Genomic DNA, 576,716 nt, shown 5'->3' with positions numbered 1-576,716 from the left:
AAGCAGTTGACGAATTTAAACTATCTGCACTATTGAAATCGTTCGAATTGTGCGATACTATAGTGAGTGCTTTCATAGGATAGGTAGGTTATGAGTTATGTATGTAAAGCGAAATTACATTTGTATTAATTCCAGAGAACGGTTTCACAGTAGAGCTTTTGTAAATTATTGAACGAAAGGAAGAAGAGGAGTCAATACCGTAACCGTACTCAGATAATTTAATTTACAATAATTAGTCAAAAATTCTTTTTAAATAACAATTTATTGAATTTAAAAAAAATCCATCATTGGATCTAAACACAAACGAAAGCCTGATTTTAGAAACACAAATAATTTGCTTTGAATCAAATAAAAAATGTATTTGATTCCAAGTGAAATTAAATTCAGGTTTAAATGAAACATATTTGAATTCAAAGCACTATATATTTGAATTGAATGTTTCTTTTATTTATTTCTAATAATAATTAGCTTTAATGTAAATATCAAATGTATTTGAATCAAAGGAAAATGAAAATAAGCGCTGATTCAAAATAAAATATCTTTGAATTCAAAGTGTAATATATTAAAATTTAGAATAAATTTTTCTGCAGGTAGAACTTACAAAAAAGTAACATATGTAACGCCTCGTAACGCCTATAACTTACAAAAAAGTCTATAACCACAGAGAACAGACATCCAAGTAGAGATGTCAATGTGTGTAAAAAATTTAATGGTTGTTTTAAAAAGCAATCACCAAGTAGCAATTCTCCTGTAGAGGCGCTTAGAGCAGCCCAGCAGTTGCTTATGGGCTCTTGCGTTCGAGCCTCCATGATGCATACAATGGTAAATAATGCGTGCAAAGTCGTACGCAACGGTTATTTTTAACGAATTTTCACTTGTATGCTTTACATAGCTTTTTTGAAAAAGTTTATACTAGCTTGGATGTTTGTTCTCTGTGCTATAACTTACAAAAAAGTAGCGCATAATAGATAATAGTACGAACAAGAGTGATACCCAAGTAATTGAAACCTAAACCGTTGATTTCAACCATAGTAGCGATTCTAATGTGCTTCATGTAAGGTCATTTTACAGCTTTACTGTAAAACTGGCTTTATTCTGATTTGAGGTAGTCCTCAAAAAGTATACTATGCCAACATTTTGATCTTTCCGTTTCATTGGGACGCCCTTAGAGGATTCGTGCCGCTTCGAAATACTCGTACTGGCTTCAGTCTATTGGCGGGCAATCATTCTGTTCTCTGGCTTAAAATAATGGATTCAGCCAAACATGTACTCGAAGTGCGCTTGCGTTCGTTTTTCTAGCGCTAAATAAGTATGTGCGGGATCCAGCGACAGGGTATCTTTCTCATCTGCAGAATCTTGCTTTACTAAGGCATGATCGCGCACTATCACTTTCCGGTGGTCTAGTACAATTTTATGTATTATCATTATTGTAATTTATTTTACCCTGGTTGCATTCTCCATGTCATGTGGTTTTGACTTTGTTCTGCTTCGTAGGACCGTAGGATCAACAGCCCCATAATATTTCTCAAACTTTTTTTTTCGTGTCTGTTTCTGATTTCGGAAGAGGCCCTGACTTATCTTAGTTCTAAAAAGAAAACAATTGAAAGTGATTGCAATTGGTGCTTTTATAGTTATTTGAGCTCGAAATAAAGTGTTCTTCGAAATGGGGTGTACGACTAAAGAGTACCTTATGTATTTAGTCGTATCAATGAAAAGGCAAGGAATTAGTAGCCATTTGTAGAAGTATTGGTTATCATTGGATAATCTGCTAACGACTAGGGTGAAGATAAGGGAAACATATATTTACATTTGGTTTGCAAATGAGTAGTACTGGAATTCAAGATTCGGTAGAATAAATTACTTCACGTTCAGTACTCATTGAAATCGTATTCAACTATGTTTAAACCTTATATTGATGAATACGAAATGAGATATAATACAACAATTATTTATAATTTAACCTTACGCTTTATAAAAATGTACATAATAAATGAACTACTTTTGTGAAAAACATGCAGAAATATAAAGTCTGAATCGATGATGCAGATCATATCCATATTGACGACGAGTTTGTTTGCAATATCGGTTTCTGTTCACCTTATTGTGATTACAAAAATTTCATTTCTATTTGCTCAGATGCATTGGCCATCACTGAGCTATGTATTTGAAGTGGTTCAACCCTCTCAATACTTTCGAGTGGGTTATGAGATCTGCTAAGTAGCGCAATGCAAGCAGAAATATTATGTTATTACACATGCCAGTTTCGGAAAATAGATACGTTGATACCATTCTGCAATAAAATTAAGATCGTATTTTCCTTTCTCTTCCATCCTTGTTCATGACATAACCTAAAAATGCTACAATCAGGTATCACTGACCAATCGGTGAAGCATAAATCAATGGCGTTTCAGCTGGTAACAGTTTTACGGGCTAGGAAACAAAAGAGAAATCAGATCAAATAATAGAAACACTAAATTTTTATTGCTCTCGCTATTAAGTAAACCCTCTGCATCAGCAAAAATTTCGAAAATCGATTTTTCTCCATTGATGCATACAACTTCAAGTTGGTTCATTCGCTAATGTGCGGTACATTTGGGCAACCCTCTAGAAAATCGTTGCCTTGCCTTGCAGCATGCCATCTAAGCACCAGTGCAGTTCCATTGATTTTTGGGAAATTTTACGACCGATCAATGCGCTGGACGCAGCAAAGCAATAAAATTAATTTCAATGTTTGTGCAGAGTATTGCTTCCCTTTGTTGGTAATGTATGCAGAAGGTACCCGGTAGGCTGATGATTCACGTAGAGAAGGACTCGCCAAACTGCAGCAGGATTTTACTGATTTACGATAAAATTATACGGGGGCGACTTGTTTCAGTAATTCGTCCAACTTTGGCTCCTGACAGCTTTTTGAATGCGAACACCACGCACTCCGTCATTTAGGCTGGTAGATCCAAATGCACATTGTTTGTAGTTGGATTCCAGGCTCACAATTCGGATCGAAGAGCAGGTGATGGCTAAATAAAAGATTTTTCCCATTCCCTATCGCAGCATCAGACATTCGTGGTAGAGTGGGGTGCTAAATCGGTTCGTCCGTGCCCTCGTTTTTTTTTCTTTATGCAGACTCGTGCCTGAATAGGGGTGAAATTCAAGTTTGTACAAAAGTCATACATCAAGCAGTATTTAAATGCTTGTTAGAGAGAAAAGGATTTTTAAAATCCTATTCCCATTGTATCAGTGATGTGATTTATGAGTGATATAAATTGTTCATCTTATCTGTATATACTTTTAGTTCAGTGATATACTAGAAAAAGAAAAACCAATCCGCGCAATATTTGCATATATTCAAAAGTTCGCGAATTCTGGAATTTGTGCTGCGTAATTGAAAATGTATTCGAATTATTCCTCATAAAATTATTACATTATATACATAAATAACTAAGCCGATCGTTGTTTTTTCATACGATAATCTGATATCTACACCAACTAACAATTTAGTTTTGTTATTCCAAACGTTGAATAGGAATTGCATGTAGCTTGTATAAGAACAGTCCAAAAATTTTAATTCAATAAATTTTCAATTTTCTAAACGAACTGACTACGGCTATACCGGTTCCCAGTTCTAAAAATATCGAAACTCTAAAACTCTAGAGCAGAACGGATTTTTCTCATAGATGACTGGACCGATTTCCACAAACTTATAAATGATAGGTCTTTGGCTCCAAAAGGTTTCAAATTAAATTTTATTCGGACTTGTGGTTTTATTTAATGACAGAATGAGGATTGTTGCAAATTTCAACCCGTCAAACGCGAACGTTAGATTATATTAGTTGAGGCCAAAAAAAATTCTTATTTTTATTCAAGAATCAAATGAAAGGTTTTTTGAAAACTCATGCATGAAAATATGAGGAAAATTACACAACATGTAGCCGAATTCCAGCCACAAATTTTTTTTTTTGGAAGAAAAGAGAATTGCTTGGAAATTTGGCCTGTTTGCTTAACGTGGAAATCCCGTAAAGTTTAAGAACAAATTTTGTGATATCAGGAAAAGAAAAAGAACATAATCTGGGGCATAACAATAAAAGTTGAGAAAAGCAACTCCCTTCAAATGCATTATCATTTTTTTTTCAAACTAATGCCGGGAGAGGAATGCATACGAGGTGCTAACCCTAGTCATAGTTTATTTATTTATTTATTTATTTATTTATTTATTTATTTACTTACTTATTTACTTATTTATTTATTTATTCATTTATTTATTTATTTATTTATTTATTTATTTATTTATTTATTTATTTATTTATTTATTTATTTATTTATTCATTTATTTCTTATTCCTTCATCTGACCTGTTATAGTCTCCATGAAGCATTGGAAGGGGAAAAGCCCAATTGAGGATAATTCAATCGTCCAATTGGGCGTAAAAACCCCTTCATCTTTTCTGACGGTTGACAATAATACAATTATACATACATTTTCATATTACATTGTGGGCTTACACTTATACATTACAATAATCTTCTTAGTCTATCTCTAAAAACATCACATGAAATGGAAAAATCAAAACATTCATAGACACTATTAAAACTATTACACATTCCCCTAATGGGTTCGTTTTGTCCATAGTCAGTACGTTGATATTCAAGTCTTAAAAAGTTCCGCGATCTTAAAGTTCTAGGTGGTACATTGATATTTACTTGAGAAAGGATATTAGGAGCGTCAATTTGTCCCATCAATAGTTTCCCTATAAATACAGCTCTGGAAATATTTCTCCTTTTAGAAAGTGTGTCTATACCCAGTAATCCACAACGATCAGTATAAGGTGGTAACTCTGTCGGGTTGCGCCAAGGTAAAGATCTGAGGCCGTAGCGGAGGAATTTAGCTTGTATTGATTCAATTCGGTTAATCCAAACGTCAAAACACCATATTACCGATGAAGCTTCAAGAACAGATCGGACAAGGGTGAAATACAATGATCTGAGACAGTAAGGGTCACTGAATTCTTTTGCTATTTTAAAGATAAATCCAAGATTCCGGTTAGATTGTGCAATGATATGGGAGTAGTGGTCTCTGAACGACAGCTGAGAATCAAGTACTACACCTAAGTCCCTTACAATTGATACTCTCTCAAGGAATTCTCCAAAAATAGTGTATCTTCAGAGAATAGGTTCTTTTTTGCGTGTGAATGAAATAACGGAGCATTTCGATATACTAAGCGTCAATCGGTTACGCGTACACCAGTTGCTGAAGACATCAACTTGTCGTTGTAAAGCCATGCAGTCTTCTTCAGATCTAATGATATGAAATAGCTTGAGATCGTCTGCATAAACAAGCCTACACCCTGGTGGCAAAACAAAACAGATGTCGTTGTAGAACAAAGAAAATAGCATAGGTCTGAGACTGCTACCTTGAGACACACCCGACAGATTCGAGAAGCTATTTGATTCACAATTTCCAAGCTTAACAGAAAGTGAACGGCCAACAAGATACGATTTGAGCCAATCGGTAAATGTTTCCGATGCACCTAGCTTTCGAATTTTCGCAAGTAGCAGAGTATGGTCAACACGATCGAACGCTGCTTTAAGGTCTGTATAAACTGTATCAACCTGTGCTCCATCTTCAATGTTTCTGATGCAGTGTGACGTAAACTGAACTAAATTCGTAGCTGTTGATCTACCGGGGAAAAAACCATGTTGATCGGTCGATATGTATGATTTGTTTTTTTTTAAACAGAACATTGCTAACGAGAATTTCGAATAACTTAGAACCAGCACAAAGAGAAATGATACCGCGGTAATTTGCTACGTCTTGCTTATTACCTTTCTTGAACACAGGGAACATGTACGATTTTTTCCAGCATTGTGGAAACATTCCTTGCGACAGAGACTTATTGAAGATTATCTTTAGAGGAACACACAGTGCATTCGCGCATCGTTTAAGTATGATGGCAGGAATGGCATCTGGACCAGTTGATGTTGATGACTTCAGTTTTTTCAACGCAAAAATGATTTCTTCGCATGTGAATTGAATGTTGCCAAGACTTATGATATCACAAGGAACATCTCTGAGCCCGAATTCCATCTGAGCAGGATCAAATGAACAATTAGCACATTGTCACAAAACTGAGTTACCGGTAGCAACACCTGCCAATGAAAAATGGAACCAATAAAAAGAGGGTTACTGAGAAAATAAGGTTAGGTTTTTTTCGGACCCACATTTTTTTTAAAAATAGAAACCATAGTAATATTTCTCGAGTACTAGAATGTTTAGCGATCGAGTACCATTTAGATTGGATACTTTATTTGTTATGTCCGGGCATTTGAAAAATAATATTGAACTAAGTATAATGCTCCATTATAAATGAATGTTAATTTTTGCACAATAAAGTAAGATTAACTTTACTACCTCAGAGTAGAAACTTTTTCTACTACGATTTTTCAAATGAATTTGACTGTTTTTATTTTTAAAAAAATCGTTAAAAAAGTGAAGTAGTTAAACATTTTCCTACCGATTTGACAGCTCTTGCTGAAAATATCATCTATAAACAAGCAGCGCCTCTACATTTAATTTTAGCGTTATTGTTGCCAAATCGAATCGTGCTGTAAACTGAACGGGCTGAGGCTAATTTCCCTTACAAACTGCACAAGTTTCGTTAAAAACCCCTAAACGATTTAAAAAATCGTGTGATTTTATGTCTTCTAGGACTGATATATTCAAACGTTGTTAATTACATATTTTGACAGTTGATTCAATACTTGGTTCATGCTATTCGATATATTTTTATGTCTTGAAATATGGTGAGTTATACGTTATTTTAAGTAGTGAATTTGTATCACATATGAATTTCATTTTTTTCAGCGCATTGTAATACAAAGGAATAGTCGGTTACATTAAAATACAACGGAATAGTCTCCGTTAATTGTACTCTAATCTATTGGAACATGAACATTGACGTTGAAATGAAATGCAGAGGCCCTGCTCGTTTAGAGATGACCCACATTATCGAAATGACGGAATGCATAATGAATTCTTACTCGACTGCATGATTTTCCAGTACTCCATCAGTTCAATGGTAGAATTATCGCCTGAGTTGGGTGCTCAACCAACCCGATTGACAGTGACAAAATAAATGTCATTGAATATACGCCATTTCACTACACTCCAGCTAAAGGAATGGATGATGCTGACTAAGGTATGACGTTTTGTTAATTTCCAGTAAATTTCAAAAGTTTTTGCTAGAATTCTAAGAAGAACTGGTTATTTATTAGTTATATAACTTTTTATTTAAAAATAAACTGAAAAACAGCACGAAAACGTGCAAAATCGGGAAAGAATAAGAATAAAACGAATTGACAATTCAGTCCGCATCTTCTCACTCAATTCCGACAGATTTCCGAATGAACCGATTGTAGGCGAAATTCATTCAGAACCGGTTGTTGCATTGGAGTTGGAATCCATTCGAAATTCATTATGATTTCCACATGAAGTTCCGAATGAAAATTTCTCGCCGATTCGGAATTAATTCGGAGTTTTCTCGGATCGAATAATGTGGGGATACTTTCAGAAAGAACTGTCAGATCGACGGGAAAATTTTAACTTAGTTCATGTTTTAACGATTTTTTTATAAAAACGGGTAAATTCATTTGAAAAAATCATAACACAAGTCCTGACTTTAAGGTGGTAATGTTCTTAATTAATTGTGCGAAAACTTAAGTTTTTTTTAGAACGGAGCATTATACTTGGTTCAACACCATTTTTCAAATGCTCGGCAACAACAAGTAAAATGTCCAAAAACAAAAATGGTAACGGTAACTAGTACTCAAGATATCAACATTACACGGGTTTCTGTTAAAAAAATGTTCGTCCGTAAAAAAAACTAACCTTATTCAATTTCACACGTTTCTGAAGATTTTTCATGTTTATTCATAGCTCACACTAGAAAATGTAGTAGCAATCAGTTTTCAAATCGATTTTCTTCATCTCCTAGCTTTCTTTTATTGTTAATATCTATCAGTATTAGTGAATAAACGAAAAAATGGAGGTAAAACACAACTGCCGACATGAAAATTTGCATCATTTGCAAAAATCGCTACCGGTAATTGAGTTTGACGGCAATGTGCCTATAACTTATTGAATAGGTATTACCATGTTCATGTGACAGAAAATTATGACTTAAAATTTTGTGTAGCTAAAGCTAGTGAACATCGGATCAAAATAAAAAAAATCTTCTTAATCCTGTCTATCCCTGCCTCTTGTCTTTAATAAAATAGTTCCTGACACGAATTTGGGTAGGTTTTGACATAAAAACAACCAGATTAGTTAAGTTGGTTCACAAAAGCGCTTATGTGACACATCCGACAACATTGTCGAAAGCAAAATCATCAGCAATAATACATTTGAACTTGATCCTTGGCCATTCTCTGAAAAATATGTTAAATGTGCTGATAGAAAAAAAAAACGATTAGTCGGTTACGTCACTTATACGATTACATCTCCGGAATTGGAAGTATCAGCAACTTTGTCTTCGAACTTGATCAAGACCTGAATAAATAGCAATAACAAACTAATATCATAGTAATAGTTCACCTTACTATCATTGCTTATTTAGTCATCATGGCAATGACAGAATAATGCTTCGATTATGTATAATAGCTTGCTTTGCAATTATTCCGCAATTTCGAGATAATATAACTTATGTAGGTATAAGACCAACATATTTAATAAATTGTCATAAAATTTGGATAACTTCTGGAAACGTCTTTAGAATTTATCAAAAATGCAAGAAAGACTCGATTTTCGTGTGATATACATTAAAATTTTGGATTGCAAAATGTACAAACTTAGTAAAATGGCTATTCATCGTTTTATTGTATTGTGTCATTCATTCGGCATGCATCAACAAAAGAAATATCAGCTGTTTTTCAAAGAAGGGCGAATCTAACATTGACAGCAAATGGAGAATAACATCGATGAATATTCCGGCTTCGGTTTAAATTCCATCTAAAATAACGAAAATAAATAGTTGTACTCTTCCTTTCTAGCATTTGAAGTATCGTTTTGTTTGTTGGCATGGAACACAGAGGGCGAAACTTACGTAAACAAATGAAATGACAATGAACTTCTTTGTATTACTAAGGTTGGGATTTTTGTAGAATCCGAATTTTTTTAGTTGAATTCACCAATTCAACGTGCTGTCACTCTTCATTTCCATTCGACTAATTTTTTAGTTGAATTAGAGAAATAAAACGTTGTTTTCAACCAGCATAAATGGTTGAATTGGCTTCGGCAATTTGCAGCTATGTGGCGCACTGTCACCGAAGAAAACGTTACCACCGTAATGACTACTAGCCACTAGATGGCACACTACTACCGAAAAATATTTCAGTCGCGGTAGTCTTTTCTATACTGGCAGGTATAACTACGATGTTGTATTGGAGAAAAAGGCATAAACGAAACATAAACTTCTTTTTGAAAATTTTTCTTCTAAATCGCTACTTTCTTCATTCGACTTCGCGAAATCAACTCTCTCACTGAAAACTTTGAGCACTCGGAAAACAAAAACCGAATACAAGTAATACACCGGACGGCGTAGCCCGGAAGGTTGGAAGATGCAAAAAACATCATTTGACATATACAATTAGAGTGCAACATTCAAAACTTACTTCACTGTTCCGCGTAAAAACATTATTTCGCACAATCGCTTCAAATGCTCACAAATTCTGAATAAATACACTTTCCACTAAGAGTTTACGTCACTTTTACAAATCGAATCAGAAATTTATATATGGATATATCGTAACACATGCGAAAAACATCAAAACAATTTGCAAGCAGTTTCAACAAGACTGTTCTTTTTAGCTTTTTAATGGATTGTTTTGCCTTGACACTTCTCATGGTTTTTTGGCTAATAAACTTGTTAATTAAGCCAATTTCATCTGTGTGTTCTTTATGCTGTCCTTCAGTACTGATGGTGATAGAAAATAGAAACAAATTTTCTGATTTTAATAACTAATTAGTTGTCAATGAGAATTTCGTGTTGGATTGAAATATTGCTGGTTTTTGTCCAGGATATTCGCCAACTAAACTAATTCTCTAAAAATAAGAGTTTTTTCTAGCAAAGTAAATTCTCAATTTTAACTAATTTCATAGTTAATTTGGAAATTTTGTTGTTAAAATCAACTAATTCAAAAACAGTAATACGAATTAGGCACAGAGCTAATTTCGGTCGTTCCGTGTAAGATTCGCCCTTCTTTGAAAAACAGCTTATAACAGCTATGAGCGAAATCAAACTTCAGTTCGGCAACGCCATCGCACGGCATCACATTCAACATATCATGCCAACTGTGTGAGTGCGCAGTGTTTGACATTTCTCTCCCCTACTTCTATGTACGAGATTCGATGCGAACTCGTCTGAGGGCGTTATGCTCACAAAAAATAATGTTGCCAATGATTTGTTCGGGAAATGTGCAAGCTGGATATCTTGTTAATATGATGTCTTGGTTCAAATATAATTCAAAAACATTCTAAATAGAGACGGGTATAGCGTGATGGGTAAGTCGATGCCTTTTATGCAACACGCCTGGTTTGATTCCCAACCTCGCACGCAGTTTTTCTAGCCCGAAGAGACGAATGACCTTAAAATTGAAACGTCTATAATCGGAACAAAAAAAACATTTTAAGTTTTTTTTTTAACATTGTATTCTACATTTTGCTGTTGCTGGGATATTGTTTTGGTATCGGAAAAATCGGTACTTAAAATTGTCACCCACATGAGCGTTGTTAGTGACAATTTTGAGTATTCTGTTTATCAATTTTAGCTCCTAATTCAACCTCATGAATATCACTTTTAACTCTTTTACTAGTCCGAGACATAATAGAATATAATAGGGTATGCATTAACTATTTGCTTCTGATCAGGATTTCATCGTGATTTCACATCTTATAAGACCGGCGAATGACCGAATAAATAAACGATATAAATTAAATTAATCTTATAAAATGCATGTCATTAATCTTATAAGATGCATGCGTCGTATTTCACCCAAATCTATGTGATTGCAAAATTCCATGATATGAAATTAATTGCAATTAGAAAAAATAAATACTGATAGCGAAAGCGGCGAGTTGAACCAACAATCATTGGATAACAAAGTACATTATTTAATCTACTGAGCCATAGAAGCACACCTCCTTCAGACACACACACATAGACATTTTCTCAATTCTTTGAACTGAATCTAATGGTATATGAAACTCACCCCTCCGGGTTTCGGATTTTTTGTCCAAAGTTGAATGTATTCTATACCTTTATTATAATCATAAACATAGGTAGAAATATAAAATGAAGGCAAATGTTAACATCTTATTACACCATTCGAAAACTTCAGTCAGTTTCTGAGAATATGTAATCGATAGGTAATGGATTCATCCTCGCACAAAATTAAAAATTAAAGCTGCAACATTCGAGGTAAACTGATATAGTTTTCTTTCGGCTGTGGTATTGTACAAAAGAAAGGAAAACGAGATAGTATGTTATCAAAGCATAACAATAACCATCAGTGTAACCTTTCACGATGGTGAAATAAAACAGTTATCGCTAAAAGGCTGTGATTAATAAAATTCTCAGAATTAAAGGTAACATTTCATATTTTAATTGCTATGAAATTTGAGCATAATGATGAAGGACAGTAATGATAATCAATAATTAAACCTAACAGTAAATTTGTATTAAATTACCATTTTTACTGAGGTATCTGAGAATATTTGACTAAATTATCAAGGATGGTAGAGAGCAGTTATATATTTTAGTTTGGATTGGTCTAAATTGTAAGTAAAGGAATATTCTATTTACACAATGCAGTGGAACTATTTTTATATACAAAGATAATATAAGAATGAATTTGTATTCATAAATGTTAGTTGCAAGATGTGCTTAATATCGATGGATCATATAAATAAAGATTTGTTCTATTATTGACAAGGATTTATCAGATCAAGTTACGAACTTGTTTTTTTCTAACAGGAATAGGCTAACGGATCCAGTAGTCATCTCATATAAGAAAACCATAAGTTAAAGTGAGATCGGCTGTCTCTGTTCAGTAAATTTCCTGTAAGGGTAAGATGAAAATAGGTGCATTGGCTTCGAGTTTTCGCGTTGCTGTAACAGCAGTGTTGAAAAATTTTCGAACTATTTTTCTCTGCGGTTTTACTTCTTAGATATTGTATCCAATTTTATCACAATTCACAATTATTGGTACAATAGCCATACATGTTTTTCGTTTAAAATCATCAAAATAAATTTTCAATTTGATCTAAGAATCTCTTAGTTTCGTACTCTACCGGTGCAGTGGTTTTCATATTCATCGTCAAAACCCACAAATTATCTATAATTTCAGCAACAACTGTGCTAATTGAACATCGCAGGAGCGTGCCGTGGTTCCTTTCATTCCAATCTTATCAGATACTTCCCATCTTTGAAACAGTACCGTTTTCAACAGCAAAATATCAGCTTACTCGATACGCTTCGCCTCTATCGGACATATCTTTCAGAAGTTTGAAGGACTGTTACTGATCAGATCAGCAAGGTTTCAAAAATACAGAGATGCCCTTTCTGTTTGCTTACCTATTTTATTTCTTTTTATCCCATGTGCAGTAGTGCAACCGTATGTATTATAGAGATGGTTTTGTTGCTATATTCGTTGGTAGGGGATGCATTTGAAGTGTATGTATACTTTTAAGTGGCGCTTGAGTTGTTATGTTTAATCAAACTTTCAAGCCGGCGAAACACACTTCCATAATGTTTCAAATGTAATGTTTATTAAACCGAATCTTGTTATCAACGATTGTAGTTGTGGTTCATCACTAGAGCTAGTGAACGGGTAATGTGTAGGGTGATTGTACCAATAGCCATTTTGTTAGTTGAATCGCAAAATTATTTTGCGTATTACTTCACCTATAATTAGCGGATTACAGTGAGATCGAGGCGAACACTGTAGTCTTCTCTGTTAGAAGTAGTTTATAGTTACAGAAAAAATCCACTTTCTTGCTGTTGAAAAGTACACGAAAAACTTTTGACAATTCATTTGGGGGTTTGGTATCTCGTAGATAACCAGTTTGTGCAAAGTGTACATGACTTGTTTTGTTCACCTCTACTGTAAGGAACACTCTACTTTTACTTGACACCCCTCCTCAATACATGAAAAAATTCGTCCCACACGTAAATTTATTTATTGATACTTCACGGAGAACCCAAAAAGCACGAAATTTAAATATTGCAAATGTTGTTTCATACCCTGGTTGTTGTTGATTTAATTAACATTTTGTTGATTTTGTCATAACCATTCAGGTAAACGAAATCGATGTATTCGAATGATGTCACTTGACGGAGAACGACGACAGCAAAACGCAAAACTTCTTCTTCATTTCACCAGAAACTTTTCAAGCTAAAAATTTTGAATGCCAATTGAACTTCATTTATGTCAGTTACGTAGTGGCCGTTTCATGTCACTTGACTGAGAACGAAGATACTTACCTTACCTGTCAGCTTGGAGCGATCTCAATCTTCAGTTCAGCAACGTCATCGCACGGCGTCTCATTCAACATGTCATGTCAATTGTATGGGTGCGCAGTGCTGCTTTTTTGGCGCGTACGAATTTGACATTTCTCTCCCCTACTTCTATGTACGTGATTCGATGCGGACTCGCCTGAGGTCGCATAAAAGGATGTTGCCAAAGATTTGTTCGGGAAATGTTAGAGCTGGATATCTTGTTGATATGATGTCTTTGACCTTACCTAACAGCTATAGTCCGGGGGTGTCCTTTGCTGAACCAAGCATACGTCTCACACATAACTCGGTCCAAGGCTGTCGGACACTCAAAGCACGGATGCTTCTGAGATCTCACACCACTTGATCGAGCCACCTTGCTCGCTGCGCTCCTCTTGTTGTTGTATCAGTCGGATTAGGTTCAAGAACTATTTTCACTGCGCTGCCATCAGACATCCTTATGACATGCCCAGCCCATCGTAGACGTAAGATTTCAGCTGTCCTTACGGTGGGTAGTTCTTCTAGCAGCTGTTGCAAATTCGTGATTCATACACCGTCCCCACGTTCCGTCTTCCATCTGCACCCCACCATAGATGATCCGCAGCAACTTTCTTTCGAAAACACTAAGGACGTTGGTCCTCAGCCAACATAGTCCAGGTTTCGTGGTCATAGAGAACAACCGGTCTAATGAGCGTTTTGTAAATGGTCAATTTCGTGTGGCGGCGTACTTTTCTCGATCGAAGGGTTTTTCTGAGTCCAAAGTACGCACGATTTCTTGACAAAATACGCTTCTGAATTTCTCTGCTGGTATCATTATCGGCGGTCACCAGTGAGCCCAAATACACCAATACAGCGATCGAAAAACAACTAAAATGTTAGTTGTTTTTCTGAATTTGATTGGCTGAAATTTGGTACAACTAATCGATTGTTGATTTAACTAAACTGTCATTTTTGTTTTATCGTGCTGGCAGTTTAGCAATGACACCCAGTGAATACACGCACCAGAAACGAGTAATGAAACGTTACAGTTGAGCAATGACAAACACCCGAAACGGAAAATGAAACATTTCAATGAGATGTCACTCGTGCAACTGAGCAATGACACATTTCCAACAAAGTTACCTGTATGCATGAAAGCAAAAAATGTCTTAAATATTTTTTTCCTCTACTAGAGGTTTTTTGATTTCGTTTTCAAGAATGTTGCTGATAAGCCTAATACTGCATATGAACTTTCAATAAAATACTAAAACTTTCGCTTTACTTTAGCAGCAATTTTAAAGCGTCAAGCGTTTTTGATTACATTGACATGAATTGTCCGACTATACATTACTCGCAGATGAAATTTAAGCATTTATACTGTGCACGCAAAGGAAAATATTGTAAAACTAACTAAATTTTGGTTTCTCTCAAGGATTTATTTTATTGAAAAAGTGACAACAGAAAATTTGGTTTAATATAGCAAATATTATTGCTTGAAACTACAAAACTAGATGTTGGATTTGTCTCAGTGAATTAGTTTATTTCAATAAATATTTTGTAAAAAAAACAAATATTTGATTTGTGCATTCCTGTTAGTTTCTTAACAAACAATTCCATAGTAAATTTAACTTGCAAAATCAGTTAACAATGAACTAACTTTAAATAAAGGTAATCTTTATAGTGCTTTGAATTTAAAAACTTGGCAGTTGAAATAAATGATAAGATATAAACCTAAAATGATTATTCTTGTTTCTTAAAATCCTTTTTCTTTTTGTTGTTGTTAAGAGTAAAATGATTTCATTCAAAATAATTTGGAGGGTTATTTGTGATACATTTTTTGTCGATTTATTTTATTTTAGCAATTCCAATTACTTACATTAAGAAGCGGGTAGGGTCTAACACTTTTGAAAAATCATTTATTATTTTCTTTATATTTTCTTATAGTAAAACATTTGAAGAATTTTCTGTGAAATTTTCAAGCCTATTGGAACGAAGCTCTGGAAGCTATGGAGCTTTATCTATCTATTCATTCTACGAAGAAGCAAGAGCTTGGCGCACAGGCCCAAGATTTCTACTTCGATTGATTTCAAAATTTGACAAAACATTCTTGAAATGTTTCGTTATAATAAATTATAAAAGAAAAAATATGATCTTTTGAAAATGTTAGATCCTACGAGCTCCCTGGAGTAATTAATTGTTTCCTTGGATTTTATAGACAAAAAACTTTAAACGCATTTTTCTCGAAAGCAGGTTTAGAAAGTCCGTGTCCATCGTCATTCAAAAACTACTGCACCATTTTATTCAAATTTTTCACACACTTCTACTTATAAAAAACAGACCCCAACGTTTTCCTTTTCGTTGTTTGTTACTTTGGGGAGTTTTAATAGCTACAAAATGGTGAATTTTTTCGTGAAAATCGTAGTTTTCACTTTGAACAACCACCAAAAATTAAAAAAATTAAAAAAAATCAAACAGAAACGTTGGGGTCTAGAAAAAAAACTTCTACTCTAACTATGCTGCATTCGTTTGTTCACTTCTGATTAGTCTGCGCTGAGATACAGTGGACAACGCAAATCATGATTATTAAGAAGCGTTCTCGAAAATACCTCTTCACCGACTTATTTCTCAATACTTTTCCACAAAAAAATTACAAAATGTTGTTCGAATGATGCTTTTTATCATGCAAAACATTTGAATTTATTTTGTTGAACGATAATTCTGAAAAAAAATCGTAATTAAATTAGAGATATCCGGTAACAATTTTGTAAAGAAAACGTGTTATGTAATATTATGAGGTTTCTAATATTATTGATTATCAATACTTATGCTTGGAATGTTAAAATGCTTCACGAAAAAGAAATGAGCAGATGAAATTTTACTTTTTGAAACACGACCTATTTTGTTTATTCACAGTTGAAAAAATTCTCTGATTTGTAAGAAATATAACTGACGCGGTTCATTTCAACATTAAACGGTGTTATATCCAAGGATGGCTTTTATCGTATCAAAGAACGTTCGCTGGCAACTCTTCACCGATTGAATCAGTGCCATCAAAGAGAGTTGGAAATCATCGCAACAACAAAAAACCCGGCATGGCTCATTTAACATAGAACGACACCAATTCGAGAGCGAATTTCTCTCGATGACATTTCTGAGAATCAAAGGTTAGCACGCTACTGTGGGGTTCCTCTCTGAAGCAACAAACGGTTGCTTATTCTCGTTTCGCGATCCGATTCTATACAGGCAGTTGATAATTGCGATAGAATCATTTTACTATTGCCGCTTATTCTAACTATGTGCATATAATCTTTGTATAAGTTGTGTCTATGAAAATGTATGTGAATACTCCACACAAGGGTTTTGAAATATTGCAACCTAGTATGAGAATCATCAAGTCGAATCATCGATTCGATTTTCTGCGATAATTGTCAACTTGCGATTCTCTCTTGGTAAATTCCACACAGCGGCGATCATTATCAGACTGCAATTTTTTTTAAGGGCCGAGAAATACTCAGAGTATGAAGTGGAGCGAAGGAATGTAGAAAAATTCTCTCGCGGTTCATGCATTGAGAGACTCGAGTTCATGTAGCATCTTCTACCGGATTGAAAATGTTGTATACAATATAGATAGCAATATAGCAGCTTCTGTGAAATTTTCGGCAATCACCAACACTGGTTATATCATTATACAAATTAGATCATAGGTTGAAGGAATCCATTTTTTATTAACATAAAGATAAATTAGAATTGAATGAACAAAGATTTTGCCAATAAAATCAACTCAACTATTCTGCCCATACTCGCATATCTGTCCCATATCGATTTTCGCCAATTTTGAGTTAGCTTGAGGAATGAAATCTATCCTCAATATCCTCTCAGAAATTGCAATAAAAGTTTAGGGTTCGTTCAGTAAAATGTAAAAAAAATATCAATTCATGCCTGTCCCATATGCCCGCATATCAGTCCCATTCAGTGCAAATTTCAATAGATTCATTTGTTGCAATATTGGAATAGCAAAAGTGTATTACCGATATTGCATGTAATAATACCATGATTTAGCATTAGGTAGTACAATAAATAAAAAAATTCAGAAATAAAATTTTGTTCGTCTTTTTCTCGACATGCCGATTTTCCATATGGGACTGATATGCAAGTATGGGCAGTATTGTTGATAAGCAAAAAATTGGTAGTTTATTTCAACAATAAAATCAGCTGAAACAGAATTTTTTTTTCGTTGGGTTAGACCAAAATGTTGATTCACATCAAACAGAGATCATTGTTGATGTTGAAGGGGGAAATTGGTTTGAAACAATCATATTCTAGATAGATACTAACAAGAATCAAATTCAAAAATCTACTAAAAAGCTCCATTTTTCTGCGTGTAGGAATATCTATGCAGTACATGGAAAACTTGTTTTACAATTAACTCTTATGTTCTTCTGCATATTTTCACTTACACGAAACGGCCACTACGTAACTGACATAAATGACGTTCATTTGTCATTAAAAATTTGGGCCTACCACGTTTGGCATAAAGCCGTTTGGCATAATACCGTTTGGCATAACGACATTTGGCATAATGGTTATTTGGTATAATGGTTATTTGGCATACCAGTCATTTGGCATAACAGATGAACATGCTGCTTAATAGAAATTGTTCTAATTTACTGCAATTTTGAAAGGTGTAATGCGGCTATGCCTCATCGTTTTTAATGGCCTGCTGTCCGACCTCGCTGCCGCTCGTTCGGACTTAATTAAGGGATAGCTCCTAGCTTTGGGTAATCCGGGCAAACTCCCGCAACTAGACAGAGGTGATTTCTGCGGGGGTGCTGTCCCCCGGCAGTGGCCGGCGCACTCGCGGCCTTCGGCCGTCTCGACCTGAATCATCTATGACGAACAGAAGATTGTGCTAGCACTAAGTGAGTTGCTTATATAAAATGACAGTGTGCTATTTACTACAGAATTTTAAAAATAAAAAATAATAATGCTATTTCAGGTAATATTATCGAAATATTCGGACCGAATATAAAATTCACATATTTCGTTCGAGTTTTCCTCGCACAACATAACTCGATCGAAACGCAAACGAAAATTTACAAATCCAATTATTATTATGACAAATGGCATTATGCCAAATGACAATTATGCCAAAAGACCATTATGTCAAATAACCGTTATGACAAATAACCATTATGCCAAACGACCTTATGCCAAATATTCAAAAGTATATATAAAAAGAACATTTTGATTCCACATAGTATTGCACGTAATAGTGAAATCTCTTTCATTCGCCAAATTCGTAAATATTTCTCAGCTCCATGAGAAATAGCGACGTCCGGTGCGGTACAAAATCGATAGATGACATTTGATGGCAAGTGGCGCGCTGAATTTTAATGATAGCTAACACACTGTTCGAAATTTCGACAAACGGATTTGGTGATTTCGGTATATTTGTTGTTTACGGACATGTTCAGCAAGATATTATGCGAAACTTCGGCAATAAAATGCGCTTTACCGTGATATCAGAGCTTTACAATAACGAATTTCGGCAATGAACTTGTGAATTACTGAACAATCAGTTAAATTTCGTGTTGCCGATCCAATTCGGCATTTCATTATGCCGAGCTCGAGAATCGATTTCAAGTGTGTAACACAACAAAAGTGGATACCATCACAAAACAAATTTCTATGATTCGATCAGTTAGCATTTTTAATTATGCAGGATGATCCCTGTTGAAAGTTACACACATTACTCCTATATACATAAAATTCGAAATCGATATATCCATTTATATATCATGACACTGGTATTAATCATATGACGGCACATTAAACATTTATGCGCTAAACTTTTGGAGCACAAATGAAACGAATTTGATTTCTGATTGCGTCTAGCAACTTCAAATGTATTTAGAGAAGAACATTTAAAAAGAAGATATCAGACGAAAAAGAAGCTTTGCTATTTAATTTACACCAAATCGTCTGGAATTTCCCTTTGATATGGATATTGACAGATTGTAAAATTAGATGTAGGTTCAGAGCTCTGAAAAAGCACATAGGAAATACGCATGCGCATCACTGCGTTACCAATACTAGCAACCCATATCAACCCATCAGGGTGATGATGTTTGTTTTGATAACGATAAAAGAGTGAGGATCGACCTAAAGTGGCCCTGAATTTCAGTTCTACGTTATTGATGTTCCGAAAATTTGCTCTAATCTTAGTGGCTGTAAAATAGTGTTTATATCTTTCTTTATCACGAAGTGTTTTGAAGCTGTACAGTAAGAGTTCATGTGAAGGAGTACCTGGAAGCGAATTGCAAGTCATCACATTATTATTTAATTTTGTTATCAGACTTGCAAATAAGAGTGACCCTTATCGCAGTGAGCAAATTGTTAGGGCATTCGATACGGGTGGCAACTACATGCACTTCCACAGCATCTCTGCGCTTAAATAGTTGCATGATAGAATAGTGTTCTTCGACGTGATTTGTTCATGCGAACATAGTTTCCACGTACATTCCAGTTTAAGGATGTCAGCTGTAATAAATCGTGTATTGTCCATCCAGAGCCATGTGGTACACGGTTACGTAGGAAATAAAAGTGCTGTTTTTCCGCTACAGGTATGCCCAAAATTAAAGGCAGTACCGTTTCTATTCACGCAATATTACGAAATACACAGTGAAAAATAAACATAATCTGGGTGTTTTTGATTTCGGTCTATTTTGTTAATATTTTATAGCCAGCCCAAAGACCAAATACTAGGACTCACAATTGACTGATCAATAAAGAATGTTAAATAAAATTCCCTTCTGTTCCATCAAAACAGGTTCTCGGTTTCGAAGTCGACAATATCAACTCAGTGCAGTTTTCTAATCACACCGGTTACGCACAAGGCTTCAAAGGTCAAATACTAAACGAACATGAACTCGCGGATGTATTTTCTGGGCTGGTAGCTAATAATCTGCATTCGCTTTACACTCATCTGCTCACGGGCTACGTGGGGAACCCAGCATTTTTACGTGAAATAGCAAACATTGTTAAGAAACTGCGATCTACGAATTCGTCATTGATATATGGTAAGCTGTTTGGTAGCAATTAGATGCTATATCTAATATGTGAACTTTCTTTTTCAGTTTGTGATCCAGTTATGGGAGATGATGGTGTCATGTACGTTCCGAATGAACTACTTCCAATTTATAGAGATGAAATCGTACCGTTGGCTGATATTGTGACACCAAATCAATTCGAAGTAGAATTACTAACAAACATATCAATAAAATCTGAACAAGATGCTTGGAAAGCTGTAGAATGGTTTCACGAAAAGGGTGTAAAAACCGTAGCCGTTTCTTCATCAGAACTAAGCGGCTCGGATTCTTTACTAACGTTTGTTAGTCATAAAGGTAAGTAGCTGGAGTAGCCTGACAAACTAATAAAACCTAAAATAATCGCAATTTCATTCGTAGCATCATCTAGCACCCATCGTTATCGAATGGTCATTCCAAAAAAAGGCAACGGTATTCGATTCACCGGGACGGGTGATTTGTTTGCATCACTGTTTCTAGCTCATTCGACACTGACGAATTTTGACATGCGTGCTACATTAGAGCGCACTATTGCAAGTCTGCAAGCAGTTATTACTAAAACGCTTTCCTTTCTACCGGACAATGGTACAGCAGATCAGCATGCCGTCAACACAGCACAACGTGAGCTGAAAATTATCCAAAGCAAACGAGAAATTGAAGAACCAAGCATTGTATTACGTTGCACAAATGTTTAGACGGAAGTGCGTCCTAAAGAAATTAAAGACAATAACAGAATAGCATATCTAGATCAATTGATAAATATATACTGTAAATACGAACACGCATTTTCTTATCGATGGCAAAACACTTGAGATTGATAAAATTATGAAATATTTGCAGTCTGTCTATTGATAGCTGTATTCACACTTAACCAATAAGAAACTTAATTACAATTTACAAAACAGAGTCGTTGTTTCATCAGAGCTTCGGTTCGGTATCCAGCATATACTTCTTTTTGTGTGGGTCCGCGGGAATCAGATGAACGATGAAAGGAAGCTTGTCGCTTGTAGAATGAAAATATATGGTAAATTCATTTTTGGCCTTTCTCATATAGAAACATTATGCAATCACTGTAAAAACCGACTTGAACGGGGGCTCGGAGGGCCAAAAGTCATATAATAATAATGTCACTCGATTTTCTCAGAGAAGGCTGGACCGATATAGACAAACTCAGATTCAAATGAAAAGTCACTGTCACTTACTTTTCTCAAAGATGACGTGACCGATTTTCACAAACTTAGATTCAAACGAACGATATTATGGTTCCATTAAGGTTCTGCTACGTGCCATTTGAGCAAATTTGTTCTGATTCCTGAAGGTTCTACTTACAATCCCAGGAAGACAGCTATTTTTGAAAAACGCTATAGCAGTTTCCTCCGCTTCTGCTTGATGAATCTTTGAAAGAAAAACATCAGTTTGTTTATAAAAATGTACTAAACGTAGTGATATTTCTCTTTTAAATTTCCGATCAACGACTACGAAGAAAACTGTTTTTGCGTTTTGCAACAACGACCGTTTTTCTACACTCAGAGAAAAATATTGTAAATGTAACTAAATTTGGTTTTAACGCAACGATTTATTTTATTACAATAGAGACAAAAGAAAATATGATTTAACAAAGCAAACATTATTGCTTGATATGAAAAATTAAATATTCGATTTTTCTCAGCGGTATAGTTTGTTTCAATAAATATTTTGATAAAACTAACGAATATTTTACTTGTGTATTCCTGTCAATTTCTTGACAAACAATTTCATAGTTAATTTTACTTACAAAATCAGTTTAAAATGAACTAACTTTAGATAAAGATAATATTTGTATTTATAAACTTGGCAGTTGAAATAAATGGTAAGATATAAACCTGAAATGATAAGGATTTCTACTTACGCTTTTGTTTGTTAAAATCTTATATTTTGCTTGGCTTTAAAGAGTAAAATGATTTCTTTAAAAATAATTTGGAGAGTTGTTTTTGATACAATACTCCTTCGATTTATATATATATATATATATATATATATATATATATATATATATATATATATATATATATATATATATATATATATATATATATATATATATATATATATATATATATATATATATATCCCTATTACTCACACATATATAATTCCAATTATTTACATATCACAATTAAGTCCTGGTATATTTCATTGTATACTGTTCAATCATTCGGTGCCCTTGCAATCCGGTCAACTATCAAGGGCTGAGGCCAGTAGGTCGCGTAAAACCACGTGGCTCGCCGTGCGTATTACATTTCTCTCCATGCTCTCTCGCAAATGTGCAAAGGTTTGATATTTTCGGTTACAAGTTTGACTACATCACATAAAATCCAATGAGGCTAACGCTTGTTTGGCAGCCTTTTTGATCCGATTTTATTTCTCTCTCATATTTAGTTACGTTACTAGGGAACTGGAGCAGAAAACAATGGCGCCGCTATATAAATCGGCTAAAAATAATATTCACTTCATTTTTGTCGCGACAACATACATGTTTTTATGCATTAATCGCATCTAAATTAAATTATCTAGACATTGTCAGGATAGATTTTTGATCCATGCTTTTGAAGGCGAGATATTCAATGAACAAGTTGAAAGACGGCGTTTTCAGCTATGCAATTCTTCGTTCAGAAAAAAGACTTTCCCGACCGCTAAAGTCAACGAATCATTTTGATTTCATTGTTCATTCATGGCAGAAAAAAATTAAATGATTTTTTTTTCTTATAAAACTGATACGGTTCTTTTCTACAACAAACTTTCTTGTATCATTGTATAAATAAGATCAAAGCTGTAACGCGAATTTTCTTCGTTTGGCTAGACCTAAATTTTGATTCACATCAAATAAAGATCAATGTTGATGTTGAAGGAAAAAAATTGTTTTGTAACAATCATATTCTAGCTTGAGATTAACATAAATCAAATTTAAAAATCTACTGTTTTGTTATTTTTTCAAGCAAGCTCCTTTTTCTGCGTGTAAGCTTGTAAATTGCCCCTTAAACCAAAAAATAGTTAAATTTAGTTTGTTTCAAGCTAGAATATGGTTTGGTTGTTTTAAAAAAAGCATTGGTTGAATCGAACAGGAGAATTATGGCCACTTTATCAACCAAAACATTCGTTCGATATACTCGGAATATATTTTTACTAAAAAAATGTTTTCTGTGTGTACACGGGAACCCCCTTGCACATGTCAAAAAGTTTATACAAGTTACAACCCTAGCAATTTATACCACTATCGCAGAAAAAAGCTAAACCGATGATGCGTCAGAGTGAAGAACGAGAAAGAACAGTCAACAGCCGCCGGACAACATCGAAGCGACGGAGTAAAAAGTGGTACGCGTTTTCGTCAGAAGGAAAAATCCTCCGTTTGCTAGTCCGTATTCCGGAGAATGAGCTCGTCGGTGATGTTATTCGCATGTTCGAAGTGTTTTTCACGCCATCCGTTCGAGGAATTGTCTCCGGGTCAGCAGCTTTGCAAGGTAATTTTCACCTTCGATTCGCGAAATAATGGCGTTAGTTTTAGAATTGCTGCAGAAATTTGCGCCAGTAGTGCGAATTCAAACGGATAAAATTAGTGCTAAACTCAAATGATTTGAGGCAAAAATGCTGTGGAAATGAATTTTAGTGATTGCAAGCTTGTTTTTTGTGTAGTGTTACGGATATTTCATTAACCTTGAAGTTTCGTTAGTTTTGAAATGGCCATGATTTAAAATGACGATTGACATCTATTGTACATTTTATGTCGGAGTTAAATGTGTGGTTTTTAGTTCAAACTGTGATGAAATAGTGCTCTTAATATTATTTCAAAACTATGACTGGATTGTAGTTAGTGTCGCGTCGCATTTGTTGAACATTTTACAGGATGACGTTTTAGTGCTTTTTCACGCTTGAGAACAGTGTTGCCAAAAAAACATTTGTGATTTTCCGACCACTAACGACAGAGCCGTATCAAGTATCAAAGCTCAGAAAACACAAAGAAAGACCCGAATAGAAGTTTACTGAAATTATATATAAATGATTTATCAGTAAAAATATGCAACATTATGAGAACACTTATACACAATAAATTAGGAAGTACAATTTTTACAGTGAAACAAGAAATGATGATAAATCAATTGTTTTTAAATACATTTTTCCGTGCATCAAAAGAAAAATGGATTACAATATCCAAAGGAATCTATATACCCATATTATATACTTCATTGTTTCTAGTTTGTTTGTATATGTTAATTATTGTAGAATTTTGAAGAATGTGAACAAACTGTTGTATGTATTTGTTTTGGTATGAGTTGTACAAAATAATTCCAAATTACTAATGTTACACTAAGAAACACTAAAATAATGTAAATTTCTGGACTTTAATTGTACGATTGGCTATTACATATTATTCGATGTGATCAGAAAGCTTGAAAATATAAGTCCAGAATAATAATATTTGTTGCCACTTACAGAAGAGAATTACTATTTCTTTTTGGACTGTTAGTATGTTGGTGTTTGGTACCGGTTTATGCTACGTTTTACCTTATAATTTCGAAACCGGAAGACGGACCCAGATAAAATTTAATTTCAACATATGTTTTCATTTGAGTTTCTGAAAATACTTTCAGCCATCCCTGCGAAAATGAAGTGAGTTCCGTTCTGAGATTTTTTTTTTGCCTTTCTCATATAAGAAAGGCTATATAATCAAAGCTTTTCAATCGAGTGCCGAATGTCATATATCATTCGATTCAGCTCGACGAACTGAGCAAATATATACGTGTGTGTGTGACAACTTTTGCCACTTGCAAATTGGAACGAAATTTTGCTTGAGATAATTTCGTTTTTTTTTTGCTAAACAGGTTCTTACTATAAATAACTCAGCTATAAAAAAGGGATGAAAAGTTCCGAGCCTAACAAAGAGAACACGATTATTTTGGTTCAAAAATAACTTTATTCATCGACGTAATCTCCATCAAGAGCAACGCAATCATTCCTGCGGCGCTCTAACATTTCAATACCACTTTTATAGAACGATTTATCTTTTGCCTCAAAATAGGCCTCAGTTTCAGTGATAACTTTTGCGAACAGCCAGTAGTCGCTGGGAGCCAAATCTGGCGATTACGGTGGATGTGGGAGAAATTCGAAGTTCAATTCATGTAGTTTACCATTGTTTTGATAGACTTGTGACACAGTGCGTTTTCTTGATGTAACGAAATTGCCATATGCGATTTTCGAATGCTTCAATAACTCTATATAATATTTGTACGCTCGCAATAGCGTTGTCCGTGTTCCAATTAGGATCCCTAGCGGCTGGCCAACAGTGACAATCGATGACAATGGAAATCAGAAACGTAGCAATAATTTAGCCGAAAACAATCACCATCAAGCAAAGAGCAATCTAAAATCGATACAGGATACTTTCTTCATAATGAGCGCTGAATGATAGAAAGACGTTCGCACTCTTTGAGCTGTGGTATACAATTAATTTATTGTCAGGAAAAAACCAGCTGAAGGCTAGTAAAAAAAAACTGAATCTTTTCGATTATTGTTTGATTTGTTTTTTATGTATAAAAAGTGTACTGTCAGTTTGTATGTATAAGTGTGTTACTGAGTTTCACACTGAACTTCATATTGGAGTGAATCTGACGAGTGTGCGGTGTGTCAAGCTGTGAATAATATTACATGCCATTTAACAATAATTTTTTATAATGAATGTTTTCGTAATTAAGTATTCTGTTTTCCGTTGATGCTGTTCTTGGCGGAGATCGCATGATGATTTGATGCGTTAGTGACGTCGTACACGGAACAATATTTACTGTTAATGGTATTTCCTTTCTCAAGATAGTCAATAAATATTACACCACGCTCATCCCAAAATTCCGAGACCATAACCATTCCAGCCGATAGAAGTGCTTCCGAGCGCTTTAGACGACGTTCACCAGTTGCTGTCCACTCAGATGACGATCTTTTTTTAACCGGAGTGAAGTAATGAATCCATGTTTCATCCATTGTTCAGTAATATGCACAATGTAATATGTACATGAAAATACGTGACTTTATCCATTCAAATCGATGCGTAGAAATATTTTCAATCAGTTGGTGAAATAATATTACGAATCGAAATAAAAATGGCTTAGCTGAAAGTGTTCAAAATCTGACCACTTTTCTATACGTTTACTACCTTGAGTTTCTAATTTGCACTCCTATATAGACAACAAAGATGTGTTCCACATCAAAAGGGTATAAAGTATCATAACATTTTCAATTGATAATAAACAGTTTTAAACCAAGCTTAGAGAAACTTCTCTTTTTGCATTGTCATTTTAAATGACGGTTTGCAATTTTAAACACACTTCACCCTGTTGTTCTGGAATCGAAAGCCAGATTCGGACTAAAATCAATAGCAGTATATGGCACTGTAAAACCTTTCATTTGAGTCTAAGTTTGTGAAAATTGACTCAACCGTTTCCGCGAAAATGAAGAGAGCTCCGGAGTTTTTAACCATTATTTCTGGTACGGAACCGGGAGCTAGAAACTGGTATAGCGGAAATCGATTCGTTTGGCCAGCAACTAACATAATCATAACATTAATTCATTTTTTTCAGTTTTTTTGCATTATGGCTCTAAATGACGAGTTCCAATTTCATACATACCGTATTTCCGGAACCGTAAGCCGCATTCGGACAAAATTGTACACAAACTTAAATGATAATGATAATTTTCATTTGTATCTAAACTTGGAAAAATCGGTCCGGCCTTTCTGAGAAATTTTAGCAATTTCTGGTTTGCAGTACACGATCACTTTTCCAGTATTTCCGGAACCAATAACAAAAAGCCGGTATACCTGAAATCAATGTATTTGATCATCAACTAACCACACCTGCTCAATTGGAGATTTCTACATTTCTATACAAACAGTTATACAGAGCAGCGACTCAAAACACATGAACATTTTTAAAAACTGGGCTCGAATCATTTTTCATCAATAGGCTTTGTCAGTTGACGGCCAAACGAATCAACTTCGGTTATACCAGTCCCCAACTTCAGGTTCCGGAAAGACCGGAGAAAGTTTCACAAACTCACTCATGTACTCACTTTTCTATGCCTTGGCTAGACCTTTTTTCACAAACTTAGGTTCAAATCCGGATCCAACTTCCGCTTTCATAATTATAAGATAATGAGTGAAATTTCATAAAACGCACCGGTACGGTCATGCGAAATCAAAACACCGCCTATACGAATGAAACACGCTATGCGCCTTGTTCGATTACGTACGTATTATAAATAAAACGAAAACCGACACCAAAGTTCGGTTTTGAAAATACAACCGAGTTCATTACTAACGAACACTCATGAGCACGAGTTTTCGACCGTGTTGAATAAATTAGAATCACGATGCAGGTACGACTGTCTGTTATCAGTGGGTGATTTTGGTTGACCATGCTCAATTGCTAAGATTGAGACAAATCATAGCTACTTCACGAGAAGTGCGGCTGAAACAATTAAAATGGATTGAATCGAACCTAGCGAAATCCTGCGCTTCTGTTACTTTTGTATATAAAATTCAAACTAAATAGGATGATATTTTTGAATCAGCAGCATAAAACGTGTATTGTGATTCAATTTACACTAAGGTCGCGGTTTTTTTGCGGGTTTTTACGCGACTTGTTTACACAGATTTCCGAAGTTACGTGGCTTTTTACGCGAATTTTCGAAGCTATCCGGTTCTATAGTTTTGTCTTAGAAATGCATGAAACGTAGAAATCTGGTGTAATTTCAAAACATGTTTTTTTAATCGAAATTTCGTCAAGTGTCAGAGTTGACTCAGGAAAAATTTCGGGATAACACCAGATCTAGACGTTTCATGTATTTCTCAGACAAAACAAGAAAACCGAATAGTAAGAAAAGCCGCGTAAAAAAGAGCTCAGTGTAAATTCAATCACAAAACATGTTTTATGCTGTTGATTCAAAAATATCACCCTATTTAGTTTGAATTTTACATACAAAAGTAACAGAAGCGCAGGATTTCGCTATGCTCGTTTAATTTGTTCAATCAAAATAGTGTATGAAGTGTAAATTAACCAGCTTGAATTGAAGAAAAGTCCTTGTCTCTATGATTAATATTCAGAATGAAACGATTCACTGTTTTTGCCTTTCTCTATAGAAAGGTAATAAAATTGCTGGGAAATACGATTTTCGATCGGTGCTTCGAAGACCCCTAGTGTTATATACCATTCGACTTAGCTTGAAGAGGTTGGACAATGTCTGCGTGTGTACACTTTTCGAAGATTTATTTTATACGTTGTTGAAGATTTTGAAAGTATTTTAACTTTTAGTCTGGTGATTAAATGGTCGTAAAAACTTACTACGGCTTTGAAGATCTTCTGGTTCTGCATACGAAATGAAATGTTAGCCAAAGTCTCCAATACGAAACGTGCATCGATTTCTCTTGAAATGACAATGAGAAAGGCACTATCACACCACTAGATGGTTCAAAACAGGTTTTTATGATATTCTATGCCTTCTATATAAAACCTATATGGCTTAGAATACAACCGTCTATTTAATTTGATGCACAAAAAGCAGCTGAAATGGCACTGAATATCGTTTCTTTAAACCAAAGTCTTGGCATTACATTATTTTGTGGAATTTGCTCATTCTGTTTCAGCAGTCTTCGCAGCCTATTCTTTCCGTACATGTGGCTAATAGAGATGATTGGGTTTCGGGTATTTGTACTCGAAACCCGACTCGAATCCGTACCCGACGGGTATTTGTCGAGTTCAGGTACAGAAAAAGATATGTTGGTCGGGTAGGGGTGTCGATTTTTTTCATTTTCAACGGGTACCGGTCGGGTTAAAAAATTTGGTCGGGCTACGGAACTTTTTTCAGGTATGGGTCGGGTACGACTAAAGGCTTTTATTTTTTTTATCGGGTTCGGATCGAGTTCGGGTTTGGAAGAAAAATTAATCTCAGGTTTCTTTAGGGTACGGGTAAAAGTATTTTATTTTTGATCGGGTACGGGTAGGGGGTTCGGGTTTGAAAAAATGCTTACTCGATCATCTATAATGGCTAGTACTGCGATCCTATCGACACTAAGAATCATTCCAGGTTATTTCTTCACGAAACATCAATTTTGTGTGCATGGCCAACGTTTCGAAGGTTTATTCCTTTATCTGCGACTACGAATATCTATGTTCAAGTATGGTGTAACTTTCCAAATTATTGGCACAGAATAATTGGAATTGATTGATTTGGTCAGACAACGTCTCAAATGTTCGGAAACTTAAATTATTGATATCTTTGAAAAAAAATACGCATATAACTTTTTAAATTTAGTTAACTTGTTAGATTTTTTTCTCAGACATCAAACAATTTCGAATTATTTCTTACATTTGTAAATCATTTCATCACATTTTATAGAACGCACGTACAGTTAAATTTGTGATATACTTGGAAAGTATGTAATATGTCCTAGTAATATAGTACAATATCAAATATTGGGAATGAAATTATAGAATATTAAGGATGCAATGATATTTCTCTGAATTCGTTCGATTTTTTTTCGTTTCTTTATACCCGGTTTTAACCTAATTAAATTAACGGCCTCGTTCAATTCTAACATTGTTCACTGCGTTACCATAGATCGTTTTATTGAATTCATAATTACAAACATTTCTAACATTATTTCCCTTATTTCGTTATGTAAAGGCAAAAAATCTAATACTGTAAGATATTTAAAACAAAATCATCTCACTGCTAGGTAAACTATGTTCGCAAGTTTCAAAACTCATGAAAATCATGTCGTGATACAAACACAGACTAACAGACATGACAGTATGAGTAAATTCTTATAAAAATAATTTTTCGTGATGCACTAGTTCCACCTATATTGTACTGCGCGAACTATTTACTATCGATACACCCCTTGTGTTATGTAAAAGTTTTTTTACTAGTTGGTTTCCCCTCGTTTGTCAACACCGATCAGCTGCTTGCAGGGATGCCTGATTTCATCATAATATTTGAAAATGAATCGTCACAATAAATTATTGGATTACGTTGATAATATATTTAACTTTTTCACGATGTTGGAAGGTAACCATTTATTTTTCTCAACGTTGTTCATCTAGACTATTTTTTATTGTGTTGGTAATTTTCACCCGAAATTAATTGGCGGCAGACCAGAAGCAAGTAAATATTGTAACAAAACGGGTTCGAATTTGTATTGCGTTGGAGGAGGAGAAGTAGGCACAATTCTGTGTACAGTTCTGGCAATATGTATTAAATCTGTATCCTGCATGAAATTCGCATGGACGTATACAAATCAATACATTACGGGTAAATCTGTATGAGTGGCAACTCTGTTGGTAAATGAAAAAAATAAACACAGTCTAGATGACAGACAGGATGTTTTTGATAGGGTAACATGGCGCCATCATGCCATATGCGAATACTGTCCCAACTAAAGGAATATTCGAAATGACCGTTAAAATGATTGAAGAATTTAATTTGAGTGTCCTGTATGTTAGTCTATGTATTTCAGGTAAACTATAAATTTAAACAGTCTTTGCTCGATAAAGATATTCATTTATTCAGAAACAGAGCGAGAAAGATGATAGGTGAATGAAATTTGGAAAAAGAATCGCCAAGAGGCAATACTCGAACCGGCAACCTTCTTCTTACTGTGGAGATGCTCTATCAACAAAGTTACTCTGGTACATGTGGAAACACATTCCCGTAGCCAACGATGGTTTGAGATCATCTTCTTGTGATTCTGTTTTCGTAATTTCATTCATTTCCCTTTTTTTATCGTTTGCACCAATAAAATTTAAAACCTGTTGTTGAAGGGTTTTGTTAATCCAGCTAGTGATGTGATAATGCCTTTCTCTTGTCATTCAAACAGTCGCATTATAGCATACTTTTTCATTAAGACTGGGGTTGATAATTTCTGACCAAAATTCATTCAGATTGATTCGGTTTGTTCACAACAGCGGGCTTCAGCGCTTACGTCGTAATTCCGACAACATTTTCGAAACCAGTATCTGCAATAATAACCAGTAACCGAAACCAGTATCAGCAATTATACATTTGAACTTGATCATTGGTCACTTTCTGAACAAAAAAAAAGCGGGTAGAAAGTAGACGCGATTTATCGATTACGTCATTTATACGATTATGCCTCCGGCAACTTGTATCAATCCAATAGTAGCATTCAGACGAGTCTAGGATTGACATTGCCACATCTGAAAAATTGAGTAAAATTCCATTGCAAATTGCGTTTTGTCGGCTACGGCACTTATTCCATTATATATCCGGAAGCGGAAGAGCAACCATTTTTTCTCGAACTTGATCCGCAACCCAAGAGTAGCTTTTAAAACAGTCTAAGCTGGTTAAATCGGTTCAGTCTAAAAATAATATGCGGAAGGGAAAATCTTTGAAAGGTGCAAACACTCATAGTCTTTCCGATCTTGTCGAGCTGAGTAGAATGGTAAAAAATATAAAAAGATAAAAAAATGGTATATAGCACTAGGGGTCTCCGGAGCTCCAATCAAAAGTCGTTTTCCAGTAATTCTATTACCTTTCTATATTGAAAGCCAAAACTGAATTCAAGACAGCAAAGGTGCAGAAATTTGCGAAGTAACGTTTAGAGTGCAGAAAACCAAAAAAAAAACCTGTTTTAATCCACTTAGTGGTGTAATGATGCCTTTCTCATGTATAATATTGTGGTATTCTATTCAAAATTTTTCTCTTCGATATTTGAAAGAAACCAAGGGATTGCTTGTGCATTAACTAGTATAACATACAGAATGAAACAGTGCTTTGCTCGCGTAGGTCATCCTAAAGAAAACGAAGTGGGTTCACTATTCTATGCACTTCCGGCACCGGAACCCGAGAACCGGTATAATCGAAGTCGGTTCGTACGGCCACCAACTAACATGACGTACAAACGATTTTGGCATCGCACTCTAAATGACGATTTAAATGTTTGTTGTATCCGAAAATATGCAGTAATTTTTGGTAGGATCATAAGACCTTTCATTTGACCCTAAGATTGGGAATAACGGGTTTGAGTTCAGTTTACTACATTTTTTACAGTTTTTGTTCCGCCAGTTTAAGTGACGGTGTACAATATTCAACACACTTGACCCTATAACCTCTGAACCGGAAGTTGGATCCAGATGAAATTCAAAAAATTTCGTATGGGACAGTAAGAGCTTTCGTTTGAATCTAAGTTTGTGGAAATCGGTCAAACCATCGCTGAGAAAAGTTAGTGAGATCCGTTTTGGTGTATATGACCACTATCCGGTGCTTCCGGAACCGGATACCGGGAACCAGGATAGCCGGAATCGGTTTGTTTAGTTGCCTACTGATAATGACTATCGATTTAGGTAGTTTTGAGACCAGTTCAGGATTTTTTTCACGTTTTTTGTTTCGCCGGTTTAAGTGACGGTGTACAATATTGAACACATTTTACCCTATAACTCCGGAACAGGAATTCCGTATGCGACCATGAGACCTTTCATTTGAATCTAAGTTCGTCAAAATCGGTTCAGCCATCTCCGAGAAAACCTAGTGCGATTATTTGACACATACACACATACAAAGACATTGCTCAGCTCGATGAACTGAGTCGAATGGTATATGACACTTGGTCAGGGACATGGCTGGATCAATTGTCTCAAACTTAAATTCAAACGAAAGGTCTCATAGTTCGAATAATGCGTCACTCTATTCAATTTTGTAATCATCTTGACCTGACTATGTCAAAAAATCAAATCAAAACTTAACTTCATCGGACACGGAACCACCCGCGATCCATTTTCAACCAGAATATTAGATTTTCTGAGTTCGATTGGTTAAAATTTGGTACAACTAATCGATTGTTGTTTTAACTAAACTGTCATTTTTGTTTTTCGATTAGCAGAAACGATGGTTGAAACAACTAATTTAACTGTTTGAAAAAAAAAGCTGTCAATTAGTGAGGACACATACCTACCTTTCAAATTCAACAAATATTTTAGTTGAAATAACTGGTGTTGTTATTGAAACAAAATTCTGTTAGTTGAAAAATAAATCGGTTTTATTTGTTTTAGACATTGCAAATAGTTGAATCAACTCGAACAATGTTATTGATTTGCGAAAATAATCAAAATATACTTACTTATACACGTCATGATCTATTTGAAATAAGTTCGGTATGTTGAGATTCATGAAATAAATATCGTTAAAATATAAACAGTATTTTATATTGACATGTAATATCATTAGGGCTTTGAAAACTACCGATCACTGCTGCTTTCAAGTGATCTTAACCAAGGAATAAATTATCATTACGAAATCAGAACTGATCTGATCTGTTCTGATCGGAGGGGCGAGTAAATTAGCGAAATTATTAAATTTACCTAAAATGAGTATTGAAAGATGATGTCTTCAAATGGTTGAACTAAAGTTACACTGTTAATTTTAGTCAATTTATAAGAGCTTGGGTGCATCAACCGCTGGGAATTGGAATTTTGCAACGGCAATTCAAACGCGCCATTCAATTGCAGCGCGTTCTGTGTGTTTGAAACCCTTCGCTCCTGTTACTTTTATAAATTAAATTCATGTCAAAAAGCGTTTTATTGCTAATGCATGAACATCATCGTCGGTATCAAACAGCTGGAAGTAAAACAGTCTGCTGGAAGTAAATCAATGATAGAATTTGAAGCATAAAATTTTTGCGCATACCTGAAAGATTACCATTCATTAACATTTTTTAATTTGTCACCAAATCTTTTTCATCTTAAACAAGGTTAACTTTATCACAACACCGCTGTTAGATAAACACTTGTTATCATAAATTTCTCAATTCGAATGAACACAATTTCACCAAACGCTTTAACCATCGATGTTGTTTTCATTGACATTTTGAAGCGACGCGAACAGATTTCAACTAGTTGTTGATTTTGCATTTTGCTTTCAACTGTCTCCGGCATTTGACAGCATTCAAAACAACATATTTTTCAATTACTTGAATATATGCAAATCAAAAACCATATTGGTTGAATCAAAAAGAAATTAGTTAAATCAACTATCGCAAAAATCAAAAACTGCGATATCGCAATTTTATGATCGAAGGGTTCTCCATGTAGAAATAATGCGTAGTGTAATAAACATTGTGAATTTTTATATGTAGTCTAGATTTGCTTGACGAAATAAATAAATCAATAAAACTATGGGTTCCCTAATCTTTACACTGTATGTAGTTTATTATTATCTATTAGAGACTGATACAGTTTTAATTTTAAGTTAAACATCGAGACATTCCTTGATATGATTGCTCAAAGCGGAACATGTTATTTTCGCAGCGGTAAGTGGTGTGCATTTTAGAACCTCAGGAGTTAATTCTGGAACAAACAATGTTATGGCAAAGATATCATACTCAAGATTACGAAGGACCATATAAATTAAAGGAAAAAACTTGTTCGGTAATCGTGAACCCGAGAACTCAGTAATAATATACTTTTATTAGCCCCTTATTAAGAAGTGTCGATAAACATAGAAAAGCGTCGCCAAAATACCATGGTTACGCTACAATACCGAAAAAAGAATAAACAAAGGTTTACAAGTTTTCCGTAAAAGATATTTTGATCTCATTGCTTCTAAAGTGAGTTAACACTTCCGGTGAAACCCAGTGGCGTCTCGTCGTAATGTGCACCCCGTGCACTGCACAACCGGTCAAATTGAAGGAATTAACATCCCCATTCGCATTCAATAATTTTCTATATTCTCTATATGTTCGATAAAAGCATATCGGATGGCACTGAATATGAAATAATGAGCATTTTTGTCCACAGCACAACATGTACAAATTTTCCCTAAGCTGCTTGCGATGTCACCTTCAGGAGAAGTTTCAGTGACTTATGCTTATGGCAGTTGTAAACGAATTGCTGTCTCTGTTACAACGTCGAAGCGGTTTTATTGATGAAATTGTCCATTGGGGAATGTTTAGTTTTCACTTACAACGAACTGTTATATCTGATATCATGCCACATAATCAGTGCACAATCCGTACATTTTGTCACGAGACGCCACTGGTGAAACCCTCAACGAGTGAACACGTTGTATCGTGATAGTGCAGTGAAAATTTGAGTATTGCACGAGAGAGAAAGGATTTTCATCCGTACTTTGACGACTTCACGTTGTCACGCAGAGAGTGAAGAAGAAGAAACTGAATTAAACACTATTAGGCTAGTCGAATCTAGTAAATTACTTCTACATTCAAATACAAAAAGCCGCGGATAGTGTTGCGAGATTGTTCGATATCGTACATATATCAACACGATTTGTTACTAATATGAAAGCGAACATCATCATAGTTACGGCGCATAGAGCGAGTAGACGTTTACTATTTCGGTTCAACTAACAGGGTTGTTACGAAAAATTTCAAATTCAAAACGCGCGAAATCCGCACGAAGTTGGAAGCTAAAACGCGCGAAATCCGCGCGAAGCTGAAAACTAAAACTTCTATGTCCTCAGTAAATATGTGCTCTAGGATGTACGGAAAATATAAGTGAAAATAAAATTGCAATTTTGTAATTTTGAAAGAAGTTAAACAGATTTCAGCGAAGACATTTTTTGCGGTAAGCAGAATTTTAATGTAGATCTCTTCAGGATGTTCTGATAATACTTTAATCTCTGATTTCGGTTTAATTTATTTATCGTCTCCTATTTAGCTTTTGTTTTCTGAGACAGCGCCTTTTCTGTTTGTCGGATTTTACTCTGAATGTATTTCGTTTCTTCCTCTTCTGTTATTATTTTATTCTTTTATTTGGAGCAGGGAAAAGCCCACTGGAGTTAGTTTTTGTCAAACTTGCTCTCCAGCAGGCATAAAATTTCCTCGTCTTTTAAATCAACAGATTACAACCATCCAAATGATACATTTCCTTATATCTAGTGCTTCTTGATACCATTACGTGACAAATGGAAGTAAAAAGAATTGAAACATTTGTTAAAAATGCGGCACATGCTTGCAATGGGCTCGTTATATCCATAATTATTTCTAGCATAGGGAAACCGAAGAAAAAATAGCGCAATACGGAGCTTTCCAGCAACGTTCGTCAGAGAATATATTAGTAACGCGTAAAATAAATCCTAATAGCTTAGAGGCTTTGGAGATGGTAAACTCTATGTGCTCCTTAAAATTTAACTTGGAATCCAGAAGAACACCCATGTCCTTGACAGACGATGCGCGTTCGAGAATAGATTGTAAACTATCATAGTCGATCTTGAATACAGACTTTTTTCGACTAAAAGAGATGACGGAGCATTTAAAACCATTTTTTTATATAGTAAAATTTTTATTCTGGCCTTTTTGCGTAAAAGCTTTACGTGGCCGATTGGTTTACATTTTTGTTACTTAATTATTATTGTTTGCTATTGGATCTCGTTGTCACCCTTTTTCTAGGAGGAGATAAGTTTCCATTTCCATCCAACGAGGATCGGGGGTCACTTCGTCCGCAGCTTATCTCATCATCCATTGCTTCATCGTAGGTGCTGTGTGTGATTTCCGTTTTATTTTCGTTTTCCTTATTGATCGTAGTCTTGGGCTCATTGAGAGTTGCTGTAGATGCGCCTTGTTGTACATTCGTTGCAGTTGCTGGTTGGTTGGAGGGTAAGTTATTAACTGCAGCTGGTGTATTTTGTTCTATAGGGGTTACGTTGGATGGTTTCGTTGAAGGGGATGCTTCACTGTTGTTGGTGACTGTCACAGGTGTACTGGGGTTGCTTGGGGTTGGTGCGAAGGAAGCACCGTTGTCCTTTGGTATAGTTGTCTCCTTGTCCGGTTTATCACATGGCTTACCGTAGTGAACAGCTTTTTGGCAATATTGACATGTGGCCATCTGATTGCCATAGGTAACAAGTGATTTGCATGGAATCTTATCTTGACCGAAAATCACATAAGAAGGTATAGCCTTTTACAAGTGTATGCGTAATAAACGTACGCCATTTAGAATACCGGGGAAAAAATTCTTCCACTTATCTTTTTCCATAGAGAGAATCTCTCCGTATTGGGACATAGTTTTGCGAATGTATGAAACATTGACGCTTGAGGGAAAATCATGCACACGCACTTCTATAGCACTATCTTTCATATATATTGGAACGTTGCACTTAATGTTCTCGTGATCCACATAGTGCACATTGTTATTGTCTTTTGCGAATTGAATTGCATCCAACTCTTTATAAAACTAGATGTAAACAACATTATTTGTCTTATTGCATTGAAGTAAAAGCACACGTTTAATGTCAAGATGCATTTGCTCCTTAAGCAAACCTTGAAGTTCTCGTATCGAAGGTCGAATTTTGCACTGCCTGAAGTCAACAACAATTGTATTCTTTCGTGTCGGCGGTAGCTTTTGTTCGTTTGGTTCACTCATGTCGAGGCCGTTCAATTGTTCACTACACAATACTGTACTTGGTATCTTCTGTCCCGAACGTAAGCGGTTTTGTTATATCGACTGACTTGGATGAGATGTACGAGCGAACTGTAAAACCGTTTTGTTGATGTTACATCAATTAGTTAACTTTGAGTCAGCTGCAGATTTGATTATATGAAATATTTTGAAGTCATCGGCAAACCATAGTTGCATGCACTTGATCGAAAAATTTAGATCGTTGAGGTACAAGAAAAATTGAACGGTCCAAGGTGACATCCATAGGTAACAGGAAATGAATTTCATTGGTAACAGGAAATGGGGAGGTTGCACAGTATCCTATTTTCACTATCATTCCACGGCCAGTTAGATATGATCGAAGCCAATTCAAAAATGATCCGTAAAATCCCAGTCCACTTAACTTGGAGATCGTTATGTGATGATTGCTTTTGTCGTGCTTGTGAAGAAGGTATGATGAAGGAAGTATAGGTTACTAAATTTAGGAAAGTTGAACGCTTTGGCATGAATATATGCAGAGTCGCAGATGTGTAGTCAGAGCAACTATGTGTTATAAAATCCAAAACTTTAGTTCCATACGGATTCGATACAGCGCACAAAGCAGCAATTCCACGATAGTTGGATACTTTCGTAAACTGGAAAGATATAGGATTTCTTTCATGTTTCAGGAAAAAATCCAGACCGCGAAGAGAAATTGAAAATGATGGATAGTGGAACCAACAAAATATTAGAACAATTTCTTATCACCACGGACGAAATCCCGTCGGTGCCATTTAGTTTTTAGCTTTTTCTTCTTCGTTTCCAACTTCGCTTCGTAAGCCTGTCATGCAATTTTTTTGTAAGAATGCGATTTTTATCACACACAAAATTTGTGAACATATTATCAAAAAATATCATTGCATTCAAAGCTTGCTTCAGATAGAATTGGAACAAAGACAATTGCCTGTATTTCAATTATTTAATGAATTCAACAATAATCATATTTTTAAGAAAAAATACGGATAAAATTATTCGTCACGATTTCGAAGGATTTCTCGAATTTTTCCTGTAACACGGTTCATTAGGCGGCGCACACCTTCTTCGTCCATCGTTTTAGCTATCTTATTCCACCAGGTCGTCATCTGATTGATGTTTTTGACATTCTTTCCCTTTGCCTTGAGTCTCTGCTTCATGATTGCCCAGTATTTCTCAATAGGGTGGAACTGGGGGTAGTTGGGTGGGTTAAGGTTTTTCGGAACAAACTGGACCCCTTTCTCTGCATATCATTCTTGAACGACTTTGCTGTAATGACAGCTTGCCAAATCTGGCCGAAACATTACGGGATGGTTGTGGGATCGAATGAACGGCAAAATTCGTTTTTGGAGACACTCTTTGGAGTTCTCCTCACGGTACTATGGGCAGCACCGAAGTTTCCGGTCGACAGTTCCACTCCGACGATTGGCTTGAGGCTTCCGAATCGTCGTCAATGTTTCCTTATACCGTTTGATAACACGCCATACGGTATTTATGGGCAATTTCAGCTGTTTAGCTAGCCTAGATGCAGACCACAATGAATTTTCCAAATAACTGTGCACAATTTTTTCCCTTCTTTCGGCTTCCATATTGATTGTTTACAAAGTACAGTCGATTTGCGGAATGTCAAAAATCATACCAAATTCCCGACACGTGGGCGCCAAGAACTTCCAAATCTGTCCACCAGGAGCGCCACATTATGAGCAAAAGTTTGTTCCAATTCTAAATTAAGCAAGCTTTATTACGTACTTTGCATTATTGAATGTGATTCCAATGAGACGATATCTTCCATCAGACGTTAATATCTTTGAATGCGAAAATTTTCTTTCGATTTCCGCATTAGAATGGGAAAACGCAAGCACATATATCTAAAAGTTTTTGTTATTCCTGGTAACACCTCTGCTGAATAGCAATTTGTACAACCTGGGATCGGATAGCATAGAATCAAAGTTTTGTACACTGCAGAAAACGTTTGCTAAAGCTTTCTCATCGTTAATTTGATTAAGGTGAAAATTCGCCAATTCGGCCAGCTCGACCAATTGCTGAAACGTTCGCCCATCTTTAATTTTTTGGGGTTTCATAAAACTCACAAGCTTCAAAAATTTTCAAAAAAAACTTTTGGTATTTTTTCGGCGTGATTCATTTCCGATTGTAAAATGCGTGAGTTCACAGATTCAATAAGAAAAGAAATTACTCAGCTCAGCTCTGAGATTTGTTGTTCTCTCTGTCACGTTTGGCTCTGTGAGAACTTCTATGCACACCTTCAGGATAAGCTTCTGTGGGTTATGATTATGACAGTTGAAAACAAATTGCTGTCACCAGAGATACTCACAGATTAATCCGTGTTTCACAGATTCTGAATATACTGCACAGATTTTAAAAATGACAATGTGAAAAATAAATTTTCACAGATTCCTGAAATCAAAAACAGACTGACCATGAGCCCCTAAAAGTCTTCAAATTGCGAGGGAAAACGTGCGACGTCGTTAAGGTAGAAAATCTGAATTTTCGAAACAACGTTACACATATTCGAAGTGTTAGAGGACGATCGCCATAAACTTCTAGGACCAGAGAGTTTAGAACTATCCATCAGCTATATTCTACCTGTGCGCAGAGTTCTTCAACTTTTATACTTAAAACATTTCGAGGTTGTCACTACGGAACTTAAAAATAAACTTCAATAAATCCTAAATGTCATAAAATTTCTAAGAACTGACAGATTTTTTTATACGTTTCAGGATTGCCGAGGATCATTTCCGATTGTAAAATGCACATACTGCCGCACAGAATTTCAGCAAACCAGTAAAGCAAGCACGGCAGCAGTTTGTAAAAAATGCGAGCAGAATGTTAAACAATATGGAAAACCGTCCGCTTGTGGACTTTGCAACATCATTGCAGCGTTCATCGGATCCAAATGCCAGAGGTTTGTGTTTACTATTTTTTACCACGTCTGTTGTTTCAATATCCTTCATGTTCCCATAGTTTCCCCTTCACCATTCGTGTGAAAATTATAAAATGTACACTAAGTAACTAACATTAACCCATGACATTAAGAAAGGGAAAGCCGTGTGCCCAGTTAGTTACGATTACATTCTGTAATTTTCTCTGGTAATTCATGCTTCCTAACTCCCAGTTTCTCCACGATCCATTATTTCCGTCGAACATCAATAACCTATCAACCAACAGTCTCAGCAAAAAACAATTGCTGTTGCCAAGCCAAGAAGTACGTTTGATTATGACGCAAACATATTTGTACCATTCCCCCGACTAGGTGTACAAACTCCGAGTTAAAGTATGGACCAGCGGTAAATTGCGATCAGTGCAAACAGCGATGTGCCTTTAGTAGGCCTGACTATAAGGTTAGAACATCACACCAACTTGAAGTGATGACCAACTTCTCCTACCCGCCCTCAGTCCTTCTGCGGAATCACTGAGGCCAACCTATGATGCCTTAATGCCGATTGAGCAGAGCATAATCCGTGGCAAATTGAGTGAATTGCGATGTTGAATGAAAGAAAGAAAGTGGACCGAGCTTACTCAATTTCGGAATGTGTCTCTTGAAATGCTATCCGAAACCGATGAATGTGAACAGAAAAGAACGTGTTTGTTGTTTGGTGGCAGATTTAGAGTTAAGGATAGTTTTTAAAGTACCACCTAAGAAGAGAAAAACAAACTGATGTTAAAAACAAAAAAAATGTTCTGTTGAAAAGTTCAATATAAACCCGACAAGGAGCCGATATAAGCTTCTTCTATGTGTTCAACATACGATACATGAAATATAAAGTAGCAGGGAATTGTTTCACTGTAAATTTCTGTGTATCAAACAGTTAATTCTTAACTAACGCTCTACACTCATAGATGTAATCCAGAAAAATTGTAAACCAGTGGTTATCAAAAAGAAATTATAATGGACCACAAGCAGTGCCTTCTGAAAAATGTTCCAGTACAGAGGCAATACAAAATAGGTTAATGTTGAAAATTTAAATTTATCGAAATTAGCGGACGAAAACATTGCCATGGCTGATTAAAGGGACGCTTAAGCATTTTAGCTTTTTTTTTTTTGTTTTGTATTTTGTTTACTGTGATTGGTTTGAATGGTTGAACGATTTTATTGAAATTGTCGTTGGAAATTAGTACTCGAAGCAGTCCCTTCAACAACACTACCTAATATATTCTGAAAAAAAAATGAGAATTGTTTCTTTCCCAACATTATTTTAAGAGTGGCACAAAAATACAAAAACCAATAAAAATCATCATGGAACGAAGATGAATTTACAATGTCAGTGAAGAAATTATTATCAAGAAAAAAAACAGAAATCGTGCAATATGTTTCATCTTCAAAATCGTCTGCTTTCTGTCAGTCAGAGTAGAATGTTATTGTATTTGCGATGGTTACAAAATGATTAATTCTGAAATCCCAATTGAATGTAAAACTAGGACCTCTAGAAGATCTTTTGTGAAAGTACGGATCTTTTCGCGGTATTGTGTTCGACTAGCTCTCAAGAAAATGAAAATGAAGTTTTTTTTATAGTTTTTATCGAAATAGAATATTTAATCAAATTCTGATATGGGTCGTATCCAACTGTCAAACTTTAGCCAAAATTTTCAATCATTCACGGAAAAGTTCACAGCCTAAGAATCTGGCTACCGCTAGCAAAACGAAAAGAATAACTTTTCCCGAGCTGAATAAGAGAGTAATTTTTTTTCTCCGACGCGTTCCCAAAAAAAAATAAAAATCTCTACCCGCTCCTGATCCGATCATGACAATTTTTTTTCTGGACCCGCACCTGACCTGACCGTGTTTAGTTTTTGGGTCGAGTATCGGGTTTGAATACCCAAAACCCGGTCAAATCTTGAAACCCGAATCTAACCCTAGAATTAGTCAATCTGTGCACATTAGGGTGTGACAAAATATTGATATCAACTCCACCAAACTTTTCGTGTTCCTTCTGGGTCCCGTAAGCATCTTGCAAAATTTTAGCTCGATCGGAGAAACTATATTTTCGCGCCCGTGGTTTAAAGTTTGTATGGGATTTAGTATGGAGAAATTCACTTTTAACAAAAAAAAATCGGCTGGAGATCAACCTATGAACTCCAAAAATCAGTGCATGTGTTATTTTCGTAGGAAATTTATCGAGCAGGACAACTTTAGAAGACAGCAAAACAATCCAACATTTGTAAAAAAAGTTATTAGAGGAAAACCGACTCAAGATCCGAACAATGACTCACTGCTTAATATATCTAGCACCACTGCTGCTAGTGGTGGTAATATGATTGTGCTTTCTTGTATTATGCTATAACGGTTGATTTGTGTTGTTTGATGCCTTCACAAAAGTTCCTCAGCTGAGTATGAGGGTTATTTTTAAGTGACAAGCCATGTTCCAAAACTTACTGTAAAGACACAAAAAATGATAACTTTTTAATTTGAAGAAATAGGTTCTTGGAATCTTCTACAATATTTTAGATAAACTCAAATCCAAGAACTTTACCAAATACTCTCCATCTCTTATAGTTTAGAAGATATAGATGGTATTATTTTATGAAAACAAAAACACAATTTACATGACTTTTTGTGTCTTTACAGTAAGCTTTGGAGCATGTTTTGTCACTTAAAAATAATCTTTATACTCTGCTGAGTAACTATCGTAAAGACATCAAACAACTCGTTATAGAAAATTAAAAGAAAGTCACACCATATTACTTTCACTAGCAGCAGTGGTGCTAGATATATTAAGGAATGAGCCATTGTTCGGACCTTGTACCGGTTTTCCTTTAATAACTTTTTCTACAAATGCCGGATTGTTTTGCGGTCTTCTAAAGTTTTCTTCCACGTTAAATTTCTAACGAAAATATCACATGCACTGATTTTTAGAGTTCATAGGTTAATCTCAGCCGATTTTTTTGTTAAAAGTGAAATGATCTATTTCTCAAGTAGAGCAGATTAGAGTGTGCTTGGTGCTTCGAGTTAAATTGTTGAAATATACTTGCTGTTAAATTTGGGTTTCTAAGCACTAATGAATTGAAGACGAATCATGAATCAGAGTTAAATTGGTTATGCACACTTAATACGAACCCGATGAAATGATCTTGAACAAACTAGTTTCCATTTGTTCCCACAACGGTTCTTCTAACTTCTGACTTTTGTCTCGGATTGTGTTTCATTACAAATAAGTTTTACTTTCCACTACCTTACGTTTTGTGTTGTAGCTCTTTTTCACAACAAAAAATCTGACGTTTATGTCACTGTAAAAATACTTTCGTCATACGAACATTGTAAAAAAGAAAATGGTTTTCCTAATTTATTCTCTGTAAAATTAACAGAAGCATTGTGATCCTAATAACATTATCATAAATTACGACAGAAATGAAAATATCCATGACCGCATTTGCAAAGTTCGATACATCCAAAAATCATATTCTGTAGTGAATTAGGTTTTCTTCAAATGATGCACAAAAAAGCTAGCACAAGCACCAATCTCTCGAATGCACTCTAATGTATTTTAATAGAATTATCATTTTAAATTGAAATTAAAAAAAATTAATCTGTCGTTAATCAGATTAAAAGAAGAACAAAATATTTCATTGATTTCAATTAGAAATCATATTTCAGTTTCAGTTTCATAGGTACATTTATTGATAAATGATAAAAATCAGTCGAACACGAATTTATCTTTACTGCTTAATTTACTTTACTACATTGGAACGATAAGAACAATGTCATCGTACCATTCCAAGACACTTGTTAGACGACATCTTCATCTGAATCAGGTATCAATGGTATCAACTGGTGTATTAATTAAGAGCAAATAAAATACAATGCATTGACTCTGTAGACGACAGAAAAAATAAAACAGGTTCTTCGTGATGCACAAAACGCCTGAATTTGCTAGAAAGCAAAATAAAAATAAAAATGTCAAGTTTACGCTTAAATTTAGCAATTGAAAAATTTGTTGAAAACATATTTAAACTATTTCGTTTAGCATCAACAATGTAAATGATCCTTTCGATTGTTTATCTGACTTTCAAAAGCATTAGCAATATTAATTGAGAACAAATAAAATACAACGCATTGATTTTGTAGAAGACAGAAAAAATAAAACAAGTCAAGTTTCCGCTTAAATTTAGCAATTGAAAAATTTGTTGAAAACATATTTAAACTATTTCGTTTAGCATCAACAATGTAAATGATCCTTTCGATTGTTTATCTGACTTTCAAAAGCAATCATCGACTAACAAATGACAAATTTTGTTTGTTTACATTCTGACTCAATATTTGTAGCCGAATCTAAGATTTTTCACTATTTCACGTTTCGTCTTCGTCATTAGCAGTTTATGTTGCCCTGCTAATGCCACCTCGCGTGAACCGGCTAAGTAGACAAAGAAAGTAAATGCTATTAGGCAAATCACTTATTTTGTACCAAAGTGCAATGTCTATACTGAAAAGTTACAACTTACTGACCGTAAACATATAGTAATCATTCAGGGGTTTTGGTAACCCCAAGTCATAAATCAAGTAAACCTAGATTTCTGACTGTACGAAGGAAATACTAGTCCTTATTTGCGTTCCCACTTCACCCACAAATCACTTCACTTGATTTTATTCCCAGTATCACGCACACTGTAATGAAAAAATATAATTTTCCAACAAAATGTTGTTGACGTAATGTTCATAATAACATTAAGGTATTTCAAGTTATTGCTTCTTTTTCCTAAGTGACTTCTGTAATAAATCCAATTCACTTGATTTTTGAAGTAAATAATAATCAATAATAAGGGTTACAATCACTTCACTTGGTTTTCACCGTGTAGTGATACCGGTAATAAGAGCCACTGCCAGCGTTATAATTAAGAAATGGGTGAACTTTGTCTAATATCTAGAGCGTTTGTATAAAATGGTTTATTTGCTTTATACTCAGGGCTAACCGGTTAGTGCTAAGCTCAAATGACTATTTATGATTCTCATTTAGGTGTTAACCTAAGTGCTCAGTGGACGGAGCTCTGCCGCGCGACTCCGTGCGATCTGTCAAGTTTCGCTTCGCGTCGCTTTCTCTCTCTGGCTTCACCCTAAGTTTGTGCTCAGAGAACATAACCGTTTTTACTTTTCTTTAAGTTTTGTCTTAGACTCATCAGTGAAGAGCATTATTTGTTTTACGTTTCATCATCGATTCATCAATACATTGGCAGTCTTTGTTGTAAATGCTGATGTGAAGTAAATGCTATTTGTAAACCCTCTTATTTGGCACCTAAGTGCAATGTCTATACTAACTTTTGAATAATTTCTTCAGTACTGATCAAAAGATGTTGGTTTTAGGCATCATATCATGATGCTTGGAATATCATGACGATTGGTAGTAGTACTATAATAATCGAAAGAAAAGGGAAACCAAAGAGAAACTGTCACTTGCAGAAAGAGAACTGTTTATTGGTATTCAGTTAATCTAGTTTGAATTAAATTACTAATCTATTGTAAACTCAAACGTAACAAATTGCACGATCAACCAATAGAAAAACAATCTAGTAGTAAACAAAATATTGTCAGAGTATTAAGAGATAAACATAAATTTAATTGTCGCTTACAAACCCTTCGAACAATTTCAATAGCAAATTTAGAAATACAGTCGCAGTTCACACATACGTAAGTAAAACATAAATCACAACCACCAAATAAGATAGGATCACCAGTGATTACGGATGAAGTGCGTTTGTCGACATTCAATTGTAATTGCAGTCAGATAAGCTATGTAACGTGCAAACAAGAATCAAACATAATGCGTTTTCCAATAACGTGCTACTTTGAGCAAATGTGATACCTAACGTTGTCAATATTGACGTTTTTGTCTAAATGTATAAAATATTCAGTAAACGGACAGCATGGAACCGGCTAAATATACGAATACGGTTACGAGGAAGCGATTATGACGTTACGACGCTAACAAATTCCGATGGTGAAGTGCACAGAACATAGACGAGATGGATTTATTCTTACTTTACGATTAACCAGTAATTTATCTGCTAGTAGGTTTTGATAATGAGAAAAAATCGCTGCAAATCACAAGAAATTCCAACAGCTTTAATCTAGAATGAATAAAACCTGATTTTTGACAACTACTTCAACAACACCCTAAGGCTAGGAAAGGTTAATATTAATTGTAGGAAATTGAGTGTGGATTGGCCAACTGGAGCAGTTCCAACCATCAAATTATCACGCAAATCAACATTTGAAACATAAGCCATAAGAAAAAAGGAGGCCAATAGTATTGAGACGAAAAATATGAAACAAACCTCAGCTTCAGCAACGTTTTGTTGACGCTCTCATTCTACAGTTTTTCAATCGACAGTTTTAAATTCAATGTATACATTTGAGCTTGAAAATCTGCATACGATACAACATTGACTAAAACTAAACAACGATCATAATAGGGTAAATCCTGGTGAGATTTCGCACCGTTTTAAAAATCGATATTACTTCAAAACTACTCACCGAATCAGAACTTAACTAATTGTTATTAAAAGTTGAAGGATCCTAATAGATATTGGTAAATGATGTGACGTTGAAAGATAAAATTTGTTCAAAATATATTTGAAAAAAAAATACTAATACAAGTGAGTTTGTCACACCTTAAAGTTAGAGAGACACCGCACGTAGGGCACGTTACAAAAATGAGGGTTTTTCATTATTTGTGTTATTTAAAGGATATTCGATATTTTTATACAAGATAATTATCATCAAGCAAACGAAAGACAGATTTCTATGTACATGGTCGAAGAGATTGTTCATGAATTAATCATGTTTGAGAAAATAGGAAAACCGAATCCATCTAACTGAGAATTTGATCTGTTTAAACTAACTCAAACTTATATTTTAGATTTCTTAATTGGTAATGACTAGCACAACTTTGAATACGGATGAAAATAATCAAATTTTTTAATTAAAATCAAACAATTTTAATTTTGAAACATTATGAGTATACGATTTGAAATAAAATTAATATGTACATTCGGGTCAACTTTAGTCATTGGTTTAGAACAATTTTAAACGTTGATTCAATAAAAATACAAGTTTGAATTTCAACCGTATGATTAGTTGTTTCAAACTAGGCTCATTCTTATGTGTACCGATGCGGTGTGTCACCCGGTTTTACCCTAAATGTAAAAGCTACTAGTTCTGTATCAAATTTTCATTACGACCTAAGTACAAAAAATAGATTATCTTTTTTTACTGTCTCTTTAAATTATTACGGAATATTCCTGCATTTTTCGATAATGTCATCACGACTAGTTATTATCTCTGCAAAAAGTTAGGGAGAATTTTGATAAGAGTACCGAAATAATTAAAAAAAAGTAAATAAAGAGAATCTGTCATTTGCACTCAGGTCGTAATGAAAATTCTATACAGAATCTATATAAATTCTCAAATGTGCTCGTCACAAATAAATCTAGTTTCACGATAGACTCACAAACATAGAAACAATGCAATTATACAAAGTATTATAATTAAATTTTGGTAAAAATCGATGCAATCTTAAATTGTAGTTTCTATTTTAGTTACAATATTCTACTCGGTAGAGAAAGAATGTGAAAGACCACAGTACTCAAGTCTTGATGCATATTAGTGAAGGTCCTATCTGCGAACGACAGTTGCTCTCTGTTGACTTTCTCTTTATATTATTACGACTCATTGCTGTATTTTTCTAAATTTCTTCAGTGCAGATCGAAAGTTGATATTGTTAGTCATTATTCTATGCGAACAGTTATAGGAAAAGATTGCCGAAAGCACCGTAATAATTGATAGAGATATTAAGCAAAGAAAAACTATTATTTTCAAGTATATCTTTTTCTAATGATCACAGACTAGAGTAACTTTCTGTAATTATACTATTGATAACAGTCATAGGCAAGAAATCGCTTTTCATTTACTGTTCAAATGATTCGCTATTAAGTAATAAGTGGATTTTTCTCCCATTTTTTTTTTCTAAACAAGTAGTTGTACATTTTTTTCTGTATCTAAAATCAATCAACTGCAAATGATATACTGACGGGTCTAATCAAATCATGTTATTAGTTCATAAACCTCAACATTTTATTAACGTAAACTTAAATAATAACAAATCTATTATGCAAACATGATATTCAGCGCTCAAAATTTCCGAACAAATTATTTTTGATAAACGTTTTTTGTGAACATAATAAACTCAATCAAGTGCGCATCAAAACTCATCCAGTGACTCGTAGAAAAAATCTAGATTGTTTAAAAAAAATAGTTGTTTCAAACCAATACATAGTAGTTCAATCCGCAATCTGTTTGTTTCAGCCAAGTAATCGTAGATTCTAACCAGAACGTGGTTGGTTCAAACTGCAGCTTAGTTTTTCAAAAAAAAAAAACATTTGTTGAATCAAACCAGAAATTTTAATCTCACACCATTAACAAAAAAAAAACGTTCGGATTATTCAGAATTTATTTGTTTCAATTTTTTTCTACGTTCAGAAAGCATATATGTAGGCAAACGTTGTTAAATTTCTCGATTAATTTTTCAAATAGCCGTTTAAGCAAGGAGCAGTTTCTCCTTGTTTGCTTTCTCTTTCGATTAATGGGACGCAATTATGAAGGTTTACATGAATTCTAAAATTCTGTTTAAAATTGAAGGTTTCGGGGATCATTTTATAAAAAGAATTGGGTCTTTTCTATAAATATTTGAATAAATTATAAAGTACCTATTTTTTAACAAACAACTTAATAACCAAAAATTTTGCAAAGTAAATATATAAATATTTCCATTCGTATGGAAATTGATCAACACCGAAAATTTTTCCTGGATTGCGCCTGGTCCATGAATTATTTTTAGGAGTACCCTCGATAGCTCATTTAACCTTGTTAAAAAAACAATTCGGTAGTAATAACGTGTAAATTCCGAAGGCTTGGTGAGGTACTCAATATTTTCAGTGCGGGGCATGTGTGCCCGCTAAATGGGGCATAGCCGGCAGCCTAAGATTATTTAAATATCCTTCGTCGTTTAATTATAATCACCACTGTACTGATTTATTTGACACAGTCAATGAAATTGATATTTGTTATTGATATTCAATATAGGAAAAAAACATGCCTTTTCCATCAAAAATGTAAAACAATTTCCAATAGTACACATAATAAATTACTAAATAAATCAATTATCGTTATTCAGTTTTAAGCAAATATTCAACTAAAAAATATAGGAATGATCTGGCGTTATATTGAAACCATAACAAGTCGAGAATAATTATAAAAATTCTTATTATGTAAGATCCTGTTCTTATATTATCTGTGTTCTTATGACGCGATCTGGTTTGTTTTGATTTTACGAGTAAATAAATAAGTAAAAACAGAAATAATACAAAATTAGATCGTGGATAGTCAATGAACAAAATCATCTTTTTGTATTGTAAATACGTGTTCTTCCCCACCTTACCATATGCCTTGTATAACATATAAAGTCTCTAACAGAATTCAATCACTTCTATTTCATTTGAAAAAAGCAAATAACTATCGTTATTTTATAAAGAACTCCTGTCCAATCATTGTTCTAGGATCCTTCTGAACCGTTCGCGAATGGATTTCTCATCTTTAGTTAAGACAGTGAAATGCAAACTAGATACAGGCTAACTGTACCCAAATTTTCACTTGCGTTCTATCAGTTAACGTGATTTTAGCTATTTTTGTTGAATAAATTAGCCCGAAGGGTATGGATTATGGTTTATATAAATCTGAATGCGCGCCACACATCTATGATCTTGAGTAAAGAGACTAAACCTTTGATTGTATATCCAATCCAGTGCTATGACTTAGTTCATAGGATGTGATAATAATTACGTACAATTATATATGTAATTCAAGATAGCATAATAATAAGGTGGTGTTAAAAGTGCGGCTTCCCACAAGGTTCGATGAAATACTGAGTGGTACATTATTACAAAAACTATGTTGTTAGATGCAAATTTATTTTAAAAGTTCGAATCGTCAGTGAATTTGAAGACTACTTATAATAACAAGCGAATACAACAGTTCGACATATGTTCGTACAATTTTGTAGAAACAATAAAATATTCGTTGACTAAAGAAACATTTTACATTGAATAAATCCTGTGAGTCATTGAAAATGTATTATTTGTGTAAGAATTAAAGAAGTAAATTATGATAAACCAAATCGTTTAGTGTAGAGCCAAAGGAACCCATGTTTCATGTATCGTATGTAATTTGGTAAGAAACAATATCGCAAATGTCACATTATGATGATAAGAATTTAATAGATTGGAAATTCTAAAAATAAAGTACAAGTAGACATAAGCATTAGAAAAAACTTACTTTTTAAATGTACAGATTTCGTGGTTATCGTAGTTGCAACAAGTTCAATTACTCTTAGAGATTCTTAGATTGTAAGCTTAATCTAATCGATTCAATCACGCAATTGTGCATGTCAAATGTGTACAAGTGAAATTAATAGAAAAATCAAGACACACAAAAATGAACGTAACTACAGTGTATTCGTGGATTCCAACAGATTGTTACCACACAAATAAAAACATAGCACTGAATGAAAATAATCGCGAACGAAATTACAGCAAAGATTGGTGATGATTAATAGTGCTTTATTTAAAAATTTAGGAATTACACAGTAGCTTTACAACAGTGTTGCAACAATGAGCACACCAAGTGTCCCTTTTTCGCATTGCCTAAATTTGTAGTGGTCATCATACCTATGGGATGGCAACAGAAAACAACTGTCTAAATTATCATATGAATCCAAAAATCGGGGAAAAAACGGAAAATTTAGGGCAAAACCGGGGAAAATAGTAATAGCACAAATATGAGTAACAATTTTCAGCATCATGTTTTTTTTATTCAACAAATGAAAAGTCGGAAGCAACGCCCAATTTTGCGTTTGAGCAAGAAGTTCAGCAAAATTGTTGAAACAACTTATTGTCCCATACAGGTTCAATGTTGAACATTCTATTGGAAATTGGACCAACACCCCATGTCTCATCGAACGATTTTTAAGGGTTTAAAGGCAGTTTTAAATCAATCAGAAAGCATCAGAGCTTTCCTTTAACTTTACTATTAATTGCCCTAGTTTCAGCATAATTTGTCTCAGTAATTTTCATCTTGAGACAATACTTGTGTTTTGCTTATATTTATGTGAGATATTCGCCCTTATTGTGAATAACGACGTATTGATTTTTCGATCGAATGTGGTTCGATCGAATCATAGATACCTTTGATTTTGCTAGCGTTATGGGGAATACAAATGAAATACGAGGGAAAAAACGATACGACGTTATTCAGAATAAGGGCGATCGAACTCAACAGGACTCACAAAATTGAACAAAACAAAATTGCAGGGAGTATTCAATTTCCTTCTTTGAGAGCAGAAACTGGTTTTAAAGCTGAAAAGAACCGTAGATTTTTTTAAATATGGTTCAATTCAGTGATTCAGTTTAATTCAGTGATGTTGTGTTCAACTATGGATTTCATAGTAGGATAACAATAATGTTGATATTGCTGCCGACGAAGGAACATTTGATGATGGGAGAATTAAATTTAGTTTGAGCTTTAGGAACCGAAAGACTCCTAACTTATATAATGTAATGATTTAAACAATCTATTGCAGATCGATATCAGCCGAATTTCCCAAAACAATTTCAGCGTTCATACTGTTTCTGGTATGAGATCTGTATTCTTGACGATTAGTTCTAAGATGGTAGAATACAGAACTAGTTGAATAACTTTATGTGAAATGTTTGTGATGATTTGTCTGTTTGAATAATGTAACATTATTCCGCTAGATCCAAATGAATTGTAAAAGGATTTCTCATAGAAGATAAACTAGTTGGGCTATTAGGAAATAACACTGGTTAGAAATCAGCGAAGAATTCTTCATGAAGAACTTGTACTTTCTGATTATTTTTCTGGTCACGAGAGATACTAAGCATTAGAAACCCATTAAGAAAAAAAAGATCGACCTCTTATGCGTTTTTGGAAATTTCATTTGATTAATTTGCTCACAAACGCGAGCAAGCGACTACTAATCTCTCATCCTTCAAGATGTTTGTGACGGATGTTATGTCCTGCGGTTTACAAACTGACGTTACCTACACATACCTTTCCACTGCATTTGACAAAACTAACCACTACATTACAGTCGCTAGTTTGAACAGATTGGGCTTTGGTTCTAACATGCTGCATTGAATTCGTTCATACCGCAATAATCGCCGATTAGCAATCAATATAAATAACTATATTCAGAGTTTATAGCTCCATCTGAGATTCCACAAGGAAAGGTCTTGGACATGTGATCTTCCTCCTGTACTTCAACGATGTGAATCTTTCTTTGTAATGTCCACGCTTAGTTTTCGCTGACGATCTCAAGTTATTCTAAATAGTTCGAAACAACAAGGATGTCGTTTTTCTTCAACACCAACCTGAAATTTTTTCAAAGTGATGTAAGATAAACGTTGACAAATGCTCAATTATCACGTTCACACGCCTTATTCATACAACGCTCGAGTAGTGCTCTTCGATGTGGAACCCGTATTAATTTAACGGCGCCCACCAAATAGAATCAGTACAGCGCCGATTTGTTCGATTTAGTTCGACAGCTACCTTGGCATTCGACGTGATTTATCCCGTGCTACGAAGATCGAAACTCGAATCAGTTTCGAACCTGATTCATGTTTTCTCAAGCGAAAACAATATAAGTTTGTGAAAATCGTCGAGAAAATCGAGAGTATATTTTTGTTACATACATACACACATGCATACACACATCCAGAGAGACATTTTGAGATCTCGGTAGAGATTTAGATAAAGTGGAGCCAACTGAATTTCCAAATTAGTTTAAAAAAAAACGCAGGACTTAAATTTGTATGTCGATGTAATGATCAAAAATTAGCTAATGATTTTTTGCAGTTTTTAACCAGTTCTTCTACAGCCAAAGGAATTTTGAAACAATAGAAAATATTGACTGCTTGCTTGGAAGCTATGTTCAGGCGGAATTCGTGTCACTATCTGGTGATACGAAAGGTTTTCATGTAAAGGACCATACAATTGAAAGCACACCGTCATGATGGCTTGTTATATAATCAATCGATCTACTCAATATAACAGTTACAGAATTGCTGGATATCTCGCAAGGTGGCCAATGGAACGATTTTTTTTTATGAAAAAGTCACTGAACACGAAAGAGTCGAGAGGCAAATAAATTGCTTGCAGCAGGTATTCGTCTGAACAAAAAGAATAACAAATTGGAAACAACCGATAAAAATCAACATCGACTCGCGAAGCAAGTAGTACACGTTGACACGTATGCTTTCATATCTCGTTTGAGACACTATAAGTCTCTTACGGTCGGAACGGCAGAAACAAAACCAATATGGTGTTGTGAAAAACAAGACTAAATCGAAATAAGTAAACCTAACCTAACGAACAAAAATAAAAAAAAAACAAATGTTTTCAACTACAAAAGCGACACCGAATCAATGGTCGAAGGCGAGAGTGGTGGACCATTAGCCTACTCTAATTTTCCTAATAGCAGCGAGAGCAGCTCTCGTTCAAAGAAAAGGGAAACAACCCTTATACAAAAACATGTATGTTTTTAAATATGAAGAATCGACCTCGTTAAGAGCAAAGTCCCGGCATTACATTCCTTTGTGAAATTTGATCTTTTAGTTTCAACAGACTTCACAGTCGATTCTTAACGTACAGAATCATTGCATGGCTAGTACTACGATGCTACTGACGCTGAGAATCCTTCCAGGTCGGAACTCGGACATACGACAACTGGCTTGTAAGACCAGCGCCCTATGCATTGAATCGCCCCCGGCCTCGAGTACTGCGATTGAGTCGGATTAAAAAGATTTATAAAAAAGTAACACATGCGGATAGTAGGATGCTAACTGTACAAGAAAAAATGACGATTTTGGTTATGATCAGTGGTCTTTTTGATATGCAATTGCCGCTGAAATTCTGAAGGATTTACGAGCTGTAGAATTAATTTCTTACCGAAACATGCGGTTGTCACATGACCGAGGATAATTGTTCCAAAAACACGTTTGCAAATAGTTCTCCGGAGTTCGATTTATCAGACAGCAGAATATTTTTTCATCATAATCATGCCAAACATCAAAGAGAAATCCAACGTAGAGGAGCAACTATGAATCATAAATAATCTGGATCAATTTCGTAGACGCAACTTGTGGATTGCTTATCTGCTTGTGAGGTAAAGCCTTCGTTCAAAAGTATAAATTAACTTATGAAGAAAATACATTGCAACTTATGGACAAATAAGCTTGAGTAGAACGTTCGTCGTGCACTGGAGATTTGTGCACCAACACTGAATTTTGGATAAGACACGGCATGGATGAATGTAAATCAATCACTGTAACATTACCAGACCAATATTAATGTAAATGTAAATCAGAACAGAATTGCTTTTCCCCGTATATTTGTGAATACGAATTCAGTAAATTTTCAATAACGTTTAAACTACAATTTCATAAATTGTGAGCTTCGTATAAATCAGAACAAATAGACTCAAATGACCGTTCGCCATGAAGTTAGGAGATCTGTACATTGCCATTAATTTATTGTCATCATTTTCTCGAGTACACCGAGACCGTATGATATTTTGCCACAAGAATATCGTATACGAATCATAAGACCACCTTAAGAAGTCACGAAAATTGGAATTCCAATAAAAAGCCTCATGAAATTCAAACGAATGTACAATCTGCAACAACCTGTTCAAGGTTCGAATCTACGTACACACTTTTTTTTTGTTGAATCTCAACAAAATAATTGCCGAGATTTACACCTCCGAGTACTTGGTAATCATCTTGGCGAAAATAAAATGGCGGAGTCCCGGCTATCTCAAATTTTATGCATTATTGGGCCTTCAGCAATTGAAAGTAAATAAGGAATTCATTTTTTTTTATTGTGAACATTCAATTAGAAATTAAGATTTCTTTTTTTTCCGTTTGAACATATAAAAAATATACATTACAATAATTCTGTTTCGAGGATGTACAATTGTGAAATTCGTACTACACGCCGATTGTCGAATATGTTGGTTGACATGACGTTGAAGTTCTTCGACATATCCTATAATGACTTCTCGATAGTGAAAGCAGGATCTGGAAGGAACCTTCTCTAAATAATTATTAATTTCCAGTCATTACACTTACTGGATAGACTAGATTCTCATGTCTTCTTTTCGGACTAATTCAATTTTTTCTCATGACCATCGGTGATTGTCTCCGAAATACTTCGTCAGAAAATAACTTCGTTGTGCCAAGTGAAAATTTAAAACGTTAATGACAGTTTCCGATGAACGTGCATCGATTTTCTGAAACCCGCATTTCAGTCGTAATTATTTTTTTTTTTTCAAGAAATTTCCGAGAGCCACCGTAGAATGTGCAGAAAATCAGACTTTCCTCTGCATTCCAAGGAACTGAAAAGTAGAGCCAATGCCGATATAGATTGAAACGTTCTGTTATGAACCTGGTATCACCGGCTTGCTAGTTTAACAAACAAAGTTCCTCGGGCAAGTTATCTCTAGATAAAGAAGTAACTCCTCCGAGAGTTATTTTTCTTGCGAAACCGCTTATTTTGGTTTTCGGAGAGATCTAGTCTCTTTACTTCGCCTTCGCACTGTTTTTCATCAGTGGAAAACGAAGAAATGAAGCTTCTTTTTGCACGGATAGAGAGGTCGACTACACTCACGACTGTTTTTTTAAATAGGTCGAATGCCTTTTTGGCATGCACTTTCTTCACATGATTGTAACTCGGTAACCGAATTATACCAAAATGGTGCCGAAGAAGAAGTTGTAGAAAATCAATTAGACAATAAAATTAAAAATACGCATCTGATAAACTAAAAGTTTATCATGACAAGATATTACTAAACTTTTGGCAACCCCATGGAATAAACAAATCTGGAAAATGATCTTGTGCTATTCGTTTCTTAATATTTTTCTTAAGATGTGAAACGATTTCAATTATATATCCAGTGAATTTCTGTGCAAATCCTTCGTTTTGCCATTCCGAGTGACTATACAATCACTGTGAAAACGTGACTTTTCAACCGAGGCCTGTAAGGCCAAATGTGATATACCATTCGATTCATCTAGATGAACTGAGCAAATGTCTGTGTGTGACAAATATTGTCATTCACTTTTTTCGAAAAGGTTTAAACCGATTTTCACAAAATTAAAAATGAAATGAAAGGTTTAACGGTCCCATACAAAGTTCCTGAGTTTCATTTGGATCTGAACTCCGGTTCCGGAATTACATGATGAAGTGCACAAAAAATGTGAAAATAATGTCACTCACTTTTCTCGGAGATGGCTGAACCGATTTTCACAAACAGATTCAAATGAAAAGTCTTAATGTCCCATACAAAGCTCTTGAATTTCATTTAGATCCGACTTCCGATTTCGGAATGACAGGGTGCACCAAAAAGATGAAAATAATGTCAATAGCTACGTTCAAGGATGGCACAACCGATTTTTACTATCTTAGATCAAACTGAGAGGTGTTCAGATACCATACGAATATCCCGGTTATCCTTAATGTAATATACAAGAGGTAATGAATAATATTAGAAAGCCATCATTACACCACTAGGTAGATTGAAACAGTTTTTACAATCTTACCCTAAAACTGATCGAAACTGAATTGAATAACTTTCAAAGCTATGGTCTCTAGTTTATGAGAGCAAAATGATCCAAATTAGGTATGACAAAATGCCTAGAAATTCACATGCTATAATTTAATGCTATAAAATTAATGAATAATAGAGAACAAATAAATTTATTAAAGAAAACGCTTTTTGGGGGGAACATTTTAACACATTGTTTTGATGTATTTTGACCCATTGTCGAAGATCATCTGTATTTGATCCAGATTATTTGTATTTGATCCACGCTCTATGTTCATATACATGTGACTTCGCGTAATGTAATATGTAGGGGAAATTGTAACCTTCAGTTACAAACGCATATATATATATATATATATATATATATATATATATATATATATATATATATATATATATATATATATATATATATGTATATATATATATATATATATATATATATATATATATATATATATATATATATATATATATATATATATATATATATATATATATATATATATATATATATATATATATATATATATATATATATATATATATATATATATATATATATATGTATATATATATATATATATATATATATATGAAAAATGATGAAAAAATAATATGTGAAATAAAATGCAATTGTTTTTGAGTTAAGATCGAAATACAAATGAATAAAAAAAAACATTTCACTCAATCTGACGCTGCGGTAGAAGTGCTTGCATGACCTTCCCCCGCAGGTCACTGATAGACACATTCGAAAAGATATGTTACAGATATGTACAGAGAGATGCTGTCGTGTTAGGAACGCGAATAACAATGTCCCGAGTGAGCATAAACAGTATTCATCAACTAGAGCATCAAATGCGAACATTTTTGAACAAGGCAAATCCGTTACAATCAGCACCGTTTTCTACATTCTAAACCGTCCTAAAGAGACAAAAATGACGCAGAACGTCATCTCTCACAACACCAAAAACGAATAACAAAAGCAACAATGAAAAAATGGACGAAGATGCGATTCGTTAACCAACTGTACTCTCAAAGCCTTACTAGATAGTAATGAGAATGCTTCTCCCCATAGAACAAGGGTCACAGCGAGATAAAGTTAAAAATGTTACAATATTTGGTCATGTCTTGCAATGTAATATTATATGCCAGATCTGTTTATCTTTTATGGTATTAAGTCGTATTAAATAAATAAGGTAACTGCTCCCTATTTCATCTGAGCTCCTAATTCCATCTCATCCCTTCATCTCATTACTTTGAACATGAATCATACCTTTCAACTAACCTGAACCAAACTGTGTAATGTTTTAAAATGTTTATTTAAGTTTTCTTCACACTTTCTCATTAAAAAAATTGTTTTAAATACTTCAGCGATCGTTTTTTTTCTATTAAAAAATGAATTCACTTTCTAATGTAGGAAACATTTTCGTCCCACAGTTCGTCATGTTTCTGAATATTTACTAATTGATTCTTCGCAAAACATTATCACTATTTCACATAATTACACCACTGTTCAAGGTTGGATGACTTCATAATCAGTAATGTTCACTTTTCACCTGTTTAATTAACGATTAAAAAATTCTAAAATTATCCGCTAGACAATGAAAATTTTCAAAAATAAGAGATGAAAGTTTGCACTTAATTTTGAATTAAATTGGATTCACCGTGCATCTAATATATTCATATTTATAAAAAGGCCAATTCAGATTAACCTTAGAGTAAAATTTTCCAATGTAAAACGAAAGGAAAACGACCCAATAATTTTTAAAAGTCAAATTGATTCCAACTTTGTTCAAAAAATATCGTGTGTTCTCTCACAGTTGGCATTAGGCCCTTCAAAGAAGAATTGTTACAGATGTTGCAACATCTGGAATTCCGCAGGGGAGCCATCTCGGCCCTTTGATCTTCTTGCTTTACTTTAACGACGTTAATTTTTCTCTGGAAGGACCGCGCATATCTTTTGCAGATGACCTCAAGATCTACCGTGCTATTCGCACCTTAGAGGATGCGACGTTTCTTCAGCGACAATTGGCAATCTTTTCGGATTGGTGCAAATTGAATCACATGACCGTTAATCCAGAAAAATGTTCGATCATAACGTTTACGAGAAAAAAAGTGCCTTTGAAATTCGAATACTTCATTGAGCGATTCATGATTGGTAGATCGACGTGCATCAAGGACCTCGGCGTTTTTCTTGACGAGCAGTTAACATTCAGGCAACACACCAACTACATTGTGGCTAAAGCTTCTCGCTGCCTTGGATTCGTGATGAGAATGGCTAAGCATTTTACGGATGTTTACTGCTTGAAATCCCTATACTGTTCACTCGTTCGCTCTACTCTGGAATATTGTTCAGCTGTTTGGAACCCTCACTACCTCAATGGCGTTAATAGAATCGAGTCGATTCAACGTAGATTCGTTCGATTCGCTCTTCGCCGTTTACCTTGGACCAATCCTCATCAACTACCGAGCTATGAAAGTCGCGGATTGCTAATCGGTCTAGACACACTGCAAGTAAGACGGGAGCTATCGCGTGCTTTAATGATAGCAGACGCTTTGACTGATAGAATCGACTGCCCCACTTTGCTCCGTGAAATCAACATCAATGTTCGTCCTCGAGCTCTCCGCAATAACGCTTTTCTTCGACTTCCTTTACGCCGCACTAACTACGGGATAAACGGTGCGATTATCGGCTTACAACGGTCATTCAATCGAGTGTCATCTGAGTTCGACTTCAATCTTTCACGGCATAAAACAAGGACCAAATTCTTACATAGTATTAGAATTAATCATTAGGACCACATCGTGTCTGTTGATTTTACAATAAATAAATAAATAAATAAATCTTGAACCTGAGAGAGTAGTAGTGCAATATTTTCTTTTGATTACTATCGCAATTGCTAAATAATAAGCAGGGCTTGTATTGTGAATCCTCAAACGAACGAAGCAATAAAAAAACATCTGCTGTGAACACTTTGCTTGACATAGCTGAATGAGAGACCTATATTAGAGAGAAACTGAATGCGTGGGAGTATATGCAACTGAGCAGATCAATTCCCTTGCCTATAGTAAATTGCCTGTCAACCTCGGCGAATGACAGTAAGGTTGAAACCGAGGGTAAATAAAGCAACATAATAATAATAATAATAAATTGCCTGTGCTCTCAGTCTCAGTTAACACATGAACTAAGTAATCCATGGCAATGTAATGAAATGTAGGATTCGCTCTCGGTAGTATTGTACGAGAAAGAAGGCCTTGCTTCACGGCGTGCTAAATGACGCGAAGCAAAGTCAAATAGGCAATGCTTACGGTGTTTTCACAGTGTAGGTTTACAGAAATCATTTTTGAACATAATGTTCGCATTCTAAGACCAAATTTGATCACATTTCAAACATACTTTAAACATTTTATAGCAGAAATTTTGCATTTGATCCCATTTTCAGAACGATCAATTTGTTTCTTGGAAGTTTAAACTGTGTACATATCCTAGAAACATTAAAAGCAATGTTCTTTAAATTAATATTCATCGGAACTAAAAGTTATGAATCTAGTTTCTTCATAGGCATCTTCAATATGAGAACCATTCATCAAATGCTAACCTCGTGAAGCATAGGTCTCAGATAGAGGGCATATTCATGAACTAATGATCGAACGAAGCAGCGAACTTGCTTGGGTTACGCTGTGAATTCTACCTGACATACGAATGTGTGTAAATAGCACAGATGGTGAAACCCTTTTGTTAATATTCGTTGCTTCAATTTGTGTCCGGGTTGGCGGTTCAATGCATAGGGCGCTGGTCTTACAAGCCAGTTGTCGTATGTTCGAGTCCCGACCTGGAAGGATTCTTAGTGTCAGTAGGATCCATTGTACTAGCCATGCAATGATTCTGTACACTAAGCATCGGCTAGTGATTTTAGTGTCTAAACCAGGTTTTTGAGGCAACGTGTAGTAATAGAAATTTTCTGGACTCCCGATGAGTGAATATGTGTAGGTGAAACTGCCCAGCGGTAATGGAAATTATCGGAGTGATATACTGCCGTTCCACGCGTGATTGTCCCATATATTGGAAGTCCCATAGAATGTATGACAATTAGGCGTCGAGCAGCAGTTTTCAAGTTAATAAATTTTTAGTAATATCATAGGTATCCTAATTAGTGGCTGTAGACTGAATGATCCACGTAGAAGTGATAAACAGAACGTAGAATGTGTACTACATTAGACATTATTTTTATTCTATGGTTAAGTTAATTTTAACGGACTCTATCTGTCACCAAGCACAACATATTCAGCAAAGACGGAGGAAGCTCGGTCGCTCTAGAAACCACTGAAACCACTTCTATCATAAATAGTATGAAAAACGTTTTTCCCTCAACAGTGATTTTTGCGACAGAACCTTCATCAGATAAATTTCTACCTTATTCATAGCCGCTTTTTGTATTTTCCTTTCTCTACCGTAGGTCGACGGCAAGCTGCTATGTTGGCTGTGCACGCTGTCCTACCGTCGTGCGCTGACCAAGGCCCGTCAAGTGGAGAGTGACCGCCGACGTGCTAAGAAGCGTGGCGCCGAATCTGGTCCGCCATCGAGTCAGCAGATTCAGATATCCGGAGCTCAGGGAGCCGGTTCCGGAAGCGGCGGCGGTGGCAGCGGCAATGTTCCTCTGGTAGCGAGCGGAAATTCCAGCAGCCGTGGTGGAGATCGTGGTCAATCGGACAAGAGCAACAGCAGTAGCGCGAACAATCGTGGAATTTCCAGCTTGCCACCACTGGGGGATCTGAATATGAGTTTGGGCCCACCGGAAATGCCTGACAATGCGTCTTCGGTAGGATCGGCAGCGGCAAGTGTAGGTGCCAGTGGCGGGCTGGATCGTCCGGACAATGCCCGGAATGACAGCAGTCGACACAGTAAGAAAGCTCGCACCGATCATATCAAGTCGATGGTTCCGGAAATTCCGGAAAAGGTGGTCAAAAGTGCCAACAGCGGATATGTCGATCCCCATAGCACGGATCACGTTATCGCAATGACCCAACTCAAAGAAACTATAGCCACTTTACAGAGAAAACTGAAACAAAAGGATGGAGTTATTTTGGAAAAAGAAAAAGAGGTGAACTTTTTCCGAACGTTTTATGTTAGAACATATATTTAAATTTAATTTTGTTTTCTCAAAAATAGATCAGCGCATGGAAAGGAAAGCATCTATACTTGGAACAGGACTTGATGAGAAAATACAAGGACATGGAGAAGAACTACGAGTTCAAAGTGGACGTGTTGAACAAGAAATTGAAATCACAGCTGCTTGAAATTGCTTCACTGTCCAAAGCAGCCAAGGATGCAGCAGATAAGAAGAAGAAACCCATTGGCTTTTTGGCAACCACAAAGCTTCACAAGTTGAAATCAGAAGCAAAGGAAAAAGAGCGCGACAAGGTCGCAAGTCGCAACCGCATTGCCGACGATGACGACGAGGAAGACGATAAAGAAGACAAGGAAAGCGACAAGGCTTCCGAGAAAGGAGGTTCTGGAAGAAATACTCCTAAAGAAATCGGAAAGGACAGCCCGCGTGACGTTGATTCTGGAAAGGAAAGTCCTCGTGATTCTGATAAGGAAGATGACAAAGAGGAACAAGTAACGAAAAAGACAGCTAAGGACAGCGAAGCAGCTGAAGAGAAGGAAGATGAACAGAGTAAGAGTAACGGTTCTGCTAAAATCGGAACTGATTCAGACAAGGAAAATGATGATAGAAAGGACGAAGAAAAGGAATCGGAGAAAAACCAAGAAAAAGATCAGAACTCCGAACAAGGTTCTGACAAAGGATCACGACGAACCTCTGAGCATGGTTCTGAGAAGGGATCAGACAATGAATCCGATAAAGAATCCGATCGCGAGTCGGATAAGGATTCAAACCGCGGTTCTGTGAAAGGATCTGATCGTGGATCGGATAAAGGATCGAATCGTGGCTCAGACAAAGGGTCTGATAACGATTCCGATAAAGGATCAGAACATGGTTCAGATAAAGCATCAGATCGCGGGTCGGATAAAGGATCTGATCATGGGTCGGATAAGGGCTCGGATCATGGATCCGATCGTGAATCAGATCATGGATCCGACAAAGGATCAGATCACGGTTCCGACAAAGGATCCGAACACGGCTCTGACAAAGGATCAGATCGCGGATCCGACAAGGGATCAGATCACGGATCCGATAAGGAAAGTGATAATGAATCAGAAGACCGTTCAGCTAAAGGTAGCGATAAGGATAGTGGATCCGACAGCGGTTCCGATCGTGATAGCGATCGTGATTCAGATTGAGAAAAAAACACCAATACACAGTAATCGGAGAACCGTTCTATCCCAAGACGTTCAATAAATGTGTTATTCTCATACATCAGTTTAACATAAAACCTAGACATTTAAGCAATTGTTGTTCATTTCTTGTATGTCTGTTGCAAGTCCAATGGCTATCAACTACTTTGCTCTTAATTCTGTTCATGCATATGTACTAGGTTTTAATTAGAAGCAAAACTAGACATAGATGTTTATAGGATAAAACTACAATAGGTTTGTTTGAAACTACATGTGAATTTTAATCATCATCGCCAACAGCAGACGGGTGCAGAAACAAAAAAAAACTTCCCAGCATAAAAAGAGCTCAAACATTCACCGGTACCACCTCATCAGCAGTGATTGTCTAAAATGTCATTGCATGTTGAGCAACTATTTTGTTCTCCAATTTTTTTTAAATTGTGTGGTTAAAACAATATTTGCGATGGAGTTTTCCCCCCAATTTCAGTTATCGATAATTTATCATCAACTTCGATTAGAACAGTAAGAAATATAAATAAAAACAGAACATTGTAATGAGAGAAATACTTAAAATATGAATAAATAAGTGCTGGAAAAACGCTCAATTTTCCTTAACATACAATATCACATCCAAGACTTTTGTTTGTGAACATATTGATGGAAAGTTAACTATTAAATGATCGTTGGGTTTGAGATTAGAGATCTCAGGGTGCGGACCTCCGATTGGTGGATGTGGGAGAATCAATTTACGCTTTTTAATTGAACCAAACTAGACCATTACTGGGATCGATTTTTTGTGATTATTGCTGGCTTCTGATGAAACTCCGACTAGAAGGCAGCTACGTACCAGAAATCGACACAGTATTGTTTGGTTTTCGATCAAAAATCAAAGGATCACAATGCGATTTAAGGCATTTTCTTCCGAAGCGTAGGCTGAAAATTGCAAATTGAAATGAATATCGCGGACCACATCATCGAAAAGCCCCACATGTAGTAGTTTGTAAGTATGATAAATGTTAATATCATTGTCATCTCTCTTAGGTTGCATTGGTACCTTAGCAGACATTCGTTTAAATTCATTCTGTTCCATTCAAATAATTCACTAATTCACCATTAATACTCTACTGTGCAGGTCCAATGAAAATGCACCAAGGAGAAACATTTCTTTCCTCTCAAGTTTATAGTTTGAGTGCATAAGTATGAGTAATTCCTTCTTAGTTTTATTGTCTGTTATATATTAATTTGTGTCGAATATGCCATCTGTGGAATTTGACTTTCTGTTTCAACAGACTTCGCAATCGATTCATAGCGTACATAACCATACCATGGCTTCCAGGTCGGAACTCGAGCATACAATAACTGGTTTATAAGACCAGCGCCCTTTGCATTGAACCTCCCACCCGACACAACTCTACATATTTTTTAAGAATGGAGCAATGTATGTAAAATTTTCATCGACACTTTATTTGTTTCCCTAATGATAACATGAATTATGTTGTAATGCGACCTAAAAGTTACTTGGAACTTATTGTAACTTAGAGATGCGAATTCGTAACATTATTTCGACAGCGTTAACCCCACCACAAACCGACTTGTTATTTTTGACTGTCTTGCGACCATTATGTAGCATGTGATTATGCTCAAATGCGGTTTTATGGATAAGCCGACGCGATTGGTCAAAGCAATGATGGATAGAGTGATGTGCTACGTCCGAGTATCTGAGATACTCAAGAGTCTCTTCGAATCTCGGAGAGGACTACGGACTACGACTCTCTTGTATATTGAACAATATTGCTTTGAAAGTTATGGTTCGAAGAGCACGAGTGGTATTCCGAAAGTCCGTACAGCTATTTGGCTTCGCTGACGACGTTGATATTGTGACACGTAACTTTGAGAAGATGATGGAAACATACATCGGACTGAAAGCTGAAGCTAGGCGTATCGGACTGGCCATAAATGCACCGAAAATAAAATACATGAGAGGAAGAAGCTCTACGAAAACCATTACGCCTTCCATTACGAATATTGATAGACGGTGACGATATCGAGGTGGTTGACGAGTTTGTGTATTAGAGCTCCCTCGTGACCGCCGATAATAATACCAGTAGAGAAATACGGAGACATATTTTAGCAGACAACTATGCGTACTTTGGACTCAGAAAAACCCTTCGATCGAGTAAAGTACACCACCGCAGGAAATTGACTGCCTACAAAATGCTTATTAAACCGTTTCTTCTATATGGAGAGATTCCAGGAGAGCTGGACTATGTAGGTAGAGGAAGAATGCGCCCTCAGTGTTGGAGAAACAAAGGTTCTGCGTGCCATCTATGGCGGCGTGCAGATGAAAGCCGGAACGTGGAAAGAGGAGCGAGTTAGATGGTTTACGAAGTATCCGTCCCTAGAATGGATGGCAAAAGCCAAGCCAAGCCCAAGGATCGATCTACATGATACAGCACTTTTACACTTTTTGAATTGTCCTTTAAACGGCAGTTTGAACATTCAAACACTCATTATCGAGTAATTCCGGAACCGGAAGTTGGATCCGAATAAAATTCAGAAGTTTTGTATTGGATCGAAAAGCAAAGTCTTGGCATTACATTACTTCTATGGAATTTGACCTTTCTGTTTTAACAGACTTCGCAGTCGATTCTTACACACTTAAATTTTATTGCTGAAACTGCTGAAATAATTGCCGAGATTTGCACAGCCGAAGGCTCGGTAACCGTCTTGGCAAAATGTATAATTACTGAGAATTTCGGCAATCCTGAAGTGTCAATTATTGCCGAACTTGTTAGTTCGACAAAAGCGATCGGGATCGAATCATGGTGTAATTAGTAATCGAGTGTAGAAAGGATTTTGCTTTATTATTGCCGGAAAAATTTAACACGAACGCCAAATTTAGGGAATGAGTGTATTTTATTAATGCTCACTTTAATTAAAAAAAATCAAATCCCGAAAAGAAATATCACATAAAAACCTTTGTTTTTAGTGTTCGTCCTATTTAGCTTTCCACTTAATTCGGAAATCTCTTTCATTCGCCAAAATCGTAAATATTTCTCAGCTCCGTGACAAATGCCGACGTCCGGTGCTGTACAAAATCGATAGGTGACATTAGATGACAAATGTCGCGCTGAATTTCAATAAAAGCTAACTTACTGTTCGAAATCTCGGCAAACGGATTTGCTGACTTCGCTATATTTGTTGTTTACGAACAAGTTCAGCGTTGACCCTTTATCTAGGGGGAGAGGAGCTTCCATTTCCCTCCTGCGAGGATTGAGGGACACTTCGTTCGTGGTTCGTCTCGTCATCCATTGCCGCATCGATGGAATTGTTGTCGATTTCCGTCTTCTTTTCGTTGCTAGTTGCTGTAGATGCGTCTTGTTGTACATTGTTTGCAGTTGCTGGTTGGTTGGATGGTTAGTTGTTAACTGCAGCTGGTGTACTTTGTTCTATGGGGGATACGTTGGATGGTTTCGTTGAAGGGGATGCTTCACTGTTGTTGGTGACTGTCACAGGTGTATTGGGGTTCCTTAGGGTTGGTGTGAAGGAAGCATCGTTGTCCTTTGGTGTAGTTGTCTCCTTGTTCAGTTTATCACATGGCTTACCGTAGTGAACAGCTTTCTGGCAGTATTGACATATGGCCATCTGATTGTCATAGGTAACAAGTGGCTTACACGGGATTTTTGTATCCTGACCGAAAGTTACATGAGAAGGTATAGGCCTCTTCAAGCGCATGCGTAACAAGCGTACGCCATTTAGAATACCGAGGAAAAAGTTCTTCCACTTTTCTTTTTCGATAGAGAGAATCTCTCCGTATCGGGACATAGATTTACGAATATAAGCATCAATGACGCTTGAGGGAAGATCATGCACACGCACTTCTATAGCACTATCTTCCATATATACTGGAATGTTGTACTTAATGTTCTCGTGCTCCACATAGTGCGCATTGTTATTGTCTTTTGCGAATTGAATTGCATCCATCTCTTTATAAAACTGGATGTAAACAACATTATTCGTCTTATTGCATTGAAGTAAATGCACACGTTTAATGTCAAGATGCATTTGCTCCTTAAGCAAACCTTCAAGTTCGCGTATCGAAGGTCGAATTTTGCACTGCCTGAAGCCAACAACAATTGTATTCTTTCGTGTCGGCGGTAGCTTTTGTTTGTTTGGTTCACTCATTTTCGAGGTCGTTCTATTGTTCACTACACAATACTGTACTTGGTTCCTTCTGTCCCGAACGTAAGCGGTTTTGTTTTATCGACTGACTTGGATGAGATGTGAAACCGAACTGATATTGGTGATTTTGATTTTATAATACCCGCTCTGGAAGCGGGTATTATAAAATCTTTGCTTCAGTTCTAAGAACAAAGTCGCAGAAAAAATAATTTGATAACTATTCAATACTGACACCTATTTTTATTTTATCCTTTATTTTACCCCCTCACTCCAACTAATAATTTTCGTATATAAGATGACCACTGTACTTTACACTTTTACACTAGTAACCTAGTTGGTGAAAATCGCTTCAGCCATCTCTGGGAAAAGTAAGTGCAACAATAATGTTACATATACACACAAACATTTTGCGTTCGCGACGAATTGATTCGAATGGTATATGACACTAGGCCCTCCGGACCTTGGTTTGAAATTCGGTTCTTACAATGATTGCATTACATTTCGTTATGAGAAGGGTATAAAATAGCAAACAATCGTGTTTGCACGTATTCTCTTCAAACGAGCAGTAACGAGGTCGGGTCTGAGATCTGAACTTTGTCTCGAAGAGCAACTATATTGTATCCAATGCTTCTCGCAGTTCAAAATTTATATTAAAGATGATTTAACATATCCAGATGAAATTTTTTTAAATAAAATTAGGAATTATCATTAGGACCTTTACTTGTCTGATTACAACTAAATATTTGCGTCGATATGTGAAAATGGATGAAACATGGATTCATCACTTTACTCCGAAACAGCAACTGGTGAACCTCGTTCAATTAATGAAGCAATTAACCTCGTTCAATTAGTGAAGCAATTCAAGAAATGAGATTTTGGAAGCGGTTGCAGGTTCATGAAGCTATTTGTGTGTAGATGGTGATCGGAAGTTTTATTGTGTGGAGGGAGTCGAAAAACATCCATGTTTCTTCTTCTGCCGTTCCCACAGAACAATTCGGATTCTCAAAAATCAGATGAAATAGTAACAGTCGAAGACATTGAATTACTAAAGTGCCCTGCCGTGGTAATAATATTTCGGTGAGCTCGTTCCATATTTATTAAGTAATTGAAATTTAAGTGAAACTTATCATGACAATTTCCTTAAATTTTTGATGAGAAAGTGATGGTGATGGTCAGGCACGTACTCAGAAAATTTTTCTCGGAAGAAGTTTAGAGCATTCCAACTAACCAAAAGTTCGGATAAAAGGGACTGATTTGGCTTAAGCAGCTTTCAATGTTCATCAATAGAATCCTAAGCAGCCTATTTTTTTAGTAATTGTCCACACTTGAAAATTAGCGCGACGCAACCGAACGAATTTCTAAGCTGGCTCAAGAATACATTGTTCAGCTTCTATGCAGTTCTTTAGTGCTGTTCAGTTAATGCGTGGTCCATCGATAAAAGCAAATAGTAGTCGGAAGGGGCCCAGTCAAGTGAATACGGTGGGTAAGAAAGCAACTCCCTGCACTGAATTCAAAAATTAACTAAATTACTTGGCCTTGTCTTATGGCCTATTCTGGTCGTTTTTCGATCAATTCATAGTTCATATTGATCATTTGTTGTATTAGTATTAACAGTTTCATCAGCTTTTAGAAGTTAATGATACATCACACCATTCTGATCCCACCAAATACAGAGCTTTACCTTCTTGCTGAATATATCTGGCAATCGATGTTGATCGACGTGAAACCCGCGATTTTTTCTGTTTAGGATCCATTTTTATTGTTAGTAACATTTATATGAAAAACAGATTTTCTTTCGTGTCTTTGAAGCAAAATTTCATATGTCCTTCATTCAATGCATGCGGTACCCATTTTCCACATTTTTGCTTTCAAACGGTCAGAAATTGGTTGCTGTTCATAATACCAAGCTTCATTCAAAACACATTTTGTATTTATTCGTAGAAAAATATTGAGAAATAAGCCGAAAAATGAGTATTTTTGAATGGTTTGATTGTATCTCAGCGCAGACTAATCAGAAATCAATAAATAAACGCACCATAGTTATAGTAAATACAAATTATTTGTATTTGGTTATAGTGGATGTTTTTCTAGTTTAAAATGGTTGTTTAAAGATTTTTTATTTAAAAAAAATCGGTAATTTTTTAGCTATAAAACCTCTCCAAGGTACACAAAACGAAAAGGAAAACATTGGGGTCTGGTATTTTATAAGTACAAAGTGTGTTCGTCGCTCACATCTTCTCGGTCCTCTAAGCAACAGTCAGCATCCGTGCCCTTTAAGTTGTTTTTCACACAAAATTCAATACTAATTCTTTGATCCATTTTTTTGGATATACGAAAATCGAAGACTCACTTCATACCGGTATAACTGATGTGCTAAGAACAGCGCTTGCAATAACCCCGGATGGATGGATGGTCCAGAAGCTGGTGATACCGAAACCAGAGGTTTCCAGCATCATATACCCACGGCAAGGTCTTGGAATGGATTTTTCAAATTCAGCTGACACAATTCTTGGAGAATGACAGCGGTCTATTCAACCAGCCGTTCGATTCCGATAACGATCGATGTTGGCTTCTCTTTGATTACCTTTTCAAGACGCTAAGAAGCTGTTTTCAGAATAGAACTCTGCTATACGAGACGGAGTGGGAAGTCCATTACGGTGGGTGTACCACAAAGCTCCATGCTTAGCCCAACGCCACGGAAGACCACGTGCAACTGAACCGCCCAGCGGAGTCAAGATTGTTGAATTTGCTAACGATGTCATTCCTCAAGAAGTAAAGATGCTAACGACGAAGACGATCAACACAATCGAAACATGGATGATAAGGTAATAGTCGATAATCGACTTAATTACAACGCTCACGTGGGCTACTTCGGTGACAAAACAGAAACAGGACAGCAAGATAGGTGGGTCTAATAACTATGTTAATAACTAAGTGTTATATTCATATATTTCGGAACAAGGGTCCTGTGATACTATTAATATATAAAGAAAATTTAAACTATTTCCATATGCATTTTCTATGTGACGCAAACATCAGAACTACCAATTACCACGCTCGCACCGGAGATTGGGTGGCATCAGTCAAAATCCAAGTATTCCGTTCGTGTTTCTTCATTGCCATCTGCTTGTGCCTTGGATGAGCCTTACAAATCACATATAAACGCTCTTGTCTGACAACAAAATAACAATCTTTGCAGCGACGCCTCAGTCGTCCCTTAACTTTGAATCCACTAGCGAGATTTAGAAGTGGTGTAACCATAGGCACTAGGAAACGTGATGGTTTCTCTATCAATAGGTGTGGCAAGGTTTGATTTGCTAACGGTGAGCAGATTCGATTTGTACTGCTAAGAACATGGAACAGATTTGCAGTGTTGCAACTCATTTTGACCAGGGACTTTAAAAGTGGTGCTCTCGCCAACGAATAACTTATAGGTAGAACTGGCCACATCTGAAAATAGCATTAACAGCTGCAAGGGATGGATCACAGTAATCAATCTAAAATACCTTTATATTTATTTATTGTCAGGAAATGGAGTGACAAAACCTACAGTTCACTAATAAGGATTGGTTCTTGTAACTATAGGTGGTAAGTATAAGCTAGGACCATAAGCAAGTAAGCCGAATGGGACATAAACAAACTTACGTCACATCACACTGCTTCGCTATCCATGAACTGACAGAGAGCAATTAATCCAGTTTTGTCGTTTGACGAGATGGAGGATGAAATTGAAGAGGTGAACAACGCCGTAATGACGTATTTACCACAGGGATATCTTATCGCGTTCAAACTAGTGTTGCGGATTTCCTTTTAAATCGTTGCAGACTTTTAAAATCGAGTTTTTCGCAGACTCGTAAAAATTTACAAATTTTTGAAATGGCCGTGCCGTTTTTTTACTCGTCAAGCCAGTTTTTTGTGTTATACTTTATAGAGAAATGAAAGCCCGCAGACATTTTTTTCGGATTCACAGACTTTTGCAACCCCGCTTGAAAATATTAAAAAAATTTACTTGGCATTTCTGTGATTTATTTTTTTTTATCAATACTAGGGTAACAGAGGTATTTTGGCCCACTTTAGGATTGATTTTATTTTGGCCCACTTTGAATAAATATCCACCAAATGTTTTAATATCTTCGAAAAATCCTTCCGCAATTGGTAATTTAATGTCTTTACCTTCAAATTTATGTAACATGAGTTACTTCACATCAATTAAATCCGATAAAATCGATAAAGTTTGTTAGGTGGGCCAAAATATATGAAGTGGCCAAAATACCTCTGTTACCCTATGTACTCCTCAAGGGGTGATCGCACAACGAGTAAACAACTCACTCTTCATACAACCATTAACTCACACACTATTGCGCATTTTATGCTTGATTGGACTCCTGCGAAAGAAATATTTGCGCAGTCCATTTCGCGCAGTTCACGCATACAAATAAGCCCAGTATATGAACACTAGTGATTTCTCGCTGAATTTACAGATGCCATCAAGGATGGCTTTCAGGATTGAATCAGTACCATCAAAGAGAGATGGATATCATCGCAGCAACAAAAAACCGGCATGATTCATTTAACACAGAATAGACACCAGTGCGAGAGCCCATTTTTTTCTCGATTACCTGTCTGAGAATCCAAGGTTAGCACACTGCTGTGGGGATTCTCTCTGAAACAACAAACGGTCGCTTAATCTCGTTTCGCGATCCGATTCTATACGGGCAGTTGATAATTGCGATAGAATCATTTTACTATTGCCGCTTATTCTAACTATGTGCATATAACCTTTGTGTAAGTTGTGTCTATGAAAATGTCTGTGAATGCTCCACACAAGGGTTTTGAAATATTGCAACCTAGTATGAGAATCATCAAGTCGAATCATCGATTCGATTTTCTGCGATAATTATCAACTTGCGTTTCCTTCCTGGTAAATTCCACACAGCACCGATCATTATCAGACTGTAAATTTTGTAAAGAGCCGTGAAATACTTAGAGTATGAAGTGGAACGAAGAAAAATTCTCTTACGGCTCATGCATTGAGAGACTCGAGTTCTTGTAGCATCTTCTACTGGATTGAAAACACATACAATTTAGATAAATATCGAGCAGCTTCTGTCAAATTATCGGCAATCACCAACACTGGATACCATAACAAATGCTGTTACAACAACACAAAAGATTTTAATATAATTCGATTGTTAACATTTTCAATTATACGGGAATTGTTTCTATTGTAAAATCAATGGTTTATTTAATTACGGGACAGTTTCACAGTTGCCATTTTAAAATCTGTGTTTCAGCTTGAAAAATCTGTTTATCATGTGTGGTGCATGATTTTCGTTATAGATGTGTTTAAATCTGATCGAAATGCTCTAAAGATCTGTCAGTTTAGCGAAATGTTATTAAAAGTCTGTAGAAATAATATTTTCTTAAATCTGTGATCTGTGGCGCAGAATCTAACTAATGAAATAGATTACAAAATCTGTGGTTCAACAGAAAAATCTTTCAATATGGTAGCCTTAGACAGTTTAAGTGCCTTGCATAGGGTGTCATTGTGATAACTTTTATCAATGCAACAAATCATTACGTGTTCAACTTCTCCTGATTGCCCTGTTTAGAAACTCTGTTATAATCAGAGACGCGCGGACAGGAAGTCAAAAGCAAACGAGCCGTCAAACGATGAACCAAGAGGAGTATTGTAATCAGATCTAAAATAATAACCGATGAGTTTAAATAATAATAAAATGATAAAGAAATGATTTTTCTTAATAAAAGTCAATTTACTTATTATTAACAAACGTTTGCTTAACTTTGCTTTGAAACCCTCGATATCGTTATGAAATCAGCTCGACACGCACGATTAACATTCTATCCAAAAGATAATACTAATGGAAAAATGCAACCATTTCTTTTGTAAAAAAAAACACCTTCAGTACACGTGAAGAAAATGTGATCTTCACAGTATACAGATTTTTAAAGTTCATCGTATAAACACGAACCTCTCGTAATTGTTTTCTGTCACGCTTAAACTCGAAACAGATTCGTAAACATGAAGCTCATGGAACCATTACTTTTCCCCCTTCCTTTCATAATTGAAGTGCAGCTTTAAATTTTCTGTTAATTCGCGGGAATGAAGTTTAAAAAATTTCATCCAGTTATCTCGTTAAGTATTGAACTTGAAGGAAATTGAAAAATAAACGATCAGCAGTAAACATTCTATCAAACCCATTTTTTGTAAAAAATAGCAGCACACATCATTTTGTTTTGTTCACTCTTCTAGAATAACAAAACAAATGCCGACACGAATAAAAGTTTTTGAATTTCAAATCAAGAGTCTTTTGAAGTTCATCAAATTTGTCTTGTTTTTAAAGCAAATAACAGAAAGAGCGCAGTGACTGGGGCCCGGAAATGCCAGATATTTTCATAGAAAATCTGTGTTTCTCAGTAAAAAAAACTGTATTTATCTGTATTCAACAATCACATGAAATTTCTTCAATAAAATGATGATGATTCCAATATGTTATAGAATGGTAGATTCAATGAGCATTTATTCTTCATATCTTCGTAAGTGATTGTCGCGCTCACAGGAATATTCAACGACGAAATGTAATGTAAGTTTTTCTATCAACAACAACAACAACAATTAAACTGTAATTCCATATACTTATATTACTTATGTGATTTGTCTGTTGATTAATAAACTTTTTCCTCGTCGCTGCCATCTAATACGAATAGAAGTTTGAAAAGTTTAATTTTTTTCTTTCTTACTTTTTGTGAAATCTGTTAAATCTGTATGAAAGCTGTACTCTGTATTAAGTCTGTATGCACATCTGACAATCTTTAGAGTACAGATAAATCTGTATAAATGGCATCTCTGCTGGAGCCCAAGTTTGACGAATTATCTCTACGCGGAATTCTATAATGACTATAACCAGGGTTGCCACATTTAAATCTGCATTTTTCAGAAGAAAAATCTGTAAATCTGTATCGGGAACACAAAAACCTGTATTGAAAATCTGTATATAGAAGTGATAAGAAATCGAAGCACAACGGAATGAAAAAGTCTTTAGAACCCAAATTTAAAGAAACCAAAACTTTGTTTAGTCTGAATTTTATGATTTTGTAGCTGAAAAAACGCTGGAAGTTGTTTTTGCGTTGGAGCCTCTCGAAATAATAATTTGATGAAAAACTTTCAAAATCCAATCTGAAAGTGAAACTTAATCTGATTGATCAATTGGCAATCTTTCTTCTTTACTACCTTACGTTATGGCCGAAGCCATCATCTTTTCATCTTATCAGAAGCAATTTTTGAAAGCATAAGCAATTACGCTACACTAGTTGTAAATAAAAGTAAAAGTATGTTCACATTAGCGCTAATATCACGTGATATACGAATATACTTGATATACGATGATATCATGGGCGATATCACTTGATATCCCATACAATTTGATGTCAACGCGTATCACCATTTTGGCATGATATCCGGGATATCATGTCGAGTTTTAAAAAATCGCAACTAGCAACACGGATAATAGCATTGATCGCACTCATTTATGAATGTCACTTTGAGAGTGACAATAAACAATCATTATAATTTCTAATTCTTCAACGAATATTGGCGTTCGGAGACCATTAAATGCAAAACTTCAATTCTTGATTTAATTTTAGCAGAGAAAGGTAATATTATTGATCTTATATCTAATGAGTGCATTCAAGATGAGAACTTGATTGTCAAACGATATCATTTCATTCATATGTGAACACTTCGACGTGATATGTATATCATCTCGGTATATCAAGTGATATCAGCGCTAATGTGAACATACTATAAGCATAAACAGATCTTTATTAGCAGATAGAACATCTGTGTTTACTGTCCTTAACATACTCTTTTATATTAAGTTTTATCCTCTTTTTAGAATTAACACACAATCAGAATAATGTTTTCACTTTGAAAAAATAGTACCATTATTTCAAATATTTCAACTTGATCTTTATTCAATTTTAAATCCACGCTATCAAAAATCTGTACAAATCTGTAATGTTTGCCAAAAATCTGTAATCTGCATACCCGAATAAAAAATATTGTAGGAAAACAATACGATTTACTGTTACAAAACCTGCCACAATTTGGCTGTGACCATTGAAAAATATTTTAATGTATTGTTATACACTATTCAATTAAATGTTAACTTGCTTTTTACAATAGAATATATAGATTGTTAAGTATCGTAACAATTCAAATCATAAGATTTTCTCATACATGTTTTCTTGGAAAACAATCATATGTACTGTTTGCATATTGTTTGAAACACCACGTGTACAATAAATTCAATTGTAGAATCGTAGAAACAATATATTGAATTGTTGGAAATGAAAAAAATCTTGTCAAGATACAATAAAATGTATTGTTACCCATATATGTAATTGAGAATCAATTGTTTATGCTGTAAAATCAATGGTTTATTTTTTTACGGGTATTCATAATCATGGTCACAAATATATCTGAAAAATCTGTAAAATGCAGATTAATCTGTATATGTGGCAACCCTGATGGATAGGCAACAGAGATGCCGGTTTTTCGACTTGTCTGTAATAGAGTGACTACCCAGTGACCCGCATAAGTCCGATCATCGGTCCGATTATCGGACCGATTGAGCACGATATAGGGCCGATCGTTGCGCTTCAATCGGCCCGTCATCGGACAATTCTGCACCATTTGCATCAACCGCGTCGACATAAAAAAAAAAAGCTTTATGCATCGCTAGAGAAACAGAGCGAAGGAATATCAAACAAGACATTTTCGAGCCGACATCTTCCCGATAGGGTGTGAAAGAGTGTTAAACATTTTTTTGTTTCGATCATAGAGGCTTTAACCTTTAGGTCATTCGCCTCTTAGGGCCAGAAAAACTCTGACCCTATGTTCGAGGTTGGAAATCCAACCCCGATATATCTCATCACCTGAGTAATCAGACATCCGCTCTCTGCTTTGGTATATCTTCACTCTTTTGTTCTACCGATACACTATGCAAGCTCGAAACTCAATCAAAAGCTTTCTTGCACGATGCGTCCGATGTTCGGATTTACTGGGTATAATCAGAGTGGCGACCAGAGATGCCATTTATACAGATTTATCTGTATTATACAGATTTTTACATGCGCATACAGATTTAATACAGAATAAAAATTTCTTACAGATTTCTTAAATTTAATACAGATTTATACAGATTTCACCAAAAGTATTAAGGAAAAAATTAAACTATCTATTAGTATTTGATTGCAATGACGAGATAAACGTTTGGGAATCAACGTACAAATCACTTTTTAAAATATATATTTTTTGTGCAGATAATTAATGAAGAACACTGAAATCCATTTATATTAAAATTTGTAACTAAATTGAACCTAAACGTTAGACAAGTCTTGGCATCATGAAGCATTATTGCCAGACTGACAGTTGTATTACCTGACTTGACGTTGCATATTGGGTTTTGGAAATCCATCTCAACTTATGAAGTGAACATTTTCAAATTAGACAAGTATATGGCACCATAATTCAATTGTTGTTGATAGGAAAAAACTATAAAATTTCGTCGATGAATATAATATAAGATATGAAATTTAATCTACCACTCTATAACCATAATCTATTGGAATAACACCTTTTAACATAATTGTATTGTAGAAATTTCATGTTATTAGCGAATACAGATAAATACAGATATTTTATACGAATCAATACAGATTTTCTATGAAAATATCTGGCATCTCTGGTGGCGACAGCTGTTCGTTTGGAATGACACTCAAAATAATAATCATATTATAGTTACGTGAAAAGTTATGTGAATATTTCCACCCTACTTTTCACGTAGGTTTTAATGGACTGGCATTTAAAAGCTGTTTAATGCATAATCCAGTAAAAGTTACGTGTTTCATAGGTAAAATGTAATGTACTGTTCATATCACATTTATCTATCAGTTCATACCAAATTTAGATACCAGCAAATTACTATTTTATATATTGGTTGAAGTCAGAAGGGAGATTCCAGATTTTAGTATAAATCTATGAAATGAAAAATGTCATGAAATATAAAATATTTATTTCAGAAAATTGTCATATAATTCCAATGGCTTAAAAAGCAACTAATAACGTCGTGGTATTTCAAATCGACAAGCTTCCAGAAATCGTTTAAGTTGTCACTGCCATCCAACCGAAGCCGAAGTCGAGATCCAAGAACTCCCACAACACTACCGATGCAGGTTGAAGTCGCATTACATGGTTCCAGTGTCTAGCTTCATACCGACGGCCTGTTTGAAGCATTCGGCAGGAGCGGGTAAACTTCCGGACTCACGCAGGCACTCGGTCCAGTTGAACACATGGAAACTTTCATACTTGAATGGTCCGGTCGATGGAGCAAAAAATTGTAATTAAATAACTTTTCTCGCAAATATTTACACTACTTACACTTCGAGGGCCACTGCTCGCCATTTTCAAAATCGAGTTTTTCACACTGGAAATTCACGTAGATTGTTTGACGTTTGGTCAATTCACGTAAACCTTATGTGATGACTCTATTCATTTTAGGGGATGTTCGTATAACATTCATTTTCGTCACGTAAAATATTCAATTTGACATTTGAAACCATTCTACGTGATTTTTCAAGTGAATCGAACGTGAATTTTTATTTGAGTGGACAGCTCCCAGTTCCAACACGCTTAAAAATAGTTACTCAAAAATGAGTAAGATCTCACTCATCTACAGAAAAAGTGGAACAACTCTAATTTAGAGTAACTCCGAAGTTAATTTTGAAATTTTCAAATTTGAGTTCTTCCACTGGAAACGGTGTTTTGGTAAAATCTACTCATTTACTGAGTAATACTTTATTTTTACATGTGCCAAAAAATAGAGTAACTATCACTCAAATTTTGAGTGAAATTTTATTTCACATATACCAAATTTGCAAAAAAAAACTCGTTTTCTGATTATATTGTATTAAAATATTAAGTAATTGAACTCAATACTATATCAAGTGGTGGTCGCTAGGAGTAGTGTTTCAATCGCAAATTAACATACATGTTAGTTATGCTCAGGCACCAATCAGACACTTATTTCTCATAAATGACATTTGAGCATAATCGTTTCCAGTCTAAAGCACAGCACGGAGTTTATCATTCCGGTTTCTGCAGACACAACCAGGGTTGCCACATATACAGATTAATCTGCATTTTACAGATTTTTCAGATACATTTGTGGCCAATATTCTGTATATGCAGATTACAGATTTTTGACAAAAAATACAGATTTGTACAGATTTTTGATAGCGTGAATTAAAAATTGAATAAAGATTAAGTTAAAATATATTATAAAATGGTATTGATTATTTTTTCAAAGTAAAAACATTATCCTGATTGTGTGTTAATTTTAAACAGAGGATAAAATTAAATATAAAAGAGTATGTTAAGGACAGTAAACACAGATGTTTATCTGCTAATAAAGATTTGTTTATGCTTACTTTTATTTACTCGTCAGAAAACTCTCGAAAGTTGGCAAACTTCATGGACGAATGACGAACTGGGACGATGGCTACACGCCATTATCCCTAAGGTATCGACGAAACCTTGGTTCAAGGGGATGAACGCGGCTCATGTCAAATCATTATACATTCAACGCACATCTCCGGCGTATTGGGCTCGTGGAGAGCAATCTCTGCACCTGTGGCGACGGTTACCAGGACATCGAGCATGTCGTGTGGTCGTGCGTAGAGTATCGTGACGCCAGGTCGAAGCTACTGGAATCCCTTAGGGCCCGAGGTAGACCGCCTGAGGTTCCGGTTCGGGATGTGTTGGCGAGTCGGGATAGTTCATACATGCTTCTCATATACCAATTCCTTAAACACATTCGTATACAAGTGTAATCTATTATATCTTGCAGAGAAAGTTCCTCCCATTCCTCGACGATATTTTCACTATGGCTAAGAATAATCTCCAACTGCAGGTTCGACACTAACATCCGCCCGATTCTATCGACCCCTCGTCCTGTCCACCATCTTCATTGGAACTAACTAGATCTTTTTGTTGTCACTAACTTTTCTGTTCTCCCTTTCCCCGTCTCTTCACCATCTCGTTGTCAACTAATTAGATCTCTGTCGTTTTCTAGGCATTTCGTTCCCATATCCCCTTTTCACCCCGTTTTTCTACAATATTTACTAGTCTATGTCTCTTTTATTCTCTTCCGTAACATAACAATCAACCCCAATGGAAGACCGCTCCAATCGATGACCAGCATGCGGGCCACCCGCCGGGTCTTCGTAGCCTGGGGGTGTTTTCCGCGGACCCATACGGACCAAAGGATGCGACCAGCATAAATATTTACCAACGTCATCCGGAAGACACACGCTATATTCAGTTCATCAACCACTGCGGATAGCCAGCTGTAGGCTGGATTCTCGAGAATAGACAATTTCAACACCAATATTACAGTTTTATGTTAGTCGTTAACTAAAATTAGAATAAGCCGGCATCTTAGAGCTTAAGCAGTGTGCCTAAAAAATTATATTATATTGTTGAATAAAAAAAAATTAAGTTTCACTTTCAGATTAGATTTTGAAAGCTTTTCGTCAAATCATTATTTCGAGAGGCTCCAACACAAAAACAACTTCCAGCGTTTCTTCAACTGCAAAATCATAAAATTCAGACTAAGAAAAGTTTTGGTTTCTTTAAATTTCTTATCACTTCTATATACAGATTTTCAATACAGGTTTTTGAGCTCCCGATAGAGATTTACAGATTTTTCTTCTGAAAAATGCAGATTTAAATGTGGCAACCCTGGACACAACACCGTTTGTGTTGAGCGAATCACCCTCGAAAAACGCGATCTCACTAACAAAAATACAACCTGTTGCTACAAATGGTTAATACAACTTTTAGTCTGATCTTGCGAATAGTAACAAAAAAAACAAGTTCTTGCGTTAAACTCAAATTTAGAGTAGGAGTTACTCAATATCATTGATGATCAATGTGGAGTTACTCAATGATTGATTGATGATAACTACTCAATATTTGACGTTTCCATGTATCATTTGAAAATGAGTAACTAGTACTCAAACTTTGAGTAACTTTTTCTAAGCAAACGACCTGTCAATTCAATGTAAAGCTAATGGAATGTTTTGAATAGTTGCCAAAATTACGGATGAGATGTCGGTCACTCTGGTTATTAGGTTTTTTATCGTGACGACACGAATGAACAAGTATTCATCCTTGACAGTTCAGCGGTACTGTTTACAAACAAGCTTAAACAAAAATCGAAGAGCACATCTAAAACAATCATCTTTACACTTTTTTTCATAAATACGTTTATTTCTTAAGGCAGTTTACATAAGTTTTTCTTCGCCGTAGCATCACTTTTACATAATATTCTTATCCTAATTTAATTCTAACATAGTCACAACGTTTTGCATTTATTAAAACATATTCTCTTATTACTTTAATATCATCTTAGGTAACTCGTCATTAATTATGAAATCTACTCGGAAATATTATTTGAACCAAACGATTAACTTCTATAAATTATAAAATAAGCTGTTATTTTCAGACATTTTGTTAATAATTTCATAAACTGTTTCGAGTTTGTTTGTATCATTACATTATTTTTATTCTAATTTAGCTATTGGTTGAACTCATGGACGCAGCTGGGATCAGAACTAAGTCTTGAAAGGGGCCTTTATTAAATTGAAACTCCAGTTTTCTTTATGAAATGATAAATAAGTTTCATGTATGAAAGGTCACGACAAGCAAGAATGTCTCGAACTGGGATATTGGATAGTCTACCTTGGGTACGCAAAGAATTTATTAGTTGAGATCTGACATCACGATACTCCACGCATGTCCAAACGACATGATCAATATCTCGATAACCTTCGCCACAAGCACAATGATTAGTCTCGGAGAGCCCAATTCGAAGGAGATGTGCATCTAACGTGTAGATCTTTACACTTTGCAACTAGTAACTTTCATTTAATAAATATCAAAAACGAACCGTATTCAATCGTGAACAAATGTTTTGAAACTTTATTTAAGCGATACGGACCGTAAATGGTCTGATCCAATTTGTCAATAAACAAACAAAATAAATTTCTGTTTACAAACAGTACTGCTGGACTGTCAAAAAGTGTTCATCCGATTGAGGTTAGCAGTGACGGTAAAAAACCTAATAGGCACTCTAGTCTGTAAGTTAAAAGAAAGATTCCAACTATGTGGTAAAGAACTCTATCTAATTTTCTATTTTTTAGTTCACTGTAGATATTCTAAAACATTACAAGTTTGTAATTCAAATTTTGGTGAACTTGTTTCGTTCACTAAATTATCGAAATTTTCATATTGAAGCAATGAGAGTTCGTAGATATTTTGAACATTTTCTGCGCAAAATTGAATAAAAATTTTGGCATCCCTGAGTTTAACAGTCCGCTAAAAACATGTAAATTTTTGAATGAGATTTGAAGTCACAACACAACATGAACGAAAGTTTTGCACTGTTTGCAAATTTGTTGTGATAGAGATTACACAGTTCACTTAGCTTGATCGATTATTGTCGGTATAAAATCGATCATAGTATTATAACTAATTGATACAACGATGGAATACCGGTAAGTATTATTACTTGGATATTGGAATTGGTCAGGTTTGAAACCCGAGCTCAAAATCGTGACTCCAGCCCGTGCGATATCGACACATATTTGGAAAGCGTGCGAACCACAGGCTATGTCTAATAGATTAGTTTAACAAGAAAATAAATTCTTTGAAAATTCGTAGAGAAACAACACGATGGTTCCTAAAACGTCTTCATCAGAATGAACATTTAATTGTTAATATTGCTTCCGAAACCGATATCAGTCGGTCTCCACGGTCGGTTATTCCATTGAATAGGGTAAGTTTGGTCGATTACATTAAAATTTTACTGAAGAAATTAAAACGACGTATCTTTTACAATTAAAGATTGGGTTATACTGAACTAATCGTGGTAATCATTTACAGGCTTCCTTCCAGCATATATCTAAAAAACATTGTATAATAACTTGTGTCGATGGAGTGGCGACCTTAACTGATGAGACGGTGAGTTTTAATATTTCGCATTAGAAAGTAATCATTTTTACTGTCGTTTATAGTCCACGTCCGGGACGTACGTAAACAACCGGAGATTAAGTCGAGAAACGCCTGGATCAGTAATACTTAATGAAGATGATTTGATCGGTATTGGTTCACCTTGCTTTCAACAACAAACCTTTTACCAAAACAATCGTCATGTGCTGTTGTACCGGGTTTGCAAGGATCGGAATCGTGTCATCAGGGATGGTGACGTGGATACTATTTTATCTAGCGACGAAGAAGCAGAACCGATACTTCGAAGGGTGCCACAAGAAGTACCGCCAAACGTTCCTAAACCAGAGGAAGAGCAACAATATCGAGTATTGGAGAACATTGATCTATCCTCCGATGACGATGATGTAGTCGTTCTAGATTCAGGAAAAAGAATAGCAAAGCTTGAGGAAGTTATTTTTGTTGAGACTGAACGACAAGCAAAAGAAATTGAAAATAAGCAACAGATACAAGCAGAACTGGAACGAGATAACGAGCGAAGACAGAAACATGAAGAAGAAAGAAACCGCGAGAAAGCTAAGAGCATAGCAGCCGAGCGCCTAAAAGTCGAAGAAACCGAACAATTCGGGAACGACAATGATCAGAATAGAGAAAAGGAGTCCATAAAAATTGTACAGAATGCAGATGCAGTTCGAACTAAAGATGATAATGCGACACTTGAGCGAGTTCATAGAATGGTTGAAACGACAGGAACGAAAATTCAACCGCTGCAACAGGAAACACAGAATAAACAACAAACAGAAACTTCAATAACAAGAGAAGAACATAGAACAGATCGGAAAAATACAGAAAACAACACAGATGATGAGCGATGTGGAAATAAAAATGATACTGAAATAAAAACGGATCGAGCTGATAAACACCATTTGAAACTCAACGAAGATATGCAGGTAAAACTAAAAGAACGAAGAAAGTCGATAACCAACAAAGACAGGTACAGAAATGATAGAAAAAGAGATAAACACAAATCTTATCATTCTAAAGACAAGCAAAGTCATAGAGAAAAGGATGAGAAAGGGCACAGGGACCATAGAAATCATAAAAGTAGCCATAGTAGCCATTCAAGTCGAAGCGATCGAAAAAGACATGATCGGAAGAAAGAAGAACGAATCCCGATAAAACAGGATGAGGTTATTGAATTGGACCCAATCGAAGAGCTGTTCAAAGATTCACTTGCACTGTCATGTCCAGAAGAGACCTCAATTCCGATCATTTCAATTGATAGTGAATCCGATGATGAAAATGACTTCAGTGAGAAAAAATACTCGCAAAACTATTACCGACAAATAAAGCAAGAAGCTCAAGAAGTTGATTTGCTTAATGATGAACCACAGATGGTGGACAAGTTAGCAAGCGACGTTCCGGTATTGGGCCATACATTGGACAATTTTTTCACGTCAGATTCGGAAACGATCTACATTTCCGAAGACGATGAAGATGAACAAACTCTGGAAGATTCGAAACGATGGTTTATGAGGTTATCTCAGAAGAATTCTCCTCTTAGAACGAAACCAAACAATATTGAACACAACGTGAAGAATCCTGATGTTTCTGATACTTCAGTTTCTCGGTTAAAAGTTACAGCAAATTGTAATGGTATTACGCCATTGAACGCTAAGGTCAGTGATATCCAATCATGTTTGAGATTACCGATATCGGAACATGAAGCTAAAAATCTTGGTCAACAATCTGCTATAGAAACTACTGTCAGTAAACATTCTGATGATAGTAGCTCGAAACAACCGCTGCCTCTGAAACTTGGTTCAAATTCACCCAAGAGAAAACGCAACCTGTCGGACGTGTCTCCATTATTAGACTTCGATGTGGTGCAGAAAGACGATGATGGCAAAATAAATTTAGACGATTCGTTTTTCTCGAGCTTTTTAGAATTAGTCGACCCTCCAGAACAAATCGCGGATGATAGTTATAAACCACCGGAAACTAAAAAGCAGAAAATTTCTGATAAGTTCATGGTAGAACCAGATAACTCTCGGGATCATCAGAAATCCCTAGATACTGGAAGCTCAGTTTCTGCTGCCAATATTGCCAAGGCTGCCGGTTTGAAACCGACTTTGTCGGACTCTGCACGCCATGGAGTGAATGAAAAAAATTCAAACAGTGCCTCGAATGCATGGATTAAACGAAAAGTGCCTTTTGTGGAACCGCACTGCATCTTGAAACGAAGGATGAGTACGAATAATGGTGAGTATATTGAATCAATAGAGACATATTTGCATTACGTTTTAAATTACTCAATTATCAACTAACTGAGTTCTTATGTTTTAGGTGCATCGTCTTCCAAAATATCCAGTTTGAAAAAGCAATCACCAACTCGCAAATCCGGTCATTCGAATGAAACGCGAAAGGAAAAACTGAAGGCTATTCAGTCGGCTAAACCTCCATCAAGTGATCGGGATACCAAAGGCAGTAAAAAGGCAACCATTCCGAAAGTTAAATTCACGCCATGCAATCGAGGTGCGTTCCTCGTGGAGGATGTTTCCTGCCTGAATAAAACGAATAACGAAAATCAATCGGCATCAACCAACGGTGCCGACGAGAAGTTCATTTGTACGCAATCTACTTCCTTGGAAAATCTTCCCGTAGTAGAAACTATGATTGAAGAAGCTCTGTCTAGAGCACCGAAACTCACGTTCACTAGTGTCGCCAGAGTGAGCAATGTCGCGTCATCGGCGCCGATTTTCAAAATTCCCAAACATCGTCCACCGACGGTTCCTAAACCTGCATCTACGACCGACGACACTATCAATACACTTTTGAATACCATCGAAGAGCCGATAGCAATTCTCACTGCTCCGGAAGTTGCCGAGCCAGTAGTCAGTAGTAATTCGATCTCTTCTAGTATTATTAGTAGTAGCGATGGACCGAAATCTATTCTGATAAGGCCCGATAATCCATCGAGAAAGCGGTCCAATCGCGTTACTTGGAACGAAACGCTTAGCGAAACACGGGTCTTTCAAATTGATGATGGAAACGACCTTTGCGTGAAAACGAAATACTACAGAGAGGACAATGAGTGCCGGAATATGTCTTTGGTCAACTGTCAGAATGACATTATTTTGGAAATCACTAGCTGGGATGCCAATTGGTTTGATAATCCATCGGAAGCCAGCATCTGCGAAGGAAAGCTACTGCCTATGGTGGAACAATACAAGGATTTCGAGGACTATAAGCGCATTGTGCTGCCGATTCTGAAGATCGAATTGTTTCACGACATTCTGGCTCAGTACGGAGAGTTGAAGAAAACTGTTCAAAAGTCCTTGCAGATGAAGTTGAATCAGATTCACTCGCAAAGTAGGACTTTTGTACTCAACTGTAGTGGTAAGTACGCGATGAATTCTTGAATTCGCAGATTATATCATTTTTTTATTTCACGATATATTTAATAAGGTATACTGCTGAGGGTTTTTCTTAACAGTACTTAAGACTAGGATAAGTATTGCATCTATGGAGTCCTGTGGATGTTACAAGGAGATTGTCCAGATGACGTGGGTACATATCGATGGTGACTGTATTCTTTGGTTCCTGTAGGTCTGCGGGAAACACCCACAGGCTACGAAGAACCGGTTGGTGGCCCACATGTTGGTCATTGACGACAGAGGCCTTCCGTGGACGATGATAGTAATGTTACGGAAGATAATGAAAGAAACATAGAGAAGTAAATGTTCTGAAAAATGGAGTGGAGAAGGGGGATATGGGAACGAAGTGACTAAGAACGACTCTAATTAGTTGACATCGTGATGATAAAGAATCGGAAGAAGGGGAAGCGAAAAAAACGTGAACGGGTAAACGGGGGATATGGAGAATCGTATCTTGTTCAATATTGCTTTGGAAAGTTTGATTCGAAGAACGAGAATAGACACGAGCGGCACGATCTTTTGATAATCCGTACAACTTTTTGGCTTCGCTGACGATATTGATATTGTGACACGTAAACTTGAGAAGATGATGGAAACATACATTGAACTGAAAGCTGAAGCTAGGCGTATCGGACTGGCCATAAATTTGTCAAAAAAAGAATTCCTTTTCCTGAGAGGAAGAGGCTCTAGAGAAAAAACACTACGCCTCCTACCACGAATATTGATAGACGGTGACGATATCGAGGTGGTTGATGAGTTCGTGTATTTGGGCTCACTGGTGATCGCCGATAATGATACCAGAAGAGAAATTCAGAGGCGTATTTTGGTAGGAAAGCGTGCGTACTTTAGACTCAGAAAAACCCTTCGTTCAAGAAAAGTAAGCCACCGCACGAAATTGACCATCTACAAAACGCTCATTAGACCGGTTGTTCTCTATGGCCACGAGACCTGGACTATGTTGGCAGAGGACCATCGCGCCTTCAGTGTTTTTGAAAGAAAGGTGCTGAGAACCATCTATGGCGGAGTGCAGATGGAAGAAGAAACGTCGAGACGGCGTATGAATCACGAGTTGCAACAGCTGTCCGTACGATGGGAGCCACCCATCGTACGGACAGCTAAAATCGGACGTCTACGATGGGCTAGGCGTATCGGACTGGCCATAAATGCGTCAAAAACAAAATACATGAGAGGAAGAGGCTCTAGAGAAGAAACACTACGCCTCCCATCACGAATATTGATAGACGGTGACGATATCGAGGTGGTCGACGAGGTCGTGTGTTTGGGCTCACTGGTAATCGCCGGTAATGACACCAGCAGAGAAATTCAGAGGCGTCTTTTGGCAGGAAATGGTGCGTACTTTGAGCTCAGAAAAACCCTTTGATCGATAAAAGTACGCCACCACACGAAATTGACCATCTACAAAATGCTCATTAGACCGGTTATTCTTTATGGCCACGAGATCTGGACTATGTTTGCAGAGGACCAACGCGTCCTTAGTATTTTCGAAAGAAAGGTCCTGAGGACGAAACGTGGAAACGGCGTATTAATCATGAATCGCAACAGCTGCTAAGAGAACCACGTCTACAATGAGCTGGGCATGTCATAAGGATGTCGGACGACAACCTAGTGAAAATGTGTCTTGATACAGCAAAGAACACCCCAGGACTATAGCTGTTAGGTAAGGTAAGGGAGAATCGGGCGGATGTTAGTGTCGAACCTGTAGTTGAAGATTATTCTTAGCCACAGTTGAAACATCGTCGAGAAATAAAAGAAACTTTCTGAACAAGATAAAACACAGACTTGTACATTGATGTTTTTCAAGTACCTATACACGAGAAACATATAAGAACCATTTCGACTCGCACCCTCGGATGGTCTACCTTTGGCCCCAAGGGATTCCAGTAGCTCAGACCTCGTGTCGCGACACTCTACGTACAACCACACAACATGCTCGATGCCCTGATAATCGCCGCCACAGGTGCAGAGATCGATTATATCTTTGACACATAATTAAAAATTTCAAAATTCGGAAATGCTAAGGATAGACATGGTGTAAGCTTTGAACAACAACAAAATTAGTCCATGTGTAACTACTAGTGTTTACTGCTTTGGGTAACCGATTGTCAAGCACTGTTGACATTTATTTATTTAATCTTCCATAATTTACTTAATCACTAATTCTTAATCTAAACATACCTTTGGACACATTAAAATCAATCCGAAAACAAAAACGGCAACTTTCCTAACAGTTCAGCGCAGTCAATGTTGTTAACTAATTTATCAAAGTCGCTGTGAGATTTGTCTCCTGCTTTCCAATTGTGGTAAATTGTAGAGTCGACAGCGATTCTCGTAAGAGGGGGTCAGACCAAGGTAATAAAAAAATAGAGCCTTCGCGATGATTAGTTCGACGTGTTTCGAAAAGCATAATTTGTGACCGCGTATCCCGGCCCCCTGTCACGACGCCATCTTGATGGGATCATAATCGGAACTTCAAAATCAGCTGATTGCAACGTAAACAAACAAACCATAATGCATTTGTTTTACGCGTTTACCTTGTTTAGCGACCTAAAAATTAGTGAATTTTGGGTCGACTCTCTCACAATAACTTGTCGGTTTACCTAAAAATACAGCAGACAGTGTTTTGGGACAAGTGCAAGAGCAGATAATTTTCACAATTTGAGAGTCGCGATGAGTATCAAAACATAGCAGTGTTTGGGGCTTGAAACGCGAGGGGCTCAACGTAATCGGTATACTTTCAAATGATTGGTGCTCACATACCGGTGTCAGATAGGTGGCGTATCCTAATAGACGCCATAATTTATTATTACAGTGATTAGTTCAATACTTTTTAAGACAAAGTATATGGTATTATCAATAAGTGTTTCGATATCAGATTGCAGTGCGTAGCAATCCAGAGTAGATATCAAGCAACGGAAAATCTTTAAATCGTTTGCGTATAATAATTTTGGAGATTTTATTCCTTGCAAAGGTCGTTAATAAATAGAACAAACATTAATGGGCCACGACGACTTACTTGTGATACATCCGAAGATATATCGAACGATGACGATGTTATGTGTCCTATACGTACGAAACCACTGCGTTCAGTTCCACTGTGTAAGCCAATCTGGAAATCCAAGTCTTTTCAATTCTGCACCAGCTAGGCGGCGAGAGACTCTGTCAAATGCTTTTGATAAGTCGACATAGATAGCATACACTTGCTGTTACTTCTGAATTTTATCGATTAAATTCGAAACGTAGCACATCAAATTTGTTGTGGTAGAACGTTTTCTTACAAAATTGTGTTGTCCTTCTGTGATTATGTGATGCACAGAATCATATATGGCATCATAAACCATGCTTTCGAGTTTTTTTTTGTAAGCAGATGAGAATTGAATTTGATCGAAAAAAATTCATCGTGGACGTTAGCACACTTGTGAATTGGAAATATGGCAGCGGTTTTCCATGCACTAGGAAACACGAAAATGGCGAAAGATCGTCTGCAGATTACGGGAACTGGGGAAGGCATGAGAGGCTGCACTGTTTTGGATTAAAGAAGGAGGTTGTCCGTCTGGTTCAGCTCCTTTTGAGGCAATAATCGTCAAAAGCTTTCTGGTGATGTCTTGTAGACTGTAAACTATGGTTTTATGCCTGGGAGATCAGTTACAACGAATTTGTTGGCCTTCATAACTAGTATGGAAGCTAAAACACAAATGGATGTTATCTATACCGATCTCAAAGCTGCTTTTGACAAAATACATCATAAAATACTTCTTTGCAAATTATCTCGCCTTGGATTATCATCGCAACTCGTATCTTGGTTGGACTCATATCTTTTCGATAGGAAATTACGCGTGAAAATAGACCACAGCGCATCATCCGAGTTTGCGAATAAATCAGGTGTCCCACAAGGTAGTAACTTAGGACCCTTGTTATTCGTATTATTCTTCAACAATGTGGCATTGCTTTTGGGAGCTGGATGTAAATTAATTTACGCAGATGATTTAAAACTGTTGAATTTAAACTCTCGAAAACACGTCGGTAATCTAGAGTCCGTATCAAGTATCGTAGAGCCTTAGAATTGAACGAGTGCAGAATCGATTTAATCGTATGGCATTACGAAATTTACCGTGGAGAGATCCAGTAAACTTGCCACCATATTCAGACAGATGCCAATAGTTGGGAATCGACTCGTTACAGCGACGTAGAAAAACTCAACAGGCGTTGATAATTGACAAGTTGATCAACGGAGAGATTGATACTCCTGAACTGCTTTATGATCTTAATTGTCGAATACCGAATAGATCACTGCGTAACACAAACCTGCTTCAGAACAGATTCCATAGGACTGTATTCGGATACAACGAGCCAATTACTGCATGCATAAGAACATTCACTGCAGTAGAAGAGTTTTTTTATTTAAAAGGTATTTTATTCAGGCCTATTTGCGTACAAGCTTTACGTGGCCGAATTAGCCGATTTTTTAAATAGTGTATTTTTGAAGTGGATCTCGTTGTCACTCTTTTTCTAGGAGGAGAGGAGCTTCCATTTCCCTCCTGCGAGGGTTGAGGGGCACTTTGTTCGTGACTCGTCTCGTCTTCCATTGCCGCATCGGTGGTTTTGTTGTTGATTTCCGTCTTCTTTTCGTTTTCCTTGATGTTCGCATTCTTGAGCTCGTTGCTAGTTGCTGTAGATGCGCCTTGTTGTACATTGGTTGCAGTTGCTGGTTGGTTTGATGGTGAAACAGGAGTACTGCGCTCACTAGTTTCCATTGTTGAACGGTCGACCTTGTCTTTGGTTGAAGATGTCCTTTTCGCAGTTTCGGTGTAAGGTTTACCGTAGTGTGCAGGTTGTTCACAAAACTGGCATGTAACCAGCTGATTTTCATAGGTAATCGGCGTTTTACACGGATGTGTCCCACCTTGACCACAAATGATGTAAGATGGAATTGCCTTACGTTGATGCATACGTACCACTCGCACGCCATTCCGGATACCGGGGAAAAAAATCCGCCATACTTCCCTTTCGATGGAAAGGATTTCACCGTACCGCGACATATTCTCTCGAGCGTACTGATCGGTGACCTGCGGGGGGAGGTCATGCACGGTACTTCTATGGCATTGTCCACCATGTGCACAGGAATTTTATATTTCATGTTGTCACACTCAACGCTGTGCACCTCGTTGTTAACCGAAGCGAATGCAATTGCATCACTTTCACGTTTAAACATAATGTACACACAGTTAGACGCCTTGTTGAATTGAATCTCAGTTACTTTATTAGCGTCTAGATGCATTCGTTCTTTAAGTAAGATTTCAATTTCATTTGCTGCTGGTCTAACTTTGCAACGCTATATTTATATATATATATCTATACAAATTGAATTTGGTCTTGTAGGCCAAGATTCCGGCTTTGTTAAATCGTATTTGACCATTCCTTACACTCTATTGTTCACTGTACTGTATTGTCTTTGTTTCTGTTGTTTCGACCGTAAATGATTGCGACCATAAATGATTTTCGACTGCGTCGTGTGAGATGCGAGCACGAACTGTAGTAGAAGAGTTGTTTGAGTTTCGAGAGCCTTCCCGCCGCTTCGTTGAAAAACTCAGCGATGCGATAATTTGACTATACATAATTGGATATAATTTAATTTGTTATAAGTTGTTTGTACTAGCTTTTAAGTTGTGTAGTTATCATGTATTTTTTGTGATTGCAGTTCTTATGCCTATCTGAGAATGTCACATTTTTTAAGTCAGATGGTCTTTTTCCCACTCTGTTAGTTCATCTAGTCATTACTCGCTGGACTTTGTTTTATAAATAAATAAATAAAAACAAATTGAGTTTGGTCATGAAAGCCAAGTTTCAGGCTTCTGCTCATCATATTTTTCTGTAAAATTAACAATTTCCGAGCTACAGCGATATGGAAAAAGTGCATACAAAAAATAATTCGCCCATTGGTCTTGAGTTGGTTTGGTCTCTCCTTAAATGATTTGGCATATTGAAGATGTGTGCAAGTTTCATTTAAATCGGAGAATTTGAAATCTGATGACCTGCAACACATCTATGGAATTGCTCTGTAGATAAAGACGAACTAAAATCGGATTAGTGCGCTGTAATTCGTGATTCAATACCCGATCAGATGCACATAACAAAATCATAATACAAGTATATCAACAGTTGATATGTATAACAGTTTGTGTTATTTTGAGATATTTCACAAATGAAAACAGTTGAAAGCTAAAACTTATGATAACAATATAAAAACAAAATCAGTTATGATGTTTTATTTTCATTTGCGAGACTCATGATGAAGTTCAATTATTGGAAAAATTAGTTCTTCCATTGCTTTATATCGAGATATAATGATCAGAGTTTCAAAAAAACTAAAAGAAGAAACCAGATCACTAAATAAATTATTCATTTAATAAAAAAATCATTCAAAAATTTTGGATTGAAACGATGCTAAAAGTTAGCTATGATATAGTTTTTCTGTGTTAAATTTGCTATCTAATTTATTACAACTACCCGATCAGATGGTAATAACAGAATTATAACAACTGGAGTAATTTATTTCAGAAATATTTTGTAACAAATTTGAACTGCATCATGAGTCTCGCAAATGAAAATAAAACATCATAACTGATTTTGTTATTATATTGTTATCATAAGTTTTAGCTTTCAACTGTTTTCATTTGTGAAATATCTCAAAATAACACAAACTGTTATACATATCAACTGTTGATATACTTGTATTATGATTTTGTTATGTGCATCTGATCGGGTATTGTTATAAATTTCTGCTTTCGGACTTCTGTAGTTATTTCAAATTCAATAATAATTGTGATACAAACGTTTCAAATTCTGTTACGATTTTGTTCCCGCTAGAGTCTTTTTTGTTATGATTTTTGTTATTTTAACAGCTTACCAGCCAAAAATATTTCAAAATTTGTTACAAAATATTTCTGAAATAAATTACTCCAGTTGTTATAATTCTGTTATTACCATCTGATCGGGATAGGTTTTAAAAGTTCGTTAATGATTGCTTTACAATACTTTATTAAAACTTCAATGTTACAGCATTAGTTAAATGTATTTCTCCAGTACGAACGAATGGACTCTTGATGGACTCCTTCAGCACCCGCACACTGGAAACAGATACGGAATCGTAATTCTTCAATTTTTCCCGCATTAGCGGGATGTCCTCGAATACCCCGTCGATTCGTCGCAATGGATTTAGTAGCTTGGGGATAAGATCGATTTTGTTGGCAGTATGCCACCTCAGAACCACCTTAAATCGGTGGCAGCTGGACAAATCGAGTGAAAAGCTGACTTTCCCCTTATGCTTGCGGACGTACGGAAATACACACTTTTTCAGACATTCTTCGATGTAAACTTGGGATATCATCGTCAAGGATGTGACGAATGGTTCTGTCTTCAGGCCACGACTATAAATCGCTTGACAAATCATTGCATTGTTCATGAATTTGCCAGTGAGTACAAAATTGAAACTTCTCGGCACATTCCCGCGTCTAGTCGCAATGTAAAACTTTTGATCGGGAAGTGGCTTAAATTCGAGTATGACATATATTTCGTCATCAGTCAAAGTGCAGGTCTCGTGTTTCGTCGAAACACGACCGTTAAAGAGCTTCGCATGCTTTTTGGCCACGAAATTCTGAATCATGTGTCGATTCTGATGTCAACTTGTATCCTTCCCTGGCAAGAACGTTGCACCACTCTTTAGAAGTGTAAACAAACCACTGTCAAAGATTCTCGATTTCCAATACTAGAGGCGTGCTAGCGGTGCGTGAGGGGTGCATCAATTTACTTTTGGTCAGCCTTTAAAGCCTTTCAAATGATTAGTGATCAACATAGATTCATTGATGACGAGCAATGTTTAATTTACCCAGCTTTTCAAGCCATTATCATGTCTTCCCCTAACAACGACGGTAATTCCGTATACATAAGTTTGCTTTGCATTTCTCACAGTACAAACTCTACCATTTGAATATGTTCTCTATACAACCGGAACCAGTGTTGTACTGACTTGCACTCTGTGGACTTTCTGCGGATTTATTTTATGCGCCTTTCGCCTCGCATGGGAGGTAATTTTTTTAAAATTTCGGGAAAAATGCTGGACGATCTTCATTCACATTACGAACGCCAACTCATCACGAACACCAATATGATCGCATAGAGTCAAATACGTAAATGCAGAACAAAAAAAAAACTGTAACTTAAATATTCAAAACAAAAATTTGCAGTGACTTTAACAATAGTCGTATAGCCTAATGTTAACAGTTTGAATAACTCCCTAGTGTCATTGCAGTATTTCCTTTAAAGATGATTGATTGATTGATATGATTTATATTAGATAATAATAGTTCAAAATTTACGTCGAGTTTCATCATTTCATTCAAATCACGTAAATGCTAGCGACATAAAAGTTAAACGGCTTTCTTTGTTTTTGTTTCGTTTCCAGTGGAAAATAGTACACATCAAAGCATCAACAACAAGGACTACGTGTTGATTATGTTCACCGACAAATCCACGGGTAAGGAGCTTCGAGTGCCCGCCGTTGTAACCACTCGACGACAGTTGATTCAATACGCTGAAAATGGAGTCAAGTTCTACCATTGTTCGTTGGAAACGGCTAAGACACCTCTCTCGCAGCGTATCCGTGACGGTTCCGGGGAAAACTTCCGCATCCTATCGGTTACCCAAATTAATCTGCATATGCGGCAATTCCAAGTTCTGTTTAATTTACAAAGCTCTCCTCTGCTAGAGAATATACTGTCACCAAGGAGTAACTTCTACAGTACCAACAATCCGGTTGACCGTCGGTCCTACAAGGGAAAGGTATGTATGGCTTCGCATCAACCAAGTGATCGCAAAAATGATCTAATAACAACGCATATCCGAAAGGAGGTGCTCAACGCTCGCCAGGGTGACATTTTACTAAACGTGTTTAGACAGTGCTTGGACATCGCTCAGCCAAACATTATGCTGATTCAGGGTCCTCCGGGAACAGGAAAATCTAGACTCATCAGCAATCTAATTATGCAGATACACCGTGGCGCGCCGAACAATAAACGGCTTAAAATCCTCGTTTGCGCTCAGTCGAATACGGCAGTCGATGTCATCGTACTGAAATTGATAAAATTGTTCAGATTATTGGGTAGGTAGTGATTGGATTACGTGTTTGAAAACAATAATCTTGGATTTATCTCAATTCAGCGAAAGATGAACAAAGCAACATATTGCGAACAGGAACGGGAAACAAGATTAATCATGAGTGCAGGATGGTTTTCCTGGATGATTTAGCACGAAAACAGGTTAACGAGCAAATTAAACGCAGAAAACTTAGAGACGAAGATCCTGTTTTTGAAACGTTCTATTTAGAGGTAAATTAAATATTACTTTAAAAGAAATACAATTCCATTTTTTTTATTGTTTCACCTACAGAGAGAGACTTTAGATCGCAAAATCAAATACCTCCAAGCTAACGCCAACAGCCACAATGGTCTGGCAAACGAAGACCTCAATCAACTACAGGATAAACTTAATCGAATAAATCAACTACTGCCAAACAATATTAATGATATAGATTTGCACGATAAAAATCGACGGCACATGGAAATAGCAGCAAAGAAACAGCTGGTGTCAAAGGCTGACATTGTCTGTACCACGCTGGGAAGTTGTGGTGCTTTGATGGAATACAATCAATCGCTGAAATTTGATGTTTGCATTATTGACGAAGCGACTCAGTGTACGGAAATTGCATCCTTCACGCCACTGCAGTACGGTGTCAGAAAGTTGATTCTGGTGGGTGATGTCAAACAACTTCCGCCGTTTGTTTTTGGAAAGGAATCGGCTGAAGCGGGTCTGAAAAATTCTTTGTTCTCTCGGATCCAAAGCTCTTTCATCGGCACGCAGTTGGAGGGTGTGAAAATGCTAACTACACAGTATCGTATGCATCCGGATATAGTCAAGTGGCCGAATGAATTCTTCTATGAAGGAAAGCTAGCCAGCGATCTGGAGGCAACGAAATGTGACGAATTTCCGTTTAAACCGTACACAGTTTTTAGTTTGGATTATCAGCAAAATCAGACTCAAACCGAACATCAGATTTATAACAATGATGAAATCCAGTTCGTACTCAAACTTCTCTCCGAGATCATAAAATTCTGTGAGCGTCACATAACGATCGCAATAATTACTCCATACACACGGCACAAACGAGAATGTGAGAAATATCTACAGCAAAAGAAAATTACTCAAGTTTCGGTGCTATCGATCGACTCCGTTCAGGGTCAAGAGTTTGACGTGGTTATAATTTCGTTGGCACGTTCTATTGGGACCGGTTTTCTAGAGAGTCCGCAGCGTTTGAATGTGGCATTGACTCGTGCCAGGAAATGCCTTGTTTTGTGTGGCAACTTTTCGGAATTACAGGTATGATTTGATTTGTTATTGAAGTTATTTAAATAAAATTTTCTTCAATACGCAGGATACTGACGTATGGTCTGCCTTACTCAAGGATGCCAAGGATCGGAATTTATTTTATCACATCGAGGATGATGATGAGTATGATGACGTCGATTCATTTGTTGAAAGAGTTATGCGGAACCTAAGAAAAAATACTCCAACTTAATGATAACGATGAATGTAACAATGAGACTGATGTTTCGAAATAGTACCGTCAAAATGAGCCAAGCTCTCGTGATGGAATAAAAAGTATGAAATTACCGCGTGCTATCTGTTGGTGGTTATATAAGGCATTTAGCAAATTTCATAAAATAATTCCTGCATTAGAGATGTTATGTACATGTTTTTTTTTGTTCATGTATCGCGTAATATTTTAGGAGAAATCAACCAAATATATTTTTATAAGATAATATTATGTCAAAAATAAAGCTATTTGTTATATAAAGGAACTTATATTTAGCTTATTCTCCTAATTACGAGAAAATTCTTTGTATTCGAATTCTGGCATTGTCAAGGTAAGAAATCCTACCCTATTGCTCAGAGAGAGGAATGGCCACCTTGTATCAATCGGGTCGTGATACGGGGTGGACCATTCAGAGTGGAAGTATTTGTACTTGAACAAAATATATGAAAGAAACATTTTTATTTATTTTCATTTCGATGATAATTTATTTTTATAATACCCTTTTTTCGATGTTCGTTTTGGCCAATGTATCGGTCGATATGGTAGCGATTTCACCAAAGATAAACTGTATCTTCTATTTCACGTCGTTCATTTGATTTATTTTTAGTTCATCTTGGATTTCAAATAGCGCCACAAAAAAAGTCTGATGGCGTAAAATCGGGTAATCTCTGAAGCCAGTCAAATTCACCTTTTTCCGATATGACTCGTCCGGGGAACAATGGTCGTAACAAATTGTTTGTTAGTCGACTTGTAAGGCATGTTGCACCGTTCTGTTGATATCAGTAGCCTTTCAAACCATTTTCACGAAAAATGAGCCTCACGAAAGTTTTCTCTGGTACCCGTAATCACTATAAAAACAACTATCAAATTACCATTGCTTCTAGTTCGTGTTTGCATCTATTCTGGTGAATAGTTTTCCTTATTTTAGTACCATTCTGAGCTGATGGTCTTACGTTGTTCTAAAGAAACACTCGTTGTATTAGATTTTTTATCGTGACGTCACAAATGAACAAAGATTCATCCTTGACAGTTCAGCGGTACTGTTTACAAACAAGCTTAAACAAAAATCGAGATACACATCTTACACAATCACTTTGCAACTAGTCACTTTTATTTAATAAATCTTAAAATCAAACCGTATCCAATCGTGAACAAATGTTTTAATACTCTATTTAGGTGATATGCACCGTAAAAGGTCTCATACATTTTTTCAACAGACAAACAAAAAAAGTCTGTTTACAAACAGTACCGCTGAACTGACAAAATGTGTTCATCCGATTGAGGTTAGCAGTGACGGTAAAAAAACCTAATTTACGTATTTTTTTCGAAGAACCTAGTGATCATTGGCTTCGTCTTACTTCGTTTGCAAACAACTTTTGTTGGATTTTGCTCACCTTGAAACACCCTCTTAGTCGACTGTTTTTCATTCTCGGACTTTTTCTGATTTACACGGTAGCGATCATTTACCAATCATCATCTCAATTAGCGGTAACAAAGGCATTGCTAATTCAGTTAATATTCCATATGATTTGACAAAAAATATTAACTGGATTAAATACCAAAGTAATATTTCAAGTGCCTTAACTTCAATGGAAGAGCTCCCCCCACTTGAAGAATATGACTTCCTCGTTTGTTCGATTCTGGAGGCCGCAGAACAAGCCCAAACCAAACGATTTCTTAGTCCATCGTCTAACAGAAGGCCCCCAAACCCTTGGTGGGACAAAGAGTGCTCAGATGCTAAGCACGCGAAACAAAATGCTTTCAAGACGTTTTTAAAACGAGGAGGAGGAACTCCTCAGAATTTTGAAAATTTCTTGACTTTAGAAACCAAGTACAAGAGCATACTTCGGGCCAAGAAATGTAGCTATTGGAGACATTTTGTCGAAAGTTTGTCAAGAGAAACCTCAATGAGCACTCTTTGGAATACGGCCAGACGAATGAGGAATCGTAACGTAGGAAATGAGAGTGAGGAATACTCGAACCGATGGATATTTGATTTTGCGAGGAAAGTTTGTCCAGATTCTGTTCCTACGCATAGCATTATAAGAGAATCTTTTCCAAATAATGGTTCCATTGATAGCCCCTTTTCAATGATGGATTTTTCCATAGCACTCATGTCTTGTAACAATAACGCTCCTGGGTTGGACAGAATTAAATTCAACTTGGTGAAGAATCTGCCCGACCTCGCAAAAAGACGTTTGTTGGAATTGTTTAACAAGTTTCTTGAGCAAAATATTGTTCCACCTGACTGGAGGCAAGTGAAAGTTATCGCCATTCAAAAGCCGGGGAAACCAGCTTCCAATCACAACTCATATAGACCCATTGCGATGTTGTCCTGCATCAGAAAATTGTTCGAAAAAATTAATCTACGACGTCTCGACACTTGGGTCGAGACGAACGGGTTGTTGTCTGATACTCAGTTTGGCTTCCGTAGAAATAAAGGGACGAATGACTGCCTTGCATTACTTTCGTCTGACATCCAAATTGCCCTCGCTCAAAAGCAACAAATGGCATCTGTATTTTTAGACATTAAAGGAGCATTTGATTCAGTTTCCATTGATGTTCTTTCAGACAAGCTCCACCAACATGGACTTCCACCGGTTATAAATAATTATTTGCACAACCTTTTGTCAGAGAAACGCATGCATTTTTCACATGGCGATTTGGCAACATTCAGAATTAGCTACATGGGTCTACCGCAAGGCTCATGCCTCAGTCCGCTCCTTTATAATTTTTACGTGAATGACATTGACAGCTGTCTAGTAACCCCATGTACACTAAGACAATTGGCAGATGATGGCGTAGTTTCAGTTACTGGACCCAAAGCTATTGATCTGCAAAAACCATTGCAAGATACCTTAGATAACTTGTCCGTTTGGGCTGTTCATCTGGGTATCGAATTCTCTGCGGAGAAAACAGAGCTGGTCGTCTTTTCAAGAAAGCATGATCCCGCGCAGCTTCAGCTTCATATGATGGGAAGAATGATCCAACAGGTTTTGACTTTCAAATACCTTGGGGTGTGGTTTGATTCCAAATGCACGTGGGGAGGACACATTAGGTTTCTGATAACAAAATGCCAACAAAGAGTAAATTTTCTTCGAACAATAACAGGATCTTGGTGGGGTGCTCATCCGGAAGATCTAATAAAATTGTATCAGACAACGATACTTTCAGTGATGGAATATGGATGCGTTTGCTTTCGTTCCGCTGCAAACTCTCATATTATCAAATTAGAGCGAATTCAATATCGTTGTTTGCGAATTGCTTTAGGGTGCATGCATTCGACACATACAATGAGTCTTGAAGTGCTGGCGGGAGTTCTTCCATTGAAAGATCGTTTTTGGGAGCTTTCATCGCGACTGCTAATAAGATGTGAGGTACTGAATCCCCTGGTTATTATTAACTTCGAAAGGCTAGTTGAGCTTCAATCTCAATCAAGATTCATGACAGTATATTTTAACCATATGTCACAGGAAATCAACCCTTCAAGATATATTCCTATCCGTGTCAGCCTCCTAAATGTCCCTGACTCAACTTTATTTTTCGACACATCCATGCAGCGCGAAGTGCGTGGAATCCCGGAACACCTACGCTCGATGGAAATCCCAAAAATATTTACAAGTAAGTTCAGGCATATTGACTCTGAGAAAATATTTTACACGGACGGATCACGAATTGAAGAGGCTACTGGGTTTGGTATATTCAACAATAATGTTTCGGTCTCATTTAAGCTTCAAGAACCTGCATCTGTTTATATAGCAGAGTTAGCAGCAGTTCATTATAGTTTGAGTGTAATCGTCACATTATCTCCAAACCATTATTTTCTTTTCACAGATAGTCTGAGTGCAATTGAAGCTATTCGCTCAAACGCTGCTTGCCAAAATGAACCTTTTTTCTTGGGCAAAATAAAGCAGTGCCTGAAAGTCAAATTGAATAATAATTATCAAATCACAATAGTTTGGGTTCCGGCTCATTGCTCCATTCCAGGCAATGAAAGAGCCGATATTTTAGCCAAACGTGGTGCTATTGAGGGTGAGATTTATGAGAGACCGATTGCTTTCAACGAATTCTATAGCGCGTCTCGCCAAAGAACACTTGCCAGCTGGCAAGCTTCTTGGGATAAAGATGATCTGGGTCGGTGGATGCACTCAATTATTCCTAAAATATCGACAAAGGCATGGTTCAAGGGACTGGATGTGAGTAGAGATTTCATTCGTGTGATGTCCAGACTCATGTCCAATCACTACACGTTAGATGCACATCTCCTTCGAATTGGACTTTCCGAGACTAATCATTGTGCTTGCGGCGAAGGTTACCGCGATATTGACCATGTTGTTTGGACATGCGTGGAGTTTCGTGATGTCAGATCTCAACTAATAAATTCCTTGCGTACCCAAGGTAGGCTATCCGATGTCCCAGTTCGCGACATTCTTGCTTGTCGTGACCTTCCATACATGAAACTTCTTTATCATTTCATTAAATCCATTGGAGTTCCAATTTAAATTTTATTTTATGTTAGACTGTTTTCTCTTCCATGAGTTCAACCAATAGCCAACTATAGGATATTGAATATAAGTGGTGAGCATTTGACCTGAAATAGTTATAAGATCATGTACAAAATAAATGTATTTTCTTTAATGTAATTTAAAATAGCAACTCGCTTGATAAAAACAGTGTTTAGATTAACTAATGAGTACCAACATACTTATATGATATTCGAAATGTATTAGGTTTAAACTACTATGTTTTGTGAATGCCACGGCGAAGAAAAACTTATGTATATTGCCTATGAAATAAACGTATTTATGAAAAAATAAAAATTCTCGGACTTATATGCATTTTCAGCTCGTCACAATATTGTATCAGTTTTTTGATACACCGCGATTGAATTTTCTCAACACTTCCTTTCACCAATCGACACAAGTCTTTTCTATCATTTGTCAAATTGTTCGGTGGGGGCGGAGCCCATCTGGGTTCGATTCACAAACTCGCACATAGGGTCAGAAAGTTGTTCTGGCCCGAAAAGGTGAATGACCTCACAGTTAAAACCTGGAATGTGCGGCATCGAACGCTAATAAATCTTTTATACGACCAAAAATTCAGGTAGTACTGAATGTATGAAAGAGCAACTAATTCTAAGACATACCAAAATCTCACGGTAAGTCGATCTTTTAAAATCAGGTCACGCACAGTATCAATGATTTCTGGGTCAGCAGTTGATTTCTGAAATCCTAGAAATTCGCGCCATTAGGTTTTTTACCGTCACTGCTAACCTCAATCTGATGAACACATTTGTACAATTAGGTTTTGCACGATGACGACACAAATGAACTGCCGATGAATCAAGTTCATCTTTGACAGTTGCCGTGTACTTGTTTTGTTTTGCGACTGCAAGTTAAAAATTGGAAAAATGACGAAAAAGTGCCTGTTAAAAACGTATTCCACAGTGAAAATAACTAAAAAGATTGCCCTGTATGTGTTTCCAGCATCAAGGAGCGATATATGTATGAATCTGTTGAGTGTGAGGCGACTTGCAATTTTTACATTCGAACGATGAACTTCTGATGTACTTTTAAACTGTAAACAAGTACACGTCGACTGTCAAAAAAAGTTCATTCTGTTCATTTTTGTGAGGTTATGTCATGTTCGTGCAAAACCTAATTAGGTTTTGCACGAACATAACATAACCTCGCAAAAATGAACAAAATGATCAGTGGTTTGTTTATGTGTTAATTGCGTTCATTCTAATTTGCATACGTGGTAATAGATACGCAAACAAACCACTGATAGCTGCCAAAAGATGAACTTGATTCATCGACAATTCATTGGTAGATCATTCGAGTGGTCGTCGTGCAAAACCTAATTAGATTTTTTATCGTGACGTCACAAATGAACAAGCATTCATTCTTGGCACTTCAGCGGTACTATTTACAAACAAGCTTAAACAAAAATCGAAGAACACATCTTAAACAATCATCTTTACATTTTGCAACTAGTCACTTTTATTCAATAAATCTCAAAAATAAACCGTATCCAATCGTGAACAAATGTTTCAAAACTCTATTTAGGCTATTTGGCCGTTAATGGTTTCATCCAATTTGTCAACAGACAAACAAAAAAATCTCTGTTTACAAACAGTACTGCTGAACTGTCAAAATGTGTTCATCCGATTGAAATTAACAGTGACGGTAAAAAACCTAATTAGGTTGTTTACCGTCACTGCTAACCTTTGTAAACAGACTTTTTTTGTTTGTCTGTTGACAAACGGATTAGACCGTTCACGGTTCATATCGCCTAAATAGAGTCCAAAAACATTTGTAATGATTCGATACGGTTCGTTTCAAAGATTCATTAAATAAAAGTGGCTAGTTGTGAAATGTAAAGATGATTGTTTGAGATATCACGCGTTTTTTGATAACGGCCAATAAGCCATCCATCAACATTCACTTTGGAGAGTGCCATTTGAGCCAATTTGTTCTGATTCCTGATTCCTGAAGTCATAATAGTGAACGGCAGAGAAAAGTTTTCTCTTTCGTCTGGTGTTGATTTTAATACTGTATTTTTCATAGCTCGCCTGCAATTTCTTTACAAAGTGGAAGTTGACAGAGTGCTTATTGGCCGTTATAAAAAACAAACGCGTGATATGTTCCTCGATATTGTTTAAGCTTGTTTGTAAACAGTACCGCTGAACTGCCAAGGATGAATTCTTGTTCATTTGTGACGTCACGATAAAAAATCTAATGGAATGATACAAAAATAGCATGGAACAAAATGTAATGAACATGTAAACAAACCACTGATAACTGTCAAACGATGTTCATCCAGCTCATTTTGTGAGGTTATGTCGTTTTCGTGCGAAACCTAATTAGATTTTTTTTATCGTGACGTCACAAATGAACAAGAATTCATCCTTGGCAGTTCGAGGAACACATCTTACATACACACACGCGGACATTTGCTCAGTTCGTCGAGCTGAATCGATTTGTATGCAACACTCGGCCTCGGAAATATTTTTAAAGTTTGAACAAATTCTCTACCTATTATATATATATATATATATATATATATATATATATATATATATATATATATATATATATATATATATATATATATATATATATATATATATATATATATATATGTATATATATACATATATATATATATATATATATATATATATATATATATATATATATATATATATATATATATATATATATATATATATATATATATATATATATATATATATATATATATATATATATATATATATATATATATATATATATATATATATATATATATATATATATATATATATATATATATATATATATATATATATATATGGCATATGTTTTTCACGTGAATATTCTTCGTTGTGTTCAGTTTTCATGAAATTATTTTAATTACCGTCGTTTTAAATGACTTGTAATTAAAATTTTGGAACTGCAACACGAATTGAAGATAGAAATTGTATGAAACCCTAAAGTTATTCCTTTCAATCTAAACGTGTGACAATCGGTTAAGCATTTCTAAGATGTAGAAGTCCTCTTTAAAGTTTTTATCGCCTAATGGATTTTTTATATCCGTTCACTGTTATATTAATTACTTTTAATATATTTGTTTTATTTTAAGGGTAGGGTTTCGGAGCCAATATTTATTACAACTTAACTCTTCAAGTTCACAGATAGAAGTGAGTTTATTCTCTTTTCTAGAGCACATTTTCATAGAGTCGTAGGTAGTATTGTCGTATGTTAAACATATCGACCATGATTAATATATGTACAGGTGTATACATATCAATTCTTCCCTTTTTAAAGAGTTTTCTTAATAATAATATTTACAAAGTGTATTTGAACTTATTTACAGAAAGCAATAAAAACAATTATGTTTTGAAATAAATTCAGTTTTGAAAGGATTAATTTATCCTAAATGCAACTAATCAAGTTTAAACAAATATACAAATTCGAAATTAAATTATTTAAAGTTCTGAACGGACTCTATCCGAAATGATTTTGACTCAATTAACGATCATAATAAAAATCTGGATTCTCTGTTTGCTTCCGAAGACGCTTTGAGCGTCGAAGACAGCCTCCCGGCAAGTTCGCCGTTGAAGCTTTTCTTTTCCGTCCGACCTTCGCCAGATCATGCTCCGAGAATCCCCGGAACAGGTTTTCTTCTGAGCCGCTTCCAGCTCCATATAATGACTCCTCTCGCTCTAATATTCCAAATCTATCAACTTCCGAACTTGGACCCATCAGCATGTTTGGTCTTGGCTCCGGGTCTCGATCCTTATAGCGCCTAATTTGTTTTCGGTGCGCCATTATGGCCACGTTTCCAAGCAAGATCTGGAATGTATTTAACGAAAATTGTTTTAGTAAAGTTGCCTTTACCCATCTGTTTGGCAAGTGATGATAGTAGTTTTTATACCAAACGGTATCTCCCTCCATCAGATCACTTAAGTCGTCTTTTGGATTCGACTTCTTATTTGTTTGTTTTGGAGTTACTTCCAATTCATCATCATTTAGGTTTTCAGGAATAAATATATGTTTTTTATAATTATTTTTGGGATTCAATAAGTCAAGCATAGTTTTTGGTTTGTAATTAAATATATGTTCTGTGGGAAATCGCCCTTCACTAGTCATATTATAATTCCTATAATTTATTAAAAATAAGTTAATCTGATCCTCCAAATCAACATTTGCCAATTCCGGCTCTAATAAAAACTTTTTTAAAACTTCTTTTGTTGTTCTAACAAGTCTCTCGGCCTGGCCGTTACTTGAAGGGTTATATGGTGGACTTTTCAACACCTTAATTCCTTGCCTCTCTAAAAAGTTTGTAAATGAGTATGAATTGAATGGAGGACCGCCGTCAGAAACCAGAACATCTGGTAAACCAAATCTAGCAAAATAAGCTACCAATTTCTTCCCCACCTTTGCACAATCCGTGCCTTTCCTCATCCATTCTACCTCCAACCACTTTGAGAATGAATCAACAATCAATAGAAAAGTGTGGTGAGAAAAATGAAAAAAATCGATATGAATTCGACTAAAAGGTCTTGTAGTAGGTGTCCAATGAGACAAAACCTTTGTTTTTGGCACTACTACCATGCTACTACAAACTTCGCATGTTGTAACATAATTTTCAATATCTTTGTTTATCCCAAACCAGTAAACCTGTTTTCTTGCCAACTGTTTCATTTTAACCATTCCCGCGTGATTGGCATGTAAAAGTTTAAGTATCCCGCTTTTCATTTTATGTGGAATCACCACTCTATTTTGATACAATACGCATCCGTCAATTATCTCCAAATCATTCTGATTGGCATAAACGTCTAAAAAGCGTTTGTCCAACTTTTTCGGCCAACCATCACGCATAAAAGTCATAATCTGTTTTAAGAAAATGTCGTCATTTGACTCTTTGGCTATAATAACAAAGTCAATTGGGAAATCATTGCTAAAATTTATGCTTCTTATAAAATTTTGATCTAATTCTACGGGAACCGACTGCTCTAATGGGAATCGCGAACAGAAATCCGCATTACCCATTTTTGCAGAAGGCCTGTAATGGATTTCGAAGTCATAAATTGATAATTCAAGAATATATCTTTGAAGTCTTGTTACAAATATTGAATTTTTGCCTTCTTTGCCGAATATTCCTATCAATGGCTTGTGATCAGTGTAAGCGGTGAACTTTTGACCATAAAGGTATTTGTGGAATTTTTTTATTGTACAAACTAAAGCCAAGGCCTCTAAATGAAGAATTGGGTATCGCTTTTGCGCGTCATTTAACGTAAAAGAAGTAAAACAAATTGGCTTTTCTATGCCATCTATTACATGTGCCATAACACCTCCAAGACCATAGCCTGAGGCATCTGTAACGACCACAATATCCTTTCTTGGGTCATAAAACTCTAATATGTTAGCTGAAATCAAGGATTGTTTACTATCTTGAAATGCTTTCTCGCAATTTTTATCCCATATGAATTTTACATCTTTTCTTAACAAATTGTAAAGACAAAACAACTTGGAAGACATATGAGAAACAAACTTATTGTAGTAGTTGATTAATCCCAAGTAGGACTTCAACTCGTTCTCATTTTTAGGTACTTTTGCATTTTGAATAGTTGATATTTTATCTGTACTAGGTAATAACCCATTTTCGCTTATTATATGTCCCAAATAACTCAATTGCGAAACGAAAAATTTGCATTTATCTAAGTTTACCTTTATATTTGCCTTTGCGAGTCTATTCAATACTAAGTCTAGTTTATTACGACAATCGTTCAGGTCTTTACCTGCAATCAAAACGTCGTCGAGATAACAATAAACTCCATCAATTCCATTCAAAATTTGGTCCATAACTTGTTGAAATATTGAGGCACTAGAAGAAGCACCCTGTGGTAAACGGTTATACGTAAACAAACCTTTAATTGTATTTATGACCATGAATTTCCTAGACCGTTCTGTCAAGGCCAATTGCGTATATGCGCCTTGCAAGTCAAGTGAACAAAAAACCTTGCAATTTGCCAATTTAGCAAACAAATCATTAGCAGAGGGTAAAGGGTAAGTATTCGGAATCAAAACTTTGTTTACCGAAACTTTACAATCAATTACAAGTCTAATCTGGTCATCTTTTTTTATAACTACTATCACAGGTGATGCCCATTCGCTGGTCTTTACCGGCGTTATCACATTCTCTTTCTCTAATTTATTTAAGTAATTTAAAACTTTCTCCCTCAATCTGAAGGGTACGTCGTAAGCTTTTTTAAATATTGGGATTTCCCTCTTAAGAATCAATTCCGCTTCAAAACCTTTAATCGGAATCGTAAAATCCTTCCTAAACACTTCAGAATACTTAGTTTTGATTTCATCTATAAAATTATCACCATTGGGTGTACTCATGTTGTTAATATGTTCATTTATAATCAAATTGTTCGAAAATGCTTGCCTCCATCGAGGAAAGAAAATATCTAACCAGTTTCTACCAAATAATGGCAAGAAACGGTAGTCTGTATCTAAAATCAAAATATTCAATTGATGCTGTAAACCATTTAGTTTCACCGAAACATTTACTTCTCCTTTTATTTTTAGTTTAGAACCATTTACTACCAAAAGATTTGTATTGCATTTCTTCAGACATTTATCAAAAAGTTTTTTATATTGCATAAAACCCATTACCGTAACTGTAGACCCACAATCTACTTCCATTTCTATAAAAATATTATCAATCAACACATCAATTAAACAGGGCTTACTTATTTTATAAGTGGACTCAACATGCATGCATTGTAATTCACCTGGGTTCCATTCGGCCCATTCTTCCTCGCTGTCCGTGTCTGTTTTATTTGTTGTCGTCATTCTATTCATCAGTGACGTCAGTTGTTTCTCTGCACTTGTTCCAGGTTTTGTCGAATCTATAAATTTTACCGCTTCCCTTTTCATATTCTTTAATTTAAAACACTTTCTTTTTATGTGTCCTTTTATTCCACAATAATCGCAGATAATGTCTGTGTAGTCTTTGTATTTGTTATTTCTGTTGTGACTATAAACCTTGTTCTTGTTGTTATTATTGTAATTATTTCTGCTATTGTAGTCGTTTCTGTTATCGTAATTAAATGTATGTCTTGTGTTCCTATTGTATTTACTAGTGTTTGGTCTGTTGTTGTTATTTTGTGTATGTATATCATGCCTATAATAGGGCTTATAACCAATTCGGTCATGTACAGAGCGTTTAACATAATTTATCTGATCAGGAGGGCCATATGGGCTATGAGATGAAACTGTCCCATAATCTGGGAAAAAACTGTTGACTTTCAAGGTGCGTGCATTATCTTTTGCCATACACCACGTTGTTATAAATCTGTCCATCGACTCCAATGTTAACTTCTCTTCATTTAATAGTAACTGTTTGAGATTCTCATCTCGCAGACCGGCTAGGATCCTGTCTTGAATCGCCAAGTTTTTAAATTCACCGAAACCGCAGAACTCCGCCTGCAGTTTTACTGCTTGTACGAAGTCCTCGGCCGATTCATCCGGCTGCTGTACGCGATGACTAAACCGAAAGCGTTGAACCAAGTCAGGTTCAGTTTTGTCTAGCTTTTGCTTTAACTTGTCAATTATATCAGCATAAGTTGCTGCTTTAAGAGCATCTTTGGTGTAAATCATTTTCAATTGAGAATAAACAAAAGGTCCACACAGATTCATAAAGTGTGACTTTCGCTTTGCATCAGCCACCTCATTTGCTTCGAAGGTAAACGCCAACCTATCGGCCCAATCCCCGAAGGAGGTACCCTTACGGTATGGCTCGATAGTGGATGCCAAACTCATTATATGAAATTTGTTCCTCACTCAAAAAATAACCAACAATAGATGTTTCAATATCAAAAACTATCACGTATTTCAAATAAAAATAATAATTTTATAGTAATAATATCAACGATTATGATGTAAATATTTAAAACACGATGCCCAAAAATTGTAATAACAATATAATCACCAATAAAATAAACAGAAACATGAGAGAAAATGAAATGAAATATCACTTTTTTTTTAATTTAAGTTTAAAATGACTTACCGAAGTCGTTGTCCAGCCTTTGCCAGCTATCTACAAACTCTGGATAATAAATCCGAAAATCTCACCGTTTATTTTAATAATTGCCAGTACCAGGCCGTAATTTATGCAATTTCCAGAAATTTTATCACGCTTTTTTATTTCGAACTGTTCCAACGGGAGTATTTAAAAAAGTCTTCGGCACGCTGTCGACCACAGAAAAATACAATGGCTGTCTAATATCCAACACGTTTTTTTTTTCAACCCAAAGATGTAAGATGGCTGCTTCTGTAGAATAAATGCTTCCAATTCTCTGTCCACTGCCCTTTTGTTAATTTGCGATGGCCGCCGATTGAAGCCTCGTGCAATCAGATTTTATCTGTGCCGAATTAACGCCAACTCCGTGATACTTGTATCGTGAGATCCGAAAGTTCCAACTAATTCACAATAACGGTTGCTGAAGAATTCACTAACTGTTGGAAAAATTATCCGCCTCGTCGCCAATTTTTATATCCGTTCACTGTTATATTAATTACTTTTAATATATTTGTTTTATTTCAAGGGTAGGGTTTCGGAGCCAATATTTATTACAACTTAACTCTTCAAGTTCACAGATAGAAGTGAGTTTATTCTCTTTTCTAGAGCACATTTTCATAGAGTCGTAGGTAGTATTGTCGTATGTTAAACATATCGACAATGATTAATATATGTACAGGTGTATACATATCAGGATTGTTAACCATTTCATTAGATTCGAAATTTTTGAAAATCAGTGTAGCCATCTTAGAGAAATCGTAATTTTTGGGTACTTTCCGGGATCGCAAACCAAATACCGGTAAAACCCAAATTAGTTTATTTGGTAATCGATTCTCAAAATTTGTGAACCCGATAAACCCAAAAGAAAATTATGTGAAACTTTTAAACTAATCACCCCGTATCTCCTGAACCGGAGGCCGGATCTAATTAGAAAACAAGCAGTTTTTATGGTACCTCAAGACCTTTTAATTGAATGATGGATGGACGAAATCGGTTCGGCCGACTACTAGACAACTGAGTGATATTTATGGGTTAACCTTCTTTTGTGCTAGGACACATAACCAATTTCACTATCTTTACGTTTCGTCTTAGACTCGTCTGTGCAGATCAGTTCAAATTGAGCTGCTTACTGCGAACTTAAACAGTTCAATTTGAACCGCTAAGCAGACGTAAAGTTATTTCTATTTGCAACACACTTGTAATAATGCACTGACGAGTCTAAGACGAAACGTAAAGATAGTGAAATTGGTTATGTGTCCTAGCACAAAATAAGGTTAACCCCCAAATGACCATCTGAATCGGCCAGTATTAGCCGAAACTTGTTTTCGTTAGCACTTCGGTGCTTATTACAAGTGTGTTGCAAATAGCAATAACTTTTCGTCTGCTTAGGTTCAAATTGAACTGTTTAAGTTCGCAGTAAGCAGTTCAATTTGAACTGCTCTGCACTGACGAGTCTAAGACGAAACGTAAAGAGCGTGAGTGATATTGTTTTAAATTCATTACATATATCATCCTGTAGTTTCGGAACCAGAAGTTGGATCCAAATGAAATTCAGAAACCTTATATGGTAAAACCGAAACGTCATGAAACAGAGTGCTGTGCATAGTCTTTTAGGTGCTAAGAAACATAACAATTGCATAAAAAAAACATCAGTTCGCTTTCACATCTCATCCAAGTCAGTCGTTAAAACAAAACCGCTTACGTTCGGGACAGAAGAAACCAAGTACAGTATTGTGTAGAGAACAATAGAACGGCCTCGAAATAAGTGAACCAAACGAACAAAAGCTACCGCCGACACGAAAGAATACAATTGTTGTTGACTTCAGGCAGTGCAAAATTCGACCTTCGATACGAGAACTTGAAGGTTTGCTTAAAGAGCAACTGCATCTTGACATTAAACGTGTGAATTTACTTCAATTCATTAAGACGAACAATGTTGTTTGCATCCAGTTTTATAAAGAGTTGGATGCAATTCAATTCGCAAAAGACAATAATAATGTGCACTATGTGGAGCATGAAAATATGAAGTACAACATTCCAGTATATATGGAAGATAGTGCTATAGAAGTGCGTGTGCATGATCTTCCCTCAAGCGTCATCGATTCATATATTCGCAAAACTATGTCCCAATACGGAGAGATTCTCTCTATCGAAAAAGAAAAGTGGAAGAATTTTTTCTCCGGTATTCTAAATGGCGTACGTTTGTTAGGCACTTGAAGAGGCTTATACATTCTTATGTGACTTTCGGTCAAGATACAAGAATTTCGTGCAAATCACTTGTTACCTATGACAATCAGATGGCCACATGTCAATATTGCAAAAAGCTGTTCACTACGGTAAGTCATGTGATAAACTGGACAAGGAGAGAACTACACCAAAGGACAACGGTGCTTCCTTCACACCAACCCCAAGCAACCCGAGTACACCTGTGACAGCCACCAACAACAAAGAAGCATCCCCTTCATCGAAACCATCCAACGTATCCCCTATAGAACAAAGTAGATCAGCTGCAATTAACAGCTTACCATCTAACCAACCAGCAATTGCAACCAATACACAACAAGGTGCATCTACAGCAACTAGCAACGAAAAGAAGACGGAAATCGACAACAATACCATCGATGCGGCAATAGATGACGAGACGAACTACGAACGAAGTGCCCCTCAATCCTCGCAGGAGGGAAATGGAAGCTCCTCTCCCCTAGAAAAAGGGTGACAACGAGATCCAACTAAAAAAAATTATTTAAAAAATCGGCCACGTAAAGCTTGTACGCAAATAGGCCTGAATAAAAATATCTTTTAAATAAAAATTGAATAAAACAGTATTGAAAATCGCGTTTCACTTTGCTCCGAAACATCGCTTTATCATCAAGCGCGTAAAACTTCTACTAAGGGCATGTTCAGGAGTGTTCCAGTTCTAGATTCATAATTTATGTCAGTTTTAAAATTTAAATCTGAAAATTATAACAAGAAAAACTCGCAGCCCCAGCAGCGTTTTACTAGTGTTTCAAAAATACAAAAAAAAAGAACGGTAGCGTATACCAGTTTTTAATTTGACAGTAGAACTGTTCGAATAAATAAAACTAGAACGGCTGACTGGGGATACGTTTGTTTCAGCTGCTGAATTTGCTCTAATGGTATAAGGCAAAAAGTCGCTTACACAAAAATATTGATATCTCCGTTAAAAATTGACGAATTTTAACAATCTATGGCGATATTTTTGCACGGTCGACGAAATGACCGAAGCAAAGCCTTGGTATTACATTCCTGTTGTGGAAGTTGACCTTCTGTTTCAACAGACTTCGCCGAACTTAAAAACGGGCTGCTTATGATGCTAGTCATTCCCTTCTACTTACTTGCGAGAATACCCAACTAACCAAAGTTCGGATAAAAGGGACTGATTTGACTTAAGCAGCTCTCAAAGTTAATCAATAGCATTCTAAGCAGCCCATTTTTAAAGTAATTATCCACACTTGAAAGTTCGCGCGACGCAGCGGAACGAACTTCTAAGCTGCTTCTAGAATACATTGTTCAGCTTCTATGCAGCGAGAAAGTTCACGCGGATCTTGTTCTGTACTTCGAACTGTCAAAAATTGCCACGTGTTTTCTCAAGCAACTAGAAAGTTCACGCGGAACTTGATCTGTACTTTCAAGTTCTCAAACGTTCTGCGTGTACTTTTAAGCAGCAAGAAAGTGGACTTTTTAAGTAATTGTGAAACTTCTGGTTGCTTGGGTAGTTTTTGATTTGAATAAAACTGGAGAAGTTAAATTAAATTCGAAATTGTCAAACAATCAAAGATTGGCCACTAAATACTGCAATAGAATTATGAAATAGCCTAATCTTTCTAAGATCCATCAGTATAATGAGATATCTGAGTCAGAATGTGATTGCATAAAATTATTAAACTCAATCGAATACTTCCAATTATACTCTCGCGAGCCATACTAATGGTATGTGAAACAAAAACCGATGAATACCATTTCACAAGCATACGCACACTGCAAACTTACAGGAGACAACGTGTTTCTCTGATACACAGAGCATAACCCCAAAAAAAAACATAATCGGGATACGCGCTAATCTAAGCACCTGCAACGCTTAGCAGGTCTTCTCCCGTTTCTCGTTGCTCGATTGACGGCTAGCAATGCTGACAACGCCACGGGAGAATGGCGGAGAAATGCGGAGAAAGTTTATCCAACCTCTATTTCTCTCTCAGCGAATCTTGTTTAGCGTGAAAAACCACCGACTAACGCGTTGCCACTGCAAACTGAAGAAAACTCATTTTCCCGAGCGTTCGAAGCTCTTCAGTCGAGATTCGGCCGTTCATTTGTGCGCACGTTTTCGACCTAGAAGCTGCTTCCTACAGCTAGGCGGAAAATCGGTTCTCCCAGAAAACTTGTACAGGAATGGAAATGGTTCCTGTTTTAGTGACATAGTGACTGACTATTCGGTGACGATTACGAAGCAGAAAAAGGACTAATATCTACGTCGCACCCGTCTAGTAGCAGGCAATCCGCCCGTTGATCCCGTGTGTGTGTATGCAACGACATTGAAGAAGTCTCCTGAAATAAGAAAAAAACGAACGAACGAATTGGGCTGGCACAGTTTCTAGGAAAGTGGTTTTATCGGTCAATCGTTGCAAGTTGTAAAAAACGAGTATCCACGCGAGCCCCATCGGTCGTAGGCTAGATGTGTGAAGGGGCGTTCTGAAGTTGGTAGTTCTGGGTTTTCCTTAGCTTTCGTGTTCTCTGTAGCCTGTAGCCCCGTTGGGATTTGAACGATTCTTCCGGATCGACGAAAAGTACGCAAACGGAAAATGTAATCTGCTGTGGGGATTCAAACAAGGCGAAGAAAAAGGTGAATGAAAATCTTGATTTTCAAGAGGGTGTGTAACGTGGAGAAAAGATGGTGTTTCTATTTAGACAAAAGGCTCGAAAAATTTGCCTAGTCATATCGTCATGATGTTGAAAAGCCAGCTTACATTTGTTCTTTCCGTACATTTGGTCACGCTACTATTTCGGTAATTCATTGAAATGAAGGCCCGAAATATGCATACTTCACAAAGGAATTCTCATTCAATTCGGCTCCCCGAAAAGGACAATGTGTGGTACAGAACTGAAAATTGGTGCGAAGCTCAAAATTGTTGCATGAATAATCTCGTTATCTCCGTAGTTCGGTCAGGTTCAAAATTCTGCTAATGTGCGATGAATTACATTGACCACTAGTAGCTCCGGTGGGAGAATAAAACGATCCGGAAAAAAAGGAATCCGTACAATTGTGTTAACCTACCAAGTGTGGAAATCAGGCATCAGGTATTTTCGGACTTCGCTGCTAGTGATACCGATTTAAAACATACCCCGATAGTGTTTCATACTGTAAAGTGAGTTCCCAAAATCTGTAAAATGCACCCATAAGTGGAAAATATCGATTGATAAATATATGTTCACTATTCTTGGATTGAAGCTTCATTTTCGGAAATTTTCATGGTAGTACAATTTTCTTTACTGGGTGAGAGCACAGACGAGAGAAAATCTGCTCGCCAACTGATTGCTGTGTTGTGAGTGGAGTACAGGACTGGCGAGCGAGTATCGTAGTCAGCCAGTGAGAGAACGAACACAATCAGTTCACATTTCGGTTGTTTGATAGCTACAATACATTTTCAGTACATCCGATGCAGATAACTCGAAAACGACTGGGAATTAAACAAAAATAATTTTCAAAAAAGAAACTCTATTGCACAGTTGGTAGTGTTTGCGATCGCACAAAGACGTGAAAATCCCACATCATTTCGATGCTTTAAGACATTGCTGTTTGACAAGGATCAAATTGCCTCCATACCGATGCTGCGTTCATTAATCTTCATGTCACTTGTAGCTGTGGGCGGAAAGCACAGACAGAAAAAAAATCTCCTGCTGTGGGTTAACATTGGACCTACCACTGCTTAACATGTTAAAGCTAGAGGAGTATACTGTGAAGTCATTAGAAGTGGCGCGCAATCGGAGGAAGGATAGAAAGGCGGTAAAAACAGCAAGAACTAATGGTTGATTGTAAGCACCTTTTTTCCACTTGGCTGAGTGTCCTTTGTACTCACTTGCTGTTGCTACTGTTGGGGCCACGAAGATGAGATGTACATTCGAGGATACGCGGTTGAGAGTCTAGTCAGCTATGCGCTCTGGGTTTGATACTCTCGCTGTGGTCGAATCTGAATCCGAAGGGCCCACTCTTGCTGGCGATAGTAGTTTCCATTGTTCAATATATTCAAAAGCCATGCCGTAATACGTTTTATTCCATGCACTAAACTTATGAAGTGTAGCAGTCGAATATCATAATTTTAGCCATTCGGCTGCAGGGATACAAATCTTAATTCTATTTAGTCATTTTCACGTGGGATCAAGTTCGAGTGGTGAAGCACGCAGAGAAATGGAACATGTTAAAAATAACAAAACGTTCAACGTTTAACGTTTTGTATATAAATTAAAATTACGTATAGAGAACTCTCAAACTTTGTAATGAAAATCAGAGACCTGGAGCGCCTAATATCGTAGAAGTGTATTCAATGTTTCCTACAAACAATAAAATTTTTGGTAGATCTGGGTGAACCCATCTGACGGAGACGGAGGGACAGTGTAAAATTCAATAAAAATTATGGCTGAATGTGTATGTGTGTATGCAACGTTTGTTCTGCACTAACTTTTCTTGAAGATGGCTGGCTTATTATCAAAAACTTAGATTCAAATAAAAGGTCTAGCGGTCTCATACAAAATTTCTGAATTATGTTTGGATCTGTCTTCCGGTTCCAGAATTATGGGGTAAATGCGAAAATAAATGAAAATATGTGTACTAGCTTTTCTTAGAGATGGTTGAACCGATTTTCACAAAATCGATTCAAATGAAAGGTCCAGCTATGATTCCATAGTAAATTCCTGAATTTAATCTTGATCAGATCCGGTTTCGGAATTACGGTATGATTGGTGTAAGAATTCTAATTTCAAATTAATTACTCACTTTTCTCCGAGATGACGTGACCGATTTTTACCAACTTAGATTCAAATGAAAGGTCTTATGATCCTATACAAAATTTCTGAATTTCATCTGGATTCGACATCCGGTATCGGAAATACAGGATAAAGGGTGTTGAACATTTGAAAGCAGTTGTACGAGCATTGATGTATCATACACACTTAATCTCGTTCGGTAATTCTTGCCTCTTTTGACGAGTTTTGAACAGCCGAACTACCGAATATTTCCATTCTACTGATATATCAGCACAAATGAACATTTGTTGACAGCAGTACCGCAGTGATAAAACGTGAATTTTACCGAAAAAATCACCTACCGAGATTTGAACAGCTGAGGTCGGTAATCCAATTTAAGTGTGTACGAAAAAATGAGTTGCTGGGAGCTGAAATCAGTTGCAATCGATATAGCTTGTCAGTTGATGTATCCATTTCGGCCATATCAGTCTCCGGCTTCCGATTCCAGAAACACCGGAAATAATGGTCACAAATACTAAAATGGAACGAATTCGCATTTATCAGCGATGGTTGAGGAAAAAAAAATTTTGTTATTCACAGTTACTCCGAGCTTGTAAAATTCTGTAAGAGTGGAGTATTGCATCATTTAGAAAGTTGAGTAGTTATGAATTGTATCGTTTGTAGAATTATATCATCTGAAAGTTCATTTTTTTCTGTGTTTTTATGTGTGTGTGTAAATATTAAACATTCTTATAGTACCGCAGATGAGATTTATTTTTTTTTTTCCATAAATACGTTTATTTCTTAAGGCAGTTTACATAAGTTTTTCTTCGCCGTAGCATCACTTTTACATAATATTCTTATCCTAATTTAATTCTAACATAGTCACAACGTTTTGAATTTATTAAAACATATTCTCTTATAGCTTAAATATCATCTTAGGTAACTCGTCATTAATTATGAAATCTACTCGGAAATATTATTTGAACCAAACGATTAACTTCTATAAATTATAAAATAAGCTGTTATTTTCAGACATTTTGTTGATAATTTCATAAACTGTTTCGAGTTTGTTTGTATCATTACATAATTTTTATTCTAATTTAGCTATTGGTTGAACTCATGGACGCAGCTGGGATCAGAACTAAGTCTTAAAAGGGGCCTTTATTAAATTGAAACTCCAATTTTCTTTATGAAATGATAAATAAGTTTCATGTATGAAAGGTCACGACAAGCAAGAATGTCTCGAACTGGGATATTGGATAGTTTACCTTGGGTACGCAAAGAATTTATTAGTTGAGATCTGACATCACGATACTCCACGCATGTCCAAACGACATGATCAATATCCCGATAACCTTCTCCGCAAGCACAATGATTAGTCTCGGAGAGCCCAATTCGAAGGAGATGTGCATCTAACGTGTAGTGATTGGACATGAGTCTGGACATCACACGAATGAAATCCCTACTCACATCCAGTCCCCTGAACCATGCCTTTGTCGATATTTTCGGAATAATTGAGTGCATCCACCGACCCAGATCATCTCTATCCCAAGATGCTTGCCAGCTGGCAAGTGTTCTTTGGCGAGACGAACTATAGAATTCGTTGAAAGCAATCGGTCGCTCATAAATTTCACCCTCAATAGCACCACGTTTGGCTAAATTATCGGCTCTTTCATTGCCTGGAATGGAGCAATGAGCCGGGACCCAGACTATAGTGATTAGATAATTATTATTCAATATGTCGTTCAGACACTGTTTTATTTTACCCAAGAAAAACGGTTCATTTTTGCCAGCAGCGATTGAGCGAATGGCTTCAATTGCACTCAGACTATCTGTGAAGAGGAAATGATGGTTTGGAGATAATGTGACGATTACACTCAAACTATAATGAACTGCTGCTAGCTCTGCTATATAAACAGATGCAGGTTCTTGAAGCCTAAATGAGGCCGAAACATTATTGTTGAACATACCAAACCCTGTCGCTTCTTCAATTCGCGATCCGTCCGTGTAAAACATTTTCTCAGAGTCAATATGCCTGAACTTACTTGAAAATATTTTTGGGATTTCCGTCGAGCGTAGATGATCCGGGATTCCACGCACTTCACGCTGCATGGATGTATCGAAAAATAAAGTTGAGTCAGGGGCACTTAGGATGCTGACACGGATAGGAATATATCTTGAAGGGTTGATTTCCTGTGACATATGGTTAAAATATACTGTCATAAATTTTGTTTGAGATCGAAGCTCGACTAGTCGTTCGAAATTATTAATTACCATGGGATTCAGCACCTCACATCTTATTAGCAGGCGTGATGAAAGCTCCCAAAATCGATCTTTTAATGGAAGAACTCCCGCCAGAACTTCAAGACTCATTGTATGTGTCGAGTGCATGCAGCCTAAGGCAATTCGCAAACAACGGTACTGAATTCGCTCAAGTTTGATAAAATGAGAGTTTGCAGCGGAACGAAAGCAAACGCATCCATATTCCATCACTGAAAGTATCGTTGTCTGATACAATTTTATTAGATCTTCCGGATGAGCACCCCACCAAGATCCTGTTATTGTTCGAAGAAAATTTACTCTTTGTTGGCATTTTGTTATCAGAAACCTAATGTGTCCTCCCCACGTGCATTTGGAATCGAACCACACCCCGAGGTATTTAAAAGTTAAAACCTGTTGGATCATTCTTCCCATCATATGGAGCTGAAGCTGCGCGGGATCATGCTTTCTTGAAAAGACGACTAACTCTGTTTTCTCCGCAGAGAATTCGATACCAAGATGAACAGCCCAAACGGACAAGTTATCTAAGGTATCTTGCAATGGTTTATGCAGATCAATAGCTTTGGGCCCAGTAACTGAAACCACGCCATCATCTGCCAATTGCCTTAGTGTACATGGGGTTACTAGACAGCTGTCAATGTCATTCACGTAAAAATTATAGAGGAGCGGACTGAGGCATGAGCCTTGCGGGAGACCCATGTAGCTAATTCTGAATGTTGCCAAATCGCCATGTGAAAAATACATGCACTTCTCTGACAAAAGGTTGTGCAAATAATTATTTATAACCGCTGGAAGTCCATGTTGGTGGAGCTTGTCTGAAAGAACATCAATGGAAACTGAATCAAATGCTCCTTTAATGTCTAAAAATACAGATGCCATTTGTTGCTTTTGAGCGAAGGCAATTTGGATGTCAGACGAAAGTAATGCAAGGCAATCATTCGTCCCTTTATTTCTACGAAAGCCAAACTGAGTATCTGACAACAAACCGTTCGTCTCGACCCAAGTGTCGAGACGTCGTAGAATAATTTTTTCGAACAATTTTCTGATGCAGGACAACATCGCAATGGGTCTATATGAGTTGTGATTGGAAGCTGGTTTCCCCGGCTTTTGAATGGCGATAACTTTCACTTGTCTCCAGTCAGGCGGAACAATATTTTGCTCAAGAAACTTGTTGAACAATTCCAACAAACGTCTTTTTGCGAGGTCGGGCAGATTCTTCACCAAGTTGAATTTAATTCTGTCCAACCCAGGGGCGTTATTGTTACAAGACAAGAGTGCTATAGAAAATTCCATCATTGAAAATGGGTTATTAATAAAACCATTATTTGGAGGAGATTCCCGTATAATGCTTTGCGTAGGAACAGAATCTGGGCAAACTTTCCTAGCAAAGTCAAATATCCATCGGTTCGAGTATTCATCACTCTCATTGCCCACGTTACGATTCCTCATTCGTCTGGCCGTATTCCAAAGAGTGCTCATTGAGGTTTCTCTTGACAAACCTTCGACAAAATGTCTCCAATAGCTACATTTTTTGGCTCGAAGTATGCTCTTGTACTTGGTTTCTAAAACCATAAGTTTTTCAAAATTCTGAGGAGTTCCTCCTCCCCGTTTTAGAAACGTCTTGCAAGCATTTTGTTTTGCGAGTTTAGCCTCTGAGCACTCTTTGTCCCACCAGGGGTTGGGAGGCCTTCTGTTAGTCGTTGGCCCAGGAAAGCGTTTAGTTTGGGATTGTTCTGCTGCCTCCTGAATCGAACAAATGAGGAAGTCATATTCTTCAAGTGGAGGGAGCTCTTCCATTGAATTCAAAATACTAGAGATTCTACTTTGGTATTTAATCCAGTCGATATTTTTTGTCAAATCATATGGAATACTAGCTGAATTAGCAATACATTTGTTACAGCTAATTGAGATGATGATTGGTAAATGATCGCTACCGTGTAAATCAGGCAATATTTTCCAGGTGCAATCTAGTCGAATTGATGTTGAGCAAAGAGATAGATCTAATGCACTTGGGCGTGCAGGAGGTCTTGGGATCCGTGTCATGCTACCCATATTTAATACCGTCATGCTAAAATTGTCACAAATGTTTTGTATTAAAGATGATCTGCTATCATTGTAAACGGAACCCCACATCATTCCGTGCGAATTTAAATCCCCCAGAATCAATCGTGGAGCAGGAAGGGCTTCAACCATTTCATTAAGCTGTCGCTGTCCAACTTGTGCTTTTGGAGGAATATAAACCGAAGCTATGCAAATATCTTTGCCTTTAATGTTTATTTGGCAAGCAACAACTTCTATACTAGAAGTTGAAGGGATGTTTAATCTATAAAAGGAACAGCATTTCTTAATTCCCAAAAGCACTCCACCATACGGAGAGTCTCTATCGAGACGTATAATGTTAAAATCATTAAAATTTAAAGCTATGTTTGAAGTAAGCCATGTTTCGCATAAAGCAAATACATCACATTTTTGACTATGCAATAACATTTTAAATGAATCAAGTTTTGGCATGATGCTTCGACAATTCCACTGCAGGACAGTGATTGTATCATTTGCGGCGGGTGATAAATTATCCATCAAAAGATACAAAACCTGAGACAATTGGCCATTGAGCTGATAACTGCTTCAAAAAATTTCTAGCTATTGGAAGGAATGCCATTATGAGGGTCTTTAAGGGTTCAGATATATTGAATGCTGAGAAAATCCATTCAACAATTTCCGAAAACTTCAGTAATCCTGTTGGTGGCTGTGAAATGGAGCCCACAGGATTATTACCTTTTTCTGTGCTAGATCCTGGATTGGTTTGTGAATTTGACAAACCAGGAGGCACAGTCTTTGGTTTTGACTTTTTTTGTTTAACACGGGGATCTTTTTTTGAAGATGAAACTTTAGGTGTCTTCTTTGGTAATTTGGAAGAAGACTTCTTTCTCTTAACTGACCCTTGGGTAGTGATAAACGAATTACCTTCACTATTTTCGTCAGAGTCAGAGTCCTCTGTTTCCTCTAGATTTGAAAACCCGTTTTCGGTTTCCAAAGGGGGGACATCAATGACCGTTTTAAGCATTTCTGCATATGTGCGCTTAGACCGTGCTTTTAAAGAAAGCTTAATTTTGTCTTTGTGCACTTTAAATGCAGTGCATACTGAAATATCCTCATGAGGACTTTCCCCACAATAAATACATTTTTCAATTTCCTTGTTGCAATCATTATCTTTATGAGGTCCTTCACACTTAATACATTTTGGTTTATTGCTACAGTAAGTAGCTGTGTGTCCGATTTTTTTGCAGTTCGTACAATTCATTACATTTGGAACAAAAAGCCGAACAGGGAGGCGAATTTTATCGACATAGACATGGGACGGCAACGCAGATCCGGCAAATGTCACTCGAAACGAGTCTGATGGGCGATAAACTTTTTTTCCCTCTTCATAAACTACTGAGTACAGTTGTTTGCACTCCAGTATTTTCACACCCTCAAGCATAGAGTTCTTGAAACGACCAACACCATGCTTGAGTAAATCATCTACCGAAAGACTCGCTTCGGTAACAACACCGTCAATTTCGACATCTTTGGAGGGTATGTAAACTTTATACTCTTTAATGAAATGTTCCGAAGAGACAATATCATTCGCGTGTTTCAAATTATTTACCACAACACGAATTTTATCGTTATTTACTTTTATGATCTCTTTGATTGAAGAGTATCGTGATGTCAAACCTTTAGAAATTTGGTAAATGTTTAATGGCTTTGATATACGTCTAAAAAAGACTATCCAAGGCCCAGAAGAGCTCTCCTGATATTTTTTCGTTCGTGGGGGTATAGGATTCATGTTAGGATTTACGTCCATGGATTCATCCATCACATTAAAATTTTTAATCAAACTTTAAAATAAAAAATGAAACCAACACTACACAGTACTCAATCAAAAGGAAAAGAAAAAACTTCTACCTTGAAATTGTTGTCTATCTCCGTTGCACTGCCGTGTAGATCCTCGTTGCTCTAGATGTTCTTGTTGGTTGCTGATTGTTGGATGTGATGCTACTGCTACCTGACATCCAGCACCATTCGATTTCCGATTTACTTTTGTCTTCGCCAGCTACAGATGAGATTTACGCACTTGAGACATTGTTTATTTTAATATATCGCTTGGATGAATCTGAATACAACTTGGGACGATATCGTGTGAACGACATTCTTGAACTAGCATCTGACGATACTCAATATGTCCGCACATTTTGCCACTTGCCTTTCTCATAAAGAAAATCTATGCAATCACTGTGAAAACCGACTTTTGTACCGAGGCCCGGAGGACCGATTGTCAGATACCATTCCACTCAGTTCGTCGAGTACGTCAAATGTATGTAAGTGTGTATGTAACAAAAATATAGACTCGATTTTCTCAGGCTCTTGGTCCCACACACACTTAAATTGGATTACCGACCTCAGCTGTTCAAATCTCGGTAGGTGATTTTTTCGGTAAAATTCACGTTTTATCACTGCGGTACCTTGAGGTACTGCTGTCAACAAATGTTCATTTGTGCTGATATATCAGTAGAATGGAAATATTCGGTAGTTCGACTGTTCAAAACTCGTCAAAAGAGGCAAGAATTACCGAACGAGATTAAGTGTGCAGGTTCCTGTTGAATTTTATCCGAAATTACAGGCTGACAAGTATAAAAATTTCATCTTCGGTAGCGTGTTTTTATATGTGATACGGAAAAATCAAGCCAAATACGTAGAAATAGCCGTTCACTTCTTAGTATAATTTTGGTATGATCATTTGATAACCAAATACGTTGATTTGGTGTATACTGGACCATCTTTCCTGGTTCCGGAAGTGCAGGAAAAGTGCTCGTATGTTCCTAACCGCAAATTACTCCACTTTCTCTGAAACGGCCAGACTCAGATTAAAATGAACAGTATTATGTTTTCATAAGTTGATGTAGAATTTCATCCAGATCTGGCTTCCGGTTCCGGAAATACAGTGTAGTGTGTGTTCTTTTAATTTGGTTCAAAACTGTAGGTTATGTTAGTTGCTGGCCAAACAAACCGATTTCAACTATACCGGTTCCCAGCTCCCGGTTTCGCAAGTCCCGGAAATAGTGGTCAAAAACTCACAAACGGAACTCGCTTCATTTTCTCAGAGACAGCTGAGTCGGTTTGCACAAACTTTGACTCAAAAAGATAGGATCTACACCTATAAAAATAGACTGCTTTTGAGTTTTGTTTGGATCTGACTTTCGGTCTCGTAATAACAGAGTGAGATGTGAGTAAAATTTTAAACCGTCATTTAGAGAGAATGTACAATTCCTATTAACTTGGATCAAAACTGTTAAAAATTGAAAAGGTTATGCTAGTGTATGCCCAAGCAAAGTTTTTTGTTCTTATTCAATATTCAAAGTAAAGTGTTTTGAAGAATCCCGTAGTAAAATTAATGAAAACATGAGTTATATAAGAAAGGCATCAGAACATCATTAGGTGAATTAAAACAGGTTTTTGATTTTTAAATGTTGTTTTTCTTCTTGTCAAACGTATGTCTACAGATACTACTCTGATGAAAATTTACACGTTGACATTATGTGCGAAACATGTAAACTATGACCGCATGTGAAGCATGTAAAACTCGTATGAATTCCATTGAGATTGCAAAACAAGTAGGGGAAGATGTTCGGTTGTCGGCAGTATTCACTTGCCGGCACCCCACCGTAACTTTAGACAGAAAGCAGATAGCGTCATTTAGACAAATGTCATATGCGTGCAATAGTAGAACCCACTCATTTTGTGCCGAATACCAAAGCAAACAGACGCTTGTACTTTTTGCTGTGCTCAAAACAAATTTTAATTGCGTGAAAATTAACACAAAAGTTTTTTATGGTATAATAAATTGAAAAGCATCAATTCGAAAAAGTGAGTGGATTGAATATTTATGAGGTGAAATCGATCTATTTCGTAATTTAATACCGGATTCTATCAAATTTTTCGCAACCAAAGTTTTTTTTCGTCAATTTCAAAATGTCTACCGATTTCGGTTATCGGCACCCCATTATTTTGACAAATCGCCAGAAATTGTCAATGATAGGCAGAGATGTCACGGCTGCAAATTTGTCAGTAAATTATTAAGTTTCTTAGTTAGCATGTAAACCTTCGTTCGTCTAAAGACTTTTTACCAGACTTTTGAAACTTCGATTGTTTGCAGACATTCGTCAGATATTATAGACTTTTGTAAATTGCCGCCATCTTTTCGTTTTTGCTAGTTAAACTTATTGTATTACCTCGCATTTTTGGTGATATGCAACACGTGGACAACTTGACGGCTACAATACATCCGTCATATAAGTACTCTGGTTCTGTTAGTCATGACGACTTCAAACAAATCGTCCAAGTCAAGGAAAAAAATATGCCATTGAACGTTGTTTAGTGGATAAGAAGCCAATACATTCGACCGCCGCAACGCAGTCAATCCCGCGAAACCGGTGGAAGACCGGCCAAATAAACACCAAAGGCGCCACCATACAAATCATTGGCCAAGAGAGCCAAGGCGAAGTCACCATCAGACAATGAAGACTGAAAAAATCCGTTTTTTCTTTGAATAATTGCAGTCTTTACTTATATTTTTCCATTTTTAGCGAAATTTCTGGGGGTGCCGGTAACCGAACACCTTTTTTGAAGTGACCAAAATTTATCACTTTACTAAACTGATAATAAAGTTTTTTCAATCGATTGAATCAACTTAGTTTCTTATTCAGTTGTTAGCTAGGGACATTAGCTTTCCATTGATGTATATATGTCCGCATAATGTGCACTTAGCCAGAAGTTATAAGCTTAAAAGAAAAGGGTATCGGTAACCGAAAACTCTCCCCTATAAAAACTACGAATTTCGATGTTCATTCATGGTACATTGATAAGATATTTACTTCAAAATGAAAAGAAATGCTTATAACGTCAGATTAGATTTGAATTTTACATTGTTTTACATATAGATATCAATAGAATCACGATTTTTCAAATCAAGTTGTTTTTCGTATAAATACGCATACACATTTTTACTTGAGAAAGATGTGTTGAACACATGTAGAATCAATTGGAACACATGTTACATACAAACAATCAATGGAAAAACGCATCTTAGCTGAGTGTAAAAGTAAGTAAACTAGCATTTTAGTGAATTTGCTCATGCACTTCATGTTGAAATAGTTTGGAATATGTTTATATGAAAACAACGTCAAATTGAAAGTTTATTCACATAAGTCCGTCGTGTGTACTTTTATCATGTAAATAAAGAAACCGTACCAATTTTTCAACCTTTACATAAAGTGCTCCCCTGGAAATCGATAAGTAAAAAAACTACCTTCATATTTTTTTCAAATATGTTTCAGCAAATAATTGAAATAGTTGTTGCACTCTATGTCAAAATGGAGCAATAATGGACAAAAAAGTTAGAGTCTTTTAAAAATAGATGTTTTTTTTTATATAATTGCATATATATATTCTAACTCTGGTGGTATTCTAGTGAAAAAGCTTAGATGTTATTGATGTATTCTTCGTATAATTTCATTTTGATCAATTTAAAATTCTAATATTCTCTCTTAATGGCGTGTATGCACTCCCGGACACAGTCTATGGACGAATGCTATCACTATTCTATTCCAGACCTGTGGTCCGCGGATCTCTGGGGCCAGTTCAAATCAATTTTTAGTCGAATTTGGCTCCTTTATTCATGCAAAATAAATGACTAATCACTTGTCACCCATTTCTGGAATCGCTCAGCACTTTCAAATTAAATATGAAAATTTTAAATTTAATCAAACTTGTATTAGATAAGATTATACCTGCTACTGCACTATCCCTAACATTAAACCAATGTAACCTATTGCAACCGTGAGATGTCTGGATATAATTGTCTTTCCATGAGGATTAAAACATACCGTATCGCTAAGTGCTAAACGGACAACTTGAACGCATGGGATTATCCCATATTAGTTGCTGTTAACGTTATGAGCTATTTAGCCTTATATCCGACAGAGTACTGTTTCGCGGCCATATGCCAGTTCCAATCTATCTGCTTCGACACCATACGCCATACAAACACCGGCCCACAGTAATCTTGTTTGTGTACCATAGGAAAAACTGAGGTGTCAAACAAAGTGTTTCGTGATGTCTTACAATTCTGTTACATATCCGAGCAAACTTTTGCTCCAGCTCACGAATGCTTAGCCCTGAACGGCCATGGATGATTAGTGACGGCATACGTATTGTTACGGTACGTGTATACGAACGACTTTTTCGAGAATGAAACCCGACACTTGAAACGGCATAATTATACAGAAGAAGTAAGTTGGCCTATTGCAGGATATGGCAATTTCATGCTTGAACAATTACCGCCCTTTTGCTACCGGACCGTAGAGACAACGAATGGTGCCGCTGGGGTAGTAGGATTTTAGTAAGAGTTATATTGGATTCGGTGCCCTTACTTTTGCTTGTAAAGTAGGGTAAGTTTGTTTTATGCAAAGAATAATAAACTGACCTCGTTTTAGTCTATGTTATTATCATATTTACATTTGCCACAGTAAAACTGTAGCAAAAAATTCGAACTGAGTGCACAATTTTTCATACGATTTCAATGAAATAATTTTCTTTCGGAACTCAATGCTGAAAAAACAGGAGATGATGAAAGTTTTAATTTTATTTTGTTCAAATGTCAATTAACATCAACAGGATTGAAAATCGTGATTTTAATTGCATCTTCTATTTGAACGGCTGAAAGCAAAAACCGGATAAGTGCAACTTAGTTTGGAAAACCCGTTTAAATATTTTTGAATGGAAGAACCGGTTAAGTTTTTGTCCGGTTTTTGCATTCAAAGTTATTTTGTCCGGTTCTTGTAGAAAAGATGTTTTTAAACGATTCTTGTATTGCAAAATCCGTGTGCGGTTTTTGCTCTCAATGTTTTTATACGATTTTTGCATTCAAAAATACTTAAACGGGTTTTTTAAACTAAGTTGCACTTATCCGATTTTTGCTTTCAGCTGTTCATTTGATCTTCATGAAAATCGGTAATCGGTAATCTTCGTACAATTTATCGAATTTCGGTTCATAAGTCACTTCAACCGTGGCTTCCGGAACATTCACGTGACTATAGATTACCTACCTACCGCCCCCTAAAGGGAGTTCGGCTTAGAAAGTTTTTTAAATTAATCTGTTTGTTCGGAAAACACTTTTCTTTTCCTTATCTTCAAACTAGCATCTATAGATCCAAACGGATTTTATCAGACTTTTCCTGTTTCTATGCAATAAAATAAAGAAAATTCATCTTTTTTCCGAACATTCCATAGATTGCCCTCTTAAACTGCGCCTTTTAACAAGTATGTTAAGTTAATATCAATTGCAAAATAAAAATACACTTAAACCTCAATTTACGCGAACTTAATTTACGCATCGTTTTTCACGCGTTTTATTTGAAATAACGTAATTTTTCATTTAATTTACGCGTGAAACAAGTTTTTGCATGATGGAGGAAATTTTTATTTGTACGTGTACAAAACAATTCAACATGCTTCAGTGAATTGGATAATATAAAATGTACACTACGGAATTGTTTTGGTTTCATAGAATCTATTGAAGATCGGAGGTATCCAAGAATTCTTTGGAAGAAAGGAAATCACTATATCAGCTCGTGACTGGTGGCTTTTACATAATTTTTGAGTGCGGTATGCTCTCGTAGTACTATATTCAGCAAATTAACATACTGTGGTAATGTGTGTGGAAGCTTTTGTCCATCCAAAACCTCTTTGGAATATAGGCCTTGATGTCTATCAACGAAACCGACGACATTAGTGAGTTTATTTTTTTGTGTTTCATGTTCGTGGCATCACATTCAATTAGTTGGATCATTGTGATGAGTTATGAGGTAGTGCTTGTTCATCCAAAAACTACTTGGAGTATAGCCTTAAGATTTACCAGCGTAACCAAGAGAACTATCATGATCCTTCTACACGGTTAATGTTCGTGATACTACATGCAAATCATTTGCTTATTGTAACTATTCTAGGTCATCACAAAACCTACCTGGAGTTCAGGCCTTAAGATCTACCAGCACAACGAACTGCATAAATGAACTTTTTTTCCTCGGCCCATAATCGTGATACCACATGCAATTAATAAGCCTATTGTAAATGAACTACACCATCCAAAACCTATCTGCAGTTCAGACCGTAAGATCTACCAAAATAACAAAGTGCCTGAAAAACTTAATCTTCACACTCCATACTCGCGATTCACTAAAGTGTTTGAATGACTGAAAATATTCCTGAAACAGATCAGAATAGACAAGTAAGCAATATGTAGCTCCATGGCTATGAGCAGCATTGGAAAACTATTTAATATGTGTGTGTAGATCTTAAGATCTGTTTTCACTGAAGTTCTTGGATGACTATGAATGTTACTGGATCAAATCACAATTGACAAGTAGGCACTAGGTAGCTTCACGACTATGACCAGTATTGAAAAATTATACATAAGTTGCTGATTGCTCGTGAAGATCTTAAGACCTGTTTTCACTGAAGTTCTTGGACTACTGAGATCATATCTGGGACAGCTATAAATAGACAAGTAAGCAATGTGTAGATCTAAAAATATGAACAGCAAACAAAAATAGATACTACCGTTGTAGTTCGTGTTGTGGCACAGTGTGGTCTCTAAGAACTTTATTCCAAGTAACTCGTGGATTTTGGAATATCTTTTGCGGATTTCCGTAGTCTCAAAATATACTCAGATGGTCCTAGATGCATTTGAGTATGGACGTAGTTTTTTTGTGTTATTCACACTAAAACCAAATGAAATTGAAAAAAAAACCTTTTTCACGCGAAAAATTCGAAATAACGCGATGGTTTACTTAATTTGCGCCAAATTTAATTTACGCACCCCGAACATTGCGCGTAAATTGAGGGTCCAGTGTACTGAAAAAAATAGAGACGCGTTTTTGAATATTGTTTTTTTTCTGTAAGGTTTCCTATTCTTGAGAAATAGTTTTGTTGGCGTATATTTTTCGAGAGTGCCCACTTAAGTGTCCATAATTTCTTCTTAGACACCATTTTTGCCCAATCAACAGTTTTCGAGATACACCGAGTAAAAGAATAAGGGCACAATTTTACAAAAATCTAACCTCTCTAAATTACACATGCAGATATAAATCGAGAACGGCTAGAAAAAAGGTAGCACTTCTTTATTATTTATTATATTCTTTATTTTGAAAAAGGCACTAATTGAATTACAGCTGAATTTTTGCTATAATAACAAGGCCGTAGCGTGCATTTGGTTTTTAAAGGGTGTAGCCGGGTTTCCATATAAAAACTGCCCCCAAACGGAACAAAAATTGATATACGCTGTTTGAAGGGTTTATATTGGAGATAATTTTCCAAAAATTTTAACCCTTTAACGGCCATATTGATGGAGTTAGGGTGGTTCTTCTGATTTTTATTTTATTTAATTTTTCAAAAACCTTTTTAGCAAAAAAAAATTGAAAAAAATCAGGAATATTTAGGGATTATGGGAAACCTTTCTGATTTTTTTTCAGAATTTTTCAAAATATATTTCTTGTGAAAAAAAATGTTCAAAATTTTCGATTTTTTTAATAGCACTTACAATTTTGGTACCACTCTAGATTTTACATAAAAAATAAATCATTTATGAGTACATTACGCTGTTTTTTCAGATTTTTAAAAAATGTGGACAGGTATGATATCAGACTTTAAAAAAAAATCATTCGGAAAAGCATGCGTCTCCATCAAATTGTCATCATCCGATGGAGACGCATGGTGTTTAGTTCTAAAATCATATATCACATGCGATTAGAACTAAATACCATGTGTTTTCACGCTTTCGCAAATATAGTTAATCGAATTCACTTGCACTTAGTGGTCTTTTTCAGGTGTTTCGTGGAGTACTTTTCTCACGTATCAATCAGCTCAAGTCCTTTTATTATGTATCTAGAAGTCGTCTCCATACAGCTCAGACTATGTTCACTCTTTACCTCCATTTGATTGATCCACCTTTCTCGCTATGCTTCTCTTTTTCTTGAGCCTTCCGAATCACATTCAAGAACCATTTTCAAATGTTTGCCGTCTGTTATCCTGATGATATGTCCCGCCGATCATAGCTGTCCAATTTCAGCTGTACGTATGATAGGTGGATCTCCAAGCATCTGTTTGAAACCTTGGTTTATACGCCGTTGATTAATTTCTTATGGTGACGTATTACTTTTCTTGTATCCTTATCCGCGGTCATAAATGAATGAATACACCAATTTTCGAGTGGGAAGGTGTTATATTTTAATTTCTTTCCCTCTCATATGTTTCGGATCTACTGTCAGTCCGATCCCAGTTTGATGAATCCGTCTTTATGAGCTTAAGTCGTTTGACTTTAGCTGTCTTGTTGAGCAGTTTCAGACAACTTGGCTATTCATACCATGCGATACAGAACGTAGACAAACATTTCACCTTAAAACTGATAGTTTTTTTTTAAATTCGCTTGGTTTCTAATTTTCCTTGATTTTGCGCTTGGTGTCTAAGAATACTTTTTTCTTCAAAAGAACTATAATTTGTATGTTCTTTAGAATTTCAACTAAATATAGTTATAATTTGATTTAAATACAATAAATGTAAAATGACTTATCAGTTCATAAATAAAAACTTTAAACCGTACATTGAAACCTAAATATTTGTCAATTCATTAGTTCTGATTCATGTTTCTCTCACCGATGAAAATTCTCAAGTTGTAGATGGAAACGCATGGTATTTAGTTCTAAGGGCATGTAATATATGATTTTAGAACTAAATACCATGCGTCTCCATCGGATGATGACAATTTGATTTAGACGCATGCTTTTCCGAATGATTTATTTTTTTAAAGTCTGATATCATACCCGTCCACATTTTTTAAAAATCTGAAAAAAATACAGCGTAATGTACTCATAAATGATTTATTTTTTATGTAAAATCTAGAGTGGAACCAAAATTGTAAGTGCGATTAAAAAAAAATCTGAAAAAAATCAGATAGGTTTCCCATAATTCCTAAAATATTCCTGTTTTTTTTTAATTTTTTTGCTAAAGAGGTTTTTGAAAAATTTAAATAAAATGAAAATCAGAGAAACCACCCTAACTCCACCAATATGGCAGTTAAAGGGTTAAAATTTTGGGAAAATTATCTCCAATATAAACCCTTTCAAACAGCGTATATCCTTTTTTATTCTGTTTGGGGGCAGTTTTTATATGAACACCCGGCTACATCCTTTGTGTTTTACCTTTTTTTATATATATAAAAAATATTACCTTTTTTTATATATATAAAAAATAGGTATACAATTCGCTCAAACTTTCGAAAAATTTTCCGAGGCCCGGAGGGCCAAATGTCATATACCAATCGATTCAGCTCGACGAACTGAGCAAATGTCTGTGTGTGTGTGTGTGTGTGTGTGTGTGTGTGTGTGTGTGTGTGTGTGTGTGTGTGTGTGTGTGTGTGTGTGTGTCTGTATGTGTGTTGTCAACTAAGAGGTCGAGATCTCAGAGATGGCTGGACCGATTTCGATCAAACTAGTCGCAAATGAAAGGTCTCCCCATCACCCAGAACGCTATTGAATGGTTTTGAGATCGGATGTTTACTTTTTGAGTTATACGAAGTTTTATGTCAAAATTTTCAGTTTTTTGACAGTATCTGTCACATTTGACCTTGAAAACAGAATATGTTTCCAGACTTAGATTTCGCTCGGTAATACCTATCCAACAAGCCATAGATTGTTAAAATCCGTCCATTTTTAACGGAGATATCGATATTTTTGTGTAAGCCTTATTCCAGTAGAAGAAATTTTGAGCGCTGTATGAAAAAGCAATGCTTGGGAGCAACATGAAACACGATTTTTTATACTGTTACATATAATTGTTTCTAAGTACCAAAAATACTGTGTACAGCTTCCTTTTTATGACAATTTGCCTCGGACCAATTTTAGCACGGTTCATTTTTGGCAACATAATCTTTCGAATATGGCATATGTAAACCAGATGATGGCAGCATTTTCGAGTTGAAAGTAATTCCATAATTATATTGATTTAAACTATTTACAGCAATAAATGCTGGAAGAACATGACTTCCATATACCATACGACTCAGTTCGTCGAGATCAGCAAATGCGTGTGTGACAAATAATTTCACTCAATTTTCTCGGAGATGGTTAAACCGTTTTCTACAAACTCAGATTCATATGAAAAGTCGTATACTCCCATACAAGGTTCCTGAATTACGTTTGGATCCGACTTCTGATTGCGGAACCACAGGATGATATGTGAAACGAAATTAAAATAATGCAATTAATTTTTCTCGTAGATGGCTGAACCGATCTAAGATCCAAATGCAATCTAAGAATCATCTATGATTCAAATGAGAGGTCTTAAAATCCTATAAAACCTCTTACTTTTTAGTCAGATCCGACTTCTGGTTTAGAAAATGCAGGGTGATTAGTATAAACATGTTCATTTCACATAAATTGATCAGGTTTATCGGGTTTGCAGATTTGGATAGTCGATTACCGAATAAATGTATTTCAGTTTGAGCGGTATTCGTTTTTGGATTCGGAATGTACCCCCAAATTTTAATTCGCACTACAATTTCTCAAAGATGTCTACACACTCCTCAGGTGAATTTAACTGATTTCGGCTACACCGATTTTAGAATTCCGGTTCCAGTATCGAATCGATTCTCAAAGCTCAATCATTTTCTCAAAAAAGACCAAATCGAACATCAAAAACAAATATTACAGGACTTAGGGTCCCATACAAAATTTTTGAATTTTATCCGATTCTGGAATTACAGACTCATCATAAATTTCATGTAAATTGTTTGGCGTAATAATTTATGGCCATTCGAATCATTTTGGGCTATGCTAATTCCTGAATACCGGCTCTGGAAGTACCATAAATAATGACGAAAAACTCTAAAGTGGAACTTACTTCGACATCTCATGGAATGTTCAATCGAATGTCACACGTTAAGATTGAAATTCGATATGTTTTGCAGTTTCGGCATTACAGAGTAATGAGTGATTAAAATCTCAATTTGCCGTTTGAAACGACGATAATTAAAATAATGTCATGAGAACTAAAACACCTAAGAATATCCATGCAAAAAAAAACACATGCGGATTGATAAAAAAAGGTATCATCTCACTGCTAGGTGGATTAATCACGTTTTTTCAGTTACTTTTACACTGAAAAACATGCAGTGCAAAATTCTTTTAGAGTGTCTAATAAATTTTCTAAAACTTTTCATGAATACAATTTTTGTAGAATTAACGGTTTACGATTTACAATGATTTGAAGAAGATGCACAAAAAGTATTGATACGCCTTTTTTTAAATCAGCTTTGAGTCGAATCGAACTCTCTATCAACGCAAAACGAATGATTTGTCATATTGAAAATGTATACAAAGTTTCGCCTAAATAGGACCTTCATGCTGATGTCACTTTTTCTGCTGTTGAATTCTGAAACTGCTCCAAAGTATTATTAACTATGGTAAATTTACAAATGGTTTTCTCTCATACGATTTGTGAAACTATTTCTCTATACGAATCAATTTAAAGTCACGAAACATCTCTCTCAAAACTAACTTGACAGAGAGCACGCAACCAGAAAATTGCTTAATATTAAGTACTTACCACTCAGAAGACCAGAGGGGTTTCGTGCAAGAAGTTAATTTTCAATTAGCGGGATCGATGTGTTTCTGCAATGCCTTATGCAAGTTGTATAGTAAGCTGTATTATTCTAACTGGTTCAATACAGTTTACCTGAAAGCGTTGGTAACACCAGCTTCACTCGCTCGGACTTGGGATAATTCTGGCAACCTTTTCAGAGCAGACATCTAAGATGTCATAAGTTTTAGCGAGGACATCATATTATAAAGATATCAAGTTATCATATTTTACAAACAAATCATAAACTACATACTTTTTTACGAGTATGGTTTCCTCAGACGAGTCCGCATCGAATTTTGTGCATAAATTTAGGTGAGAGAAATGTCAAATTGGTGCGCGCCAAAATACTTTTGGCACAATTGTTAACATACCTATGTTCAATGTGATGCCGTGCATTGGCGTAGGAGATTTAAAGGCTGATTTTTCTCTTGGCTGACAGGATCAGGTTTAAGTTAATGCAATGAAGAAACTACCCGGCATAAGGTTTAGTAAAGCACTGAAAATTGTGAAACTACTACCGGTATTTCAAAGATATAATAGCCAAGTGATTGGAAATGAAAAAAAAAACACTTGAGGGAAACGCTGCCAAAAAAAAACCTGATTGAAAATAGGTTTGATATTTCCTTTCAGGTGAGGGTTCAAACGTACGACATCTGCGTTCTATCGTCTAAACCACCAACACAACCGCGTTTGTCTTCTTACTTAGCTCTTAGCTGCGTGAACTATTATCGCAACTGGAGAAATTACGAACATAAAGATCAAATAACAGGAATAAAAAAAAATCGAGAGCCTAGCAATAATTGAGATTTATATGAGCAATATCAATATCTGAAAAGCCTTGCCTTATATTTGCAAAGTAATAAAAACCCAGATAACGCGTCCGTAAACAATACCCGGTCTTACATGTCTGTCAAAATTACATGACATTCGGTTCATCAGTGTGCTATACAAAGACTGTCCCAGAAAGTATGGACGCACTTTGATTTCGCTGTAAATAATTCACAAGTGTTAGATATTCAAATTTTATTCGATATACTGATAATATTAGACTACAACAACAGAATATTATTCTCAACATTTACTACTTAGCCATTGTAGACTAGCTGGCGCACCTTCTTGCGAACGTTCCTCATTAAATTCCGTACAGACTTCTTGGCGACAAGTTTTGACACTTCTTCCCAATCATTTTCGAACTGTTGAATGGTTTCGGCTGCCGAGACATGTTTCCTAAGATGTGCCTTCGTTAATGCCCAAAATTCCTCAATTGGTCGAAGTTGTGGGCAATTTGGTGGTTTCATGTCTCTTGGGACGAAAGTGACATTTTTGGTAGTATACCATTCTACCGTTGATTTCGAGTAGTGGCAAGAAGCAAGATCTGGCCAGAAGACAACAGGGTCCTTGTGGCTTCGGATTATGGCTAGAAGTCGTTTTTGTAAACATTCCTTGATGTATATTTCGCTGTTCATTGAAGCAGTGGTGATGAAATCTTACCGCAGCTACAAATTGCTTGCCAGACCATAGCTTTCTTACCAAATTTTTCGACTTCATTCGATGTCTCGGACTGGTTTAACACTTGCCCTTCTCGCACCGTATAATATTGTGATCCCGACAAGGATTTGTAATCGAGTTTCACGTAGGTTTCGTCGTCCATGATTATGCTGTTCAAATTTCCAGCAAGAATCGTATTGTACAGCTTTCGAACCCTCGGCTTGATCGATGCTTCTTGTTCCGGACTACGTTTTGGTTGTTTGTGCTTCTTATAGGTTCGAAGATTCAAACGTTCTTTAGCACGATTAACATTTGACTTCGAAGTGCCTACGTTTTTGGCCACATCCCGAACTGAAACCTCCTTCTTTTGCTCGAACGCCTTCAGTATACGTTTATCCAACTGAGGTTTAGCAGGACCTGTTTTTCGACCCGTTTTCGGTTTATCCTCCTGCACCATTTGTACACAATTTTTCGACGTTGTTCTGCTGAAAGTCCACGCATTTCGAAACAAACTAACGAAAGCGAATAAACAACTGCACAAGTGGTTAGAGAAGAGTGTAAACAACAAGATGCAGCCATAAAAATTGACAGATTCTGAACCGTTGCGAAATGGCAGCTGTTTTTGGTTGCGTCCATACTTTCTGGGACAGTCTTTATTGCGCTCTCAATGACTCCACTTTTGCAGATTGGAAGCAAATGGACAATAAGAATTTTGTGTGTTGATAAAACACTGTTTTTTCATGAGAATAATACAGTGCAAGTAAAAAAATGGCATTATCCGGGTTTCGTCCAACTATAATTGACTGGTATACTGAACTAAAACACCGATGAATCTCTCTGATTATCCAAATGAGGCTATTATCACAAAAATCGTCTCAAAAGTAATTTCCATCGTTTTGGAAAATCTAAAAGTGAAACTGCAGGAGATAGCTGACTTTGTGAAGATATCAAAAGGAAGTGTATTCTCCAATTCAGCATTAGCATATGAATATGAAAAAAATATTTGCGAAGTGAGTGTCGTTTTTATCCTCACAGCTGATCAAGAACAACTTATTGGTACGATGGCTAAATTCAAAGAATAGAAATTAAAATTGCCACCATATTCACTAGATTTAGCTCCCTGTTACTATTTTTTGTTCTTAGATTTGTAAAAGAGATTTGTAATGAATGATGGTGTCATTTAAAATACTGAGACATTTTTTTAAGCTAGGGAGAAATCGTGGTGTAGACAAGTTGGAACAATCTTATTGCTCTTCGATGGAAATACATTAAACATAAAGTTGAAATTTTGAAAAAGTGTTGTTTTATTTGTACGACCGGGGACTTTTTGACCGACGAGTCATAATAGCTAATCAACATAAATCTATTATACAGTCTGTATCAGAAGAAAGTGAACGCGTTTTCAGATCCAGATATACAAGATATTCGAGCGAAAATAGAAAAGGTGTGCTTCACACTTCAAGGCTAATGACCCTAAATACCCAGCGTTATCATCGAAGCTTCCCAAACCGCTTACTGATTTCGACGTCCTAGAATCAATGTACAGCAATTCCTCTAGTAAATTGTTCAAAACAGCGGATAATGAGCGAAGCAGCCTATTAAGCTTATCGTTCGAATCCAATTTCGTCATTTGTACTTCTACAACAATCACGGAATAGGATTCTACCGTATAGTCTGTAAAAAGTGTGATACAGCAATTGTCAGCGGTAGAACTGGTAGGAAGCCTATTTAAAGCATTCAAATTTACGAATAACAGAAATAAATTTATGGCATTAGTTTTATTACCAAAAATTGAAACAATATTTTCGTCATATTCTGAGATAATGTAGCAAAATGAATAGGAAAAATAATTGATTCCTTAAGGTCGCTTAAGTCTCGTTTAAAACAGTCCTACGGGAAAGAAGTAACAAAATTCCCTAGAATAAGTTATGGACGACAAAACGATTTTGGGATAAATAGAGTCAAACGTCAAATGAAAATGACGTCAGTCATCATTCATTTCGCCGAGTTCGACCAATAGTAAATAAATTGAAATTGAAAAATGAATTTTGCGACTTCCGGTTCATGAGTAACGGGATAAAATGGACAAACAATGATGTTAAGAGGACTCGGTTTTCTCATCGGCGCTGAATAGATAAATGTAGCTTCAAAAGATTTATGGTTCCGGAGTAATGGAGTAATATGAAGAAAAATGCACACGAATTTCTCGTTATCAGAGACCGCTGGACTTATTTTCATAATTTTATATTGAAGTGAAAAGCCCCATAGCCTCGTAACGTACCGGCTCCGGAATAAGGGGGTAGAATGTTCATAAAAAAGTGCACTTGATTTTCTAAAAGCCCGCTGGACTGATTATCGCAAGCTTAGCGCATTAAAAAGTCTCATAGCCCCATAGTTTTATTTTGAATTATGTCCAAATGTACGACTGTAAAGTAACGAGGTAAAACGTGCTAAAATATGAAACAAGTGCACTCGGTTTTGTCGGAAATCGATGCAACAATTTTCGTATACTAAGATTATAATGGAAGGACTTATGGTCAAATAACCCGCTTTTGAATTTTATCCAGATCCGACTTGCGGTTTCGGATTACCGGGGTAAAATGTGCCAAACAATGAAAAACGTACACCCGACTGTAGACACAAACTTCGGCTCCAACAAAAATTCTTATGACCTCACTGCTACGAAATTTTATTTAGATTCGACTTCCGGTTTCAGAATTATAGGATGTAAAATGTTAAAAATTTCAATTAACGAAAATAAATCGTTTTAATCAAACCGAAATATTGGTCTTTTTAGCTGATTGCCACAAAAATTTACGTGGCTATTTCGATACCGGAGAAAGTTGTAAAAATTCTGAAAATTAACTTGCATCAATTTTACATATTTTCGCAATTATGCGAAAGGTTTTATTTCACTTACTTATTACACCTTATTATTTATTAAAATAGGGTTTGTTTTTGTTACCGAATAATTCAACAGTCTTTGATTTGAAATGTGATTGAGTCCATTCAGAAGCAAAAATAGTCATGTTTTTTATATACATAAAATTCTTTAAAAATAAAAAAAAACTGTTGCTATTAACACAGTGTTTTGATGCTTATCTCATGTTATTTATTATTTTATGTGTATTACAGAGGGATTCGTCAAAATTTCACAAATTGAAAAAGTTGGCTAACCAGTTTTTCGAAGATTTATTTTGCATAATAAGATAACACCTTTCATTTGATTTTAGTTAGTTGAAATCGATTCAATCATAGGTATATGAGGGTTGTTACTTATGTATTTAGCTTAAAAATGAAAACAGTATAATATTTGATCGGAAATGGTTTTATTGTTTTTCAAAATATTTCCCTAGATGATCAATACACTTTTGCATACGCTTGAACCAATTTCAATAATGAAGGGTGATTTTTTAAGAGCTTGAGAACTTTTTTAAACAATAAAACGCATAAAATTTGCAAAATCTCATCGGTTCTTTATTTTAAACGTTAGATTGGTACATGACATTTACTTTTTGAAGATAATTTCATTTAAATGTTGACCGCGGCTGCGTCTTAGGTGGTCCATTCGGAAAATCCGCTTTTTTATCGACAAATTTTGTTCAGCGATGAGGCTCATTTCTGGTTGAATGGCTACGTAAATAAGCAAAATTGCCGCATTTGGAGTGAAGAGCAACCAGAAGCCGTTCAAGAACTGCCCATGCATCCCGAAAAATGCACTGTTTGGTGTGGTTTGTACGCTGGTGGAATCATTGGACCGTATTTTTTCAAAGATGCTGTTGGACGCAACGTTACAGTGAATGGCGATCGCTATCGTTCGATGCTAACAAACTTTTTGTTGCCAAAAATGGAAGAACTGAACTTGGTTGACATGTGGTTTCAACAAGATGGCGCTACATGCCACACAGCTCGCGATTCTATGGCCATTTTGAGGGAAAACTTCGGAGAACAATTCATCTCAAGAAATGGACCGGTAAGTTGGCCACCAAGATCATGCGATTTGACGCCTTTAGACTATTTTTTGTGGGGCTACGTCAAGTCTAAAGTCTACAGAAATAAGCCAGTAACTATTCCAGCTTTGGAAGACAACATTTCCGAAGAAATTCGGGCTATTCCGGCCGAAATGCTCGAAAAAGTTGCCCAAAATTGGACTTTCCGAATGGACCACCTAAGACGCAGCCGCGGTCAACATTTAAATGAAATTATCTTCAAAAAGTAAATGTCATGTACCAATCTAACGTTTAAAATAAAGAACCGATGAGATTTTGCAAATTTTATGCGTTTTATTGTTTAAAAAAGTTCTCAAGCTCTTAAAAAATCACCCTTTAGAAGTCGTTAGGTACCAAGTCAGGATTATACGGCTGGTGGCCCATCAATTCGACATTTTGGGTGCTCAAATATTCGGTTGTTTGAGCCGATCTGTGAGCGCTTGCATTATCATGGTGAAGAATGATTTTGCGTCTTGCGATTGTTTTCCTTATTTCACGGAAAACGTCTGGCAAACAAATGGTGGTATACCACTCAGAATTGATGGTCTTACGTAGCAACGATAGCGATATGTCCCAAACATGCGTATTTTGTCTTCTTTTCGGTCTAAAAAGATAACTATTAATAGTAATTGATAGAGTTAGAAATGAAATGTTTTTTGAAATGTGGTGTGTGACTAAAGAGTACCTTACGTATTTAGTCGTATCAATGAAAAAGCAAGGAATTAGTAGCCATTTGTAGGAGTAATCGTTATCATTGGATGATCTTCTAACGACTCGGATGAAGATAAGGGAACCATAGATTTAATCGTGATTTGCAAATTAATAGTATTCTTCAATATTCAGTAGAATACCTTACTTCACGTTCATTGTTCATTGAAATGTGATGAACTAATTTTAAACCTCCTATTGATGAAAAGAGAAAAATTATACTTAACTAAACCATAGTAACTTATCATCATAATTATTTTATAAATGGCATGAAATGCTAGCAAAATTTATTTTATTTATTTAAATATAAAAATTTAAACCGAAGATTGTCGAAAAACTGATACGTTATTTCCAAATGTTATTCTATTTACGACGCCATTGTGGAACAAGAGAACCAAAACTTTTACTTATATTCTCAAGTTGTCCACGGGTTGGATATGTCCGTTTATACCGAAAAAAACCACCATTTTCTTTGAAGCGAGAACAACTTTGGCTGTATTTGGTTTTTCTTAGAACACCCATACAGTCATATTTAGTCTTGTCTTTGCGATTGTCAAATTATGTGGAACCCAACGTGAACAAATTTTATTCACGACCAAATGTTCATGCAAAATAACATATAAGCTTTTCACACTATTACCCTAGGCTGCCTCCATTAGCACTCAAAAGACGGAATGTTCTGAAGATGGCAATGGTTACAAATGTCAAACCTTATGATGGAAACGTTAAATCCACCGGGCAACACAACCTACGTATGAGAAAATGAAGTGAGCTCCATTTTAATGATTTTGACCACTACTTTTAGTACTTCCGAAACCGAAAACTTGAGACCGGTATGGTGAAATTTGGTTCATTCAAACATCAACTACTATTGAAACAATTTTTATCCCAACTTTGGAGAGGAGTTTTTGGTTTCGTCATTTTGTAACTTCAAAACTTATAACCCTTTGATTTTTTGGAACTGCAAGTCCTCTGTTTGATGAAAATCTGATGCGTTTATTTGGTCATAGACTATCATGAAAAATGTATTAACCAATTTTAAGAATTCGACACACACCTCATGATGTGGTTATTCTTAAAAAAACTCTTGAAATTGACACTTTAACACTAAGCACTCTGTATCTTCGGAACCGAAAGTTGGATCTGAATAAACATAGGAAATTTCTTATGGCATATAAAAACCATTCAGTTGAGTTGAATGATAAAGCTTGCTTCAGAAAGAATTGGAACAAAGACAATTGTCTGTATTTCAGTTATTTATTATTGAATTCAAGATCTTTTTTATACAAATGTAGCGTTTTCTTCATACTTTTAAGAAAATATACGGATTTATTAAAATAAAAATAAAATACAAAAATTATTCGTCACGGTTTCGAAGAAATTCTCGAATTTTTCCTGTAACACGGCTCATTGGGCGGCACACACCTTCTTCGTCCATCGCTTTAGCTATCTTATTATACCAGGTAGTCATCTGATTGATGTCTTTGACAACCTTTCCCTTTGCCTGGAGTCTCCTCTTCATGATTGCCCAGTATTTCTCAATAAGGGCGGAACTGGGGGCAGTTAGGTGGATTAAGGTTTTTCTGAACAAACTGGATCCCTTTTTCTGCATACTATTCTTGAACGACTTTGCTGTAATGACAGCTTGCCAAATCTGGCCAAAACATTACGGGATTCGTTTTTAGAGACACTCTTTTTGGTATAGTTCCGATGTCATTGTCTTATTTGTAACGAAAACTTTCGTTTTTTTTGCCGCAGGCTGCAAATGCCCTGCCAAATCATAAATTTTCTTGCAAATTTGTCGGCAAAAACAAATTTAAATTTGGCTGGAACATCCCCCCGAGCCGTTGCCAAGTAAAATTTTTGACCTGGGATTTGCCCGAAGTCAGCCTTGACATAGGTTTCATCGTCCATCAGAAGACACCCGTCGAGCTTGGTCAGCACCTGGTCATATAGTTTCCGAGCACGAATTTTGACCACACTATTCTGTTTTATGGTCCAATTTGGCTGTTTGCTAGCTCGATACGACTTGATTCCTTCCCGGAGTCGAGTTCTCCTCACGGTACTATGGACTGCACCGAATTTTCTAACCAAATCACGGTCTGACAGATTAGGATTCCTCTTAATTGTCTTCAAAATTTTACCACGTAGTTTCCGGTCGACAGTTTCACTCCGACGATTGGCTTGAGGCTTCCGAATCGTCGTCAATGTTTCCTTATACCGTTTGTTAACGCGCCATACGGTATTTCTGGGCAATTTCAGCTGTTTAGCTAGCCTAGATGCAGACCACAATGGATATTCCAAATAACTGTGAACAATTTTTTCCCTTCTTTCGGCTTCCATGTTGATTGTTTACAAAGTACAGTTTGCGGAATTTCAAAAATCATACGTGAAGCTGACAAAATTCCCGACACGTGGGCTTCCAAGAACTTCCAAATCCGTCCACCAGGAGCGCCACAATATGAACAAAAGTTTGTTCCAATTCTAAATGAAGCAAGCTTTAGATGGTGGAAATCAGTTGAACCATCACATCACTCTGTAATTCTGGAACCGGAAGTTGGATCCGAATGAAATTCAGGAACTTTTTATGAGGCTTTTATAGTGAGCAAAGTGAGTGACATATTAATGGTGCATATTGTCTGTAATTCTAGAACCTAATGTTGGAGCAAGAAAAAAATTAGGAACATTGTATGGGATCTTAGAACACTTTATTTGAACCATAGTTTGTAAAAATCAGATCGGCCATCCCCAAGCCATATTTGTCATACACAATGGCATATGATGCGGATTCCATACTTCTTATAGCACATATTGTGGTAGGCTCTTTAATTTGCTTATTCGCTCGGGTTATTTCCATTTTTGTTTGTCCGACTTGTCTTACTACTGTCTCGGCGAGTTTGATGAAAGCATTCTACTGTTCGTTGCCTGACCGATCTAGTAACATGTTTCAAGTACATCCAGCAACGCCCATGTATAATGGGCATCCATTATTAATGCATTGGGCGGTTGGTGGGGTGAAAAGGAGTAGATGGATTCTACGGGCAAAGTGGCCCAGTGGGTGGTCGACCCGTTATTGTTGACGGTATGTGTTTGTGTGGGTTGTCTGTGCATTGTATCGATTCTTTCAGTCAGCCCATTTTCTACTCACTAAAGAATAGCTTGGGAGTTTTTCAATGCACCTACTATGTACCAGTAATTGGTTTGCTGAATTGAATATAGATCATTTCATGCTGAAGCTATTTTAAGTTCCATTGTGTGTTGCGTGCGAACATACTTATGTAAAAGTGACAATATTTCTTACTTGGTATTCATAGCGAAGAGATAAGATCTGGTCCTTCGTTTTCCATTGTTCGTTTTTCTTCTGATTGAAAAAGTCCTCGGTGCGTGAGAGGAAGTAGTATAGTAAACTTAGAAGTTTCGTTCGGTACAATACTCGAACCGTCCACTACATGCTAAGTGGTGTCTTGTATGACATTCATGGTGGTCGAAGCTTATCGCTACCTATTCTTGGAATTCAGGCAAACACCGTCTTGCATGTTCGGGAATTGTCGCTTATAGAATGACGAGGCAGAGTGATATCACGAACTAACCGGAAATGATGCACGAACACGAATTGAAGTTTGATTCCTTGTGTTCTTATAAACGCCGATATTTCGATACAGCATTTTATTTTTTGCATGTTTGTCTCCAAAAGTGTGACATGATGTCACAATTATACCGAACAGACTGACGAAGAGTTTCCGAAAATTTTCTATGAATAAAATTTACATGATAAACTGACCACATTTCGTGGTAGTAATAAAATAGATTGGGTATGTTGCAAGCAATAATTTCAATATACGGAAAGCTTTTCTTCCAACGGCTTTTCGTTATACATTTTATGTAAATGACATAAACAGAAATCCGTGATAGAGTTTTGCTTTGAGAGGAGCTTGATCCGGTGAAGAAAATTGGCTTTGGTTGAAGATTATTTTGAACAGTTTTCATAAAACACTCACCAGAGTCGGTAAGCTAGTGACATAATTTATATTCAGATTTGTTGAAGACAAGTGATTTACAAAGGTAAATCTGAACTACTAGTGCATATGCAACATAAGTGCAACTTTAGCCATAACAGGAAAAAGCTGTTACTCTCTCCACACTGCGCCATGTGTATTCAAACATAACACGTCGGTCAGAGCGTCCCTGGGCTGACAAAGAAAAACAACTTTTTTTTTCCAAGTTTCGATTTTATTCATCACAGTATTTTCCTTGATGAGTACTACCATTATTTCAACAACCATCTGACATTTCTACACCCCTTTTATACCATGATTTCTCCTTTGCCCCAAAAATCTCTCAGTTTTAGCGATAACCTTATCATTCGATGCCAATCTTTTTCCAGCAAGTCGTTGAAGGTTAAATCTGGCGAATATAGTGGTAGGTATTCGAATTTCAGTTCATGGAACTTACCCATCGTAACGCTGCATCCACTTTGCAAACAATTTTGTCATATTCAAGATCTCGTGCAAAATAATTAACACATTAATGTACCGAATGTCATGAAATTGTGATAGATGACAATTGAAAGGATGTCTCTATTGAACGGGAATTTATTGACCGACGGGATAAAATCCGGAAGCTTTCGGAGCACTTGTAATTCTTTCATGTTTAAAACTACGTACATTATCATTTTCAGCCGGTTATGTATCACGTACTATTGTTGATGGAACGAATGAACCACTGAGCTACTAGCTACTTGTTTATTGAATTTTTTCCGCCATTTTTTTGTGGCTCAGTCCGTTATCGGGTGTATTTTGTGCTGTAATTATACTTGGTTCAAGTCGCAGTCGTTATAGATTTTTTGTTTAATTTTTCATTGAACATCAAGACTTGTATTTGCATATTACAAAATTTTACTTGTTCTTGAATGTAAACTTGTGTGCATTGTAACGCTCCATTTATGTGCATGTCAAAATCAAGTCAAATCACAAGTTTTTTCGAGCCCTGTAGAGGCTGACTTAAAGTAAATTGGTACAATAGGCGCGCGCCGCTAGCACTCCTCTAGCGTTGGGAATCGAAAATCTTTGACAGTTATTTGTTTATACTTCTAAATACTTGTATTCTAAACTGGTATAAGATTTATGAAAGTAGTTAATCGGGTTCAGAAATAGCGTCAAATGGAACTCGATAGAAGAAAAAAAATTGTAATTATCGATCTTGGGGGTGAAAGGTTTCACCGTGAAAAAATAGATTTCGTGAGACAAAGATGATTTGACTTGACGGGACTTGTGGGCCGACTTTCATATAACCTTGCACGGTGAACACGATGAATCAGCGTAGAATTATCTGAAATCAAAAATGTTCTTAAATTTACTCAAAGTAGGAGTTATTTCTCCCCCTCCCTTGTTCCCAAGTTATTATTTTGATTTTTAAACAGTTCGTGGCATATTTAAGCAAAAAACACGATCTTACGCTAAATTTTTTGTCAATTTTGAAATAATAAACTACCATAACTAAATTAATGTATAGTTAATCAATTCTCTAGTATATTATTATTGGAAATATAACGACCCTGTTTATAATATTTAGACTTGAAGACTGTCCCAGAAAGTATGGTCGCAACCAAAAACCGTTACCATTTCGCAATGGTTCAGAATCTGTCAATTTTTATGGCTGCATCCTGTTGTTCACACTCTTCTCTAACTACTTGTGCAGTTGTTTATTCGTTTTCATTAGTTTGTTTCGAAATGCGTGGACTTTCAGCAGAACAACGTCGAAAAATTGTGTACAAATGGTGCACAGAACGCGGACTGTCACTGAGAAAGATAGCAAAAATGGAAGGAGTAAGTGAAAAAGCCGTGCGAAATACAATCAGGAAGTTTGGTGAGGATAACACCTTTGAGAATAAACCGAAAACGGGTCGAAAATAAGGTCCTGCTAACCCTTAGTTGGATAAACGTATACTGAAGGCGTTCGAGCAAAAGAAGGAGTTTTCAGTTCGGGATGTGGCCAAAAAAGTGGGCACTTCGAAGTCAAATGTTCTTCGTGCTAAAGAACGTTTGAATCTTCGAATCTATAAGAAGCTGAAACAACCAAAACGTAGTCCGAAACAAGAAGCATCGATCAGGCCGAGGGTTCGAAAGCTGTACAATACGATTCTTGCTGGAAATTTGAACTGCATAATCATGGACGACGAAACCTACGTGAAACTCTATTACAAATCCTTGCCGGGACCACAATATTATACGGTGCGAGAAGGGCAAGTGTTAAACCAGTTCGAGACATCGATCGATAAGAAAGCTATGGTTTGGCAAGCAATTTGTAGCTGCGGTAAGATTTCGAAACCCTTCAATGAACAGCGAAATATACATCAAGGAATGTTTACAAAAACGACTTCTACCCATGATTCGAAGCCACAAGGATCCTTTTGTTTTCTGGCTAGATCTAGCTTCTTGCCACTACTCGAAATCAACGGTAGAATGGTTTACTATCAAAAATGTCACTTTCGTCCCAAAAAATAAGAATCCACCAAATTGCCCACAACTTCGACGAATTGAGAAATTTTGGGCATTAACGAAGGCACATCTTAGGAAACATGCCTTGGCAGCCGAAACCATTCAACAGTTCGAAAATGATTGGGAAGAAGTGTCAAAACTTGTCGCCAAGAAGTCTGTACGGAATTTAATGAGGAACGTTCGCAAGAAGCTAGTCTACAATGGCTAAGTAGCAAATGTTGAGAATAATATTCTGTTGTTGTAGTCTAATATTATCAGTATATCGAATAAAATTTGAATATCTTACACTTGTGAATTATTTACAGCGAAATCAAAGTGCGTCCATACTTTCTGGGACAGTCTTTATCAAATTTATGTCTTAATGAGATATAAATACCAAGATCAGATATGATTTTGAGAAAATTCGGTTAGATTCGTCGTCCTCGCGGGTACGAGAAAGCGTGATGATTTTCTCTCATTGTTTCCAAAAGTTTTAGAAAATTTTATCATAAATTCCTGATCATATTGATATTGATTGTTGTTGCGTTTAGTACAACTCGAGACATTCACGATTAAGTTCTACTCATTTTCTAAGAATATGAAAAAAACTTACTTGATTGTTTCTAAGAATATGAAAAAAAGTTTCTTTTATTCCGCTACGCAAAATTGGAAATCGAATCCCATAGGCACACTGCTACAGTGCCTTTAATATTATATTATTGAATAAAAAAAATAACGACCAATGCAGATGACCAATGATTGTCATCTGCATACAATCAGTTCGCTTTCACATCTCATCCAAGTCAGTCGATAAAACAAAACCGCTTACGTTCGGGACGGAAGAAACCAAATACAGTATTGTGTAGTGAACAATAGAGCGATCTCGAAATGAGTAAACCAAACGAACAAAAGCTACCGCCGGTACTAAAGAACACAATTATTGTTTACTTCAGGCAGTGCAAAATTCGATTTTCGATACGAGAACTCGAAGGTTTGCTTGAAGAGCAAATGCATCTTGACATTAAACGTGTACATTTACTTCAATGCAATAAGACAAATAATGTTCAGTTCGCAAAAGACAATAACAATGTGAGAATGTGGAAAGTGGAAGACCTTTTTCCCGGTATTCTAAATGGCGTACGTTTGTTACGCATGCGCTTGAGAGGCCTATACCTTCTTATGTGACTTTCGGTCAGGTTACAAGAATCCCGTACAAATCACTTGTTACATATGACAATCAGATGGCCACATGTCAATATTGCCAAAAAGCTGTTCACTACGGTAAGCCATGTGATAAACTGGACAAGGAGACAAATACACTAAAGGACAACGATGCTTCCTTCACACCAACCCCAAGCAACCCCAGTACACCTGTGACAGCCACTAACAACAATGAAGCATCTCCTTCATCGAATCCATCAGTACCCCTATAGAACAAAGTACACCAGCTGCAGTTAACAACTTACCCTCCAACCAACCAGCAACTACACCCAATGTACAACAAGGCGAATCTACAGCAACTAGCAACGAACTCAAGAATGCGAACAGTCAGGAAAACGAAAAGAAGACGAAAATCAACGGAAACAATACCACCGAGGCGGCAATGGATGACGAGACGAACCACGAACAAAGTGCCCCTCAATCTTCGCAGGAGGGAAATGGAAGCTCCTCTTCCCCTAGAAAAAGGGTGACAACGAGATCCAATACAAAAAAAAATTATTTTAAAAATCGGCTCAATCGGCCACGTAAAGCTTGTACGCAAATAGGCCTGAATAAAAATATCTTTTAAATAATCTGCATACATTTTTTTGTTTTGATTATAGAGGTTTTAATTCCTGAATATTGTTTGGATAAAAATTATGTGGAAGCATGTGCAAAAAAAGTCAAAATAAGTGCACCAACTTTTCTCAGAGATGGCTAAACCGATTCCCACACACGTAGAAAGTTTTTATGGTCCCGTATATAAAACCCCTGAGTTTCATTTGGATCTGACTTTCGATTCCGTAGTTATGAGATAAAATGTGCAAAAAAAAATGAAAATATGTGTACTAACCTTTCTTAGAGATGGCGTGACCGACTTCGATTTAAATGAATGGTCTTATGATCGAATGCAAAACTCCCGAGTTTCATTTGGATTCGACTTCCGGTTCCAGGATAATAGAATAAAGTATGTTAAATATAAAAAATATATTTTACACCATCAGTTAAAGGGGCAATACAATAAACGTAAACAGTTTTTTAAATCGGCCTAAAAACTAAAAAGCCAAACAAACCGATTCCGGTTTTATTTCAAGAATCGAAGAATATTATTTTGAAGAATATGACAGTGTTATATTTGATAGTATGCTTGATATAAGACAGGCACATTACACCACCAGGTGGATTTTTGGTATGATTTCGCTGTGCTCAAGATGTGTTCATATCTTACTTCATGCGTTTGCACCAATATAAGTAAACTGATTGTTAAGAATATAATCAAACAATAATAAACGAAATGTCATTGAGTACAGGGTGGGCCAGTTAAAGTGGAAGCATCGGGCAACCCAATAAATTGTGACATAACTGTCAGATCGATCATTCTAAGACAATTTTACCATGAAACAGTACACCAAAATAACGCATTGATATTATCTTGATCAAAAAGTTCTCGGAATCATCACCGTGTGGCGCTTTCAGTCAACCGATTAGATTTTTTGTAGGTTGCCAAATCTGTCATTGATATTCTATCAAATTTTCAGCTTGATACCTGGACATTTGTAAAAGTTGCGCTGCATTGAGTACAGCAGCGATTGTGCGTGTCCACAATGTTGTACAATTTTCAACGAGTTTGCATAAAATTTTGCGTTAAAAACAGTTTCAATAGTGCGACGACATTGCAATTGTTAGAAGAGTGTTTGAGCAACGACACTCTGAAGAAAACAGTCGTTTATCAGTGGCACGAATGTTGCAGAAGTAGCCGTGAGTCTGTGAATGATGATGTAAGAGTTTTCAGTCAAAAAATAAGGTGATACTCACAGTTCTCATTTAATACAAGGTTGTTGTGTATAATGAATTCCTTCTACAAGGCCAGACCGTCAACAAGAAGTATTATTTGGGCGTTATGAGACGTTTGCGTGAAGCAATTCGCCGAAAAAGATCAGATTTGTGGGCAAACAACTTGTGGATCTTGAACCACGATAACGCACCGTGCCAATGCCTCGTTATCCGTGAACATTTGGCTGAAAACGAAACGAATACCATTCAGCAAACACCAAATTTACCTGATTTGACTCCCTGCGACTTTTCCTATTCGGTCGACTCAAAAAACCGAACCGTAGAACGTGTTTCAGCTCCCGAGATGAGATTATAGAAGAATTGCAGATGGCTCTGATGGTCATAACTAAAACTGAATATAAATAATGTTTCGGGGATTTTATCAAGCGCTGAGGTTGCTGTCAAAGTAAAATCGTCACGCGAAACGTCGAGGCGCACGTGCGAGCTACCCAGTAAAATTTGTCGACCCGCATAAGTCCGATCATCGGTCCGATTATCGGACCGATTGAGCACGATATGGGGCCGATCGTAGCGCTTCCATCGGCCCGTCATCGGACAATTCTGCACCATTTGCATCAACCGCGTCGACCTAAGAAAGCTTTATTTTTACATTATGTATCGCTAGAGAAACAGAGCGAGGGAACATCAAACAAGGCATTTTCGAGCCGACGTCTCCCCGATAGGGTGTGAAGGAGTGTTAAACGCTATTTTGTTTTGATCATAGAGGCTTTACCGTTAAGGTCATTCGCCTCTTTGGGCCAGAAAAACTCTTGCCCTATGTTCGGGGTTGGAAATCCAAACCTCGATATATCGCATCTCTCCTGAGTATCAGACATCCGCTCTCTGCTTTGGTACATCTTCACTCTTTTGTTCTACCGATACACTATGTAAGCTCGAAACGCAATCAAAAGCTTTTGTGCACGATGCGTCCGATGCTCGGATTTACTGGGTAGTTGCATTTGATCAAAGCAAACCTATTAGAATCGCTTCGCCTCGGTCCGCGTTCCGCGTTCACTCTGACATCAGCTTGACATAAGTGTGTTGCAGTCGATGGGGATTACTTTGAAGGGGACAACGTCGATTTTGATGAATAATCTTGTATTTTTGATTTTCTGAATAAACTCTGGGAACTTTTTGATCAAGGTAGTAATATCAAATACAAATTTGGTAATATGATTAGTAGGTTCTGTTAGGTTTAAGGATTTTTAGATCCTGGAATAAATGAAAAATAATATCATTCATCACGATGCAATATTGTGTACTAAGTGTCCAGACAAAAGGGGCAATGTGATTCAATGCGACGAAAACAGGAGCGATTTGATTCTCCCCTAACCTTATTCGAAATCATAAAATCTGAGCATCAACACGATGCACACACTTACAGATGTTCATCAAAAGTCAGTATAATATGCATTATACATGACTGTAAACCGTACACAATCCTGACCCAGCGAGCGTTTCTCCCAATGATTCCGGTGGGAGCTGTCGACTTGATGATTCGTTAAGTTCAGCGGTAACATTTCAAATCTTTAACTGATATGACAAAAGTACAGACACTCAATTGGTTGATAAGCTGTGGCTATGTGGAGTTTAACAGCATAAATTGTGGATCCATTGTTAGATATGCGTCCCGTTGTCTACGTCAATCGCGATGCTTTACATGAATAGTCTCTGTTGCACAATAAGCTCTTTGTTCGTGGCGCGTTCTAAAACAATCTACTACAACAAAATGAGAATGACTATGCTAGGTCGGGATGTGTGCGGTGGAGTGTGCGCGCCCTTAATATCAGCTACTGAGGCTTGCTAAGCTGAATGTGTGCGTACTGTACTGTACTGTACTGTACTCTATCCACCACTCCGTACGAAGGAAAAACGGTGGAAAACAAATGGAAACAAACACAAAGGAACCACACAGCCGCCCTCAACTGGAAGCGGCTGGTTTAAGCGACGGCAAGATGGATAATCGTTTGTTTTATGCTTTTGCCATTATAGTCCTGCCGCACCCGAGGCTGTTCTCGTTTCAGTAGTTGTGAAGCTGTCCGCTTGTCAATTTTATCTTCTTAGCTGTAGACTGTAGTGCTAGCTATCTGTGTGTCTTTCACTCGAGCCGTTGCTCTGAATCGCGATATTAGCAATCAATTGAAAATGATCTACTTTATGTGGGTATGCGGTTTCGGACTATTAAATATCCAAAGGCAGAGTCTGTCGATCTCTTTCTTTTTTTGGTTTCGATGTACAGATTTCAATCTACAAAACCAAGTACTTCGGTATATTCCAGCAATTAAAGATTGAAATATAACATTACATTAGCGGGATGGTATGGTCGTTTCTATTATTCGACTGATGTATACATAAAAAGTCTGCTACATGTATTATTGATAGGCACCAGTGCCATGCTTTGTGAAGCATGCTGCTCATCGCCATTATTTATTAATGTTTTGCATCCACCGACCGCTCAACCGTAATAATAGACGGAACCGAAATAAATATACTTATTCAACGACTCCGTTCGTTTATTATTGGTGTTAGCGAAGCCGCAGACATTTAAAACTCGGCGCATTATTTCACCAGAAGCGTTTGTCTCCATTAGAAAGCTAAATTAAATGGAGATACATGGTCTTTTAATATTACTGCTCGTTGAGTAATGCGAGAATAATTTAACTAATTTAAAAATTATCACTGAGTTTTGCACCCTGTTCCGAGTATTTCCGGGTTTGAGTTTACAATAATTTTTCTCTCAGCTAAATCGTCTGGAATGTGATTCGGAATGATTCAGCACAATGTCAAAATGGATTCCAAATCAAATTGTTGCATCCGAACCGAGCCGATTCGCCGTCATTTATGGCATCTGATTAGGAATCTATTTGGAACTGAATTCAGAATCAAATTCCGGACGATTTAACTAAGTTACTGGACGCGGATGCTGCTTCATTCGAACTGGATTTGTTTGAAGTTAGAAACAATAATAATAAACAGATCACGTTTAACCCAAACTGTTCTGGTTGGTTCGTCAATAATTATTTATGCTTAGAAAATTTTCCAATCACTTATGAGCTCAACTAGAAAATTGAAACTGCGATAAAGTTATCACAGAGGCGGAACTGGAACCCGTAGTTTTCTCTCAACCGGGGAAAATCTTTGTTGTTACTAGAGGCCGTTTATACTATTGCGCAATCCACAAATGTCACGGGAAAAGGATACTTGTTAGTAGAAAATTGTATTCAATAGAAAATAAATGGTGTCAAAGGAGCCCAGATCGACATGATAATTTTAATTAGTTAATACGATAGTTAATAGTTAATCTTTATACGCAAATAAAGACTGTCCCAGAAAGTATTGACGCAACCAAAAACCGCTGCCATTTTGTAATGGTTCAGAATCTGTCAATTTTTATGGCTGCGTCCTGTTGTTTACACTCTTCTCTAAACACTTGTGCAGTTGTTTATTCGTTTTCATTAGTTTGTTTTGAAATGCGTGGACTTTCAGTAGAACAACGTCGAAAAATTGTGTACAAATAGTGCACAGAACGCGGACTGTCACTGAGAAAGATAGCAAAAATGGAAGGAGTAAGTGAAATAGCCGTGCGAAATGCAATCAGGAAGTTCGGTGAGGATAACACCTTTGAGGATAAACCGAAAACGGGTCGAAAAAAAGGTCCTGCTAACCCTCAGTTTGATAAACGTATACTGAAGGCGTTCGAGCAAAAGAAGAAGGTTTGGGATGTGACCAAAAAAGTGGGCACTTAGAAGTCAAATGTTTTTCGTGCTAAAGAACGTTTGAATCTTCGAACCTATAAAAAGCAGAAACAACCAAAACGTAGTCCGAAACAAGAAGCATCGATCAGGTCGAGGGTTCGAAAGCTGTACAATACGATTCTTGCTGGAAATTTGAACTGCATAATCATAGACGACGAAACCTACGTGAAACTCGATTACTGATACTTGCCGGGATCACAATATTATACGGTGAGAGAAGGGCAAGTGTTAAACCAGTCCGAGACATCGATTGAAGCCGAAAAATTTGGTAAGAGAGCTATGGTATGGCAAGCAATTTGTAGCTGCGGTAAGATTTCGAAACCCTTCATCACCACTGCTTCAATGAACAGCGAAATATACATCAAGGAGTGTTTACAAAAACGACTTCCACCCATGATTCGAAGTCACAAGGATCCTTTTGTTTTCTGGCCAGATCTTGCTTCTTGCCACTACTCGAAATCAACGGTAGAATGGTTTACTATCAAAAATGTCGCTTTCGTCCCAAAAGACATGAATCCACCAAATTGCCCACAACTTCGACGAATTGAGGAATTTTGAGCATTAACGAAGGCACATCTTAGGAAACATGTCTCGGCAGCCGAAACCATTCAACAGTTCGAAAATGATTGGAAAAAAGTGTCAAAACTTGTCGCCAAGAAGTCTGTACGGAATTTAATGAGGAACGTTCGCAAGAAGGTGCACCAGCTAGTCTACAATGGCTAAGTAGCAAATGTTGAGAATAATATTCTGTTGTTGTAGTCTAATATTATCAGTATATCGAATAAAATTTGAATATCTAACACTTGTGAATTATTTACACCGAAATCAAAGTGCGTCCATACTTTCTGGGGCAGTTTTTAGTGTGTGAAAATACTTTACCGTACACTCTTAGAAAAAATGAAATTTACGCTTGGCGTAAATTCAAGTATGCCGTAATTTCTTCGGTGATGACACAATATTACATCCACTAACCTGTAAAAATGAACTTTGCATCTGTATCGATGTGTGTTTCAGATAAATCAACTGTTAAGTTAATAATATGACTTATCTGTACATGTTTTGTATTGTGAATGTAAGTGACGCTCCTTTTATGTGCATCTATAAAGATGTATCATTTTCTAAGTGTGTGGCTTTGGAATGGTTTCCACATTAAAACCAATCGTAGGGATAGTTTTCACGACTTCGTCAAGCTTTAGTTTATACAGGATAGTCGTTCTACCAGGCGCATCCAATCCAACTGCCAACAATATGAATACATGAAATTCGATAGTAAACATTTACTTGCAAATTAATGATAGTTTCTAAACAAATTGAAATTTATAGAATTCATGTGACGTCACATATAAACCGACAAACCAATTTAATAGTTTAATCACAATTTAATTCAATCCGTAGAGTTGTTTTGTTATATCTGCAATTGTTATCACACTCACTCATTAAATTCTCATCTGTTTTTTTTCGAAAAGCGTGGTTAAAACGCTAGAAATTGTAAGATCCATTCTGAAAACTTCAAAATTGTACCCGTCAAATTATATAAGAATGATATGCAAAATGCTAATTTATGAATTGCAAGGAATGCTGCAAACGATTTTCATGAAAACAAGTTGACAATTTAAAAACGCATTAAGGGTTTAAATACACTTCAGCAATAGGAGACGTTAAGGCGAAATACTTGACCTATTGGAAGGATTTTCAATAATTTTGGCGTTTAAGATGAATTAATATCTACAAACCAATTCACACCCTCTCATTCTGCTATTAACGCCGAAGGTGTTGGCACCCAGTCGACACCGTTCTATTGACCAAATGCCATCATAGACACACGGGGAGGCATGAGATAGGAACTTGTGAACTCTAATACCGTTTTCGTTTATTGATCAGAGCAGCCCGGGAGCTGACCCAGAGTCGCCAAAACAACTTTTGATGAGTTTGTTTTAGCAACCTGGTGTCGCTCTAGATCGGACTTCAATCGCCTAGTTTCGCTCTGAAAATATTCTCGGGTCGCACCACGCATCCATGCAAGTTTGTTTATTTTTTCTTTTTTATATGAGTTGTTGTCTAGGGCGCGTAACACGTGTTCGTTTTACTCGGATTCAGAGTAGCCCGCGTGTAGGTTCTAAAACGAAAACGGTATAAGTTATCTATACTTTTAACGACTCTTCTCATATCAATTTTTGATGAGTTGATAAACTGATTTATTTACGTTTCTCATTCAGCTCATCAGTGCATTAGCAGATTATGTTGATCTACTAATGCCACCTCGCGGATCAACATCATCCGCTAAGCAGACGTAAAATCATTGCTATTTGCAACACACTTATTTTACACTAAATGTGCAATGTCTATTCTGACGCGCCGAAAGTAACAAAACCAATTGACGGCAATGCTGGCCGCCAACAGATAGTAGCCATTTGGGGGGTTTGGGACCTCTTGGGTTCCGGTTTGTGCTGAAGTGCACATGACTAAATTGAATTATTTACGTTTCGCATTCAGCTCATCAGTACATTAGCAGATTATGTGCAAAAACCGACTTTTGAACCGAGACCCGGAGGGCCGAATGTCACATACCATTCGACTCAGCTCGACGAGCTGAGCAAATGTCTATGTGTGTGTTTTTCTCAATCTTAGATTCAAATCAGGGGTGGAAATAGGCAAATTTTTTGATTCACAGTAAATAAAAATAGTCAGTTTATCTTTTCATATCACATATTTATTGTAAATATTATAATGAATTTTGAAATGAATGATTTTTGATAAGATTATTTTGATTTTATTTAGAGTTTAAAAAGGTCTTCAATTTCATTTCCCTGTATAGTGGGATCGTAATTTTAGTTTTGTTACCTAATTTTTTAATTCATGGTGTTTGTTTTTTTTTTGGTTCACAATCGGAAATCTTGTTTCACATTTTCATGAGTAAAATGGGCTTATTTCCACCTCTGATTCAAATGAAAGGTTCCATGGTCCTATACAAAGTTCCTGAATTCCATTTGGATCCGACTTCCGGTTCCTGAATTGCAGAATGATATGCACCAAAAATGTGAAATTAACGTCACTCAATTTTCTGGAAGATGGTTGAACCGAGTTTCACAAACTTAGATTTAAATTAAAGGTCTCGCAGTCTCATACAAAGTTCCGGAGTTTCATTTGGATCCAATTTCCGGTTTCGGAATTACAGCATGATATGTACCAAATATGTGGAAATAATGCATTAAAAACGTGAAAATAATGTCACTCACTTTTTCCGGAGATGGCTAAACCGATTCTTATTCTTCAAACTTATATTCAAATAAAAGGTCTTATGGTCTCATACAAGGTTCCGGAATTTCATTTGAATCCAACTTCCGGTTCCGGAATTACAGGGTGATATGCATAAAAAATGTGAAAATAACGCAGCAAAAATGTGAAAAATATGTCACTCAATGTTCTCGGAGATGGAAGGTCATAAGGGCTGAGGCCAGTAGGTCGCGTAAAACCACGTGGCTCGCTGTGCGTATTACATTTCTCTACATGCTCTCTCGCCAATGTTCAAAATGACTCTCGATGTGGCCGGGTTGCCAAGAAAATTTTGATATTTTCGGTTCCAAGTTTGACTACATCGCATAAAATCCAAGAAAGCTACCGCTGGCGTTTGGCAGCCTTTTTGAGCCAATTGTATTTCTCTGTCATGTTCCGTTACGTTACCAGGGAACTGGAGCAGCAAAAATGGCGCCGCCATAGGAATCGACTTACCTTCACAAAATAACTTTCACTTAATTTTTATCGCGACCACATATATGTTTTTATGCACTAATCGCATTTAAATTCAATTATCTAGACATTGTCAGGATAGATTTTTGATCCATGCTTTTGAAGGCGAGATATTTAATGAACAAGTTGAAAGTTGCCGTTTTCAGCTATGCCGTTCTTCCTTCAGAAAAAGACTTTCCCGACCGCTAAAGACAATGGATCATTCTAAAATTTTCACAGAATAATCTAAACTAATTTTTTAAGAGATTATCAGTTGGGTTTTTTATATTCGTCACCGTTTCTGAGAAAATCAGATTTGAAGCGTGAAAATAGTCCTTTAAAACGCCCTAAAACACACTGGCCTCAGCCCTTAAGATATCATAAGAATATCCCTATTTCCATTCGGATCAAACTCATTGATAGTCCCATAAATGATTGGCTGAATTTCGTCCAAGTCCGACTACAGGTACATTTTTTTCCCAAAATTCAAATCGTAAGCGTAAAAAACATGTAGGTCATATTAGTGCATGGTTGAATAAACCGAATGTCACTATGCCGATGTCCAGCTTTCGGTTCCGGTTGTACCGACAATAGAAATCAAATGTGATAAAATTGAGCTCACTTCACTTTCTCACATATGATTGAATAGATTTTCACAAGCCTAAATTCAAATGTAGTATATCAATGTAGTAGTATTATGCAGCAGAAATCTTCAAAACTTTTTTAAGTTGTAGAATTTCGGGGAATTTCTGCTGTAATATATAGAAGAAAATTAATCATTGCACCAGTAGGTGGATTAAAATAGGCCTTATTACACGCTCTTGAAATTAATATTTTTCTACTCATCACCATGCAATTTCGGAACCAGAAGTAGTGTTCATATGAAGGTCAGTATTGTTATAATAGTAGGTGAGACCTTTCATTTGAATCTAAATTTGTAGAAACCTATTTAGCCTACTCCGAAAAAATTCAGTGCATATTGCTTTTTTCGCACAGATCACCCCGTTATTCCGCAACCGGAAGTCCGGATTCCCGGATAAAGTTCAACAGCGTTCTATGGGACTATAAGACCGTTTAGGAAATCAAGTGCATGTTTCAGGGTTCCAACAAACATGTAATATTTAATTTAACAAATGAAACCTGCGTTTTTGTAACTTCTGCATATGTAAGTCAAGATAAACAGCATGAATCAGTAGCATAACACATGTAGTAGGATTATTATTATTATTATTATTATTATTATTATTATTATTATTATTATTATTATTATTATTATTATTATTATTATTATTATTATTATTATTATTATTGATTATTGACATCACTACACCATCGACACGGTTTTACTGCACTACCGGCTGTGAAAATTGCATATTTTTTTCAAATAAACTTCAATTCATTGACATTCTTTTTTCATATATAATTCATTTTAACCCGGCTTTACATTCTTTTATTCTTTCGGTCGCACTTATGAAATGGCAAAAAAAAATTTATCAACCGCAGCACCGTCCTTTGCCAATATCACACACTACTAGCAGACATTCGTAACCGTTTCGTTTTCTTTATAGCGTGTACGAAATCGAACAAAGCACGCATCGTTCGTTTTATGTTTTCTTCTTCCACGTTACACGGTATTGTATATGCCAATTTAAAAGCTTCGACACTAATCGCCCAGTAACTGAGGAACCGGAAGTTGTATCCGGATGAAATTTCACAGTAGTTTGAAAGATAATATGACCTTTTTTTTCCATGAACACGTTTATTTCTTAAGGCAATTTCTTCGCCGTAGCATCACTTTTACATAGAATTCTTATCCTAATATAATACTAATATAGTCACAACGATTTGAGTTTAATAAAACATATTCTTCTTATTTTTTAAATATCATATTAGGTATTTCGTTATTTATTATTAAATCTAATTAGGAACATTATTTGAACCAACTGATTAACGCTATAAATTATAAAATAAGCTGAACTTTTTGTACATTTTGTTGTTAATTTCGTAACCTATTCTGAGTTTTTTTTATCAGCACATCATTTTTATTAAAATTTTGCTATTGGATGAACTAATGGACGCAGTAGGAGTCAGAACTAACCCTCAAAAGGGTCAACTATTAAATTGAAACTTCAATTGTCTTTATGAAGTGATAAAGAAGTTTCATGTATGAAGGGTCACGACAAGCAAGAATGTCGCGAACTGGAACATTGGATAGTCTACCTTGGGTACGCAAGGAATTTATTAGTTGAGATCTGACATCACGATACTCCACGCATGTCCAAACGACATGATCAATATCGCGATAGCCTTCACCACAAGCACAATGATTAGTTTCGGAAAGTCCAATTCGAAGGAGATGTGCATCTAACGTGTAGTGATTGGACATGAGTCTGGACATCACACGAATGAAATCCCTACTCACATCCAGTCCCCTGAACCATGCCTTTGTCGATATTTTAGGAATAATTGAGTGCACCCACCGTCCCAGATTATCTCTATCCCAAGAAGCTGGCAAGTGTTCTTTGGCGAGTCGCGCTATAAAATTCGTTGAAAGCAATCGGTCGCTCATAAATTTCACCTTCAATAGCACCACGTTTGGCAAAACTATCGGCTCTTTCATTGCCTGGAATGGAGCAATAAGCCGGGACTCAAACTATAGTGATTTGATAATTATTATTCAATATGTCGTTCAGGCACTGTTTTATTTTGCCCAAGAAAAACGGTTGATTTTTGCCAGCAGCGTTTGAACGAATGGCTTCAATTGCACTCAGACTATCTGTGAAGAGAAAACAATGGTTTGGAGATAATTTGACGATTACACTCAAACTGTAATGAACTGCTGCTAACTTTGCTATATAAACAGATGCAGGTTCTTGAAGCCTAAATGAAACCGAAACATTATTGTGAATATACCAAACCCAGTAGCCTCTTCAATTCGTGATCAATTCGTTGAATCAGGGACATTTAGGTCCGTGACAAACATTTTCTCTGAGTCAATAAGCCTGAACTTACTTGTAAATATTTATGGGATTTCCATCGAGCGTAGGTGTTCCGGGATTCCACGCACTTCGCGCTGCATGAATGTGTCGAAAAATAGAGTTGAATCAGGGACATTTAGGAGGGTGTCACGGATAGGAATTGAAATCTTGAAGGGTTGATTTCCTGTGACATATGGTTAAAATATAATGTCATGAATCTTGTTTGAGATTGAAGCTCAACTAACCTTTCGAAGTTATTAATAACTAGGGGATTCAGTACCTCACATCTTATTATCAGTCACGACGAAAGCTCCCAAAAACGATCCTTCAATGGAAGAACTCCCGCCAGAACTTCAAGACTCATTGTATGTGTCGAGTGCATGCAGCCTAAAGCAATTCGCAAACAACGATAATAAATTCGCTCCAGTTTGATAATATAAGAGTTTGCAGCGGAACGAAAGCAAACGCATCCATATTCCATCACTGAAAGTATCGTTGTCTGATACAGTTTTATTAGATCTTCCGGATGAGCACCCCACCAAGATCCTGTTATTGTTCAAAGAAAATTTACTCTTTGTTGGCATTTTGTTATCAGAAACTTAATGTGTCCTCCCCACGTGCATTTGGAATCAAACCACACCCCGAGGTATTTGAAAGTCAAAACCTGTTGGATCATTCTTCCCATCATATGAAGCTGAAGCTGCGCGGGATCATGCTTTCTTGAAAAGACAACCAGCTCCGTTTTCTCCGCAGAGAATTCGATACCAAGACGAACAGCCCAAACGGACAAGTTATCTAAGGTATCTTGCAATGGTTTTTGCAGATCAATAGCTTTGGGTCCAGTAACTGAAACCACGCCATCATCTGCCAATTGTCTTAGTATGCAGGGGGTTACTAAACAGCTGTCAATGTCATTCACGTAAAAATTATAAAGGAGCGGACTGAGACATGAGCCTTGCGGTAGACCCATGTAGCTAATTCTGAATGTTGCCAAATCGCCATGTGCAAAATGCATGCGTTTCTCTGACAAAAGATTGTTCAAATCATTATTTATAACCGCTGGGAGTCCATGTTGGTGGAGCTTGTCTGAAAGAACATCAATGGAAACTGAATCAAATGCTCCTTTAATGTATAAAAATACAGATGCCATTTGTTGCTTTTGAGCGAAGGCAATTTGGATGTCAGATGAAAGTAATGCAGTAGATGTCGAAGAATAATTTTTTCGAACAATTTTCTGATGCAGGACAACATTGCAATGGGTCTATATGAGTTGTGATTGGAAGCTGGTTTCCCCGGCTTTTGAATGGCGATAACTTTCACTTGCCTTCAGTCAGGTGGAACAATATTTTGCTCAAGAAACTTGTTGAACAATTCCAACAAACGTCTTTTTGCGAAAATTCCATCATTGAAAAGGGGCTATCAATGGTACCATTGTTTGGAGAAGACTCCCTAATAATGCTATGCGTAGGAACAGAATCTGGACAAATTTTCCTCGCAAAATCAAATATCCATCGGTTTGAGTATTCCAAGACAAACAACTACATCTGAAGGTTTTCTGGAGACACCAAAAAAAAGTTTGGTATGATGCCAAAAAATTAAAAGAAAAACTTAAAAAATAGAACGGGGACCAAACGGGGATATTAATTCCAGCAGATATATTCGGTTGTTCCCCGGTAACGGTACTGGCAGCTGTCACGTTGAGTTTCAGCTTTATGATCGTATGAAGTATAATTTACATATCATCGCACACTAGCATTTTATGATGCTCACATGAAGTAGAACATTTTTTCTCCACGTTTTCCAGCCTAAATCAGAAGCGGAAGGAAACGAACGTCAGGGGATGTGAACAGTCCAAGAAAATGTTTCTTTTTGGAAAATTCTTCCTGATGAGTATATACGAAAAAGTGGTGTGATATCTTCGAAGCTGAAGGAGAGGGGCACACTGCACACTGCGGATGTGGACTGCAGATATTCCGGTATCAGAGCAGAATGAAAGCGCCAAGAAGTCCCATGGACTACACTCAAGGATGAGTCCACGAAACATAACGGTTACACTTCGAACAACGAAAATGCTGAACCATGTGATGGTTTGTAAAATACCAAGCAAGAAACAGTATGCAAAAAGGTGGGGTTGAATATGAGTTACGCAGCATTATTGTTCGAAGGTTGGTTCCATTTCATCACTGCTCTGTTTGGTCCTTGGATGAGTTGCGAGTGTGCCAACACATAAACCTATAAACACATGCAATAAATAGTGACAATTTTCTCCAGCATATCAAAACCACTGTTAACAGCACTATAACATCAGCTTTTAGTACGGTACATAGTTGTATCCTTAAAAACAAACATCCATCAGTGTTAAAGTTTAATGAAATTTCAAGATTCGGCATCTAATGACTTTTTAAGGGGCATCAATTCTTTTGACATTTCTTTTCGTTATTGAGTTCTATATTCATGAACCTATATTCAAACCTTCGCTCATTCATCCGTCAGCACAAAAACTTTACCACGTCTTTTATTTATTTGCGTACTAATAAGGTAAAGGTTTGTTACATGGCCCCCTTTAGAGATATTTCTGAATTTGTTAATATTTTTTTGATTCGAGAATATGAGTATTTTGTTGCAATACGGTCAGTCCCGTACCCAGGATTTGGTTTCGGGAGGGGCCCAGAATGAAAAAATAATGTTACTGAATATTGCTTAAGCAGATAATTTCCGGTGTGCCATTTACTGGCGTTTTTAACAGACACCTTAAACTTTTACACTGAAACTATCATTATTAGATATTTAAATAAAATTTGTGACTAAGGAGTGTATCGAAAAGTAGTTAGCAACATTGATTATTGAATAAAAAAGCGAAAAAAAACATATTTTGACATCAGTTTTCGATATATTGTAGAAAAATTACATTTTTATGCATTTCACTGATTATATTGAAGAAAATCCTAGTTTCTGTGAAACTCTCGCACTTTGGACTTGACATTCTTCATTGAATTCTGCACAATTACTTTTGTGACTTTCCTGGTGGCAGCTGTCCAGTTTTTTTTAGCTTCTGCATGTTTTGGGACACTGTACCTTCCTTCCGAAAGTGCCGCTTGACAATTGCTCAATGCCTTTCAATTGGCCGAAGATCCGGGCAGTTCGGTGGTTTGATGTTCTTTTCCACGAATTGTACATTATTTTTTGACAACCACTGTAGAACGGAGTTTGCGTAGTGGGATGAAGCCAAATCCGCCCATAAGAGAGGAGGAGTTTTATGCTTTCTGTACAGTGGCAGCATTCTCTTCTTCAAACATTCTTCCTCATACACCTTGGCGTTAATTGTACCCTTCATGAAGAAAATCGACGACCGCAAACCACAGATACAAATTGCTTGCCAGACCAACACCTTCTGCCCAAACTTTTCCATCGCCACCGTGGTGTCCGCGTCGTCCAGGTCCTGGTACACCGATTTCGTATAATATTGCGGTCCGGGCAGCGCTCGAGAGTCTTCCTTGGCGTAGGTTTCGTCGTCGATCAGGATGCATCCGTCTTTATTCTGTAGAATCCGGTTATACAGTTTTCGCGCTCTTGTTTTGGCTTGAACTTGCTGTACCAGGGCCTTTTCCGGCACCTTCTGTTTCTTGTACGTTGAACTGCTTGGCCAAATCCCGCGTCGACGCCGATGGGTTTTTACTGATGTACTCAACCACTTTCAAGTCCCGGCCGGGCTGGCTGGGACCCGTTTTCCTACCGGATCGGGGCAAATCCTTCATGGAAAGGGTCTTACCGAACTTCTCGATAATATTTTTGACAATGGTGTGGTGCACTTTTACCCGTTTTGCAATTTCGTTGTACGTGATACCACTTTCTGAGCACCAAGTGTGCAGAATTTTCTTTCGCCTTTCCGGATCAATTCGACTCATCATTGGAACGATAAATCGTACCGAAACCAATCGATTGCGCAGCTGTTATTGACATGTAAACAAACATGTCACCGCAAAACACGCTGCTTAAAATTAAGCCATTTCAGAGTAATAACTGTTTGAATATTGCTAACTACTTATCGATACACTCCTTATGACCGAGAGAAAGTTATTATATTACATTTCTTAACGTTTAATGTTATGCCATTTCAATCCCACATGTTTAAGACCTTCTAAGGCTGTGAACCATTTCGCGGTTAATTTTAACTGTTGGTTAAAATCTGACACTTGAGTGGTTATTTTGTGTCTACTAGTTAAGTTTAATTAAAACTGCGGCCCATTTTAAATTTTGACGGATGGAAAGCTATTTGGGTTTATTTTGTTATGGAAATAATCTTGACTAAAGAAGTGATATTAGAATTTTCTTTGCAAGATTTTTTTCAGTGTCGGAAAATAACCATCGATCTGTCAAAAATAACCATGCTTTCGAGCAGGTTTATTTTTGACAACATCAAAATAACCATTCGAGTGTTAACCAAAAGTTAAAATTAACCACGAAATGGTTCACAGCCTAAATGTCCATTTCTAGAGCAAAAAAAACCAGGACTTGTGATGAATTTTGAGAAGTGGTCCGAGAAGATCCTTTACTTCGATTCGTGGAGAACGGAAAGCATCTTCTAAATTTGTAGGTCATATTGGTTGATGACCATACAAACTTACTTTAGCTATACAGGTTTCGGTATCAGGTTCCGAAATTAGCGGCCTAAAATTCCAAAACGAAATTCACATCGATTTCTCAGAGATGTCTTTAGGTTTGGGAATGGATAACAGTTCGAGTAGACCAAATCAGGTGAACAAGGTGGATGGGCAATTAATTGGAGCACTAAATCGTTGATTTTAACTATGGTATCGATGCTCATGTGCTGCATGTAAGACCCTTTCACAGCGATTTCGGTCTTTAATCAATTTAGTACTCCAAAACTATACTATGACAATCCCAGAAAACAGGCATCATGATCTTTCCGACCCATTAAGCCTCCTTTCCAGGCACTTATGCCGCGACGACTTCAGTCCATTGTCGTTTAATCATTCATTTCTCTGGCGTATAATAATAGATCCAGCCAAACTTGTACTCGAAGTGCACTTGCGCTTGTCTTTTTAGTCCTAAATAAGTATGTGCGAGATCCAGCAACAGGATATCTTTCGAATTTTCAGAATCTTTGTTTTTTTTTCAATAATAGATGTTTTAACCTTATGGTCATTCGCCTCTTCGGGGTAGAAAAACTTTCTGATCCTATGTTCGGGTTTGGGAATCGAACCCAGGCGGGCTGCGTGAAAGACATCGACTTACCCATCACGCTATACCCGTCCCCTTGCAGAATCTTGCTCAACTATGGTAAGCTCGTGCACTTTCATATTCCAGTCATCCAGAATAATTAAGTGTACTTTTATTATTGTCGTTCATTTTGCCCCGTATTTAATTTTCATTTTATTTAGTTTTGACACTGTTCGCTTCGAATCAAACATTTATTTTATTTCTGTTTCTCATTTCGGGAGGGGCCAGGGCCCCTCGGGCCCCCCCTCTGGGTACGTGCCTGAATACGGTTGAGAAACATAATTTCGTAATGATCCTGGTAGAAGTGATGAAAATATATTGAAAAAAAAAACACATTTCCCAAAACGACCACATTCTCAGTTTTTTCGCTTGCCTTGAACATAATGCCCCATCAGCCATATAATATGCCTCGTAACAAATCAGTGGTATGCCCCACAGCACTGATGCGTTATGCTCCTTGAAATGTCAAAATTTGAAAAAAATAGAAAATGGAATTTTCAGAAGTTATTTGCGCAGTTAGCTAATTGCAGTTGGGAAGCAACATTTTCGATCCTCCCAATGATGCACACTTCCGAAAAACATGTGATTTTACGTATTATCAAATGCACATAAATGGAACCTCACAGTTCACGCAGATTTGCGTGGAAGAACATTCAATATTGTGACTAAAACTCCATTATATGAAATAAAAAAAAATGAATATTGATTGCGACCGCCACACGACCTAAACAGAGAATCATTGAATCACAAAGTACGTCTGTTAGTCGACTGAACCACAGAAGCACACATCTGCTTGGCAGGTAAAATGTGCATTTAAATTCATACAGCAAATAGTACCTGCTAGCAAAGTTCAAGTTACAGTCGAAACCAGTAAAATTCATGCTAATCTAACAGAGCAATTCCATGTGGAATCGGCTGACTGTTGGCACGACCCCTTCGATTTACATGAAACTTTGCATGTATGTTCTTTGTAGCAATTGAAGTGTTTTTCACTGGTCTAGAGATTTTTTTTCACTCAAGACTAATTTATGAAAAGGGCGTATGTGTTTTAGACGTATTATTATCAAACAATTATAACTAGAAATACATAGCTTCTACAAAAAATATGTCTAAGGAGAATTTGTAGGTAATCGATTGAACTTTCTAAATAAATATACACTGAAAAAACAATCTTCCGATTATTCGTGAAATCGAAAATTAAATTAATTTTCCGATTTTTTAAAATTTTGTATCACAAAAAAACGTCAAGTTATAACAAAACTAATGAATGTATTAGAAAGTTGGAGAGATGATGAATAAAAAAAATTCCCGAGGAAAAGCTTTTGAACAATTTTCGAATAACGATGTTTTTATGAATAAATGCATTTGAGCAATGACATATTATTTTCCAAGCTACGTTCAATGAAAAAGCTCATAGGAAGCTACTTCCTAAGTTCTCCATCGTCAAATTTATTATATTTGTAATACTCGTGAAATTTAGAAAAAAATTATTCTAAATATTTGTAATCTTTGACATCAAGGAGATGCGAGCAGCTGTTTTTCTGATTATTTTAAAAACAAAATCGAAGAAAAATCACTGGTTTATAAAAATCCTACGTTCAGCAAGGGAGTAGCCGCCATTTTTAAAAAATACCTACTATTAAGTATAAAAGTTTACCTACGATATAAAAGATTACCTATATATATATATTTCTGATATTACATCTTTTAAGATTTTATCTGATCAACAATTCTTCTCCATGTAACTCGACCCATGGCGCCCGATACTATCCAGGTTTCGCTCCACTTGGTCCAGCCACCGTGCACGCTGCGCTCCTCTTTGTCTTGTACCTGCCGGATTAGAGGTGAACACCAACTTGGTGGGGCTGTTGTCCGGCATTCTCACGACATGTCCCGCCCACCGTACCCTTCCAGCCTGGGCTACTTTCCGGATACTTGGCTCACCGTAGAGTTGCGCTAGTTCATGGTTCATTCTTCTCCTCCACACTCCATTCTCATGCACACCACCGAAGATCGTTCTCAGCACCCTCCTTTCGAAGACTTCGAGTGCTTGCAGGTCCCCCTCGAGCATTGTCCACGTTTCGTGCCCGTAGAGAACCACCGGTCTTATCAGTGATTTGTACATGGTGCACTTCGTGCGGGGGTGAAGTTTCCTGGATCTCAATGTTTTGTGGAGTCCATAGTAGGCACGACTTCCGGATATAATGCGCCTCCGGATCTCCCGGCTGGTGTCGTTGTCCGCAGTCACCAGTGAGCCAAGATAAATGAACTCGTCAACCACCTCGAACTCGTCAACCACCTCGAACTCGTCAACCACCTCGAACTCGTCGCCGTCGATCGTAATACTGCTGCCCAGACGTTGCCTATCGCTTTCAGTTCCGCCAGCCAGCATGTACTTTGTCTTAGACACATTTATCCTCAATCCTACTCGTGCCGCTTCGCGCTTTAGTCGGGTATACAGATCTGCTACCGTCTCCTTGTTTCTACCGATTATATCCACGTCATCAGCGAAGCACACGAATTGTCCGGACTTCGTGAAAATCGTGCCCCGCATGTTGAGCCGCGCTCTTCGCATAACTCCTTCAAGTGCGATGTTGAACAGCAGGCAGGACAACCCATCACCTTGTGTTAATCCCCTACGTGATTCGAACGGTTCCGAGAAACCGCCCGCAATCTTGACACAACACTGTACACCATCCATCGTAGCCTTAGTCAGTCTTGTCAGCTTCCCAGGGAAGCCGTTCTCGTCCATAATTTTCCATAGCTCTACACGGTCTACCGTGTCTTATGCGGCTTTGAAGTCGATGAAGAGATGATGCGTCGGGACCCGGTATTCACGGCATTTTTGGAGGATTTGCCGTATAGTGAAGATTTGGTCGTTTGTTGATCTGCCGTTGATGAACCCGGCCTGATAACTCCCGACAAATCCATTTTCCAGTGGTGATAGGCGCCGTAACAGGATCTGGGATAACACTTTGTAGGCGGCATTTGACACTGTGATTGCCCTGTAGTTTGCACAGTCCAGTTTGTCACCTTTCTTGTATATCGGGGTGATGACCCCTTCCTTCCACTCCTCCGGTAGCTGTTCTCTGTCCCAGATCTCTTCGATTATTCGGTGCATGCATTCCGTCAGTTTCTCCGGTCCCCTTTTGAAGAGTTCTGCTCCTAGACCATCCTTACCAGCTGCTTTGTTGTTCTTGAGCTGTTGGATAGCCTCCTTAACCTCGTTCATAGTGGGCACTGGTACATCTCCGTCGGCTGCGACACTGACATAATCTTCCTCCTCCAACGCCTGATTGTCCGCCTGTGCACTATTCAGATGTTCATCGTAGTGCTGCCTCCACCTTTCGATCACCTCACGTTCGTCCGTCAGGATGCCACCTTCCTTGTCTCTACACATTTCGGCTCGCGGCATGAAGCCGTTGGGAGAGTCATTCAGCTTCCTGTAGAACGCCCGTGTATCCTGAGAACGATACAGCATCTCCATCTCCTCTCTCTTCGACTCTTCCAGGTGGCGCTTTTTGTCCCGGAAAAGGCGAGTTTGCTGCTTTCGTCTCTGTCGATACGATTCCACGTTCTGACGGGTGGCTTGTCGCAACATCGCTGCGCGTGCTGCATTCTTCTCGTCCAATATCTCCTGGCATTCGCCGTCGAACCATTCGTTCCGTCGACTCCTTGGCACGTATCCCAGGACGCTCTCCGCAGCATTGCTGATGGCTGTTTTAGTTCTGGTACAGCAGTCCTCCAGGGGAGCATCATTGAGCTCCTCCTCCGCTAGCAACGCTGCTTCGAGATGCCGCGCGTAGGCTGTCGCGACCTCGGTGTCCCTCAGTCGGTCCAGATTATACCGCGGCGGGCGCCGGTACCGTACGTTATTCACAACGGACAGTTTTGGACGCAGCTTAACCATCACAAGGTAGTGGTCCGAGTCGATGTTAGCGCCCCGATAGGTTCGTACGTCGATAATGTCCGAGAAATGCCGTCCATCAATCAGGACGTGATCGATTTGTGTCTCCGTTTGCGTGGGTGATCTCCAGATGTATCGGTGCAGGAGACGGTGCTGGAAAAAGGTGCTTTTTATGGCCATGTTCTTGGAGGTGGCAAAGTCGATAAGTCTTAGGCCGTTCTCGTTCGTTTGCTGGTGGGCGCTGAACCTTCCAACCACCGGTCTGAACTCCACCTCCTGGCCAACCTGAGCATTGAAATCGCCGATGACGATCATGATGTCATGTCTTGGGCAGCGATCGTATTCACGTTCCAGCTGCGCGTAGAATTCGTCTTTGTCATCATCGCTACTTCCGAGGTGGGGACTATGCACGTTAATTATGCTGATATTGAAGAACCGGCCCTTGATCCTCAACCTGCACATTCTGTCGCTGACCGGCCACCATCCGATCACACGCTTTTGCATCTCCCCCACCACCATAAAAGCTGTTCCCAGCTGGTGTGTGTTGCCGCAGCTCTGTTATATGGTGTGGTTCCCGCGAAAGACCCGCACCGTAGACCCCTTCCAACACACCTCCTGCAGCGCTACGATGTCGAACTTGCGGTCTTTCACTATATCGGATAGTATACGCGTGCTTCCGATGAAGTTGAGAGACTTACAGTTCCACGTACCGAGTTTCCAATCTCTTGTCCGTTTTCGTCGCAAAGGTCTGAGCCGATTAGATCCATCCGAATTTTCTTGTTGAACTTCCTGAGCAAGCCCTTTTTATGGGCGGCTAGCTAGGCCTGCGCCAACCTTGCAGTAACGCTGAAGGACCGCGAGAAGAGAGAGATTTGGGCCAGGTGCATATTGAAAGGCGGCGCCAACTCGCCTTGTCAGGGCCAACTGCTTTAGGTCTTGTGGTTTTTAGGCCTAGAACGTGTAGGGCCCACTATCTCGTCCTACCCACACCTGCAGTCAGCCCCCGCTACATGGTTCGGGTCGCGAGTCACAACGAGTTGCTATCGCGACTAAGCATTATCCACCACCTATGACCCGCCCGGTTGCTTGCAGCTCAGCTTCCCTCATAGTGCTCCTCCTCCACCACAGGGCCCGGGCTACCTACACCCAACTAAAAAAGAACATTTTTGAAATACAAAGCCTAAGTGTGAAAACTACCATCAATAAACTATAGTATTCAGTGAGTGTGATTTGTGACTGCTTCGCCAGCAACATCGGGAAATAATTCAGAAGAAATACCGCTAGCTACATCGAGGTATGATGATATGATTTAGAAGAAATACCATCAGCAGCTTTACTCGTATCAGCATCCTCCCAACACAGTGATCTAGCGGATGATTTGAGGAAACGAAATGCTTAGGTATTTCTGAAATTAATGTATCTTCTATAGTAGTTATAAACCTTAGATCTGATAACTATCGTCAAGGAAAGTATTCCGAAATCGTTGAAGGCATCAGGAAACAACTGTTCAACTATTCACCACCAAATGAATATGAAGAATTTCAGACAGTGAAAGCTATGGCTGCAGCATTCGACGAAATCATTGATAAATTCATGGCGAGATTTACCGAACCGGATTGCTTGAGAGATGATAAAATACGGGTACTCAAATTTTACCCAACTCGTGGTCTGTTCCACTGACGATGAAAGAATTTAATATGATAAAATACATGGTCTCACTGGTAAAAAAAAATGTTAAAGAGCATGGAGTATTGGCTGTTCCTAACAAAAAATGTTGATGTGGTCCATTGGATCCCGATATAAAACGTAAAGTACTACAGTTCTTCAATGACGATAATATTAGAAGAATTATGCCAGGATAACGAAACTACGTTTCTATCAGGACTAATAGTGGGCGTGAACAAATGTGTGTGATTGTTATGAATAATTATGAATAATAATAATCGCGTGATCGTATCTAGGCGGGAAGATTTGAATTCTATTTTGCCGGTGTCAGTAGCATAGTGTGGTGAAGAACTACACTTTTTATACGACCATACTTGGGAACTCGAATTTAGTGTTCGAACCCTTCAAGTAGAATGAAAAATAGAATTCATTTCTTTCTTCTTATCATACCTAGATGAGCCTGCCTATGCTAGCTTTTGCGTTCTAAATTTATAACTGATTCAATCTAGAATAGGGGAAGATGTTCGTTTGCCGGCAGTGTTCGATTGCCGGCACCCCACCGTAACTTGTGACAGAAAGCAGATAGCGTCATTCTGACAAATGTCATGTGTGTGTGTAATAGCAGCACGTTTTTTTTTGTGTGAATACCAAAGCAAACAGACGCTTGTACTTTTTGTAGCGCTCAAAACAAATTTTAATTGCGTGAAAATCAATTCAAAAGTTTTTCATGACTTTTTTATAGTGTCATAAATTGAAAAGCATCAATCGAAAAGGTAAGTGGATTGAATATTTATGAGATGAAATCGATCTATTTCGTGATTTAATACCGGATGCTATCAATATTTTCGCAACCAAAGTTTTTTTCCGTCATTTTCAAAATGTCTATTGATCTCGATTACCGATACCCCAAGGTGTTCGGCTACCGGTATCCCATTTTTTTCGACAAATCGCGAAAAATTGTCAGTGATATGCAGAGATGCCAAATGTGCAAATTTGTCTGTAAATTATCAAATTTCTTAGTTTACATGTAAACCTTTTTTCGTCTAAAGACTTTTGAAACTTCGATTGTTTGCAGACATTCATCAGAAATTACAGACTTTTGAAAATTGGCGCGATCTTTTCGTCTTATAATAGTCGTGAATAAGAAGCCAATAAATTCGACTGCATCAACGTATTCAATTCAATCGGTGGAAGACCGGCCAAATCAACACCAAAGGCGCCACTATCCAAATCATCGGCCAAGAGAGCCAATGCGAAGTTATCATCAGACAATGAAGACTTTTGTCCAAAATGCCTACGAAAAAAAAATCCGTTTTTTCTTTGAATAATTGCGGTCTTTACTTATATTTTTCCATTTTTAGTGAAATTTCTTGGGGTGCCGGTAACCTAACACCTTTTTTGAAATGGCCAAAATATATCACTTTACTAAATTGATAATAGATTTTTTCAATCGATTGAATCAACTTATTATCTTATTCTGTTGTTAGCTAGGGATTTTAGCTTTCCGTTGCTGTTTATATGTCAAAATGTTTCAAAATATCTCGAAAACAGCTACTCGCATCGTCTTCATGTCGTAAAACGATTTATTCAAACTTTCATGAGGATTACACAAATAATAAATTTGGCGATGGAGAACCCGCAGATTTATTGAAAAAAAGACGTATTCTCATGCAAGCCATCCTTATCAAATAGGATAGTATCAAAGAACGCTCGCTACTAACTCTTCACACGATTCAATCAGCGCCATCAAAGAGAGACGGATATCATCTCAGCAACAAAAAAACGGCATGGTTCATTTAACATAGAATGGACACCAGCGCGAGAGCGAATTTCTCTCGATGACCTGTCTGAGCGTCACGAGTTAGTAAGCTGCTGTGGGGATTCTCTCTGAAGCAACCAACGGTCGCTCATTCTCGTTTTGCGATCCGATTCTGTACGGTCAGTGAATAATTGCGATAGTATTTGCCGCATATTCTAACTTTATGCATATAACCTTTGTATAAGTTGTGTCTCTAAAAGTGTCTGTGAATGTTCCACACCAGAGTTTTGAAATATTGTAACCTAGTATGAGAATCATCGATTCGATTTTCTGCGATAATTTTCAACTTACAATTTTCTCTTGGTAAATTAATTCCACACAGCGCCGATCATTGCCAGACTGTATATATTTGTTAAGGGCCGTGAAATACTCAGAGTATGAAGTGAAACGATGAAATGTAGAAAAATTCTCTCATGGTTCATGCATTGAGAGGCAGCGAGTTATTGTAGCATTTTCTACCAGATTGAAAAAATGTTGTATACAATGTAGAGAAATATCGAGCGGCTTCTGCCAAATTATCGACAATCACCAACACTGCTCTCATGAAATATCTATTTGCTTGATTTAGTTCCTCATATATGTCGGAAATGACTGTATTTAGTAAGTAGCTTCCTATGAGCTTTTTCATTGAACGTATTTCATAAAAACATCATTTTTCGAAAATTGTTAAAAAGTTTTTCCAGGGGTTTTTATTTATTTATTATCTCTCCAGCTTTCTAAAACATTCATTAGTTTTCTAGTAACTTGTCATTTTTTGTGATATAAAATTTTAAAAAATCGTACGGTAAAATAACTTAAAATTTCGAAAAATTAATTTTATTTTCTATTTCACGAAAAATCGAAAGATTTTTTTTCAGTGTATATTTTTTTTAGAAAGTTTAATGTTTACCTACAACTTCTTAGGCATATTTTCCAAAGAAGCTATAGATTTATAGTTATAATTGTTGGAAAATAATGTGTCTTAAATCGCATACGCCCTTTTCAAAAATTAATCTTAAGTGAAAAAAATCTCTAGACCAGTGAAAAATACTTCATTTGCTATACCGATCACACGTGTAAAGTCTCATGCAAGGGGTGGTGCCAGAATTTCGCCATGTCTGGACGATTTGGCGTGGAATTGCTCTATATCTCAACGATTGAAAATTTTCCAATCAAATGCATGAAATTGCATTTTGTTGATGAATATTTCATACTATCGTATCAACAACTGATTCAACAGAATGGTTTTAAATGCCTCTAAATTTTCGATCATTTCTTTTTGTCGAAAACAGTCTTCAGTCGAGTTTGACTATTATATTTCTCGCACTATTCTCGAACGCAGATCATCGGTAGAAGATCTGGGTGTACTCTTAGATTCTAGGTTGAATTTCAAGGAGCATTATGAATTTACTATCTCCAAAGTCTTTAACCAGTTAGGATTCATTTTACGCGTTACTAAAGACATTGAAGATATGCACACTGCTTGAAAGCACTTTATTGCACTTTGGTACAAATCCAACGCAAAGTTGTCCGTTTCGCACTTCATCGTCTCTCATGGAGAAGCCCGTAGAGCCTTCCGAGTTACCAAGTCAGATGAAAACTGATTGACCTCTTTGTATTATCTGTCCACCGCTATGTTTGCAAAGCAGATTTTGTTGCAGATCTTCTTCAGTCACGAATTGATTGCTCTGAGCTCTTAAAGCTGTTACAATTCATCGTCGTAATCTTCTCACCTACACTTTTCTTCGGATTCTTCGCGCTAGAACTAATTACGGTTTCAACGAACCCTTTGCTACTATATTCCGCGTGTTCAATCACTGTTTCAGTACTTTCGACTTTCATCTGACATGTGTCATTTGGATGATTGTAATCTGAGGAAGTTTTATACCTGTTGAAAATAAAGTTTGACAGAAACTAGTTCCAGTGGGCTTTTCCCTGTTCTCAAATAAAAATAAATAAATAAATAAATAAACAAAATATCTAATAAAGTAGCTGATAACACGAGTAAAGACAAAAATTTTCATAGAGAAAACATCACAAGCATGTGTACTCTCGTACTATAAGCTAGCATAAACCGATAAACACATCTTTTCTTCTCGAAGCATAACCAACCAACAATTAGTAGTGTAAGAACGCTCACGGGCGTCATTTAAGTATGCACATATTTTACATTTGAAATTGATCTTTTCAACAGGCTCGCCGGTGATGACAACTCATCATCCCCACTGCCAACCAGGTGCGACAGCAACCAGCGCAGAAACAATGGAGATGGGGCCAACCGAGGCACTAGCGTGAGTCATCATCACTCGGTCTGCACTCGGCGGCTCGTGCTCCGCAGCTCGGAAAGGAGCCTCCCAGGAGAAAGCGGTGGTGTTTCCTACTACTGCTTGCTGCAGCCGCAATTAAATGGTGATAAACATGACGTAAAAAAACTGTGAATATAAATCGCTCGGGAATAGCGGAACTATACTCGTTACACGGAATTCACAGTACAGACATTGTGACACTTCTTGGAAACGGGAGAAAGCATGAAAGCTAAAGCGTCCATCCGAATTAAATGTCAGAGTGTATGAGAAAATAATTCGAATTACTTTCATAATTAAATTTGAAACCTTAGATCGACGGGAAGTAAGCCAAATTGAGTTACGTTATTCAAAATCATTAATCGCCTATGCTTTGTAGTGATACTCAATTACGTGACATAGTATTAGAACTGTCCAATAATTCAATAATTGCTTAGTTTGACTAATAACCCGACCACGAAGGTTCTAATAATCAAAGAACGCTGGAGGTCAGTGCAAAAGAAAGAATTTGCAAAAAGAAAAATTAAGCTATCTGTGGTAAATGTTGTGTAGATAATAATAGTTCAGAAAAAAAATTTCTGAAATAAAATCAAAATAGTGATCATACCGTTCAAGAGTAGCGTAGTGTTTCTAGAAAAAAAGTGTGGCCATTCCGGATTCCGTAAAGTGTATATAATCCCATCGGTCAGGTTGATATCGTTTTTCAATAATAAATTGAATGAACAAGGTATGTGTGGTGGATTCTCGTGGCTCCATTTTTATTACCCTTCGTAATAATAAATAGCATTCTCAGATATCACATACACTAATATACAGCACGGTTGGTGTACTGACGACACCGCGAAAAGTTTTCCAGCACGATGTCAAAGGATATACTGTGGGTGAAAGATTGCGTGAAAGGTGCTGGCAATTGGAAAGGAAACACTAACGCGACCGAAGAGAATCCTGTACATCTCCCGTGAAGGTGCGCCCGCGCACAAACACACATACATTCAACAGGAGACACACATTCACTGGGGTAGTGAGGTGTAATAAAAAAGTAAGTAAATAAAAGACAGTATTGCGTCTAAACAGGTGGATAATGATCGAAATTACCCTTTTAGAATACTTTATTTCATTTGGTGAGCATCTTGGGAAGCTACAATCCGATGAACCAAATTTAAATAAGAAATGATTTCATGTTGAAACATGTTTGATTTGAACAAGTTGATCGTGAATTATTCGAACTGCCTCGGAAAAAATAATGAAATTCACACAACATGTAAATCAATAATGATTTGAAACAGAAAATAGTTAAATCGAAAACTGAATTAAAACCAACATCGATATGAAACTTTTATACATTGATTTTTTATTTTTTATTGAATTTATCTCTTGGGTTTGGTTTTATGGTATATTGATAAACTAGCTGAATCAGTGAAATACTCTGATTGTACCCCGGTAACCAATAAGCACATACTAATGCCGCATTATGACAGCAAATAATCGCTAATTGGCATTTCAATCGCACTTGAGACTGAATTAAAGCCGACTTTGGCAAAATATACGGCTATTCATAGATGATGCTTATTTATAGCTGGTGTGCATTCTGAAAGCTAAATCCTGATTGATTTACAACAGATAAGCTTTCAATTTGCAGATATAGATCTTTAAGCATTTTTGGTGCTCATAAATAGTTAATTTAATGCCATTATTAGTGCTTACTGGTTATCTGGGTAGTGAAACACAACTTATACGGCAACCAGATTGAACAATATTCCTTACATTTCTAGATCGGTAGCGGCCAGTTTCTCAACAATAATCATAATTTTCACGGTATTCTCGTCAAACCGGGTCAGTTTTATGTTGTTATGTTTAGAGCACTTGCTACACTCCCTCACTCTCTTATAATATCCTTATTATATCCTTTGACAAAAAAGTAGTATTTGAATTTGTCAAGAACTCCTAATTTTAGTAAACTTTCTACAACGATTCATTAATTTTAGTTTGTTTGACGTAAAGACGCCATAACTAAGTTCAGTTTTTTGCAATAACTGAGCGGAAACATATATTGGAGAAGCCAAATGAATGAAAAACTAACAGCGACTGGTACCAGTAGAAGGTGACAAGCGATTATAAATTCACTCTCCTACTCAATGCTTGATCGGAGCAATAGGTATAAAGCGAGAAGACTAGTGTTTGATGAACAGAGAAGATGTTTGGATATAAGGTATCGGTCGGGAAACGGCCAGGATGTGGACCATGTTCGATGCACGTTTTACTATGTCTGACTGAGTGTTAGAGTGTCTAATAACAAAGTTCAGAGTGGCGAAATGGTAGCGCGTAAGCACGGAATGCATAAGAACGCAGGTTCGAGTCCTGTCTCTGAGCGTATCTTTTTCCAATCATCTTTTCTGTTAGTTTTTCATTTGTTTAAACTTATTACAGCTCTCCTCCATAATTATCCTTATGACAACCTCTGAGTAGTGTAGAAATTATCTGTACTCTACAAAAAATATCGATTCCCACCTTTGGTACATGTGCCAAACTTGGTGGCGATTTATTTAGTTGTTTCGTAATTATGTTGAAACTTACATGCAATCGCTTTCTCAGACAGGTAATAGGGTGTAGCCGAGTTTTCATATAAAAACTGCCCCCAAACAGAAAAATAATTGATATACGCTGTTTGAAAGGGTTTATATTGGAGATGATATTCCCAAAATTTTAACCATTTACCTGCCATATTGGTGGAGTTAAGGTGGTTCTTCTGATTTTCATTTTATTTAAATTTTTCAAAAACCTCTTTAGCAAAAAAAATGAAAAAAATTAGGAATATTTTTGGAATTATGGGAAATCTTTCTGATTTTTTTCAGAATTTTTCAAAATGTATTTCATGAGAAAAAATGCGCCATTATTCGAGTAGAAAGGTGTTATATTTTATTTTTTTCCTTGATTTTGGTATCTTGGTATCTAGGATTTGAAATATATGGGACGCTGGTCTTACAAGCCAGTTGTCGTATGTTCGAGCTCCGACCTGGAAGGATTCTTAGTGTCAGTAGGATCCATAGTACTAGCCATGCAATGATTCTGTACACTAAGAATCGGCTGTGAAGTCTGTTGAAACAGAAAGGCCAAATTCCACAAAAGGAATGTAATGCCAAGACTTTGCTTTGCTTTACTTTGCTATCTAGGATTTGAATACAATAAATGTAAAATAAACTTTAACAATATATTAAAACCTAAATAAATGTCAATTCATTAGTTCTGATTCATGTTTCTCTCACTGGTCCTTCCTTATGAAACTTCTTTCTTAAGCCCTGAACTCAAGTTGTAGATGGAAACGCATGGTATTTAGTTCTAAGGGCATGTGATATTTGATTTCCGAACTAACTGATTTCATACTGAAACATATTACCATGCGTTTCCATCGTATGATGACAATTTGATGGAAATGCATGGTTTTCCGAATGGTTTATTTTTTTAAAGTCTGATATTACTGAACCATCCTAACTCCACCAACATGGCAGTTAAAGGGTTAAAATTTTGGGAAAATCAGCTCCAATATAAACCCTTTCAAACAGCGTATATCAATTATTTTTCTATTTGGGGGCAGTTTTTATATGCAAACCCGGCTACATCCTTTATTGTCTCTTAGTTCTTTGAATTCCCCAGCAAAATGGAACCAGATCTTTTGAAATTGCAGTTGCATTCAAATTAACAATAGCAATATTATTTAGCACAACCTTGAAAATTTTCTTTCACTCTCTTGTTTTACAAATGATGAGAGATGAAAATTGATTTTTAAGACCCTCTCCTCCTAGTCTCAACTCCCTTCCCCTTGTTCGTCGACAAATAAGATAAACTTTATAATAAACACTCCTTTTGAGTGGCACTTGCTACAAACTTCACCATTTCGATCACCTTTGCAATGAACATCTAAACTCGTCGAGAAAAAATAAAAATATACTCTTATGACCACCTCTGGATTGCAAAAAGTGCCTGTGACAAGATAGGTGATGATTTACTGAGTTACGCGTATAAATATAGTTACGACCATCTTTTAGTTGTATGAATACCTGTGCCTGTTAGCAAACACTTATTACACCCCTTTCCCTTAAAAAAATTCTCATAGCAACCTTTGAATTATAGCAATTATAGCTAGTCACGTACCCAGAGAGGGGGCCCGAAATCAAAAAAAAATATTTATTTAGAATGTCTCAGACATGTAACAAGACAGTAAACGTAATGAAATGTAATACAATATTAGTTCCAGTGGAAAAGTTCAAAGTGTATGTTAAAAACAGCCGTGAAAGGCACACCGAGAACTAGGTACATAAGCAATCTTCAGTAACATAATTTTTTAATCTTTGGGCCCCTCCCGAAATGAAATCCTGGGTACGGGCCTGATTATAGCAATAATAACTTGTGCCAAGTTAGGTGTGGTAATCTTTTAATTTGTTTTGGAGCTATGTTCGATCATATAAATAATTTGAACTTTGCACCTCCCTTGATGAGACCCTTACTTTGTCCAACACACCCCCCACCCCCTTTTAAAAAATGCTCTTGGGATCATCTGAAGGGCAAATAATATATGTACTGAGTAAGATGTATCGTTTTTTGGGTAATTCTATTAGCTTCACATTGAACTTCCTGTTTTATTGGCCCTCAATAAATCGTCAAATTAGAATAAATTCTGTCATGACCCCTCTTGTTAAGGACACATGCTACGCCTCCTCCCCTATAAAAAACACCTTTTTGACCATCTCTGAAGAGCAAGAAGTACCTGTGTCCTAGTTGAGTGACAATTTATTCAGTAGTTTCGGAGTTACCCCACACGAACACCCTTATAATCATATCTAAGTTATGCAAACAATAGCTACTAGGTCTTTAAAAAGTATCGATTCATGTAAAATTAGATAAATCTTGTCATGGCCCCTCTCTGTTAAGGACAATTGCTACGTTCCTCCCCTATAAAATATCATTATAACCATCTCTGTAGAGCAAGTAGTACCTGTGTCAAGTTTGACAGCAATCCGTTCAGTAGTTTCGGAATTATTCAGTTACAAACATTACATCCCCTTTTTAAAGGCACTTGCTACATCCACCCCCCATTACACTTGCTACGCTGCCTCCCTTATAACAATACTCCTATGACGATCTCTCAAGAGCAAGGAGTACCTGTGTCAAGTTTGGTGACAATCCGTCGTGTAATTCCGGAGTTATGCCGTTACAAACATATAAACTTACATACTTTTTTATATATAGAGGGAATTCCACGCAAAATCAGCCACCTCAAATTTTTTTTTCGTCCAACTATTTTTTTCGGTAAAGAACTCGAAAATATTCGACACGTATTTTTTTATTTCAATGTGATATGATTTTTTGAAGTTTCGCGTTTACAAAAAAGAGCCTTTTTTCAACAGCCTATGCTGTAAAATCTAATAAAAATATCAAAATTCGTCCAAGACATGAGATGTGCGTCTTTTCCTTAGCTTTCAAAAAAGCGATTCCATAAAACAACCTTTATAGTTTATTTAATGAAAAAAGTTAAAAATTGAAGTTAAAAAAAATTCAAACTTGGGTCTATTTTTTTCTTTTTTTTTTGTTGAAAAAAAAAGAAGCCTTTGGGGGTTAACTCAATCTTGGCAAAGTTTCAGAGTGAAAAGATTAATACTTTCGGAGCAGTGAATTTTTCAATAACGACCCGCACGCTCGGAGCGTACCGCAGCGCAACTCGCTCGGATACGGGCTCAACATGTCGACTTATGCCGCGCCACTGATCAAATCCTAACTTTAACGGTTTATTGTTGGCAACGTTTCAGTTAAGATCGCTGTGTAAAAATGAATTGAAAAATTAAAAATCGTTACGGACAACCGTTCAATTTTAAGACTTATGTAAAAACTGTAACTTTTCCAAAACTGTATGTCATAACTATTTTATTACTCACGTAAATCCTTTGCCTCAATTTTACTCAACTAAAAAAAATTTGGCTCAAGTTTGAAATTTTTTTATTTCTATTTTTTACCATATTAAAATAAAAAAATACGTGTTGAATATTTTCGAGTTCCTTACCGAAAAAAATAGTTAGATGAAAAAAAAAATTTGGGTGACTGATTTTGCGTGGAATGCTCCATATAGATTAGTTGAATTACCCGGCGTTGCTCAGAAATGTTTCGGGAAGCTAACGCCGCAAAAAAAATTGTAGAAATTGTCCTGCCTATTGAAATACTCTGATTGCAGTGAAACACAACTTAGACAGCAACCCGATTGAACAATACTCCGTACATGTCCAGATTGCTCACGGCCTCAGTGTCCCATTTCAGATTTCATAATAATCAAAATTTTCACGGTATTCTCGTCGAACCGGTCAGTTTTAAGGAGTGTGTCGATAAGTAGTTAGCAACATTCAAACAGTTATTACTTTGAAATGGCTTAATTTTTTGTCATTTTTGCGTATTTTGCGGTGACATGTTTGTTTACATGTCAATAACAGCTGCGCAATCGATTGGTTTCGATACGGTTTATCGTTTCAATGATGAGTCGAATTGATCCGGAAACGCGAAAGAAAATTCTGCACACTTGGTGCTCAGAAAGTGGTGTCACGTACAACGAAATTGCAAAACGGGTGAAAGTGCACCACACCAGTGTCAAAAATATTATCGAGAAGTTCGGTAAGACCCTCTCCATGAAGGATTTGCCCCGTTCCGGTAGGAAAACGGGTCCCAGCCAGCCCGGCCGGGACTTAAAAGTGGTTGAGTACATTAGGAAAAACCCATCGGCGTCGACGCGGGATTTGGCAAAGCAGTTCAACACCAGCATCGGTATGATTCAACGAATCAATGTTCGGAACTCCCTAAAAACGTACAAGAAACAGAAGGTGCCGAAAAAGTCCCTGGTACAGCAAGTTCAGGCCAAAACAAGAGCGCGAAAACTGTATAACCGGATTCTACAGAATAAAGACGGATGCATCTTGATCGACGACGAAACCTACGCCAAGGAAGAGCGCTGCCCGGACCGCAATATTATACGAAATCGGTGTACCAGGACTTGGACGACGCTGACACCACGGTGGCGATGGAAAATTTTGGGCTGAAGGTGTTGGTCTGGCAAGCAATTTGTACCTGTGGTTTGCGGTCGTCGATTTTCTTCACGAAGGGCACAATTAACGCTAAGGTGTACGAGGAAGAATGTTTGAAGAAGAGAATGCTGCCACTGTACAGAAAGCATAAGGCTCCTCCTCCCTTCTGGCCGGATTTGGCTAAGCCCACTACGCCAACTCCGTTCTACAGTGGTTGTCAAAAAATAATGTACGATTCGTGGAAAAGGACATCAACCCACCGAACTGCCCGAATCTTCGGCCAATTGAAAGGTATTGGGCAATTGTCAAGCGGCACTTTCGGAAGGAAGGTACAGTGTCCCAAAACATGCAGGAGTTAAAAATAAAACTGGACAGCTGCCACCAGGAAAGTCACAAAAGTAACTGTGCAGAATTTAATGAAGAATGTCAAGTCCAAAGTGCGAGCGTTTCACAGAAACTAGGATTTTCTTCAATATAATCAGTGAAATGCATAAAAATGTAAATTTTCTACAATATATCGAAAACTGATGTCAAAATATGTTTTTTTTTCGCTTTTTTATTCAATAATCAATGTTGCTAACTACTTTTCGATACACTCCTTAGGGTTTCCGTAAAATCCAACCAATTTAACCCTACACTTCCTATTATACAATTTATTTTCCCTTTGTTTTCTGAATTCCCCGGAAGTTGTAACTAGTTCTTGTGAATTTTTTTTGAAAAATTTTGAGTTGTATTTAAATTAACAATAGCACTAATGCCCAGCATGAAAAAAATTCGGTTTCAAGTGTGCATATACACGTATATTGAACACAGCTTGAAGCTCTAAACCATAAAGACAGGATTCCAAAAATGAGTGGTCTGTGACGAATAGATGAACTTTAATTAATAAATTCTGAAGTATTGATTCTAACATCAGACGAAAGATAAAACATTTCCATTTTAATTATTGTTATGAATGACTCTTAGTGAGCATCAAATCATTCAAAATCTGTTGTTGTTGACAGATTTATTGGCCGCTATCAGCAAAAAGTGCGCGATTTTATGATTCTCCATAGATATCATTAGAAATAATGCGAAATCTGAAGATTCCCGGATGGATAAGGAAAAATCCGTAGATTGTAAGAGGCTCATGCGTAGATCCGTAGAATACACTGAAATCCGTAGATCTACGGATAAATCCGTAGGGTTGGCATAGCTGATTATAAATACACTCTCCTACTCAGTGCTTGAGCGAAAAATTAGGTATAAAGCGAGAAGACTAGTGTTTGATGGACAGAGAAGATGTTTGGATGTATGGTATCGGTCGGGTAACGGCCAGGATGTGGCCCATGTTCGATGTACGTTCTACCATGTCTGACTGGCATTTTAGAGTGTCTATAACAAGATTCAGAGTGGCAAAATGGTAGCGCGTATGCACGTAATGCATAAGAACACAGGATCGAGTCCTGTCTTTGAGCGTATCTTGTTCCAATAAATTATCTTTTCTGTTAGTTTTTCATTCATTTGGCTTCTCGCATATATGTTTCCGCTCAGTCATTTCTAAAACTGAACTTAATTATGGCCGCTTTACGTCAAACCAACTAAAATTAATAAATCGGTAAAAAAAATTGCACAGATCCTGTGCTGAAGCACCGACACATAATCTCATCGATTTCGACATAAAACTCAGTAGAGTATCCACGATTAACGAATGTTTTAGTTAAATCAACAAAATTGTAGTTGAAACAATCAGGCGTTATTGCAATTTTTTAATCTGGGCATTTTCCGTGCAGTGCAATGAAATTTAAAAAAAAAGACAGCATACAGTATCCACAACCATTTTGTTCGAGAAAATCAACGAATGTTTTAGTTAAATCAACAAAATTGTAGTTGAAACAATCAGGCGTTATTGCAATTTTTTAATCTGGGCATTTTCCGTGCAGTGCAATGAAATTTTAAAAAAAAGACAGCATACAGTATCCACAACCATTTTGTTCGACTAGCAACCGTGTCACCAAATGAAGAATCTTTCTTCAACTGTAACAACGTTACAGACATAAATTTTAATATTGCGTCATCTAGAACCCATCAGAAAACGAAAACTTTTCAAATTCCTGTCCTGTTGTTGGTTATTGGGGTAGTTCGAAATTTTTGAATGGCATGAAGATATATTGTAAACTTTCTGCATATGATGGCAATGGTATTGGCGATTTTTGTTCCATTTTGGACTCCCTAGACAACCAATTTATATGGAATCTCAAAGAAAACTTTTGGGCAGGGCGCTGTGGATATTTCATGCTTTCCGCAAGCCCATTTGCTATGCTCAACCGGAAGGCTATATTTGTAGGTTTTGCAGTAGTCGGACCGAAAATAGAAGGAAATGTGTTCCACACTTCGTTGAGCAATTTATGTAATATATGTGTATGACTGCAATTTGGCATTGCAGGCTATTTGACACAGTACAGAGGCCCAAGCGAAAATTTTTAAGAATGATTAGTAAATGGTTCTGTGCAATAAAATTCGATCAAATTTCAATTAAATAACTATAGATATGACCCTCGGATGAACTTAAGTGAAACAGCTCAAGCACTGTGATTTGACCTTTGGCAAAAACTGTTCCTTCCGATACCGCTTTAATATTGAAGGATTAGATCGTACACATGCTTGACTAATTTCTAGACACTAATCTAGATTCAATAGCACCGTTCGAATGCATGAACGAATAGTGGAAAACACATGAGCACGAAGAAAAGCGTCTTTATTTCGCTTCTATAGAGAGTCGTTCATAGATTTTCCATGCCGTACCCCAACGCACAAGCCGGCTTCCGATTCTCGTGTTCTAATAAAAAGGCCACTCAGCCACTATACTATATCTTCCTTCCAACTCAATGACGAAGGTTCATATTTGCAGTGATTATAAACACTCGTGGGTTCGACTGAACGAGAACTAAAAATAGACACGAAATATGGCATTCTCTGACATTGTATGGATAAGGAAAACCAATTTGTGTTAGATCCTGCCTCAAAATAGTCTCGTTCCGCAAAGTATCCCGTCGTGACAATCGGTGAGTCATTCATATGACTGTAATGTTAGAACTCAACTCTATCAAAAAAGATGCAAATGAGCTTCATTCTGGTGACATCGGCCATCGTTCAACATTTTTACGGAGGATCAAAAATATCAGGTTCTTCTTTGTTGGGTGAATACTTGATGGTGGCGAATCACGAAAAATTGTTAATTCCATGGCCTGGAAAAGTATCCCACTTGCCCCCACTGGCGGTTCAAAGTTGGACTATCAAGGCTAGTCGCACTTTCGAAGGCAATCATTCACAGTGCGAACATGTTTGAATTCGTCTTGACGTCGAGCTGTTCTTTTTCTGTCAATACGAATATATTTAATATGTTACGTCATGCATATGAGAATGACATATTTGGCACAAAAATAGGATACTGTCATGATTGATTTTTGAAGAAAACAGATTTTTTTACTTGTTTCGTCTAGAACAGCTGTACAAAGAAATGTATTTTGGTTGTTTCGTGAAAAAGTAACAGTCACAACGAAGACTAAATTAAATTTCGGCACTTGAAAAAGTTTCTCCAAACCACATTAATGAAATAATAAGTCTGAGTACTCAAAATGAAGGTCATTTGTTCCGATTTGGTTTTGATGAAATATCAATCTTTTCTTTGAATACCACTTATCACGGTTGCATCCAAAGTCTTTTCACTCTTCTTCAACCTCTGTTTGACAGTAGTTATATATTTATCAATTGAGGGCGGTTGGATGAATTGATGTCCTTGTCGAAGGAATGCACACCGTCGTCGTCGTCGTCGTCGTCGATTCCACTGTAGCACTTCTCTGCTGTAGTGAATGGTTGCCACATCAGGCCAAAACTTTACGGGTTAATTGTGAGTTTTAATATACGGAAGAATACCCGTCATTATTTTGTTTGTCACAAAAACCTGAGTTTTTGTCCGAAGTTGCCAGAGCCTTGTCATATCATAGGCTTACTTGCGCATTTAACGGTAAAAACGGAATTAAACTTGCCAAGAGCATCACAATTGCTTCAGGGAAGCTGCCCATAATACATTTTCGTGTAAGTTTCATGGTCCATGCGGATGCATCTTTCGTATTTCATAAAAATCTCATTGTATAACTTCCGATGGAGAGTTCAATTCGACTCACGGCTGATTTTTAAAAAGGGCGTATGTATTTTTGCAATTCACAAAAATTACCTTTTTCAAATCGTTGTAACTCAGAAACCGTTAATTGTACAAAAATTGCGTTCAGAAAGAAGTTGTAGGGAATCGATTGGGCACTCTGAAAAAATATACACTGAAAAAAATTTTTTTCTCAATAATCACAAAATAATCCGAAAAAGTTAAATAAAAAAAGCTGTTATTAAAACCTACAGATTGAGGGCTATCCCATCCGTACCTTTTGAAAAATGAAAAAGTTACAGCTAAAACAATTTACAGATATATTCGAAATTTCAAGTTCTCGTTGAAAGATAATCATTTAAACTGTAGAAATATTAATAAATGTAGAATAGTATTCTACAGGTTAAAGGCAATAAATTTGTTCATGATATCCTTTCTTCTAAAAGTAGCTGTTCTTGCGATACTTGGATATTTAATTTTAGCACCATTTTTTATATTTCCATAAATTGTTTATTTGCCTGCTTTATTTGTTTAATATTCTACTGTTTAAATTATTATCTTTCAACGAGAACTTGGAATTTCGAATGTAAAGAACTTGGAATATCGAATATAAATTGTATTAGCTGTAACTTCTTCATTTTTCAAAAGGCACGGATAGGATAGCCATCAATCTGTAGGTTTCAATAAGAGCTTTAAAATAAAAATTATCAAAAAAAATCGAAACCCTGATTTTTTTTAATATAATTTTTTTGGTTCATTTTGAAATTATTGAGAAAAAAAAATCAATTTTTTTCAGAGTATATTTTGCCTTTCTCATATGGAAAGGTTAAGCAATCACTGTGAAAACCGGCTTTTGAACCGAGGCCCGGAGGGCCGAGTGTCATATACCATTCGACTCAGTTCGTCGAGTACGCAAAATATCTGTGTGTGTATGTGCGCATGTGTGTATGTAACGTTTTTTTGCACTAACTTTTCTCGCAGATGGCTGAACCGATTTTCACAAACTTAAGGGCTGAGGACAGTACCTTAAAGTGGTAGTTTTTTTGCTATTTTCCTGTTTCAAATCAAATTTTCTTGGAAACGGTGCAGAATATAGAAAAACCCATCTGACAACGTCTTCGAAATTTAGTTGAGAATATTCTGTGAAATTTTCAGAATGATTCATTGAGTTGAGCGGTCGTGTTGTATTTTTTCTGTCTGGAGAACTGCTGAAAATTGGAACGCTCGGGAATGCATACCTCTACTTGTTCATCGAATATCTCGGCTTTGAAGGCTTGTATCATAAATCTACCGTGACAAAGTCTAGATAATTTAGTTTAGATGCGAATAGTAACAGTTCGGCTGAAAAGTTCGTATCGTTTAATAGAAACACACATTTTTTGCCAAAATTCGTTTTTATCATTTAACATAATTGCCATCAGAGGCGATACAGCGATTATAGCGATCTTCCAACTTTTCGATACCATTTTTGTAGTACGATTTGTCCTTTGCCTCAAAATAGGCCTCAGTTTCAGCGATTACCTCTTCATTGCTTCTAATTTTTTTACCAGCGAGCATTCTCTTGAGGTCTGAGAACAGGAAAAAGTCACTGGGAGCCAAATCTGGAGAATACGGTGGATGAGGGAGCAATTCGAAGCCCAATTCGTTCAATTTCAGCATGGTTTTTCGTTGTTGTTTTTGATCGATTGTGAGCTCACGCGGCACCCATTTTGCACAAAGCTTTCTCATATCCAAATATTCGTGAAGAATATGTCCAACACGTTCCTTTGATATCTTTAGGGTGTCAGCTATCTCGATCAACTTCACTTTACGGTCATTGAAAATCATTTTGTGGATTTTTTTTCACGTTTTCATCGGTAACAGCCCCTTTTGGACGTCCACTGCGTTCATCGTCTTCGGTGCTCATATGACCAGTACGAAATTTTGCAAACCACTTACGAATTGTTGCTTCGCCCGGTGCAGAGTCTGGATAACACTCATCAAGCCATTTTTTGGTATCGGCGGCACTTTTTTTCATCAAAAAGTAGCATTTCATCAACACACGAAATTTCTTTTTTCCATTTTTTTCACAATAACAAAAGTAGCTTCACTCAAAATGCAATATCTCACAAACTAATAATCAGACAGCTATCAAATTTATACACGCATATTTTGAAGGTTGGTAACTGAAAATGGTATGGATTTAATTCTAGTGGCGCCATCTCATAGAAACGATACGAACTTTTCAGCCGATCTGTTACATAAAAACATATATGTTATCGCGATATAAATAAAGTCTTGTATTTTTCTGTGAAACAACGTCAGTTTCAATGCATCCACCATTTTTTTCGTTTTGGCTTCCTGATAGCATTCTGAAAATGGAGAGATAAATAAAATTGGGTCGACAAGGCTGCCAAACACACAGACATTGAATCTTTGTGAAAGTTGAATATTTTTTCATTGTTCGTTGGAATCATGTAACGTCCAACCCATACGATAGATTAATGTGATAAAACTTCTCATCAAAATAATAAAATGTATACTGGCAGCCCGGCACAGTTTGCTCATATACGAGAGAGTACAAGAGAAATACGATGCGCAAAGGGAATTGAGCGAGCCACGTGGTCGATTTAAAACTCAATACGTGGCCCTGTGTCCTCAGACCTTAAATTCAAATGAAAGGTCTTGTGGTCCCATAAAAAATTCCTGAATATTATTTGGATCCGACTTCCGGTTCCGGAATTATGGGGTTAAATGTGCAAAAAATTGTGAAAATAAGTGCACTAACTTTTCTCAGAGATGGCTGAACCGATTTTCACACACTTAGATTTAAATGAAAGGTCTTGAGGTCCCATAAAAAACTCCTGAATATTATTTGGGTCCGACTTCCAGTTCGGGAGTTATGGGGTAAAATGTGAAAAAAAAAGAAAATATGTGTTCCAACTTTTCTCGTAGATGGCCCGACCGATTTTCACAAACTTAAGTTCAAATGAAAGGTCCTGTGGTCCCATGCGTAATTCCTGAATTTCATGCGGATCCGACTTTCGGATCCGGAAATATAGGGTAAAGTGGGTTAAAAATTTTATATCATCACTGAAAATCTTTTCCAATTGATAGTTTTTATCAGTAGACGGTCAAACATACCGATTTCGGTTATTCTTTTAAGAATCGAAGAAAAATATTTTGAAGACTACCACAGTATTATATATGATAGTATGATTGATATGAAAAAGGTATCATTACACCGCTAGGTGGATTAAAACAGTTTTTTTGGAGTGCCCTATCGATTCCCTACAACTTCTTTCTGGACGCCATTTTTGTACGATGAACGGTTTCCGAATTACAACGAGACCCGTAAACTGTTTTAACTGTATTTTCTTAATTTTTCAAAAAGCACAGATGGGATAGCCATCAATTTGTAGGTTTTAATAACAGCTTTAAAATAAAAAAAATTAAAACCATGCTTTTCTTTATTTAATTTTTTCGGATTATTTTGTAATTATTGGGAAAAGAATCAAATTTTTTTTCAGTGTATATTTTTTTTGGAGTGCCCAATCGATTCCCTACAACTTCTTCCTGAACGCCATTTTTGTGCAATTAACGGTTTCCGAGTTACAACGATTTGAAAAAGTTAATTTTGGTGAAATGCATAAATACATACGCCCTTTTTAAAAATCAGTCGTGAGTCGGATTGACCTCTCAATCGGTTCAAAACTTATGGTTTGCCCTACTGAAGCCATGTGCAAAGTTTCATCCAAATCGGAGAAGGTCGATTCTGATTTTGTCACTTTTTCTTCTACTCGTTCCTGGAATTGCTCATGTGTCCTGTATGATTGCTCTTTTCCGTAACTCAAGAGTTTAATAGGGAAGACTGGGGCTAGACCGAACACGGGGTTAAACCGGACAGCTGAAATATCTTTAAGCCAGCAATTATTTGATCCATGGATTGACGTTAGTTAGCTGAAGGTTGAAACCCGGGTTGGCGATTCAATGCATAAGGCGCTGGTCATACAAGCCAGTTGTATGTTCGAGTCCCGACCTGGAATGATTCATAGTGTCGATAAGATCGTAGTACTAGCCATGCTAAGAATCGGCTACGAAGTCTGTTGAAACAGAATGGTCAAGTTTCATAAAAGGAATGTAGTGCCATGACTTTGTTTTAGCTAAATGTTGAAGCTACACATCAATAGAGATAACTTGGGTAAAAACCTAGTTGTAATGGATATTTTATTTTCAACTTCTTAGAAGTGTCCGGTTTAGCCCCGGTTCCCCTATATTATACTCTTTTCTTTAGGCATTTAAGTCAATTATTAAATTTGTTGGAACCTATCAAGTGGTTTTCAAGTAATTTTATACATATTTCCCTACGTATTGAACTAGGTCAACATGTTCTGTTGTTGTTGCGCTTTAATTTCTCATCAAGTCCATGTACATATTTTCGATACAGATTTTGCTCCTGAACAATAAAGATTTAAATGTTCCCAAGTAGCAAATGAAACTTATTGAAATTTCAAGAGGTTTTACAATTGTTTTAGTATTGTTTTTTATGTTAGATAAGTTCAGAAAGATTTTCAAATATATTAAAATCGGTTGTGTAACTTATCACTGTTAAGTTTTACAATACTACCCAAAAAATCACTATAGCACAATTTAAGGTACATCTGAAACAATTGTGCAGCAAATCACAAACTTGCCCACGTTGCACTAGCATTTATAGAAGCTCAGCAAAAATTTTCACATTGTCATGTGAAAACGAAGTAACTAAAACAATTATATCATAAAAGTTCCAGAAATACAGTATTACGTATGCAATCAAAACAAAAAACAATGAGATAATTTGTATCCGGTTTTTATCTCGCGAAAAAATTAACAGACCTGACATCACTTTTTAAAGATATTGAAAGAAAAGTGAAGTTCATCATAGCTACTCTCTTAGTTATATATTACCGCTGGAGCAACTTGTTTTTGCAACTAAAGCACACGTACAGTTCGTATCACAAATGTCGGGTTCACTAAGATGAATGACTAAACTGTATTGTTGTTTAAGTCAACTAGTTTGATAAATATAAAAACAACTGTTTTGATAAAAATAAAAACAAAAATTTTTCTTTCTTAATATTTACACTTTTATATTTTTTTTAAATTTAGGAGAAATAAATCATTACGTTTGGTGAACCATTTTCTTTTCAACACACTGTTATCCTCGATGCCATGTTGAAAAATATTGAAGAAAAATTCGTTTCAAGATTTTTCAGATTAATTGAAACATCAATATGATTAAAATCGTCTGAAAAGGTGTATGAATGTTTGATAGCTTTCTTATACATATTTTGAACACTATTCCGATCATATTCATTAAGAAGAATATATTGTTATTTTCATAGAAATTGATGTGCAATCATCAAAACACGTACATTCAAAGGCGCTTGAAAATTTCAGGCGTACAAAGACATGTTTCACCATAAAAATGCAGTTCGTTGTCGATTTTCTATTTACTAAAACATGAAAAATCAATTCTACAATATGTAGTATTACCATTTATTTATGTGCAGAATATTTTTAAAGTTCCATGTTTGTGTTACGAGCAGTTGTTTTGAAAATCAAATTTGAAACTTATTCATTAGAGATTATGTTTGCTATTTTTTTTTGTAAACATCAATTCAATTCTTGTTTACATTACGTAGTAGTTTTCATGAGTTTCACAATCGTTTTTTCGCTGATTTAATTGCAGCATTTGTAATGAGATCGATGCATGAGTTTTTGTATCAGTTGCACAATAATTCTGAATAAATGTTCGTAACAACGGAAGAACTTAAAGATATGTTGCACAACAAAGAAAAATTGCGCTTTTTCCATAACACAACAGTTACTAGAATAGTAATATAAACTAATTTGATAAATTGCACAATCAGTAGAAAAATACAGGACAGCAACCGTGCTACTTGGGTTACTAAGATTTAAATGTGGTAACGCTGCATGCAATACGAGATTGGACAAAGTACGCTGTGAACGGTGGTGTTTTCTTCCTCCGTACCAGAACATACCGATGCGTATCGGTTTTACATCGTCATTTTGAATGACGGTTTGAAAGTTTTTTAATTTATCGTCATATAATTTCGGAATCGGAACTCGGATCTGGATGAAATTGCACAAGATCTGTGAAAATCGGCTAAACCATTGCTGAGAAATCGAAGTGAGTTCCGTTTTAGGAGCTTTTCTTTACTACTGTCGGTGTCTCCGGAGTCAGAAACCGGGCACTTGCGAAAAACCTGTTTTAATCCACCTCGTGGTGTAGTGATACTTTCCTCATGTTATTCATTTTCTTTCATTCCCCGAAATGCTTGAAAAAAATTTAGAAAAGAGTATTGAAAATTCCTGTTGCATATTTGAATTTAACTTAGTGAAAGTTTATTTTCGGTACTTCCGGAACCGAAAGCGGGGTATTGGCATAGTGACATTCGGTTTTTTTAACCATGAACTAATACTACCGAAATTTTTTTTTTTGCGATTTTCTATGACGATTTGAATTTTGGAAAAAATGTACCGGCAGTCGGACTTGGGTAAAGTTCAGTCAATTATTTATGGGACTATCAACGGTTTATTTGGTTACAGACTCTCATGGTATGCAAACTAGAGAAAACCACTAGCCAATATAAAGAGGTTGCTTACGAACAAAGTATTTACAAAGTATTTTTGAAATTGACATTTTTATATTAAGCACCCTACCTCCGTAACCAGGGGAATGATCCGAATGAAAATTGGGATATTCTTATGGCATCTTAAAACCCTCCTGAGATGATCTGAGAGAGAAGTGAATTGCATTATTTTCACATTTTCAGTGCATATCACTCTGTTATTCCAGAACCGGAAGTTGGATCCAAATGAAATTCAGGAAGTTTGTTGGGACTATGGGACCTTTCACACAGAGTACAGACATCCAAACTAGTACAAACTTTTTCAAAAAAGCTGTGTAAAGCATACAATGAAAAAATTTCTCTTTGCCACGACTTTGCACGCTTAATTACCATTGTATGAAAGCTCGAATGCAAGAGCCCATTACTGGACTGCTCGAAGCGCCTCTACAGGAGAAATGCTGCTTGGTGATTGCTTTTTAAAACAACGGTTAAGTTTCTTACGCAATTTCTATCTGGATTTATGTTCTCTGTGTCTTTCATTTGAATCTAAGTTTGTGAAAATCGGATCAGCCATCTCCAAGAAAAGTGAGTGACAATTTTTGTCACACACACAGATATTTGCTCAGATCGTCGAGCTGAGTAAAATGGTATATGAAATTCGGACCTCCGGGCCTCTATTCAAAAGTCGGTTTTCACAGTGATTGTATAGCCTATCTATATGAAAAAACACATTTTACTCCATTATAGAAATGTTCTCACCTTCATTTAGACATCTTGATTAATAATTTTTGACGATTTACGATGCACGATGAATGAAATTCAACGAACATTTTCGAATTAGTAACCTTTTTTGATACGAGTGGAAGTTACTGTTATGTCATTTTCGAATTGTCAGAGTGACCCTTATTGGTATATAATATATTTGACTACAGTGAAATAAACAGTGTGTCTAGATATTAACTAACTCAAGCTTTTATAAGTTGAAAACTTACTCTTCAAGATGGCCATTATAATATTTACAAACCCCTCTATATGGAAACCTATATCCAAACCATTTGCATACAAATGGTAGTTATGCAATCAATTCAGCCCTGAAACACTTGCCAAGTATGCAATTCGCGTTTTTACAAGTAACGGAACTCACCAGATCTCCGCCAATAAATTAAATTGCTATGGTGATAAAAAAGGATCATTACAACATAAAACTTCGCGTCATAACCCTTTTAGCTTCCTTCGTATTCGCATCGAAGCGAACCTTGCACAACGAGAGGCAACCGACACAACACATACACTTTTGACATTCATCTGGAAGATTCTAGGGACAATGGAAAATCTTTCCAAGCAGTAAAGCCTATCACGATTTTGTTCTTTCTTTTTTCCTTTTGTATCGGGAGAACGAAATTATGTTCACGTTTGAGTTTTTCAACGAGCGAAAATTTCATTGACAGAAATTACGGGCCAGTTGGAAGAATGTGAGGTTCGGCCAGAGTCGGAACGAGAACCTGTCTCTGAAATGCTTCACAGAATATGGTTAATTTTAGTGAAAAAAAAATTCAACTGATGTAAGGGAAGAGGGGTTAAATTGGATCTCCTAAGGAAATGTTTCTATATATTAATTAAATAAATATGAAAAAAAGTTAGTTTACCTTCAATAAATACGATCAACACGAACGAGTTCTCACAGCATTCGTTTAAAAATATTTAAAAAAATATATTTTTTATAAACTCCCAAGAAAATTTTTTGAAGTAGGATAACGGAGGTGTTATAAATGAAGTACATATTAATACAGACAGTCCGGAGATTTATTTTTGGTCACAGAGCCTGTTTTAACGAAAATTTTCACCCACAGCTTCACATTCTTCGAAAACGAATTATAAATCTCTATTTTTCACCTGGAGCTGTTAGCGGAATATATTCAACAGTTGCCCTATTTATGTACCATTTAATTCCACTATTTCACTGTCACGTTATTACACTTTCACAAAGTCACTATACTTTAGTGAAGCATAACAAACGTTTATAAACCGATACACTGAAGAAAGATGTAAATAACATTCCGTAAAACCGATACACTGAAGAAAGATGTAAATAACATTCCGAAATACGCGTATCTGTATTGTAACGTTTGTTATGCTTCATTAAAGTATAGTGACTTTGTGAAAGTGTAATAACGTGACAGTGAAATAGTGGAATTAAATGGTACATAAATAGTGCAACTGTTGAATTATAAATAAAAACTCCAGTGCTTCATGATAGAAAACTACTAGACAAAAATAAACCTAAATTCTTCTACTTCCCGGTGCCGTGTTCGGTTTCTTCCACCCTTGTTTGGTTCCAGTGTAACCGGAGAACAGAATGTATCAGGTTCTTTTGCGCAACCCTGTATTAAAAAATGGAATTTGAGAAATGGAAAGAATTTGACAACTTATACATAACTTATACAATAAATTCAATTACGCCCCACAGTAATTGAGTCAAGCGAATGCAAAGTAATGTTTTCCCGCCTTACCAATTGCACACGTTCTTTCCATGATCCTAGTTGAAAGGATCTAACGACCAGAATCTGGTAAATTTAAACTTGATACATTTCATTTTATCATGCATACAAAAATTGCATGCCTCTAATTTTAAAAATATGTGTATAATCAGTGGCACATTCAAAAGGAGGCGAAGGGGGCATTCGCCCCGGGGGCAACGTTTTTTGTGGTGTTTTAGTTCTCATGACATTATTTTGATTATCGTCGTTTTAAACGACAAATTGAGATTTTAATCACATCACATTACCCTGTAACTGCAAATCGAATCGAATTTCAATCTTAACGTGTGACAATTGATTGAACATTCCATGAGATGTCGAAGTAAGTTCCACTTTAGAGTTTTTCGTCATCATTTGTGGTACTTCCAGAGCCGGTATTCAGGAACTAGCATAACCCAAAATGATTCGAATGGTCATAAATTAATACGCCAAACAATTTACATTTTCTATATCGGTATGGATTTTAAAAACTCATCATCTGTAATTCCAGAATCGGATAAAATTCATCAATTTTGTATGGGACCTTAAGTCCTTTAATTTGAATTTTTGGTTTTGAAGTTCGGTTTGGCCTTTTTGAGAAAATGATAGAGCTTTGAAAAACGATTCGATACTGAAACCGGAATTCTAAGATCGGTGTAGCCGAAATCAGTTAAATTCACACGAGGAGTGTGTGGACATCTTAGGAGAATTGTAGTGCGAATTAAAATTTGGGGGTACATTCCGAATCCAAAAACGAATACCGCTTAAACTGAAATAAATTTATTTGGAAATCGGCTATCCAAATCTGCAAACCCGATAGACCTGATTAATTTATATGAAATGGACATTTTTATACTAATCACCCTGTATCCCCGAAACCGGAAGTTGGATCTGACTGAAAAGCAAGATGTTTTATAGAATCTTAAAACTTTTCATTTGAATCCTAAATGATTATTAGATTTTATTTGAATCTTAGAACGGTTCAGCCATCCACGAGCAAAATTAATTGTATTATTTTAATTTCGTTTCACATATCATCCTGTGGTTCCGAAATCAAAAGTCGGATCTAAACGTAATTCAGGAACCTTGTTTGGGAGTATACTACTTTTCATATGAATCTGAGTTAATAGAAAACGGTTTAGTCATCTCCGAGAAAATTGAGTGAAATTATTTGCCACACACGCATTTGCTGATCTCGACGAACTGAGTCGTATGGTATATGGAAGTTATGTTCTTCCAGCATTTATTGCATTGTAGTTTAAATCAATATAATTATGGAATTACTTTCAACTCGAAAATGCTGATATCATCTGCTTTATATATGCCATATTCGAACGATTATGTTGCCAAAAACGAACCATGCTAAAATCGGTCCGAGGCAAAATGACATAAAAAAGGATGCTGTACACAGTCTTTTTGGTACTTAGAACTTAGAAAAATGGACGGATTTTAGCAATAGATATTATCGTGCGGAATCCAAGTCTAAAAACATATTCTGTTTTCAAGGTCAATTGTGACAGCTATAGTCAAATTTAGCCATAAAACTTCGCAAAAATCGAAAAGTAAACATCCGATCTCAAAACCATTCAATAGCGTTTAGGGTGACGCGATGACCTTTCATTCGCAACTAGTTCGATCGAAATTGGTCTAGCCATCTCTGAGATCTCGACCTCTTAGTAGACAACACACACATACACACGGACTTTTCTCTGGTATATAACACTTGGCCCTCTCTTTTCTCTCTCTTGGCCTGGCCTTTTCTAAAGTTTGAGTGAATTCTATACCTATTTTTTATATTTATAAAAAAAAACCCAAGTGGTAAATGTAACTTATCGAAATTTCAAGATGTTCTACAATTGTTTTAGAATTATTATTTATGTTATCAGTGTTCAGAAAGATTTTTAAACATATTAAAATTGATTGTGCAATTTATCCTTGTAAAGTTTCACAATACTACCGAAAAAATCACTGTAGAACTACAGGGTCTGGCACTCGAAGTGTAACCAATTAAAAAGGCCATAAATTCAGTTTGGAAAATTACTTTTACTTAATTCAAAGTACAAAATGTGTAAAAATAATACAAAATTCAGAATCAATTCACTTTTGCTCGATATGACCACCTTTTGCCTTGACTTGATGACTAGAGAGCGAAGGAGTTGCTTCGTTTGGCCGAATGTGACTTGCAGGTATTTTGGCCCACTCGCGGACAATAACTTTTTTCAGCGCCTCGAGACTGGTGTATCTTTTAGTTCGGACTTTGCTCTCCAAAATGGCCCAAAGAGAATAATCCATTGGATTCGCATCTGGTGAATTCGAGAGCCATTGTGTGGACGTGATGAAGTTCGGAACGTTGTTTTTCAGCCATTCTTGGTTCACTCGAGCTTTGTGAGACGGTGCCGAGTCCTGCTGAAACGTCCATGGTCTGCCACCGAAATGTTTGTCTGCCCACGGCTTCAAAGCAACCTCCAGAATACTTTCCCGATAATATGTCGCATTTACCTTGACGCCAGGCTCGATGAAAACGATTGGAGAGCGCCCATCTGCGGTTACAGCAGCCCAAACCATTATCTGTTGCGGGTGCTGCCTCCTGGTGGCCAATCGATGACTCAAATTCTCGTATGAACGGTCGGTCAAGTAAACCCTATCGTTTTGAGAGTTTACGAATTGCTCAATTGGAAAAATTTTCTCGTCAGAAAATACAATGTTCGGAAATTAACCGCTTTCGGCCAAACGAAGCAACTCCTTCGCTCTCTCAAGTCATCAAGTCAAGGCAAAAGGTGGTCATATCGAGCAAAAGTGAATTGGTTCTGAATTTTGTATTATTTTTACACATTTTGTACTTTGAATTAAGTAAAAAAAATTTTCCAAACTGAATTTATGGCCTTTTTAGTTGGTTACACTTCGAGTGCCGGACCCTGTACTTCCAGTATGTCTAAATCAACTATGCAACAGATCACCAACTTGTCCATATTGCACTAACAGTTCTAGAAGCTCTGTAAAAAATTTCACATCGTCATGTAAAATGGAAGTAACTACACCAATTGTGCAACTTATAAACAAATTTCCAAATTGTATTGGACGCAAAATATGTCGAAATGATTATTAATCTCTTGTGGAAGAGAAATTAACAAAATGATGCTCTCCTGAAGATAAAAATTGATACGCCGAATTATAACATTACTGTGAAAAAAAGTTTCTGTTAAGTCTGCATAGTTTTGGCTGCCTCATAAAATTGTAGGTCAGTTGTGAGTAGTTTTTTTCATTTTTAGAAAAAACAATGATATGAAATCCAAAACTTACAAAAACGTTATGCAAGATTTATTTATTTGAAATAAAAACAAAACTTACAAAGATGAGAATATTATCATAAATGTTGCGGAAATACAACATTACATACGCAATGAAAACAAAACTCAATCAGAGCAATTGTGTTTGGTTTTCATCTTGCTGAAATAATGAGCAGATCTGACATCACTTTTGAACGAAAAGTTAAGTTCATTAAAGTTACTCTCATGATACTGTTTGTGCAACTTGTTTGTACAACATGGGCTTGCCAAAATAATACCTACAGTGCGTATCACAAATGTCGGGTCCGTTAAGAATCTTTATACTGTATTGTTACTTAATTCAACTAGTTTGTTTAAAATAAAAACGTATAACATTTCTCTCTGAAATATTCACATGCTAATGTATACCGTCATTTAAATAATATAAATCATTACGTTGCGTGAACCATTTTCTATTCAACTCACTGTTACCATCGATGCCATATTAGAAAAAAAATGAAGAAAAATTCATTTCGAGATTTTTCAGGTTCAATAAAACATTAGTTCGATCAATACCGTCTGGACATTTTAAGTATGCTTGAATACACGTATTTTAAACACCATTCCGATGATTCTCTTTAAAAATAATAGATTGTTATTTTCACAGAAGTTGGTGTACAATCATCAAAACACGTTAATTCAAAGGCGCTTGAAAATTTCATGCGTACGAATGCATGTTTCACCATAAAAAAGCAGTTCGTTGTCGATTTTTCATTTACAAAAACACAAAAAATCATTTCTACAATATGTAGCATTATCATTTTTCATGTACAGGTTATTTTACAAGATGCATGTTTGTGTTAAGAACAGATGTATCGAAAATCAAATGTGAAATGTGAAATTTATTTATTTATAACGGAAGAACTTAAAGATAAGTTGCACAACACAGAAAATTGCGCTTTCTCCATAACACAACAGTTACAAGAATAGTAAAAAAAAACTTACTTGATAAATTGCACAATCAGTAGAAAAATGCAGGACAGCAACTAAACATGCTACTTGGGAAGGTAAAAAGGGTAATACAAGTAAAAATTGAGGTAAAGCGGATTAAACGGTCCAGTACTTTCACTCCCATAATGTGTATTTGGATCAATGAAGTTTTTTACGTAATATGGACTAATATTGACTAATATAGTAGTAGATCAATATTTATCAAAAGGCTCAATTTTTAAAAAAATGGGGTAAAACGGTAAAACATGATTCGTGCGGTCATTGAATCTATTTGTAATTTTGTCTTTCTTCCTAACACCAATCGATTTTCATCAACCGCAATCAGCCTGCTTTCTGTTTGTGAGAAAAAAGTTTAACCAGAAATACGACTTATGCAATAAATTGATGTAAAACGGGTTAGACAGGCTTGATGTAAATGATGTGTCATACCCATTGTGTTTAATTGAATCACAGATGTTTTTACGTGATATGAACCAATATTGATAGATCGTATCGGATCTGTTTTCGGATTGTAGGTAATATTTCAACTGAATATTATAACTGGAACAGAAATGGTGTAAAGCGGTAGAACGAGTTTGCTGCTGTTATTAAAACTATATGCAATCAATTTGTTTGACTTGTTTACATCAGAAACACTGTATTCGCTCTTCTGCAAGTACTTCGGTTTTATGTTATATAGTTAAGCTTGAATACCATATAGTATAAAAACGGAACTTGGGGTAAAATGAACACCGTTACGTGCGGTCCTTCTCAATGCATAGAATCGATTTTATTGACCACTTTACATAAAAAATCCTGACCATTTTCCCCCACTGTGCAATGGTTAAAAATGGCAGTGTATGACTTTATTTCAGTATTTTTGAATCCATTGATTCATGAAAAGCTTCTACGTCATCATTCAGTTCAAATTTTAATAGTGTATTGGTACCCCCCTATCAGTTCCAGTAGTCATCGAATTTACGAAAACCATTAGTTAGAGTGAGATTTGCTGTCTCTCTTCAAGGGTTTAATGAAAATAGGTACATTCGCTCCGAGTTTTCGCGTCGCTATAATAGCTGGGATGCAAAATTTTCGAACTATTTTTTTTCTGTGGTATTGCTTTTTAGAGCTGAAACAAAAATAACAACAAAATAACAGTGCGTCTCTACGAATGCGATGACTATTGGTACAAGCGCTCTTATCTTAGAAAGAGGTGTTAAACTTTTAGGAACTACTTGTATTGTCATCACTGCAATTTCACTTCACACAAATTTGCAGAGGCCGGAAAAGTGTATTCTCGTCAGTTTCCAACTATTGGTATTCCACCAGAAATATACTCGTTATGCGGATCGTTTTTCTCATGTAGCCAAAGGGCAAGCATATAGGAAGCGCGTAGTTCGGCCGTAGCTAGAAAACATTAATATTTATTGATTTTATTCTCAACTCGTTGGTGGTGGCTGGTATTCTGTTGGTGCTTTCGGGGGAAGCTCCTCCAAGGCAAACATACCAACTAATGAACACTACAGCAGCAGCAGGACTAACATGCATGTTTGCTCTAGTGTGAAGCAAACAGCCACGAGCGCTTTTCTTCCGGCGAACGTCTCAATGTGTGTTATAACATTATGTAATGGCTGGTTGCCAAAGAGTTGAAGTTGTACCAGACCCTGTCAGCTTGGAGCGATCTCAATCTTCAGTTCAGCAACGCCATCGCACGGCGTCTCATTCAACATGTCATGTCAATTGTATGGGTGCGCAGCCCTGCTATTTTGGCGCGTACGAATTTGACATTTCTCTCCCTTACTTCTATGTATGAGATTCGATGCGGACTCACCTGAGGGCGACATGCTCGCAAAAAAGGATGTTGCCAATTATTTGTTCGGGAAATGTGAGAGCTGGATTAACAAGATATCTTGTTAATCCAGCTCTCACATTTCCCGATATCTTTGGTTGTACATAACTATTATCTTTGGTTGTACATAACTATTCGGACGGAAGTGCAACGAACGCACATACAAAACTGTCGGCAATTCTATCGACAAGATTGGGTATATTAAAATACAAAAAACATCTCTTTTCAGAAACGAAGGATTGCTTTCTATCACCGACAACGTCTCAATAAATATACGTCTTAATAAATATGCTTCTCATAATTAGAACAGGAATAAATGTAAATTAAGACAGTATAGTTTAAACATATTTCGCACAGTACGTATTGCATTTCAAGAGTTCTCGCACATATGTAAAATAATCGATCGATATGCAAAAGCGTGAATAACACGTTTACTTGGAGTAACTGCTTGCACTCGACTGGCGACCATTGGGCTGCTTCTGTATCTCGAAGGCTTTCCGAAAGCCATATATTATTCGAGCAAATAAAGTTTCCTATGTCAGATGAAGATTTACAATAATGTTAGGTAAAAAAACTACGTTTACTGCACTGATTCGATTGTGGTGACGGTTTTGTTTGTGATATCATTGAAAATTATGGTAAATTTAAATTTAAAGTACCTTTATATCTTTGTTTTTGTTGTTATTCTAGACCCTCTATCACCTGTAAAGAATTGTTAGCTATTTTCGTTTTATTAGACGGGTCATCACGTTATTTTGTACATTCTTCAATTATAGCAAAATTGATCTAGAATAAGAAAGACCGGGGCTAGACCGGCCACTTTTTGGCAATTGAATAAACACCCATTACAACTAAACTCTTATTATTTTCGATACAACAACAATACACTAAAGTCTCTTTTTATACGGTTTTTTTTTCACACGGGTTTTTTTATACACGGCTTTTTTACACGGATTCCGGAATTAACACGGTTTCTAATGAGAGTTTGAAAAGCACTGTCATTTGTTTTTTGAGAAAAAAATTAAAAGAGGGAACAGGTTGTCTGTAAGAAAACGATTATGTGAGCTAATTTAAAGTTTGAAGGTAACTAAAATCATTCAACAATTCACGGGATCATTGACTGTCGTTCCATAGAATGATTAATCAGTTTTCAGATCTTGAATCCCTGTTGTAAATTACACGACAATGTCTCTTTCGCTCAGTTGTGGTGTATGATGTCAGCATCGTCATTGATATCATCGAGAATTTCGTAGCGTTGAAGAACTAGTCGGATTTACTAATCTCGTCAACTCTTCGTCATATCAAACAGTACAGTATTTTATACCCATTTGAATTCTATAGCTCTAGTAGTATTATGATTTACGCCGATGAAATGAGTTTCTTCAGCATGACACATAGCAATACCTTTTCTAATTTGATCCATATTCATCTCTATGAATTCTTCCCCTTTGATTCTGTTGTTGCGTGCATAGATCTTCACCCAATACATATGTCTTTCCACTCAGTTTAGTTGAGAATGACTGTTAAGATCGTTAGTGTTTACTACACATTGTATCTTCGGAATCGAAAAGAACTTATTCTCAAGCTTTTTTTGTAGTGAAGTGTTTATGGGCTCTAATTGTATGTATTATCGTTCTTTTGAAAACTGAATGCAATATACAGAAGGCATGAGCCATTTAGAATAATTTGCTTATCGTACAACGCGTTTCCTAAGTGTTCTAATTTTAATTTGTCATCCAATGTGTTTTATCAAGTATGACTGGACCCTTCTCGTAACCTCAGGCTGTTTTTTAGATTTCCGTTTTTATTGGGAAATAACAGTTACATTTTCACAGTTATGTAAAGCAAAGCCTTGGTATTACATTCCTGTAGTGGAATTTGACCTTCTGTTCAACAGACTTCGCAGCCGATTCAGAGTGTACAGAACCATTGCATGGCTTGTGCTACGATTCTACTGACACTACGAATCCTTTCAGGTCGGGGCTCGAACATACGACAACTGGTTTGTAAGATCAGCGCCCTATGCATTGAACCGCCAACCCGGGACAGTTATGTGCACCTTGCATAAATTTGGGGGTTAAAAAATAATCTTTTTTTCCCTTCAAATAATCAAAAGTTATTGTTTAGAATTACCATACTTACCCACCGAATTACCCGCTAAAGAAAATTAGAGTGTAGAGTATACCTTGTAACCCCAGCTTAATTTGTTGATCGTACATGATTGACATTCCTTCTCACACGTTCGTTGCGCACTACTACTACCGTGATTTACTGCTGGGGTGAAGCAGAAAATTAATAGAGTAAACTTATTATAGTTTGACCGTCGAAGAAAGCACATCGCAGAAAATTAAAGTTGCTGTAAAATAATTGAAAACCTCTTTCTTGCCTGTTACTTGAAGAGTCCGTTAAGGGTGAAGGTGCGCGATTTTTCACGAATATTTATACCGGACACAACAGTTATATTTAATCCAAAACAAAACAAACAAATAATCAAATCTGCGGTTTTTGGAATTATTACGTCAAATTTTCCACGCGGTTTTTTTTGCGGAACAATTAACACGGTTTTCTTTTACACGGATTTTTTTTACCACGGTACGTAACCCCCGTGTAAAAAGAGACCTGAGTGTACTTAATCTTCATTATAACCTAAGTGCGAATGACAGATTTTCTTTGGTTAATTTTTCGTTCAATAATTACGGAATATTCGCGTATATTTCAATAATTTCTTAAGTTCCGATTAAAAGATAATAGTTTTTGTTAATATTCTCTGCAAATATCCAGAAAGAAGGATTGCATGTTGTTATTTACGTTACTATCTTAAATGTTACGATGAAAAATGTTATCTTTCAACGTACCAGAATTAAACTGTGAAATGTTTTAAAATGTTCATTCCAGTTTCTGCCACACTTTCCCATAAAAAATGGTTTTAAACTTTTTGGCGATCGTTAATTTTGGCATTAAAAATGCCTTACTTTTCACTACAAAAAGTTTCAAAAAAGCCGCGTAACCTTTTTGCGTCATAATTTTGAACGTTGATAACTCAGTCATTTGTTTATGGATTGATATAATTTAACAACCAATCGATTCGTAAACTTTTAACTTAAACATATATGGCAACGTCGTTTCAGTATTTCAATAGCATACTATTGAAAAAATGGTTAGAATTGACCTATGTTTTCATCCACCAATCCCAGCTGACCAAATTGACTTCATTTTCTTGTTCGGCATAGGAGGCTTTGCGTCATGCATAAAAACACCGCATCATTCTGCGTAGTTCGAAGAGGAATCTATAAATATATGCTGCAAATCATTTCTTGATTTCAGTTGATGCTTGACTACGAATGAAACAAGTAGCTCGTCCAGTGAGGTGATGACTAGATTATATATGCGTTCGCTAGTTGGATTGTCGCTTTTGCTAACTCTACTGTACGGGGCTGGGTGTCAATTAAAAAAAAAATGCAAAACTAACCGCGTAACTTTTTTCTGTCATAATTTTGAACGCTTAGAACTCAGTCATTTGTTGATGAAATTATATAATTTAACTACCAATCGATTCGAAAACATTTAACTTAAACTTATGCGGTAACGTCATTTAAGTATTTCAATTGCAAACCATTGAAATATTGGATTGAGTCATTGGCTCGTGAAAATTAAGTTACAATATGAACAAAATTAAGGAATTGGGTTGCGTATACATTGGTTCCTTAATATGCAAAAGTGAAAATCAATTAAAGTAACAAAATATGCGGATTGTGTCACATATTTTCTTACTTGTATTGCTGCCTTTCTATTTTCAGACACTTTCCGAAGGTTATCGACGCTTTTTAACGAAGGATCATTAAAATTACACTATTACTGAGTTTACTGGTTGACGGTTATTCAAATTTTTCACATTCACATTTTTCGATCAAAATATTTAAAATCTTCTCTAATCTCTGATTATGAAAAGATTAAGTTTGTACTTTCTCTGTCTTGAAAATTATGATGATATAAAATCGTTTCATTTGTCCAGATTTATATTTTGAGGTTGTTCGTATCCAAAATTGATTTTTAAGAAACTTTGAAATCATCATAATTGATCAAAATTTTCAAATGGAAAAATTTGTTGAAGGCATCAAAATGGAGTAGAATCAATTGTTCTGAAAGAATCTAATTGTCATTTTGATCATTCGCCAAAAATGTAAACACTAAAAATAGAGCAAGTTTGTAATTTTTTACTTTTAGTGCATCCACCATCATCTTTAATTTTTTGTATTTATTATGGGTACCTAAGAATTATTTCTTTTTTAATGTAATCGAGCTCGGTCGTGTCTTGCATACAACTCTCTAATTTTTTTCTGTTTCATGTAAACATATCTTGCAGTCTCTCTTGCATATAAGTGTTTCGGCACCGACGCTGGTACGGTTAGCCACAACAGTCAATGGAATGCTGATTAGTTTACCGAAAAAAGTTTCAATAGGCGAATGAACGACAAAATGTTTGATTATATGAACATTACTCATTCGGTTTCAATGTTCGGCAAAACTATAGTTCTAGACAAAGAATGGAGAAAAGTGCATCTTGCATGATTTTTGTTGCATCGTTGAGTTCTTTGCAAATACTATAGACCGCTAATGCCATCACATCCAACATGTTGTTACAGTGACTCGACCGATCATGATGACATAAAAAATGCAATTTTAAAACTCTCCTATCAACAGATTTAAATTCATTTAACCAGAGACCATTTTTTTAGAAACAGAGAATGAAAATTATAGAATGATACTACTCAAGAGAGAGCAAGGATGTGAATATATAGAACGGAAAAGTGAGACGTGACAGAGGGTCGTTTAAGCAAGTAGAACTCTTTTGATAACTCTTCGAACTCCAGAATTCGGAAAAATTTTACTTCAAAACTATTATAAGACCTTCAATGACAGTTTTAAACCATAAACCAAAAGTGTTAAGCAGTTGTACACCCCAAGTGTGCATTGTGGGGACCACGGGGACACGTAGTCGGATTGTCAGTCCTTCCCCCTCTTCGACGTATTGACATTAGAAGAGAGGGTAACCGGTGAAGGTAAAGTAAAAACGGGTTAAACGGGCTAGTACTGTCATCCCCATTATGTATCATTGGATCACTAAATTTTTCTGCCTAATATGGACCAATAATGATAGTTCGTATTGGATCTGCTTTCGGATTGTAGATCAGTATTTATCAAAAGACTCAGTTAAAGAATAAATTGGGGTAAAATGGTACAACAAGATTCGTGCGGTCATTGAACCTACTTGTACTCCACTTTTTAGAGCTTTCTTTGTAATATCAATTAATTTAAATTAACCGCAATTCAGCCTCCTTTCGGCATGCGAAAAAAAATTAACCATAAGAACGACTTATGAATAAAAATATTGTAAAACGGTATACAAAGATTCGTGCGGTCATTGAATCTGTTCGTAATCTTATTTTTAGGTCTTTCTTCGTAACATCAATCGATTTTCATCAACTGCAATCATTTCGGTATGCGAAAGAAAGTTTAACCAGAAATACGACTTATGGCATGAATTGTGATAAAACGGGTTAAATGGGCTAGTACTGTCATTCCTGTTGTATTTAATTGGATCACAGAAGTTATGTACGTAATATGAACCAATACTGAGAGATCGTATTAGATCTACTTTTGGATTGTACATCATATTTCAACTGAATATTATAACTAGAAAATAAATGGGATACAACGGTACAACGAGTTTGCTGCTGTCATTAAAACTATATGCATTAGATTTGGTTGACTTTTTTTTACATCATATTCATATTATATTCGCTCCTCTGCACGTACTTCGGTTTAAGGGGCGGGTAGGATCTAACGCTTTTGAAAAATCATTTATTTTTCTATTTATATTTTTTTATAGTAAAACATTTCAAGAATATTCTGTGAAATGTTCAAGCCTATCGGATCAAAACTCAGTTATGAGCTATTATTTTTGCTCACACTGCGAAGCAGCAAGAGCTCAACGCACAGGCCAAAGAATTCTGCTTCAATTGACTAAAAAACTTAATAAAAAATTCTTGAAATTGTTTCCTTAGATTTTATAACCAAAAAACTTTAAACGCGTTTTTCTTAAAAGCAGGTTTTGAAAGTCCGTGTCCATCGTCATTCAAAATCTACTGCACTAATTTATTTGAAATTTTGCACACATTTTCTACATGTAAAATACCAGACGCCAACGTTCTCCTTTTCGTTTTATGTTACTTTGAGGTGGTTTTACAGCTACAAAATGGCGTTTTTTCGCGGATAATTGTAGTTTTGACTTGAAATAACCACAACAATTAAAAAAAAAATTTTTAAAATCACACATAAACTTTAAAATGAACATGATAGTGCGTGCAGTCCTTTTGAATACGTGGAATCAATTTTACTGATCATTTCATACCAAAAAAGTGCTTTGTGGTCTGCTGTATCATGCCTCCAAAAAATCGTTTTTGGTCAATTTTTCCCCACTGTGCAACGATTGAAAACTTCTAAAATTACTCGCACGACAATAAAAGTTTTTTTTAAATATGATTGCGCTTTATTTTAATCTCATCAGTTTTCTCACAATGTTATGAAAAAAAGATTTATTTTTTAAGATAAGATTTCTAAGAAATGTGAACTAAACAGAAATAGGTTAAGGGCTGCCTATTTCATCTCATTTGTATGGACGTTACCCTAAAACCCTGATTAAGCCACTAAAATCACTGCGATTTTTAAATATCTCTGCTTAATAATATTTAAAAAATCATCTAAAATCACTTCTGATATGTTCACTACTGTGCTCCTATTTTCATCTCAAAGGTTTTATATTCATCCTATCGTTGGTTTTTTATTCATCCCATAAATTAGCAATGGTGACAGAAATCAAAACCACAATATTGCACTATTACACTCTCACGTTCAAAATGTCAGAATTTTCCTTAAAAAGGGCCTAATGCCAAGTAGGAGACAACACAAGATATTTTTAGAAACAGTTTGGAATCATTTCGACGTTTAAGGCCAACGTCCAAGTACCATGCGCGCGGGTGGTTTTAGGAAATTTTCGATGGAAATTTTGAAAAATTTGACAAAACCAAAAACATACAGACCTTTGAAATACTTTTATCTATCTACAGGGTGAAAATTGCTGAAAAATTCGGAGGATTTTCAGAGTCTTATCAAAAAAAGCTCTGGAAAATGAGTGTTTTTGTGATCTTTCACAATTATCTGGAAAAATAAAGCGATGACATAGTTTTTTTTTTCAAATAAACCTTTTGATGGATACAAAGACTACATTCGGACACATTTTTGGAAAACCTTTTCACGCTTTTCGTAGAAAATCCATGAATTGCAAAAATTTCCACGAAATCGGTTATATGAAATTCGTTGATTTTCCATGAAAAGCGTGAAAAGGTTTTTCAAAAATGTGTCAGAATATGATCCTAATTGCCAGCATAAGGTTTTTTTGGAAAAAAATTTCATTTAATCGAATTATTTTTTCAGATAATTGTGAAAGATTACAAAAAAAGCTCATTTTTTCAGTGCCATTTTTGATAAAACTCAGAAAATTCTCCGAATTTTCCAACCATTTTCACCCTGTAGATAGATAAAAGTATTTCAAAGGTCTGTATGTTTTTGGTTTTGTCAAATTTTTCAAAATTTCCATTGAAAATTTCCTAAACCCACCACGATGGCCAAAACATTTTTTGGATCGTTTTCGTTACCTTTCGTTTTAAATTTGAAACTTTACTGTGCAGTTAATTTGGAGAACTTGAAAAAACAAAAAAGAATTGTTACTCTTTAGGCATTTGCCCTTCTGAAAACACAATGTAGAACCAGAGATGCCAGTTATACAGATTTATCTGTGTTGTATAGATTTTTGCGTTCGCATACTGATTTAAATCCGAATACAGATTTTATACAAATTTTCTAAATTTTGTACAGATTTGTAAAAGTTCATAAAAAGTGAGAAGTAAAAAGTTAGATTTTTCTCTCTTTAAACGTTTTTTAATCAATGGACAAATCACATGTTAGAATTGATATGATGATGAAAATATTTGGCATCTCTGTGCACAGCCGATAAAGCACACACACTTAACAGCGTTACGTATAGCGGAAAGAAACCAGTGCTAGTAGATTTGCCACAATGGTTATTTCATTAGTATTTAACACACTCTTTCTGGTAATATTCAAAGCCGAAACAGTTTCATTGAAATATAAATATCAACAATATAATTAAACTAATGTCACGGATACCAAAAAAAATACTTGTTGATGATAATTTGAAGAAGGAAAATATATTTTTTGTAACATTATGAGAAAATTTGGCAACTTTGCGAAACCAAATGAGATGAAAACAAAGCGCAATCAAGTGAACTAAGTGAAAAGCTTTCATCTCATATATTTGAAAACTTTTACTGCTTGTCGGGTATTTTTTAAAGTTTTTAATCGTTAATTATTGTCGTTTTCGCTTGAGAAAACTGAAACTGACCTAGGGTAGTTTCATCAAACAAACACTTTTCACGAAACTGTTAGCAACGGGGATCTGAGCAAACCTGATATAAAAAACGTGATTAATCCACCTAGCAGTGAGATGATACCTTTTTTTATCAATACGCATGTGTTTTTGCATGGATATTCTTCGGTGTTTTAGTTCTCATGACATTATTTTAATTATCGTCGTTTTAAACGGCAAATTGAGATTTTAATCACTCATTACCCCGTAATGTCGAAACTGCAAATCGTATCGAATTTCAATCTTAGCGTGTGACATTCGATTGAACATTCCATGAGATGTCGAAGTAAGTTCCACTTTAGAGTTTTTCGTCATTATTTATGGTACTTCCAGAGCCGGTATTCAGGAATTAGCATAGCCCAAAATGATTCGAATGGCCATAAATTATTACGCCAAACAATTTACATGAAATTTAAAAACTCATCATCTGTAATTCCAGAATCGGATAAAATTCACCAATTTTGTATGGGACCTTAAGTCCTGTAATATTTGTTTTTGAAGTTCGATTTGGTCTTTTTTGAGAAAATGATTGAGCTTTGAGAATCGATTCGATACTGGAACCGGAATTCTAAAATCGGTGTAGCCGAAATCAGTTAAATTTACCTGAGCAGTGTGTAGACATCTTTGAGAAATTGTAGTGCGAATTAAAATTTGGGGGTACATTCCGAATCCAAAAACGAATACCGCTCAAACTGAAATAAATTTATTTGGTAATCGACTATCCAAATCTGCAAACCCGATAAACCTGATTAATTTATGTGAAATGAACATTTTTATGCTAATCACCCTGTATCTCCTAAACCAGAAGTCGGATCTGACTAAAAAGTAAGAGGTTTTATAGGATTTTAAGACCTCTCATTTGAATCATAGATGATTCTTAGATTTCATTTGAATCTTAGATCGGTTCAGCCATCTACGAGAAAAATTAATTGCATTATTTTAATTTCGTTTCACATATCATCCTGTGGTTCCGCAATCAGAAGTCGGATCCAAACGTAATTCAGGAACCTAGTTTGGGAGTATACGACTTTTCATATGAATCTGAGTTTGTAGAAAACGGTTTAACCATCTCCGAGAAAATTGAGTGAAATTATTTGTCACACACGCATTTGCTGATCTCGACGAACTGAGTCGTATGGTATATGGAAGTCATGTTCTTCCAGCATTTATTGCTGTAAATAGTTTAAATCAATATAATTATGGAATTACTTCCAACTCGATAATGCTGGTATCATCTGGTTTACATATGCCATATTCGAAAGATTATGTTGCCAAAAATGAACCGTGCTAAAATTGGTCCGAGGCAAATTGTCATAAAAAATGGATGCTGTACACAGTCTTTTTGGTACTTAGAAACAATTATATGTAACAGTATAAAAAATCGTGTTTCATGTTGCTCCCAAGCATTGCTTTTTCATACAGCGCTCAAAATTCCTTCTACTGGAATAAGGCTTACACAAAAATATCGATATCTCCGTTAAAAATGGACGGATTTTAACAATCTATGGCTTGTTGGATAGGTATTACCGAGCGAAATCTAAGTCTGGAAACATATTCTGTTTTCAAAGTCAAATGTGACAGATACTGTCAAAAAACTGTAAATTTTGACATAATACTTCGTATAACTCAAAAAGTAAACATCCGATCTCAAAACCATTCAATAGCGTTTTGGGTGACGGGGAGACCTTTCATTTGCGACTAGTTTGATCAAAATCGGTCCAGCCATCTCTGAGATCTCGACCTCTTAGTTGACAACACACATACAGACACACACACATACACACACACACACACACACACACACACACAGACATTTGCTCAGTTCGTCGAGCTGAATCGTATGGTATATGACATTCGGCCCTCCGGGCCTCGGAAAATTTCTCGAAAGTTTGAGCGAATTCTATACCTATTTTTTATATATATAAAAAAAGGTAAAACTGACTCGATTTTTTGGTTTGAAACTGACTCGATTTTCAGTTCAACAATGTTGAAACTAGGTTCGAAACTAGCTTCAAACAAACGATTTGACAGCAATTAGGGTGGAAACTGGTGGAAGTTTGTGTTAAATGAATAAATCGATCACCGAAGAATTGAAAACCTTTTCTTAAATGAGAAAGTGTGACAATAGCTTGAATAATCATTTTAAAACATTCCACAGTTTGGTTCAGGAACGTTGTAAGACTTTTTTCATGTTCAAAGTAATGAGGAGAAGGGATAAAATGGAAATAGAAGCTCAGATGAAATAGGGAGCCGTTACCCTATGATATAATCATAATGATTTTAGTGTCTAAATTAGGTTTTTGAAGTAACGTCTTTACAAATGAGATGAAAAAGGGAGCCTTTGCCCTATGTAAAACTGATATCATATCTAATTGGTAATTGTTTGGATAGTCACAAAAAACCAAAGTAATGGCATTACATTTCTTTTGTGAAATTTGGCCTTTCTGGTTCAACAGACTTCGTAGTCGATTCTTAGCATACAGAATCATTGAATGGCTAGTACTACCAGCTAACTGACACTAAGAATCCTTCCAGTTCCGGGCTCGAACATTCAAAAACTGTCTTGTAACTCCGGTGCTGTTTGCATTGAACCTCCGCATATACGAAACATAAAAACAACGCAATCAATGATTTAAATAAAATAACAAAAAAAAACGAAACGAGATTTCCATAACATTTGTATTACTGTGTAAATTTTTGTTTCCTTTTTTTTGTACAATTATATAAATGCTCGAAATGTACAACATAATGTTAGCTTCGAAGCAATGGTTCCAGTGCCAGCGGTACTGTATCAAAGTTTCGCTTTGTTGCGAACTGATTGTTTTTTGTGTAGCCTCGGATGCATCTGACCAATAAGAGCAACCATAGTTTAAATATTAAATCATTAATGATTCTAATGGGGTTTCACGCGGAAACAACCACCATATGTTGATGCAAACATAAGTCTGCTCACTGAAGACATTAGTTTTATACAAATATCAAAACAGTTTGAACGAGCCTTGCACCAAACATCATCCCCATTTCGGTTAATCTCAGTTCCTCTTGTAAGATAGATACCAACAAAATTTCGCATCATACTGTACCGAACGGTTACAGAGTAACAAGAGACTCGAAGCAAAATCGAAAGGCCGAAACGACCGGCCGGGTAATCTTACGAAAATACTTTCCCAAAGTTTTATTACTCCCTTTGGCCATCACGACAGTTTTCGGTATGGTGCCGTCCTAAGCTGTATCGTAAAATTTGACATCTCTTCAGGAAAATTTCTAATCTTTTGCTTTCTCCCCATTTCTGTTGGTCATCGTCTGTAGGAGCCTCGAAGCTCCTACCGCATTCTATAAGCGACTCAACGCTGTTGGTTTTTGGCTCTGGGCTTTTGTATCTTGTACATCTGTACAATCTCTAGTCATTAAAACGAAGCACCAGAGAAACTAGTATACTAAGCCGGTGGGTAATGCTGCTGTTTGTGTGCGTGATAATTCTTGTAAATTTACCAACCGAAAGACGTTTAATCGAATTACAAGTAGGTTTGCTGCTCAAAATTAAGTGCTGATCTCACGCTGGTTGTAAAGTCATGAACCAATTCTGTGCTTTTCATCAACTTATCAATCCATATTTAGTTAAATTTTATTCTGCGCTTCTAAATTTGCTCTCATCCTAAAACGGTTCTAGTTGCTTAAGCGTTCTGCTGATAGAAGGTGTGCAATACTTTCGAGTTTGTAAATACTTCGTAGTGCATCAAATGGTGCATTTCTGCGAACACGGATGGTAAATTAAATAAAGGTGAATGTGCGATGAGTTAAGATAAAACGTTGTTTGTCGTTCTAGTCAATGAGGTGGCAGGGAAAATAACAAATGCATAGCTTCACTGCCAGTACCGGAAAGCGGTAGGTAGTTGTTATTTTCATTACATCTCGGTGCACTTGCTTTCAGTATTTTTTTTATAATGTTACAGTCATAATGCGGTGTGAAATGAAGAAAAGACCCGCGGAAATGTTTACGGTTAATCCAGAACGTTCAACTTAGTGCCGTTTCGTGTTAGCATCTATCTGGGTTCAGATAAATGGGAAGTAGAAGATTATCACACACTCCATTTATGAACCAATTATTTTACTAATGCTAAAAAAGTGTGAAAATAGGAGATTCCTTACTACGTATTGACATAGACCGGATGCTTTATGAACGAAATCTAGCGAAAACGATTAGTAAAATCAACAGATCAAAGTTTTGAATCAGCAGCCAAATTGGAAGCCGAAATTAATCACAATTATTTTCGAGGGAAAAATCTTAAAATGTCCTCTTGCTAAACGATTTCGTCTAGTTTGTTAAAGTTCAAGAAGAGATTTTTTGACACAGAAAATATTTTTTTCTTCAACGTTTTTGCGAAATAAATTCTGAAAGACAATTCTGATCATGGCTTGTTGGATAGGTATTACCGAGCGAAATCTAAGTCTGGAAACATATTCTGTTTTCAAAGTCAAATGTGACAGATACTGTCAAAAAACTGTAAATTTTGACATAATACTTCGTATAACTCAAAAAGTAAACATCCGATCTCAAAACCATTCAATAGCGTTTTGGGTGACGGGGAGACCTTTCATTTGCGACTAGTTTGATCAAAATCGGTCCAGCCATCTCTGAGATCTCGACCTCTTAGTTGACAACACACATACAGACACACACACATACACACACACACACACACACACACACACACACACACACACAGACATTTGCTCAGTTCGTCGAGCTGAATCGTATGGTATATGACATTCGGCCCTCCGGGCCTCGGAAAATTTCTCGAAAGTTTGAGCGAATTCTATACCTATTTTTTATATATATAAAAAAAGGTAAAACTGACTCGATTTTTTGGTTTGAAACTGACTCGATTTTCAGTTCAACAATGTTGAAACTAGGTTCGAAACTAGCTTCAAACAAACGATTTGACAGCAATTAGGGTGGAAACTGGTGGAAGTTTGTGTTAAATGAATAAATCGATCACCGAAGAATTGAAAACCTTTTCTTAAATGAGAAAGTGTGACAATAGCTTGAATAATCATTTTAAAACATTCCACAGTTTGGTTCAGGAACGTTGTAAGACTTTTTTCATGTTCAAAGTAATGAGGAGAAGGGATAAAATGGAAATAGAAGCTCAGATGAAATAGGGAGCCGTTACCCTATGATATAATCATAATGATTTTAGTGTCTAAATTAGGTTTTTGAAGTAACGTCTTTACAAATGAGATGAAAAAGGGAGCCTTTGCCCTATGTAAAACTGATATCATATCTAATTGGTAATTGTTTGGATAGTCACAAAAAACCAAAGTAATGGCATTACATTTCTTTTGTGAAATTTGGCCTTTCTGGTTCAACAGACTTCGTAGTCGATTCTTAGCATACAGAATCATTGAATGGCTAGTACTACCAGCTAACTGACACTAAGAATCCTTCCAGTTCCGGGCTCGAACATTCAAAAACTGTCTTGTAACTCCGGTGCTGTTTGCATTGAACCTCCGCATATACGAAACATAAAAACAACGCAATCAATGATTTAAATAAAATAACAAAAAAAAACGAAACGAGATTTCCATAACATTTGTATTACTGTGTAAATTTTTGTTTCCTTTTTTTTGTACAATTATATAAATGCTCGAAATGTACAACATAATGTTAGCTTCGAAGCAATGGTTCCAGTGCCAGCGGTACTGTATCAAAGTTTCGCTTTGTTGCGAACTGATTGTTTTTTGTGTAGCCTCGGATGCATCTGACCAATAAGAGCAACCATAGTTTAAATATTAAATCATTAATGATTCTAATGGGGTTTCACGCGGAAACAACCACCATATGTTGATGCAAACATAAGTCTGCTCACTGAAGACATTAGTTTTATACAAATATCAAAACAGTTTGAACGAGCCTTGCACCAAACATCATCCCCATTTCGGTTAATCTCAGTTCCTCTTGTAAGATAGATACCAACAAAATTTCGCATCATACTGTACCGAACGGTTACAGAGTAACAAGAGACTCGAAGCAAAATCGAAAGGCCGAAACGACCGGCCGGGTAATCTTACGAAAATACTTTCCCAAAGTTTTATTACTCCCTTTGGCCATCACGACAGTTTTCGGTATGGTGCCGTCCTAAGCTGTATCGTAAAATTTGACATCTCTTCAGGAAAATTTCTAATCTTTTGCTTTCTCCCCATTTCTGTTGGTCATCGTCTGTAGGAGCCTCGAAGCTCCTACCGCATTCTATAAGCGACTCAACGCTGTTGGTTTTTGGCCATGGGCTTTTGTATCTTGTACATCTGTACAATCTCTAGTCATTAAAACGAAGCACCAGAGAAACTAGTATACTAAGCCGGTGGGTAATGCTGCTGTTTGTGTGCGTGATAATTCTTGTAAATTTACCAACCGAAAGACGTTTAATCGAATTACAAGTAGGTTTGCTGCTCAAAATTAAGTGCTGATCTCACGCTGGTTGTAAAGTCATGAACCAATTCTGTGCTTTTCATCAACTTATCAATCCATATTTAGTTAAATTTTATTCTGCGCTTCTAAATTTGCTCTCATCCTAAAACGGTTCTAGTTGCTTAAGCGTTCTGCTGATAGAAGGTGTGCAATACTTTCGAGTTTGTAAATACTTCGTAGTGCATCAAATGGTGCATTTCTGCGAACACGGATGGTAAATTAAATAAAGGTGAATGTGCGATGAGTTAAGATAAAACGTTGTTTGTCGTTCTAGTCAATGAGGTGGCAGGGAAAATAACAAATGCATAGCTTCACTGCCAGTACCGGAAAGCGGTAGGTAGTTGTTATTTTCATTACATCTCGGTGCACTTGCTTTCAGTATTTTTTTTATAATGTTACAGTCATAATGCGGTGTGAAATGAAGAAAAGACCCGCGGAAATGTTTACGGTTAATCCAGAACGTTCAACTTAGTGCCGTTTCGTGTTAGCATCTATCTGGGTTCAGATAAATGGGAAGTAGAAGATTATCACACACTCCATTTATGAACCAATTATTTTACTAATGCTAAAAAAGTGTGAAAATAGGAGATTCCTTACTACGTATTGACATAGACCGGATGCTTTATGAACGAAATCTAGCGAAAACGATTAGTAAAATCAACAGATCAAAGTTTTGAATCAGCAGCCAAATTGGAAGCCGAAATTAATCACAATTATTTTCGAGGGAAAAATCTTAAAATGTCCTCTTGCTAAACGATTTCGTCTAGTTTGTTAAAGTTCAAGAAGAGATTTTTTGACACAGAAAATATTTTTTTCTTCAACGTTTTTGCGAAATAAATTCTGAAAGACAATTCTGATCATATTTAGGCAAAATTATTAAAAAATTATTTTCGTAGGAGCAATTGGGCTGTATGAATAAAACGTAGCATGCTTGAATTTCGGTAGTAAATGCTACGTGTGGATCACGTTCCTGTCAAAACATGCTACGAGCTGTAGTATTTACTACAAGTTTTCGGTAGGTAGCTCTAGAGGTTGCTACTCGTGTGTTTGCTGATAAAGTGAAATACGGAAATTAAAAAAGTGGAATTTTTACAAATGTAAGTACGTTTCTTGCTTTGTGCATGCTTATGCCAGCTTTTCCGACTCTGTGTCGATACGGTATGCAGTAAATCCGAAGTAGCATTAACTACACGTTCATACCAAACCGCGTTATACTCTGTGGACTTTGTTATTGAGAAGATACTACAAACAACAGACTTTACTACATTTTATTCATACGGCCCATTGTTTGTGCAATAGTATCTGCAAAAAAAGTGGTACTGCTGGCAAGAGAAAATTAAGCTTCTTTGCCACTCTCGATTTCTGATGAATATTGGCAATTTGTTCGATCCGGTAGGATGGTAATGTTGAGAAACTATTTCGAATGCCTAAATGCTTGGATGCCTGCAAAGATTATTACCTTGTTAGATCCACCCTTCAATGCTATCTCTTTAAAAGATGAACTACAATAAAATATTTCGGACTATTTACAAGTTCTTACAATATTGAGATATCTTGGCCTGGGTAATATTATAGTAGGGCTCTCATTAGTAGAGTCGCCATTTTATTTTGCCGATTACTCAACTTTCAATCAATGAATAATACCGCAGAAAAAATAGTTCGAAAACTTTTCAGTACAACTGATAGAGCTTCGCGAAAACTCGAAGTACTTTTTTTTCATCTTATCCTCAAGGCCAATCTAACGAACAGAGACAGCAGATCTCACTCTAACTATTGGGTTTTGTATATGATACAACTACCAAGGTAATAAGTTCGGATATTCAAACGTTAGCCGGGTGCAAGGAAAATATACCTTACGCGGTTTCGGTAAATGTATCTAACTAAGGTAAATGTGCCTAGTTTTACAAAGAGTGCCTGTAACCAGAGTGACGACTCCTCATCCGTAATGTTGGCAACAATTCAACATTTATTCCGAAATGTTGGCATTTTCGTTAGCTTTAAAGTCGCTTCGTATGACCATCAATTAACATGACTTACAAACTTCATTAATTTTAGTAAATTTTATAAGATTTTTTAGGATTCTGCCATTGTACTTTAAAAGACGGTTTTAAATTTTAAATAATTATAATTTAGAAAATGGAAAAAAAATATTTGAAATTTTAAACACTTGCATCCGAGCAAAATTCAGGAATTTTGATTTTTTTATTTGAACCTAAATTTGTGAATATCGGTCAAGCGAAAGTGTTCCATTTTTCCATTTTTCCATTTTTGAGTATATAACCATCGCGCATTTTGTGGAATTCATAAAAGAAATTACTGCTGAATTTTCCGAGCTCCTTCCGCACAATAAAGTGCAATGTCCCACCACATACCAGTAAGTTCTTGCTTTGTAGCTTTCTAGGTGTTGATCGTGTATGTATTATGCAAAGGTTGAAACTCATTTCCTCCTTTTCGTTACTTTGATTTCTAAGCCCTACGCTTGAGTTGCATAAACTACTAGAACAAAACACCATGCGTTTCCTTCTAACAGAACTTGATGGGGACGCATGGTCGACTGTTATTTATTTTTAAGAAAAAATCAAATATTGTGATCGTCCACATTTACCACTTTAACGTGTCCAAAAAAAATTTATTTATCAATAAAAAATCCGGGATGGTGCAAAAATTGGAAGAGGGAAAAAATATGTTTCAAAATTGTCAAGTATTTTTTAATGGAAGAAATATATCTTCAAAAATTTTGAAAAAAAATGTAAACCTTCCCCATAATGCCTTAAACATACCTGATTTTTTTCAAATTTTTCGGAGGAGCGGTTTCTTCAAAAATCAATAGAACTACCCTAGCTCCGTCAATATGGCAGTTAAAGGGTTAACACTTTGAGAAAATTGTTGCCAGTCTATGACCTTTCGAATGTGGTATAACAATATGAATTCTCTTTGGGGGTAGATTTCAAATGCTTATCCTGCTATAGCTTCTATTACGGCCTAATGATATAGGGGAAGATGGGGTAAAACGCACCCCAATGAACCTTTTGCTTTACTCAAAAGTTACCAATTTTTTTCACTGAAATTTTAATGAAACTGAAAGTCCGCCATAACAAAAGATTACTATGAAATTTGGGTAGCGTTGGTTCAATCATATCTGGAAAAATAAAAAAAAACAATTATGTCTCTGTTTTTTTTTTTTATTCAATAATATAACTATTTTTTAGGCACACTGCTTTAGCTCTAAGGTGCCAAGGACTTTTTCTAATTTTATTAACGACTAACTTAAAACTAGGATAGTATGATTGGATAATGTTGTATTGGGGTCGCAGTGGTCGACTTTGGCAGATCCAACCTTCAGCTGGCGATCGGCACCGGCCGGTGGGTGGAATATATCATGAGTCTTCCAGATGACGTTGGCCGCATCCCTCGGTCTGTGTGGGTCCGCGGGAAACACCCCCAGGCTACGAATACCCGGCGGGTGGCCCGCATGACTAGAGCGACCTTCCGTGGGCGATGATGGTGATGTAAATATAACGAAAAAATATAGAGAAGTAAATATTGCGGAAAACGAAGTAAAATGGGGATATGGGAACGAAATGACTAAGAACGACAGAGATCTAATTAGTTGACATCGAGATGGAGAAGAGACGGGGAGGGGGGAAGCGAAAAGGTTAGTGACAGCAAAAAGATCTTGTTAGTTCCGATGAAGATGGTGGACAGATGAGGAATCGGGATAATCGGCGGAAGTTAGTGTCGAGCCTGCAGGTGAAAATAATTCTTAGCCACAGTTGAAATAACGTCGATAAATAGGAGGAACTTTCTAAGCAAGATGTAACAGATTACACTTGTATATTAATGTGTTTGAGGAACTGGTATATCAGAAGCATATATGAACTATCCCGACTCGCCAACACATCCCGAACCGGAACCTCAGTCGGTCTACCTCGGGCCCTGAGGGATTCCAATAGCTCCGATCTGGCGTCGCGATACTCTACGCACGACCACACGACATGCTCGATGTCCTGATAACCGTCGCCACAGGTGCAGAGCCCGTTCTCCACGATCCCGATACGCCGGAGATGTGCGTTGAATGTATAGTGATTTGACATGAGTCGTGACATAACGCGAATGAAATCACGACTCACGTTCATCCCCTTGAACCAAGGTTTCGTCGATACCTTAGGGATAATGGAGTGTAGCCATCGTCCCAGTTCGTCATTCGTCCATGAAGTTTGCCAACTTTCGAGAGTTTTCTGACGAGAAATACTGAAAAATTCATTGAAGCAGATTGGTCTTTCATAAATGTCACCTTGTAATGCGCCCACCTTAGCCAATGAGTCTGCCTTTTCATTGCCCGGAATGGAACAATGCGAAGGGACCCAGACTAACGATATTGAATAAGACCGTTCAGATAAAGTTCGCAAGTGTTCCCGTATTTTCCCCAGGAAATATGGGGGATACTTTCCTGGCTTCATTGCCCGGAGAGCTTCTATTGAACTTAGACTGTCCGTGACAATGACGTAATGGTCTTTGGGCAATGTTTCAATGATCTCGAGGGTGTACTGAATAGCAGCTAATTCTGCGACGTAAACTGAAGCCGGATCACTGAGTTTGTAAGAAGCGGTGATGTTTTGATTGAAGATGCCGAAGCCTGTGGACCTGTCGATGTTTGATCCATCAGTGTAAAACACCTTTTCACAGTTGACTGTTCTAAATTTATTATAAAATATATTAGGGGCCACTCGAGGGCGTACGTGTTCCGGAATTCCACGAATCTCTTCTCTCATGGATGTGTCGAAAAACACAGTAGAATCAGAAGTATCCAAGAAATGAGCACGGTTGGGAGCAAACGAAGAAGGATTAATATTCTGAGCCATGTAATCAAAATACAAGGACATAAAACGGGTTTGAGAATTAAGCTCAACTAACCTTTCGAAGTTTTCAATCACCAGAGGATTCAAAATGTCGCATCGAATGAGCAAACGATATGAGAGATCCCAGAACCGGTTTTTCAACGGTAAGACGCCCGTCAACACTTCAAGACTCATCGTATGAGTTGATTGCATGCAACCCAAGGCAATACGCAAACAACGATACTGAATTCTTTCCAGCTTAATGAAATGGGTGTTCGCGGCGGATCGGAAGCAGAAGCATCCATATTCCATAACGGACAATATCGTTGTTTGGTACAATCTGATCAGGTCTCCTGGGTGGGCACCCCACCAAGTTCCGGTTAATGTACGAAGAAAATTGATTCTCTGCTGGCATTTTTGTTTCAGATACCTAATGTGACATCCCCAGGTGCCTTTGGAGTCGAACCAGACCCCGAGATATTTGAATGTGAAGACCTGAGCTATGTTTTCACCCCCTAGTTGAAGCTGTAGTTGTGCTGGTTCTCGCTTCCTTGAAAATACAACCAGCTCAGTTTTCTCCGTAGAGAACTCGATACCCATTTGAAGAGCCCATGTGGATAAGTTGGCAAGAGTATCTTGTAACGGCCCTTGCAGATCGCCAGCTTTGGGTCCTATAATGGACACAACGCTGTCGTCGGCAAGTTGTCTCAGCGTGCAAGATGTGTTGATACATTTATCGATGTCGTTTACGTAAAAATTGTATAAAAGGGGGCTTAAGCATGAGCCCTGAGGAAGACCCATGTAACTGAATCGTATTGTCGACAAATCACCATGCGCGAAATACATGTATTTTTCGGACAATAGATTGTACAAAAAGTTATTCAAAATTGGTGAAAGACCATGCTGATGCAACTTCTCAGATAGGATATTTATAGAAACTGAGTCAAAAGCCCCCTTGATGTCTAGGAAAACTGACGCCATTTGTTCCTTACGAGCAAATGCCATTTGAATTTCGGTTGAGAGCAACGCAAGACAATCGTTCGTTCCTTTGCCCCTGCGGAAACCAAATTGTGTATCTGAAAGTAAGCCATTAGTCTCGACCCAATTGTCTAGACGAAACAGAATCATTTTTTCGAACAATTTCCGGATACAGGAAAGCATAGCAATCGGCCGATACGAATTGTGATCGGAGGCTGGTTTTCCTGGTTTTTGAATGGATATCACTTTCACTTGTCTCCAGTCATGTGGAACAATGTTGTCCTCAAGGAACTTATTGAATAAACTCAGCAAGCGCCTTTTGGCGGGGTCAGGCAGATTTTTCAACAAATTGAATTTTATTCTGTCTAATCCCGGGGCTTTATTGTTACATGACAAGAGCGCAAGTGAGAGCTCTACCATCGAAAACGGTGTTTCGTTTGTATTTGGTGTCGCGGCGCGGGTGATCTTCTGTTCCGGAACAGAGTCTGGACATACTTTTTTAGCGAAATCGAATATCCAGCGGTTAGAATATTCCTCGCTTTCATTCGTTGTGTTATGATTGCGCATTCGTCGGGCTGTGTTCCAAAGAGTGCTCATAGATGTTTCTTTTGTTAGGCCGTCTACGAACCGACGCCAGTAACCGCGTTTCTTAGCTCTAATCAAGTTCTTAATTTTAACGTCTAACGCCGCGTAATTCCGGTAATTATCAGGTGTTCCATTTTTTCTGAATATTTTATACGCGGAGGCTCTCTCCGCGTTTAAATTTGTGCACTCTTTGTCCCACCACGGGTTGGGAGGACGGATGTTAGTTTTTGCGCCGGGTACACGTTTCGTCTGAGCTTGAGTCGCGGTGTCGAGAATCAAGCCAGCCAAAAACGTGTACTCTTCCTCCGGAGGAAGTTGTTGTGTTCTTTCAAGTTTCTCAGATATCGCGGTCGCATAGCTATTCCAATCAATATTTCGTGTGAGGTCATAGGAAACATTGATTGTCTTCGATGGTTTTGAGCCGCTGGTGATTGATATTACGATCGGTAGATGATCGCTACCGTGGGGATCAGGAATTACCTCCCACGTGCAATCCAACCGTAGCGATGTCGAGCAAAGTGATAAATCCAGCGCACTTGGTCTTGCTGGTGGTGCAGGAATCCGTGTCATTTCTCCCGTATTCAAGATTGTCATATTGAAGTTGTCGCAGATATCATGGATCATAGTTGATCTGTTATCGTCGTGAAGACAGCCCCATCCCGTACCGTGTGAGTTAAAGTCTCCTAAAACCAACGTCGGTGCGGGAAGGAGCTCAATGATATCACTGAGCCACCGATGCCCAACCGAGGCTCTTGGGGGAATATAGATTGAAGCAATGCAAAGATCCTTGCCTTTGATTGTAACATGACATGCGACAGTTTCAATACCTGATATCGAGGGGAGGTTAATTCGATAAAAAGAATAGCACTTTTTGATCCCCAAAAGTACTCCTCCGTAGGGATCATCTCGATCCAGGCGAATAATGTTAAAATCGTGGAAGTTCAAGGATATTTCAGAAGTTAGCCAAGTTTCGCACAATGCAAATGCGTCACATTTCAGATTATTTACTAGAAATTTAAGGGAATCTATTTTTGGGATAATACTTCTGCAATTCCACTGTAAAACAGTGATTAGATCCGTGACCTCGATGGATGATTTAGCCATCGAAGGATACAATCGCTGAGAGAAGGGGCCAATTTGCAGTCAACTGCTTTAAATATGTTTTTACTGTTGGCATGAAAGCAATTAAAATGCTTTTAAGAGGGTCAGAAATATTAAAAGTTGTAAAAATCCAGTCCACAACATCAGAGAACTTGATAAGTCCAGCACCTAGTTGGTTCTCTGATAGATTTTCAGGGACGTTTGGGGATTTTGTTGTCCCGGGAAGTGGTGGGAATTCCATCTCGGAACTGAGTTTTCCGAGACCAGGAGCCTTTTGCTTCGGTGGTTTGTCCCGATTCCCGTTAGCTGTAACTTTTCGAAGCCCTTCGGAAGACACCTTCGAGCCCTTACTAGGTAGCTTATGAGAGGATTTATTCATTCTTTTCCTACAGCTATGAGGGACCGCCGATGATGGACCTTCCAAAGGGTCGTCAGAATCGCTCTCGTCAGTTGACAAGCAGGCATATGGGTTCGTTGTCAGTTTAGGAGGGGTGGCACTCTTAAGCATCTCGGCAAAGGAACGCTTGGAGTGTTCCTTCAGGGAACGCTTCATCCGATCTCCTCGCAGCTTATACGCAGGACATGCCATTAGGTCATGCGGACCCTCCTTGCAGTAGAGACACTTTTCAGCATCCTTACCGCAAGAGCCATCCGCATGAGCCTCCCCACAGTTAGCACACCGGGGCTTATTGCAGCAATGAGAAGCTGTATGCCCCAATTGTTTGCAATTGGTACAATTCATTACTCGAGGTACAAAAAGACGAACAGGCAGACGAACCCGGTCCAAGAGGATGTTGTTGGGCAAAGCAGAGCCGGCGAAGGTCACACGATAAGAGTCAGATTGGGGATAAGACTTTGTTCCATCCCCGGCGATCGATACTGAATGCAATCGCTTGCAGTCCAGTATCTTGACGTTCTTAAGTGAGGGGTCCTTAAAACAGCCCTCTCCGTACTTAAGAACGTCCTCGCAAGTCAAACTCGAATCGGTGACCACACCGTCGATTTCTACTTCGCGAGCTGGCACGTAGACGCGGTACTCCCGCGTAAAATGGTCATTTTGAACGAGCTCATTTGCCTGCTTTGAGCTGGTGAACAGAACCCTGAGCTTATCTGGTCGTATTTTATCAATACTTTTTATAGTATTGTATCGCGAGGACAGATCCCGCGATATTTTCAAAACATTCAATTTTTTTTCTTTAGCCTTGGTCCGGAAATAAACCGAGTAAGGCCCGGCCGAGAGTGCAAGCCCATCGGGATAACTCTTTATGCGAGACTTATTGCTGCCAACAGAAGTCTCCATCTGATCATCGAGAACGGAGGGGTCGGGAGTCAAATTTGACATGTCGCGGAGCTACCTCCGCGCAGAAATAAATGATTCGAAGGGGGGGGGGGGGTACTTAACTTTTAATCCAACGGGGGCCAAGCCCTCGTCGATCGGCGTATCGCCGCTTCGAGGGTGTGCAAAAAACCTCCGAGAGGAAAAAGCACACTCACTTATAATCCGCACAGTATAATCACAATGGCCACTGAAATCTGGCCTTGATCGATCAAACAATCACCGGCTAACGGTACTGTTTCGATCGTCCGCTCACAACAATGCACTGCTTAAGTGTATAATGTACAAAAAACCTCTCACAGAAAAAAGCACTATTGTCTATTACACAATAGCGATATAATCTAGTTTTGATCGTCCGGTCACGTTATCACACACGGCACTGGTTTTTTTCGCAGTAAACACAAAGCACGTCCGTTCGCTCGGAAGGTTGAAACGGCAATGAATTATGTCTCTGTTATTATAAGTAATTTTTGATGTTCGTTCCATAGTAATTTTCTAGGGTAAGTAAGCCGATTTTAATTATGTAACCAATGAACTTCTTTGCCAATCATTCGGGTTTCTAAAATTAGTTCTAATACAGACGATGTTTTTGAAATTTTATAGAAAAATCGTCAAATTTATCGTCTCATATTTTTGGGGGCAAAACGACCCGAATTGTGTGAGGCAAAATGCTCAAGAATTCGCTTACAAAAATTATACATAAGTTATCAATTTAATGAATAATAGTGAACAATCCCTACCACCTGGCAAATATTTCGTCAACGAAAAGTCTAAAGCTTTCTTTAAAGAAGAAGAAGAAGCTTTATAAGGGGGCATATTGCCCCGTGGTTGTCATGAGCTTTAATCCGTTGTTATGATGGATGTTTACCCATTGTTTAAGATCATCCTGCCTCTATGTTCAGATAATCGTCACTTCGCGTAATTCAAAATGTATATTTTTCATGTTTTCCACGATTGGGCGTCATGCCCCGCATATATTTCAATAGACAATTTTTAAGGGTTTTGGAAAATAATATATTTCATGTATTTTTCAATGCATTCAGTGAGTATTTGTTCGTAATTTTGAGAAATAATGATTACGGAAGAGAGTCATGCATGAAACTCTTCCGTGTTATTCTCTACAGCTAAGATATAGCTACATTTCCTTAGGGGGCACCATATGTTTCCTTCAAATAGAACTTCAATGGAAGCGCATGAATGATTGTAAATTTTTTTAGAATCGTGAAATATTGAGGTCGCGCAAATAAAAAAAACGAAGCACATTTATGTGCTCTAAAGTTGTTTGTTCAATATAATCCCGGTTGTTGAAAAAAAAAACGATTAGATGCTCATCAAACCAAAATAAAAGTTGTTCCAATCCGATATATCGCAGATTTAAACAAAACATGCTTGTTTTGAACTAGAATATGGTTGTGTCCAACAAATGTTAGTTGTTTCGAAAAATTATTGGTTGAATCAAACCATAATTATTACTGCCTTGTTCTAGATAAAATCTAGACACCTTTAAGTACGTATCTCTGAAAATACTTCATCAATGCAGGAAATATTTTGCAGACTGATGAACATATGTCTGTCCATTGAGTAAAATCAATTTTTAGTGATACTACAAGCTTTTAGATCCAAGATGGCGTCGGAAGAAGAGCAAGTGCGAAAAGCAATTGTGTGCGGTTACTAGGAAAATCCGGATCTGTCAGAGAAAAAAAACTTGCAATAAAGAACTGTCCAGAATGTTCTTAAATATTTCAGTACACGTTTGACAACAGCCACGAAGTCAGAAGAGACCAGATTTTTCGGTAGGTACTGTTGTTAGAAAAATAAAACTTTCGTTAATACTTCCAAGCATCGGCAAGGTATGAAGTCGTTCTAGGTGAAAACTGTACCGAACCGTAATAATAAACAGAATATCACGGCTGAGACCCGAGCTCGCAAGTTTCCTGCATGATAATGGACGATGAAACTTATGTGATGGAAGACTTCAAGCAGCTTCCTGGAATGTCTTTTTATACTGCCATGCAATGTAACGGTATAGACGAGCATTGCAGAACGAGGAAATAAGCCAAGTTTTCCAAAACATATTCGGTTTGGCAGGCAATTTGCAGCTGTGGTCAAGCAAGCCAAAGTTTCGTCGCTACCGGAGCAAGCGTAAACAAGAAAAGATACCATAAAGAATGTCTAAAGAAGCGGTTGTTACCATTTCGATGCAGCGATAAAGCATCTTGTCACTACACCAAAGGGTAACTCTCTCAGTATGTCTAATAAGCTACAACTATAGAAAAATTTCGATGATCTTAGACAAAGGCAGCTAAATGCGTTGCAGAGAAGTTAGCACAGACTCTAATGGCTAGAGTAAAGTTCGTAGATTCTTCAAGCAGCCTAATCAAGTAACTGTAAAAAGTTTCAGGATGACTAATAATGCACATTTCAGTGGATAAATTCCAGATTTAATCTGTCCAGATTTTGTCGCGAACAAGTCTTATTAACAAAAAAAATTAGTAGAACCGTTACCCGGACTTTATTGCTTTTTTCCTGCAATATAAATCGATGTGGCTTGGCGTTGTGCTGTTGGAATATTACACCTCTTCCAAATATACTATATATCAATATGGATCACTCTTGCGATTCACGAGGGACATCACAGTAAAGTGCGGTGGCAAAAAAGGTTACTAATACACTACAAATTTTTTAATGCATATACCTATGACAGTTTTCCCAATCAGTACACTGAACCAAACAAGTCCAAATATATGGAATATTTCTCTATATACACTGCACGAAAAGATAAGCTGTAAATACGGTTTAGAATCGCAATCTGATACTATCTCGGATTAGAACATTTTGTTTTTATAAAAATCCTTATTTATATGAATGTGTATGAAATGAGGATGCAGAACTAAACAAAAAAAAATAATCTTAATGTTAGTTCCAGAATTTTACCAACATTTCCGAGTTATATACTACAATTTCTTGATTTGAAAAATTGCGGTTACGGTGATAGACATGTACAATATCAGGTTGTTCAAACAATAAATAAATGGTTCAGAACAAAACAATTTAGTATCTGAATAAATCGTAATTCGCCTCAACGAGAGCTATCAATAGAAGTAAAAATAATAAGTATAACTAGTTCTTTCGCTTACTGTATTGCATTTATCATACGATTTATTAATATTTTTTAGTGCTAAACAAACTTTCTATTTGTCGAATTTTGGAATGGTTCGTCTGTTGAACGAAATTCAATTACTTTTTGGAAAATAAATATCGAAATTTCAAATTTTGACTTAAAGTTTTGACAGTTCACAGCAAGGGACACTTTGCAATGCACTTTTAATTCATAGACAATTTATAAAAATGACAATTTTCTTTTACATTCTAACTTTCCCTGAGAGAAAAGATAATGTGCAGCTAATTTAAATTCAATGTCATGAACGCAATGAAAAAAATATCACTATCAAAGAAACTTGTAAGGCACCGTTCATTTTTTTTTAAATTTTGTTCTATATATCAGAAGTGATCTACCAAACATTGCCTCCACAGCCTATAGGTTTCGTCTTTTCAGCACTATTCACAACGTTCATAAACTCTTGAAAGTGAAGACGATAGGTCTAAAAGAGTGCAATTCTACATTATTTATAGGCGATATTTACCTTTGTCAGAAAAAAAACACAATTAAATAAGAAAATGTTCACACCTCTATGTGGGCATCATGCTCAATTATTTTTGACATTTCACTTCTGGGTGCACGATAAACGCAAACTATTAAACATGACTGAACTAATAACCTTTTCCGTCACGGGAGGGTGTTACTGTGATGTTTTTTTTCCGATTTGTATTGAATTCGTTGAAGTGATCCATATTGATATATAATATATTTGCCTCTTCTGTTGATCAATTATGGACGTTTCTGGCCATTCGATAGCTTTCAACGGTACATTAGTTGACAGAAGGGACCGATATGAGTGTATCGTCTTATGGAAATTAAATGTTCTAAAGAATTAACACAGCACCGGGAAAAATGACTATTTTCAAAAACAGCACTCAAAATTCAATGGCTTCCGCAATATTATCGAGTGCAAATAGTAAATAAGAATACTTATTTAACTGATAGAAAATTGCAGCTATTACTTACGTTTTCTGTTACGTGACGATAAATACACATACACTCGTGCTAATATATCGAATCGATATACGACATCTCGACAGTGCTGCATCTATACCAAGACGATGTCTGTTGTAGTTGATAATCGCCCTTATTCTGAATAACGACGTATTGGTTTTTCGATCGAATATGGTTCGGTCGAATCCTAGCTACCTTTCATTTTGTTAGCGTTATTAGGAATATGAATGAAATACGATCAAAAAACGATACGTCGTTATTCAGAATAAGAGTGAATAAAATAAACTAATTGTCAGAAGAAATAATGGACTAAAAGTTAGGGTTAGGTTAAGTTTATGAACTTTTCCGAAAGTACGAAAAATTTTAAATAAAAAGTGTACTAGTCAAAATTGGTCTACATTGCTGCCATTTTCGAGGTACAGCGGGTTTTAGAATGACATTTCGGTTGTATATGAGGGATGCCTTTTCTTTAAGCTGATTCGATGTAATTTTACAGGTTGCTTTCGAACTGCATGACATTTTCGTCGCCTCGTTTCGTATTCAATAAGTCGAATTTTTATTTTCATTTTTTTTTGGAATGAAAATTACCCAGGTAGTTATACAAATTATTGTAATTATCTTTCGTCACTAAACACATTCTTAGCGGTTCAAATTTTCAAGCCCTCAGAATAAATAACAAGCAAGACGAACATATTTGATAGGTTCTGTTACGTGTCGTTCCACTTTTTTAATGATTAATGATCGGGCTGAGTGTTCCATGCGATGAGATATAGGCATACAACTCCAAGCAGAACCGCCAAATCTACCAAATCTATCCACAAATCGTGATTGGTACTAAGGCGATTGGGCGGAAAAAAAAGATTGATGACTGGTGAGACCATGACAAGAAAAAAAAACCACCGCCGCTAGAAGCGAAATTTACTTTTCCTCGTCTTTCGATATTTCCGCTGCCATTCATAATAATTACCGAAATTCTTAGCCAATACAAAGCTAGCCAAGGCGGCTCTATTTTATTTGCCGGTTTCCATCAAATTAGCCAATTTGGGTTGGTTTCCACTTCATCGACTCTTTAAATCGACATTGCAATTGGGTTTAATGATTCAATTGAACTGAGCATCAAAAATTTCAGGAATAGTGAAACTTCAGAATGAAATAATGTTATACTAGAATTACTCAATGATTAAAAACTAAATAATTAAATAATCAGAATGAATTGCATTTTAACAATTATAACAAAAGTGTAGAACTATCCATTACGTAAGCCAATAATCAGCTAGCTATGTATTTACCGAAACAAACCAGAAGAAGGAGCGTTGTTGAGTTTAACACTTTAATCGGATTCAGCTGAAAAATAAGCGAACGGCATCGTCTCTGACCGAAAGAAAACGAATGTACAATAAGGAACCGTCCGATTATGGGAAAGTTTGCACTAGCACCACCGTCATAAATATTTATTTGCCATGATGTAGGAAACTGCAATAAAAGCCATTTCCGGAAGTAGGTCACTGTATCGATATATTTTCATGCTGGATAATGCTAGCTTTTCGATCGACCTTCGACCGTGTCAGATAGTTATTCATTGCAGATGACGAAAGAAACACAAATATCATCTCACATTTGCACATTTGGAGAGCCCCACAGTTTCCGTACAAATTGAAATGTATGGAAATATGGCGAAAGATTGAATGCCGGGTGACGGTGCTGGAGGTAGTGATTTATTTGTTTTTGTCCCGCAGTATACATTATGTTTTTTGAAAGAGAACAATTTGCGAAAGGTGCACGGTGCCATTCAGAGTTATGACTCAGTGTACCAAACTAGCGAAAGGAAAAATCGTTAAGTAATTAAAACTGCTATTTTTAAGTGCTGGGGTCCACAAGAAAAATGATGATGACTATCTGTTCGAGGTCATATATTTTTGAAATGATCATTTTATGGTCTAGAGATGAAAAATCGCGAGCGAATACTAAAATTATTGTGTTCGCGGTAGTATATACGGCGTTTAGTAATTACAAATGTTGAGCAAACATCACTTCGTCTTTCCTAACCGTCTACGTTCGGGTCTGCAAGGTGCTGATACTGATCAATTCTTACCAGAAGTTATGCATTGAAGAGTGATATGGCAATACTTGCCTTTTCTTGCGTACTTCGACTGCACCATCTTTTTGCGTTGACAACCAGGCTAATTTGATGAACTTCACACGAATCTACAAAACTGAATTCATGACAGTATTCGGTGTTATTTTCTTGAAGAGTAGAAATATAAACAGTTAAAATGAAGAGCGCAGCTAGATAAAACGATTACTGCTGTTTGTTTCGACTTCCTTTGAATATAACATTAAGATATCAAAGAGTGAAGTTTTGTAAACTTCCTTCGTGCGAATCAACAGAAAATTCGGGGCTGTGTAGCGTAACAATTTACTCATATTTTAAGAATAAATGTCAATGCTCATTTAGTTCAAATGTCAAGAAGTCTACTCTGTTTCTAAATCGACAACAAATTTTTCTCATTTTTACTCGTGATTTGAAAACGTTGTCCAAGAAATTTCTCACCGCAGTTGTGAGGGTAGATTCCGTTTCGTCAAAGGTAAGTTTGAAGCTGTTCTGTTCCGTCGAAGATAGGTTTGAAGCCGTTCGATGAAAATTGTAAATAGATTTGATCGTGTTTAAGCATTGTTAGAAATTATTATTAGGTCCATATTGTGTGTGTGTTGATTGATTGTAAATACATAAATAATTCAATAAACATAGACTTCAGTGCAAATAAAAAAGTGTTCTGTAAGTAGCAGAAACTTTATGTCTGCCTAGCGGTTTATGTTGAGCTGCTAGGTTACATAACAGTTCAACATAAACTGTTATGTACTGACGAGTCGAAGACGAAACATAAAGTATAGATAGATTAAAGTTGATTATTTAAGCTATTTTTTCCTGTTCTTGCAGTGAGTCAATGTTACTCAGAATTTGACAAATACCATCTAAATCTAAGCTTACTCACTATATAGTAGTTCCACTTTTATTGAAAGTGAGTGAAATTGTACTCAATTTAGAGTAACACTAACCAGTAACACAGAGAGCGAACACAGAGCGAGAGAAAAATGCGACCGTTCAGTTTTATACTTGAACAGTTTATACATTATACATGACCCAATTATAAAATAATTCAAAAATTACCCGAAACTGTAAAATTAAACACAAGAGTGTATTAGCATGCCATTTTTCCAATCTTTTTCCCTCGATAGATACTGATTGGCACAATGACGCTAAAATGAAATGTACAGGCGCTGTTTGTTTAGATACTTTCAGCAAGAGCTGTCAAATCGGTAGGAAAATTTTTAATTACTTAACATGATACTTTCAGCAAGAGCTGTCAAATCGGTAGGAAAATTTTTAATTACTTAACATTTTTAACGATTTCTTATACAAAAGGGAAAATTCATTTGAAAAATCATGGTAGAGGTGAAAGAAAACGTTTTAATCTGAGGTGGTAATGTTGATCTTAATTCATTGTGCGAAAAATAACGTTTATTCAGAATGGAGCATTGAATTTGGTTTATTACTATTTTTCAAATGCCAGGAAATAACAAATAGAGTATTTAAAGTAAATGGTATTGAAACGATAAACATTCTGTATGTTCCAATCAAATTAAAAACTAGCACAAAGTGGCTCTACGTCTCAACCAAACTAAAGTAAATCGTTGAGAGTCTCAACAGCTTCTACTTTTATCCGTTATAAAACAAACATTTGATATTTATTTGTCTGGATCCTTTTAAAACTGAAAGTATTTTCAACTGAACCAATCATTTGCAAAACATAAATTTACTTGTAGTGACGTTTCTTCTACAGGGAGCTGCTCAGCAAGTGTGGGTGATATCTATGAAAACAAATGATAATCGGAAGGGGCAAGGTCTATAGATCATGGCGGATGGAGAAAAAAAGCCCATCTGAGTACAAAAATGATGTTCAGTTTATCCGGGGGTGTTGTAGAGCCGCGAAATGACATTCTCTTATCTTGTGGAGCATTCTGATCGTTTTTTGAGCAATGCATGATTCAATTTCATCATGTTCTATCGGTAGCAATTAGTTTATACAGTTTGCCCTGGTTAGAGAAGCTTGTAGTACATAGTACATACAAACGTTTTTTTTCCGAAGCAATTAGGTATTGCAGTTGATGTTAATACCCTTTTGTTTCATGCTCAGAAAGCATACTTTCTTCCATTAATGAGGAACCCATTTTGTTACCTTCTAAGTATTCCCCATGACGTGTAAACGATTAGAAACGGCTTGACGACTAACGTTTACCTTTGTGCGATCTTTTGTCTTAGTGATGGTTTTGTCCTCGTTCAAAAATACTTGCAATTTGTCATCCTTAAATTTGTTATTAACACTTAAAATCCCCATTTTTGAATCATTCAAATCAACGTTCACCAATCGGCATCGGTAGGGCATGTTCTCCGTGAGCTCCAACGTGAATTCGATTAAAGACTGTCCCAGAAAGTATGGACGCAACTAAAAACCGCTGCCAATTCGCAATGGTTCAGAATCTGTCAATTTTTATGGCTGCGTCCTGTTGTTTACACTCTTTTCTAACCACTTGTGCAGTTGTTTATTCGTTTTCATTAGTTTGTTTCGAAATGCGTGGGCTTTCAGCAGAACAACGTCGAATAATTGTGTACAAATGGTGCACTGAACGCGGACTGTCACCGAGAAAGAAAGCAAAAATGGAAGGAGTAAGTGAAAAAGCCGTGCGAAATGCAATCAGGAAGTTCGGTGAGGATAATACCTTTGAGAATAAACCGCAAACGGGTCGAAAAAAAGGTCCTGCTAACCCTCAGTTGGATAAACGTATAGTGAAGACGTTCGAGCAAAAGAAGGAGCTTTCAGTTCGGGATGTGGCCAAAAAAGTGGGCACTTCGAAGATAAATGTTCTTCGTGCTAAAGAACGTTTGAATCTTCGAACCTATAAGAAGCAGAAACAACCAAACATAGTCCGAAACAAGAAGCATCGATCAGGCCGAGGGTTCGAAAGCTGTACAATACGATTCTCGCTGGAAATTTGAGCTGCAAAATCATGGACGAAGAAACTTACGTGATACTCGATTATAAATTCTCAATATTGTACGGTGCGAAAAGGGCAAGTGTTAAACCAGTCCGAGACATCGATTGAAGTCGAAAAATTTGGTAAGAAAGATATGGTATGGCAAGCAATTTGTAGCTGCGGTAAGATTTCGAAACCCTTCATCACCACTGTTTCAATGAACAGCGAAATATACATCAAGGAATGTTTACAAAAACGACTTCTACCCATGATTCGAAGCCACAAGGATCCTGTTGTCTTCTGGCCAGATCTTTTTTTTTTTTATATTTTTTTTTTTTTTTATATTTTTTTTTTATTTTTTTTTTTAAATAACTATTTATTGGAATATGAGTTAAAATTAAATTATTAAGATTTAAATTGGGTGTTCAGCCACAAGTGGTGACTTTTCAGCCCTGTTATATATATATGATTTGGTTATTACCATGAAGACATCATTTGCTTCCGCAATTCTGAGATTTTTGTGTAGGGAAAATTCTAAACGTACTTGTATTGTGTAATGGGGAAAAGGAACTTATATACTAACTTACTAACTAATACAGAGAGCGAATCGATTCAATTGAAGATTGCATCGATTTTTGCCGGAATTTGCTTATAATATTATGTGACATTACATCTAATGGTTCTATATTTGTGAGTCTGTGTAACTCATTTGTACTAAACCAGGGAGGACGCTTCAGAATCATTTTCAGAATTTTATTCTGAATCCTTTGAAGCGTTTTCTTCCTGGTGGAACAACAGCTTGACCAAATTGGTACCGCATAAAGCATGGCTGGTCTGAAAATTTGTTTATAAATTAACAATTTGTTTTTTAGACAGAGCTTAGAATTTCTGTTTATAAGAGGATATAAACATTTAATATATTTATTACACTTTGCCTGGATTCCTTCAATGTGATCCTTGAAAGTGAGTTTTTTGTCATACGTTAAACCTAAGTATTTAGCTTGATCAGACCATGTCAATTCCAAGTCATTCAATTTGAGAATGTGATTATTGTTTGGTTTAAGAAAAGAAAAGCTCTTGGCTTGTGAGGAAAGATAATTAATTGCGTTTTTGCTGCATTTGGTTTAATTTTCCATTTTGACAGATAATCACTGAAAATATTTAAACTTCTTTGTAGGCGACTGCAGATCACTCTTAGATTTCTACCTGTGGCTAACAGACTTGTGTCGTCACAGAATAGCGATTTCTGACAACCAACGGGTAGATTTGGAAGATCAGAAGTGAAAATATTATACAAGATTGGAGCTACACTCGAACCCTGCGGAACACCGGCTCGTACGGGTAGCAATTCAGATTTACAATTCTGATAGCTAACCTGAAGAGTACGATCAGTTAAATAATTTTGAATCATTTTGATCAAATAAATAGGAAACTGGAAATCAGACATTTTTGCTATTAAACCTTTGTGCCAAACACTGTCGAATGCTTTTTCTATGTCTAGAAGAGCAACTCCAGTGGATAACCCAGAAGATTTATTTGATTTTATCATGTTCGTTACTCTGACAAGTTGATGAGTAGTTGAATGTTCATGACGAAATCCAAACTGCTCTGGTAAAAAAATTGAATTCTCATTTATATGAGTCATCATTCTTAACAAGATAATTTTTTCAAAAAGTTTACTGATAGAAGAAAGTAAGCTAATTGGGCGATAACTTGATGTTTCTGCTGGGTTTTTATCAGGTTTTAGGATAGGAATTACTTTAGCGTTTTTCCATCTTTTTGGGAAGTAAGCTAATTAAAAACACTTGTTGAAAATTTTAACCAGGAGTCTCAAGGCAACATCGGGAAGATTTTTAATAAGAATATTAAAAATTCCATCATTACCAGGAGCCTTCATGTTTTTGAGTTTCCTAATAATTGATTTAATTTCATCAAAATTCGTCTCAATAATGTCATCGTGTGATAACACTTGGGTTGAAATATGATCATACTTCAGTGAGACTTCATTTTCAATAGGACTCACAACGTTTAAATTAAAATTGTGGACACTCTCGAACTGCTGAGCTAGCTTTTGAGCTTTTTCACCATTTGTAAGAAGTATTTGATTTCCTTCCTTGAGAGCAGGAATTGGTTTCTGAGGTTTCTTAAGAACCTTAGAAAGTTTCCAGAAAGGTTTAGAATATGGTTTAATTTGTTCAACTTCTTTAGCGAAATTTTCATTTCGCAAAAGAGTAAATCTATGTTTAATTTCTTTTTGTAAATCCTTAACTATGTTTTTCATAGCAGGATCACGAGAACGTTGATATTGTCGTCGACGAACATTCTTCAACCGAATGAGCAGTTGAAGATTGTCATCGATGATAGGAGAATTTAATTTAGTTTGAGCTTTGGGAACTGAAAGATTTCTAGCTTCGATAATATAATGATTCAAATTATCAATTGCTGTGTCGATGTCCGCAGAATTTTCTAAAATAGTTTCATGATCCACATGATTTTCAATGTGAGATCTGTAATCCAACCAATTAGCTCTATGATAGTTGAAAATAGAACTAATTGGATTAATTATAGCTTCGTTGGAAAGTCTGAATGTTACAGGAAGATGATCTGAGTCAAAATCAGCATGAGTAATCGGTTCACTACAAATGTGACTTTGATCTGTTAGAACCAGATCAATTGTAGACGGGTTTTTCACGGAAGAGAAACAAGTAGGATTACTGGGATGAAGAACTGTAAAGTAACCAGCTGAGAGTTGATTATGAAGTATTTTACCATTACTGTTATTTTGCCTACAATTCCACTGGACATGCTTAGCATTTAAGTCCCCTATTACGAAAAATTTCGATCGATATCTTGTAAGTTTTTGCAAATCGCCTTTAAAGAAATTTAATTGTTCGCCGGTGCATTGGAATGGCAAATATGCTCCAGCGATGAAATAAATTCCATGAATGGTTTCAACTTCGATTCCCAAGCTTTCAATAACTTTAGTATTGAAAGAAGGTAAAATTCGATGTTTAATTTGCCGTTGGACAAAAATGGCAACTCCACCACCAATTCCAGTAAACCTGTCAAATCGATGAACCACGTAATGTGGATTACTTTTCAATTTTACATTTGGTTTAAGAAAAGTTTCTGTCACAATGGCAATATGAATTTTGTGAACTTTGAGAAAATTATAAAATTCATCTTCACTCGATTTCAAAGATCGAGCATTCCAATTTAAAATATTCAAATAATTATTTAACATCACTGTTAAATTTTAAATTCATTATAATATTATTTGCAAATTTCCATCCGATTTGAAATGCTTCAAAAAGTGATGAAGTCGAATTCATTTGGATGATCATTTGAAAAAGTTGATCTTGTAGGTAGATCATTTTATTTTCAGTTATATCGCCTAAATCGACTTCATTTAAAGAAGCGAATGGCATTGAAGGAATATTTGTAGGTAGACTGCCATTAGAAGAAGATGATTTGGCCGGTCTACCTATTAATAAATTGTTTTCGTTAGAAGAAGAACTGCAAGGCGGTCCTGTGTTTTGATTATTTACATTAGAAGAAATAGGAGATAGATTTCTACCTAATATACCAGCATAACTGACATTAGAAGAAGATGATGACGAGGTCGATCTACCTGTCAATAAATTGTTTTCGTTAGAAGACGAATTGGCAGGTGCCTTAGAAGAATTTTCAGGTATGTTCTGTAAATTTAAGGTCGTTGATTTGACTTGTTGTCTAAGCGAACGAGCGTTTAAAATTTTTTCCCTGACAGGACATTTCAAATAATTGGATTTATGATTTCCATTGCAATTTGAACATGAAAATTTATCAGTGGTTTCATTCATTGGACAAACGTCTTTCGAATGCGATTTACCACAATTCAAACACCGTATATCCATATGACAATTTTTGGTTCCATGGCCGAAGCCTTGGCAACGACGACATTGCGTTAAGTTTGCAATACGATTATGCCGTTTATAATGTTCCCAATGAATTTTAATGTGGGAAATGAAACGTACTTTTTCTAAAGTTTTCAAATTGTTTACATCACTTCGATTGAAGTGTATTAGGTAAAGTTCATGGGAAATTCCAGAGCGTGGTTTAGAAGTACCATTCGCTCTTTTTTTCATAAGTATTACTTGGGAAGGGGCAAAACCAAGCAATTCTTTTATTTCATTTTTAATTCCATCAATACTTTGATCATTTGATAATCCTTTCAAGACAGCCTTGAAGGGTCTGTCTGATTTTATATCATATGAATAAAATTTATGAAGTTTTTCGGACAAATATCGAATAAGACGTTCGTAATCTTCCAATCCATCCACCAAGACTCGACATTCTCCTCTTCGTCCGATTTGAAATGAGACTTTTACTTCCGGGAGAAAAGTAGAAAGCTCAGTACGGAATGCTTTGAAGTCGGAAATCATCACCGTCACTGGTGGCATAGATTGATGTTTCTTCCCAGAACGACAAGCGTCCATTTTGGGAATTTTTGAAGAATTTTCTTCTATGTCGCTACAATCGGATTCAGGAAGAATCTCGTAAATATTGTTAGACGGCATAGGATCAACGGAAGGGAAATCCGTCCGTTGTCTTTTATTTTTACATTCAGATTCTATAAGATCGTGAATGTTATTAGAAAAATGTTGAATAACGGATTGTGATTTGAATTTGAATTATTGAATTATTTTTAGCCTTAGGCTTGTTGCCTTTCCGGTTGGACGCAGGCATTTTTGAAATTAATGAAATTTTAAATTAAATTAACTAGGCTAAATTAGTCTTCGATTAGACTCCTAGCTAGCCTTAAAAAAGGCTGATTAATTTCTTAGTCACTCTAATATCACTCTTTGTATCACTTAGTCACTCTAATATCACTCTTTGTATCACTTAGTCACTTAGTTAGTGATTCAGGTAGCCTTGAAAAAGACTGAAGCCTTGAATCAATGAAACTCTAGGTAGCCAGAAAAAAATTCCAGGAGCCAAGAGCTATACGCGTGCGGTGCGAACGACTGTTCAACACCGACTGATGGCCAGATCTTGCTTCTAGCCACTACTCGAAATCAACGGTAGAATGGTATACTACCAAAAATGTCACTTTCGTCCCAAAAAACATGAATCCACCAAATTGCCCACAACTTCGACCAATTGAGGAATTTTGGGCATTAACGAAGGCACATCTTAGGAAACATGTCTCGGCAGCCGAAACCATTCAACAGTTCTAAAAAGATTGGAAAAAATTGTCAAAACTTGTCGCCAAGAAGTCTGTACGGTATTTAATGAGGAACGTTCGCAAGAAGGTGCGCCAGCTAGTCTACAATGGCTAAGTAGCAAATGCTGAGAAGAATATTCTGTTGTTGTAGTCTAATATTATCAGTATATCGAATAAAATTTTAATATCTAACACTTGTGAATTATTTACAGCGAAATCAAAGTACATAAAACATAAATGCTCATTGAAACTCTCATTCTGTAACCATAATCTATTGAGATACCGTTCAACATCATTTCATTGTAGAAATTTCATTTTATTAGTGAATTCAGATAAATACAGATTTTTTATGCATGGCAATGCAGATTTTCTTTGAAAATATCTGGCATCTCTGCTTCTCACCTTCGCTGAAAATGTCAAAGATATCAATTTATAAAAATCCTGGTGGATACGGTTGTATCGTTTGAGTTGTATATCTGGCAGCGGTGAGGCAGTCGGTCACCAGAATGTCTGCCAGCCATATTTTTCCAACTGGCAGCGTTTAGTCAGCCATCTGGCATGCGTATGCGGGTAAGTGCTGCTTCGATAAGAGCACGGCATTGAGGATTTTAAGTTAGCGCTAATTTGTCCGTTCTACTATGTGATCGACCTGACTAAATGCCGAGTGCAGCTGATGCAAGTTGACTCTTTCTCGAACCGTTTAAATTGTCAAAGCCTAGATTTAACGAGCGCTGCGTTATTAACAGATTATTGTTTTGTTTTTAGTTTAAGTTTTAAGATGGCGACAGTGTTTGCAGTAGGTGTTCTAGCTACACGCAAAACCAACATAAATGACCACATAAACAACAGAAGCTAAGCGAATCGAGTCCAAAACTCTACGAAAGCGAAACGTGGTATCATAATTGTGTGGCAAATAAATCTCGAATCTCAGCTTTGACTGTTATGACCACCGTTAGTATGGTGATTATGTGCACTACATTTAAAGCCAATGGGATTTTTATGCTAATTGTAATTGCAAACATTTTATACGATAAATGAAACTACTATTTGTCAACTTTCATTCAGCAGGGATCGTTGCCCGAAAGCGTTTTCGGGAAAGTAATCTAGTGTAGTGAGTTTCGATGATGTGCAGTGTTTTAAAATATAATTTCCATGTTTTAAATTAATAGAATAGCACCCATTCGACTCAGTTCGTCGAGTACACAAAATGTCTGTATGTGTGTATGTGTGTGCATATGTATTTAACAATTTTAACAAACTTAGATTCAAATGAAAGGTCAGTTCGTGCTCGCATCTCGCACGACGCAGTCGAAAATCATTTACGGTCGCAAATCATCAAACAACAGAAACAAAGACAATACAGTACAGTGAACAATAGAGTGTACGGAATGGTCAAATACGATTTAACAAAGCCGGAATCTTGGCCTGCAAGACCAAATTCAATTTGTATAGATTTCAAGCGTTGCAAAGTTAAACCAGCAGCAAATGAAATTGAAATCTTACTTAAAGAACAAATGCATCTAGACGCTAATAAAGTAAGTGAGATTCAATTCAACAAGGCATCTAACTGTGTGTACATTATGTTTAAACGTGAAAGCGATGCAATTGCATTCGCTTCGGTTAACAACGAGGTGCACAGTGTTGAGTGTGATAACATTAAATACAAAATCCCTGTGCACATGGTGGACAGTGCTATAGAAGTACGCGTGCATGACCTCCCCCCGCAGGTCACCGATCAGTACGTTCGGGAGAATATGTCGCAGTACGGTGAAGTCCTTTCCATCGAAAGGGAAGTATTGCGGAATTTTTTCCACGGTATCCGGAATGGCGTGCGAGTGGTACGTATGCATCTACGTAAGGCAATTCCATCTTACATCATTTGTGGTCAAGGTGGGACACATCCGTGTAAAACTCTGATTACCTATGAAAATCAGCTGGTTACATGCCAGTTCTGTGAACAACCTGCACACTACGGTAAAGACAAGGTCAACCGTTCAACAATGGAAACTAGTGAGCGCAGTACTCCTGTTTCACCATCAAACCAACCAGCTACTGAAACCAATGTACAACAAGGCGCATCTACAGCAACTAGCAACGAGCTCAAGACTGCGAACATCAAGGAAAACGAAAAGAAGACGGAAATCAACAACAAAACCAGCGATGCGGCAATGGATGACGAGACGAGTCATGAACAAAGTGCCCCTCAACCCTCGCAGGAGGGAAATAGAAGCTCCTCTCCTCCTAGAAAAAGAGTGACAACGAGATCCACTTCAAAAAATGTATTATTTAAAAAATCGGCTGATTCGGCCACGTAAAGCTTGTACGCAAATAGGCCTGAATAAAAATACCTTTTAAATAAAAAATATGAAAGGTCGTGTAATATCATACAAAAATCCTGATTTTTTTTAAACCCGACTTCCGGTTCCAGAATTACAGGGTGATTAGTGAAGAAAAAACGTGGTTAATCCACCTTCCACCTAGCAGTGAGATGGTACCTTTTTTATCAATCCGCATGTGTTTTTTGCATGAATATTCTTCGGTGTTTTAGTTCTCATGACATTATTTTATTGATAACTTTTATTTTATTTATCGTTTTAAGCGAAAGTTTGAGATTTTAATCACTCATTACCCTGTAATGTCGAAACTGCAAATCGGATCGAATTTGAATCTAAAACGTGTCACATAAATTTTAGAATTCCTTCCGAATCGAAAATTGAATACCGCTAAAACTCGAATAAATTTATTTGGTTATCGACTATCCAAATCTGCAAACCCGATAAACCTGATTAATTTATGTGAAATAGACATTTTTATACCAATCACTCTGTATCCCCTAAACCGGAAGTTGGATCTGACTAAAAGCGAGATGTTTTATAGGATCTTAAGATCATTCATTTTAATCTTTTATGGTTCCTAGATTTCATTTGAATCTTAGATCAGTTTAGCCATCTACGAGAAAAATGAGTAACACTTTTTTAATTTAGTTTCACATATAATACGGAACCAGAAGTCGGATCCAAACGTAATTCAGGAACTTTGTTTGGGAGCATACGACTTTTCATATGAATCTTAGTTTGTAGAAAACGGTTGAGTCATCTCCGAAAAAAATTGAGTGAAATTATTTGCACACACGCATTTGCTGATCTCGACGAACTGATTCGAAGGGTATATAAGTGTTATGTTCTTCCTGCACACGGAGAACCCTTCGATCATAAAATTGCGATATCGCAGTTTTTGATTTTTACGATAGTTGATTTAACTAATTTCTTTTTGATTCAACCAATATGGTTTTTGATTTGCATATATTCAAGTAGTTGAAAAATATGTTGTTTTGAATGCTGTCAAATGCCGGAGACAATTGAAAGCAAAACAATAATCGCAATGCGGAAGCAACATTTTTTTTAGTTGAAATCTGTTCGCGTCGCTTCAAAATGTCAATGAAAACAACATCGATGGTTAAAGCGTTTGGTAAAATTGTGTTCATTTGATTTGAGAAATTTATGATTCCATAACAAGTGTTTATCTAACAGCGGTGTTGTGATAAAGTTAACCTTGTTTAAGATGAAAAAGATTTGATGACAAATTAGAAAATGTTAATGAATGATCATCTCGTAATCTTTCAGGTATGCGCAAAAATTTTATGCTTCAAATTCGATCATTGATTTACTTCCAGCAGACTGTTTTACTTCCAACTGTTTGATACCGAAGATGATGTTCATGCATTAGCAATAAAACGCTTTTTGACATGAATTTAATTTATAAAAGTAACAGGAACGAAGGGTTTCAAACACACAAAACGCACTGCGTTTGAATGGCGCGTTTGAATTGCCGTCGAAAAATTCCAATTCCCAGCGGTTGCTGCACCCAAGCTCATATAAATTGACTAAAATTATCAGTGCACCCGTTTGAAGGCATCATCTTTCAATACTCATTTTAGGTCAGGTATATTTTGATTATTTTCGCAAATCAATAACATCGTTCGAGTTGATTCAACTATTTGCAATGTCTAGAACAAATAAAACCGATTTATTTTTCAACTAACAGAATTTTGTTTCAATAACAACACCAGTTATTTCAACTAAAATATTTGTTGAAATTGAAAGGTATGTGTCCTCACTAATTGACAGCATTTTTTTCAAACAGTTAAATTAGTTGTTTCTACCATCGTTTCTGCTAATCGAAAAACAAAAATGACAGTTTAGTTGAAACAACAATCGATTAGTTATACCAAATTTTAACCAATCGAATTCAGAAAATCAACTAATATTCTGGTTGAAATTGGATCGCGGGTGGTTCCGTGCATTGATTGCTATAAGTAGTTTAAATCAATATAATTATGGGATTACTTTCAACTTGAAAATGCTGCCATCATCTGGTTTACATGTCATATTCGAGAGATTATGTTGCCAAAAACAAATCGTGGTAAAATAACCAATGAAAAATATTCATTGGAAACATGTCGTAAGCATTAGGTTACCGAAAAGTTACGTTATAATTTATTGTAACTTAATACGAAGAGATTAGAATTAGTAACCATAATTCAACTTCATTGGCACCCATATAAATCAATGATGTATCCATTAGAGTGGGACAAGATTGTATGAGAAAAATATGGAAAGGTTAATTTTCTCGCTTCATCAAATTTTTTCTGTTCCTTTTGGGTCCCATAAGAACTATACAAAATTTTAGCTCGATCCGTGAAACTATATTTTCGCGCCCGAGTTTTAAAGTTTGTATGGGATTTAGTATGGAGAAATCGACTTTTTTCAAAAAAATCGGCTGAAGACCAACCTATAAACTCTAAAAATCAGTACATGTGTCATTTTTGTAGGAAATATAATGAGGAAGAAATGCTTCGAAGACCCAAGGTCCGAACGATGGCTAATTCCTTAATATATTTAGCACCACTGCTGCTAGTGAAAGTAATATGGTATGACTTTTTTTAATGTGATATAACGGTTGATCTGAGTTGTTTGATGTCTTCACGATAGTTACTTAAGGAGTGTATCGAAAATAAACTATCCACATTCATTTGTGTTGTAAGTATGTATTGATGAGGGTTATTTATGCTCAGATCACAGCATGTTGTGCGTTTGGATGCAAGCTTTCTTTTGTTTACTTGTTTGTGCGGTTGAAATTCTGCGTTTTCAAAATGTCGCGTATTGAAAAGGAAGTGAAAATTAAGGTTCTGGACACATGGCTAAATGAGAAGGGTATTACTGTGCGAAAATTAGCGAAGCGGTTTGGAATCCATCATGTCAGTGTTAAAACCATCATTAATAAGTTTGAGGAACACTTTTATTTGAATGAGCTACCAGGAAGAGGCAGAAAACCCAGTTCTTCCAACCCGAAACTGGATCAGATAGTGGTATCTCTAATCATGAAGAACAAATCAATGTCAATATGTGATTTTGCCAAAACAGCAGGAACGAGTGTCGGAATGGTCCAGCGTATCAAGAGGCGAAATCACCTAAAGACCTACAAGAAGCAGAAAATCTCGGAACAAAGTGTAAAACAGAAGAAGCAAGCAGCAACAAGGGCCCGGAAATTGTATTCGCGTCTTTTGCAGGGTCCGGATGCATGCGTTTTGATGGACGATGAGATATATGTAAAAGAGGACTCAAAAACTCTTCCAGGTCCAAAATACTTTACTGTCGTCGTTGGGGAGGATGTGAGCGATGCGGACAGGTCTATTCAAGTGGAGAAACTCGGTCAAAAGGTACTGGTATGGCAAGCAATATGTTCCTGTGGTTTGAAGTCAACTATTTTCTACACTACCGGAACTATAAATGCAGAAATCTATCGATCTGAGCGTTTCCAGAAGAGATTGCTGCCTTTATATAAGAAGCATAGTACACCTCCACTGTTTTGGCTGGATTTGGCGTCGACTCACTATGCCAAAACCACAATCAATTGGCTTGCGGAAAAGGGTATACATTTCGTTGAGAAAAATATCAATCCACCGAATTGGCCCATCGACCCATCGAACGTTACTCGGCAATCGTGAAGAGGGTCTTCAAGAAGACTGGTTAGGCAGCTGGGAACATGCAGAAGTTCAAAAAAATTTGGGCTCAAGCGTCCAAAGACACAAAAAAGTATAACTTTTTAATTTGAAGAAATAGGTTTTATGTTTTATTTTATACTTTTATAAAGATGTAACCGGTGCTACTTGGCTAGTTCAAAGGGTTTTTTTTTAGTTTTTACATCATCTCGAATAGACTTTGAATTTACTCTGTAATTCCGGAATCGAAAGTCGTACCGCAAGAAATCAATCACTTTTTCTGTAATTATAAGACTTTTCATTGAAATCCAAGTTTGCGAAAATCAGTTTAGTCAGGGTGTTGTAAATCCAGAACCGTTTGTTCAGGGTGTTATAAATTCAGAACCGGAAGCTGGATTCGAATAAAATTCAATAGCACTCTATTAGAAATCAGAAATATATGATAGATTGTTGCGTCAGAATAGTGTGCCCTCTCTATCACGGACAGTCTATAATAGGGCCCAAAAAAACGCTGATAGCCTTAACTATGACATTCGGGAGAGATTTATGGCAGAAAAATAATTTTTCGGCTATTCATCTTAACTTCTTTGTTGATTTTCCTTAAGTACTATGGTTCCATAGTATTCACATTCTTTCTTTACCAAAGAGTTCGAAATCATTAAAAGCAAAAATAAAGCGGGAGTAAGAATGATTAGGCTAAAAATTCTTCCTGGGCGACTTATGCATCCGAGGAGGTATCCCTACTTGAGCTGTATCACTTGGTTTCATTCAACTTCAATGGATTTAGTCCTGCCATACTTCCATACGGGCACTGAAAATTGAAAGGAAAATGGGACAATCAAAATACTGTTTTGGATACACGTCAACAATGCATATAAGCGATTGTACTCTGTTGTGTAGCTTGAGCTCACCGAAAAGAATAAACCTTTCATTGGATCGTAAAATGTATTTATTTTAATATTCCTACGGTGAATTTGAGGGCTACATGAATCGAGCAGCTCAGACCGTTCGAAGTGCAATTTTCTGGTATATTAGAAAATACTTCACCAACAATCATCCACCCGCTCGTACGGTGGAATTCGGAGCCATCTACAATCGGTCACGCAATATTACCGTGCCGTCGTAAACCGACCCAGAAGCTGCGAAACGTTCGATGGGATGTGAACGGTTCCGATCGTAGGAGTTGTGCAATATACAATACAAACGTATAGGCCTAAGTACCGTGACCTGGCGGTGGCGCTTCGGAGAGAAAGATTGTTTTGGAATAGTTGAGAATGATGGGAAATAACGAAGATTGTTGCCACTGTGATCGGCGACCATTTCAAAATTCGATATGAAAGAGGATTACATGCTTTAAAAAGTTCACGCTCGAAGTGAGGGACCATTACAGCTACCAAGTTGAATGTTCCTCCCTTGCCTCAACGATTATTTTCTTACAACACCCCAATAGCTAGCCGCGTGAATAATTTTGAACTGGAATAGCACCTGTATTCCAGGAAACTTATTGTTTGATAACGACTCGTGTAATAATAGTTTACTACAACAGGCTAGACCTGGTAATTATCGGTCCGGGCTTATATCGATTGCTTTGGCAGGCGGCGTCATATCAGTTTGAATTATCGATTCGGGAGAAGGGTGAATGAAGACAAACAATTTTCTTTACTTTTCAGACTGTGCAGTAAATTCATGCAACTAACAGATCTCTTCAATTTCCTCTACTTTCTCTTTTCTAGGTAAGTCATTTCTAATGCTATGGATTTACTTCACCATGTCCACAACATAATGTTTGGTAAGCGTTTTGGTAGAGGATTCAAACAGAAGTTTTAGTTTGCATTTTTGCCGAAAAGGATTCGTTGGAATAGGTATGAACAGTTTGAGCCAGTCCAGTCTAATTTGCATACTTTTGAATATTCCCAGTCGAGACCAGCAATCGGTTAGTATGCAAAGTTTATGGGACTTGCTAAGTTAAGATGTCATGATTGTGAGCTCTGTATCTAAATTTACATCTTATCTTCCATGACTGGTGGAGAAGTAGAAACCGTATGATAACCAATGTATGTAATTCGGTTCCTTTTGAGAAAGGAAATAAAGCCAGGCACAACTCTTTCTGCATTTTCCAAGTTTTTTATCCGAAGTTTTACAACCAATTGAATAATTTCTTACAAACAAGGGTGAAAAATACACGTAACTCAACTGTAAATGTACATGATACATCATAAGTTTTGCTCCATGCCATATCAAGAACTCATATATTACTTACGAACAGAAAGTCGAACCGAATGCATTGATTTTTTTTAGCCATTGCAACTTACAGTTTCAACAGATTATATGAATGAATATTAAACATTTTCAATTTAATCACTTTGTTCATACAATTTTTGTACATGAGTTAAAAATAACATGATGCTTATTCATTAACATGCAGTCAAGAATCAAGTTGATTTTAATACCTAAATTCAAACGCATGCAATTCACTGGCTTCTAGTTTTGGATAAACACATTTTGTTAATTGCACTATCTCTAATAGCTATCAGTTCTGTGCATAGCACTACTTTATATCAATCGTTTCTTCTTGTAACACCAGAGCAATGAAGATGTAGATAATGTATCATCACATTAATATTCTGACAACTAGTGTTACGATAAACATTAATTTACTATCATTCAAAAGCTACTCTTCACGAGTTTTACAAACGTATAATAAGCGAATTTCATTTGCATGAAAATGTCTAAGAAACGCGTTTGAATTTCAACTAAAGTTATGGTTGATTTTCCATTGCGATTTTTGTTTTACTTTGTATTGTTTTTGACATAAGACAGCATTAAGAACAACATATTTTTCAACTACTTCAATATGTGCAAATCAAATAGCAAATTGGTTGAATCAACTAATTATTAGTTAAAACAACAACTGCAAAAATCAAAAATTTCGAGATCGAAATTTTTTGATTGGAGGGTTTTTCGTGCAGTTCCAAAATCCAGGTCCAGCTAAAAAATGTGACAGAGCATCCATTTTTGGAACGGTTGGTATGTTGAAAGTTCGTTTTAGTCAAAATAACCAAAGTAAAAACGTGTCTCTCCCTATCGAAGGCTTTCGAGCAAAGTTCGGATTTAATTCAATAATTGGGTGTTAGCCAAACTAACGGGAAAAAAAATTTGAAATTTTGTCGAGGCCTGTATGCTCAACAACAAACGAGATCAGAAAGAACTAAGAGTGTGTATGTGTTAGCTCTCTTTTTCCTCTTTCTGCTAGTATTTTCTGTTCTGTTTATGCTTGCTCAGTTTTGCTCAAAATGCCGTCGAAACAAGAAGTATTTCGCGAGCGCATTGTACAGTTCTACGAACTGCACAGAAATCTCGGCAAATAGTATACGGTACAACATTTCAAAAGCAAAAATGTTTACAATATCCTAAGATGCCCAACAACTGCTCGTAAGGAAGGTAGTGGGAGACCAGCCAAAATTATGGACGCAAAAGGACTTCGTTCTCTTTCTCGTGCCTTCAACAACAAGGATTCACTGAGTCAAAGGGATGCTGCAAAAAAGTTCAACTGTTCTCACCAGTGCATCTGCAAAACATTGAAAACACCCGGAATAAAGCGCCGAAAGAAGACACGATCCCCGGGATACACTGACGCACAGAACGCTGAATTCCCAATACCGCTGGTTGATTAAAAATTTTTCCGGAAAAAGTTTTGTTTTGGACGAAGAAAGTTACTTCCCTCTTTCGAAGACGCAGATTCCCGCAAACGATCGATACTATTGAACGGATAGTTGTACATACTGTACATACGAACATAAAATATAAGTTTAAACATAAGTTTGAACAGAAAGTGATGCTGTACATTGTCATTTCCGAGAAAGGCATTTCTAAGCCATGGTTCAATCCATCTGGGTTGACAATCAATCAAGATGTGTACCAGAACGAATGTTTGTAGAACGTTTTGATCCTGTTTTTTCAAAAACATCAATACGTGTTTTGGCCGGATAAAGCGTTATCGCATTGCGCCAAAAAAACACAATCGTTCCTGAATACCCATTTGTACCCAAAAACCACAACCCGATAAATCTACCTCAGTGTCGCCTAATCGAAGATTTCTTCGGGGGTTTGAGCTCCTTGGTGTACAAAAATAACTGGATAGCCATGAATTGCTAACAGTTGATTGGTAGAATCAAGAGATGCATTCACAAAGTTGACATGAAGGCCGTACAACGCTCCTGTTCCGACATCAAACGGAAGCTTCGCCGAACATCCGATTACGGACCGTTTTCTAATGTTCACTAATTTTTTTCAACAATGAACAATGTATCTTTAATTTCAATAAATCAGATCTTCTCCAAGTATGTTTGTCTTTTTTTGACAGCTTGAGAAAGAAATTCCAAAATTTTTGTTGCCACCCGTTATTACATCGAGGTTTGAGGGGCACTTTGTTCGTGGCTCGTCTGGTCTCGTACTGTAGTTTGCAGTATTGTACTGTATTTTTTACCCAGATACTGCGTACTGTTTTTTACCTTTAAATGTACTGTATTCTCCCATTAAAATGTACTGTATATTTCATATCAAAATGTACTGTACTTTTCGTATCAATTAAATTAATAAGAAGTTTTAAATCTCTAACGCATCGTATTTCGATTCGCCGCAATGAAAATCGTTAGAAAGAACAGTGGAAACATGTAGCGAAAAAGAATAGGGAAGACCGGGGCGAAATTACCGGGACAAATTATAAGGGAGAGTGTTCGGTTATCGGCACCCTTTCATTTTAAGCACATAACTTCTGGCTTAGTGCACTAATTATGCGGACAACTATACATCAATGGAGAGCTGTAGTCCCTAGCTAATAATTGATTTAGAAACTAAGTTGATTCATTTGATTTAAAAAAATTATTATCCATTAGTTTTGGAAGAGTTTTGGTCCGATGGTGACTTCACCTTGGCTCTCTTGGGCGATGATTTGTAAGGTGGAGCCGTTGGTGTTGATTTGGCCGGCCTTCCACGTTTTTTCTTAGCCGGTCCATCTGCTGTATGAGCAGCTAGGTGTTTGGCCAAAACTTTGACTTGCTTTGTCTCGACAGCAGCCTGCATATCACTGACAATTTTTCACGATTTGTCGAAAAAAGTGGAGTGCCGGTAACCAAACACCTTGAGGTGCCGGTAATCGAAATCGGTAGTCATTTTGAAAATTACAAAACAAATCTTTGATTGCGAAAATTTTGATAGCAACCGGTATTAAATCACGAAATAGATCGATTTCACCTCATAAATATTCAATCCACTCACCTTTCCGATTGATGCTTTTCAATTTATGATACTATAAAATATCAGAAAAAACTTTTGTGTTGATTTTCGCGCAATTAAAATTTGTTTTGAACGCAGCGAGAAGTACAAGCGTCTGTTTACTTCCGTATTCGGCACAAAAAGAACGTGCTGCTATTACACACACACACACATGACATTTGTCGAAATGACGCTATCTGCTTTCTGCCAAAGTTACGGTGGGGTACCGGTAACCCTACAATAATCAGCGTTACAAAATTTGCACTGAATGCTCTCACAGATCTTATGTGAATTGTTTCCCTGCGTCAGACAGTGAATTGGATTATAAGCGAAACGTTTTATATTCACTTAAATTTTGGTCTTAACTCAAAAGCGATGGCATTTTATTTCACATATTTTAGTTCATCAGTCATTTTAAGATGAAATGATATTTTTCATGTACAAACAGTTGCAAAATATCAATAAGGGTTATAAAATTCATTTACACACAATTGTGATTGTTTCCTGAATCAAAATGAGACTGGTATGGCAAAGAACCCAATCAGATGATAATAACAGAATTATTACAACTGGAGTAATTTATTTCAGAAATATTTTGTAACAAATTTTGAAATATTTTTGGCTGGTAAGCTGTTAAAAGAACAAAAATCATAACAAAAAAGACTCTGGCGGAAACAAAATCGTAACAGATTTTGAAACGTTCGTATCACAATTATTATTGTATTTGAAATAACTACAGAAGTCCGTAAGCAGAAATTTATAACAATAGTTGTAATACATTAAATAGCAAATTTAACACAGAAAAACTATATTCCAGCTAACTTTTAGCATCGTTTCAATCCAAAATTGTTGAATGATTTTTTTTATTAAATGAATAATTTATTTAGTGATCAGGTTTCTTGTTTTAGTTTTTTGAAATTCTGATCATTATATTTCGATATAAAGCAACGGAAAAATTCACTTTTTCAATTAATGAACTTTATCATGGCAAGACTCAAAATGAAAATAAAATATCATAAATATCATCATTTGTTATTATACTGTTATCATAAGTTTTAACTTTCAACTGTTTTCATTTATTAAATATCTTTAAATAACACAAATTGTTATACATATCCACTGTTGATATATTTGTGTTATGATTTTGTTATGTGCATCTGATCAGGAAGGCACTCAAAAAATTAGAAGAGGCCAAATTGCAAGTATTGTTCATCGAAGACAAAATCCAAAAATAATAAAATAAACCACACAGAGGTTAAACGTTAGTCGCCAAGCCATTCTGAATCGTCTACTTGTCATGCAAAATACTTAGAAGGTGGAAAAATGGGTTCCTTGTGAGCTGAATGATAAAAAATAATGGCTTCTTTGCATGAAATAAAAACTTTTCTGAACCGAATCGTCACGGGAGATGAGAAATGAATTTATTTTGAGTATTCCAAGCGCAGAAAATTATAAGCTCCTGGTCAGTGGTTCAAAAGCCTAATTTTATGCTCCTAATTGATAACATAATTATTATTTATGTGATAGATCCCCCAATATAGTTGTTTTAGCTCAAGGTCAACATAGGGGCTAAGTAATTTCGACAAAGTTGTGCAGAAAGTCGTTTCAAACTAATTTGCCGAAGGTATTATTTCCGTAACTAAGGTAAAATTCGTGGTATAAAGTATTTTCTGATAAGGGTCACCTGAAATCAGATTTTGTAAGAAAACATATAAATTTTTTTTTCGTTAAAAGTTCTAAAACTTTGTGGGAAAAATCATTTTTCTATCTCTAAAGGAAAAAAACTTGTTGAAACGTACTTTCATCATAGTAGGCTTTGCAAATTTTTTATTGTTATCAAATCAAGAGGTATACTTTTGTAAATGAGCTCTCCAAAGAAACTAAACTATTCCGGTTCTGGAAACAGTTTTTCAGAATGTCCAATATGAAAACTTGCATGTTAATGTTAATGAGAAAGGCACTATTACATCACTAGATTGAGTCTGTTCATGTTTTCAATTGTTTAAGCAGAGTACGTTTCTTGACTATTAACGGAGCATGGATTGATTGCTACATACAACAGATAAATCAAAACAACACACACAGTCGGCAAACGTGTCCAGAAGATGTCAAAGGTTTTTCTATTGACCGGAAAAGTGTAGGTTTCGTTTTTTGAATTTAACAAGATGTGATCCACATCGATTCTCTCGATAAAAATATCATAGTACTATGTCCACTTATTAGGGCCAATTCGACGCCAATTGGTAGATAAACGGCCCACAACTCCGCCATCGCGATGTACCAATTGAACGAATTGCGCTGCTAATTACTGCCCCTTCCACCGCATTCTCAAGACTTGGCTCTCTGTGACTTCTTTTTGTTTTCAAACCTGAAACAGACTCTGACCGTGAATAGATTTTGGTTGAAAGAGCAGATCGTTAGCGTCATGAAGGCCTATTTCGCAGACCACTGCAATGTTTTCGATATATTCACGGATAAAATCCATTAACATAAACATGGTGTAAAAAAGTTAATTTACATAACTTTGCGAAACCGTACAGTTGATCATAACCACACAGCTTGGCAATTATAATCGGCTACGAGGAACCAATCGCGATATAATTGAGTTCAGAAATTTTTATAGCACTCTGCCGATTTTCATTATTAGACAATCTACGACACTGCTTTGAGCATCGTACGATCATGCGAATGTTACACACCTCGCCATCGCGCAGTATTTTTATATCAAAATCAACAATCCTTTTGAAGTTGCTTGGCAAGCTTTGAAATATATGATTTTTTTGCATCTGTTGTTCCCGCTGTGTCTGTTAAATATGTATGTATGCTTTGCTATCCACTAAGCTGCTTTGCTTTAGTACGCACAGCCAAGAGAGGAAAGATAAAAATAAAATTGAGAATAGCCATAAAATATGAAAACATATACAGATTCACTCCGATAATTGGCACATCGCGTTTGACTATCAGGACAACGTTGATCTATTAAGTGAATCGCACCATCGAAGTGAATTGATTCCAGCCGGTAACGGATATAACTTTCAACAATATGACGACGAGCAGACGCCGAGAAATGGCTTGTAAGATTCGATGATGAATGAGCACTAGATGTGCTCCAACTATCCAATCGCCAATAAGCGAACGGCCACTGTAATATTAAAAGGAACGGTGCGGCATCGAAACAAATTACGTTCCGCTAGAGCGCCATAAGTGAAACTCTGTTTTGATCTTTTCCCATGTGCACAATCTCTCACACTGGCTATGCGTATCGCTACTCGTAAGTATCTTAGACCAGAATAACAGTCGCACTAGCAAGTGGCATCGAAAAATCCGATACGCTTTGTGCACGGTATGACTAAAGGATATTCGACTTACTTCAGATGTACGAACTCTTGAAATTCGGAAACGGGCCTGCCTCCCGACAATAAAAAAGCATCATTAATGGTTTTTACGATGCCAAATGATTACAACCAGAAAGTTTTTCTTTTACGATTGTATAATTCATTGATTAACAACTGAACAAAACTCTCGGATGTCAAAAATACACACTAAGATATTATTTTCAAATAAAAACCATTACGATATTTTGAGAGACATCATCATCTTCATCATCATCATCGTCATCATTTCTGTCCTTCGCTGGTGTCGAACCGATAAGACTAAAACCAATATCCGATCTCTTGATCCAGCAGAATCTTCATTTGCTGCAATATGAGCAACTGGATGACGTAAGCCTTCAAATCTACGAACCGATATGACACCGTGCCGAGCTGTCACAGAATCCGGTCAACTGTGTATGTGTGTGCATGTCATGTCACCAGCTACGACAAAGCACTAGTTGAAGGAAATTGTGTTCCTACACCAACGCATTCACTGGTGAAAGTGTGTATCATTTTCACAGCAACAATATGCATTCGTTAGTGCTCTTGGTAGCACTCGAAGGGATGCTCAGTGACGATTCAGAGGGTAACCCATTGAGATGAGATTACTTCCTTGTTAATTTTCGTGCAACTATCACGTGATGGTCGAACGTAGCACAGTTGTTCGAGCCGAACATCCGAAACAGGACCATGACCACCCCTAATTTCCCCTACCTTGCCCGATCGGTTACAAGACGCTTATTCGAAACACGCGTTTCACACATTAATTCCATTGCCATTCACTCGGCCGCTGCCGATACATTCCCCGACGTCTTCATCCCATAGCCCGAGAAAATGAGCTCTAATATTAGCCCCGTTGGTGCGTCGTTTTTAGACATTGTCTCTATAAATATGATACGTGAAAATAACTGACCATCATATTCGTTATGCTACCGAAAAATGATCATGTGAGCATCCCCGGTGTTCACTGCAAGAATAGAAGTCTTTTAATCGGATTTATGTATTCGAACTAGAAGTGACAGTTTTTTTTGCAAATGACCCCTAAACATTGAGTCAAGTTCCATTTCTTAATTTTTCTCTACTAAGACATATATAGACCATAGTACCAGGGCCAGGGTAATTTTTCGTACCGGGGGGAACGACCCACCATTTCGAAGTATTATTGTATAAGTAAAAATTATATTTATCCTTTAAAAAGGAAAAATCGATTTTTGATTGAAATCTTGTTTCGGTGTAACTTTGCATGAGACGCGAAAATTTGAAATCTAAAGCATTTTTGGTATTTTGTCTTGAAACAAAATTGCGCATTTAAAGATCGAATAAGACCTAAAACTACTGTAGGGTTGATCGAGCTGTTGACGTAGGACTACATAACTAATTTCAAAATCACTTATGGAAGGTGCTGAACTCGTTCATCCAGTACTTCATAATCGAAAAGTAATGCCTTGGTGTTACATTTCTATTGGCGTGCTCGCAAGATTTTTCTCGCTTCGTCAGACACTCGAACTAACCAGATCTTTTGCCAGATTTTCCCAGATTTTGTCAGATTTCCCAGTTCTTTATGGGTGGTAGTGGTGAGACCTTTTTTTTTGCTCGCTGAAAATGAAGCCCGGTCAAAATTTAATTGTATTTTTCCAGACAAATTTTTGAATCAGAGACAGACTTTTGAAAAAATAAACTGGCAACTCTGGCCATCAGGGTTTTTCAATGCAAAGCGCCATGAGAATCCTTCCAGGTCGGGACTCGAACATACGACATCTGGCTTATAAGACCAGCGCCCTATGCATTGAACCGCCAACCAATGATCGAAACCATCGATAATTTCCTCGAATACGAAGAAACAGCTGATTTTCGATAAAAATGTGTCTAGTGCGTATCGAGCAAATCCATAAACAGTCCAGCCCAGCCGCTGATGTACATAACACATTGTTCAAAAAGTCCCGGGACTGACCCAAAGATGACATTTGTGATGTCAAGCAAACCTTACTTTTCAAAAGTAACAACCTTCAGATGACATGTGTTAAATTTTTACGTCAATCGTTCCACAAACACTAAGCCTACCGATATTTAAGTTACTTTTACGTTAGTTACGTTATTTTTTAATTTACGAAAACATGTAAATAACGAAGTCCTTGTATTGATAAAATATTTCTTCTTAAAGAGAAAGTCCAGCATTCAGCAATGAGTTGAGAAGTGTTACTCGGATCCATTGAAAACAAAGATTTCTGTCATCCGGAAAAAAAATAGGCAAGTTTTGATAATCGTAATGAACGCAAAACCAAAGCTCGTGAGATTAGGTGTGTTAAGATGGTTAGCACATCAACAGAATATGCTTTTTTGATCTTACGCGAAAATCTGGGCATAAAAATGGTCTTCTCCAAATGGGTGCCATGTTCGCTCACAATGGAACAAAAGCAACAACGCATCAACGATCCAGAGAGCTGTTCGGCACTATTTTGTCGCAATAGAAAAGATTTCTTGCGTTGGCATGAAACAATGAACGAAACATGGATCTAACATTTTTCGGCGGGATCATATCCGCATTCAGGTGGAGAAAGTCATCCGAAAACGCAACAGGTAGCTAGGACAATCATGGCGTCAGCTCTGCGATGCTCGAGTATAATTAACATCGACTATTTTAAAAAGGAAAGTGCTTTCAAAAGTGATTATGATAATGAATTACTGATGCATTTGAAGAGCAAAATCGAACAAACAGCCTCATATAAAAAAGAAAAAAAAATCTTCAGCCAAGACAATTCACCGTGTCACAAGCAGAGCCGGTGAAACATGTTAATCCCAGGTGGGTAATTTTTCATACTGCGGAGAACGACCCACTATTTCGAAGTATTTCTCTATTCTAATGGAAATGATACTTATCCCTAAAAAGTGCTGTCGTTTTTTTTAAATAGAATATTGATTCTATACAACTTTTCATGAAACGCGTAAATTAGAAGTTTGAAGAGTTTTCGGTACTAAGTTTTAAAACAAAATTTCACATCTAAAGTTTAACCTGGTTTCAAAATCACTGCCAATATTTGTTTTCAATTCAAAGTACCCACCTTCAAAGAACATTTAACATCAATAGCACCACGAACACTGAATCTAATTCATTTATAAAAAACGGAAATAACGAATTCCGTGTCTTGCTAAAACATTGCTTTTTAAAGGGAAAAAACGCGCAAACCCAGCTATAGCTTGAGAAGTGTTTTCCCCACTAGGATCTATTAAAAATGAAGGTTTGTGGATTCTGATTTTGAACGTGGCTAAATGAAGCAGTCAACCGGAAAAAATTAAGCAAGTTTTGATAATCGTGATGCTTGAACGCAAAATCAAAATTCGTGAGATTAGATATGCCGAGATCGTGAGCACATGAACTGGAAGTTCTTTTACGATCTTGTACGAAAATCTGAGCATAAAAAAATCATCACCAAAAGGGTCTCGAACAAGGCCGCTCATAATCAACAAAAGTCTGCCGCAATAAAATGGAATGCGTTGGTATGGAACAGTGGACGAAACATGGATCCACTATTTTTATCCGGAGTCATACCAGCATTCAGACTGGGAAAGCCATCTGAAAACGTAACAGGTAGCTGGAACAATCATGACATAAGTTTTTTAGATGTTCGAGGTATAATTAACATCGACTATCTTGAACAGGAAAGTACCATCAAAAGTGATTCACCGTTAACCAAGACAATGCACCGTGCCATAAGTCAATGAAAACAATGACAAAATTAAACGAATTGGGCTCTGTTTCCTCATCCACCTTGTTCACAATTACCTAGCCCCAGCGATTGCTTGTCATTTGCGGATTAGAAAAAGACACTTTTTGGCTCGAATAATACAGTCATCGCCGCAAAGGAAGCCGATGTTTAGACCAGTGACAAATCATTCTATAAGGATGGAATTGAAAAATTATGAAAAGTGCTAGAACGATTGTATGTCATTTGAAGATGATAATGATGATGAATAAAAAATATGCCTGCACACGAAATTATGTTTTTCTGGTTAGTTCCTGGGCTGTTTGAACGATGTGATAGAAACTTTTACTTCTTTTCTGAACCACACAGAGTTCAAGTTTATTCGATACAGAATCTTGGTTTGTATGAGCGATTTTCTTAGAAGCGAACAGACTCATAGAAACGCAGAAATTTAATGGAAACCGTGAACTTGTATGTATTTGTTAGAAGAAACCATGACAAAGATTTTCGTTACTAACTGAAGTTTCGATCACCAATTATCTGAAATATGATTTTATAGATATAGATTCATCTACTCCAATCGGAGTGTAGAAATATTTTTCATGCAGTTTATGTAATGATATGGAAAATTTATTAAAAATGATTGAGATATGAATGTTCAAAACCTGAGCACTGTTTGTACGGTTCTCAGTATTTTGAATTTACACACCGGTATAGAAAGCAAGCCCGATTCTTTCGACCCCCGTCCCTTTTCACCATCTTTATTGGAACTAACAAGATCTTTGTTTTTCGTCACTAACTTTTTCGTTTTCCTTTCCCCCGTCTCTTCACCATCTCGATGGAAACTAATTAGATCTCTGTCGTATTGAGACATGCTGTTCCCACATCCCCTTTTTACTTCGTTTTCGAGAATATTTACTTCTCTTTCATTCTCTTCAGTAACATCACCATCACCGACAACGGAGAACCGCTCCAGTCGATGAACAGGCTGCGGGCCACCCGCCGAGTTTTTGTAGCCTGATGATTTTTCCCGCGGACCCATACGGACTGAATGATGCGGTCAACATAGATATTTACCAACGTCATCTGGAAGACTCTCATGCTATATTCAATTCACCAGCCACTGCTGATCGCCACCAGAAAGTTGAATTTTCGAGAATCTGCCACCCCGATACGACATTACCCTTGGCATCTTAGAGCTTAAGCGGTGTGCCTTAAAATTATATTATATTATTGAATAAATAAAAACGTAGGCCTACGTCAAAAGATTTTGAGTTATACTTGATTTCGACTGGGGTGATAATCGTGGAAAACTGTAAAACGGCTGTCTCAGTCTTATAATACAAACGAATGTTGTTTACTGTCCGACGTTTCGGCCTTTGATGTAGGCATTTTTCAAGGAAAACTGGAAAATTTATTGTGTTACATTGACAAAAACATAGAGCATTGAACAAATAATACAATGTAAAAACTTACTAAAGTCTATCGTTTATAGTCAAAATTTGTCGATGTCTGACGCTACGTTGTCTGGTCAATTTTAGAACATAGTAAGAATTGTTTTTAAATAACTTTTGATTCAGTTTTTATGTAAATGACCATTTTCTCGTAGTATTTTAAAGCATGTTCTAAAATTGACCAGACAACGTAGCGTCAGACATCGACAAATTTTGACTATAAACGATAGACTTTAGTAAGTTTTTACATTGTATTATTTGTTCAACGCTCTATGTTTTTGTCAATGTAACACAATAAATTTTCCAGTTTTCCTTGAAAAACGGCCTACATCAAAGACCGAAACGTCGGACAGTAAACAACATTCGTTTGTATTATAAGACTGAGACAGCCGTTTTACAGTTTTCCACGATTTTGCGTTACTTTCTTCATTCGATGATATAGAAGGTGAGATGTGACAAGGTTCATTTCATCATGCAGAAATCTTTTAGTAACTTAACTTTCATTTTTTAAAAGAGGAGTCGACCTTAAACATCTGCCGGAAAATTCCGATGAAGGTCTTTTACTATTTACTATTCCGACAAAGCTACCAAAAGTTGTTACTTTCTACTTGCTACTACATTCTTCTTTTGCCGGTTCGGAATGTAAAGAGTAAAAGACCTTTATCAGTATTTTCCGGTATCTCAGAGACCCGAGTGATTCGCATTGATGAGATGCTTAAGCTCGGTTCCTTTGCTGGAAGGGAAAAGTTAAGTTACTAAAAGATTTCTGCCTGCTCAAATGACCCTTGTCACGTCTCATCTTTCTGCGGTATATCTTCACATCCTGGCTCTACCTTGAGAGCTAGCATTCTATAATTTTGATTTTATTTATTATTCCGAATTACAATAAAAATATTCTTATTATTATTAATAATGCGTATATTTCCATTGTTTTTTGTTCGAAATTTCAGGTGAATAATTACCCACCTTTGGAATTTTCGGGTGGGTAGTGCTACCCACCGTACCCACCTCTTTCACCGGCCCTGGTCACAAGTCAATGAAAACAATGGCCAAATTGAACAAATTGGGCACCGATCTGTTTCCTCACCCACCATATTCTCAATAACCGAACCTCCAGCAACTACTTGTTCTTTTCTGATCTGAAAAAGATACTCCCGAGAAAAATTATTGGCTCGAATGAGAGAGTCATCGTTGCAACTGAATCCTATTTTGAGACCATGCACAATTCATCCAATAAATAAGGTATCTTAAAGTTAGAAAAAACTAGAAAGGTAATTATGTTGATTAATAATAAAAACTTTGCACATGAATTACGGTTTTCCTAGTTAGTTCCTGGACTTTTAATAATAATACGGTAATATCTAACCGCACAGAGTGCAAGTCGATTCAATACTCAATCTTGATTAGTGTGAGTGATTTTCTTAAATGCGAGCTCGCTCATTGAAGAGCCGAAACCGTGAACTTGTGTATACGAATCTGTCGTATATGTTAGCGGAAACAATGACAACGGTTTGGAAAACAGTGAAAATTAGACATAATTCGTTATTAATTGAAGTTTCTATATCTATATAATATCAATATCAATGCATTTCCAAGCAGTATGTATAATGATATCGAAAATCAGTTAAAAATGGTTGAGTACGGTTTCATTTGCATTGATGAGACGCTTAAGCTTGACTCCTCTACTAGACGGTGAATGTTTATTTACTGACTGACTTCTGCTTGCTCAAATGAACCTTGTCACGTCTCACTTTACTTTTGTATATCTTCAAATCCAGACTCTACATTGAGTACTAGCATTCTATAATTTTGATTTCATTTATTATTTCGAGCTACAATAAAAAAATTCTTATTTGTATAAACAATACAAATTTTACCATTGATTTTCGCTTGAAACTGCAGGTGGGTAATTACCCACCTTTGGAATTTTCGGGTGCCGTACCCACCTCTTTCACCGGCCCTGCATAGTACATCGTATAACGCGGTTCACCGGGGGCGTGAAAAGCGAATCCGCGATAAACGGGACCCAGAGCAAATGGGATTTCGACTGATTGGGGCTGTGAACGATTATCTCGCTGCGGTTGACAGATAGAGTTTTACAATCTTCAACAAACTTGTTGTAGATACTTAGACCAACAATGTAGTTTGACAGACAATTAGTTGAGAACTGCTTCACCAGGTGGGTGCGCTTGGAAAAGAACATGAAATAGTTCATATTTTTACAACAGAAAAAACCATTTGAACATGAAATATCGCAAGTATTTTAGCATCGGGAATCTTCAAACAACTTTCGAGAGACTCAAACTTTATTAAAAAGTTAAAAGTATATTTTGGAATCACGCCATCAGATGGAATTAATGTGCTTGCTATGGTACAACTTTCATTATTATGCTCTAGTGCGGAAACTAAAAGGTTTAGAGCGACTTTGTTTTCTACAAAAATGTAGCGGTCTATATTATGAAAATTATATTAGTTGGGAACTCACCCACCCAGTGGCGCTAGTGGGATCTCAATTTTGCCAAAGAAAATTGATTCTATTATATCTTTACAATTTGATGAGATAAAATGTTCGTGTTTTCGGGAAGAATGTTCCAGAGTTCAAAACAGATCAAATAGTGTAAACAGTAGTTAAAATTTCTCTCATTGGTAACCATAGTGTGCAATTCAGGGTTGGAAATTACTGCAGCTCAAGATCATGTTGACTTATTAAAATGATTTCTTCGAGAGGGTGTTTTAGGGTTTCGATAACCATTAAATGAATGAGTTTTTATTATATCTACAAGGTGGTCTCCTGTAACTAGAAATCAGAATTGTTTACGAGAGTGATGTTATCAATCAGTGAGCCGTATGAATAAAATGTAGCAAGATTGAATTTCGGTAGTTAATGCTACATGTGGATCACGTTCCTGTCAAAAGCGGAGACTTTACTACATAACAACTTTCGGACATGTAGTATTTACTACAATTTTTCGGATCCGGGTCATTTCGCCGAAAGCCGTTTCGCCGAATGCCATTTCGCCGAAAAAGTTATTTCGCCGAATGGGTCACCTCGCCGAATGCCATTAAAATATTTTTCGGAATCAAAATTCGTTCAAGTGTAAAAAATTACACCAATTATCGATATTATCAGGTTCGAAAAGTAGTTTAATATTATTAAAATTACTTACGAGATAACTATATTTAATTCTAGATCGTATTTGAATAGTTTCTATGTATGACCACGCAAACAATTTTAAATAAGATTTAAGGTGATGTTGAGCAAGATCGCACAAGGATTTTCAAGAAGTAGATAAAAAAGCTTCATAATGATTGAATATTCACAGATACTTTTTCCCGCTTTTGAAAACCTAATTATTAACAATTGTGCCGTACGCCAAGGGAAGTAATTAAACAATTCTCAGAAAACACTGCCAAAAAATGTAGGGTGTAATATTTCTACGGATCAGGGTCATGTCGCCGAAAGCCATTTCGCCGAAAGCCGTTTCGCCGAAAGTCATTTCGCCGAAAGGGTCATTTCGCCGAATGTAATTTCACCGAATGTCATTTCGCCGAATGGGCCACTTCGCCGAAAGGGTCATTTCGCCGATTCCTGCATTTGTCTTAAAATCGTAACGAGAATCGTTTTAAAATAAATACAAATTAAAGATGATAACGTTAACGCCCGTTTTGTTGACCTACAATTGTACTTCTTGAGAAAAGTTTGATTCATGAACCTCAGAACGGAGTTCCCAAAAAAACTTGTTGACTATTACCCACTAATCATCAAAGCAATTCCATAGGTATCTACCAAGCAAATGTATGTGGTATTTTCCGTTTAATAAATAAAAAAATATCTAATGCGGCTTCGCCACATCGATTTGATTCGTGTGCTGTCCGACCTCGCTACCACCTAACTAAAGCAAAGAAACCTAGCTTTGAGTAGACCGGGCAAACGAGGCGGTCACAGGTTTGTATGCAAGAGACCGCCGCTTCCGGCGGCTTTATGCCGCCGAGCCATCTTGGCTTCGGTAATGTGGCTGCGCTCGTTATACAGGAGGCATAATAACTCAAAAAAATAATGTGATATATTCGAAATTATCCTTTCGACGAAATGGCCCTTTCGGCGAAATGACCCTTTCGGCGAAACGAATTTCGGCGAAATGGCATTCGGCGAAACGACTAAATGCGCCGAGAGTGAACGAAACGTTGTACATTCATTTCTGACGTGGTACACAAATGCGCGAACGAGTTTTTGTGAGAGCAGCTCTTCGCCTGCGCATGGTTGTCTTCTGAGAATAAGAACAAATTTGTCTCAGTGCAATAAAAAGAGCGCATAAGATCTGCTGCTACTCTGTGCAATATACAATTCCCACAATTTGAAAAATAATCTCAATTTTTGTTTTGTTACCCAATTTCTTAATTCACGGTGTTCGGTTTTTTGATTCACAATCAGAAATCTTGATTCACATTCTCGTGCGCAAAATGGGCTTATTTCCACCTCTGCTTTAAATGTGATGACACTCTGCCCAAGGCACCCTCCATGGTACGTGCCTTGGGTAACAACTATCATAATTAAATTTATAATTATATAAACTGATAAACCTGTGAATAAGCGGTTTGTGTTGAACTGCTAGGTTACATAGCAGTTCAACATAAACTGTTATGTACTGACGAGTCAAAGACGAAACATAAAGTATAGAAATCGGTTATGTAACCTATGCACAAAATTGGATAACCTCTAAATGACCATCACCTGCACTTCAGTGCAAATAAAAAAAGTGTTCTGTAAGTAGCAGAAACTTTATGTTTGCTAGTGTCTTATGTTGAACTGCTAGGTCACATAACAGTTCAACATAAACTATTGAAGCGAAATTGGTTTCTATACATGACATAATATTCACTTAGCGTTTTTTACTGATTTTCTAGGTGTTGAGGACTTCTAACGTTTTTTTTATTGATTAAAACGGCACATTTCAGGGCCGTTACTAATTCTTTCCCGGGTTGGTGGTTCAACGCTTAGGGCAACCGGTCCTACAAGCCAGCCAGTTGTCGTATGATCGAGCCCCGACCTGAAAGGATTTTTAGTGTCAGTAGGATCGAAGTTGTAGCCATGCAATGATTTTGTTAGTTATGAATAGGCTGCAAAGTCTGTTCAAACAGAAAGGCCACAAAAGAAATCTAAAGCCAAGGCTTTGCTGTTTGCTGATTCTTTCTCTTATTTTCTCTGTTCATATGCAGTGACAAAAGGTTGCCTACTACATCAGATTGGGCATTCTAAGATTTTTCAAACATTTGGTGTAACATTACAATTTTTTCATGAAATCTTTAAAATCAAATTCTCTGATACTCATTTTCATTATTCTGTGCAAAACTGACGGAAAAAACTTACATTCTCTGAATTGAATGATAAAAAATCTTGAAAACTAAAATTTACATTGTCGTCGTAAGAATGAGGTTATATTTCCTATGAAATATAGAATATTGATTTCTAAAGCATTAATTGTTGCTGGTTTATCCACATCAACCAAAGTTTTCACGTATCCCCATAAAAAATAATCGAGTGGCGTCAAATCACTCGAACGCGGAGGGCAATTCATTGGTCCATCTCTCGTTATAACGTTGTCGTTGAAATGGCTTTAACCTTTTGTCCCGGGTTGGCGGTTCAATGCATAGGACAGTGGTCTTACAAACCAGTTGTCGTATGTTCGAACCCCGACCTGGAAGGATTCGTAGTGTCAGTAGAATTATAGCACCAGCCATGCAATGGTTCTGTACACTCTGAATCGACTGCAAAGTCGGTCGAAACAGAAGGTCAAATTCCACTACAGGAATGTAATACCAAGGCTTTGCTTTTTAACCTAGTTGTGTACGTTCGCCGGGTGGCAATAAGTCGGTTGTTTCGGCCGCAGTATGACAAGTGTCACCCTCCTGTTTAAATTTCGTTCACTTCCATGTCTTGAAAATTTGGTAACAAAAATTCATTGACCATGGTTCTGTATCGATTTCCTTCCTCATTTTTAAAGAATTATTTTCTTCCATCAGCTGATATTTTCTTCTGTACGCACACTTCCCATTCTTGTCGATGGCTTGGCATCCAAAAGAGTGATTGTATACCAAAATTTGGTAATTAACAGATCGGCTGAAAAGTTCGTATCGTTTCTATGAGAGGGCGCCACTAGAATTAAATCCATACCATTTTCAGTTATTACCAACCTTCAAAAGATACGGGTATAAATTTGACAGCTGTCTGGTTATTAGTTTGTGAGATATTGCATTTTGAGTGAAGCTACTTTTGTTATTGTGAAAAAAATGGAAAAAAAAGGAATTTCGTGTGTTGATGAAACACTACTTTTTGATGAAAAAAAGTGCCGCCGATACCAAAAAATGGCTTGATGAGTGTTATCCAGACTCTGCACCGGGCGAAGCAACAATTCGTAAGTGGTTTGCAAAATTTCGTACTGGTCATATGAGCACCGAAGACGATGAACGCAGTGGACGTCCAAAAGAGGCTGTTTCCGATGAAAACGTGAAAAAATTCCACAAAATGATTTTCAATGACCGTAAAGTGAAGTTGATCGAGATAGCTGACACCCTAAAGATATCAAAGGAACGTGTTGGACATATTATTCACGAATATTTGGATATGAGAAAGCTTTGTGCAAAATGGGTGCCGCGTGAGTTCACAATCGATCAAAAACAACAACGAAAAACCATGCTGAAATTGAACGAATTGGGCTTCGAAATGCTCCCTCATCCACCGTATTCTCCAGATTTGGCCCCCAGTGACTTTTTCCTGTTCTCAGACCTCAATAGAATGCTCGCTGGTAAAAAATTTAGAAGCAATGAAGAGGTAATCGCTAAAACTGAGGCCTATTTTGAGGCAAAGGACAAATCGTACTACAAAAATGGTATCGAAAAGTTGGAAGATCGCTATAATCGCTGCATCGTCTCTGATGGCAATTATGTTGAATAATAAAAACGAATTTGGCAAAAAAATGTGTGTTTCTATTAAACGATACGAACTTTTCAGCCGAACTGTTAGGTTCTTCATGGACTTCAGACGGACGATTATGTGCACCATAAAATTTACGAAGTCTCTATCAAGAGTTTTAATTGAACACTGATTATGAAAATTAAATTTCTACGATTTTAAAACGTTGTTCTGGAGTGAACCTATTCATGATAATATGCAAACAATACTGAGTAGAGATGTAACTTTACACTGTAAAAACAACTTTCAGACAATAGAGTAATCCCTATCGAAAAAAAACAAAACTTCCAAAAAAACAATCTTTAAAACAGTTCGGAGAATATGTCTCAAGAATGGCTATTTCAAGTCAACCTTTACGTACGAGATTTTGAGCAGTAAGTGTTGTTTAAAACCGTGCATCTAGCTTCAAACGAGCCAGATTGTTGGTTTACAGGATTGTGGTGACTCCGACCTGAGACGACAATCACACCAACGCTCGTGGCACATACATGAAGATGCTAACGAAATTTGATTGAGTAATACAAGATGATGAACACTACTTCAAGACATGTGTATTTCAAACAGCTTTCTGGACAGTAACGGTGAATGAAAGAGGAAAGGAAGCAGATATATTAAAACACATTTGGCAGTCGACGTTCGCCAAAAAATATTTCGTGTGGCACGTCATCGATTCCTGTGGGTTTGAAAAGGGACATTTACTTCGCGACAGGGATCATCAACCAAAAGAGGTATATAAAATAGTGCCTGGAAAAACGTATGTCAGTTTCTCTCAAGTAATGCTATAGTTCTGATCAGTTTTGGCTGGATTTGGCATCTTGCCATTACGAAAAAAGGTTAATGAAGCGATATGTCCCAAACAACGTTCAGTAGAAAAATATTAGCCCAATGTCAAGCGGAACCTCAAGATTACACGAATCCAACTACACGCCTAGATGGGTCATTTCATTCGAACTTAAAATTCTTCCCCAATTCACTTGAGTTGCGTCCTGTTCCATAACTAAAATTAGGATCTCGAGCTGATAAAAATTTAATTTCATGATCGTACGAAATATCAAGATTATCAACACTAACATGTTTATGATAATCTACGACTCGAGAACAATTTAGCTTGCGAGAGCTTCGTATTCTTCGTATTCGATGATTGAGTTTGAATTAAGAACTATAATACAAGGAATAGTCGGCAGCAAACTGGACTGCTATGAATTTTCATATAACGGATTATCTTCAATTCTACTACTGCAGCAACATTTATATTAGTTTAAATACTCCGAGGGCTAAACATTATCCACAGGGTACCACTGGGCCATGGATAGTCTATCTTCGAAAAAAAGAAAAGATTTTAAACTTGATGCAAATTACAAAGGATTTGACATCACATTTCTCTGAAGTTAAAGAAATCTGTAAGGTTAATAGAGATAAAATTCGAGTTGTAGTTAACGACTTGAAACAGGCAAACGATATTGTAACCTGTAAATTATTTGCTATTGAATATCGAGTTTACATTCCATCGAAGGAGGTAGAAATTGACGGTGTTGTGACTGAAGCAAGTCTGACAGCAGATGATTTACTTAAAAATGGAGTTGGCCGTTTTAAAAACTCCATGCTTGAGGGAGTTAAGATACTCGAGTGCAAACAATTGTACTCAGCATCTATTGTCGATGGAAAAAAGTCTTATCGTCCCTCAGATTCGTTTCGCGTAACATTTGCCGGATCTGCATTGCCTAGCCATGTCTATATCGATAAAATTCGTCTTCCTGTTCGGCTTTTCGTACCGCATGTTATGAATTGCACGAACTGTAAAAAATTCGGACATACAGCTACTTACTGTAGTAATAAGTCCAAATGTATCAAATGTCAAGGGCCTCATAAGGATAATCTTTGCGATAAAGATGTTGAAAAATGTGTTTATTGTGGGGAAAGCCCTCATGATGATCTTTCAGTGTGCGCTGCATTTAAGCTGCGTAAAGACAAAATGAAGCTTTCTTTAAAAGCACGGTCTAAGCGCACATATGCAGAAATGCTCAAAACGGTCATACATGTCTCCCCTTTGGAAACCGAAAACGGTTTTTCAAATCTTGCGGAGCCAGAGGAATCTGACTCTGACGGAAATAGTGAAGATACCTCGTTTGTCACTCCTCAAGGGTCTGTTAAGAGGAGATTAACAAACCACAAAATACCAAAAAAGACACCTAAAATTATACCTTCAAAAAAAGATCCCCGTGTTAAAGCTAAAAAGCCAAATTTAAAACCAAAAACTGTGCCTCCTGGTTTGTCAAATTCACAAACCAATCCAGGAACTAGCTCAAGAAAAGACAATAATCCAGTGGGCTCCATTTCACATTCACCAACAGGATTACTGAAATTTTCGGAAATTGTAGAATGGATTTTCGCTGCATTCAATATTTCTGAACCTCTAAAGACCATCATAACAGCATTCCTTCCAATAGCTAGAACTTTTTTGAAACAGTTATCAGCTCAATGGCCAGCTCTTTCAGGTTTTGTATCATTTGATGGATAATTTATCATCCGCCGCAAATGATTCAATCACTGTCCTGCAGTGGAATTGTCGAAGCATCATGCCAAAACTTGATTCATTTAAAGTTTTGTTGCATAGTCAAAAATGTGATGTATTTGCTTTGTGCGAAACATGGCTTACATCAAACATAGCCTTAAATTTTAATGACTTTAACATTATACGTCTCGACAGAGACTCCCCGTATGGTGGAGTGCTTTTAGGAATTAAGAAATGTTATTCCTTTTATAGATTAAACATTCCTTCGACTTCTAGTATAGAAGTTGTTGCTTGTCAAATAAACATTAAAGGAAAGGACATTTGCATTGCTTCGGTATATATTCCTCCAAGAGCTCAAGTTGGACAACGACAGCTTAATGAAATTGTCGAAGCCCTTCCTGCTCCACGTTTGATTTTAGGAGATTTCAATTCGCACGGAATGATGTGGGGTTCCGTTTACAATGATAGCAGATCATCTCTAATATATAATATTTGCGACAATTTTAGCATGACGGTACTAAATATGGGTAGCATGACACGGATCCCAAGACCTCCTGCACGTCCAAGTGCATTAGATTTATCTCTTTGTTCGACTTCAATTCGACTAGATTGCACCTGGAAAGTATTTCCTGATTTACATGGTAGCGATCATTTACCAATCATCATCTCAATTAGCAGTAACAAAGGCATTGCTAATTCAGTTAATATTCCATATGATTTGACAAAAAATATTGACTGGATTAAATACCAAAGTAATATTTCAAGTGTCTTAACTTCAATGGAAGAGCTTCCCCCACTTGAAGAATATGACTTCCTCGTTTGTTCGATTCTGGAGGCCGCAGAACAAGCCCAAACCAAACGATTTCTTGGTCCATCGTCTAACAGAAGACCTCCAAATCCTTGGTGGGACAAAGAGTGCTCAGATGCTAAACACGCGAAACAAAATGCTTTCAAGACGTTTTTAAAACGAGGAGGAGGAACTCCTCAGAATTTTGAAAAATTCTTGGTTTTAGAAACCAAGTACAAGAACATACTTCGGGTTAAGAAATGCAGCTATTGGAGACATTTTGTGGAAGGTTTGTCAAGAGAAACCTCAATGAGCACTCTTTGGAATACGGCCAGACGAATGAGGAATCGTAACGTAGGAAATGAGAGTGAGGAGTACTCGAATCGATGGATATTTGATTTTGCGAGGAAAGTTTGTCCAGATTCCGTTCCTACGCATAGCATTGTTAGGGAGTCTTCTTCAAATGATGATTCCATTGATAGCCCCTTTTCAATGATGGAATTTTCCATAGCACTCATGTCTTGTAACAATAACGCTCCTGGATTGGACAGAATTAAATTCAACTTGGTGAAGAATCTGCCCGACCTCGCAAAAAGACGTTTGTTGGAATTGTTCAACAAGTTTCTTGAGCAAAATATTGTTCCACCTGACTGGAGACAAGTGAAAGTTATCGCCATTCAAAAGCCGGGGAAACCAGCTTCCAATCACAACTCATATAGACCCATTGCGATGTTGTCCTGCATCAGAAAATTGTTCGAAAAAATTATTCTACGACGTCTCGACACTTGGGTCGAGACGAACGGTTTGTTGTCAGATACTCAGTTTGGCTTCCGTAGAAATAAAGGGACGAATGATTGCCTTGCATTACTTTCGTCTGACATCCAAATTGCCTTCGCTCAAAAGCAACAAATGGCATCTGTATTTTTAGACATTAAAGGAGCATTTGATTCAGTTTCCATTGATGTTCTTTCAGACAAGCTCCACCAACATGGACTCCCAGCGGTTATAAATAATTATTTGCACAACCTTTTGTCAGAGAAACGCATGCATTTTTCACATGGCGATTTGGCAACAATCAGAATTAGCTACATGGGTCTCCCGCAAGGCTCATGCCTCAGTCCGCTCCTCTATAATTTTTACGTGAATGACATTGACAGCTGTCTAGTAACCCCATGTACACTAAGACAATTGGCAGATGATGGCGTGGTTTCAGTTACTGGATCCAAAGCTATTGATCTGCAAAAACCATTGCAAGATACCTTAGATAAATTGTCCGTTTGGGCTGTTCATCTTGGTATCGAATTCTCTGCGGAGAAAACAGAGCTGGTCGTCTTTTCAAAAAAGCATGATCCCGCGCAACTTCAGCTTCATATGATGGGAAGAATAATCGAACAGGTTTTGACTTTCAAATACCTCGGGGTGTGGTTTGATTCCAAATGCACGTGGGGAGGACACATTAGGTATCTGATAACGAAATGCCAACAAAGAGTAAATTTTCTTCGAACAATAACAGGGTCTTGGTGGGGTGCTCATCCGCAAGATCTAATAAAATTGTATCAGACAACGATACTTTCAGTGATGGAATATGGATGCGTTTGTTTTCGTTCCGCTGCAAATTCTCATATTATCAAACTTGAGCGAATTCAGTACCGTTGTTTGCGAATTGCTTTAGGCTGCATGCATTCGACACATACAATGAGTCTTGAAGTTCTGGCGGGAGTTCTTCCATTAAAAGATCGATTTTGGGAGCTTTCATCACGCCTGCTAATAAGATGTGATGTGCTGAATCCCATGGTAATTAATAATTTCGAACGACTAGTCGAGCTTCGATCTCAAACAAAATTCATGACAGTATATTTTAACCATATGTCACAGGAAATCAACCCTTCAAGATATATTCCTATCCGTGTCAGCCTCCTAAATGTACCTGACTCAACTTTATTTTTCGACACATCCATGCAGCGCGAAGTGCGTGGAATCCCGGACCACCTACGCTCTATGGAAATCCCAAAAATATTTTCAAGTAAGTTCAGGCATATTAACTCTGAGAAAATGTTTTACACGGACGGATCGCGAATGGAAGAAGCGACAGGGTTTGGTATGTTCAACAATAATGTTTCGGCCTCATTCAAGCTTCAAGAACCTGCATCTGTTTATATAGCAGAGTTAGCAGCAGTTCATTATAGCTTGAATGTAATCGTCACATTATCTCCAAACCATTATTTCCTCTTCACAGATAGTCTGAGTGCAATTGAAGCCATTCGCTCAAACGCTGCTGGCAAAAATGAACCGTTTTTCTTGGGTAAAATAAAACAGTGTCTGAACGACATATTGAATAATAATTATCTAATCACAATAGTTTGGGTTCCGGCTCATTGCTCCATTCCAGGCAATGAAAGAGCCGATATTTTAGCCAAACGTGGTGCTATTGAGGGTGAAATTTATGAGAGACCGATTGCTTTCAACGAATTCTATAGCGCGTCTCGCCAAAGAACACTTGCCAGCTGGCAAGCTTCTTGGGATAAAGATGATCTGGGTCGGTGGATGCACTCAATTATTCCTAAAATATCGACAAAGGCATGGTTCAGGGGACTGGATGTGAGTAGAGATTTCATTCGTGTGATGTCCAGACTCATGTCCAATCACTACACGTTAGATGCACATCTCCTTCGAATTGGACTTTCCGAGACTAATCATTGTGCTTGCGGCGAAGGTTACCGCGATATTGACCATGTTGTTTGGACATGCGTGGAGTTTCGTGATGTCAGATCTCAACTAATAAATTCCTTGCGTACCCAAGGTAGACTATCCAATGTCCCAGTTCGCGACATTCTTGCTTGTCGTGACCTTCCATACATGAAACTTCTTTATCATTTCATTAAATCCATTGGAGTTCCAATTTAAATTTTATTTTATGTTAAACTGTTTTCTCTTCCATGAGTTCAACCAATAGCCAACTATAGGATATTGAATATAAGTGGTGAACTGATACAAACAATCCTGAAATAGTTATAAGATCATGTACAAAATAAATGTATTTTATTTAATGTAATTAAAATAGCAACTCGCTTGATAAAAACAGTGTTTAGATTAACTAATGAGTACCAACATACTAATATGATATTCGAAATGTATTAGGTTTAAACTACTATGTATTGTGGATGCCACGGCGAAGAAAAACTTATGTATATTGCCTATGAAATAAACGTATTTATGAAAAAAAAAAGCAACATTTATCATCATTAAAAAATTATCTAGAGATTTTTTTTGTTCAGCAAAATCGAGGGAGTTTTTTCTGGAATGTTCATCCGACCTCTCTTGAGTTTTATACGATTCACGAAACATCAAGTCATCAGTTATACCCCGGCAAGGGTGATCTGAAACCATGGGTTTCTGGTGCAAGAATGCGGCCACGATAAAGACATGCAGATAGCTGTTCTCGTCAGAAGAACATGTGAAGTGCTGTCTAGCACGGAAACGTTCTTTGATGGATAACCAATGTGATCAACTACCGTATGGCACTAGAAGGATGACGAAAGGATTCTACCAACAAGTCCCAGAAAAAGTGTGCCAATAGTGTGTGTGTGTTTGGGTAAGAGTGGGAACATTGCAGTTCATAACAGAAGTCGACCTGTGCCAACGTTTGTCGCATTTGGCACAGTTTCGTTTCATAACGAATTTTCCTATCTAATCTATTTAATCTTGGTAGAGGAAAAAACTCTACTTGAACATTTCCAATTTTCCAGTTCTTCTTTCGTTCGACAATAAAGATAGAATCATCCTTCTACTAGTGTAGGCTGAGGCCAAAATGAAATCTCTTGAGAACTAGGCTTGCTGCTGCCGCATTTAAAAAAAGCGGTACGTGCAAGTCACACCAGCATATCAACAGATTTCAAACACTAGAATTAACTCGCATCATTTCACTGTTTTTTTTTTCTTTCACTCTGTATATGGTTTTACTCAGATAAATGTAAAGATTATTCAACAGCAGGCACGGTTGATAACTGAGCTTGGTGAAGAACGAATGTTTGACACCTACCAGAAAAATCAATTTGCATTTTTCTGTCATCTTGTCTATCTTACCATTTAGAGTTTTTTTAGGTAATAGTAGTGTGAAGATTTTTAGGTAATAGTAGTGTGAAGAAATCTGAGATCGAACATGGGCTTGTAGCAAAACTCTCATCATAATAAGCTCCTGTAGACTAAAATGTGGTAACTGTTATGTACATTGGAGTGAGCAAAACTGCCATTGTTTCGCTTCTGAATTGATAGTACGGTTGGCAAAAAGAGTTTCATAAACACATTTTGGAACCGTTTTTGTCTTATATTTCTATTACTCTTTAACACAGTTAGTTGCATTCAAATTTATTTTTAAGACTTTAGATGGGTTTCATTTTTAACTGTGTAGTGAAAAAAAATGAAACAATGTTCGGTTATTCAACTGATGATATTAATAAAAAGCTAAAAAAAAATTAGACATTAGCGTATTACATAAACCAGACTAACGAGCGATGACCTCAATGTTTAGTTAAATGGAATATTGCCCAAAGTGTTGTCATGGCAACTTTGGCAAAGCTCGCTACCTATTTTTTATTATCAAGTCAAAGATTCAGTGAACTCAGAAAGAGGAATCGGTTATTTACCTTAAATTTCGGTGGTAGCCAAATTGTTTTCCTGCCTAATTTTGGGTCGACAATAAGCGATTTCTCCTCAATGAAAAGTAACGTACAAATTTCGCAGAGTTCGGCAATATTTTACCGAATTTTCAACAACTGGACCGTTCGGTAATGGAAATTTTGTTGACCTGTTAAACAAATACCAAACAGTGCCGTCAATTTAGTGGTGTCAACTAACGGATGGTTCGGTAATTTTTTAAAATTTTGATTGAAATTTAAATTTAAAATTAATTGAAAAATGTTTTGGGATTTTTCAAATAAATACAACTTTTCAACCATCTATTACGTTTTTCTATTTTGGAAATGTGTATTCATTAGTTTTTCACTACAAAGTGTAAAAAAATTCAGTCCCAGTATTGGCTACAGTTTCATTCCTCAATAAAAAACCAAACCAAAAAAAATTCAACAAATTTCTCATTTTGTGTTCAGTAAAAATGTTTACGGTTAAGATCTATAAAATATTATCTTCTCTGAACGATCTGTAAAATATTCTCTACTTTACAATCATCTGTTAACGAACTACTGGATTTCAGTAAATCCTGTTAAAATATTACAGAACACTTGTTTTTATTTCCCTGACATAGTTTGTGAAGTTTGAAATATTACTACTTTTTCCGGGCTCAGTAAAAGTTTTACCAATTTTCAGTGAATCTTTTGAAAATAGTGAAGTATTTCAGCTAAGATTACTGAAAGCTTCGGTAAAAAGTTTAGCTATCAAATTGACAAATTTGCGGTAGTGTAAAGGAGGAAATTTAAGCATTCAACAAAAATACTCGGCAACTTAATTTCTAATTGATTCCTGAAAATCTCTTATATAGTGAAAACATTCTGACGAAAGACTTTCTTCGTTATTTCTACGTTATTCTAATTTCAGCACTTCAATAAAATAGCAAGTTTTCACAAAATTGCATGGGGTTATTACAAGCGAAGAAGGCAATAAACTATTGTTACAAAGCAAGAGCACCCAGCTGAATGTACGATTCCTTTTAAGGAACTCTTTGAAATATTTTAAAAAACTAAAGAATTAAAATAATTTACAACAAAATAATTGGAGCAGGAAAAAGCCCCCTTGCACTTGATTTTCTCAGAGATGGCTGAGCCGATTGAAATTTCTTCCGATCCGGTTTTTTGTCGTAGGACTACATGTTCCGGTTTTTTGTCGTAGGACTACATGTTTATTTACTATGCTCATCAGGGTGCATTTTCAAAATTTCACGACACGAAAGTGTAACGAAATTACTCCCGATTTGATTTCCTAATAACTTTTTCCCTGTTTGAGTATTTTCACTATTTCTTTCAAAATCAACCGAATCTATAAATATAAGCTTGCTTCAGATAGAATTGGAACAAAGACAATTGCCTGTATTTCAATTTTTGGATTTTATACAAATGTAGCATTTTCTTCATACTTTAAAGAAAAAAAACGGATAAAATTATTCGTCACGGTTTCGAAGGAATTCTCGAATTTTTCCTGTAACCTCGGCTCATTAGGCGGCGCACACCTTCTTCGTCCATCGTTTTAGCTATCTTATTCCACCAGGTCGTCAGCTGATTGATGTCTTTGACAATCTTTCCCTTTGCCTTGTGTCTCCTCTTCATGATTGCCCAGTATTTCTCAATACGGCTGAGCTGGGGGCAGTTTGGTGGGTTAAGGTTTTTCGGAACAAACTGGACCCCTTTCTTTGCATACCATTCTTGAATGACTTTGCTGTAATGACAGCTTGCCAAATCTGGCCAAAATATTACGAGATGGTCGTGGGATCGAATGAACGGAAAAATTCGTTTTTGGAGACACTCTTTTTGGTATAGTTTCGATGTCACTGTCTTATTTGTAACGAAAACTTTCGTTTTTTGCCACTGCTGCAAATGCCCTGCCAAATCATAAATTTTCTTGCAAATTTGTCGGCAAAATCAAATTTAAATTTGGCTGGAACATCCCCCCGAACCGTTGCCAAGTAAAATTTTTGACCTGGGATTTGCCCGAAGTCATCCTTGACATAGGTTTCATCGTCCATCAGAAGACACCCGTCGAACTTGGTCAGCACCTGGTCATATAGTTTCCGAGCACGAATTTTGACCACACTATTCTGTTTTATGGTCCGATTTGGCTGTTTGTTAGCTCGATACGACTTGATTCCTTCCCGGAGTCGAGTTCTCCTCACGGTACTATGGGTAGCACCGAATTTTCTGGCCAAATCACGATCCGACAGATTAGGATTCCTCTTAATCGTCTTCAAAATCTTACCACGTAGTTTCCGGTCGACAGTTTCACTCCGACGATTGGCTTGAGGCTTCCGAATCGTCGTCAATGTTTCCTTATACCGTTTGATAACGCGCCATACGGTATTTCTGGGCAATTTCAGCTGTTTAGCTAGCCTAGATGCAGACCACAATGGATTTTCCAAATAACTGTGCACAATTTTTTCCCTCCTTCGTGCTTCCATGTTGATTGTTTACAAAATACAGTCGATTTGTGGAATGTCAAAAATCATACGTGAAGCTGACAAAATTCCTGACACGTGGGCGCCAATAACTTCCAAATCCGTCCACTAGACGCGCCACAATATGAGCAAAAGTTTGTTCCAATTCTAAATGAAGCAAGCTTTACTCCGTGCTCTGTTTACTAGCTTCAATCTGTGACAATCCATGACACATCGAGTGCGCAGGCCTCCATCTACGTCAAAACAATGGAACTACACCCGGCAATACCCAACGGGTGCTTCAGTCAATGGCGAATATGAGGTTCATGCTTGAACGCACAACTAGTTCTTCTGTGAGCATACCTGCTGTTGGGCGTTCGCAGAGTGAGTTTTACTTCAAACAAGAGCAATTGCGTCATCCAGCTGCTGGTCGTTTGCATTGGAGAAAAAGAAATCGAAAAGTAAACAACGATGGGAAACATTTTACAAAATATCCCTCTCTAATGGCTTTAAATGTTATATAAAGAACTATTAAGATTACTTCTTTGCAAATCGGAGGTAAAAATCATCAGTTTAGAGCAAATCTAGAATAATTCAATGAGCTTTGTACACTTTTCGCTGTGCGAAAAACGCACCGAACAAGCGTAAATAAAGCTAGCATTTGGCTACTTCGCGTTCGAGAAAAATGTTCGAAAAGTGTTTAATATTATAGAGAATTCCACAATTTGGCCGTTCTGAAAGCCAGAAATGAATTGCATTTTGATATTTTCTTTCACTCAAATATTGAAATGTATGAAATATTGCAATATATAAGCGATTGTACGTCTTGTTTTACGATTATATTTATGTAATGATTTCTTCTACGTCAAGGCTCAAACTTACAAATGACTTGGAATGGTTTCCTACTTCCTGGAGTATAAACGTAATCATTAGTAACCAAATAGTCATTTTCAGGACTACAAAAATTGAACGGTATCAAATCAGTTTATATCTATACACATCTCGAATGTAGTCCTACGTCAATCTCTCTGACGTTACCTACTCCTAGTTTTATTTCCCGGTTTCGAAGTTACAGGATTAAGTATGTTGAAAATTAGAGTATGTTGAAGCGACACTGCAATATAGGGCAATATTCTTCCAAATTTTGCGCAAAACTGCTACAATTTGTAGGTTATGCGAGTTGCTGGCCACATGAACTGATACCGATTCCCAGATCTTGGTTTCATAGAGGGCAAAAAACTCGAAACAGAAAGCAAAACTCACTTGATTCTATCAGAGAAGACAGGACCATACTTAGGCTCAAATGCAAGGGCTTATGGTCCTATAGGATGCTATTGAATTTCACCCGAATCCGAGTTCCGGTTCCGGAACTACAGGGTGTAGATTACTGAAAATTGCGAACCGCCATTTATAGCAGAAAAATTCTACTAAATATACCTCAAAACTATTTCAATTTGTTAGTTATATTAGTTGTTGGCCATACGAACCGGTTTCGGTAATACCGGTTTCCGGTTCCGGAAGTACCGGAAATAGTGGTCAATAACTCTAAAACGAGACTCACTTCATTTTCTCAGGGATGACGAACCCGTATTTCATAAATTTGGACTCAAATGAAAGATTTTAACAACACCTATTGCACCGCAGTGACGACAGAAAACCAAACTAAGTGACATAAGGTGGCGCTGGCAGTTCAACATAAACTGCTGACGCACCGAAGGCGAAACGTAAGAAGTGAAATTAGTTATGTGCACTTAGCACAAAACCGGTATCCAAATAACTAGGTTTTTTATTGCTTCTAGATTAAGTACTCATTAATTAACTAGATTAAGTACTTACTATTTGATAATGATTTATACTAATATTACAATAACGATTCATATCATTGATAATCGTTGACGGTAGCGTATAGTGTTTGATCACTAGCCATTTTGATAAAGAGCTGAAATATGAATTTTGGGCTACAATAAAAATTTATATTCTGAATATCTTGGTTCCCATCTGAAACTAACAGGAATTATTACGAATTGAGCATTTCATATACAATTTCGTCGATGATAGACTAAGTCTTTACTTTTTCACTTCCGAATAAATTAATTTGATAGACATGATTCTCACCGAAACACTCAGTAATGTTTACTGAAGTTCTTCATTGTTATTAATTGATTCACTAAAATGTGCAAATCTTTTACTGAATTAGGAAAAAGGAATGCCATTTCAAAGTTAACAAATCATATCAGTAAAATGAGTTTCTCTGGTTCATTGATATTTTGGAACAGATAATAGCTACCAAACTTTCATAGCCGAAAGATCCTATGAAAAGATAAGGTTCCGGATAGAATTTATGTTCAGAAACATACTCAATTGTTCAAGTAGGAATGGATCGTTTTTGCTAAGGTAGGCGCTTTACATTACTTTTCCTTAGCTACTTGTTGAATAGGCTTTTGGACTCGAAGTTGAAACTCGACCCACACGAATGGAAGGTAAAATAAATTCTTCCTTCTAAATATGTCATCATATTATCATACCATTTCTAGTTTTTCCGATCTAAGTTTCTAACTAGATTATATCTAGAATATTTATTCACCTTTCAATATGATATCTGAAAATAGACTAACATGAAAACTATTATTGCGCTTGTTGACGAGTATTGAGTGAAACCAGACCAGAAGAGTAGGATTCACATCCGAAAGAATAGTTTTCGTAAAACTTCGTCATAATAGACCTAGCACAAACAGAATGTGGGAGACTCAAGCGCTTCTTAAAACGACGATGAATTACCAGACCCTGTCAGCTTAGAGAGAATCCAGTCTTTAGTTCAGCTACGCCATCACACGGCATCGCCTTTAACATATCATGTCAAAATGTGCAGTGCAGAAATTTTGGCGCGCACGAATTTGACATTTGATTCCCCTACTTCCTTGTACGAGATTCGATGCGGACTCGTTTGAGGGTCTCGTTGTTTGTGAAATGTTAGTGCTGGATAGCTTGATAAAAAATGATAATGTCTTTGAACATACGAGTGGACCATCCGAGCTGAATGTTATTCTCAGAATTTTTCCAACTGACTACAGTCATCAACTTAGCTAATGACGGTAAAATTGACCCACCCTGACTGGTTTGAGTTTTGTTACCAATAACAAAACAGCAACAATAAACATCCCTAGAAAAACAGCTGTCGGAAAATGCCAGCACCAAATTGATATTTTCGCACCCAGCTCATTCGACTGACCATCATCAACCTTCTCGGGTCGAGTCATAATAGCACTAAACTTACACGTCTTCAATCACCGCTTTCTTGCTACATTTTAGAGACCAAATCTGACGTCAACATAATGTGTCATAAAAATATTTACCCTTCCGTTCTGCTATCCGCCTGTCGGTAGTCGTTCACTCTCCCCGATTTATACTATATAAGTGGAACATGAATGCACATATTTTTGATGGTCAGTGCTTATTTTCTCTGTCGCTTTTCGACTTGTGTCAGGCCGTTGGAGGCCTAGTGCGAAAATCCTGCCGGTTTGCGATTTTTCGTATTCCCTCCCAAGCATCCGTGCCGAGCGCTTGTTTAGGTGTTAGTGTCACTAAGCCACGTACATATGTTTTGCTATGTTTGCGGTTGTCTTGATTTCATATGCCCGTGGAAGGTTGGCTTAAGACATAGCGGACAGGGTCAATTTCGCTGCCGGTGGGTAACACCTGCTGGTCGTTTCGTCTAAACTTCGAGGAAAATTCAACACTCTCCGGGTTTGTTTTGTTTATCTACCGAGGAGAGGTGTATCTATCTGTTGCTCGCTGTTTCGGCTAATTGGATTGATATTTGCATTTGCGTGTTTGAAGTAAGACAATGCTTTAGTACTGTTTTTATGAGATGTTTGTTTTTATTTTTTTTAATAGAGTTTATTCGGCCAGAGCATTTATTTCCCATGAGAAATAATCAACTTGCTTCTATTCGTGTTCTTCAAAAATAATTAAACTACTGACCCGTTAAACTCTGTACTGTTTCATTTAAAAAGAATAATATTAAACTATATTATTTTACTCGTAGATCCATCAATCCTAAAATTTCTTGCCTTGTTTCTTTCATCTAGAAAGTTATTGATTAAACTAACAACTTTCTGTTATTTTTATCATTATTCGTTTAATTAAAAAAGTTGTTGTTTTCACATGTTGTCAGTTTTCGGTGAACATTTCAAACGGTCCTATCTAACATTTTCGAGAATCATGATATCGTTGTTGGGACCAGAGTTGCAATTGGCCAGACACGTCGAATGACCTTGACAGACTGACTAAAATCATCGTCAACTGTAATCTGTACTGTGAAAGTGACTGTCAAATGAGATACTCGATAGTTGTGTGACAAAGTAGAAGTATACTCAGTCAAAACCAGGCGACTCTTTTTGTTGACTCTCTTATTCTTCCATTCTCTGTTGGAGTAAAAAAACGGAGAGAATACTAACATAAACTTAAATCGATAAAGTTCATTATTCTTTGCCAAAAATAATCGTACTTGAAGATTATATGAGTAAATGAATATATTTCAATATTTATGCTTCCAATTGGCGAGTCGGGATAGTACATATATGCTTCTCATATACCATTTCCTCAAACACATTAATATCAAGTGTAATCTGTTATACCTCGCTCAGAAAGTATTATCTCCACCTACAGGTTCGACACTAACATCCGCCCGATTCTCTCGTTCCTCGTCCCTGTCCACCATCATCATTGGAACTAACAAGATCTTTTTTTTTGTCACACTTTTCGTTCCCCCTTTCCTCGTCTCTTCACCATCTCGATGGCAACTAATTAGATCTCTGTAGTTTTCAGACAGTTTGTTTGCATACCCCTTTATAACCTTGCTTTCCACAATATTTACTATTTTTCATTCTCTTCCGTAACATCACTATCACCGCCCACGGAAGCCCGCTCCAGTCGATGACCAGCATGCGGGCCACCCGCCGGGCTTTCGTAGCCTGGGGGTGTTTCCCGTGTGCCTAAAAATATATCATATTATTGAATAAAAAAATATTTATATTATCTATATTAAAAATATAGACACTCAATAAATGATAATTTGTAGAGCTTGGTTAGAAGCTGTCCGATGACATAAGCTATCCAACCTTTATCATACAATGTTGCTAGCTGATAGTGACATATATCAGCTCTGGTTGGGATAGTTATATCATAATAAGATTCTATTAACAAACGTATCTAATTTACCTTACAGTGAGATAGTACTTTGTTCGAAATCGAAGAAAATTCAAGATGGAGTGGTCTGCGATTTCTCATGTATCATTTGAATAGGACCACTCGATCAACTCAGTTCATTGTCAGTTTAAGTTTAATCATCAAGCAAAACAACAAGCGTCTGATCGCAACATATAGTTACAGTATGAACAATATCGAGCAATTTTACCACATATCTAGTTCTAAAAATAAGAAAGTTAAAAGTTACTTAGAATTGTGGCGTAGACATTTAATTTGGTTTTTTTTTCTTATCCCACGAAACATTAAAGTCAATGGAAGCAACAAATCATTCTGTGCTGAATGTATACATATGTTTACTTCCTTTCTAAAGTGTATTGTTTCCGTGGTATTTTGCCCAACCTTGTCGACGCTTATTAACGAAAGATAATAGAATTACACTATTACTGAGCCTACTGGTGCACGATTACTCAACAAGCTGAATCGTAAGGGACATTGTAATCTTGAGTTTATCTTTGTTCGAAATCACTCCGCGTATATATTTTTTTACATTCATTGAATTTGAACGAGTTTCAAAAATAGTTAAAAGATCTTGATTTGTTAATTAATTGGGATATTTCTTACTGTGACACTGTGACTGTGACAAAATCTTTTTCTGGTCGCTCTGCCAACCGATTTTCGTATAGAAAATAAGGAACAGCCAACAAATTTTTAAAAAAGGGGATGAATATAAATATAAATATCAATAAAAGTAAGTTGCTGAATACGTCATAGTAATGCGATATATGTTTTTGTTTTGTAGTAATTGTTCGTGGAAATAGTCGATTTAGTTATAAAAATGTGTAGACATTTCAAATATCACGACATAGAAAACTGATATGTTACAAGAAATTTTCTATATTCTTCTTCCAAAATCAATTTAGCAATATTTCACGATATTCAACCACCAAAATCAATTCTTTGCGACGTGCCCAGAGAAGAATGTCATCTCTTGAATCAGAAAAATTTCCTTATCCTATGTACGGGGTTGGGATCGAACCCAGGCAGGCTGCATGGAAGAAATCGACTATCGTAACAACATAATGATCTCTAATCTGCGATTCTCTAGCTCGACTTATACCGTTTTCGTTTTTGAACCTAGACGCGGGCTACTCTGACTCCGAGTAAAACAAACACGTGGTACGCGCCCTAAACAACAACTCATGAAAAAAAGAAAATAAAGAAACTTTGCTGGATGCGTGGTGCGACCCGAGAAAATTTTCAGAGCGAAACTACGCGATTGGAGTCCGTCCTAGAGCGACCTCAGGTTGCTAAAACAAACATAACAAACGTTGTTTGGGCGACTCTGGGTCAGCTTTCGGGCTGCTCTGATCAATAAACGAAAACGGTATTAGTGAAATACCGAATTAGATCGACAACACGATGTTAACTGATTTTTTAGTAATCTAATTGCTCGTTATAGAAATTCGTTAACGTTATATTTTTATATCTCGGTGAAGGGCATCGTTTTGCTGAAGCTCGGCATAATAATTTGTTGAATTAAATTAAATAACAAATCAACAAATGCGCTTGCTGAGAGTTGGTTTTTACCGAAATTCGACAGAACACTTGTCATTTAATGTGACTTGTCAACTTGTGACGATTTTACATCGCACCACGTCGCTTCTTCTCGTGGAACGGGAAAATATACAAATTGTGTGAGGCAAAAGATTCCGCGAAAACATAAGCGAAGAAGATTCATCGGTCAATCGAGTAAGTGAAATTAAAATCTAAGGATCCTCTTTTCATATACATAGATATCTGTTCATTTGCAGATAGAGAGATTGAGGAGTACTACAAACAAATTTTTCAGCCGTGTTACTTTTTCGTTTGGTTCACTGTTTTTATATATTGAATTAAAATGAAGGTTGTTAAAATACACCCCTTCCTCAACTCTAGCTTTTGTGTTAATTATTTCAAACAATAAAGAAAAATTCTTTGTGTGCTCCATTACTGATAACTCAGCAATTCATAATTTCTTTTTCTGGGAACTTTTGTCGAGCAAACAGTGAAATTTTGCTGACAATTTCGGCAATAACTGATAGTTACGAAATTCGAGATTGCCGAGATTCTCAGTAACGATTACCGAGTACATGGTGGAGCAAATCTCGATATTTTTTTCACCGAGATTCGGCAATAAAATTTAAATGTGTATGATTGAATCAATAGATGGTCTTCTACAAAGGATGAAAGTACTGCAAGGCAATACAACTTTTTGAAAGATTCCACTACTTTTGAATATTTCAGAATAGTTTATGTTTGTTCATGTTGATCTACGTGGAACTTGATACAGTAAGTATTTTAATATATTACCGACAGCTTTACGAATTCAGTTAGAATGGTAATTAATCATTTACCATCGTTAACTTTACCTCATTGTTATTTGTAAATTTTTGTATAACCGAATTTTCAGATGATCCTTAGTTCGGTAATAGAATTGATTACTTAGTGTTCAGTAATGTAATTATTGATGACCTGTGAAAGACTACCGTACACTTCGGCAAGCTCATTAATATAAACTAATGGATAAACCTTTATTGATTCTAAACAGAAAATCTGTCTCTGAACAATTTTATTTTTATTTTTAACGATTTCATTTTTTATCATGTATGCATTTAAATTCTGTGATGTGCGTAATATAGTGTTAGAATTAAACACGTATCCGGGAAGGGGCTCCCATCACAGAAAACGTTTCATAAGAAGAGCCCGGAACTTGCTAACAATAGGTGATTTAGGAACACTAGCAGAACATTTTAGTTCCATGTGAAATGGTTTGCCTTTTTCATATGAAAATGTAATACAATCACTGTGAAAGCCGATTTTTGAACTGAATACCATTTGAATAAGTTCGTCGAGCGCACAAAATGTCTGAGTGTGTATGTAACATTTTTGTGCACTCAGTTTTTTTAGATATGGCTGAGCCGATTTTCATGAACTACTATTCAAAGGTCTTGTAGTCCCATACAAAATTCCAGAATTTTATTTGAATATGAATTTTCGTTGAAAAGTTTCAGGTTCACAAATCATCAAAACAGTGAAAATATATGCACTAACTTTTCTCAAAGATGGCTCTTTCACGAACAGGGATTTAATTGAATGGCTTCAAATCTCATTTAAAATTCAGGAAATTTAAAATGGCGTTTTAAAGACCAGGTTTTGCAATGACTGAGCGGAAATATATATTGGAGAAGCCAAGTGAAAGAGAAACTAACAGAAAAGATGAATTTTGGAAAAAGATACGCTCAGAGACAGGACTCGAACCTGCGTTCTTATGCATTCCGTGCATACGCGCTACCATTTCGCCACTCTGATCTTGTTTTAGTCACTCTAAAACGCGAAACAGACATAGTAGCAACGTACATCGAACATGGTCTACATCCTGGCCGTCACCCGACCGATACCTTACATCCAAACATCTCTGTCCATCAAACACTAGTCCTCTCGCTTTATACCTATTTCTCCGATCAAGCATTGAGTAGGAGATTGTATTTATAATCGCTTGTCACCTTTTTTAATGGTGCCAGTCGCTGGCTGGACATCCAGTTTCAAAATTACACATCGACAATTGTTTGAAATTGCTAACCGTCGATCTAAGTTGGGTGTAAAACTAGTCCAGTTGTAGATTATGTTAGTTGATGACCAAGCAGACTTCGGCTATAACGGTTCTGGATTTCCGGTTCCAGAGGTATTGGTAAAAAAATAGCCAAAACAAGAGGTGGGTCGCTTTGACAAGTGTGCCAATCATACATTAACACAATGCATTGGTGCATTTCTCAATATTGGCACTTTCGTTTTCGACAGATGTCTAACCTCTTGAAACTATCGACATCAGCTTCTACTGTTCAATATTCTTTTCACTGTGTCAGATAGGATAATGTGAAGTGTTTGACTTGCATTGTCTCACATATTGAATACAGCACAATGAAATCAAAAATCTTCGTATTTAAATCAGCAACGTGACATGCCAAAGTTTTAAATCGTAATTGAAGGTTATTTCATTGGTAAACAAATGAAATTAGTTTCAATTATACTGACTATTGTTTCATTGAGATTAAATATGAGTTCTTTGTTTTAGAACAATTCAGAAATAAAACCGCTTGAAATGAAATAATAAACCTTTGACTCATAAGAAAATAAAATAAATTAAATTATGAACAATATTGAAAACAATAACGTGTTTAAAGTTCAAGCTTATGTGAATTTTTTCTAAATTTTACCAACCAAATTCAACATTAAATATATATGCTTCGAACGATGGAATACGATTTTGTTTTCTGCTTCAACTCTGACATGTTTGTACAGGTTTTAAGATTACGAAATTGCATTTTGAAATATCTATAGATTGTATTTTAAGCTAGAGGTAATTTTAGTAAAAAAAAATATTGATTTTGAACTCACGTTGGATTTGTATTTCTAAAATATCTTTGTCCTAGTGAAAAGATGCAAAATCAGAGCATAGTACTGAGGGATCGGTAACAGTCGCTTCTTTAGGCATGCTTTACGGTATATTTCCTTGTTTACCGTTCCGATTGTAACGAAGCTTTGGCTTGCTCGAGCACAGCTGCATATTGCCTGCCAAACCAAAGGTGTTTTAGAAAACTTCCCCTGTTTCTTCATCCTCTCATCCTCCGGCTCTTCTACGCCGTTATGTTGCATGGCAGTATAATAAGACATTCCGTGAAGCTAATTAAAGTCTTCCGACAAATAATTTTCATCGTCTATTGTCATATATTAAAACTTCTTCAAATATTCGCGATACAACTTGCGATCTCAGGTTCTAGCCGTCACAATCTGTTTATAATTATAGTATGGTACAATTTTTTTGAACGCTTACAAACCTTACCGGTGTTCGGAAGTATGCACGAAAGTTAGAGACATTTTTACTTTTCTAGCCACAGTACGTACCGAATAATCTAGTCTCTCTTGCAGTGTTTGCTTTACCTTCGCGTTCTTCTGGTGATTCCTGAGATCTTTTTTTTTTGTTCCACTTCCAGCCTTCCTGGCTGATGTAAACCGAAGACCGAAAACGATTTGTGTTTTAGTGTTTGTTAAGACGTAGAGCCTGGTTTTAAATTTGATAAGTATCTAACGGAGAAACAGATTGAAAAAATGACATGCGAATGCAACTATGTAATGAAAACCGCAAAAATGTTACCACAGAGACGGGACTCGAACCCGTAGCTAACTTCGGACCGGAGAAATTGTTTTACCAATTGAACTACCCTGCATATGAAAACACATGAAGTGATTGCCCAATCGATTAGAAGAAACCAAGCATGGTTCGCTGTACTTGGTCATCACGGAATTCACTTACAGTCTTGTATCTACAAAAACAAATTCAACAGAACCTATACACACTGGTCTAAACTGTATTTTTTCCATTTCTACTTTGCTTTTGAGAACCGAAATATTTGAGAACGTTATGAAAAGTGCTTTCAGGAAAGCCAAGCTTTTTTGCAAGTTTTTTCACTGACAGATCCAGATTTTAATTGCAACTTGTAGTATCACCAAAATTTGATTTTACACTATTAATAGACATAGGTTCATCAGTCAGTGTAATATTCCATGCGTTGATGAGGTATTTACGAATATATACGTATTTAGGGGTGTCAAGATTTTGTCGCGAACAAAACTTATTTGATTCATACAAACATTAGAATTAAATTCTTCCGTTTTTTCAAACGAGATGATTTTTCTTTTCATAGGCGTGTGAGGAGTGTATCGAAAATAAGCTATCCACAAATTTTTCTTTCAAATTATGATAAAAAAAGATATTTTATTCAAACTAAAAATTGATCCTTCATTGTACGAGTTTAAACTTGAGCATAATGAAAACCGGATGACATTTAAGTTATTCCTTCACGAATTTTCGAACTTTTGATCGAACACTCTTCATCAGTGCTGCATCGCATTTTTTGGACGCTTGAGCCCAAATTTTTTTTGAATTCCTGCATGTTCCCAGCTGCCTTACCAGCCTTCTTGAAGACCCTCTTTACGATTGCCCTGTAACGTTCGATGGGTCGATACTGAGGGCAATTTGGTGGATTGATATTTTTCTCAACGAAATTTATACCCTTTTCCGCAAGCCAATTGAGAGTGGTTTTGGCATAGTGAGCCGACGCTAAATGCGGTCAAAATAGTGGAGGTGTACTATGCTTCTCTCAAATCGATAGATTTCTGCCTTTATAGATCCGTTAGTGTAAAAAATGGTTGACTTCAAACCACAGGAAAATATTGCTTGCCATACCAGTACCTTTCGACCAAATTTCTACACTAACACTAATGTATGTGGATAGCTTATTTTCGATACACTCCTTATGTGCTACCAGCATAGAAAGTTCAACTAGATTGATAGGTTTTTTGGCCTCCTGTTTTCTGTTGTACTGGTACCAAACATGGTAGTTTAGAAAATAGTTTTAACCAATCCAAATCACATAAATTTTTCATATTCTATTTCTATTTGGACCGCGTGTGATTCAGTTTATGATTTTTCATATGATGATTTCTCCTATCACGATATTGTCTGAGCCTAGAAGCACTTTGAATTCTAGAAAGAATAATATGATTCTAGAGAAAAAGTTTTTGTCAGATTAAATTTGTATCCGTCTATTTGGTAACAAAAAAGGTGAATTATTTTCGTTGGTTGTTTTACTGAAGTTATTTTCCAGTATCAACCAATATCGTTTTATATCGGCTTAGATTTTCTGTACTAGCTTTGATTACTTTGAAATAATATCAAACAATACAACGAAATGGATGTGTTATACCATAATTATGGATCCAACGAAAACCTAATAATAACTGTAATGGCTTCTTCGTATTGATGACTAAATTGTACTCATATACGATCCAACATTAATAGCAACTTTCTTCGCCATCACCGGACGCACTCGAATAAATTGAATTAGTATACTATCATCGCAGCTCAGAGCTTGAGGCCATCAATCATTTTTCCCGTACACAGGGTTCCGTATGACGCGACATCACGTTGTTATCCCGGCTGAAGGGAAGGAATCTCAATTTACCTACCAAGCGAAGCGTCATTATCTCGTGTGTTTTGCCTTGCAGCTATTAAACTATCTCCATAGACTACTACACGATCCGGGACACAGGTACCTACGGAATGTTATGAGAAACTATCACTGTCAGGCACACATTGTCTAGCTGTGCCGTACATTAATACCTATAGGCAGCTAACTGACCCTAGAAAAGAGATGAATGAGCTCCCGAGTCGACTGCAAGCGTGGCATCCGTTTTTCCACGTTTTGCAGTTATTCATTCACTGTTCATTTCATGTACCGTAAACTGCTCCGTGCTGAAGGGGGATAATTATATTTTTTTTTGTAATCTGCCATCACATCAGAGCTATCTGAGACGAACATATTTTTTTCTTCGATCATGAAAATTTCATTACATTTGTTTCTCGATTGATAAAAACTTTCGATGCGGTTTTCAAAGGTTTAGCATCATGAAACCATTTATTCTGGATTCAAGGATCTACGATGGCGGCATTCAGGCAGGCAGTTCAGGCAGTTGATTTCCACTGACTAACCACTTACTAACGTTTCGTTTTTGATGATGGTAAACTTGCATAACTACATATTAGCAATACCACATGAGGAACTTAAACTATTTTACTAGACCAAAAATACTACAAGCGCCCGTATCACTTTTTTCCGTTTTGTCTTTCTCATGTAAAACAACGTGTCAAATACTTGCAGATGTCACAGCGATCGACACTGTTTTGGGAGCAGCATTCACATCATGACACTATTTGGGTGCTACATTCACTTAACGCAAAAATTTTGATTTGTTGTTTGATAAAAATGACAAGTTTATTTTGGTTTTATTTCGATCAAATTCTCGTGTGATTTATACAACAAGTAAATAAAATTGTCTATTACACTTAGGGAAATCTTGTGAGAAGTGTTCAAATATCTATAATAGGCAGGAAGATTTAGTTATCGTACCGGAACTTTGTGGAGCGTATAGCAAATTTGAATTTTACACAAGATGTTTAAAAGTTTTGTTCAATCGGGAGCGGGTCATTTCGCCGAAAGGCGTTTCGCCGAATGCCATTTTGCCGAAAGCCGTTTCGCCGAATAGATCATTTTGCCGAAGCGGCAGCCTCTTGCATACAAACCTGTAACCGCCTCGTTTGCCCGGTCTACTCAAAGCTAGGTTTCTTAGCTTTAGTTAGGTCCGAACGAACGGTAGCGAGGTCGGACAGCACACGAATCAAATCGATGTGGCGAAGCCGCATTAGATATTTTTTATTTAGTAAGCGGAAAATACCACATACATTTGCTTGGTAGATACCTATGGAATTGCTTTGATGATTAGTGAGTAATAGTCAACAAGTTTTTTTGGGAACTTCGTTCTGAGGTTCATGAATCAATCTTTATTCAAGAAGTACAATTGTAGGTCAACAAAACGGGCGTTAACGTTATCATCTTTAATTTGTCTTTATTTTGAAACGATTCTCATTACGATTTTAAGACAATTGTAGGAATCGGCGAAATCACCCTTTCGGCGAAATGGCTTTCGGCGAAGTGGTCCATTCGGCGAAATTACCCTTTCGGCGAAACGGCTTTCGGCGAAACGGCTTTCGGCGAGATGGCTTTCGGCGACATGACCCTGATCCGTTCAATCCAGTATATCTGTTATCTGTGGCTGAACCGACTTTCATTTTAGATGATCAGTGGCCGAAACAATAACGACAATTCCATATACATGAATTGCATTTCGCAGAGCATAGACACTACTTTGCATTTCGCATATCATACACAGAAAAAAATAATGAAAATAACGCGACGTGTAAATCAATAGTACTATGAAAAAGACATCAGTTGAATCGTAAATCTGATTTAAAACCATATAAAATTAAATTGAAATGCATGGATTATTTGATAAACAAAACTGTACTTTTCAAAAAACGCTTAGTTTTATTTTCAAAGTATATTAGAATGAACTTTCCATTCAATTGGTTGCTCCAAATATGCATGAAAATTGATGTAAAGTCATAAAAAAAATTATCTGTGTAGATTTAAACAGATCCTATTCACACAACCAGAATGCGAATGCGCATTTTCTCATAGATTTGCACATATAACCTCGTAATTCCGGAACCGGAAATCGGATGGAGATGAAATTAAAATAGTCTATGGAACCATAAGACTTTTCATTTGAATCTGAGTTTGTGAAAATCGGTTAAGCCATCTCTGAGAAAATTGGGTGACATTATTTATCACAGTAAAGTAGAAGATTGAAGGATTATTTTCATCTAATAGTTTTCCATCATGAAGCTCTGGAGTGTCGCTCATCTCGTTTTTGTTTATAACTCGATTTAAAGAATCAGTCGTACATTACAACTTGTCATGAGTTTGGAAAAAAATGAAATTAAAGCGGTAAATGCCAATGCCTTTGCATGATACTGTGAAGATGTTTGGTGAAAAATTCTGTAAAAACATTTTCTTTAACCAAAATAAAAGCTCCGAGCCACGTCCGGACAGTCCGGACGCCAGAGAATATTTAACGAGTTCGATCCGCTCTTGTGAAATTGCTCGTCGTTCGTTCCATCGAATGGCCGAGAAAGATTTGTCGTTTCATCCATACAAAATCGTCATAACCCAGAAGTTGAAACCGGCGGATTAAGGAGCTCATTTATCGTTCGCGAACAAAATACTCGGAATGTTAGGCGGTGGTGAGTTTTCTCTAAGCAACATAATGATGAGCGACGAAGCCCACTTCCATCTGGGCGGTGCGGTAAACGAACAAAATTGAAGTTATTATGTCGAGACGAATCCATTACAGGTTGTCGAAAAGCTCCTCCATTAATTTTAAATGTTTTTTAAGCTCGCGAATAGTTGTAATTCTGGAAGAACTTTTTCCCCGGTATTCTAAATGGCGTACGTTTGGTACGCATGCGCTTGAAAAGGCCTATACCTTCTTATGTAACTTTCGGTCAGGATACAAGAATCCCGTGTAAATCACTTGTTACCTATGACAATCAGATGGTCATATGTCAATATTGCCAGAAAGCTGTTCACTACGGTAAGCCATGTGATAAACTGGACAAGGAGACAACCAGACCAAAGGACAACGGTGCTTCCTTCACACCAACCCCAAGCAACCCCAGTACACCTGTGACAGCCACCAACAACAGTGAAGTATCCCCTTCAACGAAACCATCCAGCGTAACCCCTTTAGAACAAAGTACACCAGCTGCAGTTAACAGCTTACCGTCCAACCAACCAGCAACTGCAAACAATGTACAACAAGGCGCATCTACAGCAACTAGCAACGAAATCAACAACAATATCACGGCAATGGATGACGAGACGAACCACGAACAAACTGCCCCTCAATCCTCGCAGCAGGGAAATGGAAGCTCCTCTCCCCCTAGAAAAAGGGTGACAACGAGATCCAATACAAAAAATTGTTTAACTAAAAACTTCGCTCAATCGGCCACGTAAAGCTTGCACGCAAATAGGCCTGAATGAAAATATCTTTTATAAAAAAATACTTTTTTGTTGTTTAAAGGCACAGGACTTTTGACTTTCTGCTTTCCGGGCCACACTCTTTCAATCGTAAAACCACTTAAGAGCCTCTTCCTAGGAAGAAACGGAATATGCGTATCAAGACGAAACTTAACCCCTGAAACACGTGTACTTTCAAAAAAACCAGAACATAAAAAATTATAAAACTAGAATTGCTACTGTAAAAAAATCAGTAAATACAGTCCATGTGTAGCTAACTTTAGATGGACGAATTCACCAACTATTTCTACTGATTCGCATTAACCAATGTTAGGAAAAATATTGGACTCATTTTTGTTTTATTTAAGTTAATTTCGATTCATTTGCTCTCAAGCTCAACTTGGCCATTTAACTTATATAAAAAGTATTTTTGCAAAAGCTCATTATCTTCTTTCTTGGAGGATAATAGACTTTCTGGAAGAGCAGACATTCGAACGGACCCTCGGAGGCCCATAGAGTTACATACCATTCGACTCAGTTCGATAAGATCGGAATATGTCTGTGTACGTACCTTTCATTTCATTTTTCATTTTTATCGCGCTCAATTTTCCCAAAGGTTTTAACAAGCTTAGGCTCATTTGAAAGCTACTATTCGGTCATTGATCAAGAAAGTTAAAGGTACTTTTGGATCATTGATCAAGTTCGAAGATCAAATGGCCGTCACTTCCGATTCCGGATATGTACAGGAATCAGGAATCAGGAATCAGGAACAGAGTTGCAAATTGTCAGCCATGTCAAATGACCTTGACAGACTGACTAAAATCATCGTCAACTGTAATCGGTACGGTCAAATGATGTCAAATGTCAAATGAGATACTCGATAGTTCGCATTTTGTTCTCTCTCTCATTCTCCTATTCCCTGTTGAAGTAAAAAAATTTCATGAGAGTACTAACATATACATAAATTGATAAAGTTCATTGTTCTTTGTAAAAAGTCATCGGACTTCGGAGCTTATTGGTGTACATGAATTTAATTCAATGTTTATGCTGCTTGATTTATATTTAGTCACATCGTAATCAAGCAGTGATAGGAGAAATGAAGATAATATCAATCGCATCGGCAATCAATGAGCGTCCTGATGAGTGTAATATCAAGAGAATTTAAGTTATGACAGATCGGCTCTCAGACACTCAATATATGATTGGTAGAGCCTGGTTGGTAGCAGTCCAGTGACATGAACTTTCCAATCTTTGTCGTGCACAGTTGCTAGTTGATAGTGACATTTAGCAGCTCTGATCAGGAATTGGAACTAATTGGCTCAAGTGGTACGTTCCCCTAATTATTAAGAAGTTTGTGCCTTGCCCTGGCTTCTCATCCTTTGCATGATGGCAAAGGATGGATAAAAGGAACATGGAAGGGAATTGTGAAGTAGGTGAGGCGGAAAAAAGTACAAAATAAAAAGAAACAAATCATTCTACATACCCGTAAGTTCTTGCATTCAAGAAAGATAAGTTAGGTCTGAGAAATGATGCCGAATATGTGATATGAAGGCTGAAGCATGCTTTTGTGAACTAACTGATTAGATCTGAATGAATTCGTTTAAAAAAATGGGCTCAAATTAGTGTCAGAAATTATCTCAATAAAAAGGTAAAAAATATTTTAATGAGACTGTGTCCAGAAAAGAGAAAAGCATTATTACACCACTAGTATGATTAAGAATAGGGTTTTATGTGGAGCAGCGTTTTGACAATATTGACATGTTGCCATCTGATTGTCGTAGGTGATAAGCGATCCTTGTGCCCTAACCGAAAGTAGCATAAGATGGTAGAGCCTTCGTGAAACGCTTGCGTAACAAACGTACGCCTTTCGGAATACCCGGTTTTTCCACACTTCTATTTTGATGGAAAAAATCTTTCCGTACTGGGACTTAGTTTTTCGAAAAAAAATTGATAGCAAGCGGCTGACGGAAGATCAGGCACACGCACTTCTTTAGAATTATCTCTCATGTAAATTGATATGTGGCTATCGCTTTTAGTGATTTGAATTGCTTCCAACTTTCAATAAAACTGAATTTAGATAACATTATTTGCCTTGTTCAAAAATCTTGTTCAAGCTCTCGTATCGTATTGTATCGTATGGTCGTAAGGTCGAATTTTGCACAGCCAAAAGTCAACAGCAAATGTATTAGGGTCGGATATAGTGTCATGGATTATACCATCCCATTGGTTATACCGCAGGCAACTTGATCTCTGAGCGGAAACATACATTGGAGAAGTCAAATGAATGAAAAACTAACAGAAAAGATGAATTTTTGGAAAAAGATACGCTCAGAGACAGGACTCGAACCTGCGTTCTTATGCATTCCGTGCATACGCGCTACCATTTCGCCACTCTGAATCTTGTTTTAGTCACTCTAAAACGCCAGTCAGACACAATAGCGCGTACATCGAACATGGTCTACATCCTGGCCGTCATCCGACCGATACCTTATATCCAAACATCTTCTCTGTCCATCAAACACTAGTCTTCTCGCTTTATACCTATTGCTCCGATCAAGCATTGAGTAGGAGAGTGAATTTATAATCGCTTGTCACCTTCTTTAATGGTGCCAGTCACTGGACATCGTCAGCGACAGACCCCAATGAAGGTAGTATTGATAAAATTAATAAATCGTTAAAAACAACTGCGGTTTGATTTTCCGTAACAATCTGCTTCTGGTAGAAAAGGGCAGACAATCAATAAAACCTTCATAGGGGTCAGTCGCTGACGATGTCCAGCCAGCGACTGGTACCATTAAAGAAGGTGACAAGCGATTATAAATACACTCTCCTACTCAATGCTTGATCGGAGAAATAGGTATAAAGCGAGAAGACTAGTGTTTGATGGACAGAGAAGATGTTTGGAAGTTAGATATCGGTCGGGTGACGGCCAGGATGTAGACCATGTTCGATGTACGTGCTATTGTGTCTGACTGGCGTTTTAGAGTGACTAAAACAAGATTCAGAGTGGCGAAATGGTAGCGCGTATGCACGAAATGTATAAGAACGCAGGTTCGAGTCCTGTCTCTGAGCGTATCTTTTTCCACAAATTCATCTTTTCTGTTAGTTTTTCATTCATTTGGCTTCTCAAATATATGTTTCCGCTCAGTCATTGCAAAACTGAACTTAGTTATGGCGGCTTTACGTCAAACAACTAAAATCATAAATCGTACTTGATCTCGATTCCCAACCCCGCACATAGCGCCAGGAAAATTGACTTACTTTATAATGGGGCGCCTTTACAAAATTTACTCTGGACAAGAATGGGTAGACCTTAATTGAAAATATCTCTTTCTGTATTAAACGTAGTAACATAATTTTTTCTCCAATATGGTCAGAAAATTAATGATAAGATTTTCTGAAGTATGCGATAATCACAAATAACTCAAACTAAAGTTTTCTAAAATGATTAGTATGAACGAGCGTTGTGATGAAATTCAGTGCCTAAATAATGTCTGCATTGAACGAATCATCGCACAAAGCGTATCGTGCAAAACCGACACATATAAATACGGAATATTTTCAGTGATAGAGTAAATAGAATACGTGGTGGGGTCATGTCATTTTTCGAAAATTTTTGAATGAATTATAGATACTTTTTGTCCGTGTTTGGCGAAAGGTTAACAATCATTTATATTTTAGAATTCTCAATTCCGAAGGTTACGGCTTGTGAATATTTTTTCAAATCGCCATACAATTTGAATTTTTAAGGCAGGTTTGACAAGTAAGTTATTGAAACTATTGACAATTGTCGTTAAATTTGGAATTCCTAGATGTCTGAAAACGATTTTTTGGCGGATTTTGAAGAAATTTAAATATCTGCGTGTAAAAAGCATGTCAGTTTTTTTCGTATTCACGTCATCATGGTTCCGACATTACCCTCCCACTTTTTTCATTCGAGTGGCGAATGATCACAAGGTTAAAACCTCAATAATCGGAATAAAAAAAACAATTGCATTAATTCGTGGTGAACTCAGTACCGGTAATTTTGTTCAATCCTCGTGTTGTCCACTACACTGTATTGTATTTTGTTTCGGCCGTCCGTACGTAAGTGGTTTTGTTTTATCGACCATAACCGAAAAAAAACACATTGCTCAACTTAACCGATTCTTTTATATCTAATGTTATAAAAATTGTCTCGATGACAGTGAAAGGAAAGGTGTAATCAATTTGACGCAGTTCAAGAAGCGTTAACTCATGCAATCATCGAAAAAAATATTGTGTCATATATTTTCGTTAGCTACCACTAGCATAACGATGGAAAAGCGCACTTGCCCTACCACTATATACTGGCACAGGAACCTCATAACAGACAAGAATCTAATGGCAAATTAGCCGAGGGCAAAAGTCGAAGGAACAAAGAACCATCCACTTTTTTCTGGAGGTGAACAACACACTTGAAATCTACGGCGCTGCTTTCTTTCGCAATTCGTTATGAACCATTCGTCGATGTTTGAAAACTGCATCTCTTGAATGGATACCACTGGAAAAGACTGAACAGTACCCTTCGTTTGTTTTCAACAAGTTTCCCATGAAGCATGACGAATTATGGACAGCCTTCAGCAACAGTAGGTGGTTGAAAATGTACAAAACGGAAGAGACACAGGTTGGAAAAATTAGGTGGGGCATCATTATACCGTTTTCTGCAGCAGAAAGGAGCTGAGCGTAGAAAAGTCGTAAAACAAGCTTTAGGAGGAAAGACAATAACACCGAAGTTGTCACCCACACACTCATATTTCTGTGGTGAAAAAGGGGAAAATCCCGTCGGCGTCAGCAAGGCTGCCAAAACAATTTAAGGTCAAACCCAACGGAAATAATTGTATAACAAATTTTCACGTTTCTATCTAATGGTCTCTCTTATTCGATGTCCTCTGAAAAATGATCAATAAAATAAACATTTTAGACTTATCTACTGTAGTTCCCTCATTCAAAATGGCTTTTCGAAGAAGATACCCCGTTGACATTTGGCAACTAGTCTCGTCGAACCGTTTGCTCGAGCCTCGTTCCTCGATGCAGTAGACTTACAGGTGCTATTCGCTCATCTTTACCTTCGCTATTCGAGTGTTGAGAGCGTTGTGAGAATGGTTACAAATCAGTGAAGTTGAATGTTGTTGCTTGTGCAGAAGAATATAAGAGCACACCTCCACCTACCCACGCCACATGTGCGTTGTATGATTTGGGAGATGAAAACTTGAGAGCAAACGGATTCCGCTGATTGTGGAAACTAGACGTGGTACCTCAACAGATACATACATTTTTCGGCCGGCGCTGTCGAGAGCGCATTTGTAAACAGAAGAGAATTGAGAATCTGCGAGAGAGAGAGAGAGAGAGAGAGAAAGCAATCCAAATAGAGCGTGTGACAAGAAAATCTATTGGAATCCCAAAAATTTTCTTTCGACGGTGTGTTGTGGCGCTTTCTGACATTTCCACTATGCCAAGTACGGCGCAAGCGTCGGCAAAAAAGATCTCTAAAGGGGAAAAACAATGATGACGTCACAGTTGTGACGATTAGGCCAGCGGCAGTTTTGAGAACAACGAACGAAGTGTGCTACTCGAGAGGGAGCACGAGGTTTTTCAAAGTGGGTTATAGAACGATGACGTCAGCGAAAACAGGGAGAAATGGGAACAATATTCGACAAAGCAATGCTTAAGTGATTTTTAATTCATCGCTTGTGTTTTCCGGTGAAATTTTCAGTAGACAACGTCAGGTTTGTTCCTCCTTATAATAAGTTAACATAATTTTTTTAAATTGAGAATTGTTTGTATAGCTCAATATATCATAAAATGATATCATTAATTCCCGGCTGGGCTTGGACAACGTTTGCTCGGCCATCTATTCAGGTCAGAACTTTTTCGGATTTAAATCAGCCTTTTCCCTTTACTACACGGAGAACCCACAGATCACAAAATTACAATATTGCAGTTGTTGTTTCACGCCCTGGTTGTTTCAACTAAAATGTTGTTAATCTAACTAACATATCTGTTGATTTTGTCATAACCATTCAGGTCAACGAAATTGCTGTATTCGAATGCTGTCACTTGACTAAGAACGTTTCACGGCAAATTTCAAAGACAAATGAACATCATTCATGGCAGTTACGTATTGGCCGTTTCATATTAGTGAAAGTATGTAGAAGAATATAAGAATTAATTGTGAAACAAGTTATCCATGTATTAAATAGATACTCCTAAAGTATAAATGTTTTAATTATGTGAGGTAATGAATCCCCTGGTTATTAACAACTTCGAAAGGCTAGGTGAGCTTCAATCTCAAACAAGATTCATGACAGTATATTTTAACCATATGTCACAGGAAATCGACCCTTCAAGATATATTCCTATCCTTGACAGCCTACTAAATGTCCCTGACTCAACTTTATTATTCGACACATCCATGCAGCGCGAAGTGCGTGGAATCCCGGAACACCTACGCTCGATGGAAATCCCAAAAATATTTACAAGTAAGTTCAGGCATATTGACTCTGAGAAAATGTTTTTCACGGACGGATCACGAATTGAAGAGGCTGCTGTGTTTGGTATATTCAACAATAATGTTTCGGTTTCATTTAGGCTTCAAGAACCTGCATCTGTTTCTATAGCAAAGTTAACAGCAGTTCATTATAAGGAGTGCATCGAAAATAAGCTATCCACAAATTTTTCTTTCAAATTATGATAAAAAACGATATTTCATTCGAACCTTTATTGTACGAGGTTAAACTTAAGCATAATGAAAACCGGATGAAATTTAAGTTATTCCTTCACGAATTTTCAAACTTTTGATCAAACGCTCTTCATCAAGTTCCGGACAAGTGTTGCATCGTATTTTTTGGACGCTTGAGCCCAAATTTTTTTTTGAACTCCTACATGTTCCCAGCTGCCTTACCAGTCTTCTTGAAGACCCTCTTCACGATTGCCCAGTAACATTCGATAGGTCGAAGCTGAGGGCAATTTGGTGGATTGATATTTTTCTCAACGAAGTTTATACCCTTTTCGGCAAGCCAATTGAGAGTGGTTTTAGCATAGTGAGCCGACGCTAAATCCGGCCAAAACAGTTATGCTTCTTATATAAAGGCAGCAATCTCTTCTGGAGACACTCAGATCGATAGATTTCTGCATTTATAGATCCGTTAGTGTAAAAAATGGTTGACTTTAAACCACAGGAACATATTGCTTGCCATACCAGTACCTTTCGACCGAATTTCTCCACTTGAATCGACCTGACCACATCGCTCACAGCCTCCCCAACGACGACAGTAAAGTATTGTGGACCTGGAAGGGTTTTTGAGTCCTTCTTTACATATGTCTCATCGTCCATTGAAACGCATGCATCCGGACAGTGCAAAAGACGTAAATACAACTTCCGAGCCCTTGTTGCTGCTCGCTTTTTCTGTTCTACACTTTGTTTCGAGACTTTCTGCTTCTTGTAGGTCTTCAGGTGATTTCGCCTTTTTATACACTGGATCATTCCGGCACTCGTTCCTGCTTTTTTGGCCAAATCACGTATTGACATTGATTTGTTCTTCATGATTAGAGATACCACTTTCTGGTCCAGTTTCGGGTGGGAAAAACTGGGTTTGCTGACTCTTCCTGGTAGCTCATTCAAAAAATATTGTTTCCCAAACTTACTAATGATGATTTTAACACTGGCATGATGAATTCCAAACCGCTTCGCCAATTTTCGCATAGTAATACCCTTCTCACTTTGCCATGTGTCCAGAACCTTAGTTTTCACTTAGTTTTCAACCGCACAAACAAGTAAACAAACGAAAGCTGACAGCCAAAAGTACAGCATGCTATGATTTGAGCATAAAAAACCATCACAAATACATGCGTACAACACAAATGTATGTGGATAGCTTATTTTCGATACACTCCTTAGTTTGAATGGAATCGTCACATTATCTCCAAACTATTATTTTCTCTTCACAGATAGTCTGAGTGCAATTGAAGCCATTCGTTCAAACGCTGCTGGCAAAAATGAACCGTTTTTCTTGGGCAAAATAAAACAGTGTCTGAACGACATATTGAATAATAATTATCAAATCACAATAGTTTGGGTTCCGGCTCATTGCTCCATTCCAGCAGACCCTGTCAGCTTGGAGCGATCTCAATCTTCAGTTCAGCAACGCCATCGCACGGCGTCTCATTCAACATATCATTTCAAATGTATGGATGCGCAGTGCTGCTATTTTGGCGCGTACGAATTTGACATTTCTCTCCCCTACTTCTATGTACGTGATTCGATGCGGACTCGCCTGAGGGCGTCATGGTCGCAAAAAAGGATGTTGCCAAAGATTTGTTCGGGAAATGTGAGAGCTGGATATCTTGTTAATATGATGTCTTTGATTCCAGGCGATGAAAGAGCCGATAGTTTTGCCAAACGTTGTGCTATTGAAGGTGAAATTTATGAGCGACCGATTGCTTTCAACGAATTCTATAGCGCGACTCGCCAAAGAACACTTGCCAGCTGGCAAGCTTCTTGGGATAGAGATGATCTGGGGCGGTGGATGCACTCAATTATTCCTCAAATATCGACAAAGGCATGGTTCAGGGGACTGGATGTGAGTAGGGACTTCATTCGTGTGATGTCCAGACTTATGTTCAATCACAACACGTTAGATGCACATCTCCTTCCTTCCTTTCCGAGACTAATCATTGGGCTTGTGGGGAAGGTTATCGCGATATTGATCATGTCGTTTGAACATGCGTGGAGTATCGTGATGTCAGATCTCAACTTATAAATTCCTTGCGTACCCAAGGTAGACTATCCAATGTTCCAGTTCGCGACATTATTGCTTGTCGTGACTTTCTTTACATGAAACTTCTTTATCATTTTATCAAGTCCATTGAAGTTCCAATTTAAATTTTATTTTATGTTAGACTGTTCTCTCTTCCATGAGTTCAAACAATAGCCAGCTATCTTACATTGAATAAATAAATTCAGAAAAACAACAAATATTGTAGTTATTTTGCGATCACTGGCTTTTCCGTGTAAGTGCATTCGGGACGTACGTATGGTAAATCTTCCCAAGCAATTCGAGTTTGAAAGATTTCGTTCAAGAAAGTGTAGTGTCTTTGTAAAGACCGAGATATTCGAAGCATATTGTTTTTTTTTGTTTGCGAATGTAGTGCTCAATTTTTAAATAATATCGATCCATTATTACTTCCGACTACTAGAAACTGCATTCGCGATCAAATTGGGATAAATTTCACAAACGTTAGAGTAACCTCCATTCAACTTGACGATATGCAAATTTTTGCAAATCTTTTATAACTGCTAGTGCAACATGGACAAGTTGGTGATTTGCTGCACAATTGTTTTTTATGTATGCAATGCTATGGTCAATGGTTGTGATTTATCTTTTCGGTAACACTGTTTTTGATAGATCACGTGTGAATAGTGTCTTGTATTATTCAACTTGTTTAGTTTGATCTATATTTTAATCATGAATCGTTTTACAACGTGTTACATTTGGTGAATGGTCGCTGGTAAAGTTGGAGGAAGATCACCTGTTAAATGGATACGTCAACAAGCAAAATTGCCAGCCAGAAGCATTGCAAAAGCTACCAATGCATCCCGAAAAAGTCACTATTTGGTGTGGATTATTGGTCGGTGGCATCATCGGGCCGTACTTCTTCAAAGGCGACGATGGGCGGAGCGTTACTGTGCATAGCGAGCACTACCGTGTGGTGATTGATGATTTTTTTTACAAAAAATGGAAGAATTGGACATGCTTGACTTGTGGTTTTAACAAGACGGTGTCACATCCCACACGGCACGCGAAACAATGACCAAAATGAGAACTGCCTCCGCGGTGAACAGTTTATCTCACGTTTTAGGTCCGTCAATTAGCCGTATAGATCGTATGATTTAACGCTTTTGGATTATTACTTGTGGGGCCATGGTAAGTCTCATGTCTACAAGGATAAACCAGCAACGATTGATGCACTGGAAGCCAATATTGAAGCATTTATTCGTGAAATACCGGCCGATATGTTGGAGAGAGTGTGACAAAACTGGACCTTGCGCATGGGTTATCTAAAGCGGAGCCGCGGCCAACATTTGCAGGGAATCATCTTCAAACAATAAATTATAATGATTCTACCGATTCCAATAAAGATTTCATTCATTTTCACAAAAAAAATTTCTTTTTCAAAATTAAATCTTATACCTTGTAAAAATTACCCTTCATAATGATTTTTTCGGTAACATTGTTGAATTTAACATTGTGGAATAAATATAAAATTTCAATAAGTTACATTTGGCAAGCACACGGAACCACCCGCGATCCCATTTCAACCAGAATATTAGTTGATTTTCTGATTTCGATTGGTTAAAATTTGGTACAACTAATCGATTGTTGTTTTAACTAAACTGTCATTTTTGTTTTTCGATTAGCAGAAACGATGGTTGAAACAACTGATTTAACTGTTTTAACTGCTGTCAAGTCAATTAGTGGGGACACATACCTTTCAATTTTAACAAATATTTTAGTTAAAATAACTGGTGTTGTTATTGAAACAAAATTCTGTTAGTAGAAAAATAAATCGCTTTTATTTGTTTTAGACATTGCAAATAGTTGAATCAACTCGAACAATGTTATTGATTTGTGAAAATAATCAAAATATACTTACTGATACACGTCATGATCTATTTGAAATAAGTTCGGTATGTTGAGAATCATGAAATAAATATCGTTGTTAAAATATAAACAGTATTTTATATTGACATGTAATATCATTAGGGCTGGGAAAACCACCGATCTTAACCAAGGAATAAATTATTACTACGAAATCAAAACTGATCTGATCTCTAAGTGATTTTGATTTTTGTATGATCATGATCATGTCAAGTCGAGATCAGTAAAGATCTAAATTCTAAAAAAATATATCTGATTCGACCGGAAATGTTTGATGTAGAAAAACGTTTTTAATCAGCATAAGTGCCCGGAGGGGCGAGTAAATTAGCTAAGTTATTAAATTTACCTAAAATGAGTATTGAAAGATGATGCCTTTAAACGGTTGAACTAAAGTTATGCACTGATAATTTTAGTCAATTTATATGAGCTCGGGTGCATCAACCGCTGGGAATTGGAATTTTGCGACGGCAATTCAAACGCGCCATTCAATTGCAGCGCGTTCTGTGTGTTTGAAACCCTTCACTCCTGTTACTTTTATAAATTAAATTCATGTCAAAAAGCGTTTTATTGCTAATACATGAACATCATCATCGGTATCAAACAGCTGGAAGTAAAACAGTCTGCTGGAAGTAAATCAATGATCGAATTTGAAGCATAACATTTTTGCGCATACCTGAAAGATTACGAGATCATTAACATTTTCTAATTTGTACCCAATTTTTTTCATCTTAAACAAGGTTAACTTTATCACAACACCGTTGTTAGATAAACACTTGTAATAATAAATTTCTCAAATCGAATGAACACAATTTCACCAAACGCTTTAACCATCGATGTTGTTTTCATTTAAATTTTGAAGCGACGCGAACAGATTTCAACTAAAAACGTGATTAATCCACCTAGCAGTGAGATGATACCTTTTTTTTATCAATCCGCATGTGTTTTTTGCATGAATATTCTTCGGTGTTTAAGTTTTCATGACATTATTTTAATGATCGTCGTTTTAAGCGACAATTTGAGATTTTAATCACTCATTACTCTGTAATGTCGAAACTGCAAATTGGATCGAATTTGAATCTAGAAGTGTGATAATCGATTAAACATGCCATGATATGTAAGTTCCACTTTAGAGTTTACGGTAATTTAAGGTACTTCCAGAGCCGGTATTCAGGAACCAGCATAACCCAAGCCGATTCGTATGGCCATATGACGAATAAATTACAACAGTTTTGAGTCCAACTTTGAAGCATAATTGGATAAAATTAATTAATTTTTGTATGTATGTATAAAACTAATTATTTTGTATATAAGTTTATTTTAATTTGAATTTTTGTTTCTGAAATTTGATTAGGCTTTTTTGAGAAAACGATTGAGCTTTGAGAAACGATTTTATACTGGAACCGGAATTCTAAAATCGGTATGGCCGAAGTCAGATAAATTCACCTGAATAGCTGTATAGTTTACATTTGTTTCAAAATATTTGAAAATCAGAGAAGACATCTTTGAGAAATCATAGCAAGAATTAAATTTTTCGGTGCCTTCTGAATCGACAACTGAATACCACTAAAACTGAAAAAAGTTAATATTTTTTATCGACTATCCAAATCTGCTAACCCGATAAACCTGATTAATTTATGTGGAATAGACATTTTTATACTAATCACCCTGTATCCCCGAAACCGGAAGTTGGATCTGACTGAAGAGCAAGATGTTTTATAGAATCTTGCAACTTTTCATTTGAATCTTAGATCGGTTCAGCCATCTACGAGAAGAATGAGTTACACAATTTTGATTTCGTTTCATATATCATCCTGTAGTTCCGGAACCAGAGGTCGGAACCAAACATAGTTCAGGAACTTTGTTTGGGAGCATACGACTTTTCGTATGAATCTGAATTTGTAGAAAAGAAATTTTCAGAGAAAATTGAGTGAAATTATTTGTCATACACGCATTTGCTGATCTCGACGAACTGATTCGAATGGTGTATGGATGTTATGTTCTCCCAGCATTTATTGCTGTAAGTAGTTTAAAATAATATAATTAAAAAAAAATCTGCCATCATCTGGTTTATATATGTCATATTCGAACGATTATGTTGCCAAAAACGAGCCGTGCTAAAATCGGTCCGAGGCAAATTGTCATGAAAAAGGATGCTGTACACAGTCTTTTTGGTACTTAGAAACAATTGAATGTAACAGAATAAAAAATCGTGTTTTTCGTTGCTCCCAAGCATTGCTTTGTCATACAGCGCTCAAAACTCCTACTGCTGGAATAGGGGGAAAAGTCGTTTACACAAAAATTTCGATATCTCCGTTAAAAATGGACGGATTTTAACAATCTATGGCTTGTTGAATAGGTATTATCGTGCGGAATCTAAGTCTGAAAACATATTCTGTTTTCAAAGTCAATTGTGACAGATACTGTCAAAAAACTGAAAATTTTGACATAAAACTTCGAATAACTCAAAAAGTAAACATCCGATCTCAAAACCATTCAATAGGGTGACGGGGAGACCTTTCATTTGCGACTAGTTTGATCAAAATCGGTCCAGCCATCTCTGAGATCTCGACCTCTTAGTTGACAACACACATACAGACACACACACACATACACACACACACACACATACACACACACACAGACATTTGCTCAGTTCGTCGAGCTGAATCGATTGGTATATGTCATTCGGCCCTCCGGGCCTCGGAAAAATTTTGGAAAGTTTGAGCGAATTCTATACCTATTTTTTATATATATAAAAAAGGTAAAAAGTTGTTGATTTTGCATTGCGATTATTGTTTTGCTTTCAACTGTCTCCGGCATTTGACAGCATTCAAAACAACATATTTTTCAACTACTTGAATATATGCAAATCAAAAACCATATTGGTTGAATCAAAAAGAAATTAGTTAAATCAACTGTCGCAAAAATCAAAAACTGCGATATCGCAATTGTATGATCGAAGGGTTCTCCGTGTGTATAATTATGGGTATTCAACGTGAAAACGATCTCAGGTGCATTTGCAATGAGGCATACATAAATAAAAAATTATTTTTCATCAATCTTAAATAAACAAGCGAATCGGTGCCAAAAATATGTCCGTCTGTCATTTAAGTCGAGTATAGTGCCAATCCCAATAAGCATGCACACGCGACTCATTCATCGATCTTGCTAGAAGTGTACATCCGATGGAGAGACATCAGACGACCCGGTGTGGTCAAGATCACCCAAAAAGTTTGTAAATTTCTATTCCCACTTATCTCATGCTGGAGAATTTGTCTAGATTTGTCCTGATTGAGTTTTTTGAATAAATGCTTAAACGATTTATAGTCTACAGATTTCGAAACACTCGAAAATATACTAGTATTGTTTTGAGAAAATTTTATTTTCGAACTGTTTCTTAAACACCTACTTAAACAAAACGAAAAGGCGGCACATCACGATCGTAGCCAGGAAAGCTTGGGTGCGAAATTATGTGTCAAGGGCGATATTAACGCTCACTCGTAAAACCAAAGAGTAGACAATATTTTACTGAATTTCCCCTTCCCGTTCTGGCGAGGCGAGTCGAGTTTCAAAACAGTCTAACGTAGTTTTCAGTGATACTTACTGCTAGTGGAAAAGTCATTGGAATGGCCACAAAACTAACTAACTAACCAATAGTGCTTAATGATACAACATCATTCTATTCACGATGGGATATTTTTATATCAAGTGGAAAAAAATGTTTTCTGCTATAAGTACTTTTACAACTCAAGGAATTGATTTCGCGAACCACAGTTTTGATTGAATTCTTTAATCAGACACTGTTGTGATCTGTTGAATATTGTACTGTCTAATGCGGCTACAGCGAAACGTGGGAAGTTCGTTCTTGTTAGTTCCCACAAATCCACCAAATCTTGGTTAGAGATCATCAAGGGTGGAGGCAATGATCTTGCATTATTTATGATCGAATGATAGCTCTGAGAGATGTTCCTGTTTCTCTATTCTGTTTGCGTAGAATACAAATTTTGTTCATAGGGTTTGATGATTTAAAATCATAGTTTTGTCGATTGAGTGCTTTGCATTTGCAATTTCTTACTAATTCGGAACAGCCCTACAGAATGTGCATTCAATGTCATCTCGTTTCAACTTCCACACACTGCATCGGTACATTTACTGATCCGCGCCAGTCGCAGAGATGATGTCACCCGTCATCTGGCAGCTAAAATGCGTATCGCCGTCAGACTTTCAACTTGAGTGCACTTCCTCAGATAGATAAAAATAGCACCGAGACGAAAATAGAAATCTGTTTATAGTCGACACTGCTGTTGTCGTTTTTAAACGTGAAAACGCTAGGTTTCTCGAGACAATTGAGAATCTTTTGCATCGATCTAGCTATGGATAGCTAGTAAACGATCATCGATTAAACCTAATTTATTGAAAAAAAGGAGTACAATGCAAATCCATGAATTATGAGCTTAATGCGGTGAAAAAAATTCCCAAAGAGAAGTGAATCATGGCTTAAAAGTAACATAGCTTCAACGATTTATTTCTTAAATTACCCGACGTTTCGGCCATTTTTGTAGGCCTTTTTCAAGGGAAACTGTAAAGTTGTAAGTAGAACTTTGATGAACCAAATATTGTTGCTTGTGTGCTTAGTGAGAAACCTGATCCACAATCATTTTTGCTCTCTGTTGTGATTCGCGGTTAGTGGAAGCTTTAATTGTGTGTAAAATGCCTGCGTAGATAGTTTTAAGTCCGTCTACATCGGTGCAATGATTGACGCTATTAGTTGTGTTTGTAATGTGGCACATTTCTAGTATAAGTAGGGATTACGATCGGCTTGTGGATATTTGTTTCATATTTTTATGCAACTTTTTGTGCCTACATTTTTTAACAATAAAAAAATACAACTTTACAGTTTCCCCTGAAAAAAGGCCTACAAAAACGGCCGGAACGTCAGGAAAATTAAGAAATATATCGTTTGAGTGATTTGCTGCTGAGATGGCAACACTGGCAATACTTTGACAGTTTGGCTTTTGACAGATCACGCGTGAATCGTGTCTTGTGTTATTGTGAAACTTGTTCAGTTTGGTCTATGATTTTATCATGAATCGACCTACGAACGAACAACGATTGCAAATTATTATAGTTTACTATCAAAATTCATCTTCGGTTAAGAGAAGAATGTCTTTTATCGTATCAAAAAACGCTCTCTAGCAACTCTTCACACGATTCAATCAGTGCCATCTAAGAGAGATGGATATCATCTCAGCATAAAAAAAAAACCGGCACAGTTCATTTATCATAGAATGGATACCAGTTCGAGAGCGAATTTCTCTCGATAACCCGTCTAAGCATCACGGGTTAGCACGCTGCTGTGGGGATTCTCTCTGAAGCAACAAACGGTCGCTCATTTTCGTTTTGCGATCCAATTCTGTACGGGCAGTGGATAATTGCGATAGTATCATTTTACATTTGTCGCTTATTCCAATTATGTGCATACAACATTTGAAATTTTGTAACCTAGTATGAGAATCATCAAGTCGAATCATCGATTCGATTTTCGATTTTGGTACATTCTACACAGCGCCGATCATTGTATTTATTTGGTAGGGGCCATGAAATACTCGGAGTATGAGGTGGAGCGAAGAAATGTAAAAAAAATTCTCGCACAGTTCATGCATTGAGAGGCAGCGAATTAATTGTATACAATGTAATTTCGAGCCGCTTTCTGCCAAATTATCGGCAATCACCAACACTGATTAAGAGATCCACGGTTCTGCCTTTCTTATGTAGAAAAGCAATGCAATCGCTGTGAAAACCGACTGTACAACCGAGGCCGAATATATACCATTCGACTCAGTTCGTCAAGATCACAAAATGTCTGTGTGTTTGTGTGTTTCTCAGAGACGGCTGAACCGATTTTCACAAACTTATATTTAAATGAAAGGTCTCAAGGTCCCATACAGAGTTCCTGAGTTTCATTTGAACCCGACTTCCGGTTCCGGAATTATATCACCCTATGCATCAAAAAAAGGAAAAATATAGTCACACACGTTTCTCAGAGATGGCTAAACCGGTTGTTGCAAACATAGATTCAAATGAAAGGTGTTATGGACTCATGCAATTTTCTTGAATTTCATTTGGATCCGATTTCCAGTTCCGAAATTACAAGGAAATATGTGCAAATTTATGAAAAAAAATGCGCACTCAATTTTCTCGGAAATTTCTTAACCGATTTTCACAAACTAGGAAGCAAATAAAAGGCTAAAATTATTTAAAAAGTCTCCGAAAAGTTGATCCATATCCGACTTTCGGTTCCGGTATTACAGTGCGATAAGAGAAAAAAAATCAGTTTCATGAGTAGTTTTTCACAAGCGAGGTTCACATTTGTATAAAACTTGCTGCAAAATTCATCTAGTTAGCAGATCTTGTTCGTTAGTGAATATATGAAATTACTTTGGGACTACTAGTCCCCGGTTTCTACTTCCGAATGCACCGATCATAGTAAAGAAAATCTCCAACAACGGAACTCATTTTGATTTCTCAGCAACGGTTGAACCGATTTTCACGAATCATGATTCAAATAAAGCTCTCATTGTCTTAAAATATACTGTACCATTTCATCCTGATCCGACTTCCAGTTCAGAAATTATAGTACGCGACGGTACGTGCGGCTTTGATCCGTTCGCAGCGTGCATTGTTCAATTTCGTACAGCGTGCAAGGTTGCCACATTAAATTTTTATTTTCCAGGTGAAAAAAAAAATGTTAATTCCTAATTCTTTTATTCAATTTGTACCTACTTGTTAGTGTTGTTACAAGATCATGATAACGATGCTTTTCTATAAAAGTACACTTATCGGCTTTCTCATATTTTATGAAATTACTTGAAAAAATTGACTAGTGGAAATTGGCCCAGAGGGCTACGTGTTCTATATCATTCGACACAGCTCATCAAGCTAAGCAATGTATGTGTCTGTACGTGTATGTGTGTGAGTATGTGTCAAATAATATCACTCACTAGCTGACCCGTCGAACTTCGTCTCGCCTAAAAATTATTTGTTCGCAGTTATGTATTCGGATAGCAGAATTGTCAAACGACTAAGTGGATAACGTTTCTCTCCAATGTTTTTCTGATTACTTAACCTGCCTCGTCCCGGGTTAGCGGTTCAGTGCATAGAGCACTGTCTTACAAACCAGTTGTAGTATGTCCGAGCCCCGACCTGGAAGGATTCGTAGCGTCAATAGAATCGTAGCACCAGCCATGCAATGGTTCTGTATACTCTGAATCGGCTGCGAAGTCTGTTGAAACAGAAGGTTAAATTCCACTACAGGAATGTAACACCAAGGCTTCACTTTTTAACCTACAATCAACGGAATTCGACACACATTCGCTTGAGCCCAAAAAAAAGAAACATCACCAAAAATTAATGTGGAAATGTGAAATACTTCTGTTAAGTAAAAATAGAGCAAATGAACAAACTGTCATCTCAGGATATATTTACAATTTGTATTTAGTCAAGTAACGAAAAGTTAGTAAAAAAAATTGGCTTAAACTGTATACAAAGCAGTCCGTTTTTTGAGGAATTACCCATACTTTAATGTTCACCCGACGTAACAGAACAAATTTTGAATCAGTTCTTTGTACAGCTTTTCAGCATCGAGAAAGTTTTCTCAGAACTTGTTCTGTACGTTCAAGTTGCCAAAAAGTGCCACGCATACTTTAGAGCTCTAATAAACTGGTACGAAGGAACTTTTGGTGACTTGGAGAGACAACGCTTACATTTTAAGTTGATATTGATCTTAACAATTTGAACATTATTCTCAGCAAGAATGGCATTTATCGCATCAAAGAACGCTCTCTAGCAACTCTTCGCACGATGCAATAATTGCCATCAAAGGGAGTCGGATATTATCTCAGCAACAAAAAATCGGCAATTAACATAGAATGGATACCAGTGCGAAAACGATGACCCCGGGTTAGCACGCTGCTGTAGGGATTCGCTTTGAAGCAACTCTCGTTTTGCGATTCGACTCTATACAGACAGTGGATAATTGTGATTGAATCATTTTACTATTGCCGCTAATTCTAACTATGTGCATATAACCTTTGTTCAAGTTGTGTCTGTGAAAATGTCTGTGGATGCTCTACACCAGGGTTTTCAAATATTGTAACCTAGTATGAGAATGATCAAGTCGAATCATCGATTCGATTTTCTGCGATAATTGTCAACTTGCGATTCTCGTTTGGTAAATTCCTCACAGCGCCGATCATTGCAAAACTGTATCTATTTTGGTAAGGGCCTATATAATATAATACTCAAAGTATGAGGTGGAGCGAAGAAATGTAGAAAAATTCTCTCACGGTTCATGCATTTAGAAGCAGCGAGCTATATCTGATTTCTACTTATTATGTGCGCTTTGTGTAATCTAAATCATTCGAAAGCAAAACGCAAAGAAAATCTCTTAGTTTGACCTTAGCGCTTCTACAGCACAAACTTTTCATTGATTCACAATGACCAATATTATTCATTTGACTCCATTACACACAATACAATGTACGATATCAGAAATTTTTCTTCTACCTACAGCGGTATTTCTAGAACAGTCATATGGATTCCAGTCATTTATGTCGTTTTCGCTTAATGCCTAACCTAACCCAGTTTCCACCATAACTGCTGTCAAATCGTTTATTTGAAAGAAGTTTTAAACCTAGTTTTAAAGTTATTGAACTGAAAATCGAGTCAGTTTCGAGTCTGATTTTTATATCGGGTTTGCTCACAACCCCGTTGTTAAGTGCGAACCCAACTTAGTTTCGTGAAAAGTGTTTGCTTGATGAAACTACCCAGAGTCAGTTTCAGTTTTACTAAGCGAAAACGGCATTAGTAAGTAATAATTTTGATTCCCGATCATGCACGTGGCTCAAAATGAAGAATCACGTAGATCAAGTATACATGTGAAAATCTCCACACAAAAACAACTCGTTGCGCGCCAAACAATTTTTTCCAACGATCAAGTATTCTTTCCTTCGACGGTCAAGCACTTCTGCAACTCGTTGCGTGCCAAACATCAATCGTAGACCTAGCAAACATTGGCGACTTTTTCAGTGGAAAATTCCATTGTCCATACAAAACAACTTCTTTAATTTTTCTCACTTTTCCGGCAAGTTGTAGTAATTTTTTTGATGTACGAACCCGGTGGGGGTAAAAACTGATCAAACAAAAAAAGAATCATGTAAATCCTTTCATCCGTTCTTACGTGATGCGATTACAAAGAATGATATCTGCATTTTTATATATATAGATAAAATAAAAAGTCTCGAAGTCTCACAGGTTGCTATTGAATTTCACACCGTCATTTAGACGATGCAAAAAAGGGTAGAATTCTACTAGATTTGGCTTAAAACTTGTATGCATCATTACACCACTAGGTGGATTAAAAATGGTTTTTTATCGGAAAATTGTGTTCAGGAACGAAACTAATTTCTGGTTTAATGGATACATCAACAAGCAAAATTTCCACATCTGGAGTGAAGACCAACCAGAAGTATTGGCAGATCTACCAATGTATACCAAAAAAGTTACACGGTTCAATTTAACGAATAGTTCTACATTTCAAATATATTGAAATTTAAAGAGCTGCAAGATAACTTTTAACGTCGGGCTGAATTCCAACGTCATTTTGAACTTTGATTTTTATTTCGATTTATATTCAAACGTCTGTTGAAACGTCGGGCAGTATAAAAAACAGTCGTTCTTAATTAATAGACTGCCAAAGCCCCGAACACACAACAATTGTTCAGGAAACTTTAAAAGAAATTTCTATTACAGCTCCGTGACAATCGGAAGAAGCAGTCAACAAAGAGAGGCTCTCATATGCAGCCAGGTTCATTTGTCGTGAAACGATCGAATTAGTCACACATGAAAATCATTTTCTAGTTTTCGTTTATCAACATTGATCACTGGTACTAACCGTTCGTACCACCTGTTCCATAAAGATCATTGCTTCACGCAAGTACTAAACTGATTTCGTTTCTGAATGTTCAATCAAGAACGTCATTACAACAGCGAATCAGAGAAACAGTTCCTTTGCCAAAATCACCGCATAATACACTTCTGTAAATCTACTCATTCTAAACATTGTCAGCAGAGCTGAGGTATTCGTAAAGCAGCTATACCAAAGGGGAGACGTCTGTCACAGTCGCAAAACAATACCACCAACGTAGAGCGGATGTCGATAAGAACCCCACACTCAAAGTTTGTTTGCTTGTTAAATCCTCCGGTTTATGCTAGGGAATAAACGCGAGAGGTGCTCTCTTTCTTGCTCTCTCGGGAAAAGCAATACAAAGAAGTGGGTAATTTACATGAATTACCATACACTTTATAATAATAGTGTCACGTCGTTGAGAATTGCCTCAACAAGCCGGAAGTGGAGTGGAGCTTGATGAACGCAATCTTGAGAGAAGAAACATAAACTTATTCACACCCCCAGATGCATAACATAATGATGTGTGAGGCTTTGAGGTTTGGTTTCCCGACCATCAAATGGAAGAAAAGTAATATACAAACACAATGAAAATCTTAGATAAGCTCAGAACATTGAAAACAATTTCATTTTCTGCGAATGAATGTGTCTCAAATTTTATGTTAGAGTAATTGGCATTCCGTTTGAGTCGATTCCCTAAACAACACTCTTCAGCCTGCTTATTGGCAAACAGGACAACAAATCATGGCGTGTTCTCGCGATAAGTAATGAATGACGATACGATATTTCATTCGAGTGCCCAACAATGCAATCCAAGTTCAAGATCACGTACGCTTCCCTAATCGATTATTGAGCAGAGCTTCCGATGCTTCCGGATCGTGGTGGTTGCCGAATTCTCATTATTGTTTTTCGTCTCATACGAAGTGAGCTGCACTGTTTGAAGGGCAGATATGCGTACGACGAACGATGGTTGCTGAAAAGAGGAAACCACAACACTCAACGAGTTGAAATAAACGTGATATAAGTTACGGCTATTGTCCGATTGAGAAGGAAGGAAATTGATTTTGCCGTAAGTGGTATTGAACCAGATATAACCAGAAAGATGTATGAATGTAGCCGAGAGCATGTGCAAATGTGTTTAGTATCATTTTAAAGTACGTTCGGAAATATCGACTTTCGATTTCATGAATTATTGCGACATGTTGCATGCTTCAGCTTATATCCCGGCTGAGGTGCACATTGAATCAGATATCTGCGTTTGCAAGTCAGTTTTTGCGGTTCGTCTTTAGTTAACCAAACCACGGATGGAAAGACCAAATTGACTAATTTGTCAGATAGGCAAATATATTTTGCATGAACTTTTCTTCGAATAGCTTTAGCTCGAAAATTGTTATCAGAAACAGTAGCGTATCGTCCTCATGTGCACCAAATTGAAGAAATCATCTGCATTCAATTGTTTTTCTTAGATTCACTATTTATTCGATGAAATCAGATGCGCTCGAGCACTTTGCCTTGTGCACCGAAATTACGTGCATTTACACACATGTCATATACAACCAACTTGAAATTTCAAGTAACTCTTACTGCTGTGTGCACATGAGTTACTGCGCAGATTCAAGAAGAGAAGAAATTCCTTAGCTCAGCTCTGAGATTTGTTGTTCTCTCTGTCACGTTTAGCTCTGTGAGAACTTGTATGCACACCTTCAAGAGAGATACTCAGCGTAGTATGAAGATTTTTTGATTGACAAACTATGTTCCAAAAAATTCTTACAGAAACATTTAAAATTTCTGAACAATGAATAAAGAAAAATTTCGGAAGAAATATCAAGTTATGAACGGATCTTTGAAATGAACTCAGGTACCAGAGATATTGGGTAAAATGAACAAAAAATTGTGTAAAATATACTCCCAATTTTACTCAGAGATGGCTGAACCGATTTTTTTAAACTTAATTTCAAATCAAAGATTTTACAATCCCACAGACTGCTATTGAATTTCATCCGGATTTGACCTTCGTGTGTGTTCCAAATTTCAAACCGTCATTTAAACATGACTCAAATAAGAGGTCTTACAATCCTGTAGACTGCTATTGAGTTTTCTAAAAAACTTCTTCTAAATTTAGTTAAAAAATGTTTCAATCGGAAGGCTATGCCAGTTTATATCCGGCAAATTTCAGATTCATTTTAAAGAAACCCACAGTCTCCCGCTAGGTGAATTTAAGCAGTTTTATGTCTTTACAGAAAGCTAATAGAGTCGCTGAAGGAATCGTTGATCGGAGTTCTGGAGACCTTTGGTGATATATACCATTGGACTCAGCTCAACGAGATCGGAAAATGTATGTATATAGATTTTTCTCTTCGCTCAATGTTCTCAGAGATATCTAAACGGATTTCAATCGTGGACTCGTTTGAAGGAGAATTATTGAAATATCGATCTACTTTGAAGATAAAATTGCTGGTACTTCCGGTTCCGAAGATACAATCGTATTAGTGACGTAACCGACAAATCATCGTTTTTTTATTCGCTCAATTTTTCAGAAAGTGACCAAGGGTTAAGTTCAATTTTATTATTGCTAGTTGGATAAGGAGGAGATTCTTTTACATGTCATTCTATTTTGCCGATTTATAGCCACTTGCTGAATTATTGATTTATACGCATAGTTCAATTTGATTTTTGGCATCAAATCTACTGTCTTGTTATTATGGATTTCCACTTTGGATTATAGATAAAAATATCGGAATTTATCGATAATATCGAATGTGGACTGCGAAATATCGATGTTATGTATAACTGATTTTAGTAGACATTTCCCATCTCTACCCGGTAAATTCGAACATCGGACGGATCGTGCGCAAAAGCCTATGATTGAGTTTCAAACAAAATTGACGATTACATTGTGTATCGCTAGAGCAAAGGAGTGAAGAGATATTAATACAAGGGTATATGTATGTCTTTCATGCGGCTGGGTTTTGTTCTGAACTCCAAACAAAGGGTCGCAGTTTTTCTGGCCGGAGAGGCGAATGATTTCAAGGTTAAAACATCTATAATCGAGACAAAACAATATTTCTGATACACTAAAACCTCAACTTAATTTACGCGACTTTTTTACACGTTTTATTTAAAGAAAACGCAATTTTTTATTTAATTTATGCGATGATCGCGTAAAAAACGTTTTTGCATAATAAAAGAAATCTCAATTTATACACATATACAAAACAATACTTCAGGGAATTGAATATTGTGAAATGTACATTAATGAGTTGTTTAGTTTCGAAAAATCTGAAGATCTTGGGCATCCAAGAATTATCGGGAAAGCAAGTGTTGTATACAACCACTTTCATATGACTATTGTCAGTTCGCTTTCACAACTCATCCAAGTCAGTCGATAAAACAAAACCGCTTACGTTCGGGACAGAAGAAACCAACTACAGTATTGTGTAGTGAACAATAGAACGACCTAGAAATGAGTGAACCAAACGAACAAAAGCTACCGCCAGTACGAAAGAATACAATTATTGTGGACTTCAGGCAGTGCAAAATTCGACCTTCGATACGAGAACTTGAAGGTTTGCTTAAGGAGCAAATGCATCTTGACATTAAACGTGTGCATTTACGTCAATGCAATAAGACAAATAATGTTGTTTGCATCCAGTTTTATAAAGAGTTCGATGCATTTCAATTCGCCAAAGACAATAACAATGTGCACTATGTGGAGCACGAAAACATTAAGTACTACATTCCAGTATATATGGAAGATAGTGCTATAGAAGTGCGTGTGCATGATCTTCCCTCAAGCGTCACCGATCCTTATGTTCGCAAAACTATGTCCCAATACGAAGAGATTCTCTCTATCGAAAAAGAAAAGTTGAAGAACTTTTTCCCTGGTATTCTAAATGGCGTACGTTTGTTACGCATGCGCTTGAAGAGGCTTATACCTTCTTATGTGACTTTCGGTCAGGATACAAGAATCCCGTGCAAATCACTTGTTACCTATGACAATCAGATGGCCACATGCCAATATTGCCAAAAAGCTGTTCACTACGGTAAGCCATGTGATAAGCTGGACAAGGAGACAACTACACCAAAGGACCTGTGACAGCCACCAACAACAATGAAGCATCCCCTTCAACGAAATTATCAGTATCCCCTATAGAATAAAGTACACCAGCTGCAGTTAACAACTTACCCTCCAACAAACCCACTATTAAATATTAGTTTTTCGTAGCTGGTGTCTTCACAAAAGTTGTTTGTAATAGAATGGCGCTCCTTTTGATGAAAAAAGTTACTAGGATGGTCCTCATTTAGATTGAAATCTGAAATCTAACTTTCTTAATTGAACTCAAAAATGATTTTGTTGTACAATAAAGTTGTAGGTTATTTTATTTTCGGCAGCTCTGCTGAAAAAAGCATATCTCTAGCTTTTCATTTGATCGAGTTACATCAATTTTCCCGAGTAAAAGTAGGGTGGCTCCTAAAAACTTACTTTTTTGATTCTAACTTTTTTGTGGAGAGTCCTACCGAAAAGTTGTCTTCAGAAGAGTTGTTGAACTAATTATTGCGCAGAATTTTGCTTAAACAAGATTTTTCATATGAGCTATCAGTGAAAAGTTATGATTGTTTTTTCATCAAAAACTAGTCAAGTTTCAAATATCAAGGTCATAATATAAGTAAAAATTTAGGAGAAAACTGGAAGGGTGTTATTTTTTTAATTTATGTAAATTAGTTTTAAAAATACCTTCTAAAAACTCAAAAACATTACATAACCATTAAACGCCTTAACGTATCAACATACTTGCTTCAGCAAAATAATAGAATCAAATTATTTCTACAAGTGTTCCATACATTGTCCTTACGAGAAATGAAACACACAAAAACTACAGCCGAAAAAGGGTGACAACGAGATCCAATAGCACAAAAAAACAATTCTTAAGTAATAAAAATGTAAACCAATCGGCCACGTAAAGGTTTTACGCGAAAAGGCCAAAAAAATTGTTTTATTAAAATAATATATGACTATTGAGTGCGGTATGTATTCGTAGTACTATTCACAGAAAATTGACATACTGTGATAAGATCTTTAGAAGAACTTGCACATCCAAAACCTCCTCGGAAACTTATCGTTCTCGGTCCATATTCGTGATGCCACATGCGATCAATAGGACAATTGTGATTGCTCTAAGCCATCCAAAAACTACCTGGAGTTGTAGCTCTACGACTATGAACAGCACTGAAAAATTATACATAAACTGCTGCATGTTCGTGTAGATCTTAAGGCCTGTTTTCACCGAAGTTCTTGAACAACTGGAAACCATTGTGGAACAGCTATAAATCGACCAGTAAGCAATGTGTAGCTCTAAAAGTATAAAACAAAAAAAGGCATTAGCCGTTGTAGTTCTTGCTGTCACACAGTGTAGTCTCTAAGGACAATACTCCAAATAGTTCTTGGATATTGGAACATCTCTTATACATTTCCATTCCCTCAGAACATACTCAGAGGGTTATCAGGCGCTAAAACATCGGACGTAGTAGGATTGTACATGTTATTTACACTAAATCCAATGAAATTTTCAAAACCGTTTTTTATGCGAAAAATTTGAAATAACGCGATGTTTGATTTAATTTTCGCACCCCCGGCTCTGCACGTAAATTGAGGCTCCAGTGTACTCTTTATCACTCTATCAGGAAAATACCTTGATTTGCAATGTCAACAAAGTTCACTGGGATATTTCTATTACACACTTATATGCAAAGCAATAAAGCGCAGAGAAAACATCTGAAGCTTACGCTCAAAACTGAACCGAATAATTTCGACCAAACTTTATTACTGTAAAAAATAGCTAATTTAAAAGGTGATTTTTTTGAGGTTAGGATTTTCATGCATTAGTATTTGCTCAGATTTTTTGAGGTTATGATTTTCATGCATTATTATTTGCTCAGTATGCTCTGACATTTCATCATGAATAGACTTACTAACGAGCAACGCTTGCAAATCAGTGAATGGGCCCTAGAAAAGTTGGCAGAAAATCCGCTTTTTTATCGACAAATTTTGTTCAGCGATGAGGCTCATTTCTGGTTGAATGGCTACGTAAATAAGCAAAATTGCCGCATTTGGAGTGAAGAGCAACCAGAAGCCGTTCAAGAACTGCCCATGCATCCCGAAAAATGCACTGTTTGGTGTGGTTTGTACGCTGGTGGAATCATTGGACCGTATTTTTTCAAAGATGCTGTTGGACGCAACGTTACAGTGAATGGCGATCGCTATCGTTCGATGCTAACAAACTTTTTGTTGCCAAAAATGGAAGAACTGAACTTGGTTGACATGTGGTTTCAACAAGATGGCGCTACATGCCACACAGCTCACGATTCTATGGCCATTTTGAGGGAAAACTTCGGAGAACAATTCATCTCAAGAAATGGACCGGTAAGTTGGCCACCAAGATCATGCGATTTGACGCCTTTAGACTATTTTTTGTGGGGCTACGTCAAGTCTAAAGTCTACAGAAATAAGCCAGTAACTATTCCAGCTTTGGAAGACAACATTTCCGAAGAAATTCGGGCTATTCCGGCCGAAATGCTCGAAAAAGTTGCCCAAAATTGAACTTTCCGAATGGATCACCTAAGACGCAGCCGCGGTCAACATTTAAATGAAATTATCTTCAAAAAGTAAATGTCATGTACCAATCTAACGTTTAAAATAAAGAACCGATGAGATTTTGCAAATTTTATGCGTTTTATTGTTTAAAAAAGTTCTCAAGCTCTTAAAAAATCACCCTGTAGTTATTAACAATTAATCTAATCGACAACACTTTTCTCCTATTTCGTTTCAGGTATGCTATTAAGATTCTCATAACAAATAGTATTCGATAGTAAGTAAAATTAAGTAAATTTGAACATATCAACAAAATCATGTAATCATATATTTTCGTCATCTCTCTTACGATATGCGTTTTGTACAATGCCATTTTCTCAAAGTGATTAGTGAAATTTCCGAATATAAATATAAACCTAATAAAATATGTCCCAGGATAGCGGTTGAACGCATGAGCCGCTGGTCTTACAAGCCAGTTATCGTATACTCGAAACCCAACCAGGAAGAAAGATTCTTCGTATCAACAGGATCGTAGCGGAACTATGCGATGGTTCAATACGCTGAGAATCAGTTGAAACAGAATGGGTAAATTCCCTTAAAAGGATGTAATACCAAAACTTTCATTTTTGAGTAAAAATATACCATAAAAACTAATGTTAAAACTTAACAAATGAACTTGAATGATAAACTAATGAGCAGACATAATTTCTTTTCCATCTTTCAATGTGCAAACAATCGAGTAATATTCAAATAAATTTCATCTGTATTTCGAAACACGAATCGAAGTCATTGACTTGAAATCTATCAACAATGTTTAAACATCAATTTCATAAAATACCTTCAGACATGCAAGGGAAGGCAGCGACCCGCAACAATTTCGGGGCTCAACAGTGTGTCTGCACGAATTCCTGCATTCAACTAGTTTACGTTGCGGAACATCGTGTGCGATTTCCTAGCGAATGTCTGTGTATAGCGACGATGTTCTTACATGAAATTATCCGACGAGCGGCTGATGTAGAAATGATATACGATTTTAAAATTGCTAGCGTGTCTGGTTCATAAAACTTTAATGAACATGTGTAACAAGGGATTCTTCGTATAATTCAGGATGTCGTGTCTGACCAACCAGGCTTGAAATCGCTTCAACAAGTACCAAGAAAAAAATTCTTGGGAATTCTTATATTTATATATATTCACGAGAGCCCAGAAACGTGCTGCATATTAATGAACGTGTCGGTCTGCTCGATGCAAAGCATTTAAGCGAATAAATGAGGCAAATGGATTACGATTACTACATTTATATACTAAAAAGACTCTGTTCAATATTATGCTGATCTTTAAGGTCCAGGGCTTAAGGGCTGCTAGGATAGCTGTCTGTTGTCGGTAACGGTTTCCAAATGGCTATGGGACACTGTTTTCCCTGTTCAAGTTAAGGCAGGTATCCTATCGAACACGTGAAAATTATTCTAAACTAAAATAGATTTACCGGCTTCCTGTGCAATATGACAAAATGCAAAAAAACAGGAGTTCCGTAAACGTCAATAAGTCCCAGATGGCGTCACTAATTTACAACGCTTCAGATGTCATCTGTCAAGATTTCATGACATTCGGTCAATTTGTAGGTTAGTCATTTTCCTTTCAGTGGCACTACATCAGGAAAGTTAGAAACAATGATGAGAAACGAATTTCGAGTGTGGAGCAGATACTGATCTTTTTTTAAATACTGTACAAACAATGAAATGGCTGGATATGCAGAACACAAACAGTAATGGTCCCAGCACACTCCTCTGCGTACATCCATCAAAAAGGTATTTTTATAGTTTGACCCAACGCTTACTTTAATGTATGAATGAACTCATGGCCTGAGTAAATTTTACTCAAATCCATACTCAAATTTTGACGTATTATTCCAGTTTACGGATTTGAGTAATCGCAACTTCAACTATGAGTTATGTACGAGATTCAATGCGGACTCACCTGAAGGCAGCATAGTCGCAAAAAATTATGTTGCTTGCAATTTGTTCGTGAAATGTGAGAGCTGTATTTGCTAGTCTCTGCAGCACCTGAACCACTGTGGCTCGGTAACATTTGCCGTCATCATCCACCTCTCCATATCTCTATAACGGAATCTTCACCGCTAATTTTAAGCGTAATTCGAATTAAATATTCAACGATTACAAAAGTGGAAATTTCGAGGCAATGAACAGATTTTTATCATCATTAGATTGGAACTTGCTACTATCTGACAACGATTGCAATACCGCTGCTTCGTTTTGGACAATTGACAATGTTTTGTACTCAATCGACCAGTTTGTTCCAAAGAAAAAATTGTCGTCTACCAACTCAACCTCCTTGGTCGAATCCGCTTCTGAAAAGATATAAACGTGTAAAAAAATCAACCTTGAAAAAGCTAACTAAGCATCCGTCACTTCAATTAAGATCACATTACGTATTCGTGAATAATCGATACAAACGGCTAAATAAGGCGCTCTGTTATGATTATCAACGCAGCATCTAGCGCAATCTTACAACTAATGCTAAACATTTCTGGAATGATGTCAACGACTAGAGAAAGGAATCTGGATTACCAACTCACATGTCCTTTGGTGAATTGAATACTTTAACCTCTGCTGGTATTAGCAATTTATTCCGTATTCAATTTAGCGGTGTTTTCTCCGATTAAACTTTGTTTACTTGTTTGTGCGATTGAAATTCTGCGTTTTAAAAATGTCGCGTATTGAAAAGGAAGTGAAAATTAAGGTTCTGGACACATGGCTAAGTGAGAAGGTATTACTATGCCAACTTTGGCGAAGCTGTTTGGAATTCATCATGCCAGTGTTAAAACCATCATTAATAAGTTTGGGGAACAGTATTCTTTGGATGAGCTACCAGGAAGAAGCAGAAAATCCGATTCTTCCAACCCGAAACTGGAACAGAAAAAGGTATCTCTAATCATGAAGAACGAATCAATGTCAATACGTGATTTGGACAAAAAAGCAGGAACGAGTGTCGGAATGATCCAGCGTATCAAGAGGTGAAATCACCTGAAGACCTACAATAAGCAGAAAATATCGAAACAAAGTGTAGAACAGAAGAAACGAGCAGCAACAAGGGCCCGGAAATTGTATTCGCGTCTTCTGCAGTGTCCGGATGCAAGCGGTTTGATGGACGATGAGACTTATGGAAAGGAGGACTCAAAAACCCTTCCAGGTCCACAATACTTTACTGTCTTCGTTGGGGAGGATGTGAGCGATGCGGACAGGTCGATTCAAGTGGAGAAATTCGGCCGAAAGGTACTGGTATGGCAAGCAATATGTTCCTGTGGTTTGAAGTCAACCGTTTTTTACACTACCTGAACTATAAATGCAGAAATCTATCGATCTGAGTGTCTCCAGAAGTGATTGCTGCCTTTATAAAGGGTGATTTTTTAAGAGCTTGAGAACTTTTTTAAACAATAAAACGCATAAAATTTGCAAAATCTCATCGGTTCTTTATTTTAAACGTTAGATTGGTACATGACATTTACTTTTTGAAGATAATTTCATTTAAATGTTGACCGCGGCTGCGTCTTAGGTGGTCCATTCGGAAAGTCCAATTTTGGGCAACTTTTTCGAGCATTTCGGCCGGAATAGCCCGAATTTCTTCGGAAATGTTGTCTTCCAAAGCTGGAATAGTTACTGGCTTATTTCTGTAGACTTTAGACTTGACGTAGCCCCACAAAAAATATTCTAAAGGCGTCAAATCGCATGATCTTGGTGGCCAACTTACCGGTCCATTTCTTGAGATGAATTGTTCTCCGAAGTTTTCCCTCAAAATGGCCATAGAATCGCGAGCTGTGTGGCATGTAGCGCCATCTTGTTGAAACCACATGTCAACCAAGTTCAGTTCTTCCATTTTTGGCAACAAAAAGTTTGTTAGCATCGAACGATAGCGATCGCCATTCACTGTAACGTTGCGTCCAACAGCATCTTTGAAAAAATACGGTCCAATGATTCCACCAGCGTACAAACCACACCAAACAGTGCATTTTTCGGGATGCATGGGCAGTTCTTGAACGGCTTCTGGTTGCTCTTCACTCCAAATGCGGCAATTTTGCTTATTTACGTAGCCATTCAACCAGAAATGAGCCTCATCGCTGAACAAAATTTGTCGATAAAAAAGCGGATTTTCCGAATGGACCACCTAAGACGCAGCCGCGGTCAACATTTAAATGAAATTATCTTCAAAAAGTAAATGTCATGTACCAATCTAACGTTTAAAATAAAGAATCGATGAGATTTTGCAAATTTTATGCGTTTTATTGTTTAAAAAAGTTCTCAAGCTCTTAAAAAATCACCCTTTATAAGAAGCATAGTACACCTCCACTGTTTTGGCCGGATTTAGCGTCGACTCACTATGCCAAAACCACTCTCAATTGGCTTGCGGAAAAGGATATAAATTTCGTTAAGAAAAATATCAATCCACCAATTTACCCTCAGCTTCGATCCATTGAACGTTACTGGGTAATCGTGAACAGGATCTTCAAGAAGACTGGCAAGGCTGCTGGGATCACGCAGGAGTTCAAAAAAATTTGGGCTCAAGCGTCCAAAAAAAGTGATGCAACACTTGTCCGGGAATTGATGAAGAGCGTTCGATCAAATATTCGAAGATTCGTGAAGGAATATCTTAAATTTCTTCCGGTTTTCATTATGCTGAAGTTTAACGTCGTGCAATAAAAGATCAATTTTTAGTTTGAATAAATTATCATTTTTTTTCAATCTTGTAAAGAAAAATTTGTTAGCTCATTTTCGATACACTCCTTAAACAACAAATCTTAACGCTGCCAGTAACGTTCCACTTCGTTCATCGATTGGTTCTCACCCTACGATTACGACTGCTGCCGTTAACAATACGTGTTTAAAGCTGAAGCCATCTTCAAGTGCAGGTCCTGATGGTATACCGTCACTAGTGTTGAAAAAATGCTCTAGAAGCCTTCTTGTACCACTGACGATGCTGTTCAATATCTCTCTTCGACGCGGAGTTTTTCCAGTGTCATGGAAGCTTTCTTGTATTTCCTGTTTACAAGAAAGGCGACAAATCCCACATTTCAAACTATCGAGGTATTGCCGCTTTGTGTGCCGCATCAGAACTATTCGAAATAGTAAACATCAAGTAGACGCTATTTATACGGATTTCTCCGCAGCAAGATTAATCACCATATAGCAGTTGCCAAACTCGATAGGCTAGGATTCAGCGGATCATTCCTTAATTGGCTTGAATCATACCTGACGGGTCTCGATGACCAACATGCGGGCCACCCGCCGGGTATCCGTGGCCTGGGTGTGTTTCCCGCGGACCCATTGATACGTAGAATCGTCATCTGGAAGACACTCGTGTTATATTCAATCCACCGACCATTGCCGATCGCCAGCTGCAGGCTGAATCAGCCAGAATCGACCATTGCGACCGGAATACGTCACTACCCTAATGATAATACCCTAGTTTTAAGTTAGTCGTTAATCAAGATTAGAAAATACCCCTGGCATCTTAGAGCTTAAGCAGTGTGCCTTTAAATATGTTATTATTGAATAAAAAAAAATACCCGACGGGTCGCACTATGTTAGTGAAAATAGGTGACTGTGTCACTTCATCATTCATCGCAAGCTCCGGAGTCCCCCAAGGAAGCCATCTGGGGCCGTTCATATTTCTTATATATCTCAACGATTTGAGTTTGAAGTTGAAGTGCATGAAGCTATCTTTTGCCGATGATTTTAAGCTATTTCATCTCATCAAGAATCCTGATGTCATCGTTTTCTTGCAGTCTTAATTAAATGTATTCCTCAATTGGGGCAACGTAAACAGGATGGTGCTAAATGATTCAAAATGTTTCGTCATTTCTTTCTCTTGCCAACGAATAACGATCGCGAATGGTTACACTATTTCGCAAACCGTCCTAAAACGAGAATCATCAATCAAGGATTTAGGAGTATTACTGGATTCTAAACTTAATTTCAAAGGTCATGTAGAATACACAATCTCAAAAGCATCTAGAATGTTGGGACTGTTCAGCTAAAAATTCGTTCGTTTCGCTTTTCGCCGTCTGCCATGGAGAGATGCATCAAATCTTCCATGCTACGAAAATCGATGTAGACTCGTAAACCTCGATTTGCTGTCTGTTCGCCGGGATACAATCAAAGCTGTTTTCGTTGCGGATTTAATCCAATCCCGAATTGATTGCGCAGATCTCCGAAAACTGCTGGATTTTGACATCCATCGTCGTAATTTGCGATACAATCCTTTTCTGCGAGTTCCTCGCGCTAGAACTAACTACGGTTTTAATGAACCAGTCTCCAGTATGTGCCGCTTATTCAACAGTTGTTCTAACGAGTTCTAACTTCATTTACCTCGCAATATTGTCCAAGAACCTATTTACTAGATTCTTTTCCTGCTAACTTTATTAGTCTTACTGTTTTAATAGCGTTATAAACATACATGACTAACGTTAGCGTTGAAGTTTTAGATTAGGATAATGATAAGATAATATAAGATGATTTTTATGTATTATTTGGATGTATGTTTTCTCTTGATACAAAAGACGAGAAGGTTTTATGCCTGTTGGAGAATGACAAAATTTCAGCTCCAGTGGGCTTTTCCCTTACTATTAAATAAATAAATAAATAAATATATTCTTTAATACTAACGTTGAATAATGTTAGAAAATCTATGTCGTGAAAAAGAGCGTGACCATCAATACATTTTTTTACTTGAAATTGAGTTAGCGTGTTATTCTTTTTAGCGACTGATTGATTTATCTTTCGCGTTTTGCTATCATGTATAAAAAGAAATTGACCATATTTTACATCTACATCGGTTACAAAAAAATCTTGTTGAAAATGGTATCATTTTTGCATTTCTACAAGCGCGAGCTATCTTTAACTAGCAAATCGATATAATTGCATGGTTTTCAAGTGGGTCAACAACGCCTTCGCATCAATTTGCTCCCTTCTTCTCCGATACTGTGGAGAGGTATCCTCACCTGTCCTGATAGACGCTGCTACCATAAGAAAGTTGTACGGAACAGGAGTTTTCTAGATACTGGGTGTGAAGGTGGGACACAACTAATGGTGACTGCAGCCCGGCACTAACAAGCAGAGATAAAGTGTGGCAAACATTTCGCTACAGGTACCTACAGACAGAAATGCACCACGGAAAGCATGCGACGAAGAATTTATCTAATGCTATGCAAATGGCTGATGGTGACAATCAGTTGTGTAGCATCCTGTTGGTTGGTTGCATTTATTTTCGTCGTCACCGACTACAGCACATGATCATACAATTTAAACTGCAGTTATCTTTCTTTTCGTGACAGCGTGAATCTGTTATGTGTAGAACAATCCTCGAACAACAACAAAAAAACACGTATAGTTGTCCAATGCTACCGAGTCCTATCGAAGCCATATATTTTTAGACCTTCTGCTATAAAACCGGAAGAGCTTCTCAATGTTTTCTATGCATCGAAATAAAATCGTTTGTGTAATTAATATTATTATTATGATCACTACGACTGAAAACCGATTTTAACTGATACCAACAAAAATAAATTTTCAAATCTAGTTAAAACAAGATCTAGATAATACTGGGTGATTTTTTTACTAATATCTTTTTGGCAACACTGATTTTAACAGATCATGCGTGAATCGTGTCTTGTGTTATTGTCAAACTTTTCAGTTTGGTCTAAAATTCAATGATGAATGAACGCTCGACTTCCGGTGAAACCCTAAACGAGTGAACACGTCGTATCGTGTTAGTGCGGTGCAAATTCGAGTATTTCGCGAGAAAGAAAGGATTTTCATCCGTACTTCGGTGACTCCACGTTGTCACATAGCGAGGGTTTCACTTGTAGTCCAGTGAAAAGAAAGTCCATTGGACTATAAACGAAAACTAACTGGCAATATAGCTAAATCGCTGTGCCATCAATCGGCGTCATCTCAAGTGAGGTGACGCCACCAGAAGTGAAGAAGAAGAATGATCGCTGGCAAAGTTGGAGGAAGATCTACTGTTTTATCGAAAAGTACAGGTGTGTAATGTTAGAGACATAATAGGATGTCGTGAATATGCATAAAACTGACACTCTCTCTTTATACTACCGAATATCAATTAGTTGATCGATTGTGTTAATTGTGCAAGTTTTGCCCTTTTACACTACTAGAATTAGAAACGACACACCTAAACTACAGTACAGATTAGTTACATTAAACATTATGACACACAAATATTACGAAATAACCAGTATAGTTATTTATGATAAAATAACTAATCAAATTATCTTAGTTTTGCATAACACTGCTAATTTTAATTTTCGATTTACGAAGAAGCAATCTTTATAGTTCTTTAGGTAACCTTTTGAGCCATTAGAACGGCTGATTTTATATAATGTTGTCCACTTTTTGTTTTCTTTCTCTCCAATGCAAACGATTAACAACTCTGCTGCCTGACGCAATCGCTCTAGTTTGAGTTGAAACTAGATTTGCGAACAAACCGCAACACATCCGCTCGCAGTGCCAAATGATGCCAAACCGAATCAATTTCTCTTAAGAGGCTTCTTTTCACGTGATTTCGTTTGTAGCTTTTTCACAAATGGGCGGTTCCAACGGCCACACATATAGGCACTTATACAATTTTGACGTCGATTGTTTCATTTCGAATTTGCATATTTCATTGGAAGAAACTTTCAAGATGATGTACAGGAATCATTTCTGCCTTTTAGTAGGACCAAATTGTGGAATTCTCTACGTTATTTAGCACAGTTTGGAACATTTTTATCGAACGATTTTCGCACAGCGAAAAGTGCACGAAGCAAATCAAATTATTTTGGACTTTCACTAAACTGATGATTTTTACCTTCGATTTGCAAAGAAGTAATCTTAATAGCCATTAGAACGGCTGATTTTATATAATTTTGTCCCCTTTTCGTTTTCTTTTTCTCTAATGCAAATGACCAGCAGCTCTGTTGTATGATGCAAACGCTCTTGTTTGAGTTGAAACTAGCTTTGCGTACAAACCGCAACACATCCGCTCGCAGTGCCAAATGATGCGACACTGGTTTAATGCGTATTCTCGCCTTGACGACCGGAAGGCAAATGAGAACTACGACCTGAGCGTTTGAGATTTTTAACCACGCAGAAGGTGCGCTCTCCGATGCCGCTGTTTGAATGCGTCTTCTCGCCCCGACGTCTGCTTCCATCCAACGCACAAGAAGAAATAATCGATTTTCGACCACAGTTCCCCTTTTATAACGTTCAGGTGAAGATATGTGCCTGACTACCTCAAAATCGTCGTCCTTGCGCGAAAAACCCAAGCGAAAGTAAAGAGTTTTCCGCGTTGTTTTCAAATTTTAGGAAAACTTAATTTTTGAGCAGTTTGGGGTAATCTCACACTGTTCAAAATATTATCATAAATTCCTGATCATATTTTTGATGAAATAGTGAAAAAATTATATTTCTGCCATTAATACAAGTCGAAATATTCACGATTAAGTTCTGCCTATTCTTTCATATGGCTAATTTTGAAAAGGTGCCCCATAGTAAAGTAGGTCGTATTCGCAACAAAAATTGTGTTCAGCATATACCAATGCATAGAAAAAAGGCACTGTTTGGTGTGGATAATGGGCCGGTGGCATTTTTCGAAAGAAACCGGCCGTCTAGTGGTTGGAGAGAGTGTGTTAAAATTGGACCTTGCGTATTGGCCATCGAAAGCGGAACCGCGGCCAACATTTGTCTGAAATCATATTCAAACATTAAATTATATTGATCGTTTTATCGATTCCAATGAAGATTTCATCAATTCTCTCAAATTTTGTGTGTGTGTGTTTTTATATCAAATTCTATACCTCTTAGAAAATCACACTTTATATCAGACTTATTGAGTCTAACCTTGCAATAGAAGAATAATGTGTATGATACACGACCAACAATTAAAAATGCAATTTTCAAACTCACACTCTTTAAATTTGAAAAAATTGGCAACAACTTTTAAGGAATTATCTAGGATTACACAGTTGATGTTAGGATTCAATATAACATTACTTTTAAATCCTGCTTGTCAAACCCGTTCCGAAAATACTTCAATTTGGAAGAAAGTCAACAACCCGGGAATCGCCAATTTAGATTAATACCCTGTTCGCACTATACCGGGACGGGGCCATCCGGGACTATCCGGGACGTTTTTTTTCCTCATCGGCTATGACTGAGCTGCCGGCGTGTGTATGTATTGGAATCCCGGATCCGGGATAAAATCCATTTGGTTGCCACCGATATTCCTGGCCGAGTTTTTTCCAGTGCCGACGGTGTGAAAAACGGCGGCAGCTCAGTCATCGCCGATGAGAAAAAAAACGTCCCGGATAGTCCCGGATGGTTCCATCTCGGTATAGTGCGAACAGGCTATAAACGAAGTTAAAGTTTTCTATAACTATGATCTCATCGTCATGCACATTTAAGAAGTATATAATCGCCCTTATTCTGAATAACGTCGTATCGATTTTACGATCGTATTTCATTTGTATTCCTAATAACGCTAGCAAAATCAAAGGTAGCTAATCATCGAAATATCATCGAAATATCGCGAGTGGCCATTTTCGCCCCGGTCTCCCCTACATGACCATCTACTTATGTCCTACTTAACAAACCAGAACGTCGATATTTTAAATTTCCAAATAACTTGAAACAATACTATTTGACAAATCCTCGTCAAACCAGTTCCAAAAATATCAACATTGTAAGAATTTGCAATCGGAAACAATACATAGTACTATAAACCTAATACATTTCAAATGTCATATTAGTGTGTTGGTATTTATTAGTTAATCTAAACACTGTTATCAAGCGATTTGCTATTATAAACTACATTAAATAAAATACATTTATTTTGTACATGATCTTATAACTATTTCAGGTTTGTTTGTATCAGTTCATCACTTTTATTCAATATAATATAGTTGGCTATTGGCTGAACTCATGGAAGAGAAAACAGTCTAACATAAAATAAAATTTAAATTGGAACTCAAATGGACTTAATGAAATGATGAAGAAGTTTCATGTAAGGAACGTCACGACAAGCAAGAATGTCGCGAACTGGGACATTGGATAGTCTACCATGGGTACGCAAGGAATTTATTAGTGGTGATCCGACATCACGATACTCCACGCATGTCCAAACGACATGATCAATATCGCGATAACCTTCGTCACAAGCACTATGATTAGTCTCGGAAAGGAGATGTGCATCTAACGTGTAGTGATTGGACATGAGTCTGGACATCACACGAATGAAGTCCCTACTCAAATTCAGTCCCCTGAACCATGCCTTTGTCAATAAATCGATGTTTATGGTATCGTTTAATTACCATATGGTAGAATGTTGAATGAATTTCGACAACACGAAGTAGACCTCCGTGTTCATCCGTGAACTGACATCAGCAGTTCAACATAATCTGCTAACGCACTGATGAACTGAATGCGAAACGTAATAAATTAAAAAAAACGTGATTAATCCACCTAGCAGTAAGATGATACCTTTTTTTATCAATCCGCATGTGTTTTTTGCATAAATATTCTTCGGTGTTTTAGTTCTCATGACATTATTTTGATTATCGTCGTTTTAAACGATAAATTGAGATTTTAATCACTCATTACCCTGCAATGTCGAAACTGCAAATCGTATCGAATTTCAATCTTAACGTGTGACAATCGATTGAACATTCCATGAGATGTCGAAGTAAGTTCCACTTTAGAGTTTTTCGTCATTATTCAGGAACTAGCATAACCCAAAAGGATTCGTATGGCCATAAATTAATACGCCAAACAATTTACATCTTCTATATTGGTATGATTTTTAAAAACTCATCATCCTGTAATTCCAGAATCGGATAAAATTCATCAATTTTGAATGGGACCATAAGTCCTATAATTTGATTTTTTGTTTCACCATACTGGAATCGGAATTCTAGAATCGGTGTAGCCCAAATCAGTTAAATTCACCCGAGGAGTGTGTAGGCATCTTTGAGAAATTGTAGTGCGAATTTAATTTTTGGGTACCTTCCGAATCGAAAACTGAATACCGCTTAAACTGAAGTAAATTTATTTGGTAATCGACTATCCAAATCTGTCAACCCGGTTAACTTGATTAATTTATGTGGAATGGACATTTTTATACTATTCACCCTATATCTCCTAAACCGGAAGTCGGATCTGACTAAAAAGTAAGCTGTTTTATAGGATTTTAAAACCTCTCATTTGAATCATGTTGAACGTGGATTTCATTTGAATCTTAGATCGGTTCAGCCATCTACAAGAAAAATGAGTTGCATTGCTTTAATTTCGTTTCACATATGATCCTATGGTTCCGCAATCAGAAGTCGGATCCAAACGTAATTCAGGAACCTTGTTTGGGAGTATACTACTTTTCATATGAATCTGAGTTAGTAGAAAACGGTTTAGCTATCTCCGAACAAATTAAGTGAAATTAGTTGTCACACACGCATTTGCTGATCTCGACGAACTGATTCGAATGGTATCCCGATCAGATGCACACAACTAAATTATCATACCACAAGTATATCAACAGTTGATATGTATAACAATTTGTGTTATTTTGAGATATTTAACGAATGAAAACGGTTGAAAGTTCAAACTTATGATAACAATATAATAACAAAATCAGTTATGATGTTTTATTTTCATTTGCAAGACTCATGATGAAAAAATGAGTTCTTCCGTAGCTTTATGTCGAAATATAATGAGCAGAATTTCAAAAAACTAAAACAAGAAATCACATCACTAAATAAATTATTCATTTAATAAAAAAAAATCATTCAACAATTTTAGATTGAAACGATGCCAAAAGTTAGTTTTCTGTGTTAAATTTGCTATCTAATTTTTTACAACTATTGTTATAAATTTCTGCTTTCGGACTCTGTTACGATTTGGAGCTAGAGTCTTTTTTGTTATGATTTTTGTTATTTTAACAGCTTACCAGCCAAAAATATTTCTAAATTTGTTTCAAAATTTGATCGGGATATGAGTGTTATGTTCTTCCAGCATTTATTAATATAAGTTGTTTAAATCAAAATGGAATTACTTTCAACTTGAAAATGCGGCCAACATCTAGTTTACATGCCATACTCGAACGATTATGTTGCCAAAAACGAACCGTGCTAAAATCGGTCCGAGGCAAAATTCCATGAAAAAGTTGCTGTGCAGTATGTTTGGCACTTAGAAACAATTGTATGTAACAGTATAAAAAATCGTGTTTCTTTTGGCTCGGAAACAGTGATTTATCATCAAACGCGTTAAACTCCTACTACTGGAATAAGGCGAAAGGTCGTTTACACAAAAATATCGATATCTCCGTTAAAAATGGATGGATGTTTAAAAACTATGGCTTGTTGGATAGCTATTACCGTGCGGAATCCAAGTTCAAAACATATTCTGATTTCAAGGTCAGTTGTGACAGATATTGTCAAAAAACTGAAACTGAAACTTTGTATAACTCAAAGAGTAAACATCCGATCTCAAAACCATTCAATCGCGTTCAGGGTGACGGGATGACCTTTCATTTGCGACTAGTTTGATCAAAATCGGTCCAGCCATCTCTGAGATCTCGACCTCTTTATTGACAACACACATACAGACACACACACATACACACACGGACATTTCAACAGACTTTACTACATTTTATTCCTACGACCCATTGTCAAAAGTGTACATTGAATCAAATACAAATAATAACACCCCTAGGTCCCATACAAAGCGGAATCGGAGATCGCCAATGTTTGGTTCACCAAATGAACAAGTTAGCCTCTATTCGTTTTTGACAAGTTAACTATACGACCTCCAATTCGATAGTTTATTTGCATATAAATCTATGCTTTCTTCGTTTCTTCTACATTAGGTTGTTTTTAAAGATGCTTCTTCATAATGACCAAAAATTTTTCAATTGGGCTCAGTTCCAAAAAATTTGAAGGATTCAGATCTTTCTGCTCTAATTCAACACCAGGGCGAATGGTGTCACCATTGCGCGTAGTGGCACTCTGCCAAATCCAGCCAGAAATCGCGGTAACGGTACTCCACTTTCCGTTTGTTGTCTTGGCGAACTGCGACATCTCCTTTTTCCTGAGGTTCTCAGGAATATCAACCTTATCTTTGGCATTCATATATAGGTCTCCAGATAACTGGTTGAAGTTAACATTCACATATACCTTATCATCAATTACGTAGTAGTTTGGGCTTGAGTCGTAAAACTACTCATGCACGAACTGTTCTTTCGTAGCCATTTTGAATACTTTTACGCGCCTGATAAAATCAACTCACAGAGTGTTAACAATATACATTAAACTAACGGATCAAAAATAGAGCAATTCGAGTGTGCGCGGATTTGAGATGGTACAAAAAGAGCTTTTCCAGTTCACGAGATTTTTTTCTCTCGTTTCAAGAGTGTAATTTTAAGTGACAAGCGTAAGGGATGCGCTCTCGAGATCTAGTACATCAATTCAAAATCAATCAACTAATGAAAACGATTATCGATATTCAGAAGTGCATGTCAGTTTTATTATTATTAACGTGACCCAGCTATCCCTTTCCTGACATTACCCACCCAGCACTTTTTTACCTAAATCGTGTTGCGAGTGGTCGAAGGGTGAAAAACTGTTCAGTTGAAACATACAAAAAGAATCTACAAACAGATTCCCACTACTTGGTATCATTAGATCCCGACGAACAAGGATCTTTTTCCCTTACGTCATTCTCGTTAAGGGAATGTTGTTGTTTTATAAACCATTATGTAGGTTTGAAAAAGAAACAACAACATAAAGAGCATTCAGTCTAGCGTTTCCATGTGGGCTGCTCGGCCATCCATGGAAGTTGACCATCAATGTCAATTTCCCTCTCTGAGCAGCCTAGATAGCCGTGTAGTGTCGGTAGCGGTTTCCCAACTGGCTAAGAATAACGCTACGGTCCACCTGTACCGGTGGTATAAGTCCACCAAACAGGTAAGCCGTGTGGCATCCGGCGGAATTATTTTTTACCAAGAATTGATCCACTGGTTTCCTGTTCCATGTCGTAAAAGGCCACAAAAATAGGAACTCCTAAGTCAAGGTGTATTTCCGTGCCGATGGCTGAATGGCTGCAGGAGGTTAAACAATGCAGTCGTGAACGGAATAACTTGGGATTTTCCCTTACTGTGTTAAGCGAAGCTCTGGCACAGTGGACGACTTCTTTCTTCGCAACTCGTGGGATTTAAATGATTAAAACATTTAAAAAAATCCTTACATGGTTCGCTATAGGCGATTATAAGCCAATATATTTGGTTTCTTGTAGTTGTTGTACGGTAAGTGCTGGAGGTGGAGTGTTCGTTACTTTAATTGATAATGGTTAGAGTAGCACAAATCAATCTCCAGCATAAACGTACAGCAACTATGAATCTATCCAGACTTCTGCAAGAAGGTAAAGCTTCTTTAGCTTTGGTTCAAGAACCATATTTCCAAAAGGGAAACTTCTACGTTGGAAAATTGTTAAACCCAGTCTTTGTTGCCTTCAACAAGACCGGAATGACTAATCCACGTGAAATGCCTCGAGCATGCATACTTGCAAATAGTGCTCTCGATGTTTCTCTCATATCGGAGCTCACAACTCGGGATATTTGTGCTGTCACAGTTGGTATGACTATTGATGGCATAGACAGGAAATATGTCTATTGTTCGGCATATTTGCCGCATAACCAACCTTCGCCAAGCGATGACTTCAAAAAGGTTGTATCATACTGCTGCAAAAGTGATTTACCGCTTGTAATCGGCAGTGACATAAATGCTCACCATATCATTTGGGGCAGCACAGATATAAATTCGAGAGGCTCTGATATGATGGAATTTGTGAGCAGTACAAACCTGCACATAGTCAATGCAGGAAACCGTCCAACTTTTGCGAGATCTGGAAGAGAGGAGGTTTTGGACGTAACTCTCTGCTCTGATAGAATTGCGCATGAGTTGGTAAATTGGCTCGTCTCCGATGAGCTCGAACCTTCGTTGTCTGATCATAAGTACATCTTCTTCGATCATTCAAACGTTAAATTTGATATTATCACATATCGTAATCCCAAATCTACAAACTGGGACCTCTATGAAGAGGGCTTGGCGACTAGATTTTACGGGTACCAACCAACAATTGAAACCCCAATTGATTTGGAAAATGTTGTCGACGAGACAAATTCACTCATAGTTGCAGCATATGAAGAGGCTTGTCCACTTCGGATTGTGCGAGCTACTAGAGGAACTCCTTGGTGGAATGCTGAACTTGCTAGACTAAGGAAACTATGCAGAAGAGCTTGGAACCACCGACGCAGAAATGGGTCGGAGGCATTCGTGTCGGCTCGAAGGGCTTACAAAAATGCTCTTCGATCGTCTGAGCGAAGTGGTTGGAAAAGCCTCTGCACAAATGTCTCTAGTCTCAACGAGGCTAGCAGATTAAATAAGTTACTTTCGAAGTCTAAGGACTTTAATGTCAGTTTCTTAAGAACTTCAGATGGTGAACACTTGTCTGATGAAGGTGATGTACTTCACTATCTTTTTAACACTCACTTTCCAGGATGTATGGATCCATCACCGACAGCTCTTCCCGAGACTTTATCAGGTAGTTACGATTCTTGGGCCCTTGCTCGAAGCGTTGTGACGATTGAATCGGTCAAATGGGCAGTTGAGAGTTTTGCTCCGTACAAGTCTCCTGGAAAGGATGGAGTTTTCCCAGTGTTACTGCAGAAAGGGTATGAACATTTCAAACATGTTTTGAAGAAAATACTTACTTTTAGTCTTGCGACAGGATATATTCCAAGAGCCTGGCAGGAAATAATTGTCAAATTTATTCCCAAAGGCGGTCGCAACACTTATGAGGAAGCGAAGAGTTTCAGGCCTATCAGTCTAAGCTCATTTCTTCTTAAAACAGTGGAACGCATAGTCGATCACTATATCAGGAATGTTAGTTTGGGCGTGCATCCGCTACATGGAATGCAACATGCTTACCAGCGTGGAAAGTCCACTACTACCCTGTTACATGATGTTGTGTACAACATTGAAAAAGCTTTCTCACAAAAGCAATCTTGCTTGGGAGTTTTCCTAGATATTGAAGGTGCCTTTGATAACGTGTCTTTCAATTCAATTCTGGAAGCAGCCCGTGGTCATGGCATACCTTCAAGTATCACAAATTGGATACACGCAATGCTTAGCAATCGACTTCTTTGTTCATCGCTTCGGCAAGCAGAGATTAGAAAACTGAGTGTCTGTGGGTGTCCTCAAGGTGGTGTACTATCCCCACTTTTATGGAACCTAGTCGCTGATGGTTTGTTAAGGAAACTTAATAACCTTGGATTTCCGACTTATGGTTTTGCCGACGATTATCATATATTGATGACCGGTATAAGCATTAACACTCTCTTTGATTTAATGCAGCAAGCCCTGCGATCTGTTGAACAATGGTGTTGTCAGGTTGGATTATCTGTAAATCCGGGCAAAACATCAATGGTGCTCTTCACTCATCGTAGGATAATCACAGGAGCTCGTCCGTTGCAGTTCTTTGGTTCAGAGGTCACTGTGGTCGATCAAGTTAAATACGTCGGGGTTATTCTTGACTCAAAACTGAATTGGTCTGCTCACATTGATTTCAGGATTAAAAGAGCTTGCATGGCTTTCGGCCAATGCAGACGAGCTTTTGGAAAATCATGGGGACTCAAACCCAGATATATTCATTGGATCTACACAACTATTGTTAGACCAATTTTAGCATATGGATGTCTTGTATGGTGGCAGAAAGGAGAAGTCGCGACAGTTCAGTCAAAGCTAAATCATCTCCAAAGGATGGTCCTAATGGCGATGACAGGAGCATTCACGACAACTCCTACTGCTGCTCTAGAGGCGCTACTGTGCATTAAACCACTACATGTGTTCCTAAAACAAGAAGCATTATCTTGTGCATACCGTCTTAAGGTTACAGGGCTTTGGAACAGTAACCCATTAGATTATGCTACCAGCCACACTCGCTTGTGGTCTCAAATGGTTACGTGGGATGAGTATTTACTCGCTCCTAGTGACCTAACTCTCACATGCAGTTTTCCTTTCAAAACATTCAATGTGAGCTATCCTTTTCGTGAGGAATGGTTGTCTGGTTGTCTGGAACGACAACTTGATGAACACATAGTTTGTTATACGGACGGTTCTCTGTTGAATGGTCGTGCTGGTGCTGGTGTCTACTGTCGTGAAATGAGGCTGGAGCAGTCTCATTCACTTGGTAGATACTGTACTGTGTTTCAAGCAGAAATCTACGCGATTCTGTGTGGAGTACAATCGGCACTTCAGCAGAGGATCTGTGGTAAGCGAATTTATTTTTGTTCCGACAGTCAGGCAGCCTTAAAAGCACTCAGTTCGAATGACTCACGGTCGAATCTAGTGATCGCATGTCGAACTCAAATTGAAGACCTCAGCATTTCAAATGCTGTTTACTTCTTATGGGTACCCGGCCATTCTGGTATTACTGGAAATGAATGGGCTGATGAGTTGGCTAGAGCTGGTGCAACGAATGATTTCGTTGGTCCTGAACCAGCTTTACCACTTTCAACTAGTTGGATAAAGCACAAGATTCGTTCTTGGGCTGTATCCAAACATGCCAGCTACTGGCGCAGCTTGCAAACTTGCGCTCAGACAAAAGCATTTCTACCAGATTTAAATCTGAAAATGTCAAAGTGTCTACTGCATTTCTCCAAGCATCATTGCAGTATTCTGGTCAGAGCTCTGACTGGACATTGCAAACTCAATTATCACATGGCTACTATTCAACGTGCTGAGTATTATTCGTGTGATTTGTGTGAATGCGATTATGGTACTTCATATCATCTGATATGTAACTGTCCCGCATTGACGCAGCTACGTATCCGGGTTTTTGGTTCTCCATACATGGTTGAGTCTGTGTATGCGGAGCTAAAATTGAAGGATATTCTCTCGTTTCTTACCCAATGTGGTAAGGAGCTATAGTCAGAAGGGTTCATCGTTCTTCCTGGAGTGAATGAATCCCTTCTGTATTCACCTTAAATAGGGTTTAGCAGATTGTTTGGCATCCTTTAGAGGGTGCCGAATTTACTTCTGCTCGTACATACTGCGAATCGTTCTGCATTCTTCCGGGAGTGCAGAATGGTGTCGCTTTTGTAAGATCTTCAAATCCTCTCGGGGGTTGGAGGTTTTATTAAGAGCAGACTGTTCGGGACCTCGTAGAGGTTCAGAATTTACTTCTGCTTTTATGTGTTTTTGTGTCGTCAATTTTTCCCATCCTCCTAGTCCAACCCTTACCATTTCCTTTCAATCCTTCCCTCTTATATATCGGGAAAATGATGCTAAAAACAAATTGATGGCAAGGCACAAATCTCCAAATATCAAGGGGAACGTGCCATTTGAGCCAATTTGTTCTGATTCCTGATAAGGGAATGTTGTTGTTTTATAAACCATTATGTAGGTTTGAAAAAGAAACAACAACATAAAGAGCATTCAGTCTAGCGTTTCCATACAACTATGACTAAATGAAAAGACTCTAAAGTGGAATTGGCAAACATCAGAAAACAACTTATCTGCTGTTCATCTTGTGCCTCTTGTGGGGCCACCTTCTTGTTGATGCCTTCGTTTGTTTGCATTGTAGCCAGGCTGGATTGGGATGGTTTGCTTTCGTCTGTGCCCTGCACCGGTGAGAGCATGCCATCATTTTTAAAATGGTTGCATAAACCGTGATAAAAATATATGCCGATATTCACTGTGATTCGTAGCTGCTTCCGGAGAATGAAATTGGAATACTGCAGATAAATTCATCCATAAACCTTAGGAAAACTGAAATCATTTTCCCCATCGCAAAATTAGTTTGAAGTGAACCTACGATGACACTGAATGGAAAATTGTTTCCGGAAATCCATCTTCTTTCTGTAGCCATCAGCGGCTCTGTCCGCTTTCAAACGATAATTTTATTATACTAATGAAATGACAGCGGAAACGATGAAACGATAACTCAATGTAAAATCTTGTATGCTATGAAAAGTCCATATGGCAATTCCACCCAATGATAGTATAATAGAACGATCATTCTGAATCTAGAAAAAAAAACTTGTTTGAATCAAATCGTCGCTCTAATTCTACTAGACTCAAATCGAACCTCCTATTTTATAAGGAAAAGCATCGGGATCCGTGCCAAATGCATGACGAGCATGTAGCATTATTGGGCGTGACGAAAAAGGCCATATAGCTGTGCTTGGGATTCATCCAGAAAGGTAGAAATGTCACATTTTGCTTGAATACGTTGAACAGCAATATTTCATGTTTGAAATGTTGCTGAAGCAAGTTGCTTGGCATCAGTTTGTTGTTGAAAAGTTGATTGAATATGATAATCCGAAACCCAAAAAGACATGTGGTGAGCCGGCTGAAACGAAATGTTCATATAAATAAAGTAGTGATCTGGTTATGGTGAATAAGAAATGAAACGGTTATGGTGAAATATGTCTCTCAAATAGTGCGTTCCTTTCGTTCTGCCTTTCTATGAAGAAAGGATATAGAATTGCTGGAAAACTTACTTCTGATCGGTGCCCCGGAGGCCCCTAATGTTGTATACCATTTGATTCAGCGCGACGAAATCGAAAAATACATGTGTGCGTGTGTATGTGTTTATTCCTTTTCACGCCTTTCACTTATCATTCGAACCGTTTTAGCTCGTTTCACACAGTAAATCAACTAATGAGAACAATAATTGAATTTCGAAACCCTAATCATCTGAAAATATATCTGCCATAGCCCACCTGCCATTATATAAAAGCAATATAACGATTGCATACATAAATTAATTATACAGAATTTGATAACGGTACAAAACTGGTATCCAAAAAAAGTTGTAGGAATTCGATTGGTGATCTAGAAAAAACAATCATTGTTAAAACCTTATAATTGAAAAAATTTACTTAAATAACTAGAATAAAAAACAGCTATTAATTTACGTTGATGCGATTGGTTCCTTTTTGAACCTGGAGAAGCTAAACCTATTGTCATTTTTAACACTTTTTTATCTTATCTTAATACTAGCATATAACACTATTGTGTTCCACAGATCAAAAGCAATAAATTTTTTTGGTCATAACCCAGGTAGAAGTGATTTGCAAACCAATAACAAATTTTATTATAATTTTCTCAAGAATAGAAATTAACATTATTCAGTTTGAAATAAGAGTTAAAGTATCAATAATCATAACAAAGTCTGCATGAGATAATAGCAAAAAAATATAGATTTCCGTCATTGTAATATCAAAGCAAGAACAAAATATTTATAGAAAACGAATTTTTCAGTTATTTGAAATTCTAGCATCAAGAATAGAATGCTTCTGATGTGCATTTATCTTATCTGAATCTGATGCAGTTTATTCAATATTGAAGATATTTGAAGATAGAACTACTGGATCGATTGAGCTTAATGAATTTCATAATTTGCTTTTTAGTTATATCATCTGTTGTCGACCAAGATAATTCGATGGCCTTCTCATTGCCTTTCTCATTAAGAAAGATTATGCATTCGTTGTGAAAACCTTTTGAATTTTTCAACCGAGGCCAGGAGGGCCAAGTGTCATATACCATTCGAATCAGTTCGTCGAGATCTGCAAATGTCTGTGTGTGTGATAAATGTTGTCAATCAATTTTCTCGAGAATGACTGAATCGATTTTGACAAACTTAGACTCAAATGAAAAGTCTTGTGATCCCATTTATGTACATGATCTTCTATCCCAAAACTATCACTTTTATTCATAGTAAGATAACTGACTATTGGTTCAACTCATGGAAGAGGAAGAAGGCTAGCAGAAAAAAAATTAAGTTGAAACTCCAATGGTCTTAAAGTAATGGTAAAGAAGTTTCATGTATAGAAGACCACGACAAGCAAGAATGTCGCGAACATTTACATTAGATAGTCTACTTTGGATACACAAAGAATATATTAGTTGAGATTTGACATCAGGATACTCCACTCATGTTCAAACGACATGATCAATATCGCGATAACCTTCGCCACAAGTCTCGGAAAGTCCAATTCGAAGGAGACTCGCATCTAACGTGCAGTGATTGGATACTAGTTTGGACATCACCCGAATGAAATCCCCAGCCCCATGAACTATGTCATTGTCGATATTTTAGAAATAACTGAGTACATCCACAAACCCAGATCAACTTTATCCCAAGAAGCTTGCCAGCAATCGGTCGCTCATGAATTGGGCCCTCCATAGCACCCCGTTTGGCTAAATTATCGGCCCTTTCATTGCCTGGAATGGTTCAATGAGCTGGGACCCAGACTATAGTGATTTAATAATTATTTTTCAATATGTCGTTCAGATACTGTCTAATTTTGCCCAAGAAAAACGGTTCGTTCTTGGCAGTCATGTTTGAGCGAATGGCTTCAATTACGCTCAGACTATCAGTGAAGAGGAAATAATGGTTTGGAAATAATGTGGCGAATACACTCAAGCTATAATGAACTGCTGCTAACTCTGCTATATAAACAGATGCAGGTTCTTAAAGCCTAAATGAGACTGAAACATTATTGTTAAACATACCAAACCCAGTAGTCTCTTAAATTCGTGATCCGTCCGTGAAAAACATTTTCTCAGAGTCAATATGCCTGAACTTACTTGAAAATATTTTTGGGATTTCCAACGAGCGTAGGTGTTCCGGGATTCCACGCACTTCGCGCTGCATGGATGTGTCGAAAAATAGAGATGAATCAGGGACATTTAAGAGGGTGTCACAGATAGGAATATATCTTGAAGGGTTGATTTCCTGTGACATATGGTTAAAATATACTGTCATGAATCTTGTTTGAGATTGAAGATCAACTAACCTTTCGAAGTTATTAATAACTAGGGGATTCAGTACCTCACATCTTATTAGCAGTCACGACGAAAGCTCCCAAAAACGATCCTTCAATGGAAGAATTCCCGCCAGAACTTCAAGACTCATTGTATGTTGTTGAATGCATGCAGCCTAAGGCAATTCGCAAACAACGATACTGAATTCGCTCCAGTTTGATAATATGAGAGTTTGCAGCGGAACGAAAGCAAACGCATCCATATTCCATCACTGAAGGTATCGTTGTCTGATACAGTTTTATTAGATCTTCCGGATGAGCACCCCACCAAGATATTGTTTTTGTTCGAAAAAAATTTACTCTTCGTTCGCACTCCGATATCAGATATCTAATGTATTCTCCCCACGTGCATTTGGAATCGAATCACACCCCGAAATATTTGAAAATCAAAACCTGGGCGATAATTGTTCCCAGCATAGTAAGTTATTCTGACAAAAGGTTGCGCTTCTCTGATAAAAGGTTGTGCAAGTAATTATTTATAACTTCTGGTGCCTATGTTGAGCTTGTCTGAAAGAGCATCAATGGAAACTGAATCAAATGTTTCTTTAATGTCCGACAATACAGTTGCCTTTTGTTGTGTTTGAGCGAAAGCAATTTGGATGTCAGACTTGTTGAATAATTCCAACAAGCGTCTTTTTGCGAGGTCAGCCCGATTCAAGTTGAATTTAATTCTGTCCAACCCAGGAGCATTATTGTTACAAGACAAAAGAGCAATAGAAAATTCCATCATTCAAAAAAAGATATCAATGGAACCATAACTTGGGGTACAAATCCGAATGGTGCTCTACGTAGGAACAGAATCTAGGCAAACTTTCCTAGCAAAGTCAAATATCCATTGGTTCGAGTATTCCTCACTCTCATTTCCCTCATTACAATTCCTCATTCTTTTAGCCGTGTTCCAAATAGTGCTCATTGAGGTTTCTCTTGACAAAACTTCGACAATATGTCTCCAATAGCTACATTTCTTGACTATTTGGTATCTATTGTCAACAATTTCTCAAAACTCTGAAGAGTTTCTCCTCCCCTTTAAAAAAAAAGTCTTGCAAGCATTTTGTTTGACATATTTAGCATTGGAACACTCTTTGTCCCACCTAGGATTGGGAGTTAGTCGTAGAACCAGGAAATTGTTTGGTTTGGACTTGACATTTTTCAAGTGCGAGGAGCTCTTCCATTGAATTTAAGATACTGATACTACTACTTTGGTATTTAATCCAGTCAATATTTTTTGTCAAATCATATGGAATATTAACAGAAGTAACAATGCAATTGCTACTGCTTATTGAGACGATGATTGGTAAATGATCGCTACCGTGCAAATCAGGAAATACTTTCCAGGTGCAATCTAGTCGAATTGAAGTCGAGCAAAGGGATAAATCTAATGCACTTCGACGTGCAGGAGGTTATGGGATCCGTGTCTTGCTCTCCATTTTGAAAACTGTCATGTTGAAATTGTCGCAAATATTGTTTATTAAAGAGGATGTATTATCATTGTAGAGGGAACCCCTAGTGTTCCGTGCGAGTCACAATCTCGCAGTATCAACCATTGAACAGAGAGGGCTTTAACCATTTCATTAAGCTATCGTTGTTCAACGTGAGCTTTTGGAGGAATATATGCCGAAGCTATACAAATGTCTTTTTCATTAATGAAGCTGAAGGAATGTTTAATCTATAAAAGTATCTTAGCATTTCTTAATTCTTAAAAGCACTCCACCATACGGAGAGTCTCTATCGAGACGAATAACGGTAAACTCATTAAAATTTTACCATGTTTGATGTGAGCCATGTTTCGCACATCACATTTTTTATTATGTAATAATACTTTAAATGAATTAAGTTTGGACATAATACTTCGACATTTCCACTGCAGGACAGTGATTGAATCATATGCGGCGGACAATAAATAAATGACACAAACCCTGAGAGAATTGGCCGTTGAGCTGGTAACTGCTTGAGACAAGTCCTAGCCATTGGAAGAAATGCCGTTATGAGGGTCTTTAGGGGTTCAGAAATATTGAACCTCTGTGCGTATGACTGGAATGGCCTTTGATGCTTGCTTACAAGTCGGGAACGACCCGAATATTGACTTTGCTCACACCGCAGCGTGTTGCGATTGGCACCAACAAGCTTTCTACTTGTAGCTAGAGTTGTCTTCGTCTCGGTAGCATCCGTTATCTCACGAGCCAGTAACGAAACGAAACACAACCTCTTTGCTTGAATGCTGTTTACTGAAAATGACCGGAACACGATGTTTAAGATCGTTTTAAGATCTAAGATGGCGACTTCTGGATTTTTGATATTCCTTGAAAACCCTTACACTATGAATAATTTTAGATCGGCTTTAAAAAGTAGATTCCGAAAAACGATGGCGACTTCTGGTTTATTGATATTCCTTCAAAACCCTTACAATATTGATATTTGACGTACCGGTACCGAAAAACGGTGTTTGAGGTAGTATTAAAATCCAAGATAGCGACCTCCGGTTTATTGATATGCCTTTAAAACCCTCACAATATGGGTATATTTGGAATATGGGTATATTTTGATAAATAAAAAAATAAACAATAAAGGTCGTTCCGAAATCCAGGATTACGGCTACCGGTTAATAAGTATTCCTTGAAACCAGTCATGGCAAAAACACGGATCCGTTCTGCACGGTACTCACCTTCACTCGTGAGTACACCACCAAGAGTATTGAATGCTACGCTTCGTGTTCGTGTTGAAAAACACACACCGAACGCAGTAGAAAAAGCACCCGTAGCGGTGGTCGTGTAATTGTCAAACACCGGTGCCAGTGATGCCATTTTTCCCTGAAGTAAAATCCGTAGATTCGGTTTCAGGTGTACCTATAGTAGTATATTTAAATTTAACAGCTTGAAGCTCTAAGCCATAAAGACAGGATTCCAAAAATGAGTGATCGGTGATGAATAGATGAACTTTAATTAATAAATTTTGAAGTATTGATTTCAACATCAGACGAAAGATAAAACATTTTAATTTTAATTAATGCTATGAATGACTCTTAGTGAGCATCGAATCATTCAAAATCTTTCTTTTAAGTGAATTTATTGGCCGTTATCAGAAAAAAATGCGCGATTTTATGATTCTCCGTAGATATCTGGAGAAATAATGCGAAATCTGATAATTTCCGGAGAGATAAGGGAAAATCCGTAGATTTTAAAAGGCTCATCCGTAGATCCGTAGAAAACACTGAAATTCGTAGATCTACGGATAAATCCGTAGGGTTGGCACCGCTGACCGGTGCTTGGATTTTCGGGCAGCACTGAAGTCAGTGTTCCTGACTTCGGCAAACACCGAAGCCGATTGTTTCCGATTTTGCCATCTACGTTGCTTGTACTATAAGCTCCTATAGCGCCACGGTGACGAAAAATGCGTTTGAATTAATAATTCTTTTTTCATCAATACGCGTCTGATTGAATTCAATTGATTGACAATATAACCAACGCATGGGTGCCTTCGCGAAATTGAAAACACTCGGCTGCGGTGTTTAACGATACTGAAAACACGCGGTTTCGGTGTATGCCGAAGCTTGAAACACCAGTGCCGAAAATAAAACAGCGCCACGAGCACCGTGGCTTCGGATATTGCGTTTCGTGTTTCTCTTTGTGCACTGGCACGCAATGGCATTCTCAATACATGCGGGGGCGGTGGTTATATGAAGCACGCAGTGCAGTGCAGTGTTTGGACATGCCTGCTTGAAACCCCTTACAATATGGATATTTTGGAAACGGTTTTGATGTGTGGATACCGAAAAACGATGTTAGAGGTCTATCCGAAATCCAAGATGACGACTTCCGGTTTAATGATATTCCTTTGGAATCCTTATAATATGGGTATTTTCTGAATGGGTCTGCATCTTTATTGTAAGAGTTTTCAAGGCATAGCAATAAACCGGAAACCGCCATATTGGATTTCGGAACGACCATGTTTTCCGGAATTTACTCTTCAAATCAGTTGCAAAAATACTCTCTTATTGTAGTGGTTTCCATGGAATATCAATTAACTGAAAATCATTTTTATTTTATGCAAAAACATCGTTTTACAAAGTAGGTTCGTTGGGACAGTTGTGATTTGGTAACGTAACGTAAAAAAGGTGTACTTAAACGGAGGTTATTATCTTTATTCTGAAGTGCAGAAGAAGTATACCAGTTTTACTCGTATTCACGTCATCCAGTTATGTATGTGACATTACCCACCCGCCTTTTCACATGTAGTGAAAATCTATATATATAAAAATGGATGTAATTTAGTATGTTTGTAACGCCATAAATTCGGAACCACTAAACGGATTGCCACCAAACTTGGCACTGGTACTACTCGCATTTCAGAGATGGTTTAGGGAGCATTTTTTATAGGAGAGGGAACGTAGAAAGTGTAATTAACAGGAGGGGGTCATGAAAAAATTCATATAACTTGAAAAGAATCGATACGTTTTGAAGACCATAGAAACATTTTGCATACATTAGATATGACTTTACGGGGGGGATGTAGAAAGTGGCTTTAAAAAGCGGGGTGTAATGATTGAAACGGCCCAATTCCGAAACTATTGAACGGATTGCCACCAAACTTGGCACAGATACTTTTGCTCTTCTTAGAAGGTCATAAGGGTATTTTAATGGGGGAGGGAGCGTAGTAAGTGTCCTTAACAGGGGGGGGGGGGGGGGTCATGAATAAAATTGTCTAATTTGACGAGAATCGATATTTTTTTTTAAACCATAGAAACAGTTTGCATATATTAGATATGATTATATTGGTGGTGGATGTAGCAAGTGCCTTGAAAAAGAGGGGGTGTAATGTTTGTAATGTAATAACTCTGGAACTAATTAACGGATTGCTATCAAACTTGGTACATATACTTATTGCTCTTAAAAGATAGTCATAAGGGGGAGGGAGCGCAGTAAGTGTCCTTAACAGGGGGGGAGTCATGTAAAAATGTGTCTAATTTGACAAGTATCGTTACTTTTTGAAGACCATAGGAACATTTTGCATTCCGTAGGTATGATTGTATGGGGGTTGGATGCACCTTTAAAAAGGGGGGGGGGTGTAATGTTTTTAACGGCATAACTCCAAAACTACTGAACGTATTGCAATCAAACTTGGCATAGGTACTTCTTGCTCTTCAGAAATGATCATTAGGACATTCTCAGGGGAGAGAGTGTGTAGCAAGTGTTCTTAATTTGAGGAGGCCATGTCGAAATTTATCTTATTTAAAGAGAATTGATACTTTTTAAAACCATACATACATTTTGAAAAACTCAAATATGGTTTTAAGGATATTTGTGAGGGGTGAATATAATGAGTGCCTCTAAAAAAGGAAGTTTAATGTAAAGTTTATAGAATTTTCCATAAAACAATACTTCTTGCTGAGTACAAATATTATTAGCGCTCCAGATGATCCTAAGAGCATTTTTAAGAAGAGAGTGGGAGCGGGTGGATGAAGTAAGGGTCTCATCCAGGTGAGGAGTAAGGGGGGGGGGGAGCGAAGTTCCTTAACAACTCAGTAAATTATCGCCAATTTTGGCACAGGTACTTTTTACTATTCAGAGGTGGTCACGACAAGCTTAGATATTCATGAATTCTACGAGAAACGATGCATCTTGACAAATACAGATACAAGGGTAAAGTGTTATAATATGCCCCCCTTAAGAAAATATTGAGATATTTCCAAGTGTATTGATATATTTTCCTCGAGAATGTAAGTATTTCATTGCAATACGGATGAGGGACATAATTTACAATGACTCCAATAGAAAAGATGAGAATTGATTGATATAAACACATTTTCCAAAGCGGCCACATTCTTAGTTTTTTTCGCTCGCCTCAGACATAATGCCCCAGCAGCCGTAAAATATGTCCCACAACAAATCAGTGGCATGACACACAACAAAAGACATTTTATCTCACAACAATGATGCATTATGCTTCTTGAAATGTCCACAAAGTTACTGTTTTGAGATAATCAGTATGTCAAAGAAATGGCTGATAAAACATCTATTTAGTCGAAGCAAAACCATACATCGAAAAGCTGCCAAATGAAATTTTTAGTTTTTTCATACCTTCCTGCAAACGACAACCACCAAACTTGCATAGCAGAAAGATCCTACGGAAAGATAGTGTTAGTGATAAAACTTAGGTTCAGAAAAGTCTTCAATGCTTAAGAAAGGAGAGGGGGCATTTTGGCTATCAGGGGCGCTTTATAAGACTTTCCCCTACTTTTATGTCAATGTAGATTAAAAGGTGTATTTAAGGGAGAGGGAGTACAGCAAGTGCCCCAAACATGGGAAGTGTAAGGTAAAATTGATTGAATAGCAACATAAAACTGCTCAGAGCATTACACTAAGTAGGACAACTTCGGGAATTTTATTCGGCCTTTTCTTCCCGAAACATTTCCGAGCAACGCCGGATCATTCAGCTAGTACCAAATAAGAAAAAAAGTACATGATTCTTAAATACTAATAGATTTTTTATCTTTTCGTTTCCACAGATTCACATCTCACGACCGACAAAGAATCGCCTTCAAAATCCGTCTCTGTAGTGCAACTGAAAACAAATATTACTAGTGGAGAAGATACAAGGTAGTAACTAGTCTAGAGAAGGTGCACGTAAACGTCTGCCACGAATGACGTAGCGGTCGGCTCGAAAACAAGTCTGTGTCACTATTAAGCACATCACTTGTCCCGTATCGACAGAATTTCTGGGCCATGCCAGTGACTAAGCCTGAATCACCAACATCTCTGTCTGAATTACCGCTGTCCAAGTCACCGTCGCCAGTGTCGTCCTGGTCGCTCCAAGGATCGTTCAGCTCGTTATCCACACTGTCATCGCGATCTGGTTCACCGTGTTCGTCGGTGTCGGTGTCGTTGTCACTGCTGTTCTTTCGCAGCGGTGTCCCGTTCAGGAGTAACAGGCCGACTACAATCCTGTCATTAGAGTTAGGCGAACGATTTTGTTATTCTGAGTTCGGTAGAATACACGTGTTGCTATTATCAATACTCGTACTAGTGACCGATTTCTGTTTCGTAGCGAAAAAGGATGGCAATAGGCAATCCGGTTTTATGAGTTGAATAGAGAAGATGTCTGGATTCATGTAGCGGTGAGTTTTATCTCATAGAATCGATTAGATAACTATCTACTACATTGTCAGATTTAAATTAGTATCGTTATTTTGGTGTTATAGGGCATGCCAGCTGTTCTTCCGCATAATAGATTGTTTGAACAGTTTGAATTTAACTTAGTAGACGTAAATGAAGAACAACAGTAGAAGCAAAAAGATGATTAGTTTAGTTGCAGTTAAATCAAGGCAAAACTAAAGTTCAACTGAGTGATCTCTTTATATCTTTGCGTCCTTCCTCTCTCTTACCATTGCTTTCGTATATGTGTGTAACCAGTGGCCCTATGGTGGGCGATCGCGACCGAGAGCGTGAAGCGGTGCGCTGGGAACTGGGGGAAACTACGCCACCCCCGTTTAATAATGGTGGACCGGGAACTACGATGTGCAGCGGTCCAGCAGCACCGGGTGGTAGCTTCGACGATGGAACTACCACCACAACGAACATGGGAGGCATGGGTGGAGGAGGAGCAGGAGGCAGCACTGGTGGCCTCGGTGGAGTTGGCCTACCGGGTGGTGGCGGAATGGTTGGTGGAGGAGGAACAGGAGGCGGTGGAACTTCGGGTGGCGGCGGAAGCTCGAAGGAGGTCCGCTACGCTCCGTTTCCTATACAGTCACCGACACATCCTGCCTCGGCGAGTTTTGCACAAATGTCCCAGGCACCGCTGCAGAGGGCACATTCCAGGTGAGTTATATTGTGACTGCAGTTTTTTTTTTCTTTTTTTTTGCGGAGTAACTGCATTAGATGTGTTCCTTCTCTTCCTAAATCCCTTGTTCAGATCTATGTCATCAATACCACCGGAGCCCTTCATGATCATGCGCTCGAAGGCGCTCAACCGACGTGTGCTGATTAACGTGGGTGGCGTAAAGCATGAAGTATTGTGGCGAACCCTAGAACGGCTGCCCCACACACGACTTGGAAGACTGCGCGAGTGTAACACGCACGAAGCAATATCGGAGCTATGCGATGACTACTCACTGATAGACAACGAATACTTTTTCGATAGACACCCGAAGAGTTTTAGTTCCATACTTAATTTCTATCGTACCGGGAAACTACACCTGGTAGATGAAATGTGTGTGCTGGCGTTTAGCGACGACCTCGAGTATTGGGGCGTCGATGAACTGTATCTTGAGTCCTGTTGCCAACACAAGTACCATCAACGGAAAGAACACGTCCACGAGGAAATGCGCAAGGAAGCCGAAAGTCTGCGGCAACGAGAAGAGGAAGAATTCGGAGACGGAAAATGCGCACAATATCAAAAGTATCTCTGGGAACTGCTTGAAAAGCCCAACACTAGTTTTGCTGCTAGGGTAAGTGTGATTAGTTGGCGATGTCATCGGTTAGTAAGTGTGTTTATCAGCAACGAAAACTAAACTCATCTTTCAAAATGATCAACCGAATATTTCTTTCAGGTATCAAACACAATCCCACACCGCATTGAGTTGTTCGTGTTCCGTTAAGTTATGATTTCAAAAAGACTCATTTTCCCCTTTCACCAGTCTTCGTTTACCTAGGTTCAATCCCTGTTTCGTTTCTTACTAAATTATGATGAAATCACTAGAAAACAAAAAAAACAAGAACTGTCACACTTTCAAAAGACCACTAAGTCCTCAAGCCACCACATCGCCGGGCACAGGGCTTCATGTAGTCGGGCTGTGAAGCTGTTTACTTGCACAAAGGAGCTGTGCACTACAAAAACATACGCTCCTTGTTTAGAGATGGACCGGCGTGGCCGTGTCTGTGCGCTGCTGGCAACGTGCCATAAGCAATTATTTAGAAAGCTGAGTACTACCGGTCCGGTGATCGGATTGAAAATTTCAATTTCCATGCTGCTCAGCTACTTCGCTCTAGTTAAGTGAGAACGAGAGACACACACGGTGAGAGTCACGCTGTGAATAATTTGCCTATCGCAGCGAACGAGTTATAAGGATTATTGAAATTTAATAATTTACCGATATCGATACCTCCACTGGGCAGCGCAATATTACAGGGGGTACCGCGTAGCTGAAGGAAAATTAATTTTGATAATGTGCTGCAGTGTTCCAGTGTTCCGTCGTTTGCGTTGAACACTAATAAGTGAAAACGTTTAATGAATTGGTTGCTGTTTCGGGATCATTACCTCGCACGGCGAGCAGAGTAGCATAAGATTGAAAGTAAAGTTTTTTTTAATGCAGTTCTTACAGGCTTTTAGACTTATTAGAGAGCAGTAATTTTGGGATCGATCCAATTGCATTAAATAATGGGAAATTTTCCATCATCCGATTGTTATATTGTGCCGAAGCCAAACTTATTAGCACCCACTCGATTGTCGGCATCTAATATAATTTACTTCCGAGCTCATTAAAAGCCACTTCTGATATAGCTGCATTAATTTTATAACAATACAAACTAGTGCTTGGTTTGCTTAAACACTCATTCGAAGTATTTTTGAAGGTGTTTTTGTTCTAACAAAAACGCTATCATATGATTTCTTCAGGGATTTGTTAAAAATAGTTGCTGATAGCCGTTGCGTTTGCCAAAATTTGGAAATCACTTTAGCCGTGATTCAGCGAGACACTTGTTATCAAATTTTACATCGCACAACGTCGTTATCATTAGTGAATAGCGCAATTTTTTTCTAGGAAAAAAAATCCACGATAATCGTGAAAAGAATAGCAAAGATCTGAGACTTACTAACTAATGTCGGTTTCGCTTGAGAAAACTGAAACTGACCGAGGGAAGTTTCATCAAACGAACACTTTTCACAGAGCTGTGTTGTTGTCGCACTTAGCATCGAGGGTGGGAGTAAAGCCGATATATGAATCAGGTTCGAAACTGACTCGATTTTCAGTTCGATGACGTCAAAACTAGGTTTTAAACTGGCTTCAAACAAATGAACTTGACATCAAGGATGGCTTTTATCGTATCAAAGAACGCTCACCAGCAACTCTTCACACGATTGAATCAGTGCCATCAAAGAGAGACGGATATCATCGCTACAACAAAAACCCGGCATGGATCGTTTAACATAGAATAGACACCAGTACGAGAGCGAATTTCTCTCGATGACATTTCTGAGAATCAAAGGTTAGCACGCAGCTGTGGGGATCCTCTATGAAGCAACAAACGGTCGCTTATTCTCGTTTCGCGATCCGATTCTATACAGGCAGTTGATAATTGCGATAGAATCATTTTACTATTGCCGCTTATTCTAACTATGTGCATATAACCTTTGTATAAGTTGTGTCTTTGAAAATGTCTGTGAATGCTCCACACAAAGGTTTTGAGATATTGCAACCTAGTATGAGAATCATCAAGTTGAATCATCGATTCGATTTTCAGCGATAATTGTCAACTTGCGATTCTCTCTTGGGAAATTCCACACAGCAACGATCATTATCAGACTGTAAATTTTTTAAGGGCCGTGAACTACTCAGAGTATGAAGTGGAGCGAAGAAATGTAGAAAAATTCTCTCGCGGTTCATGCATTGAGAGACTCGAGCTTTTGTAGCATCTTCTACCGGATTGAAAATGTTGTATACAATATAGATAGCAATATAGCAGCTTCTGTCAAATTCTCGGCAATCACCAACACTGCTCTCAGCTCCACTTGCAAATTGTGAAAACGAGAGTCATGTTCAATGAACAGTAGTTTCAAAATTGTGTTCTTTCATTCATTTACTGTTTCAGTCATTTTCGGTTTTCAGTGTAAACCGAGTACTGTGCAGTGTCGATATTCAACTGAAGCTTCGAGAATCGATAATGACAGAAAACGGTTCACAATGGCTTTTACCTGTTGGTGTTCGTATCTATAGTAGTTTTGGACCACTAAGAGGTTTTAGGGTGTAATTACTTAAATTTTTCATATTTTAGACTCTTTATAACCAAACGTCACAGATTTTCATTATAACGATGAAAGAATGAGAATTGAAATAGGACTCTCTGCAGTTAACATTGATACTCTCTTTGTTTTCAATCAGAGACGAACAAGCTTTGCACTAGGTGAAACACCATTTCGTGTAACTGAGTAGCCACAAGTAAGCGTGTAAACTGGATAAACATTGTTTGTCGCTTAACGTCAGTGGTTTATTTACATGTTCGTTCCAACTCAAATTCGTGTTACTGAAGTTGTAAACAAACCTGATTGATAGCTGTCAAAGATTTCCGGTATCGAGTATTTCGCGAGAAAGAAGGAATTTTTATCAGTACTTTGACGGCGAGGTTTTCGCTGGTAGTCCAGTGAAAAGAAAGTCCATTGGACTTTACACGAAAATTAACTAGTAATATAGCCTAAGTTGGTTGTGGCATCAATCTCAAGTGAAGTCTCGCCAACCAGGAGGAAGGAGAAGAATAATATAGCTGTCAAGCATGAACTTTGTTTATTCGTAACGCCATCTTGTAAAACATAATTGGTGTTTACCGGTAAATTGGTTAAGGCCATCGTCCAAGTACCATGCGCGCGGGTTTTATGAAACTTTCGATGGAAATTTAGAAAAATTTGACAAAACCAAAAACATACAGACCTTTGAAATACTTTTATCTATCTACAGGATGAAAATGGCTGGAAAATTCGGAGGATTTTCCGAGTCTTATCAAAAATAGCTCTGGAAAATGAGTGTTTTTGTGATCTTTCACAATTATCTGGAAAAATAATGCGATGACATAAATTTTTTTTTCAAATAAACCTTATGATGGATACAAAGATTACATTTGGACACATTTTTGGAAAACCTTTTCACGCTTTTCAAAGAAAATTCACGAATTTCAAAAATTTCCACGAATTTCAAAAATTTCCACGAAATCGGTTATATGAAATTCGTTGATTTTTCATGAAAAGCGTGAAAAGGTTTTCCAAAAATGTTTCCGAATGTGATCCTTGTTGCCAGCATAAAGTTTTCTCGAAAAAAAATTTCATTCCATCGAATTATTTTTTCAAATAATTGTGAAAAATTACAAAAAAAGCTCATTTTTTCAGTGCCATTTTTGATAAGACTCGGAAAATCCTCCGAATTTTCCAGCCATTTTCACCCTGTAGATAGATAAAAGTATTTCAAAAATCTGTATGTTTTTGGTTTTGTCAAATTTTTCAAAATTTCCATCGAAAATTTCCTAAAACCACCCGCGCGTTGACAGCAGTAATAAAAGGTACAGCAGTATGAAAACGTCATTTTTTGCAGAGAGTTCGATTGAAAATTACTTGCATAGATTTCTACAGCTAAGATTGGCAATCAAATTTTGGTGTGTATGTGAAAATCAGTAGGAATTGAGTGAGTAATCCATAACTCGATTAATTTTTTACTATTTTTTGTTAGATTTTTTAAATTATTCGATTAGTTTAGTACTCTAATACTAGTCGATCAAATATCAGGCGATTATCTGTGTGGAAACTAACCCGAATTATCAAAACTCTTATGAATCCATCCATACTTTCTCTTCTGAAGAAATATTGCTTTGTAGAAATGTGAAAGCCAATGGAGTTTTAATAATATCACAGACAAAAAAAATAACTTTTGAATGACTTTTTGAAAAACATTTTTGACTAATTTAAAGAACCATCCATGCCAAAAACAGCCCAAATCATTCTCTCATTGCCAAATAAATTTTCATTTTTTTTTGCTGTGAATCCCGATTGATCAAAATTAATCGGAGATAGCAATCAACAGAATTATCTGAGTTTGTTCATATTTGCTATGTTTTGGATCAAAGTAATTTCGGCAATACTTCACTGACCATCGCTCCTTACCATATTGGGTGAGCAACGATAGAGTAGCCGTCAATTTCAACTCACCATACGCATATTCAAACATGTATGGAGTACCAAAAACCCGGATACGTAGTGGCATTCATATAGGACAGTTACATATCCGATGATATGAAGCACCGTAATCGCATTCACACAAATAACACGAATAATACTCAGCACGCTGAATAGTAGCCATGTGATACTTAAATTTGCAATGTCCAGTCAGAGCTCTGGCCAGAATCTTGCAATTATGCTTGGAAAAAATGCCACATGTTCAGATAAAAATCTAGTAAAAATGCTGAAGTCTGACTGCAAGTTTGTAAGCTGTACCTGACATGCTTCGATGCAGCCAACTTACACGAGATAGTTGATGACTGACAATTTCCAGTATCAGAATTTGCAACGGCGTGTGCATCATCAATCTTGTGAGGTCCGGCAATTGATGGCTTTAGATCCACTGGAATTCACATAATATGAAGAATATGAAGTCATCGCTCGGTCAAAACTGATTATACGGCAAATATGCCGAAAAATAAACGTACTTTCTATCTATGCCTTCAATTAGTCAGTCTAACTGTGACACGGAGTTTTAAGCTCCTCAAGGGCAAAACTCACAAATGTACTGCTTACGACTGCTTTTTTGAGACTCCTGCAGTCATTCAGTCATCGGCACGGAAATACACCTTGACTTGCGAGCTCCGTTTTAGTGGCCTTTTACGACATGAAACAGAAAACAAGTGGATCAATTCTTGGTTGAAATTATACCGCCGGATGTCACTCGGCTTACCTGTTTGGTGGACTGGTTTGGTCGGTACAAGTGAACCGTAGTGTTATTCTTAGCCAGTTGAGAACCGCTACCGACACTACCCGGCTTTCTAGGCTGCTCAGAAAGAGAAGTTGACATTGAAGATCAGTTTACATTGGTGGCCGATACAGAACGGTTTGCTAAATCAGTACAAAAATCATTTTTGTATTGCCAAGTAAACTTTCAAGCTATGGGAATCCAAAAGAGCTCTTGAACTGTTATATTCTGCTTTAGAAAATGTTATAAATGTATTACCTCACCTTTGTCAATACATAAAATGCACCAGGATTAGTTAGTCGCCTGTTCGAGGTGCAACCTATTAAAAGCAAAATGAACATCGTTAGCAAATGTAATTAATTACAAGCTCACTCAGTTTCCGTCACGGCTTGCGCGGTACCTTCATGAATAATGACGCTCTCCACAAGAACCACCGTTTCCTCATACCTAGCGAACATTTCTTTGGTTAAGTGGCCTATTAGAGCACCACTCCCAGAGAGAATCATTTTTTTCGCTATCGGAAGTGTTAAAACGCACTTCCGTTCTTTTATTTTCCAATTGTGCGTCAACTCGTTCTTTTTCTTTTTTTTTGCACCAGGTGGTAACTCTAACAGACGTTGCCTGGTACCCAGTCCAATTTCAACTCTGAACATTAATCATTAGTGTAAGTCATCGTGAACCCTACCTTACGTTCGAAACAGTAAGAAGTAAGGAACAAAAACACGGCACGGCATTAAATCGAATGAAAATGAAAGGCATTTTTCCATCTAGGTCAAGTGGAAGTGTGACACCTTCATCGTTTTCTTGTGCTTTGGAAATAGAGCCCTGCAGTTCGCTATTCACCACTGACATAACCACATTATTTACTTATATTTTCTTTCAGCCGCACATCCTTCAGTTAGAGCATCAAACCCACTGCTCACTGAAATAAATGAGTACTTTGAAGGCAAACACATCTCTTCACTTTTATTTCCTCGTACAACATAGCAATTACACCTACCAAAGCACTTCACGTGAACTTTACTGATTCCTATTCTTGGATAGATTTGAAATCCGGACGCTTGCGTTCCTACCGAGGCAAATACATGAATACACATTAGTTCTTAAAATTACGCAAGGGTCGAGAATTCAAAACCAGCTAAAAGTAGGATCAGATTGTATCAAAACAAAACGAACCAGACCGACTTTCGGCGACTTTGACGCTTAACGAACAAACGAAAACAACGACTCAACTGTACATAAATTATATAAAGCAAACTTTTTCCACTTTGTTCAATTCATACAACCGATCTCGATGTTCTCAAATATGCAAACACTTTCGCTTACCATTTTCACTTTCGTTCGATTCGAACATTTATCAAATCACTGCCGCCACCGTGGAAGCTCTGTAACTTTTTTTTTCCGGAAGCCAATGACTCCCCTTTTTCGTTCTGGTTTTGACAGTCTTCGGTTGTACATAAAAGTGGCTCACATTTTTCTTCACTTTTTCTTTCGCAAAACTATGTAAGAATATATGCCGCCACCACACCCTTGTTTCCGGTTTGTTTGTTTTTTTTTCTATTTTCATTTCCCTGTTATCTTATCATCGTTCCGCGAAAAAAAGCGTTTCATAAAAATGCCTTCTTCGTAGCTGCGTGGAAACAATACAACACACGGTACAGTTGGCAACTGCTATGGGAAATCGAAACTTTTCGGACTAATATGACAGGAATAATATGGACACCCTTCGCAACAGGATGACTCCCGTATGCCGGTTTGGCTATTCATGTCAGACAAGGCGTTGTTTATGGTAGCCAAACTATCAAATTTCTTTATCTGGGAACCGGTCTTTTCATATCCCCTCCCCGCAAAACGAAGGGGATTTCTCTTTAGGAAAGATCGGAATGTTACCATGGATGAAATTTGAGATGCTTTGTCGGTTTGATTGCGATTCTAACGACCTTCAAAAAAAGGTGGTTTGTCCACACGTTTAGTAAGATGGAGCTTAACTTCGAAATTTTCATCCTACAGCATTGTTTCGAACGGCACATCATTTAAAAAGATTTTCGTTACAACGGATTTGAAGCAATAGTGGTTAAGAGATTGAACCTTCAACAGCGAGAACTATTTTCAGATATTATTAATTTTGAAGTAGCAATAATTGAAATATAATACGAAAAACATCTTCAGTTGTTGTCTCAACAATAATAGATGCATTCACTACTATTCACAAACGGAGCACATAACAGTTGTTGTACTTTGAATTACAGACAAAAACGACTAAAAGTAAACGATACTCTCAGTCCCGCTCCGAATTTGTTAAAACGACATCCATTTTCAGTCGACAACACAGGCGAAACTGTAACTACAGGACCGTGATTTCTTGTTCGCTTCACCTTACATTCGTTTTCGACCTTGAACGTAGAACGCGTATTAGCAGTTTCGATATTCAACCAATGCTTCGTGAATTGATAGTGATAAAAATCGATTTTTTCAAATTCACCTTTCTTAAAATTATTTGCTTCCTAAAGATTTCTTGGATGTAGTAACGTTAATTTGTCGTATTTAGAACACTTATTGCGTTGCATTGTGACGATGGCCTTGCACGCTGATATCATCATTTTTTCTGTTGGTTGACTGAGAAGAGATGCTTAGGAAATGGTATTGGAAATTGATACCAGTCCAACTCAAATTAAATACACGGAAGTATAAAAGGCAAGAAAGAGAAGAAATTTCGATGATGTACCTACTTAACAGAAGGACGACGACTCATCATACTCTTCAATTGATGTCACGTAGTTACTTGTTTGGCTAGAGTTTGCTTTAAGCAGTAAATTTTGATAGCTAGAGAAAAAACTTTTAGTTTTTATAGAAAAAAAACTCTCAGTTGCCATTAAAAACATTATTTACAAAGCAAAACATAGAAACGACTTCACTGATACTCAACATGCTACCTCTCGTGTTGAAATGTTTTTAAATACGGCCACGTTGATTTCTTCTACTTTCCGGGACATCATTCACTAATTCCTTCTCCACTATCAGATAACTTCCACCCTTCGAAAGACTAGCATTGTATAATCCAGCATAAAGAAATCGTAGATCGCCTCTGCCCAGTGACTGCGGAAAGCAACCAGACTCTGAAAAATAAAAGAGCCTCCATTTACATACAAAACGATGTGATGCATAATTTTCATATCAAAAATAGAAGAAAATGATAAAATTCTCACATATAATGAAAGAAAATGATAATTTTTGGTCTGTAGTATTAAATTCGACTGGTTTTCGTTGAATTAAATGAAGAGTGGACATTTAAATTCGATTGAACTCCCCCACAGACGATATTTCACTTTCGTCTTGTCGTAGGGTAACGAATTTTTTTTAAGCAAAAGACGAAAATGTTTTGGCTCACTTCTTTTATTTAGAAAAATATAATTCACGAACGCGATATTAAATTCGAATGTGAAACTGTTATCCATCCATTAAAAATATGATGAATCACGGCTCAGTTCGCAAAAAACGAAGCATCGCACAAAGAGGAAAGCGCACTTCTTCTCAGTGTTGAATAGATAGCATTTGAGTGTGTGCTTGTGGTTAAAGCAGCTGACGCGAGTGAAACACATTCTCTTCGCATGAATCGCTCTCACGCGCTCTCGTCTAAATACACCCAAGTGACCACTGGCGCGTGATGGTGAGCGAATACTTCTGTGAACTTCAATTAATAGAGAGTAGATCTGGCCTTGCTATGAAAAATTTGCAAGGAAAACCGAAATTTTTAAGATAAATTGTTTTTTTTGCTGATTTTGCGTGTCCACGCTTCTTCTACGCAAACCATACAGCAGAGTGCTCACCGGCGTGTACACCTCTTTGAAAGTATCTGCATCCACCTCAGAGAATTTATTAGCTAATGCTCTAGCACTTAGGTGCGATTCAGTGGAGGAGGTAAAAGGAAATAAACAAACGCACTCATGATGCGTGCACACTTTAAACAACAGTGGTGTATAAATGTGAAAGAGAAGAGCTCTCGTTGAAGTTGTCAGTGCGAGGGGAGAAATTTTGCTTGCTCTTCGTCACACAGAGGAGATGGACATCTCTGCCTGTTATCTCGGAGCAACAGCAATTGACACATCCGTATTTAATGAGTAAATAAATACTTATCCCAAAAAAGAAAAGCGGAAAAAATAACGATTTATTTTTCCACATACACAGAAAGAAATAGTGAAATTTACACGAGATGTAAATCAATAGTAACATGGAATAGACATGGCTTGAATCGAAATTTTGATTGAAAACCTTCATCGATGCAAAACTAAATTGAATTGCATTGAATTTTCAATGAATATAACTGTATCTTTCAATTAACGCTTATTGTGCGATTAAATTGTATTGAAACGTACAGAATTGTGAAGTATTTTTATGTTTAATTACCTGCTCCAAATATGTGCATGAAAATAGATGTAAATTCACAAAAAAATTTTATCTGTGTAATCTTTTTTCGGCTTTTATCAACTCGTCCAAGAATACGTTTTCTTGAAGTCTGCAAAAAAGCCCTCAGTGACGATCCTCTTATTCGTCTCGAATCTATTCTCGGCCAGTAGCAAAACAAAGGCTGCAACTCGTAGAGCGAAAAGACCAATTGTGCCATGGCAAGATCGGAAGTGTAAGCTAGTGTGTTGTATCAATGGAACTTCACCGAACCGAGCCATCGACGTCGATTTAATAAGTCGGTATAGTAGAGTGCATCACACCGTGTGAAGGCCAAAAAAGACTAAAATAAATCCGAACATCGGCCGCATCGCACACGAAAGCTTACATTGTGTATCGTTAGAACAAAAGAGTTTGGATATACCAAAGTAAGAAGCACGACGTATACCTGATACTCAAGGGACGGAATATATCGGGATTAGATTTTCAACCCGAAACATAGGGCCAGAGTTTTTTTTTGACCCTAAGAGGTGAATAACCTTAAGGTTAAAGCCTCTATGGTCGAAACAAAAAAATCGCTACAATCGGGTCGATATCGTGCTCAATCGGTCCAATAATCGAGCCGATGCGGGTCGACAAAATCCACTAGATATCTTCTTTCTAGTCGATCAAACTGTTTTCGTCTTCTGCGGAGCACGTTCGTCGGATTCATTTCGACAACGTTGGCTAAAGAACACAAAAACACATCTTCTATGTAATCTACCGGTTACACTTGTTTTTCGGTGTGAACTAACTCGAAATACATACCAGTATAGAATAGAATGCGCCGTTACTTTTAAGATGTTTACAGTCTTATGTATATAAACATGCATTCCCACATGAGATCGTAATTTTTTCACGTTTACCTCCGTAATGGTCATTATCAAGGCACGGAAGAAGAAAAATGACCACGACAAGACGCATTCAACTGTTATTTCATTTCGTGTTTTCTCTTCCAAAAACTAGAAACAAATTACCGAACCGACCGGCATACTTGCTTTCAAAAAACTAACGACAGGAATCGACGGATACTTTAGCAGAAGGCTGTGCAATGGAAAAACTCGTTCGTAATAGCAGCGCCATCTCGGGGTAGGACCGTCTCCTTTCACTTAGGCTACATGTGTTCGATTCTCAATCCCGTGCATAGGGTCAGGAACTTTTTCTGACCCGAGAGGCAAATTAACGGTCGGCGAGGTTTGCTGTAGTGTCCTACGAAAGCTCCTGTAGCAATGCGGTCCTCAGTATGGTGATTAAAGTTCTCTCTCAACCAACTGGGAAACGCTAACTTCAAACGACTATCTAAGTTTAGAGCATGTTCAGCGACTTGAAGTATTAACAAATTGGGTAAAAGAACTAAAACTGAAATAAATGTATCTCCAGCAAGCCGTTTTAGTTTTATTAAATGGTACAGTTCTACTGTCAAACTTTAAACTGCTATACTCTGGTGTTCTTTTTTATATACTTGAACACAAGTAAAAGGCTACTGTGATTGCTAGATTTGTTTTTGTTATCATTTACAAATTTGAATTTTAAAACTGGCATAAGTTATGCATCTAGAGCATGCTCTCAGGGTGTATTCAGTAATGTTCTAGTTCTAGATGCATAATTTATGTCAGTTTTAAAATTTAAATCTGGATATCATAACATGAAAAACTGGCAGCCACAGCAGCGTTTCACTCGTAGCGTATGCCAGTTTTGAATTTGACAGAAGAACTGTTCGAATAAATTAAACAAAAACGGCATGCTGGGGATACGTTTTTTCCAGTTTCAGTTCTATTATAAATCTTCCATATGAAACTTCCAGTTACTGAATTTGCTGTCAGTAAGTCGTTTTAGTTTTATATTTTTGAACAGTTCTAATGTCAGATTTAAAACTAGTATACACTTTCGTTTTATTCAATCTATATTTGAAACACGCTCCTGGGATTGCAAAGTTTTCTGGTAATATTTTCCAAGTTCAAATGTTAGAACTGTCATCAATTGTGCATTTAGCACTACTACATTCCTGAATGGGATTTTAAGCTACTTTGAAAAGGAAGTTGAGATAAAAAAAATCAACTTCCATGGATGTCTGAGCAGTAGCTGAATACAATAACGAGTTTATATAATTAATTTGATCATATATAAAATAAACTTCTCCCCTCGAATCGTTGGAAATGTTTACTTTACTCGTTTATTGTAAGTTAATTAGACTATTAAAACTTCATTTAAAGTCTGATTTGAGAACTGATAAAATTTTTACAAATGATAAACATTTTGGAATGTCAATCTATTGCAAAAAAATGCAGAAGCTAGTGAGTATTCGTCAACGTCGTCTTCCGGCAGTATCGATTTGTTTTTATTACCTATTATCATATACAATTACAAAGATTATTCAAATCCCAGCTACGATTCATGGTCATTCGAGATAGAAGAATACTCCCAGCATTTAGCTTACTTTCACTGTGAGATACTGAACTTCGATAATTGCTATGTTTTGCAACATGACCTATTGACACTTGAAGATGACTTACCTGTACCGAGTTGCCGAAACTCCACCAAACATTGAACACATCTACAATCACAACTGTACGATCATACTTCCTCCCCCGAAGACACCCGCTCAAAAGCTACGGCGATAATTATTATGTTTTGATTTTGATGATCCCGAACAATCAGAGCTTTGATTTCTTCCATTTCAGACGTCCTCCTGAAGCTTTGAACAGTACTGCTCTCTCCGGAACATTTTATGTTTCAGTTCGTTCTACCTACCGATACGGAGAGACGTTTCCTAATTCTGAGTTTTTTTGTTTTTTGTTTTACCACCATTAAACTCCGCGACCTTCCAACCACCACCCAACGGTTCGCGGGAAGGCCATCATTGTTTGCATCCACATTCCCCAACAGTTTACATTTGTAACCGATAGTACATCAAACAACACTCACCGAACGACTCACTAAACCACCAAACACATCGGAAAAATTGCCCCGCAGCAAATCTTGAACAGTTATTAATTACCCCAATCAGATCTTCCAGCCGTCATCCGTAATCTGCTTTTGTTCTATCTCATTTAACACTCGGCTGGCTGAACTGCACCATCGTGCAGGCATCATGTGTTGTTTACGTTGGTTCTGAATTACTTTTCCCATTTGTTCATTTCCCGATTTTCCGTCCATTCCTTTTTGATTATTTAACATATTCGTTCCGCAAAAGTAGCATCACAATTCGATGTTATTTTTTTTATTTATATACGGTCCTTCAGTTTTTACTACTTTTCTGTGCCGATTAACGTTCATGTATGTAATCATTTATCGCTAAACTGCCGAACGTTCAGTGGTGTGCGAAAACGCAAAACACATCCCACAATACCGTTGAAGACAATCAACGAACCAGTCAGCTGAAGCTGGCAAATTTTCCAACCCTCGCGTCGTACGTGCATTGAGCGGTTCGTTGAGTATTTTCAATCAGCCTGCTGTGGAAAATTTGACATCTCCTCACTACGCCGTTCGTTTATCGTCTTCGACCGCCTCCTGAACGTCGCTCGATGGTTGATGTCGTCAAAGTGTTGAATATCGTGTCGTAACCATGGAGCGTATACGATAGCGGAAAAATTTTGTTGTGTGGTGACTTCTAAACGTGGTCAAAATTTGAGCGTTCAAGATCCCGCAAGACAGGGTTTCGGCGCTCACTGCTATATCGACTGTGTTGATTAATATGGTTTACAAGTACACCGCTGTGATGTTCAATGTGTCGTTCGTCATTCACGTCATCATTCTCTTACTCTTATGTCATCTACTAATTTCACTTAACCATGCAACTAATTACACATCTCGTATCAACATAATAACTGTAAAACAAACTGTAATATTTATTTCGGAATGGGCAAATGCGATATAACCAGGCGGCAGGGGTGCTGTAGAATCCTCGATATGAAAAAAAAACACTTAACGACCGATGAAATCCGGGGAGAAGCACCAACAGCTGTGGGCAGGTAGTTTCCTGCTAAAAAAACGCAGGAAGTTAACTGCCCATCATACTGCGGGGTGCTTCTCTCGATCCAACACCTAAAACAACAAAATAACAATCCCACGGAGTCGGATTTCACTGCGTTTCCTAGCAGCAAAAGTTTCATTCCTTGAGAATCGTCTACCGTCGAAAGGGAGTCAATCCAAATGAACCCAGTAACATTTGTTGTGCACTGATAAAAAACAATAGTAGGTTTATTAAAAAACGTGATCCCCTCTTCCAGTAACAAACTGTTCCATTTTCAGTTTATTTCCAAATTTTTCACCTACTTAAAGTTTCATCGGCGACCGTTTGTTTGAAATGTCCCTCTCTTTATAACCGTAGTGATTCCATAGTACAAAATTAATCCTTTTTTAATTACCACCTAGGAAAGTTGCATCCCCATTTTGATATGTTACTTTGTTTTGGTGTTGAATTGATTCACTAATCACGTGTAATATACTTTTGTTCGTAAGACTCGTACCATTTTCCACTAAATAGATTTAACTAGTGCAAGATCAAGTACCACTGACTGTGTGTGTGTTCATTGGTAAGTTTACTTTGCGTTTAATGTGATGTTTCTAAAGAACAACACTCGTCAAAGTTCTGGAAATTTTTCTCTCTCTCTCTTTTCATTATCGTTACTTTTGTTGTTGTTTCCTGGTTCCAAAGTAGACTGGCGAGAAAGATTTCTAGTAGTTCCACTAAGCTGCCATTTGGCAATTTCTGGCCCAGGTTCTTTAGTAGCCTACCTTAGATCTTGTCTTTTGGTGATGCATAGCAGCATACAACACACACATAATACTCATAACGTAACAAAGAAAAATCAAAATACATTCGCAGTAGACGACGGAATTAGCCTCCCTGAATGAACAACGCCACCCCTACAGATGTATTCTGCTTTTGTAGAACAGCACTCCTCTGGTGTTCGGTTCGTGTAGGTATAACTTAAGGATGAGGCCCCTCTTGCACTTCCTGCTCAGAATCAAACCGGTAACCGCTGGTTGTTACAGTTAGCTAACCAGTGTCAATCCCTCAACTACCCGATGAACCAGCTTCAAACCAGCTTTTTCATTACAATAATCAGCCTTGTAAATAACCGATTAGGTATACTCTTGTACATTCAGTTTCAAATAACCGTTCCATCCCATACAGGATCACTCGAATCTGTAAAAAAAATCTGTAAATTCGAAAATGTAGCATCTCGGAATCTGAGGCTAAGTTTAAAGTTAAAAAACGAACAAAAATTGAGTTACTAAAGATAATTTTGATTTTCTTTAACCAACCACGCAAGTTTCATTATCGGTTCGATAGTTCTGTTCCCTGACTGCTTTACCGATTGCATTTCCAGTAACGCAATTTGAAGCTTCCAACCCGAAAACCAAACACCCCAGTCTACAAATTTCCACTATTTTATACCACACACGCACACCACCTCGCTGTACATAGCCAAAATCGTGCAAAATTTCCGCTAGATCTGTTTGATGTATTTGTAAATGTGTTGCATGTGAGATGTTCTGTGTGTACGCCTTCGTTTCTTTTTCTGTTTGTATTACCGTGTAGCTTAGTTGTATTGTATGAAAAACTTTTGTACCAAAAAACAAACCCGCAATCAAAATTCTTTTCCGTTTTGCTCTGAAACGTATGATAAATAAAGAGCAATTCTGGGTCAAATAACAGCAAAGAAACGAAACCACACGAAGAAAATAAAACAACAACAAAAGGTCTGTCGCAAATGGACGACGACGCCGACGACGTTTTGATGAGTGAGAAGAAAATTTGCACCGACACATATTGATGGGTCTTTCCTCGGTTGCACCCCTTTTTTTGTTCAGTTGTTAGTAAAGTTGTTTGTCAGCAACAGCACCGTCGTGGTGACGCGTCTTCCACGGGAAAAACGAAACGCGAATGGTTTTTTGTTACACTAGATGTACGGATAAAAATGCTGCTCGGATTTTGTTTTTGTTCTGTTTTGATAAACAGTATTCAATAACTTTGGGTAAACCAAAATACATTAAAAATCAAACATCTACTTATTGGGTTTATTATTCTTTGGAACAAATCATTCTACGAAAACATTTCTGATTTCATTTTGAAACGACTGATCACGGAATTGGATAACAGTAGCTTACTTTGACAAAGCCCATGCAAGTATATTTTAAAGCAAGTGCGATCGTTTACACTGTAAATTTCTTAATCGGTAGGATTTCTCAGAAAAAGTCCACTAAGAAATTAATTCTGGTAACTGCATATTAGGGGAGAGTGTTCGGTTAACGGCACCCTTTTCTTTTAAACTTAACTTTGGTTGCGAAAATTTTGATAGCACCTAGTATTAAATCACGAAATAAATCGATTTCACCTCATAAATATTCAATCCACTCACCTTTTCGATTGATGCTTTTCAATTTACGATACTGTAAAAAAAGTCATAAAAAACTTTTGTGTTGATTTTCACGCAATTAAAATGTGTTTTGAGCGCAGCAAAAAGTACAAGCGTCTGTTTGCTTTGGTATTAGACACAAAAAGAACGTGCTGAATAGTAGCCATGTGATAATTGAGTTTGCAATGTCCAGTCAGAGCTCTGACCAGAATACTGCAATGATGTTTGGCAAAATGCAGTACACATTTTGACATTTTCACACACATGACATTTGTCGGAATGACGCTATCTGCTTTCTGTCAAAAGTTACGGTGGTACCGGCAACCGAACATCTTCCCCTAATATATTTACGACGATAAATCTCAAAGTGATTAATCCGGGTTTTGCTGTATTTTTTTTGTCTAAGTAGCAGAAGCGATTTCTCAAAACGACTTCGTACTAAGAAAAACATTTTGTATAATAAAAATCCATGGGAATAATTCAAAACTAAGGCAGTTGGGCGCCTTATGAACTGAAGCCGAGAGACATTGAAAAGCAATTTTTCACTTGCGTGCAGCTGACTCAAAGTCAACAAAGAAAAGGTTTTCTACATCGAATTGTTACTGGAGATGAAAAATGGACATTCTCTGATAACCCCAAGAAGAAAAAATACTACGCTATGCCCGGTCAATTATTGCTATCGACCTCAACAACAACACCAAAGCCGATTATTCATGCTTCGAAGGTCATGTTCTGCAACTGGTAGGACCAAAAGGGTGTTGTGTACTATGAGCTACTACAACCAGCCGATCGGTATAGGCTGCAATTGATGCGTTTGAGCCGTGCATTACGAGAACGGCCGGAATACAAACAAAGACATGATAAAGTTATTCACCTGCATTACAACGCTTGGCCTCATGTCGCAAAAATCATGGAAAAATATTGCACGTCAAAAATTCAAAAATTACCTAAGAGGTGGAAAAAAGTAGTAACTAGCGATGGAAGATACTAAAAATTCTTTTTATTATGAAATAAATGCAGTTTTGACCCCAAAAAACGGGCCCAATTAATTTATATTCTCAATACAATATCTTCAAAAGTGTGCTGGAAGCGACAGCATTCTTAAGATTCTGTATTCGACCACATTTTCTGGGTGACTTGAAATTCATTATCAGATATATTTACCGATCATTAAAATCCATTGCTTTTTATGGAAAGAACTTTCTAAAGTAATAAACTTGTTAGAATTAGGATAAACCTAAATTGAACTCTTCCAAGACTCGGAATATGTATAATTTTCAAAAGGATCAGGATCGCATATGCCAATTATTTTAAACATCAGTTTAAAATTGAAAAACAGCATAGCGCATTGATCCTTTCAACATTATTTCTTTGCTATTGCGTTTACAGCAAACAACAATTCGCTGAAACAAAATGTAGAATTTTAATAAGTACGTTTCAGCTAGTTGTGCTGGAAAATAGGTCACCAGATCCTGCCTAAACTGTTACCAGGGATCGAAGATTATTGCTGTGTAAAATTTGTCAAAATGTCAGTGTTATAAGGTCAAACCAAAAACTTTTTTTTGCATTCACAGTATAAATAAGCACCGATGGGTTAAAGACGAAACATAAAACGAAATGTTGAATAAGATTGATTGTAAATGGCTTCCTTTCCTGTGAACATCCGAGAAAAAAATTTTTTACTCTAAACTGATAACGTAATTTCATGTACCAAGCAGTTCCGCAAAGTGCGATTCATCGATTAGTTTTATGATTGTAAAGCTCGACAAAATGTCAATTAATAAAAAAAAAAAACTTTTTTAGCATTGCAGAAACTATCAACATAGGGTACTTTTCCCCGTTTTATTCATTATTTAAATTTGGGTAAAAATTAGTCGAAATGGAATAAAAATTGCCCTTAAGTTTGCTTTAAATTTCGCCCTCGACAACATCAGTGCGTTAGCTGTTCACATTGAACTGCTAGTGACATTTAATAGTTCAACATAAATCGCAAAGTAGACATAAAGTTCAACTCTACTTTGAGTGACAGACTTATTTTGCGTTGGAAACAAGACAATCTGTTCTTTCTTATCATTCTTGGCTTGTATTGCTATGTAAAATTCTCAATATCTTTTAAAATCCAAGAGAAAACCATTTATTTGTTTCATTACAATCAGGAATCAGGAAACGGAACTAATTGGCTCAAGTGGCACGTTCCTCTAGTTATTTGAAAATTTGTGCCTTGCCATAGCTTCTCATAAATTTCCTGATGGGATGGGAAGGGAAGGATAAAAGGAAAATGGAATGGAATTGTAAAGTGGGCGAAGTGGGAAAACAGCACAAAATGTGAAGGAACAAATCATTCTGCATCCCTGAAAGGATGCTGAACGATTTGCAGGTGCCAAAATGCATAGCTAATAAAACCTCCATCCCCCAAGAGGAAGAGAAATTTTACAAAAGCGACACCAGTTTGTACGAGGCGGTATAAGTTCAGCACCCCATGCAAAACAATCTGCTGAAACCTATTTAAGGTCAATATTTCATTCACTCCAGGAAGAACGACTATAGCTCCTTACCACATTGGGTGAGAAACGATAGAATATCCTTTAATTTTAGCTCCGCATACACAGACTCAACCATGTATGAAGAACCAAAAACCCGGATAAGTAGTTGCGTCAACGCGTGACAGTTATATATCAGATTATATGAAGTACCGTAATCGCATTCACACAAACCACACGAATGATAGTCAGTACGCTGGATAGTAGCCATATTATAATTGAGTTTGCATTGTTCAGTCAGAGCTCTGACCAGAATACTGCAATGATGTTTGGCAAAATGCAGTAGACATTTTTACATTTTCAGATTCAAATCTGATAAAATTCTTTTGTCTGAGCGCAAGTTTGCAAGCTGCGCCAGTAGCTGGCATGTCTGGATACAGCCCAAGAACGAATCTTGTGCTTTATCCAACTCGTTTAAGGTGGTAAAGTTGGTTCAGGACTAACAAAATTATTCGTTGCACCAGCTCTAGCCAACTCATCAGCCCATTCAATTCCAGTAATACCAGAATGGCCGGGTATCCATAAGAAGTAAACAACATTTGCAATGCTGAGGTCTTTAATTTTAGTTCGATATACGATCACAGTACAGTACTAACCAAATGAATGAGACAGCTCTAGTTTGGTTTGTATTGCTATGTAAAATTCTCAATATCTTTTGAAATTCGTGAGAAAACGTTTAAAAAATTTTACGTTTCGTCTTCGACTCATCAGTGCACTAACAGTTTAGGTTGAAACACTTCTAATGCCACCTCGCGATTCAACATAAATCGTAAAGCAGACGTAAAGTTGCTACAAAACATTTATGTGTACCGACGTGTCAAAAGAACGGAGCAAATGGACGGCTATGTGGCCGCCAACAGATTGTAGTCATTTAGAGGTTGGGCACCTCGTGGTTTCGTCACACCAGAATAGACGTCAGATACTTCGAAGCACATGAGTGTTTTGTTAACTAGCAAAAACTTCACGTCTGCTTGGTGATTTGTGTTGAACCGCGAGGTAGCATTAGCAGCATTTCAACATAAACTGCTACTGCACTGTTGAATCGCAAACGAAACGTAAAATGTAGTACTAACAACAACCAAACATACAAAACAAACGCAAAAACCCTCTGTGGTTTGCCAAAACCAAGGGCATATCATCCAGACCCGGTAAACTACTTTAGTACGATTAACCTTTCAAGCAATTGCGTTCATATGTAAACAATTGAAACGATACTCCTAACTATTGTCACGCAAAGTTATGCAGTATTTTTGCACTTGAGGATAATCATTCCATTTTCTTTGAGAAAAAAAAACTGGGGCGACTTATAATCGGAAATGTTAAACAAACTACCGTCCACTAATTTGCTGTTCATGTAAATCCATCGTGTGGTATAATTGCCTCATGAAAGGGCGCTCACAATTTCATAATCGAGCAGTATAATGCAAGAACGGCCTAACTGCAAAAGGATTCTAGCAAGATGTTAGAGAACAACAAAACCGACGGGAAATTAATTTACCTCTGTAAATTCGCCATCCAAGCGATAACAAAGGAAATCCTTGGAGAATTCTACGGAATATGTTTAAAATAATAAATTGTTTTGGAACACGGATGAAATTGTGATTTTTTAAAGCCACAAAATTACATACAAGAACTTGATTATGGTGCTTGAGTTGAGACGTTCTTGCACTGAACCATTGATTTATACTATAAAAGCCGTTTCCCGAGAGTAAAAGTACCCTTTGAAAGTTTAACGTTAATTGAGAGTAAACGATTCAGTTGATGAAGAAAACATAACACGTGGTCTCATAGACGATGGTTCTAATTAGTTCGGACTATAATTCAAACCGTTATCGTCAAGATGCCTGTTGCATACCACGGTCGAAAGTTATGCATGATTGTTCACAGTAAAGGGCCCACGTCTGCAGAACACGACAAAACTTACGGTCGTCGAGCGTAAATTCTAACTGATTTATGATTCAACATGAATCAGACATTGTTGTTCACGCAAACATATTTTTCGCTATTCCCAACCGGTTTTTTTAACTTTTAAAAGTTTACCCTGTTCGTCCCTGAACCGAGAACTGCACGAATGCATTCGTGCGAACAGGAATAGCCAAACCAGCCTACCTTGCTTTTGTGACACAGCAAACGTGTCTAACGAACCGGAAACTATGCAAAGCATCAGACATCGTGCAAAGTAACCCATTTTCGCAGATTGCACACACAACAATTTAGAGTGAATGTTTCAATATTTCTGGTGCGTACAAATATCTACGCATTCTCGTTCTGCAGTTCTCTTCGACATCGTAACAATTTCAAATAGTTGTGCACAACACAAATTAGAAGGGACAAATGTTGATTAAAATGAGTTCATGGTTTCATTCATAACTCGTTCAATTGTAATTCAACACTTGTGAAGTGAATAACAAACACTCTACTCTCTAAATGCTATTCATCCTGATCTTCCTGTTGTATAGAAACACAAACATTCCGGCTTCGTGCCACCAACCGAATGGAAGTACTTCCAGCTGGGAGTATTTGTAAACAAATGATGGGTCGCATCATCGACAGTACATTTTCCAGTTGGTGCGTAGCATGCGAGTTGAATCATTATTTATTTTATCTGCTCGGAAACGACCGTCTTCTCGACTAATGGAGTACTAATTGTGCACGCTGAAAATCGATCGCTGCACAAAGCGCCTTTCCATACAGTGTTTCAAATAAACAAACAAACAACCTATCGGCAAGGGCGAGCGGTTTGCTTTGTCCCGGAACAGCACAGAACCGCATCTAGGGTTGGCCCCCGTTGGTTCCCCGGGTCCGAAGCCGAACCTGAACGACGCAGCGAACATCCGTGATCAATTGAGAGAAATGTTTGTTATTGTGGAAAACATACACCTGCTGTTCCTGTGAAAAGATTGGACCGCCAATTAAGCATAGTGGAAAACTGATTTATATGCCATCAAAATTTGGAATGTTCGAGGTAGCCTTGCATTTTGCATATTAAGTGGTTTCGATGAAAATTATATGTGTTATCATTAATACTGAATACTATTAGGTGTGAGGTTGAAGCAGGAAGCTTGTTCAACTAGTGCAACAATTTTAATGTATTGCAATTTATGCAATAAATGTCATTTAAATCCCCATAATCAGCTAATTGTATCGTTCTCACATTCAAACACGTATCTTGGCAATTTATACAAAATATGTTGCTACTGCCTCAACATATTTCATAGATAATTGTTGAGTCTCGATAGCTGATTATACAGCCGAAGCAAAGAAACAGTTGAACAGTAAAACTATTTGTCATCAAACAATGATAATAATTAAAAATGAAACTTTCCTCATAAGATCAGAGCTTCTTTTCTTAAACCACACAATAATCACGTTTTCAAAATGAACGGCTCGGGTCTGATCAAGCAAAATATTTTAGTATGACGTATGACAAAAAACTCATTTTTAAGGATCACATAGGAAGGATCAAATTCCTTCAAGCTTCAGGCGAAGTGTAATAAATATATAAAAATTTATTATCCTCTTACAAACGAAAATTCAAAACTCTGTTTTAAGAACAAATTATTAATTTTGGAAAAAACTTCCAGATCACCAGTACCAATTTGGTCAAATTGTTCCCCAAGAACGCTTCAAACATAAAGAATAAAATTCTGAAAATGATTTTGATGCATTCTCCTTGGTAATACAAATGAGTGACACAGTGACTCGATGTATCAAAAAGTTCGTGTCGTTTTTCCGAAATTTGAAACTTTATTGACAATGCTTACACATTCAATATTCAAAGTATTGTCCATCGCTAGCCCAGACCTTTTCCCATATTTCTGGCAATTTACGGATACCGTTATCAAAAATTCGACCGGTTTGACCGCAATGCACAAATCGATCCATTTTTTGACTTCATCATAATTGGAGAAGTGCTGGTCAGCCAGGCCAAATTTCAATAAACGAAATATAATAGTAATCGGAAGGAGCCATGTCTGGACTATTGTACGGTAGGACTTCCCATTCAAACGATTCTAATTAAACTCAAACCTCCGTTTACAAAAAACTTTTCGTACGTTACCTCTTTTTACGTAACTCTTTTTACGAACCAAAATAACGTAATCTTTTTTTAGAACCAAATACCAAATAACGTTAAATTTTTTTACGAACCTACTTCGTAAAAAGAGTTTTTTGCGTACATCGAAAGCGATTGACGGCTCATTTATATTCCATGGAAACTACTACAATATGGATATTTTCGAAACGGGATCAATAAGTAGATAACGGAAAACGATGTTTGAGATGATTCTGAAATTCAAGATGGCGACTTCCGGTTACTTTATATTTTTTAAAGTCCCTTACAATATGGGTATTTTCGGAATGAATTGGATTTCAAAACAACCACAAATATCTGTTTTGGTACCTACACACCTAATCTGTTCTGAAAATATCCGTATTGTTAGTATTTTCAAGGAATGCCAATAGACCGGAAGTGGTCATATTGAATTTCAGAAACACCTCAAATATCGTTTTCTAACATCTAACAGTTCGGCTGAAAAGTTCGTATCGTTTAATAGAAACACACATTTTTTTGCCAAAATTCGTTTTTATTATTCAACATAATTGCCATCAGAGGCGATACAGCGATTATAGCGATCTTCCAACTTTTCGATACCATTTTTGTAGTACGATTTGTCCTTTGCCTCAAAATAGGCCTCAGTTTCAGCGATTACCTCTTCATTGCTTCTAAATTTTTTACCAGCGAGCATTCTCTTGAGGTCTGAGAACAGGAAAAAGTCACTGGGGGCCAAATCTGGAGAATACGGTGAATGAGGGAGCAATTCGAAGCCCAATTCGTTCAATTTCAGCATGGTTTTCATCGACTTGTGACATTGTGATTGTGAGCTCACGCGGCACCCGTTTTGCACAAAGCTTTCTCATATCCAAATATTCGTGAATAATATGTCCAACACGTTCCTTTGATATCTTTAGGGTGTCAGCTATCTCGATCAACTTCACTTTACGGTCATTGAAAATCATTTTGTGGATTTTTTTTCACGTTTTCATCGGTAACAGCCTCTTTTGGACGTCCACTGCGTTCATCGTCTTCAGTGCTCATATGACCAGTACGAAATTTTGCAAACCACTTACGAATTGTTGCTTCGCTCGGTGCAGAGTCTGGATAACACTCATCAAGCCATTTTTTGGTATCGGCGGCACTTTTTTTCATCAAAAAGTAGGGTTTCATCAACACACGAAATTCCTTTTTTTTCCATTTTTTTCACAATAACAAAAGTAGCTTCACTCAAAATGCAATATCTCACAAACTAATAATCAGACAGCTGTCAAATTTATACCCGTATCTTTTGAAGGTTGGTACTAACTGAAAATGGTATGGATTTAATTCTAGTGGCGCCCTCTCATAGAAACGATACGAACTTTTCAGCCGATCTGTTATTTATCAACTCGGTTTCGAAAATACCCATATTGTAAGGATTTTCAAGGAATATCAAGAAACCGGAAGTCGCCCTCTTGGATTTCAGAACCACCTCGAACATCGTTTTCCGACATCGACTTATTAATCTCGTTCCGAAAATAAAACCCATATTGTAAGGGTTTTAAAGGAATATTAAGAAACCGAAAGTCGTTATTTTGGATTTCAGAACCACCTCAAACATTGTTTTCCGACATCTACTCAACAATCCCATTCTAAAATAACCCATATTGTTAGGGTTTTTAAGCAATATGAATAAACCGGAAGCCGCCGTGTTGGATTTTAAAACGAGCCCAAACTTCATTTTCTTGCACTTACTCTTCACATTCATTCCGAAAATAGCCATATGATGGGCGGTTTTCACATTCATTACACAAAACTTTGTTCACGAAGTAAATTCCAAATAACGAAAACCTTTTTTATGAACCAAATCCCAAATAACGTAAACTTTTTTTACGAACCAAATCCCAAACCAAACTTTTTTTACAAACTACCACTTTTTACGAACCCCCGTTTAGTTCGTAAATGCAGGTTTCGGTGTATGTTTTACCGGCTTTGCAACGTGTGGGTGAGCATTGTCATGTATCTATTGGTGTATTGTGGCCATTTTTCTTGCAATGCTCGGTTTAAACGCATCAATTGTCGTTGATAGACCTTTCCCGTAATCCTTTCACTCGGCAGCAGTAGCTCATAATACACCACACCCACTTCGCTCCACCATATAAAGAGCATGGCCATCAGACCATGAATATTCTGAGCGACCATCGATAATGATGCATAGGTATCCATGCATTGCCCCACGTTTTGGATTATCGGACCCACTTTTCATCGACAGTAACAATTCGATGGAAAAAAATCCTATTCTTTTGTACCGTTGAAGCAGTTGTACGCACGCGAATAAATGGAGTTCGACATCCCTTAGCTTCAATTCATACGGCACCCAATTGCCTACCTTTCGGATCTTGAGTACCTTCAAGTGATTTTTGCGTTTGCGACGTTTTCCAAATCAAAATTTCCACTTCTATACCACGTCCGACACGTTCGCTCAGTTAGAGCATACTTCCACCAAAATACGATTACTTGCAGTGGCTATTTTCTTCATATTGAAATAACTCCCCACAAAAAAATTTATTTGTCACAAAACTCAAAATTTTCCTAGAGAAAAAAGTTACGACGATTAAGACGTTTACAATTTTCCCACAAAAAATATCAGATTGGCGGAAGCAAATGATGTCCTAATCGTAACAATAAAATCATGTATATAATAGAGCTGAAAAGTCACCACTTATGAATGAACACCTACGATAAATTTTAACAATTAACAAAATGAATCAACCATATTTCAATAAATAATCCATTTAAGAAATGCAGACTTCAGGCTGTTCCACAAAAATAACATTATTAAGTTCTTTGTTAATTCATACACTTTAAAGCAAAAATAGTTTAAAATATCCGTTTGGTTTCGAAAAACTCTGCAGAAAAATACAACTTTGGAGGCATTTGGAAATCCATAGTCGTCTTGTTAGTCTCGAAAACCTGTTTTTTTTCGCAGCTACATTTACCTTGTCAGATCATATGTTTTCTTATGCACACTGGCACTTTAGCCGCTGCACACGGTCAGTTAAACCAATTTCAACGACTGCGTGGTTTTTTATCACGTCACGGATTTTTTAAGTGGGTGTCCAATAATTGATTTTCGGTACGTGTCCTTCCTTGAAACATACTAGACCGTGACGAATTTTTCAGTACTGAAAGAGGAAACAAACTGCTGTTCAAATAGTCCAGATCCAAAAGACGCTTCAGCTTTTTCGTAGGTAAATAAAATAAATAACGATACAAATCCAAATACAAGGTGAGATGAAAAAACTGCAACAAAGTAAAACGCCATAATTTTTTCATTTTTTTTTAAATTTTATTGAATGAAAGCAAAAAATGTCGGAAATAACATCAAATTTGAGAATCGGTTTAGATTTGTTCGAATTGGCCACCTTTGGCACGAACTATGGCCTTCAAACGGCCAATGAAACCATCACACGCTGCCCGAAAGTGGCTCTGCGGTATTTTGTCCCATTCTCGGCGAAGCGCTTGCTTGAGATGATCGACACTTTGGTATTTTTTAGTGCCAACCTTGCTTTCCAAAATACCCCAGGCACAATAGTCCAACGGATTGGCATCCGGAGATTTTGGTGGCCATTGTGCGGTGGAAATGAAGCGAGGAACCTCATTTCTTAACCATTCTTGGGTGGCGCGTGCTGAGTGCGATGGTGCTGAGTCCTGTTGGAATGTCCAAGGTCTGCGGCCGAAATGTTTGCGTGCCCAGGGCTTCAGAACTCCCTCCAAAATATTTTCGCGATAGATTTGCGCATTTATTTTGACCCCACGGTCGATGAATACGAGCGGCGAGCGACCATCGGCTGTTATGGCGGCCCACACCATCACCATGGCCGGCTTTTGAGTTCTGGTGGCCAACCGAAGTTGCAAATTTTCAGCTGACCACTCTGGCAAGTAAACACGATCATTTTGTTTGTTTACAAACTGCTGGATAACGAATGGTTTCTCATCGGAGAAAACCAAATTCGGCAGTTCACCACTTTCGGCCAAGCGAAGCAACTCTTTAGCTTTTTCGAGTCTAACTTTTTTTTGCGCATCAGTAAGATCTTGCACTTTTTGGAACTTCAATGGCTTTAGTCCAAGCTCATTTTTCAATATTTGCCGAATGGCATATTGCGATATGTTCAGCTCACGAGCCATTTTTCGGCCACTGCGACGCGGATTTCGTTCAATTCGCTTCTTCACTTTTCGAACCATTTCTGCCGATGTTGCTGTTTTTTTTCGTCCACTTCCTTGACGTCGGGCTACGCTACCAGTATCACGGTAACGAGCGATGGTACGAGACACAAAAGATTTATTCACTTTTAAATGCTGGAGGGCTCTAACGATAGCCACTTGTGGTTTTCCAGCCAAATGCAAAGCAATCACACTATCACACTTGAATTCCATCACAAATAACTTTTTTTCTGAAAAATTCCCACCAAAATGCTTTTGTGCGCTTGTAAATAATATAATGAGCTGTCACTAGAATAAATCTGACAGCTGTGGGACGAGCGGTTTAGAAATGACAGCAGTCTGAAGTTGGTTGCAGTTTTTTCATCTCACCTTGTATTTAAATATGATCAGTATTTGTTTTACCAATTGGACTGTAATATGAATGTCGTGGTAACCAAGTACAGCGAAGCATATTTGAGTTCCGGCTAGTCAATTAGACTTTCTCCTCATGTGTTTTCAAATGCAGAGTAGTTTGATTGATAGAACAATTTGCCCGGTTAGGAGTTAGCTACGGCTTCGAGTCCCGTCTCTGCGGTAACATTTTCGTGGTTTTCATTACATAATTGCACTAGTATGTCAATTTTCCAATCTGCTTTCCCCGTTAAATACTGATCATATTTAAAAATAGCTCAAGACGGCTCTATGTCTAAACAAAGACTAAAACAAAAATCGGTAAATCCTAATAGTTATCCCAGTATTTATCGATCAATTCCAGCTAGAAGCTAATGACTGTTATCTGTACACATCAAATGTAATCAAAGACATCATAGTATCAAGATGTCCAGCTCTCACACTTCACGAACAAACTATAATAAATTTAAAATTAAAAAGCTTATTAATATTCCTTTTCGTGTTTAAAAAAATATAAAATATTGACACAAGAAGAATAATAATCCTACTCAATTTTTTTCTTCATGGTTTCTACTGTATCGAATGATTTCATTAGTATTTTTTCTATTAAGGCCTAAAAGAAGCTAAAGATATAAAATTCAAAGGTATCCTAAATAGAATAAAATATAAACTAGTTAACGCAAATAGAAGGAAGAATTTTAATTCATTTTATCTTCTCATAGTGAGGGTTCAAGTTTAAAACTCAAGTCCACGACGTGGTCTAAAAGCATGTACATGTAGCACTATACTATACTATGGACACCGGCGCGAAAATGTTTTTTCTATCTATGTTTACAACAGCATTGTTAAATCAATCGCGAGTGGATCATTTCAGCGATTACCCATTCAACGAAAGCTGTTTCGCCGAATGGGTCATTTCGATGAAAGGGTTTTTTCAATGAAAGGTTTATTTCACCAAATGGGTCATTTCACCGGAAGGATTATTTAGATGAAAGGGTTATTTCACCAAAAGGGCCATTTCACTAAACACGTTGCTCAACTGAATATATCGTACAGAACATCGTATCGTGAATATATCATACAGAACAGGTATCGCTTAAATTTTGAATTAGTTAAAACGGACGTTAATGCAATGTAATAGCATAATGTATTCGAGTTTAGCGGTCTCTCGAATAAAAACGGCTATTTACTACCTGACATTTCATCGATTATCGAGGAAAATGTGTTAATATTCTTCATCTGAAAATCGAAATGGATTTCAATGCGATATTTAAAAAAAATTCTGTGATTCGATGAAATAACCCTTTCGGCGGAATGACCCTTTCGGCAAAATGACATTTGACGGAATGACTTTTTGAAGAAGCAATACATTTAAAAAAAATATTATTTTGATCTACAGAAAAATACATAAACTACCGTACGCAGCAAATTATATCCACATCAAGTGTAACAATTATTCATAATTGATTATAAAACATCTAACAAGAAGATCCTCAATTACTGACAGATTTGGTAAGATAGGTGTGCCTTTATTACTTCTCTTGCTTAGATCATCGTTTGCATGCCTTATAGCTCGTTTCATTAGTAAAACACTAGATCACCTTTCTTAAAGTTTTTGCTTCTCATTATCAAGAAAAACAGTGAGAAATGAGTCATATTAAGAAGAAAAAATCACCATTTTGTGTTGCTTTATATTGTTTCCACAAAAAAAGAGAGAAAAAACTTTCCATTAGAACACCGCGAATATGCTGAATGAGAATTGAATTAATTTCAAATAATTTTAAATTTGCTTACAACTATTGGAAAGGGTTAATTTAATCTTCGAAATAGGTTGTGAACTTGTCTGTGCTGTTACAAACGATATACCGTTTTTTTTATTCTTTTCCTAGCAAAAATTTCTTTTTTTTTGCAATTCTATCCGTACAATGTAGAAAGGTAAAACTGTTTCGCAAGGAACAGCTACCAATTATTGTGCATCTAAACGGTTTATTTACAATGAAAGCTTCTACTACTGTCGTGCTGGCCTGTTACAATAGCATCATTAAACTGTAAGAGTTCTTAGGTTGTTTCGTTTCTTTGCGTTACCTATTCACGTCCCATTATTTCCTAAGATTTGAGTTATGCACATAAGTTTTCAAACCGACTTAACTAATCCCTTTTTTCTCTCTCGTGACGTCCATTGTCTGCAAACATCAATAACGCAGAACCAATACCCAGTAAAACGTAAAACACCTTGCCAAGTGAACGTACTTCGTCTCTGTTCAATGTGTGTTTGTGATAATCCCGTGTCCGTGTTTGTCGAAGTAATCGCCAACAAAATTATGTTATCCGCGCTTTCAGAGACGTCTCCAGAACCTATGGGAGACCGTTTTCGCAATGAACTAACAACACACATTTGCTATATGAATTTCAATAGTAACAAAAAAATGTATTAACATCAGTTATGATTTCTCGCAACTATTAATCCGATAAAAGCACGACTGCAGACCCTTTCGAAAAAAAAAACAAAATTCTTGACGGTTAACAACTATACACAAAAACCTTTAAATGTAATAGTTCGAACCTCATCCCAGTGTTCCTTCTTCGTGAAATCCTCCCTTTTTCAAGCAGCTCAATGTATATTTTTGTGCCATCAGTTCATTTTGAGCTCGTGATAACAAATAAATAACCCCCGTAATCAATTGGTGTGAGCGAATAATATAGATGTCTCTGTACTAACCGAATTCCGAACCTAATGTCAGCTGTCAGTGTGCGCTTGCCCTTTTTTACGAACGCGATGCCTTCTATCCAGATCCAAAACGAAACAAAACAAAAAACGCTGGCGCCTCTCTAACTTTCGACTTGGACTAATTCTAATTCTTGTTTTTCAAATCATCCGGGCAATACTTCAAAACACTTTAATACAAATATTCTCCCGCTACTAACACCGTTCGACCTTCTCTTCCGGAACCTCCCAAAGCAGCTGGATGATTGAGCGTGGAAAACAAAAAACAAAACATTCTCTATCTGTGCTCCCCTTATTTATCACTTTTCTTGGAATATTCACTTCTTTTTTCAACTTTTCCGAATGACTATAACTTTTCTATCCGCGAGCGCACAAAACAGGAAAAACTTTTCCCTTCTGGGCTAAGCCACTCAGTAAGAGGAAGAGAGAGAGATGAAGAAGTATGCCGAATAAAGACAACAGACGAATGCCGATGATTGGAAATTTAATTTCTTCTTTGACTGGGGCGGGTGAGCGCAGCCCGTGAGTTTTAATTTTATGAAATTATTTTTCGCAAGTTTTGGGATTGCTAACGGATTCCATAACAATTAAGGTGTGATGTGATTGCTTTCCTCGAGTTTAGTGTGAATGAAGTATGATGTAAAGTTCACGTCGATAAAAAAAATCATTCTGATTGGAAATGTCGCTAGCAAGACTAGCTTGCGAGGATCCTGCGAGTTGGGGCAGTCTTTTGGATAATTACATATACGGTAACAAAAAGAATTTTTGTTGGACATTCGATTGAGTGATAACCGGAGATCATTATCTGATGGCGATGCGTTATACTTTGTACTACTCTGGAATACTGATCACTAATTACAATCAAAAGTAAAGAGAACGAATATTCAATGACGTTTAAAATGTCACTATCAAACACTTAAAAACGAGGAGTCGAGTATGAATTCATTACTCAGCACGTGTGGGAGATATTGTGCAACTGCTTTGAATTGGTTCAACATCTCACTCAATAAAGTTATTTATATAAACAATTACAATAAAAATTAAAGGGGACGGGTATAGCGTGATGGGTAAGTCGATGCCTTCCACGCAGCCCACTTGGGTTCGATTCCCAATCCCGCACATTAGGGCCAGAATGTTTTTCTGGTCTGAAGAGGCGAATGACCTTAAGGTTAAAACCTCTTCAATCGAAATAAAAAAAACTGGAATAAAAATTTTCAAAACAAATTTAGAATGTTTGAATTGACACTAAAACCAAAATAGAGGACCTGGTTTCCAGCTTTTTTTCAATGCTGTATACTAGTACACAATGATGCAATGATTGCCAGCTTTCGAAATCTGATCAGGTTTCTGTCGGCTACCAAAACTCTTTTGGAATGGGGAGTAATCTTACTGATTCCTACATTATTAGATCTCCATGCCAATATGAAATCCTAATCAATACAGACTCCAGGGCAATAACCGACTTCGAATTAATTGCGCTTCCAAGCGATAGGTTTGGAAATCTGTCGAAATTGAGTGAGAAAAAATGAACTAAATTGTCAGTTGGTTTGCTTCTCCGATTTTTCCGATATGATTTTAATTTATGTGGAATCAACATTTAGTTAAATAAAATATGTAAATTAAAAACTTCAAGTTCTTCCGATATACAGAACGACTGGCCAATGCTATATACTAGTACAGAATGATGCACATCGGAATATGGTCAGGTTTCTGTCAGCTGTCGAAACTCTTTCCGAATGGAGAGTGTGCTTGCTGATTCCCACATTAATTAGAACTAGTAAATGATCAGTTCTTTTTACAATTCCAGCATAAACTGTTGAAGATTGCTGGAAACCATAAACAATGCCTACTTTAAAAACCATCGTCCGATTTTTAATATATTTTGGATTGGAAATTTAGTTGCATAAAAACATATAACTAAAACCTAAAGTTTTTCGGATACATTAACTAGTTAAGGACCAGCTCTTTCTTGTATATCAACATAAACTGTTGAAATAGGCTGAGAGTCATCAAAGGCCTACCTTGATTTACTTCGTCTATTCCTCTATCTGGAGTGTAAAAAAATGGCGAAAGTCACCGGACTTTTACACTAACACATTCATAAAGCGAGCCAAAATTCAATGACGTTTATAATGTCACTATCAATCGGGTTGATCGAGCACCCAGATACGGGCAGTCAATAAAGAATTCATTCCTCATTCCATCATTTCGATAATGTGGGTGTGCGTTCAATTGAGTAGCTCAGTGAAATCGCTGATAGTAGCGTTTCTGGTTGAATTATCTTATCGTCTATTAAAAAGACAATGGTTTATTATAATTATATACTTCTCGGAAAGCTAACCAGTTCCAAAGAAGATCCGAAGAGAGAAATAAACTTCTTCAGAAGCACAATTACATTAAGTTAAACTTCTGGTTCCGATGCGGAATTTGGTCTTCTGTTCAAATAGACTTCGCAGCCGTTTGTTTCGATATGGGACAAATACAGTACACCATAACCTCACTTTACGCACATTATATATGTATGTATGTATGTATGTATGTATACATATATGCACGTATATGTGCTTGTATATGCATATATTTATACATATTCATAAACACATTAACTCAACCGATATATGTATGTATAAATATATACAAATATATGTACATGTTCGTACATATATGAATACATACCTTATGATAAAAAAAGAACCGGAATTTTCATTTTAAAATTCCCGCGCTTGTCCAATCGGTAAACTTTTATTCTCTCAACGTTGGCAACACTTTTATACACATTCTGTCAAATTTTGACGCATATCGTACGATTAGTTTTTGTTTGGCGTCTATACAAAGAAGTTGAAAAATTTTCGTGTGGCGATTTTTATAATGGATGAAAATTTAGAACAACGTGCGTGCATCAAATTTTGTGTTGCAAATGGATTTAAGTGTTCCGAAACGTTGAAAATGCTAGAAAAGGCCTTTGGTGAATCGTGTCTAGGAAAAACACAGGCATACGAGTGGTATAAACGCTTCAAAGGTGGTCATACAAGCTTGGATCATGATGAGATCCCTGGCCGCCCAACAACATCTGTTACTGAAGAAAACATTGAATCGGCGAAACAAATCGTGTTGCAAAATCGTTCTGTACCGATTAGAGAGATTGCTGTGTTGTTGGGCATCTCTTATGGATCAGCCGAACACATTTTAACTGATGTTTTGGTTTGAAACGCGTCGCTTCTCGGTTGGTGCCAAAAAAGCTGAATTTCATTCAAAAACAGCGTCGTGTTGATGTGGCCAAAGATATGATTTCCAACGCAGATAGTGACCCCACATTCAATCGACCGAATGGCGCTTCGAAGGCGAGCCGAAACCATACATTATAGGCGATTAAGGTCTGAGGACAGAGGGCCACGTGTTGAGTTTTAAATCGACCACGTGGCTCGCTCAACTCCCTTTGCGCATCGTATTTCTCTTGTACTCTCTCGTATATGACCAAACTGTACCGGGTTGCCAGCATACATTTTATTATTTTGATGAGAAGTTTTATCACATTAACCTATCGTATGGGTTGGACATTACATGGATTCCTATGAACAATGAAAAAACTTTCAACTTTCACAAAGATTGAATATCTTTCTCTTTCCTTATATTGCTCTCTCCTTTTTCAGAATGCTATCAGGAAACCAAATCAAAAAATGGTGGATGCATTGAAACTGACTTTGTTTCACAGAAAAATACAAGACTTTATTTTTATCCCGATAACATATATGTTTTTATGTACTATTCGCATCTAAACTAAATTATCTAGACTTTGTCACGGTAGATTTATGATACAAGCCTTCAAAGCCGAGATATTCGATGAACAAGTAGAGGTATGCATTTCCGAGCGTTCCAATTTTCAGCAGTTCTTCAGTCAGAAAAAAATACAACACGACCACTAAACTCAATGAATCATTCTGAAAATTTCACTGAATATTCTCAACCAAATTTCGAAGACATTGTCAGGTGGGTTTTTCTATATTCTGCACCGTTTTCAAGAAAATTTAATTTGAAACGGGGAAATAGCAAAAAACCTACCACGTTACGGTAGCCCTTAAATTAAGGGTTTGGTGTACTGTGATCTCCTGAACATTTATAACTTTCAAGATCGGGATCCGAACATATGTTACCTGGGCTTATGAAACAAATGCCGTACCTCCCGAACCATTAACGCATTACAAAAATATGTCAACATATATTAATCCCAGCAACCAGTTTTTATACTAGATAAAATGAATTTTAAATCACGATCTCACTCCCGCATACGCATGGCTGCCAGACGGCTGACTAAACGCTACTAGCTGTAAAAATATGGCTGGCAGACATCCTGGTGACCGACTGCCTCACCGCTGCCAGATATACAACTCAAACGATACAACCGTATCCACCAAGATTTTTCCGCATTGAAATCTTTGACATTTTCAGCGAAGGTGAAATGATGAAAACGCTCGGCTAACTTAGATACAGGCGACTTTGTTTTGTCAAATTGGATTTGAATCACTTTGTCACTGAATCAATTTTGGTAGCCGTCTGGTGGCCATGGCTGCCCAGGTAGCCAAAACGCTATGCGGGCTGAAGTAAGCATGAGTTAATTATTGCTGTACGCTAATGTACTCTCTCATTGAACATAACTCAAAATTGAGCGACACACCACTCAAATTCATAAAAAAGTGCACGTACTCTAAACTTGAGTTACCACCTATCTAAGGGACGAAATTGTCAAAACTTGAGTAATTTTTACTCAAAATAAGAAAAAAAAATTTTGTTCAAAAGTTGAGTAAGTTCAACTCAAAATTTGAGTTCCTTGCTCTCAAAATGAAGAAATTTTTCTTCGTTAATTTTCATATACAAAGTTATTCTTCTTTCTTTTGAATGCGCAAAATAGTGATTAAAACCGTTTCCTTTTGAACGGTTTTGAGTAAAAATTGAATTATTTTGATATCCTTATGTTGTGCTTTTCACTAAGCATAATTGAAACCATAAAACATTTATGATTGACGTTGATTCATGTTTTCAAAACCGGATCTAGAAACGGTAATGGAAAACGACGTATTCTTGCATTATTTATTTCGCTAAGAATATTCCGAGAATGAAAACGCACTGAACTGCAAGAAGTATTTTTTCCACTCAAATGTTTAAAAATTCAACGCTTACTCTAATGTATGAATAAATGCGAGAGAACTTATGGCAACGAGTTTATTTTACTCAAATCCATACTCAAATTTTGACATATTGTTCCAGTTTATGAATTTGAGTAATCGAAACTCAAACCATGAGTTATGTTCAAAGAGCGTGTAAAGGGTGATTTTTGAATGGTTTTGGAATTGATTTTCAAAAAAACCACAACAAAAATTGAGAAAATTGATAAAATCTTTATTGGAATCGATAGAACGATTAATATAATTTAATGTTTGATAATGATTTTATGCAAATGTTGGCCGCGGCTCTACTTTGGATGGTGCATGCGCAAGGTCCAATTTTGACACACGCTCTTAAACATACCAGCCAAAATCATCAACTAAAGTGCATCTCCGCATTTTTTGGGTAACGAGTGATGACCTCAATATTTAGGTAAATGTAAGTTTGCCCAAAGTGTTGTCATGGCAACTTTTGCAAAGTTTGGTACCCATTTTTTTACGATCATGTCAAAGTTTGAGTAGATAACGACCTAGTTTTGGGTAGCTCGTAGAATTTTTCTACAAAAAAGGTCATCTTCCTCCAACTTTGCCAACGCTAATTCATGATTAAATTATAGTGCAAACGACGATTCATGATTAAATTATAGACCAAACTGAACAAGTTTGACAATGACACAAGACACGATTCACGTGTGATCTGTCAAAAACAGTGTTGCCAAAAAATACCAGCAAAAAATTACCCTTAACAAGTTCCCGTAAATGATTGCAGACAATCTTCTAATTTGAGTCAGAGCCAATTTAGGGCCATAGAAAGGAATTAAATCGGAGAAAATAATTCTAAGTGTCCCAAAATATCGCTTTTTTATGAAACTAGATTAACAATAACAAAATTGATCTAATTTCAATCGTTATCAATAAGAAAATATTGGCTTGATGACTGCTTCAAACTAACCCATTTGAAGATAGATGGCAATTCAACTGAGAAGAATTTCTATATTATTTTGAATTCGTTCTATATGATTAACAACGTCAAACTTACTTCGAATGTCCAACAAAACAAAACCGCATGAATGAATGCCTGCACCTCAAAACATGATATTAAATTTGTTCCAAAAAACCTCCGGTTTGTTGGATCAGTAACTGTAATATCATTTTAAAATAGGATGAATAAATCTCGTAAATAATTTTATGAAATTAAAACACCTTGAAAAGAAGAAAGCAAATTATCCAATTCATGTATCTACCAGAAAAATTAAAAAAAAAATAAGACAAAAGAATCGCTCTCTCTAGTTTTTCCGTTCTGTTGCCTATCTTTAATTGCAGGTAATTGCCGTGATATCTATTCTCTTCATAGTATTATCTACGATAGCTTTGACACTCAATACATTACCGTCCCTGCAATCCGAACATAACGGCACCTCCCAGGACAATCCCGAGCTAGCGATGGTTGAGGCGGTGTGCATCACCTGGTTCACGCTCGAATACGTCCTGCGATTTAGTGCATCGCCGGACAAGTGGAAATTTTTCAAAGGCGGCCTCAATATAATCGATCTGTTTGCCATTCTGCCCTACTTTGTGTCCTTGTTCCTGTTGGAGACCAACAAGAACGCCACGGACCAGTTCCAGGATGTGCGCCGGGTGGTGCAAGTCTTCCGCATCATGCGCATCCTGCGAATCCTTAAGCTGGCCCGACATTCAACGGGCCTGCAGTCGCTAGGCTTCACGCTGAGAAATTCCTACAAGGAACTGGGTCTGCTAATGTTGTTCCTGGCAATGGGCGTACTCATATTTTCGTCCCTCGCATACTTTGCTGAAAAAGACGAGCCTCAGACCAAGTTCGTATCTATACCCGAAACATTTTGGTGGGCGGGAATCACCATGACAACGGTTGGCTACGGGGACATCTACCCCACTACTCCGCTTGGAAAAGTGATTGGTACCGTGTGTTGCATATGCGGCGTACTGGTAATCGCATTGCCCATTCCTATCATCGTTAACAATTTCGCTGAGTTTTACAAGAATCAGATGCGGCGGGAGAAGGCGCTCAAACGACGCGAGGCGCTCGACCGTGCCAAACGCGAAGGAAGTATAGTCAGCTTTCACCATATCAACCTGCGCGATGCCTTCGCCAAGAGTATGGACCTGATAGACGTCATTGTCGACACTGGTGAGTACTTTTACCGTAATCCTCAGACACCCGAACTAATAGTATTTTTTGTCTACCACTTAACACCTAGATCGTAAGTGCTTTCTACAACAAACCCACAAATAAAACAGATAGATCTTCCGTTCGTACTGTAAGGTTCACTGTATCTAGATATTACGTTTACTTTGCTGAAACGAACCACCCAGTTCACTAATCATCTACTCTAGCATGTACTTAATGTAGAGTTTGTTCGGTAATGGAGTAGCTAGATTCCAAACACTTTGCCCCCGAAATCCCTTGATGTTTTGATAGAATTTTCTTTTACTGTATGTCTTTTCATCTCTCTGTTTTGTGTTGCTGGTGTCCTTTCTTTTCTACAGATCTGTATATTCCTGAACTCATGCGATGATAATAGTTTCATGTGTCCATATACAATCAAATGTCATTGCTATACTATTTTTACCACACAAATATATTACAACACGTTAATGCCATTGATATTGAGCAATATCAATTGAAGTAGGCTAGGTATAGTTTTAATAATAACCTAATACATTGATCACCACAAAAAAGCAGGCGTATTCAAAATTACAATTTTATGCGAAATCGAAGCGGAAAAGATCCACGACAACAACAGAAAATCTACCGACAGTGTGAAACAAAACATGCGCCAGATATCCGGCATTCCTGGCATCAGCGTGAAACAGCACCGAAAGGAAGCATATACAATGTGAATCATCGTATTACAACACCCCCGAGTACTGACTACAACCGCAAAATATTAAATTAACTAACTAAATTAGCACCAACACGAGACTCAGCTGCACTGCAGGGCCAAGAATCACATGTGCATGGTGGCGCTTTTGCACGTCAGTTATGGAATCCGAACGGCCTAAACATACAGCAAGACACCTTCGTCTTCATAGCTTATGACAGCAGGTGCATAGCTGCAGAACACATCGGAACGAAAAAAAAAGAGGAAAAGTACTCAGATTTATTCTAACGGCATTTAGCAGTAGAAGATTATTTTGTTCTGTTTTTGAAATAGAGTGGACCCTGAACTGTAACAGAAACTTTTCGTACTGTCACAACAAAAGGATTAGTTCATGTTGACAATTCCGACGAAGGACCACCGAATATAGTTTATTTTGACTATAATGGTTTAGATCGTAAATCCATTTCATATACCTTACAGGCTGGTCAGCTTTGAATTTATTTTAAACATCTTAAACAAAAGCCCCTGATACGTCAACACACGTCAAAATGAGTCATTACTTTCTGCACGATTCATCCGCCGCCTCCACGGAGCGAAAGCTTCCTGCTGGCTCAAATCCGGTCTAGCACCCCAGAAAAGAGTGTTGTACCGCCTGTTTCCTGTCCACTTTTTCGCTCTAGCTAGACCGAAGAGCTCATTCCGGAGGAATTTTTGAATCAGCACACGACGTGACTGGTCGCTGTTAAAATGTGAGGACATATTTCAGCTGCAAATGCAAATTGTTCGCTGAAATTGATACCGTGGGGTGTGTTTCTAGGGCATCAGAAAGCTCCATGTTTAGGTCCTCCAACGGATGCGAACTACATTCGGCGCATACAAGAGTGCAGGATGCACAGGAAAGATTACACACACGCACACACACATACATACACCGGCCCAAGCGATAATTCAACCGCGTGACATGTCTTTTCCGATTAGGTGACCCTACGAAATAAATCAGTGACATCGTTTATTTTTTTTTAACGTAAAAAGAATGTATAAGCCTAGTCAGGGGGAAAATATGGACCAATTCTCGTCTGAACGCGGAAAATATACAAAATATCGCCACCGGCGGAAGCCGTTTGTGAATTGTGGGCAAAGTAAATTCTGTTCGTGGGCAAATAAATTTTTGGCAAATTGAATTTCATGAACAGATTTATTACTTCCGTTCAGTTGAATAGTTGACTCCTGATATGAAGTAAGAATGATTTGTTTTAAACCCCTACAGCTTTAGCCTTTTATTATACTGTTTTTGAATAAGCTCGGATGAGAGGTAATTTGTCTAAAAATTCAACCATTTAACTGCCATATTGGTGATTCAATTGGTTTTTCAATTTATTAAGGGGATTAATATTTCTCATAGGTTATGCAATCACTTGAAAAATCGACTAGTGAAAATGGTCATATACCATTCGACTCAGTTCATCCAGGTCTGTCACTAAGTTTTCTAGAAGGCGGCTGAACCGATTTTAACAAACTTAGATTCAAATGAAAGGTTCCATACGAAATCCGGAATTTCATCCGTATCCGACCTCCGGTTCCGGAGTTATAGTGTAAAGTGTGTTAAATATTGTATACCATCACTTAAACCGGCGAAACAAAAAACGCAATTTTTTTTCTAAACTGGACTCAAAACTACCACCAATTCTGGCTATCCTGGTTCCCGGTTTTCGATTAACGATGGGAGATAATAGTCATACGCTCAAAAATGGATCTCACTCACTTTTGTCAGAGATTGCAGAACCTATATTCCTATTATATATCTTACGGTCACATGGAAGATCTTTTGGTCCTTAGGGCTTGTATTGTGAATCCTCAAACGAACGAAGCAACAAAAAACATCTGCTGTGAACACTTTGCTTGACATAGCTGAATGAGAGACCTTTATTAGAGAGAAACTGGATGCGTGAGAGTATATGCTACTGAACAGACCAATTCCCCTTGCCAAGTAAATTGTCTGTGCTCTCAGTCTCAGTTAACACATGAACTAAGCAATCCATGACAATGTAATGAAATGAAGGGTTCGCTCTCGTTAGTATTGTACGAGAAAGAAGACATTGCTTCACGGCGTTCTACAAGACGCGAAGCAAAGTCATATAGGCAATGTTTACGGTTTATTTTTAAAGTGTAGGTTTACAGAAATCATTTTTAACATAGTATTCGCATCCCAAAACCAAATTTGATCACATTTCAAACATACTTCAAACATTTTATAGCAGAAATTTTGCATTTGAGACCATTTTCAAAACGATCGATTTGTTTCTTGGCAGTTTACACTGTGTATGTATTCTAGAAACACTAAAAGCAATGTTCCTTAAATTAATATTCATCGGAACTAAAAGTTATGAATCTAGTTTCCTCATAGGCATCTACAATATGAGAACCATTCATCAAATGCTAACCTCATGAAGCATAGGTCTCAGCTAGCGGGTATATTCATGAACTAATGAACGAACGAAGCAGCTCTCCTTGCTTGGGTTGCGCTGTGAATTCTACCTGACATACGAATGTGTGTGAATAGCACAGATGGTGAAACCCTTTTGTTCATATTCGTTGCTTCAATTTGTAATACCAAAAATTACTGCATATTTTCGGATTCAACAAATATTTAAACCGTCGGCAAGATCGTATTAAATCTTCGAAATTTGAATAAAAACTAATAGAGTTTGTAGCGACTTCGATTATATCGGTTCTCGGATTCCGGTGCCGGAAGTACATATAATGTTGAACCCACTTCGTTTTCTTAAGGATGACCTACGCGAGCAAAGTACTGTTTCATTATGTATGTTATACTAGTTAATGCACAAACAATTCCTTAATTTCTTTCAAAAAGCGAAGAGAAGCTTTTCGAATAGAATAACACAGTATTATATATGAGAAAGTCATCATTACACCAATAGGAAAAATTGCATTTTCAATACAAAAAAAACTTTATGGATTTTTAACAATTTGCCGGGAAATTATTCTTATTTTTCTATGTACGAATCCGGCAGGAGTAGAAATTGATCAAACAAAAAACGAATCATGTAAATCCGAGCATCCGTTCTTACGTGATGCGATCACAAAGAATTATCTCTGCATTTTTATGTATAGAGAAGATATTTAAGGGGCATTTCACGCAAAATCAGCCACCAAAAACTTTTTTTTTCGGTAAAGACCTCAAAAATATTAGACACGAATTTTTTTGTTTGAATATGGTACGTGGAATTTTCAAAATATGATTTTTTTAAGTTTCGCGTTTACAAAAAAGAGCAATTCCAGGAATGAGTAGACGAAAAAGTGACAAAATCAGAATCGACCTTCTCCGATTTGAATGAAACTTTGCACATGGCTTCAGTATGGCAAACCATAAGTTTAGAACCGATTGAAAGGTCAATCCGACTCACGACTGATTTTTAAAAAGGGCGTATGTATTTTTGCATTTCACAAAAATTGCCTTTTTGAAATCGTTGTAACTCGGAAACTGTTAATTGTACAAAAATGGCGTTCAGGAAGAAGTTGTAGGGAATTTATTAGGTACTCTAAAAAAATTGATTTTTTTCTCAATAATTACAAAATAATCCGAAAAAGTTAAATGAAAAAAAAGCATGATTTTAATTTTTTTTGACAATTTTTATCTTGAAGCTGTTATTAAAATTTACAGATTGATGGCTATCTCATCCGTACCTTTTGAAAAATGAAGAAGTTACAGCTAAAACAATTTACAGATATATTCGAAATTTCAAGTTATCGTTGAAACATAATAATTTAAACAGTAGAATTTTATTCTACAGGTTAAAGGCAATAAATTTGTTCAAGATATCCTTTCTTCTTAAAGTAGCTGTTCTTGAGATACTTGAATATTTAATTATAACACCATTTTTTATATTTCCATGAATTGTTTATTTGCTAGCTATACCTATTAAATTTAAGGTTTTAAGTTTTTGAAAATTGTTTGAGTACTACGTGCATCGTCTTTCGAATACAGTCTTGTGACGATTGTGGTTTCTAAAATCGAAACGAAAGAATGGTATTTCTGTGTGCCTGGAATCATTTTGGTATCCTTATAAACACTACTCCACTCGGTCACACCCGAGTTCATATTTTTCTTGTGACACGTAACAAAAAGACATAAATAAATCATAATTGTAGATATAGCAAGCAAATAAACAATTCATGGAAATATAAAAAATGGTGTTATAATTAAATATCCAAGTATCTCAAGAACAGCTACTTTTAGAAGAAAGGATATCATGAACAAATTTATTGCCTTTAACCTGTAGAATAAAATTCTACTGTTTAAATGATTATCTTTCAACGAGAACTTGAAATTTCGAATATATCTGTAAATTGTTTTAGCTGTAACTTTTTCATTTTTCAAAAGGCATGGATGAGATAGCCATCAATCTGTAGGTTTTATTAAGAGCTTTAAAATAAAAATTATCAAAAAAAATCGAAACCCAGATTTTTGTTAATTTCATTTTTTTGATTCATTTTGGAATTTTTTAGAAAAAAAATTCTTTTTTTCAGTGTATATTTTTTTAGAGTGCCCAATCGATTCCCTACAACTTCTTTCTGAACGCCATTTTTTTACAATTAACAATTTCCCAGTTACAACGATTTGAAAAAGGCAATTTTTGTAAAATGCAAAAATACATACGCCCTTTTTAAAAATCAGCCGTGAGTCGGATTGACCTTTCAATCGGTTCAAAACTTATGGTTTGCATACTGAAGCCATGTGCAAAGTTTCATCCAAATCGGAGAAGGTTGAGCCTGATGATCTGCTAAGCATTTCTGGAATTGCTCTATACTGTAAAATCTAATAAAAATACACAAATTCGTCCAAGATATGAAATGTGCGTCTTTTCCTTAGCTTTCAAACAAGTAATACCCTAAAACAACCTTTAAAGTTAATTTAATGAAAAAAGTGAAAAATTAATAAACAAATAAAAAAAATTCAAACTTGGGCCTAGTTTTTAATTTTTTTTTTTGTTGAAAAAAGAAGCCTTAGGGGTTTAACTCAATTTTGGCAAAGTTTCAGAGTGGAAAGATTAATTCTTTCGGAGCAGTGAATTTTTCAACCACGACCCGCACGCGTGCAGCGTACCATAGCGCAAATCGCTCGAATACGGGCTTAACTTGCCGACACATGTCGCGCCACTGATCGAATCCTAACTTTGACAGTTTATTGTTAAAAAATTTAAAAAATCGTATCTCGAAAACTCCACGTACCATATTGAAATAAGAAAATACGTGTCGAATATTTTCGAGTTCTTCACCGAAAGAGAAAGTAAACAAAGAGAATCTCCATTGTAACATACGTCGTTTTGAACATTTTATACAGAAATATTATTTACAATGTAAAAAAGTTTGAATAAATTCGCTTAAGCTTTTTCTCCGTGAAAAAAAAACCTTCTTTAATCCACCTATAATGATGCCTTTCTCATATTTCTTATATATTCAAAAAATATCACTAGAAGATTCTGTGAAGAATTTTTTTTCAATCTTTAATAAAATAATAAATTCTTCGGGTATACACTAACATAACCCTTTCAATTTGTAAACAGTTATCTCAAGTTAATAAGATATTTTCTTTATTTTGCATCGTCACACTAAATGATTAAACGCACTTTAACCTATAGTTCTGGAACCGGGAGTCGGATTCGGATGAAATTAACAGCAATCTATGAGAATATATGAACTTTTATTTGAGCCTGTTTGTGGTAATCGATCAAATCAGTGATCGTGAGTTGAGTGAGTCTTGTTTTAAACTTTTTAACCACTATTTTCGGTACTTCTGGAACCGGGAACTTGGAACCAGTGTAACCGAAATCGGTTCATTTGGTAAGTAACTAATACAGGGTCCGCCATGTAACTTTTTTTTAAACATGCAATAAAACACAAACGGTTCAACCAATTTCAAATTTTTTTTTATATTAAAGTACAATCCTTCCGGTTAATTGTGGAATATAATTTCATTCAAATGGCTGCCTCGGTTGGCCTTGCAGTACGCCATACGGTCGGTCCAGTTTTTTAGTACATTTTCGATTGTAGGCAGCTTTATTTCAGCTATGGCTGCACGAATGTTATCCTTCAAGGCTTGAATTGTCTCTGGCTTGTCCACATAACACTAATCTTTGACAGCCCCCCAAAGATTATAGTCGAACGGCGTCAAATCACAGCTCCGAAGAGGCCAAACGACATCCGAATTTCGACTGATAATTCGATCTTCGAATACTGTGCGCAGAAGATCGATCATAGCATTGACTGTGTGGCACGGAGCGCCGTCTTGTTGGAACCAAATGGTGTCCAAGTCTTCTTCTTCAAGTAACGGGAAAAACCAATCGCTAATCATGGCGCGGTAGCGCTCGCCATTCACCGTGACGGCAACTTCTGCCTCATTTGAGAAGAAAAATGGCTCAATGATGCCGCCAGACTAAAATCCGCACCAAACCGTCACTCTCTGAGGATACCCGCCGAGATGAAAATGTGCCTCATCCGAGAAGATGATTTTTTGGCAAAAATCGGCGTCTTCTTCAAGCTGATCGCAAGCCCAGTCGGAGCGTTCCTCAAGCGTATACACAACCATTTTAGTTCAGCGGATGGAAAAAACTAAGTTTCTGTCAAATCAGAAGTGACATTAACGTTACCAATGTCGAAATAACCGCTAGTTCAAAAAAAATGTTAGATGGCGGACCCTGTATAGCCTACACGGGTAAAAATCCGTTGCCGGTACCATGATTCAAAATCATGAAATCATGAATCATGTCTATCATGAATAATAAGTCCTGATTTCATGAGCGAAATGCTTGATATCATGAGCAATAACATATCTTTCATTAATATTTTCATGATATCAATCATTTTGCTTATGAAATTTTATGAGAAGGCATGGTTCATGATTTCATGATTAAAAAATCATGGTACCGGTAATAGATTTTTATCCGTGTACAAATTAAATCAGTTTTAAGCCAAATCTAGAAGAATTTTACCCTTTCTTGCATCGTCGCTCTAAACGACGGTGTGCAAATTTAAACACACTTTGCCCTATAAAAGCATGATGAAATTCAATAGCAACCTATGGGACTACGAGATTTTCTATTTCATGAGTGACATTATTTGACACATACTCACACACATACACATACATTGCTCTGCTCGATGAACTGTGTCGAATGATATAGAACACTTAACCTTCTGCGCCAATTTTCACTAGTAAATTTTTCAAGTGATTGCTTCAACTTTCTATATGATAAAGGCAATAAGTGAACTTTTATAGAAAAGCATCGTTATCATGACAAGTAGGTACAAATTGAATAAAAGAATTTGAAATTTACATTATTTTTTCACCAGCAAAATAAAAATTTAATGTAGCTACCTTGAACTCTATACAAAATTGAACAAAGCACGCTACGAACGAAGCAAAGCCGCACGTACCGTCGCGTACAGTTTTGCATCGTCATTTTGAACTACGATTTGAATGTTTTGACACTCATCGCCCTACAATTTCGGAACCGGAAGTCAGATCTGGATGAAATTTCACAGTATATTTTAGGACAATGAAACTAAGTTTGTGAAAATTTGTTTAGCCATCTCTGAGAAACGTGTGTGACTATTTTTTTTACCTTTTTTGGTGCATATCACCCTGTAATTCCGGAACCGGAAATCGGACCTTTCATTTGAATCTGAGTTTGTGAAAATCGGTTCAGCCATCTCTGTGAAACGTGTTATTTTTATCATATTGGCATTTCAACCAGTTTCATTAGTTACTTGCAGATTTAGTTCCTTGCACCAATTCGAGCAAACGTGCCCGATACTAAATATTTCTGCCTATGCTTGCTGTATGTAAGTAAGGTTTGTAAGTATCTGGGGTACAATATAAAAAATAAAAACAACTTACGATTAGCATTTAGCGGTTTTGTTGGTATGTGAAAAAAGCACATATTTCAATTTAAACCGCTAAGCGCTAAGCCGAAGTTGAAACGCGAAGAAATGGAACTTACGATATATTCAGTATAGTTCAACGCACTTTAAATGTAAATTAATCAAAACCTTCCACTTTTCTACCACTGTCGTTCTAACTTCTAACCTTTTACTTCTTTCTATCCGATATAATATTATCTCATCCTTCTTTCTGTTACTATCGCTGTTAAATCTTCTACATTCATCTTACTCAATTCCAATTAAATCACGGTTTGTCCCAATTAGGTAAGTCGACGTTGTTTGTCACCAGTATTTTCACCACACAACCACGTGTCCTCATTGAAAACCTATCCAATGGAAACGCATGGTGTTTAGTTCTGATAGCTTACGCAACTCAAGGGACTAGGTAATTGAAATAACGAAGAGGAAAAAATTAGATTTACCCTCTTCATCATATATACACGTTAGTTATCCGGAAACAATTTAGATGAAAATTTTGTGTTCGGGTATGGGCGAAGATTTTTATTTTTGATTGGATAGCGATCGGATTCGTACTTAAAAGTTTGCCTATCCGACCATTTCTAGTGTCCACTGATACTAACCCATGTAACCAAAAAGCACAGAAGAATGCCGCAAAATGCCAGCATATAATCGCTATTTAGTATTGCAGTCGTTCTAAAGACTGCTAGAATACCGACATTAGGAACATATGCGGCTATTCAACTACAATGCTATTGTTCGAAATTCTTAATATTGATCGATTTACAACAAACAAAAAATAATAAAATATACATAAAAGTTGGAAAAATCAACTTTAGATCGAAGGCCCAAATACCCGACTAAGCTCGACAAGATCGAAAAATGTCTGTGACGTAGCTTAGACTCTTTTGAAAGCTACTATTGAATTATTGATCAAGTTTGAAGAGCACATGACTGTCACTTCCGGTTTCGAGGATATGTACAATGGTATAACTAACGTAACAAAACACATCGTTTTCTATTCCCTCAGTTTTCTCGAAGATGACGATACCGATTCCTACCACATTAGGTTTAAGACTACCATTGACCAAATTCGATGATACAATTGCTGCCGCTTCTGATTCCAGAGATAAAATGGTATAAATGACGTAACCGACAAAACGCACTTTTGTAATCCGCTACAAATTTATCGGATGTGGTCAAGGGGATTTCAACAATTTGAGGCTAATTTGAAAGACACAATAAAGACATATACCAAGTTCAAAGATAAAATGGTGGATACTTACAGCTTCGTAGATATCATGGTATAAATGATGTTTCTTTTAAACCGAGGCCCGGAGGACCGAGTGTCATGTACCATTCGAATCAATTCGTCGAGATCTCAAAAAGTCTGGCTGTACCGATTTCTACGAACTTAGATTTATATGAAAGGGCTTATGGTCCCATAGAATGCTATTGAATTTCATTCGGATCCGACATCTGGTTCCATAGCTATAGGGAGAAGTGTCTCTAAACTTTCCGTCATTTAGACCGACGTAACCAAAAAGGGAAAATCCTTCTGAATTTGGCTCAAAACTGTTTGAATTTGTAGTTAGTTGCTGTCGAACCGACTTCGAAGTATCGGAAATAACTCCGAAGCGGAACTCGCTTCAATTCAATCTAAGATGCCCCGAAATGCTACAAACTTAGGCTCGAATGAAAGGTTTTATGATCTCATATAAGCTTATTGAATTGATCCGATTATTGAATTTTATCCGAGTACAACTTCCGATTCCGCAACTTGTGAGTGAAGTGTGCTGACAATTGCAGTGAAGTGAAGTGTGCTGACAATGCACAGGGCGCTGGATTTACAAGCCAGTTATCGTATGTGCGATTCCCGATCTGGAAGGATTCTTAGTGTCAGCAGGATCGAAGCAGCAGCCATGCAATGGTTTTGTACCCGTGACAAAATACGAGACCAAATACTTTTACGAGGCCAAGCATTGTCGTGTTGGAGGATGACTTTGTCATGTCGCTCTTGATATTGTGGCCGCTTTTCATTTAGCGCGCAACTAAGGCGCACCAGTTGCGTTCGGTAGCGATCTCCTGTGATGGTTTCACCCGGTTTTAAGAGCTCGTAGTAAATCAAACCAAATACAAATCATAACCTTGGCGCCGTGAATATTCGGTATTGCCTTCGACGAAGTAGCATGCCCGGGCTTTCCCCATGATTTTCTGCTTTTAGGATGATCGTATCGAACCCACTTTTCATAACCGGTTACGATTCGATGTAAAAACCCCTTACGATTTTGTCTTTGAACCAGTTGCTCGCATATAAATAGACGGCGCTCGATGTCCTTCGGTTTCAACTCGTACGGCACCCAGCTTCCTTCTTTCTGAATCGTGCCCAGGGCCTTGAGACGTTTTCAAATGGCTTGCTGACTCACTCCCAACGATTCGGCAAGCTCTTCTTGGGTCTTGCACGAATCTTCATCGAGGAATGCTTCTAGTTGTTCATTTTTGAAGGTTTTTTCTCTTCCACCACCATGTTTGTCTTCGACATCGAAATTACCATTTTTAAAACGTTTAAACCACTCCCGATACGTTCTTTTACTCAGAGCAGCATCACCGTAAGTTTCTGAGAGCATTCGATGCGCTTCAGATGCATTTTTTTTCGAATTGTAACAGAAAAGTAAAACTTCCCGCAAATGGCGAAAATTGGGCACATAAACAGACATTTTCGAGCATGAATAATACGAAAACAAGAACAACTGTCACTGAAACGGCGATGACAATTCGTTAGGCACTGTACACACTCACTTTAAAGGCATTATCACCTATGTATTTTGACCAGCCTCAGCCGGTACAGCCACCTATCGGAAAACGGCGGAAGCAAAGTTGTACACCTGATATATCTTTGACAGCTATCATCGACTCTATCTTTTCATAGCATTTTGCTGTTATGCAAGTTTAGGAATTATAGTCAGCCCCAAAGATCTAAAAACGGAAAAAATCATTACAAAATATAGAAAACAATATATTTTTCAACATCATTACAACCCTGGGAATGCTTTCGCAAGCTATGTTCCGTCGATCTCAGAATTCGTATATATGGCGACTCACTTGTAAGATAACCAACTAACGTAAATATTATTATAACTGGTCTAAAATTATCATAAAAACACTTTCCCCTTCCAAAAAGTCGAACTCAATGCCATCAATTCCTTCATTTGCAAACTGCAACATTCAACTTGAGCACAGGCACATATCGAGCAGGTGAAACTCATTACAATATTGAAGCTTTCGGCATGCAATTAAATATTCATTGAACAGTCCCTGTTATATGAAAGTCTGATGTATGCAAGCCTGTGATGCTTCTGTGGTTTCTATCTCCTGCACAGCTATATCAATGTATTCTGTTTGTGTGGAGGAATGAAATTTAAATTACGAGGTTTAATTACAATGGATGTGCCATAAGGAAGATCGAAAAACAGAAAAATCGATAGATTCGAGGTACTTAACATAATTGGACATGAATTTTTATAAAGCAATAGATGTAAAGGGGTTGCGGTTAGTTTTGAAATATTAATTTTAATCACTTTACTCAATATGACAAACAATTTTACAAATATGCCCACTGTATCTCAGCGCCGACTGATAAGAAGTCAACAAATCAAAGCAGCATAGATAGAGTAGAAGTTTTTCTAGACCCCAACGTTTCTGTTTGATTTTTTTTTAATTTTTGGTGGTTGTTCAAAGTGAAAACTACAATTTTTCACGAAAAAATTCGCCATTTTGTAGCTGTAAAACCTCCCCATAGTACCAAACAACGATAAGGAAATCGTTGGGGTCTGGTTTTTTATATGTGGAAAGTGTGTGTAAAATTTGAGAAAAATTGGTTCAGTAGTTTTTGTATGACGATGGACACGGACTTTCTAAACCTGCTTTCGAGAAAAACGCGTTCAAAGTTTTTTGTCTATAAAATCAATGAATACAATTTATTACCCAAGGGAGCCCGTAGGGTCTAACATTTTCACAAAATCATATATTTTCTTTTGTATTCTTTTATAATGAAATATTTCAAGAATGTTTTGTCAAGTTTTTAAGTCGATCGAAGCAGAAATCTTGGACCTGTGTGCCGAGTTCTTACCTCTTCGCAGTATGAGATAAGCAAAGATAAAGGCCCATATCTTTGTCGAGTTTTTATCCGATAGGCTTGAAAATTTCACAGAATATTCTTGAAATATTTTACTATGAGACAATGCAAAGAAAATAATAAATGATTTTTCAAAAGTGTTAGACCCTACCCGCCCCTTAATGGAGTTTACATCACCAAGCATAGCTTTTTTTATTCCACACTGATTATTAAAACACTTCCAAATATATCCCACGTTGAGTTTCAGGGAAGTGTTGGAATGAGCAATGAATCAAATGAGAGATTCAACATAACCACAATCTCCTCCTTGTTTCGGTCCGTCTGGTTCGATGATAAACATTTCTTATATCAATATTATATTCATTTATTTTCCCCGTTTTAGTCCTTGGGTTGCATTCAACATTCTACTACTATAGCCAAAAATTGTCCTTGAATATAGTTTAATAAAGTAGGATCGTAGTGCGGATGTAGGGTATAAATAGGCCATCAAGCAGATGCAGATACTAAAACCTGTTTTATCCATCTAGTGATGTAATGATGCCCGTGTCATACCAATCATATTCTCATATAAAATACTGCGATATTTTTCGAAATAATTTTATTCGATTCTTAAAAGAAACCAAAAAGATTGCCTGTGCATCATCTAGTATACTACCGCTCTACGCATAATTGTCCCATATTCTATAGAATTTTCGATGTATATGGAACAATTATGCGTAGAACGGTAGTATAACCTGCAGAATAAAACAGCTCTCATATCATATCTCTCATGTCATTTGGCCGTCCATGAGAAAAAGAAGTGAGTTCCACTCAGTGCTTTGAAACTGCATTCAATTCAATTGAAATCGAATGTGTGCACAAACTGACGAGCACTCTACTGCAGTAAACTTCACATTCTAACACACACCCTTCGCAGTCGCACCGAATGGGCATCATCCTGTCCATTTCTCGTTTCTCGTCCTACCGAAGCTCAGTTTAACCACCGTCAGTTTATCTCTTGAAGTAACAAAATATCTCTTACAATTGAGAGAGCGGCCTTCAAGTGAGGTTCATGTTCAAATTGGTTCAATGTAATGGATGAAAGGTAAACCTCCACCCTATATTTACGATCATGGCTGGAAAAGTTTTGTATTATCGAGTTGATGTGTATGCCTATTTATTAGCACTTGCTCACTACCCACATTGAAGACAAGGAAGACAATGAAACAGGTAGACTACTTGGCACTACAAACAGCAAGCAAAACTTCAAGTGATTAGGTACTGTTATTCAATTGACGATGAATTCTGGGAGCTTCGGCAGCAAAAGTAAAATGAATGAGAAGGGAATGGTATGCGAACAGGCAACGGCCATAAATTTCGTTTTCATCAAAAAATATTCGATTGAAATGAAGTTTTACCGCACTGGTTCCACTATTGCCAGTACTTTCGGAACTGCAAATCGGGAATCGCTATAATCGAATTCGGTTCGGATTGCCATCAACTAACATGTCGTACAAACTCTATTAGTTTTTATTTAAATTCAGAAGGTTTTATACGATTTTGGTATCGTACTTTGAACAACGGTGTAAATTTTTGTTTCATCCGGAAAAAATCATTATTTTTATAGGAACATAAGACATTTCATTTGAACCTAAGTTTATGAAAATTGGCCAAGCCATCGCTGAGAAAAGTGAGTGAAATCCATTTTGAAATACGTGATCACTATTTCTGGTGCTTCCGGAATCGGAAACTATACATAGATTACATTATAAACTGTTCATCACATACATGGATTACATTATAAATTTTTCATCTGAAATGATATATTGCATTTTTTGTCATTCGTTAATGTACAATCTGTATGCAACAAGATGGGACCCATATGCGAGTACTTTTGTTAACGAACGAAAAGATACTCGCATACCGGCCTCATCTTAGCATGCTATGCTTCTCCAGCAGGTGGAAAAATTTCATGTTTGATTTTCCGTTCTAGTCTTAATGCAATTAAATGGTATGGAGACTCTTCCTCGGAGGACAGCTCAAACAGTGACTTTGTAGGTTTCACTGCCACCACCGAGAGAAATATTCTGAAATCTCTCGTTCAGCACAATTCGTTCGAGATGATTCCAATTTGAAAAATTCGCATATACCTACATCTGATGTTATTCAAAGTTATGGCAAAAGAGCTGAATCACTTGCTCAAATTAATTCTGTTTTAAGGTTGCTCGCGTCGAACCCCGGCTGGTTGTAGTCAATGACATTTTTGAACATCTCGAATCGTTTTACCAATTTCGCAACAAAACTTACCCTTTTCTACAGAAAGGATGTAGGATTGCTGGAAAACTAAAATAGTATTATATACCATTCGAATCAGCTCGACAAGATTGAAAATGTCTACTTGTGTTTGTGTGTGTGTGTGTGTGTCCACTCTCCATTCAATTTTCACGGAGATGGTTGAACCAATCAAGATGTTAGTAGATCAAGTTCGAAGAAGCATTATCTTGTGGCAAGGTTACAAGACTTTAGAAAAGTAACCCTATTTTTTTACAAGGCGAAATGCATTTACGCATAGAGTGTGGGACTCTCCACAGGACTACCACTGTATAATTGGATTTTGAGGCACTCGTTTCGCTCCAGAAGATCTACCAGGAGGATGTCGAGGTCGGTCCGACGATTCCGGTTGGAGCATGACTTCCGGTTCGCTGGCGCCTCTACGACCCAGCGCTGGTCTACGTCACAAACTACTCGGTTAATCCCCGAAGATGGATCTAGCCTACACCGACGGGAAAGTTCCCCGACGATGGAAGTTTCCCCGGGACTGACGCTCCCAAAAGCCGTGAACGGTTCGGACGGCAAGATGCCTGAGTCGGTCCATTGATTCCGGTTGGAGGATGACTTTCGGTTCACTGGCGCCCCGACGATTCATACCGGAGCTACGTCGCATCTACTAATCTAATCCCCGTCGAAGGATCTAGACTACGCCGACGGAGAGCTCTCCGACAGAAGAGTTTCTCCCTACACCGAATCTCGTGTTTCGCCACACGAGACACTCGAATGAGTGCCAAAGTCGATCCTGTGATTCTGATTGAAGCCACAGCACAGCACAGTAATCCTATAAACTATGCTATTAGTCACACTCGCTTATGATCTCAAATGGTTACTTGGGATGAGTACTCGCTCCTAGTGACCCAACTCTCACATGCCTAACATCTTCCTTTCAAAACATTCAGTGTGAGATATAGTCTTCGTGAGAAGTGGTTGTCTGGTTATTTAGAACGACAACTTGATGAACACATAGTTTGTTATACGGACGATTATTTGTTGGATGGTCGTGCTGGTACTGGTGTCTACTGTCATGAAATGAAACTAGAGCAGTCTCATTGACTTGGTAAATACTGTACTATATTCCAAGCAGAAATTTATGCGGGTACAAGCGGCACTTCAGCAAAGAATCTGTTGTAAACACATTTATTTTTGTTCTGACAGCTTTAAAGGTACATAGTGCGAATGTGCCATGGTCGAATCTAGTGATCGTATGTATGATCAAATCGAAAACCCCAGCACTGCAAATGCTGTTTACTTCTTATGGGTACCCGGTCATTCTGGTATTTCTGGAAAAGAATGGGCTGATGAGTTAGCTAGAGCTGGTGCAACGAATGATTTTGTTGTTCCTGAACCAACGTTACCACTTTCAACTAGTTGGATAAAGCACAAGATTCGTTCTAGGGCTGCATCCAAACATGGCTGCTACTGGCACAGCTTGCAAACTTGCACTCAGACAAAAGCATTCTTACCAGATTTGAATTTGAAAATATCAAAATGTCTACTGCATTTTTCCAAACATCATTGTAGTATTCTGGTCAGCGCTCTGACTGTACATTGCAAACTCAATTATCACATGGCTACTATTCAGCGTGCTGAGTATTATTCGTGTGATTTGTATGAATGCGATTACGGTACTTCATAGCATCTGATATGTAACTGCCCCGCATTAACGCAACTACGTATCCGGGTTTTTTGTTCTCCATACATGGTTGAGTCTGTGTATGAAGAGCTAAAATTAAACGATATTTTGTAGTTTCTCACCCAATGTGGTAAGGAGCTATAGTCAAAGGGATTCATCGTTCTTCCTGGATTGAATGAATCCAATCTGTATTGACATTGAAAGGTTTTAGCAGAACATTTGTCATCCATTATAGGGTGCCGAATTTACTTCTGCTCGTACATACTGCGAATCGTTCTGCATTCTTCCGTGAATGCGGAATGGTGTTGCTTTTGTAAAATCTCTAGATTCCATGTTCGTTTTTATCCTTCCATTCCCATCAGGAAAATGATGAGAAGCCACGTCAACGCACAAATCTCTAAATAACTAGGGGAACGTGCCACTTGCGCCAATTAGTTTGCTAGTTGGTCATGTTCGAAGATCGACTGCTGGTTCCGGAGGTATAATGGTAGAAGTGACGTAACCGACAAAACGCACCTTTTTTCTCTCCGCTTAATCAAGTTCAAAGATCTAATGATTCCGGAGATATAATTGCATGAGTGATGTAACCGACAAATCACATTTAATTTTTTCCAGCAAGTGACCAATGATCAAGGCCCATAATTAGGTTGGGGTCCGGGTCAAAAAAAACGATATAAAAAAATGATCTACTTCAAATGTATTATTGATGGTACTTTTGTATTCGAGAATGTTAACGACTTAAGCGCTGAAGCAAACTGTTGTAAACTACCTGGGTTGGGGTTTGTTTGCAGCGAACGCATAACAAAACTGCTCATAAGATGAGTAACTGAACAAAATCTCGTTGATTTCACAACGACGATGTAACAAGCAAAAGACAGAAGATCATTAGTTGATAGCCTACAAGTTGAAAGGACTTTTTGTTCCTAAAAAAACATTTTAGTTTCATAACACAAATGTTAACAAAAACTCAATTTTATTTAATGTGCAACAAACTCCTTGATGTGATACTGACCAGAAGCATGCTTTTCAATTATGTTACACCACAGTGCAGTATATCGTCGAAAAATAGAAACTACACTCGGCATTGTACGACATTTGTCCATTGTTGAGCGACGTCTGCTAATTACCACATTAATATGCTACAACAAACCGGATATACGTATATATTCTCCGCATACGACTTCATTCTGAATTTCACCGAAGGTTTCTCCGTGCTGTATGAACCACCCCCACCATGCAAGAAGTTCCAACGACCAGCGGAATTTTTCCGACATTTATAGTTATAGCAACAGGAAACATAAGCAATTTTACTTCGAGGTCATCTGTTGCAGCACTGTCCGCTAAGAACTGACGGCCATCGTAAAATTTGTTACCGTCACGAGTAACCGAGTTTGTTCTGCACCTACGACATCCACCAGTAACTACTCGACAGAAATTTGTAGCGCATGCCACGGACCACGGACATGAAAAAACTTAAACTTCACACTGGTAAAAAATGGCTTACTGAATAATTTACACAATCCTGATGGCTGGAACAACCGTGAACGAATTGGTATATGACTGCGGCAAGAAACAAGCACAGGAGGATACAAGTTATGACCACCACCCTCCCAGTAGAATAGGTGTTTGTTGCACATGGTTCGGAGATTTTAGCAAGTCTGTTTTGGTTGGATATTTCGTGACATATTGAGTTGAAAAGAAATCGAGTTCTCGGTACCGGTTTGTCGTGCAGTGTTCCAATATACAAATATAACACATGTAAAAATAAAAAACATTGTACAATCCGTACATTAAAACACCAGCAATATTTTCAGAACCATGTTTTATTTAGTTCCGTTAGTATATATATTCAATTATTTGTAATTAGACCTGTATTACCTACCAATGCGGTTTAGATTATTAATAATAATCATTAGAAGCGCTTTGTTTTAAAAATACACAAATCGATTTTATTATAATACCAACAGTAGTTAGTAAAGCGACAAATGTTGTTTAGCAGCTTCATACAGTATAATTATTTATTCATAGGAGCATAGCATAGAACAATAATATTTTGCATTCAAACTGAACGTTCATTAATCACCTTTACCAACATGTTACTAGCATTGCACTATCAGAGAAACTTCCCCCTGCTAGAAGGATCAAAATTTGCTTCACATGCATCCGAAATGATTAGCAATATATTTCCAAACACTCAGGAAAAACGTCGTCACTGCTCTTAGGTTGTCTATCGTCACGTTAACAGAAATGAAATTCACCTTGTTTTTCCAACGATTGGCGGAAGAAACAGAGAAAATATTGCTGGTCGTTATAGATGATTAGCTATTAGATGAATATATATACCGAAATTTTAGTAACAATTCGGATTAGCTTTCGTAACCATTTGAATTGCCCCGTGCAACAATGAAATCCGGTTGACTGAATACACTGATACTCCCTTGCCAGGTGATCAAAGTGACCCGATGGAATCACCGGTGGAATCAGTGCTGGCAACACCGTTAGCCGCCCGACGACGGCAGCCGCCGCTTTCCTCGAGACTGGCCGAACTGAACGAAGAACTGCGAGCCGAATCACCGAGTACGATAAACCCTTTCAGTGATTTACTTAGATAACCAAAGTTTTATGCTAAGCTAGCGAGTACGAATGTCAGTATCGTGCCCTGCAATATGCCTCTCGTTGTTATCTAATAGTGTAAATCCAAGCAAGCTATAGAAGCTAGTATGCTACTATGTTATAAATGTACAGTAAATGTGTAAAGTATCCCGACTGCAAGACATCAAATCTACACTTTGTTGTACGCACCCTCCCATATCAATAAGATCGATTTCGAAAACCAAAAAAAAATAAACACTTCCATATACCCCCATATACGCTACTAGAACCGAAGGCTGTAAGAAAGATAGCAATCCCCAGAGGGGATTAATGTAAAAAACTAAGGTTCAGCTTAGATAGGGCTGTAAAATATTTCTACTCGTGGTCTGACTAATATAGTAATAAATATCTGCGCAGAGCAACAATCAACACACTTTCGAAGAGCTCGAATTATCGGTAAATAACACTTTTTAGATAAATCAGTCACTTCAGTTAGGCTCACTTTGCTGTACTACGGCTTGTCAAATTAGATGACATCCTCGGATGAGGATTTTAATCAAAAGAGAGCTTATTTTGTTCTAGCACATCGTAAGGAAGATAGATGGATAGCACCATCCAAATGTCCAAGTGCTTTCAAGAAATTTTCACTATAAGTTATTGCAAAATAGGCTTGCAAGGTGAAGTTGGTAATAGACGCTCCTAAATTGCAACGACGTTTGAGATCCAAGAGGATATGCGTGAGAGAAGCGATATCATTTCTATCACGGGGATGTTATTTAAAATGGATTTTAACCTTTTTCTTGAATATATTTAGGAGGTATCGAATTGTTTCCTACCAATTAAGCTCGATTTAGCTATGCGCTCAGCAGAATCTATCCGAAGAAAATATTGCAGTATAACAGCACTTCTATTCATTTCAAAATCCGAAAAAAACATCATAACAACGAGTTAATGGACAACTATTTTACATCAAAATATTATTTTATCGACCCGACCCGTAGCTAGCTCCTAACCGGGGCAATTGTTTTTTCGCGGTTTTCATTACATATTGGCATTCGTATTTCGATTTTCCAATCTGTTTTCCCCGTTAGATACTGATCATATTTGAAACTAGCTCAAGACGACTCTACGTCTAATAAGCTATCCACACATTTTTCTTTCAAATTATGATAAAAAACTACATTGTACGGATTTAAACTTGAGCATAATGAAAACCGGATGAAATTTAAGTTACTCCTCTCAAGAATTTTCGAAATTTTGATCGAACGCTCTTCATCAAGACAAGTGTTGCATCGCATTTTTTGGACGCTTGAGCTCAAATTTTTTTAAACTCCTGTGTGTTCCCAGCTGCCTAACCAGTCTTCTTGAAGACCCTTTTCACGATTGCCCAGTAACGTTCGATGGGTCGAAGCTGAGGGCAATTTGGTGTATTGATATTTTTCTCAACGAAATTTATACCCCTTTCCGCAAGCCAATTGAGAGTGGTTTTGGCATAGTGAGCCGACACTAAATCCGGCCACAACTGTTGAGGTGTACTATGCTTCTTATATAAAGGCAGCAATCTCTTCTGGAATTACTCAGATCGATAGATTTCTGCATTTATAGTTTCGGTAGTGTGAAAAATGGTTGACTTCAAACCACAGGACCACATAGCTTTCGACCGAATTTCTCCATTTGAATCTACATCCTCCCGAACGACGACAGTAAAGTATTGTGGACCAGGAAGTGTTTTTGAATCCTCTTTTACATAAGTTTCATCGTCCATCAAAACGCATGCATCCGGACACAGCAAAAGACGCGAATACAATTTCCGGCCCCTTGTTGCTGCTCGCTACTTCTGTTCTACACTTTGTTTCGAGATTTTCTGCTTCTTGTAGGTCTTCAGGTGATTTCGCCTCTTGATACGCTGGATCGTTCCTACGCTTATTCCTGCTTTTTTGGCCAAATCACATATTGACATTGATTTGTTCTTCATGATCAGAGATACCAGTTTCGGGTTGAAAGAACGGGGTTTTCCCGGTAGCTCATCCAAAGAATAGTATTCCCAAACTTATAAATGATGGTTTCAACACTGGCATGATGAAATTTCGCTTCAACAAATTTCGCATAGTAATACCGACGACATGACCTGCCACTCACTTTTAAAACTGTATCGTAAATTTAACTACCCCTCAGTAACTCGTAATGTCAAAATGAGATCTTGAGAAATATGTTTGAAACTGGCAACCCAGGTTGAAAAACTGTTGATTTTAGAATAACAATATCCTTGATTACGTTTGTTGTTCAATTGAAAAATGTGAATAAAACAAAACGAATCAACGAGTATTTCACAACGGTTTTATCGTATGTCGCAAAGGAAGAAGACAAAATTACAAATATAATAATATTATGGGTTTCACAAAATTGGTTAGCTCATATTCCATTTAACTATTTTTGTTAAAAGTTTTCAAAATCGTCTGCCTATGCACTTATGCTTGAAAATCCAAGTGAGTGGATGGCCTTCAAGATAGGAAAATCATCAAAAAAATAGATTTAATTACGGCAGTGAGCCTTATTAAACAAATCTTTAAATAAAAAAGGATGAAAAATAAGTTAGCTTGCCGAATTCTTCTCTTGAAAAAAAGACCATCTCTGAGGTCCATCAATTCTGTTGAACAAGTAAAAGTATCTCAATTCGTATCACTGGAAAATTTCCATCAAGTAATCAAAAATGCGGTTCGATTGAACAGAAAGCAATGGAATTAAAAAAATGTTAAAGCCCTCCGAATTCAGCCATTGAGATCACGACACTCGAATTTGATACGAATTCTTGGTGAAAAAGTATTTTTGATATGACAAGATCTTTCTTGAGTTATCTGTATATTTCAACGAATAAATTTGTAAAACACAAATAATCCCGATGTACTTCTAATAATCGTAATTCGCATTTGTGCTCTTGTGTCTTTAATTTTTATCCATCCAACATTTTTGAGTCGCAGCATGTAATCGATTGACCGAAATATCCGGGGAACTCGTATGCCACTTACTTAGTAGGCTCTCCTGTTCGGCATCCTGCGTATTTTCGTACGCGGTAGCTCGTGTCATGCTAGGATCGAAATTTATCCTATAAACAGATAACAATTTGGTCGAGCAACCGGCCGTACTCTATTCATTTCTTATCAGAAAACAATTGTTACCAATCAAATTTTTGTATAAATAGATGGTAAAGTTCGCATTCGTAATTAACGTATAGCTCCACAGCTAATTCTGCAATATAAAAAACAACTAAATTTCGTACAAATTCCTGGAGATTCAGATATAAAAGCTTACCAAATCAAAGAGCTTGTAGCCTCTTCTAAAGCATATATTGTTACCCTTCTTCTGGTTAAACTGAAATTATAAATTTGTTGCGAAAAATATTTTAAATAATTTTCAGAACTTCACAGAAGCAATCTAGCGATATAGGGATTCAGACGAACTTTGTAATTTATTTGTTTATTTATATCTTTAGGGTACCTTGGTAACTATTTTGTAGCAACCAGAGCAGTGTTGCTTAAGAATTTCAATTTTATCATTTACAAGGGGTCGCTATATTTGTGGTAACTGGCGGTAAATTGCTAATTCGATTTTCCTTCGGAGTGCCTGGTCGTGTCGTCGGTAATACCCTTCTCACTTAGTAATGTGTCCAGAACCTTAATTTTTGCTTCCTTTTCAATACGCGACATTTTGAAAACGCAGAATTTCAACCGCACAAGCAAGTAAACAAGCGAAAGCTGACAGCCAAATGCACAACATGCTGTGATCTGAGCATAAAAAACCATCACAAATACAGACGCTCAACACAAATGTATGTGGATAGCTTATTTTCGATACACTCCATAAAACACAAATCGTTAAATGTTGTTGTTGTTTCCTGCATACCATTTCTGATTCCCGAGAAGAAAAAAGAGATTTGTAATTTCCGTCAATTTTTTGACATTTGAAAAAAAAATGTCTTCCCGACATTTTTGCGAACTAAATTCTGAAACAATTTTTAGTTTTTTTTAGTAATAAAATTCAATAACACTATCTAAAAAATGTCACGCAGAAGCAACAGAAGTATCTGCAAAACAAAAGGTGGAACCACCGGCAACAGAAATTTAAGCTGCTTCGCCACGGTTGATTTTCAAGGGTTATTATTAGGTACCTGATGGCAACTTTGAGCGACTATTTCTAATACCTAAAAGTTTTATATTAACCTGTTATATCAACCACTTAATAGGATTCCTATCCGATTGTCCGGACTACCGCCAGCTAAGTGCATTGACCTCAGTTAAGTACATTTACCATATTTAAAAACGAGCGTCAACGAGACTCGGGGAAGCATACAGAGAAAGCAAAACTTTGCTCACCGTTTATCGTCTATCATTCAGCTCATGAGGAACCTATTTTCCAACCTTCTGAATCTTTTTCTTGATGTGTGAACGTTAAAAATGGGAAATTCGCTTCTCTTTTTGTGTTTTTTGGTATTGTCTTTGTTAGGTAATTTTCAAATTTTAGGGGTTGATCTGTGCGTTCTTAGACTTTCACACGGAAATCCCCACTTTTTAATCGTTTAAACCAATGATCACAAGATCGAGAGTCAACCGATCCCGGAAGCATTGCAAAACCCTACTTACGGTCAAACGAGAGACCCGAATGAAATTGCTACATTGCTGATGCGACAAGACAGACTTTTTTGCACACTGCTGTGCAACATTTTTCAAAGAAAATATTATTGTTTCAGCAAACCGTAAGTCAGAACGTTTATATTGACAAATAAAAGAGATGTGGGTTGATTTTGTTGTGCGGTAACCTTTCTGAATAGCAGTAAACCCGTTGAGATCTAATCCGTCAGATCAAATTATTTCTATTTTAGTTTTTACAAAAAATACCAAAATTAATCTTTTATCTGGGTGGTTTGAAACTCCCAAATTCTCAACTTTCTTGAGTCGGTGTGAGACGGTTGAATTCCATGAGACGGCTGTATCAGTAAGTCAAAAGTATCCGAGAGACGGAGATTGAATCATTTCGCCGGAAATCAACACGTCGTTGAATGTGGCTGTTTCTCGTATACAAAGGGGCACCACAGTAGCTCGACATTTTTTTTGGTACTTCCAGGCTCCAGGTACCTTTTGACTGTACGGTGTACAGAACTTCTGCACACACGTAAATCGGACAGCTAACGAACTTCTGTCAGTTTCGTACGCAACGTACACGAGTACAAATCCATTGCCAGCGCCATGATTAAGAAATCATGCTAATCATGAAACATGTCTTCTCAAGAGATCATACCTATTATTAATGATATTATGAACAAAATTATTTAAATCATGAGCAATAAGCCATTTACCATAAAAAATAACTTCATGATTTAAATCATTTTGCTCATAATAACAATAATAATAGGTATGATTCCATGAGAAGCAGAGCTTAAAATTGTCACGCATTCTCAATGAAAGAAACCATTCCAACAGTCTAATTTTCAATGTTTTACTGTCTCATTCGTAAATGACCGACACCAGAACAAACGAAGAGAGACTAAGCATTTTCGTTTCTCATCGAAAAAATGAGAGAGTATAATTGCCAACGTCACTCTTTCCTCTACGACAAGACGAAACCAAACTAACGTCTTCAGAGAGCATCAGCAGAATTTCAATTCTCATTTTTTCATCGATGTATTGAAAATCTGTGACGCTTGGCTATAAAAAGTGACTAAAATATTGCAAATCGAAGTAAATACATCCCAAAACCTCTTTGGAAACCGAAACTACTACAAATTCTAGCACCAACAGGTAAAAGTTATTGTGAAACCTTTTCCTGTCATTTTCAATTCTCACAGCTTCGGTTGAATATCGACACTGCATACAATGGAATTTTTACTGAAAACTTCAAATGACTGAAAGAGCAAATGAAAGAAAAAACACAATTTTGAAACTACTGTCCCGCTTATGTCATTGTCTGGACATGGATTTCGTTCTCATAGTTTGCAAGCGAAACTGAGAGTGACAGTAATTTCTTGTCATTTTCGTATATTTTTAGTCAATGAAAATGACTTTTATTAGCTCTGCTGAGAAAACATGATTTTTTGATCATGGTACCGGCAATGGATTTTTATCCGTGTAATAATGACTGTCAAAGTCATGTAGCAGTTCATTCGCCGACCCCTGTGAATAAAAAAATTAATAACTCAGTTTTTAGCTTTAGAATAAATTTTGATTCTTTTTCGTCTGCCAATTCGCGATTTTCGTGATAAATATCGTTCTTTTCCTTGAAACGTTCAGTAAATTTTTCCGATACGCGAGAAATTATGACGTGTTGCAATGCAAAACTAACATGTGACATTTGGTGACAAGTGTCTCGCTGAAGACTTCGAAATTTCGATAAACGCAATCGTGGACATTTCATCAAACGCAACTCAGTAAATTACACAGACAAAAATATTTTTATCTACCTTCACGCACAGATTTGGAGCAGGAAATTTAATATAATGTTACTTCTCAGATCTTCATTTTTAATACACTCTAAAAGCAAAACTAAGCGTAAATTGAAATATGCTATATTATTCAATGAAAAATCAGAACATTCCAGTTTACTTTTACATCGACGATGGTTTTCAATCAAATTTTTTATTCAAATTATGTCTATTTCATAGTATCATTGAATTACATGTCGGGTAAATTTCATTATTTTTTTCTGTGCATAATGCTAAACTTCGGTTGAAAGATGCGCATTGTCGAAATATCAGTAACTCATTGTAACAAATCTCGAAAGGCGGAACGTCAATTACTAAATTACCAGTAGAATCTCGTGTTACCTTTCTGTTTTAACATTTTGTTATGCCGAGCTCGAGAATCTGTTTCAAATGTGTGATTCATGCGTCTACGCAGTGTCCTCTTCCTTATTTTACCATCGGATGTCGAGCACATTATTTCACTTGCGAGCCCGCCGAACACTCTAAAATGTGCCCTCTTCAACAACCAAACCTAAATGTGGTATATGGCAATTTACCAGAATACAACTAGCTTCGTAGTCCGTAGAAGATCCTCTTGTCAGCCGCGATACGTTTTTTTTTTTCGTCAAAAGCCAGAGTGGTTTTGCAAAGATTCCGAAGTAGCTGTCAATCAACGAGATTGTAACCCGTAATGACATGAACTCAAGTAAACTTCGCATGGCAAATGCTCTACAAATCCCTTATCTTTGGTGACAGGCTTCGGTAAGGAATTGTGGGAGAACCTAACCAATTCCTTTGCTAAATACTTGAGCTATAGCTTTTGAATTATACAGGTGACCTAATGACTTAATGTTTTACTTTACCACCATTTTAAATGAATGTATGCCCTGTTGGAGAACCTCACAGTTTGTATGAAATCGATTTTCTATACAGTGTCCTCATCCATAAACATAATTATTTCTATATCAGAGTTGATACCAACTTCATCCACAGCAAACCATATTTGCAATACAAGACTATAAAACTAAGATAGGAAGACATCTAGAACTTTTACCAATCTTATATGAACTTAGCATACCTAAGAGATAAGCTTCAAGTACATCGATTCGGAAATAGAAATCATTTATTTTCTCCGGTTATGAAACCAACCCTTCAAAAACTTAGAAATTGTGCAGTTACGTTGTCAAACAGGCTACAAAGCCCAATTTATCCAATTTCTTAACACATTAACTTGGTCTAAGTTTTTAATGGCTATTGTTGTGCTTAACGAAATACCAATGTTCAATCAGTGTTGATTATTAATTGAAATTTACGATGTACAATCCTATTTGAATTCAACAAGTTTTATTTAACACAATCGTACACAATTGGTAATAGTTGACATTCTAGCTGAACAAAAATGTTAGCTTACAATTTTGGACACCAATCTACGATCAAGTTGCTAATGCCGTCCAACATAAACGCCACAATTTCGAAACGTACAAGCGCAAAAGCATACTATTGGAAGTCTAAATGCGTCAAGTTATATCGGATCAGACTAAGCAACATTTCTAGCCAATTTTATACGCACAAAACTCTGAGAAAAAAAATTGTACTGTAGGTCAATCCATATACAGCAACGCTTTTTATGCATCTACACACAGAATGAATAATTGGATAACTTACACTCCTAGTCTGTAACAGATAGAAAACAGTTTTAACTTAGTTACGAGAACTCTAAAAGCTAGCTTCAGTATTAAAAGAACCAATCAGATAATTGAGACAGATTTTATTAGCGTACTCTGCTTTCGATTTCTAGAAGAATACTACTACATTCATAGCATTACTACCACTACTAATACTACTACTACTATTTCTACATAGCATTCCAAAAGTCACGAAAGGGCTTGATTAGTCTAGCACCAGTATAAAGGACACTGTTCTTCCTCTCTATCAAATGTTGTTATGTTTAATTGAACAAAAAAAAACATAGAATGGTATAGCTCGTCAATAAATTAAACACATTTTTTGGACAAAAAAACTGTTTCCATGTTGTTTTAGATTGGTGATTCTGATTTCTGTTAGCCCTACTAGTACCGCGAATGAAAGGAAGAAACCCGTCGAAATCGTGAAGAAATTTGTCCCTTAGTTCGTCACATCCGCGTGCTGTCCTGTCAGGTTGTATAGCGTGACGTGGCGCTTTAGTTGGTGCTTGTTATTCCTCAGTTCCTTTCACCAGAAAAAAAACTGTCGCTCGAATCATTAAATTATTTATACTTTTCTTGTGAATGTATCTAGCAGTGATTTTATTCCTATAATAACTGTGGCTTGTGAACGAATCGAAGCACATACATACGAACACGTTCGACAGTACATTCAACTGTTGCTACCCAGAGAATAAATCTAATAAAATACATGTATACTGTTTTTAGTAACTGAAAGTACTATTTGGCATTGTCACTACCAGTATCGTTATACACTATTACTAATAATACCAAAAAATAATAAATACAAAAGGCAGTCAGCGCTACTTATTTACTGCATCAAATAGATCAAATACAAACTAAACTGTCCATCGTACTATGCGCTTCCAAACTGATATATGTCGTGTGTGTGCGTGTACTTCAATAGTTAGAAACGCACTGATCGTTTAATTGACAATTATTTTCGATTTCATTATTCTTTCCTCCTGATCTAGGACACAATCTGTCGATTGCGGATGGAAACAGCACTGAAGAAGGTGACTCGGTGAGCGGTGGTCGAAATCCCGCCATGACAGGTTTTGGTTGTTATAAAAACTACAAACATTCCGCTGGATTGAGAAAAAGAGAAAACTCACAGGTATAGAAAATCGAGAAACATTACCGGTGATTACAATTCTAAACTCAAATAAATCTGATACGGTTCTGTTGACTATCTCCCCATATCCAGTCCGATAGCTACCCGGCAAATCCCTCGGAACACATAGATGCCGAAGCAGCCCCGCCCTACAGTCCAACGATGCAACATCATAACATGATGCTCGACTTAGATGCTACGGAGGAACAACAGCTAATCATGCAGGAAACTCCTCGACACGAGCCTCCTGTCATGATGGCAACGAGGGCGGTACGTATCGAAATCGTTTCCTACCGTGAATCATCACTTTCATTCCATACACGCAATACCAAAAATCATCCATACCTTCAAATCGGTGCTGGCATCTAGAAACCCTAGTTTATTAACCATCTTCCATTGGCCTGTGTTCCTAAACTCGACGCTTACCTCAGAAAAACACATCCAACCTTCTAGAGACAAGAAAATGTCCTCATGCATACAATAAATGTTTTAGTCTTGTAAATATAATACTTTCAATTTCCATAACCGACTTTCTATAGTACAACAACAATCAGTGGAGCAACGAGGTATATTTTCAATTTCCTACTTTTACATACATAACAGCAAAAGCCTACATTTTTGTTCTCAAATACTGAGCAGAACATGGAAAATTTGTTCCTATTGTGCCAAAAAAAACACCGCTTTCAAAGCTAACACGTTTGAATCTTTGGTTTTCTATCTGAGATCACTTTCAGTGCTTAATTTTGACGATCGAGACCATTGATTGAAAGGTCACTCCATTCCAAATTCAACACCCTTCAATTTGGCCTCCCTCAAAGAACTTTCAATCATACTACATACAATCGATGAACACCGCCAGATTGACAGTCTCGGATGCTTTTCTGCAATAGACAATAAAAAACGCAATAATTTGAAGCTTTCATCAGACATGCTTGCATTTGCTTCGAGTTGAGTTCGGAAATAGTTCAACCCTTTACATGACTAAATTCATTATTGGCCGCGGAATTTCCGAAAGTATTCAAAATGTGTAAAGAGTTAACACTACATAGCACTTCGAGCAGCATAGCACAAAACTAATGAATATGACATTGACTAACGACTAATTTAACGCTGATAAACGCCGCCTCACTCACGTGTTTTAGATTAAACGCATGCGCTCGCTTATTTTTCTAAGGATTTGATTCGTGTTACGATCCATATAACTAGGATGTTTTAGGAAAATCGCCGAATGTTTCTACTAACTCCGCCCCAAAAGGTCGGACATAATGAAAATATCTAAGAATTAGTTTGGCAGGATATGAACTATCAAGAATTTTTTTTTTCGAAAACCAATTTTACTAGTAATATCCCAACTAACCAAAAATGATTTAACCTATTTCAGGTAACTCTGCACATTTTATGAACTTGAATGTACAGGACAAGTTTCGTGAATACTTATAAGCAGCAAGAAAATTCAAGCAGAACTAAAACAACGGTGGCATTATGTACCTCGATTCGATCAAAATGTCATCGAATCGACCTCATACCGTATCATGATTCTCGATTTGAACTCGATCATAGAGCTTCATTCGTGTTCCCTCAAAGAAATATTATATTATCGAGAAGTTTTGACATTATGAAACCTAAACAATCGAGCTCGTAAACGATTAAACACGATAAGAAATGGTCCAAATTTATATGACTATCGACAACAAATTTTCGAATGCGTTCCTTTTTATTTAGGAGTACTTTTCTTTACGTTTCGTCTTAGACTCGTCAGTGCAGAGCAGCAAATTAAACTTGAACCGCTAAGTAGACGTAAAGTTAATGTTATTTGCAACAACACATTTTAATTGGCACCGAAGGGCCATGTCTTTGCTGACGTGCCTAACGAAAACGTAATTTTCGGCAGTTCAAGTTGAACTGTTTAAGTTTGCAATAAGCAGTTCAATTTGAACTGCTTTGCACTGACGAGTCTAAGACGAAACGTAAAGAAAAGTAAAAACGGTTATGTGCCCTAAGCACAAACTTAGGTTAACCTCTAAATGATTTAAGAGTAGTTATCGAGATTATCATAGATTATCCTAAACATATTAGTATTGATTATTTTAAAGCATTATTTAAAAAATCATTGTATATTTTATATTATAAGTTTATTGGTCAAATTATGATTAATTTGTTTTTGAATTTCTCATATAAAAAGGTTTTGCAATCACTGTGAAAACCAACTTTTGAACCGAGGACCGGAGGGCCCAGTGTCATATACCATTCGACTCAGCTCGTCGAGTACGCAAAATATATGTGTGTATATGTGCGTATGTGTGTACATAACGTTTTTGTTGCACTAACTTTTCTCGGAGATAGCTCAACCGATTTTTACAAACTTAGATTCAAATGAAAGGTCTTGTGGGCCCATACAAAATTCCTGAATATTATTTGGATCCGACTCCCGGTTCCGGAATTATGGGGTAAAATGTACAAAAAAATTGTGAAAAAGAGTGCACTAACTTTTTTCGGAGATGGCTGAACCGATTTTCACAAGCTTAGATTAAAATGAAAGCTCTTTAGGTCTCATACTAAATTCCTGAATTTCATTTGGATCTGATTTCCGGTTCCAGAGTTATGAGGTGAAATGTGTAAAAAAATGAAAATATATTTTCAAACTTTTCTCATAGATGGCGCCACCGACTTTTACAAACTTACGTTCAAATGAAAGGTCCTGCGGTCCCATACGGAATTCGTGAATTTCATCCGGATTCGACTTCCGGATCCGGGAATATAGGGTAAAATGTGTTGAAAATTTTATACCAAAGGCGAAAAACCGAAAAAAATCCATCCCGACCTCAAATCTTCTCTAATTGATAGTTTTTATCAGTAGACGGTCAAACAAACCGATTTCGGTTATTCTTTCAAGAATCGAAGAAAATTTTTTTGAAGAATACCACAGTATTATATATGATAGTATGATTGATATGAGAAAGGCATCATTACACCACTAGGTGGATTAAAATAGGTTTTTATGTAAAGTTTGGCTTGATAACAACTAAAATTCAATTTATATATCATTTTTGTTGAATCAAAATTTAGATACAAAAACACAATATCTGGCATAAGATAGGTGAAAGATTAATTAAATGAACTTTTTTTCCCACTGTTGGCTTGTACTTGAGTACTGTCGCTCTAAAGTTTTTCATAATCCTTCTCAATCAAATGGCGAATCTAGCGAACTCTTCAGCGATTGCTGTGCTGCCCAAGTGGCGAGCTTAGAATGGCACTAATTTTCAGATTTTGATAGAAGATTTGAAAAAAAAATGTTTCTTCTTCTTATTTTTTTCTCACGAATCAAATGCTAACATACGAAAACACGTAAGAATTGCGTGAAAAAGTCGAGCATGTTTCAGTGACTTTCCGCGATGTTTGATAAGGGAGCGGGTCATTTCGCCGAATAGGACATTTCGTCGAAAGTCGTATCGCCGAAAGGGTCATTTCGCCGAAAGAGACATTTTGCCGAAAGGGTAATTTCGAATACATCATTTTTTTTGTGTTATTATGCCTCCTGTATAACTGATGTGGCGCAGCCACATAACTGAAGCCAAGATGGCTCGGCGGTATAAAGCCGCCGAGGCGACGCCGGCTGAGGTGACCGGAAGCGCCGGCCTCTTGCATACAAACCTGTAACCGCCTCGCTCGCCCGGTCCACTCAAAGCTAGGTTTCTTTACCTTAGTGAGGCCCGAACGAGCGGTAGCGAGGTCGGACAACACACGAATCAAATCGATGTAGTGAAACCGCATTAGACATTTTTCACTTAGTAAACGGAAAATACCACATACATTTGCTTGGGAGAGACACCTATGCAATTACGTTGATGGTTAGTGGCTAATAGCCAACAAGTTTCCTTGGGAACTCTGTTCTTATGTTCATGAATAAATCTTTATTGAAGAGTACAAAAATCAATCTCTATTCAATTCTACAATTGTAGGTCAACAAAACGGGCGTTAACGAATTGTCATTCATTTGTGTTTATTTTAAATCAATTCCAATTATAATATTAAGACAATTGCAGGAACCGGCAAAGTGACCCTTTCGGCGAAATGACATTCGGCGAAGTGACCCATTCGGCGAAATTACTTTCGGCCGAACGGCTTTTGATGAAATATCCGTATCCGTTTGATAATTATTAATGGGGAAATCGTTAAATGAAATATTATATTCCAAGAAGTAAGTTTGGGTGCTGTTCACAAATCTGGAAAATTCTTGGTTTTTGTATTTAAATTTAGACATTAAATGATAAATTACGATCAAAATTGACGTCAGATTCGACTTAAAAAAATTTTAGGATAACATCAGATCTCGTCGTTTCATGCATTTCTCAGACAAAACAAAAAACCGGATAACTTAAAAAATTCGCGTAATTTCGGGTATTGGATTCGTCTTCGTGGAAAAAAACCGCGTTAAAAATCGCATGAGAAACCGTGTAAAAGAAGACCTCAGTGTTAGTTTTGAAAGTTCATTTATACACACTGATTCCGTTGTTCGGTAATTTTTTTGATGAAAACGTACGGTAATCATTAGAAACAACCGATGTTTCGGTTACATGAATTCTGTTTTATAAAAATTATGCAAATATTTGTTTCTGGACGATCAGTTATCCGCAAGAAAGGTATAATTACAACAGAATACTGCACATAATTATACAATTCATAAGGCAAACCTGAATAGTGACCAAGTGCTTCATGGTAAAGTTATCTGCCAATTACCGTTCAACTGTAAATACTGATTGTCGTGAAAGCTAACTTTCCAGTGAGTGTCTTTTCAATAATAAAACTGATAAAAATATCTTAAGGGGCACAATTCTGGTTACCCGTATTCTTTTTCTCAATATTTACCCGCTGCAAATGATGAATGTTTTTTGAAATCCTTTAAAAAGGTTTTTATTTTCACTCAGAAAATAAATACAGAATTTTAAACCTTAAACGTATTGAATTTCGTTTTTTTTCGTCATACAATTTGTCGATTTGTGAGAAAAATAAGAGAAAGAAAAATGTTCAAATCTGTCATGCCAAATGACCACCTTTTCTTAGTTCCAATCAGTTCAGTAAAAGTGTCATTTGCTGAATGATCGATAGAGTTGCAATGAACTTCAAACTGTCATAATTATACTGACTTGTTCATCAATACGGACACTCGGCAAAATTCATTTAAAAAAATATATATATAAATATAAATATCGTATATCTTTCGGTTGTCATCGTTAGCGTTTCAATTTTAGTGGAATATGGAAATATCAATTATTTTGTTACATTGCTGAAATGAGAAACTGTGCAAGACTGTTTGAATACATTCATCCGGAGAGAACTTATCGCCAGGAGTCAGTATTATTTATTTGTACCACAATGTTTTCTCCATAAATATCGAAATCTTCACATCTGCTCTTCCGAAAATGAAGTTATTTGACAGATCTGTATCTGTCAATTTATTACGAATTTCAAAGATTTCTAAAACAATGCATTATATTTAAGATTATCAATAGTAATATGTTTATTCTAATCTAAGATGATGTCGATAACTACCCTTCAATAAAAAGAAACGTATTCAAAAATTCGAATTCAGTAGCAGTAGTAGAGTAATTGCTTTGTTTTCTTTTCAAAACACAACGCTAGTGTTTTGTTGATGAATACATTCATCAATCTGAAACTTTGATAGAAAACTCAGATCTTTGAGATAACGTTTTTAGAGGTTTTTAGGGAATTTTAACCAGCTTCGCTCATTTCTTTCCAATTAAGACAGATCAGAGAATCCCTTGTATAGGTTTTGATAAACGATTAAAAACAAAGGGTCATTATCATGAATGATTTTATTGTTTCTCAAAGTATTTACTATGAAAATACAAAAGAATGTATCTCCAACATATGCGTTCTAAACGAAAAACGTTGAGCGTGCAATTTATTTTTGACGAAGTCATTGAGGCTAAATCAGAGCCATACAGCGGACGATCCCTCAATTTGATATTTTGAACGCAAAAAAAGCATTCGATTGATGCGATGTGTGAAACATGTGTGATTTTTTCCTTAGTGATTCGTTTTGCTCATTTTTCTGCTAACTTCTTGCAAGCAAATGGTTACGTAAGGAAAAGTGGGTAATTTTGAATCGCACTTTAGCCCTGACTGAAAATCACCCGGAATCGGAATTTTTCAAAATTAGAGAAATAAAGATTAAGCTAGAAGTAAAATTCCATGTTTAGGGATTATCAGAATTTAAAAATTTCAAGTTTCAAATTTTAAATATAATTGTTTTTTTTTCTTTTGAAAAATCGTGGGGAATCTTGAGCCTGAAATTGCTCATTTAATGAAAAAACATAAGAATTATATGAAACATATAGATGGAAAAATGATGCTTTACAGCCGTAGAGCTTTCGATTGATCATGTTTTAAACCGTAAAGCGGGAGTTTGACGATAAATTACTAAATAAAACATTTTGAATGCTTGAATCTACACATTTCGAAAAAAATTCTGTGATTTAACATCTTATTAGATGCACATAAATGGAGCGTCGCAGTTCACGCAAATTTATGTGGAAGAACATTTAATATTGTGTCTAAAATTCCATGATATAGAATTCATTGAAATAAAAAAATGAATACTGATAGCAGCTACCACTGCGACTGATAGCAGCCACCACTGCGACTTGAACCGAGAATCTTTGGATCGCAAAGTACGTTTGTTAATCGACTGATCCACAGAAGCACACATTGGCTTGGGTGGTAAAGGTGCATTTAAATTCATACTGTCGCACCTGCTAGCAGAATGCAAGTAATCTAACATTATGTCAAATGAAAAGTCACCTGTAAAATTCAATTTTTTCTGGTGTGTAACTCAGCATCATCATCATCAACATTATCATGGTGTGAAATGTTGGAAGAGCCTTCATTGTAGCCCCAGAAAAGATATATAAAAGCAAGAAAAAAAAACATGTCAATTACTAAATTACCCAACTTTGGCGTTCAGGAACCTACTGCTGGAGATTCTACCCGTTTTCAGGTGCTGAGAACTCGATAGTCCCACGACAAAAGGGCCTGATTGTAAATGATAGTTTTTCTTTGTTTACTTTTTCTTTCACGATTTATCGTATTGATTTCATATTTAACACCTAACTTTTCGATAAAATTTTCAAGTTATAACCACAAGCTTTCGATTTATATTGGAAACTTTCAGTAAAATGACAGTAATGGCTCCATAATAATCAAGTAAACAGTAAACAAAGAGAGGCTCTCATTTTCAGTTAAGCCGTTTTGTCATGGGACTATCGAATTTAACGAATAGAATAAAAAAAAGAAGTATAGGAAATACTACTGTTTTCTCTTTATATTGAACCAAATGAATGAGAACAATTTTATTTCGGTGTACATAGAGATACTAAATCATAGCAGATCATATTCACTGGCACTGAATTTTATATTCTACCTTTTGTCGTGTTAATTAGTCCTATAATTTTATGAATGTCGCTTGAGGAAACTATTTTTCATGAAAGAGTTGCACATTTAAACTTCTGGAAAACACTTTTCTGGACAAACGTTCGTTTCCCTAAATAATCAAGGCAAACGACTAGTTCCAAGCTTTACTTGCAAAAAGAGGTCGTTTTCAAAAAGTATCTTTGGCGATAACGAATTAGTAGTGTCAGATTATTTACGATTCTAATGTGTCGGTAAAGAATGAATTTCTTTAAAGAAGTTTCGCATAAACTCACAAGACATCGATCTACAGTTTTCGTAATAGTTGGTGAACTGATTACTCATGCAGAGTTGAACTCAAACCATCTTCCACTAACATTCGTGATTTTACAAAACGTAATGTAAATTAACTCTTTTGCGAAATAAAAAGTTCACTAGAAAAGTAGAACAAATTAAACTATATTCTTAAAATTTTTTAATACTTTTTAAAAATTTCATGATTTCTCAGAAATCATTCCTAGCTCTTAAAGCAGAAAATCAAATACTTCTCACGGCGAAAAGGCTCAAAAACGAGGATAGAATTTTGAAATTCCCCCAGTTCTAATTAAAACATTATGAGCTCCTATTGAAAACGATGTCTCCGAAAATATGATCATATTTCAAAACGGGTTAATGACCTTGGTGTTTTGTGATAATAATAATACAATGATACAATTTTTTAAGTCTTTCCGATGTTAGTTATTGACTATGAAGCTATTTAGTAAAATTTTCAACAATTGTTTTGCATTTGATTACTTCCCTGAAAGATGTAAAAATGCAAAAGTATTATTATTACTTCCTTCTATTAGTAAACTTTAAAAAATATATCTTTGTACGATTATTATGATTAAAACTGTTAGAAGGAATGCAAAATAATTCCATATTATTTAGCTGATGGTACTCTTCAAGTTGGCTATCAGAATTGTAAATCTGAATCGCGAAATGTTGTTCCTCGAGCGTGGTTTCCATGCTATACAATATTTGTTCAACCATTGGTTGGTTGTAAAATATTTTATCCTACAACAAAAATCACAAAACTTCTGAAACAAACAATATTGTAATGGTAGCCATTACCATAAATCATGTCAACAGGGCTAGGGTTAAAAAGCTATCACTTAAACTCAAATCTTGACGGTGTCATATATAATTAATAATCCAGTTGATAATATACATTCCAAACACCAGAAATAGAATTTTATGTTCGTATTCAGGATAGAATAATGATTTGGCATTACATAGTGTAGAGTTCCCTGCTATTTTTTTAATTCAACAGTTATGTTTCAGCATAGAAAGATCACATTCAAATTTTTTGTGAATTACATAAAGCGATTAATTCCTAAAACAGTCCATATTTACGACATATACTTCATCAATCTTCAATTAAGACACATAATTAATCACACCACAAAAAAGTCATAAATTTCATACATACCTCTTCTCACTCGATCCAATTTCTTTATCTTCTATTTCGTCTCACCTAATTTCTGTTCGTTTCAAATGGAAAATCCTCCCAACTGTTCCGTACCAAACCACATTGTCATGGCACCTAAATGACTCCGTCACCCTCATCACCTCAAATATCCTGAACGTTTCCCACAATCACCACTCTTTGGTCTTTCCGGTATATTTTTCCTCTCTCTCTCTCTATCCCGTTTTGTTTCTTTCAAAATAACCACCCCCACCTCGTTCTAGGAAGTAGAAGAACTACGACGACAAGTTGCTTTAGAAACTTCTTCCACAAGTAAACGGGACAAATCCGATACTGAACTGCCATCCGAGTATGAGTGTTGTTTTTGCACGTCAAAGGTACATTTCTTCTTCTCACTCTACTTGCCGTATCAACCTGTACTAAAGATTCTTAGAAGTCATTTAGTCGTCTTATATTTTGCTCTTCTACTATATCATAAGTATACATAAATGAATGAATATTCTTTTTGTACATACATACCGCTAAAACATTATACCTACCGTTTGCTATAGTAATAAATGGATTATAATACGTTTACAAATTGAAACTTTTATGAAATATTGCAGCTAACTATGAATGTTCGCGATTTATCATTTCAATATTTCGGTTAGCACACACGAACGCGCAATATTGACAGGAAAATTTGTAGCAAATTCCCGTTTAATTTGTCGTTACGTCCCATTTTTCGGCCCATAACAGCACCCAGCTAATAAGACACATTAACTGAAATAGCTTGAATCACTTCCTTCCCAATGTAACGACACTGCCAACGATCATACGACCCTCAAACAGCCCAACTCCCCAAACCAGGACGTCCGACATCCAACGAATCCTGTGCGCTCATAAACGTCGTACTAGTTGACATCCGGCTGTTAGAGATATATCTTCTTCTTCTTCTTCTTCCCACGACCTACAGGACTTTTAACATGCACCACGTTTTGCTTAGTGTTTTTCCCCCTTCCCAAATATTCGCCCACGCTGGAACGAATCACTGGGGCTAGGAAAATGATAACAATAAATAAGAAAACTCAACCGAATTATCGCGCTATTAACATTAATTCTCGCTGGATAATTTGGCATTTAATGTACGCTTTTTATGGTATATGCTAGCATTTTATTAACCATGCACTTTTCCATTGTGTGTTGCTTCAGGGAGTTAAAAAAATCTATTTAAAATTGAAGAAAAGTAGGATACTCACGATACAATAAATGTACCAAATTCTCGGCAGCAGATATTGCCTATATTCAAGATACATTAAATGCGAAACATTCTTGTATAGCGGCTATCCTATTCTACGTAAATCGTACAATTGTACATAAATCGGTATCAATACCTTTACTTTACTCATAATAGAATCCGAACTAGCAGAAAGCAGGCGCTGTTCTGACTAATAAAATGAAAAGGGCAGGGCGACAATAAAAACATGCCCAAAATAGAATCATTTTTATCTATACGAAGGAAGTTGTTGATAAAAAATCAATGATTTTGTTACCTGTTTAGACACTTGTGTATAGATTTTATACATTCACAATACATTAAGTAGTAGCTGAAAAAACATAAAAGTTTCATCGTCATTGCTTATGTTTTTTTTTCGCCGCATTCATTCGGCATGAATCCCTCAATTATGGATGCCGGAATGTCGATCGATTAATCAAGTAATCGATTAATAACACAGATAATCGACTAAAATTAAATCGAATAGTTTGAAAAGTTATATTCGATTATTTAATAATCGAGTAATTCGAAAAATTCTACATTCCTACCTTCGATTAGAATGCCGAATGTCGAATGAAAAATCATATATCGATTAATTACAGTTGAATCGTCAAAAATTTGATCCAAAACTAAATATGATTTCCTTATGGATTCCGAATCAGATGCATCAATCGATTGCATTTTTTCTGCAAAGTCTATTTCTCATTTTATCTAGTACACAAAGGGACAAACCATCATACTGCGAGAGTTCCGATCAATAAGCTAAATGTAGGTAAACTGCTTTTAGCCTAAAATAGTATGTACTAAACTAGACAGTTTAGTTAATAAAACTTACTATTGATAAGATTTAAACAAAATTTCAGAATTTGTTCACTTGGGTATTAGTCCCTTTTACAAAAATGAGATATTGGATAGAAAATCAAAATTGTGTGATTTTTTGGTTCCGTGTAGCGACTGAAAACCCGCTTGAGAAATCCAACCAATGAAATTCCGTATCGTTGCATCCCACATGATTAGTTCGGAATAAATTCCGAACCAAATCCGAGTGGGCAGAAAATTTTCATTCAAAATCCAATGAGAAATTCAGTGTGAAATCCGAATCAATGCGAGCTCCAGTGCGACAATCGATTCCAAATAAATTTTTCCTTCAACCAAATGGTTCAGAAAATCTGTCGAAATTGAGTAAGAAAAAGCGAACTGAGCTGTCATTCGGTTTATTACTCAGTCCATCTTTGAGACAATAGGGGATGTTTTCCTCAATACATTTCCTCAATATACTACCTTGATCTAAAAGTTCCCGGAATTTATTCAGGGAATTAAAAATATAAGACTATTCATCAAAATGGATATTGTCCCCTTCAAAGTATTCCCCGTCGACTGCAACATAAGGCATAGTGAGCCGACGCTAAATCCAGCCAAAACAGTGGAGTTGTACTATGCTTCTTATATAAATACAGCAATCACTTCTGGAGACACTCAGATCGATAGATTTCTGTATTTATAGTTCCGGTAGTGTAAAAAATGGTTGACTTCAAACCACAGGAATACATTGCTTGCCATACCAGTACCTTTTGACCGAATTTCTCCACTTGAACCGACCTGTCCGCATCGCTCACATCCTCCCCAACGACGACAGTTAAGAATTGTGGACCTGGAAGGGTTTTTGAGCCCTCCTTTACATAAGTCTCTTCGTCCATCAAAACGCATGCATCCGGACGCTGCAAAAGACGTGAATACAATTTCCGGGCCCTTGTTGCCGCTTGCTTCCTCTGTTCTACATTTTTTCGAGATTTTCTGCTTCTTGTAGGTCTTCAGGTGATTTCGCCTCTTGATACGCTGGATCATTCGTACACTCGTTCCAGCTTTTTTGGCCAAATCACGTATTGACATTGATTTGTTCTTCAAGACTAGAGATACAACTTTCTGTTCCAGTTTCGGGTTGGAAGAACCGGGTTTTCTGCCACTTCCTGGTAGCTCATCCAAAGAATAGTTTTCCCCAAACTAATTAATGATGGTTTTAACAGTGGCATGATGAATTCCAAACCGCTTCGCCAGTTTTCGTATAGTAATACCCTTCTCACTTAGCCATGTGTCCGGAACCTTCATTTTCGCTTTCTTTTCAATACTCGACATTTTGAAAACGCAGAATTGCAACCGCATAAACAAGTAAACAAACGAAAACTGACAGCCAAACGCACAGCATACTGTGATCTGAGCATAAAAAACCATCCCAAATTCATGCGTACAACACTAATGTATGTGGATAGCTTATTTTCGATAGATTCCTTTCTTATGTCAGCGCTTGATCCAATCCTGGAAACGTTTTTTATATTCAGTTTTCGGTATGGCCATCAGAGCCATCTGCGAATTTTTCATAATCTCATCTCGGGTGCTGAAACGCGTTCCACAGAGCGGTTTCTTGAGTTGACCGAATAGGAAAAAGTCGCAGGGAGCCAATTCAAGTGAATTCGGTGGTTACTGAATGGTATTTGTTTTTAACGTTTTTACCTAAATCTTCACGGACTACGATGGCATTGTGTGACGGTGCGTTATCGACAAAGACATTTACAATGTCACTGTCACTTGAGTTGGCCCGGGCAAGTTGGCATCTCAATGCGCCGGTCTCACAAGCCAAAATCGGCTGTCAAATTCCTCAAAAAGACTTTCCATTTTTTGTCAATCGAATTAATCGAGTACTCAAAAATGAGTAATCGAGTATTTGTATACTTACTATACTTACCGTTACAATTCTGAAAGCGATGTAATGAACCTGTTACCTGTTTTTCTCATATTTTTCGATGATATTTATGTTTTGGTTCGGAAAGTTGATTTCGGATAACATTTATGCTGGCATTAAACTCAGCTGTTTCCTACAAATCATATGATGCGCTGTTTTCACTAACATGTGCGGCGAAAAACATGAATGCGGGTTACAAGACTAGATTACAAGGGCGAGTATTGTATTTCATTTTGAGTTTGACAGCTGTCACGTAATCGGTAAACCAAAACGCTATGTGGGTATGAGAATCTTCTAGTATGTATAACAAGATGTAAAAGACGATGAAGATTCATAAAGTATGCACAGTAAGCAAAAGAATTATAGTAGCTAAAATGTGTATTAGCTTTATTTAAAAAAATCCCCATTGTTCTAGAGATAAAAAACTGAAAATTAGAGATAACAATGCGATGCAGTTGTCTTGCACATGAATTCAGCATTTATCGAAGGAAAATGTTTTCATTTAATGTCTTTTTTGAAAACGGATCATTCCCAGGCCCAGGAACAGTCACGTTTTATAACACCGAAGTTTTCCGGACTTTATCATAGTTTGAGATAAAAATGTTTTCGAAATTTTAAATATTCCTAAAATTAAACATTTTTACCTGAGTTAAACATGAGCTGTACATCAATTTTTTTCTTCAGAAAATCTCATAGATACTACCGCTATCAAAGATATTTGCTTACTGTCACTATTTATCTCATTAGCCAAAACACCATCAGTCAATGTAAACAAGTAGAATGTTTGATGCGCAAGAGTTCTTCTTGCGCTCAATTTCAATTAGTCAAGACGAATCGTGGAATATTTGTAACAAAACTGCAAGACCTCTAAGGGTGAAGCCAGAGAGAAAGCGACACGCGACGCGAAGCGAAACGAGTGAGTACGATGCGATCGGTCAGTAGTCGCAACGCATCGAGTTCACTCTGATATACTTGTAATTTTTCTGCTGAACTTGAACGGACGGAGCTCTGTCGCGCAACTCCATGCGATTTGTCAAGTTTCGCATTGCTTCGCTTCATGTCGCTTGTCGCTTTCTCTTAGGCTTCACCTTAAGGGTGAAGCCAGAATGGGCGCGAAACGCGACGCAAATTGGCGCGAGACGCGACGCGAATGGGCGCGAAACGCAATGCGTAGCCATAGTCAAAGTGATTGATATACTAGTAATCACACGATAGAACTTAATTATGTTCATGTTTATTGAAAAGATAAATTTAGATCAATGCCAAACGGAATAGAATAGCAACTGATTGTAAACTGTTTCAATCTGACTAGGTGTCATTTCAAATGCTCCCCTTCGAAATTATGTTCTTCCGCCACAACAAAAAATAAATTAGGAAACCTTTGTTCGCTCGTTAATCGCCTAAACAATTGAGCACGTGCTGCTTCGTTGTTTGTTGCGCCGAAAATCGTATGTCGCTACTCAACGCCTCGTGTCTACTTTGGCATACATGTTATTTTTTGCTGGCATCAAATGAACGAACGATGACATTCAGTAAAAACCATTCAAGCGAAGAGGTTGTGTTTCGATTGTACTGGCTCGTGAGTTAACGGCTGCTACCGAGACAATTCTAAGCTTCAGGTAGTTAAACTGCCCATAGCAAACGCAATATTCGGGGCGTTTCCCGACTGGAAAGCTAGCAACGAAGGCCATCCCGTTCATACGCACAGAGGTGTAGAGACACAGAGGTGCGAGAGCATAGAAGTGACGAGTCACAGAGGTGCCATCGCATAAAGGTGCGAAGACGAAGGGGTGCAAAGGCACAGAGGTGCTAAAGCAACCCAGTGCTGATCTACCAGGTACCAGAATTTGTACGCTGCGTAGGATCAAAAGAGACGGCATATATCGCGAGGTGCTACACTGCAAGCATCGCATTTGATCGCCACCAAGAGTAAAAGCACTGTACCTGGGGTCAGGTACAGCAAGTGCAGTGGTGTTCACAACGACGGCAGAGCAACTGAGATAGCAGTAAACGACAGAAGACTGCCAATTGGAAACAGCAAAAGACTGCCAATTGGAAATCGTTGGAAGAGCTTCACGTCGTTCTTCACGATAAAGGAACAGAGACATCAGCTACAAGGTAGATTTAATTTAATTTATTTTTTATTTCTTATATCTGAAATTTTACTAAACATAAGTTTTTATTTTGGTATTATTAATTTACAAAAAAAATTTAATGTAATGGATGATCTCATGGAAGATCATCCGAATCCGATTCCGGATACTAGTAAAAGTTTAAATACTCCGAGGGCTAAACATTATCCACAGGGTACCACTGGGCCATGGATAGTCTATCTTCGAAAAAAAGAAAAGATTTTAAACTTGATGCAAATTACAAAGGATTTGACATCACATTTCTCTGAAGTTAAAGAAATCTGTAAGGTTAATAGAGATAAAATTCGAGTTGTAGTTAACGACTTGAAACAGGCAAACGATATTGTAACCTGTAAATTATTTGCTATTGAATATCGAGTTTACATTCCATCGAAGGAGGTAGAAATTGACGGTGTTGTGACTGAAGCAAGTCTGACAGCAGATGATTTACTTAAAAATGGAGTTGGCCGTTTTAAAAACTCCATGCTTGAGGGAGTTAAGATACTCGAGTGCAAACAATTGTACTCAGCATCTATTGTCGATGGAAAAAAGTCTTATCGTCCCTCAGATTCGTTTCGCGTAACATTTGCCGGATCTGCATTGCCTAGCCATGTCTATATCGATAAAATTCGTCTTCCTGTTCGGCTTTTCGTACCGCATGTTATGAATTGCACGAACTGTAAAAAATTCGGACATACAGCTACTTACTGTAGTAATAAGTCCAAATGTATCAAATGTCAAGGGCCTCATAAGGATAATCTTTGCGATAAAGATGTTGAAAAATGTGTTTATTGTGGGGAAAGCCCTCATGATGATCTTTCAGTGTGCGCTGCATTTAAGCTGCGTAAAGACAAAATGAAGCTTTCTTTAAAAGCACGGTCTAAGCGCACATATGCAGAAATGCTCAAAACGGTCATACATGTCTCCCCTTTGGAAACCGAAAACGGTTTTTCAAATCTTGCGGAGCCAGAGGAATCTGACTCTGACGGAAATAGTGAAGATACCTCGTTTGTCACTCCTCAAGGGTCTGTTAAGAGGAGATTAACAAACCACAAAATACCAAAAAAGACACCTAAAATTATACCTTCAAAAAAAGATCCCCGTGTTAAAGCTAAAAAGCCAAATTTAAAACCAAAAACTGTGCCTCCTGGTTTGTCAAATTCACAAACCAATCCAGGAACTAGCTCAAGAAAAGACAATAATCCAGTGGGCTCCATTTCACATTCACCAACAGGATTACTGAAATTTTCGGAAATTGTAGAATGGATTTTCGCTGCATTCAATATTTCTGAACCTCTAAAGACCATCATAACAGCATTTCTTCCAATAGCTAGAACTTTTTTGAAACAGTTATCAGCTCAATGGCCAGCTCTTTCAGGTTTTGTATCATTTGATGGATAATTTATCATCCGCCGCAAATGATTCAATCACTGTCCTGCAGTGGAATTGTCGAAGCATCATGCCAAAACTTGATTCATTTAAAGTTTTGTTGCATAGTCAAAAATGTGATGTATTTGCTTTGTGCGAAACATGGCTTACATCAAACATAGCCTTAAATTTTAATGACTTTAACATTATACGTCTCGACAGAGACTCCCCGTATGGTGGAGTGCTTTTAGGAATTAAGAAATGTTATTCCTTTTATAGATTAAACATTCCTTCGACTTCTAGTATAGAAGTTGTTGCTTGTCAAATAAACATTAAAGGAAAGGACATTTGCATTGCTTCGGTATATATTCCTCCAAGAGCTCAAGTTGGACAACGACAGCTTAATGAAATTGTCGAAGCCCTTCCTGCTCCACGTTTGATTTTAGGAGATTTCAATTCGCACGGAATGATGTGGGGTTCCGTTTACAATGATAGCAGATCATCTCTAATATATAATATTTGCGACAATTTTAGCATGACGGTACTAAATATGGGTAGCATGACACGGATCCCAAGACCTCCTGCACGTCCAAGTGCATTAGATTTATCTCTTTGTTCGACTTCAATTCGACTAGATTGCACCTGGAAAGTATTTCCTGATTTACATGGTAGCGATCATTTACCAATCATCATCTCAATTAGCAGTAACAAAGGCATTGCTAATTCAGTTAATATTCCATATGATTTGACAAAAAATATTGACTGGATTAAATACCAAAGTAATATTTCAAGTGTCTTAACTTCAATGGAAGAGCTTCCCCCACTTGAAGAATATGACTTCCTCGTTTGTTCGATTCTGGAGGCCGCAGAACAAGCCCAAACCAAACGATTTCTTGGTCCATCGTCTAACAGAAGACCTCCAAATCCTTGGTGGGACAAAGAGTGCTCAGATGCTAAACACGCGAAACAAAATGCTTTCAAGACGTTTTTAAAACGAGGAGGAGGAACTCCTCAGAATTTTGAAAAATTCTTGGTTTTAGAAACCAAGTACAAGAACATACTTCGGGTTAAGAAATGCAGCTATTGGAGACATTTTGTGGAAGGTTTGTCAAGAGAAACCTCAATGAGCACTCTTTGGAATACGGCCAGACGAATGAGGAATCGTAACGTAGGAAATGAGAGTGAGGAGTACTCGAATCGATGGATATTTGATTTTGCGAGGAAAGTTTGTCCAGATTCCGTTCCTACGCATAGCATTGTTAGGGAGTCTTCTTCAAATGATGATTCCATTGATAGCCCCTTTTCAATGATGGAATTTTCCATAGCACTCATGTCTTGTAACAATAACGCTCCTGGATTGGACAGAATTAAATTCAACTTGGTGAAGAATCTGCCCGACCTCGCAAAAAGACGTTTGTTGGAATTGTTCAACAAGTTTCTTGAGCAAAATATTGTTCCACCTGACTGGAGACAAGTGAAAGTTATCGCCATTCAAAAGCCGGGGAAACCAGCTTCCAATCACAACTCATATAGACCCATTGCGATGTTGTCCTGCATCAGAAAATTGTTCGAAAAAATTATTCTACGACGTCTCGACACTTGGGTCGAGACGAACGGTTTGTTGTCAGATACTCAGTTTGGCTTCCGTAGAAATAAAGGGACGAATGATTGCCTTGCATTACTTTCGTCTGACATCCAAATTGCCTTCGCTCAAAAGCAACAAATGGCATCTGTATTTTTAGACATTAAAGGAGCATTTGATTCAGTTTCCATTGATGTTCTTTCAGACAAGCTCCACCAACATGGACTTCCACCGGTTATAAATAATTATTTGCACAACCTTTTGTCAGAGAAACGCATGCATTTTTCACATGGCGATTTGGCAACAATCAGAATTAGCTACATGGGTCTCCCGCAAGGCTCATGCCTCAGTCCGCTCCTCTATAATTTTTACGTGAATGACATTGACAGCTGTCTAGTAACCCCATGTACACTAAGACAATTGGCAGATGATGGCGTGGTTTCAGTTACTGGATCCAAAGCTATTGATCTGCAAAAACCATTGCAAGATACCTTAGATAAATTGTCCGTTTGGGCTGTTCATCTTGGTATCGAATTCTCTGCGGAGAAAACAGAGCTGGTCGTCTTTTCAAAAAAGCATGATCCCGCGCAACTTCAGCTTCATATGATGGGAAGAATAATCGAACAGGTTTTGACTTTCAAATACCTCGGGGTGTGGTTTGATTCCAAATGCACGTGGGGAGGACACATTAGGTATCTGATAACGAAATGCCAACAAAGAGTAAATTTTCTTCGAACAATAACAGGGTCTTGGTGGGGTGCTCATCCGCAAGATCTAATAAAATTGTATCAGACAACGATACTTTCAGTGATGGAATATGGATGCGTTTGTTTTCGTTCCGCTGCAAATTCTCATATTATCAAACTTGAGCGAATTCAGTACCGTTGTTTGCGAATTGCTTTAGGCTGCATGCATTCGACACATACAATGAGTCTTGAAGTTCTGGCGGGAGTTCTTCCATTAAAAGATCGATTTTGGGAGCTTTCATCACGCCTGCTAATAAGATGTGATGTGCTGAATCCCATGGTAATTAATAATTTCGAACGACTAGTCGAGCTTCGATCTCAAACAAAATTCATGACAGTATATTTTAACCATATGTCACAGGAAATCAACCCTTCAAGATATATTCCTATCCGTGTCAGCCTCCTAAATGTACCTGACTCAACTTTATTTTTCGACACATCCATGCAGCGCGAAGTGCGTGGAATCCCGGACCACCTACGCTCTATGGAAATCCCAAAAATATTTTCAAGTAAGTTCAGGCATATTAACTCTGAGAAAATGTTTTACACGGACGGATCGCGAATGGAAGAAGCGACAGGGTTTGGTATGTTCAACAATAATGTTTCGGCCTCATTCAAGCTTCAAGAACCTGCATCTGTTTATATAGCAGAGTTAGCAGCAGTTCATTATAGCTTGAATGTAATCGTCACATTATCTCCAAACCATTATTTCCTCTTCACAGATAGTCTGAGTGCAATTGAAGCCATTCGCTCAAACGCTGCTGGCAAAAATGAACCGTTTTTCTTGGGTAAAATAAAACAGTGTCTGAACGACATATTGAATAATAATTATCTAATCACAATAGTTTGGGTTCCGGCTCATTGCTCCATTCCAGGCAATGAAAGAGCCGATATTTTAGCCAAACGTGGTGCTATTGAGGGTGAAATTTATGAGAGACCGATTGCTTTCAACGAATTCTATAGCGCGTCTCGCCAAAGAACACTTGCCAGCTGGCAAGCTTCTTGGGATAAAGATGATCTGGGTCGGTGGATGCACTCAATTATTCCTAAAATATCGACAAAGGCATGGTTCAGGGGACTGGATGTGAGTAGAGATTTCATTCGTGTGATGTCCAGACTCATGTCCAATCACTACACGTTAGATGCACATCTCCTTCGAATTGGACTTTCCGAGACTAATCATTGTGCTTGCGGCGAAGGTTACCGCGATATTGACCATGTTGTTTGGACATGCGTGGAGTTTCGTGATGTCAGATCTCAACTAATAAATTCCTTGCGTACCCAAGGTAGACTATCCAATGTCCCAGTTCGCGACATTCTTGCTTGTCGTGACCTTCCATACATGAAACTTCTTTATCATTTCATTAAATCCATTGGAGTTCCAATTTAAATTTTATTTTATGTTAAACTGTTTTCTCTTCCATGAGTTCTACCAATAGCCAACTATAGGATATTGAATATAAGTGGTGAACTGATACAAACAATCCTGAAATAGTTATAAGATCATGTACAAAATAAATGTATTTTATTTAATGTAATTAAAATAGCAACTCGCTTGATAAAAACAGTGTTTAGATTAACTAATGAGTACCAACATACTAATATGATATTCGAAATGTATTAGGTTTAAACTACTATGTATTGTGGATGCCACGGCGAAGAAAAACTTATGTATATTGCCTATGAAATAAACGTATTTATGAAAAAAAAAAAAAAAATCAAATGAACGAAATTCAGATCAATAAATTTTCGCACCGCTTCTCGTGTTGCGCCCACTCTGGCTTCACCCTAACTCTTCATCTCTCTCACTATAACTGATAACATTTAAACACAGTGAACAGACATCCGAGCAGAGATCTCAATGTCCGTGAGTAATTTAACGGTTATTTGACAAAGTGACACGAAGTAGCAATTCACCGACAGAGGCGCTTTGAGCACCCCAACAATTGCTTAAAAAATGCGTGCAAAATCGTACGCATTGGCGATTTTTAACGAATGTTCACTTGTATGCCAGGTTTTTAAAGTTTGTATGAGCTTGGATGTCTGTTCTCTGTGGTTTTAATATACGAAATGAAATTATAAGCTGGGATGAATGTGCGTACAGTTAACACTAATCCTAGAGATATAAATCTTAACAGTCAAAATTATTCGCATTGTATTGTGTAGCTGATAATATTTTGTACTGCTATTTAAAGAAACACAATCAGCATCGAACGTGTTATCTGAAATTCAAATTTGCTCCCATATAGAATCTTATACATTTCCCTAATGAACGGTTTTGTAGAAATGTGCCCACGGCATTGCAAATTATCTGTGCTTCCATCGATTTTCACTCAACGATAAATGAAATCATCACAATTGCCTCCTACACATGTTTCATTTAGCTTCACACATACACGTATTGGTGTGTTTTTCATTTAACTACATTTTTGTGATCACTTGTTTATTGTTTTAGTTGACACCGTTTATTTTTAATTATTTTATATTCTCTACACAAATAAAAACAACTCGCCTATCAACAAACACTCACGCCAAATTAAAACAAAAACACCCTCGAATTGTCCTCGTTTGTCTACAGAACAAATTTTCCAGTATCTTTCGATCGGCCACACACACACAATACTACAGTGCCTCCCAGAACACGATTTCCGCTTTCCAGACTCCACCTCAGCTGGACTCCAACGACGAGTGCATTCCGCTGCGCTCCAAAAGTGTATGACACTTGCTGAAACGGTTCAAACCGAGTGGCGGGAATAACCGTGCCCATTACCAAGGTTCGGATGAAACGAGTTTTTCCAATGAGGAGAGCGAATTTGTTGATTAATGAAGGGTATTGCAGCGGTCCTGGAGGAATGCTAATTGTTTGCATACATATCATTAGGATTAAGACAAACGGCCACGCGATAATTTGTGTCGATTCATGAAAAATATATTAACCATACAATGGTTCTCGACCAACACTTGATCTCTGTTTTTGTCAGCACAAATTTTCTGATTGCATTTGCGAAATAGATGACTCCTTTTCAAGAAGTGTCGACAGCGACTTACACCATCCAAAGGTGAGTCAAACATGTCCTGAGTAGATTCTTCTCATCACTCCCGGAATCGGTCGTGCGGTCAGACCTTTTTCCTACCAGCTATTCAAAATTGGCTCAGCATTCATTCTAAATATTTAAAGCCCACGAAACTGTGTCTAATAATGTTGCTTTCGTAAACGAAACGTCCATTGTCTGTGCCTCTCTGTGTACCAGTGTACCCGTTGTACAATACGTCCCCATTTATGTGTGATTCGTGGCTAACCAACTGTATTGCTTTTATAAAATGAACTGAAACCGAGCTAATTTAAAACTTCCTCTTTTCGATCCGATATTGTGTGAAACTAACCTCCAAAATGCTTCGTGCACCGCACAATGTGTCGCGCATTTTCTCTTTCTTCTCGTTGCTTAATTGCTTGCTCTTGAACAACAGTAAAATGGGATTTAAAAGTTCAATCCACAATGGTTAAAACTGAGACAGGAAAACAACTAATGTAAACCAATAACCTCATTTACTAATCGTTCTAATCGTTCAAAATATATGCTCTGCGTGTACACTGGACAAGAAAGAAAGTCTGAGAATTTCGAAGGTACATTGGAAACCCTTGGTGTAATCAGTTAGTACACAATTTAGTCAACTCGTCTGGATTTTTTTATTGGGAATCCGATTCCGACTCGGATCGGTAGTTGCAGCTGATTCGGAATCAAATTCCAGACCAGTCAACTGGGTGAGAATGGCCGAAAACCTTTGAGGCATGCTTTCGACAAGGTTGTTAGCGTAGCTTGTATGAAGAGAATGGAAAATATACCGAATTTCCCGAGAGTTTGTTCTTCATGATTACTCTCCTAGGTTTTCAATAGGGCTAGCGTCTATACAATAGGAGGACCCGTCTAAGGTAACGATTCCGGTTTTTCTCCTTCCAGATGCGACAGAAGTGGCTTAGAAACTTCGGGGTATCGTCCACTAGAAGTCCAAACATTTTCACAGATAAGGCGTCGTTTGTATATTTAAAAAAATTTCGCTTCGGAGCAACCAAATTCACACTCTGAGAAGCACCTCCAAACATTCACATTTATCAAATGTTCCAACGAGCACTGAATGCAATAGGTACTGTTTCCCAATCAGACACGTTTCACTTGAGCTCACATTATTTGTCTTGGCTTACCTTCTCAAAGAACCCCTTAAACTATTCAATACTTTTAGCAGCCACATAATACGATGTGAAAGACAGCCAGTTTCAGTTGCCAAATTCCGAATGGCTGTCATAATTATATCAGACACAAATTATGCCGGAATGACTTCAAATCTCTTGTGGAAAAAAATTTAGCGACATGATGCTTGCCATTTACAGTTTGCATCTGGCTGAAACAATGTGTAGATCTATTCAATAACACTTTTGAAAGATACCAAACGAATAGTTAAGTTCATTAAAGCTGATTTCGAAGGTATTTGTTACCGCTTGAGCAACTCTAACACATGGGCTGACCAATTCCAATCCATACAGTGTAGGCTGAGATAAGAGAAGTGAAAATAATGTAATTATAAATAAATGTAATAAATTATATAAAAAAAACTAACAAAACGGGAAGCATATCTTATTACAAATTTCCTTTACTTGATCGTGTTTCCAGTTATTATGATAACATATACCATAACAGATTGTTTGATATCTTTCCTATTGAACATACTGTTACTCTCAAAGCTATATTGGAAAATATAAAACAACTTTTTTAGATTTTCCAAGTTCATTTTAGTGCCAATTTGATTCAACTTGGAGATTATTCAAATGACAAACGACATAGACAGTGTGAGCTTTGTTGAAAATGTGGCGTGATTTTAAACGTTGTAGCACATTCTGATCATGCATTACAGAGTTTAGCTTTTAATCACCGTTTGGTTAGCTAGTAAAACACAATTAAGTAATCGCATTATTGTTTTGCACCTGAATGGTGTCGAAGTGAATTCCTCACTGGATAAATACAGTGTAGAACCGAACTTAAAAACCTGAACTTGTGGTAAAGTGGGCAAGGGCAAAGCTGGGAGGCTCAGAGCATTTTTTTCTATGACAAATTTTTTAACCTAACTTCCCCAACCTTGTAACCTAACCTACTACACGGAATGGAAAGTCCCAGGCCTCTCACAGAAAAGACGTGAATAGTTTCGAGCCTCTAAATGGCCCAATACCCAATTTCATGACAATCTATCCACTAGTGTTTAAATAACAGCGGATCGTGTCAAACGAGTTTTCATCAAGCTATGGAAAAAGACGTACTTGCTCAATCATACATAAAAGCAACGATGAAATTGAATAGCTTGCGGAACGGATTGGTACAGTATCCCCCAAATTCTCCAGAACTGGCCCCCAGTGACTATTATCTATTTCCAATCCTGAAAAGGTTTCTCCTTTAAAAGAAATTTTCGTCGAATGCTGAGGTCATTGCAGAAACGGAAGCCTATTTTAAAAGCCACGACAAAAATCTTTTTTTTTGCAAAACGTTGGATGACCGATGGGTTAAGTGTATCACTCTAGATGGAGAATATACTGAAAAATAATAAAGTTTTCATGGTGAAAAATCGACTTTTTCTTTGTTAAGCTCGGGATTTTTCATTCCATGCAGTAAATGGATCCGAAACAGGCCAACACTTAAAACACTGTTAGTTGCCAGAACAGCTCGAGGTTCACCAACAAAACATCCAAAGTAAAGGAATCGCAACGCTCGTAACATCTTATTAATACTTAAAATCAAAGTTTCATCTTTTAAATTTTTTTTTTGTATTCTACTATTCGGTAGAAGCCTTTAAAGACAAAAATAAATGGACTTGTTGAAGTCCTCACTTTCTCCCGCTGTTGGGGCAAACGGGCTTTACTTATCGATCTAAGGAAAGCTATAATTTTATTGTACAATACACTAAAACTTCAATTTACGCGAACTTCATTTACGCGTTTTATTTGAAATAACGCGATTTTTTTTAAATTTACACGATGATCGCGTAGAAAAAGCTTTTGCATGATGATGGAAATTTTTATTTATACGTATACAAAACAATCCAACATGCTTCAGTGAATTGGATTATATAAAATGATCACTACGGAATTGTTTTGGTTTCATAGAATCTATTGAATATCGGCGGTATCCAAGAATTCTCTGGAAAAAATAAATCACTGGTGGCTTTTGCATAATTTTTGAGTGCGGTATGCTATCTTAGTACTATATTCAGCAAATTGACATACTGTGGAAATGTGTGTGGAAGCTCTTGCCCATCCAAAACCTCTTTGGAATATAGGCCTTGATGTCTATCAACGAAACCGATGACATTAGTGAGTTTATTTTTTGTTGTATCATTGTGAAGAGTTATGAGGTAGTGCTTGTTCACCCAAAAACTACTTGGAGTATAGGCTTTAAGATCTACCAGCGTAACCAAGAGAACTATTACGAACCTTACACACGGTTCATGTTCGTGATACCACATGAAAATCATTTGCTTATTGTAACTATTCTAGGTCATCCAAAACCTATCTGCAGTTCAGACCGTAAAATCTACCAAAATAACAAAGTGCCTTAAAAAACTTAATCTTCACACTCCATACTCGCGATTTACTTTTACGCGAGTCTTTGGATGACTGAAAATATTCCTGAAACAGATCAGAATAGACAAGTAAGCAATATGTAGCTCCATGACTATGAGCAGCATTGAAAAACTATTCAAAAGCAGCAGATTGTGTGTGTGTAGATCTTAAGATCTGTTTCCATTGAAGTTCTTGGATGACTGTGAACGTTCCTGGATCAAATCACAATTGACAAGTAGGCACTATGTAGCTCCACGGCTATGACCAGTATTGAAAAATTATACATATGTTGCTGATTGCTCGTGAAGATCTTAAGACCTGAAGTTCTTGGACTACTAAGAAAATGCCTAAAACAGCTAAAAATAGACAAGTAAGCAATGTGTAGATCTGAATATATGAACAGCAAACAAATAATAGATACTAGTTGTAGTTGTAGTTCGTGCTGTGGCACAGTGCAGTCTCTAAGGACAATATTCCAAGTAATTTTTGGATCTTGGAATATGTTATCTCTTACGGATTTCCGTAGTCTCAGAATATACTCAGATGGTCACAGATGCTTTTGGGTATGGACGCAGTTAGATTTTTTGTGTTATTATACCAAAATCGAATGGGATTGAAATAACCTTTTTACGCGATAAATTTAAATAAATTACTTAATTTACGCAAAATTTAATTTACGCACACTCAACTTTGCGCGTAAATTGAGGGTCCAGTGTATATGACAAAAATCGTAGATCATTAAAGTATCCACTTTGCCCCACATTCCCCTATCATTTATTCATGTGAAAAACGTTTTTATTGTTTCATGCTTATGTGACGGGCATTTGTTTTTAATATCAAATGTGAAACATGTTTATAAGATATTCTCGGTTGAATTTTGAAAGGGGCGAATAAGCCAGTGACAATTTCTCTTTGTTTACTTTCTATTTCGACTACAAGATGTTGGATTGACAAGTTAATCCGGATCACGCCGACTACGTATTCTCAAGGGCTTCTCAGACGCTTGTTTATATTTTTCGTGTCACAAAGAGCATTAAAACATATATTGCTAAGGTTTCATATTCCTTCCTGGAATTAACTTCTGTCATCTAGGCTCCCTATCATAAACTTAAAACTGTACACCTCGAAGCTATTCAGCATGAATTCTAAGATATCAGGAATGTAAACCAATCGATCTCAACTTTTTTTTATTTAAAGGATATTTTATTCAGGCCTATTTGCGTACAAGCTTTACGTGGCCGATTTAGATGAGTTTTTAGATAATTTTTTTTGTATTTAATCTCGTTGTCACCCTTTTTCTAAGGGGAGAGGAGCTTCCATTTTCCTCCTGCGAGAATTGAGGGGCAGTTAGTTCGTGGTTCGTCTCGTCATCCATTGCCGTGGTATTGTTGTTGATTTCGTTGCTAGTTGCTGTAGATGCGCCTTGTTGTACATTGTTTGCAGTTGCTGGTTGGTTGGAGGGTAAGTTGTTAACTGCAGCTGATGTACTTTGTTCTATAGGGGATGATGATGAATTCGAAGAGGATGCTTCATTGTTGTTGGTGGCTGTCACAGGTGTACTGGGGTTGCTTGGGGTTTCTGTGAAGGAAGCACCGTTGCCCTTTGGTGTAGTGGTCTCCTTGTCCAGTTTATCACATGGCTTACCGTAGTGAACAGCTTGTTGGCAATATTGACATGTGGCCATCTGATTGTCATAGGTAACAAGTGATTTGCACGTGATTCTTGTATCCTGACCGAATGTCACATAAGAAGGTATAGGCCTCCTCAAGCGCATGCGTAACAAACGTACGCCATTTAGAATACCAGGGAAGAAATTCTTCCACTTTTCTTTTTCGATAGAGAGAATCTCTCCGTATTGGGAGATGGTTTTGCGAATATAAGGATCGATGACGCTTGAGGGAAGATCATGCACACGCACTTCTATAGCACTATCTTCCATAACTACTGGAATGTTGTACTTGATATTTTCATGCTCCACATAGTGCACATTATTATTGTCTTTAGCGAATTGAATTGCATCTAACTCTTTATAGAATATATCCAGTTCTATAAAGAGTTGGATTATTGGTCTTATTGCATTGAAGTAAATGCACACGTTTAATGTCAAGATGCATTTGCTCCTTAAGCAAACCTTCAAGTTCTCGTATCGAAGGTCGAATTTTGCACTGTCTGAAGTCAACAATAATTGTATTCTTTCGTACCGGCGGTAGCTTTTGTTCGTTTGGTTCACTCATTTCGAGATCATTCTATTGTTCACTACACAATACTGTACTTGGTTTCTTCTGCCCCGAACGTAAGCAGTTTTGGTTTATCGACTAACTTGGATGAGATGTGAAACCGAACTCCAATCTCAACTTGTTATTTGATCTCCCCGAGTAATTTTCGTAAATCTACCTAGGTTCGACTTCTTTTAACTTAATTTTCAATTGTATTGAATCTTTTCTTCCATTCGCTTTTTCCACTGTTGTAAAAACACAAAGAGCAAAACCACCCAATAGCGAGAGCTCCGCTTAATAAGCTAAAATTAGGTAATTCGCATTCAACCAGAACTCAATCGCTGAATAAAAATAACTTATTAATTAGTAGATATAACTCACCTCCCAGTATATTTTTGGTTTATGGAAAATACTTAGAGTCACTTTACCTAAAATTAGATTATTGAACGAATTAGATGGAAAGTACTCAAAATTCGGTAGTTTTGCGGTTCCGTGTGGTTATACATTCTTGTCTTCGATCTCATCAATTCCTGAGAATTCAATCCGCTTGCTTTAATTACGGATACAACGAACCTTTTTCCAGTATGTGTCGTCTTTTCAATTAATGTTTCCAGGTATTTGATACTTACCCGTTTCCGCAACGCGGTAAAGAGTTTGTTTCTAAACTCAATTTTAAGCAGTTTTCCCTACTCTAGTTCTTAGATGCTAGGTTCAGCTATGGGGCTAGTTCTATTATTTAGTATTGAGCTTTCGGTAACTGTTAGTCTGTATTTGTTGGATTGTTGTATTCTATTGATATATAAGATAAGAAGATTTTATACTTGCTGGAGAGAGATATGGATTTTATCTCCGACGTGCTTTTCCTTGTTCAAAAAAAAATGTATAAACTGAGGAGCCAGATGATGTCATAGATAGTAGTAATTTTTCAGTCATTATTATATTTTCTCATTCCTCAAAAAATCAAGGCCCTTCAAAAAAATACGTCTAATTATGCTTAAGGCGAGTTCTGCAATACTTTTGTTTTATCCCAAATGCTACAAGTTTTCCACTGCATCATGCGCATTGTAATTTTCCATATGTTATCTCACATCGAGTAATTCAAGCATTACTGCAAAATACCAACGTTGTAATGTTTTTTTTCATTTCTTTGTTTTTTTTGTTTAATACATTGTGCTTATGCAAAACAAGTTCTGTTTCAGTCCTTTTGTACGATTCTTTAAAAAAACGAACTCGATCAATAAAACAAAGTACAATATGTAAAATATGATCAAAAATATTGTATTGGATGGTGAATCTATTTTAAGCCTTAACTTTTCTAAACTGATAGAGACATCAATAGAGGTTTAAAAATCAAATCTGTAGCATATTCTTGAGTTATCACCCTGTATCAAGAAAGATTCTTTTATATGTGAGCAGATATATTTTCTGTGCCTGGCAAAATATAGATTCACTATCTCCAAAGTAGCTCACTATTTGTACCCTTTCAAGTCCTGAGTTGTGCCGTTATTTCAGCTAAACATAAACCGGTTGTAAGGAATAATTTGTTAGTTTTTTCAATACTTCTAGTAATTAACAGATTATTGTTACAACCGATTCAACTTGTAACCGCATCAATACTAATCTCGATTTATTTCTATCATCTGTTAATCTCCTGGTAATCGTTTGAACGTTACGACAACTATCGCTAACCCGCGTCATCATCCGGCTAGGAGTACAAAGAATTTATCGATGCTGAAGGTTTAATGCCACTTCCTACTTCCGACTTCCACACGACGGTCTGTCTAGAGATGCGTATGCTAAAAAACAGTATGAATAATAACTGTATAGTCCCACCAGCACAATTTGGTCCAAGTACAATATCATATCCATATCCGTATATGGATACACCAATCAAACATTCTAATAACTGTAATAATAGTAATGGTAATAGTAATGTCAACGGTACCAGTAACAACAATTACGCTAGCGGTAATAATAACAATAGTAATAGTAACAACGGTGATTTAGCTAGTGTCGATAGCTCCGATACCTACGCTAGTTGTCAAACGCATCCATTCCTGTCACAAGGTGATCTAACATCCGATATTATAGATATGTCATTCGACTTAGACACGCTAGACACGAGTAATCTGTACATAAATCCGTTGGAGAAAGATACTCAACAACATCGTTCCGTAGGTAGAGCCCAGGTCAAGAAAAGTATATCCGGAGACACTGGCTTGAAGAGTTTAGGTGCCAGCCCGATGGACGAGGAGTACAAGCAGTTCCAGACCAACTTCGATTCGGCCGACCGAGGCAGTCGGGTCAGCCTGAACGAAACCCCGGTACCAAAACATCGCAAAACCCGCTTCCAACAGGGTGCTGCCTCTACGGTATTGGCCACTGCTAGTAAGCCCAAAGCACGCTTTGAAAATCTCAAATCATCCATCGAAAGTCTCGAGGAAACAGGTCCGGCTGGTGCCACTTCCAGCAGCAGTAGTACGAACAAGAAAACACGAAGATCTTCCTTCATGCCAGCCAAAAGTATAGCTTCTGCAACCAAACTTATAAATCAGCATCTGTTTGGCATTCAGAATCCATCGCCAAGAGGTAAGTTCACGAATGTCTGACGGCGTCGATGTCACATACAAATCACGCACACGTTATACTGACCGCTTCATACATATGAACATGTCACAAGAAACAGCTACGAATCGGACATTTCATTTTCAAACAAATATACATACAAGCTTTCATTGTTCAATTAGGACGAACCGATTACGAACAAACTACTGCAAATTTTCTGTACTCAAACGCTTTCAGCACACCTATACTCTACACAACACAGTTTACACACATACACAAAACTATGCGCCTGTGCTACCACAAATCGTCACAATAAAAATACCACCGTAAAGATGATTGTTTTGTTTATGACACTACACGCCGTTATCACGTTTAGATGTTTTCAATGTTATTTTCTCACGAACATAGCTTCAGTTTCTCTATACACTCTTATTTCATAATTTTCTATATGTCAGCAACTAAAAATTTTCAGTAAGTAGGTTTCAGTTCTAATATAGAGGATGTAAAGACGAGTCGTTTGAACAGAAATGATATACCTCATAAGCAAAAATTCCTTCAAATTCTATTCAACTATTTATCCATTGTATTCAGGACTGATTCTGACAACCTGCAAGTAGTAGCTGAAATACGTAACTGTCCAGAATACGAGGGATAAAATTTCTACTTAGCAAAGCATTTTAAGAACCTCAAACGGTTCAATCCTCATAAATTTTCCAGATGATTAATTGATTATGAAAACTTATAATGATAATAACTACTTTAAGGGCTGAGGCCAGAAGGTCGCGTATAACCACGTGCCTCGCTCTGCATATTACATTTCTCTCCATACTTCGAATATGTACAAAATGACTCTCGATGGGCAGGGTGGCCAAGAAAGTTTTGATATTTTCGGTCACAAGTTTGACAACATCAAATAAAATTCAATAAAGCTACCGCTTGTTTGGCAGCCTTTCTGAGCCGATTTTAGGTATTTCTCTCTCATTTTTCGTTACGTTACCAGGAAACTGGAGCAAAAAAAATGGCGCGTGCTTAGAAATCGATTTACCTTCACAAAAATAACAATCACTTCATTTTTATCGCGACAACATCTATGTTTTTATGCACTAATCGCATCTAAATAAAATTATCTAGACATTGTCAGGATAGATTTTTGATGCATGCCTTTGAAGGCGAGATATTCAATGAACAAGTTGAAAGTTGCCGTTTTCAGCTATGCAATTCTTCCTTCAGAAATTCCGACCGCTAAAGTCAATGAATCATTCTGAAATTTCCACAGAATAATCCAATCTAATTTTCTACGAGATTGTCAGTTGGGTTTTTTTATATTCGTCACCGTTTCTGAGAAAGTCAGATTTAAAGCGTGAAAATAGCCCTATAAAACACCCTAAAACACATTGGCCTCAGACCTTAACAAATAATCTGCAAGAAATTTTCTGATTCCATCGAGTTTTTAGATATTTTCGATGACTCTTGCAAGTTTGCAAAATCGTTTGGATAATCCAGAAAAATTCTTTCAAATGCAGAATTTTTGGCCCATTCTTGCTTAAATTTTTACAAATCCGATGATCGTTTCGAGTGAACTGTTCATCATTTACATGTAAAATTTATTTTCAACGAAATTTCTTCAAGAGAAAACACAGAATTAAAATATCATTTTGATGATTCTTTACAAGATAGATCGTACCCCTTAATTGTAACTACACTTCACAGTGATGCTTAGTCAGCCTAAAAACCCCAATTGCATGAAATGTGACCATTTATCACTGGATCGCTGCTCTTTGGGCGTCATAGTATTGGTTGTGATTTCAGGTCAAAGAATTTAAAATTTCAATTATTCATATACGAGCCTGATTCAGGTGTGCCAATTAATAATTTGTTTGATTCAAATTTGAAAATTCTGAATTGCACGGATTGTAGAAAGAAGACAATACCTAAAGTCAAAAACAGGTTGTGGAAGTGTTAAACGTCAGCTGGCAAGCCATGAAACAAAGGTTATTTTGCACCGGATTCCGACGGAATATGAGAAGTTTACTTCAGGAATCACAAGCACAGAAATTCAAACCAAAAAAGAGATAAAAACATGTGTCTTGTATTACGACCTTCTCAAACCAAAGGAAACTGTAAATACTAATACTAATACTGTAATACTACCGATACCAATGTTGAAATTGAATCAAGCATTGCTCGAAAAACGACCAGAATGCTCCACAAGATATTAGAAAGATATTATGCAGCACTACGCCCCCTCACGCACAGTGAAAGCGGTTTTAAACTATATTTCAGAACTCAGGCGGAAGTTTTGGCACCACCCGCCATACTCCCCTGACTTGACCCCTTCTGACTAACATTTATTTCAATCGATGTCTCAAGCTCTTGCTGAACAGCTCTTCACTAGTTATGAAGATGTGAAAAAATGCCTTCACGACTGAATCGCTTAAATAGATGAACAGTTCTTTCGATGTAGTATTCGTGATTTTGTGGAAAGATGGAAAAAATTCATAGCATTCGTAGGCGTAGGCATTTGACTACTTTAACACATCACTCAAAAAGTCGAGTGACTAACTAAGAATATTACATTGTTTGCCAAAAATTGAAATCATTCATTTAATCCTTCCTACACTTCTCCTGTTGAAGTGAATAGAATGACGCAAGAGAGTAGCGTATCCTTACAAAGGGAGATAGATACTCTCTGCATCACCACTTACTCCTTCTGGTGAGATATCCTGTCGACGTGTATTGTTTGTACCGAAAGCGATACACAAACAATTTCAGTTGAATTTCTTACCGGCGAGATGTGAACTATACGGTGAATGAGAAAGAAATTCGAAGAGTAATTCGTTCAATACAACCATCGATTTGTGAATCGGTGCATTGTCTTAGTGAAACAGTGGCTTTTTCTTCGACATGTGAGGTCGTTTTTTCTTGATTTTTGTATTCAAACGATCTAACAACGCTATGCAGTATTCGCCATTGATTGTTTTTCCTTTCTCAAGATTGTCGATGAAGATTATACCATGTGCATCCCAAACTACTGAAACCATAACCCTCCTAGCTGTGGTATCTTTGGGCACTTTGGACGGGGTTCACCGGCTACAGTCCACTCAGTGATGATCGTTTCGATTCAGGAGTGAAATGATGCATCCATGTTTCATCCATTGTCACATATCGACGTCAAAAATCTGATTTATTACTTGTAAATATAACCAAACGCGTTGTTGGTTTTGACCGAGTAAATGTGGCACCCACTTTGAAAAGAGCTTTCTCGTGGTCAAATGTTCATGCATAATTATGCCTTGATATCTTAACTCTCTCATGTTATTTCAACCTACGATCAGACATTTCCATTTGGTGGATTTTATAATATTTCGAACCTAGCTTTAACGTTGTTAAACTGAAAATCGAGTCAGCTTCGAACCTGGTTGTTGTATCAGGTTTGCTCAAATCTCCTTTGCTAAGTGCGAAATCAACACAGTCTCGTGAAAAGTGTTTGTTTGATGAAATTACCCTGGGTCAGTTTAAGTTTTCTCAAGCGAAAACGACATTAATATCAACATGGAAATACCGATAAAAAGTAAAGGTTTATTAACTGGCACATCTAGTATATCGTTTATCTGTGTTATCTGTGCTATTATTCTTAAAGAATAGTATGCTTATTTACAATGTGATTGTCGTTCAAATTGAAAAAATACGACATGCGTTTCGGAAACATAAAAAATGTGAAAACATAAACAAGTTGGGGTAACGTAATGAAATCTTTTAGTAAAGTTATAGTGAAAAAAATTTAAACACAGTGAATTGAAAAAAAGATCTAGAATTTGCTTTTAAAACGAAATCAATAATAAAACAAAAATCTCCGGTAATAAAACAACATTCAAGCAACTTCGGAACTGAGCATTGAACACCGAAAATATGCATCGGCGTGAAAAAGTTGTATTAATTTTGCAATTTAAATTTTAGACCAACATTTTAGAAAACATAAAAAAAACATGGGTGAAAAAATATGCTCCCTCTTTTCTCGGAGTTCAGCCGATTCTGACAAGGTTAGATTCAAACGTAAGGTATTATAGCTGTTCTGTTGTAGATCATATGGTACTATCGAGTATTATTCAGTTTTATTCGGATTCCGACTTCCAGTTCCTGAGCTACAGAGTAATAAGTGTTGATTGTTTCGAATTGTCTTTTAAGTAACGGATTGATGACCAAACTAGCTTCCTTTATTTCACATCCTTGGTTTTCGGTTCCATAAGTACCGGAGGTAGGGATAAAATATTTTCGAAATGCTTATTACATCGATTTTTCTTGTACACGAAGATGAGAAAGGCAAATATTTCAAACATTTGTCACATTTGTCCTTCAAAATGGAATTTCCTGAAATCATACTCCAGCGGCTGAACTCGAACGTGCATGAAAACGTTCTGTCAGTTGAACTGCACGTATAGGCAGTTTTATTATTCGTTGGGTGAAGATATAAAAGATTTTATTATGTACTTTTTATGCTTTTTGAATTTATGCTCTATTTTGATATGCGTTCTCTGAATGTAAGAAAGAAAGAAAAGCATCAGTATCTTAATTTTTTCGTGTCGAATCGAATAAAATTCACTGTGCGTTTTTCAGTAAAAGTACAAAATATTAGATTTCTCGCGATTCTGTGATTTATGATCAAATTGTAAATAAATCCGTACATTTTGATGTCTTCATTTTGTATATAGATACGAATACGGAAAATAAAGTTTTTGCAATGACTGACTGAAAATATATATTGGAGAAGCCAAATGAATGAGAAACTCACAGAAAAGATGATTTTTTTTTGTTGGAAAAAGATACGTTCAGAGACAGGACTCGATCCTGCGTTCTTATGCAATCCGTGCCTACGCGAGTTAAAAGTTCACTTATCTAAATTTATTTTTAAAAAAGACAACCACTCGTTACACTCTTTAAAATCGAACTAACTTTATTCTGTCAACTGCATCTACAGCTCAAATTGCATCTACAGCTCATAATGAATCTACAGCTCATAATGCCAAATTGCACTTCGTCAGCAATTCTCGTTGCCCTCGTTCGGGTAGCTCCGTTGCTAACTCGCGCTTTCTAGACTGATTTGGGCTTGGCCGTGTGATAGACACGGCTCTACCACACGACTAGGTTTGGTAAATCGTATAACCAACATGGTCTGAATCCTACCCTCCTCACGACCGGTATCATATATCCAAACATCCTCCTAGAACAGGCAGCAAGTGATTATAAATATACTCTCCTACCCAGTGCTTGAGCGGAAGAATAGGTATAGAGTGAGAATACTAGTGTTTGTTGTCTGATGAACAGAAAGGATGTTGGATATATGATACCGGTCGTGAGACGGCTAGGATTTAGACCATGTTCGATGTACGCTTTACCAAACCCAGTCCTGTAGAGCCGTGTCTATCACAAGGTCAAACCCAAATCAATCTGGAAAGTGCGAGTTAGCAACGGAGCTACCCGAACGAGGACTGCGAGAATTACTGACGAACACGTTAGCATCGGCGCTAACCGGACGGCACAGACAAGAACGCAGACGGAACATTTCGCACCTGAAGACATCGTTCTATGGGAACGGAGACCAGTCACGTCCACTAAAAAGTGCAATTTGGCATTATGAGCTGAAGATGCAGTTTAATTGAAGAATAAAGTTAGTTCGATTTTAGTGAGTGTAACGCCATGTTTATCATACGGCTTATGGTGGCGAAATGGTAGCGCGTACGCACGGATTGCATAGGGACGCAGGTTCGAGTCCTGTCTCTGAGCGTATCTTTTTCCAAAGAAAAAATCACCTTTTCTACGAGTTTCTGCACTATATATTTCCATTCAGTCATTGCAAAAACTGAACTTAGTTATGGCGACTTCACGTCCAACCAACTAAAATCAATAAAACGGAAAACAGAGCCGTACAAACAGTGTTTAGGTTTTGAACATGACCAGCTCGACTGATTTTAAACATCTTTTCAATATCATTACTATAATTACTTGGAAATGTGCCTACGCAGCGATTCGAGTAGATAAAACTTAATATTTCGAAGTAGCGAAGATTGCCTTGCACATCAGCAAGTGAACTATTTGTGAGTTTATTTTGTGTGCTATTCGCCTTACACGAGAAGCAATAATTTTCATAGGGATTTCACTAATCTGTCACCATCTAGGAAAATTCCTAATGAACTTATTATTAGATTATCTTGACCAAACAAAGTAAAAACTTCTCAAAGCATTATTTTCGAAAGTATATTTCGCATAGATAGAAAAAAATCTATGTAAATGACAAAAAAACAGTTGTTTAAATCTTCAATACAAAAATTAGCAGTAGTTAACAGTTCGAACAACCCCCTAGAGCCCTTCCTTTGTAGTTTTTTTTTTAATTACATCAATATCCTAAATTCTAAACTGTTAACAATTGATGGAAAAGTTTCAATAATGGAATCTCAATAGTTCGTGAATACACTATTCACATATAGAAAGAAAAATCTTTGTTTCTAGTATTTGTTCTACGTACATCTTGTAATCGACACGACTTTTGTAACACTTTATACACAGCAAACATATAAACCAATGTAAAAAGTAAATCACGTTACACGTAGTAGCAACAGTGGTCCGAGTTCCAAGACACAAACTGATATTCCTGAACGATGAAATCATTAATGTGCCATTTATGTTGTCTTTTTTTACTTCTCTCTTTTTCGCATTCCGTCAAAAACCGTCAAAATCATCAACCAAAACTATTCAATTTCGTTTCCAAATCGAACGTTAACATATTCTTGTGTAACTCATCTACCATCGCCATAAAAAAAACAACTCCATGTTGAAATCATTTGACTACCAACTCTGCCCAGGTAAAGAAGATACTAAAAAATTATCGTTGTCCATAGATTCGATAGAAACATCACCTCAGTTAGAAACTCATCGGCGGTCGAAATCGATCCTTAAAAATAAATCTGAAGCGTCGAGACTTCTGTCCGATCCAGAAAGTGAAAGACTATTGGCTGACAATATGTCTGGATCTGGAGTCTCGGATAACGGTGCTACGATGGTAAATTTGATTTTTGATTGTCGTTTGAATGAGTATAAACTATAGCCCTGTATAGAAAACACCCTGTTTTTTTTTGAGTTTTGCTACTTTCTAAAAATCTACGTCATTTCTTAGTTTACGATTTTTTAATTTCCAACTTATATAGATGCAGTCAAGTTCACAGTTTATATCTTAAATTTGTTCGGCTAACTAAGATTTTATTTCTGAGTGTTTGAGTGAACATCCAGCTGGAATTTTGAGTGAATCCACATGTACAAAAGATTTTACGCGGTTTCACATTCGTATGATATTGTTACTGTTATCTCTTTACCATATGCTTGGCCAAAGCTCCTTGTAATGTTTGTGTACTCAGCTAGTCTATCTCATTTCTTGTTGTTTCATTGCACGGCTATTGAATGTTTGAATATTCCCATCTGATGACTAACCCCTTCCTACCATCTTGGAGGAACATCTTACCGTAACTAGTACTGCATAATTGCTGTTAGTTATATAGCCAACCGAACCGATTGTACCGGAATACGAATAAAACTAATCTGTCATCTGTTCCATCGTGTACCTCCCATAATGGCATCAGGGGAGCGACTCAAATACTGACTACTCCGGATGCACAATGATCGCCACCTCGATCACCCCGATAGCGCAACGACACCGACTAGTGCACCAACGTTCGACACCAGCTTCTTTGGGCAGCAAAGCGATTGCCAAGTTCCAGCAACCTCGCTATTCGCAGGAGGAAGTCGCACGGCAAGGCAACCCGCATCTGACCCGAGGTATCGGCATTGGTACATACGTCGATCATCTCACGGGTGACCGCAGGCTGGAATCGGGTACTAGAGATAGCAGCACAGGTTAGTAAATGAACTGTTGAATCCTTGCGAGTATCTATATCTGATGTAGTACTTCTATCGTATTCCCTTGAATCAGAATCGGAAACAGCATTTTCAACATATCTTGCAGCTACTAATAACAGTAATAAGGACAAAGCCTCTTTCGCTGGCAGTAGCTTGACCTCGAGTGATGAAAGCAAAACCACCACTAGCAGAGGGAACTCGGTGGAAAATCACGGCGGAAGTAGCGGCTATGGAGCATCATCATCGTAGCAGGTAAAGACGTTCAAAAATCACTCATAGCAAAATATGGTCACAAATTTAGATATATCCCATACTTTCCATATTAAAGAGTGTATCGAAAATAAGCCATCCACAAATTTTTCTTTCAAATTATGATAAAAACGATATTTTATTCAAACTAAAAATTTATCCTTTATTGTACGAGGTTAAACTTGAGCATAAAGAAAACCGGATGAAATTTAAGTTATTCCTTCACGAATTTTCGAACTTTTGATCGAACGCTCTTCATCAAGCTCCGGACAAGTGTTGCATCGCATGTTTTGGACGCTTGAGCCCAAGTTTTTTTGAACTCCTGCATGTTCCCGGCTGCCTTACCAGTCTCCTTGAACACACTCTTCACGATTGCCCAGTAACGTTCGATGGATTGAAGCTGAGGCAATTTGGTGGATTGATATTTTTCTCAACGAAATTTATACTCTTTTTCGCAAGCCAATTAAGAGTGATTTTGGCATAGTGAGCCGACACTAAATCCGTACGAAACAGTGGAGGTGCACTATGCTTCTTATATAAAGACAGCAATCTCTTCTGGAGACATTCAGATCGATAGATTTCTGCATTTATAGTTCCGGTAGTGTAGAAAATAGTTGGCTTCAAACAACAGGAACATATTGCTTGCCATACCAGTACCTTTCGACCGAATTTCTCCACTTGAATCGTCCTGTCCGCAATATCCGCATTTTGAAAACGCAGAACTTCAACCGCACAAACAAGTAAACAAACGCAAGTTGGCAGCCAAACGCACAGCATGCTGTGATCTGAACATGAATAACCATCACAAATACATGCGTACAACACAAATGTATGTGGATAGCTTATTTTCGATACACTCTTATTTTGGGTAATGCACAAAACTGCTGTGCTGCTTTCAAACGATTCCAAGTATTTAGAAATTGGTTGAGCCATCATGGACAAAATTTTAGCGGAGTGAAATAGAGCAGTTTGTCGGTTGCGTCACTTATTCGGTTATATCGCTATATACACTAGATCCGTAGCCACATCTTGCACGAATTTGATCTCTGGTATCTTACACCATCCCAGGACGGATTTCGCATAATGACTAGAGGTCAAATCAGGTTCAAACAGAGCTGGATAGTCGTAGCTTTTGATAAATGATTGCAACCGCTCTACTGCCGGTAGAAACGAAACTTTAAGATTTGTAAGATTAAGTAAGGGTTTGCTGTCGTTAGTACAAAATCCGTTACAATACTTCCATTTGATTCAACGTCATTTTACTGAATATAACAAAAATTAGATACCCTGTTATAAACAGAGTCGCGCGAAGAGATAATCCGTCAGACTGGAACCCCGGCCACTGCAAGATCTTTTCGTTATTTGCTTTGGCAACCAGGCTGATTTGATAAACTTCAAATGACTATTTGATTTCGAATTTAAAAACTTGAATTCGTGTCCGTATTCGTTTCGATTTCCTAGAAGAGTAAAAGTAGAAAAAATAAAATGTACTGCTAAATTTTGCAAAAATCACTTTGATACTTTGATAAGGATCTTATTTATGTATTTAGCCTAAAAATGAAAACAGTACACTGAGGTCTTTTTTAATGCGTTTTTTTTCACGCGACTTCTTTATGCGAATTTTCAGAGTTATGCGGTTTCCCTTCTGCGGTTTTTTTTTATGCGAAGTTTCAGAGTTATGCGGTTTTTTTTTATGGTAAGTTTCAGAGTTATGCGGTTTTTTTATGCGAATTTCCAGAGTTATGCGGTTTTTTATGCGGTACGTAAATTCGCATAAAAAAGATTTCAGTGTATTATATTTGATCGCAAATTTTCATAACATTTTTTCCACTCTTCTTGAGGTACCTCCAAAACATGGTATTTGAACGCTTCAACAGCTTCTTCAGGAATATTGAATCGTTCTCCACGCAGTTTATTCTTCACCAAATGGAACAAATAGAAGTCGTTTGGGGTCAAGTCAGGACTATACGGCGGGTGGTCGATAATATCGGCGTTTTGGGTGCTCAAATATTCGGTTGTTTGAGCCGATGTGTTTAGTTTTAGTTTCGGGTTCATATGAGTTTAGTTTCGGGTTCATATGAGTAAATCCATGTTTCGACATATGTGTAGATGTTATACACCAAATTTGAAGCACCATGATTGAATTTTTTCAGCATTTCTTTCCACCAATCGACACGATTATCAAATTATGTGGGATCCAACGTGAACAATTTTTTTCGAGACTAAAGCTTGCTTCATTTAGAATTGGAACAAACTTTTGCTCATATTGTGGCGCTCCTGGTGGACGGATTTGTAAGCTCTTGGCGCCCACGTGTCGGGAATTTTGTCAGCTTCACGTATGATTTTTGACATTCCGAAAATCGACTGTACTTTGTAAACAATCAACATGGAAGCCGAAAGAAGGAAAAAAAATTGTGCACAGTTATTTGGAAAATCCATTGTGGTCTGCATCTAGGCTAGCTAAACAGCTGAAATTGCCCAGAAATACCGTATGGCGCGTTATCAAACGTTATAAGAAAACATTGACGACGATTCGGAAGCCTCAAGCCGATCGTCGGAGTCGAACTGACGACCAGAAATTGCGTGGTAAGATTTTGAAGACGATTAAGAGGAATCCTAATCTGTCGGACCGTGATTTGGCCAGAAAATTCGGTGCTGCCCATAGTACCGTGAGGAGAACTCGACTCTGGGAAGGAATCAAGTCGTATCGAGCTAGCAAACAGCCAAATCGGACCATGAAACAGAATAGTGTGGTCAAAATTCGTGCTCGGAAACTATATGACCAGGTGCTGACCAAGTTCAACGGGTGTCTTCTGATGGACGATGAAACCTGTGTCAAGGCTGACTTCGGTCAAATCCCAGGTCAAAAATTTTACTTGGCAACGGCTCGGAGGGATGTTCCAGCCAAATTTAAATTTGTTTTTGCCGACAAATTTGCAAGAAAATTTATGATTTGGCCGGGCATTTGCAGCTGCGGCAAAAAAACGAAAGTTTTCGTTACAAATAAGACAATGACATCGGAACTATACCAAAAAGAGTGTCTCCAAAAACGAATTTTGCCGTTCATTCGATCCCACGACCATCCTGTAATGTTTTGGCCAGATTTGGCAAGCTGTCATTACAGCAAAGCCGTTTAAGAATGGTATGCAGAGAAAGTGGTCCAGTTTGTTCCGAAAAACCTTAACCCACTCAACTGCCCCCAGTTCCGCCCTATTGAGAAATACTGGGCAATCATGAAGAGGAGACTCAAGGCAAAGGGAAACGTTGTCAAAGACATCAATCAGATGACGACCTGGTGGAATAAGATAGCTAAAACGATGGACGAAGAAGGTGTGCGCCGCCTACTGAGCCGTGTTACAGGAAAAATTCGAGAATTCCTTCAAAACCGTGACGAATAAGTTTATCCGTATTTTTTCTTAAAAGTATGAAGAAAACGCTACATTTGTATAAAAAAAGATCTTGAATACAATAATAAATAACTGAAATACAGGCAATTGTCTTTGTTCCAATTTTATTTGAAGCAAGCTTTAAATGTTCCTGCAAAATAACATACAAGCTTTCCGCACTAAAGCCCAAGGCTGCCTCCATTTCACGATACGTCACATGGCGATCTTCCTGTATCAGATTTTTCCCTGCATCGATGTTTCTGGCAAAACAACTGATTTTGGATGACCTTCTTTAAATTGCATTCATTACGATGCCTTTCGGCTTCAGTAACCACTCGCGGTACAGTTTTCGACGCAGGATTGGATTATAATATTCTGTTTATAGGTTCGGTTAGACCCGGCCGCTTCGTTGTCTGCTGGATTAACTAGGTATGATGGATTGCTGTGAACCACGGTAATTTAAAAAAAACGTATATTGCTATAAAATTTTGAATAGTCGAGAATTCGGAAATAATAAAACAAGTATTTCGGAAAAGGCTATTTTTTGTCGACATTTTAGTTAAATTACTTTTTCAATATCTTCTTTCACCAAATGATTGTTGGAATCGGTTCAACCATTTCCGTAAAAACTAAACTATAAGAGAAGAGTGTGGCTTGTCGGTTATGTCACTCACTCGAATTTGTCCTTTCAAACGAATCTGTTACTGTTGATAAAGATTGAAGTTCAAACAGCTGTCCCTTTTGGCTTCACAGATATAAAAGTGTAAGTGATATAATCGATGAAACTCACTTTTTTCTTACCGCTATATTTTCTCGTAAACCGCAAAACCGATCTTAAAAAGCGTGGGTTTGTTTGAGAGCTACTACTAAATCTCTCGCCAAATTCCTACTTTACACTTACTTAGCGGTTTACGTTGAATTGCTATGTGACATAACAGTTCAACATAAACAGTTATGCACCGATGAGTCAAACACGAAACGTGAACAAAGTTAAAACGGCTATGTACCCTAGCACAAAATTAGACCCTTAATAACCAAAATCTGTTTTCGTTTTTCAGGAAGATGTCACACTTATTCTCAACGAAAAATATTAAAACTAGTTAATGTTACCAATCTGTAAATATGCTTTTCTACATGCAACGTACTAAACAAATGAAAGTGACAACCCAAGCCGCACTTTCGAAATGCAATCAACAATTAAAGTATGTGCCGACGAGAACAGAATCCAAATAAAACGCAAAGTTATTAATTCAAATTTAAAACAATAGCTGAGACACACCGTAAGTTAAGATCTTTTAAAGACATTCGTACTAGGAAGTAAACTATTCGCCAAGCACACTTCTTAAGCATATTAAAAGGCGATCCCTGAACACACAAGCAAAAACGAAACAAATCGATCATTATATCACATCAAAACTTAAGAACATTAATGTTTACGAGCATAAGAAAACAAATGATATTAGTCGCTACACTCTAAACGTCAAATGCATCGATTATAGCCACAATCTCACCGGAAACCGGTGACAGCCCCACTGCATAGAAAAATGAAAAACGAAAGCACACCAATGGACAAAAAATCACGAAAAATCCAATCGCAATCACAGAGGCAACAAAACCAGAAACGAAAACAGGAGGATTTACAGTGCCCTCGTATCGTTATTCCAGCAGTTTCCGAAGAATTTTCAACCCGCACGGCTAGTCTACATATCTACATAACAATATGTGGAAGAAATGTGTTTCTAACGCTAACAGTTTTGTAAATATTTTGTTTAACTGTAAAAACAATCAAACAGAAAAGAGATTGTTTTCCGCGAGAGAGAGCTCGATTAATCGAAAAATAAACGATTGATAAAAGACTCGATATTGATTTTAAGTCATGCTTTTATTCAAATGGAACATTACGGCTTGAACATCACAGGTTTATTTGAATAATTCGCGAACAAGTGATATTAGTTTACGAAAACGTATACATTTTCGATTGTATGTTTCAAACGATAATCCACAATCCAGAATGTTTCGATAGGATGATTGTGTCAGCTATGTATTATAAAATTTCAATCACATGCGAAACTGGAGTTGTTCTGATGCTTACATTTGGATCATTTCATGTCATCACTGGTTCACAAATACGATTTCTACTCTATTTACAGGTGTATCGATTTCGAAGGTTCCGAAGACTACATGCTGTTGTAGCAAATTTTCAAAAATGATAACTTTATTTCCCAATAAGTTCCCAAAGTTCTAGTACAATTTTTCATGTGTGAACATGAAATTGAATTTATTGAAATTTTGGTTTATCGCACGGAAAACCACCAAGTCAAAAAAGTGTAATATTGCGATTGTTGTTTCTGACTGTTCAAACAAAAAGAAATCTTGATTCAACTGATATATCTTCTAATATTCTCATAACCAGCCAGGTAAACCAAATTATTGTATTCGAATGCTATCAATTAGCTGAGAATGGAAACATTGAAACGAAATTCTAAACATCCTCTTCAATGCACCAGAAACGTTGCTTATTGAAAATATTAAATGGTAAGTATACGTCACTCATGCTGTCGTAGTAAAATGGTACCATTTTAATTTTTGGAAAGTGCATTTTATTTATTAACGTTGTGCTAAAAATGTTCTTCATGATGAACATTTAGCAAATGGAGTAAAAGCTGGTTGATGCCCGTAAATATTTTGCTGATCAATTTTATCTCCTAAATCACAATATAGATTTACTTTTCTACATCGTTAAGCAAAATTACCTTGTTCAAATAGTGCATTATATTTCTTTTTCAGTAATATTGAATCCATGAAACATCTGGTATGAAAAAAAATCGTTTTTGTTTCTGGTATCAATTGACTTTTATATGGAAATTACATAGCATCGTGACATATTTCGCTAAATTTCACAATGTTGAAGACATTTCAAAAAGACTAACATAGGGAAAATGTTACAACATAACTGGTTCAAACAAATTGTCACTTTTCACTTTCAATTCATGAAAATTTCAAAATCAAGAACTCCGTTGGTTGTTACAACATATGTAACTGCTGAGAGTGTGTTTCGTTACTCGTTTGTAACGCGAAAAACTTCTCTCTAAATGAGTATATTATTGCTATGGTGCCAGTATGATAAATAGAGAATGACAGTTTAGAATAAATGTCATTAATCAATCGTACTAATTTTTATCCAATTGGGTTCCGAAATAAAACAGACAATATTTTTGTTGTTTTGCAATAGTGGACATTTCCGTGTAGGTAGAATCTGAGTAACCTTGTTTGATACAATTTTATAAAATCATATTATTTCACTCTTCCGAATTTGATAGCATTTTTTTATGCCTAATATGATTTTCTTGTTTCTAGTTTCATGAATTTCATTTTATATGTAATTCGTTTGTATAGTTATACCTAACAATAGAATTGTTTATATAGTGCTTTCTAGGAGTTGCTCCACTGAAATTATCCAGAAATATTTTTGAATGGACTAGAAACATGGTGTTGACTTTTCTGCCAGCTCACTTACAACCACAACTGCGAATGAGATTGGTTTGTTTGCATCAGGAAATGCCAGTATTAAATACGATTCAGACGATTAATCAACTTCAGTCGACGTCAAGATTAATTTAAGAATTTCTTTAGCCGGATATGATTCACGTACGTCAAATTTTTCCGTTACGTTGTCGTGTCTCCATAAGAATTGCTTACAAATAATATTGTCATTCCGTAACCTTTTCGAGTCGGTGATAGTTGGCTGATGCCACGTGTGAATCTTACATATTGTTTTGTTTGTTTCACGAAAAATATTGGCCACCAATTATTCACTGGGAATAGAAACCTCAATACCAATGGAATACAAATACCTATATGGAAACGAAAGCAAAACTTTCAGATTGTACCCATTTTCAATTGTTTCGCTAGTAGTATATACTTTATGTGTACAAGAAATTATATGTGTTAGTGAAATATTCCAATTGTAATGCAGAAGCATTGATTAACAATTCCAGTTAGCACTATTTTGTCGAAATTTTCCATATATACTGCTATTTCTTGACATCATTTAACCTATAATGTTTCGGACAATCAATCCTTTACAGCAGTGAAGACAGCAGTGTGAAGACAATGTAAAACATGAATACAGTGACGATAGAAGGAATCAACCGAATTTCACTACCAATTTCTGACCCATTTATAGGTAGGATTATCGCATAACAAAAATGTAACCAAAAACCAAATATAAAACAATCACCCAAAAATGTTTCGATCTCTTGCTATACATAACACACTTCATTTACTTTACCTATATTAAAACACTTGAAAACGCCGAAAAAAAATCAATAAATCTAGCAACACAATGGTAAGGAATACATCAATCGAAAGCAATACAATCTTTAATGTAATTGAAGTCTTATTTCGAAATTTAAAAAAGAGATGTAGTGAAAAACGAAATCATTATACACAACACTTTCAACCGGCTATTGCTTGTGATACGAATTTCATACACGAAACTACAACCGTTCTGTCGTTTACTAACCCTGCTACTGCTTTCGTAAATAGCGTAATATTAGAAGAAATGTTATCCCATTTGAATTTGCATATGGTTACCAGTTAAGCGACATAAGCATAAGCAAGCAAACTAAGGAGAAACTCTAGTCTAGGTAAATAATACGGGGTTGTATAACGATAAGTCGATATGATGAAATAAGTACGTATCTTCAAATCGAAGACACAAAAAACCGTTTGAAGGGGTTGCAAGACTTTCTCTTACAGTGAATCAAAACGATATTAGTGTTACAAAGAGAAATGTAAGGAAAATGATGGCTTATATCTGTGATTTAATTAAACAAAAGAATAAAAGTTAAAAATGTTAGTAAAACAACGTAGATTGAAAAGTAAATTTAAAACAATGTTAACATTGAAATATGACAAACATGTGCTTTTTAAATATTTTCGATATGAAGACATTATATATACACAGCGCGATGTGGACAAAATCGAAACAAATCTAAGATCAAGAATAGAACAACCTTTGATTCGCAACTAATCAGAAATATACAAGAAGGGAAATATAATTCTAATTTAACAACTTATATAAATGTGCAAAACAGCTAAATATACGCATAGGGATACAAAGGAATGCATAAAGTGCATATAGTAATATAGCTAATATAACGTCTAATTACTTAGGATGCAATCGACGATTTGAACGAAAATTATTGAACACAGTAGCTTTTTTTTCTATTTACGTTAAATACACTTATTTCGATGTAGATGAATAGGTTTTTTTTTAGTGTGAAAATAAAATATTCCGTGGCTTAGATGCGATTCGTGAAACAAGCCTATTCTATGTTGAAAATAAAATTTAACAACGAGTAAAAGATTTGTTCGAAACAGATATTTAAAATAAATTTCAAACATTATAACCATGGATACCATTGTTTTGAGACTATTTGCAAAACATTTTGATTTGCATCGTTAACATTTGAATCATCGCACCATCAGATTTTACACGAATTTGACATAACCTCACAAAATCAACAACACGGATACTCTTGGACAACTATTAGTGTACTTGTTTGCATGTCCATCTCAATTTGAATACATATTCGCGAAAATGTGAACAAGCTAGCGATTGTTGAAACAGGAACTTTTCTCTTCACAAATCTATTTATCATGTAATCTTGTAAACCCTGATTGCAATTATTTATGTTGTTTTGTTAAAAAAAAAATGTCAAGCATATATTTGATTGTTTGAAACTATCAGCCTTTCAATTGACACTTCATTTGGAATGAAAACCAAAACCTGTTTCACATTCTGCACTGATTTATTTCGAGCTTGTTGTGAAATCTGATTTCAATTTTTAAACCTATAACAGCTGGAATAGCTATTTTTCTGAAATGATTTCTCATTTGATTCTATTTTTCCCGTAACTTGCAAGAGTGAATTGTAAATTCACGGCGAATTTGTAATACAATTTTAATTTGAACAAGTATTTAAAATATCTAATATACCACAAGTCGATAACACTAACTGCTTTTAGTTATCATAGTTGCCAATGTTATTTATTACTATTCGATTTTTGAAAAGATATCAAAATGTCAATTCTATTAATGCATTTCCAATCTGAAATCGGGTCAATTTCTGATTCCCATATCAGAAACATTTCATACCAATTCTTTAGTTACACACCAAAAAAATCCACCTCCATTATTATTCTTTTACATTTTACAATTCTTGAACAAATGAACCGGATTTACTATGAATCAAGAAATGTGTTGAAAGTTTTCTGAATATGTTCTAAATACTCATTTTCAATCTAATACACATAGACTCGGACAAATTGCGACCAATTTAACAGAACTAAATATAAGAATCAATGAATACAAACAACATAACGAGCGCGGTTTAATAACGTCCTAATTTCCAAAAAGCAAAAGAAAATCTTAAAAGTTGATCATTGAATAAAATTCTCGACAAACAAAAAGATACTCTAGGAAATTTTTGAATCTCACCAAATTCAACAAACTTAAAAAATATAATAAGGCATGTATTAACAAAAAAACAAAAGTGTGAACATTTAGGCACATATTATGCATTCCAAATTCTGATCCAAATGTTGTTACAACAATACGTTCTGTGTTCAGTTTGTACTGTTCTAAACAATTCAATCTGCAAAAAAAGTAATTAAACCGAAATCAATGTGCTGTAATTGACAGGGACTAGAAACATTGATTATTGAAAATATGCAAACAATTGAGCAACTGATCGATTGTTGACTATTGATATGTTTTTATTGCCCTTTTACTAAGGAAGAATCATCCAACTTCGGAGATCATCTAACAAGGACTTGACTCAAAGGCACCATTGGTCATAAACTTCATGCAGGCGTGTTTGTGATTCGTGTACAAGAATCGTACTGTTTATAAAATAATTGTTATATACTGAAGAAAATCGAGAGGAAAAGTTATTTTAAAATGAATGAACGTGTTTATTATGTAGAGTGTATATGAAGATTATCTAATTTTATGGTTCGCATTCAAATGTAATGTTAAAGAAAACGAATAGACAAAGATGCAATTCTGCCAGTTTTCAACAACAATATAAGCAAATACCAAGGCACCTATCCATTAACCTAAAGAAGTTAAGTTATGTCGTTGGTTAGTAAAGTGCAACACAAAAACAAAATTAGGTCAAAATCCTTTTTTTCCCACCCGTATACATTAAACCAAGTGACAAAAGTGTTTAGGATTCGCGTTATCACCCCCGCCAAATGTAAAATAACGAATGAAAAGTATCAGTGTCTTTTGATTTGTAGTAAACAAGTGACAAAAAAAACATGTATCCGATAACAAAAGCTAAACTTTTATCGCGTAACGGCTGTCAAAAATGATCGTTTGAAAGCGGAGAAAATCCATCTCATATTATATTTACCGAAACAAATATTAAGCCGTAATTTGTCTTTTAAAGTGACAAACTAAAATAGCAAACAAAAATGTATCATATTTGCATCAGAGTCATAGGTTATCTTTAATTTTTACTGCAATTTTAATCAAGAAACGACAAAAAATGAAAACTGTGAAAAATCTATACAAAATTGAGATGAAAAAAAAACATTTTTATTGATAACAACTGTATAATTTAACAATTGAAAATTCATCCGAAAGCCGTTAGATTACGTGGGCAGCCATCTTGTGGTTTTGGGTAGTCAAAGCTACTTAAATTTCTTCTAGTTAGTATTTCTTGTAATTATCTAATTTGAGAATTTTCCTTCCAACATCGGGGTTCCACTGAGTTTTATCAATTCAATTTTCTCAGTTGAATGTGGCTTATTTAATGTCAGTTTATGGAAAAAGAAAGTAGTAAATTATTGAGTAATTTAGCAGTTTTTTATCGTTTTCTATCCAAGGCCTTGTTATATTATTACAGTTCATTTTCATTTCAAATGCAAATCTTTTTAAAAAAAATCACTTTTATCTATTATTAAAAGATGTAGTATAAACAGTAGAGAAGTAAAAGTAAATCTATGCTATAAGGGGATACTTGAATTACTTAGTAATAGAAACTGGAATGAAATTACTATAGATTAAATACATATTCAATATTTTAATTTGAAACGCAAGCATCTTATGACGAATTGAAGGAATATGTTTTGTTTAACACACCTTCGAATTCCCTTAGCAACACTACCTACAAACCCACAACGAACTTTTATTTTCCTTGTTGTCTGGATGGAGTTATTAAAATATGCCAATCAGGAACTGGAACATAAATAAGCCCATTTTTCAGTGGTCAGATCTTATGTTAGAGTTCTGTTCTAAAGTACAAAGCGTTCAATGTTCATGACAAAACCAGACAATTAGTCTCGTTTTCAGAAAAACATTCCTCCTTTTAGTCCACTTGCAAGTTATTTATAGTTCAAAACTTTTATACAAATATATCAGCAAAAATTATAACTCTGAGTTTTCATCAGACAAATGGTTCATAGAACATAACTCATGATTCGAGTTGCGATTACTCAAATTCATAAACTGGAACAATATATCAAAATTTGAGTATGAATTTGAGTAAAATTTACTCAGACCAAGAGTTCTCTCGAATTTATACATACATTGAATTTTCGAACATTTGAGCTTGAGCTTGAGCTTGAGCGACCACCCCTGGTTGCTACTCCGTTACTGATCGGGATCAGCTGAAATTGTACAGGGAGTTTCTAGATGATCCGACCCGGGACTGGTGAATCATCTTTCAATGAATATCTTCTGGTAATCCCAGAATTCATTAGTCAGTACCGGCGCCGGCCAGGCCCGAACGTAGATCGTCTAAGGAATGGAAAGGGATGTTAGTCCAACACTTGTTGTTACTAGAGGCCGTATATACTACTGCGCACTCCACAAGTGTCACGGGAGAAGGATATTTGTTAGTAAAAATTTCAGTATTGCTTTTATTCGCGCGCGACTCAGTATGTTCCGGTTTCAAGATGCTCGGACTAAACTGCACTAAACTCACTGACTTCCCGAGTGAACGTTTCAACAATATCCTATATTAAAGTACCGGGAAGTCTTGATTAACAGCTCTTATTCGAGGAAACTGAAGAAAAATTTGCAAAAGCGAAACGTAAAGAATAAAAACTTCGCTATTTTTTATAAATGAAATTACGTGATACAAAATAAACGAGTGAATGTGATTTAGACAAAATAGTTGATTTATTGCATTAACATATTCTAAACAGTTGTTATAAAATTCTTTTAAATCACCAAATAAAGGTCAACAGATTTCACGCGCGTCTTGATTCTTTAGTATTTCTGCTTTATTATTTTAATTATGTATTAAAATTATTAATTGGTTATATTGGTTGATCTGGGCAGCCGGCTACCGAGAAAAATATAAATTTATTGTTTGATAATATCAAGTGTTTTTTACTATGTATTCAATATACCGATATATGCTATCTCTGTTATTAACTTTGTAATATCAACGGATTTGCGCAATAGTTGATTTTTTTCATTCAATTTATAATCCTGAAAGACAATCAATAACATGGAAGAAGAAAACATTTCAAATAAAACTTTTCACCGAAGCTAGACGTAAATTGATAGGTTGAATGAAGAGATTATTTAGTAAAATAGAGTAATCAGAAGTAAAAAATTGAAAATATCAGATAACTGAAAGAAAGAAGAAACTCCTGCAATTGTCGCCTTTTACGACATGGAAGCAGGAACCCAGTGGATCTATTCTTGGTTCATTTTTTTCCGCCGGATTCCACACGGCATCTAGGCTGGTACTGTCCGGAGAAAGCTAATAGGTACTATCAATCTCCTACTGGACCCCAGCCCCTATACATTGAGTTTTCGAACATTTGAGTGAAAAAATATTTTTTGCAGTTCTGTGCGTTTTCATTTTCGGAATATTCTTATCGAATTTAAGAATGCAAGAGTACGTAGTTTTTAATTTCCGTTTCCAGATCCGGTTTTTGAAACCAGAAATCATCAACCATAGTGGTTTTCAATAGAAATTTTATGGTTTCAATTATAAAAATTATAAATCACGTCTAAGGATATCGAAATCATTCAACTATAACTCCAAACCGGTCGAAAGGTCTTGAATCAATTTTTTGCGCTTTTCATTTCAAAGAAAGAAGAATGACGTTTACTAGAAATCCATGTATATGTATAAACATTAACGGGAAAAATTTCTTTATTTTGAGTGCGAGGAACTCAAATTTAAATTAACTTAAATTTCGAAAAAAAATATTTTGTTCTTATTTTGAGTAAAAATTCTAAAATTTTAACAGCTTCGTCTCTTAACTCAAAAATGAGTAGATATGTGGTAACATGCACTTGCAAGGGTGTTGGTAAAGGGTGTAGCGAGTGTACGGACTCAAAATGCATCACCTTCCAAAGGTTGTAACTTTTAAGGTTTAGATTTATATTGGAAACTTTTGTGAAATTGCAATAATGGCTCCGTAATAATCAAAAGAGGAAGTAAACAAAAAAAGGCTCTCATTTGTAGTTAGACCCATTTGTCGTGGGACTATCGATTTGATTCCATTGTTCGGTTTCATTTTACAAAAATTATGCAAATTTATGCCGGACGATCAGTTTTACTTTTCATTACACAGCGTGTTTTTTCGTGCAACCAAACCATAGCCACGACTGTTTCGGAATTTTCTTCATTCGTTTCTGTAAAAAATGTGCAAATCCGATAAACCTAATCGTAAGTTTGAAAAGTTGTGAAGTTTTTTGAAATCCAAAAATCCATTCAAATCCAGAATTTAAGGGAGGGTTCGGTAGTTGTTTGGCATTTTCCATTACCAAACACTCAGTAATCATCTACCGAACATCAGCTGAAAAAAATTATGCATTGAGAGCATTTTTGATACTTATTAGGATTTAATGTCGGTATTCAGTAATTTTTTAACGAAAACGCACGGTACAGATCAGGAATAATCAATACTTTTATTTTACACTAAATACACGAAATTTCATCGAACGAACATTTACCGCATGTTTTTTCTACAAAATTCCGAATATAGGAATACAAGTTATACAATAAATCCTTATAGTAACCAAGCATGGTTAAAAAATATAATTATATAATATAATATAATATAATAAATATAACCCGCTTGGCAGGCCCGTACCCAGGATTTCATTTCGGGAGGGGCCCATTACTGAAAATTGCTTATGTACCTAATTCTCGGTGTGCCTTTTACGGCTGTTTTTAACATACACTTTAAAGTTTTCCACTGGAACTGATATTGTATTATATTTCATTACGTTTACTGTCTTGTTATTTCTGTAACACATGTCTGAGACATTCTAAATAATTATATGTTTTTGATTTCGGGAGGGGCCAGGGCCCCTCGAGCCCCCCTTCTGGGTACGTGACTGCCGCTTGATAAAATTAACTTTTATATACAGAACCTTGATAAGTACAACAATACATGAAAACTAAACAATCAGACGACAACCATTTTGTGAATTTCAAAGGCTTGTGGTTCATATCAAATGATTAAAACCATTAAATCAAATAACTCATCGAGTGTTAGTGACAATGAAACAGAATCGTTTACAGGAAGTAGACGGACGCCTCACTGAAAATTTTAGTAAGTATTACTTAATTCACCAATATCAAAACTTTCCAACTCATATGTTTTTACTGACAGGAGCTTATTCCGTTATATGTGTCTGGATGACATAGGCACAAAAGTAACCTCATCAAAAACGACTGGTTCTAAAGTACTTCATTCGCTAATATGGAGACAAAATGATACAATACTCAATGAAAAAATATCCTAAGTGAAATAGTTAAATTAAAAATGTTTTATTTTTTAAAATTTTGACCTGAAAGGACTGAAAAGAATTACTGAAGGAAGAGCGCACTTCTGAATTTACTACCACCTACCAAAGACATCATATTAACAAGATATCCAGCTCTCACATTTCCCGAACAAATCATTGGCAACATCCTTTTTTGCGAGCATGTAGCCCTCAGGTGAGTTCGCATCGAATCTCATACATAGATGTAGGCAGACCCTGTCAGCTTGGAGCGAAATCAAGCTTCAGTTCAGCAACGCCATCGCACGGCATCACATTCAACATATCATGTCAATTATATGGGTGCGCAGCCCTGCTATTTTGGCGCGCACGAATTTGACATTTCTCTCCCCTACTTCTATGTATGAGATTCGATGCGGACTCACCTGAGGGCGACATGCTCGCAAAAAAGGATGTTGCCAATGATTTGTTCGGGAAATGTGAGAGCTGGACATTTTGTTAATATGATGTCTTTGATATCTTGTTAATATGATGTCTTTGATGTACACGCTTAGAAAAAGTTACTCAAAGTTTGAGTACTAGTTACTCATTTTCAAATGATACATGGAAACGTCAAAAATTGAGTAGTTATCATCAATGATATTGAGTAACTCCTACTCTAAATTTGAGTTTAACGCAATAGCTCGTTTTTTTGTTACTATTCGCAAGATCAGTCTAAAGGTTGTAATAACCATTTGTAGCAACAGGTTGTATATTTTGTTAGTGAGATCGCGTATTTCGAGGGTGAGTCGCTCAACACAAACGGTGTTGTGTCTGCAAAAACCGGAATGATAAACTCCGTGTTGTGCTTTAGAATGAAACCGAATATGCTCAAATGTCATTTATGAGGAATAAGTGTATGATTGGTGCCTGAGCATAACTGACATGTATGTTAATTTGCGATTAACACACTACTCCAAGCAACCACCACTCGATATAGTATTGAGTTCAATTACTTAATATTTTAATACAATACACTCAGAAAAGGAGATTTTTTTTTGCAAATTTGGTATATGTGAAATAAAATTTCACTCAAAATTTGACTGATAGTTACTCTATTTTTGGTACATGTACAAATAAAGTATTACTCAGTAAATGAGTAGATTTTACCCAAATATCGTTTCCAGTGGAAGAACTCAAATTTGAGTAACTTCGGAGTTACTCTAAATTAGAGTTGTTCCACTTTTTCTGTAGATGAGTGAGATCTTACTCATTTTTGAGTAACTATTTTTAAGCGTGTAGGGGAGAGAAATGTCAAATTCGTGCGCACCAAAATAGCAGGGCTGCCAACCCATACAATTGACATGATATGTTGAATGTGATGCCGTTCGATGGCGTTGCTGAACTGAAGATTGATTTCGCTCCAAGCTGACAGGGTCTGCACCTACTCAACTGTTCGACTCGATCTTATAAAACCTTTTTTGCATATTCAAGATATTATCCAACACACACACTTCAAACGTGAGCCTGTGTAGCTTTTATCTGTCGTATCTCTAAATAGATTTCAAGTTACAAGACTCACTAAGATATAAAGTCCCCCACTAAAATCAAAACTTTTGTTTCTAAGAATGAAAAAAAACATTCTAGGCGCACTAATAAATCAGGCACGCATTCTCTATTAGCAAATACATCACAAGATTTCCAGCTCTCACATTTCCCGAACAAATCATTGGCAACATCCTTTTTGTGAGCATGGCGCTCTCAGGCTAGTTCGCATAGAATCTTGTACATACTAGTAGTTAAAAAAAATGTCAAATTCGTGCGCGCCAAAATAGCATCACTGCGCACCCATACAATTTATATGACATGTTCAATGTGATGCCATGAGATGGCGTTGCTTAGCTGAAGACGCTTAACGCACAGACTAACAGACAGGACACTCAAATTAGATTCTTCAATCATTTTAACGGTCATTTCGAATATTCCTTTATTTGGGACAGTACTCACATGTGTCATGATGGCGCCACGTTACCCTATCAAAAACATCATGTCTGTCATCTAGACTGTGTTTATTTTTTTATTTACCAACAGAGTTGCCATTCATACAGAATTACCTGTAATGTATTGATTTGTATACGTCCATGCGAATGTCATGCAGGATACAGATTTAATACATATTGCCAAAACTATATACATAATTGTGCCTATTTCTCATCCTCCAACGCAAGACAAAATCGAACCCGTTTTGTTACAATATTTACTTGCTTCTGGTCTGCCGCCACCTAATTTCTGGTGAAAACTACCAACACAATAAAAATAGTCTAGATGAACAACGTTGAGTCAAATAAATGGTTACCTTCCAACATCGCGAAAAAGTTAAATATATTATCAACGTAATCCAATAATTTATTGTGACGATTCATTATCAAATATTTCGATAAAATCAGGCAACCCTGCAAGCAGCTGATCGGTGTTGACAAACGAGGGGAAACCAACTAGTAAAAAAACTTTTTCGTAACACAAGGGGTGTACCGATAGTAAATAGTTCGCGCAGTACAATATAGGTGGAGCTAGTGCATCACGAAAAATGATTTTTTATAAGAATTTACTCATACTGTCATGTCTGTTAGTCTGTGCTTAACGCTCCAAAGTGACGGGGTTTGCTATTAATGTGATACCTTACAAGCGAGCAAATTCGTACATTCAAAAAGTCACTCGCACACAAATACAAATGCAAGCGGTTCCAGAATGTTTTGTTATCACTATGTCTTAAGTATACTCATTAAATTGTCGGGGACTTTTAAAAACACCTTATTAGGGAATGACAGTTTACATATATCTATTTCCACCTCTCAACAACACTTTTTGCAGTGCCAATTATTTCAATATTTTGTATTTGCTTATGTCATTTACAACCAATCGTGAGCTGGTCCTGTCTCAGTTCTATATTAACAAGATGATTTGAAGTGTATTTATGCGCTTGAAATGTGTTTATAGAAACACATTTTTGAAAAATATTTATTTTTAGCAGTGCAAGACATTAGTTAATAAATACATTCTGACTCCGTGTACAAAACTGTTTAGTCATAGTTTTGAAGTCTCAGATCTGTGAAACATATCGTTTAGTTGTCAAACCACACAGAAAACAAAACGTAATGTTTTAGAATATCGGGAAACGTGTTTGAATTCAGTTCATTTTTATTATTGCTGATCAAAAAGGTAAATAAAATACAATTATCATACACATGAAGTAAATTTACACGTTTTAGCATGTAGTTTATGAAATTAACGCTTGTGTTGCGCTCAGCACCCAGTTTTCCGGGGTCGTACAATACCAACAGATTCCGGCACTACATTCGTAACATGGCGTGCACGGAACTGCATCCACCTACAACAGTACGGGGAATGACTGTTCTTGATAGAGATGCATTTATTAAACATGTTCGCGTTCCAGTTCTAAAGGTTCCAGAAAATTTAGATTTTAATCTGATTTGTACTCAAGTGAAAACACTTCTTCTTAAAATGGAACGCAATAAACCTGTTAAAGCGGATAAACGGGAAATAATGCTACATCCATCTGTTGTCCAAAGTTGGTCCGATGTTCGTCTAGAAGATAAAGGTCTTGAAGAAGAAAACCTGCTGTGGCAGACAATTCTTCTGAAGTACGAAAACTGGAAGTATAACGAAATACTAAAAGCAGTCTTGCCGGACGAAGATTCATTATCTGCTTTTTCCAAGATTGGCCACATAATACACCTGAACTTGAAAGATCATTTGCTTCCTTATAAAACTCTCATTGGTGAGGTTTTAATGGACAAAATTCCAGCTTGTAGAACAGTTGTAAACAAACTAAACACAATCGATAACACATATCGTAACTTCCAAATGGATTTATTGGCGGGAGAAGAGAACTATCAAGTCTCTGTTAAAGAAAACGGCGTTACTTTTGAATTCGATTTTTCCAAGGTTTATTGGAATCCCAGACTTGCTACAGAACATGAAAAAATCGTAAAAATGCTAAACAAGGACGACATTTTGCTAGATGTCTATGCCGGAGTGGGACCGTTTAGTGTGCCTGCTGCTAGAAAGGGTTGTATTGTATTGGCAAACGATTTAAACCCTGACTCTTACAAATCGTTATTGGGAAACTGCTTGAAAAATAAGGTTAATTCAAGAACTACCTGTTTCAACAAAAATGGAATCGATTTCATTCGAGAAGAAATACGAGCTGAGATATTAACTAAAAACCAGGATAATTGCTTCAATGGAGATATTCACATAACGATGAATCTACCTGCATTAGCAGTTGAACACTTATCTTACTATGTTGGACTTCTTAAAGGAGAATCTCTTAAATTGACCAAATATCCTTTAGTGCACGTATACTGTTTTGCCAAAGGAGCAGTTGATCACGAAGGGATTGCACAGGGCATGGTGGAACAAAATATTGGCTTGGCGCTCAGTACCAATTTAAAAGAAATTGCTTTTGTACGGAATGTTGCCCCTAACAAAAATTTGATGCGAATAAGTTTCTACCTCACAGAGGAAATTTTATTTTCAAACAGTGCAGATCTTAAAAGATCTGCCGATGTCAGTTTTGATTCACTAAACAAACGACTACGTAATTTTGCTTAGCAAACACTAATCTGTTTAATGTTCTTTAATCACATTTTGATATTTCAGGTGTAAATAATGGGGAAAAAGAACGTGAAGAACCGCAACCAGCAGAAGCAGATTGCCAAAAAAGCTAAAAACATATTTGCTGTATCACAAAGCAAGAAAAACAATACAAAAAAAGCAAAAGAGGTCTCAGTGAAGTTAAAAAAGGTTACAAATTTAATTATTAGCGAAAATTCAAAACGTTATATTTTTCTACATTGCAGATAAATGTACAGACAAAACGAGAGAAGGCCGATAAGTCCTTTCAAGATCTGCACGCTCAAATTGTATCGAAAAAACAGAAGAAAAAACCAGCTGCCAAAGTACCTGTATATAAAAACAAGGCCCAGACGAATACGAATCAAGTTGAAGCTGGTTTAGATAAAATGCAAATGTAACTTACATTTCAGCACTTAAATTTAAATCTTGTTTTTTTTTTATTAAAAGCGACCGAAACCCAGTATTCGTCTCTATATGAAAAAGACATATTTCGTCCACAAAAGTAAAATCGCCATTCGATCGCACATTTGATATGATTTGCTGGGAATGTATTTGCCAATAGATATTAGTTAGTTTCAGTTTTATAATTGCACTCATTACCATACTTCGCCTCGTAGCCGAGGACCGACTATCATATAGCATTCAACTCTATTCGTCAAGTTGAGGAATGTATGTAAGTTTTTTTTTCTTCATAAATACGTTTATTTCTTAAGGCAGTTTACATAAGTTTTTCTTCGCCGTAGCATCACTTTTACATAATATTCTTATCCTAATTTAATTCTAACATAGTCACAACGTTTTGCATTTATTAAAACATATTCTCTTATTACTTAAATATCATCTTAGGTAACTCGTCATTAATTATGAAATCTACTCGGAAATATTATTTGAACCAAACAATTCACTTCTATAAATTATAAAATAAGCTGTTATTTTCAGACATTTTGTTAATAATTTCATGAACTGTTTCGAGTTTGTTTGTATCATTACATTATTTTTATTCTAATTTAGCTATTGGTTGAACTCATGGACGCAGCTGGGATCAGAACTAAGTCTTGAAAGGGGCCTTTATTAAATTGAAACTTCAGTTTTCTTTATGAAATGATAAATAAGTTTCATGTATGAAAGGTCACGACAAGCAAGAATGTCTCGAACTGGGATATTGGATAGTCTACCTTGGGTACGCAAAGAATTTATTAGTTGAGATCTGACATCACGATACTCCACGCATGTCCAAACGACATGATCAATATCTCGATAACCTTCGCCACAAGCACAATGATTAGTCTCGGAGAGCCCAATTCGAAGGAGATGTGCATCTAACGTGTAGTGATTGGACATGAGTCTGGACATCACACGAATGAAATCTCTACTCACATCCAGTCCCCTGAACCATGCCTTTGTCGATATTTTCGGAATAATTGAGTGCATCCACCGACCCAGATCATCTTTATCCCAAGAAGCTTGCCAGCTGGCAAGTGTTCTTTGGCGAGACGAGCTATAGAATTCGTTGAAAGCAATTGGTCTCTCATAAATTTCACCCTCAATAGCACCACGTTTGGCTAAAATATCGGCTCTTTCATTGCCAGGAATGGAGCAATGAGCCGGGACCCAGACTATAGTGATTAGATAATTATTGTTCAATATGTCGTTCAGGCACTGTTTTATTTTGCCCAGGAAAAACGGTTCAGTCTTGCCAGTCATGTTTGAGCGAATGGCTTCAATTGCACTCAGACTATCTGTGAAGAGGAAATAATGGTTTGGAATTAATGTGACGATTACACTCAAACTATAATGAACTGCTGCTAGCTCTGCTATATAAACAGATGCAGGTTCTTGAAGCCTAAATGAGGCCGAAACATTATTGTTGAACATACCAAACCCTGTCGCTTCTTCAATTCGCGATCCGTCCGTGTAAAACATTTTCTCAGAGTCAATATGCCTGAACTTACTTGAAAATATTTTTGGGATTTCCGTCGAACGTAGATGATCCGGGATTCCACGCACTTCGCGCTGCATGGATGTATCGAAAAATAAAGTTGAGTCAGGGACATTTAGGAGGCTGACACGGATAGGAATATATCTTGAAGGGTTGATTTCCTGTGACATATGGTTAAAATATACTGTCATGAATTTTGTTTGAGATCGAAGCTCGACTAGTCGTTCGAAATTATTAATTACCATGGGATTCAGCACCTCACATCTTATTAGCAGGCGTGATGAAAGCTCCCAAAATCGATCTTTTAATGGAAGAACTCCCGCCAGAACTTCAAGACTCATTGTATGTGTCGAATGCATGCACCCTAAAGCAATTCGCAAACAACGATACTGAATTCGCTCCAGTTTGATAATATGAGAGTTTGCAGCGGAACGAAAGCAAACGCATCCATATTCCATCACTGAAAGTATCGTTGTCTGATACAATTTTATTAGATCTTCCGGATGAGCACCCCACCAAGATCCTGTTATTGTTCGAAGAAAATTTACTCTTTGTTGGCATTTTGTTATCAGAAACCTAATGTGTCCTCCCCACGTGCATTTGGAATCGAACCACACCCCGAGGTATTTAAAAGTTAAAACCTGTTGGATCATTCTTCCCATCATATGAAGCTGAAGCTGCGCGGGATCATGCTTTCTTGAAAAGACGACTAACTCTGTTTTCTCCGCAGAGAATTCGATACCAAGATGAACAGCCCAATCGGACAAGTTATCTAAGGTATCTTGCAATGGTTTATGCAGATCAATAGCTTTGGGTCCAGTAACTGAAACCACGCCATCATCTGCCAATTGTCTTAGTGTACATGGGGTTACTAGACAGCTGTCAATGTCATTTACGTAAAAATTATATTGGAGCGGACTGAGGCATGAGCCTTGCGGGAGACCCATGTAACTATTTCTGAGTGTTGCCAAATCGCCATGTGAAAAATGCATGTGTTTCTCTGACAAAAGGTTGTGCAAATAATTATTTATAACCGCTGGGAGTCCATTTTGGTGAAGCTTGTCTGAAAGAACATCAATGGAAACTGAATCAAATGCTCCTTTAATGTCTAAAGATACAGATGCCATTTGTTGCTTTTGAGCGAAGGCAATTTGGATGTCAGACGAAAGTAATGCAAGGCAATCATTCGTCCCTTTATTTCTACGGAAGCCAAACTGAGTATCTGACAACAAACCGTTCGTCTCGACCCAAGTGTCGAGACGTCGTAGAATAATTTTTTCGAACAATTTTCTGATGCAGGACAACATCGCAATGGGTCTATATGAGTTGTGATTGGAAGCTGGTTTCCCCGGCTTTTGAATGGCGATAACTTTCACTTGTCTCCAGTCAGGCGGAACAATATTTTGCTCAAGAAACTTGTTGAACAATTCCAACAAACGTCTTTTTGCGAGGTCGGGCAGATTCTTCACCAAGTTGAATTTAATTCTGTCCAACCCAGGGGCGTTATTGTTACAAGACAAGAGTGCTATAGAAAATTCCATCATTGAAAATGGGTTATTAATAAAACCATTATTTGGAGGAGATTCCCGTATAATGCTTTGCGTAGGAACAGAATCTGGGCAAACTTTCCTAGCAAAGTCAAATATCCATCGGTTCGAGTATTCATCACTCTCATTGCCCACGTTACGATTCCTCATTCGTCTGGCCGTATTCCAAAGAGTGCTCATTGAGGTTTCTCTAGACAAACCTTCGACAAAATGTCTCCAATAGCTACATTTTTTGACTCGAAGTATGCTCTTGTACTTGGTTTCTAAAACCATAAGTTTTTCAAAATTCTGAGGAGTTCCTCCTCCCCGTTTTAGAAACGTCTTGCAAGCATTTTGTTTTGCGAGTTTAGCCTCTGAGCACTCTTTGTCCCACCAGGGGTTGGGAGGCCTTCTGTTAGTCGTTGGCCCAGGAAAGCGTTAAGTTTGTGCTTGTTCAGCGGCCTCCAGAATCGAACAAACGAGGAAGTCATATTCTTCAAGTGGAGGGAGCTCTTCCATTGAATTCAAAATACTAGAGATTCTACTTTGGTATTTAATCCAGTCGATATTTTTTGTCAAATCATATGGAATACTAGCGGAAGTAGCAATGCAATTGCTACTGCTAATTGAGATGATGATTGGTAAATGATCGCTACCGTGTAAATCAGGCAGTATTTTCCAGGTGCAATCTAGTCGAATTGATGTTGAGCAAAGAGATAGATCTAATGCACTTGGGCGTGCCGGAGGTCTTGGGATCCGTGTCATGCTACCCATATTTAATACCGTCATGCTAAAATTGTCACAAATGTTTTGTATTAAAGATGATCTGCTATCATTGTAAACGGAACCCCACATAATACCGTGCGAATTTAAATCCCCCAGAATCAATCGTGGTGCAGGAAGGGCTTCAACCATTTCATTAAGCTGTTGCTGTCCAACTTGTGCTTTTGGAGGAATATAAACCGAAGCTATGCAAATATCTTTGCCTTTAATGTTTATTTGGCAAGCAACAACTTCTATACTAGAAGTTGAAGGGATGTTTAATCTATAAAAGGAATAGCATTTCTTAATTCCCAAAAGCACTCCACCATACGGAGAGTCTCTATCGAGACGTATAATGTTAAAATCATTAAAATTTAAAGCTATGTTTGAAGTAAGCCATGTTTCGCATAAAGCAAATACATCACATTTTTGACTATGCAATAATATTTTAAATGAATCAAGTTTTGGCATGATGCTTCGACAATTCCACTGCAGGACAGTGATTGTATCATTTGCGACGGGTGATAAATTATCCATCAAAAGATACAAAACCTGAGACAATTGGCCATTGAGCTGATAACTGCTTCAAAAAGGTTCTAGCTATTGGAAGGAATGCCATTATGAGGGTCTTTAAGGGTTCAGATATATTGAATGCTGAGAAAATCCATTCAACAATTTCCGAAAACTTCAGTAATCCTGTTGGTGGCTGTGAAATGGAGCCCACAGGATTATTACCTTTTTCTGTGCTAGATCCTGGATTGGTTTGTGAATTTGACAAACCAGGAGGCACAGTCTTTGGTTTTGACTTTTTTTGTTTAACACGGGGATCTTTTTTTGAAGATGAAATTTTAGGTGTCTTTTTTGGTAATTTGGAGGAAGACTTCTTTCTCTTAACTGACCCTTGGGTAGTGATAAACGAATTACCTTCACTATTTTCGTCAGAGTCAGAGTCCTCTGGTTCCTCTAGTTTTGAAAACCCGTTTTCGGTTTCCAAAGGGGGGACATCAATGACCGTTTTAAGCATTTCTGCATATGTGCGCTTAGACCGTGCTTTTAAAGAAAGCTTAATTTTGTCTTTGTGCACTTTAAATGCAGTGCATACTGAAATATCATCATGAGGACTATTCCCACAATAAATACATTTTTCAATTTCCTTGTTGCAATCATTATCTTTATGAGGCCCTTCGCACTTAATACATTTTGATTTATTACTACAGTAAGTAGCTGTGTGGCCGAATTTTTTGCAGTTCGTACAATTCATTACATTTGGAACAAAAAGCCGAACAGGGAGGCGAATTTTATCGACATAGACATGGGACGGCAACGCAGATCCGGCAAATGTCACTCGAAATGAGTCTGATGGGCGATAAACTTTTTTTCCCTCTTCATAAACTACTGAGTACAGTTGTTTGCACTCCAGTATTTTCACACCCTCAAGCATAGAGTTCTTGAAACGACCAACACCATGCTTGAGTAAATCATCTACCGAAAGACTCGCTTCGGTAACAACACCGTCAATTTCGACATCTTTGGAGGGTATGTAAACTTTATACTCTTTATTGAAATGTTCGGAAGAGACAATATCATTCGCGTGTTTCAAATTATTTACCACAACACGAATTTTATCGTTATTTACTTTTATGATCTCTTTGATTGAAGAGTATCGTGATGTCAAACCTTTATTAATTTGAAAAATGTTTAATGGCTTTGATATACGTCTAAAAAAGACTATCCAAGGCCCAGAAGAGCTCTCCTGATATTTTTTCGTTCGTGGGGGTATCGGATTCATGCTAGGATTTACGTCCATGGATTCATCCATTACATTAAAATTTTTAACTAAACTTTAAAATAAAATTTGAAACCAACACTACACAGTACTCAATCAAAAGGAAAAGAAAAAACTTCTACCTTGAAATTGTTGTCTATCTCCGTTGCACTGCCGTGTAGATCCTCGTTGCTCTAGATGTTCTTGTTGGATGTATCTGGACGTTGATACAATGCTGAAGCTCACTGTAGCGATAGAATATGATGTGATGCTACTGCTACCTGACATCCAGCACCACTCGAATTCCGATTTGCTTTCGTCTTCGCCAGCTGTAACCAGCGCAGGTCACCGGTGTATACCTGCGTGTTGTATGGCAGTGGAAAGACCGAGTTGTCTTGTCTCCTTCTTCCTTGTGCTCCGCACCGATATGCTTCTGCACCGAAGTGCCTTCGCACCGGTGTGCCTTTGCACTCTCCTGCTTCTATGTGCCTTTGCACTCTTCCTCTTCGATGTGCCTTTGCACTCTCCTGCTCAGCACTTGTGGCTGTATATTGCGGCCTGGGTAGAGTTTGGGAAACGCCCTTTGTTGTTTCCTTCACCAGCTTGGCCCAGCACTAGGGCTCTCTTATGCAGCACGACTATACGTTTTAACGGGCTGCTGCCAACAGGTCTCTACCTGTAGTTCAACCGTTGTCGTATTTAACGCGTGTAAACCAACCAGCGTTATTAAACTGTACGCTTCTATACACAACCTTCTCGGTTGAACGGCTATTACTGAATGAATGTATGTAAGTTGGTGTTTGTAATTTTTCATTGAGATGGGCCGATTTTCATGAACTCAGATTCATTTGATGCGTCATGACTCACCACAAAAATGTCAAATACGTCGTGAGAGATTGACAATTGTATCGAGTGAGTGCGGTGAAAATTCAAGTATTTCGCGTACAAAAAAATTTTTTTACTCTGTACTTTGACGACTCTAATATTGAACACAGCGAGGTACTCATTGGTTGCCCAGTGAAATAAAAGTCTATTGAACTATAAACGTAAATTAACCGGCAACAGTCACGTACCCTGGGGGGGAGGGGGGGAGGGTTTCTTTACCCCTCCTGAAATCAGGAAAAGAACGAAGCGTTACGTTAAATTAAAGATGAAGTTAGAAAGCGGTGCATACGAATCATATTAGTTATTTTGTGGAAATTATGAATGTTAAAAACCGTTATAACTGTTAGATTCTTGCGGTTATTATAGATGGTACGAAGTGTTACATGCGTTATTTTTTTGTAAGTTATGGACGTTACGATGAGTTACTTTTAAAGAAGTTATAGATGTTAGGAAGTGTTATATACGTCGTTCTTTTGTAAGTTGTAGGTGTTACGAAACATTCCGTGCGTTTTTGTGAGTCATAGGTGTTACGCCCCTGTGAAACAAAATCCTGGGTACGGACCTGACTGGCAATATAGTCTAGGTAAAAATCAGAGACGCAGAGATAATTGAAGCGATTTTCATAAATCGACTATCTCCACACTAAAGTCTTTTGGCTTTTAGCTTGAAGCAAAGCACGACAGGGTGAGTTTTTGGCTTCAAGCAAGGACAGGACCAGCTTATTTTGAACCAGCTCATAATTGGTTGGAATTGTCATAAACAAGGACTCGATTTTGACATTAATCTTACTGCAAGGTAGAATAAAAGTGTTATGGAGTGCAAGGCATTATTTTTCAACTGAAACAGTTTAAGCGACCTATCAAATTGTCATCATTTCGGAAAATGCAACAAGTTCGGGGATGATTCGTGTATTTCTAGGGAAATAAATGTCTTAATGCCACATTCGAAAAATAAAATAATCAGGAATATTACAATCGAAAAGTAATTAAAAATAGGGGAGGACGTTCGGTTACCGGTACCCTTTTATTTTTGACTCATAACTTTTGACTAAGTGCACATTATGTAGGCATTTATACACTGAGAAGAAAAACAGTTTACTTCAAGAGTAAATCAGTTTTTTCAAGCATATTGTTAGGTTGTTCTAGAGATAAGCATCATATATATATATATATATATATATATATATATATATATATATATATATATATATATATATATATATATATATATATATATATATATATATATATATATATATATATATATATATATATATATATATATATATATATATATATATATATATATATATATATATATATATATATATATATATATATATATACATATATATATACATATATATATATATATATATATATATATCGAAAATAATTTACATTCTATCTAATCTGAAAATGAATCTTAAGGCAACCAGACATGTTGTCTTTGAATGGAATATGAAATGTTTATTTTACTCATATATATGACAGTTTTTCCAGAGGACAAATTTAACCATATGCAGAAAAAAAAAACTATGAATTTCACAGGTGACAGAATTCTACAAACGATACAATTCACAACTATTTTACTCAAATGACGCAATATTCCACTCGCACAGAATTTTACACGCTCCGAATGCAATTTGCACTCGGCTACCAAGTGCCTCTGTATGGATTTATATGTATCAATTATTCAATTAACATATATGATCTTTGTGGTTCAGTCGTGTAACCGATGTGCTTTTGATCTAATGTTTCTCGGTTCAAGCCATATAATTTTCAAATCACACAGTTTTACATGTTCTTGAATAAAAATTTGTGTGAAATACGACGCTCCATTTATGTGCATCTTATAAAAGATGTAAAATCACAAGATTTTTTCGAACTGTGTATTTATGTTCGAATAGAATATATTTATTGTAAAATGAACCAGTCTATGCAAATTTGATATGATTATTCTTAGGTTAATTTCCAAACACATTATGCACAATTTAATACTCCGTTATTTTAAAAACAATTTCAATCAAGACTAATAGAAACTGAAATTTGTTTTGTAGATTTACTGATTCTTCAGCAAAGTGCATCGTTTTGCTGAAATTTGGCAAAATCTGAACTCATCCATTAACAATAATCCCGAAATCAGCAAATGCGTTTGCCAAAATTTTAAAATATGTGTTTGCCGAAATTCAGCTAAGCGGCTGTCATTTATTGTTATTTATTTGCTATTTTCTGAAGAAATATTTCGGAGAAAATTGCTGCTCATTAGAAAATAAAAAATATGCCCAAAAGAAAGACGTAACACTCTATACGTCCTCGAAACATAACTATTGTAATGTATTTTTTTTTGTATGTTGAAACGGAAATTAAAAAAAATCTTAATCCCCAATTGGATATTTAAAATTAAAAATACTAATAATAATAATGTAAGAATTTGGAAGTCGCCAATTTGACTTGAAACATCAATGTTTGAAATTTTTTTTCATTTCTAGATCATTTTTTTTTTCTTCAGTGCTGATTAAAAGATCAACTTGCACTTAGAACCTAATCTAATGTTTATCCAGAAATAATATAAATTATCACCTAGTTAGGAACGTTTAAAATTACGCTAATTCTGAGACTACTCTGTTAATACAGCATTGTCTGCAACTTCATCGATCACCGGTAAACCATAATTAACAAACCACCCACACAAACGAACAAGGTGTGCAGCAAACGAAAATGGCATCCACACACCACACTGTAGCAGTCTCCGACTATCCAGCGAACGAATGGATGCTACTTGTCATCCAATCACTACTCTTTTACGGCCACCCCCCTGCTATGGAAGCTGGTTCCTGAAACCGACGCATTTTGTTTTGGTGACGTTGTTGTCAACAATATGTTAAGCTATGTTCATACCATACAATCAAACCACGCTGGTGTCAAAAGTTAATTTCCTCAAACCCAATATAAATATAACTCTTGTCTAGTATTCTCTGCAAAACAAGTAATCATTTCCTTATGTTGGTGCAACCGCATGAAGAAAGATGTGAACACTGCTTAAACACAGCGACAGCGAACTAGAACCAAAAGAACCAAAAAATTCGACTTCAAGCCAATTGTATGCAGATGACAATCGCACCACCGGGGTAGTTACGGCCAAGGGTTGACAGAAAAAAAATGTGTTGCTCTTTATGCGCAAGTTCATACTGCCTAGAACGATGCAGTATTTTTTTCATAACGCATCCCCTCACTTTGCCGACCGAAGCAGAACTGCTACTAAACTAAATTCGAGGTATTAGACAATGATCGAAACCGTCGGCCGTGCACGAGGAATCAAGAGGATGACATCATTATGGTCTGCTGTGATTGGTTCGTGAAAACATAGGTCGGTTCTAACTAATTTTTCAATGGTACGCTATTAAAATACTGAAACGATGTTGCCATACATGTTTTAGTAAAAGTTTCCGAATCGGTTGGTAGTTATATGAGATAAATCCATCAACATATGACTGAGTTATACGCGTTCAAAATTATGACAGAAAAAGGTTAGGCGGCTAAATTTGTTTTTTTTTATTGACCTCGGCCCCGTAAAGTGAAGATTAGCGCATTTTTAATGCTAAAAGTTCGGTTAAAGGGAAATGATTTGTCTTAGTCAGCTTACGAAGCTCTAAAATGGCATTCTAAGCAGCCCATTTTCAAGTATTTATCCTCATTTGAAAGTTCATGTGGTGCAACTAAACGACCTTCTAAGCAACAATACATTGTTTAGTTTTTTATCAAAGAGATAATAGATTTGAATTTTACATTTAATAGTTTATATATGATCACACAAAGAAGTATTAGATATAAATCCAAATAAGTAAGTCATAGAGAAACCAGATCCTTAATGATCTCAGTCCCACCATTCATCTCATACATGGAAAAAGTTAGAAAGATAGTTAGAGAGATAGTTAGAATAATATGTACTATACTCAATGACTCAAAGATAAAAAAAAGTGCATTCTATTCGAATTTTCGCTTTGCTGTTGTACATTGTCGCACTAATTTTACTATTTTATATTTCACACTATTAAGATAACTCGGTATTCTAGAAAAGCTTGAAACATATGTATGTCATTCTATTGAAATAAACTGTGTGCAAGTCTATTGATGTTAAATCAATTGAATTACGCATGGAGGGTTCAACGAAAAAAAAGACTCCTACGTGTGAAACCACTCTGGTTTACAGTACGTTAATAGGCTTGTGGTGTCAGGGAAAATTGCTAACAACATTAAGATACAATCATTTCGATTCTCTCTTCGGTGGGCTGGCGATATTCAGATGACCTTGTGAATCACCATGCCTATATCCCGTAGGTATTAAATGGCCGTTTGTCAAAGGCAATAAAATGAAACGATTCGAATATGCAAATGAATGAATTAAAATCATATAAATTTATTAAAATTACTCCCCCACCCCGTTCAAACGGTGTTTTAAGGATAACATCTGTTTTCTCGTTACGGGGATATTTTACCTTTTCTCACCATGAAATGATTCTGCGCAGGTCCATGGGTGCATTTACTTTTAGATAAGACTGTGGTTTTTATTATTTATTGTATATGCCACAACCTGTAGAGTTGTGTAGACATGGTTTGCTTAAGATTGATGAGGTATAAATAACATGGGAATAAAACCGAACATTGCACTGATAATTGCGAAGCGAACACGTGCTGTACATAACATTTTCTTCTAAGCAATTTACATATCCATATGGTAATACAATTTTTTGCATTTCTGAACTAAGAAGCACTAGGAGTAAAGTGATAAAAATTTTCAAGTGACAATCGTTTAACTGTTCAAGGCTCAAATTCACCGGAAAATAAAGCTCAATAGTAATGCTCTCATCAAACATATGGTGTTTCGTGTGTGTGTTCTTGGCAATGGCAGTGAAGCTCATTTTATGCTTACACACAGTCCCAATTAAAAACTACGAAAGTTTCGATGACAATATGGAAGACCAGCCGGAAGACGTGTTGATTGATTTGATTACTAGATACGGACAAACTATAATGCGTGCCAGAGATGATTTGGAAAACTCCAAGAGAACCGTCGATTTCGGACTTTCCAGGGGTTATTCAGGTGCCCAAGAGGCAAAGCACAGAATGGCAATGGCTGTAGCAAATTTTGCTGGTGGTCCTGGACGAAAACGCAGAGTGGAAAATAGATTCGTCCAAGATTAAACTCATCAAAAATACATGGTCTACCGCCCCCAGTACTCGGAATATTCTTCCAATAAGCAATGGATTTTCAAAGCAAATTTATTAGGATATTCCATACACATGAGAGTTGGGTGTTACCATACGAAACCTTAACTTTGCAATAAAATTGTTCCAATGAACCGAATCTTATGGCATTTTGCCATTGTACCTACATATATTAGTAATATGACGGCAGCAATAAGGATTGATAGTTACAATCGCAGCAGTAATTTATAGCACTTTTTTGAATAAAACTAAGGCTCAAAAGTATTATAGTTGATAAGGTGTCTGATAAAAAAAAACAAAAAATGATAAATTGAAAGCTTTAAAATATCACTTTTTTCTAATCCGAAATAATTTCCTAGTTATGGCTTGTAATTTTCCGGGATCGTCCCTCAAAGATTTATTAGAATTTCCCTTAGCCTACATCAATATCTTAAATCGAATTAATTAGCATATTTTTCAGGATTTTTTTTATTATCAGTAGATTTTTTTTCACAGAGGCCCTCAATTGCATATTCATTCTCGACTCCATATTGGCCACACCTAAATGTATTGCAACTCTTGAGATGAAAGGTAAAGTTACTGAAGAATTTTCATACTAATTTGCAATGATTTTTTATTCCTTCAGCTTTTGTTATCCAAGGTTGAATAAAGGTCATTGAACTTTATTTCGTACGAATGAGACAATTACTAACCTTTCGTATACGAATTATACAAAAAAAATATACCTCAAACGAATGAAATGTTTAATAGTTATTTATTTAATTCCGACACATATAGAAAAACCTGTTTCAATCCACCTAGTGGTTTGATGATACCTTGCCCATATCACTCATAACACTGTAATATTCTTCAAAATACTTCCGTTTGACTCCTGAAATAAATCAAAAAAGTTTGCTTGAGCATCAACTAAAAAAAAGCAGTCTTGGCATATCTTTAGTGGAATTTGGCCTTTCTATTTAAACAGACTTCGCATTCGACTCATATCGTACGAAACATTGCATTGCTAGTACTATGATCCTACTGACACTAAGAATCGAATATACGACAACTGACTTGTAAGACAGCGTCCTGTCTTGTTATTCCGGATCCGAAAGTCGGATCCGGATAAAATTCAATAGCTATCTATGAAACCACAAGACCATTCATTCCAATCTCAGTTTTTAAAAATTCGGGTTAGCCAATCTCTGAGAAGCATTAACGATGTTGAAGATTATGATCACTATTCCGGTACTTTCGGAGCCGGAATCTCGAGACAGGTATAGTCGAAGTCGGTTCGTATATCTAACAACTAACATGACATATACACACAAAAAATATCGTTGATTGATATAAGAAGATCGATGGTTTCAGTTGAAAAACTGTTATTTCAAAAGTGGTTCTGTTTTGAGTAAAAAACGTTATTCTTTTCAATCAAGATCATGTTTTTGTTGGAATGATAGTGTGCTCATAATAATACAAAAGCTATCTGCGTTTGATGCAAATAGTAGAACATTTGAAATAACAGGTTTTTCGTGATTTCCAATTTCAACGCAATACTGTGGTTCTTGGATGGCAGCATAGCCGTGCTCTTCATCGTTCATTTCTTTAATTTTTAGGCAATACAATGAATAAGTGAATTTTTCATCAGCATATCGTTTCACCGTCAGCTTAGTATTGAGTATTGCTTTATGCAGATACGTGTCCATGTCCACTAAAAGGGGTTTCAAACTCTTGATCATTTTGATACCGTCTTTTTCCATGTTTCGATGCAACTCTCCAAAAACAAGGAAAGCTTCCGATGTTCTCGGTTGTGGTTCGCGACGATTTTTGTTTATAATTTTCAGTGAAGATGGAGTTCTAGCAAACCTGAACTATAAAGAGACAGGGACAAAGAGGAGCTCCTCCGCCAATGCTTATGCCTATAAGAGTATTGTGCATGCAGATAAAAATCGGAAGCGACGTCTCTCTCGCCTGATTATGTTGCTCCAGCGAAATTCACTGTGCCCCAATGGTATGTAGACTGCCATGCGATATATTAATCATTCATAATTGTACGAAAATTCACTCCTTTGTAACGTTCAGTGTCAAACCCATTGATTCCCAAACATACATTATCAACTTTACGCGCATACAGAAAGTAATATTCCATCGTTATGTGCTATGGAGGCAAGATAATGTATTCATTTATGTTGAATCACGTGGTTCATAAACAAGACAACAAAATATGTATAAAGTAACATGATTCTGTCAGTTGATGTATAGGAAATGGCAGTTCAACTGACGTCGCTCGGCAACGTCGCTGCGCTGGACTGTCCAGCGAATTGCAGATTAGTCAGTCGGTGTTGAACAGTCGTTCGCACCGCACGCGTACAGCTCTTGGCTCCTGGAATTTTTTTCTGGCTACCTAGAGTTTCATTGATTCAAGGCTTCAGTCTTTTTCAAGGCTACCTGAATCACTAACTAAGTGATACAAAGAGTGATATTAGAGTGACTAAGTGATACAAAGAGTGATATTAGAGTGACTAAGAAATTAATCAGCCTTTTTTAAGGCTAGCTAGGAGTCTAATCGAAGACTAATTTAGCCTAGTTAATTTAATTTAAAATTTCATTAATTTCAAAAATGCCTGCGTCCAACCGGAAAGGCAACAAGCCTAAGGCTAAAAATAATTCAATACGGAATAAATCACAATCCGTTATTCAACATTTTTCTAATAACATTCACGATCTTATAGAATCTGAATGTAAAAATAAAAGACAACGGACGGATTTCCCTTCCGTTGATTCTATGCCATCTAACAATATTTACGAGATTCTTCCTGAATCCGATTGTAGCGACATAGAAGAAAATTCTTCAAAAATTCCCAAAATGGACGCTTGTCGTTCTGGGAAGAAACATCAATCTATGCCACCAGTGACGGTGATGATTTCCGACTTCAAAGCATTCCGTACTGAGCTTTCTACTTTTCTCCCGGAAGTAAAAGTCTCATTTCAAATCGGACGAAGAGGAGAATGTCGAGTCTTGGTGGATGGATTGGAAGATTACGAACGTCTTATTCGATATTTGTCCGAGAAACTTCATAAATTTTATTCATATGATATAAAATCAGACAGACCCTTCAAGGCTGTCTTGAAAGGATTATCAAATGATCAAAGTATTGATGAAATTAAAAATGAACTAAAAGAATTGCTTGGTTTTGCCCCTTCCCAAGTAATACTTATGAAAAAAAGAGCGAATGGTACTTCTAAACCACGCTCTGGAATTTCCCATGAACTTTACCTAATACACTTCAATCGAAGTGATGTAAACAATTTGAAAACTTTAGAAAATGTACGTTTCATTTCCCACATTAAAATTCATTGGGAACATTATAAACGGCATAATCGTATTGCAAACTTAACGCAATGTCGTCGTTGCCAAGGCTTCGGTCATGGAACCAAAAATTGTCATATGGATATACGGTGTTTGAATTGTGGTAAATCGCATTCGAAAGACGATTGTCCAACGAATGAAACCACTGATAAATTTTCATGTTCAAATTGCAATGGAAATCATAAATCCAATTATTTGAAATGTCCTGTCAGGGAAAAAATTTTAAACGCTCGTTCGCTTCGACAACAAGTCAAATCAACGACCTTAAATTTACAGAACATACCTGAAAATCAGAAAACCGTTACAAATGCCACGCCTAATTCGGCACTGATTTCTTCGAAACAAAAAACAGGTACGCCTGCCAATTCGTCTTCTAACGAAAACAATTCATTGACAGGTAGATCGACCTCGTCATCATCTTCTTCTAATGTCAGTTATGCTGGTATATTAGGTAGAAATCTATCACCTATTTCTTCTAATGTAAATAATCAAAACACAGGACCGCCTTGCAGTTCTTCTTCTAACGAAAACAATTTATTAATAGGTAGACCGGCCAAATCATCTTCTTCTAATGGCAGTCTACCTACAAATATTCCTTCAATGCCATTCGCTTCTTTAAATGAAGTCGATTTAGGCGATATAACTGAAAATAAAATGATCTACCTACAAGATCAACTTTTTCAAATGATCATCCAAATGAATTCAACTTCATCACTTTTTGAAGCATTTCAAATCGGATGGAAATTTGCAAATAATATTATAATGAATTTAAAATTTAACAGTGATGTTAAATAATTATTTGAATATTTTAAATTGGAATGCTCGATCTTTGAAATCGAGTGAAGATGAATTTTATAATTTTCTCAAAGTTCACAAAATTCATATTGCCATTGTGACAGAAACTTTTCTTAAACCAAATGTAAAATTGAAAAGTAATCCACATTATGTGGTTCATCGATTTGACAGGTCTACTGGAATGGGTGGTGGAGTTGCCATTTTTGTCCAACGGCAAATTAAACATCGAATTTTACCTTCTTTCAATACTAAAGTTATTGAAAGCTTGGGAATCGAAGTTGAAACCATTCATGGAATTTATTTCATCGCTGGAGCATATTTGCCATTCCAATGCACCGGCGAACAATTAAATTTCTTTAAAGGCGATTTGCAAAAACTTACAAGATATCGATCGAAATTTTTCGTAATAGGGGACTTAAATGCTAAGCATGTCCAGTGGAATTGTAGGCAAAATAACAGTAATGGTAAAATACTTCATAATCAACTCTCAGCTGGTTACTTCACAGTTCTTCATCCCAGTAATCCTACTTGTTTCTCTTCCGTGAAAAACCCGTCTACAATTGATCTGGTTCTAACAGATCAAAGTCACATTTGTAGTGAACCGATTACTCATGCTGACTTTGACTCAGATCATCTTCCAGTAACATTCAGACTTTCCAACGAAGCTATAATTAATCCAATTAGTTCTATTTTCAACTATCATAGAGCTAATTGGTTGGATTACAGATCTCACATTGAAAATCATGTGGATCATGAAACTATTTTAGAAAATTCTGCGGACATCGACACAGCAATTGACAATTTGAATCATTATATTATCGAAGCTAGAAATCTTTCAGTTCCCAAAGCTCAAACTAAATTAAATTCTCCTATCATCGATGACAATCTTCAACTGCTCATTCGGTTGAAGAATGTTCGGCGACGACAATATCAACGTTCTCGTGATCCTGCTATGAAAAACATAGTTAAGGATTTACAAAAAGAAATTAAACATATATTTACTCTTTTGCGAAATGAAAATTTCGCTAAAGAAGTTGAACAAATTAAACCATATTCTAAACCTTTCTGGAAACTTTCTAAGGTTCTTAAGAAACCTCAGAAACCAATTCCTGCTCTCAAGGAAGGAAATCAAATACTTCTTACAAATGGTGAAAAAGCTCAAAAACTTGCTCAGCAGTTCGAGAGTGTTCACAATTTTAATTTAAACGTTGTGAGTCCTATTGAAAATGAAGTCTCACTGAAATATGATCATATTTCAACCCAAGTGTTATCACACGATGACATTATTGAGACGAATTTTGATGAAATTAAATTAGTTATTAGGAAACTCAAAAACATGAAGGCTCCTGGTAATGATGGAATTTTTAATATTCTTATTAAAAATCTTCCCGATGTTGCCTTGAGACTCCTGGTTAAAATTTTCAACAAGTGTTTTTCATTAGCTTACTTCCCAAAAAGATGGAAAAACGCTAAAGTAATTCCTATCCTAAAACCTGATAAAAACCCAGCAGAAACATCAAGTTATCGCCCAATTAGCTTACTTTCTTCTATCAGTAAACTTTTTGAAAAAATTATCTTGTTGAGAATGATGACTCATATAAATGAGAATTCAATTTTTTTACCAGAGCAGTTTGGATTTCGTCATGAACATTCAACTACTCATCAGCTTGTCAGAGTAACGAACATGCTAAAATCAAATAAATCTTCTGGGTTATCCACTGGAGTTGCTCTTCTAGACATAGAAAAAGCATTCGACAGTGTTTGGCACAAAGGTTTAATAGCAAAAATGTCCGATTTCCAGTTTCCTATTTATTTGATCAAAATGATTCAAAATTATTTAACTGATCGTACTCTTCAGGTTAGCTATCAGAATTGTAAATCTGAATTGCTACCCGTACGAGCCGGTGTTCCGCAGGGTTCGAGCGTAGCTCCAATCTTGTATAATATTTTCACTTCTGATCTTCCAAATCTACCCGTTGGTTGTCAGAAATCGCTATTCTGTGACGACACAAGTCTGTTAGCCACAGGTAGAAATCTAAGAGTGATCTGCAGTCGCCTACAAAGAAGTTTAAATATTTTCAGTGATTATCTGTCAAAATGGAAAATTAAACCAAATGCAGCAAAAACGCAATTAATTATCTTTCCTCACAAGCCAAGAGCTTCTTTTCTTAAACCAAACAATAATCACATTCTTAAATTGAATGGCTTGGAATTGACATGGTCTGATCAAGCTAAATACTTAGGTTTAACGTATGACAAAAAACTCACTTTCAAGGATCACATTGAAGGAATCCAGGCAAAGTGTAATAAATATATTAAATGTTTATATCCTCTTATAAACAGAAATTCTAAGCTCTGTCTAAAAAACAAACTGTTAATTTATAAACAAATTTTCAGACCAGCCATGCTTTATGCGGTACCAATTTGGTCAAGTTGTTGTTCCACCAGGAAGAAAACGCTTCAAAGGATTCAGAATAAAATTCTGAAAATGATTCTGAAGCGTCCTCCCTGGTTTAGTACAAATGAGTTACACAGACTCACAAATATAGAACCATTAGATGTAATGTCACATAATATTATAAGCAAATTCCGACAAAAATCGATGCAATCTTCAATTGAATCGATTCGCTCTCTGTATTAGTTAGTAAGTTAGTATATAAGTTCCTTTTCCCCATTACACAATACAAGTAGGTTTAGAATTTTCCCTACACAATAATCTCAGAATTGCGGAAGCAAATAATGTCTTCATGGTAATAACCAAATCATATATATATATATATATATATATATATATATATATATATATATATATATATATATATATATATATATATATATATATATATATATATATATATATATATATATATATATATATATATATATATATATATATATATATAACAGGGCTGAAAAGTCACCACTTGTGGCTGAACACCCAATTTAAATCTTAATAATTTAATTTTAACTCATATTCCAATGAATAGTTATTTAAAAAAAAAAAAAAAAAAAAAAAAAGAATTGCAGATTAGTGCTGCAGCGACAATATCTTTCTTGATAACGACCGTACCGATTCAGTGTTGCTTGGTTGTTCAAAAGTATTATCGTTGTTATTTCCAAAGTGTATACCTTTAAATTCAATTGTTTCGAAATCAGAAAAATTTTCAACTGTAAAATTTTACAGTTATTTTAAAAGTTTTTCTGGTTGATTTTTTGAAACCTTTTAATAACAAGGTTGAACGTTTTTATTGGTACAATAATATTATTTTGTGTGTAGTCCTAATTAAAATAGTTTGGTGCTCAATTTAGAATAATCTTTACGTTTTTTTTTTTTTTTTGCTTCACCTCGTTTCAACCTCGAACCGTAAGGCGCGTCCGGACAAAGTTTAAGAATGGCATGCACACTAAAATATTCCTCCGAGTTTTTGGAAACCTTTGCGCGATTTTAGCTGACGAGTGCTCGGCAAACTGTAAAACAACCGACGATCTCGATATCTGACAGATAATTTGCATTGACCAAGATTTTCAGTGTTGTGCGAATACATTTCCGAGATTTTCGATTATTGAAATAGAAATTACCGAAATTATCGCCGAAATCTTGCCAAATATTCGACTGTTTGTTATAACAGATTTAAAATACAAGATAAACATAGGAGTTTTCAGTTCCCGACTTTCGATCGGAGCCTCGGAGACCCCTAGTTTTATATATCATTCGACTCAGCTCGACATGATCGGAAAATGTAAGTGTGTGTGCATATGTGTGTATGTGCATATGTGTGTATGTGCACCTTTCGAAGATTTATTTTATACGCTCAATTTTCTCGGAGTTTCCGGAAATATGATCGTATAAGTGACGTAACCGACAAGCCGCCCTTTTTTATGCGCTCACTTCTCTCGATGATTACTTAGTCGATATCAACAAACCTAGCCTTGTTTGAAAGCTTCTACTGACTTGTGAATCAAGTTTGAAGATCAATTGGATGACGCTTTCGGTTCCGGAGATATGAATTGTAAATTAATATGTAAATATAGAATTTTTTCTCGTAAATGGCTTAACCGATTTCAGCAAACTTAAACTCATTTTAAAGCTACTATTGATATGATCGTTGAAGCGACGTATCCGTCAAACCTATTTGCTTTTCTCTATAGAAAGGTAACAAAAATGCTGGAATAACCGACTTTCGAACGGAGCATCGGAAACCCCTAGTGTTCTATATCATTCGACTCAGTTGGAGATTGGAAAATGTCTGTACTGTACTAATCGGTTCAGCCATCTCCGAGAAAAGTGCGTGACATTATTATCACATATTTGGTGAATATCACCCTGGAAGTCGGATTCAAATGAAATTCGGGTACTTTGTATGGAAACATAAGACCGACGAAACGACCTAAAAAAGCCTCAGTATTACATTCCTGTAGCGGAATTTGACCTTCTGTTCCAACAAACTTCGCATCCGATTCAGAGTGTACAGAACCATTGCATGGCTAGTGCTACAATTCTACTGACACTACGAATCCTTTCAGTTCGGTGCTCGAACATACGACAACTGGTTTGTAAGACCAACGCCCTATGCATTGAACCGACCTGCCACTCGCTTTTCAACACTGTATCACAAATTTAACTACCCCTCAGTAGCTGGTAATGTCAAAGCGATATTGTTTAAAAAAAAATTGAAACTGGCAAGTTAATAAATTGTTGATTTTAAATAACGGTTGCCATAACATTGGTTACTGTGTATTGAAAACATGAAGAATGTAAACAAAACATACTCCGAATCTTAATTTTTAAATCGGGTATTTTATCACGAAGAATGAAAGTGAGTTTACCGACTGCCTCGAAAGGAAGTGTTTTGCAAATACAAATTAATGTATTCGAAAATATTCAAAGATTAGATTCGCTCTATACTTAGGTAATATTGGCGGTATTCTATCGCTCGGAACAAATAAAAGCTTAACTGAGACAAAAAAGGAAAGGTTGGACATCAAATTGATACTTTCACATAAAACGGATCCACTGAAAGACCGGCCCGCTGGAAGGTACATTTGATCTTTCAGAACTCTGGACCATTTTTCGCTGCATTTCGATGAAATTTTATAGATTTCTTTAAAAGAACTGGTTCATTTTTTGCGCAGCTACAAATAGAAAAGTACCATTCTAATAAAAGTGGATGGACCATTCTGGTGTGAATTGTTATCTGCTGAAAATTGCTATATAAAAAATCATTGATAAATTCTCAAGAAGTTCTTATAAAATTAACTCCAGCATCTGAAACCATCAGTGTTATTGAGAGTATAACTGAAACTAAGCTCGCTAAGCTAACTACTATCTTTCTCATAAAAGCATAATACCGAGTGTACCGAATCATTAAATTGTCATGTAGTATGAAGTTGCGATAGAATGTTTAACTTTGCGCTCTTAAAATATTTTCATCTATTTTTACATATATAAAAAAGGTATAATTATTGATATTATTAATATATTTGTGCGATATCCATCATATATGCATTCCATTCACATACATTTACTCATGTTGCATCTTTTAAAAACAGCATATCATTCGGTCAACAGGTAATTCCTTAATTTATTAGAATAGTTTTTGAGTCGCTCTTTAGAATTTATCGAAGTGGCACCGTGGATTCAAATTTAATGGAACGGGTCCGTCACATACGCAAAAGAAGATGGCAAGATTTTGAAAACAAATCGCTGTAGTTTGCTTTGCGCAGCTACAAATAGAAAAGTACCATTCTAATAAAAGTGGATGGACCATTCTGGTGTGAATTGTTATCTGCTGAAAATTGCTATATAAAAAATCATTGATAAATTCTCAAGAAGTTCTTATAAAATTAACTCCAGCATCTGAAACCATCAGTGTTATTGAGAGTATAACTGAAACTAAGCTCGCTAAGCTAACTATCTTTCTCATAAAAGCATAATACCGAGTGTACCGAATCATTAAATTGTCATGTAGTATGAAGTTGCGATAGAATGTTTAACTTTGCGCTCTTAAAATATTTTCATCTATTTTTACATATATAAAAAAGGTATAATTATTGATATTATTAATATATTTGTGCGATATCCATCATATATGCATTCCATTCACATACATTTACTCATGTTGCATCTTTTAAAAACAGCATATCATTCGGTCAACAGGTAATTCCTTAATTTATTAGAATAGTTTTTGAGTCGCTCTTTAGAATTTATCGAAGTGGCACCGTGGATTCAAATTTAATGGAACGGGTCCGTCACATACGCAAAAGAAGATGGCAAGATTTTGAAAACAAATCGCTGTAGTTTGCTTTGCGCAGCTACAAATAGAAAAGTACCATTCTAATAAAAGTGGATGGACCATTCTGGTGTGAATTGTTATCTGCTGAAAATTGCTATATAAAAAATCATTGATAAATTCTCAAGAAGTTCTTATAAAATTAACTCCAGCATCTGAAACCATCAGTGTTATTGAGAGTATAACTGAAACTAAGCTCGCCAAGCTAACTACTATCTTTCTCATAAAAGCATAATACCGAGTGTTCCGAATCATTAAATTGTCATGTAGTATGAAGTTGCGATAGAATGTTTAACTTTGCGCTCTTAAAATATTTTCATCTATTTTTACATATATAAAAAAGGTATAATTATTGATATTATTAATATATTTGTGCGATATCCATCATATATGCATTCCATTCACATACATTTACTCATGTTGCATCTTTTAAAAACAGCATATCATTCGGTCAACAGGTAATTCCTTAATTTATTAGAATAGTTTTTGAGTCGCTCTTTAGAATTTATCGAAGTGGCACCGTGGATTCAAATTTAATGGAACGGGTCCGTCACATACGCAAAAGAAGATGGCAAGATTTTGAAAACAAATCGCTGTAGTTTGCTTAAACTGGAGTCGTCGAATCAAAAGCAATATTACTGAAAATGTACGACGAACGAAATTTTTAAGTTTTGGAATACGACATGGCCATTTAATATTTTTGCTACATAAAAACATGAAACAGAAAACGCACGAATGGTGTTTATGGGTATCTTGTTTTATCTAAAAAATATATTTAGAAATTTTTCTTTCCTGTTTTTCATTTCTTGGGGAGTAACTGAGTTTTCTTGTTGAAGTAATAATGCCCGAATCACTAAAATATGAATGAATTCTCTATAATATAAGATTGATTTACAACTTTTTATTTCAGCTTAATTTGCTTCCTGAAATTCTCAAATTGTTTTTTATTCTGGGGCTCCTTGGTAACTATTTCAATGCAACTTAAACAGTGTTGCCCGATAAGATTTTTTTATCATTATCAAGGGGTTTCTATATATGTGGTAACTGGCGGTGAACCGCTAGCAGACCATTTTATGTATAGTTTTTTCTTCGGAGTGTCAGGTCGTGTCGTCGTTAAGACCTTTCATTTGAATCTAAGTTTGTGAAAATCGGTTCTGCCATTTCCGAGAAAAATGAGTGACAATATTTGTCACACATACAGACATTTGTCCATTCGTTGAGCTGATTCGAATTGTATATGACATTCGACCTTTCGAACCTCGGTTCAAAATTCGGTTTTCACAGTGATTGTATAGCCTTTCTATATAAGAAAGACAGAAACAAGTTTAAATCTTCGATTTTCCGGGCCTACTGAAAAGGTCCGAATTTCTGCAATAACTCGCATGCATGAACACCAATAACTTCGATAATTTCTTTCCAAAAACGACGAAGATCTCGGTACTTTATAGTCTTTCCCAAACCGAAAATCTGGGTGAATGCAAATTACTTGTCAAACGGATAATCTCAGTTGTTTTAATTTTGCCGAGATTCGAGAAAAAATTCAAGTGTGCATATTTATGTCTCATGGAATTACGAGCATATTTTGACACAAGTTTTGTTAAAAGATGACATTACTAAGACACATTTTGATGAAACAATAAATAATAGAGCTTCTTGCAATGGTGAAGCATTAAATATGTTTTAACCTTTCCGACGTTGCCTTAAGATACTTGGTTGAAACATTCAACAAGTGCTTTGTGCCATTCGTAACCGAATGTTCGAAGTGAGCACACGCGTTTTTTTTAACAATCGACATCGGTAAGACGAAGGTGCCTATCACAGCAGAGGCTGTAGTATAGGCATTAAATAAAAGTGATAAAAAGTAGCATCCCCGCAAGTGAGTTCTGTCTGTGCACCGGTTTTGTATCGGTATCGACAGTAGACGCTATTGTGCTATCCTCGGGCAGCAGTTATTTCTATTGTTTGCTACCCGCATCGCAGCAGCCAAATCCTGAGTCAAGGTCACGCTGAAGCACAACGAAGGAGTGAAGGAGCAACTCACCTAACAGCTTACCGTGACATACTGTTAAGTATTTTCTCAAACTTTTTCTTTCAACTTTTACTATTCATATATTTTCTTTTCATTTTATTTCTTTCTTTCTCATTTCAAGTGCGGGAGACTTCTTTACTCCCGCACTTTAAATATGAATATTGATGACAGTGGGGGTGTCTCGGAGGAGGGCGAAGCTGAACGAATGAACGAAGAACATTTAGAGGCTGAGTTTGCTTCCGAGATGCCATCTACCCCTCCTATGCCATCTCCCCCTCCGATACCATCTCCCTCTCCAATGCCATCTCCCTCTCCGATGCCTCCATCTCCCTCTAAGATATTGCCTGCTCGCCAAAAAGTTTACCAGGACGATGGCTCGAGGGGTCCGTGGGTGGTATACTTCCGGCCCAAATTAAAGTCTCTCAGAGTTTTAAATATTGCTCGGGACCTGGAAAAACATTTCTCGGCAATAAAAACAATAGATAAGGTTTCGCCAAACAAGTTACGCGTTGTTGTGTCCGACCTGAAGCAAGCAAACGAGATTGCTACCAGCGAGTTGTTCACGAAGGAGTACCGCGTGTACGTCCCGTCTCATGTGGTGGAGATCGACGGTGTGGTTCGTGACGAAAGTCTGACAATCGACGATCTGATGAAGGACGGGGTAGGCCGTTTCAAAAACCCCGACCTTCAATCAGTGAAAATTTTGGAGTGCAAGCAATTGCACTCCAAATCGATAGATGGTAAATTTTACCAATCGGACTCATTTCGCGTGACTTTTGCCGGATCTGCACTTCCAAATTATTTGGTAGTGAGTGGAGTTCGTCTACCTGTTCGGCTGTATGTACCGCGGGTAATGCATTGTACAAGCTGCAAACAGCTAGGTCATACGGCAACCTATTGTTGCAACAAACTGCGATGCGGCAAATGCGGAGAGGCCCATGAGGACGATCTCTGCAGAAGAGCAGTGGAAAAGTGTTGCTACTGCGGGGAGAATCCTCATGATCTTTCGGTGTGCCCTACGTACATACAGCGTGCGGAGAAATTGAAGCGATCCGTGAAAGAACGTTCCAAACGTTCTTATGCGGAAATCTTAAAAAGAACCACTCCATCGACCCCTGAGAACCCGTTTGCAATCTTGCCAGTTGAAGAGGATACCTCTGACGACCCAGGCGAAGGACCTTCCTACACACAGGTTGAAGGAAGCAGGAAAAGACAAAATCTGGCTTCTCCCAAGCTTCCTCGTAAAGGCCTCAGACTGTCCTCTTCGTCACAAAAGAACCAAACGGAAACAAAAAGTGCTGACTCAAAACCGAAGCAAACACCTCCTGGGTTCAAAAAACTTAGGGATGATAAGGAGTACCCAGCACTTCCTGGGGCACCAAAAAACCCGAATGACCCCAAAGCACAACCAGAAAATCCAACAAACGCTGGATTATTGAAATTTTCTGATATCGTGGACTGGATATTAACAGCCTTCAATATTACTGATCCTCTGAAAAGCTTCCTAACTGCTCTACTGCCAACAGTAAGGACATTTTTAAAACAGTTGACTGAACAATGGCCCCTCCTTGCAGCGATCGTATCTTTTGATGGATAATTTACCACTGAGAATCGAAGATATGATCATTGTGCTTCAGTGGAATTGCAGAAGTATCATCCCAAAACTTGATTCTTTCAAACACTTAATACATACTCATAATTGCGATGTATTCTCCTTGAGTGAAACTTGGCTTACTTCTAACATCAACCTCGACTTCCATAATTTTAACATAATCCGCCTGGACCGAGAAGACTCTTATGGAGGGGTACTTTTAGGGATTAAAAAGTGCTATTCATTTTATCGTATTAACCTCCCCTCGACACCGGGAATTGAAGTTGTTGCTTGCCAAATTAATATTAAAGGCAAAGATCTATGTATAGCTTCTATCTACATTCCTCCCAGAGTCTCGATAGGGCATCGTCGGCTTGCAGACATCATAGAACTTCTTCCTTCACCGCGGCTGGTTTTAGGCGACTTTAACTCGCATGGTACAGGATGGGGCTGCTTATATGATGATAATCGTTCTTCGTTAATCCAAGATCTGTGTGACAACTTCAATTTGACAATTCTAAACACGGGAGAAATGACACGGAACCCTAGACCGCCAGCACAACCAAGTGCGCTGGATTTATCCCTTTGCTCGACTTCGCTACAGTTAGATTGCAAGTGGAAGGTAATCTGTGATCCTCACGGTAGCGATCACTTGCCGATCATAGTTTCTATCACCAACCGTGGAAGACCATCGGAAACAATCAATGTTTCGTACGATTTCACACGAAACATTGATTGGAAACGTTACGCGAGCTCGATATCTGAGAAACTAGAAACATCACAGGAGCTTCCTCCGGAGGAAGAGTATACATTTTTGGCTGGCTTGATTCTTGACACCGCAATTCAAGCTCAGACGAAACGAGTACCTAGCGCGCAAACTAGTATGCGTTCTCCCAACCCATGGTGGGACAAAGAGTGCTCAGAGCTGAAAACGAAAAAAGCTTCAGCCTTCATCTCGTTTAGAAGGAACGGAACTCCAGATAATTATCGGAAATACGCGGCGTTAGAATTTCAAATGAAAAGTCTGATTAAAGCTAAGAAACGCGGTTACTGGCGAAGGTTTGTTGACGGATTAACGAGAGAAACAGCAATGAGCACTCTTTGGAATACGGCCCGTCGCATGCGCAATCGAAATCACGCGAACGAAAGCGAGGAATATTCTAACCGCTGGATATTTGATTTCGCTAAGAAAGTATGTCCTGATTCTGTTCCGGAACAGAAGATATCCCGCGTCGCGACATTGAATACAAACGAAACACCGTTTTCGATGGTAGAGTTCTCACTTGCGCTCTTGTCGTGTAACAATAGAGCCCCGGGGTTAGACAGAATTAAATTCAACTTGTTGAAAAATCTGCCCGACTCTGCCAAAAGGCGCTTGTTGAATTTATTCAACAAGTTCCTCGAGGGTAATATTGTCCCACACGAATGGAGAGAAGTGAGAGTTATTACTATTCAAAAACCTGGAAAACCAGCCTCCGATCACAATTCGTATCGGCCGATTGCTATGCTTTCCTGTATTCGGAAATTGTTGGAGAAAATGATTCTCTTCCGTCTAGACAATTGGGTCGAAACAAATGGATTGCTTTCAGGTACACAATTTGGGTTCCGCAGGGGCAAAGGAACGAACGATTGTCTAGCGTTGCTCTCAACAGAAATTCAAATGGCATTTGCTCGTAAAGAACAAATGGCATCAGTTTTCCTCGACATCAAGGGGGCATTCGATTCAGTTTCCATTAACGTTCTATCTGAGAAGTTGCATCAGCATGGTCTTTCACCAGTTTTGAACAACTTTTTATATAATCTATTGTCCGAGAAACACATGCATTTTGAGCATGGTGATTTGACGACAAAGCGATTCAGTTACATGGGTCTTCCTCAGGGCTCATGCTTAAGCCCCCTTTTATACAACTTTTACGTAAATAACATTGATGAATGTATCAACACATCTTGCACGCTAAGACAACTTGCCGACGACAGTGTTGTGTCTATTATAGGACCCAAAGCTGCCGATCTCCAAGGACCATTGCAAGATACCCTCGACAACTTGTCGACATGGGCTTTTCAAATGGGTATCGAGTTCTCTACGGAGAAAACTGAGCTGGTTGTATTTTCAAGGAAGCGAGAACCTGCGCAATTACAGCTTCAACTAGGGGGTGAAACCATAGCTCAGGTTTTCACATTTAAATATCTCGGGGTCTGGTTCGATTCCAAAGGTACCTGGGGATGTCACATTAGGTATTTGAAACGAAAATGCCTACAGAGAATCAATTTCCTTCGTACAATAACCGGAACTTGGTGGGGCTCTCACCCAGGAGACCTGATCAGGTTGTACAAAACGACGATATTGTCAGTAATGGAATATGGATGTTTCTGTTTCCGCTCCGCTACGAATATTCATTTCATTAAACTGGAAAGAATTCAGTATCGTTGTTTACGTATTGCCTTGGGTTGCATGCAATCAACCCATACGATGAGTCTTGAAGTGCTGGCGGGCGTCTTACCGTTGAAAAACAGGTTCTGGGATCTCTCATATCGACTGCTAATCCGATGCGACATTTTGAATCCGATGGTGATAGAAAACTTTGAAAAGCTCGTCGAGCTTAATTCACAAACCCGTTTTATGTCCTTGTATTTTGACTACATGGCTCAGAATATAAATCCTTCTTCGTTTGTTCCCAATCGTGTTCATTTTGTGGATACTTCTAATTCTACTGTGTTTTTCGACACATCCATGAAAGAAGAAATTTGTGGAATCCCGGATCCTGTACGCCCTCAAGAGATCCCAAAAATTTTTAATAATAAATTTAAAGAAGTCGACTGTAACAAAATGTTTTACACTGACGGATCATATCTAGACGGGTCCACTGGCTTCGGTATATTCAATGTAAATTTCACCGCTTCCTATAAACTCAGTGATCCAGCTTCAGTTTACGTCGCAGAACTAGCTGCAATTCAGTATACCCTTGAGATCATTGACACTCTGCCCACAGATCACTACTTCATTGTATCGGACAGTCTCAGTTCCATTGAGGCTCTCCGTTCAGTGAAGCCTGGAAAGCACTCACCGTATTTCCTGGGGAAAATACGGGAACAATTGAGTGCTTTATCTGCAAAATCATACCAGATTACCTTGGTTTGGGTCCCCTCACATTGTTCCATACGGGGCAATGAGAGGGCGGACTCGTTAGCCAAGGTGGGCGCACTAGAAGGTGATATCTATGAAAGACCAATCTGCTTCAATGAATTTTTCAGTTGCTGTCGTCAGAAAACTCTAGCTAGCTGGCAGAATACATGGAATAGTGGAACTCTGGGACGATGGTTACACTCAATAATCCCACAGGTATCGACGAAAGCTTGGTTCCGGGGGTTAGACGTGAGCCGAGACTTTATTCGTGTAATGTCAAGGCTCATGTCTAATCATTATATGTTCAGCGCGCATCTCCGTCGTGTGGGGCTCGCTGAGAGTGGTGTCTGCGTTTGCGGTGAGGGTTATCATGACATCGAACATGTTGTTTGGACATGTGTCGAGTATTGTGATGCCAGGTCCCAACTCATAGGTTCCCTTCGGGCCCGAGGTATACCACCCTTCGTACCAGTCCGCGACGTCTTGGCAACTCGAAATCTTCCTTATATGACTCTCATCTATAACTTCTTGAAAACTATCAATGCTCAAATTTAGTGCTCTCCCTATCTCTTTCTCGTCTACAGCTCTACCCCACTCTTCTTTACGTTGCTGGAAGTATGGCCTGTGTAAACGATGCTTCGGAGCATGCACCTGCCTTGAACTGACTGAGTTGCTGGAAGCTACCCAAAAACGTCACATCAACGTCAGAACACACCAACGAAGCATCCCAATCCAGAATAATCTCTTCATTGCTACAAGCTGAAAAACATGAAGATTCATCGAACGCAAAATTTGTCTAAAAGATGTATGCCACAAACCAATGATGTATTCAAATTTCAATTCAATACTGTGTAGGTCCCACCCTCCCTATGTCCCCTTACTAACTGGGGAGTATGCCGCCCCGTAATACGGCATCCCTTTCTCTCTCCCTAACAACAAGACAATCGGCCACGTTAAGCTAAAGCAAATGAGCCTAATAAAAATTTTATTTGAAAAAAAAAAAAAAAAGTGCTTTGTGCCTTCGAAACAGATGAAAATACGCTAAAGTAATTTCTGTTTTCAAGCCCAATTCTGCAGAAGCGTCCAGTTATCAACCAATTACTTTACGTTCTTTTATTAGTAAACTTTTTGAAAAAAAATAATCTTAGTGAGAATGATGTCTCTCATACATTTCGCGTATACAGAAACCTTAATTGAAAGAAGTGTTATTTCGTAAATATAATCCAAATATTATCTACTCGGTATTATACAAGCTGTGAAGTTAAAAATTTACAGTATCCGAAAAATATTGTATTGTCACGAACGTGGTTTCAATTTGCACCAGAAGATATCGTTATGTCGATTTCGTGATTATTTTAAGAGAGAAAGTATTTGAATAATTATTCCCGAAACTATATTCCTTGTTAGAATTTTAGTTCGTTTTCACTTATGGGTGCAGAAAACAGACATTTATGTAGAGATTTAAATAGTTTAAGGAATTCAAACGCGGTTCTGAGAAGAGATCCTCTAGCAGCAACTCGCCTGTAGCAAACCCAGTCAACATAGAGAGAAATCAGTCTACAGCTCAGACACGCCACTGCACGGTATCACATTTAACATATCATGTCAAATATCTAGGTGTTCAGTTTTGCTACTTCCGAGCGCGCGAGTTTGACATTTTTCATCTACTTGCATGTTAAACGAGATTCGACGCAAACTCGACTGGGGGCGTGAAATGTGAGATGCATATAATGGTAATTTAAATATAAATAAAAATAAATAAAAATTTTAATGATAGAAGCTATGATGAAGAATCTTTTAAGACTGAGAATTCCTAGTCTTAAAATGGACTTTTGCAAAAATACCCAACGACCATGCTGAAATTATAGCTGTCAATATGAACGAATATTTTCCGTGTATTTTCAACTCGATCATTTGATTTCATCGATTTTTCGACCAACTCACATTATCATACACCGCAATGGTTCCCACCTGGTAGATACACACGAGATTCATTGAATAAGTTTATTCTGTCAAGAGTGTGTTGTGTTGGCTGTTACTACTAGCTTGAGGCTTCATTAAATTGGAATTCATAACTTAGCGGTACGTGTTTTTATTGTTGAATAAACCATATTGTTTGTAAAATGTTATTTGTCGAGTTTACCAGGAAATTTACTTCGCAATGAACTGATCTTGCGTTGAATAATATTGTTTCAGCCGATCTGAAATCCAAAATGGCGCTCCCATCCAACTACAAACATTCACCGGTGTCAACCCCGACAACGCAAAGATTACGCCCATCCGGATCTAGTTCTGAGAGTCGTAAACCTGACACGTCGAGTCCATTTATGCATAGTTCACAGGGAAATCCAGCATTTACACCTCAAAAGCTGGGCAAAACAACTACAACCGCCGAAGCGAAAATTATTAAACCCCCGAAAGCACCGGAGAAACCTTTAACCCCTTATATGCGATATTCGCGCAAGGTTTGGGATTCGATCAAAGCATCTAACTCGGACCTGAAACTGTGGGAAGTTGGAAAAATTATCGGTCAACAGTGGCGTGATTTGCCAGAAAAGGACAAAGAAGAATACATCACTGAGTATGAAGCAGAAAAGTTGGAATACGAAAAAAATCTGAAAGCTTACCACAGTTCGCCTGCATATCTAGCATACTTAACTGCGAAAAATAAGGCAAAGCCAGGTTGTGATGGTGATGGTCATGAGCCTTCTCGTTCTAGCTCTAAAAGTGGTCAGCAGGACCGTCGAATCGATATACAACCCGCTGAAGATGAGGAAGATCAAGATGATGGGTATTCTTTTAAGCATGTTGCATATGCAAGATTTTCGCGTAATCATCGTTTGATAAACGAAATTTTTTCTGATGCGGTTGTTCCTGACGTTCGATCAGTCGTTACTACGCAAAGAATGCTCGTTCTTAAAAGACAAGTTCAGTCGTTGGCTATGCATCAAATGAAATTACAACATGAACTACAATTGATCGAAGAAAAATTTGATACAAGGAAACGTAAGTTCGTCGAGTCAAGCGAACAATTTCAAGATGAACTAAAAAAGCACTGTAAGCCGGCTGTTGACGACGAGACATTCCAAAAAATGGTCGACCGACAATATGAAATGTTAAAACGAGAACGCTTACGAACTGTCGAAGATCAGCAAAAACCATCTGTAGCGGCTCCTGCTGCGGTCAAGCAGGACGATCATGCCGGAGAATGTCCGGTTGCTCCAATCGAAGAAACTCGCACCGATACAGAAACTGAAATTAAGCCACCGCTCGATTCAGGTTCCGTAACAAAGCATGATGGCAGAGAAGAGCCAGTAGGAGCAGAGGACGAGACCAAACTGGCTACTGCCGACCACAAACCGCAGGAAGATATGAAAGAAGTACACGTAGACCATAAAACAACTATGGTGGATCAAACACCAAACGTTCCTCCCGTTGCAGCCGTTGTTCCTCAATCGGGTGAGTATTTTTGTTTGGTCTAGAGTAATCTGTTTTACGTGCTTTGAAGTTTTGACATTTTTCTCCAAAACAATGCATGTGCATCTGATTTGCTAATCAAAATTTGGATTCAGTAGTTTTTTTTAAAGATTTGTTTTATCATTTATTTGATGGAATCTTCTTTTCTGTTCTATTTATTTGACAGAACACTATCGTGCTGCTACTGGTCACCCACCAGTCGTACCGGAACAAAAACCCGAAATTCCACCTATTGCAGCTACACCGCCGCCGCCCGTTTCAGCTCCACTTCCCCATCATCACGCTGCTCCAGTGCCAACGTCAACCCCTTCATCCCCATACCCAACTCACAGCGCCGAATCACATGTTGCACCACCTAACGTTACTGTGCCGCATCATCAAGGACCTCCACCGCCACCGCCGAGTCATCATATGCCACCACACATGCAACCCCATCCGGGAATGCCTTCCCACTCGGGCTATCCGGGTTATCCACATGCCGGTCCACCTCGTCCATATTATCTACCCAGTGGATACGGCGCCCATCCCCAATCGTACGCACAATACGGCCATTATCCTTATCACCAACAGTACGCACCACCTCCCCCGGGTCAGTATTTGCCTTGTCCTCCACGTCCAGGTCACGGTGGACCTATGGGCCATTACGGTGCTGATCCACATCATGGAAGTCCGGCTGGCGATGGACATCATCAACACTCGCCGTATGGCCCCGGACCAACGCCAGGCGGTCCCCCACCGGTAACTGCTGGAAATACTGGCGGACCAATTTCCGGTGGTCCACCACAATCACCGGCTGGCGGTCACGCAGGTGGACATCCTTCAGAAGGTGATGCTCCAGAGAAGCCCGAAAAACCAGAAAAGACACCCTCCAAGAAGAAGAAATCAAGCAAGAAAGATTCTGAAAAGAAAGCAGTCCATGATGACTAAAATTAATGAACGAATTGTCTACATTCATATTAACAATGACGATAAAACATCATAACCGATTATCTTTTACGTGTGCTTTCAAACGAACACAATTCGTCAAGCTTTTAATTCAAACATGCATAAAAAGAATAATTTTTTTAAATCACCATGGAAAAGTATACAAACTAATTCAATTCATATTCTTACATTTGTTTCAAAATCTAATTGTGTTCCTTTTAGTCCTTATACAGTTTATATTTTATTTAATATATGGGGACATGAGCACATACATCTAATACTTATTCTAATATTAAACTTAAATCTACAACCGTTGTTTATCTGACAATGTATCTCATCTAAATATAAATACCTGTGTTTCGATTTTATTACAAGATATCCGTATAATAAACTCACGTTTGTAACCAAGGATGGGTTTTATCCACCCCGATTCTGTATTTTGTTCGAATCGGATTGTTTCGATCGAATACGAAATTTTGCATTCTGTAGCTAGATCGAATTTACCATACAAAATCATCACTCGATCGATTTACAGAATGCAAATTTTTACATTCGCTCTACAAAATCCGATTCGATTGAAGTACAGAATAGAGGTGATCGTATCAAAGAACGCTCACTATCAACTCTTCACACGATTCAATCAGTGCCATCAAAGAGGACGGATATCATCGCAGCAACAAAAAACCGGCATGGTTCATTAGCGGCCCTTACACGATCATTAAAAGTGTCATTACTAAAAAGTAATGGCACTTTTAATGATCGTGTAAGGTTTACGAGTTCAGTAATGACACGAGGAATGATGGAATTCCGGATTTTCCATCATTACCAACATTATTTCTTCTTCTTATTTTTTGTGTGGAAGTGCTGAATATCGTTGGAACTATACGCGAAAAATGACGAAGTGTAGATTTAAATTGTTAATATTTCATTAACCTTAACGTTTCAATGGCAAATCAAATTTATTTTCAGCTAAACGAAAATAAAAATATTGCTATTGCTATTGCTGGAGTAGTTTCAAATACTCATCATTAATAATGAACGTGTAATGCTAAAAAGTAATGATGTACAGTAATGCAGTAATGACGAGCGTTTGAGCAGAAGTGTCATTACTTAGTAATGACACTTTTAATGATCGTGTAAGGGCCGCTATTGTGTTGGTGATTGCCGAAAATTTGACAGAAGCTGCTCGATATTTATCTATATTGTACACGGAAAATAAAAACTACCTATTATTTGACTTCTTTTTACTTAATTTTGAGTACTTCCTTTCATTCGCTCCTTCAATTGTTGTCAAAATACGAAGAGCAAAACCACCCAACAGCGAGAGTTTCGTTCAATAAGCTAAAATTAAGTAAACCGTATTAACTTGAAATTGAGTCAATATGATTCAACTATAGAGTAAATATAACTCATCTTTGAGTATTTTTTTGCACGTGTATTACGAAAACTACCTAGAGCCACTTTACCTAAAATTAGGTTATTGAACGAAACCCCCAAATTGGGTAGAATGTACTTAAAATTAGGTTGATTTGCGGTTCCGTGTACACAACATTTCTGTATAAAATGTTCAAAACGACGTATGTAACAATGAGAGATTCTCTTTGCTTACTTTCTCTTTTGATTATTACGGCACTCTTAGCAATCCTTTACCGATAATAATAACTAAAGCTATCATCTTTTAATCTGCTCTGGAGAAATTACCGATAAAAGCAGGAATATTTCGCAATAATCGAAAGAGAAAGTAAACAAAGAGAATCTCTCATTGTTACATACGTCGTTTTGAACATTTTATACAGATTTTCAATCCGGTAGAAGATGCTATAAGAACTCGAGTTTCTCAATGCATGAACCGCGAGAGAATTTTTCTACATTTCTTTGCTCCACTTCATGCTCTGAGTATTTCACGGACCATTGAAAAAATTAGTCTGATAATGATTGGTGATGTGCGGAATCTACCAAGAGAAAATCACAAGTTGACAATTATCGCAGAAAATCGAATCGATGATTCTCATACTACCCTCTCAGCAGGCCGTTCTATTTTGTTGGTCTTTGAGCGCTTTTTCTTAATAATTAGTTGTTGTAACGGTCAATTTAAAAAATATTTTTTTCTGGCTTGTGGTCTCGAAGGGGTTGAATAGATGCGAATGACAGTTTCGCTATCTTTGCGGCATTTTGTCGCTATCTTATCGCATCGCAATCTTTTCAGAAAACTTCAGAAATTCTGCAGTAAAACTAGTCCAACGAGGCTCCAATTCCTCATATTAAAATTGGATCAACAATGGACCTCTGTCTGTCGGGTTTGTTGAACGAAAAAAATTGCATTCGGTTCAACGGTCTGTTTCAAAATCGGCAAACGAAGGTCCCGTGTTGGCCTCCCGTTGAACGATTGATTGGACTTTCATTGGACCAATAATCCAACGTATTGGACCACCGTTGAGAGTTTTTCTCTAAGAGGGTAGGTTGCAATATTTCAAAACCCTTGTGTCTCCACATTCACATACATTTTCATAGATACAACCCCTACAAAGGTTCCCTCTCAGCAGGCCGTTCAATTTTGTTGACTTTTGAGCGCTTGTTGAATGATATATTGCACGAAACATTCGTTCAATTTGCTGGAACGGTTTGTTGTTGTTTTTTCTCTTGCAAAAATACAAGTGTGAAAATTAAGTGTTACCTTTCCATAGAAAGAAAATTTGTTGTTATTCTACGTGAAGTAGAAGTATTGAGCAGGCATGTATTGTTAGTTTAAACAAATAAGTGGAAAAAACTTCAGAAATTCTGCAGTAAAACTGTTCCAACGGGGCTCCAACTCCTCATGTTAAAAATGGCTCAACAATGGACCTCTGTCTGCCGGGTTTGTTGAACAAAAAAAATGGCATTCGGTTCAACGGTCTGTTTCAAAATCGGCAAACGAAGGTCCCGTGTTGGCCTCCCGTTGAACGATTGATTGGACTTTCATTGGACCAATGATCCAACGTATTGGACCAATGAAGGACCACCGTTGAACGTTTTTTTCTAAGTGGGTTATATGCACATAGTTAGAATAAGCGGCAATAGTAAAATGATTCTATCGCAACTATCCACTACAGAATCGGATCGCGAAACGAGAATAAGCGACCGTTTGTTCCCTCTCAGCAGGCCGTTCAATTTTGCTGGTTTTTGAGCGCTTGTTAAACGACATATTGCACGAAATATTCGTTCAATTTGCTGGAACGATTTGTTGTTGTTTTTTGTCTTGCAAAAATAGTGTGAAAATTAAGTGTTTCCTTTACATAGAAAGAAATTTTTTTGTTATTCTACGTGAAGTAGAAGTATTTGAGCAGATATGTATTGATAGTTTAAATAAATAAGTGGAAAAAACTTCAGAAATTCTGCAGTAAAACTAGTCCAACGGGGCTCCAACTCCTCATGTTGAAAATGGCTCAACAATGGACCTCTGTCTGCCGGGTTTGTTGAACGAATAAAATGGCATTCGGTTCAACGGTCTGTTTCAAAATCGGCAAACGAAGGTCCCGTGTTGGCCTCCCGTTGAACGATTGATTGGACTTTCATTGGACCATTGATCCAACATATTGGACCAATAAAGGACCACCTTTGAACGTTTTTTTCTAAGTGGGTTGCTTCAGAGAGAATCCCCAAAGCAGCGAGCTAACCTTTGATTCTCAGTCATCGAGAGAAATTCGCTCTCGCACTGGTGTCTATTCTATGTTAAATGAACCATGCCGATTGTTGCTGCGATGATATCCGTCTCTCTTTGATGCTATGTCAATATCATCAGCGAAACCAAGTAACTGGCGGACTGTCGGAAAATCGTGCCTCGTGTCTATCCTTGCTATGTGTTTTCTCGATAATCTTTACATTCTATATAGCGGCCATCTTAAGAGTCAAACATGTGAATAAAACGTTTTTAACAAAATGGTTGCTTGAATCTTCGTAATCGTGATCTAATTGCAACTAATATAGTCTGGATTTGAACTACAATTTCCTAGAGATTGTGAACAGAGAGTATATTCATATAAATAATTTTAAATATTTGAAACGAAACCTGAAATTATCGAATATCGGTTATTATAAATGAAAATGTTTGTGATTAAAACATTCGGAAGAGGACGTAAACTTGTTTGCTAATGCAGCTTTTTGTGAACTTCACGAAGAACTGTTCGTTTTTTTTATTTTTTTGGTGGTATTTCCAGATAATGGTAATCTGTACCACCAAACAACACTAGTATGAAATATTTTGAAACCGAAGTGTTTCCATCAGTTTATAGTTATTCGTCTAACCATTAAATTGTAATTGTCTAATGAATTGAATATTAGATGTGATGCATTTGGAATATATCCACAGTTTCGTTGATTTAATTCAAGTGTTAAATCTATAAGTTTCACCAGGTTTTCATTTCAATGAGATTTTAAGTAATTGAAGTGTCGAGTCATATCCCAAGTAACAATTCGAATGCCTTATAGTTTTGATTATAATTTATAGGAGTTTTGTAATTGATTTTTCAATTACTACTTGTTTTATGACCACTATAATAAGTGTCTCTTTTGACAAGTAACATGGTAGTTTTTAAAGCTTCACCTTTACCTAGACTAACAACTGGACTAAACATATTACAATTTGTACTGAAATAATATCATGCAAACTTTCTTAATATTGCTCTTAAACATTTTCTTTAAAATATTATTGTCAGTTAAATTCTTTCATAAATCTAGTTTAGTGTGTGTGCATGTTCATTGGATGACAGTTTTACTCAGGCCAAATTTGAGGGTTCTAAAGTACATTTATGACACATTTGTTGTGGACGATCGTTCTTTCGGCATGTCAGGTTAAACATAGCGCTTCGGCGCAAACAAGTTGTGGTATGCTGAATTATATGATATCCATCATTGAGTATGATTGGATGAGAGTGTAGCAGTGAGTGAGTGCGGAATGACGGTGGCATGCGTTGTGTCAGAGGCCGCGAACGAGTGTATAGAATATAAGTGGATATCTGCGGAAAGGAGAATATCACACAAGTGTTTTGCAAAATGCTTTAACTTTACGTCTACTCAGCGGATTATGTTGATCCGGGGGTTTTGCATCAGCAGTTCAACATAATCAGCTGATGCACTAATGAGTCGAAGGCGAAACGTAAAAATAAGTAATAAGTCATGTGCACTTTGCACAAACTGTCTACCCACGAGCAGACCCTGTCAGCTTGGAGCAAAATCAATCTTCAGTTAAGCAACACTATCGCACGGTATCACATTCAATATATCATGTCAGTTGGATGGGTGCGCAGTGTTGCTATTTTGGCGCGCACGAATTTGACATTTCTCTTTCTTACTTCTATATGCGAGATTCGATGTGGACACGTCTGAGGGCGATATGGTCGCAAAAAAGGATGTTACCAATGATTTGTTCGGGAAATGTGAGAGCTGAATATCTTGTTAATATGATGTCTTTGCCACGAGGTACCAAACCCCCAAATGACGAAAATCTGTTGACAGTCAGTGTGTCGTCGAATTTGTTTCGTTCTTTCGGTACATCAGGTTAGTCATAGCGCATAGTTTTTTGGTAAAATGCATAAACTTTACGTCTGCTCAGCGGATTATGTTGATCCGGGGGTTTTGCATCAGCAGTTCAACATAATCTGCCGATGCACTGATGAGTCGAAGACGAAACGTAAAAATCAGGAAATCAGATCGAATTGCAAAATATCCAAGAAGCAATATCGTTCCGGCTATATCCGAAAAAAAAAATTCAAATGCAATTTATCTTAAATTATTTAAATCTTTGCATGCACTGCCATTGCTAAATGGCGACCCTTAAAAACTTCATTTCAGATCCAGAAGTAATATTCGTCTTTTTCGGTTGTGTATAATCTTGTAGCCACTTGTTCATCTTTACTGATCATAGTAACGGATAAGGCTGGATCGATTGTCTTTTGTTGAATTTTTGGTGGTTCAAAATATTGCTTTGGTGATTGATACGTTGTTGATAACAACAACGCATTGGCCAGAATAAAAATAAATGCAACCTGTACATTTTTTAGTTACTAAAACGTGCTTTCTAATGCGTGAGACAGCTATGCGTGCTAAATATGAGTGGCATACGGTGCCTTCAAACAATACAATTAGTATTGGGTCTATTTGAAGAGTAAGCGAACCGAAGACTATTGAAGAACTAAAAGCGGCCCTTACACGAGAATTATTTTTGTCATTTTTAATGATGACTAAGTAATAATATTTCAAATTTGCATAGAAAACTCGTCATTACTGCACCATACACGTTCATTAAAATGATATTATTTTTTAGTAACGACACTTTTAATGATCGTTAAGGTTAAGGTCCGCTAAAAGGAAGGGTAAATTGCAGCCGTTACGTTTTGTGTGCCTAATGGACGCGGTCATTGGATATGATAATATCACAGAAGAAATTGTTGTTATTACGCAGGAGATGTTGTCAAATACAATGCAAAATGCCTAAAAAAAGAGCCGCTTGTTGTGTGTCTAATGGAGGCGCTAATTTAATCGATATTGTATTTTGAGTGAATTGTCTATAAATGCCATTGTATAACCTAAAAAAATCAAGGCAATCGACTCATGAATCAGATTTTGAAAAAGGTCCCAATTTAAGTTAACTCTAATCATTCGATAAAAAATAACAACCGAAATGTTCATTCTTATGTAGGAATTAAAATAATTCACGATATCCTTTTAACCGCACAAATTGCTGTGTTGACCTAAACGTGTAGCGGTCATTATATCAATCTCCGAATGTGTTGGCGCAAATATGAATCGATCTTATTCGCCGCTTCCAATTTTTTTCGACTACTGTCAAGAAGTAATGCATGGGAAAAACAAAGAGGAAAAAAGGTTGAAAACACAAACATCGCGCATCGCAAATACGAAACGGAGAACGGGTTTTCCTATCGTCGCAAAAAGTTCTCGCTTTGAAAACGCATTATTTTTATTTTTGAAATTGATAAAAACTGGAAAAAGGAATACTAGGAAGAACTAGCATACAATTGAAGTATTACTTTTATTCGCCGTTTATGTTATCGAAAGGATTAACAAGTGAAAAAAAAATTGACTCCATTGCGAGTCCATTTTGGGAAAAGATCCTACTTCATCAGCTGTTTATCTGCAAAAGTGGTATGATATTTCACCTCGTATACGTGAGATCGTCGTCTGTTGTGAATACGATTGTTGTGCCAGCGTTTAAAACCATTTGCTGTGTAAGGATTTTATGTGATACTCGCTACCCGTTTTCAAGCCAAGCAGAATCTCAAAAAATCTGGTTAGAAACTGTTTCACTTTATGGTAAGAATACCTTTCTGATTAGGTACCAACACCACTGCAGAGCAGTCTCAGGCTCAGCTCCACAATCGCATAGTTCGTGGCCTTCAAAAATAGGGGAGCAAAACACGAGTACTAGACAGCGATGAACAAAACTGACATAAACGACATCATGGAACACTCCTATTTATACATTGAAGTGTTCATAAAACTTATGTTATGAATGTTTGCAAAATTATTTAATATAGATGAATAGATTACTCTTCAAGTCTTTTAGTATCAAAATGCACTTTCTTGGAGCGTATTGACACATTAGCAGAATAGTTTACCTTAAACAATAGCTGATCATTCTATTTTTCTATTACAATATCACTTCGCTCAATTATCGATTTTTTCTCGGTTTCATAAAATCTTACTAAAATATTTCCGAGAAAATTCAGATTATAAAATCCTTAGCACTTACGCCAGTAATGCGAAAGTTGGACTTTGTTTTGTTTAAATGTACCTCGCGTAAAATGGCGTTGTTTGAAGCGCAGGAACATACAGTCGATAGAAAAACAATAATAGCCATATAATCTTAGACATTTTCTTTCTATCCGTACAGGTGACGGTGTGTGCATTGAGCAATTAGGCAGAAATTATTGAGTAGGCGAATTTGCGCAAACCACATTTTTTTGTTATTGTTATCGATAACCACAATCATAACAAAGAAAGTAGACAAGGTTACAACTCGACGGTGCAACAAACTCCGTTATTCCGTTGTGGAAAAGAAACATCAGAATGAGTCTTTCGTCGCGTGCCGACATTGACGCGGGTGGATTTTTTGTCAATTTCAATCAGGATTGCACGTGAGTAACTCAGATTATTTTTCGTTATAAATCGTTCGATTTCTCATGGCTGAAACTGAAACATTAGTAGTTCATCTCATTCATAATTCATTGTCATTAATAAAAATAGAACAATACACGCATTGAAATGACTAAAATTCACTACGTTATTGGTGAAAATTTGGCACGACAGCTCGTAAAACTAAAAACAATTTCTGATCTGCGTGAACCTTGTCCGTCATAGAAAAATTGATCGGAAAATTTGGCCTGTTGGGAAAAGTTAGTGATGTGAAGAATAAAACCCGTGCACGTCGCTGAAGAAGAACTAATGCTGTAGCCCAAAGCGTTGAAGAAAGTCCAGGTTTGCAACACAAGTAATAAAACTAGCGAGGTTTTACGGGAAAAGTTTTCGAACTGTTTTATCGCTCGAAGAGGCGATCACAATTCGTCACTTTGCGATGATAATGATGATGATGAAAAATGATGGTCCTGTAAGCGTTGTTGAGAATACCATGTGGCTGATATTGTTTTCCATTATTAATGACAAATCTTTCTCTTTACATTGAAATAACCATCCTATCATTTCAGAAAATGCAATTTTTCTTTACATATCAAAACAACACCTTGTATTGAAACCCCCTTTATTTTTTACAGTTCTTTGGCGGTCGGCTCAAAAAGTGGTTATAGTTTGTTCTCATTGAATTCTGTCGATGCCAGTCTAGATCAGATCTACAACAGTTACGGTGAAGATATTTGCCTAGTGGAACGATTATTTAGCAGTTCTCTTGTAGCTGTCGTCTCCTTAAATGCACCCAGAAAACTTAAAGTAACTATTGATTACCTAACTTCCCATCTTAATCATAATAGAACAAACTCAATATTCTTTTAACAGGTCTGTCATTTCAAGAAAGGCACTGAAATATGCAACTACTCGTATTCGAACACAATTCTGGCCGTCAAATTGAATCGATCCCGACTGGTAGTCTGCTTGGAAGAAAGTCTGTACATTCACAACATACGGGACATGAAAGTGGTTCACACGATCCGAGACACTCCACCGAATACCACGGGGTTGTGTGCCCTGGCTTCCGATTCGGACCACTGCTACCTAGCGTACCCAGGAAGTGCCACCGTTGGGGAGGTCCAGATTTTCGACGCAGTCAATTTGCATGCCAAGACGATGATTCCCGCTCACGATTCACCGCTGGCAGCGATTGCATTTAGTCAGATGGGAACGGAAGTGGCCACTGCTAGTGAAAAGGGTACTGTGATCCGGGTGTTTTCGGTAAACGATGGCTCAAAGCTGTTCGAATTCCGTCGTGGTGTCAAACGTTGTGTATCTATCGCATCGCTAGCATTCAGCACATGTTCGAAGTATCTGTGCTGCAGCTCAAACACCGAAACGGTACACATTTTTAAACTGGAACGTAACTCCCCGGAAAGCAACGACGATCAAAGTGGCAAGGATCACTGGATGGGCTATATCAGCAAGGCGGTTTCCAGCTATCTTCCACTGGCACTGCCATCGCAAGTTACGGACGTGTTCACGCAAGGCCGGGCGTTTGCCTCCGCCGTACTTCCAGTCGCTGGGCTCAGACATTCCTGTGTGATCAACACAATTCAGAAAGCCCTGAGGTGAGTCATTTTTATAGTTAAGTTGTCAGTTAAATCATAGGATAGATCCCAATTTGTATTTGTGTTTGGTTTTCGATCAATTACATCGAAAGAGCTCCGTACGACGAATTCGTCCGAATGGAGCATGAAATTGTAATTTCCCCAGCAGTTCTTCGCAATCAATGGTGTGGCTCAATATGCTAAAAATTCGAAGAAGCTACAAGGTTTTTCTTCTGCCTTCAAGTGTTGACAGTTGAATAAGTTGACATCGATCCTCAAGGGGAAGGAAGATGAACTAAATCGGACCAGGGTTACAGACGTGTTTTCAGACAGCAGACATCTTCGGAGGTCTGTGTATTTCGACGAATAAAACCTCGAACTGTTGAGGATAATCCACACGGTATTCCGCAAACCGCTGGGCTCTCACTTGACAGTATAGCTGTCGTAGTATATGATAATAATTGCGGTTGTCAGTTTCCTTCAGATAGTATCTGTCCAGAAAATAATGCAGTATACGTTCAGTATTGTATAGTTTCGGATACGCGTCACAATGTGTTTGGTTTATAGTAGTCTTTTTATTGAACTTTTAATAACAAAGCAAAACAGATAGATCTGGCCGCACTGAACCTACCAACGTAACGCCATTACACTATTCTGAGATTCTAGTTCCGGTCTAGAGAGTGTGTGTTAGAGCTTGGAAACAAGTGTAATATGATCGGGAAAAAGCACTAAGAAGCCAGACCGGCATTCTATTGTCAATCAGCAGTGCATGCAAAATAGAAAATCACGCTCGAATAAATGTCGTGTTCAATTCAGAAACAGCGTCGTGTTTAATTCTTTTATAACATCAGAAGTGGGATTTTTTCAGCTACTATTTGTAACGAATTAATCGGTTGAATATCGAACTTTGGAAATGGCCAATCAAATGACAAAGAGCGAGTTACAAAAATGGTTGAAGGAGCACAACATCGAGTTTCGGATTACGGCCACAGTTCAACATCTGCAGATGAAAGCCAACTACACCGAGAAAACCTTCCAGACGTTCCCACTGATGACGAATTATCGGACAGAGAGGATCAATTGGATGTGGAAATCCGAATTTTGAAAAAACGAAAGAAGATATCGAATTTGCGTCGAGAGCTGGCGGCATGTGATGCTGCTCTGTGCAGACAACCTGATTTTCAAGACGTCCAGCACGCGATTGCAAAGTTTTCCAGCAGTGACGGTTTTTTCAAGCTGAAATGTATCCGACGAATGATGGATTCTGGTACGGAAGTCGAGTGATCCTTGCGTATAGACAAATCAATGCTTTCTAAGGTATCAGAACCCATTCAGCACTCCAATTGGTCAAAACTGCTGATGCAAGTAGAATACTCTCTCAATAACTCGATTCACTCGACTACTCGTTATTCTCCTTGTATGTTACTATTTGGAGCCAATCAACGCGGTCACAAAGTAGACGTTCTTTCAGAATTTTTGGATGAAACGTCTGATTCTACTTGTTCTCGAAAACTCTCGACAATGAGAGACATTGCTTCTCGCTACATTCAAAATTCACAAATGAGGAACCTAGTAGCATTCGAGAGAGGTTATAAGACCCCAAAATGTTTTTTGAGGGAGAGTTTGTTGTAATACGGAACGAAGCTTTTACCCAATGATCGATACGTTATTAGGGATGTTGAAAATGGGCGAATCTCTTAGTTGCTTATGACGGCAGCACGACTGAAACGATGGGCTGACTGGCGCGATTCGAACGATGAGTGCTCCGAATCAATAGGGCAGCACATGGTTAATAACGAGTAGAAAGCATAAGAATTGCAATTTCCGATCTTCATTTTATTAACCCCGAGCATATCGCGGGTAATCGATCTTTCTAACCCTTAGGATAAGCTATACGGATAAGTGCTGTATGATTGGATGATCGAGACGATCATTTGTCAGAATGGCCGAGTTGTAGTAGTCTTTTTATTGAACTTTAAAAAACAAAGCAAAACAGATCTGGCCGCACTGAACCTATCAACGTAACGCCATTACACTATTCTGAGATTCTAGTTCGCCAAGCCGCTGAGGTAACGCAGTCCGAGTCGTCTAATCACTAATCGGAAACGATGCCGGAAACTAGCAGAAAACATGTAATCCACGTGTTTGCCTTCTCTTTTTAGAATGAAAGCTTTTGTAGTTTTCGGCCTTTTGTGCTTCGGCTTTTTGTGATGTTCGGCCTTTTGTAATTTTCGGCCTATTGTGTTTCGGCCTTTCGTGATTCAGCCTTATGTGATTCGGCCTTTTTAGATACACTCCCATATTGATCATTCTATCGATTCCAATGAAGATTTCATCAATTTTCTCAATTCTTTATGTGTTTTTTTTGAAAATAAATTCTGTACTTCTTAAAAAATCACTCTTTGCTTTAAACTCAATTGTTTCGAAGTCAGGAAAACTTTCAACTGCAAATTTTCCCACTTATTCGGCCAATCCTTGAGACCACGTCAGTTGTTTGGTTTCCTCATCAAATTTCGTGGTACTTGCGAATTGAACGTGTTCAAAAACGCTTCGTTCATTTGGCACTGCGACACTTGCCGTGGTGAGATTCATCAAATCTGCCACCCTATCCTAATAGATGTAAACTTATTGGAATCGATACTTTGCAACGTCGCCAACGAATTCAGCAAGCATTGTTTGTCGCGAAACTGTAGAAAAAAGTGAAGGACTTTTTTGGGGAATTTTTTTAGGATCCCCAAAATTTAGTAATCCGAATTTCGAATAAAGCATTTTTTAATAAAAAAAAAAGAACAAAAAAATGATCAGGTTCAAAAATTGAAAAACAAAATGGCGGCTTGGTGGCATTTCCGTGAAATTGCTGCATTTTGACGGCCGGAAATTCAGCTTCCGCAATTTTCGATCTAGAACAAAAAGCAAAACATATTCTAATATCATATAACAGTGTGCATAAAGGTACATAAGGTTTTTTTTATTTAATTGTGATTTTCTGTAAAACGGCAGCCCTTCAAAAACAAAACCGCATTTTTTCATCACAAAATTGTTCATAAAAACAATATTCACGATTTTCAAAAACCCTTCACGTACCTCTGTGAAGATAACTATCGAGAATATTCTGTAAAATTTTTGAATCGATTGGTCAAGATTTACTTGACTTATGTTTCCGACCAGCTCAAAAAACGTGGAGTATAATAGTCGGAGTCTCGCGGTAAAACTCAAAATTAAGACGTCTAGAAATTTTTTCCACTTTTCATCTTTCGGAATATTATTTTTAGGATCATACATGACCTTTTGCAATGAAAAAAAAATCCGATTTTTTGAAAATTCTACAGTGGTGTAACCCCTTAACGGAGAGATTGATGCACCTGAGTTACGTTGTGAAGTAAACTTTCGGACACCGAATAAAACACTACGAAATGCAACTCTGCTTCAGCACAGATTCCAAAGGACTCTTTTCCGATATAATGAATCGATAGCCGCTTGTGTTCGAACGTTCACTGCAGGCGAAGATTACATCGAGTTTGGTGAACCATCTAGTCGCTTTGGTAGTAAAATTAAACGATGTGCCATTATGTTTTGACACTGATTTTTTATTTATTTTTCATGTTTTTTAATATTTAGTATTATTTTTCAAGTTATTAATTTTGTATGTATTAAACCGTTTTAAGATTCGAACTATTGTAGATGGTTTTTTCCTGTAACTGTTTTAAAAGATGGTGGTTTTTACGCCCGTATGAGAATAACAAACAAGATTCAACTCAAATGGATATTTTTTCCCACCCTATCCGTGCATTTAGATTCGTTTATCCGATGAACATAACCAAAAACAAATAAATAAAATAAATAAAAACTAGATTTTTATTGTTGGAGCAGTTAGTAGAATATTGTCACTAATAGTACCGTTGTTGTACCTTTTAAATCTACTATGTCACGTCATTACACTCTCACAAAGTCACTATTTTCACAGTCACTAGTTTCACAAAAGTGTATCAAACGTTAGAATACAGATACGTATTTCGAATATTATTTGTATTTTTCATCAGTGTATCAGGTTTTAAGATTTATTGAAAGAATGCTGCAATGTTGTTCCTTTTATATGAAACGAAAGTAGACAGATTTCCTACAACAGGTAGAAATACCTTGACAAAAAATTTTCTTCAGGGTATGAAGAGGTTAAGTGTTTTCTATGTTTGTTTGTCCCCTGTGTGTAGATAGTATTTTAAAAGCCTTGGTCTCGGTTTAATAAAGAGATAGAGTTTATTTTTGAATATTTCTATACTTTCTGCTGAATCTAATTTCCATGGATTGGAAATTTGTCTTAGGATTTTTATGTCATTGGTAGTAAGTTCAAGATCTTCGAAAAAGACATGCTCTGCTACTTTTGACTTGAAGTGATGTGTTAGTCCCTTTTCCAATTCCTTGGATGCTTTCGCTATTTCTGAGATGTGCTCCTTGAAACGAATGTCTAGTGTTCTCTTCGTTTGTCTGATGTATATTTTATCGCAATGAGAACACGAGATTTTTTATACCACATACTTTTTCAAGTTTTCTGTAGGATCTTTTGTAGAACCTAGTAAAGTTTTCAATTGGTAGTTTATACTTTTAAATATTAAATAGTTAATTTATAGTTTTTAATGGGTGTGAAATATTTTGATTGAAGTTCACCGATATTCTTTTTAAATTTTCGGAATGGACGATCAAAGTTGTAAGTGATTGTTTTTTCAACAGTCTTAACTTTTTATCGAAAATGGGTTGAATTGTATGCTCTGGACTCAGTGTTTGGTATAACACGGTCCGTATTGGTTGGCTTACTATATATTTCGAAAGTTAAGAATTTTGCCTCCCTGACAATGAGAATATCTAAAAAGGGTAAACTGTTGTCTTTCTCTTCCTCAAAGGCGAATTTAATTTTTTATGTAAATCATTAATTATTTCTAAGAAGTTTGATATATCGTTGCGTTTAATGATGCAAAATATATCATCAACGTATCTCCACTAGCGATTAGGTCATAATCCCTGTTTATTTAAAAGTTCTTCGAGCGGACCCCTTGTAATTGTTTATAAAATTCACCTCTGAATTTGAAATAATTTACTTCCATGCAAAGCCGAGTTAGGGTAAGGTAAGACCTTACTTTGCTTTTCCATAAACTACTATTTTTTTGTTGAAGTAACCAATCTTCCAACAGATTTATTGAGTCATTCACCAAGACACTTGGGAATAAAGCGGTTAGATCGAAAAATACCATCATTTCGTCATCTTCAATTGCGCCTGACTTCTGAATTTTTTTGGCATAGATTGGAATTATAATACAGATACGTATTTCAAATATTAATCATATTCTTCATCAGTGTATTTTATTGAACAAATGCTGCAATGTTGTTCCTTTTATATGAAACGGAAGTAAGTGGATTCTCAAACACCAGGTAGAAATACCTTGAAAAAAAATTGTTTAGGGTGTTGACTGTTGAAAATTTCAAAACGTGGCGATCAAAAAAATGAAAAACATTTTCTAAACTGCATTCATCTTATGGATTATTTCAATGTTATGAGAAAGTTGCCATTTCAATACTAGGTTTGTTAAAATAATTTTTTTATATCTTTTCAGACTCTTGGTCGCTTCACAAGATGGCTACCTGTACGTGTATCAGTTGCCCCTGGAGGGAGGTGAATGCCAACTTATCAAAAAGCACGATCTCAGAAGCATTGAACCCATGAATACCGTTCGACCAGGTAGATTCAAATATTATACCTAAACACTGAGAAATTCGATCTAAGCATCATGGTTTTATTTTTTTTCTTTTATAGAATCATTACCGATTGGGGTTCCGACGACTTCACCCACGGGTGGCACCAGTTACGCGGCTACAGTCAAGGGCGGCTCGGTTCCAACCGTGACACCGACGAGCGGTGCTTCGAACATCACAACCGGCTCCAACGAAGACGAACAGCACCAGCAATGAAATGGTACTATTGTTTCTTTTCAGTAATACAGGTTTTCGGCGAAAGATGGACTATGAGAGAGTGGATTATATGGACCGATTGACGATGACGTGTGAGCGTGTGATGTTGATGATTATACCCAAAAAGTGAAATAATCATTCAGATCGGGGATGAGTTAACATATCTATGTTGTTCGGATCCTGATCGCATACGCTGCGTTTCTTCACCCTTCGTAGGATTCGGAAACATTACATCTTGAATAGCATAAGCTATGGGCAGCATGTAGTGTGTGGGTGTTATTTCATTTAAATGGGGTATTTATATTTTTTTAAATATGGAATATTAATATTAATTTCATGTAATAAATCTTTTATTATAGTTTTTATCTTATATGAACATTATGGTTTTATTTTATTCATCACATTTTCAAAGATTTTTCAATAAGTAAATCAAACAGATATATTATTTACATGCATGATGGATAGTGTCAAACATTATCTGCTAATAGTTTCATATGACTGATGCCGACGTTGTGAAAGCAAATGTAAAAAATAATTATAAGGGTTCAGTTACTCTTTTATGACACAAGGCAGTAGAAAATTTAGACGAATTAAGTTGCATTGTATTCAAAACTGATAAAACTGACATTGGCCATGCTAAAAAAGAACATCAATTAATAGTATGTTAACGCTGATTGTCACAGAATGTCAACCAAATCGATGTTTCGTGGACAAGCATCATTGGAAATTTTACAGAACTTTCGATAAAATTATTTTTGTTCTTAATTGGTTGTTTTTCCAAGTAACAATACATGTCTCATTTTACAGAAAAGAAAGAAAACTTTATACCTACTCTTGAAGAAGAATTAAAAGTTCAACAAAAAAAAAACTTTAATTATCTTCGGTGGGATTACTTTATTTTCTTACATTACGTCTTTTATTTAGCTCCGGCTTTAACTACAGCGAGTCGTACGCCGGGGGGATAGTTCTGGACAAATACCTACTTATTGCGGGGTACTTGTTGAGAAAATAGTATTACAAATCAATTCAAAATTGTAGCTGCCACTTGTATGTTGCGGAAATAAGTAACTGTAACTGATAAATAAATTAATATTTCAGTCAAATTTAAACCAACATCATTTTTTTGTGGCGGTCTCCTTATGATGACTACTTGTGAACAGTATTATTTATATGTTTCGATTATAGATACAGGTCTTAACCTTGCAGTTGTTTGCCTTTCGAGTCCAAGAAATTCAAATTTACAAGCCTGTAAATCTAAAGAATCACTTTCAAGGTCTATTGTTCTATTAGCGATCATACGCGGAACTGTGCCGGACCGGAAATGTTTGAATGGACCTGAACAGCATATTCAAAAACATTTCGGACTAGGATGCATTAGAGTGCCTATAACCAGATTGACGACAGCTGTTCGTTTGGAATGACAGTTCTGTTCCAAACGAGCAAACGACCTGTCAAATACAATGCAAAGCTAACGAAACTGCCAACACTTCGAATTAAAAGTTTTGAATTGTTGCCAACATCACGGATGAGGAGTCGTTACTCTGGTTATAGGCACTCTAGGATGCATTAAATAGTTTACAGTGACTAGCAATCATTGAAGTCAGCAGTATTTTTTCCAGAAATTCTAGTATTGTAAGTGCCTTCGCTGATTGAATATGATCCAAGGAGTTATGTATGTTGTCCAATATCACACCAAATTCGAGAATATAACTCACTATTTTATTTGCATAACTTTGTTCAAAACAAAACACTCCATAATTTTAGGTGACCTTATGTTATAATCAGTGGCGTACCGGGGAAATTTGGTGCCCGGAGTAAAATGAGTTTTGCTGAACTGCTTATCCGGGAAGATGACTTGGACAATAAAAAAGGTCAAGTATAAATTTGCCGCCCCTACAAACGTTGCACCCGGGGCGAGTGCCCTAAGGGGAGGCCCCTTAGATACGCCACTGGTTATATTTGATGAAGTTTCCTTCCGAATCGAGTTAGAAAAACTTAACGTATAGATTAGATGCGCTACAGGAATTTTCGATTTTTGGAATCAAAGCAAATCATCCTCAGGAGCCAGGTCATAAAAACAAAGACTAAGATTCGTGCGAAAAATCGTATGGGCCCATACTACGCTCCTGCAAAAAATGACACAAAATATACTCTCAATTTTCTCGCAGTTCTAGCAGGCTGAACCGATTTTAACAAACATATACCGTTTTCGTTTATTGATCAGAGCAGTCCGAAAGCTGACCCAGAGTCGCCCAAACAACGTTTGATATGTTTGTTTTAGCAACCTGAGGTCGCTCTGGATCGGACTCCAATCGCGTAGTTTCGCTCTGAAAATTTTCTCGGGTCGCACCACGCATCCAGCCGAGTTTGTTTATTTTTTCTTTTTTTCATGAGTTGTTGTTTAGGGCGCGTACCACGTGTTCGATTTACTCGGAGTCAGAGTAGCCCGCGTCTAGGTTCAAAAACGAAAACGGTAATAGATTCAAATGAAGTGTTTTACGTACCCACAAAACGTTACAGAGTTTTGGTTCCGAAATTATCACCATGAGTGGAATAATTTTGATTTCACGAGTATTAGTTTTTGGTAAAAAATACTATTTAGGATACATCGGTTATCAGTTCCCGGTTCCGAAAGTACCGGAAAACGTGATCCGTCATTCAGATTGACGAAGCGAAAAACGGGAAATTTTTTTATGAATATTGGCTCAAAATCGATTCAATTTTTAGATTATGTCAGTTAATGGCTAAACGAACCGTTTTCGGTTTTACCGGCTACCAGTTCTCGGTTTTGGAAGTAGCGTTTACAAAATTCCCGGGTTGGCGGCTCAATGTGTAGGGCACTGGTCTTACGAATCAGTTGTCGTATGTTCGAGCCCCGACCTGGAAGGATTCGTAGTGTCAGTAGAATCGTAGCACCAGCCATGCAATGGTTCTGTACACTCTGAATCGGCTGCGAAGTCAGTTGCAACAGAAGATCAAATTCCACTACAGGAATGTAATACCAAGGCTTCGCTTTTTTGAGTACGAAATACCAAAGCGAATGTTTTTTTTATCCTCTCAACGGAATGCATGGTCGTATGGTTTTAACCCTTAATTGCATTGAGTCCCAAATATGGGACACACATTTCAAAAAAATCTACAAAGCGTAGTAATGTATATTTTTCACCGATTACATGATGTTCCATATTTGGGACGCATTCTCAACTCACAAAAAAAGTTTCATAGGATTCCCTTCATATCGAGGGAAGTTAGCGACATCTACCTGACACAAAACGAAATTTTTCGATTTCCGTGATTTTCAGATAATTTAATGCACAATGTCCCATATATGGGACAGACTGTTTTTTCACCTTTGAAGGGATAGTTTTGTTGGGGGATTTTTTTAGTAATTTTCCCGTGTTCTGGACCACTTAAACTATCGAAAAAAAATTTCCGGCTGGTTTTGAAAAATCATGCAATAGAGGGTAAATATTGCTGTTGAATTTTATCCAAAATCTACTTCCGGCTTCGGAACTACAAACATTTCAAACCGTCATTTGGAGCGACAATAAAAACGATGGAAGAAATTCTTGTAATATTGTCTGTTCAAAAAATCTTTCGATTTATGGGTTACGATAGTTTATGTCCAAACAAAAAATCTTGTTTTAATTCAAGATTCGATTAAATGATTTTCGAAGAATACCATAGTAATATTGATAAGAGTGGGTAATATAAGAAAGGCATCACATCACACCACTAGGTAGATCAAAAACATGTTTTGGCAGTAACATCACATTTCCAAAAACTATTGCTGTTTTGACATTTGCAAGGATTGTCGAACGAATACCCAAACTCAAAAACAAATGGCGGGGAGGTCACCAGGAAGAAACCGCTTCAAGGGATTCAGAATAAAATTTTGAATATGATTTTGAAGCGTCCTCCCTGTCTTAGTACAAATGAGTTACACAGACTCACAAATATAGAACCATTAGATGTAGTATCACATAATATTATTCCGACAAAAATCGACGCAAGCAAATTCCAACAAAAATCGATGCAATCTTCAATAGAATCGATTCGCTCTCTGTATTAGTTGGTAAGTGAGTACATACAGTCTGTTACATAAGAGCGTGGTCACGATTACTCGCGATCGGTAAAGTGGAATGGTGTGATTATTTTTTTAACACAGAGGACAGTAATGTCCGTCATGCAATGCGAGAATAAATCAGCTGACTATTGTTTAGAATTCGACCTCAGTATTTTTCCAAAATGAGTACCGTGTACGATTCGCGCTTCGTGTCAGTTGTGCTCGCACCCGAAAGGTCCCAAAATTACCCAAGCTGCCGCGGCGAAATACATGCAAAAGTCGAAACAGTTTGTGAGTAAGTGGGTGAATCGTTTTAAAGAGGTGAAGCATGTCGACGACTTTCCGAATAACCAGTTTGGAATCAAAACTACTTTTAAAAATGATTGGGTCGTTTTCGTTTTCTTTAGTTTTACATTTAAAAATTTTACTGTAATGTTAATCTGGATTGGCTCTTTCAAAAATATGAAAATATCACATGCATAGCCGATGAAACACACACACACACTTAACAGCGTTATGTTGGCAAACATTGAATGAAACCAGTGCTACTATATTTTCCATAATGGTTATTTCATTAGTATTCAACACGCCCTTTCTAGTAATATTCGTAGCCGGAACAGTTTTATTGAAATATAAATATCAATAATATAACTAAACTAATGTCACAGATACAAAAAATACACTTGCCTAATATAAATTATAGTGAGGTTAACTAATGAATCCGAAAATACTAATATGATATTCAAGGATACTAGTAGTCATATGTTTTCTTAAATACTAACCGTTGTGACTATATTCGAAATATGTTAGGTTTCAAATACCATTAATGGTGAATGTTACAACAAAGAAGAACTAATGTATATTACCTTAAGAAAAAACCTTATTATAAAAAAAAATACAGTGGTGGTAATATCAGAGAGCGAGAAGGCTTGTTCCGGATTTATTGTGGTCGAATGTACTATAAAACCCATTGATTTCCCAAGTGAATATTCCAACAATATTCGATATAGAAGAACCGGAGATTCTAAATTCCCCAATGCCAATTATTATTATATATATTAGGATTAGTAAAATAGAGTAAGCAAATTTGAAACATTGAACTAAACTGAGATCTGGAAGTATGCTAGCGCTGTCTGGACACAGATAATTGATACCATCAATCTCCTAGTGAATTTCAGCCTCTTCAAAATTGCCTAAACCACCGTTTAACATATCAACACAATTCTGTTGCAAACCCAAAAAAATGCCCAATTTCTTTTGTCCATAACTTTTTACTACATGGATATAAACTGACGAAATTTAAGGTAAAACTAAATTTTATTTGCAAATTTCGTTACAAACATGAATTGCTAACTTTCTAAAGAGTTGGAGACGAAACGAAATAAAAAACAACTTGGGAGCCGTCAATTCACCCGGATACCGTGTGGTAAAATCGTTCAAAGAGATCCAGACGACACAGTGGTAGCGGGAGAAATACGAAGAAATACAATTGCCTGAACGCGAAAAGGGATTACTTTAGGCGCAACCCGAACCTTTCCATTCAGGACGTGACCAAGAAGGTCAATTTTTCGCCTGGTTCGTTCAGTAGACAATGCAGCGGTTCGGACTTCATGCTAAGGAAGGCACATAACCTAACCGATAAACAGAATACGGTGGCCAATTTCCGCGATATAACAACTTCGGAAAGGAAATTATAAGATCAATATAACAAAATTGTATGTGGCTAGGAAATAATACCCCAATCAATTGAAACACATGCTAAATCAATACTTGCTCTTCATTTATTTCGTAAATTCTGCACAATTCCAACCAATGCTATGAAGCCACGCCGAGTGTAATGTACAACATTCTCCAATAGCAGCAACGTATAATAGCGAATATAGAAATATTCTCGCGACTCGATAAAAATGCGGAACCATAAAATCAGACTCCGAACTACCTTGATGCTCATGTTCCAAGTTGCGACCAATCCATAGCGAATGGTCTCAATGTTCTTGGGTGCACATATGATGCCGACTGCGGCTACTAGTTGATTCTTCACGCTAAGCAAAAGTTCAGTCCAGTTCTGGTTAGGTAAAGTAGCAAACCACGCTGATAACGTGGATCCGACCTGCCGAATGCTTTTCATCCGATCCAAAAACCAGCCATCGCTTGTTGCCGTTGATACTTGTTTCTGGGCCACAATTGGTTTCGGAAGCACACTGGCATTGGAGCAAGCTTCCTTAAGACAATCTTTATCAATATTGGTCAAAGACTTAGACGTGCTTGGCGAAACAACGAAAAGCTTCGGGCTAGTTACGTCATGGATAGATTCACAGGAGCGGGTGGATAGATCGTCTTTAGAAGCTGTTTGGGCCGGCTGTTCGCGGCACTCGGCAGACAGTGTCCGTTGCGATTGCTGGGACCAGATTTGGAACGGTATGAAACGAACTGGGCGTGTTATACTGCTGAAGCTATTACTTGCCAGTAGCTGATAGTGGTTAGCGACCATTAGCGATCTGTGCGTACGTCCTAGCATGTCGATCACATGGACTGGTAGTTGAAATTCACAATGAGCTAGATTTATTAAACACTTACGCAATAATTTACGATTCGATATTTTTGAGGATTGGATATTTTTTTAGGTTTTTGACAGTAAAATGTTTGAATGATTAAGCACAGCCAACTCTGTTGAAACACTGATCGAGCCGATGCCTCTACATACCGTAAAATGGAAGGAATATGCGATCAAAAGTTTGTCGAAGATCAGATGATTAAACTGAATTTCTATTTTTAATAAAATTGAAAATTTAAATAGGTTTTGTTTTTTTTTTCTTCACTGCATTACAAAATTAGTTTAGCTTAGCTTTTTCACTGCATTACCAAAGAAATCAATCCGGAAATGTTTTAGGCGCTGAAAAGTGTCCTTTTTGGTTTCGATTATAGAGTTTTTAACCTTATGGTCATTCGTCTCTTCGGACCAGAAATACTTTCTAATCCTATGTACGGGGTTGAAAAATCAAATACAGATGTGCGGCATGAAAGACACCGACTAATTCATCACATTATACCCGTTCAAAAAAAAGTGTCCTTTTGTATATGGTTATGTATGTGTCGATGTAATTCACATGCTCTGGGCATTAAAACATATTATAGCCTGAAAAGTTGATGTTGAATTATAAAGAAATACTTACTTAAATTTTCAATGAAATGCCCATCGCACCTTACCAATACCAAACACACCAACTTAATTGTAGAGTTACGAATATCTTATATTACTGAAAATTTTATCAAAACTTGCAGACTTTTCGATAATATTGAGAAAAAATTATGTTACTGCATTAAATACAACAAGAGACATTCGGGCAGAGTAAATATTAAAAAGACGCCCCGGATTCACGACAAAAATAAATAGATAAATAAATAAATATGTTAATAAATGAACTTATACATAAATATATCTATATATAAGCAAGAAACTAATTAAATTTAATTGAATAAGTACGAATGGGCATCAATTGTGACTGTTCAACCTGAATTAAAAAACTTTCCAAACATGGATGGCTTTACGTTTATTTCATAGTTAAACATTCACTGACAATGTTGTGAGGATGCCTCATAGTCACAGCGATGACGAGCGAGAATCGGAATGCAGTAGCGATGATGTACGAGAGGAAGAACCGTCTAATAGCACCGAAGGGACATGTAATCCCGAAACGGATGAAGATGATGTTTTAGAACCTTCAGAAGACGCCAGTACTAAAAAAATACGTCTCATGACGTAGGAAGCAACGGTACCGCTAACACTGAAGTGCGGATAAACTTTTCGACAGATGGTGAAATCGGGAATACTCCAGCGCAACAAGGAACTAGTGAAACATTGAATACGGCTACGAGACTAGAAATACTGGAGAAGGCATTGGTAGACTTAACCCAGGTTATGCTAGACAAACAGATAGCCCAACGGACAAACTCAGTTGAGAAATCATGGGCTGCATTCAAAGACACAGCAGCTACCACAATTACCACATCACATATCCGACTAGACCTTATGCCGTCATTCCCAAAGGATGTCCCAGCGAATGGTTTGTGGGAAGCTTTCAGTCAATGTGTCGAGAAATTCGATATTGCAGCATCCCTCAATAACATCGTCGAGCCCGCAAGGCGCACACAGCTGCTCTATTTGTCCATAGGAGACGAACTTCAAAATATCGTTCGCTCAGCTGGTCTCCGGCCAAGTTTGAATGACGCGGATTGCTATAACAAGATGGTGACGAATATAAGCAATTATTTCCGAGAAATGAAGGATACAGCCGCGGAACACGAGGCTTTCGCTGCCATGAGACAAGGACAACACGAATCTACGATGGCATTCAATGCTCGACTTATGTCAAAAGTACGGCTATGTGGATACAGTGAAGGAGATCAAACCCGATTTGTCAGATCACAACTCCTTAGGGGTATGACAACCCGAGAGCTAGCGAGAGCCGCCCGAAGATATGGACATGATACGTCATTTATAGTGCAATCAGCTTCAAGAAGCGAAGCCCTCGAGACCGAGTTAAAAACTTGTTCGTCGACTGGAGATATTCAGTCTGTTTCAAAGCTGAGAAATTCGGGACAATACAAACGAGAATATGACTCCGGCGGAAGTGATAAAAAAGATGGGGGCCCACCAATGAAACGTTCGGTTCTTGGAAACCGCCCAATAGGAAAGCGTAAACGATGCTCACGGTGTGACGCAGAAAAACATCACGGAATACGATGTCCAGCCATTGATCGAGACTGCAGGAAGTGCGGCCGCCGAGGACATTTCGCTGCTGCTTGCCGCAAGAAACAGATCAACCGCATCGATGATTGGACCCCTCAGGAACCAGCAAAGAATGGCGATCAGGTATGAGTAATTTATTTCGCTTTTGACTTTTCTATGAATTTGAATGTTTCTGATGCAATACAAAAAAAACGGAAAGGCCCTAATTTCTATGACAAACTCAACACGAATTGAACTACTGTTTTGTTAACCCTTGTTATGCTAATACATGTGAATTATATTCCTATATATATACATACATATTTTTAATTTTTTTTGCACGCCTGATCTCATAATCGAACAAGGACAAATATATTTAAGTAACGCCAATAATTTTTTCGCCCACCTCTCTATCAGCATATTCTTACGCTCTCTCTCAAGGACGTACTACTTCGCTGCCATTTAAATTTGTCAAGCCCCATTGAATTTCTTATCGATTCGGGAGCGGATGCGAACATAATCGGGGGCAAAGACTGGATCCAATTACAAAACGACTGTAGAAATGGTCGAATAGTTATAAATAAAATCAATAATCTGAAAGCTCCGAATTTGCGCGCTTACGCATCGGAAAATCCCATGAAGGTCGACTGTAGCTTTACCGCAGATATTTCAATAGTTGGGACGAATAAACCAGCAATTGCAGCAGAATTCTTAGTAGTGCCTTGTGGCCAACGATCGTTATTCGGTAGAGCTACTGCCAGTGACATGAATATACTGACTGTGTCACCTTGTGCAAATCTTTGTGAGACTAGCAAGTCTTTCGAAGTATTTCCAAAGATGCCTGACGTAAGAATCAAGTTTAGCATTGACAGATCCATTCCTCCTGAAAAGAATGCATATTTTAACGTCCCAGCTGCATTTAGAAATGGAGCAAAGGCTAGACTTTTGGAGATGGAAAGACAAGGGATCATAGAAAAGGTTACCGGAGCACCAGAATGGATCAGTGGCATGTCAGCTGTACCAAAGGGTAAAGATGACTTCAGGCTTGTTGTTAATATGAGAGCTCCCAATAAAGCAATCAAACGCGAATATTTTCGCTTACCATTGCTTCAGGACATAAAATCAAAACTTTACGGTGCCAAATTTTTCTCAAAACTAGATCTCACTAGCGCTTTTTACCACTTGGAATTATCAAAGGAATCAAGAGACTTGACTACATTTCTTACTGAAAATTGAATGTACAGATTTACAAGGCTAATGTTCGGTGTGAACTGCGCCCCTGAAATATTCCAGAGGGAAATGTCCAGGATTCTAGGAAACGTCGAAAACATCATAGTTTACATTGACGACATCCTCGTTTTTGGCAAAAGCCTGGAAGAGCTTCACATTACAGTGGCTACAGTATTACAAATATTGAGGGAAAACAACCTAACCCTAAATACTGGCAAATGTGAATTCGATAAGGTCCGCATTAAATTTCTCGGACACGAACTGGATGAAGAAGGTTTCCATATTGACAAATCAAAGATAAAAAACCTGTTTTAATCCACCTAGTGGTGTAATGATGCCTTTCTCATGTACATATAATATTGTGGTATTCTATTCAAATTTTCTCTTCGATTTTTGAAAGAAACCAAGTGATTGTTTATGCATAACATACAGATTAAAACAGTGCTCTGATTGCGTAAGCCATCCTTAAGAGAACGAAATGGGTTCACTACCCATATAATCAGTAAAATCGAAGTCGGTTCGTACGGCCACTAACTAACATGACACACAAACTCTTCTCGAAAGTGAGTGAGATCAATTTTGGTATATATGACCACTATTTCCGGTACTTCCGGTGCCGGATACCGGGAACCAGGATAGCCGGAATTGGTTTGTTTAGTTGCCTACTGATAATGACTATCGATTTGTGTAGTTTTGAGACCAGTTTAGAAAATTTTTTACGTTTTTTGTTTCGCTGGTTTAAGTGACGGTGTACAATATTGAACACACTTTACCCTATAATTTCGGAACCGGAAGTCGGATCCGGATGAAATTCAGGAATTCCGTATACGACCGGAAGACCTTTCATTTGAATCTAAGTTTGTGGAAATCGGTCAAACCATCGCTGAGAAAAGTGAGTGAGATCCATTTTGGTATATATGACCACTATTTCCGGTACTTCCGGTATCGGATACCGGGAACCAGGATAGCCGGAATCGGTTTGTTTAGTTGCCTACTGATAATGACTATCGATTTGTGTAGTTTTGAGACCAGTTTAGAAAATTTTTTACGTTTTTTGTTTCGCCGGTTTAAGTGACGGTGTACAATATTGAACACACTTTACCCTATAATTCCGGAACCGGAAGTCGGATCCGGATGAAATTCAGGAATTCCGTATAGGACCGGAAGACCTTTCATTTGAATCTAAGTTTGTGGAAATCGGTCACACCATCGCTGAGAAAAGAGAGTGAGATCCATTTTGGTATATATGACCTCTATTTCCGGTACTTCCGGAACCGGATACCGGAAACCAGGATAGCCTGAATCGGTTTGTTTAGTTGCCTACTGATAATGACTATCGATTTGTGTAGTTTTGAGACTAGTTTATAATTTTCACTGGTCGGTTTTTCAAGTGATTGCATAACCTTTCTATATGAGAAAGGCAAAACATACTGAACTTTCGTAATCCGGTAACCGCCTCAGAATTGCGAAGTTTTCTTGGACTAGCATCATTTATTAGTCCTTATATTATGAATTTTTCGGAGATAACTAATCCCCTCTGGGATGTTGCTACAACCAAAACGTGGACTTGGGAACCACGTCAAGAGGAAGCATTTGAAGCAACAAAACAACGTATAGCCCAGAGCACGCGCGCTTTAGGGTACTTCACCGAAGAAGATAGAACCATACTCTACACAGACGCATCCCCCGTTGCACTTGGAGCTGTCCTAGTTCAAGAAAATTCAAAACACACTCCTCGTATCATAAGCTTTGCTTCTAAATCCTTAACACAGACCGAAAAAAAGTATGCCCAGAACCAACGGGAAGCACTCGGTGCTGTCTGGGCCGTAGAATACTTTTCTTATTACTTACTTGGGCGGAGTTTCACTCTTCGCACCGATGCTAAAGGTGTAGAATTTTTACTGAATAGGTCTCGCGAACTTTCCAAACGAGCCCTCACTCGAGCAGACGGCTGGGCTCTCAGACTTAGTCCGTATAACTACGTTGTTGAATATATCGCCGGTAAATTCAACATAGCAGACCCATCTTCACGTCTATATACAGGAGAAGACAAGGCATTTGACGAAGATGCAAGCCCATGGGAAATTGCTAGTATTGAAGCCAATTCTGCTGGATTTTTAACCGAAGATGAGATTAGAAGAGTTACCGAAAATGATCAAAGCCTATCCCGAATATCACTAGCTTTGGAGACTGGTAATTGGCCCAAACAATTGCGCAGATACCAAATGGTATCAGACAACCTTTATATGAAAAACGGAATCATAGTTAAGCAAGGCTGTGTAGCCCTATGGCTACACAACCCCTATGGACAGAATTCTCGCACCTGAAACAGTATAGGAGATGATCGCTCTGGATTTCAATGGACCTTACGTAAGATTCGGTGGAATCCATATTCTAGTTCTTATAGAATACCGATCGAGATATATCATGGCTTACCCGGTGAAATCAACGTCCTTCGAGCCCACGCGGAAAATCCTGAACGAGATTTTTGACAAAGAAGGGTTTCCAAAAGTTATCAAAACCGACAATGGTCCCCCATTTAGCGGTGATGAATTTAAAAAGTATTGCACGGAACGCGGTATACAAAATATCTATTCAACCCCACTACTTCCACAGCAAAATGGACTTGTAGAAAACAGTATGAAGCTGATCAACAAAGCAATGATCACTGCCTCCTCTTCTCGAACTAATTACGTTGAGGAACTTAAAGCCGCCATCCGTGCACATAATTCCGCTGCCCACACAATTACGAAAGTACCGCCAGAAGAAGTCTTCTTAGGTAGGAAAATAAAGCGAGGACTTCCTCTTTTACAACACTGTAAGGTGGATCATGACGATGAGCTCCTCAATCAGAGGGATAAAGAAGCCAAAAATAAAGGCAAGCAATATGAGGATTCTCGTCGATGCGCTCAAGAGTGTCGCGTATTTCCTGGCGATCGAGTCATTGTAGAAAGGCAATCTCGTTCAAAAGGCGACAGTAGGTTCAGCTCAAAAAAGTATACCGTACTCGAACAAACTAAAGGTAATCTATTGCTTACGGACGACGACGGCAATTTACTGAAGCGTCATGTCACAAAGACAAGGAAGGTCCAAGAATGGCGGAGCCCGAAACGAGAAAATAACGAGGAACAGTTAGAGATGTCCATCAAACCTGCAAGACAGAGGAAAATACCAGCATACCTTGATGAATACGTCCGCATCGTAATGGAAGAAACAAATGCAGTGAAAGAACAAAATACGAAATAGGTAATTGTATATATAATAATTTGTCAGCAACAAAAAAATCTATTTAATTTACATTTTCGTTTGCAGTCAACTGAAGAGAATGTAGCAGACTGCCGATTTATCTTTCAGTTCTTTCGTAAATAATAGAATTGATCTCCGACTTCAGTGATATTAAGTAGTTTCATTAAAAAAAACTAACTAATAAACAACATAACTTACATCCCCGAAGTAATTTTTTTAAGGGGGAGTGAGATGTGGGATACGACTTGATAAACAGCAACCTACATAGAGCCCCCGTCTAATATCTAACACGACCAAAAGTTGCATAAATGTTGTTATGCATGTACGTTTATAAACTGCGAGCATGAGAGTAGCAATCCACCAGAAGAGGATACGACTGATGAGCAGACCATTCGCTCGGCCTTTCACGTAGCGACCGCCGAAGAGGTAAGTCATGGTAATCCAGTGTCGTGCTGAGTGATTCTTCCTAGTGCAATCCCAAATTCCACAAATGTGTATGTCGTTTTCGCTTGATGCCAAACCTAACCCAGTTTCCACCCTAGCTGCTGTCAAACCGTTTGTTTGAAGCTAGTTTCGAACCCAGTTCAAACGTTGTTGAACTGAAAATCGAGACAGTTTCGAACCTGGTTTTTTATATCAGGTTTGTTCAAACCCCCGTTGCTACGTGCGAAACCAACACAGTTTCGTGAAAAGTATTTGTTTACACAGAAAGAAAATATGAAACTTACACGACATGTAAACCGATAGTACTGTGAAATAGACATCAGTTGAAACGAAAACCTATTTTAAAACTATGATTGATGTAAAATTACATTAAAATTCATTTAGTTTTTCATTGAACAAGACTGTATATTTACAAACCGCTTCGTTTTGTAATGTAAATTTCCATTCAATTGCCTGCTCCAAATATGTGCATGAAAGTAAATGTAAAATCACAAAATATTTTTATCTGTGTAATAAAACTACCCTGAATCAGTTTGAGTTTTCTCAAGCGAAATTGACATTAGTTTTATAATCGAGGAACAGGCATGTCAAACACTGGGAGTGAACCACGCTCTGTTGCTGAACTATATTTAAAAAAACTTTTTTAATCCACCTAGTGGTATAATGATGCCTTTCTCATATTACTTATATTTTCAAAAATAGCATTAGAAGATTCTGTCAAGAAATTTAATTTTTAATCGTGAATAAAATAGAAACTCTCTTTAGGTATGAACTAACATAACCTTTTCAATTTGTGAACAGTTATGTCAAGTTGATAAGAATTTTTCTTGATTTGGCAGAGTCGCCTAAATAATTGAACACATTAAACAGCAACCTATAAGATCATATGAACTTTTATTTAAGCCCAATACCGTTTTCGTTTTTGAACCTACACGCGGGCGACTCAAATGGATACGCGATTGGAGTCCGATCTAGAGTGACCCCAGGTTGCTAAAACAAATATCTCAAAAGTTGTTTGGGCGACTCTGGGTCAGCTTTCGGGCTGCTCTGATCCATAAACGAAAACGGTGTAAGTTTGTGGAAATCGACCAAATCATCTCTGAAAAAATTGAGTGAGTCTCGCTTTAGAGTTTTTGACCACTATTTTCGCTACTTCTGGAACCGGGAACACGGTACCAGTAAACCCTAAGTTGGTTCGTTTAGTAAGTAACTAATATAGCCTACAAATTGAATCAGTTTTGAGCCATATTTAGAAGAACTCTGCCCTCTTTTGCATCGTCGCATGTGATAATACCAAAGATAAACTCAAGATGGAATGGTCTATGATTTCTCATGTACCATTCAAATAGGACCTCTCGATGAATTCGGTTCACCGTCCGTTGCATTTCAATTATTATTATAAACAAAACAACAAGCGTCGAAGCGCTACATGCGTCGCAACTATGACAATGTTTCTTCATGTCGAATTAATCTTAAGATGCAATACGAAAGAAATCGCGCCATTTTTCTGCATATCGAGTGGATCTTGAAACTGGAAAGCAGAAAGCAGTTAGAATTTCTATTTTAATTTATTATGTTCTAATCTTACGAGGCATTAAAGTTAATGGAAATAACGAAATATTTAGTTTGAAATGTTTACATATGCTTTCTTCTTTCCACACTTGTATTGTTGCTATGAAATTTTACCGTCGGCTTGCAATGTTTATCGACGCTTATTAACGAAGGGTCAATAAAATTGCATTATTACTAGGTTCACTGGTTCCCGGTTACTGATCCAACATTTTCTGATGGACCTTATGGGATTACTATCTTGAGTTTATCTTTGATAATGCTAACAAGTAGGTTCAATATTAATAAAAGATTTACAAATTTACATTTCTTTCACCTGAAAAATATAGATTGAAATATGGAAACCATGCACGCTGTACGAAATTTCAGAAAGCACGTTGCGAACGAAGCCGCACGTACCGACGCGTACCAGTTTTGCATCATTTTGAATGACGATTTCAATGTTTTGACACTCATCGTTCTATAATTTCGGAACCGGAAGTCGGATCCGGATGTAATTTCTCAAAATGTTTTAAGACAATGAGAGATTTAATTTGAATCATGATTTGTGAAAATCGGTTTAACCGTTGCTGAGAAGTCCAAGTGAGTTCTGTTTTTGAAACTTTTCTTCACTATTATCGGTGCTTCCGGAGACGGAAACCAGGGACTAGTAGTCCCAAAGTAGTTTTATATATTCACTAACTAACAATATCTGCCAACTAGATGAATTTAGCAGTCATTTTTATAAAAATGTGCACCTCGTTTCGTCATCTCTTGTGAAAACATATTCATGAAATTGATAATTTTAATGCCGGATCAACTTCTCAGGGACTTTTTAAAGAATTTCAAGACCTTCTATTTGCTTCTTAGTTTGTAAAAATCGGTTAAGAAATTTCCGAGAACATTGAGTGCGCATTTAGTCATAAATAAATTTGCACATATTTTCTTGTAATTCCGGAGCCGAAAGTAGGATCGGAATAAAATTCAATTGCGATCTATGGGACCGTAAGACCTTTCATTTGAATCTGAGTTTGTGAAAATCGGTTCAGCCATCTCTGAGAAAATCGAGTGACATTATTTGTCACGTACACACATACATACATACATACACATACACACAGACCTTTGCTCAGTTCGTCGAGCTGAGTCGAATGGTATATGACATTCGGTCCTCCGGGCCGCGGTTTAAGTGACGGTTTCCACATTGATTGTATAGCCTTTCTATATAATAAAGGCAAAAACTAAAACTTATATAGTTGGTATTAAGGTGGCCCAATAACCCGAGCCGAGACTCGTTCAGGTTCGGCTCGTCAGTAAAGACGTTGCATTCGATACAAACTGTAAAAGTGTTCTTCATATGACAGAAACCTTATGTCTGCTTAGCGGCAACACTAACTGTTATGCACTGACGAGCCGAAGACGAAACATAATGTATATGAATAGATCTTAGTTTTTGCGAAGAATGAAAAGTAACACTCAAACCATATGTCATCAAACTTGCATTCATGTAAAAACATTGTGAATGAAATTTTATGCGAATTTTATTTGCTCTCTTAGTAAGATTCTCTTTGGCAATTACATGTAGCGTATTACTTTGTGTGCTGTTCTCATACTGATTTTAGTAGTTTCCCTAGCCGACGTTTGTTTTTATTGTTGGTAGTTATATTAGACTTTTGCATACTTTTTGTGCTAATGGCTATAGTTGTTTTTTTTTTTTTGCTAAACTTGTTATTCTTATGTATTATAATAGCGATGTATAATGATTTTTCATGATTTCTTTCCTTGTAGCTTTTACTTTTTGCTAAGTTTTTTTTACACACTCATCACATTATTTACGACTATAGGTAATGATCGATAACTATAATTTTGTTCCGTGTTCTAAGCTTCATCATCCATCGGTCAGTTCACGTATAGTTCCGTTTGTCAGATGCTGTTGATTCAACTAGCAGCATGATACATCAATTGAAAAATAAGTTCCTTGCATATAAAAAAATATAACCTTATTTTATGAGAAATGAAATTAACAAAACACTTAGAAGATTCGATTATTGTTACGATTAGTAGCAATGTTTGCAAGGTCAAGTAACATCATAAAATAGTTTTTCCATGTCTGTCGATGATACTGAATTTAGTTTAAATCTGAATGTAGCAAATCATATTCGATTGCAGTTGATAACCGGCAAACGAACATAAAAAGGGCGTAACAGATTGATAAGATAATCATAAGAAAAAGTAACATATCTTTATTAATAAGACTATCACCTTTCACCCAGTCTACTTCTTCGTAACAATGCTAGAAACAGTCAAGAACTAAACGAATTCATCCCTGACCTCACAATACATACCCAACAATAGCTAGAAATTTTTTCTGCAAGAACTGGTAAATACTCTTTTGCTATTATCCAGAAGTATTTCCCACATATCAATGACTTATCAATCCAGAATTTTGAATGTGTCGTCAAATATCTTCATTAGGATTATTTTACCACCAAAGAACAGTTGTATTTGAATGTACTACGGTTTTGTTGAAAAAACAATATAGCTTAGAGACGCGTCACAACTATTTTGTGCATTCTTGAAAAATTACTCGTGAAATTGTCATCTTTAGTATAATATTTTTTTCAGAATAGTAACAAAACCAGTCACCACAGGCCGATTACATTTTTAAATAACAGAACAATCTATTTAATATTGGTTTCAAAATAGCTGGTAATATTCTCAGCTCGAAACTTTAAGGTCATAATGCTTGTGGTGAAATAATGGAAATCCAGACAATCGGAAAATGATATTCTATAGGTTTTAGGATCCTTTCACTTTCTATCACTTTCACTATGTATGTTACCATCGCTGCTCTGACACAATGTGCAATCAGAAGTGCCCAATGTATGATCACAAAACAATGTACGTAAATATACTTGATGAACAAAACTTACGAATAAGGTTGTGCATAATTGTTATATGTCGTTCCGTAAGTCAGTGTACTAAGGTGAAATAATGGATTTAATGTTAACCTAAAGTGAAAGTCTATAATTCGTATTTAGTCTCAGGTCTATCGTTTCTATTGTTGCTTACCACCGTTTCCTATTTTCCTTGATTTCCTTACAATTAAAATTTATAATAAATACCTGATACATAAAACACATAGCAATATGCATGTTAACACACAATACTCGGCAGGTGCTAACTTTGGCAAAAGATACATTTGAAGCAGAAGTTAGTAGAACTTCTGAAGTATTCGAACCAACAGTGATAAATCGAGTACTACTTTTCATAAATGAAAATGAAATGTGTTGTCGTCGTATCTACCGCACATCTTCCTCTTACTAAAATTTGATTCCTTATTCCTCTACATATCGTAATATAATTTCTAATTGCTATAGAATTCGCTTGTTAAATTACTTCCGAAAAAAGCACGCAAATCTCGTACTAAACCGAGTCTTTGTAATAGCGTAACGTATAAGTAAAAAGAAAATCTAGTATGGTATTTTTTACAATGTCAATTTTCAGATTTATATTTATATTGATAATTTATTAATAATTTTCTAAACAATTTAATATTTGTGTGAAGTTTGTGGTTCCTTTTCATACAGCTTTTGTTTTGTTATAAAAATTGTGATTCTTACATCTTATAATTTTAGATAATTAAAAACGCACACAAAGCTTAGTTCCACACCCGCAGGAAGGAATCCCAGGACCCAGTTGCAACTGCCATTCCATTCTCTGTTACACCTAAACAGGATACTCGATTATCGTGCCCTGCAAGAATACCGGCGCGTTCTGCTTTTAGTGTGTCCCAAACGTTACAATTGAAATCATCATAGCCTGCCAGTAGCAGACGACCGGACTTGGAGAATGCCACCGAGGTAATACCACAGATGATGTTATCGTGCGAGTACATGGCCAACTCCTGATCGGCACGGATGTCAAAGAGCCGACAGGTGGCATCGTCGGAACCGGTCGCGAACGCTTGTCCATTTGGGAAAAATGTGACGGCGTTTATATCGCTCTCGTGTCCCGGAAACGTTTGTTTGCACTGGCCCTCTCGGACGTCCCACAGTTTGGCGGAAGCATCGCACGCTCCGGATACAAAAACCCGAAACTGGGGCGAGACAGACAGTGCCATCACGTCTCCAGTGTGTCCGAGAAACGATGTACACTGCTGACCGGTCTCGATATCCCACAGCCCACAGGACATGTCGCCCGAGCTTGTCACGATTTGGTTGTCATCTAGGAAACGACAGCACGACAGATATCCTGTGTGTCCAGGCAGTTCCCGCGATACCCGAACGTTACCCTCTCTTGTCTTGAGATTGTAAATAGAACAAATATTGTCAAGTCCACCGCAAGCCACAAAATTACCGGATGGGGCATACGCACATGTCATAACCCAAGACGAGCGCAACGGAATCGCGTGTACCTTATTTGTCGTGTGCGAGTCCCATACGATCAGCTTACCGTCCTGAGAAGCCGATACCAGATTTCTAGAATCACTACCCCAATGCATTGCATAGATTTTAGCTAAATGGCCCCGCAAGGTACGCCTAGTTCGCATCTGTATCCTACCGATCGGTTCCAGGTTGTTCGTGGCCTGAACCAACGAAGTATCACATGCTGCCTTCCGAGCATCACGTATCGCGTTCTTCAGCGTCTCCGCTTCCTGTCGCAATGCCTCGAGCTCATTCATGTTACCCCAATATCCTCAAGTCACTCGAATGCGTATTTCAGTTGTGACTTTCTGTAATAATGAACACTTTTTGCAGCGTATTTCTTACCGACTATAAAAGCACTTTACAAACAATAGGGATCTCCAGTAGCGCCACTAATTACTACTGTCGATTTTTTTTCCCCGACGTTCGTCTTGAACTGCTTCTACCTGACGCGTAACACCGCTACGCAATCGTCTCACGTTTCACCTATCACCACCACAGGTCTCATTCGGCCTTTTGCAGGCAAAATACACGAACTTGATTCGGTCGATCCGCCCTACAACATCCAAAATCAGATAAAAAATAACATCCTGTAAGTAATCATAATTTTTCGTATTTCGCCACAAAAACTACTATCCAGTTTGGAACATTCTGAACAACACTGGGAAAACTTAATTTATCTTTTACAAATGGGTACCTTACCACCACACCCTGAAAGAAACAGAAAGCGTTGTCGTACTGCCGTGTTTTCCTGTCTCGCTCCTACGCGTGTCGTTTCACGCTATTGCTTTCTCTCCCGTTTTCCTATTTCAGCAGCACCTTATGCATGCGATGTATACGGGAACGATCCTCAACTTTTCGGATTTTTCTTCACCTGTTCGTCATATTCACGCACCACGAACGCGGTCACCACAATTCATCGCCAGCGTACGGGCATATCATCAGGATCATCAGTATGTAAAACGGAACAAGAAAAATAAGAAGAAAACACAATCCAAATTTAGTTTTGCTACCCCGATGAAGGACAAGAATCGTCAATCTGCAAAAATCGCACCCCGCACTGTCTGGGAAATTTACCCCCTCGAACTGTTCCAGCCGTGTGTCGGGGCCGGTTCGGTCTGGCTAATACCAACCTTGCATAACGTGCGGACTCTATTTCCTGCAGTCTTCACTACATCCGGAGGCACTTGCCAGCAATCTTCACGGGAAGTCCAGTTTCCACCTTTTCCAAATTTTCCAACACAGAAAATCTCCTTTCGACTAAGACAACAATTTTCACGTCTTTACTTCAGCAGAATACTCGCCGTGAGTGCAAAATGATGATGATGACGATGATGAGTATGAGACTTTTCCAACGGAGAGCATAGGTTTATCATTTTTCTTTTCTTTTCTTTTTTTTTGGAAAAACTGGTCCGGTACGCATGCGTTGCCTGGGTTGGCGAAAAACCTGCCATTTCCTGATGAAAATAAGATGCCTAAGATGTGCATTTATTTTTTTGTCCTGTGAGGTAAATATTTAAAGTGACGGTTGTTTTTCTATCGGAGATAAAAAAATGATGAGTTTGTGTTAGTTATCGGTAATTGTCACATTTCAAAAGCTCTAAAAAACACATTAGATTTGCTTTGAGTAATAAATAAATAAGACATAGGAGAGTTTCTCAAAACTGCTTTCATTTGAATTCATGTCTGAATTTTTTGAATTTCAAAATAAATTTTATCATCAAAAGGTATGCTCACAAAATACTTGAGTCAATAATTATGTACACTCTGCAGTGCTTATGTATCACAATACTAATGATGATATGGTTAAATGCTAAATTAATTAAACTGCTGATGGTCAACTGATAAACTGCATGAATTTGTTTTATTATGTTGTAAAACAAACCGCACATTTTATGTAAAGTCCAATAATTCGAAAAAGATCATACACACTAAATTCATTGCCGTTTCAACCTTCCGAGCGAACGGACGTGCTTTGTGTTTACTGCGAAAAAAACCAGTGCCGTGTGTGATAACGTGACCGGACGATCAAAACTAGATTATATCGCTATTGTGTAATAGACAATAGTGCTTTTTTCTGTGAGAGGTTTTTTGTACATTATACACTGAAGCAGTGCATTGTTGTGAGCGGACGATCGAAACAGTACCGTTAGCCGGTGATTGTTTGATCGATCAAGGCCAGATTTCAGTGGCCATTGTGATTATACTGTGCGGATTATAAGTGAGTGTGCTTTTTCCTCTCGGAGGTTTTTTGCACACCCTCGAAGCGGCGATACGCCGATCGACGAGGGCTTGGCCTTGGTGGCCCCCGTTGGATTAAAAGTTAAGTACTATTATTTTGTATATTTTTTTTTCTTCTTCATTCGACCGTTCATTACCCCCCCCCCCCTTCGAATCATTTATTTCTGCGCGGAGGTAGCTCCGCGACATGTCAAATTTGACTCCCGACCCCTCCGTTCTCGATGATCAGATGGAGACTTCTGTTGGCAGCAATAAGTCTCGCATAAAGAGTTATCCCGATGGGCTTGCACTCTCGGCCGGGCCTTACTCGGTTTATTTCCGGACCAAGGCTAAAGAAAAAAATTGAATGTTTTGAAAATATCGCGGGATCTGTCCTCGCGATACAATACTATAAAAAGTATTGATAAAATACGACCAGATAAGCTCAGGGTTCTGTTCACCAGCTCAAAGCAGGCAAATGAGCTCGTTCAAAATGACCATTTTACGCGGGAGTACCGCGTCTACGTGCCAGCTCGCGAAGTAGAAATCGACGGTGTGGTCACCGATTCGAGTTTGACTTGCGAGGACGTTCTTAAGTACGGAGAGGGCTGTTTTAAGGACCCCTCACTTAAGAACGTCAAGATACTGGACTGCAAGCGATTGCATTCAGTATCGATCGCCGGGGATGGAACAAAGTCTTATCCCCAATCTGACTCTTATCGTGTGACCTTCGCCGGCTCTGCTTTGCCCAACTACATCCTCTTGGACCGGGTTCGTCTGCCTGTTCGTCTTTTTGTACCTCGAGTAATGAATTGTACCAATTGCAAACAATTGGGGCATACAGCTTCTCATTGCTGCAATAAGCCCCGGTGTGCTAACTGTGGGGAGGCTCATGCGGATGGCTCTTGCGGTAAGGATGCTGAAAAGTGTCTCTACTGCAAGGAGGGTCCGCATGACCTAATGGCATGTCCTGCGTATAAGCTGCGAGGAGATCGGATGAAGCGTTCCCTGAAGGAACACTCCAAGCGTTCCTTTGCCGAGATGCTTAAGAGTGCCACCCCTCCTAAACTGACAACGAACCCATATGCCTGCTTGTCAACTGACGAGAGCGATTCTGACGACCCTTTGGAAGGTCCATCATCGGCGGTCCCTCATAGCTGTAGGAAAAGAATGAATAAATCCTCTCATAAGCTACCTAGTAAGGGCTCGAAGGTGTCTTCCGAAGGGCTTCGAAAAGTTACAGCTAACGGGAATCGGGACAAACCACCGAAGCAAAAGGCTCCTGGTCTCGGAAAACTCAGTTCCGAGATGGAATTCCCACCACTTCCCGGGACAACAAAATCCCCAAACGTCCCTGAAAATCTATCAGAGAACCAACTAGGTGCTGGACTTATCAAGTTCTCTGATGTTGTGGACTGGATTTTTACAACTTTCAATATTTCTGACCCTCTTAAAAGCATTTTAATTGCTTTCATGCCAACAGTAAAAACATATTTAAAGCAGTTGACTGCAAATTGGCCCCTTCTCTCAGCGATTGTATCCTTCGATGGCTAAATCATCCATCGAGGTCACGGATCTAATCACTGTTTTACAGTGGAATTGCAGAAGTATTATCCCAAAAATAGATTCCCTTAAATTTCTAGTAAATAATCTGAAATGTGACGCATTTGCATTGTGCGAAACTTGGCTAACTTCTGAAATATCCTTAAACTTCCACGATTTTAACATTATTCGCCTGGATCGAGATGATCCCTACGGAGGAGTACTTTTGGGGATCAAAAAGTGCTATTCTTTTTATCGAATTAACCTCCCCTCGATATCAGGTATTGAAACTGTCGCATGTCATGTTACAATCAAAGGCAAGGATCTTTGCATTGCTTCAATCTATATTCCCCCAAGAGCCTCGGTTGGGCATCGGTGGCTCAGTGATATCATTGAGCTCCTTCCCGCACCGACGTTGGTTTTAGGAGACTTTAACTCACACGGTACGGGATGGGGCTGTCTTCACGACGATAACAGATCAGCTATGATCCATGATATCTGCGACAACTTCAATATGACAATCTTGAATACGGGAGAAATGACACGGATTCCTGCACCACCAGCAAGACCAAGTGCGCTGGATTTATCACTTTGCTCGACATCGCTACGGTTGGATTGCACGTGGGAGGTAATTCCTGATCCCCACGGTAGCGATCATCTACCGATCGTAATATCAATCACCAGCGGCTCAAAACCATCGAAGACAATCAATGTTTCCTATGACCTCACACGAAATATTGATTGGAATAGCTATGCGACCGCGATATCTGAGAAACTTGAAAGAACACAACAACTTCCTCCGGAGGAAGAGTACACGTTTTTGGCTGGCTTGATTCTCGACACCGCGACTCAAGCTCAGACGAAACGTGTACCCGGCGCAAAAACTAACATCCGTCCTCCCAACCCGTGGTGGGACAAAGAGTGCACAAATTTAAACGCGGAGAGAGCCTCCGCGTATAAAATATTCAGAAAAAATGGAACACCTGATAATTACCGGAATTACGCGGCGTTAGACGTTAAAATTAAGAACTTGATTAGAGCTAAGAAACGCGGTTACTGGCGTCGGTTCGTAGACGGCCTAACAAAAGAAACATCTATGAGCACTCTTTGGAACACAGCCCGACGAATGCGCAATCATAACACAACGAATGAAAGCGAGGAATATTCTAACCGCTGGATATTCGATTTCGCTAAAAAAGTATATCCAGACTCTGTTCCGGAACAGAAGATCACCCGCGCCGCGACACCAAATACAAACGAAACACCGTTTTCGATGGTAGAGCTCTCACTTGCGCTCTTGTCATGTAACAATAAAGCCCCGGGATTAGACAGAATAAAATTCAATTTGTTGAAAAATCTGCCTGACCCCGCCAAAAGGCGCTTGCTGAGTTTATTCAATAAGTTCCTTGAGGACAACATTGTTCCACATGACTGGAGACAAGTGAAAGTGATATCCATTCAAAAACCAGGAAAACCAGCCTCCGATCACAATTCGTATCGGCCGATTGCTATGCTTTCCTGTATCCGGAAATTGTTCGAAAAAATGATTCTGTTTCGTCTAGACAATTGGGTCGAGACTAATGGCTTACTTTCAGATACACAATTTGGTTTCCGCAGGGGCAAAGGAACGAACGATTGTCTTGCGTTGCTCTCAACCGAAATTCAAATGGCATTTGCTCGTAAGGAACAAATGGCGTCAGTTTTCCTAGACATCAAGGGGGCTTTTGACTCAGTTTCTATAAATATCCTATCTGAGAAGTTGCATCAGCATGGTCTTTCACCAATTTTGAATAACTTTTTGTACAATCTATTGTCCGAAAAATACATGTATTTCGCGCATGGTGATTTGTCGACAATACGATTCAGTTACATGGGTCTTCCTCAGGGCTCATGCTTAAGCCCCCTTTTATACAATTTTTACGTAAACGACATCGATAAATGTATCAACACATCTTGCACGCTGAGACAACTTGCCGACGACAGCGTTGTGTCCATTATAGGACCCAAAGCTGGCGATCTGCAAGGGCCGTTACAAGATACTCTTGCCAACTTATCCACATGGGCTCTTCAAATGGGTATCGAGTTCTCTACGGAGAAAACTGAGCTGGTTGTATTTTCAAGGAAGCGAGAACCAGCACAACTACAGCTTCAACTAGGGGGTGAAAACATAGCTCAGGTCTTCACATTCAAATATCTCGGGGTCTGGTTCGACTCCAAAGGCACCTGGGGATGTCACATTAGGTATCTGAAACAAAAATGCCAGCAGAGAATCAATTTTCTTCGTACAATAACCGGAACTTGGTGGGGTGCCCACCCAGGAGACCTGATCAGATTGTACCAAACAACGATATTGTCCGTTATGGAATATGGATGCTTCTGCTTCCGATCCGCCGCGAACACCCATTTCATTAAGCTGGAAAGAATTCAGTATCGTTGTTTGCGTATTGCCTTGGGTTGCATGCAATCAACTCATACGATGAGTCTTGAAGTGTTGACGGGCGTCTTACCGTTGAAAAACCGGTTCTGGGATCTCTCATATCGTTTGCTCATTCGATGCGACATTTTGAATCCTCTGGTGATTGAAAACTTCGAAAGGTTAGTTGAGCTTAATTCTCAAACCCGTTTTATGTCCTTGTATTTTGATTACATGGCTCAGAATATTAATCCTTCTTCGTTTGCTCCCAACCGTGCTCATTTCTTGGATACTTCTGATTCTACTGTGTTTTTCGACACATCCATGAGAGAAGAGATTCGTGGAATTCCGGAACACGTACGCCCTCGAGTGGCCCCTAATATATTTTATAATAAATTTAGAACAGTCAACTGTGAAAAGGTGTTTTACACTGATGGATCAAACATCGACAGGTCCACAGGCTTCGGCATCTTCAATCAAAACATCACCGCTTCTTACAAACTCAGTGATCCGGCTTCAGTTTACGTCGCAGAATTAGCTGCTATTCAGTACACCCTCGAGATCATTGAAACATTGCCCAAAGACCATTACGTCATTGTCACGGACAGTCTAAGTTCAATAGAAGCTCTCCGGGCAATGAAGCCAGGAAAGTATCCCCCATATTTCCTGGGGAAAATACGGGAACACTTGCGAACTTTATCTGAACGGTCTTATTCAATATCGTTAGTCTGGGTCCCTTCGCATTGTTCCATTCCGGGCAATGAAAAGGCAGACTCATTGGCTAAGGTGGGCGCATTACAAGGTGACATTTATGAAAGACCAATCTGCTTCAATGAATTTTTCAGTATTTCTCGTCAGAAAACTCTCGAAAGTTGGCAAACTTCATGGACGAATGACGAACTGGGACGATGGCTACACTCCATTATCCCTAAGGTATCGACGAAACCTTGGTTCAAGGGGATGAACGTGAGTCGTGATTTCATTCGCGTTATGTCACGACTCATGTCAAATCACTATACATTCAACGCACATCTCCGGCGTATCGGGATCGTGGAGAACGGGCTCTGCACCTGTGGCGACGGTTATCAGGACATCGAGCATGTCGTGTGGTCGTGCGTAGAGTATCGCGACGCCAGATCGGAGCTATTGGAATCCCTCAGGGCCCGAGGTAGACCGACTGAGGTTCCGGTTCGGGATGTGTTGGCGAGTCGGGATAGTTCATATATGCTTCTGATATACCAGTTCCTCAAACACATTAATATACAAGTGTAATCTGTTACATCTTGCTTAGAAAGTTCCTCCTATTTATCGACGTTATTTCAACTGTGGCTAAGAATTATTTTCACCTGCAGGCTCGACACTAACTTCCGCCGATTATCCCGATTCCTCATCTGTCCACCATCTTCATCGGAACTAACAAGATCTTTTTGCTGTCACTAACCTTTTCGCTTCCCCCCTCCCCGTCTCTTCTCCATCTCGATGTCAACTAATTAGATCTCTGTCGTTCTTAGTCATTTCGTTCCCATATCCCCATTTTACTTCGTTTTCCGCAATATTTACTTCTCTATATTTTTTCGTTATATTTACATCACCATCATCGCCCACGGAAGGTCGCTCTAGTCATGCGGGCCACCCGCCGGGTATTCGTAGCCTGGGGGTGTTTCCCGCGGACCCACACAGACCGAGGGATGCGGCCAACGTCATCTGGAAGACTCATGATATATTCCACCCACCGGCCGGTGCCGATCGCCAGCTGAAGGTTGGATCTGCCAAAGTCGACCACTGCGACCCCAATACAACATTATCCAATCATACTATCCTAGTTTTAAGTTAGTCGTTAATAAAATTAGAAAAAGTCCTTGGCACCTTAGAGCTAAAGCAGTGTGCCTTAAAAAAAAAATAATAATTATATTATTGAATAAAAAAAAAACTGAAAAAAAAAAAATACACACTAAATTTTCCTTCCGATGTTCAGTAATTATTTTTACAAAGCCGAATTGTGATCCATTAATTCGAAAGAGATCATACACACTAAATTTTCCTTCCGATGTTCAGTAATTATTTTTACAAAGCCAAATTGTGATACATTATTTCCACTGGACGTGCTGCAAAATTTATACAATTTACAAGTCCAATCAGCAGAAATTTTAACAATTTTCCGTGAATCAATTGATAATAGTAGAGAATTTCACTAAGCATTACTGCCTTCTTCAGTAATCTTGTTTCGAGAAAATCGTACATAGAGCGCTAAACTCGTTATTTTTTAGTACTGTTTTAATTTGTCTTCGATTTTCGTCTATCCCAAAAAATGGATCGTATGACAGCTTCCATTGGGATGATAAGGCTTTGGTTTATACGTCATGTTATTTTATTTTATTTTTTAGTTTATTTTATTTTGGGGAGCAAGGAAAAGTCCGATGGAGATGAAATTGACAATCTCTCTCTTTCTCTCTCTCCAGCAGGCATAAAACCTCCTCTTCTTTTATATCAACAGATTACAATGATCCAGCAGATACAATTAGGCTTAGCATTAACAATGAAAACTAAACATACAACCCTATAACTAGTTGATGAAACCAAGCATTACAGGGCAGCAATAGTATTCTTGATTAAAAGGTTAGAGAGAAAAGGGAAAGATGGATAGGTAAATGGAAGATGAAGGTTAGTGAAGGGGGTCATAAGTAAGCGTGGACAAACGATAGGATTAGAATCGGTATGTAGATCTAATTGGTGATCGAAAACATGGTGGAAGACGGAGAAAAAGAAGACGGGTTAGTTTTGCGAGCGAATCTGATTAGTTTCCAACGGTGTCGGGGGAGAGACAGAGTGGTGGTATAACGAGAGTACAACATGAGGCCCCCGGATTTCATTTCGGGAGGGGCTCTCAGATAAAAAATAAGCAACGCATTCTCGGTTTGCCTTTTACCGGCGTTTTAACAGACAATTTAAACTATTACACTGGAACTGTCATTATGTAGTATTCAAATAAAATTTGTGTCTCTGCCCGAGAGAAAGTTTTTGTATTACATTTTGTAACACATGTAACATACAACAAGTAACGCTTTGTAACGCCTATAACTTACAAAAGGTAACGCTTTTTAACCCAAAGAGGCAAATCACCTTAAGGTTAAAACCTCTATAATCGGAACAAAAAAAATTGTTCATAGTACCTTTACTCAGGCGTTGACTTAGATAGACCTGGGTACATTATCGGCAGTGGAGTTTTGACCATCAAGTGACTCTCACGTATCTCACGGTGTAATCTACAGGATCAACAGGACCAGGGCCCCTCGGCTCCCATCTGGGTAGGTGGCTGTCGGTACCATTCAAAATATTGAAACCGTTGAATCATATGAATACTCCCAAAACTATTGTATTGCTTTTAACACCTTTAAATTACAAAAATAACACATATAATGCTTCCTAACACACAAAACTTAAAAGAGTAACATATGTAACGCCTCGTAACGCTTGTACCTTTAAAAATGTGACACATGTAACGTTTTGTAACACCTAAAACTAATTTAAATAATCTACGCATGTAACTATTAGTAACGCCTATAACTTACGCAAGTAATGCTTCGTAACGCCTGAAACTTATTCAAAGTAACGAATGTTACGCTACGTAACACCTCTAATTTTCAGAAAAAATACCGTATGTAACACTTCGTAGCGCCTGTAATTCATCAGAGTAACGCACGTAACACCTACCACAATCAAACAACTAACGCATGTCACGTTTCGTAACACCTGTAACATTAAAAAAGCAACGCTTCGCTCATAACTTACAGAAGTTAACGCTTCGTAACACCTATAACTTACCAAAAAGTAACGCTTTATAACGCTCCTTGAAGCCTTCAACTTACTCATAATTCACAATAAAATAACGCTTCGCATCGCCTGTAATTTACTGAAAAGTAACGCATGTAACGCATCGTTACGTGCTGAATTCGATTTCCAACCCCGCCTGAATTCGATTCCCAGCCCCGCACATAGGGTCAGGAAGTTTTTCCAGCCCAAAGAGGCGAATGACCTTAAGGTTAAAACCTCTATAATCGAAACAAAAAAAAATTTCATAGTACCTTTACTCAGGCGATGATTCAGATAGACCTTAAAAAACTTCGTAAAGTATACAACATCAAAAACTAAACTATTCTTTTTAATTTTACTCCGGTTTCATCCTCCATTTTAGGGGGTCAAAATCCCCCATTCTGATGCGTAGGCCCTGCGTACATTATCGGCAGTGGAGTTTTGACCATCACGTAACTCTCACGTATCTCACGATGAAATCTACAGGATAAACAGGACCAGAGCCCCTCGACTCCCCTCTGGGTAAGTGGATGTCGGTAACATTCAAAATATTGAAACCGTTGAATCATATGAAAATTCCCAAAACTTTTGTAATGCTTTTAACACCTTTATCTTACAAAAAGTAACACATATAACGATTCCTAACACACAAAACTTAAGAGAGTGACATATGTAACGCCTCGTAACGCTTGTACCTTTTAAAAATGTAACACATGTAACGTTTTGTAACACCTAAAACTTACAAAAAAAAGTTACGCATGTAACTATTTGTAACATCTATAATTTACAAAAGAGTAGCGCATGTAATGCTTAGTAACGCCTAAAACTTATTCAATGTAACGAATGTTACGCTATTTAACGCCTGTAATTCACCAAAGAGTAACGCACGTAACTCCTACCACTATCAAAAAACTAATGCATGTCACGTTTCGTAACACCTGTAACATACAAAAAGTAACGCTTCGTAACGCCTGTAGCTTACAAAAGGTAACGCTTCGTAACGCCGTTAACATACTAAAAAGAAACGCATTAAACGCTCCGTAATGCCTGACTTATAAAAAAGTTACACATAAAACACTTCGTAACGCTTATAACTTACAAAAAAGTAATGCAGGTAACGCTTCGTAACGCTTATAACTTACAAAAAAGTAACGCTCCGTAACGCCTTTGGTTTACTAAAAAGTAAAAGGGGTCAAACAAATTCTGAGAACGAAGTATGAATTGTCAAGTTATTTGCAGGTTTAAAATATCGTTTATTTATACCCGGCTTTAACCAAGTTGCGGTCGTTCGCCGGAAAATTTGCAGTTTTATATAGTAAGTATTCTATTGTTCATGGAACTTAATGTTGAAAAAAATTTCGATGGACACAAAGCAAAAAGTGCAGCAATTAACACAAGTAAACACGTTATTTTAGGCGTCATCGTTTTTCAAAAACAATATTTTAATAGGTAATTATTCAGATAAAAAGGAGTTCCTCGTGCTTCTCGCTTTTTTGCTATTCAAATGTGTATCATTTGAGACATTAGTTAAAATCACGTAAAAAATACGTTCATCACACCATTTCATTCAATTCCTATTCGAAATTTTCATATTTTAAAACTGAAATTCTTACCTTTGTTCGTTCACAGTTAACCAAAAACCCATGATACATCACTAGTTATGACTCTCTACTAATACTATCTGGCATCGCTGATGGTCGGTCGGTTGAGACAAATCTCGTTTGTTTCACATCGTTTTGTACCGAGCAAGTGTCCAACAAATTCCAGACAGACACGGTCTACACTGACCTTAAACAAAGACATCATATTAACAAGATATCCAGCTCTCACATTTCCCGAACAAATCATTGGCAACATCCTTTTTTGCGAGCATGTCGCCCTCAGGTGAGTCCGCATCGAATCTCATACATAGAAGTAGGGGTGAGAAATGTCAAATTCGTGCGCGCCAAAATAGCAGGGCTGCGCACCCATACAATTGACATGGTATGTTGAATGTGATGCCGAGCGATGGCGTTGTTGAACTGAAGATTGATTTCGCTGCAAGCTGACAGGGTCTGCCTTAAAGCTGCCTTTGACTCTGTGAATCATGAAATTTTGTTAATCAAGCTGAGCAAACTAGGATGTACGACCAGATTTTGTCAATGGCTCCGAACATATCTCGTTAACCGTAAAGTTGTCGTACAAATTGGAAATACTGTATCTGAACCATTTGCAAGTATCTCAGGAGTTCCTCAGGGAAGTACTCTAGGACCACCTCTGTTTTCGTTGTTTGTGAACGATGCTGTATTTGTCTTACGACATGGTGGCAAATTATTTTTGCTGACGATTTGAAAATATTTCTCGTTAGCTGATTGCCGTGAGTTGCAACATCTTGTTAATATGTTTTACGAATGGTGTGTAAGAAACAAAATGGATCTCTGTGTTTCGAAATGTTCCGTCATTAGCTATCATCGTACGGGAAGCATGTTTAATTTTAATTACACCGTCGCTGGCACTCAACTGCAACGCGTTGATCACGTCAAAGATCTAGGTGTTATTCTGGATGGAAAACTACCGTACACCCGCCATCTTTCAGCAGCGATTGACAAAGCAAACCGTTTACTTGAATTCATATTTAAAATCTTGAGTGAATTTCGTGATTCACTTTGTTTAAAATCGCTATATTGCTCATTGGTTCGTTCACAGCTGGAATTTACGAATGTTGTTTGGTGTCCATACAACGCTATATGGATTCAAAGGATAGAAGCTGTGCAACGTAAATTCGTGCGTTATGCTTTACGGGAACTACCGTGGAGTAACCCGTTGAGCCTTCCACCGTATGAAGATCGTTGTCAACTATTGGGGATTAAATCTTTAGCTGATCGTCGACGTGCTTCACAAGCCACTTTTGTATCTAAGCTACTACTCCAGCACGTGTTCTTCGGCCTCGATCATTACTGCACACAGATCTGGGCAATACCAACTATGCCAACAAAAGCCCGATTTTGGCAATGACTCGCCGTTTCAACGAGTTCAGCGATGTGTTTGACTTCATTATTACCTCTTTACAGTTTCATCGTCGGTTGCTATATCATAAGTTCAATTATTACCATTTTTAATTAGTTTTATTAGTTTATAGTTTAGTTCATTAAGACTTGTTGTCAGATGAGCTAATAATAAAATAAAACAAAATAAATATATTAGTATAAATCATTAGTGGACAGCAAGTATATATTCCAAAAGCAAAGTCTTGGCATTACACATTCCTATTGTGGAATTTGCTCTTTCTGTTTCAATAGACTTCGCAGCCGATTTTTAGCGTCCAGATTCATTGCATGACTAGTGCTACGATCCTACTGACACTAGAACCCTTCCAGGTCGGGGCTAGAACTTACGACAATTAGCTTGTAAGACCAGCGACTTATATTGTGAACCGCCAACCCGGATATTTATTCTAGTAATAATAAATAAATAAACTTGTTGGACGAATTGTTTTTTTAATATATAAGCTCCCTCGATTTTACGGTTTATCAAAAATTTTGTATGAGATCACAATACCATTTATTTGAATCTAAGTTTGTAAAAATCGGTTCAACCATCTTCGAAAAAAATCGAGTGCATATTTTTTTACACGTACACAAACATTTGCTCAGTTCGTCGAGCTAAGTCGAATGATATTTGGCATAAAGAGAAACAAAATCTTTAGAACTGTTTAATAAATTCCTCTAGTTTTCAGGTCTTGTTAGTTGATGATCAAATAAACTCACTTCAGTGATACCGATCCTAGTGATTAAAATAGAAAGTAGTGATTAAAAACTATAAAATAAAACGCACTCCGATTTCTTAAAGATAATTGAACTGATGTTCATAAACATAATTTCAAATGAAAGGCCTTCAAGTTCCACAGACGACTGTTAGATCCGAATCCGACCTCAGTTTTTTTTATTAGAGGTAGATGAGTGTTTCAAAGTGAGCCGGTTCAGTGAAGCGCAATATAATGGCACTGTAAGAAATCAGTCATGTTGAATTTTAATCTTCTAACGCAATTAATCAATCATCTACATTTCGTTTGGAAATGTTTTAGAGGAAGGTGTGCCCTATCAACGGTGGTGCAATCATTTTTACGTTTCGCCTTTAAAACAGTTATGTGCCCATTTATCATGAATGAACGCAATCATGTTTGATGTCTATCGTTCGCCGGGTAAATATATTTTGATATTTATTTTTGTATATTTCAATGTAACCGTCAACCCGTCATCAAAACAAAACAAACCCAATTTTTTTGTTTTTGTTCTTATTAATTTATTTTTGTTATTCATAATAAGTTAATTGTATTCTATACCTCTATTATTTTGTTACCTTAAGGACTAAACTTTTCTTCTTCATTTTTAATATTTTTCGATACCTCAAAATGTGTAAAAATGGTGATTACTTGTTTCTTTGTAATATTTCTTCATTCGCTGGTTTTGACAGCTTTAGATAGCATTTTTCTGTCCATATACAGTGATGCGGTTTATTCACATACTGCCGAAAGGCTACGATGATAGTGAGCCTTACCGTTTGTTTTGTTATTTCGTCGACCAATGCTACTTTCGGCTCTGTCATTTGAAAGTTTTCTGGCTTGATGCTCGTTCCGAAAATAACTCCTTCCAAATTCACTTGTGTGTTTTTGTATGTAACGTTTCCGTACGTAAACCCAACACAGCTTGCGCCATTTGATTGATTTTGTATGTTTGTTTTTTTTTAGTTTTTATAAATATTCACGCTTGTTCGTTTCGGTAGATGTCGAATTTAAGTTGTCGTTTTTTTGTTTCATTTTAAAGAGTTATATTCATAAAAACGCGTTTATAGGAAAACGTGGGATTATTTTCAATTGTGATGGTGTGATGGCAAGTGAAATATTCGTTTCTATTACTCTACTCACGGATTGAAATGAACAATTTTAAATAGAAAAAAAAGGAAACCTGCATGTATGTACTCAGTATTTTAAGCAATTTGTGAATTGATGTAGCTTTTGTAGAACAATTGGTCAGTTTGAATATCGTTACTCTTTTTACTACGAGTGCACGTACATTAACCACCACAAGCTTTCGTTTTTTAAACGCTGGAAAAGAAAATTTTCATATTTTGCGCTCGCAAGCGTCCGTTTATCCTTAATAAAAAATTCTTAGGAATATTGGTAACTGGATGTGGGTCCAATCAAATTGTATTCATCCGTAAATGATTCCTCTTAAATCTCTGATCTAAGTAACTGCGTAGTTCGCTCATGTAGTCTCCACTATTTACTTTTAAAAAAACTTGTATGATCGAGGTTTCCTGTGTACGATAACAATGTTTTGTACACTGAAGAAATCAAAACGATGGAAAGGTGAACAAAAGCACAAGCCTACTTTAATCTGTTCTAACTATAAAGAACAATTCTAAAGCGTTCGCTTGCATTCTAGAGTTCGTACTAGCGAAACCTGCCTGAATTGTTCCTAAAAACGCAACAGTAACTGATAGATGATTTTTTGTTCTGTGAATTTATATGCGCTATTTCGTATGATTTCCAGTTTTTCATGACATCATCGGACTATTTCTTTTTAGTAGCTTTCAAATTTCATTGTTTGCGTGTTGGTATCTCTCCGTCGCACTTACACATTGACGTGTGTGTGTGTTGATCTTTCGCTCGATTTACCCAAATACCTTACGAATTTTATTGTTCAATGTGCTGTTTGCTACTAACCTTTTTATTTTCGATCCTGTTAGTTTTACTTATGTTCTTCACATATATCTTTTTCATAATTTCTGTTTTGAAGATTAGGCAGTGGGTGGCGCTTACAATAATCTCATTCATTGTAAAATATACTATGTGCACGCAACTAGCTCGTTTCATTTTTCGGTTAACGACTAACTTGATCGATAGAGGGTTTGATTAGTCAATATCTTGCACTCTGGAAGGTTGTTAATGTTTTTATATGATGTAGGTACGTTATGAATACCACGCCCGGTAGCTTAAATGCGTTCTCTGGAATAAATATTGTTCACTCAAATCATCATCCACTATCGTTCAGGTGAATACGCATGGTTGTGTACGCATGCACCCCCGCAAGCAAAAAACGGAGCTAAGTAGCTCCGTTTCCTGTGTCAGAGAGCCCTTTCATCCCACAGCGTGCTTGCGAGTGTGCGGATGTGCGCAAACATATGCGCATATGTTTGCCAGTTTGTGAATCGTGAAGCGAAATGACTCGTGAACGAACGTAATTGGTGCATAGTGTCGAATTTGTTATCTTTCATTGTTTCAATTTCATTTCATTATTATTATATTCTTTTCGTTTCTATCATCGCTACTCGTGTTGATGTTTTACGAAATAACTCAAACTGTATGAAATGCGTTTCTTTCCTGATGAATGAATTCTTTATTAAGGTTTTTTTTTGCTTCATTAAGAACTGCCTTACACGTATGAGATTTTAGTTTTAATTGATAGGCATTTCTATTTCTTTATGCTTGCTTTTCAGACGTTCACGAGATATGAATATGATGTATTTATCATGCTGTTTCTGCTTCATATCTGTTGGTTTTATGGTACAAAAATCAAAGCTTACTGCCCCTGGCAAAAGAAAACTTCTTTCCATATGATTGATACTGACTAGCACAACAGAATTATTTTACGAGTTTAGTAAAACTTTTTCAACTAACTTCTTCAATCTCACTATGGAAAAAATTCAAATTATTATTCTATTATGGCATCGAGAACAAAGGAGCATTTTGTACGAGTCAGTGCAATGAAAGCTTTTGAAAAATCGTACCGCAAAGTAGAAGCCTACACAGAATCGCTCCAAATGCAGAAGCTCTGTACCCTAAGGAAATCTGTACTGATGTCGGATGGTAAACGACTGGAAATTCCTCTTAAGATATCGCCCCTTGGGAGCTTATGCACAGCGGAGTGATTCTCGTTACATTTTTTTTATTCTCATCTTTAATTGTATACTAAATAAATAAATACAAAGACGTGTATAAATAGATTATAGTAAATATATGTATATGTTTGTGTACAAATAGAAGAAATAACACTTTCATTTTTGATAGAAAATCTAATACAGCTGAAAAGCAGCTTATTAAACAATACTCGAATGGAATACGAAAAAGGAAATAATTACAAATCAATAGTCTACCATTTCATATGTGCGCATATCTCTGAATATTTTTGATGGAAAAATCAAGTTTTTGACGAACCTGAGGACGACACGTTGGGGGATGGAGAAGGTGATAAAAAAATCAATTTTAATTTTTCAGTTTTGACGATAAACAATGATCTCTGATTTCAAACATTAACAAAGCGGTTTGTTTATCCAATTGTCGTTACCATCAATAAAATATGCAGAATAAAACAATTAAATAAAACTATTTGCGCGAAACTATCACGTTTCCTTGTTCTCAGTTTAGCATTTGTGCTTGCTTGTTACTATAAATAAATCTACAAACTAAAAAACAATAAATATGAGAAGTTTCACAAATGCATTTTTTTTTGTCTAACGCTAACTAAAATCCGTACTTGCTCAGTTTTGCTTGCTGTGTTCTTTTGGGTACATATTGTTACTTTCTTTCGCAATTGCACATGCCGTAGCTGTTTCCCCGACAGCAAACATTTTCTGGGATAGGTGAGTCACTATAGAACAGTATGCGAGTGCGCGACAGCCGGTACTCCCTTTTCCGAAAACCGTTTAGTTCCAGACGCGCAGGAATGAATCCCAAGAACCGGTTGCCACTGCCATGCCATTCTCGGTGACTCCTAAGCACGATACGCGATTGTCATGGCCAGCAAGAATACCCGCTCGTTCCGCCTTCATCGTGTCCCACACGTTGCAGTTGAAGTCATCATAACCGGCCAGCAATAGACGACCGGATTTCGAGAATGCCACCGAGGTGATACCGCAGATGATGTTATCGTGCGAGTACATAGCCAATTCCTGATCGGCACGGATATCGAACAGACGGCACGTTGCATCATCCGAACCGGTAGCGAATGCGTGTCCATTTGGGAAAAAGGTAACTGCGTTGATATCGCTTTCGTGTCCCGGGAACGTTTGTTTACACTGGCCTTCGCGGATGTCCCACAGTTTTGCCGACGCATCGCATGCCCCCGAAACGAAAACGCGACACTGAGGAGATAGAGATAGTGCCATTACGTCTCCGGTGTGGCCAAGGAACGACGTACACTGTTGACCGGTTTCGATATCCCACAGTCCACAGGACATGTCGCCCGAGCTTGTGACAATTTGATTATCATCGAGAAATCGACAGCAGGACAGATAGCCTGTATGTCCCGGTAGCTCACGCGATACTCGGACGTTGCCCTCTCTCGTTTTTAGGTTGTAGATCGAGCAAATGTTGTCTAATCCGCCACAGGCTACGAAATTACCCGATGGTGCATACGCACAAGTCATTACCCATGAAGAGCGCAATGGAATAGCGTGGACTTTGTTCGTCGTGTGCGAGTCCCATACGATAAGTTTGCCGTCCTGCGACGCTGATACTAGATTCCTAGAGTCACTACCCCAATGCATGGCGTAGATCTTCGCTAAATGACCCCTCAAGGTGCGTCTAGTTCGCATCTGTATCCTACCGATAGGTTCCAAGTTATTCGTTGCCTGGACCAATGATGTGTCACAAGCTGCTTTCCGGGCATCGCGGATAGCATTTTTAAGCGTTTCCGCTTCCTGTCTCAGTGCCTCCAGCTCATTCATTCTGACACAATCGAAGAGCAAATACTGCAGCTACTGAATAACGTTGTTGTCCGCCCGAGTAATATGCAATCAATTATTCCGACAAAAGCTGGTCAATTAAGGGTGCTGATTTTTTCTCCTCTTATATTTTTCTTCTTCCGGCCGTATTTACTGTTTTAACGTGCCTACACTTTTATTACTCCAGTGTCACAGCCATAGAGGGAAAAAATTCAACACCAATTTATCGATTATCTGCACTTTTCAATTGCTGAGGCTTTCGCACAATATCCACTCTACTAGACAGATACCATTCACCTCTTTCCCGATGACTTCTAGTAGTTCTAATGGCTTCAGCGTCTAACACTAATCCTAGTTCGGTCCTTTTCACAGCGTCTTGCCGAATCTATTCACTTTTATTATAAAATAACATCAGCATTTCACTAAAATGTATCACCATCTTTCAGATCCTCCATATTACTTTACATATAAAAATCCAATATCCACCTTCTGAACTTTCGGGAGAGTTCACTAGGGAGCAGAATCTCTCTAACTCATTCTCCCTCTCTCTCGATGGGGAACGAAAGCGTGTATGGAACTCGTCTTCGAATATTATTTGTCACAACACACACACTAGCAATATGCTTCTGAGTCGTGATTTAAGCTCTCTCTTGTTTCTGGTGCTCACCGCTCCGAAGTTTTTTTTTTGTTTCACACAACGACAGCAATGGGTCGATTCGACAGACGGCTTGGCCACTTTTCATCGGAGCAAATGATTGCAAAGTTGTTGAGTTTCTTTCTACACTACTATGCACTTTCGAATCAATCCCATGTTCAACTACACGACCAATCAATCTACACGATCAACTACCGGACCAAATCGACCCCCCGTCGATACGTTTTACCAAATTATGGCTGCATGAAATTCCAGTCAGGTTAGGATGTTCTACTGTACTCACATTTCTCTCACACATGGGAATCTGGCACTCATTTGAGATTGGATTGGTCTCCACAGGTAATGAGCGATACGAGGGAATTTTTTCTCGGTCTCTCACTTGTTTGTTACTTCACTTCAGTGAGTACGAAAAGGAAAAGCACCAAAAGCTCACTTTATATGCTCTAACACAAAAAGCTTCACTTGCTCTCACAGTCTTATGATGATTTTTTGACTCAAAGCCGTCTATAGACACTCCCAGTTTATTGATAAATTCATACAGAAAACAGCCACAGGTCGCGCGAGTGTAATGTGATACCAATGAATATACTGAATGTTTCGCGCAAAAAAAACACATCTATTAGTTTCACACTGTGGAAATCTAATTATGCTGAAACAAATAAATCAAACACAACATTTTATGTGAAATGTGCTTGTGAGTGCTGTTGTTTTCGCACTGTTTCATTGAATATTATTCTCTCACACTTGTATGCACGAGTTTCGATGCGAATCCGACCGTGGGCGTCATGCTAGCAAAACAGTATCGCGCTTATAGTTTGTTCGTAAAATCTCTGAACTGAACATCTCGGTATTATGACGTCTTTGATTACAATTTCGTGAAGTAATTCATGGTGACCAAATCGTGGCTACGACGAATTACCAAGATGTATATTTTCATTTGATATTCACTCCGATTCAGTATTTCGTTCGAATCGGATTATTTCGATCGAATACGAAATTTTGCATTCTATATCTCGATCAAGCTCGAGTTTTTCTTATAAAAGTGTCACTCGATCGAATTACAGAACGCAAATTTTCACATTCGATCGAAATAATCCGATTCAATCGAAGTACAGAGTAGGGATGATTATTCTTCAACACTTTTCTAATTTTGACCTGTGGATTCATGTGAAAACTGGATTGTCGTTTAATTGCCATGAATATCACGGTTTCCGATTTTGTTTCCTTCAATTATACTCAGAAATTTTCCAACTGGCTTCTACGGTATGCAGTTCGCTTCACTTGTACCCACATTATCAGTTCGGAATGAATTCCGAATCAAATCCGAATGGGCGAAAAATTTTCATTCAGAGTTGCATATGAAATTCAGCACCAAATCAGTGCGGCATCCAGTGCAACAACCAATTCCGAAAGAATTTCGCCTCCAACCGGTTGGTTCGGAAATCTATCGAAATTGAATGAAAAGATGCGGACTGAATTGACTTATTCTTTCCAGATTTGGCACGTGCTGATTTTCAGTTAATTTCTAAATAAAAAATTTATATAACTGAACATATAAATTTACATCTTTAAATTTTTCGGATATATATAACTAGATAATAATCAGTTCTTTTTAATTTCCAGCATAAAATGTTGAAATTCATCCATTCCTCTAGCTGGAGTGTATTGAAATGGCGTAAGTCGCCTAACTTTTACACTAACACGTTCATAAAATGAGCGAAATATCAATGACATTTATAATGTCACTGTCAGTGGCGTCGCGTGGCAAAATTTACGGCTTGTGCACTGATTATATCAGATGTAACTGTTCGTTGTAAGCGAAAACTAAAGATTGAGGAATCGATATTCGCTTGTGGTTTTCAATACAATGAAATATTGACATACTTTTGCATGGGATTTTTTTTATTTAACTTTTTTCGTGTTCAGCAAATCTGTCAATAATATCATCAACAAAACCGTTTCGCCGTTGTAACTGAGACAGCCAAGTATGCCAGGTTATTTTTTAAAATCCGTGTGCGAATCAAAAATCAGTCTAAGCAAGAAAACGCTCTGTAGGATGCTTCGTTTTTTTCCTAGCAATTTGAACCGTTTTAGGGGCTGACTTCGGAAATCAGTGAAAATCTGTGCAGCATATGGAAAATATGTGAAGGTCAGATTAAACTGTGAACCTGACATATCTGGAGACAGCAATTTCTTTTCAACTGCCATAAGCACAAGCCAATGAAGCCTCTCCTGAAGGTGTGCCTGCATACAAGTTATCCATAAAGCCAAACTTGACAGAGAGAACAACAAATGTCAGAGCAGAGCTGAGTAATTCCCTCTCTTCTTGAATCTGTGCACTCATGTGCACGGAAAAGACACTAACACAGCGACAAGAACTCGGTGCACAAGGTACAAGTTCAAAGAGCCATGGCAATGCGATATGAAAAGATCGTTTGGAAATTGTGAAGGAAACTCTCATATCAGCGTAGCTGCAACCTTCAAGTATAAAATTTGTTATTGAAGCGTGCACATTTTTGAGCATTAGTCAGCGCCACGATGTTTAAGAAACTTTGTTATAAAATCATCGACAGTTCCGGGCATTAATAAGCGTAGCAATGTTGTAAAACAAAAAAAAACTATTGTTATAAAACCATAGACAGTTCCGGGCATTAGTAAGCGCGGCAATGTTGTAAAAACAAAGTTATATTTTTACGGACACTGCCTCTGGCCTAGCGACAGTGGTTCCGGCTTTCGGTAGAACTTCGGGAGAAAATCGGATGAACTTCCTACTTGAAATCACAAGCTCGGCTTGTACTAAAATCTTCGGGCTTCACCTGAAAGTAAATGTTAGGAGCTTAAAAACCCATAGTTGGGAAGAGTTAGGGGTCAGTTCAGTCTCAGAGTGCGCGGAAAATATCCGTTAGTCTCGGGCGTCGGCCCGTAGACAAGTTAGTAGCTAGTTCAGTAGCGGAGTATGATACAGTATGCATAAAAATATGTGTGCATTGTGAGGCTTGAGGTAGTTCGTCGAAATTACACAAGTGGTTCGCATTATAATTTTGTATTATGGTTCAATTTCGCCCTATTGGCCTTAAAAGAATCAAGTGACCTCAAGGTCAAGTAAGAAATATTGTTTAAAAATGGGACATATTAGATTTCTGAAGACATTTAAAGAATTGAGTGAAAGATTGCTGTAATGAGTGAAGATTTAATAGTTTCATGTGCAAGTTTGATATTCACATGCAAAAGAAAAATAGTTAGACACAACCATTGTTCGTGTTAGGGTAGTGTTGATAATATACGACAACAAAAGTATGTGTTGAAGAATAACTTCTTTTATTAATGTAAACAAGTAAATGTGGAGACATATATCCGACGAGTTCACCATGAAGTGTTGTGAATAGTTGAAACTCAGAAAAGGTGAATTTCGTGATATTAATCTCAAATACGTGGATGAATCAATACAATGACATAAAAGAGAAACCGAATTGGAGAGTGTTACTCCGTATAGAACTGAAAGAAACATCCTCGCCGTTATTCCTCTCGCGCCACCGCTCGGCCGGGAGATTGCAAGTGGTGACAGCGATACGTGCTATAGTAGCAAGGACACGCCAGGACTACCGGCGAGGATTTCGGAATTGAGGATGTTGGGCGAAGCAGTTTTAGTATGGTGAGTCTGCATTATTTTTCTGATTACTTAAAGTTTAAAAGGAATTACCCATACTTGAATGTTGCCACTTATTGTGAGTGCTAAATCATTAGTAAGCAAAACGCAAGGAAAATCTATTAGGCTGGCATTAGCGCGAAAATTTTTCTGATTTGTTTATCTCGCGTTCACAAGGACCAATATAATTTTTCTAACTCCATTACACACAATCCATCAACTGGTAAACGATATCAGAACATTTTCTCATGCCTACAGCGGGTTTCTAGAACAGTTATATACATTCCGTTGTTGAGTCATTTGGCAAGCAATAATTTTGTTCAAGTTTCCTTAAAAACTGCGGACGTATAGATTACGTTACGTCAATACGAGCACATGTGTTGAAGAGAAAAAAAAAACAATACAAAAGTGGCCATACTAGCATGAAGGCCTAAGAAGTTTTTTTGCCTTCGTTGAAGAGACACGAATATCACGACCAGCTGAACAGTTAGCACTGGCGTAATGATCATAAGGTCAAGGTGACCATCCGAAACTAATGCGTATGAGCGAAGGAATCGGTAATCTGACGCATCATTTTGCAAATAAGCAAAGGTAGCCGTCTGACATAACAAAGCAAGTCAGCAAGCTAGGCACCAGGAGTGCATGCCACGAAGTAGATGTTCAAATTTGGTGAAGAACCAACCCGTATGGGCGGAGCCTATAGCAAAATGCGTTGCTAGGTAACACACCAAAAACAATCGCGGCCATATTTGCGGGTAAAAGTCTGGCAACCGAAATAAAAACAGAGTACGGTAGCGGTATATGACAATAATAATAAACCGACATTGACTTTGAGTCGCGTACGGTAAACTATAATGTTAAACCACGAGTATGGTACGATGCGATGTTGAAGCCTACGCCGTCGACCCTTATAACGGAATTAACAAAGACAGTTAAGTTTGCGCATACGGCGGGCATGACAAATTTGAGAGCACCGAGCTGGGCTGGCTCAATAATAAACAAACAAAAAAATGCCAATGCGAACGAAATTCGACCACGCAGGGGCTCGTAGCAGTTAAAGCTTTATATTATACAATGACCAGTAATTTAAAACTAGGTCAATTTGTTTACGATGATTGTTCTTTTTGTTTGTCGACCATGACCACGGTCAAGATCGTAGTTTTTTTTTTACTGTTAAATAATGATAGGGAGTCGACGGAAATCGTACTGGTGGGGGGTAGTGAAAACAAAACTAAATTGAAACTCTGAGAGTAATTGAAATAAAGAAAAATAGGATACAGTTATAAAAGAAATTAACAGCAAACATCATACAATGATACGTTGACATAAGAATTCAACGAAAAACTTAAAACCACAGTGTAAGGAAAACAATGGATAAAATAAAAACATGAAAAATATACCAAGAAGGGAAAAATATCAGCGACATATGTAAGATGAAAGTCGAAATGAATCAATTCGAACACGAAAAAAAACATGATTGCGAGCAGAAGGATATTAAAACCGTTAAGAGGGTAATATACACATGTTTTACGATGTTATTAAAAAAAAAAGTACGAGAGTCAATAAGAAATAACTTCTAACTACTAACTACTAACTACTTCTGCGATGAAACGAACACAATGAAAACAAATGGACACCAAACGAAGAAAGAAAAATAAGGTGAAACTGATGATTATAAACTGATGATAATAAAGATACATCAGAGGGACAATAAAGCAATAGGTTACATTGTCAAAGAAGATATAAAATTGGGGGAAAACATATGAAGAAGAAAAAAGAGAGAGTATACTTAAAGAAACTCAAACATATGGTTGAAGTAATACAAAGTGGAAACAAACTATGGGAAAATATGGGATTCTAATGATCCTAGATGAGTCAACCAATCTAGAATATTCTAATATTTTATAAACATGGGAATCATGTCATACACAGCAATACCGTGCTGGTCATAAGAAAATAAAAAAGTTGAATTCAAGAGGAAGATTATAGATGTGAGCAAAATGTGTTTTTGGGAGGAAGCTATAATGCTACAAATTAAAAATGAACTGGGGAAAAGTTACAATGCGTTTAGAAAAAAAAGAAGCGTACATTACACAAGGAAGGTAAACATAATGGTATAGAATACGGAAACAATGTTATGCATAAGGAGAATTTCTATGGTGAAATAAAATGGTTTATCATTCAATAGCATAAAACTAACACTGGAAATATACTGAAAGAATACTTCGAATAAAAATATAAATAAAATAGTGATGAAATATGACTGATACGACAAGAAAAGGATAAGACACAAGCGAACAGACTATCAAAACGACGCTGGCCAGCAAATAATTTCTATATAATGTATGCATTTATGCAATGATACTAGTATGAGTGATCAAGTGTGTGTGGACAAGGGGATCGCGACCCCGGAATGAAAAAAATGAAAGATGCATACAATATGAATGAATTGAGGATTTCTTAAGTGCAAATTACGCACTCAAATCAAATTGTCAATAAAATACAGATACGACAATATGAACATGTAAAAGTTACGAAAACACAATGAAAGTATGATACAACAAATTATTAAAATATTATATACCAAAGAATTCATGGGGGATTACAAAAATACATATATATGAAAACTCTGCCACTAACAAACTAATAATATTTTAATACTTTATGGGTTACCGTTATTATTGGAAAAATATTAAAACCCAGATTTGAGTCTATTTTTAGAAAGGAAAAACAGGAACACGCACCGAAAGAACCACCTCAGGTAGTGGGGGAGAGAAGCTGCGGCATGAGCACTACACAACCGTCCAGTATTAGAACGGAAGGACGACTTCTGAAGCTATGGAGGCAAGGATGGTAAGACACCATTAAAATGAACACGGCATAGAAGCTAGTTGCGGGAAAAGTTTAGAAAAAAAGGTTTAGAAAAGATTCATTATAACCTGCAACAAGCATTCGCATGCCGCAACTTTAATAACAATTTTATATCCACAGACAGACGTATTGTCGACAGACGGGTTGTCGACCTGTATCTACGGGTTAAAAGTGGTGCGAGGTACCTCAAAGAAAAAAAAAAGAAAAGTAAACATTAAAACCTCTCGATTAATGGAAAAGTACACGAGATAACATATAGACGAATAAATAGATCGCAGAAACATTTAAATGCATAGAAAAAAAAACACATAGATTCAACTAATAGAAAGAACATGTATAACGAAAAAAAAAAATTTACGATGCACAAAGATATGACAATGGGAAAATATATATATATATATATATATATATATATATATATATATATATATATATATATATATATATATATATATATATATATATATATATATATATATATATATATATATATATATATATATATATATATATATATAAATAATAACAATCATAGAATAGAAAAATGATTATACTAAAGGCACAGAGTCATACAAAACGTATAAAAGTAGTTTTTTTTTTTTGGAGTCCCGAACTGTGTGTGCACCCGAAAATTAGTCGTCGCAGAAGGATGTCAGTAGCTTAGCCAAGCTACCTAAGAGAACGAGAGGGTGTGATCGGATGCGGTGGCAAGTTGAAGACAAAGGGAACCGGGGAATCACCAAGATGTCAGAAGGAAGAACAGCAGAGTTGAAAATCGAGGCAATTACGAGTTGAAAAAAAAATCGAGGCAGAAAAATTACGAAAAAGTTTTATATGGAAGACGTGATAACAAATCGAAATAATGGCAATGCTACAAATGGCTACATCAACAAGTACAACTGATAACCAAACAAGAAGGAAGTAAATGCAGTCAACACAGTTAAATATGACTTGCATGGGTATGCCACAACGTTACAAATTGCTACCCCATATTTTATTCAGTGAGCATCGGCAAAAGCTCAACTGAGTACCATAAACCAATATATGAAAATCAAAGCTTATTAATACGTGAAAAAAATTAAACAGTTGGTTGTTTAAAAATACACTACGAAGAAGATAACCACGAAATCAAATGCAATGCATAAAAGCTGCTAGGAGCCTCAACACATTGTACCAAACGAGAAGCCATGATGAGAAGCAACAATACAGAATACCAATATTACTACTGACAGTAATCCCAATGATGTCCAAAATGCAAAGGAGTCAACGATCAATTTTCAACTATGCCCAACGAAGCGAGTACCTAAACAACGAGAAGCTCTAATACGTATCACCAACACAGAAGAACGAGCTATTAGGAACGAGAACGACACGGAACCCAGAGTCCGAGACTAGCAACCGTTCGATCACCCCCACAGATAAAGCAACAAGGGAAGCATACCATGGGACAGGATGGCGTCAGAGGAGAACACACACACGCGGACCATCGTAAGGTTAGGGAATTTAATTTGCGTATAGCCAAAATGAAAAAAAAAGAAAAAGACATATGTAAAGAAGTCCGGCAATAGTAATTATAATTACGGAAATTTGTGATCCAGCTACAAACCTCAATGTTATAAGCCAACGCATTCGACTTGACTACCCTTCAGGTAACATCAAGCTCAGTAAGTAAGGGGGCATGCAGCGCCCTTAGCAAATTTTCCTTCGAATTTGCTAGTATTGTAGAAAAAGTAGGAAATTGTGAAGGAAACTCTCATATCAGCGTAGCTGCAACCTTCAAGTATAAAATTTGTTATTGAAGCGTGCACATTTTTGAGCATTAGTCAGCGCCACGATGTTTAAGAAACTTTGTTATAAAATCATCGACAGTTCCGGGCATTAATAAGCGTAGCAATGTTATAAAACAAAAAAAAACTATTGTTATAAAACCATAGACAGTTCCGGGCATTAGTCAGCGCGGCAATGTTGTAAAAACAAAGTTATATTTTTACGGACACTGCCTCTGGCCTAGCGACAGTGGTTCCGGCTTTCGGTAGAACTTCGGGAGAAAATCGGATGAACTTCCTACTTGAAATCACCAGCTCGGCTTGTACTAAAATCTTCGGGCTTCACCTGAAAGTAAATGTTAGGAGCTTAAAAACCCATAGTTGGGAAGAGGTAGGGGTCAGTTCAGTCTCAGAGTGCGCGGAAAATATCCGTTAGTCTCGGGCGTCGGCCCGTAGACAAGTTAGTAGCTAGTTCAGTAGCGGAGTATGATACAGTATGCATAAAAATATGTGTGCATTGTGAGGCTTGAGGTAGTTCGTCGAAATTACACAAATGGTTCGCATTATAATTTTGTATTATGGTTCAATTTCGCCCTATTGGCCTTAAAAGAATCAAGTGACCTCAAGGTCAAGTAAGAAATATTGTTTAAAAATGGGATATATTGGATTTCTGAAGACATTTAAAGAATTGAGTGAAAGATTGCTGTAATGAGTGAAGATTTAATAGTTTCATGTGCAAGTTTGATATTCACATGCAAAAGAAAATAGTTAGACACAACCATTGTTCGTGTTAGGGTAGTGTTGATAATATACGACAACAAAAGTATGTGTTGAAGAATAACTTCTTTTATTAATGTAAACAAGTAAATGTGGAGACATATATCCGACGAGTTCACCATGAAGTGTTGTGAATAGTTGAAACTCAGAAAAGGTGAATTTCGTGATATTAATCTCAAATACGTGGATGAATCAATACAATGACATAAAAGAGAAACCGAATTGGAGAGTGTTACTCCGTATAGAACTGAAAGAAACATCCTCGCCGTTATTCCTCTCGCGCCACCGCTCGGCCGGGAGATTGCACCAGTGTTGTATTTTTGTACGCAACGTACGTCCAACGTTGTATCGTTTTGATAAGGTGCGTATATAGAAGAATGTTTTAAGGGTTCAAACCCCTTTCGAAACTCAGGAAAATGTTATATGAAAACTCTTCTCTTTATATATTGAAGTCAATTATAAAATGAATAATTTTCAACAAACGACTTTTATACCAACCATTGTCAAAAAATATACACATATTTCCATACGTATGGAAATCGATCAACATGTTCTAAAACTCCCATTGAAAAAAATTTCTGGGTGCGCGCCTGGTTGTGCTCTAACATTCAATAAATTGTTCAATACTGGACCAGAACGATTCAAATAATAAACGATTTTGAAACACTTTTGATTGACTTTTTACTTGTTCTTCTTCTTTCTGGTTGCCGTCACCTCACTTGAGATGACACCGATTGGTGGCACAGCAACTTATGTTATATTGCCAGTTAATTTTCGTTTGTAGTCCAATGGACTTTCTTTTCACTGAACTATATGCAAAAATCTCGCTGTGTGGCTACGTCGAGTCACCAAAGTACGGATAAAAATTCTTTCTTTCTCGCGAAATACTCGAATTTCCACCACAGTAACCCGATACAACGTTCTCACCCGCTGAGAGATTCACCGGAAGTGGACTTTTTTACTTAGGAGTAGGTGTACAGAGAAAATTTGACAAATGTATTAAATAATTCCCATCAGACCAGTCACTCCAAAGAAAAATGGGCATTAAAAGTGTTTGTCGACGATTCACTACCAGTTACCATAAATTGAGCAAACCCTTGGTAAATTAAAATAATCTTGAGCAACACTGCTCTGGTTGCTATGGGCTTGTTACTAAAGTATCCCAATTCGATTTTGAACGAAAATGACATAACCTCACAAAATGAGCCAAATGAGCATTGTTTGACAGCTATCATTGGTTTGTTTACATGTTCATTCCGTATCATTCCATTCCGTTCCATTAAGTTTTTTACCGCCACTGCTAACCTCAATCGGATGAACACATTTTGACAGTTCAGCAGTACTATTTGTAAACAGAAATTTCTTTTGTTTGTTTATTGACAAATTGGATCAGACCATTTTCGGTCCGTATCACCTAAATAAAGTTTTAAAACATTTGTTCACGATTGAATACGTTTCGTTTTTGATAGTTATTAAATAAAATGACTAGTTGCAAAGTGTAAAGATGACTGTTTTAGATGTGCTCTTCGATTTTTGTTTAAGCTTGTTTGTAAACAGTACCGCTGAACTGTCAAGGATGAATACTTGTTCATTTGTGTCGTCACGATAAAAAACCTAATATTATTCTATTGTGTTTCTTGTCATTCCAGTGAAAACAAACCACATATATCTGTCGACGATGAATTTGATTCATCGTCAGTTCATTTGTATCGTCACCGTGCAAAACCTAATAGTACAAATTGACGTCAACAAATAAAGCAAGTGGTAAGGCGATTTTTCCCCTTTGTGTTGTCTGATGTATGAGACTGACTAAGACCATAGTTGATCCATCTTGCTCCAAAATTTTTATTATTATTTTTACGTTCCGTCTTTGACTCATCAGTGCAGAGCAGTTCAAATTGAACTGCTTAGTGCTAAACTCGGCAGTTCAATTTGAACCGCTAAGCAGACGTAAAGTTTCTGCTACTTACAGAACACTTTTTGTTTTGCAACGAAGTGCAATGTCTTTTCCGACGTGCCGAACAAAAACGTGGCTAACCCCTAAATGGCCAAACCTGCATCGGCCAGAAATAGTCGAAAACACGACTTCAGTGTACAATGTAAAGCTAACAACACTTCCAATCATTCGTGCCGTGACTATCGGATCGATCGGACGTAAATTCTGCTTTCTCCAATCGCGTGGTGAATTGTTTTATTCCGTTATCAAGGTCATCCCGTATTCTATTGTGTGCATCAGTGCGGTCGAGTGATAGTTCTAATTAATCCGTTCTCAAGGCCGACTGTGAGCTTGTGTAAAGCAGCACTGCGTGTGGTACCGTTAGCCAGCGCCAGCGCTGGGCGCTGCGTATATATCGTTGTACATTAGAAACAGTGATAAATATATATAGTGATAAAAAGATTGGTTTCATTGGACAGTGTAGTGAGAGACTAAAAACAAAGTGCTTTTTCCTCAAAGAGGTTTTTTGCACTTTATTGAACTGGAGTATTCACCGGTCGCCTAGGACCGGGCCTTGTCGGCCGATCACCCTTCGAGAGCTAAAGCTAAGTATTTTTTTTCTTTTTCCCTGTTGTTCAGTACCATTAGATTTTTATTGCCCCCTAATATTTACCCGCACGGACACATTTCCGTGCCATGACAAAAGGCACAGAATTGCCTGACCTTCCCCTAGATGATCAAATGGATGCTTCTGATGGCAATAAATCTCGCATTAGAAGCTATCCCGATGGGCTTGCACTCTCGGCCGGACCGTATGCGGTTTACATCCGGACCAAAGCGAATGGTAAAAAATTGAACCTTCTAAAACTTTCTAATGACCTGTCCTCGCGATACAATACTGTACAAAAAATTGAGAAAGTACGCCCGGACAAGCTTAGGGTCTTGTTAGCCAGTGCAAAACAGGCTAATGAGATCGTTCGAAGTGAGAATTTCACGCGGGAGTATCGCGTATACGTACCAGCTCGCGAAGTCGAGATAGACGGCGTGATCACCGATCCGAGTCTGACTTGCGAGGACGTTCTTAAGCATGGGGCAGGCGGTTTTAAAAACCCCCTACTCAAGAACGTTAAGATACTGGACTGCAAGCAATTGCGTTCAGTATCGACCGCTGAGGATGGGACTAAGTCCTATATCCCATCAGACTCGTATCGGGTGACTTTCGCTGGCTCGGCTTTGCCTAATTACGTCCTCCTGGACCGAGTCCGTTTACCTGTTCGTCTTTT

The 576,716-nt window shown here is 37.0% G+C and overlaps 10 protein-coding genes across 26 annotated transcripts; 8 read left to right on the top strand and 2 right to left on the bottom strand.

The window, feature by feature from the left end:
- The first annotated feature begins 19,626 nt into the window (after positions 1-19,626).
- On the top strand, positions 19,627-21,382 carry LOC131438007 (pyridoxal kinase). The gene is made up of 4 exons (XM_058607746.1): positions 19,627-20,141; positions 20,348-20,597; positions 20,655-20,921; positions 20,985-21,382. Exons 1-4 carry the CDS (start codon positions 20,052-20,054, stop codon positions 21,296-21,298), a joined length of 921 nt encoding a protein of 306 aa, XP_058463729.1. The 5' UTR covers positions 19,627-20,051; the 3' UTR covers positions 21,299-21,382.
- Positions 21,383-23,880: 2,498 nt separating this feature from the next.
- Positions 23,881-64,622, top strand: LOC131434633 (serine-aspartate repeat-containing protein F). Of its 2 annotated transcripts, XM_058601559.1 has the most exons (5): positions 23,881-24,100; positions 40,783-40,967; positions 41,316-41,403; positions 62,190-62,834; positions 62,903-64,622. In XM_058601559.1, exons 1-5 carry the CDS (start codon positions 24,011-24,013, stop codon positions 64,034-64,036), a joined length of 2,142 nt encoding a protein of 713 aa, XP_058457542.1. In that variant the 5' UTR covers positions 23,881-24,010; the 3' UTR covers positions 64,037-64,622. The 2 variants fall into 2 exon arrangements, with proteins under 2 accessions (XP_058457542.1, XP_058457543.1); XM_058601560.1 differs by lacking the exons at positions 23,881-24,100; positions 41,316-41,403 and having other exon boundaries at positions 40,830-40,967.
- An 18,080-nt stretch (positions 64,623-82,702) lies between these two features.
- Positions 82,703-97,642, top strand: LOC131436589 (uncharacterized). Of its 2 annotated transcripts, XM_058605399.1 has the most exons (10): positions 82,703-82,852; positions 83,019-83,133; positions 83,241-83,318; positions 83,372-85,565; positions 85,650-86,702; positions 95,220-95,596; positions 95,663-95,915; positions 95,975-96,141; positions 96,203-97,189; positions 97,245-97,642. In XM_058605399.1, exons 1-10 carry the CDS (start codon positions 82,842-82,844, stop codon positions 97,386-97,388), a joined length of 5,379 nt encoding a protein of 1,792 aa, XP_058461382.1. In that variant the 5' UTR covers positions 82,703-82,841; the 3' UTR covers positions 97,389-97,642. The 2 variants fall into 2 exon arrangements, with proteins under 2 accessions (XP_058461382.1, XP_058461381.1); XM_058605398.1 differs by having other exon boundaries at positions 95,220-95,915.
- A 16,685-nt stretch (positions 97,643-114,327) lies between these two features.
- On the top strand, positions 114,328-461,489 carry LOC131439293 (potassium voltage-gated channel protein Shab). 11 transcript variants are annotated; one of them, XM_058610141.1, is made up of 17 exons: positions 114,328-114,864; positions 175,958-176,793; positions 176,851-177,105; positions 350,243-350,851; positions 351,147-351,551; positions 351,646-352,180; positions 388,597-389,440; positions 408,578-408,709; positions 417,853-417,995; positions 418,086-418,262; positions 418,532-418,558; positions 427,152-427,265; positions 447,238-448,117; positions 454,951-455,147; positions 455,722-455,995; positions 456,072-456,250; positions 460,692-461,489. In XM_058610141.1, exons 5-16 carry the CDS (start codon positions 351,154-351,156, stop codon positions 456,245-456,247), a joined length of 3,897 nt encoding a protein of 1,298 aa, XP_058466124.1. In that variant the 5' UTR covers positions 114,328-114,864; positions 175,958-176,793; positions 176,851-177,105; positions 350,243-350,851; positions 351,147-351,153; the 3' UTR covers positions 456,248-456,250; positions 460,692-461,489. The 11 variants fall into 11 exon arrangements, with proteins under 11 accessions (XP_058466124.1, XP_058466126.1, XP_058466119.1 ...); XM_058610143.1 differs by having other exon boundaries at positions 175,958-177,105; positions 454,987-455,147; XM_058610136.1 differs by having other exon boundaries at positions 175,958-177,105.
- A 13,012-nt stretch (positions 461,490-474,501) lies between these two features.
- Positions 474,502-476,464, top strand: LOC131437158 (tRNA (guanine(37)-N1)-methyltransferase). 2 transcript variants are annotated; one of them, XM_058606323.1, is made up of 4 exons: positions 474,502-474,600; positions 474,651-476,002; positions 476,065-476,208; positions 476,265-476,464. In XM_058606323.1, exons 2-3 carry the CDS (start codon positions 474,661-474,663, stop codon positions 476,130-476,132), a joined length of 1,410 nt encoding a protein of 469 aa, XP_058462306.1. In that variant the 5' UTR covers positions 474,502-474,600; positions 474,651-474,660; the 3' UTR covers positions 476,133-476,208; positions 476,265-476,464. The 2 variants fall into 2 exon arrangements, with proteins under 2 accessions (XP_058462306.1, XP_058462307.1); XM_058606324.1 differs by having other exon boundaries at positions 474,522-474,600; positions 474,658-476,002.
- An 11,061-nt stretch (positions 476,465-487,525) lies between these two features.
- Positions 487,526-488,470, top strand: LOC131438088 (diuretic hormone class 2). The gene has a single exon (XM_058607886.1). It carries the CDS (start codon positions 487,777-487,779, stop codon positions 488,119-488,121), a length of 345 nt encoding a protein of 114 aa, XP_058463869.1. The 5' UTR covers positions 487,526-487,776; the 3' UTR covers positions 488,122-488,470.
- Positions 488,471-507,300: 18,830 nt separating this feature from the next.
- LOC131435421 (SWI/SNF-related matrix-associated actin-dependent regulator of chromatin subfamily E member 1) lies at positions 507,301-510,086 on the top strand. Its single transcript, XM_058603284.1, has 3 exons — positions 507,301-507,405; positions 507,520-508,782; positions 508,967-510,086. Exons 2-3 carry the CDS (start codon positions 507,537-507,539, stop codon positions 509,725-509,727), a joined length of 2,007 nt encoding a protein of 668 aa, XP_058459267.1. The 5' UTR covers positions 507,301-507,405; positions 507,520-507,536; the 3' UTR covers positions 509,728-510,086.
- Positions 510,087-516,570: 6,484 nt separating this feature from the next.
- Positions 516,571-526,513, top strand: LOC131435422 (WD repeat domain phosphoinositide-interacting protein 2). 3 transcript variants are annotated; one of them, XM_058603286.1, is made up of 6 exons: positions 516,571-516,861; positions 517,610-517,853; positions 518,487-518,658; positions 518,725-519,467; positions 525,050-525,174; positions 525,250-526,513. In XM_058603286.1, exons 2-6 carry the CDS (start codon positions 517,786-517,788, stop codon positions 525,402-525,404), a joined length of 1,263 nt encoding a protein of 420 aa, XP_058459269.1. In that variant the 5' UTR covers positions 516,571-516,861; positions 517,610-517,785; the 3' UTR covers positions 525,405-526,513. The 3 variants fall into 3 exon arrangements, with proteins under 3 accessions (XP_058459269.1, XP_058459268.1, XP_058459270.1); XM_058603285.1 differs by lacking the exon at positions 516,571-516,861 and adding an exon at positions 516,873-517,029; XM_058603287.1 differs by lacking the exon at positions 516,571-516,861 and adding an exon at positions 516,878-517,006.
- Positions 526,514-542,190: 15,677 nt separating this feature from the next.
- LOC131435639 (guanine nucleotide-binding protein subunit beta-1-like) lies at positions 542,191-546,434 on the bottom strand. Of its 2 annotated transcripts, none has more exons than XM_058603739.1 (3): positions 546,228-546,434; positions 545,792-545,968; positions 542,191-545,650 (listed from the first exon to the last, which is right to left on the bottom strand). In XM_058603739.1, exon 3 carries the CDS (start codon positions 545,349-545,351, stop codon positions 544,329-544,331), a length of 1,023 nt encoding a protein of 340 aa, XP_058459722.1. In that variant the 5' UTR covers positions 545,352-545,650; positions 545,792-545,968; positions 546,228-546,434; the 3' UTR covers positions 542,191-544,328. The 2 variants fall into 2 exon arrangements, with proteins under 2 accessions (XP_058459722.1, XP_058459721.1); XM_058603738.1 differs by having other exon boundaries at positions 545,797-545,968.
- Positions 546,435-559,724: 13,290 nt separating this feature from the next.
- LOC131435056 (guanine nucleotide-binding protein subunit beta-1) lies at positions 559,725-564,732 on the bottom strand. Its single transcript, XM_058602543.1, has one exon. It carries the CDS (start codon positions 563,783-563,785, stop codon positions 562,763-562,765), a length of 1,023 nt encoding a protein of 340 aa, XP_058458526.1. The 5' UTR covers positions 563,786-564,732; the 3' UTR covers positions 559,725-562,762.
- Between the last annotated feature and the right edge of the window lie 11,984 nt (positions 564,733-576,716).

The sequence above is a fragment of the Malaya genurostris genome, chromosome 3, assembly GCF_030247185.1.
Source record: "Malaya genurostris strain Urasoe2022 chromosome 3, Malgen_1.1, whole genome shotgun sequence".
NCBI lineage: Eukaryota > Metazoa > Arthropoda > Insecta > Diptera > Culicidae > Malaya > Malaya genurostris.
The sequence above is the reverse complement of the archived record's forward strand: the minus strand, read 5'-3'. Positions and strand labels throughout refer to the sequence as shown.

Excerpts from the sequence above, each read along its gene's own strand:
- LOC131438088 (XM_058607886.1), top strand. The coding sequence starts at position 487,777 with ATGCTCTCATCAAACATATGGTGTTTCGTGTGTGTGTTCTTGGCAATG.
- LOC131435421 (XM_058603284.1), top strand. The coding sequence starts at position 507,537 with ATGGCGCTCCCATCCAACTACAAACATTCACCGGTGTCAACCCCGACA. Across the intron at positions 508,783-508,966 it reads AGCCGTTGTTCCTCAATCGG|AACACTATCGTGCTGCTACT; the intron begins GTGAGTATTTTT and ends TTTATTTGACAG.
- LOC131436589 (XM_058605398.1), top strand. Across the intron at positions 83,134-83,240 it reads CGGTTATTCCATTGAATAGG|GCTTCCTTCCAGCATATATC; the intron begins GTAAGTTTGGTC and ends AATCATTTACAG. Across the intron at positions 95,916-95,974 it reads AAAATTGTTCAGATTATTGG|CGAAAGATGAACAAAGCAAC; the intron begins GTAGGTAGTGAT and ends ATCTCAATTCAG.
- LOC131435056 (XM_058602543.1), bottom strand. The coding sequence starts at position 563,785 with ATGAATGAGCTGGAGGCACTGAGACAGGAAGCGGAAACGCTTAAAAAT.
- LOC131437158 (XM_058606323.1), top strand. The coding sequence starts at position 474,661 with ATGAAATTAACGCTTGTGTTGCGCTCAGCACCCAGTTTTCCGGGGTCG. Across the intron at positions 476,003-476,064 it reads TTCACTAAACAAACGACTAC|GTGTAAATAATGGGGAAAAA; the intron begins GTAATTTTGCTT and ends TTGATATTTCAG.
- LOC131435422 (XM_058603286.1), top strand. The coding sequence starts at position 517,786 with ATGAGTCTTTCGTCGCGTGCCGACATTGACGCGGGTGGATTTTTTGTC. Across the intron at positions 517,854-518,486 it reads AATTTCAATCAGGATTGCAC|TTCTTTGGCGGTCGGCTCAA; the intron begins GTGAGTAACTCA and ends TATTTTTTACAG. Across the intron at positions 525,175-525,249 it reads CATGAATACCGTTCGACCAG|AATCATTACCGATTGGGGTT; the intron begins GTAGATTCAAAT and ends TTTCTTTTATAG.
- LOC131439293 (XM_058610135.1), top strand. The coding sequence starts at position 351,133 with ATGTGTGTAACCAGTGGCCCTATGGTGGGCGATCGCGACCGAGAGCGT. Across the intron at positions 408,710-417,852 it reads ACTGCGAGCCGAATCACCGA|GACACAATCTGTCGATTGCG; the intron begins GTACGATAAACC and ends CTCCTGATCTAG. Across the intron at positions 417,996-418,085 it reads GAAAAAGAGAAAACTCACAG|TCCGATAGCTACCCGGCAAA; the intron begins GTATAGAAAATC and ends CCCCATATCCAG.
- LOC131435639 (XM_058603739.1), bottom strand. The coding sequence starts at position 545,351 with ATGAATGAGCTCGAGGCATTGCGACAGGAAGCGGAGACGCTGAAGAAC.
- LOC131434633 (XM_058601559.1), top strand. The coding sequence starts at position 24,011 with ATGAGCTCGTCGGTGATGTTATTCGCATGTTCGAAGTGTTTTTCACGC. Across the intron at positions 40,968-41,315 it reads ATCGGATCCAAATGCCAGAG|GTGTACAAACTCCGAGTTAA; the intron begins GTTTGTGTTTAC and ends TCCCCCGACTAG. Across the intron at positions 41,404-62,189 it reads TTAGTAGGCCTGACTATAAG|GTCGACGGCAAGCTGCTATG; the intron begins GTTAGAACATCA and ends TCTCTACCGTAG.
- LOC131438007 (XM_058607746.1), top strand. The coding sequence starts at position 20,052 with ATGTCAGCTGTAATAAATCGTGTATTGTCCATCCAGAGCCATGTGGTA. Across the intron at positions 20,598-20,654 it reads GAATTCGTCATTGATATATG|TTTGTGATCCAGTTATGGGA; the intron begins GTAAGCTGTTTG and ends TTTCTTTTTCAG. Across the intron at positions 20,922-20,984 it reads AACGTTTGTTAGTCATAAAG|CATCATCTAGCACCCATCGT; the intron begins GTAAGTAGCTGG and ends TTTCATTCGTAG.